Below are 483,530 nucleotides of genomic sequence, written 5' to 3'. Positions count from 1 at the left end.
CAATACCCTTACTGAAAAGATTTTAAATCAGCATATTTTGGTAACTGAATTGAATTAGGATACTATGGTTATATCTGTATTTCAATAAAAGACCCGCGGCACAGCCATGGCTGGCCTGGGTCAGCTGACTCGGGCTCACAGGATTCAGGCTACAGGGCTATAAAATTACAGTGTTGATGTTTGTGCTTGGGCGGGAGCCCACACTCTGAGACCCCGCGAGAGGGGTGGGTCTCAAAGCCCAGGCTCCAGCCTGAGCCTGAACATTTTTAGCCCCGCAGCCTGAGTCAGCTGCCCTAAGCTCTGAGACTCGGTGCTGAGGATTTTTGTATTACGCTGTAGACCTATCCTGTGGGTATATCTACGCTCCAGTGTAAGCCCAGGGTTCGAACTCAGGCTCAAGCCTAATCCCTCCTCTGTCGACACACACACATCCCGCTAACTCAGGCTCCCAGGACCCTAACGGAGGGGTGGAGGATTCAAGCCTGAGTCAAGCCAGGACCCAGGATTCAAGCCACAATTGCTTTGCAGTATAGATGCAGCCCCGCTGGACTCATGTTCTTGGAGTCTGTCTAAAGTATCCCAATGGCCAACTTTCTTTGTTCTCTGGCAGTCAAGTTTTGGTGGACAGTCAAGTTTTCCCACACTGCACCATGAACAAAGGTTAGAGTGGCCACATTTTGGGAGGGGCCAGCGTAGTGCAGTGTAGATGCTGAAGCCCCAGGTTGGGACCGATGGTTTATGAATGCCAAACCTGAGGTTACAGATGATGCTCAAACCCTAGGTTAACAAACCCAGGGTCTGCTAACTTGAGTTCTAACCCGGGGCTGATGTTCAGTGTAGACATACCCTATGCTATAACACACTGGTTTGCTGTATATCCTGTGGCAGCTAATGTACAAAAAACTTTGGAGGTGATTTTATATTCACTATAACATTATTATTCTTGGAGTAAAAAGATTACTATTCTTCAACTGTTTTCATTTAAGTCTTTTTCTGTAATTACATGTAGTCAGTCCTCTGTGGACCGTACGCAAGGTAAGTTATGAGTAGCAATATGAACCTGGCTTTCTCAAAACAGTTGGAAATATTTAGATCTTTGAAGTGTTTCAAAGACATTTCTAGAGTTGTGGTTTTGTTAAGGCTTGTTATAAAGCTCTCTTCACTGATGCATCGAAACAGAAGAAGAATCATTGCAGTTTATTTGGATAGTCACTTCTCTGTTGGGAAAAAAATGAAATGGACATTACGCACGTGTCTAGAAATAGCAGTGAAGGGAATATTCAGTTAGACAACTATTCCAGCCTTATCTCAAACCACTGGGCTTTTTCCAAAACTGAGTTAAAAACAAGCAATCTTAGCATTCAATTCCCTGTCTGAGTTTTATTACAGCGATGGGTCCTGATGCTGCAAATATTTACAAATGTGGGTAACTTCATGCACTTGAGTCTCGCTGAACACACATGTAGTCCCACTGAACATGCGAGGCTATTCACATATGTACGGTTATTCATGTACAATATTTTGGCGTTGGGTGCCAAAGCTGTCTGCCCTATGTATTTTAGTATTAGTGACTGACAGATTGCTGATTGACATGGTAAGTGTTATCCAGCACAGGAACTTAATAGTCCTGCTGCTATTTTGCCGTGCATTATGTGCAATGTTGTATCTTTAGATCAGTGCAATTGATTTGAATTTTTATAGTTTATTACAGTAGATAATCTTATTTCAAAAAAGCTATTGACTCTCAATTTTCAGAAGATTTTGCTTCGAATAAGCTGAGTCATATACTTTAATTAGTATTTAACTGAAGTTCTAGAATGTGCTGCATTTCAGTAACTGGAGCCACTAACTTTGAATTACAGTTTTTTTTTGTAATGACCCAGAGGCAATGCTGAAAATAACTCTGGAAATCGTCAATTCTTTCATTTCTGTAAGTCTGTTTAGCAGACACCTAGATCCTGGCATTGATATCTAGTTGGTAGTGACTCAACGATTCAAACAGGTTAGTCAATTTCTAAATAAAATTGTTTTAAATATAATAATAAACTACACAGGACTCATTTAAAATTTACTTTTTAGTAATCTCCCAATAATTTTAATTAAAACGACTTCCACAGGAATTGTATATTTACATTGACTGAAATTGAATGTAAACGTCATTGGCAGCCTACCTTAATCAAGAAGGGATTTAAAATGAACAATTGTGATGCTAATGAATGAGCTGCATAGTTTTGTATTCCAAATAACTAAATATATTAAAATTGCATAGGTTAAAATAGTTAAACATTTCAGAATAAGCTTATTCTTTGGATACCATGCTTCCCCCCACATTTTTCTCAGAGGATAATCTCAAAATTATGGTAATGGGAGTTTGGGTTGGGTACAGGCTACTGTACTGTAACCTTTTTCTCCTGGATTCTCACTTGAGACTCTTCACATAGGGTGAGAATTTTGGGGATTTGGCTATTTGTTTCCCTCCTTCTAACAAATAATTTTGCCCTCAGCATTTTGGGGGCATCAAAAGAGTTTACATCTAGTCATTTGAATAATAATGAAGTTGAATTTTACAGATTAATTTTTAAATTTGTGGTTTGAATAAACTCAGATTTAATTTGGCCTTTAAAAACAGTCTACTATTGGAGTTACTTTTCAGCTATTTTTTAAAGTAAAGTTAGATTTAGCTAAAAAAAATTCTTGAACGTTATGAAGTCAACTGACTTTGAAATATAGTACTACAAGTTGGATAAATAAAAATTTCAACTTGAACTTTAGATATTTATATGCCCAAGTTTCCTATTTCATTTCACATAAACATACAATACTTTATCTGTGAAGATCTCAAAGTGCATTTCAACCATTTTTATTGTATACAGCTGTTAAAAAGTCTGTAGTGTCCACTGTACAAGCAAACTAGCAACTGTCCTATTATATGCTTCATCTTTCATATGCCTGTGCATTGTTGCTGACCAAAAGCTAATGCAAAGCTGGGCACTTGTGCTGACATGTTTGTGAGAAGAAGGGAAAAGGGATGCCTCCTCTTGTTCCTGAGTCCTGATGGTCATTTTGTTTTCTTTGAAGGTATGGGATGAAATCTATACATCTCATGTTTACAAATAAACAAACTGCTTATGGTATCAAAAGCATTGCATTCTCAATAGCCTTGCTTTACTAAGCTTATCTACATGCTCCTAAAAATTGTATTTAAAGATTTCAAGAAATATGGCAAGAGTTCAGTCAATCTAGTATTGCAGAAACACTTTTATAAATTACTAGTCCAGGTACTGTCTATAAAAGCTTCTATAAAAGATTAAACAATATTTACTATTTTCATATTCAAGCTTTGACTTAAACACCAAGACACTTATTAATGCAATTGTCCCCTCTCTTGCTTTCGGATATAGAGTAAAAAAGAATATACATAGAGGATCAGTTTTTTCCTGTGGCACTGCTTTGGATGAAGAGCAAGACCTTTTCTTTGCTATTTACCTTCATACCCATCTGTGTGTGATTTGCCTCCGCTGTAGTCAAAGTTCAGTTTCTCAGATGAACCAATCAATAACTGTCTGCATAAGTAAGATGCCCGTTATACAAAAGATTGTATCGGCCGTTGTATAGAAATACGACAGAAGTAAGACGGCTACACTAAACACACACACTTTGACAAATATTACAGGAACCGTCGCTGCTGCTACTATAGAGAATTACAGGAAACCACACAAAGAAATACAGGTTGCTTAACAGAGCTCATTCTAGCCAGTTGCCCATAGTGTAGATTGTCTCAAACAGCCTTCAGATGCTAGAAAAGTGCACTCTACTTTTCATATGAAGATTTGTCTGTAGTATGCAGTCTATCCATAAATTAACAAGACAAAATGTATCCAAAACCGGTGAGTAGTTAATGTTATGTGAGATTTTCCAGTTGTCAACATACATGGCCATTTCAGTGGATTATCAGTTGGAAATACTCAGTTCCTCTAATTTTTGCAAACATGTCTATTGGCTTCTCCTTAATACTCTTAATAAACGCAAACATCTTGAGGCATATTTGAATTAATACATTTACTGGGCATTCCTAGCTGTCTTTCCAGTACCAAAAATAAAGAATTATAATGTAGTTAGACATCTGAAAGGATTAAAAACCTGCACAAATTAGATATACATTTCATAGTTAATGTTTACCTTTGTTAAACATTTTAATCTACTTATGACTAGTGGAACATTATTAATAATTACTCCTTGATTTTCAAAGTGCTGTATAAATGTTAACCTTCAACACTGATTTGATTTGGAGCAGTTGGACAAGATTACCTGTGCTACCACTTAGGCAATTGTCCTGCAATCACAATCTGTGCAGGTGCACCTTCAGCCCTTCAGAGGGACTGCAGAGGTGCTGGGGCCTGCCCACATAGAGCCCCATTGAAGGTGCAGAGCTCTAGCCAGTCACAAATCCTATGATCGTGGCATTAATGATTGCATATGTAACTTTTTCTGACCCAAATAAAATGTATGGAATGTAAATATTTGTAGAGCCCTTTGTAAAGGTAAAGGGCCTGGTAAGTGTTTAGCATTATACTCCATCCTCATTTCACCACCTTCTGACGGCACATTTGTTCAGTGAGCTAAAGAGTTATCTATACGTGGTTTTGTAGTACTTACAGACAAGAAATAGTGTTCTTTCACCAGCACCACCAATGTAATGGTGACATATGTAAGAACAAAGGCTTCAAGATGAAGAATTGATTAAATGTCTGTAAGTTAGTTTTGGTTTTAGCGGGTGGATGAACTGAGGAATGTATGCAGTTTTGGTACAATGGAAAGGATGGTGAATCTCAGAAAATTAATGTCCCCATTACATGCAAAGACCCCTTGTCTTATAACAACTGAGTACAGACCACATGGGTGGGTATTGATACTGGAAGAGAGTAGGGGAGGATACAAAATTGTATTCCAAATGTGAGAAAACTATTGCTAATTGTTTGAAAGGAGAAGACTAATAGGGGGAGGGTTAGTCATGCTTTCATATAAGAACAACACGATGTAATGAGGTAATCAGGAGGCTGAGGAACAAAGAATTTGTCAGCATTTGTCCTTTTGAAAGGTAGACATGACAGGTAATAAACCTATGAGGTAAAAAATGAGTTGTTAGGGACCAGAGGGCTGGATGTAGATCACATAGGTTTAGAATCATTGTAAGATGTTTTAGTATTTTACTTATACATGTTTGCGCACAAAGAGCAGCAATGTGGTTCGCAAGAGCGCACCATCCCCCAAAATGCTAACAGTGCAGAATGATTGCAGGGGACGGATGATGATAAACTGGCCAAAATGAGGAGCATGTTAGAAATATAAAAATAGATGGCAGCAGATAGTATGAAGAACTAAAGACAGCAAGCCACACACCTAAGGTTGGCGTAATTTTCCTGAAAAATATTTGATTATAAACATGTATTTGATATACAGGAGCTAACCTCCAGATAAAGAGTGCAGTGGTGCAACTGTGGATAATATTCAATAGCATTTATCTTCATATCACAAAAGTAGATTCTTGATAGCCTTTGTGCCAAATATTGCTGAATATAACATTTTAAGAACTTACGGATCAACTTATTTGTAAAGGTTTGAAGTTGAGCATCGCCCCATGAGAGAAGTGACAGTGAACAGCGACACTGCTGTTCCACATTTATTCTCATTACTTCTGTATTTTGTCCAATGTACAAGTCACCTGAAGAACTGCAAGCTCCGCTTCTGCTCTGGAATTACTACTGCTCTGTTTGTATATAACTGCCTACACTAAAGGCTATTGAATCAGAACAGGTGAGGTAGGAGACAATTGAGCATGCTCTTTCACAGCTGTATCTTTAGGCAATGTTTGGTCATTGTAAATTGGTGAGCTATTCAATAGATCTCTGAAAACACCCCATGCCCTTTGCAAACAGATCAATACTTATGTTGGGGTGGGCACTCTATGGAGCCAACTTTAAATGTCCAATTCCTCCCCCCTCAAAAAATCTGGTGTTTGCAGGCAAATAATTATTTATCACCCTGTCTACTCTTCCATATTCTGCATAAGTGACTGAAATGCTCCTGAAGAACACATTTCAAACAGGTAATCTGTTAACAGTATAGATCCTTGAATTGGATTTCAGACCAGATACAGCACTAAGATGGTGCTGATCATGACCATAAACCTCATGGTTGACTGGATGACTTGATAGGGTAGAAAGAATCACATTGTGCTGGCCCTGATTGTTAGTCTCATGTTGTAACCCGCTCAAGAAGATACCAAGAGCTGTGAACCACTGAATTGCTGCTGTGCCTCAGCAAGTGTGAGATCTGTTGGAGATTAGTGTGTCAGCTCCTTGCAACCCAGTCTCCCCAGCAAACTCCTCAAGGCTCTCTCAGCCCAAACCTTGCCTAGCAAGTAACAATCAGTGAACTCCAGATGTTTCTCTGCAATATGGTGCATTCACAGAAGATATTAAGTTTGCTGCTCTGATAAAGTCAGTAGATCAGTTTATTAATTTAACTGAGGTAAATATACATGATACTTTAAACACAACACTGAGCAAAAGTAAAAGTTTATTAATTAAAAAAACATGGATTAAGAGAATACCATGCAAAAGCAAAAAAGGTAGAGATGGTTCCAACCAAATAAAAGTGAAAACATACATCTAAAAGACTACAATTTAACCTAGCAAGATGCCGTCTTTATTCAAGGAGATTTTTCTCATCCCCTAGTCTCCTTCCCTGCTTTTCACTGGCCAGGATGCATCACAGAGATCAAATTGCTTGGTTTCTTTGTCTCCTGAGGTCAAAGATAAAGATGGAGTCTCTCTCGGTTCCTTATATCCCTGAAGGAATTTCTTTGTTTTACAACTAGGAAGGCCTTCTGGGGATTCAGTCTCGTATGTCTCTTTGGGGTACAGAAGCCATGTTAATTCTGTGTCTCAAGTTCAGGATCATGAGAGCCCCTGCCAGGTCAGCTCAATGGTTTTGTTTACTGCTAAAATGTAAGTTGAAGTAAAGCCACATTCCTTTGTCTAGGGTAGACCTGTTTATCACCTTTACCTAGGCTAGGCTGTCTTGTCTTAGCCATGTTTTAGTAATATAAGAATGGCTATACTGGATCAGACCAATAGTCCATCTAGCCCAGTATCCTGTCTTCAGATACTGGCTGGCGCCAGATGCTTCAGAGGGAATGAACAAAACAGGGTAATTATACAGTAATCCTCCCCTGGCATCAAGTTCCAGCTTCCGGCAGTCAGAAGTTTAAGAACACCCAGATCATGGGGTTGCATCCCTAACCATCTTTGCCAGTAGATGGACCTATCCTCCATGAGTGTATCTAATTCTTTTTTAAACCCGGTTCTACTTTTGGCCATTACATCTGGTAACAAATTCCACAGGTAGACTGTGTTGTGTGAAAAAGTGCTTCCTTTGGTTGGTTTTAAACCTGCTATCTATTAATTTCATCAGGTGAGCCCTAGTTCTTGGGTTAAATGAAGGGATAAATAACACTTCCCTATTCACTTTCTCCACACCATTCATGATTTTATAGACTTTTATTGTATCCCCCCCTTAGTTGTCTCTTTTCTAAGATGAACAATTCCACTCTTTTTAATCTCTCCTCCTATGGTATTTGTTCTATAACCCTAATTATTTTTCTTTCCCTTCTCTGTATCTTTTCCTATTCTAATAGCTTTTTTTCGGATGGGGCAAGAAGAAATGCATGTAGTATTCTAGGTGTGGGTGTACCATGGATTCATACAGTGGCATTTTGATGATTTCTAATCTATCCCTTTCCTAATGGTTCCTAACACTGTTAGCTTTTTTCATCTGCTGCTTCACATTGCGCAGCCGTTTTCAGGGACCTATCCACGACTCCAAGATCTCTTTCTTGAGTGGTAACAGCTAAATTAGAACCCATTATTTTGTATGCGTAGTTAGGAATATTTTTTCCAACCTGCATTTGCATTTATCAACCTGGATTTTCATCTGCTGTTTTGTTGCCCAGTCATTCAGTTTTCTGGGAACCCTTTGTAAGTCTTTGCAATCAGCTTAGAACTTAACTATATTGAGTAATTTAGTATTATCTTCCAACGTTCCCACCTCACTGTTAACACCTCTTTCCAGATCATTCATTAGTACGTTGAACAGCACTCCATGAAAACTGACCATTTATTCATACCATTATAAACTGACCATTTATTCATATTCCGTGACTGCTTACTTTGCTTAAGAGCCGTTGGCGTGGGACTTGTTAAAGGCTTTCTGAAAGTTCAGGTACACTGTATCCATTGGATCACCCTTGTCCACATGCGTGTTAACACCCTCAAAGAATTCTACTAGACTGGTGAGGCATGATTTTCCTTTACAAAAGCCATGTTGACTTTTCCTAAACATACCATGTTCATCTATGAGTCTGATCTATTTTTACTATAATTTCAACTAATTTACCTGGCCCTGAAGTTAGACTTACTGACTTGTAATTGCCAGGATTGCCACTGGAGCCTTTTCTAAAAATTGGCACTAATTTAGCTACCCTTTAGTCATCTGCTACAGAGGCTGATTTAAGCAATAGGTTACATGCTACAGTTAGTAGTTCTAGCAATTTCATATTTGAGTTCCTTCAGAACTCTCAATGGTGAATACCATCTGGTCCTGGGGACTTATTATTGTTTAATTTATCAGTTTGTTCCAAAACATCCTCTACTACCATCTCAATCTGGGACATTTCTTCAGATTTGTCACCTAAAAAGAATGGCTCAGCTGTGGGAATCTCCCTCACATTCTCTGCAGTGAAGACCAATGTAAAGAATTCATTTAGCTTCTTTACAATGGGTTTGTCTTCCTTGTGTGCTCCTTTAGCACCTTGATCATCTAGTGGCCCAACTGATCATACCAAGGGAATTCATAACCTTCACATATTATGTTATGTGACTGGCTCGGGCCAGATGGCTATAGAAGAGTAATAGAAGGCAGATATATTAGCCCCAGGTTAAGTAGGTCCCTTTTCCCTGGGTAAGATAACAGGGAAGGTTCCAGAACAATCAGGAACCTTCTGGAGACAATTAAGACAGGCTGATTAGAACACCTGCAGCCAATCAAGAAGCTGCTAGAATCAATTAAGGAAGGCTAATCAGGGCACCTCGGTTTTAAAAAGGAGCTCACTTCAGTTTGTGGTGTGCATGTGAGGAGCTGGGAGCAAGAGGCACTAGGAACTGAGAGTGAGAACGCGGATGGAGGACTGAGGTGTACAAGCATTATCAGACACCAGGAGGAAGGTCCTGTGGTGCTGATAAAAAAAAGGTGTTGGGAGGAGGCCATGGGGAAGTAGCCCAGAGCGTTGTAGCTGTCACATAGCTGTTCCAGGAGGCACCCTAGACAGCTGCATTCCACAGGGCCCTGGGCTGGAACCTGCAGTAGAGGGTGGGCCCGGGTACCGCCCAAATCCTCCCAACTCCTGGTCAGACACAGGAGTCGTCGACCTGGACTGTGGGTTCAGAAAAATGGCCAAGCTGAGGGCTGCTGTGAAACTCCAAGGCGAACAAATCCACCAATAAGCGCAAGACCCACCAACGTAGAGCAGGAACTTTGTCACAGTTAACACATGCATTTCACAATTATATTAATAACCAGCATGGTGTTAACTTTCATATGTCACCTCACAAGGCATATTTTGTACAGATACTATTGTAGTAGTGTGTAAGTACAGATGTGCCTAGGGAGACGCATACCATAGAGGTTTGTGATGACTGCTACTTCCTCACCTCAAGAGCATCCACTCCTAGGGTCCTGCAGTAATCACCCCTATTCTTCCTATTCAACATCTATATTTAATCCCCTAGAAGAAGCTTGTATGTACTTCTACATATTGCTGGTACTGATGATGTAACTTCACATCAGGCACGGCCCCGTTACTCAACACTGCCAGTGCTTGAGTAACAGTAAAACCCATATTAGTTAAACCCAGGGAAGACATAGGAGGTGATAGTGGAAAGAGAAAAGTGTTTTCAAGGACTGGCCCTAATTGTAACATTACCCTTCTTCAAAGATGTCCATCCTCTGAGCACCAGTGTGGATGGAGTCTTGGGGGTCCAGAAGGACTGCTTACTGCCACCAGTAACTAAAAGCGCCTTTCAATATCTGCAGCCAGGCATGAGACTGCTCTTTTTCTGCTATCGACCTGGCCACAGTAGTCCACATATTTGTCACTTTTGGGATCAACTACTGCAATAAACTGTATGGGGTTGAAAGCGAATGCCATGAACAAGCAGTGGCCAGTGAGACAGGGTAATGAACTTGCTACCCTAGATGCCTCACTGACTCTATTAGCAGGCTCTATTTAACAACTGGATCTTCAGTGGGGTTGGACCCATCTAGGGCAGCTACTTTTCTCTGTGACCATAAAGCTATGTTAATCGGAAACACTAGATCTGACTGCACTTAGAATGAAATTTGCATATGTACCCCATAACTACTCTTTTTGCTAGTCTGCATGCACCCATAATCACCCAGAAAACTTTTTACCAAGCAGTCACTGAAGATACTGCATGAGGAAGGAGCAGAGTTTGACACTTGCAGACCAGGTGCCAGCTCATGCCAAGGTCTGTAGGCCTCACGTAATGCTGATTAAGGTATAGCTGGAAACCATCTGGCTCAACTGTGTGTTAGCACTGATAAAACAGTTATTAAATTTATAGACGTGTTTGGACTTCGTGAAATGTTTGATGAGCTGCTGCATGCATTAATCTCACTTATAATATCTGTATAACATGTTATAAGGTAATATTTAAATGTTTTGCTCTGTAACTATAAAAGTGTTTGCTATGAAAATGGAAACTCCCACAGTCAGGAGGGAAGTAATACCAAGCGTGAAATACTAGTTTATCACAAGAGGGACCATTTCCTGCTCAACAAAGGAAGTCCTATAGACACTAGATGAACCAGTGTAGAAAATCAGTGGACAAAGGACTTTGTTTATTGCTCCCCACACACCCATGAAGAGGGGATCTGCGCAAACCATCCTATCAGTTTGACCGGGGGAAAGGGAATACAAATCCCTGTCAAGAAGAAATTATCCCTGTGCTGCTTGGACTTCAGGCAGAGGGCAAGACTTCTAAGCATAAGCAAGGGATCCCCAGCTGTTTAGCATAGGTTAGCCCTAAAGGTCATATAGAGCTTGCACATTACAGCTGCTTCTATTACATTTTGAAACCTAAGACTGTAACTCATTTGTGTGTATGGTTATCTGCTTTAATCTTGTAAATAACTCCCATTTTTTCCTTGTTAATAAACCTTTAGTTAATTATAGGATTGACTACAAACATTGTCTGGTGAGACATAGGGTGCACTTGACCTGGGGTAAGTGACTGGTCCTTTGGGACTGTGAGTAAACTGAATATTATTGTGATATTTGGTATAAAAAGGGATCATCTATCACAAAGGCAGGTTTGCCTGGGCCTGTCTGGAACTCCAGGGTAAAGCTGTTGTAGTGCTTGAGGAGTTCACATTTGATACTTGGTTAGGTTACTGAAATCTAAATATAGAACACACCACCAGTTTGTGGTCTCTGCCTTGCTTCTTGGCAGTTTGCCCTGAGGTTGTCACTCAAGGTTGTTTGCAACTCCAGATAACTTGACACAGAGAATGGTGTCAAGAAGATAAATGTTTGCTGTTTTGCTACCATATTATGCAAAAATAAATCACTTTTTAAATTCCACTTCTGTTTATAGCCACTCAAATGCACACGGTTGCTAAAATTTACTGTAGCAGTAATTTCTTTAGCAGGACTTGGGTTTTCCTAGTCTTTGTGGGCCTTGCTGCCAATGAATTTATTTCATGGTTGTCCTTGATTTACGAGGCTTTTGGACTGCCACGTTTTTTTTTGGCAGGGTACAACCTATGTTCAACTCTGGTTGCTAGGTTTTCCCGTAGAGTACATGCTGGACTAGAACAGATTTGTTAATAGAAATGTTTCTCCTGCTGACTTTACATTGACTCAGCAGGATCATTTTTTTTAACTTAATTGAATAAGACTTTGCTTTTACAATGTCTTTCTGATGCAAAGGACATAATTAATCTCACAAATTGGAGTAAAGCTGAAGCCCGGTTATTGAAAAACAGTAACTGCTACTTCTACCAGTTACATCAGGCAATCTGCTCTGTAGTGGAGTTGTTGTGGGTGACAGATGGTGGACAGAATGATATTAAGACATTCAAAAATTGTCTAAAGTGTTGTTCTACCATTCCTGCAGCTGTGCTCTGAGTACAGGCCTGTAAAAGATTTTAATCTTTGAAGCTGAGTTTGGGCTACTAGAAAATCAAACCAATGCCTATGTGGCTGTGTGAGAGGAGAAAAAAAAAACCTTTGGCTTAGCAGCTCTGATCTCTCCCCCTCTCCATGTTGAGTGTAGGTAAGGTGAAGAGCAGGGGCCATGTCCACAATTGTGGTTTATTTTTCCCCCTACAGACGGGAGGTCCTTCTCCTGCTCCCTCTGCCCAGCCAGGAGTGCCACCAGTAGGGTTGCCATCCCATCCAGGATTGTCCTGGAGTCTCCAAGAATTAAAGACTATGTCATGTGATGAAACCTCCAGGAACATGCCCAGCCAAAGTTCGCACCCTGGTCGCCACCCAGAGGCTCTTCCAGTGTGGGGTGCTGGCCTGGACCAACGCTGCGTACTAAACCCTGCTCCTGTGCTTCTGGCTGTGCTGCCAGGCCTCAGCCTCTTTCCAAAGCACCGTGTGCAAGGGCCGCGGGCCGCTCAACGTGCTTCGGGCGACAGAGCTCAGCGCCCTCAGCCACCTGCGGGGGTCGGTTTAGGTAGCTGGCCGCTTTACCGCCTAGGCGCGCCACTGAGATTAGGCGCCAGGCTCAGCGTCTTCCCGGCGCCCGGGGGGAGACATTCTCGTACCCACGCTGATTGCCTGGCCCAGGGCAGGCCGGCGGCTCCCAGCTCGGGCCACTCGAGGGCTCAGAACTGAGAAGGCCCAGGCGAGGGGGGGCCGCCCCCGCACTGAGCGCGAGGGTGCTGGTTTCTGGGCCCGGGCTCTGAGGAGCGGCGCAAGCTGCCGCCGCGCGCTGCGCGGGGGGCCGGGCTCAGGCCCCGCCGCGGTGAGCGCCGGGCCCGCTCGGTCTCGGGGGCTCGCGCCGAGGCGCGGGCTGGGATTGGAAGCGGGGTCCCGCTCCAGCGGGAGCGCTCGGCACACGTGCGCCGGGGCGGGGCGGGGCCGGGCTCTGAGCCCGCCCGGCACCGTCGCCGAGCAGAGCCCTGAATGAAAACCGTGTCTTGGCTGAGTCGGCTCCCCAGCGGCCCCTCCTGGCGCAGGGCTGGATGCAAGCGAGTTACCCACTCGCGTGCGGCGCTGATCCCGCCGCCCTCCCCCGGGCGGGGCTGGCGTTTCCCCCCGCTCAGGAGCGCCTTTCGATGGCATTAATCCGGAGCAGTGATCAGGCGCTTCCTGGAACACGTCTCCGGGGGCAGATAATCCCGGGCCAAGCTGTCCCTAGAGGAGATTGCCTCGCTCGGGGGCAGGATCAACCGGCTGCCGCGGATCAGCGGGGTCACTTCTGAGCGGGCGAGTCTCCCAGCCATGAGGGGCTGCTGGGGGAGCAGCGAGCTCACTCCCGCTAAGCGGTTTATCTCCCGGCAGATGTTGTCAGGCTCCCAGCCAGCGCCGATCATTGGCGGAGGGAGAGGCCGAGAGGCCCGGGGAACGGGAAACACCTCTCGCTCGGGGGGAAGAGGAGGGGGCTTGCACTGGTGACGGGCACCCTCCGCCTTGCACCATGCGGCGGGAGTGAAGAGTTGCACGGCGGCGTCTCGCCTCAGCAGGGGAGCTCCGGACCCCAGCTGAGGGGAGCTTGGCTGGAGTGGAGAGAGTTTGACCCCGATCGCCCCCTTTTCCTCTCACACCCTCTGCTGTTTTCGCTGCCAGGCTGGGGCAGCGCTTGCCGGTGGTCTAGGGGGAGATGGCGAAAATCAGGGTGTCTTACGAGTACACAGAAGCCGAAGACAAAAGCATCCGGCTCGGCTTGTTCCTGATCGTCTCCGGCATCGTGTCGCTCTTCATCCTGGGTTTCTGCTGGCTCAACCCCGCTTTGCAGGATTTGCAAGGCAAAGCTGCTAACTGCACGGTGCTCTCGGTGCAACAGATCGGGGAGATGTTTGAATGCACGTTCACGTGTGGCACGGATTGCAAGGGCACCTCGCTGTACCCCTGCCTCCAGATCTACGTCAACAACTCGGAGTCCAACTCCAGGGCGCTGCTGCACCAGGACGAGCACCAGCTCATCACCAACCCGAAGGTAAACTTGCGCCAGGGAGAGAAGGGCAGGGGGAGGCCCCGGGGCGCCTGTAACGTCCCAGCTGCGGAGACGGAGAAGCCAGCCCGTGCTTTGGGGTTTGGCTCCGAATCCTGGGGATGGGGAACGGGGAACTCACGGGCACTGGATCTAATGGCCTGAATAGCAAAAGCAGATCAGCCACTCGCGTCCTATTGCCCCCTCTTTGCTCCGGCTGTGCCGCCGCCTGTTGCTAGAGCCCTGCGCTGTCAGTATCTAACTGAGGCGCTGCAGCCTTTGGAGCCCCTCCTCCCCGCCTCCCGTAGGACAGCAAAGTTTTACCTCCAGAGTTAACTTTATTTCCTGGATAAGCTCTTCACCCGGTCTCTGGCCGCTCCTCTTCCCCGCCCCGGCATGGACGCACCTGCTCACAGGTTCCTTGAAAGGGATCACAGGTCTAATAAGAAGAAGAGCCCGGAGTTTTTTCCCGCTTAATGTTAATCGTGTCCAGTAAAAGAGCCAACAATTGATGGGAGCTTGAAGCCGCGGAATCCATCAGGCTGCGGAGATAGCAACGCCAAGCTTGTGGTTGAGACCCGATCTACCAGGACCTCCACACTCGGCCAGAGAGAAACACGATCTTCATGCTTTTGCTTAAAGTTTTTGTCTCTTACATTTGGTTCCTGCTTGAAAGTTCCTGATTTAGATTAGCTGGCAGGGTATATTGTGTTGTGATTCATAGCTGAGTCTCAAAGCTACAAGTCTCCAACGCATTGTTGTGCATAAGAATACCATTGTGGATGAACAAGGGAGTGCCGAATATTCAGGGGGATATAGTTACAGGCATATGTGAATGGGTACACAACACTGAGAATGGAAGCCTGGAAGTTAAATTAAAAATGTAGAACACCTACACAAGGAAGGAAGGTGGTGCATGCAGAGTTAAGTACATACAAGAGAGAGTGCATGAAGTCTGCCTACTGAAAGTCTACACTGTGTCAGTTACAAAACAAAACAAAAGTTTTACCTCAGTGCTAACGAGCATTTAGGATACTGGATTCAGCTATATATCAAGGGAAACGTAAGAAATCTTGAAGAAAATCTGGAAAATGTCACATCCATGAGCATGAAATTAGGGAACTCTGTCGATATTCTTTTTAGGTTTCTCTTCATAATGTGGCTTAATCTAGATCAGTCGTTCCCAAACTTTTGTTCGGCAGCTTGTGCAGGGAAAGCCCCTGGCGGGCCGGGCTGGTTTGTTTACGGCCCGTCAGCAGGTTCGGCCGATCGCGGCTCCCAGTGGCCTCGGTTCGCAGCTCCAGGCCAATGGGGGCTACTGGAAGCGGGGACATAGCTTCCAGCAGCCCCCATTCGCCTGGAGCCGCGAACCGCGGCCGCTAGGAGTCGAGATCAGCCGAATTTGCGGAGGCGGCAGGTAAACAAGCCGGCCCCGCCCGCCAGGGGCTTTCCCTGCACAAGCGGCGGAACAAAAGTTTGGGAACCACTGATCTAGAGTTTTGTAATATGTACAAGCTGGGATACTTTCGGCAATCAACCTGTCTCCTGTATCTCTTGGAGCAAACACAAGAAGTCATGCTTGACTACTCTTCTTAAGCAATGGCCAAAAGATTAGAATGTCTGACGCACTCTGCAAAGGACATCTACTTCCTGCGTTCAAGAATTCTTCAGACAAGGAGAGCTGCAACCGATTTGAAATTTCTGGAAACACCATTGATGAACTAACGTTGATATAATATAGTACTGCCATAAGTAAGTACCTCATTTTCTCAGTACTAAATTAGTTGCAGATAGAAGCTTTGAGGAACTAACCTGAATGAAAGATACAAGAAATTATGCAGAGAAGATTCAGGAGACTAAAGATTTATTACACTTGTACCACATGGACAGTATTCTGGGAGCTACATTTAGGGATCCAAAGTTACAATTTGAGTTAAGTGAACATTAATAGAATTCAAGTTTGTTCTGCAATAATGGTCTCTGCATCAGCTAGGAAAACTCACTGAAGCCACAGTATTCATTTTAGAAATGGTTATGCACCATTACTTGGAAAAAGTGTGTGTTTTCCTGACATTGCTATGGATCCAGGTGTGTGTTTGAGAGAGGAAGATTTTAAAATGTCTAAAACACCTACTTGGATTCTTTCATCTTCCAGACGGATTCTAGGACAGCACCATGGTAGATCTCAGCACTGCTGGCTTGGTGCAGCTAATCAGAAAATAGGAAATATACAGGAAAACTATGTTTTAGTTAATCTATTACTTTTTAGTGGTAAATGGGTTTAGGCAATTTTTGCTTGTATGTTCATAAATAACTTGAGCTTTTATGTCAAATTTGAACAAAATTATAAAAATGAGCTTCTGTTATGCCTAACATCACAATTATCAATTATTATTGCTCTTATGTATTTATTTTTACAGTGCCCAAAACTGCAAGGTAGTTTACAGAACAGGATCATTAGCATCTTCCCTCAAAGAGCTTATGTTTTATTTAAGACAGCAGAAAATGTTGTTTTTAAGCCAGCATTCCTCAGCACTGTTTGCATTCTAAATATTGCAGCAGAGAACTTGAAAGTGAAACTGACTGAATCAAAATGTAATTGCTGTTTAATATTTCACTCTTTTCAATTTAGTAAACTAAGATGTTGAGGTACTGTTTAGATAAAATGGTGAAGGAAATTTGTTTGAAATGTGATTTGGCATTGACCCTTCAATTTTTTGTAGGTTTTTTTGTTTGTTTGTTTGTTTTTAAAGCACTTCTTAATGAGTAAGTCAACTTTCCAGCATTCTGATTGGCTGGAGGAAATTTTGTTCAGTATAATGTATATTTACAAAAAGAAGAAAGTTTCTGAAAATCTGACAGAATTAGTTTGCTAAAAGAATGAGAAGTTAAAGTGCAGAAAACTTATAAGGGCTTTAATAAAACTTGTGATATGGCTCAGCACAAAAGAGTAAACTAGGATCACAGTAGGGATAGTACAAGGGTGAACTACTTCAGTGGATGAAGAGCTTGAGAGAGATTGACTTGTTGGGTAGCCTTAGAAATTCTATCTTCTTGGTCTTTCTCTATTTAATAAATGGGAACAGTAATATTTAATTAGCTCAGAGGAGTGTTGTGAAGATTAGTTAATGTTCATTCAGAGCTTGCAAGATAAAATCATTACTAATCATCCTAGGACAATGATGGAGGGAAGTAATTTGGAGGAAGGTATTAGAACACTCATGTTTAGTGCCAGTTTTTGTTTGTGCCCTGAAAGAAGAAACATGTACTATGGTCTTTTTATTTTTTCCCCCGAGACCAAATTTATAAGCAAGGAGAAAGAGGTGGGGAGGGGGCAGAAGTCAGTATTAGGAAATGTAGGGCACTAAAATTTAATAGGAATTGGATGAAGGTGTAGGAAAGGAAAGTAGCTTATTGCTATGGGCTTGATCCTGTACCCATTGAAGTCACGGCTAAAGCTCCCATTGACTTCAGTGGGGCAGGATAACACTGTATATCATGGAGTGAGACATTAAACCATAAGCTTCTTGCAGTCCCACCAGGCTGGTTTATAGACTGACACACATTTTGTTTAGAATAGACATTGGTGTGAGTCATTTGGCAAGGAACAAAGATGTACCACATGTACCTCAAACTGTTCCAACCAACCTGCTTCATCGCAGCTCCCTTTTCAGTAGGGATGTTGGTGGTCAGTAGAGCTGTGTGAATATAGGATATTTTTGGTTCACTGTCATTTCTGAAAAATAAAAAATTTCAGTTTCCAGGAGAACTGAAAACCATTTTTTTCAAAATTTGTGGTGAATCATACATTTGAAAGAAAATTAGTTTGGGTTGAACAAAAGGTTTTGTTTAGTTTTTGGGCAATCTTTAATGTTTTTAATCTTTAATGTTTTTAATTAAACAATTTCTAGACAAAATAACTTTGAATAATAAAACTAAAACGTTTCATTTTGAAATGCTTGAAATTTCAAATGTGGGGGGAGGTTTTGTTGTTTTTTGTTTTTGTTTTTTTTTTAACCAAAACAATGTGGCAAAATCAACATGAACTTTTTGAAATGTGTGACTGTCACCAAATCTGTTTTTGTCACGCAAAAAAAAAAAAGTTTAGGTTGAAAAATTTCACCCAGCTCTAGCTGTCAGTAACAGAACGTGCAAAAGAAGGACCTAGGAAAAAACTCTGAGTTAAATGTAGGCCCTACCAAATTCACAGTTCATTTTGGTCAATTTCACAGTCATAGGATTTTAAAAATCGTAAATTTCATGATTTCAGCTACTTAAACCTGAAATTGCATGGTGTTGTAATTGTAGGGGTCCTGACCCAAAAAGGAGCTGGGGGGTGTCACAAGGTCCTTGTAGGGGGGTTGCGATACTGCTTCCCTTACTTTTGTGCTGCTGCTGGTGGCGGCGCTGCCTTCAGAGCTGGGGGCAGCGGAAGGCAGAGCTGCTGCCTGTGGAGCTGGGTCCTCAGTCAGCAACCACCACTCTGCATTGCTGCCTTCAGAGCTGGGCAGCCGGAGAAGTAAGTGTAGGGTGGCATGGTATGGTATAGCCACCCTTACTTCTGCGCTGCTCCTGGTGGGACGCTGTCTTCAGAGCTGGGCGGCTGGAGAGCAGTGGCTGTTGGCCAGGCGTCCAGCTCTGAAGGCAGTGCATAAGTAACCCTGGGACATCCCCCCCCAAACACACACAACTCTCTTTTGGGTTATTAAGTTGATAAATGCTGGTCCCCCCGTGAAATCTGTATAGTATAGGGTAAAAGCACACAAAAGACCAGATTTCACTGTGGGAGACCAGATTTCACGGTCTGTGATGCATTTTCCATGGCGGTGAATTTGGTAGGGCCCTAGTTATATTACATTGCAGAACACTGACTTTGCTCAGGTGTCCACAAAGGACAGCATTTTCCAGGCCCCTTTACTTGAGATGCTTTTTGGATGTTACCCATTGGATAAGCAGTCCCCAAAAGGGAAAAAAGGCTTGATCCAAAGCCCCAGCAAGCAGAGGTTGCTTTCATATTACAGCTACTGTTGAAATCAGAAGAGGCAATCCAACTGGAACTCTCATCTTAGTCCGGGGGTGGGCAAACTTTTTGGCCTGAGGGCCACATCTGGGTATGGAAATTGTATGGCAGGCCCTGAGTGCTCACAAAATTGGGGGTTGGGGTGCGGGAGGGGGTGAGGGCTCCGACTGGGGATGCGGGCTCTGGGATGGGGCTGGGGCAGGAGGTTGGGGCGCGGGAAGGGGGTCAGAGGTGCAGGCTCTGGCCAGGTGGCTCTGTGCGCTGCCCTGTCTGCAGGCAACGCCCCTGCAGCTCCCATTAGCTGTGGTTCCCAGCCAATGGGAGCGCAGGGGTGGCACTTGGGGTGGGGGCAGCGTGTGGAGCCTCCTGGCTGCCCCTACGCATAGGAGCCGGACGGGGAACATGCCACTGCTTCCGGGAGCCCCAGCACACGCGGAGTGGGGCATGCCCCCAACCCCGCTCCCCAGCAGGAGCTTGAGGGCTGGATTAAAACATCTGAAGGGCCGGACTTGGCCCCTGGGCCGTAGTTTGCCCACCCCTGTCTTAGTCTATCAGTGCACTGATTTGTTAACTTTTGGTAAGACCCTCTTTTTCCTCTGCTCTCCAAGGCTGTTGAGGAGGTGGTTGGCTGAGGTGGTATGTTGATGGGCAACCCATTATTTGGTTGGTGATTTTTAGTTTATGGGGATAGACAGGCAGAACATTGTATGGGCACCTATAGGTGTAGTTTAGAAACTTGAAGCAAATAAATATCCATCTACATATTTGCTGTTACAAGTTTTTAACTAATATTGTCATTAGTTTTCCTTAACAATTGTGTCGCATCTTAAGCTTCCTTAGTCTCTTATTGTGGCATATAGGCTGCTGCTGATTGACGGTAATTTACTAGATGGGACTGTAAGAGTAGAACGTATATATTTATCATAAGTAAATTCTCTAGTAATTTAATTAAACTAAACTTAAGGCATAGAAGGAAATGCACTTCAATTATTTTACCTACTTTTAGAAACTCCTGTCAAAAACCAAAACAAACAAAAACCTGAGTTTTTGTCTGGCATAATAGTTTACTTTAAAAGCATAGGCGTGTGCACGGGGTGTGCCCAGGCACACCCTAATCAAGGCAGCCCCAAGTGCAAAAAAAAAAAAAAAAAAGGCAGCCGGACTGCTGGAGATGGGGGGCGGGGGAGTCTGGGGTAGGGTGGGCCCTGGCCTGGCTTCTCTTTTCTGCCCCTGCTCTCCCCTGCGGGGGCAGAAGCTTGGTGGTGCTGTGCGCCCCAGGCTCTGTCCTGCTGCTCCGGCAGCCAAGCTCCTGCTTCTTCCCCCAGCGCCCCTCCTCCTCTCACTCTATACCTGCCCCCAATCAGCTATGTGTGGGGGCGGGAGGGGAGAGAGAGGAGGAAGTGGAGAAGAGGTGGGGGCAGGGCCTTGGGAAAGGCGGTGGAATCGGGGTATACCCTCTCCAGCCCCCTGCTGTGAACCGCTCAGGGCAGAGGGCTGGGAGCAACCCCCACAACAGCCCTCTGCCCTGACTCCTGCATCCCACAACCCCAGCCCTGACTCCTACACCTCCACACATACCCAGCGCCCCCCACACCTCATGCCTTGACTCCTGCACCCCCCACAAACCCAGCTCTGACTCCTACTCCTCCACACATACCCAGCCCCCCAACATCCACACCCTGAGCAGCACACGGGGAGCTCCTGTGCCCTCCTGCCCACATATCCACCTGCACCCCTCGCACCAAATGGGAGCTGCCTCAGGTAAGTGCTCCACACCCCAACCTCCTGCCCCAACCCTGAGCCCCCTCCCTCATTCTAGCTCCTGGCCAGACCCTTCACCCCAACCCCCAGCCTGCTCCTGCACCCTAACTCCCTCCCAGACCCTGCATCCCCAGCCCTGTACTCAGTGCACCCCCTCCCTCAGCTCGGTGCAGAGAGAGACAGACAGAATGGGCTAGAACCAGGGAGAAGGTAGGTACCCACTTTATGTGGGCAGGAGTGGGGGGGATCCTGTTTACCCCTTCCTTAGCCCTGCTGCACTTGCAGTTTACCCCCAGCCCCTCCCTTGCTCCACGGACCAACCCTAGCTCCCGCCCCGCTGTGCTTTTGCCCCCAGCCCCTGCCTTGCTCCAGTCAGCAGGGACTAATCCTCCCCCCATGCCCCATTGTGCTCCTCTTTCCCCTGACTCCTACCTCACTCCAGCTGGTGACCAATTCCCCCCATGCCCCACTGTGCTCTTGCCCCTGGCCCCTGCCTCCCTCCAGCTGGGGACCAATCCTTTCCCCCGTCTATAGTATGAGACAATATATTAATGTAATGTTTAAGAAAAGTTTTGTAAATGAGTTCTAATAGTTCATGGTTTAGGGACCCAATCTTATGGGGTTCCACAGGCTTCTGTATAGATTTAGGTTAATCTTTCTATCTACCCAGTGGGACTCAGTGCTCAGTCTAGAAGATACAACTGCACAACTAGGAATTTCTGATGGTATTATGTTGTATTATGCAATAAGCACCCAATTGCCTAATATAGATGTTGTAGAAATGTATAGAAAGCCCACGTTCAGTCGCAGCATGCATCCCCACTACTGCAGCGCCACTTTACCATTGGTCCTCCCCTCGCCCTCTGACTACTATTCTAGAAAATTCTTTGACCTATATAAGCGGCCGCATCAGGCATGCCCAGCGCAGTGTCTACAGTGTTTGTAATCTTTGTCGCGTGTACTCTACTGAAATAGCATAACAAGCGTTGCTTTAAGTTTTAATTCAATGGTATGATACCCCCTTTTAATTTTAAAATATGGATCGGTTTGTTGTTAATATAAGAAAAGGAGCAGACAAACTGAATTATAACGAATGTGCTGATAGTAGTGCAAATACCTCGGACTCCTCGGTTAAGAACTTACATGAAGATAATGCCGCCACCACCAGTTCCAGTGCGTGCAATAAACTGAGTAATGACCAACAGAAACAGACTTTGTCTCTTAGTTCAGGTCAGTGTAGTTGCTATTCAAAGCCATCAAACATTCCATCTGACGAGCCGGTCTGTGATATTCCAAAAAATAGATTAGAACGCCAGTCTTGATGATCTAGAGGTCCTTATCAGCCTAGATTGAGTATGTTTCCTAGAAGTAAAATAGGGAATAAACAAAAGTTTTTAGTCCGATTGGTATGAAAAGTATAGGTGGTTAGAATATAGCCCATCAGAGAACGCAGCATTTTGCTTTTACTGCCGTTTCCTCTCCTCTAATGATGCAGCAAACAAAGGTCACACTGATCCAGCATTCATTGATAAGGGATTCAGAAACTGGCATAGGGCTAATAAATGTTTTAAAAACAAACCGCCAACTGTCAAAAAATCATGTGTTGAGCTGTTCTTCATGGTCAAGTTTTAATGAGGGGAAACCTATTGTTGGATGAGAGCAAGCAGGCTTATCTGTCTAAACAAGAAGAAGAACTGTGCCATAACCGAAGGGTAGTGGAGCGACTGATTGACATTGTTCTGTGTTGAGCAAACAGTAGGAGACCATTCAGGGGTCACAATGAAAAAGCTGACAGTTTTGAGAAAGGTTTATTTCTAAATCGTGTCAATATGCTCCAAAAATATGATCCCATAATGGCAAAGTATGTGCAACAATCTCCTCAAAACGCTACCTATCAGAGTAATCGCATCCAAAATGATTTAATTGTAGCCTTGCACAACGTTGTGCAACAAAAGATTGTGTCTTCACTAAATGGAAAAATGGTCTCAATAATTGCCGACGACACTACTGACTGTGGACACCATGAACAGATGTCCATTGTGGTTCGGTATTTTGACAATGAAAAACATAGTCCAGTTGAACATTTTGTGTCTGTTTTGATGGCACATCTACTACATCTGGACGTACTGTGGGAGTTCAAATGAAATGTGAAGAAAGAAACAGTGAAATATACTCTATGTACACTGCAATGCGCATTGTTTGAACCTCATCCTAGAAGATGCATGCACTGCAAGTAAACAAAACAGAACTGTCTTTGATTTTTTTTCATGTTATTCAGACTCTCTTTATGCCCTCATGGAGGGGAGTCCTGTGCGACATGCAGTAATGGAGAAGATTTCACAAGAAGTAGGATTCCAGTTGAAGACTTTGAAGTCCCTGTCAAACACAAGATGGGCATGCAGAGCAGAAGCAGTGGCTGCTGTAAAACAAAACTACTCCATCATTTTACAAGCTTTACAAGAGATTATTGAAACAACTTGCCTTGCTGACGCTAAAATAAAAGCCAGGGGCTTTATCCATGAACTAAATTCATTCAGGTTCATCTTTGCCCTTCACATGATGCACCTTATTCTCCAGATGGTGGTAAAAGTGAGTAAGGCTCTTCAAGCTCCAGATCTCAACTTACTTACTGCAATGACAGGGGTGAAAAGCTTGTGTAACTCTTTGGCTGTGATGAGAAGTGGCCCAGAATATTTTCAGTCTATTTTCAATGACAGTGTGAAAATGTGTGTAGAGAATGATATATCGATTCCTCCAGTTAAGAAGAGAGAAACGTCCACTTGTATTGATGATGCATTTGAGTCCCAGCATCACTTTGATACAAAAGAGGAGCAGGAGAGAATAACTTCATTTTCCCCACTCCTAGACTCCAAATCACTGGTCAATGCCGGTAATCGTGAACAGGAGACTTGTAAAATTGTGACTGCAATGGAAAAACTGTTGAGCTTAGACATTGGCATGGACAATATGAGAATCATTGCCAACAAATTTAAAGTGTCCTTGGATGAGCTGGAACCTGAAGTCGGATTGCTTCAGGGTTATGACGGATCTGTTCCTAAAGGTAGCACTACGAACACCACCAGCGAGTGGTTTGATTGGCTAAAGGAATCGGATCGGTCTTCCATGTTCCAGAACTTTAACAAATCTATTCAATGCTTTGCAGTCTTACCTGTTACAAGCTGTTCACATGAAAGAGCCTTTTCGAAACTAGCACAGTTAAAAAACAAACTAAGAAGTACAATGTTCCAGCAGCGCCTCGAATCACTCATGATTTTGTACATTGAACAAGAATTGGCTTCGTCAGTTAATTACAATGATGTGATTGAAGAATTTAAGTCCATAACACCTGGTGAGCAACGTCTCATTCTCTAGGACAGAAAGATGAAGAAACCTTACTCTGTTTTGGTCAATTTGGGTTAGCTCATTATCTGGTTAAAGATAAAGATCATGAAAATTGACTGTATCTTTGTATACGCCTGGTTATCACTACAGCAAACATTTGGTATTTTGTGTCTCATTTTTTAAGTAAAGTTTAGTTGTTAATTTAAAAAACATTAAGTTTTTAGTTAAGTTTTAGTTTCTTTAGTTTGTTTGATGAATACAAATAATGTCCTTTATGATTGAGTATTCAATAAATGTTCACCTTAAAAATAAGTAAATAAATAAAATTCCCTGGGTGCACACCCTAATGCAATGTGCTGTGCACGCCTATGTTTAAAAGTAGTGACATGTAGTGACACATGGTTTGTGTCCATAGCAGATTTTTTTTTTTTTTTTTAAGTTTAGTGTCTTTGTCTTGGGACAATAGTGTTCTTTTTAGTGTTCTGTCATCAAATCTCATAGGCTGTTAAAAGCTTTCCGAATGTTGTGCTAATATAGAATAGCCATATTAACAGATTATAATTGTGGTTTAGTTTAATGATTTTAGTCAAGAATATTTTATGAATGAACAATCGGACAGCTGTCTTAACCCCAAATGTTTTTATCAAAGTTATGGCTTGCAGCAGTAGACACCCACTATGTTAATCGTCTTATTAACCATAGCAAAAATCCTGAACAACTTGTTTTTAATGGTCTTTATTAAAAGACCTTTTATTTTCCATACCCTGGTTTAATTATTCACTAGGATATCTGTACCTTCTGTGTGAATCAGTAGTGTGAAAAATGTATGCTTTGGTCTTATTACAAACTTTCTACACAACAAAATTGAATTAGTGGCAATCTAGCCCTTCCAAAAACAGTGTTTTTGGCCTGTAAAAGTATTCTCTAAATTCTATAGTTTAGCATTCCACCTTAGATTTATAACTTCAGGTATCTATATTGACATGCTAGCAAATATTGTATGTTTCGAACAATGATATCCTCAAATTTTCTTCCATTAGTATGTAATAAAGTCAAAGTTGTATTGCATGGAATAATCATACAATTGTACAATCCTAGATTCATTTTGATTCTTAAAAGATTAAGCAGCTGGGTCAGAGTAAATCCAGAAATATGAATGTAAAATACTGTATAGGATTAGAACAATTTAAATGTTTGTTTTCAGTGTGCCTGATTTGTGGATGATGGATTTTTCAGATTAAATTAATTAAAATACTTACTGTAAACTTTCTTTAGTTGCTCCAATAGCAGTAACTATTTTCATGCCAAAGTTTAACAGCTTGGGGCATTGGAGACCTTCCATATAAAATACAAATACAAAAAAATCAAGACTTACGCCTTCTGTACCATTAATCAAGCAGAATAGATTAACTGTGGAGGCAGTACCAGTTATGCTGCTGCTAATCCCAAACTCTGAATTTATTGCTAATACATATAGTGCAGAGTGCCAAAAAATATATTTAGTTGTGTAAATTTACAGTGGAATATGTCAGCTTGCAGCTAAAAAAGAAATTGACATCTGCCTCTTTACTCGTTTGTTTAGAATCATTTTTTCTCTGTATGCCTGCAACTGAGCATAACGCAAAAAATAACTTGTCTGATTTATACTTATTTTAGAAAAGACTTATGTGAATGAATACATATGTGTATCTTTAGCTGTGTATAAAATATAGTGTGTGTGTATAATTGGCTAGATTCTTCCTGGCCATAAAGGTGGGGGTCCTGGGAGTGGCTGGGAAGAAGGAAAGAAGTAAACAGCATGCCTTGCCCATATAATGGCTGGATAGAACTGCTCAAGGATAGCTCACTACTTATTCTCCCATGTGTACTATGTTCCAGAAGGGGATCAGGTGAAGGATTAGCCGTAGCCATGACTCAGATACTGTGGGGGGAAGAGGATGGAGTATGCTGCACCACCCTAATATTGGGCTATACCAACTCACACAACTATCTAGGGCATAGTGTATATTACATCACATAGAAAAAACTGCACTGAAAACATTAAGGTTACAAAGGTCAAACACTCCAAAATCAGGAAATGCTAGAATTAAGGTCACCTGTGCAACTTTAACTTGGCCCCCTTGTGTATGTGCATTATGGCACAGTCTGTAATTATATGATCACATACCGTTCGTTTTACACAGGGCCCCTGCCTCATTCAGTGCACAGGATTGACTGTGTACAGAGAATGAAGCAGCTGTTCTGTTTTTGTATTTCTTTATATTCATTATTCAGTTTAAAAAAAAGGAGGACTTGTGGCACCTTAGAGACTAACAAATTTATTTGAGCATAAGCTTTTGTGAGCTACAGCTCACTTCATCGGATGTATTCAGTGGAAAATACAGTGGGGAGATTTATATACACAGAGAACATGAAACAATGGGTGTTATCATACACACTGTAAGGAGAGTGATCACTTAAGATGAGCTAATACCGGCAGGACGGGGGGGTGAGGGGGAAGAAAACCTTTTGTAGTGATAATCAAGGTGGGCCATTTCCAGCAGTTGACAAGAACGTCTGAGGAACAGTGGGGGGGGGGAGGGAATAAACATGGGGAAATAGTTTTACTTTGTGTAATGACCCATCCACTCCGAGTCTCTATTCAAGCCTAAGTTAATTGTATTCAGTTTGCAAATTAATTCCAATTCAGCAGTCTCTCATGGAGTCTGTTTTTGAAGTCTTTTTGTTGTAATATGGCGACTTTTAGGTCTATAATTGAGTGACCAGAGAGACTGAAGTGTTCTCCGACTGGTTTATGAATGTTATAATTCTTGACATCTGGTTTGTGTCCATTTATTCTTTTACGTAGAGACTGTCCAGTTTGACCAATGTACATGACAGAGGGGCATTGCTGGCACATGATGGTATATATCACATTGGTAGATGTGCAGGTGAACAAGCCCCTGATAGTGTGGCTGATGTGATTAGGCCCTATGATGGTGTCCCCTGAATAGATATGTGGACACAGTTGGCAACGGGCTTCGTTGCAAGGATAGGTTCCTGGGTTAGTGGTTCTGTTTGTGTGGTATGTGGTTGCTGGTGAGTATTTGCTTCAGGTTGGGGTGCTGTCTGTAAGCAAGGACTGGCCTGTCTCCCAAGATCTGTGAGAGTGATGGGTCGTCCTTCAGGATAGGTTGTAGATCCTCGATGATGCGCTGGAGAGGTTTTAGTTGGGGGCTGAAGGTGATGGCTAGTGGTGTTCTGTTATTTTCTCTGTTGGGCCTGTCCTGTAGTAGGTGACCTCTGGGTACTCTTCTGGCTCTGTCAATCTGTTTCTTCACTTCAGCAGGTGGGTATTGTAGTTGTAAGTATGCTTGATAGAGATCTTGTAGGTGTTTGTCTCTGTCTGAGGGATTGGAGCAAATGTATCGTAGAGCTTGGCTGTAGACAATGGATTGTGTGGTGTGGTCAGGGTGAAAGCTTGAGGCGTGCAGGTAGGAATAGTGGTCAGTAGGTTTCCGGTACAGGGTGGTGGTTATGTGACCATCGCTTATTAACACCGTAGTGTCCAGGAAGTGGATCTCTTGTGTGGACTGGTCCAGGCTGAGGTTGATGGTGGGATGGAAATTGTTGAAATCATGGTGGAATTTCTCAAGGACTTCTTTTCCATGGGTCCAGATGATGATGTCATCAATATAGAGTAAGTAGAGTAGGGGCATTAGGGGACAAGAGCTGAGGAAGCGTTGTTCTAAGTCAGCCATAAAAATGTTGGCATTCTGTGGGGCCATGCGGGTACCCATAGCAGTGCCGCTGATTTGAAGGTATACATTGTCCCTAAGTGTGAAATAGTTATGGGTGAGGACAAAGTCACAAAGTTCAGCCACCAGGTTTGCCGTGACATTATCGGGGATACTGTTCCTGACGGCTTGTAGTCCATCTTTGTGTGGAATGTTGGTGTAGGGGGCTTCTGCATCCATAGTGGCCAGGATGGTGTTTTCAGGAAGATCACCGATGGATTGTAGTTTCCTCAGGAAGTTGGTGGTGTCTCGAAGATAGCTGGGAGTGCTGGTAGCATTGGGCCTGAGGAGGGAGTCTACATAGCCAGACAATCCTGCTGTCAGGGTGCCAATGCCTGAGATGATGGGGCGTCCAGGATTTCCAGGTTTATGGATCTTGGGTAGCAGATAGAATACACCAGGTCGGAGTTCCAGGGGTGTGTCTGTGCGGATTTGTTCTTGTGCTTTTTCAGGGAGTTTCTTGAGCAAACGGTGTAGTTTCTTTTGGTAACTCTCAGTGGGATCAGAGGTAATGGCTTGTAGAAAGTGGTGTTGGAGAGCTTCCTACCAGCCTCTTGTTCATATTCCGACCTATTCATGATGACAACAGCACCTCCTTTGTCAGCCTTTTTGATTATGGTGTCAGAGTTGTTTCTGAGGCTGTGGACGGCATTGTGTTCTGCACGGCTGAGGTTATGGGGTAAGTGATGCTGCTTTTCCACAATTTCAGCCCATACAAGTCAGCGGAAGCACTCTGTGTAGAAGTCCAGTCTGTTGTTTCGACCTTCAGGAGGAGTCCACCCAGAATCCTTCTTTTTGTAGTCTTGGTAGGAAGGTCTCTGTGGATTAGTATGTTGTTCAGAGATGTGTTGGAAATATTCCTTGAGTTGGAGACATCGAAAATAGGATTCTAGGTCACCACAGAACTGTATCATGTTTGTGGGGGTGGAGGGGCAGAAGGAGAGGCCCCGAGACAGGACAGATTCTTCTGCTGGGCTAAGAGTATAGTTGGATAGATTAACAATATTGCTGGGTGGGTTTAGGGAACCACTGTTGTGGCCCCTTGTGGCATGTAGTAGTTTAGATAGTTTAGTGTCCTTTTTCTTTTGTAGGGAAGCAAAGTGTGTGTTGTAAATGGCTTGTCTACTTTTTGTAAAGTCTAGCCACGAGAAAGTTTGTGTGGAAGGTTGGTTTTTTATGAGAGTATCCAGTTTCGAGAGCTCATTCTTAATCTTTCCCTGTTTGCTGTAGAGGATGTTGATCAGGTGGTTCCGCAGTTTCTTTGAGAGTATGTGGCACAAGCTGTCAGCATAGTCTGTGAGGTATGTAGATTGTAATGGATTTTTTACTTTCAGTCCTTTTGGTACGATGTCCATCTGTTTTGCATTTGGAAGGGAAGATGTCTGTCTGTATCTGTACAAGTTTTTTCATGAAGTTGATAGATTTCCACTCCATACGGCTAAATGTAGTGCCTTGCATAATGACAGGTTTCAGAGTAGCCGCCGTGTTAGTATGTATCCGCAAAAAGAAAAGGAGGACTTGTGGCACCTTAGAGACTCACAAATTTATTTGAGCATAAGCTTTCGTGAACTACAGCTCACTTCATGTTTATCCCTCCCCCCCCCCCACCCCCCCAGGTTCCTCAGACATTCTTGTCAACTGCTGGAAATGGCCTACCTTGATTATCACTACAAAGGATTTTCTCCCCCTGCTCTCCTGCTGGTATTTGTTCATCTTAAGTGATCACTCTCCTTACAGTGTGTATGATAACACCCATTGTTTCATGTTCTCTGTGTATATAAATCTCCCCACTGTGTTTTCCACTGAATGTATCCGATGAAGTGAGCTGTAGCTCAAGAAAGCTTATGCTCAAATAAATTTGTTAGTCTCTAAGGTGCCACAAGTACTCCTTTTCTTTTTGCACATACAGACTAACACGGCTGCTACTCTGAAACCTGTCATTATTCAAGTTTGTGGCCCCAGACCATACCTAGTGCACATATCCAAACCTTGCACTGGATACAGAACTATTAATTTCCTCATGGTCTTTTCACCACAGTAGCTGAACCTAACAGCCATTAATGAATTTGTCTTCTCCAGACCCTTGTGAGGTAGGTAGGGTTTTTACAGATGAGGAACTTGAGACACAGGTAGATTAAGTCCATTAATTTTAGGTGTTTTAGGGTTGCATGCCCAGCTTGATACATCTAGGGCTTCATGTTTCAGTGTACTTAACAGCATTTTATATGTTCAAAGCACTGTATGGACATTGACATATCCCTGTAAGGCATGTAAGTAGCCTCTCCTCCCAGTCCTTTCAACCATACTGTCACAGTCTCCCATATCCCTTGACTCGTCCAACCTTCCCCTGCACTTCTGTCTTGACCACTGAGGGTATGTCTATACTGCCTTTGGGGGCAAGCCTGCTAGGCTGGGTAGACAGACTCATGCAAGTGGGGTTTGAGCTAGCACACTCAAAATAGCAGCATGGACGTTGCAGCTCGAGCAGAGACTTGGGCTAGCCACCTGAGCTCAGACCCAGGGCATAGGGTGGTCTTGAGACCCTGAGCCTCTAATTTCCTTCTCGCCCTTTGTTTGCCTTGTCTAAATGATCTCTTTTGGGCAATGCATTGGACCTTGCCTAACACAATGATGGCCTGATCTTGATTGGGACCTGTAGGCCCTACAAATGATTAATGCTACTCCAAGAGTTGCTAGGTAGGACAAACATTTCTCACTAATGCTATTCTAAACAATAGCAGACACTAAGAGGGAAGCCTCTCAACTGATTTCCCCCCACTTCTTGAATTAAATAGTACAAAGATGGTAGCAGTTTCTCTGAAGATCTGGCAGGAAGGGTACAAGAATTTTACTGACTGTCACGGTTTTGGGGCGAATCACACTTCAGACCCCTTTCAGTTTCTCTCAGGTGTACCCCTTTGGAGGCAGGTTTCACTAACTTCATCCCTCTCTGGGTGGAGCCCTATGGTCCTACCACTCCTAGACTGGATCTCGGGGCTGTCTGGTTAACACAGGTGATAAGCTGGGAGGCTGCAACCTAAACTGGGTTTGGCACCTTCTAGCTCTTTTCGTCTGGGAGCCTGTAACAACTGATGAGAGTGACTCAGAAACCATTTTTTTCAGAACAAAGCACTATTTAGTCATTCAGCCAAAGGCATGTAGCACACTGAACAAAGGGATAAAACAAAAAGGCTATATATATATTTCCCCTTACCTATATCTTCATATTTGGTAAGCCCCCTTCAGCCCAGTTACCTTCATCTGTGGGTTGGAAGACACAGACTGCCCTGCTGCAGCATGGTCTCTGTGTCTTGTTGCATTCCTATCAGTGCTCACTTGAGCAGCACCCAGCAACTCAGTCAACCCCCTTTACTCTTTTAGGCCCTCGATGCTTTGATGGTTTAGTATCCCCTTTGATCCTGGCCTCAGGAATGCGAAGAGTAAACCTTCCGAGCCTGGTTGGGGGCTGGCTGGGGTATTCCCTATTGTTTCCTCAAGGACCCCCGGTATTCTCTGGACATACTTTATCTTTGCCATTGTTTTGTTGTTACCAGTTTGTTTCCCTTCTGCCATCCTCCTTTGATTTAATGCCTTGAACTCACTCAGGATAATACCAACCAGGTGAACTCGGGGACATATGATATTTATAAAAAAAAGTAGCCATTGTTACCTCATTCGGCAATTACTATCTTCAAGTTGGAATTATAGTAGTGGGATTGGTACAAGTGAGCCATGTCAACTCAGCCAGATTGAGAAATGAGGAATCTCATGCATGCGGGGTGGAATTTCTCCACAAGAAATCCTGGTGGCTCACTTTTCCTGTCAAACACTGTGATGTGCCTATAAATTTCATCCAGCAGAGAATGCAACAGTACCAGAAGATGACAGAATAGTAAAAGGAGTGACCTCTAAACATCTCCAAGAGAGCTCAAACACCACACCAGGCAAAAGACATTACTGAAACCGAATGAACATAGCCCAGCAGGCAGTGCAAGCATACTCCTCCTTTCTCCTCACTCCCGTGGCAGGGGCCTATGCTAGTTCATGGCCTAAAGAAAATCTCCTAGCTTCAAGCAGAGTCAATGCAGCCTGGCAGAAAGGCGCAGAAGCCTCACGCCCAATAACCCTCATAAATAGAACACACCCTGCTATCAAGCTAACAAGTCTTAACCCTTCCACCAACCAGCAGGCCCTAAAAGACCTCTGGTGGATGTGGTAGTCGTAACGGCCACTGCCAAACAAACTCCCAAACTGCATTATTGAACCAAGAAAGGTTGTGGGCCAAGGGAAGTGATTTTAAATTTGAAATAACAAAAAGCAACAAAACACTTGTATTCTGTTTCAGCATCTGCAGAACAATAGTCATTGTGGTGCTACTTATTTCTAAAAATACAAACCTGGAAAAGAATCGTAGGGTAGGATTCTCTTCTCAGCACCAGGATGTGAAGAGCTATACGTGACAGCCACACCAAATGTGTGGCTGTGAAAATGGGGGCGCTTTGTTATGAAAAAGGCAAATTTTAACTTGAAACAAACGAGTGAGAATTTGCACTTTGTTCCAGGTTAGAATACAGGAGTTTATCAAAAATAGGTGTGGATGCTGACAGAAATAACCAAGTTTTACTTGATCAGACTGATGAATACCTAAGAACTTGTTTTTACTGGCAAAAAATTCAGTGATATAATGGAGACAGGCTTCCAGCTCTGTACAGTGTGAAGTAGTTCAATGGTAGAGTGGAGGCATAAGTTCACCTGATGGGATGATAGAAAAGTGCGCACCAGGCACCTAATCAAGATCCTTTCCTCACAGCTGTCTTTCTTTTCAAATAAGAGTTCTGAGGGAGGACATACCCTTCCCCATTAGTTGTCCTTTCAGGTTACTAAGGAAAGACCTGCACTAGGACTTCCCTGAGCCTGGGGTTCCTGTCTGCTACCCCTACCGAAGAGTGTGGAAATCCTGTATCTGGTCACATAGTTCTTCCTAGTCATATGTTCTGAGACTACATCTCCCAGTTTTAAAAGGGACACACAGGTCATACCATGCACACTGTGCTATACTCATGTGAATCCAGGCTCAATACCCTCTCACAGGAGGGAAGGTAAATAAAAATGTTTCCATCGTTGCTTATGTTAACAAAGCAGTGTAACTGTTTGTAGTGCTAACTTTTGCCTATTGAATTTCGCAAATGAAAGGGTGAATTCTCTCTCTCCTGGATGGATGGGATACCTGTTAATGACTGAAAGAATTATGCTTGTGCCCTGAGATATAAATATTTCTCCAAAGAATAAACAGTGGTACTAATTCTAATAATATGTGTTTAAGGTATAACCGGTATGAAGGGAGGCATTTTGGTTAAATAGGGGGCTGGGAAGCAGGACACTTGGTTCTGTTCCTCTGTGACCTGCAACAAGTCACTTAAGGCCTGATCCAAAGCCTACTAAAGTCAATGGACAGACTCCGATTGACTTCAGTAGACTTTGAATCAGGCATCTGGGCCCTAGTTCAACAAAGCACTTAAATACAGGCTTAAATCAGGTTGACTTCAGTGTGATTTAAGCATGTGTTAAAACGTTTTGCTGAATTGGGATTTTCAATGTCCTGTGCTTGTTTCCTGAAAACCTTGTATCTATTAATGTGGGGTAATACCTATCTTTTGTACAGTATTTTGAGATCTGTTGGTGAAAATTTGCTGTAATAGTGACATTTATTTATTTATTTGTACATTGTTAAATGGAACATGTGATTGTACATGTCATAAAAGTTTGTAATGATTTCTACTTTTCAAAATATCACCCATGAGTACAGCTAGCTAGAACCACCCTGAAAATTAATCCTCTCCTTTTCATCTTTTTTAATTTCAAGATGTGAAACAGTATCATGTTTCCTGGAAGGATAGAGGAGTGTGTGAGAGAGAGCAGGAAGTAGTAAAGTTAGTAAAGCACATAGTAAATCATTCTTTTGTACTGATCATTAAAACATAAATATTGAGCAATTAATGATCAAGGGATGTTCATCTAACTTTTTGTTCCCTTCTGTTTGAAGACTTGCATCCACAGATTCAGTCTTTATCACTATGTGTGACTTTGGTGAGGAAAATCCAGAGAGAATGGTGCCTTGTATTGTTGAGTACAAAAATAATTCCATTTTGGAACCTGTTTTGACAGTGTTCATACATCCCTCCCTGTGAAAGAGAAAATCAGAAGAATTCTGAAATTGTCACACACTGGCAGGAATACTGGAAAGTGGAAGTGGGTTCACAGCCATTTACGTGTTATTTTAACAAGCATCTAAGGTAAGTCACTGCCTACATTTGCAAAACTAGAAATATTTACACAACCTTTCCATCCTCTGCTCTCCATTGGTCTTATTTGAAGCAAAGTATTAGAAAGCCTTCCATTTTGATGGTAAACAATATGTGAGAGAATTCTCATTGCTGGTGAACAAAGTATTTTTAGTTTTTTTGCTGTTGAATTTTTTGTGTGTGTGGCACTGAAAGGCAGTTGCCCCAGAAAAAGTTTCCCTACATTGCAAAAGCTGACTTTGTTTTGCTACCAAAATTGACAAAATCCTTACTTGTAACAAGTTTGTGTTCCTTCCCCAAAGAGGAAGGAATTATACCATTTTCACTGTGAGGAGTTGTGTTCATGGAGGAAATGAGCCTTAGATTTGATTAAGGTTTGTTCACACAACTATCACTTTTCATTCTTTCAAAGTGGAGAGTTGTGGCTTCAGGCAATTCAACTTAGGGAATTATTCTTCTTTCTGGGTGTCTGTGCATTTCCCATTAGCAATAATGGGACTTACACATGTATCAAGGGATAGATAGCTCTCTTAGCTTAAAGCTGTCAACGTACTTCTCCATATATTTTCCCTTCTCAGGTACATGCACTGATTATTGTTGTTCTTCTCTTTTCCTGTTTGTCTGTATCTTTCATGTCATGATGTGTCCAGGAGTAAGTATTATACATCCTTGGTGAGACTGCATCTGTAAAACTGTGCCATGTCATTACCAGAAATGTGTAGCTAGATTGCTCTTCCCTGAATTCCCTCCAATGAAAAATGACTGTATATCTGCTGGGATGGGCATAAGAAAAGATTTGAAAAACAAACAAACAACCTCCCAAGCCTAAATATGAATAGTGTGGCTAAGGCCCTGATCCTGGAAGTGCTTAACCCATGTGCTTATCTTTACTACCATTGGCATCAATGGGGTTATTAACGGGAGTCAAATTAAGCATGTGCAAAGGTATTTGTAGGACCAGGGCCTAAGGGAAGAGGGGGACCCAATTCCATAAATATTTGAAGGGTGTAAACAGCAAGAAGAAGGATGGATGGATTAAAGCAGGATCTGTGGATTCAGTTAATGGGCTGGGAATGGGGATCTTGGTCTCAGAAAAGTTGAATCTGTTGGCAGGGGGGAGTTGGTGGCAAAGACAGCAAGAGTTTGTTTTGGCATGGTAGCAAGCCAGGGATTTTTTATCGGTTTGATTCCAACACTGGCTGTGATTGCCATGATACTTCTTATCAGATAACAGATGCAACTAGAATGTATGGAGTGACATTATGTTATCTATGTGGCTAATTTATCTGTAACTTTCTCCAGAGTTGGTCGGTATCAAAGGCCTTTCAGCTGATTCTTTGAGCTGAAGGCGGACCTCCGACTGGAGTGTGCACTGAAGCCAGAGTGCTGGCGCACAAACACCATCGTACTGTGCTATCTCACTTCACTGACTTTCATTACTTTCAAGATTGTTCAGCACTAGGGTGCTGATTCTTAAGATGACTGGGTTTTATATTAAGTTAAACTTTATTGGCAAGTACTAGGGATGCATTTTAGTTTTTTGCCTTTGACATTGCTCTTCTTATTGATTACACAGGAGACAGAGAGCGTGACGGGTTCCACCTGGGGTGCCACCTGGAACTGGGGTACCAGAGGGCTCAGTGGGCTACCCTCAGTGGGGTACCAGAGGGCTCCCTCAGTGGGGTACCAGAGGGCTCCCTCAGTGGGCTACCCAGTGGGGTACCAGAGGGCTCCCTCTTACACTGTGCAGCTGTGACAAGCTGCAAGGCCCTCCAAGCTTGCACTTTCACCAGCATTCACACAGATGAGGACACACCCAGCTGCAGTTACATGCAGGCTCTCTAACCACCATCCTCCCAGCCTAGGTCCCCAGAGCAGTACCGTCCTGCCCTGGTCAAATCTGGCCTGTATCTGGGTTTAATACTCTACTTCTCCCTCAGTGTGAAGAGGCCCATGTACACTTGTGGTAACCAAGCTGAGATTTTCCCCAGACACCTTAGTCAAACGCACACTGGTTTGGATTAAAACATAAAATAAATGTATTAGCTACAAAAAGATAGATTTTAAGTGATTATAAGTGGTAACAAACAGATCAAAGCAGATTACCTAGTTAAATAAACAAAACTGCAAACTGAGATATAATATACAAGATAGGTAGGATATGAATTAGCAGTTTCTCACCCTGAATGATAAACACAGTGGCAGATTCTTAAGGCACAAGCTGCCTTTGCTTTGCAGTTTGGGTTTCCCAGGTTTTCATACACAGGCTAGAAATCTCTTTAGCCTGGGCCATCACTTTCCCCAGTTCAGTCTTTGTTCCTCAGGTGTTTCCAGGTGTGGTGTTGTAGGGAGAGTGAGGTACCATCTTGTCATTTCCCTCTTTTATATCTTCTTCCCATTTCCCACAGTTCCTGGTGTAATCCTCGTGCTTGTGTGCATTTCCTCAATAAGCCATTAACATTGTTTGGCCTTTTTACTGTTGTACCTGAAAGGCTGCTTGTGGGTGTTTTCAACCTCACAACATATTCCAGTAAAACATACATAGCCAAACTTCATAACTTGACATATGACGATAGCACATACCATCCAACGAGATATTAATGTCGAGCGTATCAAGACTTTTAGAATGATACCTAACAAGGCATACTTTGTGCAAAACATATCCTAATTACATGAGAGTGGTGAATAAGGGGGTGCCAGGGTGTCATAGAGAGGTTGACAACAAAGTGGTTTAGAAATGTTCAAATAAACTCACTAATACAGCATTGATCGGATTGCATATCTTTTCATTTAGAGACAGGAACTAGTTTTGAAAGGTCAAATACGTAGAAAGGGAAATGCTTGGTTGGGTATAGTATTTTTAGGTTTTATTTATGTAAATTAAACAGGTTGGGAAGCAGAAAAACACATGAAGAACAAAAAGAAAAACTTAGTTCTTGATTTTAAAATGGGAATGTGTGCAGTTTTTGTTAGTGTTTTTCCCCTCCATGTGTGGAAAAGCTGTTATATGTTGTATGTATATAATATGTGTAAGTACATAGATAATGTGTTGGTAGGTGTTGTCGAAAACACTATACATTTGTTTGTGAGATTCTATACCCCTACACTTTCAACTAAGGTGTGAGAACTTGCAGACCCTCCAAGAGGCCTGCCCGTGGAAACCTGATAAGATAAGACTTGACATCTTCATTTTTCTAATTTTAAAAACAAGTAGAATGCCTGGCACACCCCTTTAAAAAATCTGGTCTTCTTTATACATCCTCAAGAAGCAAAAAGGACACAAGTCCATATTGTGGATTTTCCTTTTTAAACCCTATGTAGATCTCCTTTAAAATATTGCTAGTGTGTGTTCCCACGGATGCAGAGCTCCATGACCTAATGCAACATCGTCAGGTATGGTAGAAGCAGCAGCAGCACACAGTAACATTACATTGCAACACCTGAAAATAAATTCCGAGACTCTCTTTTTTTATTGTCCTGCAAGCCAATTTTGAAGATGTGGGACTGCTGCACAAAAATAAGCATCGTCTTGCACATTGGAAGACTAGTGGCAATGCTGGGGCTAAGGTGATCATATCAAAATAATAGCGACAGACAAAGGAAGAAGATGGTTTATAAGTGTGAGAATAGGTGCTTAGGAATTCATAAGATGCTTCCTTTTCACAATTTGCTTCATTAACATAATGATGCTCATTAACCATGATGTACTTTTCCATTTCAAACAAACAAAAAAAGCCAACTACAATAAACCATTGATCTCTTTTTATTTCTTTCTTTTTTTTACTGCTACTAACAAGTCCTGAAGGGTGTATGTTACCTGTCAGAATATATTGCAATGACCAGTCCTTGTGCTTGGTCCAGTTGGTAGCACCAGTCAGAATTTGGTGCCTACTGTGCCGAGGTAGACAACTGGTGAAAGTAGCAAACTGATACGGATGAGTGGAACTGATCGGGATTTAAATCAGGGAGGATAGCCAGAAGAACAGTCGTCCCACACAAGGAAATAATAGAATAGTGTTTGGAGTTATGTGGGCAACTGAAATATCTGTACTATGTGGGTGATTTTACTATCCCACCTACATATTTAAAGATCTGGAATTAGAAGGGGCAGTTATTTATCACTCTCTTGCTGAGGAGGAGCACCACTATGAGTGAAGGAAGAGATCACCCAGCAAACAAGAGAAGGAGCTGTGTATGTGGGCCACAAACTAAATAGCATGACATAATCAAGACTAACAAGAATCTAATTTCCTCTGTTCTGTTTGATCTCTCTCTGCCTCCCACTACCACGTAAGCATAGCACTTCTCCTTCTCTTCCCATTATTGCCATTCACACCTTATGCATGTCTTTCTGCCTCCACTGCTACCCCTTCCTGTTTAAGAACAAAAGAAACACTAGAAAGGACATACTGGGTCAGACCAATGATCCATCTAGCTCAGTATCCTGTCTTCCGACAGTGACTGGTACCACATTCTTCAGAGGGAATGAATAGAACAGGGCAATTATGGAGTGATCCATCCCCTGTTAAGCAGTGCCAGCTTCTGGCAATCAAGGTTTAGGGACACCTAGAGCATGGGGTTGCATCCCTGACCATCTTGGCTAATTTCCATCCTTAGAGGTTTTTAAGGCCCGGCTTGACGGTTTGTTAGTCACTAAAATGCACATTCTGTTGGGGAGCCAATTACCACAACAGACCTCTGAACTTTTGAGCCTTGTTCATCGCAACTACCACACAGTTGTACACAAACATATATGGGAATGTGCTTCCATTAGCGAACAAGGCTTTATATTTGTCTGTATCTAACCTACCATCTGATACCTGTGTCTGTGTATCCCATGACCAACTCCATAAGTGTGTAATTTTTTTTCATGATGTTTTCGAGGGTAGCTGTTTTTATTCTAGCGGTGCCTATCTCCTCTCTGGGACCCCAGGGAGGTAGGGAAGCATTACTGTCCCATTTTACAGATGGGGAGCTGGGGCACAGAGAGCCTAAGTGGCTTTCCCAGGGTCACACATGAAGTCTGTGGCTGAGCAAGGAATCAAGCCTAGGTCTCTCGTGTCCTAGACTAATGCCCTGACCTCCAGGCCATCCTTCTTCCCCTATTACAGTATTAGAGCACAGAAAAAATTGCATAAGAAAATTAATAGTTTAAAGGATCAAATCGTCAGTGGAGGGGCCCTTTGAACATTACCCCCCCCATGACATCTTTTGTCTGTATTTGTATAGCTAGGGAAGTGCATGGGTGTGTGTGTACATGTACACACGCAGGCACATCACTGTCCTGTCAGTGCTCTCCCATCAGCATATCTCCACTTTCCCACTGTACATGCCTTAGAGCCAAAATTTAGGATTTTATGCCAACGTAAAAGAAGTGAGTCGACTCTTGCTGAACCCTACAGTGAGTTGGTGCAGTACTGGGGGTTTTCAGTTCTAATAATTGGTGCAACCATGAGTGCCGCCAGCAGAACCCACTGTAATAAAGCACTGTAGCAAATTGGCTATATCCTCCAAGCTAGACAGGATTGTAAAGTCAGGAGTGGCATTACAAATGTTTTCTGCAAGTAGAGTTTATTACTTATCCTTCCACGTTTATTATAGAATCTCCTATAAGAGGCCCCAGGGATTGTAAACATTTTACTTTCCTCAATCTGCATATGTATTACAAATGTATTAAAACAAACCCCCAAGTCCTTTGTACACACAGCAGATTTATTCAGTGAGTGATAACTGGAATATCTCTGTGTGATAATTAAATAGCCTTTCTTCAAGATTAGTCTCATCCCAGGCTGATTCTGTGGCCCAAGGATAACCAAAAGCGCAGAAGAGGTGAAATTCTACCTTCATGGACAAACCTCAGAACAAATCACTAATGACATTTTGATACTGGATTCATTTGTCTGATTAATTCTGATTGATTCAGATTTTCTTTCTGAACATCGTTGCTTTTTCCCTTATTTGTTTTCCTCTTTTTTTTTTTACATCATATTTTTAGGCTTCAATTATCATGTTTGACTTAAAAATGCAATTTGTTAACAAAAGTCACTGTTGGAGTAGAGCTCCTAAAAGCATGACTCCAGCTTCGAGTTAAATCTTATCCAGCTGGTTCCATGGGGCCAATAGCCTTACCCACGCTGAGAAGAACCTAGCTCCAGGAGTACCCCAGTTTGATTTTAGTGGGGCAAGGTATTACTCGGTGCGAGGAGAGCTATCCAAGTTTGGCCCTTAGTGATCAGTTAGCTTGGTCAATTGGCACAGTGTTTTCAGGGTAGGGATCACTAATCCAAGTTTTCAAGTCTAAGGTACACCGTTCGTAAAATCGTTCTATTCCCATTAGTTGCAACATTTCCTCTGTAGTGGAAACTCCATTCCTTTACAGCCACTTTTCGAGGTGCTCTTCCCAGCTGACTTACAAATTCTGGTCAATAAGTCCATTCCTCTCCTTAATCCCTAATTTTGGAGTATTTAGTGGCCCTAGCTGTACCTGGTTGATGACTTTCAAGGTGTGATGGAATGCACCCTTCTATTCACACCCTCCAAATCACTGTAATAGTCTTTGTGCAAAATATGCCTCATAAGGTATCATTTGAAAACTAATAACTTGCTGGTCAGTAATATCATGGTGAAATGTGTGTAGCAACATTATATATAAAGTAACAAACATAAGCTGAAATCATGACTGAATTGTGTTTACCAGACAAGTCTGGGGAGTGGGAAAACCTGTTTCTCAGAGTCTAAGGACAAGCTGACCCCTCTAGCCAGGTGTCATCAGAGCTGATGGGCAGTCACCTGTCAAGTGGCCATTCTTTGGCAAGGAAGGGGGGCAGCAGCAAAGATCTGCATCTTAGAAAACAGCAGCATGGAATCTCTTTCACCACCAGACTCCTTGACACCAACCTCACAGCAGGAGTAAATTTTATCTAGGGTAACCCTCAAGAAAATACATTTCAAAGGGTGACTGAACTATAAAAGCATGGGGCAAAACCACTCCAAGGTATCTTCCCCCCACCCCCTCCTCACCTAGGGAGACACAATAAACAGCTGTTGGACTTTGGCATCAGAATCTGGCCTTAGAGTTTGGTCAGCAGTGTTACTGGAAATACATGGTAAGAAGCCAAGTCTACTTTGTTTAGTTTTAGTATTAGGAAGCATTTTATTTCTGTTTCTCTTGTAACCATTTCTGACTTTAATGCCTTATATTGTACTCACTTAAAAACTGTTTCCTTGTAGTTAAATAAACTTGTTTTATTCTTTAATCAAAGCTAATCCAGTGTTGTGAACTGTGTGAGTAACTCCATTTGTTGTATATTGATCGCCTTAGAAGGCCGACTGACCTAATGTACCTGGGCTGCCCAGGAGAGGGGTGGACAGTGCAGGACACACATTTTGGGGGAAAATTGGAGAGTTGGAGTGTGTTGGCGTCACCCTGCAGGTAGCAACCCAGGCTGGTGGAAGCCAGAGTGTGGCTGGTGTGTTACTGATAGGCTGCTGGGGTCAGCATTGCTGGACCAGGACTGCAGCTGTACACAAACACACTGTGACTAAGTTAGTTAAGTTGTGACCTGCATGTTGTTTGGCTGTTTGTGAGTGGCCTGCTTGGGAGCTACACCACCAAAGCATTGTGAGGTATCCCAGGTTGCAGGGCAAGGGTGACACAGCCCCTCACTGGTCTGGATTGCACCCTGGCATGTCATACAACATGTCTCGCATTTGCAGCTCACAGTCCCATTGACAGAGTGCCTCTATCAGCTTCTCTTTGTTTAGGTTTTTGTGCTGCGATTGGGAATTCTTGCTCTGCTTAGATCTATGAGCTGTTGCTCCTTTTTAAAGTCGTCTTTTGCCCTCATCTTAGTCTTACCCTGGAAAGAAAGAAAAAGGGTTTTTCTCTTTCATTCCGTATTCCCCACCCCCACCAGTGTCAGAACATATGAGGGTCAGCACAGCTGTATCTCTCTGTGAGCCAACACTGTCACCTTGTGCCCACCATTTCCCATGTGTTGGGACTGCAGCCTGACAGGGCCACGCCTTCTGGGAGAAGACGCCGTAGTCTGGACCCCTTTTGACCAAGAATCCCAAGCAGCATAGGCATTAGGCATTCTTCCTTCACTGCCCCTTCATGAAGGCTGAAGGTGGCCTCAGCTCTTTGAGGCAGTCTGAGTGAAATCTCCAAGCAGCCTCAAACGAGAGTGGTAAGAAAACCAGAGTTTTTTGAGACGGGGAAGTCAAATTAAACCAAAGAAATATGGTTGTACACCATAAAAACTATTCTTACATGTGTTATAGGAAAATAAGCAAAGTCTTACTTTTCTGGAGGATGTTCTACCTCCCCTGGTACCCTTTTGCAGGCAGCATGTCAGAGGCTATGTCTACGCTGCAAAACGCAGGTGTGATTGCAGCACGTGTAGGCATATCTGTGTTAGTTTTCATTTCGCTAGCATGGGTACCAAAACAGTGTAGATGTGATGGCACAAGCTAGCAATCCAACTACATACTCAGGGTCCCCGGAGGGCTTGTATTCAGATTGGTAGCCTATGCTGAAGCCTGCGTCACCAGATCTACACTGCTACTGTTACTGTTACCTGTGCTAGCTAGATAATAGCTATGCTTACCTTTGCTACAATCACATCTTCGCTCCACAACGCAGAGTACCCAGACAGACAATTTTTTAAAATCTTCCCTCTTGTCGCCATACCCACAACAATTGTTTCCCAGCCAACCTCACATCTCATTTTCAGTGGAACACCCCACACTCATGGGGCCTGTGCCCTTCTTTCTAGCTTCCTGACTATGTTTTTACATGTTAATTGACCCGGGTGGAGTTGCTAACCTGAGTGCAGCTCATTGCTTTGCATCTGAATTTAAAGAGAGGGCTCATGTAATTCTTATAATTCTCTCAGTGATCATTTTCTTCTTTATCAAATATAAAATGGTAGATTCATGTATAAGAATATGATAATATCCCTTTAAATAATTTGTGAGCCCTTTAATGGTGCTCTCTATATTTCCTATTTTAGAACCTTCCAAAAAATCAGTCAGAGCAGCAGTAGCATGTACTTAGGCCTGGCATGTCAGTGTACATGTAGTAAACATGTTAACATGTCATGTCATGTACACAGAAAATTATACAGTAAAAATAATATACGTTTAAAAATAGGACCTCTACTGAGTACTCCAATATCTGATACGTTGCACAGATATTTGGGATTGAAGAAAAAGCTTAGTATGCCTTTGGCTCATTTCCTCTATGGAAAACTTTTAAAAGATCAAGTATAAGACTTGAATATCTCTCTATAATGAATGTTACAATTCATCACTACTGTAATTTGTACAGATGCGTTCCAAATTCTCTGATAGGACACAACTGAAAGGAAGTGGGCTCTCTCTAATTACACCTTCATTGCCCTAACTGAATCCGGTTTTCAAGTTTGCTCGCTCGCTGTTTTATGTATCTTATTCTTTGATTACTACCCACTTTAAAAAAAAAATACTTAGTCTTAACTTCCCTTGCAAGTTGAGAACCGAGAATGGGGATGCTCTTTGTTAACCATTCATTGTCAAATTCCACTCTGTTAGTCACACTCTGGTAGGTACAAAGTGTGACAAAAACAGCATAGTATTTTCTGAGAAAATATTTTAGATTTGTGTGCTATCATTCAAATATCAAATATGGGGGGGGCAGGAGGGGTTATTATAGTTCTAGTAACTAATTTACTGTCTCAGTATGATCCAGGAACACCCAGGAGAGTGCACTTCACTTGCTGTCCTGCTGAATATGCCAAGTTCTTTTGCTGCTGAGGCAGAATCAGGGCCCCATTGTACTAGACACTGTGTAAATGTATAGTGACACAGCCACTACTGTCATGAACTTAAAATCCAAAGGGCTAATATTCAGTGAACTAACCATCTCCCACTGATTTCAATGGGAGGTCCATAGACTCTAGGGGTTGCCATATCAACACAGACTATCCATCATTTAGCCTGGAATTTTGTCTTTCCTGGGATGTTTCAGGGAAGAAAAAAAAGCCATAATATATTTAATGAATTCCACAGTGAGGTATGTGGGGAAGAGGCAAAAAAGTTTCATCCCGACTCTCCTGACTTTGAAGTTTGTTTATCTTATAATAATCAGAAAGCAACAGTATACCTGGAAATCAGAGGATCAGCAGCTGATGAGTAGGTTTGTAATCCCTGGGCCAGGATCTCCTCTCATTTCTACCAGTCTTCCATCAGTATAATTCCACTGACTTCAGTGAGGGTGCTTCTGATTGAAACCACTGAGGAGAACCATGCCAGCTATATTTAACTCACTGGGCTTAATAACACCAACGTGCAAGTTATTGGTTAGTATTTTAAGCAGAGCACTTTATGGGAAGACAAGCATCAGGTGGCCCTGGTGCTGAGGGGTAATGTTTGAGATGTCCGGATAAAGTCAGAACCAACATCAGTTCAAATCCTTTTCTGGGGTTTGAAAAAGTTCTGTTCCCCTCTGATCGTCATTTGTATGTGTGTTTCTGCACTTTGTGGCTCTGATTGTAAAAACAGCAGAACTGTCCCTGTATCATGAGGCTGATTTAACGTTATTACCATCATTACAGTGGGAGCAGAAAGAGATAGAAATGAGAAAACTTGTCCATAAGATTTCCAGACGAAGTTTTCAGATTTGGGAGGTGCAGATAAACAGCTGATATTTCAGGTGCTTTATCCAAACTGAGTTTCTAAACCTTTTGAGGGTCCCCTATTGGACATTAACAAACCTGCTACAGACCTGAATACTAAAATGAATTGGTCACTATGGAAATGGAATTGGCCTCTGCCTAGGGTAAAATTTTCAATAGCGCCTAAGTTCCGGTGACTTTCGAAGGGATTTAGGCATGTTTGAAAAGTTTACTCGTCGTTTCCATTGGCACTTGTTTTGTTTTCTCTAGCAAACCACAGATTGACGCTACTCAGTATGGCTGATAGAGTCTGCTGCCGTGAAGTCCCGTACTCGGCAATCGTAGCAGTTCAGGAATGAGAAAAAGGCTGTGTCTGTATTCGGAATTTGCCTGGATTCTAGCAATTGATGGCAATCCATAGTTAGGCTGTAGCAAACCCCAATGCAGAGAAGTGGCAGAACTGTGGGGAAAGGGGTTGTACTGGCACAGACCCTGCCTATGTTATATTTGACTGTTACCAATGCTTTGTTTCAAGCATTATAATTCTCTCCAGAGCCCCATGCCCAGTGTGGTAAAAACTAAAAGTTAATGAGTTAGAATGTTTAAATTACACTTTAAAAGTAATTATCTCATTTTGATGCAATTTGACACCTACATTTTAGAGTATTGATGTAGTGTATTAAGTGATCATTTTACTGCTTTTCGTAAATCATGCTCCGATGTTGTCACATTGTGCTATCTTTCACTGCTTTATATGGTAACCTAAAATCCCAGACCATTTTTATCTGATTGGGTTTTTCTCTGCAAAATACTTCAGCTAAAACACCCCGGCAGAATGCCATGAATGTTGATCTTATATTTGCAAATTAAAGCGGTGGATGAAATGGAATGATCCACTTAATCATTTTCTGCCACTGTTACAAATGTAATGCCATATAATAAATTGGTTAGTCTCTAAGGTGCCACAAGTACTCCTTTTCTTAATGCCATTATTGTTTCCAGGTCAAATGCCTTCCATTGAAGGATGAATTGATGCCTGTTTGATATATATATAATTTATTCCTCCTTTCTTTCCTCCTTCCTTTACAGACCAGATGATGTGCTGCTTAGGCGTACCCACGATGAGACGGTCCTCTTGCATTGCTTTCTCTGGCCTCTGGTTACTTTCCTGGTAGGAGTCCTAATTGTGGTCCTGACAATCTGTGCAAAGAGCTTGGCCGTTAAAGCCGAGGCAATAAAAAAGAGGAAACACTCATAAATGGAAAAGTCACTGAAGGAAAGGGAAAAAGTTGTAAGAAAGTCGAAAGTGGCAAATTGGATGCACCTACATGTCTAGGACACCCAGACAGGCCCGTTGCCAGGGTTTTGTCAAACTTTGGTGTTGCTGATGCCTGAGGATTATTCTTGGGGGACAGCTTTATGAAATGTCAACTAATTGCTTCTTCTGCTATGACAGTAAACAAGAATATTCCACTAAAAGATTCTAAACTGCACCAAATATGCTGTACTGTATTAGACTAAACTTGAACAATGGCTAGTTTATCCAGGTCTTAGTTGTACTGAGGGACGATATCAGAAAACCCGAAAGGTGGTGAATTTCATCTTTGCAAAACAATCTTTGTTGTTAGTATTTGGTATTCAATATTTAAAATATTATTTACTTTATCATAGACTGTATTTCTGAAATAATAAAGGATGTTGGTTTTGGTTTTTACCTTTTCTCAATTCAGTTTTTTTAATGTAAAGTTCTAAAGTAACATGTTCCACTGATTTTATTTTTTTTCACTGTGCTGGAGAGTTTCATTTTGAAATTGACACTTTAACCTGGGTCTAGACAAAATTCTTCTTTCATCCTCGGTTGTTTATCTTGCAAAATATTAAGATCTCTGAGGAATTTTTCTCTTGTAATTGGAAAACAAATACTGATTTTTATTTGAAAGAGGCAAACAATGCTGGGAATAATCCTATTGACTCAATAGCATTCAGTCCTTAGCAGTTCTATAGTATTCTGTTAGCGTTATCAGCTTCACAAAGTGGTGATATAAACCACACACACATCGTTTTGTAGTAGAGATCCCGCTAAGATGCTGTGTGACACTTCTAATCACATACTTAAATTAGAAAGTTCTATGAGCCATGGAGTCGCTTTACACCACTTTGTTCAAGTGATGGTTACAAGAATAAGATCTCTACTTTTTACAGGCCCTTAGTGCATGTAACTAAACTACCATAGTCACAATCACTCCATTGCTGTGTACAGCGCTAACAGTCTCAGCAAAAGGATGTTTTTCAACACCAGAAATAAGATGTACTAGTAACTGAATAACTCAGTATCTACTTTCCATATCTTACCCTGCCATTTCCAACTTCCAGCATCGTAAACCTCAGGGATATTTATCCTAGTCGGGTTAGAGAATAAACATAGGAGGCACATTTTAGTTCAATGCAAAGCTGTCTCTGCCTTTGTCACAAGTCTTATTAATGAGATCCCACTTTTCAGTATGTTTCTGATGTACATCATATGATAATATAGTATATTTTTAACCTTCGTTAACAAGTCTGCAACTCTAAACCCGCTCTTTATTTTTTTAATCTCTATCATTCTTAGTGTTGATTTAAAAATCTAATTTGTTGCTTCCGGGCTCATCTGACAATTATCCATAGAAATGTTTCCCCAAGAAAAAGCAAACTGGACTTTAAACCCTAGGAAACGTTCTGATGACATAAGGTGGTTTCCATTGTCTATTATCCTTTCCGTGGTTATTGTACAGATAATCAAATATTCAAATGCTTTAATAGCTTTTTATTTTGGAAATTGGCATACAATGGGGACAGCATGGGGTAGGACCCACGGCTGTGATTTAGGAGGTCTGCAGTCTGTTCCTAGTTCTGCCACTGCCCTGGTGTATGCCCTCCAGGATGTCACTTAATCTTTTTGTGTCTCAATTTACCCATCTGTCAAATAAGGATAATTTTACACTTCTCAATAAAGTGCTTTGAAAGCTAGGAATGAAAAGTGGTATATAAATGGGGTATCCATAATTCTCTGCTCAAAGGCTCAGTCACCAGGAAGTACACCTTTTGTCATCCTTCTCCTCTGGGTACAGTCTGAGTCGGAGGTTGTGATTTTTTTCAAACTGCCTATGGAAGTTTGGCATCTTTTGACAATACAAGCCTGCAGAGGACGTAGCTTTCTATTCAGCGACAGTGTCTAGACTCCACGACCTCTGTTTCATGTTTTGCAATCCTGTTGCCTTAGCAACACGCTACCTTAGCAACAAACTGAGCCATTCCATGGGTTTTATGGTCACACTGCAAATCAGAGAAAATTGCTGTCTTTGGGCAGGTTTGCCATTTGAGTGAAACAGTGGCAAGCCCGCTTTCTATGTTTCCATTGACCCCCACTGGGCACAACTCACTACAGGCAGTCTGTATAATCTTTATTCGACGCACATTAAAATATCTTTGTTTTTTTCCAAAGAAGATAGAAAAATTTGGTGAGATTCATCCAGGGTTTGAGGCAGCAGCTTGGTTCTCATAAATCCAGATTAACTAAATCCTCTCTATCTTTGCTTTGAAAGCTCTTGTGACTGAATTGTGTGGCTGATTCCCTGAGTAAAGGTAAGGAGTGACTTGAATCCCTGTAGTCAAACCTAGTTTGTTCGAACATCATAGCTGTAAACCTGCTAGAATTGTGATTTGTGGACACCACTGGGAGTAAATCACAGTTCTCAGGATGATACTAAATCACCTTTCATCTTGCAGAGCAGTTGCAGCATGAGTAAACATAGCGAATTCAATTGGAAAGCAAAGAAGGACAGTAAGTATCTTTCCAGCATGCTCTACAGGCTGTGGAATAGACGAGGACATCATTAATTCTATCACAGCCTTTGCGTTGGTGATATAGAAATTTCCAGCTAATCCCTACTCTTGATGACAGCTTCTCGGGGTTTCCTACCTTAAGATTGTTTTATTGATTCCCTATTGGCTTAATATATTTTCCAATACTTGTTGCATATTGTACCAGAGATCTGCTAAGAAAGCGTCGCATTTTAAGCAGATCAGACTGGTCTGTGTTCTCCATTTCATTCCATATTTATATTGCCACTACTTGGAAGGACTCTGTTTCATCATGCTCTCCAGTGCACAGCTTTATTAAAAAATGTGCATTCTCTTTCATGTGCACCAGTTTGTTGATATAATATTCAAATCCAGTAGCTTCTTGTGCTTATTTGAAATTATTTGAACATTGTTTCTTTGAGTCCACCTTCTCGGACATTGTGTTTGCCATGTTTTTGTAGTTGTAATGAATTAATAAACATTCAGGGGTGGATTAGAAAAATTAACTACTATGTTAAGAAGCTTAACTCAATTTACATGAGCAGGAAAGGCACTTCTGATTCTGTCTGCGTAGCATTCAAAAGTAAGCACACACACTTTGTAGTGTAAATATAGCCCGTTGTGAGTAAATTGTGTGTTCTGTGCAAAATTGGTTGGAATTTGAGAGCTATAGTTCCACAGTCTGTCTCATTAAGGCTGGTCCTCTGTTCACAAGTCAGCTCTGGTGAGCCAGCGGGAGTTTGAGCTACTTAAGCAGTGGTCTTTGTGAGCTTTGTTGCCTTGGGTTGTTACAGGGTTACCAATAAAGAGTTCCGGTTTAAACAATATTCTGATCTCTTGAGTGTAATCTCTGGTGAAGGAGAACTTCACTAAAGCTCACCAGCAGAAAAAAAAAGTGGCATACACCAAAGGCCTGAGCCATAGCCCATTTCAATGGACTCTGAGCTGGGCCCTAATCAACCAAAATGTGATAGCCAAGCATTACAACAAAACAGTCATTTGGATACTCCTACCTTGGAACTTCACAGAGCTGGTTAATTCTTTTAGTGAGAATTAGACACCATAAAGATGACATGACTGGATTTTCTCAGTTTCTAATGCTGTGGAAGTATAATGGAATTTTTAAACCTGCACTTACCTCTTTTATCCTCTTGTAGCCCTTTGCCTCAGCTCCAGACATACAGAAGCTATCCTTCCAGTACCATATATGTATACCTACAACTGTGAGGCATATCAAACAAATCTCTGCTTTTGGTACAACGAAGGGTCTATATAGCTTGCTTATCCTCCAGCGTCCAGATGACAGAGCAAAAGGAAAGCTCTTGGTTTAATAAGTGAGATGCCAAAGGGAAAAATACATTAAAAGTCTTTAAATCCCTAGCAAATGGACCATTCTTTATAGCGATTAAATAAACTTCAAGAAGTGCAAGTCCCTGGCAGCAAAAGATGTAATTCCTATTCATGACACACAGAGTAATGGATGTATTTTAAATGTATACCAGTGAGGGAATAATATAGATGCTGGGATAGTGTGGACTGCATGTTTATAAAAGGAGTGGATTGCTAAAGGATCTTTTGTCAATATTGCACATGCATGTTTTTGAATAACAAATATCCATTTTTGCAAACTTTTACCTGTCTACAAATATTTGAGGGACCGAGGTGAAACAGAAGGAATTATCTAGAATGGTGCAAAAAGCATCAGGGAGGGGTTTATAATAAGTAACCTGTTAGACTGTGAAATAGTTTCCCAAGAGAAGCAATGGAAGCTTCATTGCTGAAGTCATTTAAAACATAGGGTAGGTTTGCTTCCATATTTAATTTCCATGAAAATCAGCAGTCCCTTTCCTCAGCATGGAGCAGCTGCCAAGCCTCTATTAAACTTAAAACAAAAGCGTTCCCTAATTTTGCCATCTAAAGAAGTTGTTAAGATGATATGTCAGACTAACTATCATCTGTACCCATGAAAAGCATAAAAAACATGAGCAAGAAAACCTTGGAAAGAATGATTGTGCAATCAATCAAACAGTCTTGGAAGATCACAGCCTTGCTGAATGGCTCAGACTGGAAGTTTACAATTAACTGGGAGAGGGTAGGGAGTGTACCATGTGAAGCGATGTTCTCATATAAAAGCGATTGCCTACATGTGCAATGTTTGATTCACAGTTTTATCATTCTAATGGAGGTTTGCAATCTCATAGTCCAGAAAACCACTTTCTATTCATTATGCATACATCCTGTAGATTTTAAAAGCTAATGAGAAAAGTAAATAGAATTACTCATCATACTGTATAACTGTATGTGAAATAAATATTTTAAAAATGCACAACCTATTTCCAAAGAGTCTGTAATGCATAGATTAATCATCCTGAAAATAAATTTCCCAGAAAGGAGACTGACTACTAGAAGCTTCTCTGGTACTGTTTATATAAAGGGTAATTTGCTGAGGAAGAGTCTTTAATTTAATAATATACAGCAGTATAAAATATATGCCAAGCTCTTTCATAGCTTTTTGGCTTATTCCAGCTTTGAGTTTCATTTGTTGCTCTCCAGAAATAGTATAGGAAAATCAATTCTCACAAGCTGGTTCGATGTCACATACTAGCTTTCACCAACTGACATGTTTCCTAGGCAAAGCAATTTAAATAAACAGAGTTCTTATAGTTTGAAGAGAGTCTCAGAAGGACCAGTTCTCAAAGGAAGTTAGTGCGTTCATTTTGATCTCAAAATCCAGGAGTGCCAAAGCAGGGCTGTTCAGAGACCAGTGAAGTTTCCCTGTCTTTTTTCAGAGTAGCAGCCGTGTTCGTCTGTATTCACAAAAAGAAAAGGAGTACTTGTGGCACCTTAGAGACTAACAAATTTATTTGAGCATAAGCTTTCGTGAGCTACAGCTCACTTCATCGGATGCATTCAGTGAAAATACAGTGGGGAGATTTATATACACAGAGAACGTGTAACTGCAGCCTGAGGACAAATCCAGATTGGGGGGTGTTCTTGCTGGTAGGCTGAAATAAGAAGCAATTTCTAGTCCTTTTTCAGGGAATAAGCAAATATTACAGATTTATATATATAAATTCATATGCACGCTTCTGGCTCTTGACAAGAGGCTAATATGCAAAGCCTGGGCCCCTCTACAGGCAGTTTGTGGGACTGCAAGCTGAGTTTTGCAGATTAGCCGTTTTAACACATGGCTATGACTTTCTTTGATTTTGCAGGATAGTATTTGCCAGCTCAGCCAAGCTTATTGTTGCCATTGTGAAATTTGCACGTTAATTTTTGTAACTGCGTGCCATAGGAGCAGTACAGTTTACATTACATACCAAAGAGAGATTTGATGGAACAGTGGCAGATTATTGAGTTCTGGGATAAAAGACTGGAAAATGGGATTGAGGTAGATGATCTCAGAGATCTTTCCAGTGCCCATTGTGAGTGAAAAAGGAAAAACTGATAGTTGAGGCCAAACAAAGACTGTATCAAAGGTTGAGAGAGGGAGATTTTGGAATCACTGAGCACTGGAATGTCTGCTTTGGTGAGAGGAGACTTAAAATTGGAGAGCAACCTCAAGTTCAAAATTGACTATGCTTGTTAAATGATCCCGGAAGGGAATAGAGCACAAGGTTTCTCTTAACTCCAAAATATCTGACAACTACTTCCAGTTGAATAATAACAAAGGAGACTGATACTGTGAAGCAAAGAGAGAGTAAGGATAAAAAAAGAAACATTAATGAACTGAAGTGTTGTCATGATGACAATGGAACAAACTGACACTGCTCATTTTCTGATGAGAGAATGTAATTGATGTAACCTCCTGTGAACCCTATAATCCTAGAATGATAAAGCCTAAAAGCAGTTAACCAAAGTCAGGCCAAGAAATAACTGATGTAGGCTAGAACCTTGCTAAATTTTGTTTTGAAAAACTAGGCTTCTGTTGGTAGGAATGTGTCCTCATGAGAGAGCAATCCGAAAGAGAACCCCATACTAGACATGGAGGAGAAGGATAGAGCTAAATGAGAATGCAGTTAAGACTTGGGGGCATCAGGACAGCAAAAAAGTAGACTCACTGCTAGCCCAAAGGGCTAAGGACTATACAGAGGACTTTTAGATCGGTGAGAAAAGAAATGCTAGAAAGGACATGGGCCCATTAATAAATGAACGCGATGAAATCCTGAATGACATTAAAATGGCTGAGCTATTGAACTAATCCTTTAAATCAGTCTGTTTAAGAAAACAGGCCTGGACAGTCAGGAATTCATGAAAAGCTTGTCAACAAAGCTGTTTATAAGCAGCAGAGAAGACAATTGAATATAGACCAGTCAATAAATCAGATGATATGCATCCCAGATTGTGAAGATTTCCTAATAAATAGACTGAACCCTTGATAATCGGTTTTGAAAAGTCATGAAAAATTGGTATCAGAAGAAAGGAAAAATGAAAATGCAGTACCAACATTAAATCAATCCCTCCAGATCTAGGAAATCTAGCTTCAATCCTTATTAAAATGATGGACCATATACAATTAATCTGAAAATACCTCGAGGATAACAGAATCAGAACCAGCAATGGCATGGATTTATTAAGAACAAATATTGTCCAATAAACCCGATTGCATTTTTTACAGCCAACCTGGAGAATAATGGGACTACAGATGAAGTAAAACAACTAGCATTGTTTTCTGTGGCTCAAAATCTCATTTGAAAAATTAATTCAAATCGGGTTGGCTACGAGCAATGAAAGACAGAGTTCTGGCTGAAGAACTGTCAACACAAAGCAATAATAAATGACAGTACATCAGCTGCATTAAGGTGTGTGGTGAAGTGCCTCAGCAGCCTTTCTTCATTATATGAAAGGCAACAGAAAGAGCCAATTAATTGCATGTTTAAAGTATACAGAATCTGGAGGAGTTATGAACATCAAAGTGATAGACAATACAAAGGACACCACAACAGGTTAGAAAGAGGAGCAGGAGATAAAATGTGTTTTATATCTTGAAAAATATAAGCTAATAAATTAGAAGTGTTGGAGGAGAGATACAGCAAATACAGACGCAGTGGGAGGAAGCTACTTGGAAGGCAGAGATGCTAAAAGAAGAGCCACGACTGATAGTAGACAGAAGAGTGATTATGGCACAAAGCTAAATTATACATTGTTTTGATGTAGAAGAATTGGTGTGTAGGACTGAAATCACCCATTTCGTGGGAAACCAAGTCGCCTTTCCAGTATATCTGCATATTTTATTAACACCTTAACACTTACAAATTTGAAAGCATTTGAATTTTTCTCTTCTTTTTATTTGGAATATGAGAAGGACTCAACCTCAGCCTTATAATGGGACCATGGAAGCAACCTTAACTCCATAATCAAATAGCAAACGCCTGCAGAGTCAGGCCTGGAATCTTGGTCCTCTAGCAACCAAATCAAAGGCTCTTCTTACACCTTGCGTTTAAGACAGATCTCTGTTAACTGTCACCTGTAGAAGTGCTCTGAATTTGTTTCTAATCTGCAACAAGCCACTAGAGGACAACATATTTATATAGGTGTGAAATTCACCATGTACAGAGGGCTAACACAAGGCTTACATCCTACTTAAGCCCTGCTTACACTTTTAAACAGAGAATAAAGTGGGAATAAGTGATGCATAGACTTTGTACTGGCCCTTTGCACAGCAGTGAATTTCATCCATAATGATTGCTCCTGCTCCGATTGAACTCAATGGCAGAAAACTCCCAAGTGACATCCATGAGTTCAGAACTGGGTCTCTAGCTCCCACTGAAATCAGCTAAGCTGAAAACTATTCACAAAAAGAAATCATTAATAACTTTGCTTGATTATAACCTATTTTCTTCATTTACAGTAGGTGCAGGAGTTGTCAAGGAGTTTTCACTATGTGGGAAGTTTGAGCAGTAACAAGTCATTTTGGGGCAAAACTGAAACACAGAAAAGTTAGACAAAAATCAGCATTTCCAATCAGAGTTATATTGAATGACCAATTACTCAAAAATGGTTTGTTCCTGCAAAGTTTTAAGAAAGTTTCTCTCTTTTTGCCTTCAGAGTAAATGTGATGGTTTACAGCCCATGCCAAACTGATACATGTGCCAACATAGGACTTTATAATGGAAGCTGGTTGCAACTTTAACTATGTCTCTTAATTATATAGATTGAGAATAGTCTCATTTCCTTCCTTCATGTATAATGCACATACTTTCCCCTTTCACTTTGTTGTTTCTTTCTTAATCATACTGATGACACACACTGAATGGCGTGGCAAAGATTTACCAAACTCCTCCTCATTCTGCATTCATCTATACTGAGCTCTGTCTGTCTCGATAAGTAGCTGTTAATCATCTAAGGGCTGGTCTTCACTACAGGGATCGATGCTGCTGCAATCAATGCAGCAGGGATAGATGTAGCAGATCTAGTGAAGACCCACTAAATTGATGGCAGAGTGTTCTCGGGTTGATCCCAGAACTCTAGCTCTCAGAGAAGAGTAAGGGATGAGCATCTCCTGTCGACATAGTGCAGTGAAGACACCAGGGTAAGTCGACCTAAGCTACATCGACTCCAGCTATGTTATTCACATACCTGGAGTAGCATAATTTAGGTCGACTTACCCCCATAGTGAAGACGAGCACTAAGACATTCTGTACCGAGTTGCGTTCCTCCTCATTGTATTGTTCCTCTATCAGCCATGTCTGTCTAATAATCTTCTTCCCTTAGGTTATGTGTTCTAGGTTGGTTATCAAGATGGCTGAGATTTTAGTGATGTTTCAGAAAAAAAAATCAAACATCGAATTAGTGATTCTTTTTTTAATTTGCAAAAAAATCTATTTTAACTGATCCATTTAAAATTCAATGCAAGCGTTGTGCTTCACTGGCTTGCAGCGTTCGCAGACTGAGTCAAATGACGGCGTTGGTAATATTAATTACTGTATCGCAAAGAAATTCTGATAATTTGGCTCCCTTTAAAAAAACACCTAATCTTGATTTAAAGAGGCCCTGTTACTACCATGTGACACTTCCCAGGGGTACCCAGGTTTGCAAGGCATCTTGCTACACCCTGCCTTAGCGTGAGGAAGCTTTGTGTGTGTGTCAGCCTCCCAACTCCAGCAGCCACAGGCAACACAAGCACATGTGGGCTGAGCGGTCCCTCTGCAGGTTAGCAACTGGTGCACCTGAACCCCTGAGCCCTCCAAGTGTTGCTGTGGAGTGTCCAGCCCATTCCACTGGATACCTGCACTATTCACAGATGTGCTGCTCCCAGAGGAGCAGAACATCCCAGCTTACCAGTTTCACCTTAGAGCACAGCTCTGTTTAACACAGCATTTTAAAAATGTATGTGGCTTTGACTTTGAAACACCAGTGTTCATAACACTGGCCAGTGGGGCAATCACAGTCTCATAGGGAATGAAGACAGCATGCTTCCTTTGCTTTTGTTTTATTCCCTTCTTACCATTCGGTCTCATGCTGCCTTTGCTTTTTTGTCTAATGATGTTTTTTACATGCACTCTATGACTCACACATTTGTCTGTTATCCCTTTTCTAAACATCTGCTGTTATTTAGCTTAGCTGTTAAACTCTCTCTGCATATGAGCCTCTTTGAGACTGAAGTCAGCTTAGCTCCATCTATGCTAGGAAACTGACTTGCTGGTGATAATGGTTGTCAATAGTGGGTCCCACCTAACTCATGGACATTGTTTTAACTACTGGTGTAGAGAGGGCAGAGAACAGTTTACAGCACCATTTCAGACTTGTGCAAATTGGTTGACTGTAGTGGTGCGGAAAAGAGCTTTGGCCTATCTATATTCTCAACTCTGATTCTGGAGGACCTGGTGCTGATAATTCATGTCAGCAAGGGGTCCGTTTCCTAGACCGTGAACCTGGTAGACTTTTTTTTCTTTAATTTTCCACCAGTGCTGCAACTGGTACAGCCCCATCAGTGGTGGAAGCCTGGCTGGCTCACCAGCATTTTAATCTTCGTGGTTAGGTCTAGCTGACAAGGTGTTTTAATGCTGGCAGATACGGGTAACTGGTTTACGCTGGGTCACCTGCTGTTGCTCTCCCCAGTGGAACTACTCCAGTGCTCATACATGTAAAGAAAATCTGTCTAATGTCAAGAAGAGCTTAGAGTGGGGGGGAACTCTTTTATATGCAATATGGTACCAATATTTAGAGGTCTCTAGGCTTTCTCTATGCACGGAAGAAAACAAACAGTAAAAGAATAGTTGCAATAAATATTTATGAATTTATTCCTAATGAATTTCAGCTTCAGAATTTAAAAGCTGATGGAGGACCCAAGGAATTTCCTGTCTCACCTTGATATCTGTACTGTGGCTTCTCCCACTTCATATTATTTGTCCTCACTTGCTGGGCCTTTCCCTGGCTTTCCAGACTTGCACATGGTTTGTCCTTTGGCTCACCGATCTCTTGCTTTGAGAACCAATTTCCCTCTTTGTCATGACATCTGCCATGTCTTGGATGTCAGGATCGAATTCAAGCTTGGACCCTTGTTTTGTGCAGTCAGAACAAGATTTGCAACAGTACTCTGTGAAATGTGTGATTGATTATTTAGTTCTGAATACCAGGTTGGAGGCTCAAGGGCTATTAATTTTCTCTAGCAGACAACCATCACATAAGCAGCCTTTAATAAGCAATTCATTCTAGGGCCATATACCAACCAGATCGGAGTGTGTGGCCTGCAATAAAACTTTAAAATACAACATTACTTTATGTAGCATTTTGCATACCATCTGGTTTCCAAAACGCTTTCCTGAGTTGCATAATTTAATTATACAGTTAAGTAATAGAGAAGGAAAGAAACTGAGGAGGTGTAGGTAAGGGAATGTTTGTCTGCTGTATGTGTGTGTAATATATATATATATATATATATATATATATATATATATATATATATATATATATATATATATATATATATATATATATATATAACATTGTGAGTCAAGTTCTTCCCTTGGATGTGCATGCAAACGGATTTGAAGTGGTGATCTAGCAGCAAAATAGGCCATCACCCATTTATAATCTTCTGATGGATACAGTCCCCCCAAAAATATAGTTTCTAATCTGCAGTTTAAAATATTTTTGGTCAGATTCCCAGGTGTGTCAGAGTGTGGCTTGGTGCGCTTGGGGTTGAGGGGCATAGGTGGCTTCACAACACCCTTTGGCCTCCCCAATCCTTCCCCAATTTTCTTACCCTCTCATGTGTGGTGTTCTGGCTTGCAGTTCACACGACGGCTGCGTATTCCTTCCATAACCAATTGTCACTTGTATGCAAATTCCTCACTGCTTCACAGTCACCATTCTGATTAGCAAATACATGCAAATTAGTGGGCGATCACTGTTCTTTTATTCTACTTGTATTTTTAAAATCTGCTATTTTCATTCTTTGCAGAAGGGGACGGTTCCCCTCCCACTCCTCCGCCTCTTGGTCCATTTGCCCTCATGTATTTATTATACCCTTCTGTGTTCTGTCTCTTTCCCCACTTGCCTATTTAAATTATAAGCTCTTCAGGGCAGGGACCCTCTCTCACTCTCTGTTTGTACATTGGCTAGCACAGTGGGGCCCCAATCATTTTTTGGAGCCTACCATGCTACAAATAATAATATGTATGTGCACAGTAGTTCTATACACTAGGGGACTTTAATTGAAAAAAACTAGTTTCCCCCACTTTCTGGTTACCAATTGAGGGCCCAATCCTGCATCCACTGAAGCCAATGGCAGTTTTGCTATTCATTTCAATGGGAAGAGAATCAGAGCTGAATTGCATATAGTCATTGGGGTTTTGTTGGTAATGCCAAAATCACAGCCAGTGCTGAAATTTCAGTAAAAACACATTCTCCGTGGCCTTGGGTTGTGTGTTACATATTATTTTTAATTGTTCATGCTCTTAGTTTAACTGTTTTGTTATGTTGTATTGATTAGTGAAGAAATCTTAATCAAAATGTCAATTTAAGTATTGTTGGTGGAGGTGCTTTGGGGCTTTACGCTTTGTCCTTTACTTGCCTAACCTCTCCCATCCTTGTAGTTCACAGGCTCTCTCACTGAGCTCCAAATGAGGTATTTCTAACCATGAATAAGGGTGGCAGAATTAGGCCCAAAATTTCCTGATTGTTGCACTTTTCCTCACGTGGTCCCTACTTCAACAAGGCATTTAGGCCTCGTCCCACTGAGGCAAATAGAAATACTCACATGTTTAAGAACTTGTTAAAAAAAGGCTGTGATGGGTTTTCTACTCTTCCTATTGCTGTTTCCAACACTGTAAAGAGTGAATATTATTCCCTCCAAGTTAGGCCAGCTGTTGAGGAATGCTGCACATCCTCAACTCTCATTTAAAAGTCAAGGGAAGTTGAGAGAACTCAGCATCTGCTTCCACAAACCAAGGTTTTTTTCCAGACAAAAGAATTAATAATGATGAGGCTGCTGCTGTGCTGAGACCACAGGCTAACCTGCTGACCGATTGTTTCCTTGTACTCCCCAGTTGGTCTATCTATATCCTTCTTTTGTCACTTATACGTAGATTGTAAGCTCTTTGAGGCATGGTCTGTTCTTTTGTACAGCACCTAACACAATGGGGTCGAGGTCCATGACTGGGCTCTTAGACACTATGATAATATAAATCATAACAACACCACCTGGATGTAGCAGGCCCCATGTTTGGCATTACAGCTGATTTGAATTTTTTGCCAGTTTGGTGAAAATTTTGACACTTTTAATGGAAATTTTCCAACCACCTAGAGAAGTGCAGAGCAAATAGGAGAGGAAAAAAATGATGCACAAGAATTTGTCACATGGTTTAACCAGCTCCAAGGGGAATGATGTGCTATTATAACACCGACAGACCGCAGTTGGTGGGATTGCACCTGGGACCTCTGGAGCTTAGTACATGATCCTCTACCACATGAGCTAAAAGCCAACTGCCTGTTAGCTGAGGCTGTAGAGCAGATTCATGAACCTCTCTATCTAAGTGGTCTTGGTGCCACTAGATGGGACAGAACACCACACCCAGGACGTGTGTGGGTTATACTATAGCAGGGTCCTTTGATATTTTTAGTTCTCCCCAACCTTTCTTGTGTGGATTCAATTTCTGTTAGCTCATTTGCTAAATGTCTGATACTCAAAAAATATTTTTCTTTCTTTAGATACAGGGATAAGCTAACTGTATGGTTGCATTTATCATATCTTGAGCCCATATTCTCTCATGTTGTTTGATGCTTGAATAACATTCTTTGTTACCTCTGTGTTTCTTCAGTTTTACCTAGTCTAAAATAACACTAGTGAAATCACTGTGACAGGCAATTAAAATGCCCCCAGATAACATGTGAACTTGTTTGTCTCTCTCCCTTATTTGCATTTCATTTTCCTTCCCTTGCAGTGTGCGGCATTTGAGAAACTTTATTTTATTTTTCTGCATTTAATTATTTTTTAGTAATTACTTCTACAGTATAGCTCAGCTTACACTGAGGTATATTCTGGTACCATTACTACACAGTATATGATATGTGTTTGCTTCTTCAGGAAGGCATTCGCTTTCCCCTCTGTATTGCTACTAACCCCCTTGCACTTTTCATATTTCCCTATTCGCAGTAGGATAGGAAATAAAACCAAATTGCTTTTTCTGGCCACCATCCTGTTCCCATTCACGGCAATGGATGTTTTGCCACAGGGCCCTGTGCTGCTCCCCCAGCGTCTGTTTATAAAAGCTCTTCAGAAGATCTTCATATTTTTAATCTATTAAAATTTTCAAAGGGAACTAGGGATGTTTAGTCTACGGAAGAGAAGAATGAGGGGGGATTTGATAGCTGCTTTCAACTACCTGAAAGGGGGTTCCAAAGAGGATGGCTCTAGACTGTTCTCAGTGGTAGCAGATGACAGAACAAGGAGTAATGGTCTCAAGTTGCAGTAGGGGAGATTTAGGTTGGATATTAGGAAAAACTTTTTCACTAGGAGGGTGGTGAAACACTGGAATGTGTTACCTAGGGAGGTGGTGGAATCTCCTTCCTTAGAAGTTTTTAAGGTCAGGCTTGACAAAGCCCTGGCTGGGATGATTTAATGGGGGATCGGTCCTGCTTTGAGCAGGGGGTTGGACTAGATGACCTCCCGAGGTCCCTTCCAACCCTGATATCCTATGGTTCTATGAAAGTGAATTCTGCTATTGTAGCCCTACACCACCTTTGTGAAAATGTATGCAAATGTAACTGAAATATCAGACACATGCATTCTCTACTTGCGCCTTTTCAGATAGTCTCTCATACTGGCTTGCTCTTAAAGCCATCGATTTTTGTTTCCTTTCGTTGCTCTCCTTCTGCAGTCGGGGTCTTCCTAACAACTAGCTCACTTTTTTGAGCCTTCATCGTCTTGCACTGCTCCCACACCTGTTGAAAATCTTTGATGCTTGCCATCTACAAGGGGGGAGGAAGGATGGCCAAGTAGCTAGGCTAGTGTGGACTAGGCTTGCAGGGGAACAAGGTTCAATTCCTGGGTCAGCGGCTGACTTTATAGGGACAGTGCTGAGATTCGTCGGGCTTTGTCATTTATAGGCATCTATTACCCCCCATCCCCATTTTTCACACTTGCTGTCTGGTTACCCATGATCAGCTGCAGATTTCTCATGTGAGTTTGAGTAAATCCCTTAAACAGCTCAGTGTTTAGCTACTGTAGTTCTCCGGTGCAGGGAGGGGCAGGCTACTGAGCGAGAGCACGGGGAGCTTCTGTGTTCTGCAGAGCACAGAGCCCTGGCAACGGCCATCGCACCTGGGAGAAGATGGAGGGATTCTGGAGTGGGTCATTGTTTGGGTGTGGGGCTGTGACTAAAGGGCACAGTGGGCTCACTAACCCGACACATAAGGGCTATGAGCTCTATCGATGCAGGGATTTAGGCATCTAAATTCAAAACGTAGAGCCTCAAAACCCCTGATAAGCTGGTGCCTAACTCTGTAGGTGACTACAATCTCTGCCAGTTAAATACCTCAGGCGTTTTTCTGAGTGGGTATGTGCACCCAGCTGCCTGAATCCTGACACCGGCCTAGCTCACACACGATCCAGCAGGAGCCTACGGCTCGGTAAACCCCTGAAGGGCCCAACGAGGTAGGCCTGCTCAGAGCATCTCCCCTAGATCATACCCTATACAGGAAGAGCCCTTCCCCCTTATACCCAATAGCACAGTGCTCAGAGCACTGCCCCAGAATATGAGGGGGGGACAGGTTCAAACATAGACAACGTGTGGCTCCCAATAGTGTGTGTGTGTGGGGGGGAGGGGGCACAATCTAAGGGGAAGACGTGTGACCACCTCACATGTCTCCTCTGCCCAGCGACCCCCTTGCCCCCGCACGCAGCCTGGGGCTGCCATGCTCTTCCTGCCCCAGGTTACCTGCAGGGGGAGAAGGGGTCTCTGTCTTTCTCCTGCTGCACCCCCCGCAGCACGCTGGGCCCGGGCGGGGAGCAGGGTGGAGCTCCTTCTCAAGCGGCTGAAGCTGGCCGCTCCGGGTCACTGCCCTGTGCGGCACAGCAGCTGCCTGAGAGACAGCTCTGCTGGGGCAGTGGCTGCCCTCCCTCCCTTCCCCAGGCCCGGCTGCCCAGGACAGGGGCCAAATGAGTCAGAAACATGCTGGGGGGAGACTCTGACTCACTCAGCCCCTGTCCCCGGCGGCGTCGGCCTGCTGCTGCGGCTCCAGCCTGGCTCTCTCTGGCAGCCACACTGCACAGGTGTGAGAAGTGACTGGTCCTGCCCCTCTTGCCTCCAGCCGGGGCCCAGCTGCCGGGGCAGGGGCCGAGTGTGCCGGGGTGGGGGGGCCCTCTCCCTTCCCCTCCCACCTGGCAGGCCAAACAGAAAGCCCTCCCCACCGCTGGCTTCAAATCCCTACTCTGTCTGAGCTGGAGCAAGGGGCTTGAAGCCATGTTGCTCACCTCCTAGGTAAGTGCCCTGACCACTGGGATACAGGGGCGATGGAACAATTTGTGCTGCGAGCCGTTGAACCAAACTATAAACCCTGTATATGATGGAAACCCATCAAGCGGGGGCGAAGCGGCAGCACCCCTAGTTCCAGCACCTACGCTGGGCTATTCAGTTCATCTGTCTAGGCCCAATGCCTCCTTGAAGATATTTCACTTCGTATAAAATACTCAACAGGCAAAAATGAGAACGCTCACCTCCAACTCAGGTTAGCATCTAGCTCAGGGGTGGCCAACCTGTGGCTCCGGAGCCACACGCGGCTCTTCAGAAGTTAACATGCGGCTCCTTGCATAGGCACCGACTCCAGGGCTGGAGCTACAGGCGCCAACTTTCCAATGTGCGGGGGGGGGAGTGCCCACTGCTCAACCCCTGGCTCTGCCCCAGGCTCTACCCCCCACTCCACCCCTTCCCGCCCCCTCCCCTGAGCCTGCCGTGCCCTCGCACCTCCTCCTCCTCCCCAGAGCCTCCTGCACACCACAAAACAGCTGATGGGGCGAGAAGGGGAGGTGCTGATTGGTGGGGCTGCTGCTGGGTGGGAGGCATGGGTGTGGGGGGCTAATGGGGCACTGCTGATGTATTACTGTGGCTCTTTGGCAATGTACATTGGTAAATTCTGGCTCCTTCTCGAGCTCAGGTTGGCCACTCTTGATCTATCCCAGTGGTTAGCACACTCAGCTAGAAGCCCTGAGTGCAAGTCGCTGCATCAGACAGCGTTAGGATTTGAATGGTGGTCTTGAATATCATTGATGGGCACTCTAACCACAGGGCTCTGGAGCGGGGCACTGGTCACTGGAATGGCAGGGGTTTTCCATAAGTTAAAGTTTGTAGACGTAGTTTCAATGAGGGCATTATAAAGGCTTCATTAGTAACAGCTGACTCTCTTCACTGTGCTGGTTGCTGACATACTAGCTTTACCATGAAGAAGAGCAAGAAACAAGGTGTGGGACAGTCATGGCTATGCCTAGGTTTGGTATACCAGCTGCCATTGAAGATAATGACTAGGAAGGAAAAAATGAATAACCTAGACCCAGGCTGAGTAGCACAGCAAAAGGATGAGAAACAGGCCACCTATCAAGTAGCCAGGTGTGACACCCCCCCCCGGCTAGAAAATGCTCCATCCCTCTATAAAATCTAATATGACCTTGCTCTGGGGCTTCCATTTGATTTTGGTAATATTTTCTCTGTCGTTGCCATGTCCTGGGAAACCTAAAGTCCAGAAACAAAATAATATAGTCCTGCTGGTTCTTTTTCCAACAGGTATCTAGAGCAGCCAAGCCCCACACAGCAGCATCCGGGTCGGGGCTGCTGTCCGACGCCACAAAGCAAGGGTCGGGCTTGCCGGCCGGTCCCACATGGCCAGCGTCAGGGTTAATGGCAGGGTCTAGGGTTGGGGCTGCTTGCACGCCCCGCACAGCGGGGTCAGGGTTAGCGGCAGGGTTGAGTTGGGACTGCCGTCCAGCCCCACACAACAGGGTCTGGGGTCCCTGCCACCCAGCCTCACCACGGGGGTGCCGCTCCTGGCCCCACTCTGTGGAGGGGTCTCTGCACTAGGGGCACTGGGCATAGCGGTGTATGTAGGAGAAGGGTTGCGGGGGGGAGGGGGGCAGTGCTGTGGGTCTCAACCTGCAGCCCACAATGATTAATAGGTTGAGACCCACTGATCTAGAGCAAGGTTAATCTTTATTCCTTTCTGCTATATTAGTGACTTTTGCCAAGCTACGGAACATATTGCCTTTTACCAGTGCCTCAGTGCTATTGTTTTGTAGATGTGTGTGGGTCAGCACAGAGTGTGACTGAGAGCTAAGCCCTTTAGCTCATGCATAGAAGTTCTAACTGACTTTTTGTCCTCACCACACATCACCTCTGGCTACGGCTACACTTGGAGCTGGGCTGGGGGGGGATGGGGGCAGGGGACGATGCAACTCCCATCGCACGCAGACTTGCTCATGCTAGCGCTCACTGTTAAAAACAGATGTTTAGCTGCAATAGCACAGGTAGGCTCACCCCCATGACTTCATGCCCATGGGGGGAGGTCAGGGGGGGTCTAGGTGGGTTTGTACATAGGGTCGCTAGTGCATAAAGCCGCTGCCAATGCTAGTGTGGCCACACTGCTGTTTTTAATGAACTAGCTCAATGAGAGCGAGTACAAGTCTGCCTACAAAAGCAGGAAATCACACCCGCTGCTTCGCATGTAGCAGTAGCTTTAGAGGCACTGGCGAATACCAAATGGTAGACAAATGTCACTATTCCCTTCAAATAAACAGAACGGCCTGTTCTTAACACCAAATTGCAACTACAGGCCAACACAGCTAAAATGCTTGTTTGACTTACTTACTAATATTAGGCCTGCAAGCAAAATAATGTCTTTAAAGGCAAAAAAGCTAGTTGTTAACTAGCATGGTTCAAATCTTGGTGTAAACTTATGTTTCTCCACGGCAGTCAATGGAGTGATGCCCATTTACTTTGAGGATCTGTTCTAATTGGTACCGGTGCCTTGTGACACGTCTATGGAAGAGCAGGAGCTGAAGTGCCTGAGCGACATGACAGCTGAAAATGAACTTTGGCTAAGAGATTTCACATTGGTTACTAAAGGCCAAGAGAAAAGTATTTGGGAGGAAAAAGCCACCGCCACTCAGTAGCATATGGTGTATGTACTTCTCTCATGAGCGCACAGTCGTTGATGAATTTAATGTTCTCTGAAGACAGTTTAATTTAAAAATCAAACTCACGTATGACCTATTCCCTATACAACAGGACAACACAAATCCGTAATGCAAAAGCAGTCAAATAGAGGACGAGAACATGAGTTTAAATGAACTGTTTTATTCATGAACGCTGTGTAAAATACACTCAAATATATTTGCTTTGTAAACTGGAGTAAAAACTATAAAAGTATATGTAACAAATACATAAATTAAATAAACAATAGTAGTGTAGTTCTGTGCTCACCTATTGTTTGTTAGGAACACAAATATGACCAATTATACAGCATATGAAAATGGAATATTTTTCTGCAACCATTTTTTTCTGAAACTTTACCCACGCACAGAATTTATGACTAGATAGCTTTAAAAAAATTGTTTAGCAATGTAAAGTAGTGTGCTATTTGAGAACACTATATAGTCAGCTCCTTGACTTGACTTATTGTATGGTTTTAGCTTTACTTTGGGCACAGGAGTGTCACTACACGAGGGAGAAAGGGGATGGTCACAGGACAGCAGGCCACAGGAAGCCTGCTAGTGGAAATTCATCTTTAATTCAGAGATGCACCCTCCAGGGACAATGGGGCCCAGAATGCAACACTCAGAAGGTAGAGGCTGAGGCATCAACAAAATGACTCATCTTATGCTTCAGCCTATTCACACAATTGAATGTCCTTGAAGCATTGACAGACAGGCAACTAATTATATGCAATTGTGAGCCATGCTAGTTATGGCTTGTGCATTGTGTACAAGGACATGCAGTTGCTGTAGGCCATACCTCAGTATTACACATGAGTAGCTACAATCTATGGCTCTTGGCCCAGTCACTGCAGATCACCCTCCCAGGTGATTACGCTCAGGCCATTACCACCCAGTTTAGGAATAGTAATTTTGCATTGTACTTGGTCTCACTTTGCTGTCTGTTGGTCCAGCGCTTTGCTTTCCAAGGCACAGCATCAATGCCATGGCATACGGTGTAAGCTGAACACAAAACTGCTCTTAGGTCTTTATGGGCACTCCAGCTAAAGGGAAATTCTTTAAGCCGCTACATAAGGAGTACTTTTTTTGGCAGGCATTTATCAAGCACATTTAAGCCATATAAATAACTATAGCAGCAGATACAATTTATAAAGTTGCACTTTCATGACAGCTTCACAGTGTGTCTATTGCAATCATTTATTTGAATAACCTAGTTGTAATAAAAAAAAAACCCACCTCTTCTCTAAATCTCTAGCTATGTTATGTGAAAGTTTTTGCTAAAATAGGTAGTAGGCCTTGCATTGGTATTGCACAGACTAAAACAATTCATCACACTTTTTATTAAATACTTTTCAATCAAAAAAAATATTAACTAAGGGCCCAGGCCTGCAAATGATGCTGTACGTAGGTGTCATTGCTCATGTAAATAGTCCCATTGCTATTAATTTCCTCACATGAGGAAAGGGGGGGGTGTTTTTATAAGATTGAGCCCCAAGTGTGCAAATCCTAGCTCAAGGGAAAACAACATTGAGTGTTGCTTTTTAACCTTACAATTGGAAAACATCAGGAAGGGGATTCTTAGCTTTACAGTATATAAAACTCTTCAGTTGAGGATTATGTTCCTTAACAGCTATCCTTCTTCAATATAGTCCAGCCTGTTTGCTCTAAGAGTTCCCTATTGGTTCTGGCTTTCTATGTCAAGGCACAATAAATATAATTAATTATACTAACTGGTGGCTTGCACCAAAAATATCACAGAGCTTCTGACATTTATTTGTTCTCAGTATAATTATACTGGCTCCATATGAATATGTCAGCTGATTAGCTAGCACGCAGAACCAGTCATACTGTGTGTGTGTGTGTGTGCACTGTCAGATATCTAGGGAGAAACGTGAAGCTGTTCAAGAGCACAGTACGCGAGTGTTTAGGGCTGCTCATCATTTTAGTAAATGACAGGGAGGAAAAAGTTCATGACTCACAGGCACTGTTAGCGTAAAGAAATGATGAAAACAGACTTTGGCTAGGGCATCATGTTTTGACTGCTGATCTGTGCACTTTAAAGCCATAGAGGCAGGAAAACACCTTTTAAAATAAAAAGCAGAATATGCTTTGTAGGCTTTTGAAAACGATGAACTACATCTATACACCATTTACAGGCATGGACTCGTGCCCTCCAAGCGCACATTATTGAACAGGTTTCATTTCCTTAGCAGAAAAAAATGTCATGGTACTAGCTAGGGAGGAATAATTTATATGGTGCATTTGACATTCCTTCAACATGCAATTGTACTGATGGGAACTAACCTCATGCCTCAGTCACTGCAGCGTGTGTGTGTGTGTGGGGTGGGGGGGCCCACAGGCCAGGGAATCAAGGTCATTGTCGCACAAAATTATCCAAACAGTTAAAGCAGCCTAAAGCTTTCGAGCAGCTGTGAAACCTCGTATAAAGGGAGGTCTCTGGAGCAGCTGCAGGAAGGGTGTCTGGGGGACTCCAGAGCGAGTGGAGAGACACAGGGACTGTAGGGATGGTCTATCTAGGGGACTTTGGGTGACCTACAGTGTTTTGAGTAGAAATCCCTGCTTGTTCTGTGTTGGCCAAACCCACCAACCCCACTGAGTGGAAAATTTGAGGCAAATTCTGCAAGGGCAGCCTTGGTGTTTTCCTCTGCTCTTCTATTGTCACTTTCATGGGTGTTTCCGCAGCAGGGAGGGACTAGCCTCAGCATGCAGCGGTGCAAAAAAAGCTTATGTCCTCTCTTCTTGGAACCTGGGGCAAGGTTCCTTCTTCTCAACCCTAATACATGATTTTATTTTAATTCTGTGGAACAGGAGCTGTTTTCTCCCCACAGCTGGGGCTGTCCTGAAGTGCTGGTTGGGACAGTATTAAACTTTATGGGCCACACAGCCTGGAGTGGGGGTACTGACATGCTAAAGAACAGAGAATTTACAGCATCAGAGGCTCATTTGAACAACTTCTCCTCCAAACAACTCTGCCCCTTCCTCTCAACAAAAATATTCAAAGTTTTTGTCTTGTGGCAGGCCAGATAACCTGTGTGGGAGGAGATCGGAAGGCAGGCCGAACTACCAAGCCTTTCCTTTCTCCTTTGGAAAGGATTGTTCTTTAAACAAAGTATTCATTATATTTTAATAGTGAACTGTCCCGTTCCTGTTACTTCAAAGTGAGTTTTTTAAACACAAAGAAACAAACGCTATTGCTAGGAGTGCTCAGATTACAGTATCTTCAAGGGAAAAGTGATCTCCAATAAAGACCAATGGCAGCTTAAATGCCACTATTACTGTGCAAACTGTTTCCATCTTTGGCATCTGTAAATCTGTATATTCCTGTGGGGGGTCTATACTGATGTTATCCAGCCCTGCCTTTAAACTCTTTTAATAATGACTTTTGTTTTAAAGAGTGATAAAAATTGCCAGGTTTTGCATCCTCATGGAAGTAAGTCTCTGCATGTCAGTCAGGGTGAATTCATGTATAGTTTATTTATTATCTTTCGCTGCATTCATTTACGTAGTCGTGCAGGTCAAATCAAAATCAGACCTCCCATCAGAGTAAAAGAAGAGTTCTATTAAACTTCAAGGCAACATATGTTAATATTTTTCCACTAACATTCAGATTACAGTGAAACAGTTGCTCATAGTGAAGTGGATGGTTTTTTATTTGGATGTTAATGAGGTTTTGGTAAATGGTACATTGCAGCACCCTGGCATTGTGATTTGATCAGAATGGATGAAATCCACAAGCAATCAGCAATCAATTTAAAGTTTAGAATTCCTTTACCTGACATGTATCTTATTTCATCTTGTGAACACTGAGTCAGCTAAAAAGGCTGGCTATCCTTAATAGATTTTTCTTGTATATTAAGTGCCAATACATAACCTACTCCAAACTCAGCAGTTCTTTCTGACATACAGTTTAAAATAGTTTATGTAAAAAAGTTCCTAAAAACTTTAGTATGGAAAAATAGTATTATCTGAAGCTTAATATTAATATAAACATTATAGAAAAAATACATCTTTACATAACACCAAAATACAATTATATACAATAATATCTATTACACTTAAATTATATATCTTTAAAAAAGTCACCAGACCAATAAATTATACACAGCATCAATAGAAATGTCTGGCACTGCTCTAGTGCATGAAACACACACACACACACTCACTCACTCACTCACACAAAGTTAACAGATCTGATCACAAAAGCAGGTGTCTGTTACATTCTTAGTGTCTTGAATAAACAGCATCTGAAAGCAAGGAAAACAGATTAGAAAAATCACCAGTCTGTTTTATTTTCCATCTTTAGCAGATGGATATCGTGTGTGGAGAAGTGGCGGAGCACCAGCACTGGCTAGAGATTGGTATGACAAGAGGGAGGCACTGAGCAAGTTCCCACTCACAGCTCCGTCATTACACTTCAGTCATGAGCTGTACAACTCCTGTTATTTCAGTCTTTGGCCTCTCACCTGTGGAGGTGGGAGTCAGATCACCAAATTCTTTTCCACTTGGAAAAGGAACCAGGCTTTGAAGATAGGTCATCAACAATGGAAAGCAAATGTCACTTAGTACTGTTAAACATCACTTGTGTTGCACTGGAAATATACATGGTGTTGCATGAAAATAAAACACTTTCTCTCTCTCCCAACAAGCTTATAAGTAAAATGGACCAGACAAATGTGAGATGTGAGGTAAGAATACGCAAGGGAAACCAGGAAGAGACAGTTGGTGAGTGAAGGAGGAAGCAAATATTTCTGGGTGGAGTGAGTTTTAATGAGGCGGAGTCTTGGAGGCTGTTCCTGTCATAGGGGACAGCTTAATAATGTGTGAGATAGAAAAGAGTGTGAAAGAAAGCTAATGGGAGTAGTAAGGTGATGGCACTGGGAGGTATATATGATGTGAGTGAGTGCTGCAGGAGGAAATGAGATCAGAGACGTAGGTGTGGAGGTGAAGCTGGGATTTAGTGGGGAAGCCAATGAAGAGGAGAATGAGATGGCCAGAGTGACAAGAGAGGAAGACAACCGTAGCACCAGCATTTTGGATAGAGTGGACGAGAGAATGTCTGACAGGAGGTTATAATAACCCAAGCAAGAGATAATGCAATATGTCCCTAGCTATTAAATTGTGAATCTGAAAAGCTTTATAATTCAATAACTTTGTTCCTACCTCTGTGATACTCTGGATTCACATTTTCATATATTGGAAACAAGGGATTTTCTTGTTCACTGCGTAGCTTTCTTGCTCTTAACACGTCTCTCACACACTGATGTAAATAGACATACTGACACTGGAAAAGAGGGAGGGAAGTGTCAGAAATTAGTGAATCTGCAAAGGAGTAAGAAAGTCTCACACTCAGATGCCATTGAATGGTAAAACATGGAGTGTTTTGCAACACCTTTGTTCTAAGGGAGATAAAAAGCCATGTCAGTTGTTATGGGAATGTATCTTTTTCATAAGGTTATTATTTGAGCAGGTTTGGAAAATTCCCCAATGGAAAATTTTTCCATTGAAAAATGGCATTTTGTTGAAACTGAAAATTCCTGTGGGATGTCGATACCAACATTTCTTTTGGAAAATAAATTTTAAAAAAATTTCAAAAAATGTCAAAAAGTTCTGTTTCAACAAATTTGGAATGGACTGTTTCAATTTTTCCAAATCAAAATGGATTTTTAGTTTTGAAATAGCTTTTATTTCATACTGTTAAAATAATGAAAAAATTAAAATATCGAAGTCAAAATGAAATGTTTCCATTGACCTAAAACTTGAATTTTTTTCAAAATGTTTGTTTCATGGGAAATTTCAGAATTATTTATTTTCATTCTGATTCAGAACTAAACAAATTTTGAAATAGCAGAAATTCCTGTGACATGGAAATTCCGGGTTCTGCACAACTGATCTGTGTAGCAGCTTTCCAGTTTACTGTTGCTACCCATGCAAAACATTAAGCCTCATGTAACATAATGAAGTAAGCCCTAGTCAAGTATGTTTTTCGACCTTCCTGATAACAAGAGTAACTTCCTGATAACTTCCATGCTGGGCAGGGAAGTGCAGTTAGGCCCTGTTTATACTGGACAAGGAAAGCCTGTGGGACCCTTTTCTAACAAATTATATTTAAATATGGATGGTTTTTACCAAAAAAAGTCAATGTTCTTTCCCTTGCCAGTGCTGACAGGATTTAAATGTGCTATAAACTGGGTTATTAGACTATGATATTGACTGTGACTTCCCTGGTTTTCCAGCAAGGTTAGCCCTTGTCTATGCAGACCAAGTGAACTGTGTTAGCTCCTTTCTAAGGCTAGTGTTTGAATAGTTTACTAGAAAGGAGCTAAGATGTTGTTTTGACCAGTGTGGACAGGACCTAACTGATATGATCTGCTATTCACCCAGGTTGCCTTCGCTTATGCATAAACTGCTAATTCTCCATGCCTTGCCGTTCTCTCAGAGCAATGACCACAGGAACACTAGCATTACATGGCAAATGTATTGTAGTACCCATAGACATTAGCGAACACCTCCTCATAGGCTCTTGCTTTTAATTTTTCTTTACCTTAAAAGCATCATTTCCCCAGGGACCGCAATTTTTTTTCAACAATTTCTCTTCATTTGCATAACAAGTTTGATTGTTGCTCTGTGCTTTTTTCTCTACTGTCCTCTCTCTGGGAAAGTTACAAAACCTGCTGTCATTCACATAAGGCTGCTGTCTCCGGGGAACAGAATTCTGCACCCCACCCACCTATTCAATGGAAATTTGGTCAGCGCACAGCATCTTCAGTTAGCAGATACTGCTAAGGGCTCTTGCTGTGAGTGAAATGGGGCAGTGATTCCCTGCCAGTTAGGCAGCTGTGGAGACCGCTCCCTATCATGCTAACCAATATTATTTCATTGTTTCCTTGTGCTCTCCTGTTGTCGATTGTCTGGAAGAGTTTACAATCTATGTCTCAAGGAGGGGCTGTCTTTTCATTCTGGGTCCATACAGTGTGAAGCACAATGAGACCCTGCTCCACATCTGGGGCTCTGAGCTGCGGGGAGAGGGCTGGAGGGACTGTGAAGTCCTCTTTGGCCCCAGCCCTGGGACAGCCTGCCTGCACCCCAAACTCTTCATCCCCAGCCCCGCCCCACCAAAAAGCCCACACCCCCAGCCAGAGTCCTCACCCCCCTGCATCCCAACCCTCTGCCCTAGCCCTGAGCCCCCTCCAACACCCCAAACCCCTCATCCCCAGCCCCAGCCAGAGCCCTCATCCCCCCACACTCCAACCTTCTGCCCTAGCCCTGAGCCCCCTCCAACACCCCAAACTCCTCATCCCCCCCGAACCCTCACCCCCCCCCCCCGTGTGTAATATAGGGAAATTGTTAAATGCTTACTGTTTCCAGTCCATTTTTACAACATTAAAAATATATATATAATCAGCTTACAAGGCAGGTGTGGGGGGGGGGGGCGGGCAGGACATGGACCTGTTCTGGTCACCACCAATAATTATACAGACCTGCCACCCCTGCTGAGGTGCTACTTCAATACAAATAATAGAGTTTCCACTTCCATATGCCCACCCTCCCCATCCTAGGCTCTCCCAAATTAACAGGTGAAAATAAAACCTTCTTTTTACACAAATATAGAAGTGGATTTTGGAAGTTCTTCTAATGAAGCCATGAATCTGGTTCATGCCAGATGCCTCAGGTTCAGTGGAGCCTAGAACTCCAGCAATTCCCAAAAATAGCTTGCTAAACACAACCCTTGTAGTAGTTACCTCCACCCCAGGATTATGGGAAACCTTCAATGCAAGAAGAAGCACCAAGAGAAGGAGAAAATCATTTATAAAAGGTTTGTTAGAACTTCTTTCTGTGCTGGATGCACTCCCTAGCCTTGGAAGGGGAGGGATCAGACTATTAATCTGGGCTCAATTCAGTTTTCATTTTTGCTATAATTTTATCCCTGGGATAGCTCTGGGGATTCTCACTGTTTGCTGTATTGAGGCTGTCTACTCCAGGGGCTTGCGTGGGACTCAAGCCATCACTGCAAGAGTTTGGGATAAGATGGAAGAGGTGGTGATAGCTGTGGTGGGTTGTTTCCACAGCATAGTATATGAGTTCTCCACACTCCTGTCAGGCATTTTACCTGGGTATGGCATCTGATTAGGACTTTATGCCAGGCTGCCACCGAAGATCCACAACCAGGTCTGGGAAATTCTGACTTTGTACTAACTAGAGCTCTTCAGTGATTAAGATAGCATTGAAATAAAATTCAGTGTCTCCTCATGCCAATGTGCAGCCTTTGCAGACATCAGCAAACTTAGCCACCCATAACATAACCTCCAAACTGCAACAAAGAGCTACATTGGTATTAGGCTGCACAGCCCAGTAAACCCGCTCCAATTTCTCTATTAACACGTTCCACAGAGACAATGTACAAGCTGCCTCCATTACTCTGTTATTAAATTAGTCCCTAAGTGTTTAGCCACCAGTCTCTGAAAGTGATTTCCCTGCACTTTTAAAAGCATAAAAGACTTGCTTATCCTGTGCGAACAGGATAGATTCAGTCCCTTCTGCATAATGGCTTAGGAAAAGATTGATCTTCCTTCCCAATAGCAAAATGAAAGATGGACATGTCAGCCCAGTAAGTACAAGGACACCACACAGCTGCAAGGTCAAAGTGCTACTGTTTTAAAATAATAAACACTTGAGTAATTATCTCCATCCTCCATTGTTTTCTCCCTTTATGTCTGCCTATCTATCCATCTTAGTGCCCATCCCCAATGTACTTAAATGCTTATGTTCCTTCCCCCAATATATTTATCTAACTCAGTAACTCCAGTGCAATGTGCTGTTAAAGGTCTGCTGCACTACACTCCTGGGGGTGATTGCAGTTCAGTGGCGGGTGAAGTGATCCCTATTTCTAAGATGTGTATAGAACTTGATATGTAAGGGCCCGATGCAGCTCCATGGAAGGCAATGGAAAAAAATCCCACTAGCTTTACTAGGAATAGATCAGGTTCTAAGTGCTACAGAACCTGTTAACTATCTTACAGTGGTGCCACAAGGCCTAATTTATGAACAGTTGTGAAGTGCTTCGAGCTCCTCAGGTGAAATTCTCTCTGTGTTCCAACTATTATTATTATATTAATGATGAAGATGTGCCGCGCTGTGCCATCTCCAAAGCTTACCTCTGTCTGAACCATGTGCACCCTGTGAAGTCTTAGATCATGCACTGCTCCATAAATATCCACTGAGTCCTTAGAGTCTAGTTGCTGAAGGATTCGATCCAGTGCAATGAATGTGCCTGTCCGACCAACACCAGCACTGAAAAGAGAGGGAAAACACAAACCCACTGGGTCAAAGTTCTCACCCTCTTTACATTTCACTCAGGCAAGGAACAGATTGGCATTGCTATAGATCCATCGTGGTCTTTGGATTAACTGCACTATACAAGTGGCAGCTCTAGGATTTCAGATGGTAATAGTTTACAGTGGAGGTAGATTTTTCGTTTGGAGTCATAGAAGAGCTAGTTGTGATATCTCCTGTTCCCGTTTGTCACTATGGATGAAGTTAGGCTGACATTTCAATATATCCAAATCTGTTTGTAAGGAGCCTTTAAAGTTGTTTTCTTTCTAGAGATGAACCGTTGATTCAGACTATGACCCTGAATATGGACCCAAATGGTTTACATTTTTGGGTGAGGTTCTTTGGCCTGTGTTATGCAGGAAGTCAGACTAGATGGTCACAATGGTCCCTTCTGGCCTTAAACATCTACAAAGATCTGGACACACATTTGCAGCTCAAATTTACCACTAGTTATGCTTCACTTTTTCTTAATTAAAAAGGGGTAATGAGACATTGGGCCAGACCCAGCAGTGCAAAGGAGACTTAAAAATCTGCCAAAAGGCTGCAGCTGAGGGTCCCCCTGGAGTAGCAGGTGTGTCAGGGACAGTGCTGTAGTGGTCTTACCTGGAGGCATGACCTCCTGAGAGCTGTTATTCACTGGCACGAGTCGGGCACCCAGCATCTCTCAGGATGACGGCATGTGTGTCAAACACTGTTCCTGACCACCTAGCCCATAGTCTGTCTATTAAAGCCTACGGCTGTTCCACAGAAATTTAAGCAAAAGTTACCCCCTGAGAGACACCAACATTAGAGATCTTTTAAATATATTTTATAAAACTCCTGAACCAATGATATCCTGCTTTCATTTATACCTGCAATGCAGAATGGTTGGTCCAGTGTCTGGAGTCCTGTTGATATAATCCCTTACAGTTCTTACAAACTGGATCAGGGACTGGGTGGTCTCTGGAACTCCATGGTCTGGCCATACTGTGTAATGAAAGTGACGAATGAGCCTCTTTGAGTCAAGCTGCTCTTCCTGTCAGATAAACAGAAATGTGGATAATCAGGACAGTTAAGAGGCAGATGTTCCAACACACCACGTCTTTGTAGTGAACATCATGTTCTGTTACAGCTGCCACTAGGGAGTAGGTCACTGGAGAGCAATCAGGATGTGTGAGGTTTAACCATGCTATGTTTTCCTGACAGATTTTTAAAAAATAAAATAAAATAAATGAACATACACTACAAATTTTAAACTCCCTTATTGTCCATTCCGGAAGTACTGACTCAGACAGCATCTCAACTATCAGGTCTCCGTAATACAAGGAATCTTGGTCCAGGGGCCAGTAATGATCGCACTTCACCTGTATGGACAAAGAAAAGAGTGTTTCAGTAATAACAACAGCTGGAGCCAACCTGTCATATTTAAACACCTTCTTATCTACTCAATTTTTGCATAGGGTTCCTAACTGTCCCCCGCTTCCAAGGAGGCAAGAAGCAGTCACGCATCAGTAGATGGACAATTAAGGCAGCTAAAATAATCCATATGCACATGTAGTCAACAAAAGACCTAAACACATGCTTAATTAAGTATGCAAAAGGTTCCATTGCGTTAGGCATTGCTTAAGTACTTTGCTATGTCAGGGCCTAAACAGCAAAAAACATTTCTACATACAGTTATGATTGCTTGCATTCTTTAGACTATGTTTAAAGCAGAGGTTGATCTGGGCGTTAGGCATTGCTTAAGTACTTTGCTATGTCAGGGCCTAAACAGCAAAAAGCTGCTCTGGCTTTTAAAAAAACAAAACAAAACAATGCAATGGACTCGGATGTAACCATTACCTCTGTGTGTCTATATGGGGGCATCAGGGAAGGAAATAATATTTACGGTTTCTACAGTTTAGTCACTTGCCTTTGTACCATACATAGAAGATGTTTTTATGGTGGCTCATATTCTGATTACAGCAGCATAAGTTTTATGAGGTTGTCATGGACAGTGAAATAAGTGAAAGGCCCAGAGAAGTTTCATAATTGTAATATACTAACCTTAAATAAATAGACCATGAAGTACATGTAATGCATGGTGCTTATCTCATGCTCTTTATTGATTTCCACCTTTATCCTCCCATATCCCAACCTTTTGTAAGTTGTTATCCCATGCAACATTATGTCTATCGACTGTGTTGAGAAGCCCTTATGTAAGTAGTCACGCAGAAGCCACTCACTGTGATTACAGATGCAGAATTAGGCCCTTAGAGATTGCAACATCTTTGGGTAATTGTTATATTTACCCTTTAAGTGCCATGTGTGCTTAGGATACTGTGTTTGTGCCGTGGGTTCTATTCTTAGCTCTCTCACTGACCTGCTGTGTGACCTTGGATTAGTCACTTCACCTCTTTGTGCCCCTGTTTCCCCACGTATCTTTTTTCTGTCTTGTCTGTTTAGACTGCAAGGGCCAGGTGTTTAAAGGCATGCAGGTACCTAACTCCTACTGCAATCAAAGAAATTTAGGTGCCTAACTAGCTTCAAAAACCTGGTTCTAAGCTCGTAGGGGCAGGCATTGTCTCTCACTACACATCACTGCCTAGCATAATGGGACTTTGATCTCAGCCAATGTCCGTGGGTGTTAGTGTCATACAAATAATAAATACAAAATTTAAAAATAGTAATGAATAAGCAAGAAACCTCGCTACTCACTCGGCCCTTCTCGACACACTGGGTTACCATGACAATATTGTGAACATTCTGTTCCCATGCCATCTTCCAGAAATCATCTTTGGTGCCAGGCAAAGGGCCCTGAGTCGCAATGTATTCTCTGCGAAAATTATTGCCCTACAAATCCAGAAAATTCCAATTAGTTTCTATAATGCCAGAGAAAGAGACCTTATAGCAACTGCAAACAAACCACCACTGTTCTGGCATCAACACCTTCACTGCAGCCACAGCTTGAAAACTAAAGGATGCCCTAAACTCTGGAAGCAGAAGGCTGGTGGGAGCAGAGAGGAGGAAGAGAAAGTGCCAGTGTATTTAAATATTGCTGGAAGGTATTTATTATCATTAGTCAGAGATTTTTCATCTTTCTATTGTGTTCAGCACTGCCCGAGGCATTTTGAACCACTGGGTTTTTGTTTTGTTTTGCTGTTTGCCATTCATTAATTGAGCTCTGGATTGAAATCTGGATGGTTAGGGCTCTGTTATTATCAATCATAATTCCCTGGCAAAGGGCACAATTGTAATCTCAGCCAATTTCACCATAATACAAGGTGCAAACACTTTCAGGATGAAATACAAGTCCAGAAGTATGATCTCAGTGATAGCTGTACTTATTGCAGAAATTGTATAAAAACAGTGACCTTTCAGAAGTTGTCCTTGGCCAATTATAACAGCACTCTTATATAACTATAGCAATCCAGGGAAGCAGTTTTAAGAGCTGACTGAATCAGTCTCAGTTAACTGTATGGCAATCAGACATGGCCTTTCAGTGCACACACACACAAAAGCAGTTCTCAGACTTTTAATTAAAACCAGTGAACATATGAAAGGAGAATCTAGAATACATAAGAATCTAGCTACATGTTAAGTTTCACAAGAAGGTGAAATTACCACTGGAGAGACAAGAACTATAAAAAATACCATTGAGCCACTTACTGGTATGTAGCTTGCATTAATATAATCTGAGCAAGGATCATCATCTACGTTGGAAAGCTTCACTCTCGATGTATCATCTGGGAAGAAATGTATTACAAGAGGTTTATGCGTAGGTCTTGATTTTCATCCCTTTCGCATAAATGGAAATGTGCCCATGTAAAAATACTGACTGCACTTTCACAGTCAGAGTTGGCAGGTTTGTTTGCAAATGATAGCTACCCACATTTGCACAACACCTTTCACCAGGGGGGTTCCAAAGGATATTGCAGCCGATGAGCGAGATTGTATGCAAGGAGCTAGAACCACAGAGGTCCATAGGCACGTAACTGCCTCGTTTGGCACCTCAGTCCACAATATAGGTGCCACTGACGTGCTCAAAACTACCGTTAAGCTCCTGCCTACCCCGGTAAGTGTCTAGGGGCAGGTCTTCACTACCCACCGGATCGGCAGGTAGTGATCAATCTATCAGGAATCGATTTATCGTGTCTCGTCTAGACACAATAAATCGATCCCCAAACATGTTGCCTGTCGACTCCAGGACTCCAGCTCGCGAGAGGTGGAACCAGAGTCGACGGGGGAGCTGCAGTGGTCGACTTGCCGCCGTCCTCATGGCCAGGTAAGTTGATCTAAGATACGCCGACTTCAGCTACACTATTCACGTAGCTGAAGTTGCGTATCTTAGGTCGATCCCCTCCCCACCCAGTGTAGACCAGGGCTAGGTTTCCAATGGTGGGCATGTGCAAAGCTGCCTAACAGATCATACCACCCCACAGCTAACAAACTGCTCAGACCTATTGCTCAAGCTGAAGCTCCAAAGCAGGATTCTCAAACTAGGGGCTCCCCCACCAATCTCTCATGTGAGGCCCAACCCCAGAGATGTGGGCACACACCTTCAGGATCAGCCATCACACGAACGAGAGTGTGAGCGTCTATCCCCAAATGTAGTGGCCAGAGTATTCACTTAGGGTGCAGGAGATCCAGGTTTAAGTCCCGCCTCCAATTATTTATACTAAGTGGAAAGCTCCAATAGGAGAGAAAGAGAGATCCACCCACAATACACAATGCCCTGGGGGCTAGGGACTCTCCTTGGATGTGGGATTTGTGGGTTCAAGTCCTGGTTTCAAATCAGAATGGAGATTTGAAAACAGGTCTCCCACATTCCAAGTGAGTGCTATAAACACAGGGCTATTGGCTACAATGGGGTGGGTCTCTCTTGTCTTTCAGGAGAATGGTCTGGGTTTCATTTGCTAGGGCATGGGTTTACCCAGCTCAGGTGCCTAATGTCAGGAGAGGATTAATGGTGGAGAATTCTGAGCAGAGGGAGGTGCTTCCCTCTGGCATGTCAGGTAAGTAGAGGCCCAGACCAATGGGAGCAGGTGCCTAAGTACCTTTGTGAATCTGGGCCCTAAGTCCTGTCTCCTTCCTTTTGCATGACACTGATGGTTTCACAGGATCCCTGTGATAGGTGCCTACCTCCCCTCATGCATTGATGGGGAGCCTAAATGTCTAACTCAGGATGGAGGGCTGGACAGAGTACCTACTGGGTAGGCACTGCACTGCCTAAGTACCTTTGTGGATTCCGCCCAGGGAGACTTCACCCCATTTTCCCACAGGTGAGCACAATTCCATTGCAGAGCACAAGCCTCTTCCCTGGTTGTGCTCTGGTGGATGCCAGCTACTTGAAAGAGGTAGGGAGTTAGGATAATGGTGGGACTGTGGCTGCATCCGTCTTTGCCCCTGACGGCAGAGCCAGCAGTGCATGGCGGAGAGCACACACTCTTCCCCTTGACAGAACAGCAGTGTCTCCACTTCACTGTGCAGCCCCCTGGGAAAATGCTGGGTGACTGAGCAAGACAGCATTCCTCCTGTGTCTCTGGCTGCAGAGTTGCCTGTCCAGAGCAGACTGAGACATAGAGGTACCATAGCGCCATACACACTTTGGGTACTTCTACCTGGCAGTTGGGTGAGTACTTCCCAGCATGGGTAGACAGACAAGAGCAACTCTGCTTGAGCTAGCGTGCTACAAATACAAACCCTTCCAGACCTACTGGGTATGTAGGTGGGTGGGTAGCCCGAGCCACTGCCCATGCTACCCCCAGCTACACTGCTATTTTAAGTGCACAAGCTAGCATATGTCTGTCTATCTGAGCTGGGAAGCACCCTCCAAGCTGCAGTTAGACATACCCACCGGGGGATCCCTTCACCACTACTGAAATGCAGCCATCTCTGGATAAAACATGCCAACTAACGACAGCACACGGCAATACTATACGGCAAGTTAGGACTGGAAATCAAGCTGACTGCTACCATAGCCCATTGAAATTGCAGGGGGCTATTTAAGGTGGGCTAATTACCTCCAACAGGCGTTTCCCAGGGCTATCCCTATTTTCATGTGCCACATACTGCCAGTATCTTTGTCTTGTATGAAAGAGGACTCCTTCAGGATTATCGCCTTTTGCCATGCTGGGGGCACTGTGATACTGCAGGCTCATTATAAACTCTGAAGGAAGCGACTGTCACCTATCGATGTCAAATAAGTGATTTGTGCCCACTGGACAGGTTTGAACTGACAACATCTGAATGACTAGGGAGAAAGTAGCCCTGCTGCTATCCGGTGCTGATCACACAAAACACACAAGACAAGGTTTCTATGATTCCTACTATCTACCCTGACAGAACAGCTGAAAGGCTAGAACAGCTGAAGCCTTTTATAAACAGAATGAACACTAGTCATTACGCCTCTGGTGGGAAGTGAAATTTCATGAGAGCTGCTGTTGTAAAGCCGCTCGTGGCCATACATCGTCAGCATCAAAGCACCAAGACTTGGCTTGGCAATGGTATTTCATCTCGGACAAGGAAAAACAAGGAAAGGGATATGCTACATGCCCCATCCCATCCAGAAAAGAAGTGAAAAATAGCTGGTGTGATGTAATATTATATATCCAAACATAAAACTTACAGGGCAATATATTATTGTATCGATTTTTCCCTCTGTTCTCTGGCAAAAGCGCTATGTCACATGATTGGCTTCGACCCACATCTTTTAAGTCCTGTAAAAGGCCGAAATGAATGTGAGGTGAAAATCACAGGATGCTACAAAACAGAATGTACAGCATGCAAGGCCAAGGAAAGGAACTTATTTTTATTATACTGAAATTAGAGAACTGGTGGCATTGGCTTGAGCCAGGCACACTGCTGGGAGGCACTCTTCAAGATTTGCCACACAGCTCTGCTACCACAACTCAGTCCTGACCTTCAGCACATCCTGGTGATCCTGTGTTGGGCCTCTCATGAACAGAGGCTGCCAACTGGATCAAGTTGTGGTTCTGGCAGCAGGACAAATAGGGTCTAAGCTGAGACTGTCAAACTCATTTTCACTTGTGTGAAGAAGACCAGGGAATGCATGTCTCTGGGGCTGAAGGGTTAGTGAGCCAGAGTTAGCACCCAACCAGTCCATTCAATAAAGAAATGGTTCCACTAGATTGGATTCATACCTCATATTCCTTGGACAGGAGGTAGTTGGAATCTGCTTGGAGTTTGGTGAAGTGCGCTTCAAACTGATTTACTTTTATTGGACTAAAACATTCGACAGAAGAAAAAAGACAAAAACCAAAAACACTCAGTTACCCGAGGAGACAACAAGGACATTATTCATCTAATTCATTACAAAGGAAGATGTTTTAAATGAAGAAATATTTGCTTTTACCTGGAAATTCTCCGGCTCCTAGAAATAATTTCAAAAGAAAAAGAAAGAATTTGTCAGTGAGTGACTGGAGAGACTGTTTCATCTATGATGCCATGTTAAAACAATTCTCTTAGAAACAAATTTTGAGATTACCCTCTCTGCCCCAAGTTCAGATGGACGGACAACGGCCTGTCCCTGCGAATGCTCAGCCTTGCTGTAGGTCGCTCTTGGCCATTACTGCAATACAAAGGAAGCTATTCTTACTTTGGTTTTAGTGCTATGTTCAAATGTCAACGTGAGTTGGGCAACAAAAGTATCTTGTGGCAGGAAATAAAGAAAAGGAATAAAAAGAGATGTCTGTTTCATTTGCTACTCTGAAATGTATCTTTGCGGTTGTAGAGTTTTCCTGTACCTTAGTTTGCTGCCATAGGACAATAATTTTATATCATATATAGAAAAAACAGTGTAAAACAGTAATGGCCTGTTTTTTACCATAAGAGACACAGCCCAAACTACCACTAAAGTGGGTATTAGCGCTAGTCAGGAATTTTTTAGCTGACTGATTTTTAGCTGATTCGTCAAAACTGAAACTTTTCATGGAAAACCTTTAGTTGGGAAGGTTTCTCAGGTCCAGGAGGGAATTTCCCGTGAGAGAGAGAAGCACCCACCCCAGCATAACCAATAGACCGATGACCAGGGCGCTCACCTGGTTTAGCAGAGACCCAGGTTCAAGTCTCTGGTCTGAATCTCACTCTGTTGGGTTTTTTTCCCTTGAAAATTTTAGAAAGGTCTTGGTTTTGTTCCAACATGGAATGAAAAAAAATTTCAAATCCTCAACATTTCTGGTGACATAGAATTCTTGTTTTCCAGCCAGTCCTAGTGGGTGTCCTATGGCAGGATAAGGCCTAACCAACTGATCTGTAGAACATCCCTGTGAAGTAGGTATTATCCCTGGTTCCATGTGCAGATTGGGGAACAAGTTACTGCTGTGCTTTTCAGAAGTGCAGAGTGCCTGCAGCTCCCACTGGCTTCAAGTGTTGTGGGTAGGGTGACCAGACAGCAAGTGTGAAAAATCGGGACAGGGGTGGGGGAGTAATTGGCACCTATATAAGACAAAGCTCCAAATATCAGGACTGTCCCTATAAAATCGGGACATCTGGTCATCCTAGTTGTGGGTGCTTAGCACCTCTGAAAATCAGGCCATTTGGGACTTGTGAAGGATCAGAGCAGGAATTAGTGGCAGCACTCGGATAGATTTGGGAAGTTCTTGGAATTCATTCTGTGCTCATTCCATTATTCATGGCCAGTTTACACCCATCTGTTCTTGTGCCAACATTGTCCATTAGCTAAATAGCTCTTCTCTCTTCCTGGTGTTTACCGGCCATGAACAAATTCAGGTTGGAAATTAGAAGAAGGTTTCTAACCATTAGAGGAGTGAGACGCTGGAACAGCCTCCCACTAGGAGTTGTGGAGGCAAACAACTGAATCAGTGTAAGATGGAGCTTGATACATTTATGAATGTGATTATATAATGGGGCTGCCTGCAATAGCTAGGATCTGGACTTAGTGACTCAGGAGATCCCCTGCAGTCCTACATTCCTATGTTCCACTAAACCACACACACTGTCTCTCCATCTCTGATCACCATTTGTTCCCTCAGAAACCTCTCTTGTAAATGAAAGAAACATTTACCTATTGTATATGACACAGAAAAATATACCGACGTTCACTGACCCATTGAACAGAGCTCATAAGAAGAAATCACAATACAGTTGAGAAAACATGCACTTCATATGATTTACATTCAAACTATGTAGAGCAAAAATAAATTAGAGGATAAGGGACATATTTTCAAATGCAGGCGCCTAAGTAGCAGCCAGGAGAAAATGTGTACACCTATTGTGAATGCAAAACCTGCATTTTACTCATGCATAATGGTAGCGGTGTATGCATACAGATATGTAGGCATGCATTTCTCTGTAGGCACAAACAAATGCAGGTTTTACACACAAGTGCACATGCTTTTTCATGGTCAGCATCTAGACATCTGCATTGAATTTGGGCTTAAGTGTCTAGAAGAAACTGCTAGAGAATAATTTCATGCAGACTAAGAATTAGAGCTGGTTGGAAAACAATTTCCAACATTTCAAAGAAAAATTAACTCCAAGCAAAATGTTGCATTTTCAAAATTTCCCACAGAATAGAAATTCCAAATTTTTTTTGACTCAGAAATATAAAAAAAAATTCATTTCAATACTGTAAAATGTTTTGTTTCAATAAGGTAGTTTTTTATTTTTATAATGTTAAAATATTATATTTAATATTTATATATATTTAAATTAAAATAATATATAGATGATATGCAATTAATATTATAGAATAAAAGTCAGTTCAAAATGAAATGGAACAAATAAGTCAAAATTAAACTTTTTGACATTCTTGAAAGAAAATGTTTCAATGTTTCCAAAATGAGAGGGTCAAAATGAATCATTTCAAAGTTTTCCCATCAAAAATGTCATTGAAATCAACAAGTTCTCATGAAAGGTTTAAATGAAGCCACATTTTCTGACAGAAAACTGCTCCAGTGAAAATGTGTTGACCAGCTCTACTAAGAACCTAAGGTCCCATTGCAGCCTTAAATCATGCAACTCCTATTAATCAGTGGAAATCCTGTTCCTTAATCAAGGGTAATATGGGGCTTCTTAGTTCAATATTCAATTTGTTCAAATGGTGAGGGAAATGGAATTAGGTTTTTGCTTTCCTAAATACAATTTAAAGTTTTCATCCAATTTTACACCTTCCTCAGTGTCTCAGATTGAAAATCATGTCTAATTTCATCAGACCTTGTGCAAGAAAAATTTAAAAAAGGGAGTTTCTACTTACCTAACTTTTTGTCTGTAGACAAATAAAGCAGTGACAGCCACCACCATCACAATGAGAAACAAACCAGCACTCACGCCTTCTATAACTCCAAACATGGGTTCTAAGATAGATAGATACACACACACACAGAGAGCAAAGGAATTAGATACATACAGTGTTATCAGTTAAAGACACTGAAATAAATACAAAGGAACTTCAACTGCATATATATTTGGAGGACTGGGCTTTGATATTACTTCCTTAGTTTTTCAAGAACTTACACTGTACATCAGGTGGGCAAGAAACAGGTAGAAGAGAAAAAAGTTCTCTCCTTCCATAGAATGAGGGAGTGAAGAAACAGCCAGATTTCCCAGGAGTTCAGATCTCCTCCCCAGGCTACAGTAGTTCACTGGGTTTTTCAAACTAAGTCTAGGATAATTCACTGATTCAGTCCCATTTCAAGACCATTTACACTGGATGACAAAACCATTTCATTCTCACATCCAGAAAGGAACTGTTGTCTGAATTCAAGGGTTTTTTTGAGGCTTAATCAGTGTTTGGAAAGTATTGAGATCCTTGTATCAAGGGGCTATGCTATTATTTATTGTTTGTATTGTAGCAGTGACTCGAGATCCTCAGTCAGGGACCCCAGCTCTATTGGGCAATGTGTTCCTTCCCAAACAATTTATAACCTACGGGCTTATTGCTCCACCATAGCTGAGACCGGGGAACACGGGGGCTGGTTGTGGCTCCCTGATCCTGTGCTGCTTGGCCACGGCATAAGTCAAGAGTTGCTGAGGAGCAGGTCTAACTCATGCCACTGGCATAAAGTCCCTAGGTGACCTTACACTGTGAAGGATCAGCATAGTTCCATCACACCTCGCTCCCACCTCTGACATCTCTCCTACACCCTGGACACATGGGACAGCAGGTGCAGGAGGTGGTTATACCATCTCTCACACCAGAAGAGAGCTCCCCTGCACCAAGGGAAATTTCCACTAGCCATTTCTGTCCACTTTGAGCAGCTTGAGTGGCAGAAAGCAGACCGGAGAATCTAGCCTTATGTATTATTTCTATCCCTAAGGATGCTGCACAGTCCTTGCTCTCTCTCTCTCTGGCTCCCTTTTAAAGTGAATGCCTATAATTTGTAGGAAGTTTTGTACTTCAGAAGGAAATCATGGATGGAAGGGGAAACATCACAGCTATTGTTTTAACCGACAGTGCTGAATACCGAATATTAACTGGCGGAGAGCTGAATCTCAAAGTAACTCAGTTCAGCAACAAGGTCCTTGCTGCTCTCTCCTACCCACTCCAGCACCAATGGGTGTCATACCCATGTAACTGGTACAGTTGGTATAGAATAAAGGAGAAACTCACCTGACTCAGTAGTGATTGGTAAAGAGAAAAAGGTATCTGAGAAGAGTGGCTCAGTGAATTCCCTCAGGTCTTCACTAAAGAGCTGGGTGAAAGCTCGGATACTGATTCTGGAAAAGCAGAAGGGTTTATTAGATCTGTTTGGGAGTTGGTATCAAACAGGAGAAAACTAAAGGTTAACACAGAAATAGCAAAATCACAAAACAGGGCTTCTGGACAACATTTACTAAGTACATTTCCTGTGTCTTCTAACTACTGTTATTGTTATACCTTTTGTTGTTCAGCTTCTGCTTTAGTGAGAGTTTCAAAGCCAATATTTTTAGCACCTCAGCAGTTCATTCCATTTTTTAGTATCTTTTGCTCAACAATATGTGGGGAAAATGAAAGAAGGACTAAATACTAGGTGACACACCATATTAAACTTGGGGAAAAAAAAATTCTGCCTGTGTGATCAGAGGGAAGGCTTATATATCACAGTGTGTTCTTTGTATAGGGCTGCAGTAAGCCAAAAAAACTGCTGACTAGCTGATCTATGGATATAACTGCCCTCAGTACTATCATATGGGGTCTTGGATTTGGATTACATTCTATGCTTCTGATCCTGCACACACCTTTGCATGTGAATAGTCATATTCAGGACCTACTTCCATCTCTCCTGATATTAGGCCTGTAAATGGACTACTTATGTGCATAAATGTTTTCAGGATTGGGTCTTTACCACTTTAGGCTCCTGGGGATAATGAAAGTAGTCCCATGAGCTGGACAAACTAATCACAGTGAGCAGCGTCTTTGTTGGATTTAGGTCTTTGCTATTTTCACAAGCTCCTGATTGCCAAAAATTTGTCACTGAAAATTCATCAACAAATCTGTTCACATGAACACATTGATTTGATTGGACACATGGTCACCTGGTAAGCTTCTGTTCTTTGACTGGATGAACGTAGTTGTTAAGCAGGTTTCTGATACAGATACACACAATGAACAAAATAAAAAATTCTGCAACATTCAATTGAAATTCACTATTTAAGTCCATGAATTTTCCTCTCAGCAAACTCATTTCTAAGAGCATTCACAGAAAGCAAAAGGAGCTCAAATGAAATCCAAGCAAATTCATTAAAAAGCTGAAATGAGTGTCTGTGAAAGGTTTGTTGATCTAGTCACTCAGCTCTCATTGTGGCTTTGGTAACCTGTTGTGGAGGTTCCTGCCGGCCAGCTGATAGAATTTAGAATCAAAGAAGTTAAGAGGTAGAAATCTTTACTCACAGTAGGTCTCATTCTGAGTAGGGATAAGTGGGCATAATTTCCACTGAACCCAGCTAGAGCCCACTTGAAAGCTGCTTTCACTTCAATTGCACAACTGCCCCATTAAGTTTTTAATAGTCCACATTTAGTAGCTAAGCTTGATTTAATGCAGCACGGAAAAGTAATTACATTTAATGTGAAGCTGCAGCTTCTACATAAACATACATGGTATCCAGTTTGTCTGAAATACAAATCATAATTGTTTGGGGATATTACTTCAAATACTCTAGTTTTTGGCTAAAATCTAAGGCCTAGATGCTGGGTCACACTGCAGCTGCTTTCTGCTGTTCCCTAGGTGCAAAGTGGCCTTAAGGTAATTGGATTCAGCCCTTGGAGGTTCATGCCAGTGTAGAGGATGCAACAGGAGGTGTACAGGTGCTCTAGCAGCTCCCACACCATGCCCAACTGTGGCTAAATCTTCCCTTTGTCTTGGTCAGCCTCAGCTACTGTACAGGCTTCCTGAGTCTGTTGGAAGCTGGCACAGGGTAGAATGCCCTTTGGGTTGCTCTAATCTGCACTAGCAGATTGGCCTGGTGGAGCCTGTCCACAGAATTAGAGGAACACAAAACTACCTTTGTATCTCCTGCTCTCCCGTTTTACCTGTCCCGAATGCTTCCCTGACTCAGCTGCTGATCCAGCCCTTAAGTCTCTCCACAGAGAAATTAGCAACTGTAGCAAAGTTCCCCATCAAAATAAAAGAGATAAAGAGGCCTTTTTACCGCACGGAGTTTTGCACATAATGAATTGTAGCATTTCCAGGCTGGTGAAGGAACTGTTTATACATTAAATATGAGATGGGGCAGGGACAAAGCTTTTATAAATTGCACAGTACAACACACAGCACACCATGTAATACAGGTTATTAATCTACGACAGCTCAGGTACATCAGGCATCGAGATAGCATAGTACCTAATAATACAGCACACACACACACAGCAAAATTACCACAATAAATCTAACCTGTAGGCAGTCCTGGGTTTCAGTGGCCCATCACAGAATTTCTGCTGATTGGGATCACATTTTCCTCCCAGACTTTCCATCTCAGCTCCAAGCTTAATGTCAAAGCTCTTATAGTTGCTGTCAAGGTTTTCAGCACATTTGCTTGCAAAATAGTTGGTCTGATAGACACGTATGGAATTGTTATGTTTGTATTCCAAGTAGGAAGGTAACGGGTGCTGCTGATCTGGCTTCAGCTCTTCACTGCCTAGGAAAAAAAATGGTAAAAAAAAATTGCACATCATATGCCACAGCTCTCGTGCTATTCGTGCATCTAAGGCCGAGGGCATCAATAGACATATTTAACACTTGACAAACTTCTGTACTTTGTCTGGGAGGTAACATGGTCTAGTGAATAGAGCATAGGACTGGGAATTAGCTACCAGGAATCTATTTCCAGCCTTGACCCTAAACTGTTGTATGACCATAGGCAAGTCACTGCCCTCTGAGCCTCCGTTTTCCCATCTGCCAAATTACCTTCCTTTGTAACACACCTGAAGGTCTATGGAAGAAACACACAATATACAAACTGTTATTATTAACTTTAACTGCAGGGGTCATTAGTAGCTATGTTATCTTTACAAACAACAGCTGGTCTGGTGTGGTAATCTGATCCCCAGGAGAAGAAGCAGAACGCAGCAGATTCCTATGGTAAACAGCAAATTCCTACAGATAGGAAATTCTGTGTTTCAAAGCAACCTGGCACTGTGGTTTAAAAAGCTTCTTACAGTCTGATAAAGACTATGCTATACTGTCTTCAAAATTGTTAAGCCACATGAAAGCCCCTTCTTTACAGAGACCTCTACAGACTCAAATTACTGAGTGTCCTAAAGAAACACTCTGTGCTTTTCTTAAGTGAGTGATGGTCTACAAACTGCTGACTTGTGGCACAATTCCTGAAATTAAGTCTTAGGGTATGTCTACACAGCAGCTGGAGGTGTCATTCCCAGCTGGGATAGACATGCCCATGCCAGCTCTGATCACTCTAGTGTGCTGAAAATAACAGCAGAGCCGTAGCTGCACACAGGGTGTCATATGGGAACCACCATTTGCTCCACTTGTTAGGGTGCTATCTCAATCACAGCTAGCGTGGGTATGTCTACCTGAGCTGGGAATGACACCTCCAGCTCCAATTTAGACATACCCTTAGTATTTTTGGACTGAGCCTACCTCAGGGTGTTTCAGGCACACTGTCTTCTATTTGAACCCACACTGCATGTTGGTCTATGGGGACATTTTTGGATCGATGCTGGCTTGCTTGGCTAGATAACTCAGGGCAGTTTGCTATATCTCTTCTAGATCCCATTCTAGAACAGTGGGCACAGGGAGGGTCTGATGCCTTGAGAAGGTTGTGTGAATCACCTCTGCTGCATAATTCTGCCCCCCCCAGCTTTCCCCCCCGCCATCTGCCTCCTTCCACAGGGGGTAAAAAAAAAAGTAGCCAGTGGGTACAGAGAATAGTTGCAATAGGAAATGATTGTAGTCCCCAGAAATGAATCCCGATGTTTTATTCTTTATGATAGTGCCTAAAAGGGCCAGCTGTGCTAGGCACTGTACCAATATATAGTGAGAAACAGTCCCTGCCCCCAAAGAGCTTACACTCTGACTAGACAAGAACGACACAGGGTGGGAGAAGAAAAGGATTATTTTTACCTGGGAACAGAGACACAGCGGAATGGTTAAGTGACTTACACAAGGTCACAAAGGGAGCTTGTGGCAATGTCAAAAATTAAACTCAGACCTCCTGAGTCCTAGTTTAGGGCTTTAACTGCAAGGCCACTCTTCTTCTCTACAGGATAGCACAAGGAAGGAAATATATATGCACTATATGGGGACATTTTCTGCTTCCACTTACACTGGTGTATGTGAGAGCAATTTGCCTCATGAAATAAACAACATGAATCATTTTATTCAGACTGTAAGCTACCTTTGTTTTCTAATAACGGCTTAGCAGGCAACACTGAAGGCAACAGAGACTGAAGCTGAGATGCACTCTCACCTGCTTCAAGTTAGTGCCTAAACTACGTTATTGAATCAGTGCATAGCAAGACAATCTGACCCATTTCTATTCTCTGAGACAATTGCTTTGATTTCTCTCATCTTCTAAGTAAGGAAACTGTCCAAACATGTGGATGGTAACATCCCAGAGATTGAAGTAAAACTCTGTCCTTAACTATGGTGCCAGTGGAGATGGTATGATGGGATAACATGGTTTTGGTAATTAAATATTCATGGTAAATAGGCCCAATGGCCTGTGATGGGATATTAGATGGGGTGGGAACTGAGTTACCCAGGAAAGAATTTTCTGTAGTATCTGGCTGGTGAATCTTGCCCATATGCTCAGGGTTCAGCTGATTGCCATATTTGGGGTCGGGAAGGAATTTTCCTCCAGGGCAGATTGGCAGAGGCCCTGGAGGTTTTTCGCCTTCCTCTGTAGCATGGGGCATGGGTCACTTGCGGGAGGATTCTCTGCTCCTTGAAGTCTTTAAACCACGATTTGAGGACTTCAATAGCTCAGACATAGGTGAGAGGTTTTTCGCAGGAGAGGGTGGGTGAAATTTTGTGGCCTGCGTTGTGCAGGAGGTCAGACTAGATGATCATAATGTCCCTTCTGACCTTAGTATCTATGAATCTATGGACCTCTGGATCTAAAAGCCTCTCCCTGCTGAGTTAAAGGACCAGGTTCATTGTCAGAAGCAGATCCATACACCTCTTCTGAAATCTGGCCAGGAGATGAGGACAAATACACTCCTTATGTTAATACGGGTTACAGAAAGAAACCTACTAATTCATAAAAACTTACCATCAGCCTCTCTCACAACCACAGTAAAGTATTTCACAGCTCCGTTGGTATCACTGAACCAGCTGCAGTTGAAAGTAAAGTTGATGGAAGATTTGGTAATGAGTGCATCCTTTTTGTTTACTCGGATGTGGGGAAGTGGAGGAGGGGGGCCTGGAAAAGAAGAGAGAGGGAGGGCGAAATAAAGTACATCACCATCTATATATTTTTAATTACATAATAACAGTAAATGATGTGCAAATCTCAACAAAACTCAACCATTTAGACCCAAAGTCTCTCATATTATACTCTTTGCAGTCACAAATGCTATGTCTACACTACCGCGATAAGTTGACCTATGCTACGCAACTCCAGCTACGTGAATAATGTAGTTGGAGTCAACGTACCTTAGGTCAAGTTATCGTGGGGTCTACACCGCAGGGGGCTGATGGGAGAAAATCTCCCGTCAACTTACCTTACTCTTCTCGTCAGGGGTAGAGTTCAGGGGTCGACTGGAGAGCGATCTGCAGTCGATTTGGCGGGTCTTTACTAGACCCGCTAAATCGACTGCTGGTGGATCGATCTCAGAGCGTCGATCCCTGCTGTAGTGTAGACCTGCCCATAGTGTATCCCTCTCCAGCAGAGAAGCTGCCAGAAGATGTAACAGACCAGCGGTGTTTTAAACGTAATGACAGAGGCAGCTCCTTACAGTAGAATTTTTTGCAGAAGCTGCCCAGGATTGCATTAATGTCTCATTAAATCCATGCAGTCTTAAACTATAGCCGCTAAAATAGCATTTTCAGAGGTGGGTTCAATCTGGGTACTTTGAGACCACTAAGGCTACAGATAGACATTTGCTTTGAAACATCTAGATTTCTCCCTCTCACATCAAATCGAACAATAAACAATGTCCAAGAAACAAAACACGACACTGAGTCAATTAAGCAAAGTATTTACATATAGACGATCTGATATCAGATTTATAGAATGGCTTCCATAGGGAACTGGCATTTGTATCTGCCATATGTCTACACAAGCTATATGTTGAACAGTGATACATCAGGAACTAAACGGGAAATACAACCTAGACGGAGCTACTATAAGATGAGTGCATAACTGGTTGGAAAATCATCCCTAGAGAGTAGTTATGAGTGGTTCACAGTCATGCTGGAAGGGCATAACAAGTGGGGTCCTGCAGGGATCGGTTCTGGGTCTGGTTCTGTTCAATATCTTCATCAATGATTTAGATAATGGCATAGAGAGTACACTTATAAAGTTTGCAGATGATACCAAGCTGGGAGGGGTTGCAAGTGCTTTGGAGGATAGGATTAAAATTCAAAATGATCTGGACAAACTCGAGAAATGGGCTGAAGTAAACAGGATGAAATTGAATAAGGAAAAATGCAAAGTACTCCACTTAGGAAGGAACAATCAGTTGCACACACAGAAAATGGGAAATGACTGCCTAGGAAGGAGTACTGTGGAAAGGGGTCTGGGGGTCATAGTGGATCACAAGCTAAATATGAGTCAACAGTGTAATGCTGTTGCAAAAAAAGCAAACATCATTCTGGGATGTATTAGCAGGAGTATTATAAGCAAGACACAAGAAGTAATTCTTCCACTCTACTCCACGCTGATTAGGCCTCAACTAGAGTATTGTGTACAGTTCTGGGTGCCACATTTCAGGAAAGATGTGAACAAATCTGAGAAAGTCCAGAGAAGAGCAACACAAATGATTAAAGGTCTAGCAAACATGACCTATGTGGGAAGATTGAAAAAATTGGGTTTGTTTAGTCTGGAGAAGAGAAGACTGAGAGGGGACATGATAACAGTTTTCAAGTACATAAAAGGTTGTTACAAGGAGGAGGGAGAAAAATTGTTCTTAACCTCTGAGGATAGGACAAGAAACAATGGGCTTAAATTGCAGCAAGGGCGGTTTAGGTTGGACATTAGGAAAAACTTCCTGTCAGAGTGGTTAAGCACTGGAATAAATTGCCTAGAGAGGTTGTGAAATCTCCATCATTGGGGATTTTTAAGAGCAGGTTGGACAAACACCTGTCAGGGATGGTCTAGATAATACTTAGTCCTGCCTTAAGTGCAGGGGACTGGACTAGATGACCTCTCGAGGTCCCTTCCAGGTCTATGATTCTGTGAAACGGAAAAGGAAAAAGACGGGGGGGGGGAATAAAGTATATCTGATGCAAGCCTCTCAATGGAACACTAGAGCACTGTAATAGAGATTGCAGCTCAATGTTTTCAATAACCTATATAGCCACATATACTGTATCAGTATCTACTGTTTAATAGTCATGGCCAAAATTTAAAGGGTTTCCGTGTGGATAAGGAACCAATAGTTCACAAGCTTATTTGAAGCCTAGCCAGATAATCTTCCATCTGTAAGACCAGTCTGGAATTCTTGGGAGAGCTGGCTCCCTCATGGTATTTAGACAATCCTGCTTCCAAGCTCAACCAGAACTTGATAGTGCAGAGATGTCTAAAAATGAAAACAATGGAGAACAGTTAAGCCTTCAAAGAGGTTCTGTTGCTGTATCTGGTGATGCTCAGGTTATCTCTGATTTTATCTGAACTCATAGCATCTCTTGTAGTAGAGAAGAGACAGGGCTTGGTTGCAATTCATGTGAAGGGTGGGTTTTACCATGTTCTTTTTTCCCAGGCTCTGGGCAGGGCCCCAGCAATCATTGGGGTCACAGCTCTGGAATGTCTGGGTGGTTTTACCATTCCCAGTTCCAGCACTAAGAGGCCCAGACCAGTGGCTGGACACCAGATAACCTGCCAGGGTTGTCAATGAACAGAAGAAAGAGGAATTGACACAAATGAATGGTCCCAAAGCTGGGTTAAAGTTCTCTTCCTTCAGAGGGCACTCATCAGGCTGTGGCCCTAATCCGAGTTCACCAACAGAGAGGAATAGTCTCCTTTTAAGGTGAGTCAGCATCAGGTCCTCCCTTCCTTCAGGAAGGGACCATTGGGCAGTGGCTGCCCAATGGGGCTCCTGCATTCAGCCATCCATTTTTCCAAGATCTGCTCTCCTCCCTGATTTGTCATCAGCTGAGCTAGGTTTCTCCCTTTTAAGTTCCTCCCTCCAATTCTGACATCTCTCAGCTGAGTCTCCATTAGCTTATTAACCCCTTATTGCTCAGTGTAGGATTTGTAGGGGTTTTTAGCGACTGGACTTTGTAGTTCTCCTTGGCTCTGTGCAGCCAAGGGGGGACTGGTGACCAGACCTGTCAATCACACTATACTTCATGGAACATTTGGCTTTGGGGGTAATTAAGGCTCTCTGTCATGCTATACCACACAGACTGGAGGTGACCCATGGATTGCCACAACTTGAGTGTCAGCAGCAGCTGCTGACCAGCCAAGGTGAAGAAGGGAGAAGGAGATTCCTGTGAGTGGCTTGTGCACAGTAGAGAGAGACATCACCATGCACAGGGCAGTACCATGCGGGCTGGCATTACCTCCCTCCTTGTGTATGTTGTTGAGTAGCTGCAAGCTGCCATTTACAACCCATCTGCAGCCCAAGGGAGGAGCCACAAGGGAGTCTGAGAGGAGTCTGCAGAGCAGTGCTCCTCCGTCATCTCCACTGCCCGACGCAAACTCATCATCTGAGAGAAGAGGGAGTAAAGCCTGAAGAAGAGCCACTGCCCCAACTTCCTGAAGGCTCTAAGTGGCTTCCCACTATTTTGACTTGGCGATGGCATTTGTTGAGAGGAAAGGACCAGGGGGCAGCAAAGAGGCAAACCCAGAGGAGAACAAAGGGTCAGTTGTAGGCTGCATGTTGTGCCATGACTGACAGATTATAAAACTTGTTTTCAAGTTTGTTCTCACTGCGTGAGTCAAATAAACCAGTTTTACAATAAGATTCACACAGTGATAAAAAATCCTTTAAAGAAGTTTTATAGTTTAAGAACCTTATAATCTGGCACAGCGTGCAACTAAACACAGGTGTTCCCCATTTTGGTCACTGGTCACACATTTCGGTGGCTGGTGTGACACAACAGGCAGGTTTGGAGGTCGAAAAGTCTGCTGACTAACCAACAGGACCAGATGATAGCTTATTCCTGTTCACCTTATTCCTGTTCACCTTCTCCCTCCATGCCACTGTACCTATGTATTTGATACATCAAGGACTTACGGTCTATCATAGTGATGGTGCTGTCTTCAACTACCTCACTAGTCATGTCTGAAGACTGCACTTTGATGGACACCAAGTATCTCTTGTGGGGTACTAGCATCATGATGTTTTGCAAAGATTTTTCTTTCTCGATCCTTTTGGAAAACTCAACTTCTCCAGTGTCCATTTTTTTGCATTCAATACTATATCCATCGAAGTCAGAGTCAGGCGGCGTCCAGGAACATGCAATGGCAGTAGAGTTTTGTGGCCGGCAGTGAAGGTTTTGTATTCTGTCTGGTCCTAAACATGGAGGGGAGAGGTTGAAAAGTTGAAGCGTAATGTAACAGAGGACATGCATTATACATTTTGTGCTTACTCTATGGCTTGGCCATCAGTCTTAGCACTCAAGTCTAAATTAATAATTTAATTAGAGCAAAGGAACTAAGAATCAGGATTCCTAGCTCTACCGCACACTTGCTGAAAGATTTTAGGCAAGTCACTTGACCTCATTTTATCTCTGTAAACTGAATTAATGCCATCGACCTCCAAAGAACTGTGACTCGTCAGTAATTAACTGTAAAAAAACTTTTCAGATCTTCTGAAGAAAGGTGCAATAGGAATCCAACATATTATTAGAACTATGGTACAACTGGAGCTTAAATCTAGTTAAAAAATACCCCTCATCATACAGCGTAATTGAAATGCATACTTCTTACAATGAAATGTCCATATTATATAGCACACACTCTACAGTGAAAGGCACAAATGTTTAACATGCTATTTATAAACTTCTCTTTTTCCTTTCAGCCTTATTTTCCACAATTGTCCAAAGAAATACATTACAGCTGAAGAATCAAATACTGTACATTGCAAAAGAGGGAGCTAAAATAGCAGGAATTAGTAATTTACCCCTCAGCTCCTTGTAGCAAAAATACAAGGTTCATCATCTTCCTTTCCAAATGCAAACAGATGGACATCACACCAAAAGGACTGAAAGTAAAAAATCCATTACAATCTACATACCTCACAGACTATGCTGACAGCTTGTGCCACACACTCTCAAAGAAACTGCGGAACCACCTGATCAACATCCTCTACAGCAAACAGGGAAAGATTAAGAATGAGCTCTCGAAACTGGATACTCTCATAAAAAAACAACCTTCCACACAAACTTTCTCGTGGCTAGACTTTACAAAAAGTAGACAAGCCATTTACAACACACACTTTGCTTCCCTACAAAAGAAAAAGGACACTAAACTATCTAAACTACTACATGCCACAAGGGGCCACAACAGTGGTTCCCTTAACCCACCCAGCAATATTGTTAATCTATCCAACTATATTCTTAGCCCAGCAGAAGAATCTGTCCTATCTCGGGGCCTCTCCTTCTGCCCCTCCACCCCCACGAACGTGATACAGTTCTGCGGTGATCTAGAATCCTATTTTCGATGTCTCCGACTCAAGGAATATTTTCAACACATCTCTGAACAACATACTAATCCACAGAGACCTTCCTACCAAGACTACAAAAAGAAGGATTCTGGGTGCACTCCTCCTGAAGGTCGAAACAACAGACTGGACTTCTACATAGAGTGCTTCCGCCGACTTGCACGGGCTGAAATTGTGGAAAAGCAGCATCACTTGCCCCATAACCTCAGCCGTGCAGAACACAATGCCGTCCACAGCCTCAGAAACAACTCTGACATCATAATCAAAAAGGCTGACAAAGGAGGTGCTGTTGTCATCATGAATAGGTCGGAATATGAACAAGAGGCTGGTAGGAAGCTCTCCAACACTACTTTCTACAAGCCATTACCTCTGATCCCACTGAGAGGTACCAAAAGAAACTACACCGTTTGCTCAAGAAACTCCCTGAAAAAGCACAAGAACAAATCCGCACAGACACACCCCTGGAACCCTGACCTGGCGTATTCGATCTGCTACCCAAGATCCATAAACCTGGAAATCCTGGACGCCCCATCATCTCAGGCATTGGCACCCTGACAGCAGGATTGTCTGGCTATGTAGACTCCCTCCTCAGGCCCAATGCTACCAGCACTCCCAGCTATCTTCGAGACACCACCGACCTCCTGAGGAAACTACCATCCATCGGTGATCTTCCTGAAAACACCATCCTGGCCACTATGGATGTAGAAGCCCTCTACACCAATATTCCACACAAAGATGGACTACAAGCCGTCAGGAACAGTATCCCCGATAATGTCACGGCAAACCTGGTGGCTGAACTTTGTGACTTTGTCCTCACGCATAACTATTTCACATTTGGGGACAATGTATACCTTCAAATCAGCGGCACCGCTATGGGTACCCGCATGGCCCCACAGTATGCCAACATTTTTATGGCTGACTTAGAACAACGCTTCCTCAGCTCTCGTCCCCTAATGCCCCTACTCTACTTGCACTACATTGATGACATTTTCATCATCTGGACCCATGGAAAAGAAGCCCTTGAGGAATTCCACCATGATTTCAACAATTTCCATCCGACCATCAACCTCAGCCTGGACCAGTCCACACAAGAGATCCACTTCCTGGACACTACGATGCTCATAAGCGATGGTCACATAAACACCACCCTATACCGGAAACCTACTGACCACTATTCCTACCTACATGCCTCCAGCTTTCATCCAGACCACACCACATGATCCATTGTCTATAGCCAAGCTCTACGATACAACCGCATTTGCTCCAACTCCTCAGACAGAGACAAACACCTACAAGATCTCTATTAAGCATTCTTACAACTACAATACCCACCTGCTGAAGTGAAGAAACAGATTGACAGAGCCAGAAGAGTACCCAGAAGTCACCTACTACAGGACAGGCCCAACAAAGAAAATAACAGAACGCCACTAGCCATCACCTTCAGCCCCAACTAAAACCTCTCCAATGCATCATCAGGGATCTACAACCTATCCTGAAGGAAGACCCATCACTCTCACAGATCTTGGGAGACAGACAGCCCCACAACCTGAAGCAAATACTCACCAGCAACCACACACCACACAACAGAACCACTAACCCAGGAACCTAGCCTTGCAACAAAGCCCGTTGCCAACTGTGCCCACATATCTATTCAGGGGACACCATCATAGGGCCTAATCACGTCAGCCACACTATCAGAGGCTCGTTCACCTGCACATCTACCAATGTGATATATGCCATCATGTGCCAGCAATGCCCCTCTGTCATGTACATTGGTCAAACTGGACAGTCTCTACGTCAAAGAATAAATGGACACAAATCAGATGTCAAGAATTATAACATTCATAAACCAGTCGGAGAACACTTCAATCTCTCTGGTCACTCTATTTCTGACCTAAAAATGGCTATTCTTCAACAAAAAGACTTCAAAAACAGACTCCAATGAGAGACTGCTGAATTGGAATTAATTTGCAAACTGGATACAATTAACTTAGGATTGAATAGAGACTGGGAGTGGATGGGTCATTACACAAAGTAAAACTATTTCCCCATGTTTATTCCCTTCCCTCCCCCACCGTTCCTCAGACGTTCTTGTCAACTGCTGGAAATGGCCCACCTTGATTATCACTACAAAAGGTTTTTCCTGCCCCCACTCTCCTGCTCACCTTAACTGATCATTCTTGTTACAGTGTGTATGGTAACACCCATTGTTTCATGTTCTCTATGTATATAAATCTCCCCACTGTATTTTCCACCGAATGCATCCGATGAAGTGAGCTATATCTCATGAAAGCTTATGCTCAAATAAATTTGTTAGTCTCTAAGGTGACACAAGTACTCCTTTTCTTTTTGTAAATAATATAAGATCATTTAAAAAGTTCTAATTAAAGGAACTAATTAAAGGAACACATTTTGACACAGCACAAAAATGAAATTAAATCAAGGCACCATTGTCAAACTCTAACTTTCAAGGTGAAAAGCTAGAGATGCATGTAAAAAAAAAAACAAAACACCCCAAAACCAAAAACCAAACAACTAAAAACATTTGTATAATACTTGGAAAAAGGTCTAACCCAGGCGTTGGCAACCTTCAGCACGCGGCCCATCAGGGTAATCCACTGGCAGGCCGTGAGGCATTTTGTTTACATTGACCGTCTGCAGGCACAGCCCCCCGCAGCTCCCTGTGGCTGCTGTTTGCTGTTCCTGGCCAACTGGAGCTGTGGGAAGTGGCAGCCAGCACATCCCTGTGTCCCGCAGTTCCTATTGGCCAGGAATGGCAAACCGCAGTCACTGGGAGCTGCGGGAGCCATGCCTGCAGACGGTCAACATAACAAAATGTCTCGCAGCCCGCCAGTAGATTACTCCGATGGGCTGTGTGCTGAAAGGTGCCGACCTCTGGTCTAACCACTGTTGTCCTCTGAGATGCTAAATGTAAAAAGGCCAAATTTTTCAAAAGTGATGAATAATTATAGGTACTAACTTCTGCCACCTTAAAGTGGCCAGATTTTCAGAGAGTAGGTGCTTAGCACTTTCTGAAAATTAGGCCCACTTAAAAAGTTTCGAGACTGGGGCATCCCAAACCATCAGTCACTTCTGAAAATCTTGGCTGGATCACTCTTTTTGAAACAAATCATCTTACAGTTGCAAAGTATCAGCTAAGGAGTACGGTGACCCTACCTAATAAACATGCCCATAATGTTAAGGCCTTTACATTTCCCTCCAGCATAAAATCAATGCAAGGAACAAACTGATCACAGACCTCTGCAGGAACAAAAGTGACCAGTATTTTCCTTCTAGAATGTGACCCTGTGATTTCCACCCACTTATATCAGGTATGAATTTCCACTGAGAGAAGTCACAGAGTACATAGTTAATTTTTTTGGTTAAGATTTTGACCCATACTCTGTGTGTGTATGTACACTCACGTACACACTTACCCCCCCCCCCCAAAGTATAGACCAAAATTTTCACCAAATATCTCTCTCTCTATGTATGTCACTTAGCATAGCTTTTTCATGGCTGCTCTCATCCACCCCCTGGGCCCAACTCCTTTGCAAACATAGCCCAGTTTTGCAGGTCTTTTATGGAAGAAAGCTAACAGGGCTATATGGTGTCTGCATATGAATTGCCCTTTCTATTTCCCTTACCCCTCTACATGGCACTATCACTAATAACAGGTTTCAGAGTAGCAGCCGTGTTAGTCTGTATCCGCAAAAAGAAAAGGAGTACTTGTGGCACCGTAGAGACTAACCAATTTATTTGAGCATGAAGTGAGCTGTAGCTGGTGCCACTAGTACTCCTTTTCTTATCACTAATAAGACTTTTTGCTGCAGTTTCACTGCCTCCTGATGTGATTAGGGGAAGAAGCATAGCAGCTAACATCTTTATTCTGTCCTTTTACTTCTCCAATTAGCACTTTGAATTCAAGTGGCAAAAATTTGCTATTTTGCCACTTAAAATGTTTTCAAGGTGTAACATGCAAAGAAACAAAAATGAAAGTTTAGGCCGTCTAGTCTACATTTAGCAGTTCGAATCTGCAGTTTATCACAAGACTAGTAGTTCAGCTGAATAATCAGAAATGGAAACCACAACACAGTCCTCTCAAGGCTGAGAGGACAAAAGTCACATGAACTATGTGTGAATCTGGTTTCCTGTGTAACATATGAAATGTCCATCTCAACAGGGCATGTCTATGAAGTATGTATTTCACTGTGCAAAATATGTGTTTTAGTTACACCATGTGAGTACAACATATGACCCAAAGTACAGATTACTGTATGGTCCAAAATGTTCCCCATGGTTTAGCTATTCTGTCCACTTCAGGGCAGTCTTCTCATCAGACTGTTAATGAGATCAGCTGGACTCAGATAAATATGGGTGGAAGCCACAAACATTGACAAACAGCTATTAAGAGGAAAGGAACTCTTTGACTTTACTTTTTCAGATCTACTATACCCAAGGCCTTCTTGTGCCCCAGGAACACACTTCCTTTTTGATTGCTCAAAATATCTTGATGGACCCACTCCAAATTTCAGAATCTAAATAATCCTGAACTTCAAAGACGTTTGGATCTGAATCAGCAGACAGGCCAGAGCAGAGCAGCAAAAATTGAGAAAAGGCTTAGAAAACCTGACCTTTGAGGAAGTTAAAAAAAACCTGTGCATTTTTAGTCTTCAGAAATGAAGACTGAGCAGGGACCTGATAACAGTCTTCAACTATGGTAAGGGCTGTTATAAAGGGGACAGTGATCAATTGTTTTTCATGTCCACTGGAAATAGGACAAGAGGTAATGGGCTTAAACTGCATCATGGAGATTTAGGTTAGATATTAGGAAAAACTTTCTAACCATAAAGTTAGATAAACTTTGGAATAGGCTTCCAAGGGAGGGTGTGGAATCCTCATCCTTGGAGGTTTTTAAGAACAGATTAGACAAACACCTGTCAGAGATGGTCTAGGTTTATTTGGTCCTACCTCAATGCAGGGAGCTGGACTTGATGTCTTCTCAAGGTCCCTTTCAACCCTACATTTTTCTGATTCTATGATAAATCGAAACCTGGAACCAAATAGTCCAGAATTTCAGGAATGTTTTGATCTGGATCTGAATTTTGCAGCTTGTGTTCATTTCTAATCTTTACATACTTGCTGTAGGGCAGGACAAAGGAACATTTTGATTTCTACTTGACTCCATATCCAGACATTCTTGAATCAACTAGTAGAAATTAATAAATGCTTGATTGGGATGGGTAAGATTTAACTCATTGGCCGTACTGTTTCAGCATCATCTCCAGATGAGCAATAAGGGTTCAATAACAAATGGGTTCCTACTTGTTCTCACAGTTCCAGACAGTGATTGACTGTATGTCTTCCAGGTGTTGCCGCTGACGCTCCTGACACTGAAATTATAGAGCCGCCCCGGTCGAAGGCCATACATGATGCGTCCCTTTGATCTGCTGTTGCTGTACGGGTTGAAGACTGTAAGGGGATCTCTCGGGAACCATTGCAACTCAAAGTCATCATAATCCGTCCAGTCTGGGGGACCCAGCCAGGTGATTGACAGGGAGGTGTTTGCAACATCAGCAAATGATACAGCACTAGGAGGACTGGGTGCTAGACACAAGGGGCAAAATGAAAAGAAAAAGTCTCATGACATTTGCACACAGGATGGGTGTGTGAGACAAAACAGCCATTATCTTAGACTTCTTCATTTCTCTCCGGCTTCTGCACAGTAACATTGATAAGAAACAGGACACCGAATAAACCAGTCGGACTCTGATTTATTTCCTGCCATTAATGTAATACTATTTATGATGGTCTTACTTGTACTTTTCTATGCCTTTAGTAATTCATGCAATAAAAATCTTATCTCAGAATAAATCCATCACATATCAATGAACTGCTGTAAATTCTGACAGTTGGGGGCAAAAAGCCACTGCAGTTCTTTACCTGTTCTTCCCTCAGTCTTTGCTGTATTGGTCAGGTCACCGCTGTGGGTCACTACAACCAGGGTGTACTTTCTGCCAGGAACTAGGCCCAGGAAATGCCACTCTCTCAGGTCTTTCCCATGCCTTGTTTCCTTCTGTGTGCCATTTGGGTTATAAAGATTCAGTTCATAATAGTCTACATCTCCTGATGCTGGTCCCCAGGTGAACCACAGACTGCCTGTCATGTTTCTGTTGGAGCTGTTGAGATGAATAACTGGGGCTGGAACTGAAAGAGAGGGTACACAGTTACTACACACTGAACATTTTGGGGAAGAATAGTGCTACGGTAGTGCTGTGATAGTGGCCATATAAAGATCTAGATATACATAGCACAGGTGGCCAAAAAACAGGAAACAAATTTCAGGAATTTCAGTGTGTGTATCGGGGGGGAAGGGGGGAGGGAAGAGGAGGAGGGGGAGTAGTGGGAGATTAGAGGAGGTTTTGGGGAGTAACATAGCTCTTACAAATGCCTACAACACCCTGCCACCTGGCAGTGGGTAGACAAATGGTAAGCTGAAACTAGTGCTAATCATGAAAAGCTTTTTCATTTCACTGTTAGCCACCTTGTCTTCTCCCTTCCCCGTTTGTTTTGCCCACTTGCTGCATCTTATCATAAACCAGTGCTGTAAGCTCTTTGGGGCAGAGGACTGACTTTTTATTTATACCTATATAGCTTCTAGCACAATAGGGCTCCTGCCCTTGATTGGGAAACCTAGGTACCACTGGGCCGCAGATAATAAATTAGGACAATATTTACTTATTTATTATCTGAAAACAGTTGTCACATAATTTAGAATTTAGCTTTCTTTTAGATAATGCCTTTGATGTATAAAGACAGCTTGGATACTTCTAACAGCTTTACTAGACTCTAGTACCAGCTTTTGGCTATTAGATTAGCTCACCGATGTCCTTAAGGAAGATTTCATTGGGGATGGATTATCCTGCTAGATGCTCCTACCTGTTCTTCCAAATACGGATGACTCATTTGTGAGCTCTCCACTGTGGGTAACAATCACCATTTTATACATCCTGCCTTGCCGCAAGTTCTGGAAAGAACACTGCTGAAGGTTCTGGTCTCCTGAAATTCTGTCCTGGAGGGATTTGTCTGGATTGTACAGAAAGATATTATAGGAGTCCAGTTCTCCCTGGGAGGTAGTCCAGCTGAATGACAGGCGTCCATTGGTGTTTTCTGTGACCTTCAGATTTGTGACAGCAGCTGGGACTGGAAACAGGGATAAATATAGGAGAAAATGTCAGAGATTCTAGTAACTAAGCTAAATCTCAGTTAAAATGACACTTATGACTAGAAGAAGTTTCTATTAAGCCACTGAGAACTACATTCATATAACGTAAAAGCACAAAAACAATGACATCCAGAAACAAGATGAAAACTTTTGTAAGTTATAGATGCCATTTAGCAACACACATGTAATATGTATGATAACCAAGGGGCTCAATCCTCCAGTCTAGACTCACACAAAACTTCTCTTTAACATCAATGTGAAGTTTTGCCTGAGAAAAGGTTGGCAACACTGGCAGTATATTTGTATTCAAGTTGGGGCTAGGATCCTATATAAGCCAAGTGAATTTAAGGATAGACAATAGAAAGAGTTAACATGGCTATATAATGGACATGCAGAGAGATTCTTAACTATAGCAACACTCCTCAACTCTCTGCTTCAATATACAATGCACTACAACAGGGATCAGCAACCTTTGGCACGTGGCCCATCAGGGAAAGCCCTGGCAGGCCGGGCCTGTTTGTTTACCTGCCGCGTCCTCGGGTTTGGCCGATGGCAACTCCTACTGGCTGCGGTTCGCCGCTTCAGGCCAACGTGGAGGCGCAGGCCAAGGGATGTGCTGGCCACCCTTCCTGCAGCCCCCATTGGCCTGGAACGGCAAAGCAAGGCCAGTAGGAGCTGCGATCAGCTGAACCTGCAGACACGGCAGGTAAACAAACCGGCCTGGCCCACCAGGGGCTTACCCTGATGGGCCGCGTGCCAAAGGCTACTGATCCTTTCACAACAACCTGGAAAATCCACACCCCTTTGTAAGCAATTTTCAATTTTTTACATTAAACGTATCTCAGAAAAACGATGCATTGATTCAAGGAGACTGGTTCCTACTGGAGCTTTTTGGATAACTAGATATTTGAATGAATCATTATATTCACCCCATATCTTACTGCAGATACTGTAAATAATGCTGAAATGCTCTACCTGTTCGGCCTTCGGTTTCTGCTCGGCTGCTGAAGAGCCCACCGCTGACTGTCAACATTTGCACTTTATACTTCTTGCCTGGTATTAAATCTTCAAATTTGTGCTGTTTAGCAGTTGCTGGCTCTGATTTATTGCTCAGAAGGATACCTTGCTCAGTCAAAAGCAGGATGTCATATCTCTCAGCCACTCCAGGACCACTGTGCCAGGTCACTAACAAGGAATGACTGCTGTAGGCATGATCTGCAAATAAACCCTGGACAGAGGATGGAACTGGGAACAACAATTAAAGAGATTGTGAGGTTAATTTTGTATCACTTAATATGTGTTTGTGAATTAACATAATTAACTGTGAAAAATATTTATGTGTGTCGGCTCATACCGACGCATGTGGTGTATGTGTGTATTTGCGTGCACACAGACAGACAGACAGAATTCCTACCCAAAAACTACTTTCCGTAATTTAGGGTAAGATGTATTACAGGGATCTTGTAATTATCTCCAAACCAGGCATTATACCTCCTGGAAATTCAAAGTGAAGGTTAAACTTAAAAAAAAAGGAGTATGAATGTTCTTCTATGGAAATGTATCAGTAGGGCACCCAAAACAACCTTAACTCTGCACCACGTACCATGCAGTCATGACATAAATTATGGTTAAGAACTTGTAGATTAGATTAAACGGGGTTTAAAGAGACAGATTTTTTTTGTTCTACCAATAGTGGTGCATTGAAGTCATTTCTGTTAGACTCTGCTTCATAAAAATGGCTAAACACCTCGCTTTCACAGTCTGTGTGCAACACTCCCACAGCATTCGAAAAGTTGCCTGTTATGCGCATCTCTGTTCATTGCGTCTGCCCTATATAGAATTACACACATTTATTAAAAAAAAATTAAAATAAATAATATTTGGGGAGCGTATAGAGCATGGAATGCAATGTTGGAAGGCTGGCTAACCCACTAAATGATACAGTTTTATAGCTTTATATGTCATCTGCACCTCCCCAACTTTGAATTTCCTCAGCATGGGAGAGACCCCAGCAGGCAGAGAAACCAGCTCTCGGACAAACTCCCCACAACTCCTAGTGGCTGGAGGGTGGAAGGGAGGTGTAGGGGGTGTGCTGTGCTCTGGCTACCCGCAGCTGGCAGACAGCCCCTTGGGAATGAATTAGAGAACTGTAATCTCCTCCCCTCCTCTCCCCCGTTCTCTGCTCCATGGAGCATAAATTCATAAAGCAGACTCCAGCCCATGACTATTCAATGTTGTTCTAACAAAAGTTGCATACTTGTTTATATAGTCATATCTAAGAAATAATAAAAGATCGTATGAAAGCTGGGGCCAAAGTAGTGACTAGGCTGCCTACTCTCCAATATTGCATTCTCACCCTCTTGTTGTAGCAGTCATTGTCCCTGGCTGAGACACTTACAACCCTTCCCTTGGCCTCAGGTTACATTCCTTTTTCCTCCAGTGTGTAAAGTAGCTAAAGCACACCAAGGCCAAGGTTGGGTTGGGGAAGCAATGGATAAGAGGAGGTGTAGTGGGGTGGTTTCCAGAGAGTCATGGTGCTTGGGACAGCAGAGAAAGGGATGATCAGGAGAGGGCTATTTAAAAAAAAAAATTGAAGGACCAGAAAGACCAGAAAGAGAGAGAATTTATTTAGCTTTTATACTACAAAGAGGATATGTGTGAGTGTAGTGTGTAGTGTGTATAAATAGCTGAAAAACCATCACAGGTTTCAAAGGAATATAAACAAGTATTAAAACGCAAAGAAACAACAAAACTGTCAAAATAATAGACAAGACAGGCAAGTACGGGATGACAGAAAACATCTTAGCCAAGGGCTACTCCCCGCAAAAGCCCAGTCCCAAAGCAAAACACAGGCTCACACAAAAAGAGGAAGAGGATTTAAATCATGATATTGAGTTGCATCTCTTCCATTGTCTGGGAGCCCCTGATCATGCAGTGGGCTCTGCTAGCACACTGTGTGGAGTCCCACCGGCTCCTTTGGAATTCCAGGCAGGCATAAGAGGCTGCATTAGCAGATCCCATGGCAGAGTTTGGATTGGAGGGCCCATTCTCACAAATATTTACTCAAGTAAAGTTGCCCACATGAGAAGTCCCACTGACGCCAATGTGATTATTCACACCAGCGAAATTACTACCTGGTAGGTTTGCAGGATCAAGCCTTCAAACTCTTTGTGACAGAGACCCATCTCCTTACACATCTGAGTCTCCCCAGACACTTTGGGACACCATATAGACAAATAATAAAATACTGTTATAAAATAGTACTAATCTGATGGGAACGTATGGCACTTTTTGCCCTTTTTCCACTAAGAAACGTACTTGTACGTCCGAGAGCCGTTAAACTGTTGTGCAGGGTGCCGCTGTTAGACTGTACCACAACCCGGTACTGCTCCCCTGCTTCTAACTTGCTGAAGGTATGCTCATAGACAGGCTTGGAGACAGTCTGGGAATCAAGCTGATAGTTCTGATGGAATAGTGTCACTGTGTAGGAATCAACATCTCCTCCTCCAGGAGTCCAGTTCACTCTCAGGCTGTTTGTCATCCCATTGGCTGAAACGTGAATGTTTTTGACAGCACTTGGAGCTGGGGAAAAAAACCAGAAAGATGGAAACCCCAGCTCAGAAATTTTCATTCCAATCAAATATTTCAAATACTGGTATGTCTGTAGCTGCAGCAAATGCAATTCTGAAGTCTACATCAGCAATAAGTACAAAAGGAAAAGAGACTATTGTACTCATGAGGGGCCTAATTTTGCAAATACTTACATGTATGTGTAACTTTACTCCTGTGAGTAGTCCCACTACTTGTGTGAGTGAAGCTGCAGATGTGTGTAAGTATTTGCAGGATTGTGCCCTAGCAATGTACAACACCGTACCTCTCTCTTTCTCTTTATTCATAAGAAGAATGCTATATCTTTCCAGAGACAATAAAGAAAATAAAAAAATACTGTTATCGTTGCTTTGTCTAGATACCTTTATATTCTGCAGATAATATTACACAAGGATCTTTCTTCTGAGAATCTCAAAATTCTTTACAGATGATAATGCATTAAACGTCACAATTTGTTTGTAGTTATGTAATATACTTATTTTACAGATGGTAAATTGGGGAGCTGACTGAGATGTTAAGTGATTTCACCAAGGTGACAAAGCAAACCAGTGGCAGAGCTGGGCATAAAAGAAATCTGAAATCTTCACTCCCAATGCCCTCCTCTAACCAAGAAATCACACTACCATCCATCACTTATATGATAGTGGATGATTGTGACATTTGTTTATTAAGGGAAGCTCAGTTTAGCTGAAGTATTGATGTGGCTTTCAGTGACATCTTGCATTTCTCTGACAGTATTACAGCTGGGTTCATTGTAGACTAAGGAGCTCAAGTATGATTGTGACGCAGTCTGGATTTGCTGAACTCCCAGTTTTTTGCTCTCCGGAATGAAGAAGCCCGAAACCATGTTTTAAAAGCTGTTTTCTCTTACCTGTCAGTCCTTCTATGAAAGTGGCACGTTGTGTGTCTCCACTGATTGTCAAGACAAGAATTTTGTACAGGCGCCCTGGGGTTAAAGCTGTGAACCTATACTCCTCAATGGTGTTTCCAAGGAAAATGGGTGGAAAGACCTTCATATCATTGAAAAGTAACTGAATCTCATACTGATCGACATCCCCCTCAGCCTTTGACCAGGTAACTTGCAGGTCTTCAGTGCTTCTGTTACTAAGAGTCAGTTCCTTCACTGACTCCGGCACTGAAAACACAATAGAAAAGAATAGCAAATAAACTCTTCAGGTCATTGTTATTCTGACCACTGCCAAGGAACGTGACTTGACATACCTCTTGTGATGTAAACCTTAGCATGCAAAATGTTATTGAAACTAATGGAACCATCTTTTTGCTCTGTGTTTGTACAGAGTCTAGCACAATGGTCCATGACTAGGGCTTCTAGGAGCTACTACAATACAAAAAATAAAACAACAAATAAATGAATAAAAGCATGGATAACTCTCTTTCTGCACCTCCAGCCTGTCACATGAAAGAGAGAGATTCTATATCTGTTGTCATTGCTTTTAAAACATAAATAACAGATTGACATGGCAAAACTGTACAACTTTGATTTTAAATATGCTATATTTTATCTCAGAGTTTACAACCCTAAACACACGTATTTTTTTTTAATTTTCTGCATATCTTTGACTTAGACATCTATTGTAACCTAGATGCCTCCTTTGATCTTTAGAGCGACACACGTTTGAAGAGCCAAGCTATCAGCATCAGATGGTAAAACAAGACTTCCTTTTCACCTGTGTACTGTAAATAAAAATGCCCTCCCTCCAATCAGAACTCCAGGGATGTTCTCCAGGGTATTTACTCACTTGTTCTGCCATTGACCCTTTTACTAGTCTCATATTTTCCACTCCGTGTGCTAACAGTTACGCTGTATTGCCTCCCCGGGACCAGTTTAGTGAACACACATTCATTTTCATCCTTGGGGACACTTTTTGTTTGGTTGAAGTCATTGTTGTTCTTGATGATCACTTCATAATTGTCAAAATCTCCAGTGGCATGTAACCAGGACACCTTTAAATAGTCACTTCTTGCTGAATTGCTGACAGTAAGTCCCTGCACGCTTGAAGGTACTGGGGGGAGGGAGGGGCAGGGAAGGGGGGAAGAAAAGAACACAGGCAAAGAATTAGGGATTCTGAAACAATAAATGTGTCACACAGAATATCCAGAGAAAGGTAACTGAGCACAGGCACTGCCATACCCAGATTAGCTCAGTGGTCAAATATCAGATACTTCAGAGAGAAGTGCAAAAACCCTTGCAGCCGGCAGTTATTGAATAGCCTGTCCATTGGGAACATTTCTTCCTAACTCCCATTAATTAGGGCTTGGCTTATGATGTGAAACATGAGGGCTGATCCCTTCCAACAGTGGGGTTTGATTGTTTTAATTCTTGCTATTGTAACTCTGGCTGTTCTTGTTATCCACATACAAGTCCAATCCCTTTTGGAATCCTACTACACTCTTTGCTTTAATGTTATCATATAGCAATGAGTTTCATAGGCTAACTCTGCAGTGTATGAAAGAGTATATCCTTTTATTAGTGCTAAATTTGCTACCTTTCTGTTTCACTGACTGTCCCCTTGTTGTTCTATTAAGAGAAAGGGGGTTATTTTGCATATCTCTATCTTGTCCCCCCTTATTCCTCTGCTCTCTCTCAGGTAAACAGTCCTCATATTTTAAATTTCTCTTCAGATGGAAGTTTTTCCATACCTCGGATCATTTCTGTCACACATCTCTGGCTCTCCTCTATTCCTGTTATATCCTTTTTGAGATAGCATGTCCAGAAATAAAGGCAGGAGTTCACTTATATTATGGCATTATATTATTTCCAGTATCACTTTCCATTCCATTCTATTTGTATCTGAACATTTTTTTGCCTTTTTTGGACCCCTACTGCACAGGATAGTACATGAAGGGCCAACTTACAGGGTCTGGGGAACAAAGTGCTTGAGTCAAAACTGTCATTTAATCTCAGCTCACCATGAGGGCTGCCAAATTTGTACTAGATTTCGCCCTTTCACAGAAGCAAAAGCTCCTTATCCCCTCACTTATGTTGGGGTCAAAATTACTGCCCTGGAGAAGATCACAAATTATTCTAGCTAAGGATGGCCTTCCTATGCACTCACATTTTTTACTCCCAATCCTCCTTTGGTTACAGTGAGGCTTTGGGCCAGATCCTCTTCGCATTGAACTTAATTGTGGATTTGTCACTGACTGAAATGTGAGGAAGATTGGGGGTCTGATTCTCATTTATGCTAAGGCCACTTTACATTGTCAGTGTGGTGTAAAGTAGTCCTACAGTCATAAATGAAAAGCAGGCCCTCAATCTTAAGCACTGTAGTTTTAGGACTTGATCTTCCAATCTAGCTCCTGTTTTGGTTAGCCATTACTGCTAGCACAGATCATCGCAAAGGATTGAACATGGGAGATGTGTGTGACTGAATCCACACACAGTCCCCTTTCTTTCTGTCCCCTTTACCTGTTCGTTCCCAGCTGAAGGAATGATTTTCATACTTCCCACACTTTGTGATTATTGTCACATTGTAGAGCCTGCCGGGAACCAGGCTGCTGAAAGAACATTCACTGAGGGCTCTGGAAATGGTTAGAGTCTGAACCGTCTGGCTGTCATGAGAAAGTGTTACCAAATAACTATCCACATCTCCAGTTGCTGGTAGCCAGGAAACACTGAGATAGTCGCTCCGTCCCGAATTATTCACTGTTACTCCGCTCACACTGGAAGGAACTGCGCAACAAAAGGAAAAAGCAGCAAAGAAGTTTTAAATAGCTTATTCCAATTGTTAAGGGCAGCAGGAATGTGTGGAATGTGATCAAGCAAAACAAAAAAGGCGAGATGTCTTATTTAGCATCAGAAAGCCTTCCACTCCAAGTGAGTAGCAAACATCTGAGTTTCTGAACAAAGACAGTGAAGTTATTGTCTATGGTGGTGAGGTCAAGGGTCTGATGGCACGTCTAATATCCTAGAGTGTTAGCTATGATCCTAGAGTGCTATTCCTCACCAATAAAAATAACCACAAATACCTTTATCATTTTGAGGCCAATGCAAAGATTTATTTCTAATTATCAAGAGTTTTCTACCCCCTAGTGGCCAAAAATAGGTACAAAATTGATCTGGTTCTTTTCAGTGATGCAAGATGTGCCAGTGTGTTTGACCCTGCCAGAACTGGTGACATTTTAGGTAATGATCAGGAGTATTCTGGAGTTAAATAACTTTATTACGACAGATCCTTACTAGCACAAATTGGCATAACTCCACTAAAGTCCATTGCAGTTAAGCTAATTTACACCAGGGGAGGATCTGACCCATTTTCTGTCATGGTCACTATTAATTAGGAAACATTAAGAAATGTTTTCAGCTTCCCAACTTTTCAGTGCTATTTTCTCACTGGTTAGTTTTTTCATGATTTTACCTGAAAATATCACGGGTTGTTTTCATGAAAAACATTTGGGTCAAATCACAGAATGTTTGGGTTTTGCCAGATTCACAAAAACTTGGTGCAATTTTTCCCCACACAGCTCAATATCCGAGAAACTGTTGTTGTTCTTTATTGCTCATGAAAGATTCAGAATTCTATGGCTCCCATCACTGGAGTATCTAATGACCAACAAACACTTTTTCCTCACAACAACTCTGTGAGGCTAGGGAACGGAGGCATGACCTGTGCAAGGCCACGCATGGGAGTCTGGCACAGAACCCAGATCTTCCAATCTTAGTCCACTGACTTAACCATGAGACCATCCTTCCAAATGAGTTCAGCTTATGGGAGTTTACACAGATATGGTGGAACATTTCCTTCCCCTTCCTTACCTGTCCTCCCTTCTGCAATCGTCTGTCTGGACGATATCCCTCCACTAACTGTGGTAACGACCACGGAATAGAGTCCTCCGGCTTTCAGGGAGTGGAAGTGGTATCTACTGGTCTCACTGGAAACACTCTCATTTTTAATGACAACATTTTCGTGAATCAGCAGCACTTGGTACGACTCTACATCTCCCAGCGCCCTTGTCCAGTTGGTGAACAAACTGTTGGTTGTCCCCTGGTTTGTCACATGCAGGCTAGTCACCTGAGCTGGCACTATAAAGGAGAATGTCACGGTGTAAGTACACAGAAACAAACAAATCTCCCAAACAGAGTTTAGTCACACTGAGGAAGTGCATCAAAAAAGCAGACTCAACAGGACTAAAAATAAACTAATGGTGGACTCCCAGACCTGCTTCCTGTCTGATGGACTGTGGTTTGTGGGAACCCATAAGGGCTTCCTGGTTTTTAGCACTACACAGAAAGGTCTCCCAGGCTTTGCTTTCCTCAATCAGCCCAAAATGATTCAAGAGAGGAGGGCTGGAGGGAATCCCATTTTATAAATGTCATTCAGATAAAAACAAATGACTTAGAAGTCATTTGTGTTTGTGATGACTACTGAACTTGCACAGAGCTCATCCCATTCCTAGCCAGTGGCAAACCAATTACATAGATGCTCAAGATCTAACTAAGGCAACACCTTTCATCACTTTAATTTTCTGAGTTACTGGGACATATAATCTTTCTAGTCTCACTTGAATTTCTTTTCCTTCAGAAGAATTTCATAGCATTGACTCTTCTAACATTTAATGATGGATTGAGGGGTAGCAAAATGTTACCTTTAAAATAAATAGGGGTGGGTGAACTTGTTCAGACAATAGAAAAAGGGAGTTGAACATTTAGCCCAAATGTTAACAAAAACCCAATGAACCCCTTTTTAAGGTTTGACCAAGTTTGATTAAAGTATGAAAATATAGTTACTCATTTTTGAATGCTTTCACATAAGTGTTCAGTCAGACTCAATCTTCCACAATCTAAAAGCCTTTTAGCTTTGGAAAATTCAGATCCACACTACAGATTTTGCTTTATACCTAGCTCAGAGCCTAAATACTATGGCACTGGTCATCATAAACATGATTAGGCATATTGATAAAACAGATCAGATTAGGTTAGATTATTCAGTGGTCTGAACCAAAATCTTGGGTCCAGACAGGCTTGGAGTATGGGGAAGTCTAGATTTGAATTGGAACTTAGCCTCTCAGGCCGACCCGTGCTCTGCAATGGCTCTACCTGATTTTTGCACGAAAGGCTCTTCTAGTGATATTTCAGCTTTTGAGTAGATGGCTGAATTTAATAAACTGTGTGCAGCGCTTTTCACAGTCTTCCATCAGGCCTCTGATTCAGGGCCTCGGGCATTTTTCAGGGATCGGATGAGGCACCTCAGCCTCCCTGGAAAGACAGTGTTATTGATAGGGGAGCGCTATAGTGGAATGGGGAAAGCTGTGTTTGCGTTGGTGACAGACACACGGCATGGTTTCCTATCGCCAGGGAAGTTCTGGCAAGGCTGAGTTCTCTCATCATCTTTGTTCCATATCTGCACTGATTGGTTGAGGGATAAGCTTGAAGAGGCAGCTGTCAGTGGCGTTGAGCTGAACACCATATTCTGCTTCGAGATCCTGAATACACCAACAACATTGTTGCGTTGGCTCAGTTTGGTGAATCGTTGCAGCTGGTGGGCGGGCTGGTCATGCAAGAAGCAGCACACATGGGTCTGATTTTTAATCCAGATAAAACTAAATCTCTGTCCATGACAATCAAGTGGCCTCCAACTCCAGATTACAACCAGCTCAGTGTTAACCTGTCCGGATGGGACATCGAGCAGGTGGCAACTGTCAAATATTTAGGTTGCCATCACAGACAGTGCTGGGGGATGCTGAAAAGATGTGGATACACATATAGCAGCAGCTGTTGCCATGTTTCAAGCTCTTCAGTGCCTTCTGTAGGGATGTTGTGAGTCCATCAGGCTTCTGACGATCTACAGAACCAAAGTTATACCAACTCTATTGTATGGAAGTGAAATGTGGGCACTGAGGAAGGCTGAGAAACACTAGATGGTCATTTCAGTACTCATCATCTTTGTCAGCTGCTTCATATTAAGTAGCAGGACAATATCAGAAATGAGGATATTTGAAGCTGAGCCCAGCAACCGCTTCCAACAGCACAGGTGCAGTTTCAGTGGCTTTCTTGGTATGGAGATATTACTAGAATGGAAGACCAAAGAATTCTGAAGTCTGTGTACCAAAGATTGCAGCAACATGGCCAATGAGCACATGGACATCAAAAGTTTTGATAGCACGACAAGACTGCCAGTGATGAACATAAACAGAATACACAACCAGACCACCTTAAGCAGCTTGCCAGAGCTCAATCTGGGTGGTGCTCAATTTGCATCCCCTCTAGTTGGTTCAGCAACTACTTGATGAAGGAATCCATCAGCTATCGCATCTAGGAAAATCTGAGCCCTATTATTATTACTATCACTTGTCCTCCAGTCTATAACTGGAAAGTTAAAGTCTCCCATGATCATGCAGTTCCCATTAGTATTTACTTCATTAAAAACATTAAAGAGGGCTCTATCCATATCCAACTTAGATCCCGGCCGTCTATAGCGCACCCCAAGTACTATCACACGGGAAGCTCTAGTAGTTTTCTTCCCCAATGTTATTTTTGCCCAGACGGACTCGGTCTTATCCATTCCATTGCTTCTTATTTCTTTACATTCTACTTCATCATTGATATACAATGCTACTCCATCACCTTTACCTTTATTTCTGTCTTTCCTAAACAGCACATACCCTTCAATAGCTGTAGTCCAGTCATGACTACTATTCCGCCATGTTTCTGTTATCCCTATAATATCTGGTTTCACTTCCTGCACCCAGTATTTCTAATTCCTCCATTTTGTTACCTAGGCTCCTCGTATTGGTGTAATTTTTGCTGTTTGGCCTCGCTCACATTCTTTACCTGATTAGGCACGGACATTCTACAGCCAGTATGACCTATTGGACTGGTATCCACACTGCCCTTCCTCCTTATGTCCATTCTCCTACCCACGGCTGTATCCTTTCTTACTTTGTTTTCTTCCCTCTCAATGCTAAAATCCAGTGTGGAGATTACCTGGACATCTCCCAACCATCTCCTCCAAATTCCTAGTTTAAAGCTTTCTGAATCAGTTGTGCCAGCCTCCATCCTAGAAGTCTATTTCCTTCTCTACTCAGATGAAGTCCATCCCGAGAGAACTGTCCTCTGTCCATGAATGCCTCCCAGTGGCCATACATCCCAAAACCCTCCTTATAGCACCACTGCCTGAGACATCTGTTGATAGTCATAATCTTGTCACACCTTTGTTGCCCTTCTCTAGGAACAGGCAGAATCCCATTGAAGATCACCTGAGCCTCGACTTCCTTAAGTGTCTTCCCCAGCCTGGCATAGTCTCCCTTGATACGTTCCAGTGAGAATCTACCGGTATCATTTGTTCCCACATAAAGGACAATCAGTGGATTCTTTCCCGCTCCCTTTAGGATCCTTTTCAACCTCAGGTCCACATCCCGTATCTTAGCACCCGGAAGACAGCACACCCTTCTATTCTCTGGATCAGCTCTGGTTACAGGCCTGTCTATTCTTCTCAGTAAGGAGTCCCTGATCACGTAGACCTGCCTTTTCCTGGTGACGGTGCGATTCTCTGGTCTATCCCCTGTTCCCTCTGGCTGCAAGTTCTTTCCATTCCTATTCTCCCTTGTAATCCTCTTCAACTCATCTTGTATCCTCCTGGGGCTCATATTTGGTGGTCTCCATTGACTCTTCCCCTTTTCCTATAGGACTAGCCGCTCTTCTCTTCTTCCTTGCCCTTCCACCTTCAGTGACCATCTGCTGAACCCCTTCTTCATTTTCCAACTCTGCAAACCTGTTCTTGAGCTCTGTTTGTCCTTCACTAGCCCATCTTTTCCTCTGCCTGGTTCTCTTAGTCACATGCTTCCACTGTCCATTTTCTTCACCCAGCAGTCTCCCCTCAGAATTCTTCAGTCCTGCTTCCATCTGCAAGTCTGAGCTTTTCCCTTCAGCTACCTCATGTTTTTGCATAATCCACTCGGACCCCCTTCTAAACTCGACCAGACTTTCCACCTGCCTCTCCAATCCTCGTATCTTTTCTTCCATCAGCTCTATCAGATGGCACTTCATGCAGATAAAACTCTTTCCAGGTACCCCCTCCAGGATCATGTACATACCGCAGCTTCCACATCCAGTTATCTTCATTGTGTCTTCCTCTACATGGGTCACTCCCACTGCTGCCTCTGTATCTGTCATAGCCTTCCCACCTAAATCCTGTTAATCTGGGAAACACAAACCACACCAAAACACCACCACCCACAGCAAAAGGTTTGCCAGCTGTAGCTGGGAGTCTCACAGATACAGGCTTTCTCACAGGTCTTCCAGTATTTCCTACTTCCAGTAAGTCCAAAAATATCATCATCATCATCATGGAAAATCCCAAAGGGGTGTGACCACCTTGCTTTTGTTGAGTAGTGAGGACCTCATAGAAGAAATGGTTGTAGGGGACAACCTAGGTTTAAGCGATCATGAGCTAATTCAGTTCAAATTGAATGGAAGGATAAACAAAAATAAATCTGTGACTAGGGTTTTTGATTCCAAAAAGGCTGACTTTCAAAAATTAAGGAAATTAGTTAGGGGTGTGGATTGGACTGAAGAACTTGTGGCTCTAAAGGTGGAGGAGGCCTGGGATTACTTCAAGTCAAAGCTGCAGAAGCTATCGGAAGCCTGCATCCCAAGAAAGGGGGGAAAATTCATAGGCAGGAGTTGTAGACCAAGCTGGATGAGCAAGCATCTCAGAGAGGTGATTAAGAAAAAGCAGAAAGCATACAGGGAGTGGAAGATGGAAGGGATCAGCAAGGAAAGCTACCTTATTGAGGTCAGAACATGTAGGGATAGAGTGAGAAAGGCTAAAAGTCCAGTAGAGTTGGACCTTGCAAAGGGAATTAAAACCAATAGTAAAAGGTTCTATAGCCATATAAATAATAAGAAAACAAAGAAAGAAGTGGGACCGCTAAACACTGATGATGGAGTGGAGGTTAAGGATAATTTAGGCATGGCCCAATATCTAAACAAACACTTTGCCTCAGTCTCTAATAGGCTAATGAGGTTCTTAGGGATAATGGTAGGATGACAAATGGGAATGAGGATATGGAGGTAGATATTACCATATCTGAGGTAGAAGCCAAACTCGAACATCTTAATGGGACTAAATTGGGTGGCCCAGATAATCTTCATCCAAGAATATTAAAGGAAATGGCACATGAAATTGCAAGCCCATTAGCAAGAATTTTTAATGAATCTGTAAACTCAGGGGTTGTACCGTATGACTGGAGAACTGCTAACATAGTTCCTATATTTAAGAAAGGAAAAAAACGTGATCCGGATAACTACAGGCACGTTAGTTTGACATCTGTAGTATGCAAGGTCTTGGAAAAAATTTTGAAGGAGAAAGCAGTTAAGGACATTGAGGTCAATGGTAAATGGGACAAAATACAACATGGTTTTATGAAAGGTAGATCGTGCCAAACCAACTTGATCTCCTTCTTTGAGAAAGTAACACATTTTTTTAGACAAAGGAAACGCAGTGGATCTAATTTACCTAGATTTCAGTAAGGTGTTTGATACTTTGCCACATGGGGAATTGTTAGTTAAATTGGAAAAGATGAGGATCAATATGAAAATTGAAAGGTGGATAAGAAATTGTTTAAAAGGGAGACTACAGCAGGTCATACTGAAAGCTGAACTGTCAGACTGGAGGGAAGTTACCAGTGGAGTTCCTCAGGGATCGGTTTTGGGACCAATCTTATTTAATCTTTTTATTACTGACCTCGGCACAAAAAGTGGGAGTGTGCTAATAAAGTTTGCGGATGATACAAAGCTGGGAGGTATTGCCAATTTAGAGAAGGATCGGGATATCATACAGAAGGATCTGGATGACCTTGTAAACTGGAGTAATAGTAATAAGATGAAATTTAATAGTGAGAAGTGCAAGGTCATGCATTTAGAGATTAATAACAAGAATTTTAATTATAAGCTGGGGACGCATCAATTAGAAGTAACGGAGGAGGAGAAGGACCTTGGAGTATTGGTTGACCACAGGATGACTATGAGCTGCCAATGTGATGTGGCCGTGAAAAAAGCTAATGCGGTCTTGGGATGCATCAGGCGAGGTATTTCCAGTAGAGATAAGGAGGTGTTAGTACCGTTATACAAGGCACTGGTGAGACCTCAACTGGAATACTGTGTGCAGTTCTGGTTTCCCATGTTTAAGAATGATGAATTCAAACTGGAACAGGTACAGAGAAGGGTTACTAGGATGATCCGAGGAATGGAAAACCTGTCTTATGAAAGGAGACTCAAGGAGCTTGGCTTGTTTAGCCTAACCAAAAGAAGGTTGAGGGGAGATACGATTGCTCTCTATAAATATATCAGAGGGATAAATACCAGGGAGGAAGAGGAATTATTTAAGCTCAGTAGCAATGTGGACACAAGAACAAATGGATATAAACTGGCCATCGGGTAGTTTAGACTTGAAATTAGATGAAGGTTTCTAACCATCAGAGGAGTGAAGTTCTGGAATAGCCTTCCAAGGGAAGCAGTGGGGGCAAAAGACATATCTGGCTTCAAGATTAAACTCGATAAGTTTATGGAGGAGATGGTATGATGGGATAACATAATTTTGGCAATTAATTGATCTTTAACTATTCATGGGAAATAGGCCCAATGGCCTGTGATGGGATGTTAGATGGGGTGGGATCTGAGTTACTACAGAGAATTCTTTCCTGGGTAACTGGCTGGTGAATCTTTCCGACATGCTCAGGGTTCAGCTGATCGCTATATTTGGGGTCGGGAAGGAATTTTCCTCCAGGGCAGATTGGAAGAGGCCCTGGGGGTTTTTTGCCTTCCTCTGTAGCATGGGGCACGGGTCACTTGCTGGAGGATTCTCTGCACCTTGACGTCTTTAAACCATGATTTGAGGACTTCAATAGCTCAGACATAGGTGAGAGGTTTTTTGCAGGAGTGGGTGGGTGAGATTCTGTGGCCTGCATTGTGCAGGAGGTCAGACTAGATGATCATAGTGTCCCTTCTGACCTTAATATCTATGAATCTAATAGGTTCTGGTAGTTGAAATAAGGTTCAGATAATCTGAGGTCTGGGACGCTCATCCAAACCTAGCTTCCAACCTTTTTGAGTTTGCTCATTACAAGTTATAATTTAATGCCTAATGTGTATTACTCCTGCCTGATTTGTCCACACACATGAATTCACAATTAGTGCACTGTGACACTACACCCTTTCCTAGGAGAAGGGGCCTGAAACAGAAGGAAATTAAATCCTAGCCATTTAAATCACAAAATTGAGTAATGGAGGCTGAAGTCAAGACTTCTGCACCTTGGAAGGAAGGATAAAACTTTATTAAGCTTTACAAAAGGACACGCTCAGTCTTATGGGCCTACAATTAGACTAACTGCACTCACAGTATGTTTTTATCCTGTGCTATGCCTAAAGGAATTCCCATTTTTAAGGCCTTGCCTGCTCAAAAGAATGCATCAGGCAGGCATAGCAAAGAAATAGGTTGGATTTAAACTTAGACACAGGCAGAAAAAAGTAGTGGTTTTGGTTTTTACAAAAGCACTCCCAACAGTCACTTCAATTTTGGTCGTGTTGCAGCTGGGGTTTTTTTAATCAAAAAGGCAGCAGGATTCAAAATATGTTTTGAAGGTCACCTCCATTTTGTGTCTGCTAACTTTGAAATGTCCCCCTTCAAACAATTCTTTCCCATTTTTCCCCCCAAATGGTCCATCTGTTGAGGAACAAATCAGGAAGCTAACGTTCCCCAAGATATTAAGTGAAAATAGGACTTATTATCCTCATCCTATGTAGATTGATCAGACATTACAGAAACATTTTAGATACCATTTTCCATCAGGAACTACATATCCATCTTAGAAAGCCATGGAAAATGGCAGAAAAAGAGACTGGATGTTCTGAGATATATTGCAAGACACACAAGAGATTTAGAAATGTAGCATTTCTATTAAGAAAATGTACACAAGTTCAAGGGTGTTGACATCTGGACACTGCTTTAATACAATTCAGTACAAAGAAAGCAACACGTCATTATTGCTGGTTACCAGAAGTTGGGATTAGAAGTGGATTGACAGTGTGTTACCTGTTCTTCCCTCTACTGAAGTCCAGTTGCTTAAATCCCCACTAATGCTAGTGACTGTAGCTGTGTATTTCCGTCCAGGTACCAGACCACTGAAAGTGTATTCTTTAGCTTCTTTCACAAGAGCCTTGTTTATGACGGTAAGATCCCTGTCTCCCAGTGAAACCACATAACTGTCCCATTCTGCAACAGGGGTCATCCACATGACACTAAGTGAAGATTCATTAGCATGCTTTACCCGGAGCTGAAGAACAGGCTGTGGAGCTAAGGGAAGAACATGAGTATAGCAATGAGCAAAGGACTTTGCAATGGACACACATGCCACATCTTGACCGCGCTGCTGTCGGGAGCTAGGCTAGCAATAAGAGAGTAACAGAAATTTTACTACTCATGGGGAATGGCTTTGCCTGTGGCTGGGGAGTAAATCTCACAAAATAACTCTGCAATGGTCAGGGGCTACAAACAGGGACATAAAACAATTATACTAGAAAATAGATATAGGGCAAAATGTAGCTGTGACAAACAGTCATGTCCAGTGATGAGCTGCCAAAATCGTAACAACCGGTTCCCTTCCTCACCTCACGAAGGGGTCGTGGCCCGCCCCCGCCCCCCAGGACTCCTGCCCCATCCAACTCCCCGTGTTCCTTGAAGCCCCCCGCCCCCCCGGTACCCATCCACCCCCCCCATCCCCTGACTGCCCCCAGAACCGGGCAGGAGGGTCTCGTGGACCACCGTAGTGGGTGCCCACCCCTAAGAGCCAGAGTGGGGAGTCCCGGAGGTGCTTACCTGGGGCGGCTCCCGGGAAGCATCCGGCAGGTCCCTCTGGCTCCTAGGGGCGGGTTAGCATAGCAAGGGGGGGAACAGGGGGAGCGGCTGCTCCCCCCACTGATCACATCAAAAGTGGCGCCTTAGGCACCAACTCCCTGGGTGCTCCAGGGCTGGAGCCCCCATGGGGAAAATTTGGTGGGTGCAGAGCCCCCACAAGCAGCTGCCCGCCCCGCGCCCAGCCCCAGCTCACCTCTGCTCCGCCTCCTCCCCTGAACGCACCGGCCCACCCTGCTTCTCCGCCCCCGCCATCCCGGTTTCCCGCGAATCAGCTGTTCGCGCGGGAAGCCTGGGAAGGCTGAGAAGGAGTCAGCGGCTTTGCGCTCAGGCCCAGGGAGGCGGAGGTGAGCTGGGGCAGTGAGTGGTTCCCCTGCGTGCCCCCCGGGTTACCTGCTGCGGCGCGGGAGGCCCTCCTCACGACCCCCCCGCCCGCCCCAGCTCCCCTCCGCTCCGCCTCCTCGGGCCTGAGCGCGAAGACGCCACTTGCTTCTCAGCCCTCCCCGGCTTCCTGCGTGAACAGCTGATTCATGGGAAGCCAGGCAGGGGGTGGAGGTGGCGGAGAGGCAGGGTGGGGTGGCATGTTCAGGGGAGGAGGCGGAGCGGAGGTGAGCTGGGGCATGGCGCGAGGCGGGGAGCTGCCGGTGGGGGCTCTGCACCCACCAAATTTTCCCCGGGGGTGCTTCAGCCCCAGAGCACCCACAGAGTCAGCGCCTAAGGCGCCACTTATGGCTGGTTGTTAAATTTAGAAGCCCTTTTAGAACCGGTTGTCCCTCACATGCGAACTGGTGCAAACCGGTGCGAACGGGCTCCAGTTCACCACTGGTCATGTCAGTTACATGTCTGGGGCCATATTCTGTTTATTCTGCTGTACTTCTGGAGTAATTCTACTGAAGTTAATGGAGTGACTCTGAATTTATCGTGGTATATAGGAGCAGAATTTGGCCCTGAGTGTGTATTGGTACATTGATGTGTGTGGGGAGGAGGGTGCTGGCAGGGCGGCCCTTGGTGGGGAGCCAAAAGGGGCCATTTGCCACGGGTCCCCTATTTGAGAGGGCTCCCAAACAGAGTGGCATTGCAATCTGGCATGCAGGGTTGCAGCACTACTCACTGAAATATGGCCTTGCAGCCCCTCGGTCAGAATGGAGGAGCGGAGGGCCAAACCTGAGTGATGTGTGACCTCACACGTGAGGTTGCAATGCCTGGAGCAGGCAGCTGGGCCCAGCCCCCTGGGACAGGAGCTGAGCTACCTCTGTGGGGTATGTGGAATTCAGGCTCGCTCTCCAAGCCCCCACTCCTCCTTGGGGGCTCTCTCTTTAGTGGTAATTTATTTTGGAAGGATGTGGGAGGGGGCCTCTGCTTCAGATTTTGCCTCAGGTGCCCCAAAACCTCTGTGTGGCCCTAGGTGCTAGGCATTCATAATTGAATTTCAGCTTATGGGCCAGATTCTGGTCTCTGTTACTTTGAATTTATACCAGTGTTAATCCATTGAGTTCAAAGAAGTTACTGCAGGTTTGCACCAGAGAAATCAGAATCAGAACACCTTTGACTTAAATTACTCTGGATTTTCATCGGTGTGAGATCAGAATCTGTTTTGCTGAGTTAAATTGGCCAGAAAACGGTGGTGAATGCTAAATTAATATAACGTGCACTGATCTGGCATACTGTGGCTATGCAAAATGAGTGCAGTTTATACACCCAGGAAGTGAAAGTGAGGGTGTAGCAGGAAAAGCACTCAATCAGGCACACCCTGCCTTATCTTACACCCTTCTGTTGATTGCTTTTCCCGTTACACACTCCCTCATGCCCCTCTCAGTGTGTCCATTACACTAATTTTCAGGTACAGAGTAAAATCCTACCTATTACACATAAAACAAGTGTCAATTAAGACTCAGAAACCAAATTCTGATTTGACTTATTCCATTCTGCGACTCCAGAGTAACACCATAAAACTCACTGCACTTACTCTGGATTTGCACTGATGTAACAGAGTAGAATTGACCCATTGTATATGCTTGCTGGAGCACATAGACTGGAGGTGCAATCCTTACTCCTGAACCAGCCTAGTTCAAATCAGTGATTGTAGCTAGCTAGTAGGGCTGACAGGGAAGCCAGCCCACACATTGCTCACAGAAACATCCACTGCAGGAATGGCAATATCACACTCATTATAAGAATGTCGGATGTGTCTCCAGGAACATCAGTCAAAAAAAAAAGCAGCACTGAACTCTTGGAAACCTTGTATCTTTCCTTGGTTCTGATAGATGGGTAATGCCGCACCTGTTTCTGAGGCGCAAGCTGCAAGCATTTGATTCCCAAGAGGGCCACTAACTAATCTATATATTTGTTACTACCATCTGTGGTGTGCAGAGGCTGGTTTTTTCTGTGCTATTTCTGTGCTCACACCCACCTGCTTTTTGTTTTCATCATGTTCTCATGCAGCCTGCTGAGCTGGTGGACACTTGCATCTGCAGTGTTGTTCATTGCCCTTAGCTGCTTCCTTATAGTGAGCCACCTGCCCCTTTGTTCCTATATCTAGCACACTTATCTGAGAAAGGACAGCTTCTGTGATGCAGGTGGATCTTAGGGCAGAGAAGAGGCTACTCTAACTTAAACCCATGAGACATCCTTAGATAAAATTAGGCACCCTTTCATCATTTACACCACTATAGGATGCGTATAAGTGTATTTTGAAAATGAGGTACTCCTCTCTTCTTCAGCCTGATATGCCCTTAGACTATTCTGATCTCAGTTATACCAGTGCAAATGCAGATTATCTCCACTGATGTCAGGAGAGTTAGATTTATGATGAACAAAGTCTGGCACATACTCTCACATACAGCCGTTTACACACCACAGGATGGACCACTGTCTTAATGTGTACATCACTCAGTTATATCTCATGGGTCTGATTCTGCTTTCACGTGCAAGGTAAAACTGGAGTTACTTCCTGGAAGTCAATGGAGTTATCCCAGTGTAAAAGTGGTGTGAGATGCTGATCAGGTCTCTCATGCCTGAATGAATGCAAAACCAGACCAAATCACTCTGCTTTACCTCTTACCTCTTTTTTCTGACCACCTGAAATTTGATGTGCAATTTATAACACTCTTCACACCACCACTGAATTTGGTCCCATCTCTTTTAAAGAGGAGAGTCACTATTTTAAATATTAAATTGTGGCTAATCAAAGGGATAGAACTCCTGAGCAAAATCTGAATGAGGAATTCAGGATTTGGACCAATAATAAATTAAGCAAACAAACAAATAATAAGAGTCTAGGAATTTGCTCTTTCATTTACAGTTATTATGAAGATGACTATAAATGTTTTGAATTAAAATAGTTATCTATGCTCATGTGAAAGCGTTTTCCTAGTGAATGAGTATAATACATACCACTTATTTTATTTTTTTTCCAGCTACTAAAAATAGCCAACTTGAAAGTTTTGAAGTTTCATGCTATCAGTATAATGAGATTGCTGACCTGTTCTGCCTTTGCAGCGAGCAGTGTTCTGTAAGCCTCCACTCTCCACTATGACTGCCACCTCATATTGTCTTCCTGGGATGAGTCGTATATCCTGGATGACATATTCTCTTCTGTCTTTCTTTAATGTAGTGTTCAGCAGCACAGTGGAGAGGTTGAACAACATAATGTAGTATCTCTCCCAGTCTCCAGCAGGGGGCAGCCAGCTCACTGTCAGAGACCTCAGCAAACCACCACTGCTAGCTTTCAGCTCTGAAACTTTCTGAGGAACTGAAATACAGAAACAGGTGAGTAATTTGTGTTTTTTCTGGGGAAATATAACTGGACAGCAATGAAACCTGGCTCACAGCTCAGACATTGCCGAAGTGCTTTGATCAATCAGTTATAGTAAAATCAAGCCCCAGATTTTTCACCTGTCAATGGGAATTAGATTCTTAAGAGTTTAAATCACTTTTGAAAATGAGATTTATGGTCCTAAGTCAGTTAGGCATTGCAACACTGAATGCAGCAATGCCTAAATACCTTTAAAAATTTGGGCCAAAATGCGTTTTGACAAAGTGTAGTACCCATCTGAGTGAGAAATTTACCCTCTCCCACACAAAGAACTCACTGTTTGTCAGTTACTGACATCAGAAATGCTGAACCCTAAATCAGAGGTTAGCGAAAACCTTATGCATTTTCAGAATGAAACTCGCAGCATTTTAAGTTATTTTTCCTGCTGTTCTCTGTAGTTGTTTAACTCAGATGGACTCTATTAACAATTTTTGGATGTCCTGCATGTACTTTTCACCCACTTGAAAACTTTTCCAATCTAAATTCTACCAACTGCCAAGAGGTGTAGGATGGAGGTAACGTGGACTCATGGTTAACAGTAGTATGTGGGTGGGCAGAACTTTGGCAGTCTTTTCAGTTTGATCAATCAGATAAGATGAAAAATAGCTATACACCTAAAATAAATAAATAACCCAACACCACAAAGACTGTCATGTGCTTTAGTCAGTGCTGTGGGCAGTCAAAATGGCTTAGATTTAATGAGCTACGCCTAGAACCAGGATCTTGCTTACAACCAAATTTCATAGCATATCAAATGCTTGGGATCTTAATATTGATGACTCCGTTCCAATATATATAAATGAACTCTAGAACCGTTGTGATTGAGACCGAAGACTTGAACATGTCTGACTTGTGAGTGTTCTTCTATCCACAGATATATGACCATAGAGGGGCAATGTTGTTATACTTTGTTGATAGTTTTAAATAATTGCACAGTACCTTACATGCATATTTCCATTTACTGTAGCCCTGTTTTATCTCTCTCTCTGGATTGTGTTCAAAATAATAAAATTAGGCAAAAATTACTGAATGTACAGGCGCTGAATAGTTTTGCTACAGGCTCAACCTATGCTGATTTCTATCTACAGCATATACCACCGCTTCTTTCTGACAGGTCAGCACTGTAGCTTTGACTACTGGCTGCAAGGTTGCTGTAAGCAGTAAGGAGTACTGTAAGAAGTACAGTAAGATCAGCCCAACAATTTTTGCCTCACAGAATCATAGAGTTTAAGGCCAGAAGGGACCACTAGATAATCTATTCTGACCTGCTGTACATCACAGGCCACCAACACCAGCCAGCACCTGCACACTATACCCAACAACCAAATCTCAGCAACCTCCTATTGCCTAGCAACCAAATCTGCTTCTCTTCCAACATGATCTTCTACATGGCAGTGTATTCAATGGGATAGATCAAAGAGGCTTTGATTACAAATGTTCTTACTGATGCACAAGACTTACCTGTCCTGCCAGTTGCCATCTTATCAGTGAATAATTCACCACTGATTGTGCTGACAGTGACCTGATAAAGACTTCCTGGAATCAACTTGTCAAACTGAGCCTCTGTGACCTGGGGCTGTAAAGTTTTGATTTCTTTAATGGATCCAAGATGAGACAGAGTGATATTGTAGAAATCTAGGTTTCCTAGAGGTCTTTTCCATGTAACTTTTAATGTATCCAAGCTGCCATCATTCGTCACCATCAAAGCTGAGACTTCTGCTGGGGCTAAAAAAAAATAACGAAAAAGAAAACAAAATATTTCACCCACAGAGTACACAACATGTACATGGCATGTAGTTTGATTTTTTAAACCTATATTTAAGACCATTTATACCCAAAGTGGCTCTACTAACATTGCTTACTGTAACATCACTGGATGATCAAATACACGAGTCACCTCCTTATTTTCATTGATTGTGCATGTTGAATGTAAAGGCTTATAATGGCACGCGCTGCTCAAGGTTATTGAAAGCCAGAGAGGTGTTAGCACAACAAAAGCTGTAGTTTGACTGGAGTTATTCCTGATTGACACCAGTGTAAGTGGGATCAAAATATGATCCTGTGTATTTTGACATTTCACCAGAAGAAAAGCAAACCAACAACTCTCACCTTGTTTTCTGCGAGGGCTGTTCTTAAACGTATCAAAAGTTACGAAGGTTCTTTTCTTCCTGTTTTGTTTTTCTAAAGTGACCGCTTTGACCTATGCTATTCCATGCAGATTTAAATAGTGGGTCACCATCTACTGTCATGCCATGTGCATAATTCCCAGTGAAGTCAACAGGAGTTTTCAGTGAGTCTCAAAGTCAGGATTTCTAACCCCCCAAAAATAATCTACAGAAATATTACCTCCAACTTCTCAGAAAACCACTAAACTCTGCAACTCAGATAATTAAGTTAAACCCCATACAATGCTATGAAAGAATGGGGCTGTATGCTGCCTAGATTCAGGCATGCAACATTCAATTGGGGTCAGCTGGAGCTCTGCCACACAGAGGGCAGAATTATGAACCTTAGTGTTCCGTTTAGGCCAGACCAAACAATTCCACTTCTTATTTTGAAATTCGCTATATTGCAGCCTCACAGTTTTGCTATGCGTTATTTATGATATCATTACCTGTCCTAACCAGTTTAAAGTTGTAGCTTTCTAGTCCTGCAGCTTCAGCTATGATAGTGAGATTATACAGGTGACCTGCTGTAAGTCCAAGAAAAGTGTAGGAGAGTAAGCGTTCCTCATGGTTGATCTCACGAACCGGTCCTTCTTTATCCAGTAATAGCAGCCTGTATCGATCCACATAACCAGAGCCAGGTAGCCATGAAACGTGGATAGTGTCTGTCTTGACACTGATCTGAATGTTTTGCACTGGGGATGGCACTGATGAAATAAAAAACATATGTTTTACAGGTAATGGTTTTCTTCACTATCTGAGCAAGATTGAACTGTTCAACTTTGCAAAGATTTTGAGTGTTTAGGGTTTGCCAAAAGCAAAACCAAAATTGATGGCCAAATTGGACCTGCCAACATTTCTTCATACTTAGAAGAGGTCTCTTAAAATTAATTAGAAATTCTTGGTTTACCTCTATTTATAACCAACCTGAACCATGTTAGGTTAATGAAGACTGATTACATGCATAACTTGCTATCTAGGAGAAATGCATATCTATACCCTTTTTGAAATGCATAACCTCAAAATGTGTGTAAAAATGCTCAGTAGCCTTATTTAGATGCACTACACATAAAACAGGTCTCACCAGTAGATCCGCTGATGTGAATTGCTGGGGTGCTTTTATTTCCAGCAACTGCAGTGATGATAACATTGTATTTGCTCCCAGGGGTTAGACTGGAAAAGGTCTCTTCTCTTCTTGAAATACCTCCTTGTATTGAGACATTCTGTATCTTTTTATTATTATGATCAGATAATTGTAGCTCATACCAGTCCACCTTTCCTGAGGATGGACTCCACGAGACCTGCAAGCTTGTGGAAGTAGTTTTTTCCTTATTAATTTCAAATTTAGCTGGTGGTAAGGGATCTGTAATTACAAATAACAGCAAAAATATTAATTTAGTTAGGTTTTAGAAGAGTTTTACAGGTTAGCTCAATCAACTCCAACAATTTCCAGTTTTTCATCATTCCACTGCAAATCTTTATTGAAAATTTTTCTTTATTCCATTTCCAAACACCATGTTCACTGAAAACACAACTAATCTTCCTATGAATTGGCCCTGGAGAACCCAGATATATGTATAATATAGAAAAGCACATGCTTCAGTGTGTGTAAATAGTTTCAAAATCTGTTGACAACAAACCTATGGCATCACTATATTAGAAACAGCCCTGCAGTCATAATGACTCAGGATAATGTAGTCTATAAATATTAGAGCATCAGTGACTAACTTTCAGGTGCTTATGCCAGATTATGAGGGTTTTTTAGTTGGATGCACAATACCAACACCACAAATAAATGCACAACATATTTCAGCATTCCCCGGCAGTTAAGTTGGACACAAAAGTGTGTATATTTAAAGTTCTTCAAGATAAAGGTACAATTTTAATTATGATAGTGTTTTAGTTTTTGCTATTGTCTTCAATCAGAATAAGCACCTTCTGACAATACATATCCACTCTTCTACTGGAAGGGTCTCCAATACCAGAAGTATTGTCCTAAACATCAGGTCTAAACAACAATAACAAAAAACCCCAAAAAAGCTGTATATAAGCTTTTAGAATGTATACTTTAAAGGACTATTCTTTGATTAAGTAGTCATCTTGGGCCAAACTGTTTGAGAGAAAGCTTAAGCTCCAAAAATGATAGCAAGTATACTCCAAAATTTACAGACTTTTGATTATTTCATAGTTTCTTGTAACTAAAAGAAGTCATTATACACTGATGCACTAAAGCTCCCATTTGTATTTGATAACATGGTTACGTTATAATGAACAAAAAAGTACTAAAGTTGCAGAGTTAAGCACTCAAACGTTAGGAAGTGACTGAATTTAGTGCCCGTGCTGCCTTAATACAGCCTCCTTGTGCATCTATATGCCTTGCCCAACGTAACACACAAAGAGTGTGGCAGAGCCAGACAGAGATCCCAGCTGTGCAGGATACTAGCACAGCGTCTTAACCCCCTCAAAACCCATCCTTTTCCTTCTTTCAACCCGCTGCTTCATTCACTGTGCACCCTGAGTAAAGCAGGGACCCTATAAAACAAACGGGCAACTTTGATTCAGGCATTTCCTAACTTTTGAGTGCCTGACTTTGCAAACTTAAATATTCTTTTAATGTAATTTCTTGTACGTAAACTTCTAAGTTTTTTTTTAAACCAACCCCCCCACCCCTGCATAAATTCCATCTAAACCACACTGACCCTTCCATAGGGGTCCGCTTCAGACTTGCAAATTATGCCCTTTCACTGGCACACAGGGTACAATGCGGGGGAGTGGCCCTGAGGAGATTTCCTTACAGCAAGAATATCCTATGGCTAGTGTACATGTCCCTGTGGTGCTGTTTGGCACAGGTTAGTGCTAGGGCCGGGGCCAGACAGGGGCATGATGGGTAGCAGCCAGAGCGTTCTGCACACAGGAAAGTCTGGGCTGTGGAGAAGCCTGGAGACAGCCTGGTAAGGCTGCTGTGAGTTAAAGCATCCTCCAAGGCTGCTCTTACCCGGGGGACACACAAGCTGCTAGAGCAGGTTAGAATCTGGGAGGCACAAAGGTGGTTTACAGTCACCTTCGCCCTCTCCATTGGGCCATAAGTTTTAGTGCAGCACAGAATGTGGCCCTGGATTTGATTTTCAACCTCTTCTGAAGTGAGCTTGTGCAACCTGTCAGTTACCCTATCTGTAAATTGGGGCGAAATGGTACTTGCTAGCCTCCTCAGGCGGGGGTGTGAGGCCTTGCTCAGTAATAAGGGCTGCGAAGAGCTGAGACTGTGATGTGTCCTGATGAAAGCTAGAGGCACGTATCATCCAGAACACATCACACGATCCACTGTCTACAGCCAAGCCCTAAGATACAACCGAACTTGCTCCAATCCCTCAGACAGAGACAAACCCCACAAGATCTTTATCAAACATTCTTAAAACTGCAATACCCACCTGGGGAAGTGAGGAAACAGATTGACAGAGTGAGACAGGTACCCAGAAGTCACCTACTACAGGACAGGTCCAACAAGGAAAACAACAGAACACCACTGGGCGTCACGTATAGCCCCCGGCTAAAACCTCTCCAGCACATCATCAATGATCTACAACCTATCCTGGAAAACGATCCCTTACTCTCCTACACCTTGGGAGGCAGGCCAGTCCTCGCTTACAGACAGCTCCCCAACCTGAAGCAAATACTCACCAGCAACTACATACCACACCACAGAAACACTAACCAAGGAACCAATCGCTGCAGCAAACCTCGTTGCCTACTCTGTCCCCATATCTACTCTAGCGACACCATCAGAGGACTCAACCACACCATCAGGTGCTCATTCACCTGCACGTCAACTAATGTGATATATGCCATCATGTGCCCTCTGCCATGTACATTGGCCAAACAGGACAGTCCCTATGTAAAAGAATAAATGGACACAAATCGGACATCAGGAATGGTAACATACAAAAGCCAGTAGGAGAACACTTCAATCTTCCTGGACATTCTATAACAGATTTGAACGTAGCTATACTTGAACAAAAAAACTTCAGAAACAGACTTCAAAGAGAAACAGCAGAACTAAATTCATTTGCAAATTTAACACCATTAATTTGGGCTTGAATAGGGACTGGGAGTGGCTGGCTCGTTACAAAAGCAGCTTTGCCTCTCCTGGAATTGACACCTCCTCATCTATTGTTGGGAGTGGACTACATCCACCCTGATTGAATTGGCCCTGTCAACACTGGTTCTCCACTTGTGAGGTAACTCCCTTCTCTTCATGTGTCAGAATATTTATGTCTGCATCTATAATTTTCACTCCATGCATCTGAAGAAATAGTTTTTACCCATGAAAGCCTATGCTCAAATAAATCTGTTAGTCTTTAAGGTGCCACTGGACTCCTTGTTGTTTTTGTGCATACAGACTAACACAGCTACCCGCGATACTTAATTATAAGACTTTGCTACCAGCTCCACCTATAATATATAATAATCCGTTAAAGACTATTATCTGGCAAATAGCAAGAATGTAAAATTATTCTTTGAAGGTGACTGGTTGAATTAGAAAAAATCACCCGTTAGGAGTCAAACAAATACTAGCATTATGTAAGGTAAGAGATGTAGGAAATTCTTAAGTGAAGAAGAACCATAGGTGATAAATGGAAGGATCTTTCATTCTTGCTGAAACAACATAATTAGGATTAGGCTGACTGATTGCAAAAGTAATCAACACTGTAATCATGTCTCTTATCAAATCATATCAAAGATAATAGCATATTATTATTTTACATGCTACAGTTTCTTCATAATGTACACTGTGCTGGGTGTGGAATTTAATTTCCAAAGTATATTTAAAAAAAAAAAAGTTGCGTGCCTAGAAGGTGAAGTTCAGAAATTCAAACTTTATCTAATCTATCTGGCCCAGAAAACAAAACACTCAGTCCTTTGTACATCCGTTAGAACAAAGGAACAATGAGATTGGGAAATGCCTGGGCTGAAAGAGCTCTGGCTGGAAACACACACTTAAAAAACCATTTACATTGTTATTATATTCTCTGCTGGCAACTGTCCCACACTGATATATCACAGAAATAAAAAATTTTCATGAAGATATTTTTATACTACTCTATAATGAACCAATGCCTTTGAATATATAAAAGAAATAAATCTGGGTGTTTAATTTTTTTTTAAATTCCACTACACTAATGTCTTAGTTGTTGTGAAATTTTTTAGTAAGAGTACTTACTGGACATGCACAGCCCTTGTATGTACATTTGATTAACAGACTAGTTATGGTTACAGCTGCAGATTCCCAAAGACATGATGGACTGTAATTATGGAAACATAATATATTATCCATGAGAAAGATATAATCTAGGATGTGAGCACAGGTCTGAGAGCTGGGAACTCTCAAATTCCAATTTAACTCTCTCTCTGTTTCCGTTTCTATAAATCAGAGATAATACTTACCTACCACACAGGAATTTTGTGAAGATTAGTTCATGGGCCTGATCCTAGAGTCCTTAAATGATCAATTTCTTTGGGATGAGCTGCATAACGTTTTGCTTCTTGTGAGAGATGAAGCCCATATTCATGATGATAAAACCTTTATATCACACTACTCCAATATGTATTCTCTATTAATAATCTGTCTCTTGAGAGGATTATTATTTAATATTTGTAATGCTTACAGGCCTGACTATGTCAGGACCCCATTATGCTCAATGCTGTACAAGATACAGTAAATGACATTTGTCTCAAAGATCTCACAATTTATAGAATTACAAGGATGGTCCATCAATATCTGTGGAGTTTAAAAAAAATAAAGGGGTTTAGTCTTATCTCCAAATTGACTTGGAGTCTGACTGAGTTTATGAACTCTGTTGGTATATTACTAGGGTGAAAGAATTTTTACTTTGTTCAGTTCAAATACTTAACTTCAAAGTGGTTGCTAGCACAGGTGCCTGTATTTGTCAGTGGAACCAGTCTGAGTCAAGGCAGAAACAGTATCTACCAGTGTAGTATTTTAGGAGAATACCATAGAATCATAGAACTGGAAGGGACCTTGAGAGGTCATCTAGTCCAGTCCCCTACGCTCAAGGCAGGACTTAAGTATTATGTAAACCTTCCCTGACAGGTGTTTGTCCAACCTGCTCTAAAAATCCCCAATGATGGAGATTCCACAAGTTCCCTAGGCAATTTATTCCAGTGCTTATGTAACCCACACACCTCCTGGGTATGGTATTCTGTCCCATCTAGTGGCAGCGAGACCACTTAAAGAGAGAGATAAAATGAGTTTGCTCTACAGCCTTGGCTAACAGCCAGTTAGCTTTTAGCTTATGCTGTAAAGGCTCATGCGCTAAGCTCCAAAGGTCCCCGGTTTGATCCCGCCTGCCAGTGACCAGGGTCTGTTGGCATTACACTTAATCACCCTGACAGTTAGGAAGTTTTTCCTAATGTCCAATCTAAACCACTTTTGCTGCAGTTTAAGCCCATTGCTTCTTGTCCTATCCTCAGACGTTAAGAACAACTTTTCTCCCTCCTCCTTGTAACAACCTTTTATGTACTTGCAAACTGTTATGTCCCCTCTCAGTCTTCTCTTTTCCAGACTAAACAAACCCAATTTTTTCAATCTTTCCTCATAGTCATGTTTTCTAGACCTTTAATCATTTGTGTTGCTCTTCTCCGGACTTTCTCCAATTTGTCTACATCCTTCCTGAAACGTGGTGCCCAGAACTGGACATAATACTCCAGTTGAGGCCTAATACCATGTTGTACAATGTATTAAAACCCCCTCTAATTATAGCTAAACCTAGTGTCTTTATGAATGAAAATATAAGAGTCAACTGAAAGTTTTAAATAATTTATTCAAAAACTAAGGAAATACCCAAATAAAAACTTCATTAAGATACCTTCAAGGTTCTAAAGACCAATTAATTACGTCTGGATTTTAAAATATGTATTTTCCCACAAATTTAACCATAATTTAGAACTAATGTAAAAGTGTTTTTTAAATAGGGCTGGATTCACAAAAGTACTTAGGCACCTAACTGCTACTTTTGGTGCCTAAATTCCAGAATCAGACCACAATGGGATTCACAAGCCCTCTGCTCAGCTATAGCTGAACCCTGTAGGCCTAAGCTCAAGCAACGCCTACGTTTTTGCAGTAAAAGTTCCACAGGTGCCCATGTTTCTGCTAGTGTGCAGAAAAGTTTCTGCTGCTCCCCTTTAGGTGTTCAGATGCCTAAGCCCCAGTGCGATGCACAAACCAGGGGAAGATAGGTGTTTCTCCATCTAATTGCCTATGGAGCCCAATGCAGTTATCTTGTGAATCTGGCTCTAATGTTCTAAGTAATGCCTTGAAGTCACTCAGAGGGACTACTCAGATGTAAAAAGTTAATCACGTGCACAAGTGTTTGCAGAATCAGGGCCTAAGTGTTTTTGTCTGAAAACATAAAATCCAATCCTACCACCTTTATCCATACAGTGGTCCTTATTCACATTTGAATAAGGGTTACAAGCCCCCTAGACACATATTTTGTCATCACAAATTTTAAAATATCAATAATATTGTCCGGAATATATATATATGTAAATGTATATCTTGTATACTAGTTTATGTACTTTAAATACTACAGAACTGCCAATATAAATACTAAAATATGCCAAAGGCACAAACTTGATGCCTAATCACATCTGTAATTTTAGGTATACATTGCAGAATTTATCTGTAGAGCTCAGTTCTGATAAATTATCAGCATTTCCCCTCTCATTTTGTGCTCTCCAAAAATAGCACTACTATCAAAATGAAACAGCAATATATATAATATTTATGCCACTTTTTGGGGAGTAAAGACCAGTTGTAGAGGTTCAGATATTGTCTTTTCTAATTAATAATCTGTAGACTAAAGATTCTTCAGTAAACATCACCATGACAGACTTCACCTGAATGAACCTTTGTGGTATATTGGATCAATGTTCTACAAATTAATAGTCTTCAGTTGTCAAATTAAATGGCAATTTAGTAAACTCTTTTTTCTTGTTTAGAAAAAGCCCTGTCTTTTAACATATACAGTTTTTCTTTTAATACATTAATGTATTAAATTACAGTATCTTGAAGTAATTTAAGAGTCTGAATTATACGCACAAAACCAAATCAAATTAATTTCCTCAATTTAAACCTTTTGCTTAGGAATTGCAGCATGTGTGGTATTTACTACACATTGATCTCACCTTAAATACCAAAGCAGAATGGAGCAAAATGAAGATAGAATGATTTTTTTTTAATTTTAGGGGTTTAAGTTGAACTTCAACATTATTTTAACTATCCTACCGCTTCATATTGTAAGTGTGAACATTTGACATTAAGGTACAGCATTAAGCAAAACGTCATGGGCAAAATGTAAGCTCGGCATGAGAACCAGCCTATAAAAGCGTCAGCAGTACTGAACGTTCACAAGAAGTTATGTATGTGGTCTTTATAACACAGATTATTTTATATATATCTATATACACACTGGGCCTGATTCTGCTCCTATTAAAGTCAATGGGAGTTTTGCCTTTCAGTATAATCGGCCCCAAAAGGTCCCCTCACACAAACACACTCAGAGGTTAGTTTCCAAGAATAAATGCCTTTATAGATTCAGTTTCCATAACTTAGTTAACAAAAGTACTGACACTAGAAGTCAGTGAGAAAAAAGGGTGGAAAGTCTTCCAAAAAACTAGAGTAAAATGTTGCCCCTAGTGGAAATGAAGGAATAGCCTCTTTAAAAACTGTATATTACTATATATTAAAATGTACTGTATTTAATGTATGTATTCTTTTGCCTTGTTAAACCTTAACAAATCAAAGACATTAATTAAAACATTGTAAATAGTTACATTTGGCAGATAATTGTGTATTTCTATACATAATCCAAATTATGTAAATGACTTGACTACATTCAGGTGCTGGGTGATATTGCAAAGTAAATATTGCAGATAAAGCAACCTAAGTAGCTGCTTCCATAGGCAATTTTCACAATCTCCTTGAGAGATATGTATAAAAAACCCCTCTCTCCTTCTTGCTAACCTCTCTGCTATCCAAACCCAAACCTCACCTAGATCAAGGTAAACTAATTTAGAGGATTTCAGCTGTAAACTTTCATCAATCTTGTTACTTTGTATCCAACAGACATGTGATCATACAAATATTGTACACAGATCTGTTTCAATCATTCTGTCATTTTCTTATATTCTGTGAAAGGCTGTTTACCAAGATGGAAATCTGTCAAAAATGATATATATAAACCATTGTCTAAATTCAATATTATAATATAATCAAAACATTTTCCACTTATACAATATATAATCTCCTGTCTATGTTGCTATCTTTTGCTCATCTTCTATTCAAGGGCTATATAAAAAACCTTTACCATTCAACCAAGATTGTGATAGATACCTGCTACTTAGATAAGTTAATTTGTTATTTTTGCTTTTAAAGTATGACTCATCAATATTAAAAACAGTTGGAGCAATGCATGATATAGATTTAAATTGCTGTTACTATGGAAACCATTAGTTGTACCAAGCCCTACTAAAAATATTTCTCCCATTGAATATATGCCTATCACACTGGATTTGACTACACTAGACTGTTTTATCTTGAGTTAATTGATTGCCAATTAACTGAGGTTAGTTAACATTATTTGGAGAAGAGGCACAGTAATTGTGAAATAAAACAATGAGGATTAGAGAAAGTCAATTCTAAGTATTCATCTACTATCACCTTCAGACATAAACAAAGACCACCTTTAAAAATTGCAATGCCTCTCTATAGCTAAGATTTCAGGAAGGGATAAGGGAGGGGATCAGATGATAGAGGCTTTTATACTTTAACAACTCAGGTTTGCGGTCCTGTATTACCAACTAGCAGAAGGCTGTCAAATATTATATTTCAGCAGCTTTTTAAAAAAAGAACTATATGAAATTAAAACATCAGTATATGTAAGAAAGGGTCCAATATTTCTCCCACTGAAGTCAATAGTTTGGTGCAGTTCTTTGTTTTAAAGCTATAAATTGTTCCTACATAGGAAACCAACGACACTGCATTTGCAGAATATGGATAGAAAATATTTTAGTATATTTATAGCCAATTATGTTTCCAATACAATAAACCTATTGAAAACAACTGGTCTTTATGTAATACCACATGTATGCCCATGATTTGTATTTGTAGGAAATGTTGTACACACATTTTTATTTTATCTATAATCACAAGCAGTTTTATTTTAGGAAAAAGTATTAGCTTTGAACAGCTACCTGTCAGCTTTCACGGGCTGAAATTGGTCAAACTTATTTCCAGTAAAGTTATGCAGAGTAAAACAGTCAGTTATGCACTCTTGATAGGTTCAGTTAGTTTATAATGGAATAGTTGTGTTTTAAATGCAAGCAAATATGCTATGAACGGAGAATCTGTAACGTCTTTGAAGAGCATAAAGCATATTTTATGCTGCTATTTCAAAATAGATCTTCTGTTCTGTATTATAATCGTTTGAAGTCTATTTTTTAACAAAATAAACCCTTTAAACAGATCTAGACTATTCACAGTAAAATCTCCCTTCAAGCCCAGAGTGCTACTTTTCAGCAGCACTTACTGAGAGCAACTGGGAAGGAGTTAAAGCATGGGAATTCTACAGCCAGCCTGCTGCAAACGATATAGATTTAAAGTGCCTTTGGAAACAGAGTCAATAATCCTTTGGGACATCATCTGCCTTCTATTTTCCATCATCAAAGCAAGGTCAGGAAAATCAGCCTCGAAATAAGATTGTGGGGGGAACAAACCGCCCCAAGCCCCCTTTCCTACGCTGCCAAAAAAAAGAAAAGTTTGCAGCACTTCTGCACCTGTCTCCCTTACCTGTTTGCAAGGAGATGTTCCTCGTTTCTGTGTCCGAGAGAGAGAAAATCCTGAGATGATACAAAGTCCCTGCTTCTAAGCCATTGTAGCTGCATTCGTAGGACTCGTTAGTCTTCTGGACGGGATGACACTCCGTGTGCGAGGCGTTGTCAGAGCTGCACGTCAGGGTGAAGTTGCAGAGATTCCCCAAACTGCTCCATCTGAGATAGACAGACCGGCTGGAGACCCTCCACTCCGTCAGGTTGATGGCGCATTTCACAGGCTCCCCATGGCCCTTCTGGAGAGGACAACACAGACCGCTGATTAGCCACAACGTGCCTTGACTTCTGCAGCACTCACCTTATTCCCTGAGTCGGTCTTGGGGCCATTGGGGTCGCTCACCAGGTGGGGAGACTTGCAACGTGAGTCAAGAAAAGGAGACATTGCCCCCGCTGCCCCTGGGGGGGGAGTGCTGCTGGTGAAGGCAGCAATGGAAATTCACCTGGGGGAGAGGTGGGCGAGTGGCAGGGGGCAGAGGGGAGTCTCTGAGCAGCAGGAAAGGGGGGTGCAGGTGAGTTGCTCTGGGATGGACTCAGTGAAGATGAAATGATGGGGGGGGGACTGCGGGTTCCCCCTGGCGCCCCTTCCCCCCTCCTGGCAGCTCACCTTGATGAGGGCCAGCGCCATCCACAAGGAGACCCCAGCTGCCGAGCGCAGCATTGCCACCAGTGTTTTATTTGCAATAATCCTCGTAGTGGGGGGGTGGGGAGGGATAAAGAAGCGAAGTTGCCAAAAATGGGTCCTGGGTCGAGCCCCCCTCCCCCCCCCGGCTGGTGCGCGAGGGGCAGCCCTCTGCGGGGCAGGGCACTTGTCGCATGCGCTCAGGGGGGGCCCCGGGCTCCCTGAGGTTTCCTTCGGGCAGGGGGTGCGCAGGGGCTGCCCGCGGCCGGCTGCAGGCTCCGGGAGGAGGAGGAGGAGGAAGAGGCAGCTCGCCGCAGCACTTCCCACGCTGCCATGCTGACCCCGGCTGACTCTGCCTCAGCCCTGGCCGCCGACTTCCGCAATCAAAAGGCAATTTCCTTGCGTCCCTCTCCAGAGGCACAAGGGGGGGGGGGGGGGGCAGGAGCCAATGTCTGCGGCCGGCAGGGCGCCCAGGCCGGGCTGCCCCCTGTGCCCCCCTCAGCCTGCTCCAAGACTTTCACTTTCCTCCGCTCCTTCCTCCTGGTGCTAGGCTCAGCGCCTCTCGCTTCTCCCCCTTCACTTTCCTCTCCCCCAGCCCTCTTCCTTCCTATCTTCCTCCCTCATCTGCTTTCTCCCGGGGCTCCGCTCCTATCCCAGGGCTATTTCTGACTCGGGAGCGACCAGATGCTCATTGCCCTGAGCTTCTCTCCCCCTCTCCACACCCATCGGAATCTCTTATGTAAACCGTCTCGTTTCACACTTGCCTCACCCCGGGTCCCATCCAGTTCACTTTCCCAGCCCCCCCCCCCCCCACGTTCTCCTTTGCCAACCTGGGCTTTACACAGATTGTGTTCAAACCTCCTTTCCCATCTGCCTAGAGACTGGGGGTGTCTCTGCAAAGTCATCATCTGGAGAGTGCAACTTTCTGGCTAAGTTTTTCAGCCCCTCCTTCATTCTCTCTGTGCCCCACAGTGTCATTTCAGCAGTGCCCAAGATTAAATAAGCAGCAGTCAACATACTCATTCGTTGTTTTTCTAGCATATTCAAACCAGTCTAATCTCTACCTGTAAAAACACACAAAAGAGTTCAAGGCTTTGTATGCCCTGGTATTTAATTTCTCCACAACTCCATGGATGGAGGAGTAATCAGTACATCAAAGAGGGTCAAGTTATCTCCGCTTCCCCCCCCCCCACACTTTTGTCGTTGAAACAATCTCCTTCCCAGTTCCTGAATAGCTCTGAAACTAAAAATACACACCACAGAAAGCAAGAAAGTCTCCAGATTCTCAGGGAACAAAGAAAATGAATGTCATACACTAAAGAAGCAGAAGCAACAGCAGAACCCACCACTTCTCCTATTTACTCCCATTTCCTTTCATCTACATTTCAAGCCATAGTAAACAGGGGGTGGGAGAGGGGGGTAATGTACCTAGAATTTCAGAGTAGCAGCCGTGTTAGTCTGTATGAGCAAAAAGAAAAGGAGTACTAGTGGCACCTTAGAGACTAACCAATTTATTTGAGCATAATTTATTTATACTCAAATAAATTGGTTAGTCTCTAAGGTGCCACTAGTACTCCTTTTCTTTGTACCTAGAATTGTTTCACATCTTCAGTATCAGGATAGATAAGATAGAAGCAGATTGGGTAAATTTGGAGTTCACTAGAAAAGAAAAGTAGGCTTTTTTCCCCCTTTACACAGGATATATTATATTTCTGCATTTTCAGTACTATATAATGTACAAGGGTTTTAACTTTCATGATCAACAATTAAGCACATTTTTCAGCAGCATTGTTAGATTTTCTTCTGTGGGTACTGACATGAAAAAATGCAGTGAGTTAAAAATAGCTGTTTGTTAACCCTCTTGGAGGAAGGGGGGGCTGTTGGATATTTCTGTCTATTGTTAGAAATAAGTGATCAGTCTGATAAGCAAGATCCAACAGTGTGAAAAGACCAAGCTTCTAACAGTTTTACTCATGCTGAATAGTATCTTGGTCTCTGAGCCCACACTGAACTCTCTGAGTGTGGATTCCCACACCTGTGCAAAGCTCCATGGATTTCAGTGGGACTGTGTGCAGGGGTCCACTGATGCAAAGCTCAGTATTACGATCAACGCGTTATTCTGCACATCGTTCCACTGCAACAAATGTGGCAGAATCTGGCTCAAAATGAAGGACATAAACAATAAATTGAGCATCAACCCAAACACGGTATCATGCTGGATCAATTTCAGTGACATGTTTAAAAATTTTCCGTAACCACAACTATGTGATTCATAAGCTGTAGTGATACGATTAGTGTTATTTTTATGTATTATTTGTAGTATGGTAGTGCCAGGAACCTCAGTCACTGACCAGGACCCTATGGTGCTAGGCACTGTACAAAAACGGTACAAAATTATGGTCTTTGCTATTCTAAAGTGCTATTCTAAAGTGATAAACAGTAGTGTGATAGGTAACACACGGCATGTGTGTTAGAACAAAATAAATGTAGATCTGAAATGATAGCGGTATCTTGTTAAAATCCATTCAAGTTGAGTGATGTCAGTTGCTGCACTAGCCACTCAGACTTTCTGATATTACAAGATCATTTTTAGAAACAGTGAGGTGATAGTGCTTCCAAGTATGACAAAACATTATCAATATGGTCACCACACCTTCAGAGATCTATACGCATAACATATCTGGAAAAAAAACTATAGGTCCCTATTTCAACATGTGCATGTTTAAAAGCACCTGTTTGTTTGGGGTTTTTTTTTTTGAACTTGTGTAGATCACACATAGATCCTTCTGTAAATGCACCACGTTCAGAATCTTAAACTATAGCAAAGATGTACTTTAAAAATACAGGTTTCAGAGTAGCAGCCGTGTTAGTCTGTATTCGCAAAAAGAAAAGGAGTACTTGTGGCACCTTAGAGACTAACCCATTTATTTGAGCATAAGCTTTCGTGAGCTATAGCTCACTTCATCGGATGCATTCAGTGGAAAATACAGTGAGGAGATTTATATACACACAGAACATGAAAAAATGGGTGTTTATCATGCACACTATAAGGAGAGTGATCACTTAAGATGAGCTATTACCAGCAGGAGTGGGGGGGGGGGGAAGAAAACCTTTTGTAGTGATAATCAAGGTGGGCCATTTCCAGCAGTTAACAAGAACATCTGAGGAACAGTGGTGGGGGGGGGGCAATAAACAAGGGAAAATAGTTTTACTTTGTGTAATGACTCAACCACTCCCACTCTCTATTCAAGCCTAAGTTAATTGTATCCAATTTGCAAATTAATTCCAATTCAGCAGTCTCTCCTTGGAGTCTGTTTTTGAAGTCTTTTTGTTGAAGAATAGCCACTTTTAGGTCAGAAATCGAGTGACCAGAGAGATTGAAGTGTTCTACGACTGGTTTATGAATGTTATAATTCTTGATGTCGGATTTGTGTCCATGTATTCTTTTACGTAGAGACTGTCCAGTTTGACCAATGTACATGGCAGAGGGGATTATTGGTTTATTACATTGGTCAAACTGGACAGTCTTTACGTAAAAGAATACATGGACACAAATCCGACGTCAAGAATTATAACATTCATAAACCAGTCGGAGAACACTTCAATCTCTCTGGTCATAGAATCATAGAATATCAGGGTTGGAAGCAACCTCAAGAGGTCATCTAGTCCAACCCCCTGCTCAAAGCAGGACCGATCCCCGACTAAATCATCCCAGCCAGGGCTTTGTCAAACCTGATCTTAAAAACTTCTAGAGAAGGAGATTCCACTGAAAACATTCCAGTGTTTCACCACCCTCATAGTGAAAAACTTTTTCCTAAGATCCAACCTAAATCTCCCCACTGCAACTTGAGACCATTATTCCTTGTTCTATCATCTGCTACCACTGAGAACAGTCTAGAGCCATCCTCTTTGGAACCCCCTTTCAGGTAGTTGAAAGCAGCTATCAAATCCCTCCTCATTCTTCTCTTCTGAAGACTAAACATCCCCAGTACTCTCAGCCTCTCCTCATAAGTCATGTGTTCCAGTCCCCTAATCATTTTTATTGCCCTCCGCTGGACTCTTTCCAATTTTTCCACATCCTTCTTGTAGTGTGGGGCTCAAAACTGGAAACAGTACTCCAGATGAGGCCTCACCAACATCGAATAGAGGGGAACGATCACGTCCCTCGATCTGCTGGCAATGCCCCTACTTATACATCCCAAAATGCCATTGGCCTTCTCAGCAACAAGGGCACACTGTTGACTCATATCCAACTTTTCGTCCACTGTCACCCCTAGGTCCTTTTCTGCAGAACTGCTGCCGAGCCATTTGGTCCCTAGTCTGTAGCGGTGCATTGGATTCTTCCGTCCTAAGTGCAGGACCCTGCACTTGTCCTTGTTGAACCTCATCAGATTTCTTTTGGCCCAATCCTCCAATTTGTCTAGGTCCCTCTGTATCCTATCCCTCCCCTCCAGCGTATCTACCACTCCTCCCAGTTTAGTGTCACTCGATTTCTGACCTAAAAGTGGCTATTCTTCAACAAAAAGACTTCAAAAACAGAGACTGCTGAATTGGAATTAATTTGCAAATTGGATACAATTAACTTAGGCTTGAATAGAGACTGGGAGTGGTTGAGTCATTACACAAAGTAAAACTATTTCCCCTTGTTTATTCCTCCCCCCCCCCCACTGTTCCTCAGACGTTCTAGTTAACTGCTGGAAATGGCCCACCTTGATTATCACTACAAAAGGTTTTCTCTCCCCCCCCTCCTGCTGGTAATAGCTTATCTTAAGTAATCACTCTCCATACAGCGTGCATGATAAACACCCATTTTTTCATGTTCTGTGTGTATATAAATTTCCTAACCGTATTTTCCACTGAATGCATCCGATGAAGTGAGCTATAGCTCACGAAAGCTTATGCTCAAATAAATGGGTTAGTCTCTAAGGTGCCACAAGTACTCCTTTTCTTTTTAAAAATACATAAACTAAATATACATTTGGAATGAAAGAAGAAAAATCTGTGTTTGAGGAACATGGCAAACTTTTTTTGATCAAATTTGCAGGTACGTTTCTAGACAATCAACCCATTGCCCTTTCCTTTACCAATTGGTCTTAATGAAATCAGGAGAAGTTTCAGAGCTTCAACCAAATGTTGAATTTTACCTAAAAGGATTGAATTCTCCTGAAGAGGTTGTTTCCAACCAGAATAATTCAGTTGTATTGTGCTCTATGGCAAAAGAGAGCCAAATTTCAAAATTTCATCCTGGGAGATTCACAAGTAAGAGGATGCTGCTGCTTTTTCTGTGTTGTCCTTAAATTGAGAAGCAGTTCTTTTTTTATTGATTGACTGATTGATTGTTACTCCTGCAATTGAAAAGGCTTTAAAAGCCTCACCCTTCCTGTATTTTCATTGGAAAATAAGTATAGATTTGTGAACTTCCAGGAATCCTTCTGTATATTGCAGAGGACAGTGACACTCAAGGGTAAGGATTGCCAGAGATGTCTATCCCAACACTGGAATAAGGGATAGGATAGGCCACTGATGGTATTATATTTTAACAGAATAAACAGCATAATACCAAATAATTAATTCTAAGTTGGTACTGAACAGACACACTCTTAGTAAATCAGTAAGCATGGCCCTTAGCAGTTACTGAATCAGTCTGCTCAGCCAAGAATTTTATTTTTTTTTAAAAAAGCTGGAAGTGAGTTTTGGGAGTGCCCGGATGTGTGTCTAATAGCAGGCTCCAGTCTTTTTCAGACACTTTCCCAAGGTTTCCTGGCTTTTTTTTTTGCTTTTTTTTTAAACACCAACTGTGCTCTCTCTCTTTTTTTAATCAGAAGGAAATGGGCTTTGCATAGCTTTTGTCACAGCTTTGAAAGTACAAGCTGCAGATTTACTTGCAACCCAGAGCTGCTCTAAACTAAACATTTTGTTTGATTCAAGTGCCGCCATTGTCCCCCCAAAATGGGTTTGTTCACAGGCAAACAACGTCAAGGCTTTTATTCTGTAAGCTATGGAGACTGGCCTGTGTTGGTACTGTTCACAGACATCATTGTGTTCCTAACAATGATATTACATACTTATATAGCTTTTTCTATTTTCAAAGCATTGTACAAACATTATACAATCCTTTAAACACCCATGGCAAGTGGACAAATAAATGTTTTAACCCCATTTTACAGACAGGGAAACTGAAAGACCAGCAGTTTAAGGCCAAAAATGTTAAACTTGTATGTCTAAAGCGAAGCACCTAAATTAAAGTGGCTTGATGTAGCTGGGAGCTGCAGGTGCTCAATACCTCCAAAAATTAGATCACTTTTATGTAAATGCTTAATATGGATTTAAGTGCTTCACTTTAGGCCTCTAGCCTTGAAAAATTTGACCTATGTGATTTGCTGAAGTCCACTGATGTGAATCATTGACAAAACCAGGACTAGAATTTAGGAATTCCTAGTTCACTAGATCATGATGTAGCCTGATTTTTCTAAAACTTTGATGGGGGTACTTTGTGGCAGTGTGGGGAGGCAGAGTGTAAGTTTGCTATTAACAACAAAAGATTTTGTGTAATATTTCGATTCAGAGTGAAGTTACCAGTAGGCCCTTAGCGTTCTAGTTGGAGTGCATGTACCTTAATGGTGTGTGTGAGACAGCTAGCTTGATGTATAATGTACATCTAATTCACTTGCATGAAACCTGAAAAATCAAATCATACCTGGGTGCAAAATCCTCCCTCAGCTCAGCACCAGACTGCGGGGTTGCAGTGCAGCAACTTTACCTCTTACTGCAGTTGCTCCAGCCTATATGCTGGGATAGCAGCTACAGCCTCTCTACACGTTTTGTGTGTGTTTGGATTCTGGATCTGCATAGTCCTGGCTCACATTGCTCCCCCGTCTACCTCCCGCGCTGCCCTCCGCACCAGCTTATGCAGAATGGGTGCAGAGATGCTCTTTGTGGCAAACCAGGGATGTAGAGGCCTCGCTTCGAGGCCTCTCCATCCACAGTCCATTCATTCCCCCCCCATGCCCCCACCCCCAGCAAAGCCTAGGTGGTGCTGACATCCTTGGGCAGGCCCATTGAATCAGGGTGAATGTCACCTTTACAGTGAAGACCATTGAATAAACAGAAAACTGTTATAGAGCACTCCGAACAGCTGCATGGTAGTAAGTTCTACTGGAATACATACAAAACTGGGCAGATACAAAGCACATTTCCCAGTCTCATCCAAAGTAATGCTGTCACCTAAAGTAATGACTAAACACTTTTATTTGCCCATTCCAACCTTTTAGCACAGAAAATATCCCATGGCAATAGAAGCAACATGGAATTGAAGGGATTTGAAACATCAGTATATCTGTAGCAGTGATATAACAAATTACATATCACATTCTTTAAACCTTACTGCCTGCACATAGCCAGATTTTTACAGATGATCTGTGTTTTTGCATCCACACACTGTGTTTTTCTCTTACAGTACTTGACTGTACCTTGCAGAGATGCACACAGAGGGAAGGGTGGAAGGCATCCTATAGAGTCCGCATGTGCACTGCTACATCCTTTTACAGGGTGAAACTTAGTACTCTTTGCTGGTTTTTCTGGCCTATGCATAAAAAGTCTGCCTCCTTCCCATCTCTGCTCTCCCCCTGTGGGTGAGTGGGCCCTAAGTGAAGCAAGGAAAGAGCAACCTCTGTGGTTCCCTGAGTACAGGGCTTGTAGTTTTGCCTAACACTTACACAAGGTGGCAGTGAAAAAGTTCTTTACACCATCTCCACACTGCATATCCCCGACATAAGAGCCAGGCTGAATCTAGCTCACAATTATTTAAGTCATTCAGACATCACCCGCGTATACCTGAAAACCATGTATTTAACTCAACTACCTAAATTGCACATAGGATTACTTGCACCTGCAAAACAGCTGAAAATCAGACTCATAAGGTTGGAATAGCACTTTTCTTTTCAATAGAGATGGAACCACAGCTCACACAGCATGCCAACTGGAGAATCAGAAATAGCACCCTGTCCTCTGCCCGCTCAGCTGGACTGCACTTACTCTGAATATGTCCCCTGGCATTTTCAAGCTTCTTGTCAATTCATTTGACACAGATACGGAATGACTGAAAACCAGGCCCAGTATATTCCAATTAACTTGTCTGCCTTACCTCTTCTGTGGTACTGAAGTATTGATAGGGAGTTGCTGGAATCCAGGATTTCTCTGTTACTGCAGACAACTTCAGGGTCAGATAGAGCTTTTCATTAGTGTTTTTGTTGTAGTTTTCTGTAATGTTTCTGATGAAGATCTCTGTGCTACTCCTATGGAAATTCCCAGGACTAGATGTAATAGCATTAAAGGGAGAGGAGGTACTTCTACTGTTCTCCAAGATGCAGAAAATCCAGTGCAGATCTAAGATGAATAAAGGACAATAACTAAAATTAGCTTCATATTTGCTCATCATCCGTTCTTTCAACAGTAAAGACCCTGGAACCTGTTATACTGTAAGTAGTTTAGTTTAATATATATAGTTCTATAGCCTTGGAAACAGATGTTTTATAGACCTTTCGCTTACATGATTAGAATATTTGTGAAAACCATAGTAAAATAAAATTACTGGATCATTTAAACCATCAATTTTAAGCAGAATTCCCCATTGATTCTGAGGAGGGAAATAGTGCTTTAATTTTGATGGCATGATATGGCTTACAAAATTTTGCACTTATTTGAATGTATTGGATATCAAAAGATTCCAATTTCTTAGGGGAAACTAATTATTTGCATCACATTCCAGGCTAGAGTCTAATCTAATTTACAGTGATGTAAATGCAGAGGGACATAATTCAAGCTAATAAAGTTGCTTTAGTGTAAATGCAGCCTAAATATGGCCCTCTGTATCACAAGTGTGATGCTTGCATTTTACTTTTAATTCTTGCTTGAAAATAGTAGATCAAAGAATTCAAAACAACCTTGACAAATTGGAGAACTGTTTTGATTTAGACAAGATGAAATTCAATAAAGACAAGTGCAAAGTACTTCACCTACTAAGGAAAAATCAAATGAACAACTACAAACTGGGGAATAACTGACTAAGTGGTAGTACTGTTGAAAAGAATCTGATGGTGGATGAAAAATGGAACATGAGCCAACAATGTGATGCAGTTGCAAAAAAAAGGTGAGATTGGCCTGGGGGAAGCTCTCAGTGGCTTGAGCATTTGCCTGCTAAACCCAGGGTTGTAAGCTCTCTCCTTGAGGGGGCCCTTTAGGGATCTGGGGCAAAAATTGGGGATTGGTCCTGCTTTGAGCAGGGGGTTGGACTAGATGACTTCCTGAGGTCCCTTCCAACCCTGATATTCTATATTAATAGGAATGTTATTTCTAAGACATGGAAGTAATTTTCCCTCTCTGGTGAGGCCTCAGCTGGAGTCAGGGCTGTCCCTAAGAGGGTGCGGGGCCCGGGACTACCCCCTCATCTGCCCCCACTCCACCCCAAGCCCCCGCCTCACCTCTTCCTGCCCCTGCTCCATCCTGCCCCCATTCCACTCCTTCCTTCAAGCTCCAACCCCTCCTCTTTCTGGCTTCCGCTCCCTCCCCTGAGCGAGGCTGGGGCCAGGGTGCTTGCTGCTGCCGGCACAAGGCCCCCCGCTATTCCCCCAGGCTGCCCTGGATGCCATGTCCCCCTGAAGCACGCCTCCCCCCCCCCCAAAGCGTGGGGCCCTGGGTGGTTGCCCCATCCTATGGACGGGATGGCTCTGGATGGAGTACTGTGTCCAGTTCTGGGCAGCGCACTTTAGGAAAGATGTGGACAAATTGGAGACATGCCAGAGCAGAGCAACAAAAATTAAAAAAAGCTTAGAAAACCTCACCTCTGAGGAAATGTTAAAAAAACTAGGCATGTTTAGTCTTCAGAAAAAAAGACTGAGGGGGGACTTGATAACAGTCTTCAAATATGTTAAGGGCTGTTACAAAGAGGATGGTGATCAATTGTTCTGTATCAAGGGGGATTTAGGTTTGATACTAGGAAAACTTTTCTAACTATAAGGTTAGTTAAGTTCTGGAATAGGCTTCAAAGGGATGTAGTGGAATTCCTATCATTGGAGGTTTTTAAGAACAAGTTGGACAAACACTTGTCAGGGATGGTCTAGGTTTACTTGATTCTGCTTCAGTACAGGGGGCTGGGCTCAATGTCCTCTCAAGGTCCTTTCCAGCTCCACATTTCAGAGATTCGATGATCGTTTAAAACATTTCCATGTGTACTATTATACCAGTTCTGTCCAGAGAGCAAACGACCCTTGGTTGCTGTCTTTTCAAGGTTCTGATAACAATTATATGAGTTAGCTGAACCATTTGCAAATTTGTACCACTGGTTTGTGTTTTTAGTCACGTATCCTTTAGAGAATGCCAAAGTTACAATTAGCATGCAGGAAAGATTTTACTGCACATTTTTCCTCCACATTTTCATGTCTCTTCCTCCCCACTGATATGTATTTAATATCCTTTCTCTGTGGCCAGTAGGGCAGGGTTCAATCTGTGGTGGACTCTCCATCTAGGAGCACCACATTTAGGCTGGGCACTTGGAACTGCTCACCGTCTTCTCCCAGAGAACTGAATCACCATGTCTAGCCTTTACTAGCCTAAAGCCTATGATACTTTTCCTGTCTTTGAACCAGGGTCTTGCACATGACAGAACTTTGTTTTGGTGCTGCACCACTGGGTTGGTTGCCACTTAGAACAATTTTAGCTCACAGGCCTTCTAAAAAGATTTAATAACTGGGTTAGATGTAGCAGAAAACTTCCAGTATGATTATTTAGCATGTAATTATGATGTCTTAGCATGCCAACCTATGTTTACTCCTCTACCAAAAGGATCAGTTGGTGAACTTTCCTCCTAAAATGCATATAACTTTTCTCATATGTTAACTTGCCTATTTAATGCTACTGATAAACTAAAACTTTGCATGCTTTTATTTACATCCAGGAATATAACCAAAATATATAAGACATATGTTTCTGTAAGTTACACTTTAATGAACATGTTTCCTCATCCGAACAACACAGTATGTTAGCCCAGTATATATCATCTGAGCCCTTTCAGAGGTATTTTTCAGATGAATATATAACCATACTACTGTATGTATTTCCCCTTTTTTATCTAATTTTGCTCTTCTATGAACAAAAATTTCTAAGTCTCTATTAAATCACAAAAATGTTGATCAAATATTTTACAAAATCTAGGTGCTAAGGCCAATACTGCGGGTCTAATTCTGCTCTCTCTTACACTGGTATAAGGCTGGATTAACTCCACTGAAATCGCTGATGGAACTGGGAGAGCAGCATTTAACCTAAAGTCTGCTCCAGTGGTGCAAAACAGCCAGGATGCTGTTTTAATAGGATATCTGGAGAATCCCCTGGTGCATGTGTGGAGCCCATGTAGCGCTCAGTCTACACTACACAGCTTTTACCAGAGGGGAGAGAGAGGGTGTGGCTAGAGCATCACTGTGCTCTCACTGTCCTCAGTTGCAAGGAGGGCCCCTTGGGGCCATAGAAATGTAGCATTTCTCTGAAACTTCTCTGAGTTACTCCAAAGACTAGACTAGCTGGCAAAAAGGTTGCTTAAAGACAATGGGAGCTACCACGTGCTCAGCAGCACTTTTGAAAATCAGGCCACTTGATTTGGTGCCTAAATATGGATTTAGAAGCCTAACTTAAAGCACCCATTTTTGAAAATCTTGGCCTCAGCCAAGTCATGTATAGCTAAATAGCAATGATTGCAGCAGGAAATAGTTTGCATTGCATTGCCAGCTGGGTTTTAGGTAAGCTTCAACTCCATAAAAGGGCAGGTCCTGACACTAGAGCCACACATAACAGCATTCAGCAGGCAGGGGACTAGTAGCTGCGACCATGCAGAGGAGACAGAACTTGATAGACCGAAAGGACTGTAGAGCAGGTGTTTCGCAGAAATACTCCCTCACCTCTGCGAGAAGTTAAATTGAACACAGAATCACACATATGATAGTCATGCTGGAGGTCAAGGTCAGTACTACTGTGGGTTTCTAGCCAAAGGACCCTTCTAGTCAACATAAGATTGACCACAGGAGCCAGTCAGTTACCTTTCACTATATAAATCAGTCTCTTATTCTATTTTCAGGAGTACTGCTCAGTATAGACCTACTCCGCCGCACACTGAAATTGATGGTAGCTTTGCACTGACTTCAATAAAAACAGAATCAGACCTAATATTATTTTTCCAAGGGAGCAGCACCACTGTCCTGATACAAGGATTCCTGGTCCATCTTAAACAGAAGGTATTTGTTAAAGAAAACTACCCATCGTAGACACAAACAGATGTCCACACAGCTTGAGTTCCAGCGTTGTATCTCTTTTTGACCAGGAAGCATCCACCTGCTTAGAAATCTATACAGCACACAGAGAGCTCTAGGGTAGGCTTTTCAAAGGTGTTCAGCATTGTTCTAATTCACTGGTTCTCAAACTTTTGTATTGGTGACCCCTTTCACAGATTTCAGAGTAGCAGCTGTGTTAGTCTGTATCCCCAAAAAGAAAAGGAGGACTTGTGGCACCTTAGAGACTAACCAATTTATTTGAGCATAAGCTTTTTTGAGCTACAGCTCACTTCATCAGATGCATTCAGTGGAAAATACAGTGAGGAGATTTATATACACAGAGAACGTGAAACAATGGATTTTACCATACACATTGTAAGGACAGTGATAAGGTAAGGTGAGCTATTACCAGCAGGAAAGCGGGGGGAGGAGGGGGACCTTTTGTAGTGATAATCAAGGTGGGCCATTTCCAGCAGTTGACAAGAACGTCTGAGGAACAGTGTGTGTGTGTGTGGGGGGGAATAAACATGGGGAAATAGTTTTACTTTGTGTAATGACCCACCCACTCCCAGTCTCTATTCAAGCCTAAGTTAATTGTATCCAGTTTGCAAATTAATTCCAATTCAGCAGTCTCTTGTTGGAGTCTGTTTCTGAAGTTTTTTTGTTGAAGAATTGTCACTTTTAGGTCTGTAATCGAGTGACCAAAGAAATTGAAGTGTTCTCCGACTGGTTTTTGAATGTTATAATTCTTGACATCTGATTTGTGTCCATTTATTCTTTTACGTAGAGACTGTCCAGTTTGGCCAATGTACATGGCAGAGGGGCATTGCTGGCACATGATGGCATCTATCACATTGGTGGATGTGCAGGTGAACGAGCCTCTGATAGTGTGGCTGATGTGATTAGGCCCTATAATGGTGTCCCCTGAATAGATATGTGGACACAGTTGGCAACGGGCTCACTGTATTTTACACAGCATGCATCTGATGAAGTGAGCTGTAGCTCACGGAAGCTTATGCTCATATAAATTCGTTAGTCTCTAAGGTGCCACAAGTCCTCCTTCCCTTTCACAGAGTAAGCCTCTGAATGCGACCTCCCTTATAAATTAAAAACACTTTTAAAATATATTTAACACCATTATAAATGCTGGAGGCAAAGTGGGGTTTGGAGTGGAGGCTGACAGCTCGTGACTCCCCATGTAATAACCTCGCGACCCCCAGTTTGAAAACCCTTGTTCTAACTGTTCCCATTGAAATCAATGGAAAAACTCTCACTGACTTCAATGGGAACAATCAGGCCAACAGGGAGTAATTTTTTAAAGATGACCTCTGCTGGCTGAATGACATACTGCATGTAAACATACTACAACCATCAGTAACAAAGCAAGAGAACGTTATGAAAATGCACAGATTACATCTATCTTGCAAACTGCATATACACATTCCTCTTTTGCCACCTAAGCAAAATAAGGCCATTTACAAGAACGTGAAATCCATCAGTTTTGGGAATATGATGGTAGTGTGCAATGCAAAAATATATTGCTGATTTAGTTGCCAAATACTAGTATCCTATCATGACTCCTAAATACCCAGACAAGCTGGTCTGGCACAGCTTTTTGGAACTTCTCAGATCTTGTAAGATTGGCTATCGCGGGTAAGCAAAAACAGTTTCAAATAAGTGATGTTGGATTATAACTGAAACGTGCATGAATCAGACCCCTGTTACAGAAGTTAAGGGAAGCTATGATATAAAATCAGTTCTAAGCAATTATTGAAAATAGAAGGGCAATGGTTTGAAAGGGTCTGTATGTTTTGCAGGAAAAATGAATGTTGGATTTAGATTTCTAAGTACTTGAACTGTCGGTAGCCTGCAAAAATGGATGCCATTTTTAAAAATCAGGCTCCGTCTTTTGTTGCAGGTAAGAATACAGAAGAGTAGCAGAAACTGACCAATGGTATGTTTTTAAAGCCTTCTCTGTGTAGTTCCTTAAAAGTTAAAAAAATGGATTTTACCTTAGAAAAATGTCTTCCTCGTCTGTAACTTTGCATTACAGGGTTTATCCTTGAACAAATTTTTGTATCTCATGGATACATAGGGGGAAGCTGAACTGGTTCAGATAAAAACAAGAATGCCCCCAAACTTCACCCTAAACCCACATGTTTCCTTACACTTACTGGTTTTGGAAATTCTGTAGTATCCCCAAGTTCTTGTGGTGATTCCAATGCCAATGGAAGCAGGACATTCCAGATATCTAATGTGACACTTGCTTCCAGCCTATTTCCACAGACCCAAGAGATTAAGAACATGAGAATGGCTATACTGGGTCAGACCAAAGGTCCATCTAGCCTAGTATCCTGTCTTCCAACAGTGGCCAGTTCCAGATGCCCCAGAGGGAATGAAAAGAACAGGTAATCACCAAGTGATCCATCCCCTGTCACCCATTCCTAGCTTCTGGCAAACAGAGGGTCTAATAACAACATCCCTGCCCATCCTGGCAAATAGCCATTAATGGACCTATCCTCCATGAATTTCTCTAGTTCTTATTTTAGCCCTGTTATTATCTTGGCCTTCACAACATCCTCTGGCAAAGGGTTCCACAAATTGACTGTGCACTGTGTGAAGAAATACTTTCTTTTGTTTGTTTTAAACCTGCTGCCTATTAATTTCATTGGGTGATCCTTAATTCTTGCATTATGAGAAGGAGTAAATAACACTTCCTTATTTACTTTCTCCACACCAGTCATGATTTCATAGGCCTCTGTTATATCCCCCCTCAGCTGGCTCTTTTCCAAACTGAAAAGTCCCAATCTTATTAATCTCTCCTCATACAGAAGCTGTTCCAAACCCCTAATCATTTTTGTTGCCCTTTTCTGAAACTTTTCCAATTCTAGTATATCTTTTCTGAGATGGGGTGACTACATCTGCACATAGTGTTCAAAATGTGGGCGTACCATGGACTTATGCTTTTTTTGCCTCCGTCTTCACGAACAAGGTCAGCTCCCAGACTGCTGTGCTGGGCATCACAACATGGGGAAGAGATGGCCAGCCCTCTGTGGAGAAAGAGGTGGTTAGGGACTATTTAGAAAAACTGGACGTGCACAAGTCCATGGGGCCGGATGAGTTGCATCCGAGAGTGCTAAAGGAACTGGCGGCTGTGATTGCAGAGCCATTGGCCATTATCTTTGAAAACTCGTGGCGAACGGGGGAAGTCCCGGATGACTGGAAAAAGGCTAATGTAGTGCCAATCTTTAAAAAAGGGAAGAAGGAGGATCCTGGGAACTACAGGCCAGTAAGCCTCACTTCAGTCCCCGGAAAAATCATGGAGCAGGTCCTCAAAGAATCAATCCTGAACCACTTACATGAGAGGAAAGTGATCAGGAACAGTCAGCATGGATTCACCAAGGGAAGGTCATGCCTGACTAATCTAATCGCCTTCTATGATGAGATTACTGGTTCTGTGGATGAAGGGAAAGCAGTGGATGTATTGTATCTTGACTTTAGCAAAGCTTTTGACACGGTCTCCCACAGTATTCTTGTCAGCAAGTTAAGGAAGTATGGGCTGGATGAATGCACTATAAGGTGGGTAGAAAGTTGGCTAGATTGTCGGGCTCAACGGGTAGTGATCAATGGCTCCATGTCTAGTTGGCAGCCGGTGTCAAGTGGAGTGCCCCAGGGGTCGGTCCTGGGGCCGGTTTTGTTCAATATCTTCATAAATGATCTGGAGGATGGTGTGGATTGCACTCTCAGCAAATTTGTGGATGATACTAAACTGGGAGGAGTGGTAGATACGCTGGAGGGCAGGGATAGGATACAGAGGGACCTAGACAAATTGGAGGATTGGGCCAAAAGAAATCTGATGAGGTTCAACAAGGATAAGTGCAGGGTCCTGCACTTAGGACGGAAGAACCCAATGCACAGCTACAGACTAGGGACTGAATGGCTAGGCAGCAGTTCTGTGGAAAAGGACCTAGGGGTGACAGTGGACGAGAAGCTGGATATGAGCCAGCAGTGTGACCTTGTTGCCAAGAAGGCCAATGGCATTTTGGGATGTATAAGTAGGGGCATAGCGAGCAGATCGAGGGACGTGATCGTCCCCCTCTATTCAACATTGGTGAGGCCTCCTCTGGAGTACTGTTTCTAGTTTTGGGCCCCACACTACAAGAAGGATGTGGATAAATTGGAGAGAGTCCAGCGAAGGGCAACAAAAATGATTAGGGGTCTGGAACACATGAGTTATGAGGAGAGGCTGAAGGAACTGGGATTGTTTAGTCTGCAGAAGAGAAGAATGAGGGGGGATTTGATAGCTGCTTTCAACTACCTGAGAGGTAGTTCCAGGGAGGATGGTTCTAGACTATTCTCAGTGGTGGAAGAGGACAGGACAAGGAGTAATGGTCTCAAGTTGCAGTGGGGGAGCTTTAGGTTGGATCTTAGGAAAAAGTTTTTCACTAGGAGGATGGTGAAACACTGGAATGCGTTGCCTAGGGAGGTGGTGGAATCTCCTTCCTTAGAAGTTTTTAAGGTCAGGCTTGACAAAGCCCTGGTTGGGATGATTTAATTGGGTATGTGTCCTGCTTTTGAGCAGGGGGTTGGACTAGATGACCTCCTGAGGTCCCTTCCAACCCTGATATTCTATGATTCTATGATTATATACAGTCAATATGATATTTTCTGTCCTATTATCTATCCCTTTCTTAATGATTCCCAACATTCTGTTAGATTTTTTTTGACTGCCACTGCACATTGAGTGGATATTTTCAGAGAACTATCCACAGTGATTCCAAGATCTCTTTCATGAGTGGTAACAGCTAAATTAGACCCCATCATTTTATATGTATAGTTGAGATTATGTTTTCCAATGTGCATTACTTTGCATTTATCAACATTGAATTTCATCTGCCATTTTGTTGCCCAGTCACCCAGTTTTGTGAGATCCCTCTGTAGCTCATCGCAGTCTGCCTGGGACTTAACTACTTGAGTAGTTTTGTATCAGCTGCAAATTTTGCCACCTCACTGTTTACCCCTTTTTCCAGATCATTTATGAAGAGGGCTCTTTGTCTGTCGCGGAGGTCACAGGAAGTCACAGATTCCGTGATTTCCTGTGACCTCCGTGACTTCTGCAGTAGTCAGTGTGGCTGACCCCAGCGCTGCCCCGGGACCAGCTGCTCCATGTGGCGCTGGGGACAGCTACACTGGCCACTGTTGGAGCAGCCTGTGGCCAGTCACACCAGCTGCTGCTCTGGCGACCCTGGGCAGCTGGCCTCGGGGACCACCCGAGCAGCGGCCTATGAGGCTGACTTAGGGGACTCCCTGAGTGGTGGACCCAGGGACAGTGGAAGCAGCTGCAGCTCGGTGGCTCCCGGCAGTGGTCCTGGGGCGGCTGAAGCAGTACCTGCCCCTCGGGGCTTCCCCCATCTCCCAGAAGCAGCCGGAGCAGCAGTGGGGCCTCCTGGGCTTTCCCTTTCCCCTGGCGGCAGCCGGAGCAGTAGCGGGCCCCCAGGGCTTCCCCTCCCCCCATCAGTAGCTGGTGCCACAGGCCCTCCCGGGTTCCATCCCCTCAGCTGCTGCCATGGCCCCCTCAGACTTCCCCTCCAAGATTCAATCAGGGGTATTTATGGTATATAAGTCATGGACAGGTCACGGGCGTGATTTTTTGTTTCTTGCCCGTGACCTGTCCATGACTTTTATTAAAAATACCCGTGATTAAATCATAGTCTTATTTATAAATATATTGAATAGGACTGGTCCCAGTACAGACCCCTGGGGGACACCACTATTTACCTCTCTCCATTCTGAAAACTGACCATTTATTCCTACCCTTTGTTTCCTATCTTTTAACTAGTTACCAATCCATGAGAGGACCTTCCCTCTTATCTCATGACAGCTTACTTTGCTTAAGAGCCTTTGGTTAGGGACCTTGTCAAAGGCTTTCTGAAAATCTAAGTACACTATATCCCCCGTGTCCACATGCTTGTTGACTCCCCCAAAGAAGTCTAGTAGATTGGTGAGGCATGATTTCCCTTTACAAAAACCATGTTGACTCTTCCCCAACAAATTATGTTCATCTATGTGTCTGACAATTCTGTTCTTGACTATAGTTTCAACCAGTTTGCCTGGTATTGAAGTCAGGCTTACTGGCCTGTAATTGCCGGGATCACCTCTGGGGCCCTTTTTAAAACTGGTGTCACATTACCTATCCTCCAGTCATCTGATATAGAGGCTGATTTAAATGATAGGTTACAAATCATAGTTAGTAGTTCTAGAATTTCACATTTGAGTTCGTTCAGAATGCGGATACCATCTGGTCCTGGCGACTTATTACTGTTTAATTTATCAATTTGTTCCAAAACCTCCTTTAATAACACCTCAATTTGGGATGGTTCCTCAGATTTGTCACCTAAAAAGAATGGCTCTGGTTTGGGAATCTCCCTCACATCCTCAACCGTAAAGACCGACACAAAGAATTAATTTAGTTTGTCCACAATGGCCTTATCGTCCTTGAGTGCTCCTTTAGCATCTCAATCGTCCAGCGGCCCCAGTGGTCGTTTAGCAAGCTTCCTGCTTCTGATGTACTTAAATTTTTTTTTGCTATTACTTTTTGAGTCTTTGGCTAGGTGTTCTTCAAATTCTTTTTTGGCCTTCCTAATTATATTTTTACACTTCACTTGCCAGAGTTTATGCTCCTTTCTATTTTCCTCACTAGGATTTAACTTCTACTTTTTAAAGGATGCCTTTTTGCCTCTCTCTGCTCCTCTTACTTTGTTGTTTAGCCACGGTGGCACTTTTTTGGTTCTCTTACTGTATTTTTTAATTTGGGGTATACATTTAAGTTGAGCCTCTATTATCGTGTCTTTTTAAAAAATCAGATACTTTAGAGAAGTATCCACACTTTTGGATACTGCTCCAAACAAAACCTTTTCAGATTCACTCTTTGCTAATAATTACTTATTGATAATATAATTGTAAACTCCACATAGGAGAGCTTAGAATTCAAAGACTGACAGACTGAAGCTATAGTCTCAGTACTGGTGCTGTTAAAATCTTTCAGAAATTTCTCTGTATCGTTATTCCACCAGGAAGTTCTTCAGGCTCTAAGTGTCCCTGCGGTCCTCCCTTTCCTGTTCCTGAACCTCCTGGGGCTCTTTCCTTTGGATGCTGTTGGATGTGTTTATGTCCAAGGACTTTCCATTGCTATTCCCTGACAGTCACAGATGATATAGAAGTCATTGTGTGTCAGGGGACACACTGGTCCCCATCAGCACCAGGTTAAGGGGGGCACTTTGTCTCTGTCTTGCCTCCCTGTGATGGGCTCAACACTAGTGCAGGGATGAATTTGGGCCTTAATATCCCCTGGTCAGAGGGTTTTTAGTGGAACAACACAAAGTGATCCTTTCTGCTAGGGCTGACAGTGCAGCCTCCATGGTGCTCCCACCACTTAACAGCTGGGCAGAGAAGGATAAAGTTCCAGTTGCATTCAAGAGCCATGTCAGTGCTAGATTACTAGGCCAACCAATATAGATGACATTGTTTATTGCTAGATTTACAATTGAGAATTTACATTTTAACTCATCATTTATTAGAAATTAAACCTTCTATGATGATGGGAGTAGGCTATGTGAGTTTTTCACTACTAAGAGATTAATTACAATTCAGACCAGTCTATAGTAACAAAGAGGCTGTACCACACAGAAGCTGTTCAGAGGCTTATGTGCAATGAATTGGTGGTCTCATTTAAGTGCCTACTGGACAAATAGCCACATCAAAAAATTATGAGTATATTTGTCAGCAATTGTGGATGGCAATTTGTTTGCCATCTCAGCAGGGAGATCAACTAACAAACTAACTAAATCTTCATTCTAAGAGACATGGTTGTGACATATTGACCAGATAGTTTGAGGAGGGCAACTTGCATGCTCACTGCCTGTTCTATGGGTTAAGAGGTGATTTCACCTTACAAGGCTTTGGATAGGGCAGTGGCATTAAATTCATTGCATTGAATTAGAAAAACACAACTTGATTATGGAATATCTATTGATTTGTTTTCCAGAAAAACTATTTTGATGTACATGAAGGGAGAATGGTTTGGGAGAAGGGAAAAAAGGAATAAAAAGGGAAGCTGTGAGAAGAAGACAACAATAGATAGAGAGACAAGCCAGTAGGCCTTGACTTGGGTGAAAGTGATTGAGGGTAAAAGCCTGGCTGTTGAACAGGTGGGAATGAGGAGGAACTTCGTTGAGGGGGCCTCCATATGTGTGTATAGAAAGTACTTCCATACAGAGAAGGGCACAAATCAAAAAGTCTGGAGAGCAGCCCAAGCCTGGGAAGGGGGTTTATCAAAAACTTTCCAGTTTCAGGGCCTTCTGCTGTTTGCTCATTATAAGTTTGAATTCTGGTTCTGAGACCAAAGGTGATTGCATTAAATGAGTGCACCCAGTCCCTGGGTAATCACCCTGTTTAGGTCACTTTTATACTTATCTTTTCAATCTGAGTACTCAGTTCAATCCTGTTTCTGTGACTTATCCATCAGAATCCTCATTCTGCCAACTTTTCAGGAAGAAGAGGTATTTAATGAAATCCTCTTCTGGTATCTTTTCATTCCATGAACACAGTGTATAGGAAAATAGAAATACAAAGTAATATCCTTTGCTTCTTTTCTGCTATTAGCTCTAAATTAACATTTAGACAGTGTCTAAAACTATTAGAATGGACTTAGTTTGGATATCTACAGCTGGTTCCACAGGTAACTGCATTTGATCAGGAGAGACAGTTTGTATATAGATTTTCTAGTTAGAACTTGTATGTTATGTAGAATTGAAAGACATTAAGGGGGAGAAGGAGGACTTGTGGCACCTTAGAGACTAAAAAATTTATTTGAGCATAAGCTTTCGTGAGCTACAGCTCACTTCATCGGATGCATTCAGTGGAAAATACAGTGGGGAGATTTATATACACAGAGAACATGAAACAATGGGTGATACCATACACACTGTAACGAGAGTGATCAGGTAAGATGAGCTATTACCAGCAGGAGAGTGGGGGGGGGGGGACCCTTTTGTAGTGATAATTAAGGTGGGCCATTTCCAGCAGTTGACAAACCTTACCTGATCACTCTCATTACAGTTTGTATGGTAACATCCATTGTTTTACATTCTCTGTGTATATAAATCTCCCCACTGTATTTTCCACTGAATGCATCTGATGAAGTGAGCTGTAGCTCACGAAATCTTATGCTCAAAAAAATTTGTTAGTCTCTAAAGTGCCACAAGTCCTCCTTTTCTTTTTGCGGATACAGACTAACACGGAGGCTACTCTGAAACCTGTCATTAAGGGGGAGATATTTCAAAGACACAAAGGGATATCTAAGCCCAGCTCCCACTGAAAGTCAATGGGAATTGGAGATCTAACTCCCAACTATGCCTTTAAAGGTCTCCTCCATGAAATAACAGATGCGCTTCTGTTTGTCAATATGGACTCAGACATGAGTTTGTCAGTACAGTATATGCTCAAGTACAATGCAGTTGTTAGATGAGACTCAAGTACAATGAATTTGTTAGATTAGATTTAAAGATTGAAAATTTGTTAGGACAGTCTCTCTTGTCCATGTCTATGAACCTTAAAAACAATGACTACTTTTCAACATGTGCAGCACCGCAGCCACATTCATCTCCTCTGTATCTTCTCTATACTTTCTTGGCTGCTCAGAACTTCCAAAATTTTCCCCCTGTGAGCAAGCACAGTTCTGTGCTCAGTCGCCTCTTTTTTTGTGTTTCAAGGGATTGTAGCTCGTTGTGAGTTAGAAAAACACATCAAAATAAAGGGCTTAAACTTCAGTGAAGATGTTACCATTTCTTTTTACAAAACTGAAATATCACATTTATCCTTGGGTTCCTATTACTATAGCATGGAATTATAACCAATTGGGTCTTTATAATTGGGTCTATAGCTGAAGTTTTATTTATTCCTGTGGGAGAAATACATACAGGATTTAAACAAAAAAGACAACGAAATTGTGGGCCTATTCCTGAAGTCCTTATATGCATAGTATTTGTTGGTGGGAGTTCAGGAGAGACCTAGAGGTTTTAGGATCATCATAAAGATGGGCAAGAGTTTCTTTAAAAGTGCACATATATAATGTAAGTACTATTTACTTAAACAATGAGACCGGAGAAGCAGACTATTTTTAGGTGATTATAGAGTATCTTGGGTAGTGTTAAAAATGCACTAAGATGAAAGCTGCTACTTTAGCCATCCAAGATATGTAAAAAGAAAAGGAGTACTTGTGGCACCTTAGAGACTAACAAATTTATTTTTGCGGATACAGACTAACACAGCTGCTACTCTGAAACCTGTCAAGATATGTAGTAATTGTCCTGAAAAAACTCTGCCCTTAAATGCTCTTTTGGAGGATGGTGGTTGATTTATTTTATTTTAGGAACTCAAGTTAAACAAAAAGCAAGTGGAATAATGCAGTGTTCTCTAGTTGGAAATCATAGTTTTTAGAATGAAAATGTGTAGTGTATTTTTTTAAGCTTTTATGTAAAAAACTGATAACTTTATACTAAAGAGTATATATTTTTCTCTATATATAGAAACCTCACAACCTCATGCCCATAACCTCTGCCATGCAGAACACAATGCCATCCATGGCCTCAGAAATAACTCTGACATCATAATCAAAAAGGCTGACAAAGAAGGTGCTGTCGTCATCATGAATAAGTTGGAATATGAACAAGAGGCTGCTAGGCAGCTCTCCAACACCATTTTCTACAAGCCATTACCCTCTGATCCCACTGAGGGTTACCAAAAGAAACTACACCATTTGCTCAAGAAACTCCCTGAAAAAGCACAAGAACAAATCCGCACAGACACACCCCTGGAACCCAGACCTGGCGTATTCTATCTGCTACCCAAGATCCATAAACCTGGATATCCTGGACGCCCCATCATCTCAGGCATTGGCACCCTGACAGCAGGATTGTCTGGCTATGTAGACTCCCTCCTCAGGCCCTATGCTACCAGCACTCCCAGCTATCTTTGAGACACTGCGATGGGTACCCGCATGGCCTCACAATATGCCAACTTTTTTATGGCTGACTTAGAACAACGCTTCCTCAGCTCTTGTCCCCTAATGCCCCTACTCTACTTGCGCTACATTGATGACATCTTCATCATCTGGACCCATGGAAAAGAAGACCTTGAGGAATTCCACCATGATTTCAACAATTTCCATCCCACCATCAACCTCAGCCTGGATCAGTCCACACAAGAGATCCACTTCCTGGACACTACGGTGCTAATAAGCGATGGTCACATAAACACCACCCTATACCGGAAACCTACTGACCGCTATGCATACCTACACGCCTCCAGCTCTCACCCAGACCACACCACATGATCCATTGTCTACAGCCAAGCTCTACGATACAACCGCATTTGCTCCAACCCCTCAGACAGAGACAAACACCTACAAGATCTCTGTCAAGCATTCTTACAACTACAATACCCACCTGCTGAAGTGAAGAAACAGATTGACAGAGCCAGAAGAGTACCCAGAAGTCACGTACTACAGGACAGGCCCAACAAGAAAATAACAGAATGCCACTAGCCATCACCTTCAGCCCCCAACTAAAACCTCTCCAACGTATCATCAAGGATCTACAACCAATCCTGAAGGAAGACCCGTCACTCTCACAGATCTTGGGAGACAGGCCAGTCCTTGCTTACAGACGGCCCCCCAACCTGAAGCAAATACTCACCAGCGACCACAAACCACACAACAGAACCACTAACCCAGGAACCTATCCTTGCAACAAAGTCTGTTGCCAACTGTGCCCACATATCTATTCAGGGGACACCATCATAGGGCCTAATCACATCAGCCACACTATCAGAGGCTCGTTCACCTGCACATCTACCAATGTGATATGTGCCAATGTGATATATATTGATATATATTGGTCAAACTGGACAGTCTCTACGTAAAAGAATAAATGGACACAAATCCGACGTCAAGAATTATAACATTCAAAAACCAGTTGGAGAACACTTCAATCTCTCTGGTCACTTGATTACAGAACTAAAAGTGGCAATACTTCAACAAAAAAACTTCAAAAACAGACTCCAACGAGAGACTGCTGAATTGGAATTAATTTGCAAACTGGATACAATTAACTTAGGCTTGAATAGAGACTGGGAGTGGATGGGTCATTACACAAAATAAAACTATTTCCCCATGTTTATTCCCCCTCCACCCTCAATGTTCCTCAGATGTTCTTGTCAACTGCTGGAAATGGCCCACCTTGATTATCACTACAAAAGGTCCTCCCCTGTGTCCCCCCTCGCTCTCTTGCTGGTAATAGCTCACCTTAAGTGATCAGTCTGGTTACAGCGTGTATGGTAACACCCATTGTTTCATGTTCTCTATGTATTATAAATCTCCCCACTGTATTTTCCACTGAATGCGTCTGACAAAGTGAGCTGTAGCGCACAAAAGCTTTTGCTCAAATAAATTTGTTAGTCTCTAAGGTGCCACAAGTACTCCTTTTCTTTTTATATTTTTCTAAATATCTTAAAAATACTTTTCTAATTCAAACCAATTGTCAGACACCGTTTGTTTCATGTTCAGCGCATGATGCATCATATTGCTTCGTTAAAGGCATACACTGAAGCTGGTTGAAATTCTTTGAAATTTTGACAAAAATACTATGTGAAAACTTTTGAATTTTTATGTGTGTGTAACAATGTTTCATCATTTTTTTGACTAGCTCTAACATATACTAATTTGTAAACCAAAAAATGTGTGTGCTTCAGTCAGGTTAGAGGGGGAACTCTTTTAGCTCCTCACTTGTGCTAACCAAGAGCTCCAACTGGTTTGGATGGTGGATGGTAAGTAGCTTATAGACAGCGGTGAACATATGAGCCACTGGAATTTTGACAGACCAGAAAAGCATTGTTCTAACAGCTTCAGCAAGAAGGTGGCCGGCACATGGAAAAACGCTTTCTATCACTTCTATTTTCAGTTTAACCTACATTTTAAACCAACAAAAAACCTTGGGATGAGGCTTACCTCCATTTGGGAATTACTGAGTGCTTCTTCTGGCTAGCTGGCGACTTTATACCTGATCCTGCTCCACTGAAATCAATGTGAGGTTTACCATTGACTTTAAAGGGTGCAGGATCAAGCCCTTTTGGCTTTAGTCTCCCCATGATGTAATCCTCCAAGACTCAGTCCAATGTTTGAGATAATAAAAGAGGACAGGCACACCAAAGGTGTGCAGAAGGGTACTGTTTTAGAGGGGAGGGTCTGGATGAGGGACAGATGGTGCAGAGGAGCAGATAAAGTGGAAGGGAGTGGGGAAAATGGAAACAAGAAATTTTGGCACTACCTGGCTGAATGTCAAAGTGTACAGTGTAATGGGGTTTAGCAAACCCCATACTGAGCAAAGGCAGAAGGGAGAGGAGAGTGTTCCCTAATTACAGGCAATCAGGCTGATCACTCCCCCTGTGCAGCTGCCAGAACTTCCCATCACAGAGACTTGGACCCACAGCTGTGACCCATAAGGAAAACATGCCCATCTATAAATGAGGGCAAACAGAGATGGAAGGGAGGTAGAAAAGCCTGGCATAGTAGAGGGTCACCTACCTCCATTTCAGGCTGTGTCTAAGAAACCCACAAGGAGACAAAAGGAGATGGCAAGCTCTGGAGTTTAAGGGCTGATTGACTCAATTTAAGCTAAGAATTTATGGAGTGGTTGAATTGAAGGGGACCAGGAAAAGCTGGGTCCCTTAGACAGATTGCACCAAGAGCAGCTGACAATGAGTGATTTTGCTTATTTGTTATCTCCTCTGTTATGTCTAGCTGAAGTTGCAGACTAAACAGACAGAGGATATAATGATGTTGTATTTGATGCACATTTCCCCTCCTCCTCTTCTTCTGTGTCTTTGAGGAGCTGAGCACACTAAGGCAGGGGTTCTTGCAATAAATTTTTTGGTGGCCTCAGAGTGTGGCCACCAACTCTTGCTGGTGGCCACTGTGACTTTTTCCCCTAAAAAACTTAATTAACTTTAGGAAAAACAAAATAAATATGCACAGATACACGTCCAAATCATTGTAATGTATCTATGTAGGGTTTTTTTTTTGCAGACTCCATCATAAAAATAGTGTACAGTTGTCTCTATTCTTTAGGGCATCTAAACAGAATAGAAACACAAATAAGGTGCTTTGAACATTCTTGTCTTTTTCTTATTGTTTCTTTTTCTTTTTTTTAAGACTTGCTAGCTACTAAGTGTTCTGTGAAAAGTGATCTCTGTGTGTTTGTTAGTATCACTTTTCACAGCAGACTCACTCAGCCCCAGCAAGCCCAGGGACAAATTAAGCCCTAGATGGGGAGGTGGGTACAGAGGCAGCAGGGGCCAAGGGTGATGGGGCACTGGGGGAAGCAACAGGAGGGTAGAGGTGATGCGGGGGTGAGCTTGGGGCCAGAGTCCATCACCACGCAGCCAGAGAATGGAGCCCGAAGCCCATGCCCAGGGGACAGGGCTTGGGGACAGAGCCCAAAGCCCCGGCGCTGGAGCCTGCCACCCAAGGGCTGAAGCCGAACCCCATTGACTCTGAGAAGGTGGGGAACTCACTGGCTAGCTGCTTCTTCAGCTTGTGTCTCTCCAGAGGGGGGCAGGGCCCAACCACTCCTGGTGGCTCCTGGGGAGGGGCCGCTGCTTTGAGTCCCCCACCCCCCCATCACTGCCTAGGAGGCTGTGGCCACAAGAAAAGCGGTGGCCTGGTGGCCGCATTTGAGAAACGCTGCACAAAGTACTCAATACATGATAAATCTATTTTATCTTTACGGTGTAAGTGTTTTATCTAGATTGGGTTCAGGCCTGAAGTTTTTACTCCTAGGAAAAACATGGGAATGTTTGCTGCAGTAAGAAAAGCAGGATAGGTTTATATCAATACCATAGAGGAGGGTAATGCAATATTACTGTCTTCTAAACCAGGCTACATGGTGATTACTAGAGCTGAGTGAATAATCACAAATCATTTGACAAGTTTACCATTCTTTTCTCATTTGCCAGCTGTCCACAGATCACAATGGTACTGGCCTTGCAATTATCTGTGGACAATTATTTGGGCTCTTTACTCTGTGGTAGTAATGATCTTTCACCTTTTTTACCTAACAGCTACCAGATCTTGTAACTACCGAATAATCTACAGGTCATAAAGTTTTGGTGCAATTCTATAATAGTGCCACTTGAAAATCATGCACAGGGCTGTTGTGGAGCCAGAGTGTGAGCTTTTGTGATCCCTCAGTCTCCCATATTTGCATTTGTAAGTCATGCAAGACTCAGGAGACCCAGCAACATTGCAGTCTGGTTCCAAGTAGATTAGTGACAGACAAATTTCAAAATGCTCTATGATTCAGTTTAACTGAATAGATACCCTGAAATATATACACTTAATCCAAACATTTGAGATCTTTTCTTGCTGTCCCCCACTTCTGCATATGCTGTATTTACTCTCCATACTAAGGCTAGCTGGAAAAAAACTCCATTTCCGGAAATAAATGGAGGTTTTGAAATTTGGTTTAATTCCACATGGGGATGAAACCAAGGGCCTTTGAAACTTTTCCCTAAAACCAGAGAGAAGATGATACCCATGCCAGAATAGCCAATAGCCCAGGGGTTAGAACACTCACAGAAGAACATAAGAACATAAGAATGGCCATACTGGGTCAGACCAAAGGTCCATCAAGCCCAGTATCCTGTCTACCGACAGTGACCAATGCCAGGTGCCCCAGAGGGAGTGAACCTAAAAGATAATGATCAAGTGATCTCTCTCCTGCCATCCATCTCCACCCTCTGACAAATAGAGGCTAGGAACACCATTCCTTACCCATCCTGGCTAATAGCCATTAATGGACTTAATCTCCATGAATTCATCTAGTTCTCTTTTAAACCCTGTTATAGTCCTAGCCTTCACAACCTCCTCAGGCAAGGAGTTCCACAGGTTGACTGTGCGCTGTGTAAAGAAGAACTTCCTTTTATTTGTTTTAAACCTGATGCCCATTAATTTCATTTGGTGGCCCCTAGTTCTTATATTATGGAAACAAGTAAATAACTTTTCCTTATTCACTTTCTCCACACCACTAATGATTTTATATACCTCTATGATATCCCCCCTTAGTCTGCTCTTTTCCAAGCTGAAAAGTCCTAGCCTCTTTAATCTCTCCTCATATGGGACCCATTCCAAACCCCTAATAATTTTAGTTGGCCTTTTCTGAACCTTTTCTAATGCCAGTATATCTTTTTTGAGATGAGGGGACCACATCTGTACGCAATATTCAAGATGTGGGCATACCATGGATTTATATAAGGGCAATAAGATATTCTCCGTCTTATTCTCTATCCCTTTTTTAATGATTCCTAACATCCCGTTTGCTTTTTTTGACTGCCACTGCACAGTGTGTGGACATCTTCAGAGAACTATCCACGATGACTCCAAGATCTTTCTCCTGATTAGTTGTAGCTAAATTAGCCCCCATCATATTGTATGTATAGTTGGGTTATTTTTTCCAATGTGCATTAATTTATATTTATCCACATAAAATTTCATTTGCCATTTTGTTGCCCAATCTCTTAGTTTTGTGAGATCTTTTTGAAGTTCTTCACAGTCTGCTTTGGTCTTAACTATCTTAAGTAGTTTAGTATCATCTGCAAACTTTGCCACCACACTGTTTACCCCTTTCTCCAGATTATTTATGAATAAATTGAATAGGATTGGTCCTAGGACTGACCCTTGGGGAACACCACTAGTTACCCCTCTCCATTCTGAAAATTTACCATTTATTCCTACCCTTTGTTCCCTGTCTTTTATCCAGTTCTCAATCCATGTAAGGATCTTCCCTCTTATTCCATGACAACTTAATTTACATACAAGCCTTTGGTGAAGGACCTTGTCAAAGGCTTTCTGGAAATCTAAGTACACTGGATCCCCCTTGTCCACATGTTTGTTGACCCCGTTATTGACCTGGAATGTGAGAGTTAGCAGAGCAGGGATTTGAACCTCTGACTCCCACATCCCGAGTGAGTGCCCTGGGAAGTTTTTCCCATCTCTCTGGGCTGATTAATATTTAATTATTTATGCAAAGTGAAACAGATCCAACAGCAGAGATTGCGAGAGAAGAATAGTGAGGTTTTGGCAAAGGAATGATTCAGTCTTGCAAAAAAAGAAAACCACACTGAATCTCTACCCAAACATCTAACAAAATTTGAGCTGGGTCAAGCTCCAAACCCAGGAAGTGCAACTATCTCTATAATAGGCCGAATCCAAACACCAAATATGAATATCCTGAACTTTGGGAAAATTTGAATTCGGATTTCAATTTCAAATCTGACTTCTTACAAGTGTTTGGATACAAAGTGTGTGGTTCTGCCCATCTCTAGAGCACATATGACTCTTCTTTTGTTTTAAACGTCCTAAAAAATGTCAGATGGTCATATGACACATTCATGTGTCTATTTTAAAGCAATTTTTTTAAAGGATGGAATAAATCACATGAGATGCATCTTATTGTCTCTGTAATAAAGAGCTAGCTAGCTAGGTCATTATGATTTAGTTTAGTGCACTGCTAAATCAAAGCACAGAACAATACTGAAAAGTGCTACTGTGAACTCGAACAAATAAACAACAAAGCAAGAGCTGTTAACTTAGATGATTAAACAACATTCAGACCCTTTCTCCCCACATTTTATGTTATAGCTGTATATAAACACATGCCACATACAGAGGTACGCACACAGACATATACATCTTAAAACCTTATAACCAGTATTTCCATAGGTTTGGGTTCAGTTCATTATACTGAGGGTTTTATACTGAGGAATATTCCCCATATGGGTATAGTGATACTGCTGCGTAAGCAATAGAATGTGTAGGCTCTTTGTTCATTGGAAACAAGCATTCAGGTTATCAGTGAGGTTGTACTCTATCTACCCCATTTTTCAGATGACTGTTTGCCCCTTTTGGTAGATTTTTGAAACGTGCATATCTATGATAAAGTGGATGAGAGGATCTGAATAATTTAACATTGGTATAAACGACATGAAAGCAGCACCAAAAATTATATTCTTCTTTTTTTGGGAAGTAAATAGCACAAGAGTCTGGTGGATTAAGCCTATACATAAAGATTTGGGCCCAAAAATGAAACAGAAAAGGGAACACTCAGTCTGAAAATATCACCCAGACTATCAAAAACACTGAATATTAGAAAGGAAGTTATCATGGCTGTCTTAAAACTAGTCTTTTTAAGGCACTCTGATTTTGGATTCTGAACAATCCTTTAAATTAACCTCCCATAAGTAATGTCATGGTCCTTAAAATGTAAGTGGGTGCAACAGAGACAGGATTGTTACCACAACTCCCAGGACACTGCCTGAAAGGATAAGCTCACCTTTGTGTGGGCACAGATTTTCATAGGCAGTTTTTCCCTTGTCATCGACATCTATTTGCTTCCAGCTATGGGGGTATTTCCTACCCATCTTGATCATTACCCTCGGGCCTTGTTTTGTGAGAAAGAGAGAGGTGTTTGCCACCTGGAGGAGCCCTTCTGTGTTGTGGAAGATCCAGCTGGGTGCCCGAGGGCAGTCTATGAAGATGCTGCGGGATGATGCAGCAGAGGACTTGGAGATGCCCAAACACTGGCCAGATCTAACATGGAGCAGCTTCTCATCCTCTGTCCACCTCCACTGCTGGTTTGGATCAGTCAGATTGCACTTGCCCACAATTGCTGTTTTGTCTCCAACAAGACATTGCCGTTTCTGGACATGGATAATCAGAAACCCTTCTGGAAGATGAAAAACCCATAAAAATACAACAAATCATACATGGCCCTTAAAAAATAAATCCCAATGACTTAAAAATAAACCTCTTTTTTTCTCTCTGTTTCACTATATCTCAGTTTTTATGACCTGAACCAGCAGAATTGATTTTAAAAGCCACAAAATCACAATTGTTTGGTCTGGAAACTGCAAAGGGCAAGAATGCAACAAACCCTTTTTGGTAAAGTTCACCTTGACCTTCTATGTAAAAACCAAAGAAATCAAACTTGAATTAACAGGATATCAAGGGGGCTACTGACTTTCAGCTCACTTCTGAAAAACCCTCTCCCTCTTCAAATACACAGAGATCCATTAGCCTTCCTTACTGTCACCACAAGTTAAATCCACTGTATATGACTGCACATTGATTTTTTTTAAGGAAATCATAGTATTTGGAGGGGGAAGGAGGGACAGAAAAGGGGACTTTCCAAAATCTATTTGCCTGTCCAGGGCTATGTTTCATTTATCTTTTACAAAGGATGGGAGCTTTTGACTGATACGAACTCTGTGTATCTTACACTCCTAAATACATTGACTCCTCTTGTCATTATTTTGTAACTATCCCACTACAGATCAGATTGAATGTATACATCCAACATTGAAATGAACAGAAGAAAAATCATTCACTGAAATCAAACTCCCCCAACCCCAAATTCCCCCTTGTTACAGGAACAGGATTGGATGATTCAAAATCAATCTCGGTATCACTTTCAATTTTTTTTTTAAAAAGTCAGTTATTTAGTCAAAGCTTCAGGCTCCACTAGATAAACAAAACCATTTAAAAACAATACGTATGATTTCCTTTGTTTTTTCATTCTCCCTTTCTTATGATGCAGGACATTAGATTGTGTTCTAAGTAAGTGTCCCAAGAAGCTTCTGCTTTTGTAAGTTTCACAAAGCCTTAATAAGTAATCTGAATCTCTCCTCAAAGAAACCAGGCTCAGAGCTCAGCCATTGGATTGTCTAGTCCGAGATCTTTTTTAAAAAATGATGTATATACAACATTCAAGGAGAGAGAGTTTATTTTGCTTTGGCGAGAAATCTAAACAGTTCTGGCTTTGTTGGCCCTGCCCTCCCCCCCCCCCGCCCCGATCCCTCTTGTATAAACTCAGGCTGAGAAATGGCTCTATTTTCACAGCATTGAATAAGTTTCAGGCAACCCTTGGGAGCCCTGGTTAGTGACAGAATGAGAACTGGAACGGAGGGGGGAACCCAGGAGATGCACTTACCTGAGAGCTTGAAGGCCAGGCAGGTGAAAATCAGGACATGAAATAAAGGATCCATTTTCCACCTAACAACTCCCCATGCTTCTCTTTTAAAAAAAAACAACAAAAACCACACACACACATACACACACACACACACACACACACAAAATCACCACCTCAGATAAGTGAAGCGAAGGCTAGGAAGGAAATGTGCCTTCACAGGGGGAAAAGTCAGTGACGAGCACTTCCTTCTATTCAATAGTTTGGGGGAACTTTTTACCACTTTGTCCTTTCATATGATTCTTCAGAGTTTACTGACTCTGATTTATTTTGGAAAAATCCAAGCAAAAGAGGGATAGATTTTGAAACTACCGAGTCTCACACACAAACAAAAAGTTGTTTCAACATCTGAACAACATACTGGACTAAAAATATAAGGAAAAGGGATCGTAATTTCATGCAATTGACGGTTCACGAAACATTACACGTCTGCAGCTGATTTGGATTGTGCTGAATAAACACACACCGTGCTATCCAGTAAACACCATACGCAGTTTCTGTAATGAAATGTTGTGAGTCCATCAAGCAAAATCACATTATTAAATATGATTTCCAACTCCTCTTTATGAGTTCTGAAAACCATACATGGTGGGAGTGCAAATCTCTGAGTTCTTTACTAAGTCCTTACTCATGTACGCTCCCATTATGGGATCAAGTGATGTTGACTTTGCCTCAGCATCATCTGATCCATTTTGCCTACATACAGTGAGAATCTGCCTTAACTAAAAGCTGAATAAAGGCCTCAGTGATTTGACCCTCCAAATGGTCAGAAGACAGCATGAAATTAACTCGAGCAGATTGGGCAAATGCTGTGAGCACATTTGCCTCATTGTGGTATTATAATAATAGTAATGGTTAATTACTGTATGCAAAAAAACCCTCCATATTCACTAACTATTTTGTATCAAGTGTATTTTATTGTCAGTATGAAGCAAAGTCAACATCATTGAATTAAAACCTGATTTTATCCTGGGTGCAGACTTCCTAGTGCTGTAAGTAGTTATGCTAGAGTCACATTTCTTTTAAAGAACAAATCCGTGCAGAAATATATGGAAACATTCATAGCAGCATTTTCTGTACAACCTCCTGTTACAGAACAGTTCATATTTCCAAAGGCGTCCATCTCTTAACAGAAGAGATACAACATGTAGACAACATATTCAAAAAATCCCCTCTTACTAAAAGACAGACAAATATTTAAAATCCTTACCATTTAATATATTCTACAAAGTTTCTTTTAAAAGTAAACTGACTTACACAATTTACAAATACACTGGATTCAGGTCAGGAGCAGAAGCAGCTTCTAACAGTATAGAATACAATCAACAGTATAGAGTAAATACATACATATACACGGAATAACAGAGGTTGTGCTCTGTAACTGCTTTATAGGACCAACTGTAAATACACATTAAATAGCTAATAGTATGAAGAACAGATATTTCCATATAAAAGGTATAACTGCTTTTGAGCAGGTTCAAAAACAAAAGGACTTTCTTCCCCTTAAATCCATAATTGATCACTTGCAACTTTAGCAGCAAGAGTCTTATGTGGCCAAGAAATAAGCTCACCACATAATATGTAATAGCACTTAACAGGTCCAGTTTAACAGCTGACAGTCCATTCACAAGACAGAGTTGGCAAATGTTAAAGCATTTATACACAGAAAAACATTTCTTCTGCAGAAGTTCCAGTTTCCAGCTGACTGCAACAGTACACCCATACATTCTGTACAGCAGATATTGTTATTACAGAAATAAATCCACCTTTAGCTATATATACGTGAACTCCACATGTAGCATCAGTACCTTCTTTAAAAATCATTTTTGGGACGCTTACAATACATTCATGTACAGTAAGGGTCTGGCAAGCTTTATATTTTTGCCAAACGATCCACAATCCTTTCACAAGTTGGCTTCAAAGCATCCACTGCAGTAAACTCCTTGAAGAAGTTGCTGGTTGGTAATGAAACAAATTACCTCAAGAGATAGACATTCTGGGTACCCTTCATAGTTTCACTGGACAGCTTCTGCAGAAAGTCTGCTTTCATACAGAATCAGTGCATGGTGCACAAATTCATATTGTTCACTGGTCTGAACCATTCCACCTCTGAAAAGAAAGTACAATAGAATGAAACCTTATTTCTTAAAAATCAAATAATCTGCTCTGCTGCTAAGAATCAGAGGACATGCTTCCATGCTGATGTTAAAAAAATAATGCATTAAATAATTTGTGATTGAACTCCTTGGGGGAGAATTGTATGTTTCCTTCTCTGTGTTACCTGCATTCTGCCATATATTTCATGTTACAGCAGTCTCGGATGATGACCCAGCACATGTTGTTCATTTTAAGAACACTTTTACTGCAGATTTGATAAAACGCAAAGAAGGTACCAATGTGAGATTTCTAAAGATAGCTACAGCACTCAACCCAAGGTTTAAGAATCTGAATTACCTTCCAAACTCTGAGAGGGACGAGGTGTGCAGCATGCTTTCAGAAATCTGAAAAGAGCAATATTCATAGGCGGAAACTATAGAACCCGAACCACGAAAAAGGAAATCAACCTTCTGCTGCTGGCATCTGACTCAGGTGATAAAAATGAACATGCATCGGGCTGCACTGCTTTGGATTGTTATCGAGCAAAACTTGTCATCAGCATGGACACATGTCCTCCGGAATGATGGTTGAAGAATTAAGGGACTTATGAATCTTTAGTGCATCTGGCATGTAAATATCCTGTGATGCCAGCTACAACAGTGCCATGCGAACACCTGTTCTCACTTTCAGGTGACATTGTAAACAAGAAGTGGGCAGCATTATCTCCTTCTAAGGTAAACTAACTTGTTTATTTGATTGGCTGAACAAGAAGTAGGACTGAGTGGACTTGTAGGCTCTAAAGTTTTAAATTGTTTTATTTTTGAATGTAGTCATTTTTTGTACATAATTCTACATTTGTAAGTTCAACTTTCATGATAAAGAGATTGCACTACAGTACTTGTATATGATTTTTCTTATTTACAGTGCAAATATTTGTAATAAAAATAAATATAAACTGAGCACTGTACACTTTGTATCCTGTGTTGTAATTGAAATCAATATATTTGAAAATGTAGAAAACATCCAAAAATATTTAAATAAATGGTATTCTATTATTTAACAGGGCGATTAATCGCACAATTAATTTTTTTAATTGCTTGATAGCCCTACTTGTATTTACATCATGAATATCCAATTCTGACACAACAGGTGTAAGAACTATAGGGAACCATATAGCCAGCATCTAAGCTGTTAAAATCCAAATTTCAAACCCAACACAATTATGGGAAATCTCTCTAAATACACTTTATATGCTATATTTTAAGCACAACTAAGATTAGATATGTCATAAAAAAACTCAGGCACCTGGGGCAGATTCTGATACCCTTTATACATGCTGAGTTCCACGCTCCCAGAGCAATCCTATTGATTTTATTGGGGCTGTTGGAGGAGTGAGGTACTACTCAGCATGAGTAAGGACAAGAGAACCTGGACCTTAGTGCACACAGATTTCATTCTCCTTCATATCCTAAAAATGTAACCTATGGTGACCCTTAGATCACATGTACAGAGAGCAGCTCTTCCTCTCTTCTTTCTAACGCCTATAATGCATCCTGTCTAAACAGCAGACACAGAAGAAATTTTACAGCAGTGACTCATTTCAGTGCCAACAATGCAACTTAGTTAAACTTGACCATAAAAAAGTGTTCAGTGCAGTCCGTTTGGATCAGTTACCTACACCTAATACAGCTGTGTGATAACTCAGCTGGTAGCACTGGTTTCAGGCCAGATGTTGGGATGAAATCCCACAGTAGGACCTAAGCTCGTATCCAGTGTTGAAAGTGAGTATAGTAGAAAGGGGGTGTGTGTGTGCTGTACTAGAAGAGTACTAGCTGAGGCTGTACTGCATTACCAGTGTTGTCTTTCAGATAGAAAATGAAACTGAGGCTCTTTTGGTTAACACTGAGGTCCATCGGCCAGTGCCCCTCACAGAGTTGGGTCCCAGAAGCAGTAGGGGTTATTGCAACTTCAGGGTGTTAAAAGCAACTGCAACTTGGCCATTACAGACAGACACTCACCTCCCTTCCCAGGCTTGCACCAAACCAGCTACTCGGAGTTGATATGTGTGTCTGTCTAGGAGGGAGGATATGGCCCGGGGGAAAGGAATATGCATTGCGACATACACTTTAAACTGCTTTTGCCAACCCTTTGTTGAATTAGTTGATTTCAGTGAGAGGATCATCTCTCTTGCATCACATGGAGTGCAGGATCCGGCCTCTCTTAATACAAGGCCTGCTAGGCCACAGAAACTATCAGGTAAATACATTTTAAAATAATCTATGATTTTTCTAACAACAACAAAAAGACAGCTGATAGGCAGAATGGGCAAAGAAATTGTAAAACAATTTATTCAACAAATACCTTCTCTTATTTAGATCTCTTTGTTGGTTTACAACTTTGAGGTCCTTTTGTTTCCTCATTGCTATTGGATGGCCAAATAGCCAGCTGCAACTGGCAAGAAGACTCAGCTTCTTAACAGGCTCAGGCTTGGCCATTGTGATGTAGGAAACTCTTGCAAGAGAAACACAGAACCCCAAATTCAGGTCCTGACAGAAAAGTAAAAAAAGGAAAGAATTTTTCAAAATATTCTGGTTAAAAATGTAGGGTGGGATTTTCAGAAGTGTTCAGTGCTAGTCTAACTGTGCTCCCATTGAAGTCAATAGAAAAACTCACTTTGGCATCAGTAGGAGGAGAATTAGGCAACTCTGAGAGCTTCTGAAAATCTCCCACAAAGTTTTCCATAAATTTTAAATCGTCCCATGTGTTATGTTAATAATTTAACAATTTAAACACTTCAATTCACCTTTAAGAATGGTGAATCATTGAAAGTCTTGACATTGGTATATTTCTTACCCAACTGTGACCTTCTTTAAACAGAGTGTAGGATGCAGGACATATCCTACAAGGAGGCAGAGTATTTCTGTTCTGTGAGGTTAACAGACAAATATATCAGATCAGAATGTGGCAAACCAGGATTGAAAATGCCACATTGTGTTTTTTGTCTGACTTACAGTTCCACTGCAACTCACCTATCAACTCGTAGCTGGCAGACAATGCTTAGTGCATCTACAACTCCGTCTTCCTTCAACTGGTGACAACCAATGGCAGTAGCAATAAAACACCCAGTTCTTCCTATTCCAGCACTGAAAGTAAAATTAAAACAAAGGTGAACAGAGCTGACAGACACCAACCTGCATCTTCAAAGAAGTTGTTCTGATGTTGGATATATGGACCTGAAAATACTCAACATGCAGAAGAGAGACTCATCAGTGGTTAGGTGCATGACTATCTCACCTTTTCTGCTAGAAAATGAATGCTCACAGAGCTGCAGCAGATAAATAGTTGTGGGTTAGTTTGTGAGGCCCATATGTTTTCACTCTGCACAAAAGTGCCTGGAGGGGGCAATGTAAATGCAAAACCTCTACAGCTCCAATGGACCTGAGGAGTCTAAGTATTCTCTGCTCCAGTTCAAGGGGAGATGTGGAGTGACCAGAGGAATCTGTCCCCGAAAGGCAGCAGAGGCCAGGGATCTGTATTCCAAGCCCCACCTCCATGGATCTTGCTCAGCTGGAGAGATTCTGTCACAGTTCTCTCCACACTAGCCATGGATGTATGCAAGACCAGTAATCATGCTGCCACTCTCTATCAGCCTCCTGTAGTGCTCTGCAATTCTGCAGAGGGAGGGAGTGCTGCAACTTTCCATGTTCTGTTCCTCGTTTGCCGTCTGGGGGGAGTGTGGAGGAGGGATGGATAAAGTGAGGCACTAAGTAGTTAAATGATTGACTGCCTCACTTTATCCATCTGTTTAACTGGCATAATACTAGCTATGTACCTCAGAGGAGTGCTGTGAGGCTTAATTTCATTAGTGTCTGTAAAGTGTTTTGAGTGTCTTGGATGAAAGGTTGCAGTATGAGTTTTATTAGGATTATATTTATGCACTGCAGAGGACCCCAATCTCAGACTCCTGGCTATGGAATTAAGGATGGGAGTGTATTTGAGACTCAGGAACCCCAGGAGTCAGCAGTATTAAACATATAAGGATGCTAAGCCAAAAAGTGAGGGGATAGTGAGAAGCAAAACTGGCAGTCAGAAAAGACTGATTTCCTGGGGTGAGTCTGAGATCTATAGCTGACAAGCTATATCCTTGAATGCCGATACCATCTGGGCAAATGTGTCCAAAATGGGATAGAGATATTTTATACACAGGGGAAGGCAGAGGAACTAGCCTAAACAAGCAAGTTACTGCACATACATTCTCTTCTTCAAAATATTGTGAAATCCTTTACAAATGAGGTGCATAAGTTAAAACTACCAATAGGTCAGCACTTTCACAGCAGATCCCCCTACCTCTAAGATCCTGGAAGTATTACATGATTTATATTTTCCCACGGATTAACTGTTCTTGGATAAATTCTCCAGTGTATTTGACAAAAGCAAGTTCCCATCTCCCCAGCATCAGGCAAATGTAGGTCCTATCTTTTCCCCTGACTTTACTGCAGACTATGAAAGCTAAATCTGACACTCCTAGACTTTAGGACAAAAGGGACCATCACAATCATCTAGTCTGACCTCCTGCATATCTCAGGTCACAGAACCTCACCCACTCACTCCTGTAATAGACCCTGTAACCTTTGGCTGAGTCACTGACATCCTCAAATCTTAACTTAAAGATGTCAAGTTACAGAAAATCTGTTACTTGCCCTATATCCCCCTCACAAAATATCAGGGCAATTTTGTGATCTACTTACATAGGTATTTTTAAGACACCTATCACTGCACCCCTGTGGCAGTACAGTATGATGTTCTGTATTGCTGTATTGTTTGTTTGTTTGGGCTCCAATACCATAGAGTAGTGTTCATTGCCTTTTGGGAATAATAATTTCAAGGCTTAAATTCTCAGAGACGACTTCCCAGAGCCCTCCATACTCCTCCCATTTAGGGCTCTAGGCTTCAGCTGCAGGACGGGAGTCTCAGGGACTCCAGCCCCACGGGGTGAGAGGCGCCGGGGTTGGGGGCTTCTGTACTGGTTGTAAAGGCAGTGAATGCAGCATTTTTCAGCACCCAAACTGTCAGTGTCAGATTCATCACCATGTAACCCAGGCAGTTCCTGCACTTTATATATTAATTTGTTGCTTCTTCTGGGGGCAGAGGATATCTTTTGTGTAATTTGTGTATTGCACATTATGGGCCAGCTGCTCAGTTGGCATAAATTAGCATAGTTTCATTGACTTAAATGGAGCTAAATCAGTTTATGCCAGCTGAGAATCTAGCCCTATGCCTCTATTTTTTCCTTATTTGGTCAATAAAACAAATCTGTTACTTTGTATTTGAAGTCTGGCTGGGATGATTTAACTGGGAATTGGTCCTGCTTTGAGCAGGGGGTTGGACTAGATGACCTTCTGGGGTCCCTTCCAACCCTGATATTCTATGATTCTATGATTCTAAGTCTGTTCATTCAAATATACATTCGGTCCAAGACCACCTAGAGGCCAAAACACACTAGCTCATTTGGATGTACTATGCTACACATACAAAAGATGGTGTTTCAGTCATAGATTAGTATAAGATTTGGATGGGCACTTCAAATGACAGAGGAAACTTCTGTACCTTTAAAGTGCAATATTACTCTGAAAACTGGCTGTACAAAACAAATGCTCTTACTTAGTGGATCTGCTCCCTCTGTGTATTCAGAGTCACATCTGCTGATTTAAATGACAAAAATAAATATGTACTCATTTTTCTCCTCATAGCACTACAGACATAACTCTGCTGCTGGAGGGTGAGATGGATTATATTCTTTCTTACACATAATGCCCTGAATGGACATGCTATTGGAGCACATGGGACAGCAGCCAGCATTTGTAGGTTATTTTGTTCCATTTTACTTTTCAAATGTATTTTTTTCAATGTTGATAATAATTTAAAAACTTAAAAGATTTTTATAGCCTTTCTGCACCAGGTTGAGGGTCATGTTTTGTCCTCAGGTGAGCATTCAGTGCTGCCACTGAAATAAATGAGAGCTGCACATATGAATCCCAGGCAAACAGCCCCAAATTTGAAAGTTCTGTGAGATCTGGACACCTCTATCCCATAAATCAGAAGATTAAAATGTGGGAAAGTATGTTGCTAGAAGAGGGAGTATGACACTGCCACTACAATGTCATGTTCATTTTATTAGGGACACAGTGATTTCAGACCCCCCTCCGAATGACACCAAGTTCCATTGTGCCACTCCTCGTGAAAAAGCATTACTGCGCAAATGGGAACCTGGCAGTTCATTCATAGATTTGTGGATTGCTTAAGAAAACAAAACAAAACAAAATAGTAAAGAGAGATGGGCAACACTGGGGTGGTTATGGTTTTTGGAAAATCTCCTTGGATTTGGTTTGGCAAAATGAGGGGTTGTTCAAATCTCTGGATCGTATTTATCCAAATCCCAGAAATATGGAGCTAGTAGAGGTAGTTTGAGAAGAAAAGTTCTGGTTTTGACCTATGTCTAGCAAAAAGTGCATTATAGCACCATGATTATAAGAGAAAACAGGCATGGAAATATTTTTTTTCTAGGTTGCCTCATCTCTTAACCCCTTTTCAAGTAATATAACAAATCTGAAATTTCCTACTACTATTTCATGATGTACAATTTTGTTCACTACAGTACACAGAGTAAAATGATAGATGATTAACAGAACTGACTGAATTCTGATGAGCAAAATGGGCAGCATTTGGCTCACTCTGATTTGTGGGGTAACACTATTTATGGTTTGTGAGTATTCAGCTAACTGCCAAGCAGTTGTGAAAATGTTCACAAACCCCAGAATGAACATAAATTTTTGTACTAATGTGTATTCATTTGAAAAATTTTACCTCAAGTTTGTGATTCATTATTCTCCCGTTTAAAAAGTTTCAGGCAGCCAATCATGGGGCAGAACATGTGACTAATCACACAACATGAACAATGGACAACAAATAGCTAAAGTGAACAGTGAACAACATGGAACACAGACTGACAACTATTCGTCAGAACTGTCTTTCAAACACTTACCTAATTCATTAGCAGAGATCAGGATGGGTTCAGGAACAATTCACTACCAAAATATGGCTAAATTTCTAAAAAATAGCAACGCAAACTAACAGTTCAGCCAGAATTTAGTAAAAGCGTTGTGGAACTTTCTCTTAACCACTTCCAGAAAGGCCCTATTTGAATAGGAAAGGGCCTTGTGATCTGAGGCCCTTTTCTGTAGCCAGTGGTGCGGGAGCAATTTTTATAGTGGGGGTGCTGAAGGTGGAAACCATGTGTTTGGGTTGTTATTACTACTTTAAGCCAGGCAGTGCGGCAGCACCCAATGCTCCCCTAGTTCCTGCACCTATGTCTGTAGCCCTACTATAAGAATTCCAAGCCATTGAGTTTTGCACTAATTCTTTTAAGAAAACTGTAGTAGATTACCTGCAGTGCACAATTACAGGCCCTCTGCCAGCTGATGCCATCCTGTCCTCTTCCACATCCAGCATAAGCTGCAAAAGAGGTTGAGCACTGTCTGGGGTTTTGTGGTCCGGCCAGGATGTGTACCAATAGTGTTTCACATTTTGGGACTGACTCCCTTGCTGGAAATAATGTAAAGATATCACTTATACACTTTTCAGAGTAACAATTTTGCAATTAATTTTATTTCTCTCAATATGATAAGCTTTGGACACATGCATGTATGACGGCAGAATTTGGCCCATTTACATACATTATCAAACCAAATACTGGTGATTATTTGGGGAATCCAACAGCTGATAAATTGCATATCTTGATATGGTGAAACAAGATACTCAGGCCCAGATTCTCTTCTGCTCCTATTTACACCAGATGACTAGGGTCACCATGGGTCCTTATTATCAGCTGGGGATTGCCAGAGTGTAATGCACTCTGGCCAGACCTTCTCTCTGCCCTCTGCACTGTGGGATGTGAACAGAGGGGCTGGCATAGAAGGAGGAGTGTAGCAATGGGAGTGGAGTAAAGCCAGAGAATATGACCTTTAAATTGTATTCATATTCATGAAATTGCTTAATTTGTCCACTATCTGCTAAAAGACCTTATCATAAGTATTGAAGCAGGTTTTACATGAGAACTACAATATCCTAGGTATATGAACACAGGAACTATCTTATTGGCTCAGACTAGTAGCCCATCTTGTCCAGCATTCTGTTTCTGAGGCCTGGTCTACACTGGGGGGGAAGGGGAGGTCGATCTAAATTACTCAACTTCCGCTATGTTAATAACATAGCTGAAGTCGACGTACTTAGATCTACTCACCGTGGTGTCTTCACTGCATCAGGTGGACTGCTGACACTCCCCTGTCAACTCCACCTACACTTCTTGCTCCGGTGGAGTACCGGAGTCGACGGGAGAGCGCTTGGCGGTCGATTTATCACGTCTTCACTAGACGCAATAAATCAACCCCCACTAGATCGATTGCTCTGGAGGTAAGTGCAGACATGCCCTAAGAGTGGCTACTACCAGATTCTTCAGAAGCAGATGGGAAGGAACCTTACTGTGGACACTTATGGAATAAGTTGCTCATAGGAGGAGTTTCTTCCTAACTTCAGACAGGCTTATGCCCTGAAGCACCAAGTTTAGATCGCTTATATTTTTATCTTATCTAATGAACTGTGGGTGTTCTCATCACCCATATAAATATCTAATCCTTCTCTGAATCCTGTTAATTCTGGGGCCCCAACTCTCACTTAAACTCTCCCTTTACATTGCTCTTAGGGTTGCCAGGTGTCCAGTTTTTGACTGGAAAGTCCAGTCAAAAGGGGGACCTGGCAGTGTCCAGTCAGTTGTACTGACTGGACACCAAAAGCCCAGTTCTGCAGGGCAGGGGTGCCGGGTCATTAAACCGCACCAGCCCCTGCTCAGATGGGGCCGCCTCCTACCTGCAGGCATGCTCCTTGTCAGGCTGCAGTAGCTCCTGTCCCAGCCCCAAGCAGAGGAAGCCCAGCTGGGGGTGCGGGGCGGGAGGTGGAGACGATCCAGCTAGCAACAGGAGGAAGGGGGAAGAGGAGTGAGTGTTGGGGGCGGGGCCTTGAGGAAGAGGTGGGGTAGGGTGGGGCCTCGAGTGAAGTGGCAGGGAAGGGGCAAGGCCTCAAAGGAAGAGGCAGAGAAGGGGTGAATCTCAAGGGTCCAGATACCAGCAATTAGAAAGGTGACAACCCTAATTGCTCTGACAGTGTAAAGGGGCCTTAAAGTGAGTGTAACTTAAGTGAGTATAACTTTAAGGCCCCTTTACACTGCCAGAGTGATGTAAAATGGTCTTAGTATAAATGCTTCAGGTCCTAGGTCTCAATTATACCTTGTGGCAGTGAGTCCCATAGGTTAGTTATGAATAGTGGAAAAATGTGCCCTTTTTCAGTTTTAAATGTATTGCCGTTCAATTTCATTGAACATTCAACAGTGAAGTATTACGGTTATTGGAAGGACATTTCCCCATAACAGCTTCCCCATAATAGATCATTACCTTTAATGTAAGGTTGCGGACAGTATAGTTCTCACACTCTTGCACATTGTTAACGAGGACTTCAACTTTCCCATAGATCCCTCTCTTTTCTGGCCAATAGAGCACACATTTCTGAAAAGGAAACATCAGTGTGAATCCAGATACTAATTACTTGATGCATGGGCGGGCGGGTGAAGCTCCCCCTTGGGGAGGCGATCCCCCTGCCCGCCTCTTGTGGCCTAGGCCCCGCCCTCACACACTGCTCTCAGTCCCTCCCCCCGACCATGGCCCTGACCAGGGCAGGGGGCCGAGCTTGGCCCCTCTCCCTGCCATGGCCCCGGGGTGGGGGGGAGCTCTGAGAGCTCAATTGGGGTCACAGGTGGTGGGGGAGCTGAGAGCTCAGCCCCAGCCAGGGTCGAGCTCTCAGCCTTGGCTGGGACTACGGCAGAGCTCTAGGCCCTGGCTGGAGCCCCGAGTCCCTCCCCCATCCTGCCCCTTCTGCCTGCAGCTTTGTCCATGGCCCCACCCCATTCCACCCCTTCCCCTGTGGTCCCACCCTATTCCACACATGGCCCCGGCCCCATTCTGCCCCTACTCCACATCTTTCCCCCCTGGAGCTCCGCCCACCCCCTGCTCGCTCCTCCTCCCCCACTACCCTGAGACCGGAAAAGCTCTGTGCCCCTGCAGTAGCTCCGGAGCTGCGGTGGTGAGTGAGAGTTCCTCTACCCCGGGGAACATGGCTGGGGAGATTTTTCAGGGGGCCCCAAATCTGCCATGCCTCCCCCCACCGCAGCATGAGGTTTGGAGAGGCTTAGTATCCTCTGGCCTCCACTATATGCTGCCTATGATTTGATGATACTGATATCAGATTCTTATCAGAACAGTATCTGTCTGAAAATCACATATTGAAGCAATCAAGGTGATATTCACATATTGTGAATGTCAGAAACATTTATGAGTAACAGATTGCAGGTGTCCTGATGAATGTTTTAGGGTCTAATTGTTAGAATATGCTGAGCAGCCACAAATCCAGTTGAAGCATCTGTGTAAATCAGGCCCAACCTGTCTCACATTGGGCATCCAAAAACAGAAGTATCCAAAATCAGAGGCTACTTTTGAAAACTAGCCTTTAAAATCTTAATCCATTATACTGAACACTTTGAATAGTATTTGATGCTTAAAAATTCAACTAAGTTTGACTGAAGAAAAATATTTTGAACAAAAGATAAATTCAAAATCCAAGTTGGATTTTTGCAGGTACATTTTTATAAATGTACAGAGTGAAATCCTGAAGCCATTACTTAGTTTCTCTTCAGGCAAAAGACCTAAATGGAACTTTTGCCTCTGTGAGGATTGAAACTGAGTAAAGGACTCAGAATTTCTCCCACTCCCACATAAGAATTGTATCCCTATTTACTATCTAGGGCCCTGATGCATCAAAGCACCTAAACACAGACTTAAATCCATGCTTAAGCCCTTTGATAAACTGAAGGCTAAGAAAGAAGTGTCTATTCAATTTCTGAGCTGCAATGAAGATAAAATTCTCTTACCTAAAATACTTGAGTAAACCTATAAATATAGAGCATTCTTATTGAACTAGTAAAGTGATATACTCTTCCAGAAGGTTTCAGAGTAGCAGCTGTGTTAGTCTGTATCCGCAAAAAGAAAAGGAGGACTTGTGGCACCTTAGAGACTAACCAATTTATTTGAGCATGAGCTTTCATGAGCTACAGCGTACTTTGCAAGCATCCATTCAACGGCAGATGTAGAAACAGAGAGTACTACGAAATCAAACTCTCAGGTGGAATACCATGTTTACCTGCAGCATAGCTACTATTCATTTCAAATACAGATCACATAAAACTTACAGAAAACACTGAGTAACCAATACACAGAAAAAACCCTTAACCGTAAAACAAACTATCCTACACCCATAGAAGCCCACATGAGGGACTTTTTCTACTGTCACCAGCAACTCCTGATTCAAAGAACAACGTATATTCAGATAGCTGCTACTTAACAGCCCCCATTGCACAGCAAAACAAAATCATTGCTTTAATGTCATTCATTACCAGACACCACAATTTCTAGTATATACTGCTAAAACTGGGGAAAAAATCAGTATAGTTCAGGTTAAACATTACAGTGAAATGCAAGACTTGACCATCAGGCAAGATCTTTACATTTCTGGTGTACCTTATCACTCAATAGCTCATTGAGCTGAATGGAAACACTCTGGAGCATAAACGTTCTTCTACAAAGAAATGCTCATTACCTTAATAATGTGAGATGTGTGGAAGACACATTTTTTGTAACTGAAATTGCACTGACCAATTTGACTGGTTTCATTCAAAGAAGAGTCATCAGTTGCACTGTAAGACTTGCAGAGCTACCATACCTCTTAAACGCTGTCTCTCTGAAGATACCAAGAATGGCAAGAAAACACCCTAATAAATTTATAAGAAAAAAGCATTCAAAAGTTCAGCAGCCACACCATGTGACATATGGCCACTATCAACTATGTGATCTGAAAGGCATGCCCCTCCCTGGGAGTTTAGTTTTCATTGTTAACATGGGAAATGAAAAGTCTAAATGTGCAGTTGCACCCTGACAATCAACAATGGTGCAGTCAGCTTCTGAACCTTCTTGATAAATGAGAATACTGTGTGCTGCTCTCCAAAGACTTCAGAACCTCCTTAAAAGTGTTTTTCTTGACTCTTTACCAGCACAGTAATTGGCAGCTTGCACTGTGTGGACAATGCAATCGGATTGTTAATTAAAACAATCCTCAGTTAATATCTCATCTACATTTAGTAAAATACAATAGCTTAATTTTAACAGTCTCCATGCTGGTTTTGAAAATACCATGGCGATAACAAAAAAGAAGACCTGAAAACAGAGCTAGACTCAAGTGGTTCAGGCACTTCCAAAAAGTCAGATACCAGGGAAATGATCATATTTTGGAAGGTATTGCAACAAATGGATGATACATAAAACAAATGGGGACAGCGATTGTCTTCAGACAATCTTGCAGAAACTCCACAGGTATACAAATATGAAAGAAGGAAATTGCCCGATACCTACAATGTCACATGGCAAGAAAACTGGACCACAAGTTTTCATAGCACTCATCTTTTAGAACAGGTATTTTTGAAAGCTGTTCAAAAACCACCCACTGGGTCATTCAAACAACTTCATAATCTTATTTCCGTACTGAGAAAACTCTTAGTGTATTGGATACAGCGACTGTGTTTGTGTATGGGGAGAGAGAGGAGTTCCATGGTCCTTAACTGAGTTATAAAACCTTATGGAGCCCATCACTTCTCCTTGCGATATTGTATCTGCTCCTTGCCATTCATAGTGTGGCTCCTTGGCCTCTTTTTAATTTTCCTTTATAGGCGCTCACCTATTTAAATGCTTTCTAAACGAGTGGTCATCACATTCATAATTACAGGTGAGATTTTCAAAAGTGTCTGAGATCACTAGAAACACAAGTGCCATTGACTTCCCATGGGACTGGTGCTCCCAATTCTCTTAGGCACTTCTGAAAATCTCTCCCTATTTTCAGTCCACTCCTGCAGTACCTATACCGGGTGGGAGACGCTGAGCTTAAAAACTAGCTCTATACCTTTCCTCCTTTCCCCACCCCCTCACTCACAACCTTTATACATATTTCTGATAGCGGCAGCTTCTTAAAACCAACTTAAATTGTGATAAACACAAAAGGTGCAGCAAGTACATAATGAGTAATATGGGCCAAATTATCTGCTGAAATAACTGTACTGAAGTCAATGGTGGCATGATGACAGCAGAAAATGTCTCCCTATATTGTTAAGCGTGCCGATTCTGCCTCTGTCACTCATGTCAAGTAGCACCTTATGCCACAAGATGTCCCAGGGAGTGAGGTCACATGAGTAAGGCTGACAGAAACTGGCCCTAAGGAAGCATGGGTTGGCTGTACATGGTATGTAGTGCGGGGAAAAACAAACAGTTCTTAATAAAACCCCACATTTGTACTGTATATGCATAGCCTGGATCACCCACCACAAGCAGTAATGAAGACTCCTGAAAGCTTCTGAGCCCTGACTTTTCACAGCAGAAATGTTCATGTTCAGCATAATGTTATTCAGCACAGGAGGAATGGGGCCTGCATACAAGATTTGTGTATTGGAAGGCTGAAAGAGATGGGGGATGCTGCTTTTGAATATCTGTGTGTTTTATAAACAAACCTCCCTGAAAATGATGGGTATGCTGCAGAGAACAAAGGCGGCAAAAAATTACAATGCTATTTTGCCAGATAGCAGCTATTTTGTCTTCTTTGCAGGCAGTAAATATTTTACTAAAAAAGTTAACAGATTGTTTTCTTCTCAGTAGAAAGTAAAATCCCGAACAATTCAGCTTACAATCATCAGGCAGTTCTTAACATTTCTTCCCAGAGTTGTTCATTAGAATGTCAGAACAGTTCATGTAAACACAGACCTTCTCCAAGTAGCCTGGGAACACTAAAGATGTCTCACCCTCTTTTATTAGGAGGAAATTACCACTGTCAGTCCACAACAATGCTGATAAACACTAGTGTGGCAGGCCTGACCAATTCAGGTAAACACAGGGTTTCCTGATATGTTGGAAACCATTGGACATTTCTTTCAAGTCATTCTTCTCACACAGTGTTAGAAGTAAGTGTTTAAAAATTCAGTATTTCCTTCGTCAAATATTTGTTATTCTGTTACTGGGGCGAGTTTTCAAAAATATTCCATTAATGAAAGTTACCCAGACCTTGGTTTGGCTGGTCTACAGTATCAAAATGGGGCCTGGTGTGAAAATATGTGGGATATTTACGGCACAGACCTATGTTATATAGCTTTCCTGTTTGATATGTTATAAACACTGTATGCTCAACTCCAAACTCTGAGAGAAAAAGGACCAGATTGGGGGGGTACGTGTAGAAGGGAAGGTATAATCAGCCTTCTGCCCACCTGTAACCCCTCAACTAGAGACCAGGCACAATTAAAGGCCCTGCACTGTCAGGGTGAAATTCACTCCATACAGAAGGCCTGTGCACCATTTATGTCTCATTTAAGCTTTTAAAATAGGATTAAATAGGACTTAAGTGATGCATACACTTTGCGCTGGTCCTCTGCACAAAGGTGATTTTCACCCTCAGTGCCTTGGGCAGTTGATTTGTGTTCTTCCACCATAATGGAGAACCTGGCATCAATTTGTACAAGTATTAAATAAAGCTAATAAAATAGGTAGGTGGGAGTCCATCCAAAAGTCACAGAAAATATAACAGGCCTTATCTGGCCTTAGCAATTAATGAGCAATGGTCACATATTCTCCATGTTAATGTAAGGAACTATATATTTCCATACTGGCTAGATATGACCCTACTATTGACTAAATGCTCCCAAAATGTATTTCTCAACATGAATTAGGTTGTTTTGTAAAACCTGGGATGGATTCTTTAGGAGTTGTCTTTGTTTGTTCCAAAGTGCAGGTCTGGAACATAGAGGTGAAATCTTCCTTGGACATTACAGCATCCAAATGAACAAAATATTCTATATATAATTAAAAGTAACAGGTAATGACCCCATATTTACAAGTGCTACCTAACTATATGTGGAGTGTTTCTCATAACTGCCACACCTCAGCCTCCATGAATATGCTGGGATATGCTTTATACATCTCTTGAGATTGCTATATAATGCTATATCTAATTATCTATCTTAGGTTTTTCTATAATGACCATCACCATAACATTTAAGAGCTGGTTATCTGCTGGTATCATATCTACTATGAGGTTCTTTCTACAAAGGATGTTATATACTGTGAGATGTATAGACAGTCTTATTTACAATACAACCACTGAAGTAATTTCTGGATGTAGCCAGTTGATATCATACCTCATTTTTTTCTTTCAGCTTTGTGATCATAACAATGACAGGGCTATCTTCCTGCCAAACCATCTGCCAGAAATCATTCACGGTATTAATCATGGGACCCTGAGTTGCAATGAAGGACTTCTCCTTACCACCGTAGCCCTGGTTTAGAAACAGACACAGAAGTATTGATTTAAAGTCATGCATTGCACAGAGATCTTAGGTGAAAGTTCCAAAGAAAGAAATGGGAATCTAGACCACAAGATAAATTAAAACAGAAAGCCTGCATGACCTGGTACAGCTGGTCAAAAATTGTCCAGTGGAACAGTTTTTTGCTGGAAAATTCTAATTTGATGTAACCAAAATATTCCACTGCAATGTGCTGGTTTTGTTGAAACTTCCCTGCCTGCCTGGTTTCCTGCCAGCCTGCCCAGCTCCCTGGTTTCCTGGACTGCCTGCTTGGCTGCCCAACTTGTCAAGCCCCTTGTTTGGTGGGCAGGTGGGCTTCCTGACTCCCTGATAGTTGGTTCTCCATCTGCCCAACTTGTTGACTCCCTGCCTGGTAGCTGGGCTGCCTCTCTCTGCTTGGCTCCCTAGGTGGCTGGCTCCCTGGTTGCCTGATTCCCTGGCTGCCTAATTCCCAGACTGCTTGGTTACCTTGCTGGGCAAATGGCGAGCTGGCAAAGCAACCGGCTTCCCTGTTGTCCAGTGCCAAAATGGATTGTTCCATTTCACATGAAATTCCTCAATGTAAATATTTTGTGCTGATGCAGAATGAAACAAAATGAAACATTGACACTGCAGAATTTCCCACAAAATAGAAATTCCCTTTTCTGGCCAGCTCTACCTGTTAGTTAGTATTTCTGCTGTATTCAAAGGATGATATTGTTAGCAACAGGCCATAAAAAACAAATGAGAGTGAACAGAATAGAAATATGAAACTAAGTAGTACCATGAAGATTTATGAAGGGAAAAGAGTTTTTGAATACATAAATCCTTACAGACTCAGAAGCTCCAATTTATACTTGCTAAGCAGAAAATGCCTCTGAGACCTTATATATGGGACATTCTGTCAGGATAGCACGAACCTTGAGACACACTGAAAATTATAAGCAAGCAAAGGAAAGAAGGAGTGAGTGGGGAAATGAATGAGTCATGTCTGTATTCATCTTTATCATGTGAAAAGGAAAACTTGTGAACTTGTACACTGAACTTGGGTCCAGCTCTAAAGAAGGAGTTCTTTTGAACCTTGCTGGCCAGAGAAGGCTGCAGCAACCTCAAAAAGGAATAAATTATTAAAGAATAAAATGATTGGCAGAGCCAGATATTGTAACTTTGTTTCTCTCTTCAGTGAAACCATTTCCACAACCACAGGGACAATGGAGCAATCCACTGACTTATCCATTACACAGAACAATGCAGCAGATCCTCAGCTGGTATAAATTATCATAGCTGTATTGAGTGATATGCCCCAACATCTCTTGTCAATGACAGGTGTGTCAGAATGTTCAGACAGTCGAGAATACTGAAGTGTCTAAGGTGCTTTACAATATACTGTAAATTCATGTGAAATTTAATTTACTCACTGTTACATTTTTTTAAAAATCATTGACAATGTTACCAGTGTCAGCAATATGAAACGCCATGGTACTTCATTCCCTGGAGGGAAGGAATACTTCACATGACTCAATACATGGCCTAATTTCTCTCGCTCATTTAAAAGCAGCATTGATGCTCTTTAAATGGAATCATTCTCCTTAACTATATTGATGTCTGTGATGCAAAGCCTTGACAGTACAGATGTAAAGTGAGAAGCGGGAGGGGATGGAGGGGGGACCGGACACGATGTGTGTGTAGGTATATATATTTATGTATTGCTGTTTTAAAAAAGCAAAATGACTTCCTTTATGGAGTGGAGTGGAGTGAGGTTCTGAAACAACTTCTCATGAGAAGTAGTGGGGGCAAACAACCTAACTAGTTTTAAGATGGAACTTGATGCTAAGTTTATGAATGGGAGGTCCCTTCCAGAGCTATGTCCTATGTGACCATAGGTTAAATACGTACATAACTCTTGGGTGCTTTATTATAAACACCCCATCGGGACCACTTTATCTCACCAATAGTGAGAGAGAGGTAGGGTAGACTTTATCCTTATATCATACAAGGTGAAGTCGACAGAAATAAAAGGAGAGTGGAGCCCAAACGGAATCAACTATTCTGCTGGAAAACAGAATACTGTCTCAGGAGCACCCAAAGAATGTGTGTTTACTTACCCTAATGTAGTTAGCATTTATGTAGGTGCTCAAGGAGTCAGCTGCATTCTTTGGTTTCAAACACACTCTGCTTAGTGGATCTAAGAAGTCAGGAAAGATGGAAATTGAAAAGAAAATCACAAAGAGAAGATTTCTATTGAGAATCGCAGAAGTGAATCAAAGACTAGTTGGAGCAAAATAATCTACCAATGGTGCTGCATTTTGCATTTTTGGTGAAACTCACTCCTAGACATACGGTTTACAAAAGGCCTCAACATCATGTAAGTCCCATTAACACCGGTGTTCTGAGGGCTTAAGTGAACCTTAAATCAGGCAAAGGCACTGTATTGATCCTTCTGCACAGGGTGAATTGTCTTTTTGTATAGAAGGAAGGTTCACTGTAACTCAACATACAAACATTTCATTTGAATAGGTGTCTTGTATCTGGAGAAATGTATAGCCAAACTAGAAGAATATTTTCCTTCAATTGCCTATTATTTTGGGGCAAATCCTATTCCCAGCCTCCTCCATGGCCTTTGAGGGTCCTAGCTGGACTGGGACAGAAGCAATTCTGTTGAGCACAGGGCTGATGGGATGCTAAGTCCCTATGTAGGGGATTTTAACTCTCTTGTGCATCATGGAGCTGTGCTCCTGGGGAATCTGTTCACCCTAGGGGGTTTGAACAGGGGCCAGAAGTTTCTCAGTTACATAGATCTACTCAACAGTCCTCTCCACAAAAAGACACAGCGAGGAGGGTGCATAGGAGCCCACACTGTAACTGCCTAGCAGCTACTACTTTACCCTCCTCCACTCATTTTCTGCAAAAATGTCATCCCTTCAACAAAATAAAACGGAAACCGTGTTCTCTCACATCTGGGGTGAAAAAAAGGAAACCTTTCTCTGGCAGATTGCTTAGACAAATAAAATAAAAGTAGCAGCTGTTTGAAGTTACCATATCTACTCAGTTGGAAATAGTCCCTGGAGAGATGATTACTAGGCGGAGTCCAAGCGAGGTGTAAAAAGGTGTATGCATGTTCAATTGTGGAATCAGCATATGTATGTTATCTGTTGGTAACATCTAGTATTCTCACAGCATTGCATCTGGGGTTCTAGTCTATATTTTTGTCTAGAACAAAAGGGACAATGAGGGGAGTGATAGTTCAGTGGTTCATGCATTGGCCTGCTAAACCCAGGGTTGTGAGTTCAATCCTTGAGAGGGCCATTTAGGGATCTGGGGCAAAAATTGGGGATTGGTCCTGCTTTGAGCAGGGGGTTGGACTAGATGACCATCTGAGGTTCCCTCCAACCCTGATATTCTATGTACATTCTTTATGCTTAACTCCCACTGAAATTAACAAGAGTCCATTGCTTGGAGCCACAGCAGGGTTTAGGATCATGTTTTATAAAATATACTTCTCAGAATATGAAACCGCATTCATGTCCTTCAGTTCAGGCTACAGTACAAGCAGGAAGGCTTTCTCATTTTGTGTGCTCAGAGAGTAAAATGAACCCTAGTTAGCCTGGGTTAAAAATCTCTCTGTTTGCCTTCCCAAACCTCTTCACACAGAGATTTTTTTTCTTTCCCTTAACCACATGAGGACAGGAAACCTCTTATTCCTTTTCAGTACAGTGATTATTAGCCATTTCCACAAACGCCTTAGGCTACATGTCCTTGGAAAAACACCCACTTCCTTTAGCTTTCACAATGCTTATGATCCTGATGTAGCCTGACCTCTACCCTAAAAATGCTCTTAGAAGAAGACTCAACCTCCAGGCTGTTTAAATATTTTTCATGCTGAATTTCCCCAGATATTAATGGATCACTAAATATTTTATTAAGATCCTTTTTATGATTCCAATCAACTGAGTGACCACTATTTGAAAATCATAATGTTGCATACACTAGCAATCACTCCCAGATATTGACTGTTTAGAAAATGGATGTATGGTATCTATGCAACTTTGAAATGAGGAGACATTGTTTAAGGAGCAGTGGGCATTACTCTGTTATTCACAAGTGGGAGTAATTAAATTATCCATGTTAGTGATTTTTTGGACAAGAATGGTAAAGACTCAGGATCTGGTGTCAGGACAGTGGACATATCTTCCGGGGTGATTGTGATACTTAATTCATTAAAGTTTGTAAAACACTTTGAGATACAGAAGATGCTATGAAAGTGCTGAGTATTATAATTATGAATGCCTGGAGGTGGAAGTGGCATTTAAACAAAGGACCCCATCTTGTACTCTTTACGGAGGTAAAATTACCATTGCCTTCTTTCATGTTCCCCGTACAGGAAGCTTCTACTTTCCCCATCTTTAAGACATTACTAATATCCCATTTTTGTCATGAAGCATGCAAGCTTCAGAGGTCATATACCATTCTATATATGTCCTGGCTTGAATGCTCATTCCTCCGCTCCTCTATTTTTGTATGCCTTTAGACTGTAAGCCCTCTGGGTGTCAGGCTATATGATCATTTACAATATACTTCAAATGATTACTAATAATAAATCATTCATTAATATTGTCCCCAGTCCTGACTCCTATACTCAACAGATGTTCTGAAATGTGCAAAAGGCTGGTTTCATGATACTGATCTTTAGGAGCCAAAAAAGAGAAATTTGTTCACATATTTGCTTAATTCTGCAGACTCAGAAGTCTCACCAAACTTTGGATAGACATCTAACCTTTTAAGAGTCAGCTATCCCTAATTATTTGCCCTTGTTTGCTCATGGAATTGATAAGTTTTGGCGGTAGCTGACATTATTTGGCTAATATTATAAGGTGGAATTTGAAAATATTGTATGAGTCATGGATCTTTATTCATACAGCAAATTTCATAATTGGCTCAAAATTCCAGTTGTATAAAACACCTGTAAACCATGCATATCACTTTCCAAACTACCAACATATTGCCCACTGGAAAAATATCTCATTGATTCAAGGTATGTAAATATATGCATGATTCAATTATATTCCACATATAAAAGTGATCATTCCTACATGCTCAAAAATAATGCTAACCTCAAATGCATTTAGGTTTTATTTTGATACAACGTTAGGTTTGCCAGTTTTGGTTGGATGTATTCCTGGAGGTTTTATCACGACATAATCTTTAATTAAAGATTAATCTTTAATTCCTGGGGACTCCAGGACAATCCTGGAGACTTGGTAACCCTAAATTGAACACTGCTTAAATATCAGGGTATGGCTGACTGTACCCAGATTAATTTATTGATTCAGGTGAACATAAAAAACTGCCTTGATGCATCTGTGCTGAAATGTTTTTTCCTCCCACTAAAAAAATTATGAATCTTTTAGAGCCTGTTCACAATCCTATTGATTTTAAAAGGGAGCAGTATCGGAGAAATAATGATAGAACACAATCAATGTCAGAATTGTAGGAAAAGCTCAAGGGAGACTGAGGATTTTCAGCTTCAAAAGAATTGTTTCATGGCATGCAGAGATGACCCATGCCTGATGATAGTGTGTGTGGGTGGGTGGGAGAGGGGGCAGAGTGAGGGAAGCTGGCTTCAGCAGTATTACTGAGCATGCTCAGTCCGTGTGAGAATGCTCAGTACAAGCCAAGCAGCAAATCTGGGGGTCACATGACCCCAGATGCCCTTCCCCATACATCACCTCTGATGGCATCTGCTTATAAACTGGCACAAGGAAGCACTTTGTTCACTTGATTTAAATTTAATTTTTTAAAAAATTATTGTCTTAAACTTGGGGATACTTTACTATACCATTGTAAAACTCCTAGCATTTTCTAGGCATCTTACAGTTGAATTCTAGTGTTTGTCTAGCAGCACTGAGAATTTTATTCTGCAATTGAAAATTTATTCCTTAAAAGAATTTTGGATCAGCTACAATGACAATTTTCTATTAAGAAATAAATTTCATTAGGTATTCATTACACTTCATATTAAAAAATAGGACAAAATAGTGTTTATTCATGCCAACCTGCCCCAACGCAGTCTGTCTCTTAACAGCTTGACAGAATTATTTCTTAGAAAATGAGAAACTTCTTAGCAGCACAAAGGGTAGAGTGCCAGACCATGGACATTTTCAGGAGAAAATTAATCATTTCAAACATCACTTGTCACCACAGGTGCCCTAGTTCAAGAGACGCACCCAGCGCTTGGAATGGAAAAACTGACACAAGAGTACTAAGCAGTAGGTTGATATCATCTGAGCAGGAAACTGGGAAGGCTGTTCTATTAAACCATTCAAATAATTTCCAAACCCTTGGGGTCTGGGAGTGGAGCATTCGTGTATTTATCAGAATGTGCCTAGATCCCCAAAATATCTTCTGTAGAAGAGCACAAGGCATTTCTTTCGAATTAATACATGACTGATCTGTTATCCTCATTTTGTCTTGATTTCTGTAAAAGGCAATTACAAAATATCTGTCTGAGACTCTCGCTGCTGTGCAGTGCATGTCAACTAAAAGTGCATCCAGAAGTTAATGATACCTTTTCCAATTACAATGAAAGTGAAAATACAAAGGCATTATGATTCTTAAGCATCACTGACTACTGCTACACTGTAGCTATGCAATTCAAATACAAACAAACTACAGTGTAATTTAATGCACTGTATCCACAGGGTACATTCTGTGGGTGTATACACAATGGTAACATCAGGAGATTTAACATTCAGAATTATATGAAGAGAGAATGCATTATTTTGTTAAGGGGTTGGCATATCAACAGATTGGAGGCACTGGATGAAATTCTGGCCCAAATGAAGTCAATGGGAGTTTCGTGTATATCCTGTTTATATTGGGCTAAATTCAGGGTGTAGTCTTCTGAACTTTCAATATGTAAGTTACACCAACTTAGACTCATTTACCAATGTGTAACTTCCATCCTGGCATACAGTACCTTTGTATGTGGCCCACTGACCATAATGGGTGAAATGCTGGTTCTTTTGAGGTTAATGAGGGTTTTGCTATTGACTTCAGGGGGCTCAGAATTTCACCAGTGTTTTGTTTCCAATAATATATCAGATCCCTGACAAAATAATACTTTTGATGGCCAACATCTTTCATTAATTTGCCTGCAAATCCCTTTTACAGTGTGATCAAACTATAATTCAGTTAGGTAAACAAAGAACATTCTTACCATTTAGAATGCGTGAAATGCATAGAATATACTTTGCTCAGGATTACTACACTGAGCAAAGTGTGTGACCACACATGACTGCAAGGACATTATTGCTAGAGCTGGTTGGAAAATAGAATATCAGTTTCATGGGAAATGTCAACATTTTGAATTTTGTTTTCGTTTTGAATCGTAACAAAAAGCTGGAATTTAGAAATTTCCCATGGGACAGAAATTCTTGTGGATTCTGATTCAGAACCATTGAAACATTTCATTTCAAACTGTTACATATAATTAAAAAGTATAATAAAATTAATGTAGTATAATAAAGAAGTCAAAATGAAATGAAATAAAATAAAAGCAAAACATTCTAACATCACAGAAATGAAATGAGAAAGTTAAAACAAGCCATTTTTCCTTTCTTCCAGCAAAAATTTCAGTGAAAATGATATGTTCCCACAAAATTATTCTATGTCAACGGAACTGTATTTTTGATGGAAAACTGTTCCATCAGAAAATGTTAACTAACTCAATTTACAATGAAGTAATTCTTACTGTTTTGGGAAATGCATCACTTAGACCAATGAAAACACAGAAGCAATACAAGAAATTAACAACAATAACAATTAACAAGAAATTAACAATAATGTTAACAGCAACTCTGAGATAGTAGTATAAGGGTAATTATCTGGCTAAAAGAGATGGATTCCAACAATGCTACAAACCAGTAGGAAAAGAAAAGGAGCAAGAGAAAGAGAACCATTATAAATGAATGTCTACTCGAGAAGATTTGAGGGCACATTGGTTCATTTAGTCTGAATCACTCAATGTTAGACAGTAAAGGATTTGCAATAAGGTTCTCTGACTCATTCAGGGTACAGTCTTGCAGTTGCAGAACTTGACTAGACATAACTCAGTGGGCATTCTAAAGTCATAGAGTTTAAGGCCAGAAGGACCATTAGATCATCTAGTCTGGTCTCCTGTATATCACAAGCCACCAACACCACCCAGCACTCACACATTTACCCTACAGCTGAAATGAGACCAAAGTATTACAGCCCACAGGAGACTAGATTATTATGTGTCATGGGCAGAAAATAGGCAGGACCAAAATGCAACAGTGCCCGAGGTCCCCTCAAGGCCACAGTTCTGATGGTCCCTCACTGTAGATAGAATACAGATAAGTTATTTAAATTAGGGCTGTCAAGCAATTAAAAAGATTAATCATGATTAATCATGCAATTAATTGTGCTGTTACACAATAATAGAATACCATTTATTTAAATATTTTTGGCTGTTTTCTACATTTTCAAATATATTGATTTCAATTACAAAACTGAATACAAAGTGTACAGTGCTCACTTTATATGTATTTTTCATTACAAATATTTGCACTGTAAAAACAAAAGAAATAGTATTTTCAATTCTGCCATTGCAAGTACTGTAGTGCAATCTCTTTATCATGAAAGTTGAACTTACAAATGTAGAATTATGTACAAAAATAACTGCATTCAAAAACAAAACAATGTAAAACTGTAGCGCCTACAAGTCCACTCAGTCCTACTTTTCGTTTAGCCAATTGCACAGACAAACAAGTTTGTTTACATTTGCAGGAGACAATGCTGCCTGCTTCTTGTTTACAATGTCACCTGGGGAACAAGTGTTGGCATGGCACTACTGTAGCTGGCGTCACAAGATATTTACATGCCAGATGTGCTAAAGATTCAAATGTCCCTTTATGCTTCAACCACCATGCATCCATGCTGATGACGGGTCCTGCTCGATAACAATCCAAAGCAGTGTAGACCAATGCATGTTCATTTTCATCATCTGAGTCAGATGCCACCACCAGAGAGCTGATTTTCTTTTTTGGTGGTTCGGGTTCTGTAGTTTCCACATCAGAGTGTTGCACCTTTAAGATTTCTGAAAGCATGCTTCACACCTTGTCCCTCTCAGATTTTGGAAGGCACTTCAAATTCTTAAACCTTGGGTCGAGTGCTGTATCTATATTTAGAAATTTCTCATTGGTCTCTTCTTTGCGTTTTGTCAAATCTGCAGTGAAAGTGTTCTTAAAATGAACAACGTGTGTTGGGTCATCGTCCAAGACTGCTATAACATGAAATCTACGGCAGCAGGTAAAACAGAGCAGGAGACATACAGTTCTCCCCCAAGGAGTTCAGTCACAAATTTAATTCACAAATTATTTTTTTAATGAGCATCATCAGCATGGAAGCATGTCCTCTGGAATGGTGGCCAAAGCATGAAGGGGCATATGAATGTTTAGCATATGTGGCACGTAAATACTTTGCAATGCCAGCTACAAAAGTGCCATTGGAAGATCTGTTTTCACTTTTAGGTGACATTGTAAATAAGAAGCGGGCAGCATTATCTCCCATAAATGTAAACAAACTTGTTTGTCTTAGTGATTGGCTGAACAAGAAGTAGGACTGCGTGGATTTCTAGGCTCTAAAGTTTTACACTGTTTTGTTTTTGAGTGCAGTTAAGTAACAAAAAAAATCTACATTTGTAAGATGCACTTTCACGATAAAGAGAATGCACTACAGTATTTGCATGAGGTGAATTGAAATATACTATTTCTTTTATTGTTTTCATACTGCAAACATTTGTAATAAAAATAATAATATAAAGTGAGCACCGTACACTTTGTATTCTGTGTTGTAATTAAAATCAATATATTTGAAAATGTAGAAAAACATCCAAAAATGTTTAATACAGTTCAATTGGTATTCTATTGTTGAACAATGCAATTAAAGCTGTGATTAATTGTGATTTTTTTAAAAATCGTGATTAATATTTTTGAGTTAATCACATGAGTTAAATGTGATGAATCAACAGCCCTAATTCAAATATGTACAAAATATCCACCATAAAAAAAAAGACCAGCAGGCTTCCTACAAATCTATAAGCAGAGTTATATTAATAAAATGGGACTAAATTTCATACTAAAAAGCATTGTTTAAATACACTTACTTGGCAAAATTGTTTTATAACGGTTTTTAGTTCCATGACTTGGGATGGCAATTTCTTTGGGATCCACAAAATTCATTGGTATTTCCTATAGAAATAAATTAGATCAGATTGGTGTTCTTAAGAAGTCATGCAGGAAATTATACTGGAAGGCCATCTGATGCTTCACAACTATCTGTTGACATCAAAGTATTAACAAAAAAACTGGTTCCCATCTCCAGCCTGTCAACACCCTTCCTTTAATAAACACAAGAGCTGCACATTGACGTGTTGACTTCCGAGGAACAGTTCTGATGAATTATTAAAAGCAAAGGTTTTTATGAGGTTATAAAATAGGTTAAAGTACACAACAGTTTAAGAAGAAGGGGGTTGAAAATTTGCTAGGGTGGAAAAAAGCAAGGATTTACAAACTGTAGCTAATAACTACGCTGTGTGAGAATGCCCTCAAGATTCTTACACAGTAATGCTTAAGTTTCAGAGTAACAGCCGTGTTAGTCTGTATTTGCAAAAAGAAAAGGAGTACTTGTGGCACCTTAGAGACTAACCAATTTATTTGAGCATAAGCTTTCGTGAGCTACAGTTCACTTCATCAGATGCATACTGTGGAAACTGCAGAAGACATTATATACACAGAGACCATGAAACAATACCTCCTCCCACCCCACTCTCCTGCTGGTAATAGCTTATCTAAAGTGATCACTCTCCTTACAATGTGTATGATAATCAAGTTGGGCCATTTCCAGCACAAATCCAGGTTTTCTCACCCTCCGCCCCCCCCCCCCCCAAACTCACTCTCCTGCTGGTAATAGCCCATCCAAAGTGACCACTCTCTTTACAATGTGTATGATAATCAAGGTGGGCCATTTCCAGCACAAATCCAGGGTTTAACAAGAACGTCTGGGGAGGGGGGTAGGAAAAAACGAGGGGAAATAGGTTACCTTGCATAATGACTTAGCCACTCCCAGTCTCTATTCAAGCCTAAGTTAATTGTATCCAATTTGCAAATGAATTCCAATTCAACAGTTTCTCGCTGGAATCTGGATTTGAAGTTTTTTTGTTGTAATATCACAACTTTCATGTCTGTAATCGCATTACCAGAGAGATTGAAGTGTTCTCCGACTGGTTTATGAATGTTATAATTCTTGACATCTGATTTGTGTCCATTTATTCTTCTACGTAGAGACTGTCCAGTTTGACCAATACACATGGCAGAGGGGCATTGCTGGCACATGATGGCATATATCACATTGGTGGATGTGCAGGGGAACGAGCCTCTGATAGTGTGGCCGATGTTATTAGGCCCTGTGATATTGTCCCCTGAATAGATATGATTATCATACACATTGTAAGGAGAGTGATAACTTTAGATAAGCTATTACCAGCAGGAGAATGGGGTCGGAGGAGGTATTTTTTCATGCTTTGTGTGTATATAAAAAGATCTTCTACACTTTCCACAGTATGCATCCGATGAAGTGAGCTGTAGCTCACGAAAGCTTATGCTCAAATAAATTGGTTAGTCTCTAAGGTGCCACAAGTACTCCTTTAGTAATGCTTAACATTCACATAAAACTTTTGATGTGTAGATTGCAAATCCCTTTACAAGGGTGGGTTAAGCACCTTATCCCCATTTTACAGACAGGGCAGCTAAGGCATAGATTTAAGTGACTTACCCAGTGACACGCAGTGAATTAGGGGACTGTCAATAACTGAACCCAAATCTCCTGCCTCCAAATCTGGTGCCCTAACCAGTGAACCATGCAGCCTCCTTTAGAAAATTCAAATGATTTCAATGTGAAACCATTAGCATTATTAGAGGGTCTCACACTTCCTTGCAGGCCGAGCTGTACAACCAAAGAAAGAGAGCAGAATATTAATCTGCTGCCTGTGAGTTGTATAGGCAGCAGCAGAGGGCAGCAGAGAGATTCCTCTGCCTGCTGTGCCAAACAGGCACACCGTAGGACTGATTTACTTCATGCTTCCAGTGCTGCAAATCAGGCTTTTCTGATTTTCACAACCATCAGTAGGGCTCAGCCCATTGATGCCCAGAACAGCCTCTGAAATTCTGGACTCTGTGCCCCATGCCACAACCCTTCAGGCCAAAGCTTACGTGAGTGCTAAGAAGGTGGCAGAATTGTCTCTTGCAAGAAGGGTAGTGGGAGGGGTAGGAACCCAGTCTCTGTCCCTGAACCGAAGTGCCCTGCCCCTCCTAGAGCACTGCTTATCTGAGGCTCTCAAAGTGCTTCCCACGCCTGAGGAAATTCACTCTCCCTCCCCATTGGGCCAACAGGAGCAAAGGAAAATAAGATTCATTACAGTCAGTTCTTGCTGCTGTGATTCCCTCCTGCTCCTCACTCTGTTCCTGACCTCCCCACCAGCCACGCTTGCAACCTTCATGTTAACGTTTACTCCCCCAGACACAAACTGCCACTGAATCCTTTCTGATCTCCATCCTTGCCTCTTCCCCACCTCCACCACTACACCTTGCTCCCTGCCCTGGTCATCTCTCTCCTTGGCTCCTGCAGCCTCCTCCTCACTGATATTGCTGCCTCTCCCCTTGTTCACCCTCAGCCCAGACAAAGTGCAACTGCTAAAATCACATCCCTCCCCTGCTGCTCTGCTCATGTCACTCACTTCAAGTCCCTGCACCATCCTCCCTGTGCCTCCTGCATCAAGGGCAGACTTCTCTTCACTTGCAAGTCCTACCCAACTTCACTCCCACCTCCTTCTTTTGCTCCCCCATGCTCAGCCCCAGCCTCCTCCTCACCAACCCTTTACTCTGCCTTCCATGCCCCTTCTCCTTCTGCATGGAACAGTCTCTCCCATGCCCCGTATGTCACATGACCTCCTGCTCCTTCTTCACATCTCTCCCCAGAGCTCACTCCTCCTTACTGTGACCTTGTGAGATCCCTGCATACAGTCCCTGGTGTACTCTGGAACTGAACTGTTCCAACGGGGTCTGGACTGGATTGTGAGCTCCTTGGGGCAGTGACTGTTTTCTTTTATGTCACCTATAGCTTCCCTGGTGCAGTTCTGCACTGTTGGTACAAACATCTCTGGCACTTTGAAACTGAAAAAACACTTTATTGCTTAAGCAGGTAAAGTTGTACAGTCAACAAGAGAGAGCAGTGTATTTAGATGCTGCCTGTGATATGTGTAGTCAGGAGAGGCCTCAGAGAGATTCCTCAGCCTACTGCCCCAAATAGGCTCTATGGACCTGAGTAGTGGAAATCAAATCAAGGTTTTCCAGTTTTCAACAAAACCAACAGGATTCTGCCCATTGAGGCCTAGAACATCCCCTGAAATTTTGGAATTGGTCAGATGCAGCATTCAGAAGTTATCACATTATAGACAGACACAGAAATGCCATCAAGTTGAACATAGAGCTTTGCTTTTCTGGTCCAGTTAATCACTTGAGACCTATAAGCACTTACTATTGGTTGTGGGGTTTACTCAGTGGGACTACTCCCAGGGGTAAGTGTTTGTATGGAGGGCCAAGACCATAAACAGCTCTCTAAATTTATATGGTGCTCTACAAACATAGACATGGCACTTAATCTTTGTGCTTATCTGTAAAAGGCAAGAGAAAACAAAGGACTAAGAGTGTAAGTAAGAGATTATATTACGATAACATACCTGCTAACCCGTGCAACCCAAAATGCTTCAGATTTCAAATGAGCATTAAGAAAAGCAGTACTTTTGGCACCTTAGAGACTAACCAATTTATTTGAGCATAAGCTTTTGTGAGCTACAGCTCACTTCATCGGATGCATACTGTGGAAACTGCAGAAGACATTATATACACAGAGACCATGAAACAATACCTCCTCCCACCCCACTCTCCTGCTGGTAATAGCTTATCTAAAGTGATCACTCTCCTTACAATGTGTATGACAATCAAGGTGGGCCATTTCCAGCACAAATCCAGGTTTTCTCATCCCCCCCCCAAAAACCACACACACAAACTCACTCTCAGGCTGGTAATAGCTTATCCAAAGGGACCACTCTCCCTACAATGACAGGTTTCAGAGTAACAGCCCTGTTAGTCTGTATTCGCAAAAAGAAAAGGAGTACTTGTGGCCCCTTAGAGACTAGCCAATTTATTTGAGCATAAGCTTTTGTGAGCTACAGCTCACTTCATCTGATGCATACAGCACAAATCCAGCACAAATCCAGGTTTTCTCACCCTCCGCCCCCCCACCCCAAACTCACTCTCCTGCTGGTAATAGCCCATCCAGAGTGACCACTCTCTTTACAATGTGCATGATAATCAAGTTGGGCCATTTCCAGCACAAATCCAGGTTTTCTCATACCCCCACCCCCATACACACAAACTCACTCTCCTGCTGGTAATAGCACATTGTAGGGAGAGTGGTCACTTTGGATAAGCTAGTACCAGCAGGAGAGTGAGTTTGTGTGTGTGGTTTTTTGGGGGGTGTGTGAGAAAACCTGGATTTGTGCTGGAAATGGCCCAACTTGATTATCATACACATTGTAAGGAGAGTGATCACTTTAGATAAGCTATTACCAGCAGGAGAGTGGGGTGGGAGGAGGTATTGTTTCATGATCTCTGTGTATATAATGTCTTCTGCAGTTTCCACAGTATGCATCCGATGAAGTGAGCTGTAGCTCACGAAAGCTTATGCTCAAATAAATTTGTTAGTCTCTAAGGTGCCACAAGTCCTCCTTTTCTTTTTGCGAATACAGACTAACACGGCTGTTACTCTGAAATGAGCATTAATTTGCACACATTTGCATACATTTGCATACTGTTGTGTTTGTTGCATTTGCTACCAGAAAATAAATGAATGAAAAATTCTTCAGCAGCTCTTGTTTTTATTGAATTCTCTATGGCACATTTCACTCATTCACATTCACTCTTCTCTTACCCATAGTCAAATTCATTAAGTCTGCACACTTCATACAATGTCACCTGCACTCCAGCTGTGCTCATCCACATGTTCAGTCACATGCATCTACCCTGACCTCATCCACATGCATCCATACTCTGCACCCACACCATCCCCTACCACAAGCATACTTCACACATACAATTTATTCACTCTGCATTCATTCATTTCCTCCCCCTGGCACAATAGCAGTGAAAGCAGGTGCAGAACAGGAATTCTTCCACCCACATAAGTAAAAGCAGCTCAAATGTAGGACCGGTCTTATACAGTGTTTTCCTGGGCTGAGTCTCTGCCCATATTTGAGGCTTCTTTGCTACAACAAAACTCTCTCCATCTGGCATGGGATTGTCCTTGGCCGTGTGTGATGGGGTGTACTCCCCACATCAGCTCTGCAATAGCTGAATTAAGCCAGGTAGGCTCAACCAGCCAATTAAGCTGCAAACAGGGAGATTTAGGCTGTGTGATGTGAGTTAATTAGGAGGAAGCTCACCTGTGAGGGAACAGGCAGGGCTTCTATAAAGCCAGGCGGCTGGCGACAGTGCAGGGAGAAAGACTGCAGTCCCTCTCTCTGAGGGATGGGAGAAGAAACATGGTAGGAAGGAGTCTGGGGTGAGAACATTAAGGTTCGTGTAAATGCAGACCTTGACTGTTCACTTCAGGGCCCTTGACTGGAACCCAGACTAGAGGGTGGGCCTGGGTTCCCCTACCAACCATGGCAGATATTTAAAATTCTTTCAATTTAAACAATTTGGCACACTGACTTGCCTCATAAACAGTGTCTCTTTAAAGATGAAATATAAAGATTTTACTTATCTGAGATAATTTATAATGAAAACTATTTTGCGTCCAACATAACATCATCTGTTTTATTGACTTATGTATGCAGAATTCAAAAGAAAGAAAAGCCCAACAAACCACATGCCCTAGCATGTTTAATACAAATGATATTGTTCATATTCGTTTGTTATACCTCAAACATACTCAAGAGAGTGGTATACATCTTCTCATTCCCATTTGCCCTGATAGTGTACACATTTCTTGCATTTATTAGACTAGCACTATTAAAATTGCCTTGCAAGGTTTGTTTTGTTTTGCTTTTTTCCCAGTAAAAAATGGGCTCACCATGAACTCTGTTTGGAGCAAATGAGAGCATGCAACTGTATCTCGCAGCTGCTGTCTTGTCAGGACCCGACTAGCTGACTGTAGATATTCCATGGCTACTTTTTCTCGTGGGGTATGCACTGCGACAAAAGGTTCGACATTTCCCAAACTGCTCATGTCCAAAGTCAGGGAGACATTGGATCCTCGCCTATAGTGGAAAAATAACAATACATTTATATTAGCTCCCTATCTAATAGTTATAAAATTGTATAATAATGCTATGCTCCTGAATTACCTATGCACTTTAAACTTCCATTGTAGCCATTGGGAGTTTTAGGTATGCACAGAATTCAAAACTGGCTTCAGTGGGAGTTTTGGGTGGGCCAAGAAGCCATAGCATGGCAGATAATTCTGGCCCTGATCTTTCAATCACTCATACATGTGAGTGATCCCACTGAATGGAACTACTCACTACTTGTAAATCATACACGTAAATATTTACAGGATCAGGGCCTCCGTCTGTGGTACATTTGACTGGAAGGATACAAAAAGAGAACAGCATTAAGAAAACATTTCTACATGGTGGGCATATCAAACTGCAAAAGCCAGATTCTTAATAGTAAATGAATCATTTAGGCACTGAGGTAGAGAAGTAGGTTTGCGGGGAAAGAGAAATGTTAGAATATTCCTTATAAGAGGTGGGGGAGAGCCAGAAGCTAAATCTTATTTACTAAAGTTCACAGATTTTGAAAAATAATATGACTCTTCTATGCCCTGTCATGACTCGAGCTAGGCCCAAAACAAAAGCTTGGGTTTGAAGACATATGAAATTTGAGAACTTTCTGAATTCCGAAGTTCTGAAGTTTGTGGCTTAGGCCCAACTCTAATCACAATTTGTGAAAATAAGGAAAAACCATGTGACAATTTAGCAAAAACAGATAATTTTTAACCTATTCTGAAGAAACTAACTGTATTCAATGTTACAGTCTATATCTGTAGACGAGAAGATTACTGTGTAAGAAATTGAATATTGGGGACTTATCTGCTATTGATATCAATGTAAAATTCCTCTGGCATATTCTCTTTTGACATATTAATGTTGTAATATGCTGACTTGACTTGCATAGTCAGCTGAACGTGCAAGATTTTATGCAGTAAAGATAAACTGTGCATTTAAGGCCTGTTCAAAGTCTATTGAAGTCAAAGGAAATCTTTCCAGTGTGTTCAATGGGCTTTTGATCAGGCCTATAATAAAAAGTGGGGTTAAACAGAATACTCTATTTAACAAAAATATTATCTATAAAAGGTCTCAAATTAGAATGCAATGTTAATAATGTAGATTACTCAGAAACTCCTCACAACGTAGAGATATCATTCAAAGCAAAAAGCAACAAGAAAATTCCCCATCTGGCCACTTATTCAATATATCAAAAATGTGAATTTAGTGCTTGTGAAATGTGTGAAATGATACCTCTAGAGAATAAAATAAATCAGGTACAGTGTGGGCAGTGGTGGTGAAAACTACAAAACCTCAGGTTTCAGAGTAACAGCCGTGTTAGTCTAGATTCGCAAAAAGAAAAGGAGTACTTGTGGCACCTTAGAGACTAACCAATTTATTTGAGCATGAGCTTTCGTGAGCTACAGCTCACTTCATCGGATGCATACCGTGGAAACTGCAGCAGACTTTATATATACACAGAGAATATGAAACAATACCTCCTCCCACCCCACTGTCCTGCTGGTAATAGCTTATCTAAAGTGATCATCAGGTGGGCCATTCAGGTACTGGAAATGGCCCACCTGATGATCACTTTAGATAAGCTATTACCAGCAGGACAGTGGGGTGGGAGGAGGTATTGTTTCATATTCTCTGTGTATATATAAAGTCTGCTGCAGTTTCCACGGTATGCATCCGATGAAGTGAGCTGTAGCTCACGAAAGCTCATGCTCAAATAAATTGGTTAGTCTCTAAGGTGCCACAAGTACTCCTTTTCTTTTTACAAAACCTCACTTTGCCTATTGACAATGTGTCTCAACTCTGATATGAAGGGGATGTTTAATCTCAATTCCCATTCAATTGATGGCTTCTCTTCTAAACTTACCAACAAGGATGCCAGTTAGTACCAGTTGTGATGATGTTTTGGTATAATGTAGAAACTTGCCCACTTAGAACTGGTCTGAAACCATCAACTCACTGGACTGGCCTCGACATCAAAGGTTAACTAGCTACATTTGAGCTGATGACCTACAGATGAAATCCTCTGAATCCATCCTCTCAACACTTTTTCACCAAATAAAGTATTTAGGGATTCTTTGAATGCTGTCATGTAACCTTTAGTGTTTTTAACAAATCAGTATGACATTAAGTAAGTTTGACAGCAAGCTCTAAAAAGGCAGGGACCTCTGAAAGAAAAGTGTGTGTGTGAAACCACCTAAATTATTCTAAATTATATTCTAGAATACAAACTATTCCGTATGATCCATTAAATCCTCATGAATCTGAAATGCTAAAAACAACCAGTCAGTGATATCAGTAAGAGTGGATGTTCCAGATAAGGAAAAAAGTAATGGTTACGTAAATGATGTAAAAGTAACCCCATTTACAGCTCATGGAAATCAAATAAAGAGTAGACTGCCTGTAACTTTAACAATCTCCTCCGATGTGAAAGATGTCTTTAATATATAGCACAGAGGAAGTGGGAGATTATAATATTCGCAGCAGACAAAAAGACAGTGTAAGTGTAGTAGATGTGCAGATAATAGGAATACAGTTCCAAATCAGAGGAGGCACAAAGCATAATAAATGAGGTAAAACAGAGGCAAAGAAATGATCAGCAGACTTAGAGAGGATTGTGCACAGACACCAAAAATGTCTCACTTGAAGGACATCAAACTAATCAATGTTCTGTTTTCTGCTTCAAAGGAAAGCTTAATTCCATGACAGATTTGATCTTGAAAAATATGAAGAAAGCAGTGTCACACTTCAGGGCAACTGCCCCTGTATTCCTGCTCTATGGTCCAGCAAGGGCACCCTAGGCTCCAGGCTGCTCAGCCATTACCTTTCTTGGGTGGAGACACCCAAATAGCTGAGCTATTTCCAGGCTAAACAGCTTCCTGCCTACACTGTGAATTCCCCAACTAAGTCAGACTGCCTAAGCAGACCTGCTTTTCTTTTCTCCTCAGAGATGGTAAACAGTATAATTGCCAGAGTTATAAGTTACCACCAGCTCATTCTAAGCAAGCACATTTATTCTTAAGGCAAAAGTATTATAGAGAAAACATAAAACAACAAAAGAACCTACAGACATGCTAATAAGCTTACCAGAAGTCACCCCATGACTCCAACAAGGGCTCTGGCTGCTGAACAGTCCTTTAAACCCCTCCCAGGGGTTTTCCTGGGGTTACCAGTTCATCACTCCTTTTACTCAGAACAAGAATACAGACAGGTTCAAGCCCTTCCAACCCTTCTCAGGAAGAGCCCCCCATGGACAGAAGGTCTTGTCCATTTGCTGGATCAGAAAGAAGGCCCATAGTCAGCTTTAAATCAAGCTATTTAACCAAAGGTCCTTGCTTTGTCTGCTGGTCTGGGGAGAATCCAATTTGAACCAGTATATGCGAGCCTCTATACAGGTGACAGTGTTTTTTCTTTGGGGTGTTACAACCTGAGTGAATCTGCCTAATCACACTCCACTGTTGTTAGTTCTTGGAGGGCTGTGATGCAGAGAAAACGCATGCCTGCCAACTATCTAGAGAATAGTGTTACCAGGGGCTCTGCCTGCTTTTTACGTCTTGAATTTATGTCTAAATTCCATAAAGCACTGTTCAGTGTTCAGTTATAAAAAGATAGAGAGAGACAATATAATATTCAGGTTTATTCCTTCCTCCACATATACTGTCCTCTCTCATCACACACTTCCTGAACGTAGAGTTCTATAAGTTCCTACACATTGCCCTATATATAAGCGTACTATTACACCCCATATCAGGAAGCTCTTGTAAAGCCACTCTGTCATAACAGTGAACAGCTCCACTCACTTCCCTTTCTATAATCTCTAGTGGCAGTTCTTTCCACCCACTGGCCTCACCCCTCTCTCCATTGATCAATAGCTCCACCCACTCCCCTTTCCCTCTAGGATTATAAATAGTTTTATACATTTCTTATCAGTTCTTAATAGGCATGTTTCCTTTGCCTGCTGGTACTTCCACTGGGATGGTGACTCCACATTGCTCACAGTGTGGGACTGTATCAATACGGCCTCTTAATAAGCAATGTATTACTACAGATTTATTTCCATAAGCCACATACTACTGTACAAATACGTAAGTAAGCAGTATGAGTGATGGCAGTTGCTACAAATTTTGGGGCAGTGAATTCCTCTGTAACTAGAAGCTTTGTAGTTGCTTTTATTAATGCTTATCTTTTTTTTTTTTACCATCTATCTATTATTGTTAGGTTAACCCTAATTCTCCCAGATTGCAGTACTTTTCTTGGTAAAAGATGTTGCTGTCCTGTTTCCTGGACTCATCTCCCTGGAATAAGGTCTATCAGTGGTGATCACTTTTTTTTTTTTTTGAGCTAACCAGTCTTTCCATATCCACTAAACACTCCACTCAGTGCATTTTGTCCACTCAGGCAAAACTCTGCTTTGATGCACTATCTCCCCTCTCTTATGTACTTGCCAGTGGATCCTTTCAATAATGCTAATCATTTATTTATTTATTTTAGTATACTATTTATCCCCTGTTGTTTTACGTGAATAGAAATGACCCAGCTGTCATTTAAAAAAGTTTCTCATTTATCAAAGAAAGAAAACTTTTGCTGGACTCAGTGAAGCTCAAGAGAAGACTTCCTGTACACAAGTGTATTTCAATTACACGGATGGGTGGCTTATAGCAAGAATTTGGTATCCAGGCCCCACAGATGGTGCAGTGAGTCAGAGACAGTAGCAGGTGACAGAGGCAAAACAGAGCTCAGCTGATTGTAGCCATCTCGCTGCCTTTTGGGATGGGCTAGGCCAGGGGTTCTCAACCTTTTTCTTTCTGAGGCCCCCCCCAACATGCTATAAAATAGGATGACCAGATGTCCTGATTTTATAGGGACAGTCCCGATATTTGGGGCTCTTATATAGGCACCTATTACCCCCCACCTCCTGTCCGGGTTTTTCACACTTGCTATCTGGTCACCCTATATAAAAACTCCACTGCCCACCTGTGCCACAATAACTGGTTTTCTGCATATAAAAGCCAAGGCCAGCATTAGGGGGTACCAAACAGGGCAATTGCCTGGGGCTCCATGCCACAGGGGCCCCCATTAACTACATTGCTCAGGCTTCAGCTTCAGCCCCGGGTGGCAGGGCTCAGGGACCTGGGCTTCAGTACCATGGGATGGGGCTTTGGCTTTATGCCCTGGGCCCCAGCAAATCTAATGCTGGCCCAGCTTGGAGGCCCCCCTGAAACCTGCTTGAGGCCCCGTAGGGGGCCGCAGACCCCTGGTTGAGAAGTACTGGGCTAGGCTGCTTCACTCGGGAGGATGATAAGGCCCTCAGGAGTGGGAGGAAGATAAGAGTATATCTGACATTTCCAGGACTCAGAAGAAAAGGATGGAGCTTGATATGACAGTGAAGTTGAATGGATGGCACACAACATGTGCTTGTACCAGCCATTGCCAAGAAATCCATTGCCAAACTTTTGCAGAACCTAATATTGTTGGAAAGTAGGCAGCTGTGGACTAGAAAATCCATGGGAGAAGCTTGTAGCAGATAGGAGAGGCAAACAACTCCTGCATGTGGGCAGTTACAGGTATATGTAGCAGTTTCTTGCAGCTTGCCCAATGCTCTCTAGATAAACTAGAGTCCCCATCAACAAAAAGCTATAGCTCAGATATAGAGCAATAGAAATGTAGCGTAGAAGTGCAATGACAGGTAGGCACTTCACTCAGCAGCTGTCATTCAGTAGTGAGACACAAAAATCAACCATTTCCGAGGCAGTGGCCACCCCTGGTCTTCAGAACAGAAACAGGGAATAGATTGAATATAGATAAATTACTAGCTACAACCACAGCAACATTTGATCTAATTAAAACTACATAACTGAGCACACAGTTGACAATCTACAGGGACGTTGCATAGAAAATAGCGTACTGCTAGGCATAGATCAATGGTTCTCAACCACAGGTACTCATACCCCTGAGGGTATGCAGAGCTCTTGAAGGGGGTATGTCATCTACATCAGTGTTTCTCAACCTGGGGGTTGCGACTCCCCTGGGACAGGCTTGGGGGAGTCACAAGGGCAGGGCTGGCGTTAGGGAGTGGCAAGCAGGTCAGCTGGCCGGGGCCCCACACCACATGTGGCCCCATGAAGCTAACTTACATGCTTCAGTCCTGGGTGGTGGGGCTTGAGTTTGAGCCCTGGGAGGCGGGGCTCGGACTTCAGACTCCTGAAAGAGATACAGAAGTCTGGAAAGGTTGAGAACTTCTGGCATAGATCATCTGACACTAACCTCCCACCTGTGACTATTCCCAAAACTGCCACAGTCTGGGCCATCAGTAAATGAGATCACATGCATTCAACCATTTGCATAGGACTATAATTTGCAGTGCTCCAATATACCATGTGATGGGTGGTTCTAAACAGGAAATTGTGCAGCTACAATCAGATACAATGCTGTCAGTGTTCATTCCCCACAAGCCCTGGGAGGTGCAATTTGCTGAGAGGCGAAGTGTGAAACATCCTTTATTCATTTTGTACCAGGGACGCTTTTTTGCCAGGGCCTGTGAATAAGCATCTTAATGTTACTCCTCCAGCTCAGAGGCACAGCGACGGCTGTGTAATAAATGAGGTGGAAGGGTGAGGGGGGGGAAATGGCTTTCAGCACCACTTTCTTCTTGCAAGTAGAGGGTATGGAGAAGGCTGAATAACTAGTCTGTGAATGTGTAGTGACTTTGACTCCACTCAGTCAAGCTATTCTATTTATTTAAATTAATATAGAGTGTAATAAAAGAGCACCCATCCAATGCAATGGGTGCCACTGATAATATTAAAAAGATATACTAAACAGATCTGTCAGTATCCCCAGATCAACTCAAAGACACAGCAACATCAGAAAAGACTGAAATTAACTGACCCCACACGTACTCCCATGTTCCATACCGAGGCCTACCCAACTCCCATTTCCTCACCGGCCAGGGGGAGAAAAGGTTGGCCATGCAGCATGCCCTGTAAGTTGACAAACCCAGGCTGCCATAGACCTGTGGAGGAAGTGCCTTCATAACACCCTAGCAGGCGCTTCCCCACTTATAATAAAGGGGCATCAGCAAGGCACCTATCCTAACTGCAACAGTGTTGGATATCATGGGGAGAGAGAGTCTCTTATAGATGGGTGGGTTCCAGGCTATTTCGGCCTTTATAGACCAAAAACAACTTCTTAAATCAATCTGGAAATCAATAGTACAAGAAGAGGTGTGCAATAAGCCTGGTTAACCTTATCTGCACTGTTCTAGGCTGTGAAAATATGTACCAAATTGGGTCCAATCGTAACTCTTTGAAAGGCCCTACTGATTTCTGCTGGTAAAAAAGAAAGAAAGAAAATATTCATAGTGTTTTGTAACAAAGTGCAGCTAAAATGTTAATATTTTCCTTGGCTTTTACATTGTTATATCTAGCAGTCTTGGCGAAAGGGCTACTTCCTTTCTAACAAAAAGAAATATACCTAATCTAATTATAACTTTGAATTTATAGCTTTTTCCATTTCATGGGCTCTTTCAAAAAAATGGGTGTTGAGAACCAAATTACTTACTATGAAGTGTAGAATTATTTTTTTAAGTCCAAACTTAAGTCACTTAAAGTTCTGTAATAGAGCAAAGACAGAAGTGGCCAGTTGCTAATTTAGCCAAGAAAGCATTTTTAAAAGAGCACAGTAGAAGATGATCAATGCACAATAAGGCAGATGATCGCCTTAGTGGACCATAATTCCATTAAAACAGTAATCTGAAACTACACTTTGAAGAAATGAGGTAGGAGACTTAATAAATGAGGTAAACATTATACTAATCTTAGAGACATTGATTAACTTGTCAACACAAATATCCAACACATGGGCTTACTTACTGACCTATACATCAGGTTAGAGTGCTAGACTGTGCTCTTTCTCTGAGTAGGTCTGCAAATGTGTAGGGATCAAGGAGCGTTCCTCATCTTGGACCCTCACATGGGGCAGAGCAGAAGACCGGTCACCAAGCTCACCTGGATGCAGGAATTGCATGAGTGAGGCAGTGCAAGGACACTAAGTAGAAAGGCTAGCAGAAGAATGACTATATAGAGCCTGATCCAAAGTGCATTGAAACGGCTGGGAGTCTTTCCATTGACTTCAATAGATTTTGGATCAAGACCATAGGAATTGCCATAATAAGTAAGACCAGTGGCTTAGTCCAGTGACCTGTCTTTGACTGGCTAAACTCGCTTTGCATGTCAGAGAATACTGGGAGGCATAGGGGCTCTCTGAGACACAGTTCCTCCTGGAGTCCCAGCTCTTGGGATACCACACTCCGACCATTTCAGGAGTCACGCAGCCTATAATGTGTATAAATACACATTAATCCCAGCTAGAATGAAACAGTTTTGTGAATCTGATTTCTACCACTTCTGAATAACTATGAACCTTTCAGTCCTAGTGAATAAGGTTAACATTCCATTTATCCAGTATATATTCTGAGCCAAATTTGGAGGTAAATGAGTCCTTTGCTTGAGAATGGTGAGCAGGATTTGGTCCTATGTGGCCAAAATCACTCCTCTTGCAATTCCCCTGAGATTTTCTCTTGATGTGAATTATCATCACGTGAGGAATTGGTGGAATTTTAAACATTTGGTATATTAGCACGTTCACTGCAAGTAAGCTTGGGTCTAACTCTTTGGTTGGTATTGAGTATGTGAAGTAAGTTAAACCAGGAAGTTACCCACGTATAGGTACTGTCTGGTGCCAGCTATGGGGGTATAAGATATACCCAGGGCCATATCTTTAGATGGTGTAATGATTGTAGAGCCACTGAGTCAATCCATGTTAGTATCTTTTAAAAGTTACATTTATAAAACAAATTTTAGCAGTAACTATGGTGGAAAAAATGATTAATGCAACGTTTGCTTGAAAAGCCCCTAAAGGAAGCTCCACCTGTCCATCTCAATGGCCTCTCAGGTTAGCAAATGCTATAAATCATTAGCTAGGTCATTTCCAGGTCTACCTGTACCCTAAAATTAATCCACCGTTTGTGATTATGAAAATCCAGTTACCCAACAAGTTCTCCTGATTGTTTATTTAAACTTGGTAATTTCTTTAAATACACGCTCCAATGTTTATTCAGCACTCTTTAAAAATGCAACGCCCAGAGTCCCAGTCCTCCGCTTTTCATTCTCTTTAATGGTTTGGGAATCAACTGCAGCTAGTTGCTGCCCTCCAAAAGTCATTGCCCTGTGACCCTGGAATTTCAGACAAGGGAGTTGCTTCCTTTGTGATCTCAGTGCCCCATCCCTTTGCTGAGTTTCTCTGTTGCTGAGGGGTAGCTGTTGAACTGTGCAGGTGGAAGGAAGACATTAATTAGCGGGAAGAGCACTGATGTCTGCAGAGGTGGGAGCGTGGTTTGAGTTCTAAGAACACATACATAGCAGTGGAAACTCAACAGTGCTATTGTCTGTGGATCTTACTGCAGAGACAGGAGGAAAAAAAAACTTACATTAGCCTTCCTACATTGAATTTTTATTTCTGTTAATTCATACTATTAGTATTACTTGTGTGATGCTGGTAGACCAGGGGCCAGCTCTTGGCAAGGCTGTAGGCGTCAGCTGAGCACTGACAAATTCATAGCTGGAAACCAGACCAGCTAACTTGTATGCTAGTATTGTTCAAGATAAGTGTTAGACTTGTAAGGATATCTTTAGTGTTTAGACTCTATCAAATGCTTCTAAATTGTTGGATGCATTAATCTTATTTGTAATGTCTGTATCCCATTCTTTAAGGTCATATGTAAGTTTTGCTCACAGGCGGCGGGTATCAAAGGCCAGGGTAGGCTAAGCCTCCCTGGACCCGGGTCACGGCCCCGCCCATGTTCTGCCAGGTGGCCCCGCTTTCCCTCCTCCTCTACTCTGAAGCCAGCAGGGGCTCAGCTCCAGCACTTGCCGGTGGCAGCCCCGGGTAGGGCTCAGGCTGGCCCAGGGCAGGGTTGGCCCAGTGGCCCAGGCCGGAGCTCAGCCTGATACTGGGGACAGCCCAGTAGACCCAGCAGCTCAGCCCAACACTGGGGATGGCCCAGCGCTGGGGGTGGGGGCTGCCTGGTGTGGCTGGAAAGGGGGGCTGTGGCTCTTTCAGCCAGAGGGGGTGTGTGTCTTGGGGCTCTTCCAGTCACGATGGGAGGCCTGGAGCTTCAGTGGGTGGAGGGGCAGGGCCTCGGGCAGAAGGGGTGGGGCCAACAGGTTAGCCTCCCCAAAGGTGAGCTGTATGGGCCCGTGGTGTCCATGCTTCATCGATAAGAGAGCATGGGGGCCGGCTACACCAGATTTTGGAGCTGGGTCTCTCCTCCAGCCCCACACTCCTCCCCCAGAGTGTCTCCCCGGCTCTGCTTGCTGCCTCCGGGTAATTTTAAAGGGCCCGGGGCCCCCGCCGCCACCACCAGCAGCAGCTCAATGGGCCTAAGGTGGCTTCCTGCCCACCCGCTCTGCTTCACTTCCGGAAGTGGCTGGCACATCCCTGCAGCCCCTGGTGGGGGCGGGGGGGGGAAGGCGTGTCTCTGCGTGCTGCCCATGCCCCGAGCTGCGACCAATGGGATCTGCACGGGCGGTGCCTATGGGCAGCTGTGCGTGGAGACCCCTCCGACCCCTGAGTAGGAGCTGCTGCCAGAGGTGGGTGTGGGTTGCTTCTGGGAGCTGCCCGAGGTAAGCGCTGCACCCCTCACCCTTTCCCGCACCCCAACCTCCTGCCCCAGCTCAAACCCCGCACCCAAACTCTCTCCCAGAGCCTGGCCTCTGCACCCTCTCCTGCACCTCACCCCCGCCCCAGCCCAGAGCCTGCACCCTGCACCCTCCCCGCATCCCAACCCCCTACCCCAGCCCAGACGCCACACCCAAACTACCTCCCAGAGACCATCCCCTGCACTCCAGCTCCCTCCTACACCCCCCTCAGCCCAGAGCCCGCACTCAAACTCCCTCCCAGAGCCTTAGTGAGAGAGGGGGACTTGGATCCGTTCTGGGCACCACCAAAAATTATACAAATCTGCCGCCTCTGCACCCGCTGCCCATGGTTTTGCTTTCTAACTGTAAAGATGCCTGCTCTGAACTTGTGAACCTAGGCAGAAGGAGTGGTTTCCCTGCACATCAAGCAGGATGATCAAAACTAAATGGGCCATTGTGGAACATCAGGATACAGAGACTGGGTTAATGGTCCTCTCATACCCATGAAGGTGCTACGTGCAAGAAAACTCATCCCATCAGTCTGAATTCTGGAAAAGGGAAACAAAGATAGCTAACATTAACATTTTTCATCTCTTTGCTGCTTGCACTCTCACAGGGCTGGAGCAAGGAAACAAAAGCAAAGAGATCCCCACGGTCAGCCTGTATTAGCCCAAAGAGACATTCAGTGCTGACAGATTATTACAACTCTGTCACCTTTTGGAATCATAGACTGTAACTCATTTGTGTATATATGTTGCCTTCTTTAACCTGTAAATAACTCTCTCATTTCTTTTTCCTAGTTAATAAATCCTTAGTTAATTTACTACAGTAAACTAGAATAGAGTTTACAAGTGTAGTCTTTGGGGTGAGATCTGAGGTACAAATTGACCTGGGGTAAGTGACTGGTCTTTTGGGACTGTGAGTGACCTAATATTTTGCGATCTTTGGCATAAGTGACGATTATCACCAAGTCCAGCTTGCTTGCATGGGGACTGTCTGTGACTCCATGATAGGACTGTTATAGTGCTTTAGGAACTCACATTTGATACTGGGTTGGTGAAATCTAATTGTAGAAAATACCACCAATTTGGGGTGTCTGTCCTGCTTTTTGACAGTCTACCCTGAGGTTGGCACTCATGGTTATGACAACTAGCATTAGATATGGGGCCCGAGTCTCTTCTCAGACTGGCATAAATCAGAAGGAACTGCATTAAATTAAATTGAGTTATACCATTGTAAAAACCTGCATAAATGAGAGAGCAGAACCAGGTCCATGGTTTCTTATGTTTAAAATATTAGTGGTGAGCCTAGAATTTGATTTCCAGTGTCAAATTAAGAAATTACTTTTAAAAAACCTACTCTTTAATTATTTTCCCATTTTAGTAGTATACATCACAGCTTTGTAAAGAGGACAACTGAAAAAATATAAAAGGAGTACTTGTGGCACCTCAGAGACTAACCAATTTATTTGAGCATAAGCTTTTGTGAGCTACAGCTCACTTCATCGGATGCATACTGTGGAAAATACAGAAGATGTTTTTATACACACAGACCATGGAAAAATAGGTGTTTATCACTACAAAAGGTTTTCTCTCCCCCCGCCCCACTCTCCTGCTGGTAATAGCTTATCTAAAGTGATCACTCTCCTTACAATGTGTATGATAATCAAGGTGGGCCATTTCCAGCACCCATTTTTTCATGGTCTGTGTGTATAAAAACATCTTCTGTATTTTCCACAGTATGCATCCAATGAAGTGAGCTGTAGCTCACGAAAGCTTACGCTCAAATAATTTGGTTAGTCTCTAAGCCCTGGTTTACACTAGGACTTTAGGTCAAATTTAGCAGCGTTAAATCGATTTAAACCTGCACCCGTCCACACAATGAAGCCCTTTATTTCGACTTAAAGGGCTCTTAAAATCGATTTCCTTACTCCACCCCTGACAAGTGGATTAGCGCTTAAATCGACGTTGCCGGCTCGAATTTGGGGTACTGTGGACACAATTCGATGGTATTGGCCTCCGGGAGCTATCCCAGAGTGCTCCATTATGACCGCTCTGGACAGCACTCTCAACTCAGATGCACTGGCCAGGTAGACAGGAAAAGAACCGCGAACTTTTGAATCTCATTTCCTGTTTGGCCAGCGTGGCAAGCTGCAGGTGACCATGCAGAGCTCATCAGCACAGGTGACCATGATGGAGTCCCAGAATCGCAAAAGAGCTCCAGCATGGACCAAACGGGAGGTACGGGATCTGATCGCTGTTTGGGGAGAGGAATCCGTGCTATCAGAACTCCGTTCCAGTTTTCGAAATGCCAAAACCTTTGTGAAAATCTCCCAGGGCATGAAGGACAGAGGCCATAACAGGGACCCGAAGCAGTGCCGCGTGAAACTGAAGGAGCTGAGGCAAGCCTACCAGAAAACCAGAGAGGCGAACAGCCGCTCTGGGTCAGAGCCCCAAACATGCCGCTTCTATGATGAGCTGCATGCCATTTTAGGGGGTTCAGCCACCACTACCCCAGCCGTGTTGTTTGACTCCTTCAATGGAGATGGAGGCAATACGGAAGTAGGTTTTGTGGACGAAGAAGATGATGAGGAGGAGGAGGTTGTAGATAGCTCACAGCAAGCAAGCGGAGAAACCGGTTTTCCCGACAGCCAGGAACTGTTTCTCACCCTAGACCTGGAGCCAGTACCCCCCGAACCCACCCAAGGCTGGCTCCTGGACCCAGCAGGCGGAGAAGGGACCTCTGGTGAGTGTACCTTTTAAAATGCTATACATGGTTTAAAAGCAAGCATGTGAAAGGATTACTTTGCCCTGGCATTTGCGGTTCTCCTAGATGTAGTCCTAAAGCCTTTGCAAAAGGTTTCTGGGGAGGGCAGCCTTATTTCGTCCTTCATGGTAGGACACATTACCACTCCAGGCCAGTAACACGTGCTCGGGAATCACTGTAGAACAAAGCATTGCAGTGTATGTTTGCTGGCATTCAACCAAAATCCGTTCTTTATCTCTCTGTGTTATCCTCAGGAGAGTGAGATATAATTCATGGTCACCTGGTTGAAATAGAGTGCTTTTCTTCAGGGGACACTCAGAGGAGCCCGTTCCTGCTGGGCTGTTTGCCTGTGGCTAAACAGAAATGTTCCCTGCTGTTAGCCACAGGGAGGGGGGAAGGTTGAGGGGGTAGTCACGCGGTGGGAGGAGGCAAAATGCGACCTTGTAACGAAAGCACATGTGCTATGTATGTAATGTTAACAACAAGGTTTACCCTGAAAGAGTGTAGCGACTGTTTTATAAAATGTGTCTTTTTAAATACCGCTGTCCCTTTTTTTTTCTCCACCAGCTGCATGTGTTTCAATGATCACAGGATCTTCTCCTTCCCAGAGGCTAGTGAAGCTTAGAAAGAAAAAAAACGCACTTGCGATGAAATGTTCTCCGAGCTCATGCTGTCCTCCCACACTGACAGAGCACAGACAAATGCGTGGAGGCAAATAATGTCAGAGTGCAGGAAAGCACAAAATGACCGGGAGGAGAGGTGGAGGGCTGAAGAGAGTAAGTGGCGGGCTGAAGAGAGTAAGTGGCGGGCTGAAGACAGGGATGAAGCTCAAATGTGGCGGCAGCGTGATGAGAGGAGGCAGGATTCAATGCTGAGGCTGCTGCAGGACCAAACCAGTATGCTCCAGTGTATGGTTGAGCTGCAGCAAAGGCAGCTGGAGCACAGACTGCCACTGCTGCCCCTCTGTAACCAACCGCCCTCCTCCCCAAGTTCCATAGCCTCCACACCCAGACGCCCAAGAACGCGGTGGGGGGGCCTCCGGCCAACCAGCCACTCCACCACAGAGGATTGCCCAAAAAAAAGAAGGCTGTCATTCAATAAATTTTAAAGTTGTAAACTTTTAAAGTGCTGTGCTTAAAGTGCTGTGTGGCATTTTCCTTCCCTCCTCCACCACCCCTCCTGGGATACCTTGGTAGTCATCTCCCTATTTGTGTGATGAATGAATAACGAATGCATGACTGTGAAGCAGCAATGACTTTATTGCCTCTGCAAGCGGTGATTAAAGGGAGGAGGGGAGGGTGGTTAGCTTACAGGGAAGTAGAGTGAACCAAGGGGCGGGGGGTTTCATCAAGGAGAAACAAACAGAACTTTCACACCGTAGCCTGGCCAGTCATGAAACTGGTTTTCAAAGCTTCTCTGATGCGTACCGCGCCCTCCTGTGCTCTTCTAACCGCCCTGGTGTCTGGCTGCGCGTAACCAGCAGCTAGGCGATTTGCCTCAACCTCCCACCCCGCCATAAACGTCTCCCCCTTACTCTCACAGATATTGTGGAGCACACAGCAAGCAGTAATAACAGTGGGAATATTGGTTTCGCTGAGGTCTAAGCGAGTCAGTAAACTGCGCCAGTGTGCCTTTAAACGTCCAAATGCACATTCTACCACCATTCTGCACTTGCTAAGCCTGTAGTTGAACAGCTCCTGACTACTGTCCAGGCTGCCTGTGTACGGCTTCATGAGCCAGGGCATTAAGGGGTAGGCTGGGTCCCCAAGGATACATATAGGCATTTCAACATCCCCAACAGTTATTTTCTGGTCTGGGAATAAAGTCCCTTCCTGCAGCTTTTGAAACAGACCAGAGTTCCTGAAGATGCGAGCATCGTGCACCTTTCCCGGCCATCCCACGTTGATGTTGGTGAAACGTCCCTTGTGATCCACCAGAGCTTGCAGCACTATCGAAAAGTACCCCTTGCGGTTTATGTACTCGGCAGCTTGGTGCTCCGGTGCCAAGACAGGGATATGGGTTCCGTCTATAGCGCCACCACAGTTAGGGAATCCCATTGCAGCAAAGCCATCCACTATGACCTGCACATTTCCCAGGGTCACTACCCTTGATATCAGCAGATCTTTGATTGCGTGAGCTACTTGCATCACAGCAGCCCCCACAGTAGATTTGCCCACTCCAAATTGATTCCCAACTGACCGGTAGCTGTCTGGTGTTGCAAGCTTCCACAGGGCTATCGCCACTCGCTTCTCAACTGTGAGGGCTGCTCTCATCTTGGTATTCATGCGCTTCAGGGCAGGGGAAAGCAAGTCACAAAGTTCCATGAAAGTGCCCCTACGCATGCGAAAGTTTCGCAGCCACTGGGAATCGTCCCAGACCTGCAACACTATGCGGTCCCACCAGTCTGTGCTTGTTTCCCGAGCCCAGAATCGGCGTTCCACAGCATGAACCTGCCCCATTAGCACCATGATGCATGCATTGTCAGGGCCCATGCTTTCAGAGAAATCTGTGTCCATGTCCTGATCACTCACGGGAACGCGCTGACGTCGCCTCCTCGCCCGGTATCGCGTTGCCATGTTCCGGTGCTGCATATACTGCTGGATAATGCGCGTGGTGGTTAATGTGCTCCTAATTGCCAAAGTGAGCTGAGCGGCCTCCATGCTTGCCTTGGTATGGCGTCCGCACAGAAAAAAGGCGCGGAACGATTGTCTGCCGTTGCTCTGACGGAGGGAGGGGCGACTGACGACACGGCTTACAGGGTTGGCTTCAGGGAGCTAAAATCAACAAAGGGTGTGCCTGTACATCAAGGAGTATTTCAGGCAGGACTGCACGGAGGGTTCCAATAAGAAATGGTGCACCTAAGTTATCGTTGTTATTGTAACAAGGAGGTTAGCCTGGCCTCTGATTGATACATGGCTAGATTTACCTCGCTGCACCTTCTCTGTGAGTGACTGCAGTGTGATCTAGACAGGGGAGGAGGCAAATGAGTACAAAACAAATCTGGTCTATTTCTTGTTCTGACCCACTCCATCTATCTTTTACATCTTTGGCTGGCAGCAGACGGTGCAGAAGGACTGCATGCCATCCACATCTCATGGCTGCTCGGCAGAAGATGGTACAGTACGACTGCTAGCCATCTTCATCTCTTGCCTGCCTGGCATAAGATGGTACAGTACGACTGCTAGCAGTCCGTATCGCCTGCCTGCTCACCATAAGACGGTTCAATAGGACTGCAGGACTAAAGAGAATGACCTGGTCAAGTCACTCCAAATTTAGTCCCTGCGCCCATGTCTGCCCAGGCGCTCCCAGCCGACGTGGCCAGGAGCACCTCGGACACGACGAGGATGACTACCAATCGTATTGCACCGTCTGCTGCCAGAAGGCAATGGGTTGCTGCTACTGTGCAGCAAAGCCGTACCGCGTCTGCCAGCACCCAGGAGACATAGGGTGACGGTTACCTGAGCTGGCTCCATGCTTGCCGTGGTATGGCGTCTGCACAGGTAACTCATGAAAAAAGGTGCGAAATGATTGTCTGCCCTTGCTTTCACGGGGGGAGGGAGGGAACGGGGGCCTGACGATATGTACCCAGAACCACCCGCGACAATGTTTTAGCCCCATCAGGCATTGGGATCTCAACCCAGAATTCCAATGGGCAGCGGAGACTGCGGGAACTGTGGGATAGCTACCCACAGTGCAACGCTCCGGAAGTCGACGCTTGCCTCGGTACTGTGGAAGCGCTCCGCCGAGTTAATGCACTTAATGCACTTAGAGCATTTTCTGTGGGGACACACACACTCGAATATATAAAACCGATTTCTAAAAAACCGACTTCTATAAATTCGACCTAATTTCGTAGTGTAGACATACCCTAAGGTGCCACAAGTACTCCTTTTCTTTTTGAGAATGCAGACTAACACGGCTGTTACTCTGAAACCTGAAAAAATATAGAAGATTTTGCTTTCCCAAATATTAAAAAATTGCTAAGAAGAAATATGTTTAAGTGGCTGACAAAACATGACAGTTAAAGGGGAGGGAAGGATAAACAAAAAAACAAAGAGAGAGTTATAGTGGTCACCATTAAGTTCCATATTTTAGTGCAAAAATAAAATAAAGATAGGTCTGATTTTCTGCTCCTATTGACTTCATTTGGAGTTGTGGGAACTTAGCATTTTTGAAAAATCATGTTGGTTTTTTCAGAGTGGCAAAGTAGACAATTGGTGAGGTATAGGGGATCTCTGGAAAGTGTCTAGTGTGACACCATTTTCTTTCAGCTGTGGACAAGTCGTAAAATTATTTCTTCTAATATGTTATTTAGATATGCTTTGTTTCACACTCAGATTTATAACATACATCATCATCATCAGGGCCTAAAGAACACTTTCTTTTGAAAGTTTGGTGGCTTTGGGAAATATTATTTAAAATCATCATTACGTCATTAATCACTTCTAGTCAACACAAGAGTAACTCTTGATATGTTTAAAGGTCACGGATGCCCCAGTATTGTGCCTCTTCTCTATGATACAGCCTGAAACATTCATAGGCATCTAGCCTACATGCCTCTGGGACAATCTTGCCTCCTTATCTACAAATGATTAAAGTTGTGTGACTCACTATGGGTGGTGCTCATTGTCTACTGTGTCAAAACCGCACTTCAACTCAGATGTGATTTCAAGCCAACACACATCATTCCATAGCAAGTCCTGCATTTTAACAAAGTTTCCCTTCTTCAGGACAAAGAGCTCAATCCTGCTTCCACTGAAGTCAATGGCAGAACTCCTATTGACTTCCAGGTTGAACTTTAACTGGGTCTTAAAATGTGTGACAAAAGGCTCAGAATGAAGGACAACCACAAGCCTGAAATGATGCGGATTCATTTCTTTCACAGGTCCACATTTTCTGTTTTAAGGACATAGCTATTGATTTTTATTTTTCAGATATGCTATTAGACAATACTCTATAGGACAGAAAAAACACACCCTGATAATATGCAACACACATTAACATAAGCCTCCTCTTATTCAATATCACTAGAATAAATCTGAGGAAATCATGAAGAAAACCACTGTGATAATAACTAAAAAAATAATGACAGGTTTCAGAGAAGCAGCCGTGTTAGTCTGTATTCGCAAAAAGAAAAGGAGTACTTGTGGCACCTTAGAGACTAACAAATTTATTTGAGCATAAGCTTTCGTGAGTTACAGCTCACTTCATCGGATGCATTTTTAAAAAAAATAATGCTTAGCATTCATTTTATATCGTGTTTTTCATCCTTGGATCCCAAAGCACTTCACAAAACATCATTAACCTTAATTTTTATAGCTGAGGCACACAGAGATGAAAGCCCACACTTTCAAAAAGACCTCTGAGTTTGGTTGCCTAAATTCTGGGCCCCCAACTTAAGACATTTTGGCCTTCATTTTCACTGGCGTTTCCGCTGCTGGGACTTGCATTTAGAATTGTGGGTGCTCAGCATTTTTTGAAAAACAGGACTAAATTGTTTGGAGTCGGCCATCCCGACACTGAAGCACCCAAAAATCAGAGGCCACACGCAGCGTGCCTAAAAACCACACAGTGAGTCCATAGCAGAAACAGGAACAGAACTCAGGTGTCCTGATTTGTGATGTTGAGCAAGCTGGTTTCCCTCAGTTTTAGGTCAGTCATTGTAAGTAGTCCTGACTGACGCATGGGGCTAAAAAGAAAGATGCTAATTTCAAGATGCAGCATTTTTTATGTCAGTAACTGGTATTTTTCATGGTCTGTGTGTATAAAAACATCTTCTGTATTTTCCACAGTATGCATCCGATGAAGTGAGCTGTAGCTCACGAAAGCTTATGCTCAAACACATTGGTTAGTCTCCAAGGTGCCACAAGTATTCCTTTTCTTTTTGAGAATACAGACCAACACGGCTGTTACTCTGAAACCTGGTAATAACAGTGGCATAAGAGTAGGTTTGAAGGTACAGAAGTACATATGGCTGTTAAATGAATGATTTACCTTTTAATCAAGATCCAATGTGCTGTGTTGCACATCAGACCTAATAAGAAAAGTCTTCACATTTATATGGCACTGTACCCCAATGACCTGTGCTACTCAGAGCCTGTATTGGTCCGTTGCTCTATCCCTGGTTCATTCCCATTTAAGTCCATAAAGACCAGGGGACCATGGAGAGACCAAAGAGAGGCCTCTTTTCAGCACTGTGATGTGGTGAATAGGCTGTATATGGTCAGAGATCCATCTGCCTGCCTGATATTCCCATCTCCCTGCACACCAAAGCTGCTTTAAACACAAAGTTTTACATATTGAGCTCCTAACGTGAAAAACAGGGGGGCTGTCTTTACCTTTTTGTCCCCCCAATCTCATTCCCCAAAGCCCCTTTCCAGGCACAGGTTCACACCTCTCCTGTGGATCTTCTAAGAAAGACAAACAGTTATCAGCTTATCAGGTATCAGTTAACAGTTATCCTCCTACAGGACAGGCCTAACAAAGAAAATAACAGAACGCCACTAGCCGTCACCTTCAGCCCCCAACTAAAACCCCTCCAACGCATTATTAAGGATCTACAACCTATCCTGAAGGATGACCCAACACTCTCACAATTCTTGGGAGACAGGCCAGTCCTTGCCTACAGACAGCCCCCCCAACCACCAGCAACCACATATCACACAACAGAACCACTAACCCAGGAACCTATCCTTGCAACAAAGCCCGTTGCCAATTGTGCCCACATATCTATTCAGGGGACACCATCACAGGGCCTAATAACATCAGCCACACTATCAGAGGCTCGTTCCCCTGCACATCCACCAATGTGATATATGCCATCATGTGCCAGCAATGCCCCTCTGCCATGTATATTGGTCAAACTGGACAGTCTCTACGTAAAAGAATAAATGGACACAAATCAGATGTCAAGAATTATAACATTCATAAACCAGTCGGAGAACACTTCAATCTCTCCGGTCATGCAATTACAGACATGAAAGTTGTGATATTACAACAAAAAAACTTCAAATCCAGACTCCAGCGAGAAACTGCTGAATTGGAATTCATTTGCAAATTTGATACAATTAACTTAGGCTGGAATAGAGACTGGGATTGGCTAAGTCATTATGCAAGGTAACCTATTTTCCCTTGTTTTTTCCTAACCCCCCCCCCCACAGACGTTCTTGTTAAACCCTGGATTTGTGTTGGAAATGGCCCACCTTGATTATCATACACATTGTAAGGAGAGTGGTCACTTTAGATAAGCTATTACCAGCAGGAGAGTGGGTTTGTGTGTGTGTGTGGGGGTGAGAAAATCTGGATTTGTGCTGGAAATGGCCCAACTTGATTATCATACACATTGTAAGGAGAGTGATCACTTTAGATAAGGTATTACCAGCAGGAGAGTGGGGTGGGAGGAGGTATTTTTTCATGCTTTGTGTGTATATAAAAAGATCTTCTACACTTTCCACAGTATGCATCCGATGAAGTGAGCTGTAGCTCACGAAAGCTTATGCTCAAATAAATTGGTTAGTCTCTAAGGTGCCACAAGTCCTCCTTTTCTTTTTGCGAATACAGACTAACACGGCTGTTACTCTGAAACCAGTTATCAGCTTGATGTTTCTGACTTGAGGAGGAGTGAAGTAATTAATGACGCTGATATTTATAGTGTTGTTATGCTCCAGGGTCAACACCAGTAGAGATGAATTATGTAGTAGCCATTTGTGTGATAGCATAATCTCATTAATCATGGGCCCTATTTACAGTGCAGGGTGGGGGTGCTGGAGCTAATCTATAACCCTGGGAATCCTCAGGAGGGGTATGTGTCCTGAAGGGCAATGTGTGTTCTGTGTTGTGTATTTGGTTGTCGTAGTAATAGAATCTTGTTGTTGCTATGGCAACTGAGTTAGATTATTAGGGGATAGCCCAGCTGGTTTTGGCTGTTGTTGGTTAGTTCAGTGTGGTAATAAATGGCTGCTTTTCAAGGTCTACAGCTCTCTGAGTCTCAAGTGATTTCTTCCTAAAACTGCTGCCCCCCCCAAGGATACAACAACGTGGCAACGAGGATGGGATCCCTGTGCTGCCCCAGCAACAGAAGAAGGTAGAAGTTAAAGTTAAAAAAAAATTTTGAAAAAACCCAACCAAAAAACAGCATCTTTTTGCCGTTGGAAGGGAGTGCGAACTGGCTTGTTTGCACTGACGGTGCAAACTGAAACTAAAACCATTAATTAATTAATTACTTCACTTACGGGGCCACTGGAACCTTTTGAGGAGACTGTAGTGCAATGGCACGTATATACTGAGCATTTTGAGCTTTTTGTTATTGCACATGACATTGCAGAAGAGAAGAAGGTGCCAATATTCTTAAGTGTTGTGGGGGCTAAGACCCACTCCCTGCTACACAGCTTACTAAACCCTGTTAAGCCAAAGACCAAATCTTACAGTGACATTGTGGAAATCCTGGGGTCCCATTTTCTCCAAAACCACTGGTGATTGCTGAAAGATATAGGTTCCACAAAAGAGATAAAAAAGAAGACGAACAGTTGTAGAATTTGTAGCAACTTTGAAAAAGGCTAGCAGAACACTGTGAATTTAAGGAGATGTTAAATGATGCCCTGTGTGACAGGTTAGTGTGTGACTTGCACAGTGAAGCTATATGGAAGCGCCTATTGACAGAGGCTCAGCTTACCTTACAGAAGGCCGTTGATATTGCAATCTCCATGGAACTGGCTATAAAGGAGGTGCAATACATTGGTGCATCCCCTAGGGTGCATAAGGTGTCACAAGAACCTACCCACAAAACTGTGCAGAGTCAGGAATGTTACCACTGTGGTAAGCCGGGTCACCATGCATCAGAATGCTGGTGTAAGGACCTGGTGTGTCGACACTGTGGCAAAAAGGGACACAATGAGTGTGCCTGTAAACAAAAGAAAAAGAGGCCTGCTGTCTGGCAGACCAAAAAGGAAAATCCGCATACCCTAGAACAGACCCCAGATGATCAAGGTGAACCTCGTCAGAAGAAGAAGTGTCACTGCACGTTTTGTCTTTGGCAGTGGACTCACATGACTACTGGGTAACCCCGTTGTTGGATGGCAAACCTGTACGCATGGAGCTGGACACCGGTGCCGCTGTCTTGCTGGTCTCCGAAACTGTGTTTAAAGAAAAGCTACATCTTCCACTTAATGGAATGAAAACTGTTCTGAAGACGTACATGGGAGGAGCTGTGCCCATGTTGGGCACTACTGATGTTAAGGTGGAGCTCAATGAACAGGCTGCTAAATTGCCACTGTTTGTGGTGAAAGGCAGTTACCCAGCCTTAATGGGTAGATCTTGGCTGAGGAAGATTCAGCTGAACGGGGCAGACGTGCACCGAATGACTAAAGACGAAACTGGTCTGACCGCTGTACTAAGGAAACATGCTGCTATTTTTGGAGAGGATCTGGAAAGTATGAAGGGAATCACTGTGACATTGAAAGTTAAACCTAGCAGTCAATCAAAATATCTGAAAACTAGAACTGTGCCATATGCCCTCAGGCCAGAGGTTGAAGTGGACCTGGAGTGCCTGGTCACAAATGGAGTTCTAATACCAGTTACCCATAGCCCATGGGAAACTCCAGTCATTCCAATAGTGAAGAAAGATGGCTCCCTCCGGATTTGTGGAGATTTTAAAGTCACGGTCAATCCGGTGTTGTGTGCAGAGCAACACCTGCACCCCCTCATCGATGACCTCTTCGCAAGCCTGGCTGGGGGACAAAAGTTCAGTAAGATTGATCTGAGTCAAGCATATTTACAGATGCATGTTGATGAAAAGTCCCAAGAGCAGTTGACTATTGTGACATATAAAGGGCTTTATCGATACTGTCACCTACTCTTCGGAATAACATCTGCTCCCGCCTTGTTCCAGAGGGCTATGGACCAGATCTTGTGTGGCTTGCCAGGAGTCCAGTGCTATCTGGACAACATCCTCGTCACTGGAAGGAATGAGGAGGATCACCTAAAGAATTTAGAGGCTACCCTACAAAGACTGAAAGAGTATGGCTTACGAGTCCACAAAGACAAGTGTGAATTCTTCCAGCCCTCTGCTGAATATTTGGGACACATCATTGATACTATGGGTCTTCGTAAGGCCCTTCCAAAAGTTAAGGCTATTGTGGAGGCTCCACCTCCTCAAAATGTTAGCCAGCTTTGCTCATTTCTAGGACCATTGAATTATTATGGAAAGTTCATCTTTCAGTTAGCCACACTGTTAAAACCACTTCATGAACTCCTGGAAGTGGACTGAAGCCTGTGATGTTGCATTTAACAAAGCTAAGGGTGCACTGCTAAACTTGGGAGTTCTGACGCACTTTGATCCATCCTTACCTCTACAGTTGGCCTGCAATGCCTCCCCTTATGGAGTGGGAGCAGTCGTGTCACACATTATGCCTTTGGGAGAAGAGTGACCTATTGTTTTTGCTTCATGCACCGTAGGCAAAGCAGAAACTAACTATGCCCAAATTGAATGTGAGGCATTGGGTATAGTTTTCAGACTTTGGAAGTTTCATCAGTACCTGTTCGGATGGAAGTTTAGAACTTCTCACAGACCGTCGACCTATGACTTCAATTTTTGGACCACACACAGACATTCCCCCATTAGCAGCTAGTTGTATGCAACGATGGGCATTGTTGCTTTCCGCACACACAAATGAAATTCAGTATTGGAAATCCACTCTGCATGGCAATGCAGATGGTTTCTGAAGGCTGCCTTTGCCAGTCAAACGTTGAGATATTGCCCAGAAGGAAAATTTTTACTTTGAACAGGTAGAGAATACACCCATCACCCCAACTCAGGTAAAGAAGGCAATTCGCGTTGACCCAGTATTGTCCCAAGTTACGGACCTGGTGATGCATGGAACATTTTGAAGAACCTCTCTGGTCTCACCCAACCTTGTTACCTACATGTCCAAGAGAATGGAGTTATTGGTCCATTCTGGTTGTTTGTTGTGGGGAAGACATGTCATTATCCCACCACCACTGAGATCACAGATGTTAGAACAGCTACATTCCGGTCACCGTGGAATAGTGCACATGAAGGAAATTGCATGAAGCCATTTTTGGTGGCCGGGATTGGACAGTGCTATCAAAGAGAAGGCAAGAGCTCGTATGTCATGTCAGGGTGTGAGGAATGCACCCCAGTGGGCACCCCTAAATCCTGAAAACCCGTGGCAGCGTACTCACGTTGACGTTGCTGGCCCACTAGAAGGAAGCCTGTTCTTGGTGATGGTAGATGCCCATTCTAAATGGCCAGAAGTCTCTATAATGCAGTCCACTACTGCAGAGAGTACTATCCAAAAACTATGGGGACTCTTTAGTCATATCGGTCTACCAGAACAACTTGTGCGCGACAACGGACCGCAGTTCGTCTCTCAGGAGTTTGGAAATTTTATGAAGGCAAATGGGATACACCACATCACTTCAGCACCAAATCATCCATCCACCAATGGATTAGCTGAAAGATTTGTGAAGACAATGAAAGAAGTTTTGAAATCGGCAAGGGGACAATTATCCATTCAAAAGCGTCTGGACACCTTCTTACTATCCTACAGAAACAGACCTCATGTTACGACCAAGGCATCCCCAGCCTTTCTAATGATGGGACGACCGCTGCGCACTTGCTTTGATCTGCTGAAACCTTCTGAACCCTGATAAATTGTGCAATGTCAGCAACAACATCAAGTCATCAGGCGTGCACCCAGAGCAAAAGACTGAACCTTTAGCCCTGAACAGCCAGTTTTGTCTTGGAATTATGCTTCTTGAGCTAAATGGGTCCCTGCCACTGTCATCGCTCAAACAAGTCCTGTTTCCTACATTGTCCGGACTGCCGAGGATCTCACGTGGCTGCAACATATAGATCAACTGTTGCCAGGTCATACTAGTCCCCAGGACACATCTTCAGTTGAGTTGCCTGACTTCACCACTTCCGGTGAGACACCGAATCAACAATCACCTGTTCCTGACTTTCCCCCTCCATTACTGCCTGCGGCAGAGATACACCCCTTCCCTGAATGAGCTGATACCACATGCTCACATGTTCACACTACGAACCCTAAGCCCATTGTCAGGCTTGCACCCAAGATACTTTCAGGTGCACCAACACCAGAAGTCCACCGTAATCCACCTAGAGACAGAAGGTCTCCTCAACGGCTGGATCTTTAGCTTGGGCGAGCCTACGGTTATGGGGCAAAATAATCCCCAGGGTTTAGTGTTTGTTTAATTTAGGGAATGTTCTCATTAAGGGGGGAGAAATATGTTGTGTATTTGGTTGTCATAGTAATAGAATCTTGTTGTTGCTATAGCAACTGAGTTAGATTATTAGGGGGTAGCCCAGCCGGTTTTGGCTGGTTGTTGGTTAGTTCAGTGTGTGGCAATAAATTGCTACTTTTTAAGGTCTACAGCTCTCTGCATCTCAAGTGATTTCTTCCTAAAACTGCTGCCCCCCCCCCAGGATACAACATTCTAAACTGAGGCACTGGAGATGGATATATTCCGCTTTTGTTCCTCCTCACAGGAATTCTGCTGTTCCTATTCCTGCTTCCTCTATCAGATGAAGCTCCTCCCAACTCCTAGTGTTTCATTACTGGTTCTTTTTCATCTTTTGGAATAGTTTATGCTTCCTGCCTCCCAGCTGAAGGAAGGGGTCAGGAAGTGGCAACAAGAGGAGGCCGTGCCCATACCAAAAGGAGAAGGGGGATCCCAGAAGAGGAGAGGTGTGACTCATTCTAGGCAAGACTTCCAACCCACCTCAACTTCCTGGTGACTAGAAACCCTCAGGTCTCCCACGGCAGCCCCCACACTTCCTAACAGCTCCCACTTAGTCTGTAGAAACTAACCAGTACTTCAAGGTGTAAGTGTTAAATGAGTGTTCAGTAAATACATCCTACGTACCAACCACAATGCCTGTTCTTGCTTCCAGTGGTGTGAGTGACAGCAGGCCAATAACTCCAGCACTAAAGCCAACACTCCAAACCATTTTAAAATGTACTCCAACCTCCGCATGTCAAAACGAACAAAGGAAACAGTTTTGACAAGTATTCTGGACCAAGTTTTAAGCAATCAGTATCAGGTTAGGACAGGAATAACTCAATATCCTGTGGAGGAAAACAGCTGACATGAGAGTAGTTTCAGCTTTCCCTCTTTTAATCATGCTTTCTAATGTACTGCCAATTCACTCCTGTTCTGCTCTCGATAAGGCTGCACTGTACAGTTACGGGAACTGACTTTTCAAAATGCACAGCTTAGACAGTCTCCCATCTTTTCCTGCAGATTATTTCTACAATCAAATTGCATTTTATCATGCAAACCTCACTTGGAGATGAAATTTTAATAGTGTTCCAAAGATCTAATTGCTATTTATGCCTATATATGGTGTTTAGTATGGATGAAAGCTTGTTACAATATTCAGAGTTAAAACCAAGATCATAATTCTTTGCACTTATTTATTTGGTGGTGTTTCAAACTGCTGCATCAATGTTTATTAATTTATGGTTAATTTGCTTCAGACAATGAGATACTAAGTGCAAACAGTCAAGTGTATTATTAATTATTACTATTATTTTTATTGCAGTAGCATTCACCTGAAGATTAGAAGACCCACTGCATAAACACACAAAAGGACAGAGTCCTTGCTCCAAAGAGCTTACAAATCTAATTTGAAACAAGATGCAATGAATATAATAAAGAGGACGGTGAAGGTAGGGAAAGGGGAGGGAAGAGGAGGATAGGAATAAGATCATGCGGTCTATATAGATAAGCTATAATAAGCAAATAATTTTTTTAAATGGACAATATCTGGTTGCAAAAATATTTCTGCCCGCCCTCCTCCCTGCGGAAAATTTTAGCTGAAAATGGAAAATTTCAGTTTCATCTACATTTTTCATAGATTTTTTTGTGAAAAATCAAACCCCAAAAGCTTTTGATTAGGAAATGTCACTGTGGTGCCTCATAGGAATTGTAGTTCATGTGCTTCATGCCCCATCCTTTTCTGTGGGTTTGTCTCTCAAAGCAGACTACATCTCCCATGATGCACCGCCCACTCCTCTCTTGATGAGCACTATGGTGCATCATTGTAGTTCCTGGGTGCAGTGCATAAAGGGAGATGTAGTCCAGCAGAGGGAATGGAGGCCATAGGAGACAATGGGGCCCATGAACTGAGCCATGAACTACAACTTCCATGAGGCACCATAGCAGCATTGCTGAATTGAAATTTTACAGTTTTTGAGTATTGGCTTTTCAATGAAAAGTCCAAATTTTCCATGAAAAGCAGACACTTTTAATGAAAAATGTTATTTAAATGAAAACCCAATTTTCCATAGAAAACCAGTTTTCAACCTGCTCTAAAGTAAACAAATAAACGTTATAAGCTATCCAGACTTCTGTACAAAACAGCTGCTTTCTTGCAGGCATCCCAGCAGAAATGAGTCTTTATGTCAATTAAGTTACACCAGAGACAAATTTGGCTTCGAGTATTTAACATTAATGCCTTAGCTAAAGGACAACACCTTAAAGCACAATCTCTACTTTCAAACGGTACTAGGAATTTATAATTGGACATGCCCATATTGCTCAGCTGTAGAATCTATATCCTTCCAATCCAAGCTAAGAAATATAACCTCGTCATGCATTGATGTCCCTAAGAAGTTCAGCCAGATCCAGTACACTTGAAAAAAGCACTGTCAGAAGCATTGTCTATTTAATTGGGCAGCTGGTGCTATGCATACAGTATTAGTAAGAGAAAATTATATTTTATTGTTGCTTGAAGAATAATCAGTGTAATGAGTTCTTTCCTGGTAGGACTGCCATTAGGAAAAGACAGGAAGGAACATCTTGAAAAGAGGTGCTTACAACACCCTGTCAACCTTAAGATAATAAAAAAGCACATTCCTTCCGTGTTTATTTGACTTGGTCTTCATATCGTTAAACAACTGCAAGTGTCACATAGAGGATTTCTAAACACAGACAAATGAATTGTTAGTGCCCTTTGAACAAATTACTGAATAATAGCAGTTCCTGAAAAATATTGAGCCTTCAAACCCAGGCCATTGTTTAAAAAAGCTGCATCATCCATAGACAAGACTAGTCATCTCAGATTTGTAAAGGTATTGAGGCGTTACTCCATTCAGTATTGCAAGTTACTAAGACTGAACCGTCTAAGTCCCCTTTTCAAAAGTGACTTGGACACTTAGACTCCAAAGTCTCACTGAGGGACTGCACTTCTGGTTGGCCCCTGAGTAGGGAGCATGGGATAGGGTGAAGCTTTATTGTGCTCTGCCTGTCCCTGGCACTCTCTCTTAACTACTTGGTACAAATTTCTTTTCATGTTTCATGGATATCTTAGACTGGAATAATCACAACAAAGAGTGTTCACGTTACCTACTTTAGTAATAATACGATCAACATTAAGAAGCTTAAATAAATTATTAAATTACATGAAGGTACAGACTGGAGAGTCATTTGGGGGATAATTTCAAACCCAGCTTTTAGTTTTTTCACAGTATCTTTAAATCCTCTGTTTATCCAGCCACTGTTTCCTTCAGTTCTGTTCAGCAATATGTGTCCAGTGGGCCAAATTCTGCTCTCAGTTACCTGTGCAAATCATCTGAAGTCAATAGGGATGTATAGGTCTACAGTGAGAGGAGACTATGACAACATCATATGTTTATTAGCCCTTGTGTGAAGTATTGTAGCTCTGCTTCTGTTTTTTTCCCCCTACATCCCTAAGACTACATTGTTGTGTCCCACTGCCAAGTCCGGGGAGAGGAACATAGAGCCCAGGAAATGATCTGTTTGCTACAAATGCATTAGGGGTCTGTGGGGTCTTAGTGGATGTAGGAGATGCAGCCATCACACCCACAGATATCAGGGGAGCTATGGGAATAGAGAGCTCCAACCCTGTGGAGGTGCGGCCCCTCAGCCAATGCCAGACAGCACCATAATCTCCCATTGGCTGTGCAGCTCTCTCAGGAATTGTCATTGGCCAGACAGCATTCCTGTGAGGAAGTTCACTTGAGAATTTTTAAAGTTAATGACATTTTGGGGTGTGGTGATTATATACAAAACTTGCCCTTTTGATGGCTAGCCACATGTTTAGGGACCACTTTAAGTTGTTTCAGATTTTTTTCCCGTTTTGCCCCTGATGTCAAGTTGTGGTGTTATCCTGAGGGCTAATATAATAACATTAAAATGACCACTAATTAATTATTAATACTATTACTATTTATTAAGCCTCAACAATGTATTGCTTAAGACAAATAAAGACATTCCGTGTCCTGGGGAGAAAGTGTAACTAGATAATATTAACAAAACGTACAGCTTCTCAGAGATGATCCCAGTCAGTGTACTCTAACCACAGAGTGACGTTTAACGTTCACCTCTCTTTATTGCTCTTAGACATAGCATGGTCTAGTGGTAAAGCTCAGAACCCAGAGACCTAGGTTCTGTACCCAGCTCTGACAATGACTTCAGTGTCATCTTGGGGTAGTCACTTAATCACTTCATGTGATTCCCCAGATATAAAATGGAAATAATTACAAATTGGCTAAGGAGGTGGTGTTCAAGTTTGGCTCAGGTTCAAAGTCAAATCAGGGCTAGAGTTCAGCTTTGGCTTTGATGGCACCAAAAATCATACAAACTGTCCTTGTTGTATTTGGCCCCACATGGCAAAATTATGACAAATGAGCTACCATATCAGGATGGAATTTCATGAGATGAGCCACTCTCACAAGATTTTGACCCCATCACAACTAGAGTTGGGAAATAGGTTGTCACAGGGTGGGATTACTTTTTAAGGAAGGTGGGTTTGGCTTTATCTTTGATTAATTAACTGCCTTCCAAGTGATAGGTTTGATGTCGTTTATTGATACTTGCATAACCATTGCATCACAAAGGCACTGACAACAGGTACAAAATTCACTACAACTGGACAGGAGAGAAAGGAACCTTAGCCCAGATGTTTACAGATTAACTGAAAATATAAAGCTAAAAACCAAAACATTCTGAACTGCAAAGACAACCACAACAAATAACAGAATCTGCACATTTGCTGCCAATGCTACCCTGTATTGTGTTATCAAATGGAGAGATGGCCCTTTAAGGAATCTGGGCTTAGTACTACTTGTGACTAATTGCCACTAATTGCCTGTCAGGTGAAGGGACTGAGGTCAAGGATCAGGTGACAGTGTTCATGCCACTTGGTCCTTCGAAAAAAAGGCCAACAGGCAACATAAGTAGGAGAAGTCACCTATAGGGTGCAGAAAAACTCCTGCCGAGGACCCAGAGTGAGGGAAGGATCTGCATACGGTTGCTCCAGGTTATGCAGAAGACTGACTGGAGATGTGTGGGCAAAGACAGAAGCCCTATGAGGAAGAGATTTTAGGAGGGGCCAGGAAGCAGGAGCTGGCTAATCTGTTTTGATTTGTGATGGACTTTTTTGGTTTTGAAAAATAAACCCATCCCTGGAGGAAGGGACTGAAACTCTGCTGCTGTTGGGAGAGTTATTTGATTCGTAACTCAGTGAAGACTCGAAGAAGAGCTCTGTGTGGCTTGAAAGTGTGTCTCTCTCACCAACAGAAGTTGGTTCAATAAAAGATATTACCTCAACTGTGACAGTCTTTACCCCTATATTCACCCCTTTTACAGGACTATGATAAATTTTGAACAAAGTATGTCCTTGTGAGGTATCATTTGAAAACTCATAATTTGCTGATCGTTATTGTCCTGGTAAAATGTGTTGCATGTAAAGTGATAGGATTCCTCTGTATGGCATTGCTAGATATGTTCCAAGTCTGGGGGGAAGCAGCCACAAATAAGTTCCCCAGAAACAAAAGACTAACAAACGCCTCAGCCACGTGGCAGCAAAATCAAATGCACTATCACCTGGTTAAGTGGCCATTCTTTGACAGGAAAGAGGATGTGGGTGAAAACATACATCTTGACAAAGAAACAGTTGGGGGTTCCCATCTAAACAGACTTTCTGTCTCCTGAACCTCAGCTGGAGATTATTCTCAAAGAAGAGAAAGAGCTATAAAGAGGAGAAAGGAAAGGACCCAAAGTAATCCTCCATTTCTCTCTACCCACAGCACCCACAACACCTGAAGAACAAAGGAAACAGCTTTGGCCTGGGGGAGGGATCTTGACTGAAAGGAATTCAGCCAGTAAGACTGCTGAAACATGTGGTGAGAGAGACCTTTGCTTTGAATTCACTTAGTTTGTTAAATTAGGTATTAATTGTGTTTTACTTTTATTTTCTTGTAACCAATTCTGACTTTTATGCATCATTATTTGAAGTCACTTAAAAATCTCTTTTGTAGTGAATAAATTTGTTTTATTGTTTTATCTGTGAGTTTGGATTGAAGTGTTTGGGAAACTCCATTTGGAATAACAGGATTTGTTCATATCATTTTCTTTTAATAAAATGACGGGCTTTAATGAGCTTGTAATTATTCAGGAGAGCGCTAGGTTGTACAAGACATACATTTCTGCGGGGGCAAGTCTGGGACTGGGAATTTGCTGGTGTTACTCTGCAGTGTAATTCATGAGTGGCTGGTTACAGTACTCATACAATATAATAGGGTTTAACTTACATGCTGGAGGCTGTGTGAGGAGATCAAGAGTGGTAACTCTTACAGCAAAGCAGTGTAAAAAGCACCTCAGGTTGGAGAACTGAGGGGACATGGCTGTTCAACAGTCAGATTGTACCCTGGGTAACATCAAACAACACAAGGTGAATGAGTGTGACAACAGTGTAATTATTTACCGTACTCTCGTGGTCTCTGCCACTTTACTAGCATCTATGATTGTTTATACACATTAAATACAATGACAGAATTAATTGTGATTTCAGTTAGACAGAGAAGCACACGGATTGGGTGCCTTAGGCTAGCATCTTGGCTGGCAGATACAACGTAATGTAAAATACTTTGTCTATATTGTCCAATACGTGTTTCTTGCAATAAAATGATCTAATTTGTAGACATTTCACATAGCAGTTTCTGTGGCACTTTGATTTTTTATTTTCTTTGCTTGCCTGCCATTTTGTGTTTGGCCACGAGGCCTGGCTCAGCCAGCAACTCTGCTTGCTGGGCTGGGCTCTTCCACTTTTACCAGGAGTTGTGGCCCATTCAGCCAAAGGTTGGGTCTAAGTGGGATGGAGAGAACAGGGAATTAACAGAAACTGAACTGGACACCACTGCAGGAGAAATGATGGACACCTCTGTTCTGTTGCAAGGCTATATCTGCCTTTCTACATGCATTAATGGCAGCATTCATAAGAATCTGGAAAATTCTTCCACAAGCCTGCAAAAATCTGACCCCATTAGTAAACAGTACAACAAAAAGCTATGTACCGGATGTGGAAGCCCCCTCAAACACAGATTCTTCCTCCTCCTGAACCTGCTCAGTTGCTGCTTCTGATTCTTGGGACCCAGTAAAGAGATCCTGACAGCATTTTAGGATTACCCTAATCCTACTCCTCAGTCTTGTGGCCTGCCCAGTTGATGAAGTTGTTTTCATTCTCTTTGTCCCTTACCACTCCACTTCAGGGAGGCTCTATGTTACCCAGTTTCATATCAGGATGCATGGAAAAGCAAGGTGGGTGGATTTGGTCCAATTTCTCAGAGAGTGACATTCTGCCTGGAGCTGGATTTACTGTTATTGCTTCGGGATTTGTTATACTAGACTTTATGATCTTTGCTTTCCAAGATATTGCTTGCTACTTCAAGTGATGTCTATTCTGAATAGGCACTTGGACACACATTTGGAGACAAAAAGTGCTCTGAATGACCAAGTTCAGCTGGTCCTCCATCTTCTCATCTTCCCAGATGGCCACCAGTGCCCACACAATCACCTCAGGCCAGCTGGCAGCACACCCATAGGAAGCCCAGCCTGAGACATGCTATCCATATAAGCAAGACAAACTTGAAGTCATTTCTGAAAAAAACGATTGCTGGATAGCATGCTGCTGCGCTCTATGGTGTGTGGATTTGTACAGATAAGTGGCTTTGTCAGCTTGACCCCCATGCAGTGCAGTGGTGTATACGTAAAGCTTATAGCACATCTAAATAGCGACCAGTACACTCTGTGGAATTGTAATGGGAACACTATAGGCATATTTGGAGCTGTTATGTCAGCGATCCCATTAGCACTGGTGCTGCACCAATGGAGAATGCATGGTGGAGGATCACACAGTGGTTAGCCTTACTGGAAGCAAGTCTTTTTCCAAATGAGCATCTGTGTCTCACCGAAATCACTTTCCCCTGTGGGTGTGATGGGTGTGCAGGCATGCTACTGGAACCAAACAGTGGTTAGAAAGCCAAATTTCTCTCCCGTTGACAAGGCTATAAATTACTCATAATTACCCATATCACTCATTCTGTCAGAAATCAGTGCATGATTCTAGGCCTCTAGAAAGGTTTTAGTCCTACCACTGATACTGCCCCTCAGTTTGTTATACTACTTATTACTTTTAAACAGGTCAGCTTGACAATTAACTGACAAACCACCAAAACTGTCTGCCAGATGGTGGCCAATGATTAATTTGTCTTAACTTCAGCCAAAAAGGAAGAAAATGTGATGGGTGGAGCAGTAAAGACAAGCACAATCAACATCCGACCAAATAGGTTTCCTGTCACCTTGGGAACTAAATTGATTGGCACTGCAGTTTCCTGTGTACAAGCTAAAACCAGTAGCAACTACAGTAACAAGAATAAACGCAAGATAAGAGATCTAGCAATACAGTAAAAGTATGTTAAAAATTCCTGGCTAAGAAAGTGTAAAAAGGAAAATACAAATTCTAGCACAGGCATTTGTGTCTTGCAGCTAGACTAAACACTTACTTCTCTTCTTTCAAGAGAATCTGAAGTTGCAATCAGTGAAACTGTACTGAATATTTGGTGGGCTAATTTGCCTGGATTGTCTGGTCCCAGAAACAAATGTCACCAGCTACAAAAATTTCCTACTTTGCAGGAAAGATGGAGGAAATCTGGGATAGTACCACCTGCCTAAGGAACACCAGAGTTAGGGAGGGGAAGTGAACCATCTATTCTAGCTGAGTTTGGACCAATCTGGCAAGAAGCATTCAAGACAAAGGGAGAAAGTCCATGAGGCACTCAGGTGTTGGATGTGGTCTAAAGACCTAGATGATGATAGGTAGATGTCATCGCAAACAATGGATCCACCCCTCATGGAATAGTCCATAGAATGCAGCCATCAGCCATCCATATAGATGAAGCCATCAGGGTTCTATAATAACTATTCTAAAAATCTATATAATTTAAATACTATGAAAAGGGGCAGGAGGATATAAATATCTAGACAAATAGATTACTCTTCCAAAACAAAAAAAAAAATCCTTCCCCACTTCCATGAAATCTTTTGTTCTTCACTAAGGATTTCCTCCCAAGGAATTTCCAATCATCTAGATCTTCTCTCTTCCATTTCAGAATCTTATATAAAGAACTGACCTAAATCAACTATCCAACAGACCTTCCAGTTATTTACATCTCTCAATACTGTTTCAGATCACTTCAACCACAGTGAAAACACTCCACATATGCTGGATGCCTCTACTGAAATAATCAGCAGAGAAACAGTAAAAATTGACATTTAAATGGTCATCCTTAGGTTGGCATCTGAGTTGATGTCCCATTGAGATAAATGGGGCAGTTCAGACTCATTCAAATTCTTGTCCTTTCCATAAAGTCCAAGTAAACAGGCTTTGCAAAAGGGTTTGGAGTGGACAGAATTTTCTCTTCAGCCTGAGGCCAAAGGTTAGGGGATCCGCACAGCTCTTCCTTGGCCAGACTGAAGGCCCTGTACTCAGCTAGAGCACGATCCAAAGTCCACTGAAAGTCATGGGAGTCTTTCCAATGGTCTTTAGATTATTATTCTTATTTTAATTCTTGCAATACTCCTGTGAGGTAGGTATGCCTACAGATAGGAACATGGAAACAGAGCGTTTATGTGGCTTGTCTAAGTCTATGCAGTGAATCAATAGCAGAGATGGGATTGGAAATCAGGATTTTCTGGCTCCCATCTCAAACTCAGTTTACTAGTCCTTGCTGCTTCTCTAATTTCTTTTGACAGGGCAAGGTGTCATTTCTATATCTCTTCAAACATGTTCTCCAGCTAATTCTTTTGGGTTGCCATATAGTTCTGCTTTTACATCGACATTTTCCTGGAAACAATCCCTGACAGTTAAATTAAGAATGCCAAAAGCATATTCATCTCAACACAATAGAGTAAATTTATCCTCCAAATCTATGCAAAGCAAGTATATTTTGGCCAGGAAATTCAAGGCCCCTTCCTGTAAATATATTAAGTTCTCATACATATGTCAGAAACTACAAACATTGGCATGTTTACAATATTCCAACTGCAAGGTACTACCCACAAAGTATTGCTTTACGTGATTACTCACAATAGAATATTTCATTTAATGGCAGAAAATCTCAGCAACATCTTTAGTCATAATGAGATTATGTAATAGAATAATTATATCTACAGCACCAACTAAGTTCTAATTCAAAAATCAGAACAGGACGAGAGAGAATTGCTGGATAACACTTCTTGTTTTATTAAACGGAGATTTTCTCAAATAGTGATACTTTCTTATTTGACTTTTATTATATTAATGTAGTAAACAAGAGCATCAATTTTTTTGCCCTCCCTTAAGTGTTTCTAACTACTGGGTCACAATAGTTATTAGTTAATATATAAGGTCAATTTGATATACAGTATCACTAATGTATTGTTTCCTTTGAAAGGAGATTGTTCCTCAAGTTCCAGAATACCTGCCAGGACTATATGTAAAACAAGCACCAGGTTGTACAACTAATGCTTATCTCCCACAAGATGGCTGCCAAGGGAGAGATAATGAATAAGGGTGGTCAGATACTGTAATTTCATTTTTGTACCTATGTAAAATAACTGAAAAGGAGCAGATCTGTCAAAATTAACACAGGGATTGCCATAGCAGATCAGACGAGTGGTCCATCTAGTCCAGTAGCCTCTCTCTGACTGCAATAAGTACCAGATATTTCAGAGGGAAGGTGCAAAAAACCCCCCTGCAGTGGGCAGTTATGGAATAACTTGCCCCCCAGGGAAAATTTTTTACTAACCCCACCAGTTTATGCTCTAAATCACGAAGGCTGTAACACCTAGCCCTAATGGAGCTCCCCTGGGCTGGACACTCACCAGAGTGCTGTGTCTGGGACTCACACACTGGGCCCATAAGCATTTAGTCTGAGTAGGCTGCTGTCCTGTCTCTCCCCTTGGCCTCTCTGGCACATTTCCTATGCACAAGAACACTGTCTGTTACCTCTTCATAGAAATGGGGCCCTGTGGCCTGAGGTCCCTAGTACCAGTGCTGATCCTCCCAGACTTCCCAATGACTTAAGCACACCCTTTACCAGAGTCCCAATCTTGTGGGAACTCTAGGTTTACAGTTCTCTTTTCAGGGACACATATTAGTGAAGCAAATGGACACAGAGGCTGTATAGAGGTTTGTAAACTTAATCACTCTTTACTTTAGCTAGCACAAAAATATACAGATCTAGATAAAACAATAAAAAACACCTACGCCTAGTGCCTTGCCTCAGTTTCCTCACCATTCTTGAGCTTTCTTTGGGCTGATTGGAACTATAGTAAAAACAGAATTATCAGACACATAGATGAACATGATTTGCTGGGAAAGAGTCAGCACAGCTTTTGTAAAGGGAAATCATGCTTCACCAATCCACTAGAATTCTTTGAGGGGGGTCCACAAACTTGTGGGCAAGGGTGATCTAGTGGATATAGTGTACTTGGACTTTCAGAAAGCCCTTGACAAGGTTCCTCACCAAAGGCTCTTAAGCAAAGTAAGTAGTCATGGGATAATAGGGAAGGTCCGCTCATGGATCAGTAACCGGTTAAAAGTCAGGGGAAAAAAGGGTAGGAATAAATTATCAGTTTTCACAATGGAGAGAGGTAAATAGTGGTGTCCCCCAGGGATCTGTACTGGGACCAGTGCTGTTCAACATATTCATAAAATTATCTCCAAAAAGGGATAAACAGTGATGTGGCAAAATTTGCAGACAATATAAAATTACTCAAGATAATTAAGTCCAAAAAAGACTGTAGAGAGTTACAAAGAGATCTCACACAACTTGGGTCACTGGACCAAAAAACAGCAGATGAAATTCAGTGTTGATAAATGCAAAGTAATGCACATGGGAAAACACAATCCCAACTATACATACAAAATGATGGAGTCTAAATTAGCTGTTACCATTGTAGTCTGGTAACAGCTAATTTAGACTCCTCATGGATAGTTCTCTGAAAACATGTACGCAGCGGCAGCAGCAGTAAAGAAAGCTAACAGAATGTTAGGAACCATTAGGAAAGGGATAGATAAAAAGACAGAAAATATCATAATGCCACTATGTGAATTCACGGTATGCCCATATCTTGAATACTGCATGCAGTGTTCTTCACCAAATCTCAAAAAAGATATTTTAGAATTGGAAAAAGTACAGAGAATGGCAACAAAAATTATTAGGGGTATGGAACAGCTTCCATATAAGGGGGGATTAGAAAGACTGGGACTGATCAGCTTGGAAAAGAGACGATGGGGGGAGGCAGGGGAGGGTGTGATATGATAGAGGTCTATAAAATCATAAATGCTATGGAGAAAGTGAATAAGGAACTGTTATTTACCTCTTCACATAATGCACAAACAAGTAGTCACCCAATGAAATTAATAGGCAGCAGGCTTAAAACAAACAAAAGGAAGCACATCTATACACCACTCACAGTCAATCTGTGGAATTCACTGCCAGGGATGTCATGAAGATGAAAACTATAAATGGGTTCAAAAAAAGAATTAGATAAGTTCATGGAGCTAGGTCCATCAATGGCTATTAGACAAGATGGTTAGGGATGCACCTCATGCTTTGCGAGTCACTGGCTGCCAGAAGCTGGGAGTGGACAAAAGGGGATGCCCTGTTCTGTTCATTCCCTCTGAAGCACCTGGCATTAACTGCTGTCAGAAGATAGGATAATGGGCTAGGTGGATCATTGGTATGACCCAGTATGGCTGGTCTAATAATAGATGGATAAAGGAGTAATTCCACTAGTAAATCATATGCATGATTTGCTGGTGTAGTAACTTATCTCCTTTGCTCCTTTTGTAATGGACACCCAGCACTTTTGTGTTTAACTTGTTAATAGCTCTAATAGGGTTTTCAGTGCTTTACTGAATGCACAAATGCATGCAAGTGCGGTGAAGTGTACACTGTGGAGCATCTGCTCATTTGCTGACTCCTGGGCAGAGCTGTACAAAGGAGGATCTCGCTGCAGCAATGGAAAGAGCCATTGTGCATGGTTCTGGAAAAACATCTAGTTTGTGACTAGGACGTGAAAAGAAGAAGTGTTTTACTAGTCAGACTACAATTTAAAATGCCAAATCACTATCCATCAGATTCTGATTTTGGTTACAGTGTGTAAATCAGATTAACTCTGGACCAGTGCAGATCAAAATTAGGCTTGACCCTTTCATTGGAAAAATATTGGTTTGCAGGCCAACTCATAAGAGTTTAAATAGAAAAATAAATGATCATGCAGCATGCAAGATGACAGAAGAGAAAGTGTAAGCCCCCAGGAACTACTGCAGTGCCCCACAGGAGACATTTATTGGAGAACATTAGTTCTCCTGCTTGTTGGGTCAGTAATGGGACCAGGCATGCTGCCAATATAATAGGCCTTTGTCACTTAGGGAAACAGGGGAATGCCAGCAAACATCAATTTTCAACAACCCTCTGCTGAATAATTTACAAGATTCCAGAAGGCCTTGAAGAAGGCCCTTCACCTTCCTTGCCAAGAATCACTAAATAACCAGAATGAAAAAAGGGATCAAGAAACATAGCTTAGACATAGCCAGTCTATCATCTCTATGTCATTCATGTATATCTTTAACCACCAGCTCTTCCATGGGGCAAACATTTACCATCTGCCAAATATGGAAAGACCTTTTTTTATTAATACTGGAGAAGAGAATTCACCTATTGAGTTACAGTGCCTGTTATGGTCATGATAGCATTGCCATGCTGCCTTTCCTCAAAACCAGAACAAACGTTGAAATGGAATGCTTTAGCTAACATTCTGCTGAATGAGTGTTTCCAGATCCACTTCAGTGAAACAGGGAGCTGCTTAAAGGGACACTTGAAAACCTTCAGCTAAAAGTGATCCAGGACAAGAACCCAAAGCCAGGCAACTGAAAGGGCTGCAGAAAGAAACGTGCCCATCTTTCCAACGGAACCAATCTTTTCATCCTACTCAGGAATGAAACCCAAGATACATTGCAATCTTTTCTCCCTCCTCTAGATGTCACTCTCCCATCATCCAACAACTTGACTGACACTGAGTGATCACTGTAGCACAAGACCTGTAGTTCAGATGTAAGTAACTCTTATATCACACAAGTTTTGATTTTTCTTTAAAGTGAGCTCTGTTACAAAGGATTCCTAATAAACAAACAATGGTAGTTTCAGGATATATAGTTGGTAATGAAGGCTGAGGTTTGATGTGATTTTGATAAATTCTGTTAGCAGGAAATAAAGCCTTATTCTCCCCCCCAAAAATTAAAGTCATGCAAGTATTTTGTCTCTCTTCCCTATTTTACCACTACTGCTACAGATGGACCGATGATTTGGGATCACAATGGTATCAGGAAGACAATCATGCTTCTTCTCAACTGCCTTAATCATGGTATTACAGTCCCAGAGTATGTGTGGCATATATTTTATTAGAGACATTAAATACCTCTGATAAATGCAAATGTTAGCTGCATAGCCTATTGGGAAAACTCTTTATTATATAAAATGGTAAGCAAGATTCTTGCTGGAGAAAGAGGCAGTAAAAAATATGCAAAGAATCTACTGAATTATCCATAAACAAAATATATTTTAAGAAGCTGGACAAACCACAGAATTGTTTCAGTGATACATCAATAGTGGTAACTGTGAACAGTGTTTGCTTCTGTATCAAACATCTCCATCCTTGTTAAAAGAGGAGAGCTTAGAGAGCAAAATCCTGACCTGGCACAGCTCTGTAGTGCAGCTGGGACACCCAGTTAGGGCTGGGTAGGAAAAGGTTTTCCCATCAAGTGAGAATTTTTGAGATTTCTAAAATTTTGCCTGTCCCAGATCTTGACAAAAAGTCAAGAAACCAAAAATCCAACCAACCAACCAAATAAAGAAATAAAAGGTTCCAATCAATGGAAACTTTTCAATTTCAGAATGTTTCATTTTGATTTCAGTTGGGTTTTTTTCCCCCCTTTTTGGTCTAAATTTACTAAAAGTTTGAAACGAAAAGTCACTTTGACTCAAAAAACTGCATCTTTCTAGTTTGAAAATGTCACAATGTCCCATGTTACCAATTTCAAAGCTTTGCTCCCCGCCTTCTGAGTTGGGAGATCTGCCAAAACCAACCCTGTTTCATGAGGTATTTTGGTTTTGATGAATTGGCATTTTTTTGGCAAAACACAATTTATCGACAAATTCCCCAGCAGCTTTATATAGAGTGGTACATCTGTGTGAGTGGGGAACCCTGCAGGCAGAAGTCATAGTGCTTCTCTGCGATTGCCCAGCCTCTATCCCCTCCTCAAGAGGTGGAGTCACAGATTCCCCCCTGGCTGCCAAATATGGCAGTGAGGTCACCCATTTGATGAGTGATGTCAAGGGAGAGGGGGCAGAACAAGCTTTCCTGGCTGGATGATGTTGGTTAGTTATACTGCAGTCATGACTAATGAACCCAGACAGAGATTAGGGCCCTCTCGTACACCATGAAGACAGTACCTGCCCTAGAGAGTGCACAAACTGGGATTTGAATAATACGCAGCCAGTGAATCAACAGTCAAAAAAGAGGGAGAACAAGGTAATGGCAGAGAGCAGTGCAAGGCCAAACTAAAGAAAACCAAGGCACTAGGCATACCCTACATGGTGCTTCCATGTTGCAACCCCCATGCCATGGCACTGCCCCCGTGCCATGGTCTATTTGGGGTAGAGAGGTTTCAGAGTCGATGGGGCAGTTCTCTGAGCTTTTGTTTTAGCCAGTTTGGAGACCCAAAGGCATTAGTTGCCCTCTGACTCCAGTGCCCACTAAGGCTTTGCAGGATGCAAAGAAAAGGTTGGAATTATGACCTGAGAGTATGTCCACACTGCAATCAAACACCCGCAGCTTCCCTGTGTCAGCTGACTCGGACTACGGATAGGGTTGCCAGGTGTCCAGTTTTTGACTTGAGCGCCTGGTCGAAAAGGGATTCTGGCGGTTCTGGTCAGCACTACGGACTGGCCATTAAAATTCCGGTTGGCAATGCAGCGAGGTTAAGGCAGGCTCCCTGCCTACCCTGGATCTGTGTGGCTCCCAAAAGCGCTGGCATTTCCCTCCAGCTCCTAGGCAGAAGTATGGCCATGGGGGGCTCTGCGTGCTGCCCCTCCCATTGGCCAGGAACCACAACTAATGGGAGCTGCAAGGGCAGTGCCTGTGGACAGGGGCGGTGCACAGAACTGCCTGGCTGTCCCTCTGCCTAGGAGCCAGAGAGAAATGCCAGCTGCTCCCGGGAGCCACCGGAGGTAAGTGCCACCCGGTGCTTGCACCCTGAAACCCCTCCCATACTCCAACCCCATGCCCCAGCCCTAAGCCCCCTCCCACACCCAAACTCGCTCCCTGAGCCCGCATCCCCTCTCGCACTCTGAACTGCCCAGCCCAGAGCCCCCCTGCACCCTGAACCCCTCATTTCTGGCCCCACCCCAGAGCCCACACACCCAGCCAGAGCCCTCACTCCCTCCTGCACGCCAAACCCCTGCCTAGCCCAGTGAAAATGACCGAGGGAGAGAGGGTATTTCTGCAATCAGAAAGTTGGCAAACCTAGCTACGGGGCTGTTTAATTGGGATGTAGATGGTTTGGGCTTGGGCTTGACTCGGGCTCTGGAACCCTGTGATGGGGGAGGGTCATAGAGCCCAGGCTCCACCCCAATCTGAGCATCTACACCGTAATTAAACAGACTGCTAGTCCAAGCCTGAGTCACCAGACACGGGCCAGCTGCAGGTGTTCGATTTCAGAGTAGACATATCCTGAGGCAACTGAGGGTGGGATTTCTGTCTGGTGGGAAGTGTGATGGGGGAGGGATTAAACAGTTCATGTGACTGATGATCAAATGATGCATGACAGGGTGCAAGGGAAAAGAAGTGTTGCTGCTTTGGTCGATTATTACTTCGTGTTCTCCAACGTTCCTGTGTTTTAACATGTACGTCAAAGGCACTCACTGTATTGCATGGGCACCTTTTAGTGCTTCTCTGAAGGAGGAGGTGCACATCAAACTATGCTTCGAGATCTTAAAATGAGACAGTAAATATGGAGTGTGCCTGGGCATAATCCTACCTTTCTTGAAGGCCCACAGGTTTCATTTTGAAAGGCGATGGACTGGCAGAGAGTGGAGGTTTGATCTCAGGAACACATTGGCCTTGAGGGTCCACTATGACATTAACAGCTTTAGGAGCCTGTTCAGGTTGGACCATTCTGTTTGCTGTCTTGCACTCAGACCGAGTTGTCTGCAGGGGAATGGGTGAAAGGTGGATCTCCTGTTTTTTCTCCTTATCTTGTCGCAGTGAGAACTGAATTTTTTCCTTTAATCTGTACAGGACCTATAAAACAGAAAGGAAAGAGTATCAAATTTTATCCCAGCTACTGTGTAAACAAAGTCAGGGAAGAATTAAAAATGCCTTGGATTGATCTATATAGTATCAATGATTTCTAGAAGGATTCCACAACTCATTGGCTGAAGTGTTTCCAACAAAAAGGGTAAATATTTCTATTATATAAATCATGACTGGCACACAGGTAGGAGGTTTTAAAAGTTCTCATTGCTAACTAATAATTATTTTTAATACAGTTACTTCAGTTGTATTATTAAAGAGATAAATAAAACGTAATGGGAGATAGTTGTCACAAAACCATTGTATAGAAAGAAATACTGGTAAACAAAGTAATTATAGAAAAGTTTCACAAAATATTAACACCAAAAATACAATAGTGCAACATATCATCTGATGCTTATGATACATCCAGACTCATCTCTCTCTAACTAATGTCCTAACTTTGTTTTAGAGTCTCAAAATACTTGTTGTTAACTCATTGCACAAAGAGCTGTTACCAGAATAAAATAATTTTACAAGGTCACCTTTGCAACACTGTTGTGCTATTATTTCAGCACTTCAGGTTTATAATACTTCAAAAAAATCACTCCAGGATTCATTTTGACTCTAAATGTTTCAAAAATATCACGTTTTTGTTTGTTTCCTTGGGGAAGGTAGACAGTAGATTTCTTATAGATTGAGACATTTTTAAAATCTTCTCTACCAAGAAATACACAATAAATTAAATCCTTAATAAAACCCAACAGATGCACAATAGGTTCAACTGATTGTGGACTGGTGCCATTTCAAAATTTAAAACTTGTGTTTTTACAATAGCCAAAACATTAACATCTAAAAACTCCATCTAACCTGGATTCCACTATCCACTCATTGCCCGCTAAACTTGGGTATCAGCTATCTGTAGTAACTACTTTTCATAATGTCATCAATTCTGGATTCAGCTCTGCTGAACCTCAGTGGAGTTCCATGTCAAAGATACACTGGCTTGGCAGTGACTGTGAAACTAACATGGGCCCCATTTTTGCCATTGCAAAGGACTCCGACACTATGTCTCTTTAGCAGCTATGGAGTTAATGCTTTTGGAAGAAGAAACAAGCTCTTCTGAGCTGTGCTTGTGTCACTTTAGATGATCCCTTCTAGCGTTTAAAAAAAAAATCTATGAAACTTACAATGAGGGAAGCACTATCATGTCTCTGTAACAACTAGGGCTATCAAGTGATTAAAAAAAATTAATTGCGATTAATCGTGCTGTTATACAATAGAATACCATTTATTTAAATATTTTTGGATGTTTTCTACATTTTCAAATATATTGATTTCAATTACAACATAGAATACAAAGTGTACAGTGCTCACTTTATATTTTTGATTACAAATATTTGCACTGTAAAAAAAACAAATAGTATTTTTCAATTCACCTCATACAAGTACTCTAGTGCAATCTCTTTATCATGAAAGTTGAACATACAGATGTAGAATTATGTACAAAAAACTGCATTCAAAAACAAAACAATGCAAAACTTTAGAACCTTCAAGTCCACTCAGTCCTATTTCTTGTTCAGCCAGTTGCTCAGACAAACAAGTTTGTTAAGATCTGCAGAAGATAATGCTGCCCGCTTCTTGTTTACAATGTCCCCTGAAAGTGAGAACAGGCGTTCACATGGCACTGTTGTAGCGGGCGTCGCAAGATATTTACATGCCAGATGCGCTAAAGAATCATATGTCCCATGCTTCAACCACCATTCCAGAGGACATGCGTCCATGCTGATGGCGTGTTCTGCTCAATAATCCAAAGCAGTGCTGACTGACGCATGTTCATTTTCATCATCTGAGTCAGATGCCACCACCAGACGGTTGATTTTCTTTTTCGGTGGTTTGGGTTCTGTAGTTTCCACATCGGAGTGTTGCTCTTTTCAGACTTCTGAAAGCATGCTCCACACCTCGTCCCTCTCAGAGTTTGGAAGGCACTTCAGAGTCTCAAACTTTGGGTTGAGTGCTGTAGCTACCTTTAGAAATCTCACATTTGTACCTTTTTTTGCATTTTGTCAAATCTGCAGTGAATGTGTTCTTAAAATGAACAACATGTGCTGGATCATGATCCAAGACTGCTATAACATGAAATATATGGCAGAATGCAGGTAAAACAGAGGTGGAGACACACAATTCTCCCCCAAGGAGTCACAAATTTAATTAACACTATTTTTTTTTTAACAAGCATCATCAGCATGGAAGCATGTCCTCTGGAATGGTGGCCGAAGCATGAAGGGGCATTCAAATGTTTAGCATATCTGGCACATAAATACCTTGCAATGCCAGCTACAAAAGTGCCATGCGAACCCCTGTTCTCACTTTCTGGTGACATTGTAAGTAAGACGTGGACAGCATTATCTCCCGTAAATGTAAACAACCTTGTTTGTCTTAGCGATTGGCTGAACAAGAAGTAGGACTGAGTGGACTTGTAGGTTCTAAAATTTTGCATTGTTTTGTTCTTAAATGCAGTTATGTAACCATAAAAAAATCTACATTTGTAAGTTGCAATTTTACAATAAAGAGATTGCACTACAGTACTTGTATGAGATGAATTGAAATACTATTTTTTGTTTATCATTTTTCAGTGTAAATATTTGTAATAAAAATATAAAGTGAGCACTGTACACTTTGTATTCTGTGTTGTAATTGAAATCAATATATTTTAAAATGTAGAAAAACATCTAAAATATTTAATACAATTCTATGGTTGAACAGTGCGATTAAAACTGCGATTAATTGAGATTAATTTTTTTAGTTAATCGCGTGCGTTAACTGCGATTAATCGACAGTCCTAGTAACAACCATACTATATTTCTTTTCCAGACGCTATAAATAATTTAAAGCGAGTCCCACATCAGAAGACAAAATAAGTATATTTTTGCACTCTCCAACTCAGTGTGTTTTTTTTCATTCTCCCAGACCTTAGGAGATCCCTCTGTCCTGCAGAGTCTACAGGGGATTCCACAAGCTCCTGAGTAATCAAGGAACATAATGTATTGCTTCTACTTCCCTTTGCCACAAATCCAGGAACCTTTATGGTGCTTCCACTCAGTGAGGCTCCATGAGTGCTCTCACTCAAGCCCCTGTGTCAGGGTCTGTCACTGCCTAGCCCAATATGTGTGACTGGATATATCTTATACATCCATTTTCATGGCAATATTCAAAGATTAATACTTCAGTGTGAGCTTGGAATTGTCCCATTTATGAGGTAATTCACCCATTAGGCAGGCCTCAGTAACATATGTAAACACTGTATTCATTGAATTGAGTTAGGGAATAAATCACATCGGTAAAGTGAGCAAGATTTGGTCCTCCTCACTTTGGAGGAAAATAGCCCTAATTATATTACAAAACTCAACAGGTATACTGGATAAATAAACACAGGTGTTTGAGATATTCTAACCACTTTCCTCCTACAAATCATTTTGGGCTTCTATGCTTTCAGATAACTCCTAGATAATTGATTATGGGAATATCACTCGGCCACTCATGGCACAACATTTTAAATCACCTATTTACATTGCTTTCTTTCAATGTGATGTCTCATTTGGAGGCACAGTCAGTTAGGTCTTTGGGGTCCATCTAGACTAGCATAATTTCCTACCTCTCTCCAATACTCTGCTATTTGAGCATAGAAAAAACCCAACCCAGTAAATTTAGATCCCACCGATAACAGGCTGTGAAATGAGTTAAGGAACCATGTTTGGTCTTCATTTAGACATGGTTTCAGGTAACACAGTTTGCCCAAACAGTGTGGATGGGGGAAAAAATCATATCAAAGACATGGTTAAAAAGGCATTCTGGGTTTTGAAAAATGGTTTTAAAAACAGTTTGGCTCTAACTATGCAAATAACCAATTTAGTTACAACCATGTTTAAAGAAAGCTTAGACTCAGTTCAAGGCTGAGCATAGACAAGGTCTTCATGGCATAAGGTGTCTGACCCAGTTATAGCACACAAGAGCTAAGGAAAGGCAGTTCTCTACAGCCACCTCGGTACACTAGGATAAACAGTACACACTAGCACAGAGATACAGGATGACTAAAAAAATATGAAGAAAAATCCCTAATCTTTAAAGAGCTGCCTTCTAGGACACAGTGGGACATCTTTAAATTTTGCATATATGGGGACCCTGGTGTAGACTCATAGCTCAATGGGAATGCAACTCCTCTTCCTGTTGCCTCCTTGCTTGGGTCCACATGGAGCGATGAGTAGGCCTAATCTACATACACTGAAGTTCACACCTTCTGTTTCTGCCCAGAATACCTCAAAAGAGCGCCTAACTTTCACAGGCAATTGATTTTTAACTCATATATTTTGTTATTTCAGTGCATGAATGTGTGGGGACACTCTTACTTCAGAATAAAAGTATATTGTTTTGATTTTGCTTAAGTCACTCAATAAACCTTACTTAAGAAAAATTGAATGAGGCCTCCTAGAAAGAGAAACTAACCCTTGGACTGGCTAGAAATGTTTGGTTAAATTCTACTAAGCATTGAACATAAGAACTGATGCAGTATTTTTAAAATTAATCTTATGTTTTCAAGAATAAAAAGGCCAAGTTTGGTTTTCTTTGATGTATGGAGTCATAAATTATTTGTGTATATTCCTACAATCATAGTTTTTTTGAATATCCTGAAAATTTTGTGAAGTCTAAAAGCTGCACAAACTTTAGAACAAATGATCAGTTGTGAAAATTTTTAACAGGACAAGTGAATTTCCTGTTGTTCAATATTCTCCTGATTAAAGTGTTTCTAAAATTCAATCAACTGGCAGAATCCCTTCTCCCCCCATGATTTTGGTAAGAAACACGCTGCAAAAATAATGAATGGCAAATTAAATTTCATAAACAAATAGGGCCAGTCAAAAAATGTTGAATCTCACAACTTACACAAAAAAGGGTCAAATTTTTCTTGTCTTCTCTTTTTTTGTGTGTGAAAAAAGTCATTCCGTTTTTCAAATTTTAGAATCTGAAAACTTTTGACAAGAAAAAGGGACACTTTTTTTTAATAAAAAATTATCCCATTTGTTAACCAGCTCTACAAGTAACCTGTACTCTAAAAATGGTTAGGGTAACAACAAACCATTATCTATTAAAAATAAAAATCAGAGAGGCCTGTTCTCCTTAGAATAGCATTGTTAAATAGTTACACTTAATTGATCTGTTACTTAACAGGTTATAAATGATGTATGGAGCTCCCAGAAGAAATTAGTCCATAGTCTGGGCTGCAGAAGAGGACCACTGGTGGTGAATCCCTTCTGAGATGCAAAGAACACAGTTCTTCTGGTGATGGGGGGGACACAGAAATAAATGGGTGGCCTGGGAGGAACAATTTACTGGTCTGAATTTAGCTCATGTTACTACATAATACTACTGTATATAGAAATACACTGCATAATAAAATAAAGGCTTGATAGTTTTCTTATTGCAGTTCATTAATAAATTCCAGAGAAATTAAAAATAAAATATGTAAAGACTTTTAATGCACAGTCTTCTGTCAGTGTAAAAATTGTGCAGTTAAATATCATTTGTAAAACCCAATTAAGAGAAAAGGCTGGACTGTTTTATAATTTCCATAATAATTCCATAGAACAAAGGATTAACATAGACAATTCAATTAGCTTGCACTAACCACTATTGCACACCCATCTAATTAGTTTCCACTTCACATTTTAAGAGACACTTCCGAGTAATCAAGATCCAGATTTGGCCAACAGCACCTTTGACACTCCTATTTAGGGATAAAATATGCAGCTGCAGTATAATTCCAAAATGATCATTTTGGGTACCCTATCAAAGGCCCAACATTTGTAGCCTGCAGAATTGGTGAGTGCATCCATTTTATGTGTGTTAAACTTATGCACTCAAGATTATGTAGATAAAAGGAGGAAGACTGAGAAGGTGTCCAAGATGGTGTACTCTGCTTCCACAAAGTGAACAGCTAGGCAGCACAGATAGAAAAAGTTATCACATCCTGTTTCCAGAGTTACAGTGACGTCTTTGATGATGCAATATGTCTTATTCTCCATAAGAAATGAGGGGTGAGGAGGGGAAGGAGGAGGATTAATGTTTGTCAGATGGAAAAAAACAAGAATCTCCCTTCCCCCACAACTTCAGAGAGGCGTTACCAGCTTAAGTAAGATTTTGTCATTAAAAAATATATAATTTACAGACCGACCTACAAATCTTCATCTCAAATGTTATTTTTATCTTAACATATGGATGTAAAAGCTGCAAATCCACCAAAGGTATATAGACAGACATCTAAATGCCCTTGAAAGCAAGTATGTTTGAAAAGTACTGGGTATTCAGTTGAATGAATAGTGCCAAAATTCATCAGAGTTCAACAATCCCTTATCTGTAAAGTTATCCAGAAAAGAAGATGGAAATATTTGGGACATGTGTTAAGAATGAACACATTCTTGACCAGCTGGAAGAACATTAAAGTGGGGCCAACCAAAAGAATCCCTCCACTGAACACTACTCAGAGAGAGAAAACTTATGGAACTTAATAACATAGAGGACATGCAAAAAATGGCCCTGGAGCCCCAGGGATGGGGGAGCCTTGCTTGTGCCCTAACAATGTGGGAAGGATTCAGATTCTGAAGCTATAATTGACAGTTTCCTTTTTTTTTTTTAAACAAAATCAAATTGAAAAAAGATTTCAGAGTGTCCCTTTAATACCTCCAGTGTCAACATGCACTCAGGGCCCTTTAAATTTTTTTGAATTTCATTCATTGGAGTGTTTGTTCATTGGCAAGGATGTTCACTGGACATCCAGTGGCTAGACACCCGGCCACCAGACATATACTGCATCACATGTCAGACGTCATGTTAAAAGAGCAGTTTAATAACATACTTATCCCTAACTACATTTTTGAATAGTGGTAATATCAATATTTTCAATGTCAAATTCATATTTTATTGTAATTATATTGTTACACAGTGCTAATACCATTTTACCATGTATAAAATCAATGTTGTGTTTTTTATTACCACATAATATAAGAAATAAAATACACTAGAAATCCGTAGTGACATTCAGGGCGTCTGTGGTCTCCGTAAAGCACTCACTTAGGCTTCACTCTCATGGTTTATCATGTTAGTAGAAACCCTCAATTAAATTACTGCATGATTATTGTGCATGGTTAAATGTCCATTATTTCTGAAGCTTACATTAGTGATATTTTATATCAGATATAAAACATTCTAAACATAATAAGTATTTCTATTACGCATCAGGCTTTGGCCTCCCAACACTATCAGAGTTACTTACTGTTACTTAGAGGCTGAGCTTCTGACTATTTTATGAAAGCCCTCTTGGAATAAAGGAGGCAGGACTCGGTCTTTCAAACTGATGTAAGCAATAAATAAATGAAAACAGAAAGAAGGTAAAGCAACAGACTTACCATTAAACATGTTGCTACAATGACAAAGATGCTGAGAAATATGACAACTGCATAAAATCCTTCTTTGCTCCAGATTTTGTCCGCTTCATGCTGGCCTTGCAAAACATTTTTCTTCATTTAAAAAAAAAAAAGAGGTTGATATTCTACAATATCATGTGCAGATTAAAGAGTTCTTATCAGGCACTATGCATTAGTTCAGATTTGTTATAGTACACATTCCATATTATATGGCTCTGACTGCTGCTAGTTCCATGGCTATCTCAAATAAGCAAACCGGCTGAACTATACGTGTTTGCCACAATAATCCTAACACACCCAAAGATGATTTAAGATCTTCTTAGTGACTGTTGAAGTAATCTTCCCACAGATGCAATGGACTGGTCTTAAGCTAAGTAAACAAGACTCATTCTTTCTTGGAAACTACCTGGCTCATCAGGTAAAAGGGTAGTACTCATAAGTGTGCTGAGAAAATTGCTCTTGCTGTCTCATTTTGCTCCGTCTCCTCCCACAACACCTACAAACTAGCCTATGTACTATCCACACCTTACTCAGAAGTGAAAACAGGTGCAAACAGAATCTCATGATGTATTAATAAGCTGAAAAGCCCTGACATTCTAACCTAAAGAAAAACAACCCCTCCCCCTATTTTAAATTCTGATTGTACTTCAAACAATTTCCTAACTTTAGGGACTCCCAATGATATTACAGTTCTAAAGCAGCTCTGTATGCTGAAAAATGCAGAGCTGTTGGGAAATATAAAATAAAAAACAAATAATGTTTATTCTGTCTTTATTGCAGTGAGAAAGCCTGGTTGGAATATGAAATTATAAGATTTTGGCGATATTTTCAAATGGAAAAAAGCTTAATTGAAACTTGGTTCTAATAGAATCCTCAGTCCAACTGTAATACATTATTCAGAATATGATGTATATACTTGCAGCAAATGCAATCTTCACTTGTGTGTTTCAAAGGGAAAAAGATTACATACAAATAGACTTGAAAGAAATTAAGTTGTACATATTAATACAGAAAGTCACACTCCTAATCTCAGTCTATTTCTTTATTGTATTTCTTGAATAAAATTGTCAAGTTGAGAGAAAAGAAAGTATTTAAATCAGGTCTTCAAGATGCATTTCCGAAGTCTCAATGCTCCCCTTTCATAGAAAAGCCCTGTAGAGAGCCTAATCTGTAATTTAACCAGCTAATTCATGTGAAAACTAAAAATTGCCTTCTCTTCACTATGATTTTCCTCAATTTAATCAACTTGAGTTAAGAACAAACTTTCTTTCCTAGGCCTTGTCTACACTTGTGCAGCATGTAGGATACAGGTAGCCACACACCACAGTGAACAGGAAGCTCCATCCACACTCACTGCTGTGTGTAGCTACATGTGGCTGTGAAAAGCTCCAGCAGGGGGAAGATAGCAGGGAAAGGCTCTGGCAGTGGGGAGCTTCTGGAGCGTTTCCCTGCCACCTCCCTCTTGTTGGAGCCTTTCCCTGCTGCTGGAGGCTTTCACTGCGGCAGGGAAAGGCATCAGCAGGGTCGGGAGGCAGGGGGATACTTCACTGCTAAATACAGCGGTGTAGACATGGGAGGCACTGTGCAGCTGGCCTGTGTCAGCTGACTCAAGGTCCAGGGGCTCAGGCTAAGGGGCTGTTCAACTGTGGTGCAGATGTTTAGGGCTCTGGGATCCTGCAACCCCAGAACCCAGGCTCTAGTCCAATCCCAAATGTCTGCACTGCAATTAAACAGCCCTTTAGTCTGAGCCCCGGGAGCCTGAGTCAGCTGACATGGGCCAGCCACAAGTGTTTAATTGGAGTGTAGGCATACCCCTAGAGAACTGTGCAGGATACATACCCTGGGGGTTCAGGTGTGTTTCTTCTCTACTTGCCTAAGCAGTGCCTCTCCGTCTACACTGCTACTTATATCCATACCTGCTGGGCATGCAGCATGTGTACTCTACACACAGTTGCAAGTATGGACATGTCCCTAATGAAGACCCAGGAAGCCCTATTGCAAATATTCTACGAGGTTGACTTTATAGACTTGGAGTCACGTGATCACCACAGAGGGAAAAGTTCAGGAGTCTCATGGGGGTGGGGCGTGGGGTGGTCTGCAAACTCAATAGGGCCTTCTGCTCCATGCTGATCCCTGGGCATGGTTTGGAGCTATGTTGTCATTGTGTATGCTAGCATGCTCTGAAATCTGCCAGGTCTCCTGGGACCTTGCCAAATTGAGCAATGCTACACGCCTTCATAAACCCCTTTGACCTAGAGCCCTCCCAAACAGGGAAAGCCCTGCTCAGGTAGAATTCAAGCAAAGGAGTTTGTATGCACTGATGGGAACATGGACTCCAGGGACAGAGGGACCCATAACTGAGAGCAGCCGCTGCTGTTTTGATTTGACACAGATTTGCTTCCCTCTAGTTGTAGAGGGAGACAGAAGCATTCAGTGCCTAGTCTGTGTAATTCACAGAATGTAGCTTTATAGAATACAGCACACACAGATAAGTATTTGATAGTAATTTTTTTTTAAAAAAGTACCCCTAAATTAACCATCCTATCTATTGACTTAGAAAATACTTCATTAACAAGAATATTCTTTTGTTGAGATGCCAGTCTGTCACAGCACTGAAGGCCAGATGGCAAAATGAAACTCACACAGTACACCCACTAAAATCAGTGAGAGTACTTGGGTGGGAAACTGCTCAGCAATGTGAGCACTTTGTTTCAAAACCTGACCCTAAGGGCTCTGTACGTGTCCACAGGCTGAAAACGAATTATAAATCACCTTGTTGCAGTGAACCACTCAAAAAACTGAAGCATTTTCAATGGTACACTGGCATACTAGCCAATTATTTCTGCTGAAATTGTTCTTAACCATATTTAAACAACAATAAATTCACTGCTTTCACTATTTGTTTCGTGCAATTCAGTTACCTCAATGCAGTGAGGAGGTCATTTCATCTAATATTTACAGGATAGGCCTGGGTCTTCATGCTGGCTTAAGGCCCAACATTGCAGCTGCCCTGCATTTTGAACTCCCATTGACAGCCATGGGAATTCCGTGTTCAGAGCAGCTGCAGCACTGGCCCATAAGCTATAAACTAACTGTTTGACCTTGGGGAGGTTACCTGACAACCTTCCTGTGTTTCAGACATCCCACGTGGAAAACTGGATTAAAAGCAGGAGCTCACTGAGCATCAGCTGAGCTGCCCTTTCATCAGTAAATAAATGCTGCCCTGTACCTCCCCATCTAAAGACCAAATAAACTAGAGAGTTAACTAGGTAACACAATTTTTGAACTACTGGCTGAAGGACTTTAATTACTTTATTTTTAGTACATGAATGGAACAGTAGAGCTTTTTTTTAAATGGTAGAACTTATTATATAAGTAGTTGAGTCTACCGCAATTCTTCTCCATTATAAATGCAGGGCACATTTTCTCCTGATTTTGTTTTTCTCAAAGTCAGATCTAAACCATTTTGAAACGTTAGGTAATGTCTATAAAATGGCAAAAATGACACACCACAGCTCTAACACTGACTGACATGCCATTTTGGAACACCGAAATACTACGTTAGCCTAACGAAAGAAGTCTGTTCCCGTGATTCTAATGCAGAGCGGGAAGGACAGCAGAACTCTTACTTAAACTCTTCTGTAATTATGATAGCAGGGGTTCTGGACTATTGTAGCTGAGTCACTTCACGTCTATGATAAGAAAATAATTTGTGAGACAGTGTCAATTGTTCAGGATTATTTGTTCTGAGGTCCAGGAAAACTGATAAGATGGGGCTATACACAATTAAGTAAATTTAAAACAGCTTAGTTGTTAAGCTCCTAGAGACAAAAGCTTTCCTGGTACAGTCCTCCTTATTGAGAGCAGAAAGTCGGAGATGGTAAAAAAAAAAAAAAAAAAAGCCTGTCAGCAGAGACAGACACTGAAACTTAAAGATGCAATAGCTAAGTGGCGGTATAATGTAATGCTTTGATTTTCTCACAGGGCTTGTATACACACACACTTGCACCAATTTAGTTTAACTGGTGCAATACCCTCTGTAGACACTCTTACGTCTGTTTAGCAATAGTTTGTATCAATATAGCTTGAGTTAGTATGGAATCAATTTAAGCTAAATTGATATAAACAATTTCTAAATGGATTCAAGAATGTCTATGTAAGGGGTTATGTATGTCTGCTCTGGTTTATCTAAACTGGTTCAAGCTAGTGTGCAGACAAGCCCTCGGTTTTTTTTATAATTTTTTTTCTCTATGATAATTTTGGACCTAACCTGTTACTAAGGCACCTCCTGTGGACCATTCTCAGGGACAAAGGAAATGAACGCCTGACCTCTGGTAATAGAGAGAGGTGGGAGAGAAGAAGCACTTGACCAGTAGCACTCTGTGCAAGGCATGGAAAGAAAGCTGACCATTCTCAAAAGATGCTTCCAACACACTGGCTGCAGTCAGTAAGGAGCATAAGTAAAGCCTGGGGACCACAGAAATTGGTGTGGCTCTGGGTTATACCCCCTTATTGCCTCTGTCCTGTAAACATTTGTTCTTTAGGTGGATTTAGGGATACGTGAAAAATTGGTCAGTTAACATGGCTGGGAGGTGAAGATTAAATGTAGCTGTCTTTTAGTCCTTGATTTCTACAAAGACTTACACATGAGTAGTTCCACTGAAGACAGTGGGACTAGTTACATGTGTAAAGATAAGCATATGCATAAGTCATTGCAGGATCAGGGGGCCTTATTTATGTAATCTGTTAAAAATGGAATAAAGACATTCAAATAATGCTCTTATCTTCCCAATAGCATTAAACCCACCTGACTTTATGAGCTATTTTGTATGAAGAATTCTAGAGAAAACTCCATGAAACCTTTAACTTTGTATTGGCTACATTTATCTGATTGACAGAAAGAGAATTCAAATACCTAGTAGTTCTAGGCTATTGAAACTGAGGAATGACAAGTTACTATTTCATGCAACATAGGTGAGATTTCAAAGTCAGCACTTTGTTTTTTCAGACAGTCCCTCCGAGCTTGAAATCTTTTCTCCATTCATAAGGAATTATTCACATATGCTTTCTTCCCTTGTCCATTTGAATTGTTATTTGTAATTGAAGTATTTGGAACAGATAATCATATCTCTCAAATTCAGACACTTCAGCACTAAAGTAAATCCTCATTTAAAGAAAGTATGTCTGGGCTGCAGCCTGGTTAGCTGATTGGAGTTGTAATGAACAGATCTGACATTAGGACAGGACTGCTTAGCTTCACTTTGTGATCCTATAACTCAGTCTCCTATAACCTCAGTATCTGCACCGTGAAAACCCTTTCATTTTCATAATTTACCTGCTGTAGGAAACACATATGACTTTGCTCATTATAACTTGTTTTTTATATTTTCAGTATGAAAAGTGCAATATATTGCAGCACTTTACACTGAATTTAAACTTTCAAATGAGGTAGAAAAATGGCAGTGCAGCAACTATGTAGGTTAGTATAGCACCCATTATGCACTCAGCAATGGCTCACACACAGGCCTGGACATAAAGGCCCTGATCCTTTGCTTGGCATAGGAATCAACGGGACTGGGGTGGGGAGGGGGGACTGGAGCTGGTCAAAGTTTTTTATTCAGAATGTTTTTTTGACCAAAAACTGTTCTCTCATCAAAATAGAAATTTGCACAGGAAAATCTGTTTTTGATTAACTGTTTTGAGATCGTTCATGAAATTGACCTCACAAAGAGTCCAAGGGGCTTTATGTGTAATTATGGGCTTCCAAGCACCAAACAAGATCCAAAGTGATTTGATTATAGCCTGATGTGTGTGTGAACTCAGTGGCTTCCTTTCCTTTTTTCTTTAATTATTATTTCCTTTGGTGTCACGAGCAAAACCCACAGTCAAATATATGTCCAAATACAATGTCTGCAGAGCACTGCCGATGTGGCAGTGCTGGACCTGTGTTTAAATAAAAGTAGTAATAAAAAATAGCGAGACGTTTTAAGGGCTCTCTCTTTTTTGGGCTAGGTAAAAAACATAAAGTGGGAAAACTTTCAGATCTCTCACTCCCAGAAAACAAAGTCAGCAATAGATAAAATAAACAAATACAATGCTCCCAAAGCCATTCAAGACACAGTTTAACCCTGTATGGACCAAGCGGGAGGTTGGACTTGAAGTGGAGAATTATCATGAAATCGGAATTCTATTTGTGTCTTCACAGAAGTCTTCAGATCAGCCAACTCACATATAAAAGACCAATGTTTCTTCGGCCATGTCTATACGTACAGCAGTGCAGTGGTGCAGCTGTACCAATATAGTTGTGTCGCTCCAGCATGGCTGGTGAAGATGTTCTATGCCGACAGGAGAGAGCTCTCCTATCAGTATAATAAAATCATTTCTGTGAGTGGCAGAAGCTACGTCAGCAGGAGAAGCTCTCCCACCAACACAGTGCTGAGCACACGAGTGCTTATGTTGGTGTAACTTATGTTGCTCGGGGTGTGTGTGGATTTTTCACACCCCTAAGCAACATAAATCATGCCGACATAAGCGGTAATGTTGCCATAGCCTGAATGATTATATGATCCATTCAAGCGTTATTTAAATTATTTAACAGGATTATTTTTTATTATTGCCTTGCAGTAATAATAAAAACAACTTATTAGCCATACATTCTCCTCAGTATCAGTACCTTAGCCTCAGAACTCACGCAGGCCTTAATAATTATATTTAGAGTTGACTAATTTACAGTAAACTCTAATATATTAGGCACATGATAACCTACCTCTGGGGAAACCTCTGTAATTCCAAACTGGGATAAACTTTGATGCAGAATATTGATATTAAGTGAACGCAACACCTCTTCGGATGGAAGTGCGTCAGAAATTCCTGGTTTTCGATTTACTGGAGATGCAAACAGCTCAACGCAGTTCTTCTTCCCCTAGATAACACAAATCATAAAATATTTGATTCTGAATCATTCCTGCCAGCCACAATTTTTAATCATATTTTAAAAAATGAAAAATATAGTGTAAGGAGGATTGCAACTGCTCGCTTGCTCTCTTTCTCCACTCACATTCCATTTCGAGCAATTTAAACTTCACAGGATGGACAATAAAAAAAATAGTATATGCTGTATTTTTTCCTCTCTCACTCCCTATTAGATTATCCTCACCTTAAAGTCACCATCTTTAGAGGTTTGTCCTTCAGCGAAACGGCTTTGCATCGTGACATGTTGGTGTTTTGTTGTTACTTTGCAATCCAATGTCAACACATTGCAATTTTATGTGACGCTGAGGCACAAGATTCTCATTGCAATGTCATGCTATTAGATGCCACAGCAATGTGACAGGACCCTAAAAGTTGGCCTGGAAGTTGTGTTGACTCCATAGAAAAGCCTGCTTGCATTTCTGATATCTTGCAATTTATTGTTACAGGATGGGGATAAATTAATTAAAACTGGAATAATCTTGGGTTTTTTTCAGGAAGTATACTCATCCTACTTCACTACTTTCATTGTTATGAAGAAACAGATATGACCTTGCTATATTTAAGGTATTGAGCCATTACAGTCAGAAGTATAACTTCACAGACATCAGATTTAATGGGACACGTTCAAGGATAATTAGCTTAAATTTGACCTCCATAGAAACCATAGCATACACAGAGGTTGCCATTTTCTCCTACAGGGTTGTGCTCTTACTTAGAATAAACTTTTATAGTTTCCATTGATTTCTTCATTGGAAGCAGAATTCACCATTCCCCAGAAAACAATTGACAGGAGTTCAGTCCCCACAAACCCATAGATCTTGTGGATTAGCCAGATGAAAGAGCACATTCGTGGAGATTCCTTGCCTCCATATTGCCATGAATTCTTTCCCATCTTCTACTAGGCCCCAGACCCTACAGCTCTTGCAGGAGGCAGGTTGCCAGCAGCTCCACCACCACAGATGCCCCTAGAGCAGGGCTGTTTTGGGGGGGCAAGAGATTCCAGAGGAGATCCGCCACCCTCTTTTTCCTGTCCCATTCACAGAGTCAGAACTCTATAGCCCTGATGGAGGGGTTTCTATGGGGTTTGTGGAGGGGGGGAGCTTGCTGAGGAGGTACTTTTCCCGCCTTTTAGTGCCTCCCTTAGGTAGGTTCTCCTTCGCTTACAGAAAGGACTTTATACCTTCTGTTAATGTAGGGCTTTGCTCACAAGCAGTGTTGTATCGAGGGAACTGCTGTCTAGTTGTAATAGCAAGAGGAATGGGAGTAAGGATGTTTCAGTTACATTATTAATGCATGTGACTACTGACTCGCTGTGTGATCTTGGCCAAATCATATAACCTCTTTGTGCCCCATTTTATCCATATAGAAAATGGGTAGATTAATACCTTCCTCACCATGGGTGTTGAGCAGACTAATATTAATTAATGTTTCTAATGTGTTCTGGGCAAGGTGTAAGGGCAAAATGTTAATATGTCTACCCTCAAACCACAAATTAAAAGAGAAAGTAAGAAACCACGGAGTCAATGGGAAAACACAATATGCAGCATGCTCTCAATTACCCAGGCTCCTCAGAGCACATTAGGAAAGCTGCTACACGACATGTTATGCCAGAGTATTTGAGGACCCATAAGGAAAGTTCCCGTTTTAGTTGCACTTTTCACTGTGTATGCCTTATAACTTTAACATTTTGGTTAATGTGGGGGACAAGAAGATTGAGCACACCCTGCCATGAATGACGTTCCTAAAGAAAATGAAAAGAATGTCATTGCATTGCTATTGATCTTTCCTTTTGTACAGCTCGTGTGATCCTCTCACAAAGACATTATTTGAAAGGTATTTTTGATCCCTTTTGGCATATAAAATCTTATCATACTAGGAAATACATTTATATCGAACCTGTCAATCCTCTTCACAGGTATTCAGCCCACACCGTGCCTGAAAAAAGCTACCTTCACTTGGAACAATAATGGAATGCTAGCAACACACAGATTGTATGGCTTTTCTGTTTAATGGCAGAAATGCCCTGTGGAAAACAACAGTTATAGATTCCTACAGTCAGCCATTAACATTAACCTTTAAGTACTTTATATAGTATAGTAGTGTGACACGCTATACCTCAGGGAGTGCCCTGTAACCCCCATATTCATCATTTGTGTAAAACTGTGATAGTACATATAAATCATCCCATGTAAGGGATCACAGGAAAGGTTATGATCTGCTGAAACCTATCGTTCTATCTAAATATGTATATCATGATGTATATGTATATATATATTATGTATATCATAATGATCAGTGATGCTGAATGCACCACAACTTATGGTAAATTGTTCCAATAGTTAATTGCCCTCACTATTAAAAATTTGCACTTTATTTCTAGTCTGTTTGTCTAGCTTCATCTTCCAGCCATTAGATCTAGTTTTAACTTTGTCTGCTAGACTGAAAAGCCCTCTACTATCAAATTTCTGTTCCCCATGTAGGTACTTAAAGACTGTGATCAAGTCCCACCTTAACTTTATCTTTATGAAGCTGAATAGATGGAGCTCCTGGAGTCTCTCACTATAAGGCAGAGGTCCCCAAAGTTTGGTGAGCACCCTCCCCCAGGGGGGCTTGGTGGGACCTTTGGGGGGCATGGTGGGTCCAGGCCAGCTCCCGTTGGGGGTGGGGAGCAAGTGCCACCCAGCCCCTCCCTGCCCCAAGGTCTGCTCCAGCCCTGCCCCCAGCCATGGCCCCAGCTCCCAGCCCTGCGCCTGGCCCCGTCCCCAGTCTCAGTGCAGCTCCACGCCTGGCTGAGGGGCCTGGCTGTAGCTCCGCTCCCACCCAGGGCCGAGGCTGGGGGTGGGGCCAGGAACGGAGACGCACCTGGCCGTGGTCCTGGCTGCTGGCCCCCACCAGGGCCTGGTTGCAACTCTGCTCCCGCCCCCATCCCTGGCTTTGGCTCAGTCCCCATCCCCAGTCTCATTCCTGTGGCCCCAGCCTCGGCCCCCTTACTCCTGTCTATGTCCCCCCCAAGCTGCACCCCACTCCCAGCTGTGGCGGGGAGGTAGGGGGGAGCTGACAGGGGTAAGGTAGGCACAGCCCTCAAAAGTTTGGGTCCCACTGCTATTAGGCATATTTTCCAATCCTTTAATCATACCTGTGGCTCTTCTCTTAACCCTCTCCAATTTTTCAACATCCTTCTTGGATTGTGGACAACAGAACTTGACACTACACTATTCTAGTCGTGGTTATGCCAGTGCCAAATACAGAGGTAATATAACCTCCCTACTCGTCAATATTCCTGTGTTTATACATCCATGGATAGAGCCCCACGCGGATACAAAATCCATCTCCACAGATATGGATATCCGCAGATATAAATTGGTATTTGCGGAGCTGCAGGGCTCTACCAGGAACTGCAGCAATGAAACCAGCAGCATGTTGAGACTCTGCTCCCAGGAGCCAGCACCCTGTGCCGGCAGCTCCTCCGACATGGATATACCACCCCCAGCCCTGCCCTGGTCTTGCTCGTGTGTGCAAGCGTCTCAGATGCTCCCAGACAGGAGACGCAAACTGCTGCATGGAAAGAACTCCTGTCCAGAAGCGTGGGAGCCATTTGCACACACCGGCACGACCATGGACAGCTCTATCCATGGATCGAATTAGGCCTGTTAGCCATAGTGTGACACTGCGAGCTCATATTAAGCTGATTGTCTGGAAAAGACTTGAGGATAATGGATAGTCACTGATCCCACAAGATAGAGTCCCCCGTTCTGTACCTATGGGTTTCATCCTTTGCTCCTAGATGTATGACCTTACATTGAAATGCATATTGTTTGCCTGTGCCCAGTTTACCAACCCATTGAGATGTCTCTGCATCAGTGACCTGTCCTCTTCATTATTTACCACTCCCTCAATCTTTGTGGCATCTGCAAACTTTATCAGTGATAATTTTATGTCTCTCTTACCTCCACCCCAAGTCATTGATCAAAATGTTAAATAGCATAGGGCCAAGAAAGAATCTATCCCTGTGGGACCCACCTAGAAACACAGCATCTTAATGAAGACTCCCCATTTATAATACATTTTGAGATCCCTCATTTAACCAGTTCTTATTTCATTTAATGTGTGCCATGTTGATTTTGTATCGTTGTAGTTTATTGATCAAGATTTTGTGGGGTACCAAGTCTAATGCCTTACAGAATCTATTACATCAAAACTATAACCTTTATCAGTCCAATTTGTACTCTTATCAGAAATATCAAGTTAATTTGACAGGATCTATTTTCCATAAACCTGTGCTGACTGGCATGAAATATTTTACTCTCCTTGCAGTGTTTATTAATCAAGTCCCAGATCACCCATTCCATTATTTTACCAGGGATTCATGTCAGGCTGACAGGACTATAATCTGGATCATCCATTTTACTTTTTTAAAATATTGGTGCAACATTTGCTTTCCTCCAGACCTCTGTGACAAACCTAGTGTTACAAGATTTATTGAAAAAAAAATCAATTTTTCCAGTCAAGAGATCTCCTTGGCTAGTTCTTTTAAAACCCTTGGATGAAACAAAGAGTTCTATAGAATTTACTCTAGAAATAATTCTAGAATTATGCTAAAATTTAATAGATCATTCATTTCCATAAGTTTTTTGAACCATGTGATAACAGCGATGTAATTTTCTATTATGCTCTACAGAATGGTTTAAAAAACTATAGAAAGGGGATCTTTTTTCAATCAGAGTCTATTGGACTTTTCCATAACAGCACGAAAGCTAATTTAATGTAACTGAAATTACCTGGTAATTCCTGTTATACAAAATTCTTGGTACTTACAATGAGTCGGTTGATATGAATTTGCTGTGGTAACAGCCCTAAAGCTGCAGCCACTCCTTGGCGGAATATCCGAAGCAATGTGATATTCAGCTTGTTTACATCCATTTGCAGTGCCTGAAAAACAAAAACAAATGAGTTCTGTGCTCAGCACATACAGTTCTCGACTAATGACTGACCTCTATGAATCTTACTAATTGTTTTTCTCAAGATGATCATCTGTGAAATTGATTTGCATTTTTAATAAGGAAAAAGTACAAGGGAAGTGTAATAAACATTGTCAGTTGAAAAAAGTCTTTACCAATGAAAAACTTCCTTTGAAGTCAATGGAATTTTACCTGAGTAAGAACTGAATTAAAGATCATTCCCCAAGAATCCACATGTAACAGCGGCCCTGTGCATGTAGATCTCTCCCTTTACAGATGGAAGGTGATGAGGGAGAGCTGCACACAACACTTCACCCCTCCCTTGCTCCTTTCTGGATACATTGTACAGATGAAGGCAGGAAGGAAGAAAGGAAATGTATTCTACAGGAGAGGCTAACCTGGAAATGAGTAAGACCTTTAGAGAGGTCTAACCCAAATCAAATTGAACTGGTTGATTTAACTGAATGAAAATGATTTTTCATGTAAGAAATTTCTCCTTTCTATTTAAAGCCATCAGTGTGGCTGAGTGACTTGCTCAAGATCCCAGAACACGTGAGGGGCGATCTGGGAGAAGCTTTCATTCAGCTCTAAAGTACCCTGGGATGGCTTCCCCCTTCCCAGATAGACCTGTGAAAGCAACATTAACTGGCAGTGGGCAAGATATCAAATTGCGACTGCGTTTGATAAAGAAAGAACTATTTTCTTAAAGAAATCTCTCTCTCAGTGACACAGGATTTTCAGTCACAAAATTTGCCTGCAACAGTTTCTGATTAGGTATAAACCAGGAAAATGTAAAACTCCAAGAGAAATATGTAAAAAAGGAGAGGTAGAGGAAAGGGAAAAGAGAGAGAAAACAAATCTCTAAATATATGTTTGTGGGAGTAGAGCTCCTTTTTAATATCGTTATGCCACTCTGATATTACTGTAACTTGGTGCCTAGATACTATGGTGATTGGTATTCTGTAAATATGATAGAGTACATATATTAGGATAGACAGATTAGATTAGAAGAATTAGATTGGTCTAATCTGCCTCGACTAGATAAACCGGGATAAAAGAGAAACATGTCTGGAGTCCAAACCTTTCTGATCCGCTGGAAATCACAAAATTATTAAGCTAACAGTACCATTATGGAGCATATACATTGTGAGCATTAGCATATGGCAGATCAATATAATAAAATGTTAGCATACATTTTAAAATTATTTCTTACTCAGTTACTGCTGCTGCTCCTTTTGCTTTGGAAAAGGAAAGACTGAAACATCCACTGTTAGACAACACTAATTAATCATTTACTCTTTGCTGATCAGCAGTGTTTATCATGTATTGCACCTGCTCTCTAAGGAGTATACAATTTTGAATCTGTTACTCATCCTCATTTCCCAGAGCAATTATTAATCTGGCTATTGCAAGTGTAGCGACAGTTTCTAGGTTTATATGTTCCAGGCAAAACAGGTGATTTGAGGGAAAAGAGTTCTTGCCTGCAATAAATAAAATGCCTGGAAAGAGATATTTCCAAAATGAAAATTCAGAACAGAAAACCAAAGAAGAAACATTTAACACTGGGATTCCATAAACATCTCAGTACATGGATTTTCATCCTGGGGGAATGAAATTGTGCACAGCGGCATTTATTTCAAATATGAAGTAATGTCTTTTCTCTATTATAATAATTTATTGATTCAAGTGCAAGATTTGTTACTCAGGCTAAAGTCAAATAAAACCTCTCTCTTTTCCCCTTTATTCTCCTTCACAACATCCTTTTGCTGCTCTGATTTCTCTGCCTGTCTGCCTCTCAAACGTACCACTGCTCTTCATTATTCTGGTTCCTTCCCTCGGAACTCCAGTAACTACATCCACCCGCCCTTACCTTCTGCTACCAAATTTCTCTCCCACCACCTACCACTTGGTAATCAGTATATCATCTATCTATCTAACTATCAGGGATAAAAAAAGGGTTCAGATGTGAGTCTTCAAAAGTGTCTGTTTCAATTTATTTTTGTTTTGTTTAAAAAAACAGGGACCAGAATATTGAAAACCATAAAACAGATCATGTGCAAAAAGAAAACTCATAAATGGGTTGCTTTATTTGCATTGCTATCCACTTAGAGATCTACCTACCTATCTATCAGATCATTAACAAATATTAATTGATCTATAGTGAATGCCAGAAAGTTGTTGTATGACACAGAGAATGAAGAATAAAAAGTTCCAACACCCTTAATAGGCACCATTTTTTGTGGCACTTGTTTGATTCAAGATTGGAGGAGTGAAAATACTCTATCCAGTGTTCTAGTGATTATTTTGTCTCTGTTATTTGTGTGACTGGAAGATGGCTTCGCATGCAAAGATGAAGGGATGGATGGCTTGGGCAGCAATGTTGGCAGTATCTATTAGGATTTTAATATGGCTTACTAAGATTCATTGTGACTACAGTTTTGGTTGGGTAGTGACAGATCTGTTATGAATAAACATGTGATTCATGATTCTACTTTTGAGTGTTATCTGGATCTGTCATAAATCAGAGCGATCTGGTTTGATACACTGAGCGAGCTTATTTGCACAACTCTGCACTCAGCCATGCTCTAACTTTTCGCAGAACAAAGAGGAGGGGTGAGTAGTGTATTGTTTTCATTCTGCTTGCAAGGCTTGAGGTAGCCAGATACAGAGACTAGTTTATTTGGCTCCTGTCATTTCCTGTACACCTGAGGCATGATGTAGATTTGTGATTTTGTTGGCTTATATACCATCAGGTCGTATGGAAAATGTCAGAGCTAAACTCTCTAAAATAGCGATGGTGCAATGTTTGGAATCCTTATGTATTATTATCTTTGATGACTCCCATGTGCATGCAGATGTCAGTGCAGATGTTTCTGGAAATTATGGACTCTTTTGGTTGTATCCAGAGGGTTTTTCCACAGAGCCAGCCACATTCTCAGGCTTGCTTTGTATCTATTTGGAATATTTCAGATACATGGGTCAGCCTTCCTGGCTCTTATCCAAACCTGAATCAGTGCATGAGATTTTCTGTGTATAATTGTGTATCAACAGCATTCTGATAATACTCTATCCCATGTCTAGAAATGAACTCACATGCAGAGAGAGAGAGATTGAAATTTTTTGACAGCTAACTTTTCCCATCATGAAATGTGGCTTAGTTGAAATCAATATTTTCCTATTGATTTTGAAAATTGCAATCCCCCCCCACGAATTTGCATTTCAAAACACATTTTTTTATTATGACTTTAAATGTTGTATTTAGAAACTGTAACATTTTGACTTGGGGATTATGGGGACTGTCGTCCCCCCCCCGACTCTTTTTAAACTTCTCTTGTATTTTTCCCAACAGGGAAAACAGGAAACATTTCGGGGTTTTGACCAGCCCAATATTTTTATAATATAATATAATGTCCATGCTGAATGATAATTGTGGCTTATGATGAAATTGCAGAGCCACAATTCTATTCTACCTGCAATTTGCATTCATTTTTCTGAAAATCAGTAACTCTTTTGATGATTAATGAATGCTCCAAATCAGGGATGTCATGGTTTCGGGTATTAGCAATTACATAGAGCTACTGATGCAAACTGCCACACATACTTTTCTGCTAGGAACCCAATGTGAATAGAAATCAAAACAGAAGCATTTGCTGGGAACTTTATACTCTTCCAAGGCCATCAGGTAATGACTGAAAATGTTGGGGGGAATCTTAGGGCTAGGCTTAAAAATTATAGAAAAAAATCACCTGTAATTGCAGAGAAAGGGATGACATACGTTGTCTGAGGTAATTAGAACCAGACAAAGTATAGGCAAATGCTGTACACACTTCTCTGTCCATATAATTTAGTTGTGACCTGGAATACACCTCTATTCCAGTCATGCAATTTTCCTATGAGGAGACTGCTGAACGAATGTATAGGTACTGAGATCAAACAGTTCATATTTCCTTGGAGCCTGTGAACATTTGGGATAACTTGTCCAAAGAATATTTTTGTGATCAAGAAATTAACTCAACATACAGATTGGTTAAGTGGTAGAAATTGGCATTTAGATTGCTGCAGCCCCGTTCATTCAAACCAAATTTTGCGTATTCAGATTGACACATTGTACAAGTTCAGTGAAATGTTCCCTGTGAGGCAAAATCTAAATTTTAGGTAAAAATCAATGCTTCTTAATTTTATGAATTTGTAAGATAATAAAGAACATATTTCTGGCACTTGATATATTCATATAGTGCAATGAAAAATAATGTATAGACACACATACTATGAGCTCTCAGAAGGAAATCAAAGACTAGAAGTAATACTAGTGGGAAGTGTAGGGATAATCTAATTAGTCAGCATGACAACTGACACAGTGGACACTGCGTTCTCCATGTTTTCCCCTAGGGGACACTGATTGAAATTGAAATGTGGGAAATACAAAATGAATGAATAAAAGGAAATCCTTTTTTGCAGTGTGTAATTAAACTGTAGAATTCACTGTTCAGACCAAGAACTTCAAATGCTAAAAGGAATTGGACATTTATATGGATAGGAAGAATATCCAGAGTTATCGTAATTAATGATAACACACATTTTGTGGAAGTGATATTAAACATCATGCTTCAGGGCTTAAGGCAAACTCTTCACAATTAGAGACCAAGTTGAGACCTAATATGGGGTGCAGAGTAACTCATATCTGCCTACTGAAGGGTTCTTACAATTTCCTCTGAAGCATCTGGTACTAGCCAGTGAGAAACAGGATATTGGGAATGCTCTGTCTAGTGCCTAGCTTTCACCTAGATTCATTCATTGAGGTTTTTAGGTATGCTTGGAGCGTTATAGTCAGGCATCTGCAGAAAGGACCCATACCCTTCATGGTTATTAAAACATGTAGACACATGTTTGGCTCATTATTGATGAGGACTGTTAACATCTCTCTTCAAGAGGGCATTCAGGGACATCTGAGATTTTGCCAAGTTTCCAGCCGTACTCTATGTTTAAATTGTTACTCAGCAAACCAGCATTGAATATTAACCACCTCACCAATTATTGTCTGATCTCAAACTTTCCTTTTTCAGGGAAGACTATTGAAAAGATAGTGATGAACCAGCTCCAGTTGCACTTTGATTCTACAGAATACTTTGATTCCTATCAGTCTAGGCTGTGCATTAATATCTATTGCTAGTGATCTTATAGCAATGCTAAAGAGTAAGATGTCTATGAGGATACTACATGATAACCACTAGTATGATCTTATGGGAAGGGACGGAATAATACATCAGAGGATTTGCTGCTTCTTCTCTGAAAAGTCTCAGAAGGCATTTTTTTGTCCCTCTCTCAGGGCTCTCACATTTGTGTCACTCCTGTTGCAGCACCTATTTGAAGACATTAGGTGATATAGCGAGATATTTTGGGCTGCATTGTCTTCAATATGCTGACGAGACTCAGTTCTACATCTCCTTTTCATCAAACCTGGGCCTGGATTCACCTCTCCTTGATTATCACGTGTTACTGGGGGGTGGAGGGTGGAATTCATTAGTCTATTCACTGTATTCTATGTCCATCTCATAACCCCCCATAAGAGCTCTGTAAGGGCCCTGATCCAAAGCCCAGTACAGTCAATGGAAGTTTTTCTTTTGAAGTCAATGGGCTATGGATCGCACCATAAGAGCTCACTGGGTTTCAGGCTCCACAGTTTTAAATGGGTAGGACAGGGGGAAGGGTGAGGGATGTCCACTCTACAGGGCACTGTACCCCACAGATCTCCAGGGCTCTTGAAATTAAGTTAATGTTGATCATGGAAGCATTGTCTGAGTCTTTGTTACCCTCTGTATTATGAGAACCACTTGGTGGAGGGTAAGGAAAGGTTCTGGAGGCAGCAGGAATGCAGTGGGCCTGTGCCAATCCATAAGGATTGTAGGATCTTCTGGGGGTGACAGCTGAACCCCCTTGGGTTCCATAAGGAGAAGGGAGATTTCTCCTGCACCTCACAATGGCACTTTAATAAGTGATAAAGAAGAAACCCATTGAATAAAACAAGCATGCACGGAAATATATAACTCCCTTAAAAAAACAAACTATAATGTGATATTGCATCTATTTTAAGTTGAAATCTAATTTTTTCCATTGATTCAGTGTTAACTATCAGAAAGTATAGCCTGGCAATAACAAAAGTGGGTAATGTGCGAGCCTGTGACTTGGAAGAGTTGGGTTAAGTTTCCTGCTCCACCATAGACTTCTAGTGTGACCTCGTCTCTGCCTCACTTTGCCATCTGTAAAATGGTGATAGTAGCACTTCCCTACCTCACAGGGACATTGTGAGGTTAAATACACTAAAGATTCTGAGGTGCTCAGATACTGTAGTAATGGGGGCCATATACATATCTAAGATAGATAGAAATTTACAACTTGTTGAGGAGCAATCCTTGACTTTGCCTTGAAAAGTTAGTTTTTGCCCTTCTTTAATTTGGTTCTGCATTTCCCCAAAGCCTGGGTTTTAAATGAGAATGAAATGATGTCAGGCTTGTTAAAAGGATCAGGAGGGGTGTATTTCAAAGCCACTGGAATGAGAGATTTCTCAGCCCTTTCTGACCCTTTTCTCTCGTTACCGCTGAGTTATATGCCAGAGAGTTGACAGGAATGATCTGCTGCAAGAGCAAAAGACAATACACAGACAGATGAAAACATGGGGGGGTGCGGGGGGGAGAGAGAAGTTCAGCTGAACCATTTTAACCCTCTTATTCTTTGAGAAATATGTGATGATTAGTGCACAAAATTGTCCAAACTGTCCTTATTAAATGTACAGAAACCAAAGACTTCCCTCTATTATAAGAGAAAGAAAGGGTGCTATTATCTACAGTACAATTTTTATGCCCAGCATGACTGCAGCAATCATATAACATTTTAACCTCCCAAAGCTTACCTGTAATACTCGGAGTAATGGGCTCTTGAGCATGTTCAGTACACTTTGTAATACATTTTTTTTTCTCTCTGATTATGGAGTCTCTAGGTACTGTCTGTGTAAAGTTTGAAGCATGACGGAACATGTATGGTCTTTCCCTGCTTCTTTGGTAAAAGATGTATTATACGTTTTTGCAGCTCAAACGACCCTCAGTTACGGACATTTAAATTCCTGTTGTAGTTTTGTGAAATGGCTTAAAGAATATAGAAATTTTTTTGCAGGAAGCTGTCAGGAGGAGCAATGACATTTTTATCCAGAATTATAAACTAGTACATGACAGAAAATAGATGATCATTTTTTCTTTTATGTACTGGTCAAGACCAAAACTATAGCTTTCCTTTAACCACAAGACACTCATTGACTTTTATAGGAGTCACACTACCAAAGCCCTTCACATGGCTTAGAAAGTTTAAAGGTAAGAATCCAACACTATTGACTTGCTACGTTGCTTGCATGTTTATTTTCACAGACAATTTTGCCACTAGTTAAAGATGAGTAAAACATTCCGGTTAAATTAGAAATCTTCCTGAACCTTCACTCAAAGGGAACCTTTTTGGGGAGATACAGAACACTTTTATTTTCATGCCCTTCTGTCCCTCCACAGGACTAGAGCTGGGGGAACAATTGATTTTGCAGTTTCATGGCAGTTCTGAAAAAAATCAGTTTGGTTTGAACTGAATCTGAACGTTTTCAGAATTGTTGGTGAATCAAAAAAGTCTGTTTTGGGTCTGTTCTAGGGGCTTTGAACCGAGAGCTCCCATGTCCTTGATGAGTGCCCTAGCCATTGGGCTAAAGGTTAAAAGGGGGGAAAGCAGGTACAGCAGTATCTCTTCTCCAGCCATTTTTTGAATGGCCACAACTATTTGTCGCAAATTCATGAATATTTTGGGTTACCCACAATTGCATTTTTGTCAAATAAACTATTCAAAACATTTCGCCCAGCTGTACTTGGGACATGAAGGAGAAGAGCTGAAATATTACCAAAAACAGGTATTCTTGCACTATTTCTGGGCCAGCGGGAAGCAGGATATTCATGGGAAAGCCTCTTTCATGTGTTTTCCTAACTTCCCTTGCAGTACACAAAGATCTGGAATGTTTAGACAAACATCATGGTCAAGATCTTCAGAAGTGACAGGTAATTTTGCTGCTTCAATTTTTGGATGAGCCAGCTTGAGATTCTCTGACAGATTCTGATTTTCAGAAGGGGGGGTGAGTGTGACTGACAGTATTCTGTAATATCTTGAACAAACCTTGTGGAATTAAGATAAACTGTATTGAATTAAGTTAAACCTATAGAATTAGGGTTAATACCTCTGGGGTACAGTGCGTTAAAATGTAATTTTATATGTCTTATTGTGGCACTATATGTACTTTCTCCAGTAGGGAGGGGATGCTAATGAACATCCTCTGTTATCAGCCCTTTAAAGCCGCCCCCTGGAGAGGTTCACATATACTGGTTCAAATTGGACTTTCCTGGGACCAACATACAAAAAGTATTTTTTTTTATAAATATCCTGGACTTGGCCTTCTTTCTGACCCAGCAAATGGACAGGACCCTTGGTCCACAGAGAGCCCCAGTCCTTTGAGAAAGGTCGGAAAGACTGGTACTGTGGCCCCTTCAGACCGTGTGCTTGTTCTGAGCTGAAGCTGTGATGAACTTGTGATCACAAAGGAAACTCTGGGGGGTGGGCCGTTGAAGGACTGCTCCTACCAGAGCCCATGTTAGAGTGGAGACGGTGTCTGGTAAGGCTATTAGCATGCATGCAGGTTATTTTATTGTTTTAAATATATTTTCTCTGTAGTGTTTTTACCCTAAGAATACAGTAGGCTTGAATAGAAAGAATGATGTGCTACTTATAAATGCTGACAATCAAGCTGGCTATGTCAGCACTACACACCACTGGTGGCAGCATGTAGGGTACATGTATCTACATGCCACAGCGAAAAGCAGGCTGCATCTACTGTGGTGTGTAGCTACATGTGCCAGTGAAAGGCTCTGGAAGAGAGGATGTAGTGCGGAAAGGCTTCAGCAGCTCCCTGCTGCCGGAGCCTTTCACTGTGGGGAAAGGCTCCAACAACAGGGAGATTTCAGAGCCTTTTCCAGTCTTGGAGTCTTTTGCTGAGGTGCGGAAGGGCTCCAGCAATGGGGAGTTGGCAGAGCCTTTCCCCACTGCTGGAGTTTTTCCCTGTGGTGAAGAAGGGCTCCAACAATGGGGAGCTAGCAGCCGTTCCCTGCTGGGGGAGTTTTTGCCTGTGGAAGGGAAAGACTCCAGCAGCGGGTGACAGCACTAAGGCTAAGAATAGCAGTGTGGATGGGGAAGTATGGGTTGGGCGAGTAGAAAGCATGCAGGTGTAAGGGTACTGTTGCCCCCTTACTAACATTCAGTGGGGGTGTTTTAGTTGCTAGCTCCCAGTACTAAAAGGGGAAGGGTCTATGGGAAACCAGGACCCTGAGACTGACAGTCCCCAGGAACAATGGGGAGAGGCCAATGCTCCAGGTCAGCCTGAATGACAGTGCGGGCAGGCTAATCAGGGAGTCAGGAGGCCGGGGAGGTCCCATCCTCTGTGTGAGCTGGATTTGCCTGCGTCAGACAGAGTGGGGCCGAGCTAAGGAGAAAGCAGGGGCCCAAGCTGAGCTGGGGAGCAGAGCTGGGCCAGATCCAGAGGGACCAGAAAAGCAGCCCAGAGAGAGCAGACCCTGTCCTGGGAGCAGAGCTGCAGCCCCAAAGCCAGAGGCACAGCCCAGAGAGAGCAGACTTGCCCTGGCAGCAGAGCTGCAGCAACCAGAGCCAGAGGGGCCAGAGAAGCAGCCCATGAAGCAGATCAGTGCTGGGAGCAGAGTCACAGAAGCAGCCTGCAGAGCAGACCTGTCCTGGGAGCAGAGTTGCAGCAACTAGAGCCAGAGGGGCCGGAGAAGCAGCCCAGGGAGCTGGAGGGAGAGCAGCAGCAGTGCAGAGACAGAGTGGTGGAGCTGGGGCTGGAGCAGTCTGGAGCTGGATGCAGTGAGCAGCTGGGAAGACTGAGGGGGACCTTGGGCAGTGGGCCCAGCACAGGGAGACACCTCAGCCAAGAGGCTCTGCAGGCCAGGCTTGGATCGTAACCTCGGTAGGGGCGACACTGGGAAGAAGGGTCCTACCACTTAGAGCCTGAGAGCGTGTGGCCACCACCAGAGCAAGTGTCCGACCCACAGCATCCCTGCAGCACAGCCAGGGCCTGAGAAGGAGGCCTGGGACTTGCAAGGAACAGACTGTGAACTGCCCGGACATTCCAGAGACATTGTTTGTGATGTTCCCTGCCACAGAGCAGGTTGATGTGTTTCCTTTAACCTTTCCCATTTCCCCTTATTCTTTTTAAAATTAATTGTTGATTAAATAACTTGCATTTGCTTCAAATTGTATGTAATGGTCAGTGGGTCAGAGAGTGCCCAGTGCAGAGAGAGTACCCCGGAGTGGGGACACCCTAGCCCCTGTCCTAGGTGACCACAGCAGGGTTGGGGGTTGAGCCCCCCAGGAATCCTGGACCCAGCCTTGTTGGGGTTACGAGGACTCAGCCAGACAGGAGAGTGGAAGGGGAGTCCTCAAGGGCAGGGAGGCCACTGGGTAAAGGAAGTCGGAGCAAGGACTCAGATCTTTTCACTAGCCCACTTCACCGTGGTAGTGCAGAAGCCAGGAAAGTTCCCCACAAGAGCGGGACTATTCCCCCGCTTACACAGGGTATGCGCTCGAGTACTTACCCACACCCTTCAGGTATGTCCTTACGCCAGGTGCCTAAGTGGTGCCTCACCAGCTACACTGCTATTTATACCCATGCTATGGGAGCTATGCAAATATGTGTTCTACACACTACTGACAGAAGTGTGCAGTGTAGATCCACTTAAGGAGCTTTTTGGTATCCGTGTCAGGGTGGTGTAGGGGTCTCGTTGCCTGATTCCCCTCTCTTCTGGACCTCTTAGCAAGTGCTGTCATTGCCCTAATTCTCCACCCATTTGTTGTGGGGTAGGTCACAGGGGTGCCCGGTTACGTGTGGTCACCAGAAAGGGAAAAGGCTGTACTGGCGCTGGTTAGGTCCTCTGCAAATGACACTTCCTATGGAACCTGGTAATACAGCCTACTGGCCAGAGTCAATACAGAAGCCCCTTACAGTCAGAGTAACGTGGCCCAATGGCCAGAGTTAATAAAACCACTCTCGCAGTCGGGGCAGTGTGGTCTAATGGCCAGAGTCAATAAAGTTGCACCCCTCTGTGGGATTGTGTGGTCTTCTGGCCCATTGGGGAAGTGGGGTGCCACTCAGGAAGGTGTGACACCCCAGGTAGGGAAACTTGGGCCCTCCCTGCTCCTCCGAGCCCCAGCCCAGGGCCCTAGCAATGGCAGGGTTACTCGCCACTGAGTCAGCAGGGATCGTCCTGAAACATGCTGATTAGTTCCCCGGTTCACCCACCAGAGCAAAGTCTAAGACCCTGGGGGTGCTTCCTACCCTGTCTTCACCAGCGAGGTTCCCATGGGTCTCTGGGGTCCTCAGGCAGTGGAGCTCCTGATGGCAGGGCCTCCTCTTCGAGTTGGTCAGGCATCCTGGAATCTGACTGGGGCTCAGTGGGCCTTGATTCTGAAGTTGGGTGCTGTAGCAGCTCCCTGGAGAGAGCCTGCAGCTGGCATCCTCTCCCTTCAGCAACCCAACCTCTCCCTTTAGCAACCTGCCCAGACTGAGCTGGGCTGCTTCCTTTTATACCTTGCCTCCAGGCTGAGCATGCCCAGCAGAAGCAAAGGGGCATGGCTTCTTCAGCCTGCAATGCACAGTTAACTCCTGCAAAGCCAGGGCGGTGTAGGTGCACCCCGTCACACCTGGTCAGAAATGAGTGAGATGTGGGTCTCCATCCAAGAAAGGCAACAGCTAGGGATCTGGAGGCCTGAGAGTGAATGTCCTTGCTGGCCCACTAAGGGGAAATACAGGTTCAATTGCCCTCAACGTGTTCCAGAGTGCTCAGTACTTTCTGAAAACCAGGCCTTTTAAAGATGTCTCAAGGTGACCCATAGTTGTTAGGTGCTGATCTACACTGAACCTCTCAACCCTTTGAGCTTTGTCCAATACTCCTGTCATCACTGAGATATGGGAACAAAATTGATAGCATTGACTTTCCTATCTAGTAGGCTATTTCAACGCCATACAAACCGAAACCAGCCAATATTAAATATCATGTTTATCATTGCATAGTTTAAGAAGCATCACCTGATTAGTTCCCTGAACTGCATTCTGGGCCAAATGCAGAAAAAAATAATCTCCATAGTCTGAGGAGCACGGATACTTCGTAGAACTCTCCAGTGCTACCAACTCTCATGATTTTATCATGAATATATGAGAATCTCAGAATTCATTTGATAAAAGAGTACGTTTCTAGCCTCACGGTTGCTTCAAAACATGAAACCTATATGCTCCAAAATCAAACACCAGCTGTATTATTACTGTTTAAAAAACAAACTCGTGAACTAAAGACAATCTCATGATTTTTGAACTCTTGGAGTTGGCAATACCAAATGCATCATATCAGTACAGACTCAGGTGCAAATTTCTCTTCTCTTGAGCACCTGAATGAATAGATACTGATGTACTACTGAAGACCAAAAGTATAGTTTTCATTTTAGCGGAAATACGAACAGTTAATATTCAAAGACTCATACAGGGTTTTAACTGCATGACTCTCAGGCAGACATAAATGCCAGTTTGGTATTTTAGGTCTCCCTCTCCAGTCCAGACTGCTAATACGGCCCATGTTGGATTCTTAAGAATTATGTTGGGTACCAGACACTGTAAATTGGGGCAAGGTTTTCATGTGTTGACTAAACATCGCGGAAAAAACTTGAAGAGGCCACAACCCAATTTATTTTTCTTTAATAAGGGTTCTGTTAGGATATAGATATTCAGGCCTGTCTGTAAAGGCCTATACTCTAAGAATTTAGGTGTATTCTTATCACTTGGCTAGTTATAGAGGTACAAAAGAAAGAATCAAAATCACTGTCTGCTGGTGTAAGGGCCTTCTCTTACTGTGACAGTTTGTGGCCCTGTGCTTAGGCTCAGGCCTTTGGCTAAGCAGCAGAGGCAGCCATAAGCTGGGAAGCGAACGGTCACATCCTCACATTCCAAACTAGTCACACTGAAATAAGGTGCTATTCGGCTGTTAGGAATACAATCCTGTCCTGATAGTGCCTATCACCTCCAGAGAAAGGGAAGTGCCTAGAAAATGTAAAAGAAAACTTAGTTTGATAGCATCCTGTCTGGCAAGAACTCATTTATCAATAGCTGGGATGTGAAATCCTCACTTCTGTATTGTTTTGTCATTATAGTTCCCACTTTGCTGTTTGTCTGTGTCAAGGTTCCTCCCCCACTCTGAACTCTAGGGTACAGATGTGGGGACCTGCATGAAAAACCTCCTAAGCTTATCTTTACCAGCTTAGGTCAAAACTTCCCCAAGGTACAACATATCCCACCCGTTGTCCTTGGACTGGCCGCTACCACCACCAAACTAATACTGGTTACTGGGGAAGAGCTGTTTGGACGCGTCCTTCCCCCCAAAATACTTCCCAAAACCTTGCACCCCACTTCCTGGACAAGGTTTGGTAAAAAGCCTCACCAATTTGCCTAGGTGACTACAGACCCAGACCCTTGGATCTTAAGAACAATGAACAATCCTCCCAACACTTGCACCCCCCCTTTCCTGGGAAATGTTGGATAAAAAGCCTCACCAATTTGCATAGGTGACCACAGACCCAAACCCTTGGATCTGAGAACAATGAAAAAGCATTCAGTTTTTTTACAAGACTTTTAATAAAAAATAGAAGTAAATAGAAATAAAGAAATCCCCCCTGTAAAATCAGGATGGTAGATATCTTACAGGGTAATTAGATTCAAAAACATAGAGAACCCCTCTAGGCAAAACCTTAAGTTACAAAAAAGATACACAGACAGAAATAGTTATTCTATTCAGCACAATTCTTTTCTCAGCCATTTAAAGAAATCATAATCTAACACATACCTAGCTAGATTACTTACTAAAAGTTCTAAGGCTCCATTCCTGGTCTATCCCTGGCAGAAACCAGCATACAGACAGACACAGACCCTTTGTTTCTCTCCCTCCTCCCAGCTTTTGAAAGTATCTTGTCTCCTCATTGGTCATTTTGGTCAGGTGCCAGCGAGGTTACCTTTAGCTTCTTAACCCTTTACAGGTGAGAGGAGCTTTCCCCTGCCCAGGAGGGATTTCAAAGGGGTTTACCCTTCCCTTTATATTTATGACAGTCTGTATAATCTCTGTCTGGTTCTGTGATTGTTTCTGTCTGCTGTATAATTAATTTTGCTGGGTATAAACTAATTAAGGTGGTGGGATATAATTGGGTACATAATCATGTTACAATATGTTAGGATTGGTTAGTTAAATTTCAGGAACATGATTGGTTAAGGTATAGCAAAGCAGAACTCAAGTTTTACTATATAGTCTGCAGTCAATCAGGAAGTAGGGGGATGGGGGTGGGCATGGGCATGCGGGTGAGGGAAATGGGAACAGGGAATGGGGCTGGGGAAATTGGAATCATGTTTGGCTAAGGGTAGGAATGGGATCAGGGACACAGGTGTAAGGCTCTGTGGTGTCAGAGCTGGGAAGCAGGATACTAAGGAAGGAAACTGGAATCATGCTTGCTGGAAGTTCACCCCAATAAACTTCGAATTGTTTGCACCTTTGGACTTTGGGTATTGTTGCTCTCTGTTCATGCGAGAAGGACCAAGGAAGTAAGTGGGTGAAGGAATAAGCCCCCTAACAGGTTCCATTTGGGAAGTCAACCAGTGATAGCAAGAAAGTGCCCCCCCCTTTTTTTGACACTATCACCAACTCTTTAATGATTGGAAGCCAGAGCCCTTCTGCGTGTGTGTGTGTTGGTCAGTGGTTTGGGGGGGGGGGCAGGCAGAGGGATAACAGTGTTTCTACCATTCCAATAGTCAGGGTATCCCTCCCAGCTAATATTTTGTAAACAGATAACCCAGTTTTCCTTGTAAATTTTAGAAAGAGATTGACAGCAATGTAAAAGGTACTTCATTCTTTATGTATTCAGATTTGTTTGCTATGCCTATCTCAGGCTCTAGGTGTTAAAACAAGCCATTCAAGAGAGTCTACACTCATAAATCATGCAAAGAAAAACCCCACAGACGTCCTATATCATCTTCCCATCCTTAAACATTTCTTCATTTTTAGGATATATTTTATTTGTAAGTTATTTTAATATTGTGAAAACATCCTTACTTTCCCAAAAGGAATTTACTCAACAAGTGGAATACTTGGCAATTCGGAATGCATAGACTTTATTACCACTATCACTTCTTTATGTTTTATTTTTATTACAGGTATTCCGAATTCAACTATCACAGCAGCACTGTCACCACATGCCATTGGGAACCCTCTTTGCCCTTCCTGCTTAATAAGCATATAACACTAGTCAGGACTTGTTCAAGGCTTAAATCTTGAAAGTGCTGAGCAAATATTAACTGCTTGCTTTATACTCGTACTTTGCTCATCTTACACTTTGCCCTTTCGCTTGCATTGCATTTGCTGCATTGGATCCAGGGCAGGAAAGTGAGATGAAACTCCCTGAAGATACTTATGTGGATGACCTCAACATTTCCCTGGGTCTGGCCTTCAAGTCTTGCTGAATATGTCTACACTTTGAGTTGGGATTATGGAGAAATACTGGCACTTGTTCTCATCCAGCTAGGGAGTGAAACACAGAGTGTAGCCATGCTGTAACAAGTGGCGGGTGCGCAGCCTAGGGTTTCAGACGGATATGTGCTGCGGGCAGCCAGCCAATCCCACAGCTCGCACTGCTGCAGCTACGCTTTGTGTTTAGCTAACTTGCTCAATGAGAGGCAGCACGAGTACATCTCCTCAAGCTGGGAATCACACCCCCAGCTCAAACGTAAACATACCCTCTTTTTTCACATTTACAGTTGGAAAGGAATTTTATTGGGCTTCAAGTCTTTGTACGCTCCCTTGTTTTTCCCTGTTTGTTGCTCTTTCCATTTGTTTTTTTGGAATTTTTTCTTTTCTGCTTTTCCTCACCTCCAGGTCTTCAGCATCTCCACCTCCATATCGCCTTACTTTTCCACAGAACAACACAAGCAAGAAGAAACTTGAACAGTGCCAATTGCATCTGTGCAATTCAATTTCAGATAAGGGATGCAGCAAGGCAGATGTACCTGGTCACTAACACTTCCCCTTCCCTTATTCCACACAACCTCAAGGAGGAGACTCCTAAGCACTAGAATAATACAAAGAAACAATAATAATAATCTATACAATGAAAAAGTGACTGTTCAGGTATCAAAAACTAGTGGAAAAGATATGTATTCATTTGCTTTATGGGTGAAGTTCACACACCTGGGCATTTGCAGGAGCCAACATAACAGTTCCGAGGCTACTGCTCCATTTTAGGGATAAGAATAGCAGTCCCTGCCTCTCTGAATCCACACTGTGAGAGTCTGTAGCTTCTGGGTGTATGCACGGCTCAAAGGAGGGCAAAAAGCCCAAATGGCATGTTCACCATACCTAAGGCCCAATGCCATAGGGGATTGCATGTGGGTGTGCTGCTGTGCTTAGATGGAGCCCCACTGACTTCTGAAAAACATGTGACATCTGTCTTATTACAAGGGAAAACTGTGTTAGAAGTTATTTCCATTAGCACAAGGTTCTGGTTGCCTTTTTTTTTTTTTTTTTTTTGTTTGAGTGCTTGATTGGAATCTAACTGAAAATCAGGAGCCAAATTCATCAGTGGAGCTGCGCCTGCATATACATGTGCTGAATTTGGTCCTCCATGTTTAAGCTTGAATTTTAAAAAAACTGCAGTAAATTTCAGGAGAAGGTGTTTTATATTATATATTATATGTTTATATTGTATGTATGTACCATATATGACAGTACCATGCAGAGAAAGGAATTTCACATGAGATTGTGGTTGTTTTATTTTTAATCCATAACACTAAGTAGAAGCCATTGATTTTAAGATTATTTTGACAAATTAGCTCCTATTATTTACAAGCCTAATAACATGTAACTATGATAAGGCAGAAATCAATTTAGTTAAGGTTCCAATCCTGCAAACACTTTTTCACGAGTCATTCCAATCCACACAAATGAGCCCATTGAAATCAATAGGCTTACTTGCATGAATAAAGGCTGCTTCTATGGCAAGACTGGTGACATGTGAGCTCAATGTAAACATTTCTGATCTTTATACCAAATAATCTATGGGTTAATTGCCTCCTGCCTCTCTCCTAGACTAGAACTAACTTTCCTGACAATGGTAAAAATTAGATTATACACAAATCTTCTAAGTGATGGGGGAAGCTGACTTAATTGGGACCAAAGCAATCAAAAATATAAAATAGAACAGCCCTACAGTGGGTATGGAGACAGGGTTGATGAACCAAATGGCTGTTTTCTCTGTCTTTTTTCTAGGATTTTATGACCTCTCCTGACAAGCAAAAAAACTTCCCCAAAAGCTCTTCAGACAGATATTGCATACTTAAATAATCACCTCTCTTAGGGGAAAAAGGGAAAATGAGAAAAAGAAAAATTAAATTAAAAATGCAGATTTTAAAAAAATCTTTGCGTTTGTTGAGCAGAACAAACAACAAGAACAAGCAAATATTTTTTTAATTGGAATTCTACGTTTTGCTAATATGCAGTGTTCTCTGTCCCTATGGCAAAAAGGCTTTGGAAATATAATACCTTCCACAAATTGTTGTAGCAATAATTAAGAAAAAAAATCAGTGGAGCTGCATGGCTATAAATGAGCCCATAGTTGGTAGATTATTTCCCATGTCTCCCTTGTGTTAAAGATACTGCCCCATGACAACAATACGAAGATCAGTTTTTGGGTTACTATGAAAAACGGATGAATCCGCTACAGTTTTCTGTTCACCGTACAAGAAATACAAGACCAAAAATACTACAGTGCATACAATCCAACATTTCCCATGCACGATAAGTGTCATCAACTCACTAGATCAATTTGCTACATTTAAACAGACCTATATCACAGTGAATAACCTGATGGAGTCTCTTACTTTTCCAAGCGCCGTTCAGGTGCTGCTGCTATGTCCGCATCCATGTGTAAAATTCTGTGCATCTCATTTTCACATCAGTAATCAGCCCTCATCATGCAGGTTTCCAAGTCAACAGAGAAAGAAAAGCAAATCCCATTCAGCCTCTAGAAAGTGACTGCCTGGTATTATTGCTAGAGACATAAGTGGTCCCAGAACTGCTGAGGTGTGCTCCCTGGGGGGACACCACAGGTACTTGCTGTTCCTGCAGTTTACCAGAACTGGAATGTACGGGGAGGATGCTTCTCATAGTAATTAGCAAATCTGTACAGAGAGGCCTAGAAGGTGCGTTATGTAAGTTAGTCATCCATCAGGTATCAACAAGAAGATCCCATATCCAGAATGAGTAGCCCTGTGGAACTACTGTATTCAAATAGCTTCTTCTTACTGGTTCCACCATGCAGCTACCTGTGAGCAACCTGACTCTCAACACAGAGAGGGATTTTAGCCCATTGAAATATTAATCTCAAATGATAAACAACATCAGGTTTTCAACAGCTTGTGTTATTATTGATTGGATTGACATTGTGTACCTAGTGCCGTTTACTCCCTCTTTGCATAGAGTTTTCTTTCTGGAGCAAATTTTGCTCCCTATTACACCACCAATATAATAGACAACAGAATTTGGTCCCATGGCTGTTAACTTCAGAACTGCTTTTGTAGTCAAAATAAAGAAGTTTAATCACAAACTGAGTGTTGATTCACTGTGTATCTCAGCAGGACACAAAATATTGCAAACAATGAAGCTCCTTTCAATAATAAATAATAATAATGCTAAGATCACATGTAGAACTCTTTTCATTTATAGGTCTCAAAACATTTTACAATGGAGAAAAAGTAGCAGAAGTGTGAAGTGACTTGCTTACAGTCATGCAACAGGTCAGTGACAAAGCCGTGAATAAAACCCAGGCCTCCAGATTCCCAGTCCAGCATCCTATCCACTAAACCATAGTATTTCCCTTTCCACATTTTTGGTTTGTCATATTACACTGTATGTAAAATATTTTAGTATAAAATTTGATTAATACTGAGCCATAATCACATTTAAAACTCCTCTGGTAAACACATTCTAAAGTATAGAAAGAAGGTATTACACATATATTTTATTTGTGATGGTGTAGAAGATTGACAGAACCTTTGGATCTGGATTTTTTTAACCTATTTCACGACATATATTTCTTTTTTGTGTTTGCATACTGTAGCATAATCCATTAGGTCCTGCTAGATTACATTAAGATCTATTTTTTAGGTACTTATATGACCTCCATCACCATAATATCCAGGGCCCAGATTTTAAAAAGTATTTAGGTTTTGCAACACCTAACTGATTAAGGAACCTAAATCTCATTTTCAAAAGTGTTTTATACATCTAGGAGTTTAAATCCCATTGACTGTCAATAGGACTTAACTAAGATACACATTTTCCCTTATGAAATATTAAAGAATGTTGTTAGTTATTTGGATGACCTGGGAAAAGATTAGAAATTGGCCTTGACAAGTCATGTATTTTCATTCTTTTACTTAATGTGGTTTGAAAACACATTATGACTCATAAGTCTTTTAAAGTACAATGTGTATTAGAGATTTTAAATTGTCACCTGAAATTAAGTTAAATTCCCAGGATTTCACTGGTGTTATTCTGTTGTTTCTCTTCTTCTTTTTATTAACCCTCTCTTTTCTTCTATGCTAAAAATACACATACAGATAACAGATCATAGAGTTGTTCAAAAACAGGAAAACAATTTTGCAAAAAGTTACAAAAATTTCTTGTTGATATTTTACAAAATTTATCATTAAAAGTTTTGAACCAAATTTTAATCAAAATCACATTATATATTTGTTATTTACCAAAACCTGGTGAATTTTAAAAAAATTGAAAATGATTTTGGTAAAAAAATATTTTAAAAATTGAGAAAGTTGACAATTTTCCACACAAAAAATTGTTGTTGAAAACAAGTTTGTTTGGTTTGTTTAAAAACCAGTTTGTGCACAAAAGCGTTGCCTGGCTCTAATAGAACATTCTTACACATAATGTACACATATATATACAAAGAAATATTTGTAGAGTTTTAACCATGAACAAAACATATAGATGCACACTGTAGAATGGTGGGAAGAGCAGAAGCTGGAGGATCATATTGGGAATTTAGAAGAGAAGCAGCAGTGCCAGGATTGGGTTATGTTTGAAGGGCTGGGAAGACAGAAACAGAGGAATGGTATATAGGAGCAATCAGGGACTGGCTTAGAGAATTAGAAGAAGCAGAGAACTGGCAATCGGATTACATTTATAAATCCAATTTGCTTCCTCTGATGGGAATTTTATGTTCATGTTTTTGCTAAATTCAAAATGTGCTAACTCAGTTTGATGAGTGGGGTAATTTTTCATTTTAGGAGCTGTTGTTCACACCTATTTGGATGCTATTATTTCATTCTTTCTGGCTACAACCTCAAAAAGACTATTTCATATTGTCGAAGCTGTCATGTCTTTGCATCAGAGGGTATCTACATAGCCTGTGGAAGAGAGCTTCTCAGCCTGGCTCGACAGACTCAGGTTGGCAGGGCTAGCACTGTAAAAATAGCTGTGCAGAGACAGTGCCTTGGAACTGCAGCTCAGGCTGGAGCTTGAGCTCTCAAGACTAGCGAAGGGGGTGGGTGTCAGAGCCCGAGCTCCAGCACAAGCCACAACTTCAAGGTGCTGTCTATTCAGCTACTTTTATAGCACTAGTGTGGGTTCCACTAGCCTATGTCTGTTCACCTGAGCTAGGAAGCCCGCTTCCATGGGCTGTGTAGATATACCCAAAGAGTCTAGAAAATTTACAGTTTTCCTTTCAATAAAAAGGGGTTTGCTTCTGAAGAAAACTGCAGATCCTCTGAAAAGACTGTAATTCTGTGAATCCATCTACATTTCTATGACCACAGAGAATTATTGTCCCTGGATTTCACTTAGCTAACTAGTGACTTCATATTATCAGGGAAGAGGAAGCACGGTCTACGAAATGTAGCTAGTGGGTAAAGGAAGTTAAAGGTATTAATGAAAGGTCTATGGCCAGTATGGTTAAGGACAATAAGATTTTTTTAAAAATCTGACGGAAAACTAACCCTAGCAATGGTATAGTTCTGTTACTAGATGCAGATTATAAAATTGCTACTAATGATGCAGAAAAGGCAGAAGGGTTCAATAAATATTTCTGTTGTGTATTTGGAAAGAAGCTGGCTGCTGTATTCATATTTACAGCAATACTGAAATACTTTCCATTTCAACAGTAATTAGGCAGGATGTTAAACAGCAGCTACTAAAGTTAGATGTTTTAAGTCTGCAGGACCGGACAACTTGCACCCAAGAATTGGCTGAAGGTCTCTTCCCGGAATCTATTCAATATTCTGATAGATGATCTTGAAGAAAATATAAAATCATTATTACTCAAGTTTGCATATAACACAAAATTGGTGGAGTGGTAAATAATCATAAGGACAGATCAGTTCTACACTGTGATCTGAATAAGCTAGGCTCACTTGAACAACACGTTTTAATGCGGCCAAATACAAGGTCAGATACAGCTAGGAATAAAGACCGTAGGTCACCCTTACAGGATGACAGACTGTGTTTTGGAAAGCAGTGACTCTGAATGGAACATAGGGATCATGGTAGAGAACTAGTAGAAGTGAGGTGTTAACCACTGCTATATATAGCATTATTCTTTCTTCCTTATCCTCCCACATCCTCAGGTACATAAAGCATCCACCAATTTCCACCATTTATTTCAGTCTTGTGCTGGTCTGTTTAGACTTCTGAGTGTAATGCTGAAGGATTTTGCTTCTTTGTTGTTTTGCATAATACTTCTCTAGGTCGTATTTTTCCTCCTTCTTGAATTATCACTTGCCATGGAAGTCAAGGTGGTGGCATCCTTAAACGATGTCTTATATATGTCCATGATCATCTTCTTACCATACTTGATGATTTAGATTTGTTTTCTCTACTTAGAATTTCTGATATTGGAAGAAACTCTTTCAAATGGGCGCTGAAGGTATTTTGCAGGCCTTGACTTTGGAAGGAGTTGATCTTCTTATCAATTTCCGTTTTAGATTTCCATGACTCTGCTCCATAAAGGAGGACAGACATAATGCCAATGATAAAAAGAATGTGTTTTTTTTTGTCAGTGCCACTCACGCTACTTTTCCAAATCTTTTCAAGTTTATGAAAGTAGTTTGCTGCTTTTGATATTTGTTGCTTGACATCTAGCATAATGTCCCCATTATGCACATTTCACTCTCTAGACAGTAAAATGACTTACTATTTCTAGTGCTTCTTCTCCAACTCTAATGGTTACTTTTGGGACATTTAGCCAAATATTTTGTCTTCTCATTGTTGATGAACAAACCAACTTGTTTTGTTGTATCTGGCCAAAGCTGGGTCTTCTTTTTCATTAAACAGGACAATGTCATTAGCAAAAATGAGATTATCCAATTGTGCTTTATCATTCATTCATAAAATTCCTCAGTTGCCTTCTGCGGTTAATTTTCTCATGACATAGTCAATGACTAGTGCATACAATAGTGGGGACATAATCCATCCTTATTTTAGTCCATTCTCACTGCAAATGACTGGCTGATATTGTCACCATATCTGACTGCACATTCTGTATATCATATCTTGATTATTCTAATTATTTTTGCTGATATTCCAATGTGCCATAATTCTCCGAAGATTATCATTAGTTTTCTGGAAATCTATATAATTTATCAAAAGAGGTGCATAACAGCATCAGTAAGACCATTACTGGAATACTCTGTCCAGTTCTGGTGTCCCCACTTCAAAAATGATGTTGACAAATTGGAAAGGCTTCAGAAATGAGCTACAAGAATGATTTGAGCGGAAATCATGCTTTATAGTGAAAGACTAAAGAACTCAATCTGTTTAGTTTATCCAAGAGAAGTTTAAGAGGTGACTTGATCATGATCTAAAAGTGCCTACATAAGGAGAAGATTTCCGATAGCATAGGGTTCCTTACTCTAGTCAACAGAGGCATAACATGATCCAATGCTTGGAAGCTGAAGTAAGACACATTCAAGCTGGAAATAAGGTGGACGTTTTTTTGTATAGTGAGGGTACTTAACAATTGGAACAACTTACCTAGGGATCTGGTCGATTCTATATCATTAAAAGTCTTTAAATAAAAACTGGATATCTCTCTGAAAATATATGCTTCATACAGAAGTTATGGGCTTGATGCAGGAATAATTAGGTGAGGTTTTATGGCCTGTGCTATACAGGAAGTCAGACTAGATTATCATAATGGTCCCTTCTGGCTTTATGCATCTGTGAATATCCCATATGTTTTATCTGCATGCTGTTCTCTCAGAGATTGCCAACAGTTAATTTAACTGATCTGTTGAATTTAAAATTGTACACACACACACACACACACACACACACACAGAGCAGTACATGGTGAATTTTTTACATTCCAGCTGCTTCTAGCTTTGTAAGCACATAATGATTTTATTACAGCTAATGAGCTGAATCTTACCAGGTGACACACAGCACCTGAGGGGTGTCTTGAACAGACTACAGTTTACTCCTGGATCCTGCATGTGTTATTTAATTAGCAACATCAGTTTTGAATGCCATATGCGCTGCTCGCTGAAAACACAGGCAATTCCAAACAGGCAGCCAGTCTTCTTTTCTCAATTACATTTGAAGAAAAACTATGATTTGCTTCACACTGCAAAAATAATTGAAGGAAAACATTTTTCATGCTGTGTGTCACTCAGATAAGCCTAACAATTCCTCATATGAACAGATATTTTCTGCTACTATTTTGGGGCAGTGGACAGAAATTAGATGCTAATAAAAAGTATGCCCCTCAGCAAAGTTTCCGAGAAAGATTTTGCCTAAACTATATTAGGGTGCCAAACAAAAACAAAAAACAAAAGCCAACCAACTCAACTCATTTTCCTGAGTGAACCAAGGGCAAGAAGGGCCACTGCAAAGACTTCTGCATTGCTTTAGTCTCCCATTGTGGTTGGTCAGGCAGTGTGTGCCTGCAGAAAGGGGCACCTCAGGGAGGATTCTACAGCTCTTGTGCCAGAGGGAATCTCTGCATTCACCCTGCATTCGCTGGCACCCAGAATGGGAAGCGGGGCAGGATTTAGGTTTACAGAGGTTGCATGATCCTACCATAGCATGCAAGTGGGAGTGAGATGAAGCAATTACTATGGTGGGGCTGTATTGTGTAGGGGTAGAGTTCCCTTTCTCCACCCCTGCATTTTAGCCACATGAAAACTGATTATTCAGGCATTTCTCCCTTCCATGCACAGCCCCATTTCCAGCTGCTGTCCATACTTTTGCTCTCCTCTGTACCATGCTGCATGGAGCTTTTGTAACTAGAGCCCTCCTCAGCATTTTGGAAGTGAAGTAACTGCTTGCTGCCTTTTATTAGTGCTCAGAGTTAAATAAAACCCATGCAAAAACTGTAAAAATCACACAGAGAAAATGATAAAATCTCAAAATAGAAGCCCATCCCATTGGCCTTATAGCTGTAATGCCCAAAGCCATCCATCCAGCATGTTGGCACACAGATTACATGCACGCTTCAGCTAATTTTATGTTCCTGCCACTCTGTGAGACATAGGTACATAATGCATTTGTTTATTATCTGTCCATTATGATTTTAGAGCACTGACTCAATACCTCAAGGGTACTGAGGGACGCTACTACTGTAATGTTACACACATTAAAATTGACTTTATAAAAGATTAATCACAACACTAAAATGAATGCCTAGATCCCATCTGATTACACTTACATGTATCTGGATAAATATTATACACTTAAAATAAATCAAGCTGTGACATGGAAATTAATAATTGGCCAGAGACAGTGGCCCTGTACCACAGAAGACACCTTGAGATCGATAGGCATTGGAAACACAGAAACCCCCACTTTTAAGAAGTAATTCCATGAGGGGAAGCCTCACTGAGTTTCCCTTGTCCCCCTTCAATGGGAAACCTGTGGGAAGGAACTATCTGGCACTTGGTTAACTATTCTGTGGATGATGCCACGGAAAAGAAAAGAATTGAAGTCACTTTCCCAGAGTTGTGATGTTTTTTCAGTAATAACATTATTTAAGACTTGCTTTTGCCACTAAAATTACCAGCTATGACTCTGAATGTGCATAAGGACAGACCTATCAAGCTAGTAAGTGTCATTTTACAGTCATTTTTCAGAACAGAGGCAGTTCTGGTCCCAGTTGGTCACATGAGTAGCCCTCTTAACTTTCACAAAACAACTCATGCACGTTTGGTTATGCATGTACTTATAGCTGCCTTGCTGGATTTGGCCCTCTGAAGTTTTATACATATTACTTAGTGAGATAAAAGAAAATATACTTGATCTATAATGACTGCATTTATCAGTCTTCATTGCTCCATTGTTTTTCATTCTTATCATGTGATGGTTCCATGAGCATCATAGAATATCAAGGTTGGAAGGGACCTCAGGAGATCTAGTCCAACCCCCAAAGCAGGACCAATCCCCAATTTTTGCCCCAGATCCCTAAATGGCCCCCCTCAAGGATTGAACTCACAACCCTGGGGGTAGTAGGCTAATGCTCACACCACTGAACTACCCCTCACCCCAGATCATCATGTTACTTATAGGACCCAATATTTTTCAAGTATTTGTTGTATTTCACAGTCATCTAAAAATACCTGCCATGAAATCAAATTAAGATATTACACAAAAAAATCAATATTTATGATATTTACAATATATGATCTGGTGCTAGATGCTGTACATTGTAGAATGTATTTCAAGCACATTTTTCTTTGCATGGTTTATATTAAAGTATCACAACAATTGACCAGCACTGAAATAATTTACAGATTCATTTGATATATTTTCCTTTATCCATCATATTTATGTCTAAACATAATAAAAACATACAGTACCATGAAAGAGATCTATTATTTCCTGTGGAGATGCGAGATTCTAGCATTTCTTTCACAGAGGAGTTTTGGTAGCTGTAGCTTTCTCCTCTGTGCCCCCTCACCATCTGTTGCAATCCTTCTGTATGTAAAATGCATTCAAACCATTTCGTAAGTATAAAACAATCTGAGTTAAAAATGGAACTATTCAACCATAAGATGATGATGTGCTATCCAGAAAAACACCCACTTCAGTCATTCAACTGATCTAGTTAAACCATATACTATTAGGATTAGATGGGCAACCACTTTAGGTTGGCAAACTCACATCTAAGTCCCCTACCCAAAGGTCTCCACGTCTTAACGTGTTTTGTTTCCCCTGACTACGTCAATGGGCATTTCTTTTAATTTAATAACGTCTGTTTCAAGATACAGTACTTACTACGTTCAAAGCAACATAATCAAAGGTCGGACATAGGGCTAAGAGAATGAGGCAAACATTTTCAAGGTAAGAGTGCCTGAAGCGCCTAAATCTGTATTTGTATGCATAAATAAAGGCTGAGCATCTGCATCTGCAAGAGAAGTCAATGGCTGAAAACTTGCCAGCATATAGAGGACATTCTGATTCATGAATGCAAAGACCAAAAATATTTTGCTACAGAGTTCAGACAAAGTCCTAAAGGTGACGAGCAAAGGGGAAAAAAACCCCAGTTTGTTCCCGTTCATGTTTCTTTATGATGTATCTAGAAGGCCCGAAAGTGGTTTATTTTGTTGGTTTGTTTCTTGAAACAGTGGTGGGGCCTGCCTGTTTTTTACACTAGAAACTTAGACTGAGGCCATGTCTACACTACCGAACTTACAGCGGCAAAGCTGTACTGATGCAGCTGCACTGCTGTGAGATCGCTCGTGTAGCCGCTCTCTGCCGACAGGAGAGAGCTCGCCCGTCGACATCATAAAACCACCTTCATGAGCAAAAGTAGCTATGTCAGTGGGAGAAGCTCTCCCGCCGACATAGCACTGTCTACACTACCACTTATGCCAGCAAAACTTATGTCGCTTGGGGAGGAGTTTCACACCTCTGAGCAACATAAATTTTGCCAACAGAAGTGGTAGTGTAGACATGGCCTGAGTCTACACATGAAAGTTATATCAGCATAGCTACATTGGTTGGAGGTGTGAAAAAAACATACCTCTGACCAACGTAGTTATGTCATACATAACCCTGAGTGTAGACGCAGGTAGCTGTGCTGAAAGAAGAACGTTTCCATCAACTTAGCTATTGTTATTCGGAGAAGTAGTGTTCCTACACAGATGGAAAAACCACTCTTGGGTTTTGTTAACACCTGTTTAACTTCTGTGACTAACATTTTAGACAAAAGAAGCTTTTGTGAGAGATTCAACCTCCCCCCTTTTTATTTAAGGCATGAAAGTCATAGGGCTTTTCTACGCAAACATTTTGTTTGTGGCAAGCTGGGATGTGAAGGACCACCATTAACCTGCCATGCACTAACAGTTCATGTGGACCTTACCGATGTGCACTAATAGGTCCTTGGTGTGGTGTAATATAGTTCCGTTTCAAAGGGGTAGATCAAGGTGCACTAAGGAACTATTAGCATATATCAGCAGGTCCATATGGACACAATGAGTGGCAGGTGAGTGCAGGGTAGATTTATATCCCAGCTTGCTGCAAACTAAACTTTCTTGTAGACAACCCCATAGTAAACATGCTCTGAGAGAACTAGCAGGTCCTCCAGCTAAATCAAGGCAGACTGGACTTGACATTCTTAGTGTTTTTTAAGGTAAAACAAATAGATTTTTAAAAAAGCACAATCCCATTTATTTAAGATCATTTGCAGGTCACCTTGAATGCATATTTTGGGATATGGAGGTACAGAATGCAGATACTATAGTGATGAGCACAGTATAAGAACCTATATAGAATGGAATAGAATTGCTAAGAAGTTTCAAAGCCCAATATCTTTATGCAACATTTAATTAAAAACAGGTCCACTCTTGTTTTGCTTCTTGCAAACGAGCTGCTCACCTATTTCATTAACCGCAGAATGTTTTTGAATGGTCAAGATAATTAAGTCCCCAATCCTGCAAAGACTTAATGCATGTGCTTAACTTTATGAATCTGAGTAGTAAAGCTAAGCACATGCATTAACTACTTGCAGGATCAAAGCCTTAGTAGTAAAAATGTTGCGATCCATTTCACATAGAGAAAAAATACATGAATAATTTTAAAAAACCCAACCATTCAATGACTTCCACTCACTAATACTGAAACCTAAGATGAAAGCTTTTTCCATTAGGATACACCATATTTGGTTAAAAGGAATTTATTAGTGATATTTTGATCACTGGAGGAAGGCTCCATGGTTTCTTAAATGCAATAGAAATATACTGAAAATTAAATTTCCTTTGCAAAATGTAATATAACGTCTCTAAAATTCAATCTAAATTATTTAGAACAGGCTTGATAATGGCAGGAAAATCAGACAAATTGAAGTTTTGCTTCTTCAACACGAATGAAGAAGGGGGAGAAGAATTTCTCCATTGTGTTTGTATACTGTACAACCCTCTGTTAGCACAAATCTCTGTGACAAAATTGAGACCGTTAACTCCAACTGTTCAACTGTCTTGGTGTAGACAGAACAAATTCATCTCAATCACAAATGAGTTTTTCCATCTGCTGATATCACTGTGCGAGGATATGAAGAATTCACAGTCACACTTCAGAAACTTCTGGTCAGCGAGTGTTTAATCAAAGGCTTTCATTCTAGCATCCAAATACAAAATGAGCTCTCCTACTCATTTCAGTCCTAAAACTACAAACATCTTTCTAGCCTGCATTAGCTGAAGTACATTTATATTTCCACTGAAAGACCAAGGACCCAACAGATAACCTGAAAGATTATGCCACTGTTCTGGACAACGGATTCTAACAATACCATATGTGATAAACATGGCAGTGATCAGTAACTCCTGTCCTAATTCCTCCATTCAAACTTATTTACTCTCACCAAGGAATCAGAAAGAAAGTAGCAGGAACTGCACAGTTGTGCCATATGGCATGCATTTCACAGTAGTAAGTCCTGCAGCATGACTGATTTTCAGCTATGGTACATAATGACTATACCACCACTAACTGCCAGAGTACTATCATCTCCTGGTATTCCACAAATAGGTGTGAGCCATCCTCCCCATTTTAACTATACTCCATTTCATGCTGTAGCCCTCTGTGACACTTCCTGTGAGTATTTTCTATTTAGTTTCATCCTCTTCATAGATTAATATTCATAATGTGTTGGGAAAAAGTCTGTCCAATTCTAGTGTGTCTGATCTCTGATTGCTCCAAGAGGATGGGATATTTTTCTTTAGATTTGAATTAAATTTAAATCCATGATGAATGTTTGCTATTGTAGATTTCTGAGTGTTGGTCTGTATCATACACGTAGTGCCTCTTTAAATGGTTAACACATGCAGAAGTTAGAATATATGGGGCACAGGTTCTTGTAATGGAACAAAATCCATTAAGGAAGTACATGATAATCTTGGTTGTATTTTTGCACTGAAACATACATTTCCTTCAAACAAATGTGGTCAGCCAACTCCCAGCAGAGAAGGGCATGGAGGGAGACTCATTCCACCTAAGGTGCAAAACACTTGTGGTTCTGAAATGGACTGCAGTTGGGGGATTTTCAACCACCAGAAATGGTGTTCCATTGTACTAAAATAAATATAGTATCCCAGAACAGATATCCTCACTTTTCAGAGATAAGTACTTACACATCAAAGTCTAAACAGGAGAATTTTTCCCTCGTTTGACTCGAGAAGGAAAACAAGATATTTCATTGCATGAGGCTGTACCTCAGGGAACACAATGTAACTTGATAGATGTCCACCTGCAGTATGACACAGAACTAACATATATAGGAAAATCATAAGAGGTGATTATCCAAATGTATCCAAATAAAATAAATTGTTTCTACTGATCTCTACCTAGCTGGATTTCCCAACATATATTTAAAAGGTTCATTTTTGGTTTTGGTATATGAGTGCGAGAACATCTATCAAAGCAACTATTTTCTGTTGGCAAAAAAAAAATCCCCATTTCTAATGAATACCTGAGCTACTAATTAAGTTTGAAAAGATCCATAGCCACTGTCCACAGCTAATATTAATTTATTCTAGCAATTAATTTCTTTGACTCTTGATTGAGGCACAAAATAGGAATTGGAGAGGGAGAGGGAGAGGAGTTAAGATTAAAAAAACATTTTTTTAAGCAATTGAAGAGTTCTTCCATTATTTAAGTCAATATGATTGATGCAGGATGAGAGAAAAAGATAGATGAGAATTTATTTTAAAAAGGAGGCGATAAAGGTTTGGTTTAGTGATATGTAAAAATAACATATGATTTCCACAGAAGCCTCGGTTTTGTAAAACACCAAGACCTAGGATGAAAGTGATTTGTGGCATGCAGTTTTAGCTCTTCCTGTGACTTCTGACAACAGAAGAGTTTTTGATTCACACAGTAATGATAGCAAAAAACAATACAAACTGATTTAAAGAATATATGCAGTATTAATGATATTATATAGACTATTGCTATCTATCACTGAGATGCAGCTGCCACTGCAGTGAAAGATGATAACACTAACAGCAAAATCGCACTCCAGTTTAGGTCAGGAAGTAAAGAATGCCAATATTTACAGCACACACTGTTGCTGTAGCTATGTTGGTCCCAGGATACCAGACAGACACGGTGAGTGAGGTAATATCTTTTATTGGGCCAACTTCTGTTGGTGAGAGAGAGACAAGATTTTGAGCTTACACAGAGCTCTTCTTCACCAATGACGTGTGTTTCAACAGCATTCTTAAGTGGATGAAGCTATTTTTCAAATGTAAATGTGTTTCTAGTGAATAGTGTCCTGTAGGAAAACAAGTTGGTGTGATTTCTATAGGATGGTTTTGTGGCTGCCTTCTTTTCTGAAATGTGAAGGATGACACATGGCACAGTGTAGGGTCATGTCCCCCTCTCGCATTTTCTGCTATATAATAATGGACTACTACATGGCTACTACCTAATAGCGTTACTCTTTTAGCCCAAGTGGGACAGGTCTGTCGTTTGGAGCTAGACATCACAGATTCAAACTCTGCTGCCAACCCATTCTTAAAGTCATTACAGTAATAAAAAAATCAATCCAAAAGAAGATGATTTCCTCACAACTATTGGACCTGATCCTCAGTTTTTTACACCAGCTAATTTTCTGCCCCATTTTGTTGCAATTTGTCCAACTGATACTTAAAGAACTAAGAGGAAAGAGTGTAATACAAAGTCTGATAGAAATTTTGTGTAACAAAATTTCTCTCAGTTTGTTTTACTTGCAAATCCATCTCTTGCTCTCTTTAATAGAGCCCTTCTGGAATCCACTGGTAGAGAAACATGTTTCCTTTGCTAAACTGGAGTAACAATCACTTGTTTAAATACTCTATCCTGTAGCAAGGATATTTTAAATAAATATCTACTGATCTTGCCCTAAAAATGAAAGGTTTGCATTTCAAAACAGACTCTTTTGCCATGAATTTCCAACTCCAATTGGACAAACTCTTATTAACTGGCATACTTCCAAAAGGTTAAACCTGAGAAGCATGCGATGCTTGTGATTAAAATATGAACATGAATTATTTTGAGCTCTGCACTATTATTTGGGCTTCAGAGTTAATTGTTCTAATAATATCACAGCAAGAAACATTCTTTTTTATGTGTATGCTGCTCTTATCTTTTACCTTTAACTGGCTAGTTCATATTCATTACTAGACAGAGGAATACTGGGGAACTTGGCAGATAGGCTCTTAAACAGTAAAAGTGGTAAGAATTATGAAGGTTTCTTCAGATGTTCCCGCAATAAAATACTTTCTGCAAATATTCTATCTTTGCTTCTCAGAGGTATCAGCAATTCTTTACTGCTGGGTTCTGGCTCTCTGGATATTTTCAGACTACATTCCCTAATATCTCCCTTTGCAGTGACACAGTATTTTGTTTTGTTTTAAATAAAATTACATTTTTAGACTTTTATAATTGACAAGGAAACTTTTCCAAGCATAAACTTACTACAAATGGTGCTGTGTTGCCTGCCCGAGTCTGCAGACAGTCTGAAACTATAGCTCTGAGGTGTGAACTACTATATTTATCTCAATGGCTATTCACTATGACTTATGCATGTTTCATTGTCAATATTTTTAACCACTACTGATCATGTTAATGTCTTGCTAACGTGTTTATCCCACAATCCCAAATGTCCACACCCACTTTTCTATGTGCCAGAATCCTCATATGTTCCCTAGTTGCCTGCAAAACCTCCATATCCTGACTTCTATAAAAGTCATGGGTTTTCCACTGCATAAATCCGGAGAACAATGGCTTTTTATAAAAAGGAACTGAATACCAAACAACACAGAAGTTACTGTCGCTATCATTCATTTTTATATTAATTCAAGAAAAAAATTTTTTTTAAAGGTATCAGAAGCCACTGCAAAATTCTGTGCTCTTGCTGTGTAAATTAAATCAAGTTTTCCACATGGTACACAGGGCTTTGGCTTTACTGAGTTTGAAGAAAGGGTAAATTCATTCCTTTTGGAATTGGTTCTTCTGACATGAATATTTAACACAAATAGCTTTGGGTCAAATCGTTAGCAGGCATACATCAATACAAGTCCATTGAATTGAAACAGAAGCTATGCAGATCTACACTGGCTTTGATCTGGCCTCTATCATCTCCTTGCCATCTTTAGAGAAGATTGGCAGGAACACTGAACATCTCAAAAGCTAGAGAAGAGACAACATTGTTCTGCTTCTCTCTTTCACTCCTGTATCCATTGACTAGCTTTAGGAGGATGGTGGTCAAATGACTGAAGGAGGTTTCTTTTATTTTTGCTTCAGATGTCTTCATAATCCATTAGTATGGGCTTAGCAAAAAGGAGCAGCAAAGGGGGAGAAGTGGAGATATAAAAACAAGGGAAAGATTTGACGGATATGACAAGTTCAAGCACATAACCTCCAAGAATTGATTTCCATAACAATCTTTCTGCCCCCAAGACACAAAATAAGAATCTTTCACTTGAGTTTGCTAAGGTCAAATGTACAACACAGCAGAGAATTCTGAAGGTCAGTGGTGGATGGCAAGTGCAGGAGATTCAGGGGTTCACTTCTGAGAGTGATAAATGAAAGAGACACAAGGCAAACTTGGTACAGTAAAGACCAGTTTAAGAGCCTGATCCAAAGCCTACAACAATCAATTGGAGTCTTGCCTTTGGCTTCAGTGATTTTTGAATCAGGTTCATAGGCCCAGATCTGCAAAGGGGCCTAAGCACCTAACTCCCATTGGCATCAATATGTGCTTAAATACATCTTTGAGGATATATTTGTAATGGCATATATATTTGAGGATAGTCAAGGTTCCTTCCCCACTCTGAACTCTAGGGTACAGATGTGGGGACCTGCATGAAAGACCCCCTAAACTTATTCTTACCAGCTTAGGCTAAATGCTGCCACCACCAAAGTGTTACACAAAGAACAGGGGAAGTGCCCACTTGGAAACATCTCCCTCCCAAAATATTCCCCCAAGCACTACACCCCCTTTCCTGGGGAAGGCTTGATAAAAATCCTCACCAATTTGCAAAGATGAACACAGACCCAAACCCTTGGATCTTAAGAACAATGAAAAAGCAATCAAGAAGAATTTTCATTAAAGAAAAAGTAAAAGAATCACCTCTGTAAAATCAGGATGGTAAATACCTTACAGGGTAATCAGATTCAAAACATAGAGAATCCTTCTAGGCAAAACCTTAAGTTACAAAAAGATACAAAATCAGGAATATACATTCCATTCAGCACAACTTATTTTATCAGCCATTTAAACAAAACAGAATGTAATGCATATCTAACTAGATTGCTTACTAACTCTTTACAGGAGTTGTAACCTGCATTCCTGTTCTGGTCCCGGCAAAAGCATCACACACACAGAGAGAACCTTTGTTTCTCCCTGCCCGCCGCCCCCAGCTTTGAAAGTATCTTGTCTCCTCATTGGTCATTTTGGTCAGGTGCCAGCGTGGTTATCCTAGCTTCTTAACCCTTTACAGGTGAAAGGGTTTTTCCTCTGGTCAGGAGGGATTTAAAGGTGTTTACCCTTCCCTTTATTTTTATGACAAGGATATATCTGTAATGACTAGGGCCCTTCCAATTTCACGGTTATAGGATTTTAAAAATTGTAAATTTCATGATTTCAGCTATTTAAATCTGAAATTTCACAGTGTTGTAATTGTAGGGGTCCTGACCTAAAAAGGAGGGTTTTTTTGCGTGTGTGTGTTGTGGGGGGTGGGGGGGTTGCAAGGTTATTGTAGGAGGGGTTTTGATACTGCCACCCTTACTTCTGCGCTGCTGCTGGCGGCAGCGCTGCCTTTAGGGCTGGGCAGTTGGAGAGCGGTGGCTGCTGGCCGGGAACCAAGCTCTGAAGGCAGAGCTGATGCCAGCAGCAGCACAGAAGTAAGGGTGTCATGGTATATTATTGCCACCCTTACTTCTGCGCTGTTGCTAGCAGGGTGCCTCTTTCAGAGCTGGGCACCCTGCCCACAGCCACCGCTCTTCAGCCACCAGCCGCCGCTCTCAGACCACACAGCTCTGAAGGCAGTGCAGAAGTAAGAGTGACTACTGGCAATACCATGGCCCCCCTAAAATAACCTTGTGACCCCCTACAACTCCCTTTTGGTCAGGACCCCCAATTTGAGAAACATTGGTCTCCCTTGTGAAATCTGTATAGTACAGGGTAAAAGCACACAAAAGACCAGACTTCACGGGGTGGGGGTGGGGAGGAGAGACCAGATTTCATGGTCTGTGATGCGCATTTCATGGCCGTGAATTTGGTAGAGCCCTAGTAATGACTATCTATATGGGATTTGACTATCTATCTGGGAAGTAGTATGGAATTTGAAAAACGAACATTGCTTTGCCCCTGCTTCAAAAATGTGACTTGTAAGGAATGTTTCCCTCCCACTGGGTCCTTCCCCTTTGGTATCCACTTAATAGCTCTACACATGGCTGCTTCTTTGCCATGTAGGCTCCGCTGCAACTTGCCACTTCTGTGGGTCACTTCCTGAGGGGGAAACTTTGGCTTATTGACTGTTGTAATGTTAGGATTTAGTTACTGTTGCATGAACTTGTCAAAGTCAGTTAATTCATGAACTATGGACTAACTGAGTTAGGCCCTTTTGGTGAGCAATTTTATTTCATGCATCTGTATTTAAATCAATGGCAGTGGAATTTATGCAATAATTTGATACACAATAGATATATAAACAAACTTCTGGGAGGAAATGCCAAGGGGGGTATTTTTAGATTCCCCTTTTTAATTCCCTAATGAACAATCTAATTGAAAACAGTCTTCCAAGCAAAAACAAAAGCACTAGTTTCCATATAACAGAGAAACTCCCAGAATAGTTGCTGGATCACAGGCTCCCCCTAAAACTCCACATATGCCTCCACTGTAAATGGGATATCTATTATCCAGGTTGAATCTCTTGAGAGAATGGGAACAAAAACAGGATAATGCCTTTTCAATTAGAGGCTTTCTAGGGGCAGAAAGGAATCGAATATGCTCAATAAAAGAGGACATGAAAAGGCAAACACTAGCAGCCGCAATGTGAATACAGCTGTACCTTTCAAATACATCATCGGGCCGAGACTCCTCCCTGGTGTAACTCCATTGAAGTCAATGGCATTACGCTAGCCTTGAATTTCACGCATTATGTGTGATTGAATATGGCTCCATTTTAGGAACATGCAACACATCATGCAGTCAGTGAGCATCTGGCATATTTGTAAACCAGAAGATCTACTCCGCAGCTATTTTCAGTGATTTTTTTTCCAATCAGAAAATATCTTCAGGAATAATAAACAAATGTGGTAGCTGATGAAACGTTTTCTTTTGCTGAAACAGTATTGAAATAGCTAGAGACATTAGCACAGTATGCCATACAGTACAAATTCTATTTAGCACTTTCCATAACCCTAGAAGATAGTGGCAATGCAGGCAAGGAATAGGTCTCTCCATAGTCCTGAATGTAAATATTTTGAAAAGTTAGCTGAGACATTCATCTAAGTAGTTACCTTCCACTGACATAAATGGAGGCATTTGTTAAAAAAAGCCATTGTTTACTTTTTTTGTATTACAATAACATTTTTGAAAGGAACAATTCATACCTGAGAATTAATTTACTTCTTTACAATATTAAAATAAAAACTCTTTGTGCTTCCTGTGTACGTCTTTCAAAGGGCTTATTATTGAGGAGAATAATGGTACTGTTAGATGCATTGTTACCACGAGAAATCAACCTGAGGTTTACAATAAACCCATTTTGTTCGTGACCCTGGACTTAATAAAGATCTTCAAATATAAAATACCAGAGAATAACTTCTTCTTGGCCTTTTGGCTAAAACCGTGTAGAATCAATTAATATCTGATATGGCCTAATGGGACACTGTATCCGGCCCTTGCACAGGGAGAGTCTGCAATCTAACCACTCCCCTTTCCCTATCTCTAACTGCTATGATTCCCACTCCTCCAGATGTGACTAACATTTTAATGACAACAGAAACGTCTTTGCCCTGTGTACTCCCTCTCCCCAGCCTCCTGCATAATTAGGTCTTTGCTTACGTGAGGAGGACAAAAGCACTCTGCGCCAATTAGCTTTTAAGACCTTTTTAGGTAGGGAAATCAAACCTAATTGAAATGCACTGTGACAGTTCCATTGCTACAAGTCATGTCAACATTAAAGAGGATCTGATTTAACTGATTACTTTTCCAAAGGGCAGCGCACATTCTCGAACATGCGGAGACTCATCTTTAAAAGTACGCCTGTGACACTGGTGAAGTGCTATGATAAATACATCAGTACACAGAACCTCACCTTAGTTCTCTCAAAATTGGTAAAGTGTCTGCTCTTTATTAGAAATGGTAAAATAGAGCAGTGCATTTATTTGTACAGAAAATTTCTCCCTAGTTCTTAAGAGGAAAAACAAACCAACAAACATCTTAACAATTTTAAACTCAGTGGATTAGCTGTATTTCTGGACGGCAGATGCGAATATCTAAAGATAGATAACTACTGTTATGTTACATTATAATGTCTTCCTCTAAAATGATTTAAATGCTGTGCTGTAACTATGAGAAAATCAGTGGGTCATGTTTTTCATGTTTCTGCAGTATACTGGGAAATAAGTTAAAAATATGAATAGTCCTGTGAGTGTAAGAAAGGATTCAATGTTCAGACTGATTGGCTTAAAAAGTGTGTTCTCACAGCTCTTGCTTTATTCAAGTTCCTGAGATCCTGAAAAGATTTATATCCTTCATCAAGCTCTCAACGGAAATCAGATTTAGCATCTACCCTTAGAACAACAATCACCTGTTCAAGGAATGGTCTAGACTGCTTCTCTAAGATCTGGAAGATACTACAAGTCACAATCACATCATAACAGCATTTTTCATTGAGATATCTTTTATGTCAATCACCTCAAACTCAGCATGATACAACCAAGATCATCATGTACTTCCTTCATACCACCTGTTCTTTCCTCTTAATTGTCCTCCATTCCCCCATTCTCCTTTACTGATGGCAACCATGCCTCTAACCTAAGGATACTGGATCATAATGGATCAGACCATATTCCATCTAATCAGCTCTCCTGGTCTAGTGGAAATAATGGTCAGTACTAGATGCTCCAAAGGAAGGTGCAGCAAACACTGAGGTGTCTGAATGTGTAACAACTTGACTACTAAAGGAGTTTCTCCCTAACTCCCTTAGTTGCACTGTAGATTATGAACTGGATTATGAGAGTTCATGCCCCTTCCAAACATCTTCCTTTTTTCATCCTACCCAATGTAACTGTGGAAATTCTCATTATCCATATATAAATTCTGTAATACTTGAGTTACTGAAATTTTTCTACATGCAAGGCTCATTTAATTTATCTTGAACCAGGCCTATCTCTTCTTCTGAGATGTGGGGTAAATATAAATTTCACTTTTATCTCCACCAGCACCTGCACCCATCTTATTACTATCCACTTCTTGTCTGGGCAGGTGGGGGGATCATCCCAGTCTGACTGGGACACTCTGATATAAATCTCATCATGAATTCAGTTTCTCCCCAGGGACTTAGTCCTGCAATAAGTGAAAAGAGAATTAATTCACTAATGCAGAACGCATTAGCATGGATAGCTATATCATCCACAACACAGACTGAATGTCATTGACACAGCCAATACTAACCTTTTAAAGAACATGAGAGCTCTCTTTTCGGAAGCACCACCATGGATTTCTCTTCCCAGATGTACTCCGTTACAGGTTGTTGGCGAACTTAAGTGTTTTGTGAGAGGAAGAAAAAACTCAGAAAGGTTTATTCCTCTAAGGACCACATTTATTTACAGCATTATTATTCTGGATAATAATGTCAGATCACTTGTAGGGAAAGAAGAATGGTTTGCCCAGTATATGTCTCCAATGTAGGAAACAATGCAATAACAATTAACTATTAATGAGAGCAAAGAAACAAGGTTTTTTCCTCTCTCTGTCTAAAATACCCTGTTAAATGCAGCAGGATAGAGAGCAGCTCAGTTCATTCATACATCAAAATACTGTGAAATCAAGAATTTTATACCTAAATGTAGATTTCTAAACTCGAGAAAGTGGGTATTCTTGTGAGTAATGTGGGTTTTTTTTCCTTTTCAGGAAGCACTGTAGCAAAAATATATGGACAGTACTCCTATTACAAGAAATACAAATATTTGGTCTTACTGCTAGCAAACTTGGACAGCTTTTTAAATTGCCGTAATAGATTTTGTTCTGTTAAAGCATACAGGATTCTATTCAACAAATGTTATGTGCCCATTCCCTCTTTCCTTTCCTTCACATGTAATAACTCCCTAACATTTCAGCTGTTTATGAGAAATTAAGCCATTTCGCAGCATCATTTTTGTAGCTCCTTGGGGAATTGAGTGGGAGAGCTTGGCAAAAAAGACTGCTCCTACCAAGCGTATTTGAATCCCCATGCATGACTTCTTGACTGTCCACATTCATGTAAACATGACAATGTACTCCTGCCTAATGAAAGAAAGAGAAAGAAGAAAAGAGTTTCCCATGACTGATGCTAGTCACATTGCTTAGTTCGTTAGTGGAAAGTACTCAGATACCCTCCACGGTCTTGGGTAATGTACAAGAACCTGAACAGAACAGTACAGACATATGTTAGGCAAAAAAGGATTTAAAGATAAAGGCCTTGTTGGCAGATGAACTGGGGAGGACGCTAATGTGAAATTATATTTAAAATCCTGATAGGTAGGTGTTAATAGTTCCCAGTCAGCTTTGAAGAGAGCATACCATATGGTTACTTAGTAAAACAGCCATTCAATGCACACATAAAATATTGTAAATTTGCAGTACAAGGAATAACTTTTAAACAAAAGCTGTCACACAATAAATCTACTGGTGTTCCTTATACAGACCTCTGCCTTTTGTCGCTGTTACATATTTAAATGTAATGCAATGTTTCAACATAAAATCTGCTCTTCTATACTTTAGCACACACAAACACATTCCTCTCTGACGTTCTTTCAGAGATGATTTCTCAGTCTTTATAGAGTGATCATAAATACGTGAAGTGTGTCACCTGGACTCTTCAGAGCTTGAGCAGAATGGGAGCACCTTAGTCCTTTCAAACATGTCAGAACCCCGTCAGCAAAACTGGGGATCTCCACCATCCCAGCCCTCGGGCTAATAGTGGACTAGTCCTCAATTGCTGGTGAAACAGAAATCCGTAGCTTATATCCAAAGCGGAACAGGTATTGGAATCAGCATACAAAACATCCACTCCTTGGATCTGTATAAGGCTCACTCTATAGGGCACTACCTTCTCTTTATAAACCCAGCTAACTCAGGTAAGAATATATAAACCTTCACCTCACTCAGCTCTGCCCCCGTTCTCTCTTTAATGGAGACAGAATCCCAGTTAGATCAGTTAGTTAACAGTTAAATGTATGTTCCCTAGACTCTGTAGCCTTTAACGGTGACAAATAATCTTCTCCCAGCTCTCTTTCTAGGGCCATAAAAACACGCTGTCATGCAACAAACATTATGCCTAATGGAGGTCTTTCCTAGTAAGTGAAGTTGGAATAGCATTCACCTGTATCCAAAGTGGTACAGGTATTGGGACCCAGCCCCTACAGAAGATACGTCTTAGTCCTATATGGATCAACTGCTGAGTCCAGCTTTAACCCCGCTGATAACCTTTCCCTGCTCTCTCCCCCCACCACATTCTCTGATTGGGTCAGCTCTCAAAGGGTGATTAGGCGTGACCTGCCAAGTAGCTCGCGCACAATTAAAACTTCCTGTGTAGCTTCAGAAACATCTATTAAACATTTCTAATAACTGCCACACCCTATTTATGATCTTTCTGGGCCCTTTAATGTCTCCTCCCCACTGTTTCTCTCCCTTTCATTGGGCCAAATAAATACATACATAAAAACGCTGCAGTATAAAACATGTAGGTTACCGATACAGTTTATAGCAAAGAGACTTTAGCCCTGATCCTGCATCACTAAAATCAATACCAGCTTTGCCACTGACTTCAGTGAATTCAGATCAAGCCTCATAAGAATGAGATTTACTAACATGGCTCTTGGAGAACAGTCTGACACACATAATGGGAAAACTACATTTTTGGCAGATTTATAGTAATGGATTTTTAGTGTGACTTGCTGCCTGTCTCTTTACGTTACAGCCATCACTCATTTGCTGCTAATTTGGATCAGCTTGACTCTCCTGAGCAATATTCTCCTAATGTATTTTGAAAGACTAGGTGGATTGTTCAACTCTCTTCGAAATAGCTTTTTAAAAAGTCCTATCTTTGATTCATCATTTCATACCCTGCCAAACAATCAAATGTTGCCTGTAGCTGTTTAACTAAGATTTTATTGCAGGTAAGGAAGGTAACAACCAGCTTGATGTGCACAAATATTTACAAGCGGCAATTGCTGTACAAGAACAAACGATCACCACCAGGAAAACAAATGACCTTTAAACAGGCAAAGGCACAATATTAATAAAACTAAATTACTGAATGGGTGGTAAATTTGATTCAGAAGTATTGCCTGACATATCCTAAGTGCATTTTAAGCATCGGTGATCAAAATATTTGCATCAAAACAATTTTTTCAAAAGAAAATAACCTTTTGTTCCCCTAAACAATAATTTTCATGATAAAATAATTGACAAGTTTTTCCAGCAAAAACAAAAAAAAAGTTTTCTATTTTCTCCTTGTGTCCCTCTATCTTTTTTCTTTTCCATTTTTCCCATGGGAAATGGGGGAGAAATCCAAAAAATAAGTATTATCATGAGATTTTTTTAAATTATTTTTCTAGAATTTCCCATAAAAAGCAACTGGCTTTGTTTAACTAGCTCTATTTTTAAATTTATATCAGAAACATATACTTTTAAAAGAATAATATTGATCACAAAATTGTTCATGGTCAGCTTCAGTGCTGGAAATGATGTCTAAAATATTAGGTCCACAGCTGGCAAACCTATTGAGCACCAAAACCGGCCCATACATCACTAGATTTTGTTTTAGCTTTGACCACTAAGGATACCAGCAATAGTGACCTGAAGAGGATAAACAGATCTGGTCAAAAAATTTCTGATGGAATATTTTTCTGTTGGAAAATGCTAATTCAATGAAATAGAAACATTTCACAAGAATGTATTGACTGCCAAAATGTTTGTAGGAAATTATCAAAATGTTTAATTCCCATAAAGTCAAAACTTTGTTTTTATGTGATCATTTTGACTATTATGATATGATAGAATACTCAAAATGCTTCAACTTTTATATTCCGAATTTCCATGTAATATAAAAGTTAAACAAGTAAAAACTAAACATTCTGACCTCACTGAAACAAAATGTTTTCATAAGGTTGAAACAAAATATTATCTGAATATTTTGTTTTGTGAAAAATTCCGAGATTTCAACTATTCATCATGAATCAGGATGAAACCAAATTTTGGTGCATCAGAATTTCCCATGGGATGGAAATTCTGTTTCACCCAGCTCTAGAGATGAAAAGTTTGTTAATGAGTTTGCCTTCCCTTGGTGGTCTGTTGAGAGCCCTAATTTATCTATGCTTATATAGTGCTTTGAGATCCATTGATGAAAAACTGGCAAAATATTATCTTTCTGTCAAGTTCTACAGAATTTCTTCTTTATAGTCATATAAATTTTAAGAGATTTCTGGTCTCCCAGGAATTATATGTATTATCTCTACCAGCTCTGTCTGCAAGGGCAGAATATTTGCTGCACAAAGGATGAAATTCACCCCAAGAGGTCTAGCAAAAAACCCATGCACTCCTTTTTGACATTCTGTCCTTACCATCTAGGTTCTTGCCAGCTCTGGGCAATGTGTGTGCTGGGGATATTGTGGTTCAACAGTCCTACTTCAAAGCCATCATATTTTCAGATTATTTTGTTCCTCTCCATGATTTAATGCATGGAAGAGAACATAAGGGCCTTGGGGAACTATTCTATCTCCTCAGTGCTTATGTGTAACTTACTTCAGTGCTAATGGGACTTACATGTGTGCAACCAGGGAAGAAAACATCATAGTTCTTAATGTGATAAACAAAGAATACTGCTTAGTTTTACATGTCAGTCAAAAACCACAGCACAGAAGCATTAATAGATTCTGCACATTTAGGTCTGTCTTGCAGATTTTGTTGTATTTACCTAAATCTCTATCTTCATTAAAAATATCAAACCATCTAGCATTTGTGGTTATGAATACAATCACCACAACTCTCAGATGCTAAATTAAGATTTGAACTGTGACACACGCAGTTGACTGGTGACAATGACTTGAAATTCCTTAGAATATAGAAATACACAAATTTCCATAGTTAACTATGCAATAAATTCTGTACTGGTTAAAAAAAAAAGCACATGTAAAATACAGAATTAGTTTAATGCTGAATAAGTTTCTGAGTGTTATTATCTTTCTGTTCAATTTCAGTGTTCACAACTGCTATTTTAACCTCAAAAGACTGAAATAAACAGTCACAGAATCATAGAAGATTAGGGTGGGAAGAGATCTCAGGAGGTCATCTAGTCCAACCCCCTGCTCAAAGCAGGACCAACACCAACTAAATAATCCTAGCCAGGGCTTTTATCATCTTTTTTTGCTGGGATCGTGGAGGGTACACACAGCAGTGGCATATTATGAGAGAAGGAGAACCGGAGACTGAAATTAAAGTGAACACTAACATTGGGAATTTTACATATGTAATTCCACCATGCAATTAGAAATGTACTTTTTCCCCAATTAATTGACACATTTTAAGTAATCTATCTAGTAATGATGCAAACATGTTCTAATGCACAGTGAAAAAATAGAATTTAAAAGAAAAGCAATTTTAAAAAATGCATTTCAGACACAACTGTCGGCTGTGGAACCCATCAATAAAACAAAGTAGAGCTTTGATCCAATAAAAATTATTCTGTTACCATGGCAAGGCCATGGGGGAACAAGATAAATTGACTTCAGTTTTTCAGGGAATTCCTCTTTGTGGAAGACAAAAACATTTTTAATTGAAACCAGCTTTACATTTTTAACATAGCAGTAGTAAAGCTGCAAGAGGATCAAGAGACCAAAAAGAAAAGCTCCTTCAAAAATGAATAAACATGCCTGCTAATCTAAAAAGCCTGAGTAACAGGCATTTTTCACTAGAATCACACACATATTTCCATTAAAGATTTTTACTCAAGAGATAAACCCACATGTATCATTCATTTGAAATTGCTTTTTGAAGCTGTTCTCAAAATGATTCCCACGTGCATGGATTTGCCAGCCAGCACATTGCTCTGATAGGGCCATATGCTCTCCTTCATATGTAGAAACTGCACATTGCCCTGTCTTGCATATAAAACCCCAAAGTTACATTGACTTCCTCTCCTATACATTGCCCTCATTGGAGTTAGAGTTGATCACATAGCAGAACAGTCAGAAGAGAAGGATAATATTTCTAGGGAAAAGTAGAGGTCTCTAGAACTACAGGATTTTGCTTCTCAGACCTGTTTTAATTTAAGAGGTCTCTTCAACCTGACGTGTATTTTAAAGTGTTTTGTCTGGAAACTTTCTTAGTGTTTCTAGGAAGGATTTGAAATATGTGAAAACTTATTCTAGGTTGTTACAGTTTTTCCAATAGAGAGATTATATTTTTCTGTAATTACAGAAAATACACCATTAAACATAAATCAATGTACATCAGTATTTTTATGAAATATTTTACTAGCAGAGTTTGTAAAAATGGATCATGGAGCTTAAATTTCTCCATCAAGATCTAGATGAAAAGTTTATAAGAAGAGAAGCAGTCAGTTCTGATGGAGATTGTAACCAGCTTGAATCCAAGTAGTTTGGCCAATGAAGTTTGCATATTCCATGAACCCAACTTAACTAGCTGCTGAGTTCCTGAGTTGTGGAGAGTTTGTAACCTCCTGGAACCACGGCACTTTACAAATGCTTCTGGGATCGCTGTCCACCAGGCAGTTTCTAAGTTGTGCCAGACCATGATTATAAGCCCAGAAAAGCAGAAAGGTAGTCAGCCAAGTAGAGCTGGATGTTTTTCAACTGAAAACTTTTCCCATCAAACAATGGCATGTTAGAAAAATTAAGTCTTTTTGCAGGAAAATTTCATTTTAGATTTTTAAAAGTAATTGATTGGAAATTTTGAAATAGCATAAGAAATTTGCTTTTATTTCTAACTGAAGTTTTTGCGTTGGTTTTTGAAAACAAAAAACATTTCTGAAATCAAAATTTTTGTTTTTTCTTCTTCCTCCTTTTTCCACACCGTCTTTGTCATTGAATTGAATGGAATGATGTCTGTGGCTTGGGGGGTGAGTTATTTTGTTTGTTTTTGTTTTTGCGTCCCATCTTTTGTTTTTGTTTGGTTGGTTTTGGTTTCCCCTCCCCACCCCCCCACCCCCATACTTTTGGGAAGTTAGACAGCAAAAAGGGGGAAAAAATGTAAAACAAACATTAGATGTCAATCATTCTACTGAATTAAGTGACAATAAATGAAAAAGGGGGGAAATAGGAAAATAAAAGTAAAAAAAAAATCAGAGATTTTGAAATTCTTTTGGTTTCTGAAAACCGAAATGAAACAAATTTCAATTAAAAAAAATTCCGGCAAAAAAAGTTAAAAAAAAAGTGAATAAAATTTTTAAATTAAAAATGTTCATGTGAAATTTTATGGGAGGAAAGAAACCCCAATGTTTTTGATCAGCTCTCCAACCAAATCTACAATCAATACCCTTTGTGAGGTACCAAACACTACCATTTCCTTGCACTGCTTCTCTAAGTTCAAATATTCAGAGTCATTATCTTCAAAATTAACCACCAACCTTCTAAAAATATTCAAATAATGTAATTGTGGCCCCATTGCTGATATCTACCTTGATGGTCAGCTCTTTTCCCTTTCTTTCTATCAAGAACACATGCTGCAGATGAAATATTAGCACATCTTTCTGTAACTGACACAGGAAAGATGGACAAAACAATTCACTTGCCTCCTGCAAACTATGACAGCAAAGCTTTGACCCTCCCAAGTCAGACTTGTCTTATACAGTTGAATTTTCTGTCTGTCATTCCAAAAGCTTCAAAACAGAGCATCCCACATGAATGATGAATTTTGATTTTGACTGACAGTACTGAAGAATGATCTAGCTAAAGACAGATGGCAGGCTGTAATGTCATGCCCTGCTTTTCACTCATCTGCAGTAGCCATATTCAGTATTTCCATTACAAATAAAGCCTTTCACTAAAAAATCGTATTTGCAGTAACTGACTAATTACCATGATTTTCACTAACACATTTTCCTTCAAATGTTTTCCTTATATTTGTCAGGGAGGAAAATGTAGATTTTCTCCTACTTAAAGCATCTCTTATCATGGAAGATTCCTGGAGGTTAGACTATGGTAATGTTCCTTATTATGGGGCACTAATTATGGGGCACTAAAAAGATTAATTCATCATCTGCAGGTAGGGCAGAGTGCAGCAACACTGTTAGGGCCTGATCAAATTCCAAGGAAGTAACTGGGAGTTTTGATCACTGACATCAGTGGGCGCTAGGGGAGATGCTCATTGTCTTTGGGTAAGAGGAAAGGATTGTGTCAACACACCCCAGCTACATTAATATGCTGTGTACATGGCAACTGTCCTAATTGTGATTTTTGTTTTAACTGTTAAAACTTTTGGGACCCAGTCTACAACAGACCATTTTAAGCTTCTGGATTCACCTATGTACCACTGATTCATCTAACCCTCAAGGGAATGGGACTGTTAGAACTTGGGGTTTGGAGGAGAAATGCTGTCTGATCTTACTCTTGCTCTGGTGAAAGCCAATGCCAAAATTCCCTTTAATTTAAATGGAAGCAGGATCATTACCTGTATCTGCAATCAGGTTCTCAGAAACCATGATGGTGGGTATGGTATATGAACCCAGAAAGATAGACAGATACATTAATCAATATATTTGTGTCTGCAACAACCCTGGGAGTATGGATTCCCCTTACTGCTGATGCAAGAAAGACCACTTTGCAAGCACTTTTAAAAATAAATTTGTATATTGCTTTGAAGATATTTGTTTATTTGTAGGCTTTTCTACAGTCATCACCATTGTATCAGAGTATCTCACTAACATTAACACATTTCTCTTATCAGCCCCCCATCTCTGAGGGAGGGTCAATATCCCAATCTTATAGATGGGGAGCTGTCACTCAGAGAGACTAAGACAACACAGGAAGTCTGTGCCAGAGCGGATAATCAAACCCAGATCACCAGAGTCCCAGTCTCAGTATTACTTAAAATGACCTTTGCCACACCATATGTGATTGTGTGTGTGGTTTCACAGACCATCTTTCTTACCTTCATTATGTTTGTGTGTCTATTCCAATCTTGCAGAAAAAGGAAATTTACCTGACTAGGCACAAAATCTATTAGCCTGCCTTTTACTAAAAATGACAATGATGCTAATGAAACAATATAGCTGTCAGCAGCAAGGGTGGGGGTGTGTGCTGACCCATTTGAGTAGAATTTTGCAATATGTTTTAAGGCCAGTCCTGCAAACTCTTACCTCCTGCCTAGCTTCGCACATATGAATAATTCCATTTACTTCAGCTGGACTATTCAAATAATAAAACTGTGCATATGCATAAGTGCTTATACGATTGCGGCTATATATGTTTGCAAGAGGTCATGTGATTTTTGTTGATTGTGCTTTATAAATGATATATATACCAGTCTCAGATGTTAGTGTCACAACTAATAATTAACAAATCCTCCTCTACAAAACCAGTAACCCTACAAATGCAAAATATACTTAGTGCTCATAAAGCACAAATGAAGAAACAACTTCCACTGTACGTTATTTTCATTTATGCTGACATATCTGAACAGAATTTTGTTCTGTCTTTTAATGTTTAATAAATTTTAGAGAATTAAAATGCATTTGCCTCTTTAAAATCATCATTTTTAACAACATAATGCTGTTTAGCATTTAGACAGCATGTTACATCTTCAAAGCCCTTTACAAACCTTGGCCCTGATACAGCAAGCTGTTTTTTATGTCTGCACCTACACGGAACTTCTTTGAAGCCAATGGGGTTCAGCACACCGTGCAGAACAGCTTGCAGGGAAGGGGCTGTAGGGTCACAAGTCCCGCCTCCTGTGGGCGATATGCCCCAATATTCCAGGAGTTAGTCAAATTGACATGATCGCCTCAGGATCTAGAGTTTGGGCCAGCCTGTAACGGCATGGAGGTATTGGATTTTCAAGGCACTCATCCCATCTCTGCCTCTCCATTCCAGTCTATTCAGCCTACCTTTTCCGGTCAAAATGGCTCAGATGGCCATCAGCAGGGTGATCCCTTTAGGCACACTTGAACAGATTGTAATTTATTGTAAACTGTAACTTCAGAAGAGATTTGTATTTAAAAATTCATCTGGTGCAGGCTCCAGAGAGCAGCTGCTCCCCTGGTCCGCCTCCTTCCAAACACAACTCTTCCCTCAACTCCTTCCAGCTACACAGAGCTGAGTCAGAGAGGGCCCCTTGATGCCTGGGATCGGCAAAGTATGCAACTGAGTCACAGCTCCCAGCTTTACACTGGTCAGTGGGCGCTTCTGGCACATTTTGCTCTTCTCCACGACATGCAGAAGTAGGGAGCATGTAGCTTAAAGGGCCTGCTTGTTGAGCAATCAAAATATATGGGAGTTTAGCCTAAGAAAGGGTTGCAAGATTAGGCACAGACACTTTATTTGGTTTCTTTAGAGTTTTCTATATGGTATGGCAACTCACAGAACGTAAAAACAGAAAAATAACGGGAGAGCCAGGAAAATCTCATTAGTTCATTTCATCTATATTGATAAAAGAAAGATTCTTCTGGTTCTCTGCTTATTGCAAACATATAGTACCTCTCTTTCTCCTTGATTGCTGTCCAAATGTTAAGTTACCAAAAAAGGTTACTAATATGCCAAATTATAGCCTCAGTCTTTCCCATTTTGTAAGCATCTTCTTCCAACCACTGATTTGTAAAATGAATGCTTAAATGGTCTGAAATACCACCCCGCTATTGAATAGAATTAATCTAGGTTGTCACTGATGAAGCAATACCAAATGTAAACAAATTAACATTTCTGTGTGCACGAAGCAGTAGATGTTAGGTTTGCCCTCAGAAAAGGATCTCTTCAGTGCTGTTAACCCTTACAGGAGGAAAGATAGTGCTAGATGCCAAATGAAGGGGGGTGTTATTAATATAAAGTTCTATCTAGCTGTAGTGATCTGGGGACTGTGGAAGTTAGCTCCACATTAAGCCAGGAGAAAGGTAGGTCAACCTATGATGGGCTTCAAATACAGCTCTATCCATTGTCCAGAAATACGTAACTTCCTCCATCCCCTGTTTACAAAAATCTGTAAGTTTAAAGGTAGGGTGTTCATGGATGAGAACTGCAAGTGGGCTACCACTATCAGAGTAAAACAAGAAACACCGATTTAAAAGCTATTGACAGGCTTCATCTTACATTACTGATCCACTTGCAGCCTTGCTAGCTTGCAACTTTCATTTTTATACATGTTAAGGCCCCAGTCCTGCAACGAGATGCATGTTGGAATCACCTGTGACTTCAGTTTCTCTTCCTTTCTATAAACATGCCAACAACGATTTTATTTTTATTTTTATTTTTGCTTCTGTGGAACTATTTACATAAGGATAACTCACTGAAAATGAATGTTTGCATGATTCAACCCTTAGGCTGCAATCTTTCAATCAGAGGCAGGTACATGAGCCCCCAGTGCCTGAATGGATTCCCATGGAGATAAACTAGGCACTGGCTAGATTTTGGAACTGGACTATGTTGTGCCCCAGCATTGGACCTACGACTTGTGGCAATGTTTTCCATGCACCACAGGATCTAATCCCCATTTGTTTAACATGAGCATTTATAGGCATGCACATATAGCATTAATTAGTGAAGATGGTCAAATTATTCATTGTGAATAATTTATCCAAGAAATGTTGGCCTTTTCTTTGAGAATATTCTTTCTGAATATTTCCCCCTGTATACAACCTATGGGTAGCCCAACATTCAGACATTAAATTATTCACCCATTTTTCCAGGCTATAATTGAATAAATATGCATGTAAATTGTTATTTAAACGAGTTCCTCTTTTCTGTTACTGTGAACCCACTGTTATCTCTCATCATAAACCTCTGCTTGATTAAAAAAAAACCCGGTGTCAACCTCAGTGTCACTGGGAGTAATTCTCATCAGTTAAGTCACTGCACTGGGCTTTTTAACTGCTGTAAAAGATTAGTTATATAAGCAAGTTGTCAAGAAAAGGCCATTGTTGAATCAACTGAGGGTGATTTGTGTTTACATGGTATTCACTCGCAAAGAGTCCTCTGGCACCTTATAGACTAAAAGACGTATTGGAGCAGAAGCTTTCATGGGTGAATACCCACTTCATTGGATGCAGGACTCTTTGCCGCTTTTACAGATCCAGACTAACACGGCTACCCCTCTGATACATGGTATTCACTGTGTAAGATGAGAACAGTTACTTTAACATTTCAGTTCAACATAACTGACCACATTTTTTTTATTGGAATAATTAGTTGCTCTCCTAATCTAATGGGCCTCCATGAACAGTACAAGCTACAATGGGGGTATTTGCAGGTACCTGCAGAATAGAACAATTAACCATGCATCCTTCTGAGGTATTTGCCTATTTGCCATTCAGTGCCAAATGCTATATACTGCAATTCCAATGCAAATATGCCCACAGCAGAGTTAGTTCTGTACTACTGAACATAATGCTAAGCAACTCCTTGGCTCTTAGAATGCCTTTTTATATTTAAACAAAAAAGCGTATTCAAAATTACAAGTACTTACATAATCACACTTCATTACAGGATGTATATGTAGCTGCGTACTACTACTTTCAAATTACAAAAGTTTGTGAATGAATTTTTGCAGTCTCTCTCTCTTTTCCTGCCAATGGCTTTCCCCGATGCATGCATACAGTTTAAGAAACATGGCACTTTATGAGATTACAGAGCTAGAGATAATCCAGGAAGCTGCAAATAAGGTAACAGGATTAAAATATATAATTAGCTCACTGGATTGAAATTAAATTTAGTTCTCACTATGACACTAAAACAAACTAATGTGAAAGCTTTTCTCTCCATTAAACCCTACTTTCCCTAAAAGCTCCTTTATATCAATATTGATGCATATCATGAATTCAAACCACCTTAAAGTTTTTAAAAAATTTAGTGCCAAAGAAGCTTGTTGAAAAATTACATGACTTCTGTATTATTATACAAACTAGAACTCGGAGGCCACCACCTAATGCACTACTTAGACCTTCAAAAATTATTCACAGCTTCTTCTACTGTGCCTTTGCAGCTAACACTTCCTTTCATCACTTTATGACCCAGTGCTTTCTCTCTTGCCCAGCTGACTCCTGGAGAGGAAGACAACTTTACAACTAGAATGTTAAAAATCAAAGTTTACATGCAACATAACATTTAGCAACTGTTTCACCCACACACAAACGCACACATTCAATAGACAGATAGGCAGTGATTGCTATTGAAAATCCTTTTTTTAGTTCAGATCTAAATCTACGACAGATAAACTCTAAGCATGTTCACATATTCCAAGGAAGATAGAGATGTCTGGTTTTCCAGAGTGCTTTCGTTTCTGCAAATTAGGAGAGATGTTTATTTGTTGGACGAGAACAATTAGTTAAAAAAAAATTAAAAAATACTGCCAAGGGCTCAGTCTCACAATATACTCAGCACCCTCAACTCCCACTAATTTCACCTTATTGGCTCAAGACTGTAGTACTCATACAGCACAATCCTGTAATCTTATTCAGAAAAACACGTTCTGAAGGATTAATCCATATATATCTTTGGGACCAATCCTGCAAATGTATTCAGATGAGAAAATTTCCTCACATACATTTCCAGGATCAGGTTCATAGACACACACTAATGATATAAATGTTAAACAATGATAATTATCATGTTATCACCATCAAGTCTGATCTGTCAACAGAAGTTTGCACTACTAGCAGGTGGTAAGTACTTGTGAAATTGGACCTTGTGTTTATTGCATTTGTCTCATGAGAACACACAGAACGCCATGCACAGAGATATATCTATGCGCACACTGCCCCTTTTTGGTGTGCAACAGTAGTGCTACCATTTCAGGGATAGTATCCCAGAGTCCTTTGCATCTCAGGAGATGCTTCGGGAATCACTTTGCTATGTGTTGCTGGTATTGTATGCCACCTTCACACATATGGTGATTCATAGATTCATAGATACTATGATTAGGGGACTGGAACACATGAGTTATGAGGAGAGGCTGAGGGAGCTGGGATTGTTTAGCCTGCAGAAGAGAAGAATGAGGGGGGATTTGATAGCTGCTTTCAACTACCTGAAAGGGGGTTCCAAAGAGGATGGCTCTAGACTGTTCTCAATGGTAGCAGATGACAGAACGAGGAGTAATGGTCTCAAGTTGCAGTGGGGGAGGTTTAGATTCGATATTAGGAAAAACTTTTTCACTAAGAGAGTGGTGAAACACTGGAATGCGTTACCTAGGGAGGTGGTAGAATCTCCTTCCTTAGAGGTTTTTAAGGTCAGGCTTGACAAAGCCCTGGCTGGGAGGATTTAACTGGGAATTGGTCCTGCTTCGAGCAGGGGGTTGGACTAGATGACCTTCTGGGGTCCCTTCCAACCCTGATATTCTATGATTCTAAGGTCAAAAGGGACCATTATGATCATCTAGTCTGACCTCCTGCACAACGCAGGCCACAGAATTTCACCCACCCTCTCCTGCGAAAAACCTCTCACCTATGTCTGAGCTATGGAAGTCCTCAAATCGTGGTTTAAAGACTTCAAGGAGCAGAGAATCCTCCAGCAAGTGACCCGTGCCCCATGCTACAGAGGAAGGCGAAAAACCTCCAGGGCCTCTTCCAATCTGCCCTGGAGGAAAATTCCTTCCTGATCCTAAATATGGCAATCAGCTAAACCCTGAGCATATGGGCAAGATTCACCTGCCAGATACCGCAGAAAATTCTTTCCTGGGTAACTCAGATCCCACCCCATCTAACATCCCATCACAGGCCATTAGGCCTATTTACCATGAATATTTAATTACCAAAATCATGTTATCCCATCATACCATCTCCTCCATAAACTTATTGAGTTTAATCTTAAAGCCAGATAGATCTTTTGTCCCCACTGCTTCCCTCAATGACAGCTCCCAATCGTCTCTCCCTTCTTCAATATGCATTGAAAACACGGAGCAAGTCCATGATGATGGGATTGTGCTCCTGCTACTGCTCATGGGACCAATGCACTGGATACTGGATGGAATGGGGCCAGAAAAATTTGAGACACTAAAGACAAGTGACTGAAAGGGCAAATGAAAATCCACTGGGATCCCATATTGAGTGCTGAAATTGGAATATTATGCCTATGGGTGGACCACTGCTTCTGGTCCCAGAGAACCTGCACGGTGTGGTGGGACCACATTGTCTTGGAAACCTGGGATGATGACCAGTGCCTGAAGGACTTCCAAATGAAGACGCAGACCTTCATGGAGTTGTGCAAGCAGCTTGCAGCAACCGTTCAGTGCCAAACCAATTGTTTTCCAAACAGTACAGAAGCAGGTGGCTATTACCCTTTGGAAGTGGCTACACCTGACAGCTCCCAGTCAGATGCAAACCAGTTCCAGGTTGGGAAGTCAACAGTTGTGGCTGTACAGGTTTGCTATGCTATTAGTACTGCAATCGATCTATCTATGAGTGGTTGCCATAATCGAAGTCCTTGAAATTATAATGGGATTTCAGAGGATGGGGTTGCTGAACTGTGCAGGGGCTATCAACAGAACATACATCCCAACACTTTGCCCACTGAAAGGGGACAAGGAATACATGAAACAGAGAGGTTACTATTTGCTCATTCTCCAAGGCTTAGTGGACCAGAGTGGTCAGTTCATGAACACCAACACTGGACACACAGGAAAGGTCCATAATGCCAGGGCACTCAGGAGATGGATTTTACTGCAGCGGGGGAGAAGGGAATTTATTCCCCAGAAATGACATGGTTTGCTCCTCACAGTTATTTTAGGGGACCTCACCTACCTACTCCTCACATGGCTCAAAGCTGTACCCCGACGTTGCTAACCCCAGGAAAAGGGAATTCAGCTATCGACTGAGTAGCTGCAGAATGATGGTGGAGTGTACCTTTGGGTATCTAAAAAAATCATCATTGTTGGTGATGCCTATGGACCTATCAGGATGCCAGCATAGCCAACAGGGTTTGCATTATCATGGCATGCTATGCCTTGCAAAACATATGCGAGGCTAAAGGGGAATACTTCCAGAGCGAGTAGGCACAGGACAGATCTGGTGTTCAACGCCTATATAGGCAACCAGATCCCACCCATGTGCACACTGTTCCTGGTGGGCAAAGGAAATTCATGATGCAATATTGCAGATCAGTGTGGAGCTGGAAGATAACTTGGGATTGTGCCAAGGAACACTATTGTGACACTATGGTGCTGCTGGAAAAGCCCAATGGAGCATTATCAAAGACTTGTGTTGTGACATGCCTTGGTGAGTTTTGATCGCCTGCAGCTGACAATGTACTAACTGAAAGGGTCCTCAAAGTTAACACCTTTGGGTTTGTGCTGTGCAGAGTGTGTATACACTTTCATGCCATCATTAAGCAATGTGTTTGTTGCAAGTTAGCAGCTCTGTTTCAGGGTGCTTTTTGGGGAGCACTTAAGCATAGTTAAAGGTAACTTAAAAACAGTTCTTTAAGGTTTTGGTACAGATGTCAAACATTCCTTCTTCACAATGTTTTCTGACACCGTTGTCCACAAACACTTGTCAGGTATTGTACATGAGTACATGAGTTGCAGGTGCTGACTGTTTGGTGGGGGTCAAGAAAGCACTGTTCAGTGTCAGATATCTTCTTTGGGAAGTTAGTTTTATTTCTTTTGTCTGTATTGTCACTTAAATATTAACAAAACTTCTCCTTGGTTTTTCATTCTGGTGCTTTGGACAGCAATAGTTATTTCAGAGCTTAAATCATTATCATGAACCCTGTTATTTTGCTCCTTGACAGTAGGAAATTCTTGGGTGGGGGGAGGGACAAAACTTATTGCATTTCTTTGGCACCTCATTTACAGAAATCACAGTTGTACTGTGCATACTGCTGACCCATCCCAAACATGTGGGAAACATCCTGCTGATTTGTCTTGGAAAGAAGGATGTACACATAAGTGACATGAACAGTAGCTTTTACATCTAGACATACAAACTATTTTAGCTCTGTTTGTTGTAACAGAAACAAATGAATAAAAAACCCAGTCAAATCCCCTGAGAGGTGGGCAAACAGTATTGTCTGTGGCCATGTTTCCCTGCTCTTCTCCTCCCCCTTGCCCTGACAAGGGGGGATTGGCTGCAGAATATTGGGCGGGGGTGGGGGGGGGAGACAACCAAATGAGAACATGGGTTTTTAGATGGAGTAAGATCCAAGTTACCCGGGAAAGAATTTTCTGTAGTATCTGGCTGATGAATCTTGCCCATATGCTCAGGGTTTAGCTGATCGCCATATTTGGGGTCGGGAAGGAATTTTCCTCCAGGGCAGATTGGAAGGCCCTGGAGGTTTTTCGCCTTCCTTTGTAGCATGGGTCACGGGTCACTTGCTGGAGGATTCTCTGCTCCTTGAGGTCTTCAAACTACAATTTGAGGACTTCAATAGCACAGATATAGGTGTGAGGTCTTTTTTAGGAGTGGTGGGTGAAATTCTGTGGCCTGCATTGTGCAGGAGGTCAGACTAGATGATCATAATGGTCCCTTCTGGCCTAAATATCTATGAATCTATGAATCTATGAGAGTTTGTGGTCAAATACAGGCTGGGCTACAGGGACTGGATCAGGCTCATTGTTCCCCTTCTGCATACTCTAGGGTTTTCCTCTGTGAGGGGTTGGAATGTCAATGAAGGGAGGTTGTGCTGGGCATCCAACACACTTCACCCTGGCAAGGTGTGTGTCTGTGTGTAATTCACTGCCTCAGTAGCCGCTTGGGTATCTGGAGGAGGAGCAGCAGTTGGATGAGGAACAAGAGGTGCTGCTGGTTCCTAGAGAGGAGAAGTAGTGGGTGGGCCCCAAAAGTGTTCAGTCAGCCATTGTACCAGTGACTGCATAGTCCCATTCCCTCTGGGCATAGTCCCATTTCATGAACCAGTTCATCGGTGTCTCCTCCCTAAGATCGCAATCCTCCGTTTCCCTAAGTAACTTTAACTGCTCTTCACTGTTGTCTGTGCTGACAAACAGATCCTTCATCTGCCTCTGAGGTGCTGCTTCTGCCCCTCCTGGTGGAATGTGTTCCCTATTGGCATTGGAAGGTCAAAACATTCTGTCGACATAGCTATCATGGTGTAGCTGTGCCCTTATAGTCCCCACATATTTCATTTCTTCTTGGAAGGAATCTAAAATCTCCCCCCACAATGCAATTGTACTGCCAAAGGCCACAGTATTGATACATTTTAGCATCCCAGGAATGATGCTGTTATAGCCTCCTTCCTTCAGGCTGCTTTTGCAGCCCAGGAGGTAAAAATGGTAAGATACTTGCATCAGCTTTGTTAAAATGTTCCACTGTTTATAGTGCATCAAAGGGCTGGTTGGGGTGCGGTTCAGTTCCTTTCAGGAATTACATTTCTAGTTACCTATTTCTTCTTTAAAGGCTGGCCATCATTTGGAGAACATAGCTGAGAGCAAGGCACCAAAATGCAAAAGAGGGGTGTCTTTCCAGTCCTATGAAGGACACCCATCCACTTACGCCAAAAATGTTTCTGCTAATGGTCTACATATTGCTGAGTGAAAGCGTCTTGGTGAGCTACAAAGCACATTGCCCTGCCATTAAACTTGAATAACCAGCTTGAATTTCTGCTGTGTCAAATGTTTGCTGAATTAGGCTTCCAGCACAGGGAGGCAATTCTAAGCTAGCAGCCAGTTCCCATGGAAGAGGAACAGAGAACCACACAGAATGTCCACCCACTCACTAGTCTCTCTTGCCTCAGAAAGTCCAGCCCGTGTCCGAGAACAGTATGGGAAAGGAGAGGGGGAGAAAAGAGTCACACGGCAAGTGTATTTTCTTCCCTGAACTTTTGGATTAACACTGCAACCTGTCACCCTTCCACTGCTAAGGGACACAGAATTATGTTTGTACAACCACCGGAGCTGATGCTTCACCCACCCACTCTTCTCCTGGCTTCTGCAGAGTGGCTCACTATGAGGAAAGACTGAACACCAGGGATTGGGAACAGTAGTAAACATTTGAAATGGTCAAAGGGAGAATGGACTGCTACGATGTTCTTCAGACAGACAAATGGCTCTTTCCCTTCCTAGACCTAGGCAGGTGTCAAGCTCTCCTGCAGTGGCTCAAGAGTACAAATACCAACCTCAGGGCAGACTGCTTAGAAGCAGGGCACAAACCCTGAATTGGTTGTGAGTTCTATACTTAGATTTCTCCAACCAATCATCAAGTATACCACTCAACCACTATAACAGTGTTAACATGGATTCACTGGCAGTGTCCTTGGATACTCCAATCCATTTTGTCACCCAGGTAAGCCTACTTTTGTGTCAGATGGATCCTTACTCCAAAGATCACAGCAAGATTCAGGTTACTCCTTTTCCCAAAGAACCAGTCACTTACCTGAGGTCAATTGCACCTTAGATCTCACAAAGACAACGTTTGTAGCCTCTCCTATAATAAAGGATCTAAAGATTTATTAGCTAGGAAAAGGAAATGAGAATTATTTACAAGGTTAAAGCCAGTTAACATACACACCCACAAATATGTTACATTCTTATGTTCCAAAAGGTGATAGAAGCTGCTGCAATATGCAAGTTCTATATGTCCTTTAGCACTAATCCAGACTAAGCAGGTGGAGATCCATTGCTATGTTTAGAAATCTTGCCCTCCCAAAATCCAAGCAGCATAGAGATACATTTTCTTCTTCTTCAGGGATTTTTATTCCCTTCCCCCAGAGTTCAAGCTGATGGGATGAGTTCACATGCACATCTCTTCATAGCTGGGGGGAGAAATCAAGAAAGACTTTTTTCCCTCCATGCAGCAATTTACAAACATTTCATAAAGTTTAAACACTAAACAAATTTTGATAAGTCTAGTACCTACACTAACAATACTAACATACAGGTGAGCCAGACTGACTCCAGCTATGTATTCATCCGTGTTCAGTGAGGCCTAGGAATGAGCTGGCACCTGGTCTGCCAACAATCATATCCTACAGTAATTTATCATGCCTTCAAGATCAACACCTGATCTACCTGCACACAAGCCACCAACGGCCCCCACCCCTGTGGCTACCATTCGCAAGGGAAAGGAAAAAAGGGGCAGAGGTGGTGTTGGGTCTTTGGTCTTTGCACAAGTGTCATAAAACTGTTCTTTCCCCATCAACCCTTTTAGAATCTGCCCCCTCCCTTTCCCCTCTGTCCATGTGGCCTAAGGACTGTTGCTGACAGAGTGCTGGCTGAGAAATGCAGACATCCAGGGGCACAGTAACTGCTCATTAATATTCTGTTACAGCTTCCATTAAACACTTTACAGCAGTTCACAGGATTTCAATACAGTAATTGATTTACAGCAGTATCTTGCTGTATGAGGAGGCTAGCAGGGTTGAGGAAGGGACTGAGAGTCACTTCAGGCTCTGTACTCACTGCCCTTGAGAGCACCTGGTCCAACTCATTGTAGCATGGACATGTGCTAAGTCCCCTCCCGGAGTGATTGTTGGAGTCCTTCAGCCTTTGATACAGGAGGCTGAGGTGCTTCATGCACTCCCAGCACTGGCTTGGAGTCCGGTGAACACAGCCTCCCCCAGCCCTTGTGAAATGCCATGTGCAATGGGGTGCTCTCTGCACCCTGCTGGGTTGCACCTCCTGGACCCGCTCCCCAATGCATCAGGACCACTTCATGCTGGTGCAACACCCGTGCTCTTTATTCCTGTGTCCGGTCCCCACCACCAAGCTTCAATTATTTACAGGTTTGGCCTAGCACAGGCCTTAGTGGCAACAAGGTAACACACTCCTGGCTCCTTCTAAGCCTACTCTCCACTCTTGGTCTCTGCCCCCACTCCCTCTGAAGCTTTTAGCCCCTGTTAACAAGGCTGGCTGGTGTGGCCAGTTGCCAGGCTAGTCCGAGCTAGTAGCCCAGCTCCAACCCATTTCCCCTGATTGGGGCTGGAATGGCAGGAGCTGATTAGGGCTTTCCCGAAGCGCACTGCCACTCCCCCGGTACAGATATGTTCCTTCCGATCCAGGTGAAGTCATGGAGGATGGTGCAGTCTGACCACACCCTGATCAGTACGTAAGTGTACTCCAGAGACGAGGTGGCAGCTTTTGGAACATGAGGCGGGATTGCCTGTACTGATCAATATAGTTCATGGAAGAAAAGTGATCTGAAGTGCTCAGTGCAGTTTGCTACTGCCACTGGCAATGAGGGAGCATGGACTTTTTACCTTTGGGTAAAGGTCAAGCAGCAAATGTATCACCTGCATTATGGGAATGGCCTTGGAGGACTATGGATACCTGTGACCTGGTACATGCCCCTTGCTCCCATCCACACTGCCCTGTAGCACTGGTACAGGGCCATGCCAGAACCGAGGCACGTACACACACAACTCTTCACGCGTGCTAGCTTCTGTGCAATGCACTCTCCTTCATACACATGCTTCAGGGCTTCAGAAGTGGACAAGAGGGGGGTTATGGCAGAATGCGTGTACACAGTTGCAAACGTAGGCGTAGAAGGTATGTCTACAGTGGTAATGGGAGAGTGCTTCCCAGCCTGGGTAGACGGATATGCACTAGCTCTGCTCGAGCTAGCACATTAAAAAAAAAAATAGCACTGTGGCCACAGCAGCACTGGCAGCAGCTCAGCATATGTACCCAGGGGCTGGATGTGGTTGTACATGGGTGGCTAGCCCGAGCCACTGCCCATGCCATTACAGCCACATGGCTATTTTTAGCACAAGATGAGCTAGCACCGGTCTACATACCTGCACTGGGAAACACTCTCCCAGCTGTTGTGCAGACTTACCCATAGTCTCACAACATTTATATACATGAGTCTCTTGGGACTACTCACATGAGCAAATGCTTGGAATTACAGATCCATGTGGGGGATTCCAACTGGTATATATTTTAGAGGGTGAATGAGATCAATTTGGCTGTATAAATTGTAGTGGAATGTTGTTTCTGGAGTGTGTATGGAGAGAAACAGGTGAGATATTGGTGGTACTTGCTATTAATAGGCAGCTGAAATGGCCATGATAAATGGGAGTGAGGATGGAGGTTGTAGTTGTACCAAGAGTATGGGCCTCATCTAATGCCCTCTAGTCAATGGAAATCTTTCCATTGATTTCAGTGGGCTTTGAATCAGAGCCTATGGTAATTCTGGCTTGTGTTGATCATGGAGGCATGATGAATTACATAAACTCAGTAATAGTGATAATTCTAGTAGCTCTGGCCCTCTCTATCGCTATGTATTTTACTATAGTTGCACTAGCTGAATTGTGTTGTTTCTATTGGATAAAGCAGTGGTTCACAACCAGGAGTACATGTACTCCTGGGGGTACTCAGAGGTCTTCCAGGGGGTATATCAACCAATCTAGATATTTGCCTACTTTTACAACAGGCTACATAAAAAGCACTAGCAAAGTTAGTACAAACTAAAATTTCATACATACAATGACTTGTTTATACTGCTCTATATACTATACATTGAAATGTTTAAGTACAATATTTACATTCCAGTTGATTTATTTTATAATTATATGATAAAAATGAGAAAGTGAGCAATTTTTCAGTAATAGTATGCTCTGACACTTTTGTATTTTTATGTCTGATTTTTTAATCGAGTAGTTTTAAAGTGAGGTGAAAGCTGGGGGTACGCAAGACAAATCAAACTCCTGAAAGAGGTACAATAGTCTGGAAAGATTGAGAGCCACTGGGATAAAGTACTAGAATAACTTTGATTTAAGAAGGTGATTAATGAATAGATGGAGGCATATTTGATACAAGGTCAAAGTTCAGTCTGATTTAGGGAATTCACAGTTCCAAATGTATTTGTATAACTACAACTTACGTTAAAACAATAATATTAGAAACTCTTATCTATTCACAGCCTTACTTATATTTAACAAAGGGTTTGGTCTGGGAATGCAGTGGTTAACACAGGTACTGTAAGTGTACAGCTGGAGTGTAAATTTCCTTTTAAAAAGCAATTAGGTGATTGCATAAAAACTATCATATGGTTTGTGAGTACAGGGACATCTGGTGGATGAAACTGGTATTATTAAACTTTTTTCCCCCTATATATTTAAAGAAAAAAGTTTCTTTCTTGAAATTAATTCAAGTGTAAAATTCTAACCTACACAGCAGCTCAAATTTAAGAAAGCCTTTACAGAGGAGCCCTTGTGGCACCTTAGAGACTAACAAATTTATTTGGGCATAAGCTTTCGTGAGTTAGAACTCACTTCATCAGATGCATGGAGTGAAAATACAGGAGCAGGTATAAATACATGAAAGGATGGGGGTTGCTTTACCAAGTGTGAGGTCAGTCTAACAAGATAAATCAATTAACAGCAGGATACCAAGGGAGGAAAAATATCTTTCAAACTGGTAAGCGAGTGGCCCATTACAGACAGTTGAAAAGAAAGCGTGAGTAACAGTAGGGAGAAATTAGTATTGGGGAAATTAAGTTTAGGTTTTGTAATGACCTAAAAACCTAAACTTAATTTCCCCAATACTAATTTCTCCCTACTGTTATCATACCTTCTTGGCAACTGTCTGTAATGGACCACTCACTTACCAGTTCAAAAGTTATTTTTCAAATAGGCAGAGAGAGAAACAAATAGGCAGGTGAGGAAAGGGGCAGGGACACGAAAGGCTTGGAGTGTGGGTAGGAGAGGGGAGGTAAGTTAACATTCAGAGTCACCAGGCTCATGGGGGGAAAGAATGGGGAAAGGAACAAATCCACCACTAGGGATTTGGGGGTGAGAGTTCTGGAGGTGAGGAATTCTAGCAAAGCTAGACGGGATGTGGAAGGGGGCAGAGGGGGAAGAGGAGAGGGTGGCATGAGTTAGGGTAAATGCTTTGAGTGAGTGGCAATGGGCAAAAAAGAATGGAAAGCAATAGCATTTCAAAGTTATGTCAAAGTGCCCCTGAATGCATTACACCTCTGCTTAAATATAGAGAAATGCAGTTTTTACAGTGGGCAAAATAAGGCATGTCAAATAGGACTTTAATTCTCAAATTTCACGTGACTTCACATCAGTAATATAATAGCATAAGTCCCAGTAGAAAGTATAATGCAAGAAAGAATGAACAATGCAGAAGCAATTTAGTGCAAGTCTGGCTGAAACTATTGTCTGGTTGACATTAATGCTTGACTAAAATGACTACCCATTATACGTGGAGGATTTTTAAAAGATTTTCCTTGGATGAATAAGTGAGCTATCTAAACAGAGAACATGAGAGTGGGCTAGATACACCACGCTTCAGTTTCACTCACTGCCTGTCAGCCTAGATAGTCACTCTGGTATTAGCTACTGAGTAGGTAACTTTCTCCCTTACCGTCCCCATTAGATATAGCACAGTACAATAAATTTGGGGCTATGTACGTGGGCTAAACCCATGAACCGGACAGTAATTCCTTCTGGGTTGGGGAGGACTTCCACACTGCAGAGAGATAAAGTAATATTTTAACCAATAAAGTTCTATGGGTTAGGGAAGCACTGTGCCATGGAGTGTAGCTGGACCCTTACCTTATGCTGGGCAGGATTTTCAGGTCCAGCATTTATGGTCCAAAGCAGAGACAGAGCACATGTGCAAGCAGGGATTCAGAGCAGAGACTTGAACCAAGATCTCCCACATTTCCAGTGAGTGCCCTAACCATAAGGCTATTGACTATTCTGGTGTGGGTATCTGTCTCATTTTTTCATGAAAAATTTCAAAGGTCTTGGTTTCACTGTGACATGAAGCAAAACCAAAACCAAGTTTTGAAGCCTTGAAACTTTTCATAAAATGAAGTTCTTGTTTTCCAGCCAGCTCTACCCTCAAGTCCAGACTCCCACTTGCAGTGCAGAACCCAATCATTAGGAGGACATGATGGTCTCCTCAGAAATTGGCAATTAAACCAAGTGGAGCGGTTGTAAACAGAGAAATGAGAGAACATCAAAGGAAATGTAGAGTTGCATGTAGTTTGCCAAAAATTATTTAAAGAGAGAACTTAGCAATGAGATCTCCTAGAGATAAGATAGATGGAGAGGAAAGAAAGAGCCAAGGACAGAGCAGAAGGGAAGTAAAATTTATTCCTGGTGAAGGTCTTAAGAGATCCTGGATCTCAATTATATATGCAAAGAAGGAAAGCCAAGAGAACAAGTTACTGTCCAGAAGAACCAGACAAGGGCATGTCTACATGGTCAGGTAATGTGCTCTATGTGGGTGTAATTTTTAAAATGCACTAACAAGTTGCTCATAGTCAGGTGTATACTCTGCCGGTGCACTTTAACGGAGTGCTGTTTCAAACTGTACTATGTTTGAGTGTACTAAGGAATCTATAGTGCACACTAGTAGGGTCTCCCCAGACCAATTAATGCACAACATGTTGGTGTACTTTAGAAATCACACCCCTACAGAGCACATTACCTCGCTGTGTAGACAAGCCCTAAAACCTCCCTTCAGTTAATGCACTTCAGGCAAACTTTTTGGCTTGAGAGCCACATCTGGCTATGGAAATTGTATGGCAGGCCATGAATGCTCACAAAATTGGGGGTTGGGATGTGGGGCCGGAAATGAGGAGTTCAGGGTGCAGGAGGGGGCTCCAGGCTGGGTCAGGGGATTGGGGTGCAGGGGATAAGGGCTCTGGGGTGGGGCTGGGCATGAGGGGTTTGGGGTGCAGGAGGGTGCTCCAGGCAGTGCTTATCTCAAGCAGCTCCCAGAAGCAGCAGCATGTCCCCCCTCCAGCTCCTACGTGGAGGGGCAGTCAGGCAGCTCTGCATGCTGCCCCATCCACCGGCGCTGCTCCCACAGCTCCCAGAAGCAGCGGCATGTCCCCTCTCCAGCTCCTATGCAGAGGCATGGCGCTGGCCAGGCAGCTCTGCATGCTGCCCCGTCTGCAGGCACTGCTCCCACAGCTCCCGGCCAATGGGAGTGGCAGAGCCAGCACTTCGGGCAAGGGCAGCGTGCAGAGCCCCCTGGCTGCCCCTATGTGTCGGAGCCGGAGGGGGGACATGCCGCTGCTTCTGGGAGCTGTGTGGAGTGGGGCAAGCCCCCGACCCCGCTCTCCAGCTGGAGAGCCAGAGCGGGGCAAGCCCCTGACCCCATTCCCTGGAGGGAGCTTGAGAGCTAGATTAAAAGGTCTGATGGGTCAGACACGGCCCACGGGCTGTAGTTTGCCCACCCGCGAGTTAAGGGCATCTTCAAAACTGAAGAAACTACAGTAGTAATAATATGGCCAAACAGACAATGAGAAGTCAAAGATGGAATCCCCTAGAACAGAAAAGCAATGGATAGAAAGAAAAATTACAAAGTAAATAAAGACAGAGAAAAATAAGTCTTTGCCAAACTCGGACAATCATATCTGGCCAAAGGTAAGTAGGATTGGTGACACAGAATAAATTACTGAGGCCAGGACAGGTTTGATGTTCTTTTCAAGTTAAGTAGCAGATACTAAATGGTGTAAAAATATGCTTTTCCAAAGGTCAAAGAGCTGTGTACTTAGAGTACCAGAGGTACTGTGGATTCCTCTCTTTCATTATTTTACATTTAACAAAAAAATGTCATTGTATTCTATACATATAAAAGGTCTTATTGGAATAACTATAGCAGAGTATACTATTCATATAGAATAATATGTTTGGCAAACTTAACCTTTTATGTTTTTATAAGTTATCCGCAAACAGATAACAATATCCACCAATTAATTTGTTTGTTCAAAAACCGTCTAAAAATTTTATGGAAACACCTCAATAAACTATTTAGTTTGGCTATTGCTTTGAATATTCCAAATTTGAATTGTTTCCACTAGCTTGATAATTAGGGCCCTACCAAATTCATGGTCCATTTTGGTCAATTTCACAGTCCGAGGATTTTAAAAATCATAAATTCAATGATTTCAACTATTTAAATCTGAAATTTCATAGTGTTGTAATTGTAGGGGTCCTGACCCAAAAAGGAGTTGCGGGAGGTGGCAAGGTTATTTTAGAGGGGGTCACGGTATTGCCACCCTTATTTCTGCTCTGCCTTCAGGTCTGGGCAGCTGGAGAGTGGTGGCTGCTGGCTGGAAGCCCAGCTCTGAAGGCAAAGCCGTCGCCAGCAGCAGTGCAGAAGTCAGGATGGCATGGTACAGAATTGCCACCCTTACTTCTGCGCTGCTGCCTACAGAGCTGAAGGCAGCAACGCAGAAGTAAGGGTGACATGGTATGGTATTGCCACCCTTATTTCTCTGCTGCTGCTGGCTTCAGAGCTGGGCACCTGGCCACCAGCCGCCACTCTCCGGCTGCCCAGCTCTGAAGGCAGCACAGAAATAAGGGTGGCAATACTGTGACCCCCGCTAAAATAATCTTGCGACAGCCCTCTGCAATTCCCTTTTGGGTCAGGACCCCCAGTTTGAGAAACGCTGGTCTCCCCCGTGAAATCTGTATAGTATAGGGTAAAAGCACACAAAAGACCAGATTTCCCCTTGGGGCGGGGGGACCCAGATTTCACGATCCATGACACATTTTTCAGGGCCATGAATTTTGTAGGGCCCTATTGATAATGTTTCTAATCCCTGATTGGTGGAGTGAAATGTCCAGAATCAGACTTCCCATGAAAAATATTTGTGATTACAAATTCATCATGGTTTGCTTTGTGAATATTCTACATTATTTGCACAAAATTCACTGTTTTGGTTATTCCTCCCAATGGACTGAGATTCAAAGAAGGTAAACAGTTAAGTAGTGAGTTTGTTTAAAAGCTAAAACAAGGTTTGCTTTTCTTCCTTTTGTGTGTGCGCACATCCCGCCCACCCCACCATTCACCCATTTCTACTTCATAGATTTTAAGGCTAGGAAACCATTTTGATGATTGGGTCTGATCCGCATAAACACAGGTGGTTATCTTCACTCTTCCACATCTCTATTTTAAAAAGAAAAACTGATCAAAATAGTAATTGTTATTTTTATTACCCTACATGAAATATTGGGAAGCTCTTTTGTTATACAGCATTTTGCTCACTAAAACTGATATCCTACCACAACATCTGTTATGTGAATAATTTTTCATTGACTGGATGAAGACAATAACGAAAATAAAAGTCCACAACTAAACTAGCAATGCTTTGCATGTATTTTTAGTACACTGCACCCACAACTGTCTAAAATTAATTAGTGCTTAAATGAAAGTTGCCTGATATCAGACTACCAGACTCACTTTTTCTAATATCCACCCTGGCTTTCAATTTAGAATCAAAAAGCCAAGAACTGAAAAGCAGGGATGTCATAAATGATTTATGGACATCCTACTTTTATGTAGGGTACATTTGTTATTCCACTTGATGCATCCATATGTAATTCATTCATTACTGAAAGACTCATGTTGCAGTTATTTCATAAAGGTTATATCCATTTTCAGAGAGTTTCTCAGCAATTACATTTGAAAGCTAAACAGTCAATGACTACTTAAATTTAGCATATGGATTTCGAATATATCATGTATTGTAATATTACAAGTCTGTGCTTTCTAGTAAGATAAATCTAGAAAAAAATAAACAAAAATAAGATAAGTAAACTTATTTCTTTCTATTTCTGAACATGGAGGTGTATTGTATTTTCAAGTGAATGTTCCCTTGTCCTAAACAGGTGTAGGGACAGTAGGTGCAAGAGGTGTTCCTAATGCTGCTCATCCATTTGCTAACTATTCATATTACAGCAATTGCTAGCTACCCAACCAAAATCGCAGCCCTATTGCCATAGGTACTGTGCAAAGATATAGTAAGAGACAGCTCTTGGCCAAAGAGCTTACAACCTAAATTCAAGATGAATGCAAGGAAGGTGGGTGAAAAAAAAGAAAGAAAAAATGTTAAATAAATTATTAATTTGCCATTGAATTTGATTGCTTCTCTTTCCCACACCTGTACTAACCATCACTGAAGCTAAGTGGGTAGATTCACATCTACTTTCAGCACCCTTCCCGAGTCAGCCTGTCAGAGGGTACCAGAGAACACTGTATGCTTTGTGTTCTGGTTGCACATCACCTTCACCTTGAGACAAAGACTTTCTGTTCTATACTGTTTCCAGGCTTAGTTTACTAGATGAATGAAAGGTCCCTAAATAATGAGGCAGTAGTTTAGGCCATTCTGCTGCTGGCCCTAAATACCCATATTTTTCATGGCCTGTCAACTAAGAGCATCAGATAAACATAAAATGTGTAATACCTAAATTTGAAGCATCATTACCATCTGTGTATATGTAATTATTAGCATCCAGAACTGTGCTCTCATTTAGCCACTATATTAGATACAACATAAAATAAGGCACATTATTAGCAAATTGGCCAAACAATGTATAACTGTATGAACACCACAGCACTACCGACCATAATAAAAATGTTCATTTTTTCTGTGAAAGCAGGTTTTAAAATGAAGAACATTATTAATGTAATTAGCCTCAACAAAGGGATAACCCCTTATTTTCAGCCACCAACACATGCTAATAGAAACAGGATAATGGGCAATCAGTGAAAAGAAATCCAGTAAATGACATTGTGTCTCTCATACAAAAGAGTTTAGCACATCATAAATGTTAAAATCTTTGTATTGTCTGTGATTAGTCCTACAGTGATGTACATGATCATTACCAAAGACAATGCACATGTGCAGCTAAAGCTGCATGAAGTAGGTATTCCAATAGCCTTCTCCAGCAGGTGATAAAGGCTGAAAATGTAAAGTCTGTTTCAATTTGTATTTAAATAAACACAGCTACAATACAGCAACAGCCAGCCCCTACACTTTCTAATGCTTTTATGTTATTATAAATGCTTCATGTGTAGCCGCAATATTTTCATGATGCTTTTACCACATACAGGGACTAGAAGAATTTTATCAAATTGGTCCCAGACTCCCAAAGTATTTTCCGCCAGCTTATTATGGAGCAGAGCCAAATGAGAATTAGCTCCATTACAGACTGTCAGTCATGAATGACCTTCAAAGGAAGGGCAGCAGAAGGGTAAAACAACATTACTTAAGCACTTATAAGAACAAAATAAAGACAAAGGTTCAGTACCTCTATGCATACCTCCCCTGGGAGCTCACCATTCCTGTAACCATTACGCTCCTGCAGGGCTTTCAAAAAAGGTTTCAATGTGATACCCATGTGATAGCTTTTAAACGCATTCAAGCTGTCCCTCTCAGCTGTGCTCAGTTCCAGAATCCAGTATTGTTCATTTAAACACACTTTGGCCACATACAGTTTGGTCACTCTCCATTATGCCAAAGTGCACAAATATTTGATCTTTAAGGAGCCAAAGGTTCATCCTCAAGATCCTCTTCTACCTCCTAATCTTTGGCTTCTATAACTCAAAATAGCATCATATTTTAAAATAAAATATTGCAGGTTGACAGCTTCATACTAAAGTGAGTAGATGAGATATTTTCTTTTTTAAAAAGCCATGCTAAAATTGTTACATTATTAACCTTTAAAAGATGACTAACTTGTCTGTGTGTGTATATATCAATCACACAGTTATCTGTTGAGGGCCCTAGAGAAAATTATCTAAAGTGAAGAAACCAAGGGAATAGTGCAAGGGCTCAACTGCCAGATCCAAGAAAATGTTTACTGATAAGAAAACACATGTTGTCTCATCATCTGAGTGCCCTTTCTCTGCCTTTTCAGTGGTGGTGTAAGGGAATTTGGGTTTTCACAAAGACAACTCTCTAAGGGCTCTAACAGAGATGAATAAAAGGCTCTCTCTGTGCTTCCTCACTGTTCATTCCTCAAGTAGACCAGTGTGCCGTACATTTTTATTTGAGACAGATGGTAACTTTTGGGGGGGGGGGGAGAAGGAGGAGGGGCTCATTATCCTGAGTGCCTTTGGAGATCTCACTCATTGGTGAGTTAGGATTAGGGCACCTGTAGTGTGGATATAGCAATTTGAAACCTGATACAACAGAATGCTGCCTCCCTTACTCTGTTTTAGGGGGTAGTGAGGTCATCAGCTCTTATAGGAGAAACACTGATCAGATCGTGGCAGATATAAGACCATTTGAAATTTGCACTTGATTTATTCACCAAGGGCAAAAATCTGCTACTACTGCCATGCAAGGTCCCCTTTTACAGGGAAGCAGGGTGGTTTCAATCCACAAGGGATCTGGGGGGCCAGAAGCGTGGACCACACTAGACTCAGGCTCCTTAGGTAAGGGAACAGACAAGGCTAAGGGAGGGGACAAGAAGACCTACCTCTTTTATTTACTCTTACAGCCAAATCTTCATTCTCAACCCAAATAGCTAGGGTAGGCACTAGCTAGATGCACAGGTGCAGGAGGAAAGGTAATCTACTCCCCCCTACCTTCCCAAAGACTACTGAAGCCCAATGGCTAAAATGGCTCTCTATACCACTTATATGCCCTGGCCGTGAGTGCTAAGGAAGAAGGCCCTGAAGTGCTAAACAGCGGATCCTCTATCCCCTCCCTTGGCCTTGACTGGCCCCTATCAAACTGCACATGGGGAGCCCCAGTGCAGTGTGGGTCCATGATGCCCACCCCCCTTTATGGACTGAGACCACTCTGCCCCCACTATATATACACATATAGCTAGTAATTACAATCTAAACATCTATTTGTTGTTTTTTTTCAGTTCACCTTTAAGAAAAAATTAAAAGACAGAATTCAAAAGACAACCAGGGGCCCAATCTTGAAGTCCTTATTCAGTTTCCATTTAATTCATATTCATGAACATCTCCAAGTAACTTCAATGGGAGTTTCCCTTAGTAAGAAATGAAGGAAAAGTGAGGAAGAACTTGGCAATTTCACAAAAGATGCTGAGCTGGGCATTTAGAAAGAAAGGTTACCACTCTGTTCTGTGCAAAACTCAAATTGAAACAAAAAAGAAAATATACTCTGGATTATTATGAGTGACCTGTTCAGACTCCCAGCACTCAGCTAATCAGTTAAAGAATTTTGTGTTCTGGACTATCCCACCACTAGCCTTCTATTAACATTTTCCAAGGAAGATGACAAAATAAAAATAAATGTGCCCTGTGAAGGTTTTAGTGCACATTACTGCCTCAGAATCTTTCCTGACATCTTCCACAAAGACTGACCGGAAACACAATGCCATGATAATGGCTCAGCATGCAATTATCCCTGCTGAAGCACATAGAAGGAAGCAGAAAGCAAATGAGGACAACAAATGCAGACTCTCCAAACTTCTTTGTGCAATTAAAATCCAGAAGGACAGAGCTGAAAAGGAGCTGGAGGCTCTTAAGGGCTACTTGTAAAGCATGCTGCAGATATGTTATGCCTTGTACAATTACTCAAGAAAAAGATAAGTAATGGGGAACATTAATCTTTTATTAGAGGGTGGACTTAGGGTTTGAGGGCAAAATGTTTTGAAGGTTTGATGAGAGAGAAAGTATTCAGGCCCAAGGCAGACAGACGTAAGTGGACACACCAGGAAAGTGATTACACTCACATGAATGGAGTGATTGATAAAACTGTCCTCATTCTTACTGTATGACTAACATGTACTGCTCTTTAGCAATTCAGCACTGTAATAATGAAAAAGTCTCAGAACTTCACTATGTATCAATGCAATACTTGTCTGACAAATGAAACAAACAAAGGATAAAAACATGATCTAAGAAATGAAAGATCCATTTTCCTCAGATGGACCCATCTAATTTCTTTCAGAGTTCACAAATTTGAGTCCTCAAAAGGCCTGTTCAAGAAGTCATTGCCGAGATGCAATATTTTATTTATTACCCCTTCACTCTCCATGGTGCCACTTCTCTTAAGCTTGCAATATCAGGACTCTGCTGTTAAGTGACATCTGACTTTCTGTCATGCTTCAGAGGCTAAAGCTTAGCTTCTTGCCCCACAGTTGGCCAAGCTGCCAGTTTATGGATGACTAGTTCTCCTGAGCACCATTGCATTTTACCTTCTTTTTCATTCTACATATTAATAGGCTTTAACCCTCTGAGAAAAGTTCTGCTCCTTCTTTATAGGGTTCTTAGAGTCAATGGACTTGTTGCACTTTGCTGAACAGGGGTACAAGATATGGGGAACTCCCCAGCCTACGGGAAGGGTTGGGGGAAAAGAGTGCCCTCTGAGCAGCCAGGAGAAACAATATTGTAGTGTTGCCAACTCTCATGATTTGATTGCGAGTCAAAGGATTTTGCTGCCTGCTGGAGGAGCTGTCACAATGATGCAAAAAGCTCCTCTGATCCTGTGATTTTCAAGGCTGGGTGGAGCTCTGTGTGAGAGCCTCAGGGCTAAGGACACAGACCTGTCCTGCCACTGAGCCCTGCCTTCACATATGGCCCTACAGCAGAGAGAGAGCTCTGGAGGAGCTGGAGGCAGGGGGTAAGGGAATTGGTGCTGCTGGGTTCCAAGCCGAGAAGTCCTAGAGCAGCAGGAGGAAGAGAAATGATGCTGCTAAGTCAAGACAGTAATAGGAAATAGATGGCATTTCCCCCATCTTAGGGGTGAGGAGACAGTAAATGGAGTCTCTGCTTGGGAGCCTGGGGAAGGTGGTGCATTAAAAGCTGACCTTTCAACCTGGAATTAGCACCCACACATTGGCAGAGGATTAGAGGGGAGTTAAAGTCAAAAGAGACCAAAACCAATTTGATGTAAAAAAAAAAATCATGCTGGGAGGGGGAACCTCAACTAATGAGGGTCTGACTCATGATTTTTGATCTCTTCAGGTTGGCAATACTGTGCATATTACCGTTGTGCTCACACTGTCTGGCTGGAATCAGGATCTCATTGTGCTAGGTGCTGTACACACACAAAGACACTATTACTGTCTTAAAGAGCTTACAGTCTAATTTAGGATGAGATGTGACAAGGGAATGGGACAAACATGGAGCAGGAAGAGGGGAAGGAGGGTGTCAGTAACAATCTCCATATTTTCACACATTCTGTAATAAACATGCTGACTCATTATTTGGCACCTTCCCTCATCCCTGAACCAGCTGGAGGGAAAGGGATTGACCAGCTCTGTGTTACCCAGTTCAACATCTTGCCAGGAGAGAACTCCACAATGCCTAGAGAGCAGCAAAAGGAAGTAGCAAAGGGAAGTAGGAAGTGGAGAAAGAGCCAGATACTGCTTATGGGAAGCAGCAGCAGGCTGGAGGCCAGGGGCCCAACAGTAGCAGGAGAATCCTGGGGAGCAGCCTGCAAACAGGAGAAGGAAGGGTCTAGGACAGCTAGAAGATGCTGGGGCAGCCTATTGGCAGAAGCCATTATTGGAGTACTTTGCTGGGACTCATCAAGGTGTTAGAACCTGTAGGGCCTAGCAGCTGGAACACATGCAATTCTAGCCCTTGGATAACAGTACACCTGCCACAATACCACAAACTCGGAGCTGCTTGGGAAAGAGTGGAGTTTTCTGGTAACATTTCAAAATAAAACAAGCCTTTTTTTAATTTCAGAGAAATTATCTGAGTTTTTTTTTTATGGGAAAAGTTCACTCTAAATGAAATTTTTCCACAAAAAATGTTTCGCGGGGAAAAAATAGTTTACAAAATGTTTTCAGCCACCTCTACACATAGTATGTCAGAACAAAGGCTTCTTACCACAGCACTCCAGCATCTCCACTGAGTGGGGACAATTACAGGTCCAAATAATTGACAAATATTGTTGCTAGGCTCCCCCAGGACCTAACCCGTTTGGTTGGCTGATTTCCTGCAGGTATAGCAGCAAAACTGGGACTCAAGGAGGTATTTGAAGGAGGAGAGTGTAGTAGCTTACAGACTAGTTCAGAGGGAACATTCCATGTAGAAGGCACGACTTAGAAGAAGGGATGAAGAATTAGAAAAGCAGGCATCATTAGCAGAGAGGATGTGATGGGGCAATGAAATAAAACACAAGAGCATATAAATAGGGAGGAGTGTTGTAGTAGCTGGGCAAGGTACTAACAAACTTCAACAGGACTTTATTTTTTAAAGTGAAAACCTCTTTTCCAAGCTGCTGCTGCTGCACCCTCAGTAGCTCTCCCTCAGCCTCTTCAACTCTTCCCCCATCCTTTCTGTTTCCTGTCCTTTCAGACTCCCAACAGCCCAATTCTAATAATTACAAGCAACATCTAAACACCACATTGTGTCGTCTCTTAAGAAACTCTCCCAATTACAATAAACATTGTTGTTCTAACCACAGGAACAAATAGGAAACAAGGCACTATACTGTTGACAGAAATATTACACTAAAAACACTATAGATACTACATAATATAGTCTCTAGTCCAGACAGGTGGTTGTCCGGGTCTGACAGGCCGTCTCTCAAGCCCTGGTTCCAGTGCAATGTCTTGTTGTGTTGATACTACGGTGAATTCATCCAATGCAGACTGGGTATTGGCATAATCTCCTCTTGGTGCATAGGCAGGTGTGAGATAAGAAGCATTCCATACCTGCCCATCAGAAAGTTGATAGGTGTAAGGTCCCTTCTTCTCTATGATTTTAAGAGAAGCTGTGAATTTATGGTCCCCTTTGTGTAAAATTCCAGATTTTCATATTCTAATGTAAGAACCACACTGAAACTTTGGTTCCTTAGCACCCCGCTGCTTGTCTGTGAAAGCCTTAGACTTTGCTTGGTTCTGTTCAACTGTTTTTCTCACATCATCCTCAGCTGGGGCCTCAGGTCGTGCCTTTAACAATCCAGAAATGTTCCGTTTAGTATTCATCTGTTTCCCATGCAGTAACTCTACGGGTGATCTTTGCGTTGTGGCATGTCATGTAGCCCGGTATGCTTGCATGAAATCAGTAGTGAAGGTTATCCACAATCACCCTTCCAGTTTAGCATTTGTAAACTCTCTGTTAAACCGTTCGATTTCCCCATTGGCTTGAGGGTAGTATAGGGACGACCTTCTGTGTAAAATGTTCCTCTCTGCTAGAAAAAAGTTTCAAACTCCAGGGAAGTAAATTGACTACCATTATCTGAAACCAGTTCTTTGGGGTTACCTTCCCTGCTAAAAACTGAAGAGAGGAACTTAATTACTGTAGCAGAAGAGATTTGCGATGTAAATGCTACCTCAGGCCATTTACTGAAATAGTCTATTAAAGTGATGGCATAATGGCAGTCAATTGGAGCAGTATCAAAGGGTCCTACAATGTCAATCGCCACTTCTTCCCATGCAGATTCAGGAAGAGGAACAGGCTGTAATGGAGGGGTACATGTAACTGCTGTCTTATCATGCATTTGGCAAGTGACACAGGATTTTATGAAAAAGGAAAAGGAGTACTTTTGGCACCTTAGAGACTAACAAATTTTTTTGAGCATAAGCTTTCATGAGCTACAGCTCACTTCATCGGAGTGAAGTGCTTCAGTTTGAGAGTCCATCCCTGGCCACCAATACAGATCCCGTAGTCGTTGTTTGGTTCGGACAATTCCTTGATGAGTATCATGTGCCAGGTGTATGAGTTCTTCTGGCACAAGTAGCTGGTGTGTACCTCATAGCACACAGCCATCAAGCAAAGAAAGTTCATCCCGAATTCTAAAATAAGGCAGCAAAACTGAGTCAAGGTTTTTAGGGTTACTGAGCTCTTTGCCAGAAATTCCCGTAGTTTTTGTTGAATTGGACACGCTGAACAAGCAGCTTGAAATTGTTCTCTTGTAACTGCAGTGAGAGCGCTTGTAATAAGCGCAACTACTACATCCTATCCTCCGGTGGACCATCTGGTGAAGGCAAAGGCAGGCGAGAAAGGCAATCAGCTACCACATTTTGGTTTCCAGGCTTATATTCCAGTTCATAATTGAAAGAGAGTAGTCTTGCAGACCATCGAGCAATACGGTATCCTGCTCTTCCCAGTCCTTTTGTGGTGAGCAGCATCGTCAAAGGGCTGTGGTCTGTGCGTAACTTGAATGTGCGGCCCCACAGGTAGAGTTCTCCATTTTTCAGTAGTCCAGACACAAGCAAGTGCTTCTTTTTCGACTGTAGAATATTTTCTCTCAGCATTACTTAGTGTCCTTGAAGCAAATGCAACAGTCCTCTCTGTGTTGTCCTCATGAAGTTGTGTGAGGACAGCCCCAAGTCCATAATCAGAAGCATCAGTTACAATTGTGGGCAATGCAGGACTGAATAGTGCAAGTACTGGACTATGTACAATCAAGTCTTTCACCGTTTCGAAACTAGCTTGTGCATCGGTTGTCTACACTAAAGTTGAACTTCCCCGTTGTAATTCCCGTAACTGTTCAATGACAGAAGCATAATTGGGAATGAATTTTGCATACGAAGAGGTAAGACCCAAGAAGGGAACGTAAGGTTTGCAAATCTGTTGGAGGAGGAGGATTTGAAATTACCAGGATATGAGCCAGATCAGGTTTTAGTCCAGCCTGTGAAATTGTATGCCCCAGAAAGGAGAGTTCAGTTTGTCTAAATTTGCATTTGGACCTATGGGCTTGAGGCCTGCTTTGCTGATGCAGTTTAGTGCAGACTGAAGGTTATTGTCATGCTCCTCTGAAGTATTTCCAAACATGATAATATCATCCAAATAGCACTGAACTCCATGCTGATTCTTCAAAATCAATGACATCATTTTTTGGAAGGCACTTGGGGCTGATGCGAGACCGTATGGAACATGTTTAAAATGAAATAGTCCATCATGTAATAAATGCTGTGAGGTCTCTGTTATCTTCATGCAACATAACCTGGTGGTATGCGCTCTGAAAATCAAGAGTAGAAAACATCTTTGCTCCATGGAGTTCTGCAAATACTTCTTCAATGTGAGGAAGAGGATGGTTGTCAAACACAATAGCTTTATTTGGCTCCCTTAAGTCCACACAAAGGTGAATGCCTCCACCTTTCTTCTGCATCACTACTATAGGTGAAACCCATTCCGAGGAGTCGATCTCTTCAACAATGTCCTTTTGAATAAGTTTTCTAATTTCCTCTGAAACAGCTTCCCTGACTGAAAATGATAAGCACTGTAATTTCTGTCGTTCAGGCATCACATTATTCCGCATTTTAACTTTATGCAGAAACCCATGAGCAGAGAAGGGTTTCTCCTCAACCTGGTGTTGGGTCCCAGCTGAAACTGGTGTGTGTACCGCAAGAGTGCTTTGCTGAGGAAGATCAATTCATCCACTAACTACCCTGAGATTTAAAGCAGCCAATAAATCTCGGCCAAAGATAGGAGTGCCGTTGTGGACGATGTAGAACTTTGCAGTTACACAGCAATCACCAAAAGTAACTATTGCTGGCAGGCAGCCACGTACTGGAATATGGTTTTTCAAATAGCACACCAAGTGAAGTTTGGGTTCAGTAAGAGGTACATCTTTAAAGTAATGCAAATAGATGGAATCAGGTAGTATAGATACTGCTGAGCCAGCGTCCAACATTAGCTGAATAGAGTGTGGTTTGCCTGAGGGTACGGCAGAAACATTTACCATGCACTTTATTTGTTCTGGAATATGTGCAGTAGTGATTTTGTCCACGCTCAGCACAGTAACATCTGGTATTGTAACTGCATGAACCTGTTGATTGAACTGGCTGCTGTGACATACTTTACCAAAATGCCCAATCTTTTTGCAGTGATTGCACTGAGCTACTTTTGCCGGACATCCTGTGTAGCTTGCAAGGTGTTGTGGGGATCCACAGCAAAAGCATGCTTTTACTGTATTTTGAATTTGCTGATTTGGTGGTTTTTCATTAGTTTTCCTCTTGCAGTTGTGTGTCTGCAGCGATAGTGAACTTTTCTGCAAAGGAGTCGCAGCCTGGACTGTGCCTCCTGTATCCATGTCCATTATTCTGGCTTCAGCTGTAGCTGACTCAATCTGGGGAGCAACGGTTATTGCTTTTTCTAGTGTAAGTTGTGGTTCTAGAAGTAAACGTTCTCTTATATGAAGCATGGTTGTTTTTTCAATGAGCTGGTCTCTAATCATCTCATCCGCCGTATTCCCAAAGTCACAAGTTACAATCAGACTCCACAGGGAAGCAATATACTGCATTATAGGCTCCCCTAGTTTCTGGTCATGCTGGCAAAATCTGTAGCGATTAGCTACTACATTCACTCTTGGTACAAAAAAGTTCTTTAATGCAGTGAGTGCAGTCTAATATTTATCGTCTGCAAGGGGAAAAGTGTAACATGTACGCTGCCCTTCTGCTCCAAGGCAGTGGATTAGCAGAGCATGCTTTGGTGGGCGGGGGAGGGATAGCTCAGTGGTTTGAGCATTGGCCTGCTAAACCCAGTGTTGCGAGTTCAATCCTTGAGGGGGCCATTTAGGGATCTGGGGCAAAAATTGGGGATTGGTCCTGCTTTGAGCAGGGGGTTGGACTAGATGACCTCCTGAGGTCCCTTCCAACCCTGATATTCTATGACTCTATGACTTTCTTACTTCAGAAATCTCTGTAGCACTGATTGCAAGCAGATAAGTCTCAAGCATATGGATCCAGACAGTAAAAGCAATTGGAGGCTCACCTGGGCTTTGTAGAAAGGGTGCAGGTGGGTTCAGAGGCAGAAGATCCATCCTCGTCACCAAAATGTTGTAGTAACCAGGCAAGGTATTAACAAACTTCAACAGAACTTTATTTTTTAAAGTGAAAACCTCTTTTCCAAGCTGCTGCTGCACCCTCCGTAGCTCTCCCTCAGCCTCTTCAACTCCTCCCCCCTCCTTCCTGTTTCCTGTCCTTTCAGACTCCCAACAGCCAGTGCTCCCAATTCTAATAATTACAAGCAACATCTAAACACCACAAGGAGCAGAGCTGTAAAGGCCTTGAAGGTGAGGGTAAGACGCTTGAGCTTGATGCAGTGGGAAATGGGGAACCAATAGAAGCATTCAGAGGGTGCATGTGCCTATGGGCAGATCAACAAGCAAGGATAGACGATTTCAAGAACTGAATTTTGTATGCGTTGACATGGGGGCAACATGGGTATCGGGGTGACCAGAGGGGAGGCGGTGACAGCAATTGTGAGAGGAGGCTGGAGTAATGGTGACAGCGCAGCTCCACTATGGCTCCACAGCTTCACAGAAGGATTCCATCTCCAACCTCCCACCTACGGGAGCTGTGCACTGTGGAGAGGATATCCAGATTTCCACACCCACCTCAAAAGTTTGGCCAGACCACATCTCTTCCTGGTTCTCAGATGCCCTATGAGATAGGAGACTCAACTGCTGATGAAAAAACACACTTGATGGCATGGACGAGCTACAGCACAAGGGGTTTAATTCTTTCAGCCCAGCACCAAAAACTATGGCTTGAGGCAGAGATCCTCCCTCACCGCTCATAGGGGTTGCCATGTTGCTGTAGAACTATTCCAGACTATAAGCAGCTGGCAAACGGCCTTCAATTTATTCCAGTATCCAGCACACTCCAGAGAGAGTTAGCAGCCTTTTTCCTTAGTGAGGATTAAGCATACCTGAAATGGAATTCAGAGCCAGAGAGATGAGGACAAAGCGAACAGTGCTCCACACTGCTGTACTGACTTGAGTCCAGTCACACAAAAGGAATTCTTGGACACATAATTGGAACTTTGAGCCACTGCCTGTGAGTCTACAAAATGCAAGTGACACATACACACAAAAACACACTGGTCTTGCCTTTTTCTTGGAAGTGGAATGAGAACAGGAGATAAGGAAATTCCCACCAATCTTACCTGTGCCTGTGTAACCCACACACCTTCCGGGTGAGGTGTTCTGTCCCATCTAGTGGCACCAAGACCACTTAGAGAGAGAATTAAATGAGTCTGCTCTACAGCCTTAGCTAAGAGGCAGTTGGCTTTTAGCTTATGTGGTAGAGGCTCATGCACTAAACTCCAGAGATCCTTGGTTCGATCCTGCCTGCCGACAACCAGGGTCTGTCAGTATTACAAGTGGGGGCTCATCCCGGATTTCAACTGCGAAGTCTCTGAAGCTCGGGACGCGCTTCCTCAGCTAGGGGAAGTAGGTAACCCACACAACTTCTGGGTGTGGTGTTCTGTCCCATCTAGTGGCACCGACACCACTTAGAGAGACTTAAAGGAGTCTGCTCTACAGCCTTAGCTAACAGCCGGTTGGCTTTTAGCTCGTGCACTAAGTTCCAGGTTTGATCCCACCCGCTGACGACTGAGGTCTGTCAGTGTTATACCTGCAAAGACAAAAAGAAAGGGAAACTAAAGGCTACGGGTAAGTCACTGATATGAAGGCTGATTTTTATCTAACACTAGTGTTAATTGGGAATAACTCCAATAAACTCAGTGGAGGTGAGTTACATTGATGTAAAATGAATGCAATTAAGAGAAGATTCATGCTTATTGAAACTATTATTTTGTAAGGTACAGGACTTTACAGTGATGAGCATGGTACAAATTAAGGGTCAGACAGATTTTGGCATTTGTGAATACAGTGTGCAAGAGATGAAGGAGGAAAGGAAAGAGTGAATGCAATGACCAAATGCATTAGCTTTTCATCTCCTGAAACCTGAAGGCAAAACACTTTGTAGGAAACAAGTGAAAATGCATCTGATAGTCTCAGCTCAATCTCTAATGGACATTTATTGGCATCACAAAACCAATCAAACACCACAATGCATTTGTTAGTCAGTCTGGGAGAGACTCAGGACTGAATAAGCAATTGCCCTTTCAACTTGAGGAACCAACAACATAGCTAAAGGCTGGAACAAAAAGGGTCAGCAAGTATAATACAGCAAACGTTTCTGTTTGCCCTAAATGATCAAAACCCCAAAGACACAACAAGCAGCAAATGCTGGTTATAGACAGAAAGGAAATGTTAGAGTTAACAAGCTTTGGCACAGCTCTGAGAAGACACCTGTAGGCCCCCGGCTAACCTGACTAATCAATGCTATTAGTCCTTCACTTTTTCTTCCAAGTTCCCCCCAAACAGGGTTTAAATTACTCAAAAGTGTGCCAGACAGCTGCATGTTTAATAATAAATAAGTGTTTATCCATGTACTATTTCTGCCTTCTGTGTACTGCATTGACCCCGGTGGCACTCACCTTGAGCATATACTAGTGGTTCTCAAACTTTTGCATTGGTTATCCTTTCACACAGCAAACCTGAGTGAGACCCGCCCTTAAACATAAAAATTGTGGTTTTAATTTATAACACTATTATAAATGCTGGAGGCAAAGTGTGGTTTGAGGGTGGAGGCTGACAGCTCGCAACCCCCCATATAATAACCTTGTGACCCCCAGTTTGAGAACCCCAAGCATATACTTTACACATGCAAAACTCTGAATAATTGCATCTCAGTTTGGAGAATCAAGAGTGAAATGAACAAATGCTCAAACAAACCCTGAAAATATGCATTTTGTTTGATAAATAAATAGCTTTTCCAGTTACAAAATAAACCCTGGTGAATAGGGCACTTAAAATACAGTCCTGTGAGAAACAAGTAATCCCTTACATAAAACCATCAATCAGCTGTTCTCATGTGTTTTCTGGTATTGCTTAAAGGAGCATATGGCCTAATAGTCAGACTGGATCTGTGAGGCATAGTTATACAACAGCCAAAGCCCCTGTAAAAGCTCTTGTTTTGCCCCTATTGTTCCTTAAAAAACAAACAAAAACACTAGAAGCATAAGATAAGGCAAGCATTTTCCTGTGATAGAAAGCCTCAAGTTATATAACATTTACCTCCTCTTCCTTCCCCAGATAAACATGCACAGCAATTTCCCCAGGTTCATTGCAAAGATAACCCATGAATGCAACTCTTTTATTGAAGGAGTCCCAAAACAACTCCTTTGCACACAGAATTCTTGGCTTCACAACATGCTTCAAGGAATCAGCTGTATGTGGGTGAAACTTTGTTTGTTAGATGGTCTTTTTCTAACATAGAATTTCACCTTCTAATAATTCTACATTCCTGGTACGGTCACTCTTCTTCTCTGCCCTTACTACGCAGAAAATTAAATTTAAACTGCTGAAATTTGACTGAATTTTGTTCCTTCTCCTCTGCAATAAACTGTGACTGTACTGATTTAGTTAAAAAATAACCCCCCTTTTCAAGCTTTCCTACTAAATCCCAACATGCATTAGGCAAGTAACTGGATTACAGGAAGCACTGACACTAGCAATTGCCCTTTCAAGTTGAGGAACCAACAACATAGCTAAAGGCTGGAACAAAAAGGTCAGCAAGTGCAATACAGCAAATGTTTGCCCTAAATGATCAAAACCCAAAAGACACAACAAGTAGCAAATGCTGGTTATAGACAGAGAGAATGCCATAAATGCATTCAAAACAAACCTAATCCTTTTCAAATGTCATTAATGCAGAAATTCATTTAGCATTAAATTCACAGAAGAAAACTCAGATGTGAAAAACCCTGCAAATAGCGATGTCTGATTGAATTCCAACAGGCACTTTGCAATGGAGCTGCCCGATGGTGGAAGGCATCCTCCAGGAAAATTCTTACAGTACGATTAAGCTCATTTGGATGTTGAATCTCTCAGCACTTCTACAGAAAGAGATATACTGTTCTGACTACCTCATGCTAAAAGACAACATTAAAATAACAGTTTCAGGCACTCCCACAGAAAGCTTAGTGAAAGCTGTCACGGCAAAGGCTGCTCAAATCACACTGTTGTGCCTAGAGCACAAATGGTTCTCGGTCAGAACAGAAGGTCTCAGAACAGTGGTAGATTCTTCATAGCACAAATGCAGCAGCAAGGCTCTGGACTAAGGTCACAATGTACATTTAATAGGACAGTTATATAAAAACTGCCAATTGAAAACCTGTGTTATTCAGGTTTTTAAGTGACAAGGAGGCCATCCATTTGAAAGCATAGGTTCTCCCCGATCATTCATGTGTGGGCTCTCCATCCTGATGTGAGACTTGTGCGTCTCCCAGAATTCATACAAGTTCCCTGTAAGATTCTATCACCTTTTAAGATGAATGGTGCTATACATACCATGCACCCGGGGCTTAATTTGCTTACACCTGCATGGGCAGCTGTATCCATGTGGGGGATTCACCTTCAGAAGACAACAAGCAGTGCTGCCAGGTGTCTGCTGGTTTCGGGGGTGGGGAAGGGGAAAGAAGCCTTAATTCGCAGCTAGACTTTATGGGAAACCTGCTGACTAAGGACACACTGAAACAATGTATCCATCAGCTGGCGTGGCTCCTCCTCCTACCTGACCAGCACCACTCCCTATTGGAACTGCACTAACAGTTGACATTCCTCCAGTGAAGTGAAGTTGTCAGCACTTTGAGCTACTCTAGCCCACTTCTATGTGCAAACTGGCATAACCCCAGGCTGACTCTTGTCCACTGCATATGTTACATACCTAGCACCGAACTGGAGTTACATAGGATGCAAATCAGCACAGAATCTGGCCCTTAGATGCTAATTTTCTGGAAATATATTAATAGTAATTGATAGTTTAGAATCGAAAACGCTTCATAAATCCAAATTAGCTCCTTCTGGTTCTCTTTTTCATCTTCTGTGACTCCAGCAGCTATCTGCATTCCATTTACCTCAACCAAATATGAGCAAATACTTAGTACATTCATCAGATGCACCTGAAATTTCTAGCAGGAGTCCAAGAGCCAAGACCTAGCCAGGAATCTTCATTTTGAAACATTCTCTGTGCTAAGATGCCAACATACTGTACAACAGGGTGACTTATAAAAATGCTTGTGTAAAAGAGTACAATATTGCAAAACAATTTACAGAATTAGTCATATATTTGTTGTAACCATTAGTCATATGGTTATATCCAAAACTTATTAATTCACAGTAATGACCAGGAGACCCACTGTGAATTGCTGAATTTTGTAAATTAGAAAATAAAGAGAAAATCTAGTCGCTTCCTCCTTGGTCAGACAGGGGGATCAGTTCTGCAGAAAAGGACCTGTGGGTTACAGTGGACGAGAAGCTGGATATGAGTCAGCAGTGTGCCCTTGTTGCCAAGAAGAACAATGGCATATTGGGCTGTATTAGTAGGAGCATTGCCAGCAGATCGAGGGAAGTGATTATTCCCCTCTATTCAGCACTGGTGAGACCACACCTGGAGTATTGCATCCCGTTTTGGTCCCCGCATTACAGAAGGGATGTGGACAAATTAGGGAGAGTCCAGTGGAGGGCAAAGAAAATTATTAGGGGGCTAGGGCACATGACTTACTAGGAGAGGCTGAGGGAACTGGGGTTATTTAGTCTGCAGAAGAGAAGAGTGAGGGGTATTTGACAGCAGCCTTCAATTACCTGAAGGAGGGTTCCAAGGAGGATGGAGGTAGGCTGTTCTCAGTGGTGGCAGATGACAAAACAAGAAGCAATGGTCTCAAGTTGCAGTGTGGGAAGTCTAGGTTGGAGATTAGGAAACACTATTTCACTAGGAGGGTGGTGAAGCACTGGAATGGGTTACCTAGGGAGGTTATGGAATCTCCATCCTTCGAGGTTTTTAAGGCCTGGCTTGACAAAGCCTTGGCTGGGATGATTTAGCTGGTGTTGGTCCTGCTTTGAGCAGGGGATTGGACTAGATGACCTCCTGAGGTCTCTTCCAACCCTAATCTTCTATGATTCTGTGACCTAGGTCTCATTCGATTCTACTGTACGGGGTGAGGGGCGCAGAATGGCGGTAGCTCCTGCAGAATGTGTGCAGCCCCTGTGTATGCCATGGAGGACAGCTCCACAAAGAGTATTTCCACACCTAAAATGGAGCAGGAGGGGAGGAGTGGGGTCAACCTGGTGGATCATGACTATATGGCTCCACTGGCTGTATGGCAGGGAGCAGCAGCTTAGGGGCTATTCCAGTCTGTGACAATCACTGAGCTGTTTCATTGGCACTTTGCTATCTTCTCCCCAGCCTAGCTCCTGTAGAAATCCCCAGCAGATGGCTCGGTAATCCAGAGGAAAAGAGTGCTAACTTGCGACTGAGAAAAGTTTTCCACAACTCCTATCACCATGCCAAGGGAAGGAGTTTCTTTTTAGCTCACCTAGTAAAGCTGCTGCCTGTCAAGGGTTGCATGCTTGGGTCTCCAATTAAGCAGTGCATGCTGCTTCATCTACTGGACTGAGGACTACACCAGTTAAATGCTCTGCTCAGGAGTTCCTGACTGCCACATAGGATACATGAGTGTTCTAAAATAGCTGCTTTGCCATAATTATGGAATTATGCAACACATCATAGAAGTGATGGAAAAGACCTTTTAGATCATCCATCCGTCTTCCTGACTAGGAAGGATTATTCCCTAAAGTACATCTTTAGTGCTTTTTTCACATTAATTTTAAAAGCCATCCAGCAAAGGGGGTTCTACCACTTTGCTTGGCAGTGCAAATTCAAAGAGAGCAGTACAGAGAAAGGTATTCAAGACACCTGAAGCAAAGACAAGTTCCTTAACTACCTAGGGCCAAATTCTGCCAGTCTGGTTATCTGCCTATCACACACATCATGGCAGGCCTTACTGAATGGGCGTGTCATGGGGTGCTTTCTCAGCTCCCTGGTATGTTCTGTTGCCTAGCCTGTTTGTATCTCCTCACAGTCATTAACATACCAAGGATGTTCTCCTTTCCCCAAGTGTATTTTTGGTTCCTCCACTCTTTTACCCATGGACCGTAACACAGGCATCTCAGAGTGGGAGCATTCCCCACAGCCTCCCTCTTCAACACAGCTCACCTTCTGAGCGCCTCCTAGCTTCCTGTTGTGACTTCTTATATCTTCCCAATTACATCATTAGCCCAGTAATTACCACTCTGGTGCTCATAATGCCCCAACACAAAGTGCTTAATTGATGCTGCAGCAAGGTCATTGATGACGGTGCTGCTGCTACCATTGTCACAGGGAGTTTTATTTGAAGGAGGAGGACAAAGTGAGGGCTGCAAGTGGCATAGCTCATGCAGTAGAAATATGAACTTTGGATACCTCAGATAAAAAAGCACATGAAGCAATATCAAGACCTAGAGAAAGGTACTTACCACAACAATCACATTGCTTGCTGGAATCGGGAGATTTTCCACTTCCGGCTCTTGACCAGTCATAGCTAATAGATTGAGGGATGGGTCATAAGCAGGTCTAGGGAAAGTTGACTTAACAATTATCGCAGGGTGCAGCTTGCTTATTTGTGCATAGGAAGAGGAATGGAAATTGTGTTTATAAATCTTCTGGCTGTTTGTATCCAAACTTTTCTCAACACTTTGGACATGGCGATAAATAAATACCGGTTTCCCACTCTTTCGCTGATGAATTGCCAAGAAGTGATCATTGTCTCCTGAAAAGCACCCTGTTGAAAGAAGAGAGAACATCAGTGACTTAAATGAAAATACAGTCTCATTCAGCCATTCAGATTTACAGAGCCATCTGCTGAACTGAGTTGCATAGATCCTAGGAGGAATTATTAAGGGAATATGGAATGATGCTTTTAAAGCCTGCTGCGCACATTTCAGCAATTGTAGGTGATAAACACTATTTCATTGACATAGATTCCATTCTTGATATGGTGATCATGACAAATTTTCTTTTGCATGCTGGCAAATGGTCATGCTTACATTTTGAAGACTACACAGAGGAAGCAAACACAGGAGTAAATTCTATCTATCTTAGGTACTTATATGGCACCCATTACCACACTATTTGAGCACACTAAAGTCTTTAATTTATTTACTCTCACAATTCACCAAGGAGGTGGAGAAGTATATTATCCCATTTTCCAGATAAGGATAGCAGAGACTAAGTGACTTGCCCAAGGTCACACAGGAAGTTTGTGGCACACCAGAGAACTGAACCCTGATATCCCAAATCCCAAGCTAATGCCTTAACCACTGGATCATCCTTCCTCTGCTGGAAGAAAGTAGGTTGCACAGGTGTAACCACATTACTACAATAGGATGTGTACCTAGCACCATGGAGAACTGATCCCTGATTGGGGCCTCTACACATAAGAAATTATGATGTGTTGTATTTCTATCAGCCTATCTTCCTTACATATATAATTCTAATCTCCTCTTCACAATATATTTGTTGTGGCTGCATTGAAGACAAACTCCCACTGTCCCCTCCCCACTTTGAAAATGATCACACAGTTTGTTCCTTGTATGTCACCTATATGTAAAGATAATGCTTTTGTACTTAATCAGAACAGCTCAGTCATCTTGTCTCATGGTAACTTATTTCTTGTGTGTAATAAACACAGATGCTGGTGGACAATTTAAAAACAACAAACTGGGATTCTCAAAGCAACATATAACAATGGTAGGGATATAGAAAAAGAGAGATATTCTTCAGACCAATGAATGATATAAGAAATGTCAAAGCTGGCAGGTCCTTTGTTTTGAATCGTGTGAAATCATACCATCACTGCTCTTCCAGCCTGTATCATGTTTGTGAGAAGATGGAGGTCACTAAAGATCCCATGGCACTTTTCTGAAGAGTTAAGATGTCAATCCCAGTGCCCTTCAGAGATTCCAGTTTAGGTAATTACATTCTGTTGACCTAATTTCCTCATGAAATTTCAATGAACCAGACTGCAAATCAAGAACAGTATCCTATCTGTCGTCTACTGTTACTGCTACCCAGAGATGGGTGAATTTCAATGGTGGGTTAAGCGATTCATGTATATGCAGAAATATTATATGTACTCCAGGGGTATTCTGCACAAAAAATTAAAAATTCAGCACACAATATTTTTAAATTCTGCAAAATTCTGCAAATTTTATTTGTCAAAATAACACTACATAATCACAACAGTTTCAATTATTTTGATAATTTATTTCAAAATACCTGTCAGCAAGTATGTCTGTAACAATACAGACATACACAAAAATTCTCTCAGGAGTAGAGAGTTAAAGAAACCCCTATGATAACCTAGTTCCTGTTTCTGTGTCCCCCTCCCCCTGAGAGCACAGCCAGGGGGCCAGACACTCACACCACCTACTCCCCACAGCCCAGCCACACCCTCACCAGCTCAGACACTCACACCCTCTATCCCTACCCTCCAGAGCCCAGCTTCAGGCCCCCCCAACCCAGACACTCACAGACCCTACCCTCCCAGAGCCCAGGGATCCAGAGGGAGAAACAGCCTGATGTTAGGTCCCAGGCTTGCACGGAGTTCCCTGCATGCCCCTGCCTCCTTACTTCAGGGTGTGTGGGAAACAGAAGCTGCTGGGAACCATCCAGTTCCCTCCCTGTCCTGCTCCTCCTGGCCTTGTCTTCTATTTGTGAGCTGAGCTCTGCGGGGGTCCAGTAGCCTGTAGTGGTTGCTAACATCTCTGCAGCTCATTTCTCTGGGGGAAAAAAAGGAAATTCTGTGTGCCCAACATTAATTTCTGCAAAATTCTGCATTGTGCAGTGGTGCAGAATTCCCCCAGGAGTATATATGGACTGAGACCAATGGGAAATTTTCCTGAATTAGGAATACAGACTTGTAAAGCACTTTAGGATCCTGAGGTACAAAACATGCTACATAAAATGTAAATTATTCTTTTGAATAGACAAACACACAAGAAATCATTCCCCAACCCACCACAGAACCTAGCATCTTGAATGCTTGGCTTTCTTCTTGACAGCCTGTCATCCAGTAGAGAAGCTGGGATTGTATGGTGCAGTATCCCTTGTTTTTGTGGGCAGATGGATTTGGAGCACAGGAAGAAAAGTCAGATACAGGGTGTACCTTTAAAACAGATGAATGTTGGGTTGTTAAACTTCCAGGAGTCCCATTAAGCTATTTTGGGTTTGATTCTACTGGTGGCACCCAGTAGCTACCCTTACCAGCAAAAAGCCACCCATACCTCCTGCTCAGCCAAGAGAGCTGGTGTAGTCCAGAAAGCATAGGGGCTGGCCAGCAAAATGAGAAAAGTTTAGCCTTTCTCACAAGCAAACCGAAAATGTTCAGTTGTGTCAATCAGTCACTGACCTGTGTTGGTGGCATTGGGGAAATACATCACTATGGTATATGTTCCTGGAGGCAATGCCTCAGCTCTCTGGCACAGAGTCAGTGTAGGCACACTGATACGCTCGTTAGGAGCCTGCAGCATGCACTCTCCTCTGCTATTCAGTGCAGGGTGCAAGACTATGGTCCTACACCTCACCTTCCCATTTGTAGTGTCTAGCATCCTGGGCACACCAGCAGGGAGCTACACAGATACGGGGGAGGGAATGGAAATGCCTTACAACTGCCACACCCTTGCACACCTGCACATGGACCAGCCACAAGCTGGCTTAATGTAAACAGCATTATTGAGTAATGACTTACTCCGCATATAAGTTTGCATTTCATGGCTTGAAAGGGGCACAGGGAAATCATGCATGTCAGTTCTGCATGTAATTCACATGAAACTTGTGGTTTCCCACCACAACACTGAATTTTCCCCTCTGGTAAATAGAGGGAAAGGTAGGGGAACAGGATTATGTGAAAATGTACAACAGAAAGCTCCTGTCGCCTTTGAATTCTTTTTTAAAAAGCCAATTTAAAGCAAGAGTGACCAAAGTCACTGCCATCTCATGGTTCTTATGTGTGTACAAGCTCAGTCTATATCCACAGCATGGGTCTTGAACCCCAGGCCAGAAGGTGCTTAGGATACAGTATGTGATAATCCACTACTCAGTCCCAGTTAACAGTTGCCAGAACTCAAACTCAACCGTGGCAGAAGACTCCAGTCCTGTGATCTGACAGGCCAAACTCCAGGAGTCTGGATTGATTCTCTGCCTCTATTTAAACCAAGCAGAGGAACAGGAAGTTGCCTGGGCAACTGGGTTTCCCCTGGCTTAGAACTGTATCCCCTGCACTTGCTCCCTGACTCTGACCTCTTGCTCCAGCATGGCACCTGACTCTCAGTCTGCCCTTTGCCTTTTTCCAGGTTCTGGTATCCTGACCCAGCCTGACCTCTGGCCCCTGACTCCTGCTCTGACCATTAAGTCAGACCACCCAAATCCTAATCATGAGAGTCTAATCCTGAATAGACAGGTTCACACATCACAGGAATCAGAGCTGGCACATGGATCTGTCCATATAACATATACATACACATATTGACACACAATAACTACATATGTAGTAGAGATACCATATGATAAATTGTAAAACCATGTAATAAATGAATGGGCCATGCACTTTTGACTGTCAGCTGCCCCCTGTTTACTAATCCATCTCCGCAGGATGTATTTTACCATTCCAAATCCCTAAACAGCTTAAAACAGCAGCCATTTTATTTAAAACAACCTGTCAGGAAAATGTTTCATTCTTCTCTCCCCAAAAATCTAACCTTGCCCAGCTTTCAAGAAAGGCAAGATTTAGTTCAGAATCAGTAACAGCTTTAAGACTTAAAATGTCAAACTTTGAAGTCTGTTATCTTATATCCCCCAGGCCTGGAAACCAGAGCTTTTTACCACTGGAAAAGGGAGATTCCCAATGGGACCTCACACTCACTTCTAGCCCTGAAAGGACCCAAGATAATGGATTCTGGAAGTTTTGACATCTGTGAGTCTAGAAAAGCGATTCCCAGTCATTTTCAGAAGTATTTTAAAATTAGCTTTAATTGTTTCTCTTTCTGAGCCAAGAGAAGTTAGAATCATGGTAAAGTAGTTCTCTCAAACATTCCTAAGCTTCAGAGTAGCAGCCGTGTTAGTCTGTATTCGCAAAAAGAAAAGGAGTACTTGTAGCACCTTAGAGACTAACCAATTTATTTGAGCATAAGCTTTCGTGAGCTACAGCTCACTTCATCGGATGCATACTGTGGAAAATAGTGAGGATGTTTTTATACACACAGACCATGAAAAAATAGGTGTTTATCACTACAAAAGTTTTTCTCTCCCCCCACCCCACTCTCCTGCTGGTACTAGCTTATCTAAAGCAATCACTCTCCTTACAATGTGTATGATAATCAAGGTGGGCCATATCCAGCACAAATCCAGGGTTTAACAAGAAAGTCTGAGGAACAGTGGGGGGTGGGGGGGAGTAATAAACAAGGGGAAATAGGTTACTTTTTATAATGACTCAACCACTCCCAGTCTCTATTCAAGCCTATGTTAATTGCATCCAATTTGCAAATTAATTCCAATTCAGCAGTCTCTTGCTGGAGTCTGTTTCTGAAGTTTTTCTGTTGTAATATCGCAACTCTCATGTCTGTAATCGCGTGAACAGAGAGATTGAAGTGTTCTCTGACTGGTTTATGAATGTTATAATTCTTGACATCTGATTTGTGTCCATTTATTCTTTTACGTAGAGACTGTCCAGTCTGACCAATGTACATGGCAAAGGGGCATTGCTGGCACATGATGGCATATATCACATTGGTAGATGTGCAGGTGAACAAGCCTCTGAAAGTGTGGCTGATGTTATTAGGCCCTGTGATGGTGTCCCCTGAATAGATATGTGGGCACAGTTGACAACGGGCTTTGTTGCAAGGACAGGTTCCTGGGTTAGTGGTTCTGTTGTGTGGTATGTAGTTGCTGGTGAGTATTTGCTTCAGGTTGGGGGGCTGTCTGTAGGCAAGGACTGGCCTGTCTTCCAAGATTTGTGAGAGTGATGGGTCGTCCTTCAGGATAGGTTGTAGATCCTTGATAATGCGTTGGAGGGGTTTTAGTTGGGGGCTGAAGGTGATGGCTAGTGGCGTTCTGTTATTTTCTTTGTTGGGCCTGTCCTGTAGTAGGTGACTTCTGGGTACTCTTCTGGCTCTGTCAATCTGTTTCTTCACTTCAGCAGGTGGGTATTGTAGTTGTAAGAATGCTTGATAGAGATCTTGTAGGTGTTTGTCTCTGTCTGAGGGGTTGGAGCAAACGCGGTTGTATCGTAGAGCTTGGCTGTAGACAATGGATCGTGTGGTGTGGTCAGGGTGAAAGCTGGAGGCATGTAGGTAGGAATAGCGGTCAGTAGATTTCCGATATAGGGTGGTGTTTATGTGACCATCACTTATTAGCACTGTAGTGTCCAGGAAGTGGATCTCTTGTGTGGACTGGTCCAGGCTGAGGTTGATGGTGGGATGGAAATTGTTGAAATCATGGTGGAATTCCTCAAGGGCTTCTTTTCCATGGGTCAAGATGATGAAGATGTCATCAATATAGCACAAGTAGAATAGGGGCATTAGGGGACGAGAGCTTTATTTCAGAGTCTGCCACATTCTGACTAACAAGCCAGAAGTTGGAGAAATGAGGACAGGAAGAAATTAATTTCACAAGGAAAAAAAAACAGCAGAAATTGACTCTTGATTTATATATATTCTATATATTCAAAGGACATTTAAAGCATTTTTCCAGGTAAATTACATGTGTTGCAATTTAACTTTAATTTCTTACTTTTATTCCCAGTAATGTGTGTGATTTTCAGAAAACAGATTAACTGAACCTTGTTACTTAAGAAATGGTGGGTCTCTGATCTTCACATTTCTTCCTAGTCTCTAACTCAATACTCTCAAATCTGAGCGCTTCCCCACTGAGTGCATTTGCCCTCCCATTCTGCAGCACTGGACTGGAGCCCTATCCACTATCACTAGATTCCAGCATCTCACACTGGAAATGTCCTCCCACTTATCTACTAGCTTTAACTCAACCACTTTATCAAGGGGCAGTGTTGGATTCTGCATGGAGTCTAATGCCAAAATCAGAATGCTGAGTGAAAGGATGGATAGTGTGGGCAGTGTCCTAAGTCATGAGATTTTCTAACTGATTTTCTGTTCAGTGAGACTAAATCAGGCCCTACACTAGCTTACTCCTGGGTGAATTCTGCACCAAAAAAATTGAAAATTTTGCACACAATATTTTAAAATTCTGCAAAATTCTGCACATTTTATTTGTCAAAATAACACTATATAATCATGCCAGTTTTAATTATTTTCGTAATTTATTTCAAAATACCTGTCAACAAGTATCTTTTGTAACAATACAGACATACACAAAAATTCCCCCAGGAGTAGAGAATTAAAGAAACCCCTATGACAACCCAGTTCCTGCTTCTCTGCCCCCTCAGAGCCCAGCCGGGAGACCAGACACTCACACCCTCTCCCTCGCAGAACCATAGTCATGGAGCATCCCCCACCCACCCAGCCGACATACTCACACTCTCTACCCCCCAGAGCCCAGCTGTGGGCCCCGTCTGGGCCCAGACACTCAGAGACCTTCTAGAGCCCAGGGATCCAGAGGGAGAAACAACCTGATGCTGGGGCCCAGACTTGCATGGAGTTTCCTGCATGTCCCTGCCTCCTTTCTTCAGGGAGGAAGCTGGGAACTGCAGCTGCTGGTTCCCTCCCTCTCCAGTATGCTCCCTCTCCCTCCAGCCTTGTCTTCTATTTATGAGCTGGGCTCTGCCAGGTCCAGCAGGCCCGAGTGGTGGCCAACATCTCTGCAGCCCATTTCTGTGGGGGGAAAAGGGAATTCTGCATGCCCAACATTAATTTCTGCAAAATTCTGCATTGCGCAGTTGGCACAGAATTCCCCCAGGAGTAACTGGCTTGAGAGAGAGAGAGAGAGAGAGAGAGAGAGGAGAAAAAGATGGAGCTGGTCAAAAATTTTCCATTGAAACTGTTATGACAGAAAACTGGGTTTTTAACTAAATTAAATGTTTCATGAAAGTGTCTGTTCTCTGCAGAAAATTTCAATTTTTTCATCAGAAACCAAGTGCTCCAAAGCAGAAATATTTAGATTTGGGTATCCGCTGTGGTGTCTCAGGGGACTTATAGTTCATCACACTCTCCGCTACGGGCCAGGCTTCTCAGTGGGATTACTTCTCCCATCATGCACAATGGTCAGGGACTCCCAGGATGGAACTACATCGCAACACCATATGGGGAGACTGTAGTGCATCGTGAGAGAATGCGGTCCAACCAGGGATCCCAGCCTACAAAGGAAAATGAGCGTCCCAAACGACGACTCCCATGGAGCACCACAGTAGCATTTGTGAATCAAAAAGTTCAGTTTTCAGAGATAATATTTTGGGTCTGGGATTTTTTGATGAAACATCAAAATTATTCACAGGGATGAAAAAGCCCATTTTCTGAAGGGCTTGAATAAAGGCCCTGATTTTTCACTACATCTGAGCTACATCCACAGGGAGCCAATTGCAGCTCCCTGACCTTTGGCTAACCAGCTGCGACAGAAGCTAGAACAGTGGACTGGAGTATCTGGCCCAAGTCAATTTTTCCCCATTGCCTTCTCTCCAAAGATGAAACCATCCCATTTTCTTTAGGAATCATGGCCAATTTCTACCTCAGACTAGTGATTTCTGAAGTTGTCATTTCAGGGCCCATTATTGGTCTTATTTATGGAGTAAGGTACTACTCAGCTTGAATACAAATAGCAGAATGTGGCCCTTAACTGCCACTGACGTCAATGACCCACAGAAAGTACACATTTTGGTAATATCATTGGTGGCTTATTGGGTCTCATTATAACTACTGGAGGAGCAGAAAACACAGCTGTAGAGACAAGGTATTCTTGCAGGAAACAGCAATGTAGAGAAAGAAAAAGGCAAAAAATAATTAGAGCTGGTCAGCTTAGAAAACAGATGACTAACAGGGAAATGATAGAGGTCTATCAAACCATGAATGTTGTGTAAAAAGTTAACAGAGAAGTGTTATTTACCCTTTCTCACAATACAAAAACCAGGGGCCATCCAATTAAATTAATAGGCAGCTGGTTTTATACAAACAAGATAAAGTACTTTTTCACACAATGAACAACTAACCTGTGGATTCATTGCCGTGGATGGTTGTGAAGGCCAAAAGTATAAATGTGTTCAAAAAAGAACTGGATAAGTTCATGCAGGATAGGTCCATCACTGGCTATTGGCCAAAATTGTCAGGGATGCAACCACATGCTTGGGGTGACCTTAAACCTCTGACTTCCAGAAATATAAGGAGTGGAAATCAGGGATGGATCACTCAATTAAAAACCCTGTTCTGTACATTCCCCTTGAAGCTCTGGTACGGGTCACTGTCAGAGACAGGATACTGGGCAAGATGGACCATGATCTGACCTAGTATGGCAGCTCTTATATTCTTATATTCATTGGTCACTTCTCTATTGCTTCTGCTCAGAATGCTGAAAAAGTAATTTCTGCAGATTCAGGTGTGCTCAGCCAGGGCAAGGTTTTTCTCTTGTCCTAACGCTCCATAAGCAAAGGTATATTTTTCAGAAGCAGTCTGTATCTTCTAGCATGAGAATCCTTCCTGGAAGAGTATGACCAAGACCAAACAAACTGTTCCCCCTTCCTTTCAGGGCCCCCCTCCTGCTCTGCCAATCAGACTCACTAACAATGCTTCTTTCTGCTTCTTTGATTATTGTTAGTGTAAGCCTACAGTGACATCAAATATTGACTGATTCAGCACCCTTTTCTTCCCATTGAGCAGTTCTTACTCGTACCAGATTGCAGTATTGAGCCCATACTTCCTGTGATGTAGTCAGAAGTTAGGTACAGTGAAATTCCATGAAAAATTTGTTTGGGAAATATGAAAATTGCCTTATTACTTAGATCACGAGCTCTTTGGGGCACAAATAATCTTTTTTGTTCTATGTTTGTATGGCGCCTAGCACAATGGGGTTCTTGTCCATGACTAAGGCTCCTAGGTGCTATGGCATTATAAATATTATTATTAATAATTACAAAAAACAGAGAAATTAAAAATGATCTCTTAAAGTGATCTCTCTCTGCTTTTAGCAATACGTAAGGGAAGAAAGTATGACAGATTTGATCATGCTACTTAGGTGCAGTCCAAAGTAAAGGGGAGCGTGGAGCTGCACTGCCCCTTGAGGAGCACTGCAAAGCAACCAGGAGGTAGAGTGCAAAGCTGAACTCCTCCAGCACACATGGAGAGCATGCCTGCTATTACAACCTTTTAGTACATATAGGCCTATTCTTCCCACTCCACTGGTCCCACCTTCACCCTTCATGGGCAGATTATTCCTTAACTGCCTACTGCAAAGCTTCTTGCATCTTTCTCTGAAGCCAGCAGGTACTCATCACAGTCAGTAACAGGTTACTGCAGTGTTTCTCAGCCCAGGAGAGCATTGGAGGAAGATTTTAGATGCGTCGCGAGGTGCTAGACAAAATACAATGTGCAGTTGGGGTTCCAGGGAGCAAGCCCACCCTGTACTCATCCCACACAGGTGGTTCTTTTTCTGCACAGCCTGGGCCTGGGCCACAACATTCAGGATGTTGTGACCTGATGCATGGGTTGCAATGCCACTTGCTCAAATTTTGACTGATGGTCCCTTCGTCATGATGGAGGGGTGGCCTGGCCAAACCTGACTGGCACTGCAATCAGATATGCCAAGTCACAATGTTCAGAGCTAGGAGCCAGGCCCAGCCCTGGAGGACAGGAGCTTCCTCTGCATGGTGATTGTGGGGTGGGCTCGCTCTCCAAACACCCCTAGATGCCGGGGGGCCTCCTCTCCACAGAAGGCTCAGATTAGGGTTGTGGTGAGGGTGTATAGATGTAAGAGTCGGTCGTAAAAAAACCCACAACAGACTAAATGCAGTCGGTGGTTCGCTTTAGTAAAAAGTTTGGGAACCACTGGGTTACAGAACTAGATGGATTTTGGTCTGCTCCCATATGATCATTCCTATAAGCGTAGGTGGGATGAGGTCATAGCCTGCTTCCTCCCTGCTCCCTTTGGACAAAACAATTCCTGCATTCCACTGAGAATGGGGAATGCAATTCTGACCAGTCCTTACAGTTTGCACCTCTCTGTGTACCTCCATAAAGTGGAGAATATGGCCTATAGTGAGGGAATATTACCTTCAAGTCTCTTTTAAAATATTTATATTGTGATAAGAGTTTATTGGTCTTGGTCCAGTTCCCAGGAGTCCAAATTACAAATATCTAATGCTACATTTGTCATTGACAGCTTTGCTGGTAATTGCTAGAGAAAGGCCAAGAGCTGAACAGGAGAAGGAGACTGCACTACACTCTCACCCTGAGAGGGAGTCCTTTCAGGTCAAGGTTGAGGCATATTGAGGAAACTTGCTCTACCACTGGTACTTCAACAATCAAAACAATTTGCATTTTCAGACCTAGGTAGTAGCCACATATCACCTTGATCAATTGGTCCTTCAGCCCTCATATGGATTGCGCCAATCACAACATGTCTTCCATTCTTCTCTTATCCTGGCCTTCTTTCTCCACGTGCAGCCATGCCGCACAAGGCATAGCTCTATATATTAATCAATAACTCAAGAAGCATTTTGGCTCTGGATTACTCCTTCCTCTCAGAAAACCAAGCAAATCACTGATATTTTAAAGCTTAAGAAAAACAACAACTACAAGTAATGTGAGTTCTAAATACAAATACCAGATTCATCTCTCCATGTTTCATTTGTTCTACTCAAAAACATTTTAACACTTCAGGAGTACTCAACATTTCTGGTAGAAAAATGTTTTTTATAATCATGAAAGACCAGAGGAAAACAAAAACTGTCTGGAGACAAAATGCTTCGCATTTGTAATGTCTACTTAACAGTATGCCTTAAATGGCAGCAAAACAGCATGTCAGTCGAGTCAGACTAAAATCTCATTAGTGTAGGTTATGTAGCTCTAGTTGCACACACACTAATGTTTATCTCTAGCAACTAAAATCAAGAATTATTACCAATAAATCCAGATAGATTTTTAAAACAATGACACAAATGTATGGATTTGCAGTTAATCAAATGAATAGAACATACTTTGCAAAAGGTATTTTCTTAAGTAAATTAGACTGCTTTAAAAGAACAAAAATCTGGATGCTGCTTTATTAGTCGGTGGATGAGGCAGTGTGTAAGAAACTCCAGGACTGGCAAAAAACCAACTTCATCTGAAAAATATTTCACTACACATAACATTTTCCGGGGTATAGGCGTTGTAATTAAACATCATACAAATGCACAGCAAAGCAGAACACAAAGTAGTCAGAATGCAGCCAATATATGATTAAGTGCACCAGTAGTATTTTGAAAGTGAGGCTTTGCATCTCATCATCTTCTACATTATGGGTATGTTGCCTGATATATTGAAAATGGAACCTGTTACTATGGCCCATTGACTTCAGTAGGTCGACTCATGTGAGTTAAGAGATGGAGCACTGGTCCCTAAGGCACTTGTTATTCTGACATATTCAGACACATAGTATTGATGCATTGATATTGTGTCATAATTGCCTATTTTTCAGAAGGTGCCACATCAATTTGCCATATTTGGCATTATTGTAGTTTTCCAAGTGAAGACTGAGTTAAATTCTGTTCTGTGTTACGAAGAGGTAAATCCATAGTAACTCCAGTGAAATCAGTATTTGCTGTAATGGAAAGCAGAATTTGAGCCTATGGAGTTCTGGTGCAGCTAATGTGGCTCAGAGAAATCAGTGCTTTTCATGAGTTCCTAGCCTACATAACTGGCTGGCCTTACCAAGTATTTGATTCAGAACTGTATTGGAAACCCAACAGGACAGCTACATTGGTCCACAGTATAAACTTCCTTCAAAAAAGATGGACTTTGGCCCCTTGCCACAGCATTTAAGCATGATTGTCTTTGATGCCACAATACTTCCAGCAACCATCAACTTTGTGAGTGACAAGTATACTCAGCGCTAGATTGTGGCATTCATGCCATGACCCTGAGAGGAAGTCAATGTGGGCTACCCTGCCCAGGAGCAACAATGGGAGACTGGGCGTGTCTGAGGCACAATCTTTCTGGGGGCATCTCTGTGCACATCAGGGCTAAGCCCCTTTATCCCCAACCATCAGGCTGGCACAGATTGCTCCCCACTTCTATGCACCAGAGCAACTCCATGTCACCACCTCTTCCCCATCCCTGGTTTTAATATCGCACTCCCTGAGTGCAGAGTCTCTATTTTCCCCTAAGCATGAGACTGTTACTGTAGAAAGGGCTTTTAAAGCCTGGCAAGTGAAAGCATGATGTAGAGGGATGGTGGAGGGCTTCTTGCATGTCCTTCTATCGTGGCACACCCACACAAATCTGCTCACAATCTGGTTTTCAGTGAATTCTTAAATTGGCTGGCTCTGATCTTATATCTAGAGTAAGCCTATAATTATCGTTTTTACATTCCAATTTCCTTCCTCAAATCATGTTCCCAGACTCGAGAGAGTGAGTTATAACATTTACTCATTTCATCTTGAAAAGAACATTCTAATTTATCAGATATTTTAATTTGACAGTTCTAACTTGAATCTCAAAAAAAAATCTATTGACCACAACTCCCACTGGAACTACAGTGATTTGCACCAGTGGAAGGTCCCCATGCTGTCTCTGGTGTATTTGCAGTTCCAGCAGCTCAACGTGACACACACTTTCCTTTGCAGGAGACATGGAGTATGGACAGTTGGCAGGAACTGGTTTCCCAAATTTAACATTAAACATTATGTATTCTCAATATGACATGTGGTGTTATGAAGGCATTCCAAAGGAGAATACACCTCAATATTTTTGACTGGATATGCTACACAGAAACTTCCATTTTGAAAGACACTTTCCATTACAAACTAGCAGGGAGGAGTAGATGCTCATTCCAAGTCTATTTTCATATGCATTGCACACAATCTCGCACACTTTGTTTAAGTTTCTCCGCACCTGCAAAATTCCACTGTGATTTTCATGTTACTTTGCAGTAACAACTGTTTGGATCAGGCCTGAGCAGTATCTCAAGTGGATACATGCCAGTCTTTTCTACTAGAGTTTCAGATGACCTTTTGGAGGCACTGGGATCTCTTTTGGCAAAAGACTGAGTAGGACCTTTGGCTTTCCTGGTTGCTGAAGTACTGGTCCCATGTTTTATATTGTCAATGTGTTCCTTCATGGGAGGGAATAATAACAGTGGCCCTGAAGAAAGATGCTGTGAGACCTTTGCTCAAGAAACCATGTCTTAATGATGACAATTCTACCAAGTCTTACTTACAATTGTTTGGCTCCATGGGCCTCCATTTGTTAACCTCTAGGACTTTCTGCAAAAATCACTTTCTCTCTCAATATTTTGATAAAAGACATATGGATGGTTGATATGGAGGTTATTATTTGAGTAGGTTTTATTCCAGTCTAGATGGTTTTGCTTGGGCCATTTACAGTGACTGTATATTTTATTCTTTGTTTGTATATTTTAAGCCTGTTCATGGAATTCATGAAAAGAAAATGAAATTAAATAGTTAATTAGTTCAGTAACCTAGGTAACACCAAGCATAGATGCTGGAACTAGGAATGCTGGGGGTGCTCCCTCACCCCCTGGCTTGAAGTGGTTTCCATCATATACAGGGTTTACAGTTTGATTCAGTGGCGTTCAGCACCACCACTATAAAATTGGTCCAGAACCACTGTTCACTAGTTCTAATTATAAGCTTATTTTGGTGCATCACTACGTGTTCTCACTACCACCTAACATTATTTCACCAACATAACAATTGTTTCTGGTAGTCTCGAGAGATACTAACTTTTTGTTGCAAAAATGTGCACTATATCATACCTACTAGCAAATAACCTATGCCATTACTCTATCTTGCCCTTTTCTTCAAAACATAATAGCAGCTAAAGGTTCATAGTGATTTGTAATCACTTAGTACAAATGTAGGCCCTACTCCAGCTCTGACAGCTCTGTGCAAGCAGATTTCTGCTCTTGCACATTGCCCAATGCAACTCTGGGTCCATAAAGGCCCTAATTCTACATTGACTTCAGTGGAAATTGCAGAGGTGTATCTGAGAGCATAACTAGATTTGATTTGCTTTCTACACAGCTGTAATGTTTTGTTGACAACAACATCTAAACTGAATTAAATTGATCTTTTAAAAAAAACAAATATGGAAATTTGAGATTCTTTTATGGTGAAAAAATGTCAGCTTCTTTGCAAATACATATCCTGATATTGGAGCACAATGGTAATGGAACAGCCTTTCCATGGCAAACTCATTTCTCCAATATGCAGTATAATACCTTTCAGTTACAAAGAATTGCTTTAAACCCATTACAGAATCAATACCTCCTTGTTGTAGTAATATCTCAATTAAATACAAAATCATATTTTTTCTAAAACCTATTAACATCAACTGATATCAGGGAAGATATTGTTAGTGCATCTGCCGATGGATATCTTAGCATCCTCCTACACAGAAGTTGGCTTCATGTATTTTGAATTTTGGAACAAAGCCATATATGAAAAGCCAAGTAGTTTCAACCACAGAGCAAAACAAAATGACAAACACCACATAACTTCTGACCAATCAGTAATGGTAAGTGAAATACATTTTTATGTTACCAGATGAACTCTTATCACTAAAACACCATTCATAAGTCACAACTGTAGACTGTGCTCCACAGAAAGCTCCAGAATGAACCAAATGACTAATTCATCTTTCACTTCAAGTGAAAGTGACAGAGCTCTTAACTGCTTAAGGTTAAGTTTACTATGATAGTAAAAGTCAGGAAGCTCAGTAGTGTAGTGTCTTGAATGACACAAGACTAGTAACAGAAAACTCCATGCAGCCCTGGCTGGAGCAGGCACAGCTCTCATCTTTGATGGGAGCTATACACATTATAAGACTGAATGGGTCACTTTTTGGATTTTAATACTCATTTTTCTAAAGTGATTATTCACCAGAATTGCATGGGAAACAAGATAGCAATGTATGGGTCTGTGTTGTTTTCTCCATTTTTGTGATTATTGAAGATTTTTAGATTAAAGGCTAACTTTCATATACAAACATTCCAATTAACTTAATAAAACAAGTTAAACGTACCAAGGCAATTGTACATTTTAGTTAAACCAGTTTCCATTAGTATGATGGAAAGACTAAGGTAGTCTGTGCAATTTAGAATTAATAGTGGATAAATGAAGATTTAGAAGGCATGTTATGACAAATAACAGTTGTAAACTAATTTTACACAAATGATCATTTTAATGTATATTTTTGTAAAAGAACAACCTAAAAGCATCTTAAGGATTTTCACAAAATGGATTTCAAAATGCTCCTTATCCTTTAGTCTGTAATCTTTGTCACACACATTGTGAAAATAGCAATACATGACTCTCCTAAGCAACCATAAATACAAAGGAATAAGACATGGTTGAAATCTTGTCGAAGCTAGTCTGATTTACCTTAAGAGTGAAGTACTAATAACTGATGGTAACAATTTCTTGTGACTAGATTAAACAAGATGATGCCATGCCCATTTATCTAGCATATTAAATAATGTATACACTATTATCATAACCTGATAACCATTAATTATTTATTACCATGTTACATTTCTAGTGGTATTACTTAACCCTGATATGCTTCTAAAACCTTTCATCCCATAATAAAACAGTTCAAGTTAATGGAATACTGAAACACTCTCCAAAAAGATGGTTTGTGGCAGCAAAAGACTGTATATGTATTCACATATTCATAGAGTCATTCATAGATTGCCAGGCCAGAAGGGACCATTGTGATCATCTAGTCTGACCTTCTGTATGGCACAAGCCATAGAACTTCCCCAAAATAATTCCTAGAACAGATCTTTTAGAAAAAACATCCAATTGATTTAAAAATTGTCAATGATGGAGAAATCACCACAACCCTTGGTAAATTGTCCCAATGGTTAATTACTCTCACTGTTAAAAATGTATGTCTTATTTGCAGACAGAATTTGTCTAGCTTCAACTTTCAGCCATTGTATTTTGTTATACCTTTCTATACATATACAAAGGGAGGTTGTAATGGACTTATGTTAAGTTATAAGCAGGGTGCAACAGCCATTTTCTATGTCAGAAGTAGAGATACAGCAGTACTCTCTGCAAACACAGAGACACTTCAGTGATATTAATTACAAACTACATTTAATTACACCTTCAGCACCAATTTACTTTCCTTCTAAAAGAGTGAGAATTTAGGTTAACATGATGGGAAGTGGGGAAAAGGACTCAGGAGAAAGGGCAGTTTTTACACCGATTAAGCGATATCCTTCTTTTACTGAAGAAATACAGCAAATGATTATCAAAGTGAAACTGACGCTTGAACTGAAAAGCTCTATGTAATATAGTTCTTCGTTAACCACATTTCTGAATGATGCCCACATTTTGCTAGTTAAGCAGTGAGGGGATTTACTAACACAGCTACAGGACTACTGTACAAATGACTGCTGTCGCAGCTGAAATTTTGCAGTCTAAAATCCTGTTTCGACAAATTTAAAAGATGCTAAATGTTTTTTTTTAAAAAAAAAAAAAAAAAACTTGCATCATTCTAAAATATTTAGAAACCTGCGTGGCTCAGTGCTCCAAATCCCAGGGCAATAGTGACCGAGGAAAATAGGCAGTATCCGTACGCGTCAGAGTGCCTGAAGTGGCAACAGCTGAGGGCTTGCACGCGGTGCCATTCAACCGTGCTTTTGTTTTTAATTATTAGCAACCCTGTTGAGGATACCGACGGCTACAGCGACCGAATCGCCTCAAGTGACATTTGGCCTCTTAACAACGCTCCCGCTTTGCCGTTGTGTTCATGCCGGTGGTTGCTGACCATGGTGCTGAAAGACACACACGGTGCTGAAACACTCCCGCCCCCTCCCTGGCTCCCAGGCCTGCGCTGCTCTATTGGCGGAGGGCACTTCATGGACAAGGGAACTGGCCAAGGAGGCCGCGGAATCTCCCCGGCTACCTGCTCGGAGCCATTAGTTCGGCCCGTTGCATCCCCCTCAGAGGCGTCGCTGGAGCTTCCACTTGAGCCCTGCCCAGCCCCAAAGAGGGAAGACGCCGTAGCTAATGATTGCAGGCGCTAGATTAACCGTGGCTCCTGCCCCTCCCCCCCCCACGTGCGTGAGTGTGTGCAAAGCTACAGCCGTGTTAATGCTGGGGGGGGTGTTGGGGGGGCGGTGGAAGAAACTCCCCGTGTAGACTAACGCAGGCACCGCTGTTCCCCCGCAGCAAGGCTCTGACACGGCCGAGCCGCTACCTGTGGGATGGGGGCATTTCGCCCCGGCCCCTGCCATTGCCCGGCAACAGCAGGTGCTGGAGCAGCTCCAGGAGCGGGCGCTGGTCGGGAACCCGCAGGTCTCCCCTCGCTCAGATGACGGGGGCGCTCCCCAGAGCTCCGTCCCCTAGGGCAGCGCGGCCGCGCCTGCCCCCAGCAACAGCCCCCAGCGTGGCCGCTTACCTGCCGCCTGGAGCTGGAGCAGCAGGCACGCGACGGGGAAGCAGGCGCCCGTCCCCCGCATGGTGCCGGCCGGGGACTGGGGCAGCCGCGATCCGCCGGCCGTCTCAGATTCTCCGCCCCATCGGGGTTTGAGCATGCCTGGGAGCTGAGCGGAGCATGCGCACGCGGGGGCGGCTGCCCTCACCTGCCCCTGGAATCGGCTCCCGAGGAGCGACAGCGGCGGGGGGCTAGAAACGGCGCGAGGGGCGCGAACGCTGGGGGGGGGGAGCGACCTGGGGAGGGGGACAGAGGAGCAAAAGCAGGGGAGCGAGAGGAGGATGGGGAGCAAAAAAAAAAAAGTTGGGGGGAGATGAGGGGAGTGAAGGGGAGCATAAGCAGACAGTGAAGTGGGCAATGGATGGGCTCCGGGGAGGGCTCCTCTCCCAGAGTGGGAGAGGCAATTGTCCATAAGGGGAGGGTGCAAAAGTGAAGAGATGAAGGAAGAAGGGGAGAGCCCTTAAAATCCCGCCCATTTAGCACAGGTAGAGGAAAGAGCGAGAGGAGAAAATGGGGGCATTTTTGTCTTCGTTTCAAAATCCAACAGCATTGAGGATCCCCCCACCCGCAGCTAAGCTGCAGCGTTTGCTTCGAAATCTGCAGAGATGTTCAAGTCTACCCAGTACTAAAGCGCTCAGATAGACGTGTTTGCTGCTTCACATGACTTAGCATGTCCGCAGGCTCTTCGAACTAGGTGTATTTTTATGAATACAGTTACATCGACTCCCACCCCCCTTGCAAATGATGTAAAACCCCGCCAAAAATAAACAGCTGAAAGTGTGTGACAGAGAGCATGACTGACAGGAAATAAAACAATGTTTGTCTGCGATCCGGTCAGCTCAGTGTACTGCTTCAAACATGTTCACATTGTTAACGGAGCCTATTAAGATACATTTCTTTTCGTGGCCATCCCGACCTGCCAATCCTGATATCAGATCTTCCCAGAAGAAGCCATAGAATTTGATTCCATGAAAAAAGGTTAATTTTCAAAGGGTGATAGGACACCCAAGATAAAACAGACCCATAGCAAGATCCCATTTAAAAGTTCAGTTTAAATGATCAGAAAACAAAACAAACAAACAAAAAACCCCAAGCATTTAGAGACTGTGAGATCCTTGACCTAGAAAGACAGTCCAGGCCAAGATGATGAATGGAAAAGAATTTTAACCACAGATGAGAGCATCACACTTCTGGCTAGGACAAGGAATATTTACATGGTTTCTTGGACTAGATTCAGTAGCCTATAGAAACACTGTGTGGGAATAATGAGAGAGAGCTTGTATAGAGGAAAATAAGTAGGTGAATGTACATGTGGCAGCAAAGGATCATTTGAGATGCTAGGAGAGTTGAATGAGAATTGAAGAAATAACTATATCTCTGGGATGGGATTGGTTTTGGTTATTTTTTAAATAAATGTGGCATAGAAAAGCAACCATTCTAGGGAAGGGGACATGGATTAATTTATGTCCCAGAGATTGCACCTAGGCAAATATATTGCCTCTCTCAGAACACAACAGCTACTGCAGTAGTATGACTCCATAGCTGGGGGCTGAATAATAACTGCAAATGCATCATACAACTGAGTAAGGCAATAAAGGATCACAACATTTCTAAGTTACTTCTAAGATTCTCCAATGTATATTTGACAGGACCCTCTAAGATAGGAGTGGGTGGAAACAATACTTACTCAGTGACTTCTGCTGTGCCTGAGAGCCTCTGAAATGCTGCAATGTTAAGGGACACACAAAGACTCCAACAGAATGGGAGAGAGACAGAATGTAACATTCTTTTATTCTCTGAATTACTTACCTGTGTCTATGTATATGTGCTGATATTACTAGGCTGTTACCCAAATTTACACAAGATGTGATTTTATGCTATAACATTTTACGTGATTTTCTTTACTTTTTCTAATGAACTTTGCTATGCACTGTTTGGAAGTAATTCACTCCAATCTGACAAGGGAAGGAAAGGAGAATGAAATGGATAATGTGGTACCTGACTCAGAGCACTCTATCACAGGAATAAAGCATGATGACTGAGTTCAGAATGGTGCAGGGAGAAAGCCATGAGCTCCATTCAGGTAACTACAAAGGGTGAGGGGATGGAGAGCAAACAAATGGGTTTAACTTTATTCAGTTGCTCTTCTTTCAGGAGCTGAGTTCATTCATGCATTGGGATAGCTTAGCATTTGATATGAAGGAATATAACTGAACATCATTTGCTTAACACTGCAATTTAAATCTATGGCATCTTATGATCTTCCCAGGAGCTTGCCATAAGTGTTGAAGAGAAGGAAGGAGAAATGGAGCCTTGGAGCCTGAGGCAGAATTGGGAGTATTGAGAGTATTTCTTGAATACTAGATCAGAACTGTGCATTTTAAGGTGGCTAATAAACAGCCCTTTGGAGGAAAGCACTGACAAATCAGTGTTAATAGAGGGGCCAAGTATTTTTATCTTTCGCCATCCAAGATGGGCATGGGTCAGACTCCCAGGTAGTGGCTTAGATTTTCTTCAGTCTATCTACCATTTCATCATCTAGATTAGTGGTTCTCAAACTGTGGTCTGCAGACCACCGGTGGTCCATGAGCTCCATTCAGGTGGTCCGCGGATAGTTCTCTCTAAGGTGCGCACCTGGACAGCCGCACATGAGAGAATTAGGTGCCTGGACCCTGGAGAAGACGCACATGTAAGGTGAGGCTTTGGGAATAGAGGGTAGGTGGGAGGCAGCAGTGGGATGAGACGGGAGGGGGGGAATTTGGGATGTACAGGACTGCAGCAGCCAGAGAAAATGATGACTTTCCCTAGCTCCAGGACTGCAGCTGCCAGGGAGACATGGCCCTCCTTCCCAGCCTCAGCTCAGGGGCTGCCGCAGTGGGGGACAGAGGGAGAGACCCCCCTCCTTCTCAGCTCTAGTTTGGGGGCTGCCGCAGTGGGGTAGAGAGGGCACATCCATTGCATTAGAAAGGTAAGACTACTGACATTAAAATATGAGTTGTGTGCTTTTATTTGTAGAACCAAAAAACGTTTATTATTATTAAGGATTTTTTATATAGCGCTTTTATTCAAAGTGCTTTACAATAGTTAGCTAATGGTACAAACAACATTTGGAAAGATCATTAAGTGCTCCCCTGAAACCCCCAGCCATTTTCAAGTGGTCCAGGGAAAAAAAAAGTTTGAGAACCACGGATTTAGATTAAGCTTATTCTTTGTTGCATTTTCTTTGAGATCAATCTCTTCTCTACTTTAAACTGTTCACACCAGCAGCCAATAAAAAACTCCTCCCCTGCAATGTTCCCCTGGAGCCAGTAAGATTTATAAAGTCAGATTAGCTTGTCGCAGTTATAATATAGCCGGGGAGGGTGGGGGAGAAGAAGATTCAGAATGTTCTTAAAAGACCTTAAGTGAATAGTACAGTGAAGAACAAATATTTCAAATGATACATGTTTGTTCATCCATTTATATTACATCAGGATAATTTAATGTGGTAGGTCATTTTATAGGATTTTCATAAGAAAAAAATATAAAATGTGCTTTTAAAGATTACATTTTTAAGTTATGGTTATCATGCAGCATTTCTCTATAAAGTAGCTAAAGTTAAGAAAATAAATAGGCACAATACATTCATAACTCTGGATCCTGGCCTCCCATAGTAGGGGGAATTTTACTTTTGGATCCAGAATTCATGATGTGGGCTTCTGTCCACAATGAGTCAAACCAAATCCAAGCAATGCCTCCGCTAATCCAGAGCTAGCATTTAGGGAAGTTTGGATTCAGATCAGATTACAAATACAAACTTTGTGACTCAGGCCGATGTCTAACTTGTGTGTCAGCCTCCCATGAACCACTTTAAAAATATATTCCAGAATGTCTAGCACAATATTATAAATAAATATAAATATGAATCAAAAGGGCCAGGATCTTACTAATAGGGATACAATGTATTCTAAAGCAGATGTTTTTCTTTCTTTATCCAGCAGATAAAAGCAAATGACATTTTAAAAAGACCACCTCCATGAGACTGGTTTAACAGTCATTATTTTTTTTTACTGTATAATCACAAAGCTTGCTTTTAATGAGAAATTGCTTGATTTGACTGAAAGAAATCACTTTAAAGAGATGTTCTATTTGTCTTTTGAATAATTTAGTTAACATACATTTGAGACAGACAATCACAGTTCCAGAGACACTGAGTTCCCATTAAAAAATTTCAGTATACTGGTGTGCATGAAAGGCCAACAAGGACAGGAACTCCTAAATTGCCAAAATCAGGCAGCAGAAGCTTCTAGCATATGAGGAGGAAACAAACTCGTGTATTCAAAATTTATCCTGACACTATTCAGAGGCTCAGGGAACAACAATATTGTTCTTTCTTTTATTATTCTTTCTTCTTTGACTAGTCTTGGATTAATCATATGAAACATTGTAGAATGTAGAGGCCTTCAAATTTATCTTAAAATAATTGCCCTAGATAGACAATTGTTGGGCCTGTATTCTCCCTTGCTCCCAGAATACACTTCTTCACTGGTTGAAGTTACAACTATATTAACATTCACTAACTATAAACTTTATACCAAAGGGGAAAAGGCTGCAAATTGCAGTTCTGACAGTAGATTATAATTGGGAAGGGTGCATGAGGGTGAAATTATGGTAAAGGCAATGATCAAATTAACAATCATCTAAATCCTCACATTTATTTACAAAGAGAGAGGGAGTTTAGATCAGGCATAACACCCTATGTGACATCATCTTACCTACAGGAAATCTTTCTGTGCATGCATTCAAGGGCTGGATTCCACTGGATTTTGGTGTGGAGGCTGGAGCTGGGGACTCATTGGTTTCCATGGCATTATCCAAGCTGGTCTCAAGGATATCCATGCAGACATCCCATCCAATAAACTCCCACCTAAAATTATTTGAAAATAAAGAACAAAGTTAGAAGAAAGAAGCCACAGATAATGTCTTTCCGGGTAGAGATTAAGATATTACTCTTAACATCCTCTTCAGGCACATTCCATATGGAAACAAACAACAGCATATGTATTAGTATCTTGTATAGACCCAGGGTCCATTTCCCTCTTTTTTGCTGTTTTACAGCGAGCATCACAGAGCCTGTAAGCACATCAGACTGATACAAATGTGATTACAACTTTATGGAACAATTCCACTTCATTGGAATAAACAGAATAGTTCGTCTAAGAAGTGTCAGTATTTTATACTTCCACATAAAGAGTCACTCACCCTGTGGAGAGAGCCAAATTCCATTTTTAATTATGGTCCATGGGCTAATTTATAACTTTAGGTTTCCATATTCCCCTCAGTCCACAGCAGTGATGTCAATAGGAGGTCTGTACAAAGATCCAGGGTAGAATCTGTTTTTATATATGTTGGAATTATTATTAATATTTGAAATTATTAATATTGACATTGGAAACCACCAAACATTAAATTAATATTAAATTCCTTTATTATATCCAAAGGCCAAATGGTATTTATACAATTGCTCTAAATATGCCTAAAAAGCCTAAAAAATAGCAATTTACTACATCCAAACACTAACAAAACAGTTACAAGCATTTGAACAAGATACTTACAAACAGGCTAAATCCAGGGGTGCTTAGACCGATATCGGTTGGCTCCAACATGGTCAGGAAGGTATTAGCAATGAACCCTTTAAGACTTTACTTTTTATATCCTTTAACAAACAAGCAATGTCATTGCCAATTACTGACTCAGCTAAAACCCAACTGGAAACAATTCACCCTTATTTCCAATATTAATCCACATAGGATTTACAGCCTTCTTTCTTCCCAAAGCCTTTTCTTTCTTATCGTCTCCCCTCCACACCTTGCTTACTAGCAGAACAGTGGGAAGATTTGGGCTTGTTTCTTTGTGTCTTGTTTGTGTTGTGTCTTGGTACTGCAGCTCTTTATTTTATTAGTTACTTTTGAAACCATATATCCTTCCCACCCTACAAGTAATACTAATTATTCTGAGTCTTCTTACTTGCTGATTGGGGCCTTCTTTACAACACACACACCCCTTTAATTTTATACTTATCCTACAATATAGTAACAAACTCAATGGGGAAATATGGTCCCTTTTTGGACACTGCTATTCCTGTCCCTTGTTTATCTTCCTTCCCTATCTTCCTCTCTCTGATTCTCTCTCTTCCTTGTCTTTGCGTGACTCCTCTGTTCTTTCTTCTGTATTTCCTTCCTTGCTGCAACTCCCAGTTCCTAATCTCTCATCCCATTCCAGCCACTAAAACAATTAGCAATTAAATAATGCTCAGAGTCAAGTGTTATCAATAGGCTTTAGAGCTGATACGGTTATGGATAGAGTCTTACTCCTTGTTCTTTAAAAATGAAATCTTAGATTCTGCAGAAACTGAATTTTTATGGAGGCCACATATGTACATCAAGTGAGCTGGACTTAGGTCATAGCCTCAGGTGATATCCTGTCCCACTGAAATCAAATGGGAATCATAGAATATCAGGGTTGGAAGGGACCTCCGGAGATCATCTAGTCCAGTGGTTCTCAAAGCCAGTCCGCCGCTTGTTCAGGGAAAGCCCCTGGTGCGCCGGACCAGTTTGTTTACCTGCCGCGTCTGCAGGTTCAGCCAACTGTGGCTCTCACTGTCCGCGGTTTGCCGCTCCAGGCCAATGGGGGCTGCGGGAAGGGCAGCCAGCACATCCCTTGGCCTGCGCCGCTTCCCACAGCCCCTATTGGCCTGGAGCGGCAAACCACGGCCAGTAGGAGCCACGATCGGCCGAACCTGAGGATGGTAAACAAACTGATCTGGCCCAGCATGGGCTTTCCCTGAACAAGCAGCAGACTAGCTTTGAGAACCACTGATCTAGTCCAAACCCCTGCTCAAAGCCGGACCAATCCCTAATTTTTGGCCCAGATCCCTAAGTGGCCCCCTCAGGGATTGAAGTCACAACCCTGGGTTTAGCAGGCCAATGCTCAAACCACTGAGCTAGTTTTGCCTTAAATGGATGCATGGTTTCACCCCAGGTGTATGCCATCCCTGCTTTGCATGGTAGTAAAGATCCTTAACACAGATTGGTGTATGTGGTACTGAAAAGCTATGATCTGTAATAGTTATGAAAAAGCATGATCTTTCATGGATATATTCGTCATTACATTATAGTTGGATTAACTATTAACACAAAGAATGTTATCCATTTTACACCTGTCACAGATGACAGAAAATGCATGTATGGGCAATGAAAGCCATTCATTGATCTCTGAAACCCAACTACTCCAGGGAGCGTTACAAGTCCATGTGCTGTTGCTTTTCATTTCATATTTAGTTTGTGTGTGTACAAACACATATTTCCATATCTAGACAACTCTCTCTTGACATGTCTGAGATAACAGTTAATTCTATCAAGTGTCAATAAATTGGCTCATAATCAAAACATTTTATTTATACCTCAAGGAGAAAAATTGCCCCAGTTCAATTTTAAGAGTATAACATAGAAAAAGATGTTTTGATTCTAAATCTGCTTTTGTACCCAATCAAACGATACCCCTTTTTGGAGACGGAGGGAAGGGGAGAGGAGATGCTCCCTGCCATCACGTGATCCAGATCAGGTGAATCAACAGTTTAATGTAGAAAGGGCTTGTATGCAAAATTTTCCCTGCCAAGGAGGGCAGTGGCCATAGCATAGGAGAGAGCAGGGCCATGTGCAGAGTGGCTAGGTGTACCTCACACCCACTGTACATAGTGGAAGGGGTCTCTACACACAGAACAATACAGAAACTGGGGATGGGATAGAGACAAGTTGGGAAAGGAGTCAAAGAAGCCAAAAGTTACATAGATTAAGTGAAAAGAAAAGGAGTACTTGTGGCACCTTAGAGACTAACCAATTTATTTGAGCATGAGCTTTCGTGAGCTACAGCTCACTTCATCGGATGCATACCGTGGAAACTGCAGCAGTGGGGTGGGAGGAGGTATTGTTTCATATTCTCTGTGTGTATATAAAGTCTGCTGCAGTTTCCACGGTATGCATCCGATGAAGTGAGCTGTAGCTCACGAAAGCTCATGCTCAAATAAATTGGTTAGTATCTAAGGTGCCACAAGTACTCCTTTTCTTTTTGCGAATACAGACTAACACGGCTGTTACTCTGAAACCATAGATTAAGTGGTCACCAGCATGCTACCCAAACATGAGGAAGGATAGTCTTGTGACCAAAAGCCTTGGAGTGGCACTCAGGAGAGCTGGGTACAACTTCTGGTTCTGTTAAAGAGCCCAGGGCACATGACTTTCTCCACGTGTGCCTCAGTTTCCCCATAATTAAGTGGGAGATAATAGATCTGGGCAAATAATGATTTTTTTGCCTAAATATTGTTTGGGGCTGAATAAAAAAATACTTTTGGCAAATTAAAAAAGTTAAATCATCACTTTGGGTCAAACACAAAACTTACTTTGACCAGAAACAAGACATTTATTGATCATTTTAACATTTTAAAATGAAAAGTCATTTTGAATAAAAAAAATCATTTGTTTGTTTTGAAAAGGTCAGAATGATGTTATCTCACCCAAAATGAAACTTTTGATTTTTTTAAAGGCTGTTGGGCATTTTGTTTTGTCTTTTTGACGGAAAGAATTCCACAAAATCAACACAAATTTGTGTAACGTTTCAGTGTTGCTGAATCTGCAGCTTTTATTGAAAAAAACTTTTGTTCAAAAAATTTGCTGAGCTCTAGATAATAATACTTCCCTACCTCTTTGGAGTAGTACAAGAATAAATTCACTAATGTCTGTGAGTGCTCGGATACTATGTGTTCAGCAGAAATTATGTGACTCTACCCATAGGCTGGAGTACATCCCCCACATCCCCATACATACTGCTATTCCCTGATGCTCCATAATAGGGACTGATTACTAGGTGAGGTATATAGGAAGTGATTTCACCAACTATGCATTACAACTTTCCACATTTCAGAGACTTTCACTGAGTTTTTGTGAGCAGAATCAGGCCGTTTAGTCTGAGAAATTCTTAACACTTACAAGTGTTAAAATACTTTGCACATTATGGAACAAGTATCCAATCCCTTTTTATGAGTAATTTAAACATGTATTACTGAACAGTGCAGAGAAAACCAAGCTGATGACAAACAAACATGATGGGATCAGCTCACATATCACTGTCAGTGGACAAGAGCTGGAGACAGCGAAACAGTTCATATGAAGACCTCCTGATGACATTGAAGAAGTGCAAGCTGAAGTGGTATGGCCACGTGACAAGATCATCTGGCCTATCCAAGATCATCCTCCAAGGGACAGTACAGGGGAAGAGAAGAAGAGGTAGACAGAAGAAGTGATGGATTGACAACATAAAAGAGTGTACAGGAATGGACTTCGTGGAGACTCAAGCACTAACACACAATCATCAGGGTGGAGACAATTGGTTGATTGCTCATCAGTGATGGTGCCCCAACCACCAATGCGGTTATGGGAGTGATGATGATAATGATTACTGAACTATTTACTTGCATAGGGTTGTATTAATAAATATGGCACCAAATTCTTTCTTCATGTTCCTATGGGTAGGCCTAAATTTTAAAAAGTAACTGGTGATCTTGATTGCCCAAAATGAGACACCTTAAAGGGACTTGATTTTCAGGGTGAATGTGCTCATCAGGCATCTCAGTTTTGGCACCCAAATGCTGGGGGACTGAAATTACTAGTCACTGTTGAAAATTTAGTCAGTAATATCTAAATGTAGAGGACAAATATTTTCAAAAGGTTAGATTTTGAATTCTTCTCTTATACTGATGAACACGAGTAGTTATGTTGCGGTTTAAATACAAGACAGACAAGGCTTTAAGCAAGCAAGCAGGCTGGTCTGCCGACGGGCTGGCCCCTGTCAGCTTTCCACCCTCTCTTTTATTTCTCTCCCCCCTGCGCATTACATACTCCAACCGCAAAAGGAAACAACAAAGGAAAAAGTATGACTTTGATTAATATTCTTATTTACCAGCCTCTATCTACTACAGTCCTTGCTTTCAGGCCTTGAGTCCAGTCCAAGGAAGCTTCCCACGGTTCATGTCCTTTGGGCGACTTCCCATGGTCCATGTCCTTGAAAGGACCAGTGTGTGCACTGCTCCTACACAACATTCAGGGTGTGCCCTGAATGTTTTCAGGTGCATAAACCCTTCATAGTTACATATGAGAAGTTCTATTGAAGTTCATCTGTGCAGCAGCCAGAGCTTTTCCATGACCAGTCCAAGAGTGTGGAATGAGCTTCCACAAGGACTGAGAGCCACCATAGACCTTCTAAAAAAAGGAGAACTTGTGGCACCTTAGAGACTAACAAATTTATTTGAGCATAAGCTTTCATGAGCTACAGCTCACTTCATTGGATGCATGCAGTGGAAAATACAGTGGGCATATTTTATATACACAGAGAACATGAAACACCCGATATCACTCTTGTTACAGTGTGTATGGTAACACCCATTGTTTCATGTTCTCTGTGTATATAAATCTCCCCACTGTATTTTCCACTGCATGCATCCAATGAAGTGTGCTGTAGCTCAGGAAAGCTTATGCTCAAATAAATTCGTTAGTCTCTAAGGTGCCACAAGTACTCCTTTTCTTTTTGCGGATACAGACTAACACGGCTGCTACTCTGAAACCTGTCATTAAACATAGACCTTCTGAACTTCTATTGCAGGTTCAAGATACATTTCTTCAACTTTGCCTTCTCTAATATAAATAGGCTTGAAAGGTTTAGATTTTTATTGGTAGCTGTAGATTTCATTCTACACCCACAAACTGATGAAAAATATTTCCATTAATCAGAATTGAAATTTGCAGATAGGCAAGGTAAGAAAAACGCTGGTTGAGAACATATTAGAGTTTGATTTAAGGGTATTTACTTTATATATTTTGCCATGTGATGTTGGCAATTTGTGTTTGATCAGTTATAAAACTATCTTTTTGAAGCTCCACGTATACTCTTGCTAAATAATTATTGTCTGTTCCGCCCCCTCCCATTCTCTGACCCCCTCCATAATATCCCACAACTGTGAACATTTAAATACCTAAAAATAAAAAGAAAGTGATTAAAATAAACATTGATATTATCGGTCAAAATTATTTTAAAAAATTGAAATCTGTCAAATCTAAATATATGCCGTGTAGCTGTAGCCGTGTCAGTCCCAGGATAGGTGTACCTTTCCAAGACCTGAAGAAGAGCTCTGTATGGCTTCAAAGCTTGTTTCTCTTACCAACAGAAGTTGTTTCAATAAAAGATATTACCTCACCCACCTTCTCTCTCTAAACCTAATATAAACATACAGTACACTATACATAATATGATTAAAAAACTGTTTAAACAATTTTCCCCTGAGGAAAGAATGAGAGAAAGAATGAATTACATCTAACAGCTGCTAGGCAGGGCACTTAATATGATTTTGGAAGATATTCAGATCTCATGGTGACAAGGTTGGTGTAACGGGGTGGCACCCACCTCTTGCAAGCACCACCTGGCCGAGTGTGTGTGTGCTGAACTTTTTTAATCTGCGGTGACCTCTGTTGGTGGTTTTTCAGGTGATTTTCAGTGACTCAGCCTTCCAGCCAAGTCGCTCACACAGTCTGTGTGTGAAACATCCAGACCCCTTCTGGGGTATACAATCCACCAAGGGCCTATTCCAGTACCCCTCCGGTGGTGTCTCTGTAGCCCTCCCCTGGTTCAGTCTTTAAATAGTCCTGGCCCTGGCATGGGGCCATACCCCCAGAACTTCCTCCCTGGAGAGACTGCTCTTCCTGGGCTCAGTCCTTAATCAGGCCTGTAGCCCCTTCTTTCAAATAGCCCCTCACCCTGGCATGGTGCCCCCCAGTGCTTCCTCCCTGGAGACTCTTCACCCTTTCTAGGCCTTTATGGTCCCAGATGTTCTTCTATCTTCAGCCCCAGCAGCCAGCCAGGAGCTCCCTCTTGTTTCCCCAGTCCTTTCCAGCAACTGTCTTGGGCTCAGTTCTAGCTGCCAGTCAGGAGCTCCCTCTTGCTCCTGTGGTCCCTACCAGCAACTGATCTGTCTGTGGTCTTTCTGTTGCTTCAGCCAGCTAGGAACACAGTTCTCACTCCTCCAGCGCTAGGCAGCAACTCTCTTGAGCTCTGCAGCTCCTTTTATATGAGGCTGCTGGGCCCTGATTGGCTGCTCCTCTCAGCATCTCTCCAATTAGCAGCTTCCCCCTAGGCAGCTTGGAGGACTTCTTTTCTGTTCCTTTCTGGGACAGGGTGTCGTAGGACCCTGAAGCCTCCAACAGGGGGCTTCTGGGCCTAGTCCACCCCTTTACAGGTGGTATAAGAACCTAAATAGAATGGAATTACTAGTATGAGTAACTGTTCACCAATGAGAGGAAGGGCTTCACAGTCTGGCCCCAAATCTTTAAAGAAGCCACATATTCTGTTAACTATAGTGAGTTTAATCAGGACCATTGAGAAATTTTCCCATTGACTTAATTGGAAACAGGACTGAGCCCAGAGACTGTAATGATTCATGCTAGTATTAATTAATTAATCGTGTTTATTACAGTAATGCCTAAGGATCAACCAGGACGAAGACCACATTGTACTAGGCACTGTACAAACACAGACTAGAAGATTTTTCTAATTAAATGAGGTTTTTTTAAAAAGATTACTTTAACATCGTTTTCCTGTACTGATGAAAAGAAAGGATTGATTATGATTCTCATATAAAACTAAAGTGCTACTAATGCATAACTATTTGAGATGCATACATACTCGCAATACCACAATTGAATGTAGCAAAGAACATTTTTAAATGCTTGGCCTGACCTATGTGGTTACTTATGGTCCCTTCAGTTTATTTGTTTATGCTTTGTAAATATAGACTGGAGAGCAACAACTTTCAGCTTTATAATATTTTAATTGATGAATGTATTTTAAAAAAAGCAAAGAGGATAACAGAATCAACTCAAAGAGAAAATGTACAATGTACGCTTTCATTAAACTGCGTTCTTTGATCTAAAGGTTATTTACATTTGAAGCAAAAATTAAATTAATCTATTTTCAACTATTACTATGAAAAATTAGAACTGTATGAAATGTTCACAACAAAACCACAAACTAGATTAGAACCGTCCCATTTTGTTGTAACCTCGAAGCTCTGTTGTCACCCAAATTGAAATGGAATTTCCCTAGGGAATAGCCAATTGGCACAATAGAACCTTTCCAGGCAATAGAAAGTCTTAAGCATGCCCACTGGCAGCATGCTCAAAGAATGATAGAAATGTGGGGCTAGAAGGGACCTTGAGAGGTTAGCCCCCCCATGTGGAGGCAGGACCAAGAATACCTTTTTTTTAAAACATCATTAGATGTTTTTAAACATCTAATGATGGAGATTCCTCAACCTCCATTGGTAACCTATTACAGTAGTTAACTATCCATACAGTTAGGAAGTTTTTCCTAATATCTGTAAATCTCCCTTGCTGCAGATTGAGCCCATTACTTCTTGTTCTCCATGTACACAGTAGGTAGGACAACTGATCACCATCCTCTTTGTACCAGTCAACAATATTTGAAGATTATCAGGACCTCCCTCCACCTTTTTTTCTTAAAATTAAACATACCCAGTTTAAAAAAAAATCTTTCCTCATAGGTCAGGTTTTCTAAATCTTTTGTCATTTTTGTTGCTCTCCTCTGGACTCTTTCCATCTATCCACATCTTTCTTAAAAGTTGGCACCCGTAACTGGACACAATATCCCAGCTGAGGCCTCAAATGTAGCAAAATAATTACCTCCAGTATCTTACATACAATGCTTCTGTTAATGCACTCCAGAATAATAGCTACCTTTTTCACAACTGCATCACATTGTTGGCTCATATTCAATTTGTGATGCACTATAACCACCACATCCTTCTGCAGTTAAGGTTTCCTAACATTCTTCATTATGAGACCCTGTTTTCAGATGTTCCTAACTTTACTGAACTTAACTGTTGATCTTGAAATTAGGCAGAAGAGTCATCCTAATGTCAGGATGTGCCTTTTGCTATTGCTGTGAAAATCCACCCACCGTGGCCAAATTATAAGCCTCCGAAAACTTCCATTTGCTTATGTTCAGAAGAGAGACTTTTTAAGAGAATGGCAGTTAAATTCTCTGAAGAGCCCATCTACACTGAGCATGCTCCATCCCCACATAGACCCCACTTGCTGAGTGGAATGAACATGCACCATTCCTGCAAAACAATGCAGTATGTTCCATCCCGCAGCTGCGGGGCCTGGGCAGGACTTTACCTGCAATTTCTCCTTCCAGCTGCTAGGCACCATTGTGGCACCAGAATTCCCATATACTCTAAATAGTTCCCCGCTGGCCCACAGGCAGTGTGTAGGAGAAAAAGGTAGTACCCTGATTCACTCAAAAGCAGTGATGCTGCATAGAGAGAGGACAGGCTCAACATGGGACAGGTGGGGCAGGATAGGGGGGTGTACTTTGAGTGGCAATGTAAGCAAAAGAAATCAAGGATAGGTGTGGGTAGATAGAAGCAGAGGGGGACAAAAATAGGTTCTGGGAGATAGAGGGACAGAAGGATCTGTAACCGTTACAACACACTTCCCTACATAATCTGGAAAAGACCCAGAATTTCCAAATTCCAACACTCCTCTGCTATTAGAAAACAGCTGTTAAACCCATTGGCAAAGTACGCATTTAATTCCACTCTAGTGGCTAATCCATAGAGAGGATAAATAGACTCATAGACTTTAAGGTCAGAACGGACCATTATGATTGTCTAGTCTGACCTCCTGCACAATGCAGGCCACGGAATCTCACCCACGCACTCCTGTAACAAACCCCTAACCTATGTCTGAGCTATTGAAGTCCTCAAATCGTGGTTTAAAGACTTCAAGGTGCAGAGAATCCTCCAGCAAGTGACCTGTGCCCTGTGCTGCAGAGGCAAAAAACCTCCAGGGCCTCTTCCAATCTGCCCTGGAGGAAAATTCCTTCCCGACCCCAAATATGGCTATCAGCTAAACCCTGAGCATGTGGGCAAAACTCACCATCCAGACACCAGGAAAGAATTCTCTGTAGTAACTCAGATCCCACCTCATCTAACATCCCCTCACAGGCCATTGGGCATATTAACTGCTAATAGTTAAAGATCAATTAATTGCCAAAATTAGGCTATCCCATCATACCATCCCCTCCATAAACTTATCAAGCTTAGTCTTGAAGCTAGATATGTCTTTTGCCCCCACTGCTCCCCTTGGAAGGCTGTTCCAGAACTTCATTCCTCTGATGGCTAGAAACCTTCATCTAATTTCAAGCCTAACTTCCCAATGGCCAGTTTATATCTATTTGTTCTTGTGTCCACATTGGTACTGAGCTTAAATAATTCCTCTCTCTCCCTGGTATTCATCCCTCTGATATATTTATAGAGAGCAAACATATCTCCGCTCAGCCTTCTTTTGGTTAGGCTAAACAAGCCAAGCTACTTGAGTCTCCTTTCATAAGACAAGTTTTCCATTCCTTGGATCATCCTAGTAGCCCTTCTCTGTACCTGTTCCAGTTTGAATTCATCCTTCTTAAACACGGGAGACCAGAACTGCACACAGTATTCCAGATGAGGTCTCACCAGTGCCTTGCATAATGGCACTAACACCTGCTTATCTACTGGAAATACCTTGCCTGATGCATCCCAAGTCCGCATTAGCTTTTTTAATGGCCATATCACATTGGTGGCTCATAGTCATCCTGTGATCAAGCAATACTCCGAGGTCCTTCTCCTCCTCCGTTACTTCCAACTGATGCGTCCCCAGCTTATAACAAAAATTATTGTTATTAATCCCTAAATGCATGACCTTGCACTTTTCACTATTAAATTTCATCTTATTACTATTACTCCAGTTTACAAGGTCATCCAGATCTTCCTGTATGATATCCCGGTCCTTCTCTGTGTTGGCAATACCTCCCAGCTTTGTGTCACCTGCAAACTTTATTAGCACATTCCCACTTTTTGCGCCAAGGTCAGTAATAAAAAGATTAAATAAGATTGGTCCCAAAACTGATCCCTGAGGAACTCCACTAGTAACCTCCCTCCAGCCTGATAATTCACCTTTCAGTAGGACCCGTTGTAGTCTCCACTTTAACCAATTCCTTATCCACCTTTCAATTTTCATATTGATCCCCATCTTTTCCAATTTAATAATCTAATAATTCCCCATGTGGAACCATATCAAATGCCTTATTGAAATCGAGATAAATTAGATCCACTGTGTTTCCTTTGTCTAAAAAATCTGTTACCTTCTCAAAGTAGGAGATCAGGTTGGTTTGGCACAATCTACCTTTTGTAAAACCATGTTGTAATTTGTTCCAATTACCACTGACCTCAATGTCCTTAACTACTTTCTCCTTCAAAATTTTTTACAAGACCTTGCATAGTACATATGTCAAACCAACAGGCCTGTAGTTACCCGGATCACATTTTTTAACTTTCTTAAAAATAGGAACGGTGTTAACAATCCTCCAGTCATACAGTACAACCCCTGAGTTTACAGATTCATTAAAAATTCTTGCTAATGGGCTTGCAATTTCATGTGCCAATTCCTTTAATATTCTTGGATGAAGATTATCTGGGCCCCCCGATTTAGTTCCATTAAGATGTTTGAGTTTGGCTTCTACCTCCATATCCTCATTCCCATTTGTCATCCTACCATTATCTCTAAGCTCCTCATTAAAGACTGAGGCAAAGTATTTGTTTAGATATTGGGCCATGCCTAAATTATCCTTAACCTCCACTCCATCCTCAGTGTTTAGCGGTCCCACTTCTTTCTTTGTTTTCTTCTTATTTATATGGCTTTAGAACCTTTTACTATTGGTTTTAATTCCCTTTGCAAGGTCCAACTCTACACGGCTTTTGGCCTTTCTCACTTTATCCCTACATGTTCTGACCTCAATAAGGTAGCTTTCCTTGCTGATCCCTCCCATCTTCCACTCCCTGTATACTTTCTGCTTTCTGCTTTTTCTTAATCACCTCTCTGAGATGCTTGCTCATCCATCTTGGTCTACAACTCCTGCCTATGAATTTCCCCCCCATTTTTGGAATGCAGGCTTCCGATAGTTTCTGGAACTTTGACTTGAAGTAATTCCAGGCCTCCTCCACCTTTAGATCCACAAGTTCTTCAATCCAATCCACTAACTAATTCCCTAACTAATTTCCTTAATTTTTTAAAGTTAGCCTTTTTGAAATAAAAAACCCTAGTCACAGATCTATTTTTGTTTATCCTTCCATTTAGTTTGAACTGAATTAGCTCATGATTGCTCAAACCAATGTTGTCCCCTACAACCATTTCTTCTATGAGATCCTCACTACTCACCAAAAGCAAATCTAAACTGGCATCCCCTGTTGTTGGTTCAGCAACTACTTGGTGAAGGAATCCATCCAGGAAAATTCGAGCCCTATTATTATTACTAGCACTTGTCCTCCAGTCTATATCTGGGAACTTAAAGTCTCCAATGATCATGCAGTTCCCATTAGTATTTACTTCATTAAAAACATTAAAAAGGGCTCTATCCATATTCACATTAGATCCCGGAGGTCTATAGCACACCCCAAGCACTATCCTAGGGGAGGCTCTGGTAGCTTTCTTCCCCAATATGATTTTTGCCCAGACAGATTCGGTCTTATCCAATTCATCACTTCTTATTTCTTTACAGTCTACCTCATCATTGATATACAATGCTACTCCACCACCTTTGCCTTTATTTCTGTCTTTCCTAAACAGCACATACCCCTCAATACCTGTAGTCCAGTCATGACGACTATTCCACCATGTTTCTGTATCCCTATAATATCTGGTTTCACTTCCTCCATCAGTAGCTCTAGTTCCTCCATTTTGTTATGTAGGCTCCTCGCATTGGTGTACAAACATCCTAATTTTTGCTGTTTGGCCTCGCTCACATTCTTTACCTGATTAGGCACAGACATTCTACCGCCAGTATCACCTATTAGACTGGTATCCACACTGCCCTTCCTCTTTATGTCCATTCTCCTACCCACGGCTGTATCCTTTCTTACTTCGTTTTCTTCCCTCTCAATGTTAAAATCCAGCGTGGAGATTACCTGGACATCTCCCAACCATCTCCCCCAGATTCCTAGTTTAAAGCTTTCTTAATCAGTTGTGCCAGTCTCCATTCTAGAAGTCTATTTCCCTGCCTATTCAGGTGAAGTCCATCCCAAGAGAACAGTCCTCTGTCCATAAATGCCTCCCAGTGGCCATACATCCCAAAGCCCTCCTTATAGCACCACTGCCTGAGCCATCTGTTGAGCATCATAATCTTGTCATACCTTTGTTGCCCTTCTCTTGGAACAGGCAGAATCCCACTGAAGATCACCTGAGCCTTGATTTCCTTAAGTGTCTTCCCCAGCCTGGCATAGTCTCCCTTGATACGTTCCAGTGAGAATCTAGCTGTATTATTTGTTCCCACATGAAGGACAAATCAGTGGATTCTTTCCTGCTCCTGTTAGGATCCCCTTCAGCCTCAGGTCCATATCCCGTATCTTAGCACCTGGCAGACAGCACACCCTTCTGTTCTCTGGACCGGCTCTGGTTACAGGCCTGTCTATTCTTCTCAGTAAGGAGTCCCCAGTCATGTAGACCTGCCTTTTCCTGGTGATGCTGCAATTCTAGAATCATAGAATCATAGAATATCAGGGTTGGAAGGGACCTCAGGAGGTCATCTAGTCCAACCCCCTGCTCAAAGCAGGACCGATCCCCAATTAAATCATCCCAGCCAGGGCTTTGTCAAGCCTGACCTTAAAAACTTCTAAGGAAGGAGATTCCACCACCTCCCTAGGAAACGCATTCCAGCGTTTCACCACCCTCCTAGTGAAAAAGTTTTTCCTAATATCCAACCTAAATCTCCCCCACTGCAACTTGAGACCATTACTCCTTGTTCTGTCATCTGCTACCACTGAGAACAGTCTAGAGCCATCCTCTTTGGAACCCCCTTTCAGGTAGTTGAAAGCAGCTATTAAATCCCCCCTCATTCTTCTCTTCTGTAGACTAAACATCCCCAGTTCCCTCAGCCTCTGCTCATAACTCATGTGTTCCAGTCCCCTAATCATTTTTGTTGCCCTCCGCTGGACTCTTTCCAATTTATCCACATCCTTCTTGTAGTGTGGGGCCCAAAACTGGACACTGTACTCCGGATGAGGCCTCACCAGTGTCGAATAGAGGGGAACAATCACGTCCCTTGATCTGTTGGCAATGCCCCTACTTATACATCCCAAAATGCCATTGGCCTTCTTGGCAACAAGGGCACAGTGTTGACTCATATCCAGCTTCTCGTCCACTGTAACCCCTAGGTCCTTTTCTGCAGAACTGCTGCCGAGCCATTCGGTCCCTAGTCTGTAGCTGTGCATTGGGTTCTTCCGTCCTAAGTGCAGGACTCTGCACTTGTCCTTGCTGAACCTCATCAGATTTCTTTTGGCCCAATCTTCCAATTTGTCTAGGTCCCTCTGTATCCTATCCCTACTGTCCAGCGTATCTATCTCTCCTCCCAGTTTAGTGTCATCTGCAAACTTGCTGAGGGTGCAATCCACACCATCCTCCAGATCATTTATGAAGATATTGAACAAAACCGGCCCCTGGACTGACCCTTGGGGCACTCCACTTGATACCGGCTGCCAACTAGACATGGAGCCATTGATCACTACCCGTTGAGCCCGACAATCTAGCCAGCTTTCTATCCACCTTGGAGTCCATTCATCCAGCCCATACTTCTTTAACTTGCTGGCAAGAATAGTGTGGGAGACAGTGTCAAAAGCTTTGCTAAAGTCAAGGAACAACACGTCCACTGCTTTCCCTTCATCCTCAGAACCAGTTATCTCGTCATAGAAGGCAATTAGATTAGTTAGGCATGACTTGCCCTTGGTGAATCCATGCTGACTGTTCCTGATCACTTTCCTCTCCTCTAAGTGCTTCAGAATTGATTCCTTGAGGACCTGCTCCATGATTTTTCCGGGGACTGAGGTAAGGCTGACTGGCCTGTAGTTCCCAGGATCCTCCTTCTTCCCTTTTTTAAAGATGGGCACTACATTAGCCTTTTTCCAGTCGTCCGGGACTTCCCCCGATCGCCATGAGTTTTCAAAGATAATGGCCAATGGCTCTGCAATCACATCCGCCAACTCCTTTAGTACTCTCGGATGCAAAGCATCTGGCCCCATGGACTTGTGCACGTCCAGCTTTTCTAAATAGTCCCGAACCACTTCTTTCTCCACAGAGGGCTGGTCACCTCCTCCCCATGCTGTGCTGCCCAGTGCAGTAGTCTGGGAGCTGACCTTGTTCGTGAAGACAGAGGCAAAAAAAGCATTGAGTACATTAGCTTTTTCCACATCCTCTGTCACTAGGTTGCCTCCCTCATTCAGTAAGGGACCCACACTTTCCTTGACTTTCTTCTTGTTGCTAACATACCTGAAGAAACACTTCTTGTTACTCTTAACATCTCTTGCTAGCTGCAACTCCAGGTGTGATTTGGCCTTCCTGATTTGGGGGGGAGGGATAGCTCAGTGGTTTGAGCATTGGCCTGCTAAACCCAGGGTTGTGAGTTCAATCCTTGAGGGGGCCTTTTAGGGATCTGGGGCAAAAATTGGGGATTGGTCCTGCTTTGAGCAGGGGGTTGGACTAGATGACCTCCTGAGGTCCCTTCCAACCCTGATATTCTGTGATTCTGTGATTTCACTCCTGCATGCCCGAGCAATATTTTTATACTCATCCCTGGTCATTTGTCCAATCTTCCACTTCTTGTAAGCTTCTTTTTTGTATTTAAGATCAGTAAGGATTTCACTGTTAAGCCTAGCTGGTCGCCTGCCATATTTACTATTCTTTCTACACATCAGGATCATTTGTCCCTGTAACCTCAATAAGGATTCTTTAAAATACAGCGAGCTCTCCCGGACTCCTTTCCCCGTCATGTTATTCTCCCAGGGGATCTTGCCCATCAGTTCCCTGAGGGAGTCAAAGTCTGCTTTTCTGAAGTCCAGGGTCCATATTCTGCTGCTTTCCTTTCTTCCTTGTGTCAGGATCCTGAACTTGACCATCTCATGGTCACTGCCTCCCAGGTTTCCATCCACTTTTGCTTCCCCTACTAATTCTTCCCGGTTTGTGAGCAGCAGGTCAAGAAGAGCTCTGCCCCTATTTGGTTCCTCCAGCACTTGCACCAGGAAATCGTCCCCTACATTTTCCAAAAACTTCCTGAATTGTCTGTGCACTACATTCTCCGGTCTATCCCCTGTTGCCTCTGGCTGCAAGTCCTCTCGATTCCTATTCTTCCTGGCAATCCTCTGCAACCCATCCTGTATCCTCCTGGGGCTTATATTTGGTGTAGTCTCCATTGACTTTTCCCCTTTTCCTATAGGACTAGCTGCTCTTCTCTTCTTCCTTGCCCTTCCACCTTCAGTGACCACCTGCTGAGCCCCTTCTTCATTTTCCAACTCCGCAAAGCTGTTCCTGAGCTCTATTTCTCCTTCACTAGCCCGTCTTTTCCTCTGCCTGGTTTTCTAAGTCACATGCTTCCACTGTCCACTTTCCTCACCCAGCAGTCTCCCCTCACAGTTCTTTGGTCCTGCTTCCGTCTGCAAGTCTGAGCTTTTCCCTTTGCCTCCTCATGTCTTTGCTCCATCGTCTGCTCAAACCCCCTTCTAAGCTCAGCCAGAGTCTCCACCTGCCTTTCCAATCCTAGGATCTTTTCTTCCATCAGCTCTATCAGGTGGCACTTCATGCAGATGAAACTCTTTTCAGGTACCCCCTCCAGGATCATGTACATGCCACAGCTTCCACATCCAGTCATCTTCCTTGTGTCTTCCACTGCTTAGGTCATTACCACTGCTGCCTCTGTATCTGTCATAGCCTTCCCACCTAAATCCCGTTAGTCCGGGAAACACAAACCAAACCAAACCACCACCTCCCACAGCAAAACAACCCTCCAACGAGCTCCAAAACACTGCCAGACCACTACACACTCCCTTCACTAGCCTGTCTGATCCTCTGCCTGGCTCTGAGTCTTCCCCCCAAACTCCTCTTACAAATGCCCCTATTTACAGCTCTGTTTGCTGGCTCCTGCGATGCTGCAGCTGCTACTGCTACCAGTTACCCTGTTAATGTGACTGGTAGAGGTCTGCACTGTAGATCAAAAGATTCCAACCCTGCTAATGAGCACTGTCAAGGTTCCTTCCCCACTCTGAACTCTAGGGTACAGATGTGGGGACCTGCATGAAAGACCCCCTAAGCTTATTCTTACCAGCTTAGGTTAAAAGTTCCCCAAGGTACAAACTTTGCCTTGTCCTTAAACCGTATGCTGCCACCACCAAGCTTTTTAAACATAGAACAGGGAAAGAGCCCACTTGGAGACGTCTTCCCCCAAAATATCCCCCCAAGCCCTACACCCCCTTTCCTGGGGAAGGTTTGATAAGAATCCTCACCAATTTATACAGACGAACGCAGTCCCAAACCCTTGGCTCTTAAGAACAATGAAAAATCAATCAGGTTCTTAAAAGAAGAATTTTAATTAAAGAAAAGATAAAAGAATCACCTCTGTAAAATCCGGATGGTAAATACCTTACAGGGTAATCAGATTCAAAACATAGAGAATCCCTCTAGGCAAAACCTTAAGTTGCAAAAAGACACAAAAACAGGAATATACATTCAATCCAGTGCAGTTTATTTTACCAGCCATTAAACAAAAGGAAATCTAACACATTTCTAGCTAGCTTACTAACTAACTGAACACGAGTTGTAAGGTTGAATTCCTGATCTGTTCCCGGCAAACGCAACACACACAGACAAACCCTTTGTCCCCGCCCCCTCCAGATTTGAATTATCTTGTCCCCTTATTGGTCATTTTGGGTCAGGTGTCAGCGAGGATATCTTAGCTTCTTAACCCTTTACAGGTGAAAGGGTTTTGCCTCTGGCCAGGAAGGATTTTATAGAACTGTATACAGGAAGGTGGTTACCCTTCCCTTTATATTTATGACAAGCACCAAGGAGAGTCCAATGTGGGTCCAAATGATTGATTTTTTTTTCCAGTTTACTTATGAAACTTAGGAAGTTACATTTAAAAACTATGTTTATTACAACCTGGCCCAATGCCCCAGTGTAGAAGCACCAGACTCCAGCTAGTTCTGTGTTGAGTCCAGTCACTGTTTCTAGGTCTGGTGCCTGAGGACAGAGTCCTGGGCATTGAATTCTTTCCTGACTCCCTTCCTTGGAACATGGGTTGCTGCCACCCAACACACCGCCGTCTGAGACCCCACAACCCATCTTATCACTTACGCACACTTCCTCAGAGCTCCACCTAACCTGTGGGCTCTCTGGGCCTCTAGTTTAACCTCTTCAGAGACAATGTGTCAGAAAAGCAAGGAACACAGGCTTAGCAAAGGAATTTCTTAACTGCAGACAATTCACGCTTAAATCACTTGGGAGTTACAGATTTGAAAACAACAGAAGTGCTGAGACATGCTTCTTCCAGGCTGAACTCACTCCTGTGAGTCTGAGGTTTGTCAGCATTTCAGGCTGGGTGGAGTCCCTCTTGCAAGTCCTTCTTCTGGGTGGTGATGGTCGAGCCCCTGCACAGAGCAGCACCCGCTCATGTAGAATCGTTATCTTCTGTACCATGTGTTTTACTGACACACTCCAGTCCCCTCCCCCAGTCATGGTTCTATGAGGTGGACCAGCAGCTGAGAGACAAACAAAGTTGATGGCTTCTCTGTGATAATCCTTCAGTGAGTCCCTTGCCTTGGGGAAAACCTCAAGGGAAAACCTACCCGACAGGGTTAAATTCACCCACTCAGAGGGCTATCACAAGGGGCACTGTGTACCACTTAAGATCCGCTGAAGTCCTGTTTTTAGGATTTAAATGGTGTTAGTGCCCATATTTAATGTGCCTATCTTGAATTTTACCCTACAATCTGTTAGCTCACATTACTATTAGTGAAGGAGCTGAAGGTCTTCTGAATCTGATAGAAGAAAATGCTGTTTTTCTGTCTTCTAGCCCCTCCTTCATTTGTGGTAGTTTAAATGCAAAAGCATTCTGGTCTGTTACACTGCTGTAAATACATTTCTCATCTCCATTTCTCATCTATGGCATGGCATGGCATGGCATGGAATTCTAGTATCACAAGAGCTGTTTGGGATTTTATTTCACTGGGAAATGCCAATTCGCCAAAACTTCTCATGGGAACATACCAGTTACAACAAAAATTTTTAATCAGGAAAGGTTTCTCAGGTCCAGGATGCAATTTCTCATCAAAACGTTAGTGATCCAATAGGCCAATGCTTAGGGCACTCAGCTGAGATGTGGGAGATCCAGCATCAAGTCCCTGCTCTGCTACTCTCTCACATCCAAGGTGAGTGCTCTAACCATTGGGCTATTCGCTATTCTGGGGTGTGTCGCTCTCTAACCGGAAATTCCACCCTGGACCTGACACCTCTTCCAATAAAAGTTTCATCAAACCTGGTATGTTCCTGAAAATGGTTTCCATTTTGATTAATTAGTATTTTTCAACAAAAAAAAAATGTTTTGTTGAAACACAGAAGCACAGCAGCAGAAACTGTATCAGAACTGTATGGAATCTATGCATGCTGCCCTCAGCCACTTGCAGTATGCCTACAGTGCAATTGGGAGCGTACCTGAAAGAATGGTTAAACAGGTACATGCTAGCTGTGGATGAGGTAGTATGTTAAAAATAGCCGTGTGGCAGCATGAGTGGCAGCATGGGATAGCCACCCAAGTACAACTCTGCCTGACCCCCTGGGTCCAAACTCAGGTGCTTAGACCTTGCCGCTGTCTGTGCCATGCTGCTATTTTTAGCATGCTAGCCCAATCAGAGCTAGCGCATATCTGTCTGCCCAGGCTAGTGTGTGTCTGTGCTCCCAGCTGCTGTGTAGCTATACCCTTGGTGACATGTTGGCAGAGTTGGCATGTGCCTGATGCCTTGTGCTGCAACACCCCTGCCTCACAGGCAAACTTTCTGCCACTGCAGGTCCTCTGCCTCGGTCTGTACAAATCAAAACTGAAGTAGACACTGCAGTGAATCTGTCTGTACATTACTTTGTTTCTACATCTGTCACGGTTCCTCCCCCACTCTGAACTCTAGGGTACAGATGTGGGGACCTGCATGAAAAACCTCCTAAGCTTATCTTTACCAGCTTAGGTCAAAACTTCCCCAAGGTACAAAATATTACACCTTGGACTGGCCGCTACCACCACCAAACTAATACTGGTTACTGGGGAAGAGCTGTTTGGACGCGTCCTTCCCCCCAAAATACTTCCCAAAACCTTGCACCCCACTTCCTGGACAAGGTTTGGTAAAAAGCCTCACCAATTTGCCTAGGTGACTACAGACCCAGACCCTTGGATCTTAAGAACAATGAACAATCCTCCCAACACTTGCACCCCCCCTTTCCTGGGAAATGTTGGATAAAAAGCCTCACCAATTTGCATAGGTGACCACAGACCCAAACCCTTGGATCTGAGAACAATGAAAAAGCATTCAGTGTTTTACAAGAAGACTTTTAATAAAAAATAGAAGTAAATAGAAATAAAGAAATCCCCCCTGTAAAATCAGGATGGTAGATATCTTACAGGGTAATTAGATTCAAAAACATAGAGAACTCCTCTAGGCAAAACCTTAAGTTACAAAAAAGATACACAGACAGAAATAGTTATTCTATTCAGCACAATTCTTTTCTCAGCCATTTAAAGAAATCATAATCTAACACATACCTAGCTAGATTACTTACTAAAAGTTCTAAGACTCCATTCCTGTTCTGTCCCCGGCCAAGACGACTACAGACAGACACAGACCCTTTGTTTCTCTCCCTCCTCCCAGCTTTTGAAAGTATCTTGTCTCCTCATTGGTCATTTTGGTCAGGTGCCAGCGAGGTTACCTTTAGCTTCTTAACCCTTTACAGGTAAGAGGAGCTTTCCCCTGGCCAGGAGGGATTTCAAAGGGGTTTACCCTTCCCTTTATATTTATGACACGCCCCCCAAATCTCAGCTAGGGTGAAACACTGGCTGGGATTTCTTCCTGGAGCTCTAGGAAAACAGAGTTAATAAGACACATGCATCTCTAAATATACTACCAAGTACATAAAGACTAACAATATTTTCCACATCTCAAGGACGATTTTAACCAGTTGATTCTGGGAAACTTTCACGGGAGAGTGCATCAGCCACTTTGTTAGAAGCTCCTGAGATGTGTTGGATGTCGAAATCAAAATCTTGGAGAGCTAAACTCCACCGAAGAAGTTTTTTGTTAGTTTCTTTGACGGTGTGAAGCCACTTTAGTGCAGCATGGTCGGTTTGCAGGTGGAAACGCCGTCCCCAAACATATGGGCGTAGCTTTTCCAGAGCATAGACAATGGCATAACATTCTTTTTCAGTGACTGACCAGTTGCTTTCCCTCTCAGACAGTTTTTTGCTGAGAAACACTACAGGGTGGAATTCTTGATCAGGTCCTTTCTGCATTAAAACTGCTCCCACACCACGCTCGGATGCATCTGTGGTTACTAGGAACGGTTTGTCAAAGTCTGGGGCCCTTAGTACAGGGTCAGACATGAGTGTCGCTTTAAGCTTGTTAAAGGCCTTCTGACACTTTCCGGTCCACTGAACAGCATTTGGCTGTTTCTTTTTGGTTAGGTCGGTCAGTGGGGCAGCGATTTGGCTGTAGTGCGGTACAAATCGTCTGTAATAACCGGCCAAGCCTAAGAAGGATTGAACCTGTTTCTTTGACTTTGGGACAGGCCACTTTTGGATAGCATCCACTTTGGCCTGTAGGGGGCTGATAGTTCCTTGACCCACCTGGTGTCCAAGGTAAGTCACTCTGTTTAGGCCTATTTGACACTTCTTAGCCTTAACAGTTAGTCCTGCCTCCCTTATGCGCTCAAGGACTTTTTGTAGATGTTCCAGGTGGTCTGCCCAGGAATCCGAAAATATGGCCACATCGTCAAGGTAGGCGACTGCATATTCTCCTAATCCCGCTAGGAGACCATCTACAAGTCTTTGGAAAGTGGCGGGTGCATTTCGCAGCCCGAAAGGGAGTACATTAAATTCATACAGCCCGAGATGTGTGATGAAGGCTGACCTTTCCTTGGCAGATTCATCTAGCGGTACCTGCCAGTACCCCTTGGTTAAGTCCAAGGTAGAGATGAACTGGGCCCGTCCCAGTTTCTCTAATAGTTCATCAGTGCGTGGCATTGGATAGTTGTCTGGGCGAGTTACAGCATTTAGCTTACGGTAGTCCACGCAAAAACGTATTTCCCCATCTGGTTTGGGAACTAGAACCACTGGAGATGCCCATGCACTTTCAGAGGGGCGGATTACACCCATCTGTAACATATCCTGGATCTCCCGTTCTATAGCAGTTTTAGCTTGAGGAGACACCCGGTAAGGGTGGACCCTAATTGGGTGAGCATTACCTGTGTCAATGGAGTGGTATGCCCGTTCAGTCAGTCCTGGGGTGGCTGAGAACGTTGGCGCGTAGCTAGTGCACAGCTCCTGGATCTGCTGTCGCTGCATACGCCCAAGGGTCATGGAGAGGTTCACCTCTTCCACACCACCAGCACATTTCCCTTCGTAATAGACACCTTCAGGCCACTCAGCGTCGTCTCCTCCCTGGGCTGTAAACTGACAAACCTTTAATTCTCTGGAATAAAAGGGCTTTAGAGAATTAATATGATACACCTTAGGCTTTCGGTTGGAGGTGGGGAATGCTATGAGATAATTAACAGCTCCCAGACGCTCCTGGACCACGAATGGCCCTTCCCACGATGCTTCCATTTTATGGGCCTGGAGCGCCTTTAAGACCATGACCTGGTCTCCTACTTTGAAGGAACGCTCTCTGGCATGTTTATCATACCAGGCTTTTTGCTCTTTTTGAGCATCCTGTAAGTTTTCTCTAGCAAGGGTTAAAGAGGTTCGGAGGGTGTTTTGTAGGTTGGTTACAAAGTCCAGAATGTTAGTTCCTGGAGAAGGTGTAACTCCCTCCCATTGCTGCTTCACCAACTGCAATGGCCCCTTAACCTCACGGCCATATACAAGTTCAAATGGGGAAAACCCTAAACTGGGATGTGGTACAGCTCTGTAGGCAAAGAGCAACTGCTGCAATACTAGGTCCCAATCATTGGAGTGCTCATTTACGAATTTACGTATCATGGGCCCCAAAGTTCCATTAAACTTCTCCACCATGCCATTTGTTTGATGATGGTAAGGAGTGGCAACCAAGTGATTTACCCCATGAGCTTCCCAAAGGTTTTTCATAGTTCCTGCCAGGAAATTAGTCCCTGCATCTGTGAGGATGTCGGAGGGCCAACCTACCCTGGCAAAAATGTCTGCTAGTGCCTGGCACACACTTTTAGCCCTGGTGTTGCTTAGAGCTACTGCTTCCGGCCATCGGGTGGCAAAATCCATGAAAGTCAGTATGTACTGCTTTCCTCTGGGTGTCTTTTTCGGAAAAGGACCCAGAATATCCACAGCTACTCGCTGAAATGGAACTTCAATGATGGGGAGTGGCTGGAGAGGAGCTTTGACCTGGTCTTGGGGTTTTCCCACTCTTTGGCACACCTCACAAGACTGGACATAGGTAGAAACATCCTTGCCCATTCCCTCCCAGTGGAATGACCCCCCCAAACGGTCTTTGGTCCTGTTCACCCCAGCATGGCCACTAGGGTGATCATGGGCTAAGCTCAAGAGCTTGGCCCGGTATTTAGTTGGAACTACCAACTGTCTCTGAGGATGCCAGTCTTCCTGGTGTCCCCCAGAAAGAGTTTCCTTGTATAAAAGTCCTCTTTCTACAACAAACCTGGATCGATTAGAAGAGCTGAGAGGCGGTGGGTTGCTCCGTGCCGCCGTCCACGCTCTCTGGAGGCTTTCATCTGCTTCCTGTTCGGTCTGGAACTGTTCCCTTGATGCTGGAGACATCAGTTCCTCATTGGATTGGGGACATAGGCTTGGTCCCTCTGGAAGCGATATAGGGGATGGAGCTGTTTCTGTTGACTGTGAACCGCTCTCCGCTGGTGCACTATGTTGGGATTCAGGCTCCGGCTGAGCCTCTTGTGTAGGGTTATCGGCTGCTGCCAGTTCAGGTTCGGTGGGGCCCTCTGGTGTTGAGGTTGCAAGTACTGGATTCAGTGCTGGCACGGGGTCTGGTGTTGGTTGTTTGGCTGGTTCCGGTTCTGGGACTGGTTCCGTCTGGGTCTCCGGGACTGGATCCACTACTGCTGTTGCAGACATTGGCCTGGGGTCCGGGTCCATCACCTCTGACCGGGCCCTGATAGAAGTTTCCGGAACAGAGCTAGGCCTCACGGCTTGTTTAGCCTGGCTGCGGGTGACCGTTCCCACCCTCTTGGCCTGCTTCACGTGATTGGCCAAGTCTTCCCCCAACAGCATGGGGATGGGATAATCATCATAGACTGCAAAAGTCCACATTCCTGACCAGCCCTTGTACTGGACAGGCAACTTGGCTGTAGGCAAACTGAAAGAGTTGGACTTGAAGGGTTGAATCGTCACTTGGATCTCTGGGTTGATTAAATTGGGGTCCACTAAGGAAGCATGGATAGCTGACACTTGTGCTCCGGTGTCCCTCCACGCGGTGACCTTCTTCCCGCCCACACTCACAGTTTCCCTCCGCTCCAAGGGTATCTGGGAGGTATCTGGGCCTGTGGACCTCTGGTGTGATTCCGGTGCAATGAACTGTAATCTGTTGGGGTTCTTGGGGCAGTTGGCCTTTACATGCCCCAGCTCGTTACATTTAAAACATCGTCCAGCTGACGGGTCACCGGGGCGAGGTGGGTTGCTGGAGAACGGGGTGGTGGGACGATAAGGGGTCTGGAGGGTTCTTTGGGAGGTAGGTGGGGCTTTGGGCGGCCCCCGGTAATAGGGTGTGGTCTGGGGTGGTCCCTTCTGGTCTCTGCTCCAACTGCGACCAGTTTTCTTCTTCTCTGCCACCTCCACCCATCTGGCTCCAATCTCTCCTGCCTCGATTACAGTTTTGGGTTTCCCATCTAGGATGTATCTTTCTATTTCCTCAGGAATACCCTCTAAGAATTGTTCCATTTGCATTAGGAAGGGCAAATTTACTGGAGATTCAACACTTGCTCCTGATATCCAGGCATCCCAATGTTTCACAATGTGGTAGGCATGTCGGGTAAATGACATGTCTGGTTTCCACCTTAGGGCTCGGAACCTCCGACGAGACTGCTCGGGTGTTATCCCCATTCTGACTCTCGCCTTGGATTTAAACAGTTCATACTTGTTCATATGTTCTTTAGGCATTTCAGCTGCCACCTCAGCTAAGGGTCCACTGAGCTGCGGCCTCAGCTCTACCATGTATTGGTCAGTAGAGATGTTGTACCCAAGGCAGGCCCTTTCGAAGTTTTCTAAGAAGGCCTCAGTATCATCACCTGCCTTGTAGGTGGGGAACTTTCTGGGATGGGAAGTGGTACCTGGAGAAGGATTGCTAGGGTTTGTTGGTATATTCTGCTGGGCCTTTATCCTCTCCATCTCCTCCACATGCTTCCTTGCCTCCATTTCCCTCTTGTGGGCAGCCTCCTGTACCTCCTTCTCCAGCCGCATGAGTTCTGTCTGTCTTTCATGTTCCCTTTGTTTTTCCTCAGCCTGAAATTTGGCTAATTCCAGCTGTAGTCGAGCCGAGGATTTGGCCATTCTAACCTCTCTGTTTTTAACTAACTTTACACCCGAGGTTTAGAAATAAACAAACAAAACTTGGCTGTAAAATTTTGCTCTGCTGGAATAGAATACCTATTCTCTGATAGTGATTGTCAGCCTACAGAAAAAGACAATTCCCTTGTCTCTGCTCTGGGCCCAAATTAAAGCAAAAAACCTCCAACTACTTGGAAACCTGCTTACCCAGCCCAAAGAAAAAAAAATTTCTTTTCAAACCTGTGCTCCTTGTAAAACAAAAAAAAATCAAAATCCTAAAAAAAACCCTGCCACTTTTGTCTCCAGGCAAATGGGTAGAGCACACACCCCCTATTTACTTTTAGGAAGAAAAGAAAAAAAAAAAACCTCTGGGTTGGAAGACTGTGAATTTCCCTGCAGGAGTTAAGTACCCTGCCTCCAGGCAAAGAAAACCTGCAATTCACAAGATAATCCCCTTTTGTCTCTGCTTGGCCACAAAGCAGAGAGAAACCAAGCTGCTTTCAGTTTCAAAGCTGCTTCTGGACTTCCTAAAAATTCCTTTTTAAAATCTGTATTTCTAGTTCAAAAAATCTCAACTGGATCTCAAAATGATTTCAGGTTAATCCCACCACTGTGCCACCATGTCACGGTTCCTCCCCCACTCTGAACTCTAGGGTACAGATGTGGGGACCTGCATGAAAAACCTCCTAAGCTTATCTTTACCAGCTTAGGTCAAAACTTCCCCAAGGTACAAAATATTACACCTTGGACTGGCCGCTACCACCACCAAACTAATACTGGTTACTGGGGAAGAGCTGTTTGGACGCGTCCTTCCCCCCAAAATACTTCCCAAAACCTTGCACCCCACTTCCTGGACAAGGTTTGGTAAAAAGCCTCACCAATTTGCCTAGGTGACTACAGACCCAGACCCTTGGATCTTAAGAACAAAGAACAATCCTCCCAACACTTGGGAAATGTTGGATAAAAAGCCTCACCAATTTGCATAGGTGACCACAGACCCAAACCCTTGGATCTGAGAACAATGAAAAAGCATTCAGTGTTTTACAAGAAGACTTTTAATAAAAAATAGAAGTAAATAGAAATAAAGAAATCCCCCCTGTAAAATCAGGATGGTAGATATCTTACAGGGTAATTAGATTCAAAAACATAGAGAACTCCTCTAGGCAAAACCTTAAGTTACAAAAAAGATACACAGACAGAAATAGTTATTCTATTCAGCACAATTCTTTTCTCAGCCATTTAAAGAAATCATAATCTAACACATACCTAGCTAGATTACTTACTAAAAGTTCTAAGACTCCATTCCTGTTCTGTCCCCGGCCAAGACGACTACAGACAGACACAGACCCTTTGTTTCTCTCCCTCCTCCCAGCTTTTGAAAGTATCTTGTCTCCTCATTGGTCATTTTGGTCAGGTGCCAGCGAGGTTACCTTTAGCTTCTTAACCCTTTACAGGTAAGAGGAGCTTTCCCCTGGCCAGGAGGGATTTCAAAGGGGTTTACCCTTCCCTTTATATTTATGACAACATCTTATTTAAAACACATTTTAAATGTCTCTCCCCAATTCACACCCTTCCCCCCAACCACAGGTATTTTAACTCTGTATCATATCTACTTTCCCACCTATATCAGTAGACACTGTCAGAAATCAGCAGCATGAACAGTTGAGACGCAAGTGAATTCTGATGTCAGAACTAGGTAGTGAAACGTAAGGAAATCCCTAGGCAACACTCATTAGTAGCCTGAGTGATCACTAGATGTCACTGTTCTACAGAAATAAAAGTATGATAACTTTTGTCTGGCTGTAAATATGGTGGGCTTTAAAACAGCAGTTCAGAAACTCACATTTTCAGGGGTTGAACTTGTCTGAAGTTTCACGTAGTTCATCATAAAATATGATTCACTCCAAATTACTTTACTTTAATATAACATTAAGTCTGATTGCTTCATTCTCCTCTTACTTACCACTGAAGGCAGCAGAGTGATGCTAGTGTATGGTGAGGGATTAATCGAGCAATAGATTCAAACTCAAAAGCACAGTCTTTACTCTTTCTCCTTATATGCATACTTTATGAGAGAGTCTTTAATTACAGGGTTACATCAAAATGAGCAATGCAGCACATTGTAATACATGGCAATACTTTCTCCCCTCCTCCATTTTTCAGATTAAAAAAATACAGGCGGATGCCTCCATGTGTGTCCAGTTTTAACTCGGAAGCTATGCTAATTGTAAACAAGTGAAATGTGGGGTTTGCCCTGGAGACACTTATCTAATCTCTGTTGTCAGTTTTAAGTATTTTTCATCTCCGCTTCTTGAAATACTCTATTTAAGTTTTATCGATGCTTAACTAGGCTGTGTGTAAAGATACATACATAATTTTAAATGTTTATAAAAAAAGCTACAGATAATATTGTTTATGGGACCAACTTCTGTTGGTGAGAGAGAAAAGCTTTCAAACTGCACAGAATTCTTCAGGTCTTGGAAGTGTGCTAAGAGTATGTCTACACTGCAATTAGACACCAGTGGCTGGCCTGTGCCAGCTGACTTGGGCTCACGGGGCTCGGGCTGTTTAATTGTGGTGTAGATGTTTGGGCTTGGGCTGCAGCCCGAGCTCTCAGACTCTCCCACCTTCCAGCCTGAGCCCAAATGTCGACCCTGAAATTAAACAACCCCGTAAACACAAGCCCGGCGAGCCCAAGTCAGCTGGCATGGGTCAGCCACAGGTTTTTAATTCCAGTATAGACACACACTAAAAGTGTCACGGTTACACACAAGATCAAACAGATTGTTTAGCATACTCTAAGGGACCATTCCCAGAGAGTAGTTATCAGTGATTCAGTGTCAAGCTGGAAGGGCATATCACACACATAGGGTCCCCACAGGGATCCATCCTGGGTCCAATTCTGTTCAATGTCTTCATCAGTGGTTTAGATAATGGCATAGAAAGTATACTTATACAATTTTAGACAATACCAAGCTGGGAGAGGTTGCGAGTTCTTTGGAGGATAGGATTAATATTCAAGATGATCTGGACAAACTGGAGAAATGGCCTGAAGTAAATAGGATGAAATTCAAAGATGACAAATGCAAAGTACTCCACTTAGGAAGGAACAATCAGTTGCACACATACAAAATGGGAAATGATTGCCTAGGAAGGAGTACTGCGGAAAGGGATCTGGGGGGTTTAGTTGATCACAAGCTAAATATGAGTCAGTTTAACACTGTTGCAAAAAAGAAAAAGAAAAAAAAGAAAAAAACAGCAAACATCATTCTCAGATGTATTACCAGGAGTGTTGTAAGCAAGACACGAGAAGTAATTCTTCCACTGTACTCCGCACTGAAGGCCTCAACTGGAGTATTGTGTCTGGTTCTGGGCACCACATTTCAGGAAAGATGTGGACAAATTGAACAGAGTCCAGAGGAGAGAAACAAAAACGATTAAAGGTCTAGAAAACTTGACCTATGAGGAAAGATTGAAAAAATTGGGTTTGTTTAGTCTGGAGAAGAGAAGATTGAAAGGAGACATGATAACAGTTTTCAAGTACATAAAAGGTTGTTACAAGGAGAAGAATGAAAAATTGTTCTCCTTGACCTCTGAGGATAAGACAAGAAGCAATGGGCTTAAATTGCAGCAAGGAAGGTTTTAGGTTAACATCAGGAAAATCTTCCTGTCAGGGTGGTTAAATACTGGAACAAATTGCCTAGGGAAGTTGTGCAACTGGAGGTTTTTAGGAACATGCCTCTCATTTAAGCACAGGTTAGCCAAATACCTGTCAGGAATAGACTAGTTATTTTGTAATCCTGCCTTGAGTGCACGGGAATGGACTAGATGACCTACTGAGGTCTCTTCCAGTCCTACATCTCTATGATAAATCCAGTGTCTTTATTGAGACCATGATTTTTAGTGTCTAGCAACATTATGAATTTAAGCTCCAAAGCTCATTTTTTGAAAGTGTTGTGCAGGTTTCCTTTGAGGATGAGGACAGATAGAGAGATCGCTCTGTGAAAAGTGTTCACCCACGGGTGATAACAGTGTTTTTGTCTGTTATTTTCTTGTGCGAGTTCATTCAAGAGCACAGTGATTGTCTGGTTTTATCCACATAGTTGTTATAGGGCAGTTAGTGCTTTGGATGAGGTACGCCACACATTGTAATAAGCATAAGTAGGACCCATGGATCTTGAAAGGTGTGTTGTGGGGGAGTTGTTGATAATTGTAGCCATGGGTAGTGGGTATAAGAGGCTTGAGGAGGATGTCTCGCCAAATGGGGTGAGAAATGCCAATGGCCCACTACCTATGGAGAGCTGCTGCTAGAAGCTCCTGCAAAGTGGGGGGGGGGCACTGGCTCCCACTCAGCTTTTCCCCGCCCAAGGGCTCCCCCACCTGCCGCTTGCTCCTCTTCACCCCTTTCCCAGAGGCCCCCCCTTAAGGGTGAGCAATGGTGATAAGGAGAGGAGAGAGTGACAGGCAGGGGGGTCTTGGGGAGGGGACAGAGAGGCATGAGCGGCAGGCGGGGGGGATCAGGGGAGGGGGTGGAGAGTCATAAGTGATGGGCATGTGGGGCTTCATGGGAGGGGGTGGAGAGGAGCTAGGGGTCGTGGCGGGACCTCAGGTGAAGAGGCGGAGCAGGGGTGGGAATAGGCGAGTGGGAGCGGGGCCTTGGCGTGGTGCATGTGTGGGGTCTTGGGGGAGGAGGCCAAGTGGGGGCAGGGCCTTGGGGTGGATTGGGGATGGAGCATGTGCAGGACCTTGGGGGGAGGAGGCTGACTGTGGCAGATTGGGGGGCAGGGCCACAGTCCGGGTGCCAGTCGCACCCCCCGCTTCTAGGGAGCTTCTGGCACTCGCACCCCCAGTCTTTCCAAATGCAACAGTCACACACTGCCAATGGTTGTAGCAGTGGAGATATGTTTGCAGGTATTGCATCTGTTGTTCTGGCAGGGTCTGGTGCCACTTTGAGTTGGGTGTGCCCTGGTCTGTGGGGAACTTGCTTGTATTGTGATGAGCTTGGAGAGTATAGTCTGTGGAATCTGAGTTCCTGGTTGTAGATAACAGACTTCTTGGTGTGTTTGACGTGGCTACTGGATCTATGAAGATAGATGTGGTGATCTGTAGTTTTCTTGTATGTAGTGATCTGTAAGGTTCCATTGTTGAAATTGATCAGGGTGTCGAGGAAGTTGATGCTAGTGTGGGAGTGTTCCAGAAAGAGTTTAATGGATTGATGGTGGCTGTTAAAGTTGGGGTGGAGTTTAAGTCATCTGTCCAGAGACTGACATGGCTACAAGAACACTGCGGATAAAAAGCTACAACACAGACTTAACTGCCATATTTATCACCATATTCTTTGTCACTATCAAATCAATAAATGGTATAAAAATAATCAAACCCTGCATGTACAATTATTTTTGAACAACAGAAGCCTCCTGCATGTAAAAAAATGCATGTCAGATCATGGCCACTAACTCTGATGGTGCAAATTGGAAGGAGATCTTCCCTAACAGGGCAGACTGCGATTCACCCAGTGCAAAGGAGAATCCTGGGGTGGTGTAAAGCAGACATAGCTGGCTCCATGCCACTCATTTACACACCCTGCCCCAGGTATAGGGGGTGTTTCTGGGTGGGCTGAGAGCATGGCTGAGGTGCAGGAAAGGACAGAACCTTGAGTGCAATGGTCTGCTCTAAATTATGCTTTTAGGTTGCTCTAAATTACGCTTTTAAAACTATAGGGCCAGATCCTTAGCTTGCAGTTTGGCTCACAGTCAAGCTAAGGATTATGGGAGCAGGAAGGTGGTTTAGAGCTGCTACCTTTTTACCCGTCATCCCATCCAAGCACAGCCCCAGGGATCTGGCCCTACAGTTTTAAAATCAGGCAAAGCAATTAATCTTCATTAACAGCTTGCCAAATGTAATTTTAAAAGAGTAATCTGTTTTCCAGTTATACAAGTGAAATTAAAAACATCAATCTCATGTTTAAACTATCAAATTTATGTTAACAAATTTAACTAATGGCTTTGTTATTTTGGTGGGAGATTACCATCTGCATTAGCTATAATCAGAGTCATTATAATTTAACACTGATAGTTGTCTACTCTCATTTTGTCCAAAAACTATATGTTGCTCCTAACAAAACATCAGAATGTTTCACGGATGGTCTTTTGCAGTACATAGTGCCAGATAGTATGGCAGATTCATTCATCACACTGCCGAAAGCAGCTAGGAGAAAGAGAAAAATTAAGTCTTTTATCAAGCCTGTGGCATCCAGAATCTTATGTGAACTGAAATTCCTGTCATATCGAATTTCTTCTAAAGATTCAAAGATGTCATTGAAGTTATTGAGGATGAAGCTAACATCTCTATCTTTAAATATTTGCCTAGACTGACAAGGCCAGGTAGAGACTGTCCCTTGGTTTGATTTTGCAAGATACCTATTTTCTTGGATTCAGGAATACATACACACAAATCACTATTGCTAGCAAATGAATCCATATTTTTGATATGCTGGACACTATATTCAGTCCACACTTCTGTATTATTTTAAATTGTCCCATTGGAATAGGTTTGGTTGCATTAGATGTTAGGATATGTACAAGTTTATTTAGAACAGTGATTCTCAAGCTGTTGTCCATGGAGCACTTACCAATGGTCTGTGGAGAGCTGGCTGATCACATGATGCTGGTTCAGCTGCTTGTTCCCACCTACTAAATTGCATTATTGCTACTTTTTCCATGTAGGCAATTTCTGTATTCACCATTCAGATATTGTTCCATTACCAGAGAGAGGAAAGGCAGTCCATGTATCTGTGGATGGGAGGAGTGGAGGTCCATGAGACATTATCTCAAAGTTTGGTCCACATTGTGAAGAAATTGAGAAATCCCTGATTTAGAACGTGCTCTATATGCAATACTAAATTTACAAACAATCCTGCTTTCATACATTTTAAGGGCAGAGGGGACCATTTTGATCTAGTCTGATCTCCTGTGTAACAAACCATAGAATTTCACCCAGTAATTCCTGCATCAAACCCTGCAGCTTCTACTTGTCAACAGCTGGAAATGGCACACCTTGATTATCACTACAAAAAGTTTTTTCCCCCTACTCTCCTGCTGGTAATAGCTCACCTTACCTGATCACTCTCATTACAGTGTGTATGGTAACACCCATTGTTTCATGTTCTCTGTGTATATAAATCTCCCCACTGTATTTTCCACTGCATGCATCCAATGAAGTGAGCTATAGCTCATGAAAGCTTAAGCTCAAATAAATTTGTTAGTCTAAGGTGCCACAAGTCTTCCTTTTCTTTTTACAGATACAGACTAACATGGCTACTACTCTGATAAAGAGATACTCTACTTCAAGTATCTCTTTTAGAATGACATCCAGTCTTGTTCAGTGCCAATGGCACAATGTTTCTGAAGATTTGTACATTGATGTTTAAAAACTATTTTGTTAAACTGTTGATTTACAACTGTTTCTCCTAGTTACCTGGCTTGTTACACAATTCAGACTCTTTTATCATTAAGGAAAATCTTACAGACAATGTTTGGGTTTATAGATACTGCCTTATGTTTCTTTTATAGAGAATAAGTGCCAATCCCAGAAAATTAGTAGGGACAAAACTGGAAAAAACTTAAAAATGGCTCTCTCTCACTCTATGCAAATCTACCTCATTCCATCCACCAGCCTTGTTGCTTGAGCAGAAACAAGTGGATATTTGAGATCCATTTGGAGAAACGTATAACATTTTTTTGCTAGAAGTTATATACTTCTACAAAATACTCAGGGCTTGTCTTCACTACTGGTGAGATCGACGCTGCTGCAATCGATGCAATGGGTGTGGATTTAGCGGGTCTACTGAAGACCTGCTAAAATCGACGGCAAGGGTTCTCCAGTTGACCCCCATACTCCAGCTCCCCAAAAAGAGTATGGGAAGTCAACCAGCGAGCGTCTCCCATCAATGCAGCGCAGTGAAGACACCGCGGTAAGTTGACCTACGCTGTCAACTCCAGCTACGTTATTCACATAGCTGGAGTAGCATAACTTATGTCAATTTACCCCAGTAGTGAAGACAAGCCCTCAGAAGCAAGTGATGGGGTCCACGTAAGGACTTAGACAAATCATTTTACTTTTTCTGACTGAAAATCTTTTATTTGGTTTCTATAATTTTCCAGGCTCTCTCTCTATATGTATTTTAACAAGAGCCATGTAGTGATGACCTCACTGGTTGAGGAGGCCAAATAACTTACTATACCTTCTAGGTATTCATGTTTTTCATCATCCTATGAACTGTGCTGAGTAGCACCTTCTTCTGTCAAGTGCAATCTGTCAAAACTTTTTCAAGAAGCCTTTCATGTCATACATATTCCAACATGAAGTACAAGCTTTCATGTTTGTTCCCCCCACTCTTCGTCAGATGTTGCTTCATATCGCCGTAACCATTTACTGCCCAATATGGATCCTTCCTGTTCTTTGAAGTCTGAATATGCAACTGCAGCTCCAGAGATGAATTCAGTAACTAATATTTATCTTGATTTGGTTTCTCACTTCTGAGTTGATACAGAATCAGAGCTCACTCTCCCCTAAGAAATCAGATTTATGTCTTTTGCTACAATTGTGAAAGGATTATTGACCAAAAAAAAAAAAGACTACTAAACTCAGGGGTAAAGTTTCACTGTTTCAGCTTCTCAGGAATGATCTTATTTCTAAGTATTAACAATGTGTTCATATTGGGCCAATATGGAGCTTTTTGATAGCTAAAATGGTTAATAATAATTCAAAATATCATTGCAAAAATAATGCAATAGAAATATAAGGTAAAGGTAACATTAAAGCAAGAAAGAAATATACAAAAAGAAAGTAAGTACTGCAACTAAATTCCTTCTGTGCCATACTATGGCACCCCATAAGTGCCTGCATCCCCACCATGTTTCAGACCATTCTCTGCCTTGTTGAATACACACGGACAAAAACATTCTTTTCTGAAGATGAGCAGATTTAATGCAGCATGCACAACTTGGCTGTTCAGCAGCTACAGCTCAGCAGAAAAAGAGGAGTGTCCCTTTTTTTTTTCCAGCTTGTCATAATATATGCCAAAAACATTAACTCCTTACTTCTTGAGATCTGTAGACAGAGGAACGCCTTCAGCAAGATTGTGTGGAAAACTGTTGTTTCCACACTTTTGATTTCAATCCCTTGAGAGGCCACTGAAACAGTATAAGGCCATCAGCATAGTTGATCTACTGAGACTTATCCATCTTGTCTACCAAAAGTGTCATCTTGTTCATACATTTTCTATGAGTTCCTGAAATTATTTTAGTTATTACCGACTAGAATGTTTATGAACTATAGCTACAGAACTTTTAGTAAACATGACTTCATTGAGGGCCCAGTCTTGCAACCCTTGTTCATGTGGGTAATCCTTACTTGAGTGAATAGTCAGTCCATTGGCCTTAATGAAAATAGTTGTGAGAGTAAGAGTTGCGGGATTGGGGTCTAAAACTTTATGAATACCTCCAGTGTTGGCAGGGGATGCTTCCATAGAAACAGGGGTGAAGGGGAAGGAAGAATGCAAATGGTTACTTAAGAAATACTTACAAGGATATTTATTAACACTGGTCAGAAAAATTAGTTCTTCCCAGTGGAAGAAATTGACTTAACAAAAAATTGAAAACTGGAATATTTCTATTTGGAAATGGTCCTGCAGTGCCTCATGGAAGTTGTAATTTGGGAGCCTCATGCTTCCATTTTTCGCTGGAGACCAAGCTCCCTGGTCATTCTATAATTGCCTTGATGGACCATGGTCTCTTCTTTGGGTCGAAAGAGGCAATGCATACAGGAGTACTATGGCTGAAATGCATTCTCGGATGTGAAATCTAGCTGGGAAGCCTGGCCCATAGAGGAGAACGGGGACATGAAGTAACTAAACTACAATAGCATCTCAGAATTGACATATTTCATCTTTTGGCCAAAACCAAACACTTTTCTGTTTTCAGGTATTTTCTTTATTTGATTTTAAAAAATATCAAAAATTTCAAGGAAAAGCAGAAACATATCACAAAAATATTCTCAGCAACCCCCCGCCCCCAGATTTCTGTCAAAAACCAGTTCTGATGGAACAGTTTTTGGCCATCCCTCCTATATGTTACTATTATAGCAGTATACATGACAGTTGAATAGTCACCGGGCCCACTAGGATCTTTTAATTCAATATGACTCTTCACTCTTGCCATTCAGTATTTCCATTATGCTGATTTTGTTGGACAATATTTCTTTGTATTGCAGTAGCACTTATGGCCCCCCCCCCAACATGCTAGGCACTGTGCGGACACACAATGTCTGCCCCAAAGAGTTTATAAAATAGACAAGTATTATAATCCCCATTTTACAGATAGGAAACTGAGGCACAGAGAGGGTAAGTGACTCACCCAAGGTTACTTAAGTAGTCGATGACAGGGCCAGAATTTATTCTATATCTTCTGAGTCTCAGTGCAACATATTCCTCTCTAAAGCTTTTGTGACTTGGTCTGTTTTAATCTCATATTACTTAAACAGAAGGTACTGAAAGTTGCTCATTTTATTGGGACTAATGTAATTTGAAATGCCTGTGTTTGACAGACAAGGTGGGTGAGGTAATATCTTTTATTGGACCAACTTCTGTTGGTGAAAGAGACAAGCTTTTGAGCTACACAGAGCTGTCTCTTCAGACTGTTGACAGACTAAGTTAACTGGCGTTGCTAGAAGAGACTGTCACTTCTGGTATTTTGGGGTGTTTGCAGTCCTTGAAGGACTTGTGGTACCATTGCACAATGGACCAAAGGTTTCCCTTTTTCAGTACACTCACTACATGTTTTCTGGACATGATCCATTAGAAGAGATGATCATTTAATGAAATACTGTTTTGATTATGAAAATATTCAGAGAGTCTCAGGATGTGGGGGAGAGGGAGACGGAAGGAAGGTATTGACGGAGAGATGATTTGTTTGGCAAATCAGCAATTTCTCCATATTGTGAATTTCTTCCCCCAATCCCAGATGCCTTTGAAACAGCGCTTTCACAACACCACAGCTTTCACAGTGTATGGCTAATTCGGGCTTTACCTTCCCATATAGGCATCCATGCCTATTGGTCTAACTAAACCAATTGCTGACCCAAACACTGATCTCAGAAGCAGCTCATTCTCCAATGTTCCTTCTGGCAACAGCTGATGCCGCCTTCTCACAGAAAAAATGACTAATTCCAGCCTGAGATAGTTGGAGAAGGTTCAGCATGTATCTACTGTACTCTTTATTTTGGGAGGAAGACGTGCTCATATTTTTGTTCTTAGAATAAATATTCTGCCCACGTTTTTGTTCTTGGAACAAACATTCTGACATTTTCTGGCAGGTGTGAATACTGCAGGGTACTGTCTGGGGGTGGGGGAGGAGTGTTTTCAAAATGACAGCTTGTAAGCTCTCAGATTTGCAATAAATTGAGAGCTGGCAGTTGCCTTTGTAAAATTCTAAGCCCTAACCAGACCCCGATTGAAACCTAACACCTGAAGTCAGATCCTGGTCCTAGTTGTCTCCCTGAAGACTGGAATGAACACTGTCCAGATTTCAGTGGGGCCTACCTGCTCTTCTCAACTAAATCTGAAGAACAGGGAAGCCATATCATAAATATGAATTTTAAACCTCAGCTCAATTCCAGCCAAATACCTTGCCAACAGCCTGACAAGATTAGGCCTAATGGAGAAGTGACAGCATGCAGAATCCCTTCTCAAATGACTTTCAACTGTTGTCTCGTCAAAACCACAAGGAGTCACGACTATAACAGCTCTGATCTGAAGGAGCACTAGCTAAAATTGTTTGATTTGAGATCAGTGAAGCTTAGTTTTATTTTAGCAATGCTCTATGTGGACACATGGTCAACAACTTACTGTTTCGCTCATTATAATAAAACTAATTTGAATTCTAAAATATTGGTGTAATCGTTTTAGCACTAGCACATCCACTAACAAAATATGGGCTTGTCTCTGGAAAATTTGGCTTTTAGTATCAAAGAGTTAAAGGGCATGCAGAAGAAGCCATTAAGAACTACAGAACTTCAGATATCTCCTGTTCTAAAAATACTACCATTTGTTCTCTAATCACAGATAATGCTGTGTTGTTACTCTTGGCAACTATTGACGATTTTAAAGGCAATCTCTCTCTATCCTAATAATTTTGCAAGTGGTTCTTTGATTTTTGATTGAGGGGAAATTTTGGTATCACTCAAACCCCAAAATCAACTAGAACAGAGACCCAACAGAAACATGGGACCAAAATAGGAGATTTTATAATAATCAGATTGCCTACTAGCCCTAGACCAATGAAAACATGTTCTCCTACAGCTGATATATACAAACTGTACTGACATCTATACCTTCCATTCCCATTTACATTGTGTTTTTGAAATCACAACTTCAGGAAGAAATTCATCTCCACCAATCTTGGAAGTATGGGAGAGTGAGTAGTACCTGTTCATTCCGGACTAACACACATGGACCTATCTGTATAAATGAGATGGAGAAACCTTTCTAAAGGTACTGAATGAAGAAAGCCCCATCAATTGCTATCCTCAGTGCTTTAACAGTGACAAACACCTCAAGAACAGAAAACAATCTTCATTCTCAAGACAGGCTGCATCGTCTAATGCAAAGGGCATGCCTTGGGGAATCAGGCAACCTGGGTTCTATGCTCAGCTCTGGCACTGATGTTCTGTGAGACTTCTGACAAGTCACTTCACTTCTGTGCCTCAGTTTCCCCATTTTTATACTGGCAGTAATGACACTTTCCTTTCCTTTGGAAAGCCCTTCCAGATCTATAGGTAAAGAGTGATATAACTACAATAAAATATTTCAGAGTCAGGGCCGGGACTGGCCAAGTTATTGAGAATAAAGTACATTATGGATTTAGACATTCCTTTTGTTCACAAAACTTTTATAAGTGTATCCAGGTGTCTGCTAATTTCTGTGTTATTCATAAATACTTGAATAGCTTGGAGAAACATTTTTAAATGTATGGGATAATCAAAGAGTTCACTTTAACTCCTCACTATTCATTGTGTGATTGGGCTCACCCAAGACACTTGATATCATTTTTGCATCCTGACATGATAAACTATTTGAACAGGAAAAACAACTTATAACCAAGAGTGAATAGCAAAGAATAAGAACAGATATGGTCCTTTGTGCATTAATGTCTTGTTCTCAGGCAAATTAAATATTCATATGGAGAACACCCATTATTCCAACTTGCATGTTAACAAAAAATATTTTCACAAATATTTGTGAATCCAGGCACAAATGTAGCTCAATGGAAAAATTGTTCAAAATTTGAACGAATGCAGCATTTTGAACCCCTGGTGTTTAAAAACCTGAGAGCCAGGCCACCAAAAATTCATGAGATTGGCTTTTTTTTTTAAATAGATTAAGAAACAAGAACAACAACAACATGTGGGACTCTTTATTTGCCTTATAATTCTTGAGCCTATACACGTCCCATTCTACAGCTTTTCTCCACAACTAGAGCTGGTCAGAAAATTCCAACATTTCAAATTTTGGTTTTGCTGCAAATCAGAAAAAAAAAGTCAAAATTTTGAGTTATTAATGGAATAGAAAATCTGAAACTTTTGGATTTGGAAACATCTACATGGTTTGTTTCACTAACATCAAAATAGTACTAAATATAAATTTTTGATATTAACGTTAACAATAAAAGTCAAAATGAAGCATTTCAACATTATCTAAACAAGAAAGCTAAAACAATTTATTTCAACATTTTTCTGGCAGAACTTTTGTCAGAATTGACACATTCCTACAAAACATTTCAATTGCGACTAAACGGCATTTTCTGATGGAAAACTGTTCTGTCAAAAAAAAAATGTCAGCCAATTCTATTTACATCCATGAAAGTTAGAAACTTTGAAAAAAAGAAAGCTTTGATTCCCACATAATCACATGATTCTAGGAGCCAGGACTTTCAAACAAACAAACGCCCCCTTTCCCCATTCTCCCAAATTGTAAGAGTTGCAGTAAAATCTCAAGAATTGACAAAACCAAACCCTGTTTTTGAACTATTCCTCCAGCTCTACATTAGACTATTATGTAGAGAAGAAATACAGCCATGCAATTAAAGCACTGCCCTGGGCTTCAGGAAATTGGCAGGAAATTTGTGCCGCTGCCAGACTCTTGATTGTGTGTAACTTGGACAAGTCATTTTCTCTCTGTTCCTCAGTTCCCCCTATAAAATGGAGATAATGCTTCTTTTCTCCCATCCTCTGTCTTGTCTGTTCACATTGTAAGATCATCAGAGCAAGGACTGCCCCTTACCAGGCCTACATACATCACATAGAAGAATGGAACCCTGATCTCAGCTGGGGTATTACTCTAGGCATTACTATTATAGACGTAAGAATAATGCATCCACTCTGGAAACTATAAACACTGAAAATAGAGCAGGAGCAGTGTTTCCCCACAAACATGTTATGCTCCAAGCAGATCTTATTGAACGCTGTAAAGAAAACAGTTGTACTGGCTTCACAGCTGTGTCTGACTGGGGTTGTGTGTTGGTTATGTCCACTACAGCCAGATAACCTAAATGAAACAAAAAATCATTGATATCTTAACATTTCTCTATGTACTAGGTCCTTCAAAATAGATATTAAGCCTAAACCTTTTTGTACTATTAGAGAGAACAAATAAATCAAATGAATTAATTTGGAATGCCACAAAGTGCTCTCATTTCAGCCTTCTAAAAATATCCCACAAATAATTAAACATTCATGTAACAGAGGCAACCTGATCAAATGATGAGTCTGAGGTACCAGCAGTAGCATTGGCTAAAAGCCAGCAGCAGCAGCCCAGCATTTTAAACTTTACCCACAGTCTATGCCCTGGTCTACACTAGGACTTTAGGTCGAATTTAGCAGCGTTAAATCGATTTAAACCTGCACCCGTCCACACAATGAAGCCCTTTATTTCGACTTAAAGGGCTCTTAAAATCAATTTCCTTACTCCACCCCTGACAAGTGGATTAGCGCTTAAATCGACGTTGCCGGCTCGAATTTGGGGTACTGTGGACACAATTCGATGGTATTGGCCTCCGGGAGCTATCCCAGAGTGCTCCATTGTGACCGCTCTGGACAGCACTCTCAACTCAGATGCACTGGCCAGGTAGACAGGAAAAGAACCGCGAACTTTTGAATCTCATTTCCTGTTTGGCCAGTGTGGCAAGCTGCAGGTGACCATGCAGAGCTCATCAGCACAGGTGACCATGATGGAGTCCCAGAATCGCAAAAGAGCTCCAGCATGGACCAAACGGGAGGTACGGGATCTGATCGCTGTTTGGGGAGAGGAATCCGTGCTATCAGAACTCCGTTCCAGTTTTCGAAATGCCAAAACCTTTGTGAAAATCTCCCAGGGCACGAAGGACAGAGGCCATAACAGGGACCCGAAGCAGTGCCGCGTGAAACTGAAGGAGCTGAGGCAAGCCTACCAGAAAACCAGAGAGGCGAACAGCCGCTCTGGGTCAGAGCCCCAAACATGCCGCTTCTATGATGAGCTGCATGCCATTTTAGGGGGTTCAGCCACCACTACCCCAGCCGTATTGTTTGACTCCTTCAATGGAGATGGAGGCAGTACAGAAGTAGGTTTTGGGGACGAAGAAGATGATGATGAGGAGGAGGTTGTAGATAGCTCACAGCAAGCAAGCGGAGAAACCGGTTTTCCCGACAGCCAGGAACTGTTTCTCACCCTAGACCTGGAGCCAGTACCCCCCGAACCCACCCAAGGCTGCCTCCTGGACCCAGCAGGCGGAGAAGGGACCTCTGGTGAGTGTACCTTTTAAAATACTATACATGGTTTAAAAGCAAGCATGTGAAAGGATTACTTTGCCCTGGCATTTGCGGTTCTCCTAGATGTAGTCCTAAAGCCTTTGCAAAAGGTTTCTGGGGAGGGCAGCCTTATTTCGTCCTTCATGGTAGGACACATTACCACTCCAGGCCAGTAACACGTACTCGGGAATCACTGTAGAACAAAGCATTGCAGTGTATGTTTGCTGCTGTTCAAACAACATCCGTTCTTTATCTCTCTGTGTTATCCTCAGGAGAGTGAGATATAATTCATGGTCACCTGGTTGAAATAGAGTGCTTTTCTTCAGGGGACACTCAGAGGAGCCCGCTCCTGCTGGGCTGTTTGCCTGTGGCTAAACAGAAATGTTCCCCGCTGTTAGCCACAGGGAGGGGGGAAGGTTGAGGGGGTAGTCACGCGGTGGGAGGAGGCAAAATGCAACCTTGTAACGAAAGCACATGTGCTATGTATGTAATGTTAACAGCAAGGTTTACCCTGAAAGAGTGTAGCGACTGTTTTATAAAATGTGTCTTTTTAAATACCGCTGTCCCTTTTTTTTTCTCCACCAGCTGCATGTGTTTCAATGATCACAGGATCTTCTCCTTCCCAGAGGCTAGTGAAGCTTAGAAAGAAAAAAAAATGCACTCGCGATGAAATGTTCTCCGAGCTCATGCTGTCCTCCCACACTGACAGAGCACAGACGAATGCGTGGAGGCAAATAATGTCAGAGTGCAGGAAAGCACAAAATGACCGGGAGGAGAGGTGGAGGGCTGAAGACAGGGCTGAAGCTCAAATGTGGCAGCAGCGTGATGAGAGGAGGCAGGATTCAATGCTGAGGCTGCTGCAGGACCAAACCAGTATGCTCCAGTGTATGGTTGAGCTGCAGCAAAGGCAGCTGGAGCACAGACTGCCACTGCTGCCCCTCTGTAACCAACCGCCCTCCTCCCCAAGTTCCATAGTCTCCACACCCAGATGCCCAAGAACGCGGTGGGGGGCCTTCGGCCAACCAGCCACTCCACCACAGAGGATTGCCCCAAAAAAAGAAGGCTGTCATTCAATAAATTTTAAAGTTGTCAACTTTTAAAGTGCTGTGCTTAAAGTGCTGTGTGGCATTTTCCTTCCCTCCTCCACCACCCCTCCTGGGATACCTTGGTATTCAACTCCCTATTTGTGTGATGAATGAATAACGAATGCATGACTGTGAAGCAGCAATGACTTTATTGCCTCTGCAAGCAATGATTAAAGGGAGGAGGGGAGGGTGGTTAGCTTACAGGGAAGTAGAGTGAACCAAGGGGCGGGGGGTTTCATCAAGGAGAAACAAACTGAACTTTCACACCGTAGCCTGGCCAGTCATGAAACTGGTTTTCAAAGCTTCTCTGATGCGTACCGCGCCCTCCTGTGCTCTTCTAACCGCCCAGGTGTCTGGCTGCGTGTAACCAGCAGCCAGGCGATTTGCCTCAACCTCCCACCCCGCCATAAATGTCTCCCCCTTACTCTCACAGATATTGTGGAGCACACAGCAAGCAGTAATAACAGTGGGAATATTGGTTTCGCTGAGGTCTAAGCGAGTCAGTAAACTGCGCCAGCGCGCCTTTAAACGTCCAAATGCACATTCTACCACCATTCTGCACTTGCTCAGCCTGTAGTTGAACAGCTCCTGACTACTGTCCAGGCTGCCTGTGTACAGCTTCATGAGCCATGGCATTAAGGGGTAGGCTGGGTCCCCAAGGATACATATAGGCATTTCAACATCCCCAACAGTTATTTTCTGGTCTGGGAATAAAGTCCCTTCCTGCAGCTTTTGAAATAGACCAGAGTTCCTGAAGATGCGAGCGTCATGCACCTTTCCCGGCCATCCCACGTTGATGTTGGTGAAACGTCCCTTGTGATCCACCAGAGCTTGCAGCACTATCGAAAAGTACCCCTTGCGGTTTATGTACTCGGCGGCTTGGTGCTCCGGTGCCAAGATAGGGATATGGGTTCCGTCTATAGCCCCACCACAGTTAGGGAATCCCATTGCAGCAAAGCCATCCACTATGACCTGCACATTTCCCAGGGTCACTACCCTTGATATCAGCAGATCTTTGATTGCGTGGGCTACTTGCATCACAGCAGCCCCCCAGTAGATTTGCCCACTCCAAATTGATTCCCAACTGACCGGCAGCTGTCTGGCATTGCAAGCTTCCACAGGGCTATCGCCACTCGCTTCTCAACTGTGAGGGCTGCTCTCATCTTGGTATTCATGCGCTTCAGGGCAGGGGAAAGCAAGTCACAAAGTTCCATGAAAGTGCCCCTACGCATGCGAAAGTTTCGCAGCCACTGGGAATCGTCCCAGACCTGCAACACTATGCGGTCCCACCAGTCTGTGCTTGTTTCCCGAGCCCAGAATCGGCATTCCACAGCATGCACCTACCCCATTAGCACCATGATGCATGCATTGTCAGGGCCCATGCTTTCAGAGAAATCTGTGTCCATGTCCTGATCATTCACGGGACCGCGCTGACGTTGCCTCCTCGCCCAGTATCGCGTTGCCATGTTCTGGTGCTGCATATACTGCTGGATAATGCGTGTGGTGTTTAATGTGCTCCTAATTGCCAAAGTGAGCTGAGCGGCCTCCATGCTTGCCTTGGTATGGCGTCCGCACAGAAAAAAGGCGCGGAACGATTGTCTGCCGTTGCTCTGACGGAGGGAGGGGCGACTGACGACACGGCTTACAGGGTTGGCTTCAGGGAGCTAAAATCAACAAAGGGTGTGCCTGTACATCAAGGAGTATTTCAGGCAGGACTGCACGGAGGGTTCCAATAAGAAATGGTGCACCTAAGTTATCGTTGTTATTGGAACAAGGAGGTTAGCCTGGCCTCTGATTGATACATGGCTAGATTTACCTCGCTGCACCTTCTCTGTAAGTGACTGCAGTGTGATCTAGAAGAATGAGTCCCCTAGACAGGGGACGGGGGGAAGCAAATGAGTACAAAACAAATCTGGTCTATTTCTTGTTTTGATCCACTCCATCTATCTTTTACATCTTTGGCTGGCAGCAGACGGTGCAGAAGGACTGCATGCCATCCACATCTCATGGCTGCTTGGCAGAAGATGGTACAGTACGACTGCTAGCAGTCCGTATCGCCTGCCCGCTCACCATAAGACGGTTCAATAGGACTGACTGCAGGACTAAAGAGAATGACCTGCTCAAGTCACTCCAAATTTAGTCCCTGCGCCCATGTCTGCCCAGGCGCTCCTGATCGACCTCACAGAGGCGACCAGGAGCACCTCAGACATGACGATGACGGCTACCAGTCATACTGTACCGTCTGCTGCCACAAGGCAAGGGGTTGCTGCTACTGTGTAGCAATGCCGTACCGCGTCTGCCAGCACCCAGGAGACATAGGGTGACGGTTACCTGAGCAGGCTCCATGCTTGCCGTGGTATGGCGTCTGCACAGGTAACTCAGGAAAAAAGGCGCGAAATGATTGTCTGCCCTTGCTTTCACGGGGGGAGGGAGGGAACGGGGGCCTGACGATATGTACCCAGAACCACCCGCAACAATGTTTTAGCCCCATCAGGCATTGGGATCTCAACCCAGAATTCCAATGGGCAGCGGAGACTGTGGGAACTGTGGGATAGCTACCCACAGTGCAACGCTCCGGAAGTCGACGCTTGCCTCGGTACTGTGGAAGCGCTCCGCCGAGTTAATGCACTTAGAGCATTTTCTGTGGGGACACACACACTCGAATATATAAAACCGATTTCTAAAAAACCGACTTCTATAAATTCGACCTAATTTCGTAGTGTAGACATACCCTATGACTCACTCCGCAATAGAAAAAGTAAGGAAGGGCTCTCCTTTGAAGGCAATACCTGATTTGCCACCAGCTCTAAGTTAAATGCTCATTTATCCATTGGTTTCATACTTCGGCTCAGGAGTTCAGATGAGCATCCAGCTTTGTGGGTCTAGGACAACCAGTGTCCAGACATGCCAGGGAGAGAAAGGGGGGGTGAACCCCCAAAATAGGCAGTTGGATCAACTGGTTGTATACAATGTTAAGGTGTTATAAATATGTGTCAAGTAAGGTCTTATTGAAGCTTGTAATGTTTTAGATTGGATGGTCATTATTAGCTATGTATTCCGACTGAGGCTAGGTATCTATTTATTTATATAGAATACTATGCTCATGATCTGTTCTACAATTTCAAATGCACCTCACACCATGGAAAGACTCCTCGCAACCCACATGTTTACCCAAAAAGTGGCTCATGGTGGACCATTAAAGTTAATGGAAAGACATTGAAACTGAACAAAAAACTCCAGTCCTGGAAAACTTCCCTCACTTTGAATAGCCATGAGTCATTATGCCAGGGGAAAGAGAAAAAGGGGTGAAAAACTTTTAAAAGCAAGCTTGTGTCTGAGGATTTTTATCCAGAAACTGAGGGTCAACATCTAGGCAGGGTGCTGTCCATGAAATGCTGGCTCCTCTGTATGATATGGAGCATGCTGGCAAACTGTTGAAAGGCAATAGGTAATTAGAAAGAGGAATTTATTTAGAAAGAGGAATGAAATTGTGTCTTTATTTTCTGTGTAACTTGTATGGGTTTGCTTCCCTTGAGTCTGTGATTTTTCTATTAAATAAACCTTTGTTTATTTTTACCCCACACAGGTCTCTGGTGTGCACACTGTGTGGAAGCATGTGCCAAAGTGAACTGATAACTGGCGGCAGGCAATGACAGGACCCCTTATGGTCTGGGTGATCCCCAAAACACCACAGGGTCCTTGTGCAGCTGAAATAAACCAAACCTTTCAGGGTCAGGGTCAATTCTCTTTGCACCACTCCAGTAGCATAAGGAAACAGAAAGTTGTCCTAATATAATAGCTGGGGTTCCCTTGACATACCAGTAGGAGAAACCTCCAGGTGGCATAACTCTATACTACCTGATCCCCTGGACCCCAGGCATAGGACACACTACTGGACATGGCAGGGGGCAGGAGAGATCCCTAGCGAGAAGAGTAGTCTCTGGGGAACTCTCTAGCCAGCATATATTAGAGTAGCCTTTAGGCTGCTCCAAGTAATGCTGTGGGTTGGTTTGGCCCTCAATCAGACTAAGAATCAATGAGTAGTTGAGTGGTGTCAAGCAACCTGTACAGACACAAGATCTGGCCCTTGGGGCCCACTTACATTTTAAAATGTGTACAGAATTTTTAATTTTTTGGCACCAAATTCCCTCGTGAATACTGGTGTCCAGCCCCTGTCACTGAAGAGTCACAGTAATTACCAAGTCTGCTGCCTCCAAAGAGACAGTGTACAAAGCATCTTACTTGATTCACCTGAGAAGACACCCTTTCCTTAATATCACAGCACTGACATGACATTATAGTATACTTGTAAAACAAGAATAAGTTTATTAACAATGAATGGAGATTTACAGATTCAAATGAGTATTGAGTAAGAATAATGGAAACAATGATGCTTACAAACAAAACTACAACATGTTTCTAAGACATAATCACAACTTTTAACAGTTTAAGACCTGTATTTACGATAAGCTTCTCACCTAAAGCAACCTCTTGTCATTGCCAGCTCCAGGCCAGGATCCAACTTTCATGGATGCAAAAAGCACTGTCCCTTTTGCTCCCTCAGTGGGATGACCAAAGGGTTCTTTTTCCTTCTTCTTATACTCCAGCAAACTTTTGAAATGTATCTCCACATAAGATCCTCCTTCCCAGCTACTTGTGTTCCAGTATGCTTACATCGTGCTGCTTTCTCATCCTCCTGTTGACTTGTTCTTCCTGTTAACCTCAAATGCAAATGAACTCCCATTTTATTTGGCTAATCCTACCTAATTTATGTCAGAGATCTAGGTAGACAGGTAAAAAACACTCCTTTGTCTGGGAAAAACTTGTTCATCAACCCTGCCTGATTAAACATATTTTAGTAAATACTTACAAATTTTTGAATAGCACTCATGCATACATCTATCAATGCTTATGATGACCATTATGCTATAGGCTTTCATTTGATATCTTACACCACCTTCTTTACAGACAAAGACCATGCCATCAATGTGTTAGGTGTAGTTTGTCAGGCCCTGGCAGGAGTTGCTGACAGAATAATGAACACCCAGTGGGCCTCTGTGTCACACAGTTATAGTGTCTGAAGCAGGACAAGACCATTAATTTATATAGAAAGCAGAAAGAACAGAAGAGGTGGTGGTGGTAAATTCTTTAACCCTGACCTGCACTGATCATCCACCCTCAGGAAATCAGTCTTCTTTGAAAATGGGTCTTGATTGAGCACTGAAAATCAATAGATTTAAAAAAAAATCTTGGCCCATATTTGTAGGTAAAATCAGATACTTTAATACACAAAATATTCAGTGCAATTAGTCTTCATTAAGGGCTTGTTAGTTTTAATTTTCAAACATTTTCACCCATCCAATTTAAAACTCTAAGATGAGAGATGAAGTGTAAACTTCTTATGACTCTCAACCTTTCCTTCTCTGCTCTTAAATGAGTCCTCTCCCACTTTCTCTGTCTTCTCCTGATGAGTGAGAAAAGAGATTCCCCTTACTCCAGTGGGTGGAACATAGCTCTCAGTGGGGGTGGGGGGGAAATTATCTGAGTCTGTTGACTCATCCATAGGGGATGTCAGTGCAAAGAAAGTCATAGCAGAGAATACTACATTTTTCACTGGCTTCTGTCCAGATCTAGATGGAGAAGGGAGTCAGAAAAACAACTGGGTTTGTTGAAAGTAGCAGTTCATCTACTTCATGTAAAGGCTGCCTAAAATCTTTGGCCACAAAATATGGGAAATGTCGCAAATTTTTATGCATGTGAAAGTAAAGAGTTGGAAACAGTTGCTAGAACCTGTTACACAAGCAGGTGCTAGTCCAAGCTTTTAGTCACACCCCTGTGACTGCCTCTGAATATAGATGGACAACGTCTTCAGATGAATACTGATAAGCTTAAAAAAATTGTGTGGGGATTTGGTGATCCACACAAGGTGCCGAAGAGATTTCCAAATGCCTGAATCCATGTTTTCAGATGAAATGCTACTGAGCTAACCCACCATTCCACTGGACCTCTTTCATAGCCTCTTTCTTTTCTCTAACAAAAAGAGGGTTTCCCTTCCAATTTCTTGATCTCTGATTTAAACACACACACACACTCTGCCTCTGTTGCAGGACAATGGCTTTGTATACATTTTGGGATGCAACTGCTCCATATTTTCAAATTACCATTTGGTGTGTTTCCCTACTTTGTTATTTAACAAGCAGATAGAGTATTTTGGTATGGCTGCTATTTTCTTGTGTCTTCGGAAGGCATTTTATGCTCGTCAGCACTTAGTTACAATGAGCTGAATCCCTAAGTTGCAGCAGTGAGTACTAAACAGGAGTAGTTACACTCCTGTGAATGAGTGCTCACCAATACAAGTTAGAGCTACATGATCTGGCCTTTTGTAACTGAGCCATTCATGACCAGTAGTGTGGGATCAAGTCCTGCTCCAGTTGAAGTAAATGGCAGAATTGCCATGCTCTTCCACTGGAGCAGGATCAGCTTCCTGCTGCTTTTCAAATCTCACTGCTCAAAGAACGATCTGTTATAGTACAGATGGTCTTGACCTGCAGAGATAGACCAAAATTAACCTCACCTACTCTTCCCCTCCCCCCAAAAATTCTGACACAATGCTAGAAGACAGTAGAAACTTTTACCACTGAAGCAGCATCTTCCCCATTTTCTACTGTAGCGCCAATTTGCCACTGAATAATCTATACAGAACTGATTGCTGGGATTTCATTATTTATATTTAAAGATGCGCTATTGTTAACCAGCTTCTTGTATGATCTGTTATCTCAAATACATGGGGACAGGCTGCTAAGCTGTTTGGCAAATTTTAGCAAGCCATTCCTCATAAACCAGAGTACAGGTTCTCTCTCAGAAATCGATCTTCCAACTAGCTGTTGATTTTAGCTATATATGAGCACTGTAATTGCAGCTTGTAGGCCAGATGTCATCACAGATGCTAGTGGTGCGGGGGGTGCTGCTGCACCCCCTGGCTTGATGTAGTAACAACAACCCAAAAACATGGTTTCTGCCTTCAGCACCCCCACTTCAAATATTGTTCCAGCACCACTGGATGTCATCTGACTCAGATGTAGGATTTTACTGGAAACTCAAATGGTAATTATTACAGGAAGTAATTTGCTGTTGAGGTAAATGCTGAGATATTGTGGTGGCATTTTCTTTAAGTTCTGCCAGTTGTAAAATCTCCCATAAAAGTGAATTATGTTTGTTTCACTACACAACAAAACAATGGAATAGCAAATAATTATACCCATGACTCCAGATAACATATTTGTTGTTGTGGCAGTTCAATATTTGAAGAAAAACAAAACATTGTGGACGATAAAGTGCACTTGAAAGAGCTGAATAAAACTAAACAGCTGCTAGTTTTGCAACAAATTATGTAATTTCATAAATCATATTTTTATACAGAGTAATATCACCAGGTAATACATACACACTTTAATTTCATTATCAGCTCATTGCTTTTTTTAATACTGTATTTGTTTTTACAAAGTGCCCACATACATCCTTTCTCATATAATAGTTAAACTGCAGTACTGGTTTTTTGAAGTTATAATTTCTATAAAAATGAAATATCTAATGTCAGTACCAACATCCTTTAACAATTTTTTTTTTAGGTCAAAAAGACTGACAAATATCGATAGCAGTGATGGTATTTCTGTTTATTGTAGTGATTTTGAGTTACTTTTCCAAGCCCAGCCAATTTTCAGTTACTACTTTGATATCCTACCATTCCCTCTGTTTGACATGTGGTTTTCGCCAACATATGGAAGTAATATTTCATATTCCACTTAGTACCTCTTGTTAAATCTCCAATTTTACTGCAGTTCTTAGTTCTTTCAGCCTCTATTTAGTTTGCTAAATCCAATTTGACTCTTTATGGAATGCCCAGGTCTGTCATAGCAACTGCTTCTGAAGCCACATTTTAAAAAAAAGATTGGCTACATGAATATCTACTGCTTTCCAGTGGGGCTATGTAACAATGCAACAACTCACCGGTGTGGCGCCTCCTGGTTGTTGTCCCGGGAATTAGCTCTTTCCAACCTTCAGAACACCCTCTGCAGACTGGTGTCTCGCCTGCCGCTGGCATCCCTGTCCCTCCGGACCCCAGTGCCCTTTACCCTGGGGTTCTGCCCCAGCAGTACCCCCACACTCTGGGTCTCCCCTCCCCTGGGAAACCCCCAACCCTCTAAACCCACCTTGCCTCAGTGGCTACTGCCAGTCAGCATCTAACCCCCGCTGACAAGGGTTAGACTGCAGTGTAATAGCCGCTCATCATTGGTAAGGGGTTAGGACCAGCTACTTCTGCCTACTCTCAGGCTGCCCCTCTACAGCCCCAGTACCTTTCTGGGCCTTTACCAAGGCCTGCAGCTAGGGTAACCAGATGTCTCGATTTTATAGGGACAGTCCCCATTTTTGGGTCTTTTTCTTATATAGGCTCCTATTACCCCCTATCCTGTTTTTTCACATTTGCTGTCTGGTCACCCTACCTGCAGGCTGGGGGTTTACCAGGCTGGAGCTCCCCAGCTCCCTTTGCCCTTCCCCAGCACTGCTTTGCTTAAGGTACCTCGCTTTCAGCCAGCTACCCCTTCCCACTCCAGGGCTAGAGTGAAACTCCTTTGCTTCTGGCCCACAGCCCTCTTATAAGGGCCAGCTGGGCCCTGATTGAGCTGGCCACAGCTGTGGTCAGCTACACAGTCAGCTTCCCCTAGCTTCTTCTCACGCCCCTTATTTCCAGCCACAGCCCTCTCCAGGGCTGCTTTTACTATTGGCTCCCCCAGGGAAGCCCTCTCCCAGAGCTGTTTTAACCCCTTCAGGTCAGGAGCGAGGTGACTACCCCGCTACTGGCTACCATCAAAAAATAAGGTATGGTGTCCTGAGCTTCCCTCGCTAAGCCTGGTAGGTACCACTGCTATGAAATATGACAGCTTCCAGATGTTACATTGCGCAGGAATTCTCAGATTAAGACAATTCTGTGACAGTTTAAGTGACCAAATCATCCAGAATGCTGATTTTTACATATTTTCTTGTGACAGTGCTTCCAGGGCCTGATCCTGAAAGATGCTGAGCATTTCACAGGAGGTGCTGAGTGCCCTCAAGTCCCTTCAAAAATCAGATGTTTCAAATGAGATTTAGAAACTTGTATCAAGTATCTTAGATCCTTGATTTTTAAGGCCACAAAAATTTAAGCTCTAGGGCATTGGTAACTGAAGATACCCTATGTTTAGAGATGTGTTAGACATAGGCACAGCAGTTGAGGAAATTAATATATTTAGGATGGGAAATCCCTTTAATACCCACACTAATTAGATCAGAATGGTCTTTGAGGAGAAATATAGGTAATGTAGAGAACATATTGGTTTCCAATAGTCTTCATGCCTGAGCAAAAACATCTGCTAAGAAAACTAATCATACTGAACTAAATATTTTAATTAGAGATCCAACTGAGATTCAGAAGATTAAAATACGAAGTAAGGAACCCAACCCCTCTATATTAATTGGAAGTATAAAAGGGTCTCAAGACACAGCCTTTAAGTGCTATCTTGATGATCCTGCACCCGTGAGATAAATACAAAGTTTTCCATAAATCTCTGTGGAAATAGGTTCAAACCCTAAGCATTCAACCTACTACTAAATTACATGAAAGTCTTCGAACAGTGGTGGCTGCTCCCACTGTCTCATTTTGGTGGTATACCTTTGACTAAGGGTATTATTTCCTCACCAGCTAAATTGCGGCTTCCATGTATATTATGTAAAGACATCTAAGAGCTTAGCTGTGTGCTGATAAGATTTATTTTGGGCAGGAAAGTTTCCACCTGTTGTTCCAAAGAGACTGGTGCTGCCTACTGATCTTCTGGGAGCCAGTTTTCCAGACTTCAGACCCTTTCCCAAATTCTTCATGCAGTTGATTGGCTACATTATTTATTTTAAGAAATTTAAATATATTCCCATTGAGCAAAGAGCGACAGTCTCCCTATGGCTTCCCTCCCACCATCACGTTAAACATAACTCCTTCCAACTGGCATTTGTTCTAACCCATTGTTTGCAGCCTCCCCAGTTAAGTCATCTTAAATTGCCCATTACAGACTTTCTCTATTAATACCAAAGAACATTCCAGATTTTTCACCATGGCTTATTCATTTTTTATTTTATTTTGGGCATTTCATTGTTTTCTTAGTGGACAGTTCTTGTTTAATGCCCTTTACTTGTTTATTATTAATTATTTTTATTGTTGTGGCACCTAGAAGCAGGATCCCAAAAATGCAAGATCTCATTGTGCTAGACACTTGACCAACACAGAACAAAGACAGCTCCTACCCCAAAGAGCTTACAATTTTAGGCACTAGTTTTGGGAACCCCCGATTTTCTTCCATCCCTCCTCCCCCATTTGCAAGGTTCCCATTTTCTGAAATCATATCCTATGAGAGACTGATTCCATTTCTGTCTACGTTATTAATTATACAAGCTTCTCAAACTAATTATCTAATCACAAGTTTATGCAAAGCCTTGATTGCCCCATTCTGTGTCCTAACTAGGAAGGATCCCTTGATTAAAGCAGGAACAGAGTTTGGGATTTTCTTGATTACCTCAGATTTGTAGCGAAGTGTTCAGATCTATTCTGTCGATTTCCACCTTCAGTATTATGGAAACAATATATTGTGTGTCTAGGACTTTAATTCCTCCATTTTAGATAGGCAAGGAAAGATCTTGGGGCTTTTAGAAAGGCATGTTACATTTCAAAAATATTTCAGGTTGCAATTTAGACAGAAGTACAATATTATTATTCATGGGACTGCAGTTGTGCCTCAGCTCTTTGGCTGCACATCTGTGATTTTTTTTGTGAATGGCATTCAAGCATGAAAGCCTGTTGACCCATTTATTTTTCTCCTGGAGGAATACTGGCAGCTGAATAAATAGCCTAGGTGGTTTTTATCATACAATTTATTTATAGTTCATAAAGCTAAACTTCTTTATAAGACTTAAATCTGTCCAGACATTATACTTTTTGATCTTTACATTATGTACATTTTTGATCATAACAAAACATTCTGTTGCTTTCAGTGTTATTCATTGGACTAGTTTCACATGGAGACTCAGAAAGTGTGAAACTCCACCACTGAATTTTACCAGAGGAATTTCATCTATTCTACTGGTCAAAGACTGCACTTTTAAGACGTATTATTTTATTGTGCTAAAGTAAAGTTTATTGTGTTCTACTGATTCTTTTAAAGATACATTTTTTAAGAAGACAGGGAGGAACTGCTCTGCCACACTGGAGAAATGGAGATTGAACTGCAATTGAAGGATGGAGAGGCAAAGCTGTAAGACTAACAACAACGAGAAAGCCTAGTGAAACATGCAACAAGATGAGAATACACCCTACAAGTGTGGAACCATCTTCCAGGACAGATCTCCAGTATATACCACTGATGGGAACCAAGCTGACAAGACCTTGCAGCAGTAATTTGGGCACAAGAGGTGATTAATTTAGTGGTGTACAATCAGCTTCCTATTATTTAATCAAATTTGGCAGACTTGTCCCTCTGTGTCAGCTTCTTCTAGCAACGTGTAAAGGCTGCTTGGCTAACTGTATGAGAACTTGAGGGGTCATTTTGACTGGAAATAAAATTTTGGTTGATTGTTTGCTTGTGGGGTATAGCTCCCTCTATGGTGTGTGACAAACACAGCCAGTGACCATACAGACTGCAGAAAGACTTGTGGTATATGCAGAACTACTGTGTAGTCAGATGTCAAGTCTCCCAAGAGTCTCCTTAAGCAACTGAACACACAGCACAATTATCCAAGTAGCAGAGGTTGTTTCGATGGGTAGAATAGTCTGGGTCTCAGATTATCAGCTGAGTATTCTCCACATTGGTCTTTGCCAGAATGCAGTCATCCAAGGTTACTAATTCCAAAACAGGCACAGCTTCAGCATTTCAGGGTCCGCACAACAGAATAGGATATTTGGGGCTTTATAGGCTTAAGTAGCCTGTAATGACAGTTCTGGATTGTGCCTTTGCTTAATCCAGGTTTATTGTAAGCATTGCTAGCTTGTGGTTGAGAGGAGCAGCTGGGTAGCAGGCAGTAAAAAATGCGGGGTCATCCAGTCAAACCAATGATCACACCTGATGGCTCAACACCAAAATGTACTCAGCTCTCTGGTGCTTAATTCCCTACACAGCTCAGTCACGTAGGGCTTCCCAGCATTTCAAATAATTGGTTATTCTAAGAATGACATGGCTGGTATTTTCATAGAGTCATAGATTCCAAGACCAGAAGTGACCACTGTTTACCATCTACTCTGACCTCCTGTACAACAAAGATCATAGAACATTCCCAAAATAACTCCCAGAGCAGATCTTTTAGAAAAATATCCAATCTTGAATTAAAAGTTGTCAGTGGTAGAGAGTCCACCACAATGCTTAGTAAATAGTTCCCATGGCTATCAACTCTCACTGTTAAAAATGTATGTCTTATTTCCAGTATGAATTTTTCTAGTATCAACTTGCAGTCACTGGATCATGTTATACCTTTCTCTTCTAGATTGAAAAGACCATTATCAAATATTTGTTCTCCATGTAGGTACTTACAGACTTAACCTTCTCTTTGTTGAGCTCCAAGTGTCTATCACTATAAGACATGTTTTTTAACCCTTTAATCCTTCTCATGGCTCTTCTCTGAACCTTCTCCAATTTATGAACATCCAGTGGTGAGCTGGAGCCGGTTTGCTGGAACCAGTTGTTAAATTTAGAAGCCCTTTTAGAACTGGTTGTCCCACGAGGGACAACCGGCTCTAAAAGGTCTTTTAAATTTAACAACCGGCCAAAAGTGGCACCTTAGGCGCCGACTCCATGGGGGCTGGAGCACCAATGGGGAAAATTTGGTGGCAGCTCCCTGCTCAGCCCCAGCTCCCCTCTGCTCTGCCTCCACCTCCGCCTCTGCCTCCTCCCCTGAACGCTCCATCCCGCTCTGCTTCTCCGCCCTCACCCCCGGCTTCCCGTGAATCAGCTGTTCGTCCGGGAAGCCTGGGAGGGCTGAAAAGCAGGCAGCGGCTTCGCACTGAGGCCCAAGGAGGCAGAGGTGAGCTGGGGAGGGGAATGGTTCCCCTGCACCCCCTCCCCAGGGTTATCTGCTGTGGCATGGGCAACCCTCCTTGCACCCTCCTCCCACCCCAGCTCACCTCCGCTCCGCCTCCGCCTTCCTGGGCCTGAGCGTGAAGCCGCCACTTGCTTCTCAGCCCTACCTGGCTTCCCGTGCAAACAGCTGATTCGCGAGAAGCCGGGGGGCGAGAGGGGGCAGAGCTGCCGGTGGGGTTTCTGCACCCATCAAATTCTCAAAGGAATGCAGGGGGTTGGATGGGGCAGGAGTCCCAGGGAGTGGGGACATGCCATGACCCCCTCGTGGGGTGAGGAGGGAACCGGTTGTTAAGATTTTGGCAGCTCATCACTGTCAACATCCTTCTTGAACTGTGAACACCAGAACTGGACACAGTATTCCAGCAGCGGCCACGTCAGTGCCAAATACAGAGGTAAAATGGCCTTTCTACTCCTGATTGAAATTCTCCTGTTTATGCATCCCAGGATTGCATGCATATAAAATGATGGGCTCTAAGTTAGCTGTTACCACTCAAGAAAGATCTTGGAGTATGTGACATACTGGCAAACAATCCAGACTAGTGGAGGGCTGTGTCACCCCTGCCCTGCAACCTTGAATGCCTTGTAATGCCTTTCTGTAGTATTATAGAATCACAGAAGATTAGGGTTGGAAGAGACTTCAGGAGGTCATCTAGTCCAACCCCCTGCTCAAAGCAGGACCAACCCCAACTAAATCATCCCAGCCAGGGCTTTGTCAAGCCAGGCCTTAGTTAGCACCTGGGAGTTACAAAGCAGACTTCCAGCATGCAGCCACATCCTGAGTGTTTGTGTATAACTGCAGCCTGCAAGCTATACCCTGGCTCTCACCAGCCTTGGTTATAGCAAGGGTGCCCCAGCATACTCCCAGTCCCAGATCTTCTCCCAGAAATCCATGTCCTGTACTGCCCCACCGTCTCTTGGACAGTGCACATATATTAATTCTGTTATTCCTTTAAGGGAATAATATGCCATGTCATTACCTTAAATAGTTTCCGAGACACTTCAATTTAAACACACTGGATTAGATAAACCAGTAAAACAAGTTTGTTAACTACAAAGAGAGATTTTATTGAATATAAGTAATGTGGCGTAAAAGTCAGAAATGGTTACAAAGAAAAATAAACACTTGCTGATATGTACTTAAGAAACTGCCTTAGTTGCAAAGCAAACTCTCACCCCACTTGCTCCAGCAGATTACTGACCAAACTCTCCAGGTCAGAACCCCTCCCGCAGAGTCTAATGGCTGTTTCTTCTCATCTTCTCAGGTGCAGAGAATGCAATGGGCAGGGAAAGAGAAAAAGGGTCCCTTAGGGTGTTTGTCCCTCCTTTTAATAGTTTCAGTGCTCTCTTCGAAAAACACTTCCAGCTGAGAACCAGGAGACAAAGAATCTACTTGGAAGGATGTTCCCTACAGGTTTTGTTCACCTGTTTGAAATTCCTTTATTTTTCCTTCCTGCTTGATGACTCTGTTTATGGCTTAAATGCAAATTAAGGCACACACACATTCCACTTCTGCTTGGGCAGGGTGGTGGGGCTTGGAACATGTGTTAATAACATCATACAGGGGAATCTTATAACTTCACATATAATGTTGCCACTTATATTTTATCAGGACAATACTGACCAGCAAATGGTGAGTTTTCAAATGATACCTTACAAGGCATACTTTGTACAAAGATTATTACAATGGCATGAAGGGTGTATTCTGTCACAGAATCATTGTGGATAGTTCTCTGAAAATATCTGCCCAATATGCAGCTGCAGTCAAAAATCTAACAGAATTTTAGGAACCATTAGGAAAGAGATAGATAATAAGACAGAAAATATAATGCTAGTATATAAATTCATGGTATGCCCAAACCTTGAGTATTGTATTCAGTTCTGATTGCCCCACCACAAAAAAGATATATTAGAATTGGAAAAGGTACAGAGAAGGGCAACAAAAATGATCAAGGGTATGAAACAACTTCCATATGAGGAGAGATTACAAAGGCTGGGACTGTTCAGTTTAGAAAAGAGACTACTAAGGGGCGATATGATAGAGGTCTATAAAGACGTGAACGGTGGAGAAAATGAATAGGGAGATATTTATTTACCCTGTCACATAACACTAGAACTAGGGGTCACCCGATGAAATTAATAGGCAGCAGGTTTAAAACAAACATAAGGAAGTACTTCTTCACACAACGCACAGTCAGCCTGTGGAACTCATTGCCAGGGGATGCTATCAAAGCCAAAAGCATAACAGGGTTAAAAAAATAGATAACTTCATGGAGCATAGGTTCATCAATGGCTATTGGCTAAATGCTCAGGTACACAACCCCATGTGCTGGGTGTCCCTAAACCTCGAACTGACACAAGCTGGGACTGAACAACAGGGGATGGATGGATCACTCAGTAAATTGCCCTGTATCAGTCATTCCCTCTGAAGCATCTGGCATCAGCCAATGTCGGAAGACAGGATACTGGGCTCAATGGATCATTGGTCTGACCCAGTATGACCTTTCTTATGTTCTTATTAGTTCTTTTGCCAATAGCATTGCACTGGGAGTTCATGTCCAGTTGATTATCCTCCACAACCCCCAAACCTTTTTCAAAGTCACTGTTTTCCAGGATTGAGTACTCCATTCTGAAAGTCTGGCTTATGTTCTTTGTTCCTAGATGTATAAGTTCATATTTAGTCATATTATTACTTTCACATCTCTCTTTTTCCTTCCAACAATTTCCAGTAAAATGGGACATCAACTCAAGACTTTCCAAAGATAAATAAATTATCAGGATATGGGAATTATATTACATCACTGAGGAGCCTTATGAATCATGAAAATCTAAGTAACAGATTCACCTCAGGCAGAGACAAGGGTATAGAGTCTGTTTTATTATTGTGTGTGGAGTTGGAGACGGGGGGTGCAGGAAGAGAAAGAACATACAAATGAAGTTGTATTTTACTGAAAGTATATTGATTCTAGATGTAACCTAAAACAAATATGTTCATATTCTCGTCCTACAGCATTCATATACTAAGGGGTGGTGATTAGGAAAATACATTAATAAAAGCTCCTATCTGAAAATGCTGTACTACTGAGGCTCCTGGAATTTCATATTTAGATCGTAAATGCCTTGAAGGCAGGGACCATCTTTTTATTCTGTGTTTGTACAGCACCTACCACAGTGTGGTCCTGCTCCATGACTAGGGCTCCTAGACATGACAGTAATACAACTGTTATGAATAGTTTATTTAATAATAATCATTGTCTATTTGGGGATATATTCCTAGAAGTGATAAGAGTCCAAAATAGTAGCATTCCACAGTTACGGGGGTAGGAATTATTTCTCTCTCTCACTCCTCCCCTTCCCTCTCCACTCCCCCACCACCCAAACACTACACACATACAACACTACTTTGTTGGGACTGAAGATATCTAGCTCTGGCTGAGTCTTGTTTAGCTGCTGAGAAATTAAGCTACACTGCTTACACATCTTTAGAAATGTAGACTTCTGGTTCAGTCCCTGGAAATAGAGCAATGGTCTTTCCATTCTCAACATCTTTGTCAAGTCTACTTTCTAACAGCCAAGCAACAGAGCTGCTCAGCTATCTAATGTACAAAAATTGACTCAGTTGTTTTTTGTGGCATTGGCCCAATATATGGGTAGTGCAGCAGCTCACAATGTGAGATACAGGAGCTATTGCAACTCAGGCAGGTACAACAATGACTCCTGGAGCAACAAAGCATATGGGAGGAAGTATGCCCAATGCTACGCCCCTTGGGGGGTTACAATATACACTCCCCTCCATACTACTGACTAGCTGTGCTGGTGGATATGCCCATTGGGGTGGGGAGGAGGAATGGAAAAGAGGGTTAGGATCCTGGAAAGGAGACACATCAAAAGACAAATGATTAATATATATTTTTACTAGCCCTACTTAGGAGAGTAAGGACTGCAGTTTTTACCAGGCCCATCACAGAAGGTTCTTTGTTCCCTCTCTGCTTTATACATTCATGCAGAGACTGAAAGCAGTTGGTTCACATTTAGAAAGTTCTCTCTATTCGGCCTAAAATTTTCTTTGCTTAAGATCACGCCATTTCTGTGCTATGTCTTATCCTCTTATTTGTAAGAGTTACTTATCTTTTGTGTGCTGAAAATATTCAAAAGCAATGTTTGAAAAGTTGATATCAACCCATAGCAAATTCCTGCCTCCTAACTCTACCAGAACAGAAGACCTGTGAGAAGGGACACATATGTTTTTCATTTTAATAAGATAAAAGTCAACAGCCTTTAAGTGCCATTGTTCACTTAACAAATCAAGAGCTGAAAAAAACCTGACCCTACAGGACCTCCTGGATTATTTGTAGATCTTGAGGCAAGCCCAATCTCTTTGTATTCAGAGTTTATGTGTACAAAAGCATTTTTGGTGCCTCTTGCAGATTATAAATCTTTATATTGTTTTTGAAATCTCATTCTTCTGCTTATGTTGTACAATAAATTAGTTACTAATAAAAATGCTTTTGACTGAGCCAACATGGTAGTGCAATAGTGGCTAGTGAACTGCCAGCCAAGGCTTAGGTTGCCTGGCATGCAGCCAATGCAGGTGAAGTAGATTAAAGGGATAGCATGTTTAATGTTGGTGGGAGATGGTCATGCTGAGAGTTTCTCTCTCTCTTTTTTTTTTAAGAACCTCATCCACAGTTGGTAAAATATATAGGTTTCAAAAAGGGAAATCTGGAGATTCTACATGGCAGAACCATAGGTCCCTCCCACATACACCAATACCAACTCCACTATCCAGAATTGTATCTGTATGGGGCCTTATCTGCACTTTGGAGTAGCTCCCATTCAATATTTGGTGTACACTCTGATGTTCATAACTCTGAGGTTCTACTGTAGTTGCACCGGTGTTGATACCTACGAGCACCCAAGGACAAGTCAATTTGCACCAATTGAACGATGTGAAATTTGCCTGTTTCAAGCTGGGGTAAACCCCAATTAGCTCAAAGCCCAGCTTATGGGATTCAGCCTCAGAAGAGACTGGTTGGTTTGCAAACACCAAGAATCCAGGTTAAGCAAACCTTCAAGCATAGGCTTCAATCCACCCCTATTCAATTTCAAGCATGTGTTTAATTCCACGGACATCAATGGTACTAAAAACATACCCAATGTTAAGTGCTGTGCTGTGCTTTGCTAAATAGGGGTGGACTGCGGAATGAGGGCTACTCCTGAGTGCAGGAAAAGGTAATGAGCAGCAAACTGAAATGGTTATTGACTACAGCTGGTCGAGAAAATCCTGACTTTAGATTTTGATAAAAAAAAAAAATTCTGCAGAGACTGTTTGATTTCAGTACAGTTCCTCCAGAAGCGAGGCCGGGGTTCAACAGAACATTTCTTGGTTTCCTGCCAGCTCTTCCACCTGTCTTCTTGGCAGACCCATCTAGCTCACTGCCTCAGAGTGGGAGATCCCAGACCTTCCAGGGTCCAGCAGATAGGACCAGGGTTCTATTTTCTTTTGCAGAGAATTTCAAAGGATTTTGTTTGTTTTTGTTCTAAATCAAATTTTTAAATATCAAAATCCTCCACAAAACGGGATTGCCTTTCTCCATACCATTCTGGTAATGACTTTTCACTATGACTTGAATAGAATATAATTACATTTTATTAAACTAAAGGGCATCTATTACCAAGACCAGGAGGTCAAAACATCAGAAGTCTTGCTTCATGCTGCCTAAAAGAGTAATAAAATGCAATTATATCCCTTTTAGAGTGTCGTGACCCCATTACACATTATTTGAATATGCTGAGCAAGAGCAATCCTTGATGGGATATTACTGGCATTAGTTCCTAGGAAAGCTCACAGTCACTTGTAACATATAGTGTCTCTCTCACTGTTAGCTCGAAAGCTCTCTGTTAATCATCTCTTGATTTAGAGAGATCAGCACTCCCTACCCCAAAAATACCCCTACATTTATTAAATATGTTAAGAATTGTCAGTGAATCCAGTACTGTTTGTTTTGGTGAAGATGAATGAGATATTGGTGAACAAACTATGCAGATATACTGACTATATATAGGCTAAGTATTGTGGCCAGTCCACTTGACACATTTCTTGTCCTTGAGTGTTAGTTGATCAGTTATACCACGAATGCAAAGGCTTCAGTCACTTGCACACTTATCAGGGTTACTTTCAATATCAAAGTCAGCAGAAGCCATCGCTCAGATTAGCAACATGCATACACTTCATCCCTTCGCAATAAAGGTTTTGTTCCAGGGGTCAGGGATCCCACCAATCAGTGTGTTCCAATGCTTGTGTTTCCTCTAATCTTTGAAGCAATGAATTCCAGCCTCTGTGATTGACACTGTAATTATGAATTGTCCACCAGTCTTCTAGCTTTCTCTGAGGCACAGCACCTCTAAATAGACATGAGGCACCAGATGTATTTTAGAATTTCTCTTGGTCAAGTACGGTTCAAGCCTCATAAGGTCTTTCCATTCATGCTCATGAAGCCCATGATGGGTGACCTTCCTACAGACCATTACAGAACTCTCTTGACATGTACCAACCCATTATTAGAACAAAACAGATACTAAAAGATATTCTGAACCCTTGTCTGTACCTCAAAGTTGCACTGGCTTAACTAATTCATTTAAAAAAACAATCTATTTAAACCAGTGGCAACCCCTCCTGTGGGCACTCAAGTCGGTTTACAGCTGGCGTATGTTGATTTAGTTTATGTTGGTAATCTAGGAAAAGGACAGATGGAAGAAAGAGCTGTCCTGGAATCCTTACACTTCAAGACCTGCTCAGACATCTGAGCCCTACACCAGCAGAAGATTCCTGGAGACTAGACAATTTTAAATTGTATAGCATGGAAATATAGGGCTGGAAGGGACAGTCTCCTTATTACAAAAACCCAGAAATGTGTGCAGGAAGCCAGCCAATTAGCATAGGTGCCCCTTGCTTCTTGTCCACATTTGCAGACTTCTACATTCATCTGTAGATGGTAACATTAAAGTTATACGCCTCATCATGTTGAGAATGATTTATGACTTACATTGTGAGTTTGGCATCAGTTGTGTACAGCACTAAGCTATGACCTTCCCATTTTTCTGCCAGACTAATTTATGAATGAAGGCACAAGAATAATAAAACCACAGTTCAGTTCCTGATTAGCTGATTATTAGCTACTAAAAGTGTGTAAATAGGATTCCAGACAGATTATGAGATATGAATATACATGGATTCCTATCAAAATATTCTTGTTCAGCCTCATAATTCAAATGAGAGGGTTGGAAAGCATTTTCGAGGTCATCTCGTCTCTCACTCCCACGACAGTAAGGCAAGAATTGCCCTATGTATAATTTACCCTGTATTCAGGCTGTGCCCAGAGTATGTCCATGAAAACATGTGGGGGTGAGGGCAGAGGGAGAGTAGTAGGCATCGCAGCAGGCGGCTAATGCTAAGCCCTAATGCATTCCCTTCTGCTGTGGGGCAGTGAGGCTCCTCTGGCACCACATTTCCTCATCTCCTGCTCATTGTGCTATGGTCCACGGAGATTTGCCACAGAGCTGAGTCTCAGGCCACACAGAACTGCCTAGGCCCTGTGAATTCCACTCCCACAAATCCTGTCCCTCCTTGCACAGTTGAACCATGCTGGTTCTATTGCCAGGAGACTCAGCACATCTACAGAGCAGGGGCAAGATTTGTCCTTAAATGCATAACTGCACAACCCTGCTTCTGAGATCAGTGGCAACTTTTTCATTGACTTAATAGGAGTGGGACTGGGCTGTGTGGATTGCATCTATTCTATCGCTGACTGCCTCTAGTAATGGTACCTCCATGAGCTTCCTTTAGCAAGTTGTACTGTTGTCTAATATACTCTATAATATTTCTTGAACTCTGATTTAAATTCCCTCTTCTCTAGCTTGCAGCCCTTCCACCTTATTATTCTACACACAGCTTAAGTAATTCCTCCCCCTCTCAGGTGGTATCACGGCATCCTTCACATTAAAACATTTACACCCCTTCCTTTAATTACTTTCTCAGCTGTCTATATTAAATTCTAACAAACTGCCTCCTTTAGCCATGTGCTCTCATCTTTACCAGCTTTTTAGCACTTCTTTGGATGCTTTTTTGCTACTAATTTATTGACTGATTAAAAATAGAAATAAACCTGAAAGTGCAAACAGTCCTCCCAAGAGCGACTTTACTGAGCCCATGCACAAGAATTACAGCCCTCACCCAGTCTTATATAAGCGTACATACCAGCATAGATTTCATTATTCATCAGCCTCATGCATCAGGCATAAGTTTGTAGCATGATTTGATGTTAGTCCCAGATTCTTCTCATCTCTACTCCTCTCTCTGAACACTCACACATTGTGCTTTTAAACAGATATTAGTACTAGAACCAATAATTTCCCAAAAGCTGGAAGAGCCTTCTTTCCTCAGTCATAGCAGCATGGACTAGTGGGTAAGGCACAGGGCTCAGTCATAAGATGAAGGTTTTATTTGTGGCTCTACCATGAATCCTGGGCAAGTCACTGCTCTTATCTGTGTCTCTGCTTCCTTCCAGCCCTGGTCTACACTAGGACTTTAGGTCGAATTTAGCAGCATTAAATCGATGTAAACCTGCACCCGTCCACACGATGAAGCCCTTTATTTCGACTTAAAGGGCTCTTAAAATCGATTTCCTTACTCCACCCCTGACAAGTGGATTAGCGCTTAAATCGGCCTTGCCGGCTCGAATTTGGGGTACTGTGGACACAATTCGACGGTATTGGCCTCTGGGAGCTATCCCAGAGTGCTCCATTGTGACCGCTCTGGACAGCACTCTCAACTCAGATGCACTGGCCAGGTAGACAGGAAAAGAACCGCGAACTTTTGAATCTCATTTCCTGTTTGGCCAGCGTGGCAAGCTGCAGGCTCTCAGCAAATTTGCGGATGATACTAAACTGGGAGGAGTGGTAGATACGCTGGAGGGGAGGGATAGGATACAGAAAGACCTAGACAAATTGGAGGATTGGGCCAAAAGAAATCTGATGAGGTTCAATAAGGAGAAGTGCAGGGTCCTGCACTTGGGACGGAAGAACCCAATGCACAGCTACAGACTAGGGACCGAATGGCTAGGCAGCAGTTCTGCGGAAAAGGACCTAGGGGTGACAGTGGACGAGAAGCTGGATATGAGTCAGCAGTGTGCCCTTGTTGCCAAGAAGGCCAATGGCATTTTGGGATGTATAAGTAGGGGCATAGCGAGCAGATCGAGGGACGTGATCGTTCCCCTCTATTCGACATTGGTGAGGCCTCATCTGGAGTACTGTGTCCAGTTTTGGGCCCCACACTTCAAGAAGGATGTGGATAAATTGGAGAGAGTCCAGCGAAGGGCAACAAAAATGATTAGGGGACTGGAACACATGAGTTATGAGGAGAGGCTGAGGGAGCTGGGATTGTTTAGCCTGCAGAAGAGAAGAATGAGGGGGGATTTGATAGCTGCTTTCAACTACCTGAAAGGGGGTTCCAAAGAGGATGGCTCTAGACTGTTCTCAATGGTAGCAGATGACAGAACGAGGAGTAATGGTCTCAAGTTGCAGTGGGGGAGGTTTAGATTGGATATTAGGAAAAACTTTTTCACTAAGAGGGTGGTGAAACACTGGAATGCGTTACCTAGGGAGGTGGTAGAATCTCCTTCCTTAGAGGTTTTTAAGGTCAGGCTTGACAAAGCCCTGGCTGGGATGATTTAATTGGGGATTGGTCCTGCTTTGAGCAGGGGGTTGGACTAGATGACCTTCTGGGGTCCCTTCCAACCCTGATATTCTATGATTCTATGATTCTATGATTCTATGACCATGCAGAGCGCATCAGCAGAGGTGACCACGATGGAGTCACAGAATCGCAAAAGAGCTCCAGCATGGACCGAATGGGAGGTACAGGATCTGATCGCTGTATGGGGAGAGGAATCCGTGCTATCAGAACTCCATTCCAGTTTTTGAAATGCCAAAACCTTTGTCAAAATTGCCCGGGGCATGAAGGACAGAGGCCATAACAGGGACCCGAAGCAGTGCCGCGTGAAACTTAAGGAGCTGAGGCAAGCCTACCAGAAAACCAGAAAGGCGAACGGCCGCTCTGGGTCAGAGCCCCAAACATGCCACTTCTATGAGGAGCTGCATGCCATTTTAGGGGGTTCAGCCACCACTACCCCAGCTGTGTTGTTTGACTCCTTCAATGGAGATGGAGGCAACACGGAAGCAGGTTTTGGGGACGAAGAAGATGATGATGATGATGAGGTTGTAGATAGCTCACAGCAAGCAAGCGGAGAAACCGGTTTTCCCGACAGCCAGGAACTGTTTCTCACCCTGGACCTGGAGCCAGTACCCCCTGAACCCACCCAAGGCTGCTTCCTGGACCCGGCAGGCGGAGAAGGGACCTCCGGTGAGTGTACCTTTTAAAATACTATACATGGTTTAAAAGCAAGCACGTGAAAGGATTACTTTGCCCTGGCATTCGCGGTTCTCCTGGATGTACTCCCAAAGCCTTTGCAAAAGGTTTCTGGGGAGGGCAGCCTTATTGCGTCCTTCATGGTAGGACACATTACCACTCCAGGCCAGTAACACATACTCGGGAATCATTGTACAACAAAGCATTGCAGTGTATGTTTGCTGGTGTTCAAACAACATCCGTTCTTTATCTCTCTGTGTTATCCTCAGGAGAGTGAGATATAATTCATGGTCACCTGGTTGAAATAGAGTGCTTTTCTTCAGGGGACACTCAGAGGAGCCCGTTCCTGCTGGGCTGTTTGCCTGTGGCTAAACAGAAATGTTCCCTGTTGTTAGCCAAGGGGGAGAGGGGAGGGTTCAGGGGGTAGCCACGCGGTGGGGGGAGGCAAAATGCGACCTTGTAACGAAAGGACATGTGCTATGTATGTAATGTTAACAGCAAGGTTTACCCTGAAAGAGTGTAGCGACTGTTTTATAAAATGTGTCTTTTTAAATACCGCTGTCTCTTTTTTTTTCTCCACCAGCTGCATGTGTTTCAATGATCACAGGATCTTCTCCTTCCCAGAGGCTAGTGAAGATTAGAAAGAAAAAAAAACGCACTCAAGATGAAATGTTCTCCGAGCTCATGCTGTCCTCCCACACTGACAGAGCACAGACGAATGCATGGAGGCAAATAATGTCAGAGTGCAGGAAAGCACAAAATGACCGGGAGGAGAGGTGGCGGGCTGAAGAGAGTAAGTGGCGGGCTGAAGACAGGGCTGAAGCTCAAATGTGGCGGCAGCGTGATGAGAGGAGGCAGGATTCAATGCTGAGGCTGCTGGAAGTCAAACCAGTATGCTCCAGTGTATGGCTGAGCTGCAACAAAGGCAGCTGGAGCACAGACTGCCATTACAGCCCCTGTGTAACCAACCGCCCTTCTTTCCAAGTTCCATAGCCTCCACACCCAGATGCCCAAGAACGCGGTGGGGGGGCCACCGGCCAACCAGCCACTCCACCACAGAGGATTGCCCAAAAAAAGAAGGCTGGCATTCAATAAATTTTAAAGTTGCAAACTTTTAAAGTGCTGTGTGGCATTTTCCTTCCCTCCTCCACCACCCCTCCTGGGATACCTTGGTAGTCATCTCCCTATTTGTGTGATGAATGAATAAAGAATGCATGAATGTGAAGCAACAATGACTTTATTGCCTCTGCAAGCAGTGATCGAAGGGAGGATGGGAGGGTGATTAGCTTACAGGGAAGTAGAGTGAACCAAGGGGCGGGGGGTTTCATCAAGGAGAAACAAACAGAACTTTCACACCGTAGCCTGGCCAGTCATGAAACTGGTTTTCAAAGCTTCTCTGATGAGTACCGTGCCCTCCTGTGCTCTTCTAACTGCCCTGGTGTCTGGCTGCGCGTAACCAGCAGCTTGGCAATTTGCCTCAACCTCCCACCCCACCATAAACGTCTCCCCCTTACTCTCACAGATATTGTGGAGCACACAGCAAGCAGTAATAACAGTGGGAATATTGGTTTCGCTGAGGTCTAAGCGAGTCAGTAAACTGCGCCAGCGCGCCTTTAAACGTCCAAATGCACATTCTACCACAATTCTGCACTTGCTCAGCCTGTAGTTGAACAGCTCCTGACTACTGTCCAGGCTGCCTGTGTACGGCTTCATGAGCCATGGCATTAAGGGGTAGGCTGGGTCCCCAAGGATACATATAGGCATTTCAACATCCCCAACAGTTATTTTCTGGTCTGGGAATAAAGTCCCTTCCTACAGCTTTTGAAACAGACCAGAGTTCCTGAAGATGCGAGCGTCATGTACCTTTTTTCCGGCCATCCAACGTTGATGTTGGTGAAACGTCCCTTGTGATCCACCAGAGCTTGCAGCACTATTGAAAAGTACCCCTTGCGGTTTATGTACTCGGCGGCTTGGTGCTCCGGTGCCAAGATAGGGATATGGGTTCCGTCTATGGACCCACCACAGTTAGGGAATCCCATTGCAGCAAAATCATCCACTATGACCTGCACATTTCCCAGGGTCACTACCCTTGACCTTTGATTGAGTGGGCTACTTCCATCACAGCAGCCCCAATAGTAGATTTGCCCACTCTAAATTGATTCCCAACTGACCGGTAGCTGTCCGGCATTGCAAGCTTCCACAGGGCTATCGCCACTCGCTTCTCAACTGTGAGGGCTGCTCTCATCTTGGTATTCATGCGCTTCAGGGCAGGAGAAAGCAAGTCACAAAGTTCCATGAAAGTGCCCTCACGCATGCAAAAGTTTCGCAGCCACTGGGAATCATCCCAGACCTGCAACACTATGCGGTCCCACCAGTCTGTGCTTGTTTCCCGAGCCCAGAATCGGCGTTCCACAGCATGAACCTGCCCCATTAGCACCATGATGCATGCATTGGCAGGGCCCATGCTTTCAGAGAAATCTGTGTCCATGTCCAGATCACTCACGTGACCGCGCTGACGTCGCCTCCTCGCCCGGTATCGCTTTGCCAGGTTCTGGTGCTGCATATACTTCTGGATAATGCGTGTGGTGTTTAATGTGCTCCTAATTGCCAAAGTGAGCTGAGCGGCCTCCATGCTTGCCTTGGTATGGCGTCCGCACAGAAAAAAGGCGCGGAACGATTGTCTGACGTTGCTTTGACGGAGGGAGGAGCGACTGACGACACGGCTTACAGGGTTGGCTTCAGGGAATTAAAATCAACAAACGGGGTGGCTTTACATCAAGGAGTATTTCAGGCAGGACTTCACAGAGGGTTCCAATAAGAAATGGTGCACCTAAGTTATTGTTCTTATTGGAACAAGGAGGTTAGTCTGGCCTCTGATTGATACATGGCTAGATTTACCTAGCTGCACCTTCTCTGTGAGTGACTGCAGTGTGACCTAGAGGAATGAGTCCCCTAGACGGGGGAGGAGGCAAATGAGTACAAAACAAATCTGGTCTATTTCTTGTTTTGATCCACTCCATCTATCTTTTACATCTTTGGCTGGCAGCAGACGGTGCAGAAGGACTGCATGCCATCCACATCTCATGGCTGCTCTGCAGAAGATGGTGCAGTAGGACTGCTAGCCATCCTCATCTCTTGCCTGCCCGGCAGAAGATGGTACAATACGACTGCTAGCAATCCGTATCGCCTGCCTGCTCACCATAAGACGGTTCAATAGGACTGACTGCAGGACTAAAGAGAATGACCTGGTCAAGTCACTCCAAATTTAGTCCCTGCGCCCATGTCTGCCCAGGCGCTCCCAGCCGACGTGGCCAGGAGCACCTCGGCCACGACGATGACGGCTACCAGTCGTATTGCACCATCTGCTGCCAGAAGGCAATGGGTTGCTGCTACTGTGTAGCAATGCCGTACCATGTCTGCCAGCACCCAGGAGACATACGGTGACAGTTACCTGAGCGGGCTCCATGCTTGCCGTGGTATGGCGTCTGCACAGGTAACTCAGGAAAAAAGGCATGAAATGATTGTCTGCCCTTGCTTTCACGGAGGGAGGGAAGGAAGGGGGGCCTGACAATATGTACCCAGAGCCACCCGCAACAATGTTTTAGCCCCATCAGGCATTGGGATCTCAACCCAGAATTCCAATGGGCAGCGGAGACTGCAGGAACTGTGGGATAGCTACCCACAGTGCAACGCTCTGGAAGTCAACTCTAGCCTCGGTACTGTGGAAGCACTCCGCCGAGTTAATGCACTTAATGCACTTAGAGCATTTTCTGTGGGGACACACACACTCGAATATATAAAACCGATTTCTAAAAAAACGACTTCTATAAATTCGACCTTATTCCATAGTGTAGACATACCCCCAGTCTCTTTAGACAAAGTTCCTTGGGTCAGGCACTGTCTCTTATTACGTCTTCATATAACACCCTGATCTTGGTTGGAACCTCAAGGCACTACTGTAATGCAAATAATAATACACAAACATTTATTTTGATATGAAGATTCTTTACAACCTTTTGATATAAAGATTTTAGCAAAGTGGACAGGGAGATGTAGCAGAAACTAAGGGCCTTCAGTGGCAAAAAAACACTTGAGATTATTTTAGGAGATAGGTAATTTCTCTGTCATCCGTGACCATTTCCACCTATAGCTCACAAAACAAAGAAGCATAAAGTTGCTAGTTTATTTTGCATTTACATCACTAAACTGGCCTTAGTCATGCTTTTTTCACCCTGGGAAAGGTCAGTGTTTCCCCTAGAAGGCTATCCTTATAGTTAGAGAAAGACACATTGTATATCTTGTCTTTGAATTCAGTCTCACTTTGTCAACAGTGTCCATTGCTTAAAAGAATTTTATTCGGCAAATTTATAGCCGCTGCAGGGCTCACCTTCTCCAGCTACTTCTAAAGGCTAATCCTGAATGTGCAATATATCCAGTAGTGTTTCTCTTACTAGGGTTCCTAGCAAACTCTTTCCTGTACTCAATTCCTTATGGGATCCATGGGCAACTAAACCTAAATTCTTCAGCAAAGCCCAAAATTCTGTGGAATACCATCATAGCGACCTAGAAGTACTGGAGCAGCTTCATTTAAATAAATCTATAGAGGTTTTTTTAAAGAGTGACATATTAAAATGAATAGCACTGTGTTATACAAAATTGGACATACTGTATTTCTGACAGTCCCACTATTGCCAGTTTATAATATGCTGCAGATATTTTTTTAAACGATAAAGCATAACTGCATTGCAGAAATTGTAAGAGGAAAGCTGGAGGCTTTGGAAGCCGGTTAGGGGACAGTTGGGTGTTTGGCAGCCAGAGAGGTAGTTTGGACTTGTGAGATAAGTACATTAGCTAGATGTTTGAGCTAACAAGCTAAATGGAATAGTTATTTTAATAGTTTTCTATAGGTTTCAGATAACACACAATGAACAGGGTAGGTCTGCTATCAGAGCCATTGTTTCAGGTGATCTGCAGCTTCACGAAGACCACATGGCATTAGTTTACATTTAACTAGAAAATATGAACTATCTTCATGATCATGAAGACTAGAAAATAAAAAATAAAAGTTTAGACTGTAGAAAATAATTATTTTTTGTCAGCGAGTTACCAAAAAGCGCAGATTCCATGACTACAGGATGTAGAAGGCCTGTTTTATGAGAAAAATGGCCTGCAATTGATTAATGGGGCATGCTTAGAGCCACTCGTGTAAAGAGGGAACCTGTCTGCAATCTTGCACTAAGCAGATGACATCTGTAATTTGACAGTACTACCTGCCAGTGTTCCCACATTAGGAACATTCTCCTAAGGGAAGCCTGAAGTTTGAGATATTGGACTGGAAAAAGCCCTGATAAACGACCAATGATTAATAATCCTACATTGACAGAGAGATGGACTTGATCCCAGTAGGTCTTTTCCCACCAACAGTATCTAGGATTCTAAGTAAGTCCAGCAAGAAGGTTCTGTGGCCAGTCAATTACAACACAAGGTCTGAAAGCCAAATATTGATTTTCCATAGTTTTCCCAGGATAGAAGACAGCAGAAATTTTTTCACTGAATAGAGCGCAATATATCTATTTTCATTTGATAATATATGGAATGTTATTTTCCATTACTAAACATAAACTCAGTTCTGGTGCCTTAATAGTTTACATATTAAAGTTATATATGCACAACAATAATGCTGGAACAGGCTGCCCTGGCTGACTTTGGAATGCACGGTTAAAAAGGGAAATAATAGTAACAATAGCACTAGGCCAAATCGTACTGTTCAGTCTATTTCCCCCAGAGCCTTTAAAGAGATGCAAAACATTCCATGATGCAAATTTGAAATATCTCTTCTTCCAGTGAACCCTAAAAATTCTAAAGAATAATTTCTAGTGACTTCCAATGTACAAGTTGCCTGTGACAGATACACCTTCCCATCAGAGTTCATAGATCAGTCTTCACAGGACACCTTGATTTGATCATAGCACAGCGTCACAGGCTCTAAGAACACAGAGCTCTTCTGCTGTATCACACTAATGTCATTTCTAGAACCTGGTGGTCCTTGCAGGAGGCATCGCTTTTTTTCCCCATTGTAAGCGTGTAGAGTACCTGGCACAATGGGGACCTAATTGCTGACTGGGATCTCTACACTTTATTGCAATAATACAATTTTTAAAAATGCAGGATTATTTTTGTGAAGTTATGTTTGCAGGTGAGTTGTATTATCTCTAGGCCAAGATACAATAGGAGTTGGAGCATCTCTCTGAGTCATCTCAGGAGAAAGCTGGGTTAAAACTTGTTTATTTTTTATTTAATAAATAACGTCGAACACTGGGGGGAAGTTTAGACTATACCTACAGTGCATGCATTGGCCCCAGTCCTGCAAACACTTACAGACTGAAATCAATGGGACTATTCATGGTAATGAAATTAAACACATGTATAAGTGTTTGCAGGAGAAGATGTCCACATGCTTACATACAGTATGTATGTTTTGTCACAGTTTCAAGTAGTTTTCCATTTATGCAGTCTTTCAATCATTTGTTGAGCTCACAGTGCTAATGGGGATTATGGATATTAGTCTCTGTATACAGCTATGATGATCTCTTGTTTATATAGCACCCTTTATCCAGATGGATCCCAAAGAGGTTTACAAAATTCTGTTTGTGTATATATACAATTTGACCCAGCACAGAACTGCAGCTTTCCCAGGAATGGTACAGAGCAGCTGTCTAAACAGTACATAACAATTCGCAACAGTTCAGAGAGGAAGAATACATGATCTAACTGAAGTTGGAAAGGTAATTTAGATCCAGGATACAATAACCCTGCTTAGAATTTGGCCAAGAGATGGAGGCTAACACTCTGATACTTGATAGAAAAAAGTTACTGTAGGTTCTAGAATGAACACAAGTGTTTGGTGCTTCTGGGCTATGTCAGCAAAAACACAATCCCCTCCATCGGCACATGCTGGAGTATGGGTTCAGTCAGACTTAGAAGTCTGACACCTATTGAAAAAGACTTCCTGCAGCATTGTCAGGTTTCCCTGTAAACCCCTCATGCTCCTGACCATGCCTGACGTTGCTTCACAACACCTAACAGAATCTGGGAGTATCTGAACAGAAAAGCAGAAACTCCTGCCTGGGCTCAGAATACGGTTATATGTCTAAGCATGTAGTTGTACTTCCAAACTATGAGCCTATTCTAGGGTGGCCAACTTTCTACTTGCACAAATCTGAACACCCTTGCCTCACCCCCTGCCCCACCCATCCTCTGAGGCCCCACCCTTGAATCACCCCTTCTCCGATGCCCCGTCCCCTGCTCACTCCACCCTCCCCTCTCTCTGTCGCTCGCTCTCCCCACCTTCACTCACTTACTCATTTTTACCAGGCTGGTTCAGGGCATTGGGGTGCAGGAGGGGCGAGGGCTCCGGCTGGTGGTGCAGGCTCTGGGGTGGGGCCAGAAATTAGGCGTTCAGAGTGCGGGAGGGGGATCCAGGCTGAGGCAGTAAGTTAGGATGTGGGAGGGGGTGAGGGCTCTGGCTGGGGGTGTATGCTCTGGGGTGAAGCTGGGGTACAGGAAGGTGCTCTGGGCTGGGATCGAGGGGTTCACAGAGTGGGAGGGGGATCAGAGCTGGGTCAGGGGGTTGGAGCGTGGGAGGAGGTCAAGGGTTCAGAGGCTCCGGGTGCCGCTTACCTCACGCAGCTCCCGGAAGCAGCAGCATGTCCCCCCTTCAGCTCCTATGTGGAGGCATGGCCAGGTGGCTCTACACACTGCCCCATCCACAGGCACCACCCCCGCAGCTCTCATTGGCCACGGTTCCTGGCCAATGGGAGCTGTGAAGCAGGCGCTTGGGGTGGGGGCAGTGTGTGGAGCCCCCTGGCTGTCCCTATACGTAGGAGCCGAGGGGGGGACATGCCGCTGCTTCTTGGAGCCATGCAGAGCTACAGCAGGCAGGGAGCCTGCCTTAGCCCTGCTGTGCCGCCGACCAGATTTTTAATGGCCTGGTCAGCAGTGCTGACTGGAGCCACCAGGGCCCCTTTTAGACCAGGTGTTCCGGTCGAAAACTGGACACCTGGCAACCCTAGCCCACTCCTTCAACCCTTGCTCATACATGCTGGAATCAATAGAATCAATCTCACGTGATTAGATCAGTCCCTATTACGGGTTGTCTAAGTATTCATTCAAATAAAGGCCCCAGGTCTGAAACCTATTCATTAAAATGAATAGGGCTTTGCAGAGGCCCACATTAGCAGGATCGGGGCCTTAGTTATTAACTTTTCATTAAAAGAAAAAGCAGATAAATTGAGAATACAACCTTTTTTTCATTATGTAAAAATCCTACAATAATGTGCCAGAAATACAAGATAAAGGAATACAGCAGAGCTGTGGCAGCATATATATAATAGGTTTACAGTATGTATCATTTTTACAACTATATACGTTTTTTCAATCAATTTTACTTGGCCCATCTTTCTTGAAATAATTTGGTTATTAACCACACAAATATAGGCCCCTGGGACCAGTTTGTATCGTTATAGCAAAGCACATGGAAGTCTTTGCAGGTCTGGATCCTTAGCTGACAAACACTCTGCAATGCCTTTTTCTCCCTACAGACCAAATGATCAAGGAGTTGATCTAATCATTTTGAAAATGTTTTCCTTATATAACCTCTTCTGCTCCCCTCCCCTCAAAAAAAAGAAAGCCAGGGCTAATTTTCTTTCCCTCCTGTCAGTAGCAGATACCAGCAGGAGTGTTGTTTTTAAATCTTACCAAGGGGCAGCTGCATCAAGGATATATAGATCTGAAACTGTTGAATGAACTTGGTTGTTGTTTTTTTAATGTTGAAATTGCAAATGTAAATCCCTAAGAGTCAGGAAATGCAGAAGCTAAGGATGAGGTGGACTAGACTATTGCACTCACAAATCCCACTGAAGACAATGGGGATCTGTGCAGGCACTGTCCAGCCATACACACAAGAAGTCCCAGGACTGAGGTCCAGGACTGAAAGAAACAGCTCTGCCTTTTGAAGTCTTACGCCCCAACCTGTGAATGCTTACAGACATGCTTAACTTTCCTATTGTGACTAGTTCAGTGGGACTATTTACCATAGTGAAGTTAAGCACACGCAGGATTGGGGCTGAAGAAAGTTTCATTTTTAGAGTAAATTTTTATCTCTTTTAATTAAGTGTAGTAACAATAGCTGCTGCTGAAAAGTAGTGAAGACAAGCTCCCCTCTTCAGTACCCCTTAGCACACCTCCTGCTCTGACTTTTTCCTCCTGATCCCTAACATCCAGGAAAGCACATTGAATTGAGAAACCTCAGTGCCAGCCAGTCTCACATCTCTACAGGAACAAAAACTATCTCCCCAAGTCTCAGCACTATAACACCTTGACCATTACAGTAGCTCTTGGATGTGTCTTCCTGCAGAACCTCACCCCCCTACCTCTGCTCTGAAACCTGTCACACTATTTCAGGCTTTTCCCCTCACCTACCTGGAGCAGTCTACCAGGCTTCCAGTTTTTAGTCCCTTAATCTCTCATATCTTTGTGATCTGTGCTTCTCTTCCTCCCACCTCTTTCTAGTGGAAAGATCTGCAATACCCATCTTGCTTATTGGGAATGCTATTTGCACTACACTGGTGTTTTAACATTCTCTGGAGCCAAGAGGGCACTATCGTACATTGGGCCTATGGGAAAACCTTACCATTAACCCAGGGAACTTGAGAGAACCTCAGTCCCAGAGGCCATTAAAGGGCTAGTGCAGTGAAAGTTGGAGGAATATGTATAAATACTTTAGGACAAAAGGAGGGCAGGCCTCCCATGTTTCCCTTTGGGATATAAAATCAGATTGGAGTAGGGGATCGAGATTTACCAGAAGAGCAGTGAACAAGTTGGCATTTCCCCTCAATTACAGGCTCTTCATATATTTTATTAAAGACCTGGAGTTTGCTGAGTGCACTAATCCTGACATTCATGCTCTGGCCAATCAACAGAAGGGTCAAATACCAGAATCAAGGGCTCTCTGAAAGAAAAAGCTACCTTAGAAGTTAAGTCTCAGGAATGCCTCAGATGATCTCAGATATCCATTTTATGATCAACCAAACAAAAAAGTGTTCTGAATTCCACTCCTCTCCTAGTGGGGGAAGTGCTTAATTCCTCACTGCTGATCCAGCTTCTGCCTACCCTCCCATCCCCCAATCTCTGGGCTAACCTTACAGCATGCAGCTGCGCTCTTTGGCTCTGCTCAGGGCAAGCATGTGAATCTTTGCCCTGGAAGTCCCTGAGCTGGTTATTATATACCTGCCCTCACATTCATTTCAGCGGAGACAAAAGCAGATGGATGGTATTTCGTTTAGAACAAACCCCAGTAGAAAATAGTACAAGATGCTGCAAGGTCAGTTACTGCACCACAAACTTTTGATCAGATAATGAAAGAGAATTAAGTTGGTGACTGAGAAGGGGCATGGTAAGAACTATTTTGAGTTCATTTGTCTCTTTGAATTTCTGCTCTTCAAGACCTTTCAGGCAGAAGATTTTGCTTCTGTTATATTATTTGTTTTTGGGGGGGCTGTTTTAAGCTGTTCTGAAACATGAAGCAGAAAAAGCCAGCCTTTTTATGACTGAAAAAGGAAGAAGATGGACCCCTGGAAATGCTGACATTTCTGAAAACAAAGCTTACCCATTTCAAGTACAAATAGAATGTTGGCAAACAAAAGGACACTGAACCATAAGGAATGTTGAGAAACTTAAGACACAAGGCCTGTGATGAGCATTCACCAACAAATAGATGCTGTAGTGCAGCTGAGTACCACAACTGGCTTGTGATATACATCCCAGCATTTTGAGACCTTGACAGACACTGGTGCATAATGTGTATGATTTCAATCCTTCTCCTGAGGATCCCTGAACACATGATAACAGGAGGGGTGCACTGACCAGCTCCGGATCTGAGGTTGACTGTTTTAAGCCAAGAATAACTCCATTGTCTTCTTTGGACCTTCTCTGGATTTATGCCTCATGGCAAAATCAGAATCTTGGGGTTTAACCTCTCATTTTCCTGGTGAACTGTTTAACAGCTGGGGGGCAGATTGTTACCTTCAACCATGTTTCAAGTTTTAATGTGAATGTCTATTAACAGCTATTCATTACATAGGAGCACCCTGTTGTGCACAGTGAGCTATGCTACACTACCATGTTATAAATTTGGAATAAATAAGAGAGGCTGCAACTCCCTGGGATACTGACAATATTAACCTTAATGCACATGTTGCTTCTGTTTCTCAGGATAGAACATTTAATATTTTAATTTAAAGCTTAATCTTTCTTGAAGCCCTGTATGTTTGGAACAGCTTTCTATTCTCTGTTCATCAAGCACTTTCCCTAAACTCACTTCCTTCATGAAGCTCTCTTATGCTAATCTCCTCTCCAAAGGGGTCCGCACATCTTCCTGCATCTGATTTGGTGTCTGATATCCTCTGTAACTGAGCCGAAAGGTTCATAAGCTGTTCAAGAAAGGAACTCTCATTTTTACGCAGTAAGAGTCTATATAGAACTATAGATCGACAGTACTCTCATAATTCTAAAGAGCAATAAGAAGTATGATGAAACCTTTTAGAATCTGAATACACATCTAATAAAGCCCAAATTTTGTAAGGTTTGCACATATGCACCCCAAACAGAAGACAATTTGGAATGAGTTGTGTCCTTATACACATATAATGTGTATATATAGAGATACTACTTTAAAAAGCAAAACCAACTCAAAAATAAAATAAGTAGGAGAAAAAATCTGCAACCCTCAAATGGTGAGAGTGTTTCTGTACCCTTACATGTTACTTTTGTTAATATTTTTTCCCCATCTTCTTTTGTGGGTAATGTTTTCTAATATAAAACTCAAGGAGGTCCACACTGCAGGAGTTTTTCATATTAGTGAATAACAAAACACAAAATAATGAAAATTAAGGCCCCTGCAAATACCTCTCATCTGCCTACATTGACTTTAGTACCAGTGTTCTCAATGCATAAAGTTAAACATACGAACAAGTCTTCTCAAGGTTAGGACTTGGGTGTGTCACACAAGGGAAGTTATTTCACTTAATTAAAAGGACAGATACATATTTCCCATTTGATAAGACACCAGAGGGAACCAATGACCTACTAGAAATAAATGTTTTAAAATTATCTGCTTTATAAATCTGTTTTCCCCAAGTCAGGTAAATGCCCTTTCATCTGTTTTTCTCTGGAGAATAGTAACTACAGTCCCCTGTTCATTCCATAGGAGACTATATTTTATCTTGGGTTAAAATGTTAATGTTAAAATTCAGATCTATGGATCTGAATTATCTGCCAGGATTGGCATGCCTTTCGTCTGATGACTGTAACTGGAAATACATTTCAATTGTGACTTGAAAGATGGTATTATAATAGAAAAGAGTGTTAGACTGAAGAAATAACATTAGTTGTATAATTTGGCAGGAAAACAGAGGCCACCAAAACAATGGGTTTTGCATTTATGGAAAAATAATTTTAGCTTTTTGCCAACGTCTGGAACAAGCAGAAATATGATTTACACCTTTATAATTCCCTGACTCTATTGCCAACAATATGTAAGAAAAAATCAAAACCCTGAGATTCCAACTAAATTTCTTGGTCTGCTATTTCAAATGAACAAGTTTGATAAATAAAACTTAATTTTTACATCTGCCATGGATTCTGGCATATGATTAATAGCTAGAACCCCGTGGCTAGTAGCCAATGTATGTATGTGATTACAACAACTTTAAATAAAGTTCATTTTGAATAAATATGCCAAAAAGTTTATAAAAAAAACACTGCATGCATGCTTGGAAAAAATCTTGTCACTGTGTCAAACATTAAATCCTTATGAAAGTTAAATACCATGGGCATCGTTAGGCAGAATAAGAGAAATATGGGGTGCCACTGGCACCAACTCAACTTTGGAGGCTCAGTCACTGAAACACCATTTTTGTTCATTTTGTTTTCTACAATTTTTTTTTTCTGCTGATCTCCTACACATGTTGTTTAAAAAAACCCTTAGACTGCTAAATGTCCCAAATTTAACTGGTTGTCTTTCACAGTCACTTGCCAACAAAAGTACTGGATTTTTCTCTTCTGTTAAACAACATATTTGTTAATTGCAATGTTGCTGTATCCATGTTGGTCCCAGGATATGAGAGACGCAAGGCAAGTGAGGTAATTTTATCGGACTAACTTCTCTTGGTCTAAGACAACAATCTTGAACGCTTGCCTGTTTCATCAACAGTGGTTAGTCCAATAAAAGATACTGCCTCACCCTCTTTGTTTTTCTTACCTTCTGTTAACTCATACATGATCACCTACATCAATATATACTACTCTCTTCATAGAGTTCCCGTCTGTGATAAAACAAACAGGAGGGCAACAGAGAGCTCATGTTCACCTCATGGAATTACTGATGCAATGCTCCCTTTGTGGAAGAGACATTAGGGGTTTCAGAGGAACCACAAGACCTTTCAAATCTCATAGATCTGCAGGGAATGGGAGCTTTGACCACTTCCATTGTGTTACAGGGTCTTAATTTCCCTCTGGAACCACTTCTGCTTCAGGAATCATGTTACTATTGGCTCCTCCATCAGTGCCTATGCAACACTCCCTTCCCTGCTGAGGGCTGGAGATCTGTAGAAGCGGATGGAAGTAAGGAAGTAATTTTGCAGTGAATCTTAACCAGGAAAAAGGGTCAGAGATGTGTTTTGGGGGATTTTTTTAAAGAAAGTTTAGGTTTCTAGCAGTCATGTGACTCTCTGAAGTAAGCTTGTCTGAGCCAATGAGCCATTCTAACTTTACTATTTACCATACAATTTTAACAGTTTAAAATGTAAGTTTAATCAATTCATTTTTGGTCCTGTGCACTATATCGCAGCCAGATGAGTCTCGTAAATGAAGTATGAGCTGTGCCATTCTGTAAAAACAGAGAGAAGAGTATTAGAAGACATTTTGAACACTGGGGAACTTCTGTTTTTAGAATGCCATAATTCCATGATGACTTTGTCTAATTCATTTCAATTTGGCAGAAAAATTATACCGTCATCTCTGATGTAACCTGCTTTTTAAGGCTGATATTCCTCTGTTTGTGGATTCTGGAGAGAGAGAGGCAAAAATCAGGCTTATAATGGAAACTTAGGGCTGGTCTTCACTATGGGCAGATTGACGCTGCTGCAACTGATGCAGCAGGGATGGGTTTAGTGGGTCTAGTGAAGACCAGCTAAATCGACAGCAGAGAGCTCTCCGTTTGACCCCAGTACTCCAGCTCTCTAAGAAGAGTAAGGGAAGTTGATTGGAGAGCGTCTCCCGTCGACGCAGCGCAGTGAAGACCTGTAGATTCATGTAGCTGGAGTAGCGTACTGTAGGTCGACTTATCTCCGTAGTTAAGACAAGCCCTTAGTTGCAACCTTAGGGTGGGGAGTGGCAGGCATAACATCCTGGCCTTATTGAAGTCAATGGTAACACTCCCACTAAGTGCAAGAGGACCAGAATTTCACCTGGAGTGGCAATTGCCACTACATAACTCAGAGTGTTAAAACAGTCAGAGTAAAGCACATTCTTTAAAAGCACAGGGTTCTTCCTGCCTTAGCAATGAATTCAGAGCCAATATTTGTGTTAAGCAGTATTGACATCCAGTGGAGAATTAGAATAATTACAGTCATACAAATAGTTTAGTGCAATAGTCCAGATTGCATTGCTAGTTCACCTGTTTATCCCAGATTGAAATGGATAGTTATTAATTTCCTCTCATGCAAATTTCATCTTTCTATAAAACTGCCTACTAATACAATTTATTTCCATTGTTAGCAAAAGCTGGAATACATATAAATGCAAAATACCCTATTTTCTCTAACAAGCTTACTTTTGTGCAGTTTTCTTATTTCACATTTTTTAAAAAAAATTGTACTTCTTAATAAGTAGTGAGCTGCAGGCATTGATTTTTTTAAAAAAGAGTATTGAAGCATATAATTACTGGCTTTTCAAAGCATAAATATGTATCTGTCTTTGCAAAGAGAATTACGGTAAGGTTTAAAGCCACTTGAGCAGATGTGGTGTCTCAAACTTGATAGTGTTGATTGGGAGGTAGATTAGAGAGCACTGACTCACACCAGCAGCCCTAAAAACTGTTCATCATTGTGTGTATGGATTGTACAATCTAGCCCCTAACATGGAAAATTTGTGTATCAATTTGAACAATAGCAATAACCCCAAAAGAAATAAAAAACTGATAAGAGTTCCATCATCCTTTCTCGTTTTAATAGATTTATCTGCTTATGAAATAAAACTGGTCAGAAACAAAAGTCCTGTGAAAATGTTGCCTTTTCATTGAAAAACTGAAAAGATTTCAGAGTAGCAGCTGTGTTAGTCTGTATCCGCAAAAAGAACAGGAGTACTTGTGGCACCTTAGAGACTAACCAATTTATTTGAGCATAAGCTTTTGTGAGCTACAGCTCACTCCATCGGATGCATTCAGTGGAAAATACAGTGGGGAGATTTATATACACAGAGAACATGAAACAATGGGTGTTACCATATACACTGTAACGAGAGTGATCAGGTAAGGTTTGTCAACTGCTGGAAATGGCCCACCTTGATTATCACTACAAAAGGAGTTTTCCCCCCTACTCGCCTGCTGGTAATAGCTCACCTTACCTGATCACTCTTGTTACAGTGTGTATGGTAACACCCATTGTTTCATGTTCTCTTTGTATATAAATCTCCCCATGGAATTTTCCACTGACTGCATCCGATGAAGTGAGCTGTAGCTCACGAAAGCTTATGCTCAAATAAATTCGTTAATCTCTAAGGTGCTACAAGTCCGCCTTTTCTTTTTTTGAAAAGATTTTGGTTTTCAGCAGCCAAAAACTTAACATTTTCAGCCAAAAACTGAAAAAATTCAGCTGAAAACTAACAAGAACTGAGGGAAAATGGTTAACAATGTGCTTCTCATTACTGTATTTTTAGTCTTTCTATAGACAATACCCTTTCTTTCAAAATCATAATAAAAGTCCTTCTGGAGGAAGTTGGATCTCTCAGGACATGGACTATGGGAAATGGAGCCTTCATCTATAGGCACCAGTTCAAAAAGTTGCCATTTGACAGTAATTTATTTCTTCATATAAGCTATAAATTGGTAGTGTCCAGTGTCACCAGGGAATGAGGACTCACAAAACAGCAAAGACCATCCAAATGGGCAAAGGTTTAAATGGACTTACTAGGGTAAATCCAGCCCTGGGGTAACTGTGTAAACTCCAGAACTAGTTACACGTGGCCACTCCAGGATTTAGCTGAGTCAGTATAGATGCAGTTTATAGGGAAGTTGTATCAGTTTGGTGGATAAAGAGAAGACCTCGGTTGTAAAAATAAAGCATATAGCTTAGTCTAAAGGCAGCAGTCAAGCTGCTGTAGGGTGACCATGATTTGGAACTGGCCCAGTAATTCAGGATGCTCCAGATTATGGTAGCTTTAAAAGAACAATACATCAAACTGCAAAACACTGTTCTTCTGTGAAACCAGAAGAAATGGGGCTTCTCCACATAGCAGTGTATAATGCGCTCCATGATTCTAGCACAAATATAGTATTAATCTGTTAACTCAGAACACAAAATAAATAATTTGGTTTTGTTACCTCCCAAATTGATCTCACCTGCATCGTTTAACCTTTGTAACTGCCATTTGCCTCCTGATTTTTCTTTCCAGTACAAAAGAAAACTAATTGATCCTCGTTTTTAATTATACATATGCCCTGAGAAGAACTGAAGAATTCATGGGTTGTTTTTTTCCCTCCAATACACAGGGCCATCTGCTGGCTGAAAATAGTTGGAGCATAAAAATGCTCTGCCCACACACCCCTGACCCTGGCAAGAAAAGTGATGGTGGAGGAGCTGGCTCTGTGCAAAGCGCCTGCAGAATGCCAGAGAATCTGGTCCATTATATCTCATTGGAAGGTTGGATAATTGTTCACCTAATAAAAACCATGATTATATGTGAATCAGTGCCAACACTTCAACAGAAAGTCAGGAAAAAAAAGAAGGGGCATTGAAACCCAGCTGCCCTGTTGCTCCTTCAGACGGTCCCTGAACATTATCATTATGGGTGTACAAATTCTGCTGTCTGATTCTGACTCACTTTAAAGATTAAAAGGGAAAATCCAGCCTCTTCCCCATACCCACCTAAAGAATTTTTTTTTCATTCCACAGCTGATTCTTTGCACTCAGGGTAAGACACAGAGATTCAGAACAGCAGGCTCTACTTGAATCTAATTACCTGCAAATTTTTTTACAGTGTTTTGCATGCTGTGCACTACATTTGGTGACTTATATGAAGAAAGCACTCTTCATGCTTTTGTGATGCATTACACTTGCATAGCTGTTGAGTTCCGTGTTATGAAAAATGGTAGCCCTCTTTTTGGAATCAATCCTTTTACTGATTTCAACACATGCAGAGAATAAATTTATGTGTTTAAGCTCTGTCTCCACTGTCACAGGGCACACGATGTACAATAGAATCTTGTGCCAGTAAATTCAGGAATACATTCATTCACTGTTTTCATTTGTATTACGATAGTGCACCAAGCCTCCAACGAAGTTCAGGGGCCCATTGTGCCAGGCATGTACAAATACATAGCAAGAGGCAGTCTTTGCCCAAAAGATTTTACAGTCAAAACAGATAAAACAAGGGGAAGGGGAAAAAGAGGGCCAGAGAGATTAAATGATTTGCCCAATATCACACAGCAGGTCGGGGCAGAACTGAAAACAGACTACAACAGAGAAATCCTGGCTCTGTTGAAGTCAGTGGCAAAACATCTATATACATTTTGGGTCTTTTTATTTGACTTTTGGTTTCTGAACCTTTAAGGTTTGCATTTTCAAGCTTTTCTCCACAATCAAGCTTATTTCAAAAAGTGAAAGTGGAAATTCTCACAGTCACATAAGCTGGGGTTTTAAGAAAAACAGCACTATAATGAGATTTATGATAAAATAGCAAGGGCTGGCAACACTAAAATAACTTTGGCATACAAATGGCATGCTGAAGTATTCAGAATTGCAGTCTTGTCCTTTGTTAAAAGTGTATTTTAAAATAGTTTTGTTTGAAAAAAGAAAAGAAAAAAGAAATTAAATGTAGTGGTTTGCTTCAGATTGTGGAACAGAAAGGCCCTTCACCCTACACATTAGCTGTAGCCTTGGAAGGATCAGACTTTTATTGGTAAATGTCAATTTCACTACATATGCACAAACCAACAAAAAAAATTCCATCGATAAATTAAATATACAGATGTGCAAAGTAAGAAAAATGCTGCTTGAGAACTTATTCAAGTTTGATTTAAGGATATTTACTTTGTATATTTTGACATGTGATGTTGACAATTAGTATTTTAATGGTTTGACTTTTGAATCTCAACAGCTTCTGTTATTAAATAATTATTGTCTGACCATTCATAATTTCCTACAACTGTGAACATTTAAATTGATAAAAATTGAAAAAACACTCAATAGTTAAAATAAAACCCATAATTTTGTGAAATGTGAATGTTTAAAATCAATAAAACATTTTAAAAATGCTTAAAGATAAACATCGATGTTATCTCAAAATTATTAAAAAAATAAAATTCTAATTCTGCCAAGCCTATAATATCTGAGTAGGAAATATAAAGGTTACGATGCCAAGGGGGTAGTTTAGATACTTAGATAGGGAATTCTATAGTCACTGTATATCAGGAATAGAAATTCCATGCTCCTAGATCATGGGTGGGCAAACTTTTTGGCCCGAGGGCCATATTGGCCTGAGAGTTGAGAAACTGTATGGAGGGTGGGGTAGGGAAGGCTGTGCCTCCCCAAACAGCCTGGCCCCTGCCCGCTATCCGCCCCTCCCACTTCCTGCCCCCTGCCTGCCCCCCTCAAGTTCCCTGAGCCATCCAACCCCCCCTGCTCCTTGTCCCCTGACCGCCCCCTTCCAGGAACCCCACCCCAACCACCCCCTGGGATCCCACCCCCATCTAACCCCCCTCACTCCCCGTCCCCTGACTGCCCCCCCAAATCTCTGCCCTATCCAACTGCCCCCTGTTCCCCATCCCCTGACCGCCCCCCCCCCCCGCCACCAAACCTCCACCCCATCCAACCGCCCCGTCCCCTGACTACCCCCTGGGACTCCCTGCCCCTTCTCCAACCCTCTGGCCCTGCCCCCTTACCATGCCGCTCAGAGCAGCATGTCTGGCCGCCGCACCACACCACACCAAACCGGATGTGACCCGCGGGCCGTAGTTTGCCCACCTCTGTCCTAGATGGACTAGACTGTAATGTATCCCCACTGTGTCATTGGTATAGGAAAAGCTACTACTGCATATGGACAAGAGATAAAGGACTGTAAACATGTGAACTCTGGTTGCTTTATTGTATTCATATTGTGATAACTATATTAGGATGCATAATAAAGAAGACACGTGGCTTGCTGGGAAGAGACTGATCTTTATTCCATGGCATAAGTCATAAGGCATGGGTCAGGATTACCAAAAGGCTATATACCCTTGTCACATGGTCAGTATCTGTTGACTCCTGTGCCTGCTTTTACATGGTGGTTTTATATTAGAAACATATTTTGATCCTTTGGTATCAATATGCCTTTAATACTCATTAACAACTGATTTATTATGGAACGCTATCAGTTCTTCTAAGACAAGTACCTATTTCATAGAGTGGGAATATGTACTGACCTGAGTTACCTTGGCAGTTTCCCAGAAGGCTGTAAGGCATATAAATATATCATAAGTTGCTGTAACATGGCTGTTTAGAGTGTGGTAGTAGCTGTGGGTTAGGAGTTCCTGGGGTAACTGTTTGTCTCCTTTATTTGAGCTAGAGTAGTAACTGCTCACAGAACCAGTAACCAGCTAGAACTAATTAGAACTAGTTGAAAAAATTGAAATTAATCAAAAACGGAACAGATTTTTAATTAAAATGTTCCCAAAATATTCATCCTGCTCTTGATCAGTTTCACCACTTAATCTCCTGGGAAGGGACCCTTGAGTTATCATGGAGCCCACAGAATGATTATTAGAGTAACCTAGAATAGCAGCAAATCTGGTCCACATCCAAAAGCTTTCTAGTATTTCAAAGAATGGAAAAAAGACACACCTGCTGAAATCTGGGCTTCCAGGTGCTATTTCCACCAACAAGTAAAAGAGTGTCTCCCAAAATAAATGTCAGTGTAAGATATCACATCTATAAAAGAAAAAAATTCTGACAACTCTTTAATAATGGTGAAATTGTTCCCTTAGTTGGTCAAGATCTGACATTCTGTAACATTGATCTTGCTCTGGTTGCTTGCTCAAAGTAACCTACTGATTTATCAAAACAAGTACAGTGAGCAATAAAACTCCTTGTATACCCCTGTGGAGGTTGTTTAAAACAAAGGGACTTCTGTATTTTTCATATGTGGAACACCTTGTTAAAATTCTTTTCCAGAAATACAACTATTATTAATTAAACTTCCTCACCATCAAAGTGGCCACATAAATCAGCACCACATTAATTGGCCATATTTTAATCTCACTGTGAGAAAATACTCTATCAAGCCTTTTAAATAAACTTTAATGAAGTACCATTTAAATATAAAATAAAAGCTCCAAGGTTTTATTCCCTCTAGTTAAATACAAAACAAACTGCTATTTGAAAGGAGACTTTTCTACGTTTACGTCTGTAGATTTTGTTGAACCTGCAGTGTTGGCCAATGTATGTGGATAATTCATCTTGTAGCAAAGAGGTGGGCATACTCCCAAGATGTCACAAATGGGGCACAAACTGAATCATTGTCTGTACTGACACCTTCACCTACCAGTAAGGCTAATGCCATGTTTCCAAATGTCACATTCAGGTGTGATACGCATGTGAGAGAGTATATGGTAGAATGACTTTGCAGCTTGGGAAACACAGGCTCAGCTCATGCCCCTTGACCGCTTTCTTTCCCCATCCTATTAGTCTTCTGCCCACCTCATTTTGTAATTTTCTGCACAATCACCGAATGCCAGCGTGATGCTGCTTTTCCACTCCACCTCCTTACACCCTTTTTCTGTCCCACTTACACCCACATGGAATTTACACCACTGTTTATCATCACTAAATTTGGCCTAGAGTTGTCCATGGGAGCTGCGCCTGGCTATACTAGGCCTGAATTTGGCCATTCAGCAAACGCAGGTTCCCATTGGATATGGTATTCTTCACTGTCTGTCTGAATTAAAGTATAGTGTTGATGTCTGCTTGTAACACGGACTCCACACACTGGGAAAGGAGCCGTGTCAGAGGAAACTGATAGTCTCTGCATTGCCTGCAGGATTTTCCCTAGCTCTGTTCTTTGGGCCTATGACCAGACTTCCATCTTAGGGTGGGCTGGGCCTTCTTTTTCTTGTCACTGTCCCCACCTGCATGCTTCCCTGGTCTAGTTGCTTGGCCGTAAGAAATGCAAACTATCTTTCATAGAATCATAGAATAACAGGGTTGGAAGGGACCTCAGGAGGTCATCTAGTCCAACCCCCTGCTCAAAGCAGGACCAATCCCCAATTTTTGCCCCAGATCCCTAAATGGCACCCTCAAGGATTGAACTCACAACCCTGGTTTAGCAGGCCAATGCTCAAACCACTGAGCTATCCTTCCCCCCCATTCCCATGTTTACTTCTGTGGGGTCCTGGGGTCCCAATCCTCTGGGGGTAGATAGGTCAGAGAAGGGAGGTCGTGGTCAAAATTACTCAGAGGAAGAGATGATATTGTCTAGACCTGGACATAGGACATCTTGGCAGCTGCCCTTCTAAATTACGGGGAAGGGACTAGCTCCCAGCCTCCCTTTGTGTAAAACAGTGACCTCTCCAAGCAGATGGAAAAATATAGAGCGAAATTCTCCAGTCGTGTAAACTGGCACAGCTCTACTAAGTGCAATCCTAGCCCCAATTAAATCAATGGGGCTAGATTTCGTCCATTGACTTCAATGTAGCAGAGAAGTGGGCCCATTGTCTCAGCTGGGAATTGGCCATTTTTGCAGGCTGGCTCATGCTGGGAAAAAGGAAGAACTTGGAGTCCATTAGTAAAAGAAAATATCCTTCATGCTTATCAGAATGGATCAGGCAGGAAGAGAAAGAAGGACGCTGCTATTCAGAAGATGTTGGTATCTGTTGGTGCACACATAGACTGTGGATATTTTAAGCACAAAGTCCAGTCCTCTTATTCAAAGTGTAATTTATGTTCGTGTGTTTTTGAGGTGAGGCATTGGACAGCATGGAATAATAATTGACAGCAGTGCTGAAATCAACACCAACCATTTCTGAAAGAAAAACAAACTCGTGAAATGACAGATGTAACAGGGAAAAAATGAAGTTGCTCCCCACCCACCCAGCATCTGCAACTATAAAATAAACCAAAGAACAAAACCAAAACAAATTGACTGCTTGCACTATAGGAGTTTTTCTTTTAACTGGCGCCAACTAAAAGACCCCCACAAAACCCAAAAGGTTGTTTATAGCTTTTAAAATACTTTCCCATTTGTATTTTAAATTGCACACAAATGATTTTTTTGAAAAAATAAAAGATTAACTGAGCTGAGCTACAAAAATCAAACAAACTATAGCAGCAAGGAAAGGATTTCCCAAGAAATATCACAATAGTTACTTAAAGTCTTCCATCGCGACTATTTCTGTTACAAAACAAGAGCCAAAGCCACAAGATTTCCACAGCCTGTCTGTACCCTAAAGCCACTGGGGTGAGTGAATCTGAAAGAGTGTCTACCTCTCTCTCAGGTGGGCTGAGTGGTACCCATACAACTATGGAACCCCATCCTTCCCTTAGAGACATAGTCTGGGACTCCGCCCAGTCTGATGACCACTCATGGCAGTGAGTCAATGCAGCCAAGGAGTAGTGTTTCCCCAACAGCCCAAGCAGTGCCAGCTAAATGATGGCAAGAAAGACTAAGTAGACAGGGCACTCTTAGCTGATGGCTCAAAAACAAGTAGTTTTTCATAGCATGCAAGAGCACAATCTTAAACCTCTACCTTTTTCTTGGCTGAACTTTAACCAGCTGCTTCATAACCAGGGCCCCACTGCTCCAACTGTCAGAGACAAGGGGAGTTTTGCAGTCTTGGTCTACTCGCAAAAATAGCACCAGCAAATTAAAGATACTCTTCCACTGCTAATCCCCAAGACTCTGTATATTCGGTGGCAAGATTCTGTGGCAAATTCCCTGGATTCTGTTATACTTGAATGTGGCAGACGGGAAAGACAGCAGCAGCATTCGTTCAGTTTTAAAAACTGAGGTTTTAAATGAATTAAATAGGAACATCAGCAATAGAACCAGTGTAGTAGATCTTGTGTTTAATTTATTATGCTGCACCCTCACTTTTAGTTTTCAATATGCTGCATGCGTTCGTATTACTTCATACAACTGCATCAAAGAAGTTGTTGGGGGAAACTCTCTGGTTTTGCTTTCGAATAAGGGACAGTTGGATCCTTTCACATTCAGAGAAGAATGAAAAATAGTTTAAAACTCTGGGATTAACACATCAGCTGGACCACTCGGTTAAAGTGCTGAACAGTGAAATAGTTAAACTTTAACATTTAAATTGGTTTCATTAGAATTCAGAGTCAATAACCTAGTGAGATGGAGGGGCTGTTCACATCCCTGAGACATTGCTTCAGGCTGTTGTAGACCTAGGAAGAAAACACTGAATCAGTAACGCCGACCTGTTCATGTTCTCAAGGTTTTCTTCATACCCATGAGGGCTAGAAAATAAATAAATAAATGGAAGCTTAGAGTCAGGAACACAATTCTGCAGCAAGAGGTGGATTCCACTGCAAATATCTCAGCCATGGTACCACAACATACACAGGCCCAGCTACCGAACAATGTTTCTGAAACTTCTCAGGTTTGTGTTCAGCTGCTCAGATTGAGATTCCAGCATCTGGGGGAGGCAGACAAACAGAATGACTCCATGAGACTCGCAAGACATAGCACTGCTTTCTCCAGGAAGAAGAGCCAGGAGGATCATAAAAGGCCTGGAAGATGTCTGCTTCTTTCATGTCTTTTATGAAATTCTAAACAGATACTGGTGAAGAACCCAGGTATAATTGCTAGTAGCTGCCTCACTGCGGACAGATTTGGATTATTTATATTAACAGAAGGTCCCCTTCAGAATCACTCACCCAAAGTTTTCTGCCTGTTGATGCCTCTCACGTTTTCATCTACACATCAGAGATGGTTTGGGGTGCAAGTGATGTATGCAAGGCCTCAGTTTCCAGTGACTTGCAGCTTCTGGAGATTGGACAATGATACCAGAAGGTCATGATGCTCTCTGGCAATGAGACTTTTTTAAAAAAAAAACCAACGCCTAGTTTTCGTGACAAAAAGTTTACACCCCTGCAAGAGACTTTTGTCGGTTCCCCTCCTTTTATTGTCGACAAACAGCCAGTGTAGACACCACAGCTTTTTCTTCTATTTTATTGGCCTCCAGAAAGTGTCCCTCAATTCCCCTGCTGCCGTTCTGGTCAGCGGTTTGAATTCTGCTGCCCTGCAGTCAACCCGCCCCTCCCCCTTGCAAGCCCTGGGAATTTTAAATCTCAATTCCTGCTTGCTGGCTTCTCAGAGGAGCTTTCCAGGTGGCTTCCCAGGTCAGCATGGCTGGCTATCGCACCACACACGCTCCCGTTCGGACCACTGCTGAGTTGTTGGATCTGATCAGCATATAGGGAGAGGAGTCTGTTCTGTCACAGCTGCAAATGACCCGTAGGAATCGGGACAGATATTGGCAAATTTCTCGAGGCTTGTGTGAAAAGGGCTATGATCAGGACACGCAGCAGTGCAAAGCAAAGATAAAGGACCTGAGGCAGGCGTACCGTAAAGTGTGGGAGGTGAACCATTGCGCCCGTTGTGCACTAAGACCTGCCACTTCTATAAGGAGCTGAATGCTATCCTTGGTGGTGACCCCACCTCCATCACCGATAGACTCATGGGTACATCGCGGGCAGCAGAAAGAGGGGGTAACCTGGAGGCTGAAATTCTGGAAGAAGAAGTTGAGCTAAAAGAGGATGTGGTGCTCCCAGCAATGTTGCCCAGTGGGGCAGGCCGCCAGGAACTTTTCTCCTCTCCAGAAGTGCTCAACGAGGAGCAGGAAGCGGAATAGACGCTGGGTAAGTTACTATGGCTTGTGTAGGGAATTGAAACGTGGGAGGCAGGTAGTGTTTTCTGTGAGCTGGACATTGCCTGGTGTAGCTAATCTGCATGGCCAAGCAGAGTGTCGATGGACATCGAGACTTGCAGAGGATCTTCCAGAGAGAGGCTCTGGACAGTTTCCAAGAGGTACTTGTTAATCCTCTGCCGCAGATTCCAAGGGATTACGGCCTTGTTAGTTCCCCCATTGTAGGAAACTGTACCATGCCATTTAGTAATCACCGGATCTGGGTGCAAAGCAGCACATAGCTGAACTGCATATAGACCGAGGTGAAAGCCGCAAGCATTCAGCAGTTGTGCCCTGCTTTCCCTGGTAACCCGCGGCTGCGAGATGTCAGCCAGCAGGTTGGCCGCCTGTGAAAAAGTGTGTGATAATTTTAGAATGAGTTCCCTGCAAAGCTGCCCTGGAAGCCGTAACTGTTTTGTCTGTACGCCCAACTGCCTTCCCGACACTCACCATGATTGGGGTGCTCGTGGAGCTGTGGGCCTGCCTAAAGTCTCAGAGAGAAAGTGACTTCTACTAGCAAAAGGCCCGTGTTACTAAAATGTTTCAATCATTTGCTGGAATGTAACAATCCTGCTTCTGTTCAGCACAGACCTTGAGGAACACACCACACACCCCTGCGGACTGGCTTCGGCAGATAAGGAGGAACCCTAGGCGCAGCAAAGAAGACATGTTCCAGGAGGTGCTACAGCGCGATGAGAGACAGACCAGGGAACGCAAAGAGTCCTGGGTAGCTGAAAGGCAGGACAGAAAAGAGAATGCTGCATTTGCTAGGCAAGCGACAGAGTGGATGATAAAAGTGATGGAGGATCAGACAGAGGTGCTCAAGTCTTTGATACAGCTGCAGACTGAGCAGATCCATGGTTGACTTCCACTGCAGCACATGCAGATGTACAATTCTTTGCCAATCCCACCCCCCTCTATGCCCACACCTTCCTTTTCACAGCCCTCCTGAGTTTCCCCATTGCTCCACCCCTCTCACAGCTGGCACAATGATTGCTGGAGCTACACACACAGTTGTGAGGTTTTACCCTTTTTAACAATAAATAAAGGCTAAGGTATTTAATGGTAAAGCGTTTTTATTCTGTGTTCTACAAAAGCATATAGCAATCAATTCACGCTCGGGAACAGGCTTCTAAGGCATTTTGTTGCATGGATCTTGGGTCCCAAAATTGTTCATGGATGCACCAGGGAAGCAACTCCAAAGCAGACATGTGTTACTGCCCCTCATTGTCAAAGTGGTTCCTCAAACCCTCTCTGATATTAATAGCAGCCCTTTGGGCTCCTCTGACAGCCCTAGCATCTGGCTATTCAAACTGTACAGCCAAGCGCTCTGCCTCAGTGCTCCACACCTGAGCAAACATTTCACCCTTAGATTCACACAGATTATGCAAAATGCAGCACACGGCTATGACCACAGGAATATTATCCTCTGTAAGGTCTAGCCTGCCATTGAGACACCTCCAGCGAGCTTTCAAGCGACCAAAGGCACATTCGACTACCACGCGGCATCTGCTCAGCCTGTTGTTAAAACACTCCTTGCTGCTATCTGGGTGCTCTGTGTAATGTTTCATGAGCCAGGACTGTAAGGGGTAAGCTGGGTCTCTCAGGATTACTATGGGAATTTCCAGTCCCCCACTATGATCTTGTGGTCTGGAATGAAAGTCGCCACCTGCAGCTTTCTGTACAGGCCACTGTTCCTGAAGATGCATGCATCATGCACCTTTCCAGACCAGCCTGCACTGATGTCTGTTAAATGCCCCTAGTGATCCACAAGTGCCTGCAACACCATGGAGAAGTATCCCTTCCTACTGATGTATTCACAGGTAAGGTGATCTGGCACTAAAATTGGAATGTGTGTGCCATCAATCGCTCCGCCACAGTTAGGGAAACCCATCTCTGCAAAGCCATCCACTATTCCATGCACATTTTCCAGAGTCACATCCGCAGCAGGATGCGATTTATTGCCCTGCACACTTGGATTAATACAGCCCCAACAGTGCACTTTCCTTCTCCAAATTGATTTGCAACTGACCAGTAGCAATCTGGATTCACCAGCTTTCACACAGTGATTGCAACATGCTTCTCTACTGAAAGGGCAGCTCTCAATCTGGTGTTCTTGCACTGCAGGTCGGGGACAGCTCAGCACATAGCTCAATGAAGGTTGCTTTATGCATCCTAAAGTTCTGTACCCATTGGTCGTGTCACTTCCCTACTCTGAACTCTAGGGTACAGATGTGGGGATTTGCATGAAAGACCCCCTAGCTTATTCTTACCAGCTTAGGTTAAAAACTTCCCCAAGGTACAAACTTTGCCTTGTCCTTGAACAGTATGCTGCCACCACCAAGCGTTTTAAACAAAGAACAAGGAAAGAGCCCACATGGAGACGTCTTCCCCCAAAAATATACCCCCAAACCCTACACACCCCGTTTCCTGGGGAGGCTTGAGAATAATATCCTAACCAATTGGTTACAAAATTATCAAAGACCCAAACCACTGGAACAATGGAAAAATCAATCAGGTTCTTAAAAGAAGGATTTTATTTAAAAAAAAGAAAGGTTAAAAATCTCTGTAAAATCAGGATGAAACATACTATATAGGGTATTCCAATTCAAAACACAGAGGATCCCCCTCTGGGCAAAACCTTAAAGTTACAGAAAACAGGAATAAACTTCCCTCTTAACACAGGGAAAATTCACATAAAACAAAAGATAAACTAATCTGCCTTGCCTGGCTTACCTTTACAGGTAACAGGATGTTGCCTCTGGCCAGGCGGGATTTTATAGCACTGTATACAGAAAGGTGGTTACCCTTCCCTTTATATTTATGACAGGTCATCATCCCATACTTGCATGACAATGCGATCCCACCAATCAGTGCTTGTTTCCCTAGCCCAAAAATGACGGTCTACCATATGCAACTGCTCTGTGAATACATAAACCACTGATAAGTTGCTGCCGTCCATATCACACATTGGTTCCTGCGATTCATCCTCTGTCAGTAACTCTGCAAGTAAATGTGCTGCTGTGCACGGTGTCCTCATGACAGCTAACAGAGCATAGGAGAGATGTGAGGGATCCATCCTCTCTCACAGCAGATGCTGGCGCGCACTACAAAAGAATGACAGTTGGAAAAATAGCACAAAAAGAAGCCAGAAACCATTGGAGGGCTGGGACACAAAGCGATGCACGACGGTACATTTTGCACATTCCAGGATGCACCGTGCTCCGTTTCCGCATTCCCAGAACAGATGGTGTAGCCAGGCACTGTGGGATACATACCCACAGTCCTTTGCTTTCGCTGTTGACAAAGGTGCCCTGAATGTGGACATGGTCTGTTGATAGAGGGAGCAAATGTAGACACGCTTTGGCGACTTTGCTTTTGTCGATTTTTCCTTGTTGACATTAGTTTCATCGACAAAACTTGCCAGTGTAGACAAGCCCACAATTGCTGTGTATTGGCTTTTTTCCTTGTCCAGGGAAAGTCCCTTTGTTCGTCAGTGCTTGGATCTCAAGGCACAAAGCAGCCAAGAGTCAATTCTGAGGCTCTGTACTGAGGGTCTCATTCTGCTCTTACCAGTGTAAATTAGAACAGATTCAGATGCACAGGATCACAGTCTTTTGTTGCAGTCAGGATCAGTTAGAGACAGCAAGGTATGTCAGTCAGCATGGTGACCGGACAATGCAGCCAGTCCTGTGCTGGCTCTTGCATACTTTAGACTACCTGATATACCCTGACTGGGCACTTTTGGGGGAGGGAGGAGTGACAGGGTAGCTGGCTACATCAGCTCTATGCCAGCTGAGGACTCCCCATGCCTTGGATCAGGGGAAAGAATCTGGCCCACAGTTTTTACAGGCACTTTTGGAAAAAATTACCACAAATCTCAGTTTTAAAGGTGGCTTAGGCCCAGAAATATCTTTGAGTATCTGGGCCTAAGTCACCTTTGAAAATGGTATTTAGGCTCCTAAATCACTTAGACACTTTTGACAATGTTACCCTTAGTTTTCAATCAAGCAAATTCCATTTTCTTCAGTGCCATAGAAAGGCCTGAATAAATGTAGAACAAATACTTCAGACTTTGTCTCAAAGACTTTTTAAAACACACCTCTAAGGATAATTTAATGGCTGTATTATAAAACTTTGTTTGTGTAAAAAAAATCTTGTTTTTTTTTTCTTTTACTCCCTTTCCTTCTGAGAAGCCTATTTCTTTTTATTGTGTTCCACTAACAACAGGGCTTTTCACAGATAAGTCACAGTAGGTTACAAACAGCAATATTAAAACAACCCGTGCAACTGTTAGGGAAACTAATAACAGCAGTTAAAACTTTTGCTGTGCTGAAGGGAAAAAGTGTGTATGAAGGGAACTCTTGTAATTTAATGTAGTAGTATCAAATATACAAGCCAGTTCACAGTTTGTGGACTTATGCGTCAGATAACCCTCCCTCATTACAGTGAATGAAGGAGGCCAGGCAATCCATGACATTGTTTTTACATTAGTCAAAGATTTTGCATATAACACTAAGTAAAGATAATAAAAAAGTGAGAATATGTAGCATAGAAAAACAGGAAGTTTTAACATTAGCCTCAGTATAGAGCAATGGTTCTCAGCTCTGGTCCACCACTTGTTCAGGGAAAGCTCCTGGAGGGCCGGGCTGGTTTGTTTACCTGCCGTGTCTGCAGGTTCAGCCGATCATGGCTCCCACTGGCCGCAGTTTGCTGCTCCAGGCCGATGGGGGCTGCAGAAAGCGGCGCGGGCTGAGGAATGTGCTGGCTGCCCTTCCCACAGCCCCCATTGGCCTGGAGCGGCGAACTGCGGCCAGTGGGAGCCGCGATCGGCCGAACCTGCGGACGCGGCAGGTAAACAAACCGGCCCGGCACACCAGGGACTTTCCCTGAACAATCTGTGGACCAGAGTTGAGAACCACTGGTATAGATCTTAGTAAGTAGGTATGAGCAAACCTGTCGAGCCAAATTTCAAATCTACTCAAATGATGTGGGTTTGTAAGTTCAGCTTAGATGTTATCGGGCTCATGTTTGACTTAAAAAAGACAATTTTTAAAAAAAGATTGCAAGGCAGGGAGCAAGAAAACAATTAATGGAGAAAAAGAGGAAGTGAAAGCAAAATCAAAAGGCTGCACAAAAGGAGCAGAGAGGCAGAAAGAAAAACCCTAAAGCAAAGCGAAATAAATACAGCATGTCATATCCTGCAAGAGCTGTGCAGCAACTGAATTTCCATTTCATGGGAAATTTTGTATTTCCTATTTTTCCCCCATTCTGAATTGGAACAAAGAGTTAGAAATGCAAAATTTTCCCCTGAACACACATATTGGAAGAATTCCATTTCAGAAGAACTGAAACAGAATTTTTCCATATAATTTGGGCATGGAGCAAGGCTACCTGGGGGATCCTGAGCAGCCCACCGCCTGCCTGGTTTCTATCAGAAGTTTTCACGGTATTTACACTTTCCCACAGAACAGCATTCTCCAGTGGCAAACTGTTCCATTGGAAATTTTTCAGCCAGCTGTATATCCTTCCATTGCTTTTTAAAGAGAACTCTCTATTGAGATCAGAGGGGACTTCCAATTTTAAAATAGGTCTGATAGGGCACATAAGTCTAGATTTCAGTAGGTGGGCAGGGGTCTTTTCTAAACCAAGTAATATGTAGTACAGATTTCCAAAGGAAACAAACAAGCTCATTTTTTTCAAATTTCATTGTTAACCTTGAAGGGAAGGAAGGGGGGACAAAACAAGCATGTCAATTGTAGAGGGGGAAGAGTTAGCAATATTGAACTAGTTTTTCAACCCCCCCAAAACAGTTAGAGGGGTTCACAAAACACTGAACTCTACAAAGTTCATCCATTCCTAAATATACTGAGCTTTATTATAGTTATTTCCACTTTGGTGAGCAGGTTCCTGCTATACATTGGAGAATAACAGGTGAGAAGAAGGAATCAATTTAGTGTCCAGCTACCAAGGAGTGTCATATTACTCTCTGTTTGGAGTTAAGGTGTTCAGGCCTCTGGCTCTGCAAACAATCCAGACTAACTTAATTTGCATATGCAGAAGCTTGGCTGAGGCATGGGACAAAAAAAGACATATGACTCCGCTGTACATCTCTCAAGCTTAGTGAGGAAATGGAAGGTACTCTGGAAAAAGGCCTTCATGGATTACAATGTCAATTCTTTGAATTAGATTTGCTTTGGAAGACATTCAATTTTTCATTCATACTGACAGTTCTTATTCAGTAAAATTATCTTAAACACCTCTTGTGCTTCCACCCTTTCTAGTCTGTTACTCACTTCATATTACTATCTATATGGTAACTCTAGCTGATAATTATTCCAGGTGCTTTTCCTAAAATACCTCGAACACAACCTCATGAGTGAGTGGCTCTGGCTAGCTGCTGCCATTTAATGCAATGGGAGTAGGTTCAGGCCTTAAATAGTGCTTAAGGGCATGATCCTGCACCGCTGAAGTCAGTGAGTTTTGCCACTAATGTCAATGACGGGGGAAGGTGACTCAGACTGTAACTGGGACATATTTTACTACTCCAAAGCTCAAAATACCACATAAGTTTATCATCATCATCATCTGCTGTTTCCAACACTAAAGTGGGATAGAGCCAACATCTTCTGAGTTCTTGGCTTTGGTATCCAGACTGCCAGACAGTTCAAGACAGCCCATTTTGCAGTTGGGGAGCTGAGGAACAGAGGCTAGCTGACTTTCTCAAGGTCACACAGGATGTGTATGGTGGAGCAGGGACTTGAAACCCAGGTGTCCTAACTCCTAGGCCTCTCAACCACTAGGCCACCTTCCCTCTCACCAAACATGTTTCCTACCCCTTCATTCAACTGGCACTTACCCAGCCAAGTCACAAAGGCAGGACACAAGGTTAGTAGATCAGAATTCAACCCCTAATTTTAAATGAGTAAATATATTTATCTTTTGTGGGACAGATTCTTGACCAACCTAAGCCCTTCTCCTTCGCAATCCCACTGCAATTAATTTTTGCACCAGACATAAGTTAGTGCACAATTACAGTTTGCTAGTGATAGACTGTTGTTGCATGGAGATTTTTTGGCAATAAATACTTGTCTGACCTAGATCTTTCCAGAAGTTGATGGGATTTGGCCACACAGTTCATGTGCCCTTTGGAAAAAAAAAACAGAACAAAAAACTACTCTCCCCTTTTGTATTTATAGAAGAAATCTGAGATGCATTTAGAAATCTGTTTGTGCCTTACTGCCTGCAGAGACTGTAGCAGAGTTATATAAAACTTCCTTATTTATTTCCCTTGCAGTTACTTGACTGTTCTGGTCTATAAATTGTGAACCCCTTGGAGAAGAGACCATCTACTCCTCTTGAATGGAGGAAGCTACTTAGCATATTCGGGGTGCCACCACAAACAAATGATAATGCTCTGGAGATGAGAAACTGAAAGAGTTCAATTGTGATTGCCTTCCTCATTGGGGGGAGTACTTTTCCCCACACAAGCAGTCCCTTTGATTTCAGTTGGAGAGTAAATACCCACCAACATGAGCCAGGGCCTTTTGAAAATGAGAATTCATCAGTAGCCATACAAACAAGAGCCCAACCCCAGTTGTCCTCAGCAGTCTTTATTATCTCTTTTTCCGTTGGTTAAGGGAATCTTTCTAAGGCCTGATCTTTGGTTGCATTAAAACCCTTTAAGATCACTATGTGCCTTCTTCCACAAGAGGGGGGAAAAGTAAAACCACATGAAACTGGGCAAGGCACCAAACATATTGATGAAGTCTCTGGTGAAATGTTTTGGCATCACTGCATAACAATAACACACAATTTTGATTAACTTGAACAAACAAATCCAATAGATGATTAAAAAAAATCATACAGATGTGATATAACTTTACACTTTGAGAATGTAGAAGGCAGATTTACCATCACGTTAACTGTTTCTTTTGACAGAGGAGAAAAAGCCATAGGCTGTGTCCATAACAGGGAACTCTGGGGAGAAATTCCCATTGGAGCTACCACTGGTGCCACTAAGCCAATGAGAGCTATGATGTAGCTAAGATTCTGGCATCTTCCAGTGGTTTAACCGCTATGTCAATTAAAACGAACTGATAGAAACGTCAGAAGTCAGCTGAGCAGTAGGGCTTTGTGACAAAGGATGTGCCTACGCAGCAGGTGGGAGGTGTAATTCCCAGCATGGGTAGTTCTCCTTGAGCTAGCACCAAATAGCAGCATGGCCAAAGCAGCTTAGGCTAGCTGAGCAAGTATATACCTAGAGGGTCAGGCAGGACTGTATTTAGGTGGCTACCCGGAGCATCTGCCTGTGCCACCACGGCCATGCTGCTCGAGCAGAGCTAGCAAATGTACATCGACCCATTCTGGGAATTATACCTGGGTATGTCTGCACAGCAGCTTGCAAAGTGACTCACCAGCCAGCATGTCCCCTTGTGGCGGACACAGCACTGGAGTTTGCTCTTTTTGTCACCTTGCCAGCCACTCACTTAGGTCTGGTGGTGGTGGTCCCCTCTGTCTGTCAACTCAGCCCCATCCAGACAGATCATGCTCGGTCCCATCTCTTCAGGGCAAGTGTCCAGTCCAACAACAGTCTGGCAATGTCTTACCAGGTCTGTAGCCCAACTAGTCCTTACAACTTATCTCCGCAGTCTTCACCATTCTTTTCTCTGATGACTATAGGGGAACCCAGTCCTTCCCTCAACCCTGGGTTGTAGCCCAGGGCCCCTGTAGCAGGTATTGAAGGTCTAGAACTTCAGACCTCCAGCTTCTTCCTTGGACTGCTTCCTACTGCAGCCCCCCGTAGGCCTTCTTCCCCAGCCTGCCTCAGAGGAAAGATAACAAAGGAAAGGCAAAATACAAAAATAGTCCAGACATGTTTCTGGCCTCCCTCCTTTCAGGAGATACCTAATGAGCTGCAGCCCAGCTCAGAGGCCTCAAAACTTTTGTGTAGTGTTCACAGGAAGACTCAAGCAGCTTTGTCCTCCATACTCCTTTCTGGACATCAACAGGGAGCAGTCTGTCCATCTCCCAAAGCCGGCTCCTTCCCTTTTAAGGATCTTCCTCCAAGCCTGGGAGGCCTCATAGGTGCAGTGAGGTGAGTTGCCTGAGCCCAAAACCATTCTTTAACCCCTTCCTGCTGGGTGCAGGCTTTGTACACCAAGTCACGGGCTCCCACTTATGGTACCTGAATGGGTGCAAATTTATTTCTCAATTAACCTACTGCAAACATGGCCTAATATTCCTGTTCTAGAGCCATTTTCTTCCTCCCCATCCCGCCCGCCCCAGAATCCCATCATTGCTGAATGCTACAAGAATTATTTCACTGACATACTGTATATAAGAACACCTTTTAAACTTTCAAGTATCAGAAGGGTAGCCGTGTTAGTCTGGATCTGTAAAAGCGGCAAAGAGTCCTTTTAAACTTTGTTATAATTAAGGGAGGGGGGATCTGGTGGGTAAACAATCAATCACCTATTGTCCATCCCTAAGTCAAACTAAAACCTAAATGACTGCAGTGGTTTAAAAAAGTTTTGATAGAATCATAGAATCATAGAATATCAGGGTTGGAAGGGACCCCAGAAGGTCATCTAGTCCAACCCCCTGCTCAAAGCAGGACCAATTCCCAGTTAAATCATCCCAGCCAGGGCTTTGTCAAGCCTGACCTTAAAAACCTCTAAGGAAGGAGATTCTACCACCTCCCTAGGTAACGCATTCCAGTGTTTCACCACCCTCTTAGTGAAAAAGTTTTTCCTAATATCCAATCTAAACCTCCCCCACTGCAACTTGAGACCATTACTCCTCGTTCTGTCATCTGCTACCATTGAGAACAGTCTAGAGCCATCCTCTTTGGAACCCCCTTTCAGGTAGTTGAAAGCAGCTATCAAATCCCCCCTCATTCTTCTCTTCTGCAGGCTAAACAATCCCAGCTCCCTCAGCCTCTCCTCATAACTCATGTGTTCCAGTCCCCTAATCATTTTTGTTGCCCTTCGCTGGACTCTCTCCAATTTATCCACATCCTTCTTGAAGTGTGGGGCCCAAAACTGGACACAGTACTCCAGATGAGGCCTCACCAATGTCGAATAGAGGGGAACGATCACGTCCCTCGATCTGCTCGCTATGCCCCTACTTATACATCCCAAAATGCCATTGGCCTTCTTGGCAACAAGGGCACACTGCTGACTCATATCCAGCTTCTCGTCCACTGTCACCCCTAGGTCCTTTTCTGCAGAACTGCTGCCTAGCCATTCGGTCCCTAGTCTGTAGCTGTGCATTGGGTTCTTCCGTCCTAAGTGCAGGACCCTGCACTTATCCTTATTGAACCTCATCAGATTCCTTTTGGCCCAATCTTCCAATTGGTCTAGGTCCTTCTGTATCCTATCCCTCCCCTCCAGCGTATCTACCACTCCTCCCAGCTTAGTATCATCCGCAAATTTGCTGAGAGTGCAATCCACACCATCCTCCAGATCATTTATGAAGATATTGAATAAAACCGGCCCCAGGAGGGCTTTAAACTAGGTTCACCGGGGGAAGGAGACCAAAGCCCTGAGGTAAGTGGGAAAGCGGGATACCGGGAGGAAGCACAGGCAGGAATGTCTGTGAGGGGAGGGCTCCTGCCTCATACTGGCAATGAGGGGCGATCAACAGGTTATCTCAAGTGCTTATATACAAATGCACAAAGCCTTGGAAACAAGCAGGGAGAACTGGAGGTCCTGGTGATGTCAAGGAACTATGACGTGATCGGAATAACAGAGACTTGGTGGGATAACTCATATGACTGGAGTACTGTCATGGATGGTTATAAACTGTTCAGGAAGGACAGGCAGGGCAGAAAAGGTGGGGGAGTAGCACTGTATGTAAGGGAGCAGTATGACTGCTCAGAGCTCCGGTACGAAACTGTAGAAAAACCTGAGTGTCTCTGGATTAAGTTTAGAAGTGTGTGCAACAAGAGTGATGTAGTGGTAGGAGTCTGCTATAGACCACCGGACCAGGGGGATGAGGTGGATGAGGCTTTCTTCCGGCAGCTCACGGAAGCTACTAGATCGCATGCCCTGATTCTCATGGGTGACTTTAATTTTCCTGATATCTGCTGGGAGAGCAATACAGCGGTGCATAGACAATCCAGGAAGTTTTTGGAAAGCGTAGGGGACAATTTCCTAGCGCAAGTGCTAGAGGAGCCAACTAGGGGGGGTGCTTTTCTTGACCTGCTGCTCACAAACCGGGTAGAATTAGTGGGGGAAGCAAAAGTGGATGGGAATCTGGGAGGCAGTGACCATGAGTTGGTTGAGTTCAGGATCCTGACACAGGGAACAAAGGTAAGCAGCAGGATACGGACCCTGGACTTCAGGAAAGCAGACTTCGACTCCCTCAGGGAACGGATGGCCAGGATCCCCTGGGGGACTAACTTGAAGGGGAAAGGAGTCCAGGAGAGCTGGCTGTATTTCAAGGAATCCCTGTTGAGGTTACAGGGACAAACCATCCCGATGAGTCGAAAGAATAGTAAATATGGCAGGCGACCAGCTTGGCTTAATGGTGAAATCCTAGCGGATCTTAAACATAAAAAAGAAGCTTACAAGAAGTGGAAGGTTGGACATATGACCAGGGAAGAGTATAAAAATATTGCTCGGGCATGTAGGAATGTTATCAGGAGGGCCAAATCGCACCTGGAGCTGCAGCTAGCCAGAGATGTCAAGAGTAACAAGAAGGGTTTCTTCAGGTATGTTGGCAACAAGAAGAAAGCCAAGGAATGTGTGGGCCCCTTACTGAATGAGGGAGGCAACCTAGTGACAGAGGATGTGGAAAAAGCTAATGTACTCAATGCTTTTTTTGCCTCTGTTTTCACTAACAAGGTCAGCTCCCAGACTGCTGCGCTGGGCATCACAAAATGCGGAAGAGATGGCCAGCCCTCTGTGGAGATAGAGGCGGTTAGGGACTATTTAGAAAAGCTGGACATGCACAAGTCCATGGGGCCGGACGAGTTGCATCCGAGAGTGCTGAAGGAATTGGCGGCTGTGATTGCAGAGCCACTGGCCATTATCTTTGAAAACTCGTGGCGAACCGGGGAAGTCCCGGATGACTGGAAAAAGGCTAATGTAGTGCCAATCTTTAAAAAAGGGAAGAAGGAAGATCCTGGGAACTACAGGCCAGTCAGCCTCACCTCAGTCCCTGGAAAAATCATGGAGCAGGTCCTCAAAGAATCAATCCTGAAGCACTTGCATGAGAGGAAAGTGATCAGGAACAGCCAGCATGGATTCACCAAGGGAAGGTCATGCCTGACTAATCTAATCGCCTTTTATGATGAGATTACTGGTTCTGTGGATGAAGGGAAAGCAGTGGATGTATTGTTTCTTGACTTTAGCAAAGCTTTTGACACGGTCTCCCATAGTATTCTTGTCAGCAAGTTAAGGAAGTATGGGCTGGATGAATGCACTATAAGGTGGGTAGAAAGCTGGCTAAATTGTCGGGCTCAACGGGTAGTGATCAATGGCTCCATGTCTAGTTGGCAGCCGGTATCAAGTGGAGTGCCCCAAGGGTCGGTCCTGGGGCCGACATTTCCCTTCCACCCATCCACCTTCTAACTTTCCCCAGCGGAAGCTGGCCCAAACAGCAGGAGATTTCCAATCATACTATTGTCACAGTACAGAAGCTCATAGACTCAGGCTTTAAGGTCAGAAGGGACCATCATGATCATCTAGTCTGACCTCCTGGGCATCACAAGCCACAGAACCTCCCCCACCTGCTCCTGAAATAGACCCCTAACCTCTGGCTGAGTTACTGAAGTCCTCAAATCCTGATTTAAAGACTTCAAGTTACAGAGAATGCACCATTTACACTAGTTTAAACCTGCAAGTGACCCATGCCCCATGCTGAAGAGGAATATGACCTTCCCCCAGGGTCTCTGCCAATCTGACCTAGGGGAAAAAATTCCCTCCTGACCCCAAATATGACCATCTGTTAAACCCTGAGCATCTGGGCAAGACCAACCAGGCAGATAACGGAGAAAGAATTCCCTGTAGTAACTCAGAGCCCTCCCGCTCTAGTGTCCCATCTCCAGCCACTGGGGATTTTTGCTGTAACTGTGCACTGCAACTGTAGTGGGGGCAAAAACCCACAGGGATTCAGGTGAGAGGGAGGAAAAGGTCTGTAGGGAAGGGATTGGTGAAAGGACCTGTGTAGCATATTAGGGCCTGGGGATGGTGCTTGTCAGAGTGGTAGAGAATTCAGGTAAGAATAAGGTCTGACCATTTCAGTGTTTATCCAAATGGAACTAAGCCTCTCTAGGAACGAGGATGTGATCAGTCAGGCCTAATGGTCAGAGGTAGGGTCAGAAGCCAGGAACCAAAGCTAGAGCCAGAGCCAGGATCACACCCAGGGTCAGGGCTAGAGTCAGGATCAGGAGCCATGCCAAAGATTGAGCTGAGATCAGTGTCAGGCATCATAGTGATGGTCAGGAGTGGAGTCAGTCAGAAACCAGGGAACAGTGCCAAGGGTCAAGCCAGAGTCAGGGTCCAGTACAGCAGTGAATAAGGAATTCGCGCAGACAACTTCTTGTGCCTCCTTCTGGCTTCAGTAGTGCATCTGGGTCAGTTGGTGGAGCTGGATGTCTGCTCCAATCAGGAGCTTCATGGGCGAAGCCTCTGGTAGACCGCAGAGATGCTAGTCCCCTTTTGTGGTGGTTCCAGAGAACTGTTGGTTTTGATCTGGGCACCAGTTGGGGACCTCACTACTTCAATCCTAAGTAGTTTATATGTGCTAAATACAACTACAGCATCAGAGAAATCCCTGGAAAATAAGGGCACAAAGAAATAAATGAGAAATCTCTGTAAAAAGGCATGAAGATAGTATTCTTGGTTTTTTAATATTATATATTAATAATATTAACATGGCAACCTAGCATGAGAGTTGGGGCAATTGAATGAAATATTTTCCCAACCTTATATAGTTATAGAAACGTCTTTGTTTAATAAATGAGCTGATTCACTATGTAAATACAGATTTCACTACTGTTCTTTTCACTACTTAATTATTCCTATTATTTACTATTTGTAAATATTACTATCTCCAGCTGAGATTGGGTCCCCATTGTGCCCAGCACTATATATACTTATAGTGAGAGAGAACATTGTGCCTAGCACTATATATACTTATAGTGAGAGAGAATCCCTGCTCTGAAGAGCTTACAAAGCAGACAAAGGGTGGGAGAAGAGAAGTATTCTTGTCCCCATGTCACAGGTAGGGCAGTGAGTGGCAGGGGGTGTCCGTGCTGCCATTGGTGACGTGACTGCAGCATGCACAGGCATACTTGAGCTAGAGTGGTAAAAAAATAGCAGTGAATCTATGGCATACTCAGAGTCCCAGGCAGGTATGTACCACGCAGCTAGTCCATGCTGCCACGCCCTTTATGGCTTTTTCAGAGATCATGCCTACATGGGTTGCAATTGCTCCTTCCAACTACAGAGACTAGCCCCAGGTCACAAAGGAAGAGTATAGCAGAAGCAGGTATTGAACCTACATCTCCTGAGAACCTAGTTAAGTACAAGACCATTCTTCCTCCCTTTCTTGATGAGAGTTTAATTTCATTAAGTAATCAGTATAGTATGGTACTGTATGAAGAGGAAACTCAAGAAATTCTGAGAGCTCTTCAAGGAAGTTATCTACAAAACCAGGAGCTAAAAAAATTCTGGTGAGGCAATTATAAAAGAACCAAATAGCTACATAAAACATGAAAGAGAAAAAGAGCACACTGGAATCAAGGAGTCTCCCACAGTACAAACGAGTTAACTGCTAAAGAAGCAAGTGTACTATATCTCATATTCACTTTGCAGATCAATTCTGAGGGTGGGAGAATTTTTCTCTGTGAATTTTGTATTCATTCTGATGTGCACTTGTACATCTGTTAGACATTTGTCTATTAGTTTATAACTAGTACTGATATTTAAGCTGGTAAAAAGCATCAATACCCAAAATGGAACAAACATGTACAGCTGTTATGAAACTGACATTTTCTAAGTGAGGTCAAAAATTATCCTTAAATTGCAGCATTTTCACCAATTCAATATGAAAAAAAAAATAGCCAAAATATTATTTTACTGCTCATGATCAGAAGATCAAATCCATTTCTTGTGGGTTTTTTTAAATTTATTAATTTTTTCTTCTGAAACCCTTACTCATGCTGAGTACAGTACACGTTATTCCACAGGACAGCTCACTGAGGTCAATATCAGGTCTTGAAGAGTAAATTGCTATTCAGTGTAACAGTGTCAGAATCTGATCCTAAATAATCTACAAGGGGTAATTTGCAGCTCTCTCACACACATTTTGAAGGTGTTTGGGGGGGGTTGTTTTTTGTGGGGGGGTGGTGTTTTTTAAGGCAGCCCTGCTTCTCCAGCTCCTTGTTTTGATCAACCCCCAATCTTTAATATATATGACTAGAGGATGGATGGGAACCTTATTGTTCCATCCCCAAACTTTCTTTTTTGTCCTTTCAATTAATTACAGCATTGTAATATGGTCACTTAAGCCCACATTTGGGAACCTAAAACATTGATTTCAATGCCTCAATACCTTTAAAAGTCTGAAGTTTCATAATGATCTGAGCTGATTTGGCTATTATAATGGCAAAATGTTTGGCAGAAGGAGAATGCAGCACAAATAATGTGGACTAAAT

General features: G+C 42.3%; 3 protein-coding genes across 11 annotated transcripts; 1 reads left to right on the top strand and 2 right to left on the bottom strand.

Annotated features, from left to right (window-relative positions):
- The first annotated feature begins 13,205 nt into the window (after positions 1-13,205).
- KCNMB4 (potassium calcium-activated channel subfamily M regulatory beta subunit 4) lies at positions 13,206-46,851 on the top strand. The gene is made up of 3 exons (XM_073331347.2): positions 13,206-14,309; positions 34,368-34,495; positions 46,249-46,851. Exons 1-3 carry the CDS (start codon positions 13,974-13,976, stop codon positions 46,415-46,417), a joined length of 633 nt encoding a protein of 210 aa, XP_073187448.1. The 5' UTR covers positions 13,206-13,973; the 3' UTR covers positions 46,418-46,851.
- A 22,269-nt stretch (positions 46,852-69,120) lies between these two features.
- On the bottom strand, positions 69,121-171,900 carry PTPRB (protein tyrosine phosphatase receptor type B). 3 transcript variants are annotated; one of them, XM_073327788.2, is made up of 34 exons: positions 171,827-171,900; positions 170,171-170,563; positions 147,557-147,798; positions 138,754-139,030; positions 128,971-129,249; positions 128,336-128,593; positions 127,183-127,446; positions 125,389-125,658; positions 121,089-121,349; positions 112,814-113,080; positions 111,467-111,730; positions 109,797-110,060; positions 108,908-109,171; positions 107,746-108,009; positions 105,403-105,672; positions 104,142-104,405; positions 103,146-103,409; positions 102,528-102,809; positions 95,775-96,053; positions 91,646-91,795; positions 88,807-89,050; positions 86,547-86,653; positions 85,191-85,290; positions 82,461-82,544; positions 82,329-82,346; positions 82,117-82,198; positions 81,582-81,672; positions 78,623-78,699; positions 77,672-77,806; positions 76,216-76,338; positions 75,847-76,010; positions 74,818-74,953; positions 70,826-70,946; positions 69,121-69,909 (listed from the first exon to the last, which is right to left on the bottom strand). In XM_073327788.2, the coding sequence occupies exons 1-34, from the start codon at positions 171,879-171,881 to the stop codon at positions 69,887-69,889; spliced, it is 6,636 nt and encodes a 2,211-aa protein (XP_073183889.1). In that variant the 5' UTR covers positions 171,882-171,900; the 3' UTR covers positions 69,121-69,886. The 3 variants fall into 3 exon arrangements, with proteins under 3 accessions (XP_073183889.1, XP_073183890.1, XP_073183891.1); XM_073327789.1 differs by lacking the exon at positions 121,089-121,349 and having other exon boundaries at positions 171,827-171,897; XM_073327790.1 differs by lacking the exons at positions 147,557-147,798; positions 170,171-170,563; positions 171,827-171,900 and adding an exon at positions 139,399-139,937.
- Positions 171,901-172,760: 860 nt separating this feature from the next.
- On the bottom strand, positions 172,761-371,534 carry PTPRR (protein tyrosine phosphatase receptor type R). 7 transcript variants are annotated; one of them, XR_012156754.1, is made up of 16 exons: positions 371,399-371,527; positions 353,288-353,592; positions 268,331-268,444; positions 263,310-263,465; positions 256,526-256,636; positions 248,812-249,074; positions 205,704-205,890; positions 199,678-199,762; positions 191,597-191,676; positions 189,348-189,485; positions 183,466-183,576; positions 181,407-181,564; positions 176,992-177,105; positions 176,816-176,887; positions 176,324-176,508; positions 173,896-173,974 (listed from the first exon to the last, which is right to left on the bottom strand). XR_012156754.1 is itself a non-coding variant. In XM_073327783.2 (15 exons), the coding sequence occupies exons 1-15, from the start codon at positions 371,457-371,459 to the stop codon at positions 173,881-173,883; spliced, it is 2,049 nt and encodes a 682-aa protein (XP_073183884.1). In that variant the 5' UTR covers positions 371,460-371,527; the 3' UTR covers positions 172,761-173,880. The 7 variants fall into 7 exon arrangements, 5 of the variants coding, with proteins under 5 accessions (XP_073183884.1, XP_073183883.1, XP_073183887.1 ...); XM_073327783.2 differs by lacking the exon at positions 176,324-176,508 and having other exon boundaries at positions 172,761-173,974; XM_073327782.2 differs by lacking the exons at positions 176,324-176,508; positions 176,816-176,887 and having other exon boundaries at positions 172,761-173,974; positions 371,399-371,534.
- Positions 371,535-483,530: the final 111,996 nt, after the last annotated feature.

The sequence above is a fragment of the Lepidochelys kempii genome, chromosome 1 (genome assembly GCF_965140285.1).
Source record: "Lepidochelys kempii isolate rLepKem1 chromosome 1, rLepKem1.hap1, whole genome shotgun sequence".
NCBI lineage: Eukaryota > Metazoa > Chordata > Testudines > Cheloniidae > Lepidochelys > Lepidochelys kempii.
This window is presented reverse-complemented; position numbering and strand designations above follow the sequence as displayed.

What these genes read in the sequence shown, in the direction of transcription:
- PTPRR (XM_073327782.2), bottom strand. Translation starts at nt 371,534, where the DNA reads ATGCTCAAACCCCGATGGGGCGGAGAATCTGAGACGGCCGGCGGATCG. An exon ending in TTCATATCAACCGACTCATT is followed by an intron (nt 263,466 to 268,330) that starts GTAAGTACCAAG and finishes TGTGTTATCTAG; the next exon opens with GGGAAGAAGAACTGCGTTGA. An exon ending in TAAATGCTAACTACATTAGG is followed by an intron (nt 189,486 to 191,596) that starts GTAAGTAAACAC and finishes TTTCTAAACCAG; the next exon opens with GGCTACGGTGGTAAGGAGAA.
- KCNMB4 (XM_073331347.2), top strand. Translation starts at nt 13,974, where the DNA reads ATGGCGAAAATCAGGGTGTCTTACGAGTACACAGAAGCCGAAGACAAA. An exon ending in AGCTCATCACCAACCCGAAG is followed by an intron (nt 14,310 to 34,367) that starts GTAAACTTGCGC and finishes CTGTTTTGACAG; the next exon opens with TGTTCATACATCCCTCCCTG. An exon ending in TATTTTAACAAGCATCTAAG is followed by an intron (nt 34,496 to 46,248) that starts GTAAGTCACTGC and finishes CTTCCTTTACAG; the next exon opens with ACCAGATGATGTGCTGCTTA.
- PTPRB (XM_073327788.2), bottom strand. Translation starts at nt 171,881, where the DNA reads ATGGATCCTTTATTTCATGTCCTGATTTTCACCTGCCTGGCCTTCAAG. An exon ending in CTTTAAACTGGTTAGGACAG is followed by an intron (nt 127,447 to 128,335) that starts GTAATGATATCA and finishes ATTTTTTTTTAG; the next exon opens with CCCCAGCAGAAGTCTCAGCT. An exon ending in TTCAGTAGAGGGAAGAACAG is followed by an intron (nt 113,081 to 121,088) that starts GTAACACACTGT and finishes TCTCCTTTATAG; the next exon opens with TGCCAGCTCAGGTGACTAGC.